A 522,289-nucleotide genomic window follows, 5' to 3' on the forward strand; every position below is an offset into this window, starting at 1 on the left:
CGTGCACACACAACCGTGCGTGCAACGGTGCGTGCACACACAACGGAGCTTGCACACACAGCCGTGCATGCAACGGTGTGTGCACACACAACGAAGCCCGTGCGTGCAACGGTGCGTGCACACACAACGGGGCGTGCACACACAACGGTGAGTGCACACACAACCGTGCGTGCACACACAACCGTGCGTGCACACACAATGGAGCATGCACACACAGCCATGCGTGCAACGGTGCGTGCACACACAACCGTGCATGCACACACAGCCATGCGTGCAACTGTGCGTGCGCACACAGCCGTGCGTGCAATGGGCCGCGCACGGGACACCCGGGAAAACGCGCAAGGCTGTTTGTAAACAAAATATGCACAAAAAGGTTTGTAAAGAGCCTTGCGGAGGGGTGGGTGCCACCCACGAGGATGGAGCCAGGCTCTTCTCGGTGACAGCCAATGATAGGACAAGGGGCGATGGGTACAGACTGGAACACACGAGATTCCATTTAAATATGAGAAGAAACTTCTTCATGGTGAGGGTGCCAGAGCCTGGCCCAGGCTGCCCAGGGAGGCTGTGGAGTCTCCTCCTCTGCAGACATTCCAACCCGCCCGGACACCTTCCTGGGTAACCCCATCTGGGTGTTCCTGCTCCGGCGGGGGGATTGCGCTGGATGAGCTTTCGAGGTCCCTTCCAGCCCCTGACATCCTGTGATTCTGTGTGCAGGGAGTCGTGCAGAGGAACGCAGGCAGGAGTGTGAGAAGGGGTGCGCAGTGGTGGTGCAGGAGCGTGCACAGGGGTGTGCACCGGTGGCGTTGCACAGGCGAGATGTGGTTTGCGTCAAGTAGTGTTTTAATTCCAAAGGTAAGTGCTGCCCGCCTGCTATAGACCTCTACCCTTGAATCCCAAAAATAACCCACGGCTGGAAACAATATTGCACTGAAAATAAACTGAGCCCTTCAACAGCTGGGAGTTGTTACTGTGATTGCAATAAAAACAGGGAGGTAGGAAAAGGAGAGGACAAACTAAAAAACATCCCCTTGGACTCTTCCGCAGTTTTGCAAACATGTCTTGGAGTCTGTATTTTTTTTTCCCCTTCCTGCATAAACAAGCGTTTATGTAGTACTTGCTGTAATCTTGTTTGCCTCCATAACCACTCCTATGAATGTCATAAAAAATTTAAGTCTAATATTTTACCACTCCGCACAAACAGAAACGTGAATAAATGCTTATCTCCTATGTAGGGAAATGTATGGTGGCGTGAGAGTCAGGGACACAGAAATCAAGCTCAGGAGGATGGAATTGGGCCCACGCAGGTGGCGAAAAAAACAACCCAAGAGAACCCAAAGATTTAGTTTCCTCAAATAGGTAAAAACTAATAAAAAATAATAACTTCTTTAAAGTGCTGCAGTAATGAAGATCATCTTGCTGTCTGGTTTTGGTGCTTGATAAAATAAACCAGAACATGACCATTTAGCTGTTAGCAGAAACGCGGTGATCTAAAATCAGTTAATCAGCTGCTTTGGACACCAGCGCCTTCTCCTGTCCCCCCATTCAGCTGCGAGTCCTGCACGGAGCCGAGGCCTCGACCACAACCCCACCTCTATGGCAGCTTTGGAAATCACTTAGACTTCATTGCAGCATTGCCACACGTTTTTAAGTGTGTTTTTATAACCAACTTTCGAAGGAGAAGCCCAAGCGAGAAATTTTGCAGACTGAAAAAGGGCGGAGAAGGAACCGATCCTGCTGACGGACCCAGGTGTGTTGCTCAGAGGTGCTCAGCCCTGGTCCTGTTGGCTGCATGGAGGACTCACCTGGTTATTACTTTTCCAAACTTGGGCTTAAGATTAATAGTAAAGCTGTACTGATAAGATCTTCCCCCTCCTCTACTAAATGCTTTAATGCTTTTCTTGTCTTTTAATGAAGGCTGATATTCAGGTAAAAATGAAATGGAAACAAGTATTAGGTGTTGCCTACCGATTGTAAGATGGTTGCTCGGGCAGTGCCCTCTCTCTTCTTCCTGCAGGTTAGCTTGTTTGTGTTGCAAGAAGCAAACAAAATAGAATACAAACAATAATAAACTCTTTTGAAGGTTTTGCCATTGAACCCTGGGGACTGTGTACAAATAAGCACGTGAAAATAGAAGTTATCACAGGGGAAGAGCATCGGAATTAGAGATTTTCTGGCACAGAAAGCACCTGTGGGTGAGCCCCCGGCAGAAGGGCTGCTCCGCTAAGAGGGGCTGTTGGGGTTTGCTGCGGGCGTTTTGGGGGGAGCAAACCCCTGGGGGAATCCAGCTGATCGCTGTCTATAGGGGCAACCGGGATTTATTTCCCTCGCTGAGTTTCGACGAGGAGGTGTGAGAAAACAGAAGGGGATTATTGAGGAATAAAATAAGCACAAGAAAGAATTCTAGATGAATCAACAAAATAAATAGCGCAGCTTCCTCGTCAAACCAACAAGACAATAAATGCTCGTTGCCTGAGTTTGCACATTTCATCGGAGCTTCTGTTTTCTGTATCGGCTGCTGAGCCGTGTCCAAGCTCCTGAGCTGGTCACAGCGCGGTTTGTCTTTTCCTGTCTTTTGGTGTGAGAGCAGCAAAAGCAAAGTGTGAGGAGATGCCACCGAGACAGCCCAGAGCCTGTCGGTGCATAATCTGTGTCCCCCATGTGCGATCCTCAAAATAATTCTTTTCCCAAAAGAGATTTTAGTTTATTCCAGTAGGATGTTGCTGTACTTTCTCTGTGCCGGCAAGATTTTGCACACAGAGGCAGCCTGTGTTATGAAAGACTTGAAAGACTTTGCGGCACTATGGAAAGCTGTTGTTTTCCTACATTGCTCAAATGTCAAGAGAGTGAAGGTTTGGGGAGCACCCTTAGGTAAACAGTGAGGATGAGAATTTTAAATGTGTCTGAGCATATTAGGAGGCGAGAACCCAGCTGACAGTTGAGGGGAGGTAAGGACAGAGGCCAGATCCTGAGCTGTGTTTAGATCCTTGTTTCCTGGAGGGAATAAGGAGCCCAAGTACCCCCAGGGCTCCATACAGCACACAGGGGACTGCAGAAATTCCATCAGCCGGAGCCAGAGCTGATAAGGGGGGCAGGAACTGAGTATTTTCTTATTGCAGCGTTTCCTCCGCCACTGTTTAATAATGATGGAAAAGAATTACATTTAATTACCCTTTGAGGTGTGTTACAGTATTTGAAAGCTCCCCATAGCTTTTATCGCTTTGTACCCTTGTGGCCAAGCTCATTAGATCAGCATTTACAATAGAAGTCTGCCAGACATAAAAACAGGTGATTCCAAACAAAACCAACCCCGGTTTGTCCTAAAACCGCCGTTTTGGGGATCACTAAAACACTTTGTGAATCCAGGTCAAACCCTGAAAAGAGGCTTGGCTGAGGAAAGGAAATGGCAACATCTAAATGGTTTTATTGCTTTTGAATGGAAATATTTTGATTTTGTATGTTGAGCAGCCTTTGGAAATTGACCTTATTTGTTTAGTTTTAAGTACAAAGGAGGAGATTATGGGAAAGCAAATCACTTTTTTCCTAGCTGGGCAAGTCATGACCCACGGTGTGCTGTGAAATCAGAGGGACTGCATTTGCCAAGGCATCAGGTGCCTCGAGATGAAAGTTGCTCCTGTTTTAGTATTTCCTTCTGTAAGCAACCAGAGCTTGTGCACAAATGAGAGCACCTTGTCCTATAGCTCCTATGGTGCTTCACATTGAACCCTGGGAGAGAAACCTCAGCAACGAAGCAAAGCTCGGTCCCCATGGCCATCGCAGCAAGCAGTGCTGCACGCTGGGGCTCCAACACCACGTTCCTCAGTGCAGGGGAAACATGAAACGCTGTGACCAGTCTGCTCAACCTTGGCTATTAACCGGCACCAAGTGGGAAGCTGCAAATCAGCCGGTTTCCTTGCAAGAAACCACCCAAGTGCTGTATGCAGCGAGCGGATAGTCAGAAAGCACCGGTTGGGCCATCTGGCCCCCTGGTTCGTTTAGAGCATCAATAAGACGTGCTGTCCTATCAGACCAGTCTGCCGACTGCTTGCTTGCAAGGTGCAAGAAGGAGTGTTAGCCCCAGGTCAGAGAAAGCCCAGATTTTGCAAAAATGCAATTGCATCCGTTTTGCAGTGTTGGAGAACACAGAGGTAATAAATCCTCGGTCTGTAGGACTAAGGCTGCTGTGTCCTTCCCCCTCTTGAGGAACTGCCATAGCTCCTAGCCTGGCACCCCAATACCCAAACTGGGATCCTCTGGGGATCTGCCCCTCTCTGGCCTGCAGCATCAGCCACAGGAGGAGAAACCAAAGGGCCGAGTCAGGGAGAAGGAGCCGCAGTTTTCCGGCAGTGAATCATGGAGGTAAGTGACTCACCCAGCATCACGCAGGGAACCTGTGAGCAAGGCAGGAACTGAATCAGGCTTGGGGTTTTTTTTTTTTTTTGCTTTTAATCATCTTCTCTCTCTCATTAGCCTTAAAGGCTCTTCTCAGAGGTGGAGGGGGCTTTGCTCGCCAGAAGGGAGTGGGTTAATCACTCCCAGGAGGAAAAGCACAGAGAGGTGGGAATTGCGGTGCCGCTGCAGCCCAGCACTTGCAGAGACTAAAAGGTGATGAATTGCCATAATTTCTGCTCCCTCCTTTACCTGCATTTAATTAAATTGGTTTAAGACAGGTCTGAGCGGGAGACTGACTGATTTCTCTCTGTGTAATTTAAAATACCTGTACATGGGAGGTAGGAGGGCTGAGGGACACTCGGCAAAACCCCTATGCATGTGCAGGTTGAAATGCCCCGTGTCTGCAGCTGCACTTTCTGAGGAACCTTCTGCTCTCCTGCCAGTGGCCACCAAACCCCAATCACAGGAACATCTCAGCTCTCCCACCTGGAAACTGTACAGAGAAAGGCTCTTCATTAATGCCAACGCTCCTGCGTTCCTCAAGCGTTCAAGATTTGGTGTCCAACGGAAAGCAAAACCCATCCCCAAAAAATCGAGCATTTTCCATGGAGGGCACAGCTGGGAAAGTTCTCAGGTGACTCCCTCACCGAAGAGTTTCTAAAAACAGGAGTCGCACAAAGCTACGTGCCCGCCCACTCATTAAAACAGCCTTTGTGCTCCAGAAATGCATATAAAAGACGCACGCAGGACCTGTCATTCTTACAGATTTCTTCTCTTATGTTTGCTCATTCTCAGCTAAACTAAGAAAGGCCTGGAGCCGTCAAAGGGGCCGTTTCAAAGGCAGCCCCGAGACAGAACGGGAGCGAGCGGCGCCTGGGAAGCCTCGCTAATCAAGGGAGGGGTACCAGCTTGGTTTCCTCCCTCCCGAGCACGGCTCGTGCTTCGGCTTTGAAGATCTGTCATCTGCAGCGCCGCTTCGCTTCAAAATTCATACTGAGAATTTTTTGCCTAGAATATATATATATATATTTTTTTTTTTTTTTTTTTTTTAAACCAGTCCACCCACCCTTCGCCTCGCAGTGCGGCTCTGGGATCTCCGAGCAGGAGCGTTTCTGAGCCTTGAATAAAAGGCGGGGGAGGTGGCCCGGGTGCCAGGACCACATTCCCACCCCAGGCCATCATCTGTACAAACAAAGGGACTTTTCACAGCACAAGCACCAAGCAGGCTGTATCGAACACTTCAGAAATTCAGGTCTGTTTCTCTAATGAAAAGGAGAGACTTTCGCCCCTAGGAGCACTACAAAAATTAATGGATATTATGACCGTAACTACTTGAACCGAATGCAAAGCCATGTGTCATGCAGGCCTTTTGTAATTTTAGCAGCTTATTAAAGCCTGTTTACATCTGTCCCTGCCTGATTTAAGCAGGAATAAAACTAATACAAAGCGAATAAAGTGAATTAGGAGCAGAGCTGCTCATCCGAGTGCAGCCTCTCCTGGCACCAGGTAGATGGGTCCTGCTGGGGTCTGGGGGATCAAAACCCAGCAGGTACCGGGCGGGGGGCCCAAAGGGACGAACCCAGACACATCTTGGTGCCCAGTGTCACCCGGATAGTGCTGGCAGGGGACACCCCGTGGCACAGCAGGGGTGGCCCTGCATCCCTCCAGCCACAGCAAAGCTCAGGATGCATTTGAAGCAAAATCAGGTTCCTGCAGCAGCCCCGATGCAGCGATGCCGCCGCTAAGTGCAGGTGCGTTCACTAAGCCGAACAATGCCTTCGGATGGTATTTGAAGAGCTGATGGAGCTGCCTGTGGCGTGAAAGGCAGAGGTGTGAATCTTCTCCCGTTCTGCGCCGTCGGTATCTTTAATCTCAGCTCGCTGAGCGCTGACACCGTCCACGTCCCGGCTGGCAAGCGCAACTAATTAGAGACACATCAAAAGGGGTTTGCGGAGCAAAAAGTGACTGTGGGTGCACTGTCTGCGGAGGGGGATTTGTCGTTCACACGAGACAAGTCACTCCTCTCCTCCTTCCTACATGGAACAAGGTCCCTGGCTGAAGTTTTAAGAGATTGCATTAACAGAACCACCAAACTCGCCCCTCTGTCAGGGATGGGGTTGGCAGACAGCAGCCCCTGCCCCGGGTTTCAGAGCAAGTGGCAGAGCTGTGGCACAGCTTCATCAGCCCACCGCGCCTGCCCCCCCGCATGGCTATGAATTACTTACACGTAGTTGTAGTCGCTGGGCTGGTTTAATATTTTATTGTGTTTCCATCAGTCAGATGCAGGACAAGATCCCGGAGAAATCAAAGTCTGGGGCTGAGTCCTGTTAATGCCACCAGTTAAGTTTGCTGAGGAGCCACAACCGCGCTGCTCATCCCTGCAATTCGGATGTGATGCGCATGATGTGCAGGAGCAATTATTCATACCAAATAATTTCTTACGCCCATTTTAGCTTCTGGGAGAGATTACAGCAAATCCACTGGACCATATGAGCCAAGAGCTTCTGCTTAGCAGCTCCTTAACTGTGTGGCAAAAGGGAAATCAGGCAAAAAAAGAAAGCTCAGGGTGCTCCAAAAATCAAACCTCAATTTCTCTCAAATTCAGAGAATTCAGAGCCAGCCTCCCTCCTGGCAGCTCAGGTGTCACGTTTTATTCTGCAGGACAAGGTGTCTTGTAAAGCCAGGGCAGCCCAGGTGCCTGGACTGCTCCTTGCCTAACTACCAACAGCAAAACCATTGATTTTTGTTTCTACTTGAATAAATAAGTGCAAAATTTCCACCACTTAGATCAGGAGATGCTCCGAATATTTATGTTATTGTTCATCAATTGGAAAAAAAAAAAAAGAGTGCTATAAACGAACATATTTGGTGACCCAATTTGAGTGTCTCATTACAATTAGATCAAGCTAATTGCCAGTCTTGTATTTCATTTGGCAACTTGTAAAGCTAATTGAACAAAATAAAACTAATGAAAAATTATAATGAAGTTTATAATTAGACCATTGGAAAAAAAAACCCTCAGTGTGAGGATATTTAAAGCATAATGAATGTTCGGGAGGTTTGGGGTGGAATGGGAGGTGTCAGTAAATCATGCCACTCTCCCACCAAAATGCTTCTTGGCATATTACCTATTCTCAAATTCTGTCAACCTGGCATTTTCTTAGTTATTAATTACATTACTGCTTTTAATGTACATAATATGGCATTTACAGTGACCCTCGGTTCAGGAATTGGCTGGCTAGGGAGGCAGCGCAGAGTTGGACATGATGTTGTAGCTCTTCTCAACTCTGTCTTTACAATATGAATCGGAGTCTCCATTAAAGGTGTGTTTATAATGCTAAAAGTGAAACACAAGCATGTGGTGCAGACAGGGGAGCTCACAAAACCCTGAGGAGCTGATCAGTCGTTTCAATACGCGAACCTGCCTTCCCAGGGAGGCAGAAATGGGGAAGGACAGAAAGAGCAATGCCCTCCACGTGATTACAGCCATTAAAAAAAAAATAAAATAAAATAATTATTTTCATCACATTCAATTCCTACTTAGATTTGAATAAACCCATTCCAGCCTCCTTTCACCCCTTGCTGCTGAAGCACAGAAAATTAAATACCACAATAAGACACCAAGAGTGACCTTTCTGAGTTCCAATTTACAGGGTCAAGCAGGTACCCACCAAAACCTAATAGAATTGTCACATCAGACTCCGCACAGCTTTAAAACTTCTTTTCCCCCAGTTTGTACACGAAAGTAATTATTTCATATAGAACTCAGCAGGAACTGAGGTTTTGCATCAGGGAATAAAGGCAGAAACTCTTGAACTAGGCTGGAAATTTGTTCAAGCTTTTCTCTTAGATGTTCCGAGGTTTCTAGTAGTTCTCTGAAAGCAAGTGCAGGTTTTCAGCAGGAGCCCGTGGTGCCGAGTGCCAGAAATGCACAGCGCCGAGATGAAGAACACAGATCCAGATGGACCAAAGGGTGAGAGATGAGGAGAATCATCACCGGAGAAATTAAACATGGCAGCACTCACACCCACTGGCTGTAACCACTGCAGCCCCAGGGACAAATTTCTTCTTCCCATTTACAGAGCTGCTTTGCCTTCCCGAAGATTAAGATCATAAACTGAGTCGGGAAAGTTTTATTTTTGTGAGCTATTGAAGTTTCAACTCCCCCCTCCCCAGTTTTAACTCCAGCTGCAACAGGAAAAAAAAATCTCCAGTTTTGCAGCAATGTCTCAATATTTTTTATGCCATCAGAACCAGCTGTCATCTTTTCAATCTAATTACAGGTTTCACCAGGGGAGTGATAACATCCCAGTAGCAGTGTGGGTTTGTCGCTGTCTTTGGCACTCTCCATGTTTCATCACCTTACCATCAGCTTTGTTTGGTTTTTTTTTTTTCCTGCAGGTGTTTTTTCATCTGTCATCCTGGAACTGCTGGCACAAACACGCTGGGGCTGGGGCTGCCCTCCCACCGCTTCCTCCAACTATTTCATCACTTGGTAACCACCACAGGGGCCCCCGACTTGCTAAAAGCTCATATACACATGCAGGGATTTACATGGGCTTGTGCTGGTCCGGGTATTTCCTTCATTTCCCTCCCCATGTGCACACACACGCCCTCTAGTAATGAAATGGTTCAGGGAACGGGAACAAACCCCAAAGTGAAGTGTGAAATGGGCTCCACGATTCCAGATAGCCAGGTCTGTTTAAAGCCTCGCTTAGCATTTGCATTATAAGAACAAATCCTGTACAAGCATCTCTCTTCATGCTTTATACTCTCGCATTAATTCATGAAGTGTCATGTATCTGGCATATTTTATTATACATGAGAACTAGGCAAATTAAAATTCTCGGTTGAGTATCACGTTCGCACACTCAAGGCCACCTCCTTAGGCCCTGTTGAGGCTTAGAAGTCACACCTGCTTAAACTCAGCTCACCTTTTAAACCAAGTTAGTTAAACTAGCAGAAATTCTCAGAGTTTTCTTCACACAATTTATTTCAATTTAGCTTTAACCTCTTCGTAACTAATACAAGCTGAAGAGGAAATATACCTGTTTTAAAGGGAAATAAATGCACTGCCAGAGAAATAAATTACAACTGAGTTCTCAGGTGTAGCCACCCACCTGCTGAACTGCCACAGCCTGTGCCTGTCCCAGTCCCGTCATCCAGGTGCCCACAGGACCAGCTGCACCAGGTAAGTCCCCCTGGTTTAAAAATCTGCTGCAAAGGAAAGAAATGCAAATCCACGTGTCGGTGAGCTCCTAAAACACACTTTTTCCTGGGCAACAAAAGATGCTGCAGACACAGGGGTTGAGAGGTAACAGTGTTATAAATAGACTGGAACTCTCCTCTGGCTGAGATAAGTCTGAGATAAACTGATTTTTGGAAAGGGAAAAGGCCCACCATGCTAAGCTGGGGCTTAGTTAAGACTAAGCTGTTCGCACGTGACTCCATGGAAGATAAATGTATCTGCTAAGTGAGACCAGGTTTTGCGTGTAGCTTCCAAAACATATTTTTCAAAGTACCAAAGCCAAACTGAACGGGTGTCTCCTAGGAACAGGAGTTCAGCTCCAGGCTCCCAAACATCCACCACCCAAGGGCCACCGAGCGAGGACAGCACGGTGACCACCTCCTCCTCTTCCTCCTCCTCCAGCCTCCCTGTCTCCTGCCCCAGACACACATCCCCACCCAGCCACCCTCAAACCTTCACATCGCTCCCCATTCCAGCTCTTACTGCTCAGCTTGGAGGTTGCTCTACAAATCCGAGCCATTCTCCATAATAGCACATCCAGGGCTTTGGAGAACAAGGTGATAACACCAAGTCATATTTCTGATGGCACACAAACTGTACAATGAGAAGAAATTCTCTCCTATTCCTCGGCAAAACACAGGCTGGAGATCAACAGGCTAGAAATGGTAGAAACCATCTCTTCATAAAACTAAACCAGCAAACTCATAGGAATACACCCGATCAGTGGGACTCTTACTCTGTAACAATCAATCCTTAACTTCTTTTAAGTCACTACAGAAGAGGGAACAAAACTGAAAAAGGAATGTTTGGGGGTTTTTTGAGCAGACTCCTCATTAGTGCTGTGAACCTCTACATGTATACTTTAATATGCTGTTGTAAACTAATTAACTATCCTGGAGATGTTTTTTTTTTTTTCCAAGGGACATTAGCCTTTCAGATGGAATCTCAGGCTGAATGCTGATAAGCCTCTTGAACTTTACAAAACCACTTGTCAAAAGTAAGATGAGAATTCGTTAAGGCCTTCTAATTAAGAAATACAAGGTCCAATTAAGATTTCACTAATGTGCTACATAACCCAGTTAAACAATGGCATGCCAAGGATTTTCCCACCCCCACCAACCCTGTTTTATCACTGAAGTTCATCTCCAACCAGCGGAAGAATTTCTCTGGCCATCAGAAGCAATGATGAGAAATTGTGTGGACAGCTGCAGCCTGCTACATTAATACTTTGGGACATCTTATTGTTCTGCAACAGAAATTGTTCTGGGACACTCTTTGACTCACTAATAGCATTTCAGAGCCTGCTTCCCTCTCCTTTGCATAACAGATTCACTCCCACTTTGCACACGGATCATGTAGAGCAAGATGCTCAAATTGATGTTGATTATCTCATTATTCGAATCTAAAAAGGCCCCTAATTCCCAGCAAGGAAAATACGTGTGCTCTCATCAGCTCCAAGGCAGCCGTGCTGGACTGTGGCCATGCTTCACAGCAATTCCTACCCTGATTTTATTTCTGAAAGAATACAATGTGTGACATGTAGCTTCTCCTTTCTACAAAAGATGTAGAAGAAAATTAAGTTGCGTCTTGTTGATTATTTACAAGCTAAAAATATCCTCCTCATGGAACAAAAAAAAAAAAAAAAAAAAGAACGAAGCGGTTTTTGGATTTATCATCTCAGCTCTGTAGGACACAAGATCCAGTGAGACAGACACCTCAGGAAAACAGTAACAAGCTAAAATATTTAAGTGGAGAAATTGGTTGATGCAGAGCTCCAAAGATCACCTGCATGAAGACCAAAGCCTTCACCTGTACTGGAACGCCTCTGGTCAGTCTCAAAGGTGGACAGAGGTCAAGTGCTCAATAGAGTGACCCCCTAGAAGGGAAGTGCAGAAAGAGAAATGAAGCGTTATTCAAAACAACACTTCTTCCAACTCCACACTCTGAGCCAAGCACAAGCGCATCAGGCAATTTCAAATGCATTAGTTGACAAACATCTTTACCACCTCACCCAAGTTCTTGTACCTCTGAGCACCAAGGAGACAAGTGACAGAATTTAAGGGCCTGATCTTGTGCCCCTCCTGCTCCGAGCTCCACCACCAGCCTTCTCCAAAAGGCTCGCATATCCAGAGAAGTTCCCGCTGGCCACAAACCTCCTCCTCCCTCAGTCCATTGAGCACCCAAGAGTCACAGGCTATCTAGGAAGATATTTAATAATTCAGTCGTGATGTTTAGCAACCCCAAAGCCAGCTGGAGCTGGACTTAGCAATACAAAGACTACGGCAGCACTTGCACCCAGAGATGTGACATAGGGAAGATCATTCCCAAACATCTTCCACAAAGATCTGCTTGGACATCATCCATGACCTGGACACCATCTCCCTGCCAGAGCATTCCCTATAGACACCAGTGTTCCCAAACCCAAACCCCTGCAGTTTCATCTCAAGATCTAACCGGTACACTGGTACTCCTTCCTAACACATTCTAAGTATTATTTTAACACCCATTTACCCATGTGACTGACTGCTCTGCCTTGTAAATGATATCCTTTTAAATATGCACGCATTAAACTGAAAGACAATAATGGCCCCAGGGAAGCTGCATTCCATCAGGCAATTACCTGTGTTTTTAAAATCACTGAATAAGTAATTCACACAACCGACTTCTCTTGCACATAACAATAAACAATTTTATCAGCTATGCTCTGCTTGGGCTGTTGTGTACCAGCTCAATTTGTTTCCTTGAGAACCACCACTAACCAGGGAAATTAATTGAAATCATAAGGTAGTGGGAGGGGGCAGTAGCTGCTCTAACAGGAGCTGACAAAAGCACATTTCTAAAAGGGGAGTGATAGAACATCTCTCAATGAGTCAAGGGCAAATGGGCTGACTCCATCACGTAATTCAACAGTCACTCTCAAATTTGCACGAGACTGAGAAAAGCACCCAGCCTGAAGTACCTCTGCTCTGCATGTCCTTGCTGTTGAATGCTTCTGTCAGAGGGTAAGCAATTTCCAGAACCAGCTCCATTCACATGCCACTAAAATATGCACATGTAACTTTCCAGAGAAAATACTGTGAACCCCAAATTACAAATAGGCAGCAAAAATAAAAATGAAAGGGGCCACACATCCAAGATATTCACAGGAGTTTTTGTTGCTAACACTGCAGCATCAGGAGCTGCACCACCGTGCCAGATCTTATCACTGGCGCCAAGCATCTGGATGCCACCAGTTTGCAAGGACTCCCCTTGGAACCACATTTGGCCACAATTACCCTGTGCCCCAGGCCTGGGAAGAACACCAGTAGTTTATAACCTGGGGTGGGAAGCAGAAAAAACTACTCCGCTCTTCCTTTGCAACTGTGAGGATTTTAACTCCCTGCTCCTGTGCCAGTGATATTTTGATAGTGACAGCCACGCTCACAGCTGTGTCAGTATCCAAAGAAATGCGGCGCTTGCATTTATCTCCACTTACCTTTGGTGTAAATTGGTTGGTTGGAGGACAGAATTTGGAAAGGGAGGAGTCAGACTCAAAGTCTGGATGGTCTTCCCAGCTCTGCCACAACTTCTGTTCAAGTGCAAGTCTCCACTCACCTCTCCTGCTCCCTGGATTTCCACACACCACCAGCAGCCAGCACTTCTGCAACACGGATCCTCAAGACCAGCTATAAAGTGCTTAGATCAATACATAAATATCTACTTTGTTTGTAACCATAGTCTGGGAAAAGCTTTGCAACATCTGATATTTGCGAGAGATCGAATTGTCTCTATCGAAACTTTTTATAGTGTTTCCAGCAGGATAAAGGATTTAAAAAGCAGCCACTAGGCAGTGTATATGTTCTTAACGTATCTGTGCTTCTAAATTATCTTTAATTAATGAAATATCCCAGAATTACTTATTAATAAGGATCTGTGGGCTTTGTAAACTGCAGACATTTTGCATGAATTAAAGAACAATATAATTAAGTTTTAATGAATACAAAGTCACAGTTAATGTAAAATTTATACATAGCATGCCAGAGGGGAAAGGAATTTTAAAGTACTTTTAATCATAGGTTATTGGCAGCTGGATAGCTCATTTTTACACTTTTCTAATTGGTGCTTGGTATTTATATAATCACATTTTTCATGCCAGCATGGTATATTGTCTGGCTTGGTACAGTTCAGAAAGTCAAACAGACCAGCTCATTTAAAGCCTCCTTTGCTAATGAGGCATTTCCGCATCCTGCAGTGAACATGGAGCTGGTGCCCACGACGACTGTTCCTTTGGTTCGGTCACAAACCACCCAAGAGGGGCTGTACCTCAGCATTTCCAGGCAGTTCTGCTCTTACTGAATCATTAGCAGCAAGATTTTGACATACTCTGCAACAGCCTTCAGCTTACTGGAGCCAGTGAGCTGGGAGCTATTGCAGGGTGGCAGAAACATGCAATAAATTTTTACTAGCTGCAGCTAAACATGAGCATCTAGATTTTGCCCTAAGCAATGGAGTGCACAGCTCTCAATGCACAGATCTGTCCCTTTTAGCAACATTTACATATACAAGCTACAACTTCTTACTGTAGGGGCACAAGGCTCATTTGCAAACTTTCTTCCAGTCCTGTTCACCTGTGACCTTCTCAACAAGGTAACCACACATACATAACTTGCAATGTTTTACTTGTCCTGGGCTCTGCATAAGAAAACAGGATAAAACTTAGAGAATAATAATTTTCTAGTGGTGTGGAACTGGATTAAACCATTAAAAAAAATCAGTAATGAGCTAAAAACAATTCCATGACAGCAAAAGGAAAATAAGACAATAACTGTATGAAAGTTAGAAACAAGTGTAATATATAAAGAATCAATTACTTTTAATTAAGTCTTGACCAAGGCTGAATGCATTCAACAATTTTAAGTACATCCATTATTTTGATGCATTAAATACTTAACCCACAAAATTCAAATAGTGCAGGAGATACTGAATGTCAGAGGTGCGGTACAACTAGTGCAATTGTATTTTATGAAAAAACACAAAACAAAACAATGTTTTAGTGCTTCCATTTTACTGTTTAGTATGTCATTACAGTATTTTTCCCTTTATAAATTGGAAGGACACAGAGCTAGAAAACATTAAGTCTTTCACTTTCAACATGACATTTAGTAAAAAAAGTTACAAAAACCATCAGCTCTTAAACACACTGGAATTCTTCAACTAACATAACACAGGATTGTTGCCTTACAGCCAATAAAGAACTTCAAAACAAGGAAGCAAAACGGTGTCTTCAACTGCAATGATGATAATGCAGAGTAAATGACAGTAAATTCCACGGAAATAACCTGAAGTTACACCAGGAAAAAGCAGCAACTGCTCCCTCACCTTCGGGACACCCAGAAGTCGATCAGTTAAAAGCTTAAAACAATAGGAAGGTCGCATCACAAAATGAAGCAGCAATTACCTTCAAGGGTACCATGAGATATTTCAAGACTGAAATTACTCTAAGTCAAACGGGTTTAGTGCATTGTGATTTGGCTTCATAAAAACATTTAAATGCACACTACAAACAGAACACTTAGTTTTGTGGTTGAATAGTTAAAAAAAAATCACTATATATTCCTTACAGGTGACTGAAACACATGGATTGAAAAAAGTTGCTAAATATCCAGGTTTTTTTAAAAAGCATACATTTTATGAAAGAAATATTCTATTCGTGACTAGCTTATGCTGTTGGTGCTCCCATTCGATGGGCTGGCTGATGTAAGTGTAACCAGAACAGATGCACTCATATATAGAAAAATCACAACAGGCAGGTTCCTCCTTCCAGGCTGGAAAAAAACTCCAAGATACATGGCATATTTAACCAATAAAAGGGAGCTAAGCTTTACCCAAGCCTTTCATAATGCACTTAATGAAATCTTTTTCCTTTAAAAACAACCACTGGTATTAAATAGAGCTTTTTCTTTACATACAGTCTTGGTATATACAGAACAAAACACAGAACAAAGATGCCAAAAAACCCCAAACCAAACAAGTGACTTCAGAAGTCCTGAAGCTCAGGAATATTTTGGTACAGGTCCAAAGTCTCTGGGTTTGAGAAAGCTCCCCGCTGCTCAACTTCTTTCCCTGCAATTATTTGCTTCACAGCTACTTCTACTTTCTTCCCATTTATTGTATACTGAAAAACAAAACCAGCAATGATAAAGTTACACTCTTCACGTAGTAGCTTCATGGAAATACTCAAGAATCCCCCCACCAATCTCAGAACTCAAAGAAAATTTTGTACATTGTTTTTCCCTGAGGCACCAGAATCTTTCTTCTGAAAAAAAAAATCACTTTAAAGAAGTTAAGAGTTTTTATGTGATTTTAGCTTATTACTCCTATTTGGTAACAGTATAAGAACCTGATCGAGCTCCAGCTTAAACCAATGAAACCAGATCAGAATCATGGTATAACATTAAAAATCTAACATTTCACATTGTGACACATCCAATTTTCAAACAATTTTTAATTTTCTAAGGGTGGGGTCCAAAACCAAGGCCCAACTGCATCTGGCTCCAGAAGAAAACTATGACTTTTGTATCTGAAATGGACAGTCTTTTTCAATAGGGTAAAGTGAAACACTGAGCTTAACTGGTCCTCTACATTTAAATGTTTCAAAATAAACCATAAGAGGCTTCACCTCCACTTACAAACCACACAAATTCTATTACATTGTGTTACTCTAGAAGTAACCATTTTTCACTAGAGATCTTTGAGCCAGTGAAATAATCCTTAACCCAATACACTCCTACAACCTTAATCTTCATACTAAACCAAACTTCTCCTTATTAATTCTAGTGAAGTCACACGTGATCCTACTCTCCTGAACCACCTTCATCAACCGCTCTTCCTCCTCAACATTAGCAATCTAATTGTCACAAGTGCTCAGAAACCAGAGCACCTCGGTGCTGCCCTCTTAGAAAAGAAAACCAGTCAGACTGGTCAAAGCAAATGTATTTCATCAGTAAACACCTTGTGGGTGATGCTTATCTGGTCAGGACTAAGAGTTTGCAGTATGTTTTTTAACACCTGGGGATCTCATTAAGAACCACGCTTTGTATTCCTGAAGTCCTAATCACTCCAGCACAGTTATACTATTTCTACCAGTGTAGAATGTCAGTATATAGTCAAGATTGGATTCTATTTTCTGCTGCTTTTAGAAATGTATTTGAATCCTCATCTGAAAATACAAAGAGGTTTCCCTTCCAAGCAAAACTTTCAAAGGAGGACAGGAGACAACTTTGATCACTGGCATGCTCACCTGAAAGGTAATTAAAATTCCCTCAATTGTAAATTCAAAGTATGAACTAATTAATGATCTAAGGAGGCTTTCGTGAGGGGCAGCCCATCACAAGCACCTCACTGCCATCAACTTCGTGCTGTATATTCAGGTGATTTACACGGTTTACAAGTTCAACACTTCATGCAGAAGCCAAGCTGCAGCTCAGAAAAATCTCAACTTCACCATTCAACAGGTGCAGGGGATTTTACACTCACACAAATAAAACATTTTGAGCCAAGTATTATTTGCCAGTGGCCTGAAACAGAAGCAACTCAGATCAGCAGCAGGGTCCTGTGTGCACTGCAAAGGTGGGTGGCCTGACACTCTGCACCCCCATCCTGCTGCTCAGAGCTGTTGAGAGACTCTATAAAACCAGATATTCCCACTAAAGAGCTCCTGCAGCAAGGACGAGCTCTGCAGAGCAACACAGCTCCACAACACTGAGCATGCAGAACCTTTACCTACACAAATTTATCTCCCCCTCCTCTCAGAAGCACAAAGATTTTTATTTTAGTCACTGCTGCAGTTAAGGCACTGATAGAGCTACATTTAAGTGGCTCAACAGATGTAGAAGTGAAGTGGTTTACAGAATTATTTTATAAATTTGCTCCGTGTTCTCAGCTTTCATAAGAATGTCATTTGAAGCAGGAAAACAAAAACAGAATAAGCTTACGGGTAGCCAGAAAAGCTAAAGTTAAATTACCTTCTTAATATTTTCCTATAAAAGGCTTAAGTAGATATTACCGCGAAAAAGCAACACATTTATAAACTGAGAATGGGCATTTTTAAGTATTGTTAAAAAACAAAAACATGCTTAACTGAAAAGGAGATGAAATGATGTTGCTAAGCAACATAGACAAACTATTTATAAAGCTCGAATACACTTTTGAGATGCTAAAATTTCCATGTATGTGGGTTTGAAGAGCAATGACAACTGCTCCTTAATTACTATTCAAGGTGGCAAAGAAAAAAAAGTAGGCAGCGTTTTTCATGACATACCGGAATGCCTTTGGTTTCTAGAATGAGGCTCGGAACATGCCTGGCGGAAAGCGCTACACGGATCGCATCGCGAATCCTTTTCACCAGATCCTCGCTGAACGTGTGGTTTAATGCCATCTTCAGGAACAGGATCACCCTCTCCTCCCCATCCTTGTTGTACTGGGGGACACAGAGGCTGTCGGAAACCTCTTCAAAGGCTTCAACTAAAAATAGGCGAATAGTCCTTATTAGCACTTGCATTTGGATATTATTCTGGATGCACCAAAAGAATTATCACCTCCCCTAGAGAGCTGGAAAGGCAGAAATCCTGGCTAGGTTGTTCTACGATGAGCACCCCTTCTGGGTACTCTGAAATTTTAACTCCTGCTCAGGTAAAAATCCAGGTTTAAGGACAAAATATTTAGGCCCAGGACAAAAAAATTGCTTCAACTTTTGGGACCAATAATCTTTTACACTAAGCCATTCACTTTGGCTTTCCTCACAATTCCGCTTGCTGCAGAGACAGAAAACTAACATGCCTGATCACACAGGAACAAGGAGAGACAACAGGTCCTTAAATCTCAGATTAGAACCTTTGCAGGCACTGTTTCACCACCTTCTATAAAGTAAACCTTCTTTGAAATAAGAAACACAAACTCAAGAACATCTTCTAATTATTAGGAAAGGTACAATAAAATCAGTCTCAAGAGCTTGTCTTGGAAAGGGGAAAGAAAAGCCTCAAATTTAGTATTCACTTACAAATCTGCATGATATCATTAGTCTGTAAGGCCTTATTATATGAAAGCAACATCTTCCAGAGATCACACCTCAACTGGTCATCTCCAGCCCTACTGATCCTTTAGGGAAGCAACCAATTTCAAGTCTACAAAACTGATTTTTACTGTTAATGCTAACACACTTTGTACTGTCTTTCCTTTGAAAAAAACCAGTAAATCTTTTATTACTTAATCCTTCCAAACACCTTTACAACGCCGACATTTCAGATCTCAGGCAACAATGTCATAGCTGAAAGAGGTGGGAAGTTAATATCATACCTATGTTGTAGATTTCAGAACTTCCAAATCTTACTCCATTTGGATTTAATGTACCATCACTGAAAATCAGACAAACAAGCAGCAGCATTAAAATGTGATTAGAGTTTGATGAAAAGAGAAATATTGATGCAATTAACCAAGTCTCTCTACATTTCATGCAGTGAATGTGCAGCCACATTAGAAACAGAATTTTAAATTTTTATTCAAAAAGGCATTTTGCTCATTAGAAAGCAGCTGTGTAGAGAACTTCAACATTATTCATTCACCTTTCCTGGTCCCTTCCCTTTCTAGTAGCCTACAAATACACATACACACCACTGACGAAATAGACCAAGAATCTTTGTAGTGCTCCAGCCTATTAAATTGTGTATCATTACTTTCCCATCTCTTATAGCTGGAACTTGTATTTCAACTAGAGCAACCTCAGAACATATGTCTGTTGAACAGGTCTATTTGTGACAATGCCAGACGCAGCTTTGAAGGTTTTCACTCAACTGTTTTAAACAGCAACCTTTAAATGCAAGCAGAAAATTTGGCCACAACTGCAATCTTGAACATCCATGATCGCTAACACAACCACAACTTAGTACCTGATTTTCTATAATTAAGTTTTGCTGTAAAGCAAGTCAATGGCAAAGACAAGACCAGAAGACAAGTTTCCTGACTTACCATCTTCAATGTGCTGCACTTCAATCTGAACTTCCTTATAGATGATTCTTACAAATCGTGGAACACAAAACCAAGTCCAAAACTCACTTAAGTTCACATACATGAAAGTAGCGTAGAACTCTGAAACTGGCTCACTTCCCTCTAATCCAGCTGCTCTGATTAATTTAAGGGTTGAAATCCACAATACCAGATTTAACGAAATTAATACAAAGCTAAAAGGCATGACAAAGAATCCCATACATTATGCTCTAAGGTGAAGTTTGCATATTTTAACACTTGTTTACTCAGAACATTCACCAAAATACTATACCTGCGACCCAACATGACAATTCCTCCTGTCTTGGGATTAATTTTGCAGTAATCACCATGGGCCCAGACACCTATTACAGAACGACAAAGGTTAAGCAGCTGATTTCTTATTCATCCAGTCACAGACACTTGTGTAACCCAAATCACATAACTTAGCAAAACACAAACATATCAGATATACTGTGATAACTACCCACAGCAAATGTAGCAGTACTTAACTACACAAACAATCTGCATTGCGTTTAATACAAAGAGCTCATACACAAGAGCAGCTCACACATTAGGATCCAACCCAAGGTTATCTTCCAATTGCTTGTTTGCATAACTACACAGCATCCTTCAGAAAAGAGATGAATAGCTGCTCTGCACACCACACTGAGGAAACTGGAAGAACCTTCCATAAAGGCAACAACATTCCCACCGGTCTCTCTCAAACCACTTCTTTTATAATGTACGATTCTGTGCAAGAAGCTTTCTGTGCTTGTACAATAGATCGACAATTCCCCAGGGAGCTTACGCACTTCATGTTCTTTATATGCGTTAATGTAAAATCAGATTCAACTTTTCAGAGCTGGAATAACATCTGTATTATTTTTTAAGATTGTTTGTGGCAGGCTGCTGTAGTGGTATCAAACACAAGCCAATTCTACTCAAATTTTTAAACATAAAAACCCCCTGAATTATTTGCACAGAAGACCATTTTCTAACTTAACTGTTACAACCTTAAGCCCATTTGCAAGAAAAGACAGAAAAGGGGTTTCAGACAGAACCTCTGCACCACTGCAATTTCAGTTTAACAACTGCCACACAGGTTTTTCTTTTCATTTTATTGTTGCCAGGTTCACATGCAGACTGCAGCTTCCACACTCCCTCAATTTACCTATATTGTTATCTCCTGCTGCACCTCCTGACTTCTCTTGTGAATCCACTCTGTATTGCTGCTATTTATAAAAAAATAAAAAGCTTCTGTCTCCAAAAAGCAGCAGTTTGGGGTCCTGCTCCTCTAAAAGCCGCAGCCTGGTGGGCAGCGGGAGTTCAGCATCGCTGTGCCACACATGCAAAAGCTCTGGATGAGCAGAGTCCGCCGCAATTATTGGGAAGAAAGCCCCTGGCCCACAGCACCTGTTCCTTCACTCCGACCACTGGAAAAGTGTATGAATGCAGAATACACGTCTGAGGCTGTGTATACTTAAAGCTCATGTTAATGAGGTAGCAGGTCAGCACTTATCCCGCAGGATTCACTCCCCCGGCTGGGCAGGAGCCGTCTGGCAGAGGTGCAGCAGCACTCATTAATGGAGGATCACTCCCTGACCTGTTCAGCACTTTCATTTCACACTCATTCCAAAGAGTCTTGGATTATAGTCAGATCTGCCTAACAACAGCAGGAGCAAAATGGGATTGGAGCTTTCCAGAGATTCTTATTGAATTGCTTTGGATCCATATTCAAGACAAAGCGCTAGAAAACAGTGCAAGATACGAAACGTGCTGTGGAGCTCTCACCCAGGCAATCTCGATTCCAAGCTGCACCTGCCTATCGCTTGGCAAGACTAAACCTGTACCTGCCCAAGAGCAGCAATCCAGTCTATACCCTCGGTCAGTTGGAGCAATAGCCAGAGCCCTTCGTTACCTACCTGGGAATTTTGAAAAATAAGCCTTCCTGTATTTGCTTCCATTCTCATCGTTCCAGAAGTGCGTAGGCTGACAGGGAATAGGCTTGGTACAAACCAGCTCTCCACTTTCACCCCAGACTGGTTTTCCTGTTTACAAAGAAAGAGGTATTTTCTGCATTTCTCTTCTGTAAACAATAGAGTAGCAAAGAGCATCTAGTGTTACTACTTACACACCAGATGCTGATGTAGATCTGAGATGAGCTGTGACTGCTGGTCGTAACAGCTTGTGTTCAATTCCTAAACTCATCCCTATCTTAACCTCAGTAACTTCAGGAGAATTACAGCACAGGGTGGAAGCCAGCCTGGCACCCACAGCAACGCAATTAGCTAATTAACACACCAGAGCCTAGAATTTGGCCTTGAGGTGCTTCAGCAGAGTAACAGAAAAGGAGGGTCTTTGTACAGATTATCTTTACCAGAGTCCTATATGATCCAGATCGGACCAATCCAGAACCAGGTTTTGTGCAACGTTTCCAAAGTGAAATTACCTATTGAACAGCTGTTTATCTAATGAATGCAACTTAAGGCCATATTACTACTGTATTTCATAAGCGAGCATATTTCGCATTAATAGTTACCTTCATCATTCCATGCTTCTACAGCCATTCCAAGATTTCTGGCCTGAATTTCTCCTTTGTAGACTGGAATTGTAACATTTTGACCCATGAAACATGAAATTATATCTGTTCCACCTACAATAAAAGAAGTCCATTTAGAATACATGACACTTTTTGGAAAAAGCAAAACTGAGAACTACAGAAGAACACCAAAGTGCCACCTTTGCCAAATGCTTCTGATCCACATTAGGCTGCATAGAATAAATAGTATTATCTAGGATGTTATGCATCTTTTATTAAAAGAAGGTTTCTTTTCTTACTTTATATGCCTTTTTATATGTGTATGCCCTTCATGCATAAATATTCCTGAAGGCATAACTTTTCTTCTTCCAACAGTTTCTTTAATCTCATGTAAGGAAATTCCTGTTTATATGAGAGTGAAAAATAAACAGGTCCTCATTTACAGACTTTGATATTTAAGATCATTTAGAAATGTTTCCTTGTTTGTTTTCATTAGTTTAAAAAAAAAAAGTCAAGCTACTCCACTCAATATTTACTTAGCTTTTGTATCTTGTTCTCATTAGCCTGGGGTGGGGGGAGAGGGGAGCTGTGCCTATAGGATGAAGAGTTATCTTAAAAACAGATACTGTCAAAATGCTTAACTGGAATATTTAGAGTCTTCCTAGGACTTCAAGGAAGCAGAATTAAGACAAATCAATCATGTTAGCTTAACTCAAAACTAGTCTTCTGCGTTTGAGACTATTAAATATCTATAGTAGCGAGTTCAAGATTCTGTACTACTCTTACCAGAGTCAGAGGTGATTTCAGTAGCAGAACAGTCAGACTTCAAACAAATCAAACTAAACCCACTTAAAAAGCCCTTTGAAAAATTCAGTTCTGGTTACAAAGCAGGATGAGGAGTTCTGTGGTGGACCTTATGTGAACAGAAGTTGCCTCTGCTAGCACTCCTCACAACAAACCGCACGGTATGTGGGCTTGATATTTCTCTAATTATACAATTTACACAAAAAAATCTGTCTGCAGTGCCAATTACTTGGCACAAAAGAATTGGAATGGGAACAGGGCAAAACCTCTGAGAGGTATTTTCTGCTAAAGTCAGCTATTTGCAGAACAGTATGTTCTGCAGGTTAATAGACTCTTTTCTTGATCTCACCCTGCTACCCCTAAGGACAGCCAGGCAAAATACACCATCCTGCTTAAAAAAAAAAAAACACATCCACATGTCAGAAACATTCCGCCTAAAAGCCTTTGAGTGTACAAGCTTCATTATGACACACTGAATTAATGCAGAAAAATCTCTGCACTAAAGAGAATTCCAGTTTAACTATAACTGAGCCTGAATGATCCAAGGCTTAAGCTCCCCAAATATGCAGCAGCAAACAAGCAAGAAGTAAATGCAGAGGCAATGAACAGAAATAGCAAGATGTGTGCAGCATAAAAGCATCACCTGAAATGGATCCCAGGAGGACACTGCTTTTTATGTGCTTGTAGACATACTCATAGCTTTGGGATTTGAGCGGGGATCCTGTAGACAGAATCGTGTGGAGTGTTTGGAGATTGTGTGTTTCACCTTAAAACACGGAAAAAAAAACCACACACAACAAAATAGGTTAAGGTAGAATTTTTAGAAGAGTTTGTAACTATTTGTCACTACAATCCAGAAGAGTTACATAAAGGACTGTGATAAGAGACAGTGCCAGAACCGGAAAGGCAGGAGGGAGGAAAAAAGGCACTCAATAGCTATTTGAAGCTCACATGGTTTTAAATTCTTCTCTTCCAGCACAGCCAGCCACTTTGCACCCGTTCCAAGGATGGTGATCCTAGAGGAAAAAGAGTTTAAATGTTTTATATATTTAAATATACTAAGATTTGAAAGATCCGCAATTCCCCCCACAGTAACCAAAGGCTGTAGACACTGTACATTGATTAGTCAAGCAATGCCGCTTCTTAAAGCCTTAAGTGCAAGGCACATCCTTTTGAGCAATCAAAATTAGTCAGATCACTGTCATTTCTGCAGCTTTGAAACTATTAATTCTACCTTTAAATATTAAGCAAAGCTTTCCCACCTCATGGAAGACATTCACTTTCATTTACAGGAATTCATAACTGCAGAACACTCCAAAGACATCACAAAATATTATAGCCTTCTCCTCATTAATGGGCCATAATTGCCGCTAAGCTGTTTAACATAAAACTGCTGCCTTGTTACACTCTTACATATAAAAATTTTGCTATTTCAGGGCACAGTTTGACAAAGAATACTTCACCCTGAAGACAGCAGCCAGTGATTGTTTTAGATACATGTTCAGTTTCCACTGGTGAAAGTCTAAGTTGCAGGTCCCTAACTGAACATAAAACTTGGCCGAGCTAACTGAACAACTGAATTCTACTCATGGAAAAATGTATATTTAGAGCTCACCAATACAACATAACTCAAAATGCAGGCTGTACCCCTTCCCCACTCTATCGATGCAAGTGCTAGTTTAATGTTTCTGCTGACTTGAGGAAATCCTCTTCCCCGCCTTCTGCTAATTCATTTTATATTACAGCAATAAACTCAGTCATGAAAACACAGACTGGATCCCTTATCCATCTCTGAGTGCACAGAACAGGGCAATACACACACCAGTACAACTTAAAATAAGATCCTGAAAATCTTTGATTCTACTCCCAACGTGAGATGGAAGGCAGAAGAGCTCTTGAGATAACAACATTTTGAGACAGAGAGAGGGCTATTTCTACACTATCAAAAAGGGATTTTCTTCTTTTGCCATTTACATGGATGATGGTTACCGAGAGGGACAGGAACAGGCTATTTGAGCACACACGCGGGTGCTCAGAGCACTTCACTGGGTACCCAGAAGCAGCCCCCCGAGGGCTCACAAATACCCTGCTCCTCCAGTCATCGCATAACACACTCACAGGAACTATTTGAACTCTTGTGTAATATCTTACTTTCCCTCCATGCTTCAAATTATTGCTTATTTTACAGTCAGAATACATAATGCTTCTCTATTTTAAGTTCTTTGACACTTCTTCTACAGCACATGTAGAGCCTGGCCTCCTATTATTTCCCTCCAAATGCTACATAATTGCTGGATGGTGACTAAATACACTTCACTTGAACAGACCTTTAATTGATGTCACCTTCAGTAATTCTTATGCAGTATGAGATATCTTGGTAATCCTGTAAGAATATTCTATCTGAAGGCAAGTATGGAACATCTTCAGAGAAGTAAGGTAGTCTTAACATGTTGAAGCCTTTTTTTGAAATATGTAAGGTCTGACTGAGTTGGGAACAGACTGCATTATGAAGTATCACACAGATGGCCACCGCTTTTAGCACCAGATTATAAAAGTGAGACATGCACACACATTTCAGTTATCTTCACTTACTTTTGGCATGTAGAAACAATGCTTAAAAATAAGCTGTGTTATTTCTCAATTCTAAATTTTTGCCTGTTGTTCTACTGCAGGTTTTTTTAATGGGGTGGGGGCTGCCTTAAGTTTGTGGTTTCATTTTGTGTTGTGTGGTGGTTTTTTTTTTTACTGGAAGCATACTGACTAGGCATTAACCTTCAATTATAATAGCCAGAGACAAAAATGTCACTCTTTAAATATTACATGTCACAAAAGGCAGAGTGAAGTTTAAATTATTAATTATCAAGAGTCAGAAAGTGACTCTTTTGGCATTCACTTTCCACCACAAATGAATTAATTTTAATTACCAATTAAAAATGACAGTCATTTTACCAGTAATATCATTCAGATCTACTCCTTATATCCAGTTGGCAAAATATGAAAGTTACTAAAACAACCCACAAAGTTTAATCAGTGTACAAAGCCAAGTATCACCACAGGATTTTACGGCTGTTTCTCTGATACCTGTCATTTCTCTAAGCTTCGAGAGAGGGCACTGTGAGCCTTTTTAAGCACAAAGAACTGTGTAAAACAATTAACAAACAGCTTGACAGGGAGAATTAAGCATTATAAATTAAAAAGCAAAATATGAAAATATAAGCAGCCCTGCTGAGCCTTTCCAGTCAACTTATGTCTTTAAGTCAAAGTGCTGTATTGAGTCTGTTGAGCTGCTTGAAATTAAGGATTCTTATTTTCTAAGTTCTGAGTGTGCTGAGAAATTACTCTTCAGATTGCTCCAAATTACCGCCTTTTGAAAATGCTGCTCTTGAAAACTGACTATTGAACCAAAATTCTTTGTTTGCTTGGAATTCAAATACTTGACTCAAATTTGAAACAATCAGCTCTTTGTCTCTTCTGCTCTCTCTCAAAGACTGTTCCAGTACAAAATTTTAAAAAGTACTTCCACTCAAGGCCAAGGCAGGAGATAAACTATGTCACACTACATATTCATTTCTGACCCAGAGAATGACGCTTTAACAAGGTTGCTTGTAGTGGTCGTCCTAACAGGAACAAAGAACATTATCCTTCCGTTTAATCTTGTTGACATACCCTAGTCTGTCAGTCAAGTCCCAGAGCACATTTGGCGATGGAATCAGAGGAGATCCGTCGTACAGGACCACCGAAGCCCCCGTAGCAAGTGCGGTCACCAACCAATTCCACATCATCCAGCCAGTCTGCAAGAAAAGACAATTCCGACATTAGTTCCTGTGTTTGTCAGGTACCTGTTTGCTTCCCTGGCAGCTGTCACAGGATCAGGGTGTCGCTGCTGTCATGGGTAGAGGAGCTCTAGGCAACTAGAAACGATGGAGAGGAGATGCTTTTGGCAGAATCATCCAAACCAAAGCCTGCTCCCTGCCCTTATGCAAGAGGCACCATCCTCCCCTCCAGTTTCCTTGCCCAAAGTTCTCTTGCTTGAAGAAACCATTAGACTAACGCCTGAGTTTATGCTTATCTCCGCCAATTACATCTAATTGTATTATTTAGAAATCAGAAAATAAGGCTGGAGCACTGTTCATCCTCTCACCTGCCCCAAAACTGGATCAGCTCCATGTTCCTGATGGATGTTCATAACTTATCCTTACAAATACCTGATGAGATGGGGATTCCACACCTTCCTACACACGGACCTTTAAAGCATCAATCGAGAGACTAGACACCTTTGGGACAAGGTAATTATAGTGATTCCTCCATGGAGGTATTACAAACTGACTGGTAGTATTAAAGCTCAGAAAGGAACTCATGAGAAAGGACATTAGCCTTCCCAAACTGTACAGTCATAGAAGACTCTGGAGTAATTTTCTTTACCACAGCATTAGGAAAAAGTCACACCACAAAACTGAACTCCTACACAGGTCAGTTTTATTCCCTTTCCTTTACTGAACTTAAGAGTTGTGCAGCTTCTTTCCTCCCCATCGAAACAGAAAGATGCAAGAAATTCTCATCTTCAGTATGGTCAAGCCTTGCATTATGCAGGAAGGTGGAGCCTGTTTTGCAGGTGATATTGATGAGGCACTTATATCAATAAACCCAAGCAACTGTAAAAATCAATCTTCCTCACTAATTGAATCAAACATTTGACACAGATTTGACCTTTGCTCAGAAAGGTCCTTGTTGCTTATTATTCCACCTGAGTTTTTAAAACTCTGTTAAGTAGGACAATCCCTTGCAAAAAAAGAATTAAAAATACATTAAAAGGTACTTGTAGATTTGTAGGAAAAGCTCTCCCATTTTTAAGAAAAATACATTAAAGTGGTTTTTAAAATGCCTTAAGCCACACTTGCCGTTGTATAGTACATAATAATGTCATTGCTGGTCATGTTGCCATGAAGAATGTGTTCCTTCAGATGCTGTATTAGCGTTCCCTGAAAAAAAGAGGGAAAGAAAAATATAAGTTCACATAAATGGAAAGCAAAATTCTGACAGCACATTAAGACTCAAAAAATCTAACGTCAATCCTTCACAGGATGCACTCCAGGATTACAGGCAAGTATTTCTTCTTAGCCACAGCTGAAGTAAATCCCAGAAGCAGCAATCACATTCTCCATTTTCTCACATAACTTTTCAGCCTCTCATTAGACCTCAGCAATTCCCACAGCACATCACTTGTATTCCATGGAACAAATAACTTCCTTCACTTCCAGCTCTGCCCAGCCACAGTTCCAGAGTACTCCATGTCAGCTGGAATTTTAACCACAAGCTTTTACCAATCAAGTTTTCCAAGATAAGCCCTTTGATGGGGTTTCATTCCCAGCACATCCAGGCAACTGGGAGGAATGAAGAACCTAGAGCTGCTATGAACTGCAGCAGCTGCACATTAATGCTGTTATCCAAACTATCAATTAACATCTAGGAGACAAAAGACCCAACTGTAGACATTTCTTGTAAATGTTGAAGTGACAAGCAATGTGAGAAATCTCACTGCTCAAAGCACAAATATTAACAATAAAGTAGTTAAATATATTACTTCCTTTTCTCTTTTATTGGAAATGCTGCTGAAGTACTTTTCTGATCATCGTTAAAGCATAACTTGTTAGCATAAATACATGTACAAACTGCCTCATTAAGTCACTTCACTGCAGTGACAAATTAATGTGGTTGATTTTAAAATAAAGATGGTTTTTGCATTTATGCAAAGAGTTATAGTGGAACTATTAAGAGCCTCATAAGCATGAAACAAGACCTATGCCGAAAGAAAATAGATTACAGATAAACATTTGAAACGAAAAAGGGGAGTTGTAAAACTGGCACACAATTTGGGAGAAAAGGCAGAAAACATTAAATAAAAATAAAGGAGTAAATCTTACTTTCTCTTTGCAGCTCAAAGGAACCAGGTTTGAATTCATCTGCTACTGTTTGAATAGACTAAGCTGTCACAATGCTGCCATCTAGCTTTAGCTACCATCATCTACATTTAAAATTTAAAAAGCAGGATTTTGAAACAGTGTCTAACTTAATTAAGGTTGCCAACAGTATTGCAGACATTAACATAATTACTCCATTTACAGAAGTAAGCACATCACCCCTGCAAGAGAATCTGAAAGAGCCACACAAAACAGTTAAATTAAAAGTCTAATTCAATTAAAATAAATATTGGCTCTCTTTTTCCTTCATTTAGTTGCTGCTATTTCAGAGTTTTGGAAACAAAACGAAGTTTTTTAACAGTGACTTTATGTAGAGGCTCTGAACTATTCTCCTGCAAAATCTGCAAACAAAGGCACTGCAGTAGAAGGCATAGCTGTTCTGAAGAATTTATGGCCCAAGATATTCTCAATGTTTATTTATAGGGCTTGTTTATTTATAGGACTTGTAGGAACCTCAGAATAAATCTTAAGTGTTCAGCATCTCATGACACAGATCTGGCAGCTGAAAAAATTACTGGTCTGCTTGTCTTCATCAGGCTTAACATACAGCAGATAAAGCACTGAGAAGCTGGAGCATCCAAACCTCAGCAGGGGCTGCTGCTCCTCAGCTGCACCATCCGCACCTGAGGGACCGGGGCTGAGTAGCTATGGAGTTGAGAGAGCTCAGCTACTCACAGCTGTGGGCACTGGTCTCAAACCAGCATGTTCTCTATGTGGCATTCAGAAAGAGCCCCAGTATCAAACAGCCTCAGTGACTTGCCTACAGTTGGACAAGAAGTCCATAGCAGCGCAGCTATTTAAACCCAGGTCTCGCAAGTCCTTAACATGGATAGAAATTAACTGATTAGTATTCTAGCAAAGAAATTATCTCCTTAGATAGCTGGGAATACGGAATAACAGCAAAGGAGCCTCTATGAATGGAGTAAGAAGCAGAACCAATGTTTTCAGTACTTCAGAATAACAATTACTCACTAATTAATTTCATTAACCCTCCAAGTGTCTCTTTAGCACACCCAATTGTTCAATACAGCTTTGCTTCCAAGACCAGAAAAAGAGAACAGAACATGTAGAGAAAACAAACCAGAAACATACTGCAGAATTAGATAAACCAAGTTGTGAATTTAAAGTGAGCTGCCTATTAACATCTGTAAGATCAGTACAGTAACCAAGCAGCATTGAAGCACGCTGCAAATAAGCAATAATTAGAATGTCTTTACTGAAATGTCATTTCTTCTTGTGTTTTTAGCTATTAAAACCAAACTTGGGTTAATCTGAGGCTGGAAAAATGAGACAGACAGTGGGTTAATTCTGCTGTTGTTGAAATCAAGGAGAATCCTTCTATTTAATACAGAGGAAACAAGATGAAGCCAAGAACAAAAGAGAACCCAATCACGTGTGCAGAAGACATCTAGGATTTTTTTGCAAGGATTTTATTGCAGACCTCATTCAAACTGACACACACAAAGCATGCAAACCAAGGAAGCCTCTGATGCAACTCTTTGCTTTTAGGCCAGAGGTGTTAGCACAACTTCAGAAGAATAAGAAAAAATCATCACCCTGCAATACAGGAACTACAGAGCTGCTCAGTGGGAACACAGAGCCCTTATAAATTAACATATCCTATTCAAAAAACCATTATCATCTCTCCTCCCCAGCGAGGATGAGTATTCTGTATCTAAACTCTAAAGTAACTCTGTATGAACCAAAAAAATAATTCAGATGGAGAGCAGAGACATGAGGTTACGGGCAGGCTAAGAGCCATACAGATAACATGGGAAGAGAAAGAACTTTGCAAGAGAGAAAAGTGCTGTTGTCTGATCTGTGTTTTTCATCTCCCTGTTTATCATGTGTCACTGAACAAAACACCTGTCCTGGTTTTGCTAATCCATCCTTCACAGAATCACAGAATCACAGAATGTTAGGGATTGGAAGGGACCTCGAAAGATCATCTAGTCCAATCCCCCTGCCAGAGCAGGAAAACTTAGGTGAGGTTACACAGGAAGGCGTCCAGGCGGGTTTTGAATGTCTCCAGAGAAGGAGACTCCACAACCCCCCCGGGCAGCCTGTTCCAGTGTTCTGTCACCCTCACTGAGAAGAAGTTTCTTCTCACATTTAAGTGGAACCTCTTGTGTTCCAGCTTGAACCCATTACCCCTTGTCTTACTGTTGGTCGTCACCGAGAAGAGCCTAGCTCCATCCTCGTGACACCCACCCTTTATATATTTATAAACATTAATGAGGTCACCCCTCAGTCTCCTCTTCTCCAAGCTAAAGAGACCCAGCTCCCTCAGCCTTTCCTCATAAGGGAGATGCTCCACTCCCTTAATCATCTTTGTGGCCCTGCGCTGGACTCTCTCCAGCAGTTCCCTGTCCTTCTTGAACTGAGGGGCCCAGAACTGGACACAATATTCCAGATGAGGTCTCACCAGGGCAGAGTAGAGGGGAAGGAGAACCTCTCTGGACCTACTAACCACCCCCCTTCTAATACACCCCAGGATGCCATTGGCCTTCTTGGCCACAAGGGCACAGCAAGTATTGCAAGTATTTAACCAGCCTAAAGCCAGCACAACTTCAAAACAGCTGTCAAGCTTCAAAATGCACCTTCTTTCTTCTTCACAAACACAGGACTGGTGTCCCAAAGGGACCATTTTATATGTCACATGCTGCTCGGTATGATCTCCTACTGATAATATATAAAGCAGAGAGTTTACAGGCAACGTGGGATTTGTTTCTGGGCACATCCTCTGGTCCTCAGCATCAAAGATAGGCAAGAACATACACACCATGGGCATAACAAAGCGATCCCGCTCTCAGGCTACACAGGCAAACCCACAGCCAGCCTCGCAAAATGCTCATCCTGGCACTTAGCACAAATAGCAGAAACAATGGGCACTGGCTGAGAGTTGTGCAGTCTAATTTATTCAACATCTTCTGCCTGCCTTAAGAAGAAAGAGCCCTGACTTTGATTAAGGACTATGCTAATGGCAGAATTAAAGTTCAGCACTGTGCCTGACTGCTGGAGTCGCTTCCCAAACTGCAGTAAGTTGCCTACAATAACTTGTAGCACATGAATAGTAAATGAAACACATGTGAGCACAGGTGATTTTGGTAGTAACACTGTATACACCTTTAGTCACAACAAGACACTGCCTAAAGCAAAGCTTGTATACAAAGCAAAATGTATACACAAAGAGACAACTAACCTTTTGGCTTATTTAAAAAGGGATTAATGAGAATGACATGCTCTGAACCGATAAACATCAGAAGTGAACTCTAAGGTCAAAAAAATTATAGGTAATAAAACCTGCAAGCTCAGTGGGCCTCAATTTAACAGTATCCAAAAAAATCAGTTCCAAGGATCCAATTCAAGTTCTGTCCTTTTTTCTGAAAGTATCACTCAGGCCAGTTCTAGTAGTGCTTTTGTGGCAGACACTTGCTCCCAGGAAACAGCTGAAAGCCCTGAAAGGTCTCTACACCAATCTCTAAACCAAATTATTTTACATCCTTATTAATCCATTTTTGCTTTCAGTCACTTGAAAATAGAAAGCTTCATCGCCAGCTACCGAAGAGCTGTCAGCAATCAATTCTTCCTTAAACTATATTATATGATACTGCTAAAGGAAAAATAGAAGCCAGGTAGTTCTATCTAAATAGCGCAGCTCCAGGAGGGAGGACATACCCCTGCTGAATGAACCATGCATTTGGGTGCCCCTGTTGTGCCCGATGAATACATGATGAAGAGAGGATGACCGAAAGGCAGCTGCTCAAACTCCAGCTGGGGGGCCTGGTCTCCTTTCCCAGTAGCGAGAAAGTCTTCTAAAAAGACACTGCATAAGAGAAGAATAAAGGAACATTTGAAATTTTTTAGAAAGCACTACCCCAGCCCATATGTATGATTACCTCTGTATGCAATAGTTCTTTTACAATATATACAATATATACAAAAGCTGCCCATCTTAACAGCTCAAAGCAGACTGGAATAATCTGACCCACACCACAGTCTGGGACTTCACCATTTCCAAAAGGTCTCTAACACACATAATCCAGACCAGTAAATAAGCAAAACAAGTTCTCTAAAAATGTCACTTAAATTATTAATTGTTGATTTCTCGATGCTACTTTCTTCTCTCTGCTATATCTTATTGACTTTTTTCTTTCATTTGAGAACCACTAATACCAACAGTGGTTTTGTAGAAGCAAAATATTTGCAGCAACATCCTACTTCTGTTTTCAGTGTGAAGCTGGACCCACATTAAGAAATCTAGCTAAATCCTAGCTTTTGTAAATTCAAGCGCTCAGACAGTTTCAGTACCTATCAGCATCCATCTCATCCCCACTTAGGACAGTCCCAGCTCACAAGCTCCCATTACCTGTTTGGAATCTTAGAAATATCTATGGTTTCTCTTGAGGACACATATGGAATAACTACTACTCTTTTTATATCTGGAAGCCCTGGAAGAAAGGAGAAAAAAAAAATTTCCATCATTCAGTTACATAAACCCAAGGTCTTCTCTGTCTGACTCTATCATACAGCGTAATGCACTAACAAATAATTCTGATGCACTGAGTATTGGATATAGTTTTAAATGTTAAAAACCCCAAAAGACTAAACTGTTAGCTAAGATATGATTTCCTTAATGTTGCCAGCCTTTTAAAAACACAAGTGTAAATCCGCAAGCTTTAGTACCTTGATACCTCTTCCTTTGTCTTCAGCAGCACTTCACTTGGACTTCAGAAACCAGCATCAGTCCCTGTTACCCTGCTTGCACCACTGACTAATTTATGACTATATATTTAAGCTAAGCTAGCAAAAGACTGTTAGAATTACACTGGTAAGTTTAGTTTAGACTGGTTAGTTTTTACTCAAACCAGTTCTGAAATTCTAAGTGGCCACAGAGATACTCTAAAGGAGGAAGGACGGCAACAAGCAGCCCAAAGGGTCACTTTTATTGGCAGTGCAGGCTTTGTGTGCTCACAGAACTACAGCATAACTAAGACTCAATGGTATGTGGTAAAATACCTTTTACCACACTGAGCAGCTTTTCCAAGTGGTTGTGTTCTTTGCCATTGTATATAACAGCTTCAACAGAGAAGATGAGCTTCGGCTGAATTTGGGAAAATCTGTCCAGTACACCCTAGGGACAAAGAGAAAAACAAGGTAAAAATGCATACATACCCCATGTCCATGCTGCCTGAAGTTTAAAAATGAAGACCAATGAGAGGACTAAGGGTACTCTGACAGAAGAAATCTGAAGAGGGATGAATCAGAGACAGATGACTACAGTTCTCAGGGTTTTACTAATCCTGCTAACACACCCAGTTGGATTCATTAGCACTGGCAGGATCAAATCCCACAGGGCAGCCCGGTGGGATACAAAGGGAATACGAACAGATGGAACACGTAATTGCAGCACTGGAACTTCGATCCAGCCAGATGGCTCAGCAAGGAATTGCTTTCATGAAAAGCTCAGGTATACCAGATATGGCTCATTCTATTCTACAAGCCACAAATCCAGCGCTAAAAATTGTGCAGGGCCCCAGAAATGGAGCTGCACAGATGTTGCTGTGGCTCAAAGGTTTCTCACACAGTTCTAAGAGCAGAGCCTCTTTTTAAACTTAGATATCCAACAATTTATTACGCACAGGTCACAAAGATCCATTTATGTCTATTAATAGGAAAGTAGTTGAAAGGGACTAGAGAAAAAGAAGCAAAAGCTGCCACAAGTGGGACTCTGCACAGGAGGGAGCTCGCTGGTTCCTTTGGACAATGGCATCCAGAGCCTGCAATGTGTAGGCAGTTCTGAGAAGTGACATTTCTAAGCTTCACAAAGCATATATACACAATTGAACTGTTGAAAATGCTATGCAATTTCCCAAAAGGCAAACAAAATCTTCATTGATGTTAACAGGACTAATGCAACTGCACAGAAGGAGGAAAATCTCTTCCTTAGGGTGGAGGGCGATATCCCTGAGGACCTCTGCTCATCTCCCTCGGGGTTTTAGGGTTTGGATTCATGGGAACACAGGCTGCCAAGCCAAAGGAGAATAAATGATACTGATGATACTGCTGCTCCAAGGCTAAGTTTCATTAAAAAAAAACTATCACAAAAACTAAATAAAGCCAGGCACTGAAAAATAACAGCACATCAACATGGACAGAAAACATATGAGTACTCTGTAGCGCGAGCAAAATGAACAATCTTCCCCCAGATGAGAGATCAAACCACATTGCAAAGAAAATACTCCACACTGTCATTTTCTGAGCAAGCACAAAATATTTGTAGAACAGACTGACCATCACATGCCATAATGATTTTTTTAAATCATTTTATCCCCCAGTGATACAACCTGAAGTGGAAAGCTGCTGCCCTCTAGCGCTGATCCAGAGATGACAGTTCCATACATTAACTGGCTATTGGAGTTAAATTTAAACACTGAGATTTAGGGTCTATGTTACCTAAAAACTTTAGTATTTTCTGTCTTGTGCAATGCACAAACAGCATGTTCTCCCAATGCTTTCACACAAACTTTCAGATAGAAGAAATGCTCAACACTGCGTTTTAAGTGATTTGTATCTGTTGTTTCTTATGTTTTGTGCTACAGGCTTTCCAAAGAAAGCAGAATATATTCCCAAAGCTCCCAGGGCACAGTATAATGTCTGTTTGGATGTCATGATCATTTTTACTGTATTTTACATACACCATTTATTCCTACACTGAGTAGAGTTTAATGGGTTAGTGGGATTAGCCTGAAATTCCTCACCTTACTGGCAAACAAATATTCTGGAAAAGAGCAGCTAGGATGTTACATGGTTTAACCACACAGGAGGCAGAGAAAGGGACTATTTAGGCAGAGAAACAGGTCAAGCAGCCCAAGGAAAGAGACTTGCAAAGGAACAACCAAGCCTCTGACAACTGTTGCACTGCTGCTCATTTGCACATTTAATATACTAAGAAAATAGAATCCAAAACTATGGATTCTGCCTGAAAATCTCCCAACAGTTAGTCAGGTAAAGATACTCAAACTGCTATGCTGAAAGTCATCACTAACAACTGAAAGCATTGGGTTTCAGTTTGCGGTAGCTAGGAGGAAAAAAAAAATCTAGTGCATTGGCTGTGCCAAGAGGTGGCAGCAAAACTAAAGTGAACAGAACCGAGCGGCCACTTGATTTTATCACCCTCACATTTGCCTGGAACACACAATAATAAGGCTACTCACATTAATGCCGAAGTCTGGGGATGTGGAACTCCAGATAGCACCAATACTTGCAGCAGCCAGCATCGCTTCCACTGCGTGAATGCTGTTTGGTAAGTAACCTATGGCAGAATTTGCATGGTTAGAGATGGAAGAAAACTAAACCAAAGTTTACAGTAAATATAATCAGTACTTCACCAACAGAACAGGTGAAAACTGTAGTCCAAAAGTTTCTGGTATAATCATGCTGGAAATTATCAAAAAAATGTCCCATTTCTCCAAGTGCCAAGAACACATTCCCTGCAGGCATCTAATGCCTTCATAAAGTAGAATAAATGTGTATTCAGAAACAGAGGGATCCAAACTTCCATAGTCATCTGAATAAAAAAATTAACACACAACCAAGCTTGGACCATGTATCACAGATTTAGTTCTAGCCTTGAAAGAACGCATCAGGAGGAAGGAAAGCAGGGAGCTGCAACTGAAACATCCTCTCAATACTATTGATCTACAACCAGCTCTCAAACAGAAGAAACAACTCAAGAGACCAGACTTCTAATTTCTTTTTGATGTTAATACAGCATTTCATACTCCTGTAGGACTTCACCGTGGTCATCCTACCTAACATTGTGGCCTGAGACTATTAGTACCACGCTAATCTCCTTACAAAGCTAGCTTTAAAACCCACGTAAGCAACCAGGGCTAATACAGTTACTATAGATAAAATACCAGCTTTAAACAATGTAATTCATTGATGTTTTGTTGAGGATTTTTTGTGTGAACACATGGGGAAGATTAGTTTGTTTTTAACTACTGACTTGTAACAAAGCTGGCTACAGGGATATAATAGAAGCAACCTATCTGGAGATGAAAACCAGATACTCCCTGTTTTATTTATTCCTGCTGCAGTTACTGGTCTTTGCCAGACGGCCTGTGGGAGACCAGGAGTACTTCACATGGGGATTTGTGTCACGTGCATTAGGTTTTATATCTGTTTCTTCCAAGTGTTCAAGCATCATTGACAGTATCACAAGATGTCATTAGAAGAGACATTTCATCACACATCCGCTTCAGTTATGTTTACTATTAAGTGTTATCTCCATGATGGAAAGGGAAGACTAGGATGAAATCAAGCTGAAAAAGTGCTGACATCGCTGTTTATCCACCCACATTCACCCACCTCCAACTTTAACACACTGTTACTGTCTTGATGCAACTATAAATTGCATTGAACAAACTAGGAGATATGTTAAGATATTGTTTTGCCAACATCTTTGGAGCAACTTTTAAAAATACACATCACACATTTTTACCATTTGATGTACACAGGTAGTAAGAAACACTACACTTAAGTTCTAAATACTCAAGCTTTGTAGAGTGTAAGTTTTCTTATTCATTAGCTTGGTTTCAGAGGCCATTGCTCCTCAAGAAGTTGTCAGATATGAATGTGATAGTGTTAAAATTGAAAATGGAGACAAAATTAGAGCATCTTCCTGACTTCACTGGATGGTTCAAACCCAATTAAGGATTTAGCTCTAATTCTATGTAAAAAAGCTAGTTATCAGCTGTGATAATTACATGTTCAGATACCAGTTCTGTAGAGTACTCATACCATATGCATGAAGTATGAGCTCAAGTGTATTTTACACTTGCAGCTCATATTTGTGGCTTTAATACAAATAATGCATACCCTTCTGTTTTTGAAGACATGGGTTCAAGTTGTGATTTGTGACATGCAGAAAACAAGCCAAATAGTTTCATCACTTTGGGTTTGCATCATAGAAGAGTTTACAAATACTTGGGATAATGGCCAAGTATTGCTCAAATCACACATGATTCCAGCAGAACATCAGCTGAACTACCAGGTAGGAGCCAAGGAGCTCCAAGGATATTGCAGTTTAACTTGCACCACAATGACAAAACCAAAGAGCATATGTTACAGGGCACGTGAAGAACATAGATGAAGCAGCTCAGCTGGAAGATCAAACCCAGCAATTTAGAAATAAATGGACTGAGGCCAACCTAATTCCTTCCTGTGCCTGGGCTGTATACTGTACAAGCTGTTCACGAGACGAAAAAACTGTTTATACAGAAAAAAAATCCACATGACACACTTATGGCAGGAAACACTACTCCAGAAAATTTTATGAGTTACTGAAAGGATCACAGGGTTCTAACTATTATACTGAGCTCTGCACTGATACAACCTGAACAGCTGGTGAGCAGCGACTCCTCACTGCCACCACTCTGGAGGACACTGCTCCCAAAAGCACTGGTGGCAGAAGGTCCTGCGAGCCCATTCCTGGAGACCCGCGATTCTCAGTGCACCACGTTACCCAGGGCACAGGCTCAGTATTTGCCAGCTGGCACCAGAACCACCAACCTGGGACCGTGATTTCCAAGATTGCTCCTGTGTAAATCTGCCAGACCTCGCGAGTCAAGGCTCCGCGAGATGCAAAGTCTCCAGCGCTTATGAAGCGGACTTCAGTGAGCTATGAATGAGGTATTTTTCTTCCCCCTCCAGTGCCAGAGAACTCACAGGGTAATTCAAGTTCCCTCCCTCTAGAAGCATATTTCACACAAATGTAAATATAGCAGCATAAAAGCCTTTTCTTTAGAATGTTTATCTGAAGTAGTATTTAACATTCATGTTCCTACAACTCTAACTACTCACATATTTCAAGAAAATTTCACCTCCTGTCCTTTAAAAAAAAAAAAAAAGAAAAGTCACTCACCCACAACTCTGTCTCCTACTTTTATTCCCATCTTCCTCATGGCTGCAGCGTACAAAGCTACAGCTTGTCTCAGTTCTTCAAAAGTAACTTTCAAGATTTCTTCTTTGCCTTCCTCTGAAGAAAGAACATTAAAACAGTCAAATTATGCATTGCAACATAATCCAGTACAAAAAACCTAAATCTGGAAGAAAACGAATACAAAGCAATTTTAGGAGAAGTTTCCAATAATAACTACACTTTTTGCTTTCCAAGTTCCTCTTATGCTGAGCATTCATGATAAATAGATTGCACTCACCAAGGCTACTGTCTAACGTGGAAAGAATAAGCTCATTTTCCCTTTTTGCTGAGTTCTCATTAGGTCTAGGAAGGAGCAGCAAGGTGCCAGCGTTAGGTTTTATTAGGGCAAGTCACTGCTGACTAGAAAATTCTGCACATATAGTCACAAAGGACTGATTCTGAATACACTTTTTAAACATCTGCATTTGCCAACATCCCACAAAGCAAATAAACTGAACTGGACTCCATTCATCTCTGAAAAGATCTGCAGGGTGTTTTCATGTATCACTGACATTCAGTACAAAAATAAGCTGTTAATAAATCACTCCTGAAACAAAATGAACAAATCTAAGTATTATGAAAGGCAAAGTTTGTAATCTTAAAGGTCTATGTGACCTCTACAAACCATTTGGCCTGTCCCATTTCCAATACCCAGCACTTCTTATAAAAAGAATGTTGCAACAAAAATTTACTGCGTGCCCTCGTATGGCAGGGCCCTGCAGAACAGCTACCAGTCCAGTTTCCTTCAGCAGGGAACAGTATTTTTACTCTTTTGTCTTTTTAGATTTCCATCTGATAAATTTGGACTTGCACAAAGCAAGAGAGCAGGTTGTGACAGGAGACACCACACAAGTCAACGTAACATGTATTTCATAAGCTGAGCAAGGACCACTGACAAATCCTGTGTTCCATGGACAAAAGAAAACTGGACTCCAATCCTGCTCCATGATTCAAGGCCCCAGGAGAAGGGAGTCACAAATACAAGATTTACAGCAGGAGCCAGTGACAAGTAAAACAGTTTAGGAAAGTCACATTTACACTCCTGTGCTCCGTTATACCCACATGGCTCCCGCAGAACCATCCTGACCAGGTTCCCTCAACACCGCTCTGACCTGGCACTGAAGGGTTAACACAAAATACTCTGACTTAAGAGATCTTAAGAAGATTAAATACAGCAGAGGGTCATGAAAAGCAATGCGGGTAGAAGCTTGTTCACTACAGAGAAGCCTGTTCACTCCAGCATTGACACAGTATTCAAATGGAAAATAATTTTGCTCCTTCAGACTTGTCAGCCCTGATTAGGTGACATGAAGCAGTGGTCTCCAGTACACCCCATGACTTCCTAACATGAAATAAGATCTACAGGGACAGTGTAACCACATATCAAACCAAATAATTCATTAAGTTGCTAATAATTCCTTCAATAATTTGAACTGGAAGTATTTAACTCCACTTTTTCCTCAAGTTGCATGTTTAGCTTTTAACATTAAGAAATCAATCACAAAAATTCTACATACATACACAGTTGACTTACTAATTAGTTTTTGGCTTTTGGTTGTTGCGCAAGATGTACTTACCTTAATTGATTTTTTTCTCCATTAATACACAAGAAGTTTTTCTAATGATCTCAAAATTTGAAAGTGACAAGTTCACTTCGAAGCCAGCTTTCTGTTACAAGAATCATTTCTATCAGACTTCACCAGATCAATTCTTATTACACCAAAACTGGCTCACAGATTTTCCCATTCTCTGAACTGGTAGTTTTTATATATATATATGATCAGAGAAGTTTCCTTCAATACTCTAAGCAGTAAAACGCAACTGATAAGTTCTTTCTTCTTCAGCAGTGAGCTTATAAAACATGATTGTTGTCTCACATTGGTTTTAAACAGCTATCAAAACAGTAATACATATGTAATTCAAAAACTGATCTCCATGCATGAGAAATTAAAACCCAAGACTTTTCACACCTACACTATCAAGCCATAGTTCTCCATACTCTTCTCTGCTAACGAGCTGTAAGGCTGCATTGTTCATTGTTAAGCTATTAAAGAGCATCACTGCTCGGTCAGTCTCATGACAAGGATTAGGTCCAGCAAAAGGGAAGCTCAGAACACAACTCCCTAAGGATGCACTCACACCTGCACAGAGGCTAATCCCATCTAACAGAGATTAGAATTATTTTTTAAAGTTACCAGAGTCATCAGATAGAGGGAAGGGACTTCATTACCTTAATATGACCATCCTTATTATAAGTATACTCAGATTTTACTAATTTAAATCTTCCGTAGTGTAAGAAAAAAAAAGACGGGGCTTTAGCGTTTCAGAAAAGTGAAATTCCAAGTCTTCCATATTTGTAACTGTCCTTCCTTCCAGTATTGTCAAAAGCAGAGTTAATTCCTACCTAAATTCCATGTAGTCCTTAGTATTCCTAAAATAAAAGGTACAGGAAGAGGGTGGGAGGAACAATATCAAGCAACAGTACCAAAACACATCCTGAAAGCAAGCATTAGCCAAGTGTTTAACAAATGCAAAGTAACAGCTCGGATATTGAGTGATACTAAACACAGCATGATCTCCACTGCCTTAGTACAATTAATCACCTTCTCTGAAAACTTCATTTAGTTTGCCAAGGACTTTTCAGAACCATCTATACTCCCAGGGCATGTTTTGCTGTTTTTTGCAGAGTTACTGACTTCATTTTCCTCTTTTCTCCTCAAGCCGGTTTATTTCAAGGTTTTCTAAAAAGCAGAGCTGTTTTATAAGGCCTAGACCTGTGAACTATAAATAGACACAAGCCATTAATTCTTTCTTACTTGCTGCATACAGTGCAATCTTGTCATTTTCCTTGTGCTTCAGAAGATTTTCTGCATAGTTCAGACGGCTTCCTTTAAACCATTCCGGGATATCTGCAATACTCTTAGATGTATCAACTACCTGAAAAAAAAAGTGTAAGATGTTACCGGAAAACTAATACAATTTCTTCTTCTGAGCATCGTACAGAAGTCAGCTAATTAATACCAAGCTCTTTATACACTCTATTAGGCAAGAATCTTTTCTCCCAGCTTACAGGTGGCTAACAGGCACTGGATCCTGTAATCACAAGCCTGGAAAGATCCATTATTTGTCAACTGTCACAGGCAAAGACATCATTACAACAACACTAGAAAGAGTTCCTTGGTGATAGCTCTAGCTTTGGACCAGCCTTAAATCCAGCAGTGAAGCAAACCACTGGGGCTGCATCCAGACAGACACAAACTACAGCGCACGCTAGGTTTTCCCTCTAGAACGTCCCGAGCAGGGACTGAGCTGTGGCACATTGTAGTTCTCTGCCGCGCCACACACTCCAGCCTCCCTCTTATAAAAATCAAACACAGGAAGGTGCGAGTACCCCATCTGCCCCAGCATGAGTTAAAGGCAGAGACCAACACCAGGAATGTGGACAATGATAACTCAGATTAACCCCAGGCTAAACAAGTGACCTGTACAGACAAACATAACACCACAGCATGGTCCGATGTTCCATCTGTGATTGCGTTCAGCCACTACTGTCCCCTCAGAAGCACTTCAAGCCTACACCTGATTGCAAAGGCTTCCATAACCAGTTCTACAAAACCAGAGTGGAACAGGTGTGCTAAGCAGGGAGGCTGACTCAGGGAACATAAAAACACAAACTTGACCACATGCCAGCATTTACAAAATCAAGACTATATTCCACCAGCACAAGCCTGAAGCAGAAGGCAGTATATTGGTAAAGCTGGTTTATCTCCCCTTTGTGTTGCTCTTGACTGTTTAAGATAAATATTGACTTACCTCATCATACAGGCGAGAACATACGATGTTACTGTATTTCCAGAATTCCGCCCAGAAGTCCGAGTAGGATTCCACCGACCATTGGTACAAGTCATTGTAGTTGGCTAGAAGTAATAGATATCTGTTAGTGTTATGCAGAGAATTACAGGATTTAAAACAAGCTACACTTAAGGATATCCCAGATAAAGGAAATTTATGGCTAAAACAACCAGTAAGAAAAGCGATCGCACACAACAGATCACTTCTCTGTTCAAGGCAAGGGACTGCGGCATCAACAGAAATAGTCCATTCAAGCACTGGAACAGATGGCACCGTTTCACCTGGCTGTGTCACAAGCCATTTGTCACCACAGAGATGGGGACCCTTTTCTAATAACTCTGTGCAACGTCTATCCCCCACTTAAGTGAAACAGAGTCCTGCTCACTGACACTTCCACTATCATATCAACAACACAATGCTCTCATATAGAAGTTAAACAAATCTTCCTGAGACAAACATGTTTACTAGTTAGATATTAAACCCATGACCTGGCATTAAAAACATGGAAGCAAGTAGTTTAAGTCTTACATGATTGTGAGACACAAGTAGTAATGTGAGGAATGCATCCCAAAAAAACACAATTCAAACTAAATACTGAAATTCAATGGGTAAAACAGTTTCAGGTATGAATAACTGAAACTGATTTCTCATCACCAGCTTACAAGTGACACTCCCAAGTCATGTCCATGCTGTCTGAACCTGTGCCAACAGCCAAATTAAACATGAATATCTGCCACCAGTGACATTAGTAACCGCTTCCTGCTCTGCCAACTGTTGTTTCCCATTTGATGCTTTTGGCCAGACACTTGAAGTCATTTTCTCCAATTACATCTGGTTTGCCAGCCCATTATCCAGCTGATTGCTTCAGAAGTCATCTTTGCATCTTCTTCCTACAAGGAATGCATCTTCCAGCTTCATAAGAGGAAACAACATTCAAACCCATCTCTACACTGTTACTCACACCTGATCACTACAGCTGTTTCCCCATCCAGTCTGTCCCTTCCACACCTTATTCCACTCAATCTTTCCCATCAATGGCAGATTATTCTCTAGCCATTACTGACAGCAGAAGCAAAGGCAAAAACTCTTCTCCATAACTCAGGTTTTGCCTACATATTGCCTCAGTCTCAGCCTCCTACATACCCCTTATTTACACTCCACCCAACTTACTCTTCACTATTCTGTACACTGCACATCAGCTGGTGTGAGCATAAGACTTTACCAAAGGCAAGTTTGAGTCCCAACTCCTTCAAAAACCAATTGTAGTGCACGCTCAAAATCATCTGATAAATGCAAAAAGCTGCATGTCACCACTAATTTGATTTTCTACAATATGAAGAGTTTGTTCTGTCTTGTCTATACAGTTTGTCCCCAGATGAGCTTTAGCGTGCAAGTCCTTTGTGGCCTGTTATTCGGCAATTCAACATTGCATCTCAGTGCTGTATTTTCAGGCTTGGACAAAACCAGGCAGTTCAAAGCGTTATATTGCCCTCAGCTCTCCTCAGTCCACATCTTGATATTACATAAAGAATCCACTCTTAGTTGTTGAATAGCACACGGACCAATGAACACCAGTTCAAATGTAATGGAAGTTGACAAAGGTTTCTAAACATGCACAGGAATCTACTTTTAACTGGAGATAGCCACTTCAAAAGGGGGTGAATAATGTTCTAGTTGTTACAGCCATAAACATGGGCAGCCCATCTGAAACTGCATTCAATCTTGATCATAAGTACCAGTCAAATGACATTTCTACTTAAGTGTTAGCTAAAATCCTGTAGTAACTTGCTTCCTACATAGCAGGAGAGTTAAACCCCATATATTTATGTTCAAATGTGATATCCCCCAGCAGTCAAACTAGCAACTTGGCTTGCCCACATATCAAGTTCCCAATCAAGATGCACAACTGTTTTCCACACGTGAAGTGCTGGAAGCACTACATACATTGCTACTGCTCCAGAATGTCTCAGCTTATACCACCGACATTTACACTGGACTGACAAACTTGTCACACCACTTGCCAAAAATACTCCCCTCCACACCCCAGCAGGCAGATGACTACAGGAAAGCTATATAAGCAACCTGGGCCCCAAACGCTTAGGGAGAACAGACAGCACAAAACAAGCTACTCAGAACAGGAGGGTTTGACCCCCACACGCACTAAAGTCCACTTGGTTCCTGCCAGGAATGAGCCCACGCAACCAGCACCACCGACTCCTGATACCTGGAGGCCCCACCTACAGCCAGCAGTCACTGAAAAACAGAACAAGACACCTCTGGAGGTCCAACCCCTACCCAAATCAGGGCTAAACTCAAACTTGACAAGCTGTTTTTACATCAGAGGGCCGCACGCCTATTCGCAGCCATATAGGTATTTCTGAACGAGCACGCAGCAGAGCTCAAAGTTCAAGACCTTGAGTAGACACACAGCAAGATGACCTGGCTTCCAACACCAACCCAACTTACACATCGCCTTTTACTTCCCGGTGTACTTAAAAATTACACAGACATCATCAAAATCAAAGATGAGACTGCAAGCATGGCCTTAACACAAACCTCACACACAAATGTTGTTAAAGCACCATTTTAAGGCTCACCTTAACCTCACAGCCATGATGGCCGTGATCCCTCCTTCCCACACCCCCTGGAAACACCAAATCATTCCAGTACAGCTGCTGCCCCGGGAAACCCCTGCAAGCAGGACCCAGCCATGCCTGGAGTGCACAACAGTGACCGATGTCACCAGGATGTCACCGGGGCTGACCTCCAGCAGCAGCACCAGCCACAGATAACACTGTTTGTATTTCCCAGCAGCATGTACACTATATGAGATGCTGCACCGGAGGCCTCTGCATGAGGCACACCCAGAGCATCCCGCTCGCATAGAATCACAGAGTGTCAGGGGCTGGAAGGGACCTCAAAAGCTCATCCAGTGCAATCCCCCCACCGGAGCAGGAACACCCAGGTGAGGTTACCCAGGAAGGTGTCCAGGCGGGTTGGAATGTCTGCAGAGAAGGAGACTCCACAGCCTCCCTGGGCAGCCTGGGCCAGGCTCTGGCACCCTCACCATGAAGAAGTTTCTTCTCATCTTTAAGTGGAACCTCCTGTGTTCCAGTTTGTACCCATCGCCCCTTGTCCTATCACTGGTTGTCTGGGCCGCTTCCCCCCCTCAGTCCCCGGGCGGTACCCGGGCAGCCCGACCCCTCACCAGGGTATGGACAGACGGACGGCCCGCGGCAAAGCCACCCCGGGAGGGGCGCCCCGCCGGCCCCCACGGCCACAGCCCGGCCCCGGGCAGGGCCCCAGGGCCTCCCCACCCGCCCGGCGCTCACCCAGGCGGAGCCCGCAGCTGCTGGCCACGGCGGCGCGGAACCGGTCCATGTGGGTGTTCCGCTTCGTGTCAGGCTCCCACATCACCTGCGACTCCATGATCTCGGGCTCGCGGGACATGGCGGCGAACGAACCGACGAACCGCCCCTCCCGCGACCACCGCTCCAGCACCCACCCGCCGCCGCCCCTCAGCCCTGACTGCGCGGCCCCTCCTCTGAGCGCGGCGCTTTAAAGGCCGCCGAGTACTACCCGCACCGTAACCTTCCGCCGGAGAGAAAAGAGTGCGGGGCGCTGTGCCCCGCCCGCCGAGGGGGCGGCGAGCTCGGCGGGACGGGCCGCGGGCCCCGCCCGGGGAGCGGCGGGGTCACCCCTCCGGGCTCCCCCGGGAGAGCGCTGGGGGGGTCGGTGCGGGAGGAATGGGGGGCGGCTGGCGCCCGGGGGGTCGCAGCCGTCCCTCCCCTCAGGCCGCTCCGCCTCGGGGCAGCCCCGACCCGGCGGGCTCTACCCCGACCTCAGCCGGGACCTCTGAAGGTCATCGAACGGAACGGATCTCTGCAAAGTTACTACCTCTTTATTTTATTTTTTGCCCGCTGGCAAACGTCTTTGACCCAATACCGAGGCGTTTCTCCACAGTTACGCTCGTGCGACGCGCTCCGCCTACGCATCTTGCGCCCCGGATTAAAAGTGGGTGCTTCTCCCAAAACTTGAGGCCTTTTATTGACAATCGCAATGCCAAAACGGCCAATTTAAGCCACAAAGTGGTGGCAACGAAATACTCCATATCAATGTACAAATCTATACACGCTGCTTATGTAACTGTTACTTTCAAGGTCGTGATTTCCCTCCTAAATCGTAGAAGCCTTGAAAAATACGAATTTGATGGTAAATTGTACAGGCGCAGAGTGTAAATATGAAAGTAAAATGTATGCACTAGGTAGTGGTGTACTCACTATACATTTCATTTAGACTTTTGCGCTGTGGGAATACAACTACTTGATTGGATTTGCAGGCAACGTGAATTGGACAATCCTGCACGTTTTATTTGCCTCGGGAAAGACCTTAGGTGTAGCATATTCTTAAATAATTCTGCCCAGCGCGTGGAGAGGCCGGGGATAGCGCCAGAACACGGTTACCTCACCGTGGCCGCCACGCTCGGGGAGGTCAGCGAACGTGTGATAATCCGCGGCACAGACACTCTGCCCCAGCCCCGAGATAAGCGAGGAACGATGTTTCTTGTTACAATACTAAAGCGTCACCCAATGTGGATTTGTATTTACAGGATCGCGACACCAGGTACCACGGTGCAGCTCCCAGGGTCACACTTGGCCTCCCGGCCCCACCGCGTTTATTTACCCCCGGTTGATTTAGTCTGTCCTGACCTGGGGTGTAAAGTTGAGCTTTTGGTCAAACACCTGGCGCACCTCTCACGGCTGGCGCTGATGCGCTCCCAGCCAGCACGGCCAGCGGATCTTTAATTTCCCATTTTTACCTCGTTTTTGTTTCACCTGGCCCCACCCTGAGGCCTCCCCCCCACAGCCCTGCCCCGATGGGGTCACGGCCGCGGCGCCCCCGCCGGCCCCCCGCCCAGCAGGCCGGCGGTGAAGCCACCGAGCGCCGCCGCCCCTCAGGCGGCCCCGGCTCGGGCGGCCCCGCGCTGCGGACGGATCCCGCGTGACGCACGGCGGCCGCGACGCCGGCGCGTCTGATTGGCTGCCGCGCGCCTGGCCCCACATCAGCCCAGAGCCCGCTCTCCTCACGGCGAGGCTGACGGCGGAAGAGCTGACACCATGAAGAACCAATTGGACCAGAGGTTTCTCAAGGCCTCTTCCCTGTCGACCAATGAGCGGCCGGATCAGAAGGAGGTGCGACCAATCCGAGGGGAGCTCTCATCCTGCTCGGCGGGAGCGGGTGGGGTCCCTCCGTGATTCCCCTCAGCGCTGAGGCGCTTCGGCGGTGCCGATATTACCGGTTTTGAGATAAAAAAGCAGACGCCCACCAGCAGGTTTCCTCCACTCAGAGCAACCTGTGCATCTAAAAAGAAAACCCGCAGGCAAATCACCTGAGAAGGGACCCAAAAATCCCCTCACTGAGCTGAAAAAGGCATAGTTTAAAATGCACTGACTCACTCACTGATCGAGGAGGAAAGGGCGCACTGGGGATTTGGTGATGAAACTTGGGCTTTTAGGAAAGCCCGACAGAGCTTCTCATTTATTAACAGCAGGTTTACTATTGCATCCTTACTTGGGGTGGGTTATGCTTCCATGGTCCTTGTCGTCTTTCCAGTTTTGCCTTATCCAAACTGCTTTTTTCTTGTTTCAAAAGTGTCTTTGGAAAAATGGAAGAAAAAGAAGGAAAATTAAACAAGCCTTTAACAAGAAAATGGGTATTAAGAGGAGTCCAGTGATTGCTAAAACAGTTTGGAGACTAGATTAGGATAGCTAGAGGAAAATAGCCTCAATAAGATTAACTAGAATCGACCATTTTCGAATCTCATTAAGCCTTACTTTATACCTACTAACAGTAATAATAGGTTAAAAATTAAATCATGTTTTCTGCATCACATTAGGGGCCCTTCAACATATGCTTCAGAACTGATTAACAGTAACAGCGATGATGATGATGGCACCACATCATTTGTGGTCTATGAGGTAACTAATCTGCAGTCAGTCTGTGAAATTAAAACAAGCCATGAAATGCATGGACCTGTGAGATAAAAGTTTTGTAATAATCCTTCATGGCACTCTATGCAGTATGTTGATCCAACACCTAGGTTAGGAAATCTAAAGATTTTGGAAAGTTTGGTTTTGTTTTTTTTTTTTAAATCTTATCTTTAGAGTGGCCACCAGCTGGTTAATGAGTCTGTATAAGAAACTTCTGGCTCGTTTGACATCCATGATCTCTGCAACCTCTGCCTGGTGTCAGGAGTACAAGCAACCAGAATCAAAATCAAAAGCATTTGCAGAAAGGGAAGAAGAGGAAAAAAGGAAAGGGAAAAAGAAGGAGAAGAAAAGAAGCAGTGACACATTGCAAGAAATCCTCACAAAGCCAGCAGCAAAACATGAAGAGAAAAGGCCTAAAATGACAAGAGGCCATAAAACGATCAGCTACGACAAGCTGGGGCTCTGAGATGATGTCAGTGAGGTTAAGGACTGGCCCACAGTAACACCAGTTGGCTTTCTTTAAAGCTATGGTATTTTTTTCAGCATACAAATAATTTAAAAGGGAGAACCCTGTGATCTGCTAATACTTTGACATCTAGAAGACCCCAGTTTATTCTAAATACTGTTTGGATTTCTGTTAAATCCCTATATCTGAGTAAGACATCTTACACAGTTTCAAGTTCAGATCAGGAAACAGAGAAATACACTTATGCTGCTTCTTATGGTAAAACCTTCGTCAGAGGATCTTTCTAGAAACCTCACAGTTGTCCAAATTAAAAAGTTCAATGTGGTTGAGATCAATATTTCATGCCGTGATGCAATGTATTCTTTGAGCAGACCTGATTTCATTTATTTAAACGAGAAGGGTGAAATACTGCGTGATTTCATAAGAACTGTGGATTTGGAGGATGAATGTACCTGAAATAGGCTCATTGAGACAGGTTAGGAAATCAATTAAAGAGCAGGGAGGATTCCCAGACTATCCTGCGCTCATGTGAAGGACAACCCTGAGCACAGGCTTCCAAAGGCAGCTACTAAATAAAACATACCTCTGAGCCTCTGTGAAGAATGGATGGAAAACCACAACAAACACTTCGCAGCAGTGACTTTGAGGGGGATCTCACAATGGAAGCTCATGTAAAGAAACAAGGAGTCCCCCAGATTCCCAGAAGTGAGACCCTTTGGACCAGAAACAGCACAAAGGGACCCAGAGAAGGTATGTCAAGTGGAAGCAAATTGAAGAATTGTAGCTGGCACAGGAAACAACACCTCTGACAGTTAGAATAATTACATTATAGTTGTGTTTTTGTACCGCAAAGTTATTTACACACAAGAAATGCCCCAGGAACGGACACTTTACCATGCGCTGGGAGTCCAGGCACAGCATGAGACTGAGGGCAGATCACCAGAAACCTCATAAGGACCTCAAAAATACCCGTCATCAGTTGCCAACGCATTTTGGAAGAGTATGAGATAAGAGTTTGGAGTATTCAGAGGTACTAACACACCAGCAATTTTGAGGCCACCTTGAAAGAGAATGAAAGCACCATTTATAAATATGTAAAGAATCTATATCCTACTGAAATCAAGTAAGGTCCTAAGTATCCTCCTGGATCTGGGCCCAACCCTTTCAGGGCCAAATATAACTAACTGCTAAAAGGCCGAGGCCATACTACTAAATGTGGAAATAAGTGTTTTGTCCAGACTAAAACTGGGAAAAAGGCCATAACAAAGATGTCTTTATTCTAGATGTGTACATAGCTATGCAGCAACCAGGCTTAGGCTCAGCCATGAGGTTTAAACATCTGGGACACAAAATCAGAAAGAGATATTAATACCTCAAGTTATTGCAGTGACCGGCGGAGCTTCCAGCCGTGGCCCTGACTCTGTGGAACTCCCCAGGAAGGGACAGGTAAAGCAAAGCTCTGCCCTGTGATTTTCAGAGCAGAGATCCGAACTGAATGGTGCGCAGACGTGATCGTGGGCTGCCTACACCTTCCCAATCGCAACGAGAAGCTCAGGGGAGGGTGTCAGGATCCTCCGTGCCCTGAAGTTACTGTTGGGCAACTGAGCAGACGTTTTCTGCTCCAGCTCACGTCATCACTCGATGTGGAATCTGCACTACAGACCTCTGGGTCTGGTTTTAGATTGGCATCATTGTGTTCCTGGCTTGTCTAACTCACGCTCCCGTCAATTAACGATGAATCAGAATGTGCTCTGAAGGCAATAAAGCACTTTTCTGTCTCCTGGAGATTGTTACTTCACTCTGCTAACATCCTGGTTGGGTTTCACTACCCAGAAGGAGCTGATAACTTTGTCTAATTTATACTTCCCAACTGGTCTTTTGTTGGCCTGGTTACTCAACATAAAACCTGTCAGAAGAGGGAGTCGCACCATGAAGTGTGCTGGATTTCGACGTGTACATCTGAGTCAGAGTTTCTCAAGGGTAAAGGACACGAGAGACCTTCAGATTCCCTCAGTCTGAAGGTGATAAGTGTGCCGAAAAGACAGATGACGGTTTCTGACATTAGGTTTCTATATTCCCTTCGTCACTTGGGGGGTTGAGCCCGGGAATCTCTTCAGAAAGGGACACCTGTGCAGGAACCTGCACATTCCTCTGCTCCTTCTTTCCTCAGCCACTAGGAGGAAATAATAAATACTGCTAAACTGACCTGTAAATGCATTTGAGACATTTAGGTGTGAAGCTCAGCTGTCAGTTCAACTATAATTCTCTGTTTTGCTTTACCAGTGTCCATTGCTAGTAACAGTGTTTTCTTTAATCTCTAGGACAATGGTAAAGCTCATTAAATGCATTTGAAAATCCCGTCAACATAGAAAATTTACCTCCTCAAATACCTAGAATAAGGGCAATCATAGTAAGTAAATTTATGATTCCCGGAGTTTAAAACTTTTACAAAGTTATGATTTTTCCTTGGGGGACTTCAAAATAGTCCGCAGTTCTTGTTTGATGAATTATCATTGTACTCCTGACTAGTGGATTTCAAAGTTGGTTTAAGGAATTGAGGATTTTTTTTTTAATTTTCAGTTTTATTTTTCAGTTTTTCTCCAGGTTGACAGAAAGGTTTGTGAATGGGGTGGATATATTAATGGACACATTCTGGAGAATATGGACTTCCAACTTGTCTGCAATTTCTTGTTTCACTCATGACTAGTGGATTTCAAAGCTAATGAAGTGCATTTGAAAAGAGAGAGTCGACAGCCCGGATGTGAGACAAGGGAAATCCTGATTAGATAGTATGGAAAAAAACAAATAAGCAAAGAAAACCACAAAACCAAAACAAAACTAACAAACAAAAATCCCCAACCAACCAAAACAAACAAAACCACTAAAAAAAACCACAAAAGCAAAAGCAAAACCAAACAAACCAAAAAACCACAAAAAACCCGCAAAAAAACCCAACCAACCAACCAACACCACAAAAAACCCCAAATCAAACCAAACAAACAAAAGAAAGAACCAAAAAAAATCCCAACCAATCAAACCAAAGCAACAAAGAAACGAAGAAAACCACAAAAAAAAAGCAAAAGAAAAACCAAAACCAACCAAACAAAAAACCCAAAGAAAAACCAAAACCAACCAAACAAAAACACCAAAAAACCCCAAACAAACAAACAAAACCACAAAAAAAAAACAACAAAAAAACCCCACAAAAATCCCCAAAACAAACAAACAAACAAAAAACCCCACACACAAACAAAAAACCCCTCCAACCAACCAAAACAAACCAACCAAACAAACCCACAACAAAAACCCAAAAACCAACAACAAACCAACCAAACCAACCAAAAAAAACCCCACAAACAAACAAACAAAAAAACCCCACAACTGGATTATCAAATATAAAATTTCCCCTGGGGACAGGCTGATTATAATAAAGTGACAGGTCTCATACTGGAAGAAGTTTCAATATCGCGGTGGGACCCGAGTTCAAACCCCGCGGGGGGCGCGTTGCTCCAGCTCCGTCCTTGGGAGGCGTGCGGGACCCAGTCGGCTGGCACAGGGAGAGCTTGGGCTGCCTAATTTCAATCTAAATTATTAATTTATGATTTTAATTGGGGGGGGGGCGGTGCGGGGGGGGGCGCGGTGCGCTCGAAGAGCGCACCGCGCCCCCCCCCGCACCGCCCCCCCCCCAAAATAACCGGCGCAGTCCCACAGCGCGGCCTGTAGGCGGCGCTATAATAGCGGCGCTCCCCAGCGCTCACGGCGGCCATGGCGGCGCGGCGGTTGCCGACGTTTCTTCTTGTCCTGGCTCTGCTGTTGGGGAGCCCGGCGGGTCCCGGGGTTCGGGCAGCGAGGAGCCGAGGAGCCGAGAAACAAAACAGCCTCCGGCGAGCCGCCAGCGGGCTCTACCAAGGGGTCAGCGGGCTGTTCGGCGAGGACAACGTGAGGGCCCTGCAGAAGGTGAGGCGCCGGCGTTTTCCTCGTTCTGTTCGTTGCCCTTCGCGCCCTTTTCGTTGCTCACGGGTGGTTCTGAGGGGGGATGAGGCCGCCCCTCACCACCACCCCCCCCCACCTCCCCACGGTGTTCGGTGCTGGACCCGCCGCGGCCTCGTTTCCTGGGAGGCTTTGGGAAAGAAAACCGAGAGGCGAGGCTTGGCGTGGAGCGAGCTGCCAAAAAAATATATTAATTAATCCCTAAATAAAGGTTGTTTCAGGTGGGAGAGGAGCCCTCCGGCTGAGATGTGGTCTGGCGGCACCAAAGAGCATCCTGGGTTTGCAGGGCCCTATGTGAACTTGCAGGATCTGAGGCATGAGGGACCTGCACATTCCTCTGCTCCTTCTTTCCTCAGCCACTAGGAGGAAATAATAAATACTGTTAAATTGACCTGTAAATGCATTTGAGACATAAGGGAGTGGAGCGTCTCCCGTATGACGAAAGGCTGAGAGAGCTGGGGCTCTTTAGCTTGGAGGAGACTGAGGGGTGACCTCATTAATAGCTATAAATATGTAAAGGGTGAGTGTCAGGAGGATGCAGCCAGGCTCTTCTGGGTGACAACCAGTGACAGGACAAGGAGCAATGGGTACAAACTGGAACACAGGAGGTTCCACTTAAAGATGAGAAGAAACTTCTTCATGGTGAAGGTGCCGGAGCCTGGCCCAGGCTGCCCAGGGAGGCTGTGGAGTCTCCTCCTCTGCAGACATTCCAACCCGCCCGGACACCTTCCTGGGTAACCTCACCTGGGTGTTCCTGCTCCGGCGGGGGGATTGCACTGGATGAGCTTTCGAGGTCCCTTCCAGCCCCTGACATCCTGTGATTCTGTGATTTCGGTGTGAAGCTGGGCTGTCAGTGGCTCGATAAAACCATAATACTGTGTTCTGCTTTACCAGTGTCCGTTGCTAGTCACAGTGTTTTCTTTAATCTCCAGAACAACGGTAAAGCTCATAAAATGCATTCGAAAATCCCGCCAACATATACATTTACATCCCCAAATGCCTAGAATAAGGGCAATTACCGTAAGTAAATTTATGATTCCCAGAGTTTAAAACATTTACAAAGTTATGATTTTACCTTGGGACTTCAAAGTAGTCCACAGTTCTTGTTTGATGAATTATCATTGTTCTCATGACTAGTAGATTTTGAAATTTAAGGAATTGAGGATTTTTTATAATTTTCAGTTTTATTTCTCAGTTTTTCTCCAGGTTGACAGAAAGGTTTGTGAATGGGGTGGATATATTAATGGACACATTCTGGAGAATATGGACTGATTTGTTAGATGTCCTTGGAATTGATGGTAAGTGTGATGCCTGTTAACTCTGGAACTCTATCAGCCTGTATCAATGTTTACAAGCATAGACCGAGTGGGAAAATAATTACATTTTATCATGCTGCATTAGACATCCATCAGTGGTATCTCTAACCACTTCACATGGCTTTGATTTTGCTATTAGTACCTTCAAACAAGAGGACTAAAAACAGCCATTCTGATTCTGTTTATGTATCTACAGGACATCTATACATTACAAGGCATGATTGATTTCTCGGTATCACCCTTAAATGGATGCACGTGGCCAGGAACGGTGCAGGGAGATAAAGAAGGCCTAGAAGAAAGGAAAGGTGCAATCGAGAGCGTTTGGAATATAGCTTTGACAAAGCAGGATCTTTAGCCTCAGTATAAATTTTGACCTTAGGCCCTGGAGTAGTTGGTCTTTAAAGAACCCTTGGCACCTCTACTTTAGAGGAATTAATTCAATTGCATCATTGGAGCTGAGCCAGTGGTTTGAAAAAGGTCCATCCAGAAATAGATGAACTAGCTTTACCCCTTATTTTAGGAAACACAGTCATGATCCCACTGCATGGCCCTTTGAAGCCGTCCTTGCTTTTTTACCCTTATCGCTTTGGTGCGCACTTGTTAATGCTCTGTAAATTTTGCTTTGTTTTTCAGCCTCCAACTTGACTCATTATTTCAGCCCCGCGGCGATCGCCAACAACCCGACCCGCGCTCTTCTGCTGATCGGTGCCATTTTACTTGCCTATTGGTTTTTATCTCTCTTCCTTGGATTCTTCTTCTATCTCCTGCACATGCTGTTCGGTCGCTTTTTCTGGATTGCCAGGGTTGCCCTTTTCACCCTCTCGTGCGTGTACATCCTTCAGAAGTACGAAGGTGACCCAGAACACGCTGTCCTGCCCCTTTGCTTTGTTGTAGCCGTCTACTTCATGACGGGGCCGGTTGGATTTTACTGGAGAAGAAACAGCAGCAGCAGCCTTGAGGAGAAGATGGACCACCTGGATAGTCAGATCAGACTCCTGAACATCCGTCTGTCCAGGGTGATCGAAAGCCTGGACAGAGGCAGTGACCAATAAACCAGTACAGACCACTGCACACCAGCGCTAGAAAATTCCTAAGCACTGTCTCGTTCGAAGTTACAAAGCAACAAAAACATCACATGGTAAAAAGTGTGCGAAGTTAGAACTTTTCATCATGTGTAAGACTAATTTAACTAGATTATATACTCAGCCATTATACTTGTAGGAGAAAACAAAAAATCAGCTGTATATTCAGAGTTTTATCCAGTACTAGAATTTTCTCAGTAGATAAAGGCTTACTTTTACAAGCATTTAAAAACATCTTTTGTAAAGTTTTTATAAAAGCAAATTGAATAGTCTTTCAGATATTGAAATTCAGCTAAACATATGCAAATTTGACACTTAAAAAGTTAAAAAGAAAAAAAAAATCTCAAGCTACCAAACACTTCCATTGAGAAGTAACTGCTGTGGGTCCACTTTATTTTTTTTTCGAAGTCGCGAATGTTTTCGTTTTATTGTGGGCTTATTTCATTGCCTGAAGTTGCCTTTCATAGAGTATGGGATGAGGAATTTTCTGGTATGCAGGCCAAAAAATTCACACCATAGCTTTTAATAGGAGGTGGGGAATAAGGGAGAAGGAAGATTTCATAGATATGAAGTCCTTAAATGCCAGTCCCAAATGAGGAATTGGGAAGTGCACGTGCGGCATAATTTCCATTGGATTTCATCTCAAGAACTTTAATTTGGTGTCTGAAAGGAAATGTGTTTTAACAGTGACACAGGAGGAAGAGATGTAGTGTGGCAAATTGTAATTCATATTTGATCTTCACAATGAAGCATTTTCTCAGCATAAGTGCATATAATCATTATTTTTATCTCTGGACCCACGCACTTTCTGAAAAAAGGCAGCAGTTAGAACACTTGCAAATGTATTGTTGCTTAAAGCTTTCTCAGGACCAATAAGCGGCAATAAATTATCTTCAGGAAGATCTGGATTTTTTTCTAAAATTGTAATAGTTTTATAGGAGCTTTTTGCTTGAAGTCCGTGTCCTCGCTCTTGCGTTTTAGGGAAAGCAAGTCACCTTATGAGAAGGGTGCATTAAACAGCCGTGTTTCAAAGCGATGTAGGAGCTTTGAAGCAATTTTCTTTTGAAGGATTCTGTGTATTTGTAAGCTAAGAAGCTGGGTAGGGTACCGCTGGCTTTGTAAGGGAGGGAATCTCAGGGAAGAAAGTCCAAGAAGAGGTTTAACTTGGTGACCTAAACCGTAGTGATGAGCCCAGCATCGATGCCACGAGAGGGGAAATGGAGCTCGGCTGCAGAACCATGTGCCATAACAGCTACACCAGTACAGAAAAACAGCACCAAAACTGGGGCTGTGTAGGGACTGGCTGGAAGGGAAGGGGAACAGGACTGGCTGGGGATGCTGAGCTTGGCTTGTCTGAGCTTGGCTTGGCTCTTGCTCTTCGGCCGCTTCTTTCCTTGGGCAGAGCTTTGCTTGGATGTGACGCTTCACTGAATGTAACTATGGGGTGAATTTATTTTTCTCTTCGTGCTGAAGTTTAATACTCTTCTTAAAATGTGCGTTACTTGCCTAACCTCTTTTGGTCTGTATGCGACATTTACATGAGGGGTTATTTTAAAATCCACGTTAATGGCCTTTATTCCGACCTGCGATCACTTAAATTCAACATGGTTGAAGTTCATATGCAGTTGGCACTGTTAGAATCCGTTTGTTTTTTTTTTTTTTTACATCATTTGTAAATCCCCCTGCACCCCGTTTTTCGAGAAATACATTTAGAGTTGAAACGTAACTGCTTTTCATAACTTAAAATCTTTCCCATGAACAGATAAGTACCATGGCAACAAATACTTTGTAAAGCTGAAAATGTAAATTACAGTATATTCCTTTTTACAGCTCATTTTCCATAGTATTACGGAGTCTTCCTTGTAAACTCAGTTTTCCCTGCTGTTGTGCACAGACTGGGCTCAAATGCCAACCTGGAAATGAGGAATTCGTTAGCAAAGCTTGTCAGGTCGTTACGTGTTTTGCTAAATTAGAGGCCTGAGGACTGAAGTCTGCAAACCTTGGTCGTGGAAGCTGCTCCATCGACTTCAGCAGGACTCTGCACATGGGTCAGTTTTGCATAGAATGTATTTTATGGAATCCATATTTAATGTTGAAGTTAAAAATACCGAAATGTTTATATATTAAGAGTTGTCTATGATAAAAGAATTCTTTTAAAATACTATATAAAAGTTAATTTGGATTATAGTATCTCCTTGTCTCGCGCTGATCATTTATCTTAGTTTTGTAAAATCAGCCCTCCTGTATTAATGCTCTTAATTTTGAACACCCTGCTGCTTGAAGAAAAGAATGTTTATATTTACGTGCATCCCATGTATAGCAAAATGTTATGTGAAGAGCAGTATATATAAAATTGGATATTTTGAATCAGTATTTTTCCCAGCCCTCGGTTTCCAGGTTAGTCAAATTCATAAGTGATGATTTTTTTTAAAGCACAATCTAATCTTCAATATATAGATACTTTAAAAACGCTCTGTGTTTTTTAAACACGCACTGTAGTGGAAGCGCTTTCGGGACATGAATGTGGTGTTGTATTTAAATCTCTCTTGACTTTTGTAAATACCTTTTACAGATATTTTCCATACCAAGCGCTCTAGTTTCTCCGTGGCGGTTTTCGCTCTGTAGAACGTGCTGTGGTGCCGGCACTGCTGTTGTGTTGCCGTTGCTGGGGGGGCTGCGCTGGTGTCGCCCCATCACCCACCGATAAACCCAGACAGAATTTGAGAGATTTGCTCAAGTTGGTGGCAGAAATGGGAGCAAAACTCCAATCTCGCTGCCCCGTGTCACCAAGGGACGGTTAAGATGGGCGTCAGACTGTCCAGTATCAGAAATTCCGGGAGGGTCTTGAGTGTTTTAAACTTTGTACTTTAAGACCTAACGTTTGAAACTACTATTTTCAAGACATTCACATTTTTGCAAAACTAATTTCTTCGGAAGTATGCGCTTCACCTGTAGATAAACTGATCTGTCGTGTTTGGAATGTGACGCTTTTACAAGTGGCATTGGGTGTCGGGGCACAACGTGTACAACCTGGTGTAGTTCAGTGCTGTGCTTAGTGCGTCCGTCAACTCGTGATTTGCTTTTCGAGACTCGTTGCACTGTTACTGTGGAAAATAGACCAGTATCAATCTCCGCTCTTGGGTGGCGTGGCCGTTTTTAAGTGTGATTCGCCTCATGTTCTGATCTGTATTCGGCAGCTAATGACGTAAATGACCATGAGTTTTCTTTGTCCGGGAAAATAAAAGGTTTTACTGTATCCGCATGTATTTTAAACTTTTGGATAATTCCATCGAACTGTGATGACAGCACATTTAAAAGTCGATCTTTTCCTTTTAGCCAGAGGTTCTATTTGCTGTGGCAGCACTTGTTCTCGACACTGGCGCTAGTGATTTCACAGCCTGTTTTGTACATCAGATTTCAGATTATAGTGTTTTAAGTTTGTACAACGGTGTTTATGTAAAAATAAATAATTTGGTCTGACGAGATGACGTATGTATACTTTTGACATATGATCCATAGGGAGATATTAGATTCTACTGATAATATTAAGTAGTTACAAATATATCAGACTTATTTTTTACAGAGCTATACATGCCTTTATTTATTACTTATCTGACCACCCGATCGATGTACTATGTAGTTCAATATTTGTAGACCGATTTCACGAATCACCTATGGTATTGTGACAAAGCTTAAAATAAACCTTTACTGAAACTTTGCACTGAGAGCTCTGCTGCGTTCAGACTTTGCTCTGGAGGGGGGAAAGGGGGGTTGGAGCCCACCTGGTACCACACAGGGGCTTTGAGGGACCCGGGGTGGTTGTGAAACACCCGGGGGGCGAAGGGGACATAGCGGGGCAGCTCCACCCCCGAAGGCTGAGGCAGAAACAGAAAAAAACAGAGTGTCAGGGGCTGGAAGGGACCTCGAAAGCTCATCCAGTGCAATCCCCCCGCCGGAGCAGGAACACCCAGGTGAGGTTACCCAGGAAGGTGTCCGGGCGGGTTGGAATGTCTGCAGAGAAGGAGACTCCACAGCCTCCCTGGGCAGCCTGGGCCAGGCTCTGGCACCCTCACCATGAAGAAGTTTCTTCTCATCTTTAAGTGGAACCTCCTGTGTTCCAGTTTGCACCCATTGCCCCTTGTCCTATCACTGGTTGTCACCCAGAAGAGCCTGGCTGCATCCTCCCGACACTCCCCCTTTCCATATTGATCCCCATTAATGTCACCCCTCAGTCTCCTCCAGCTCAGAGCCCCAGCTCCTCAGCCTTTCCTCGCACGGGAGATGCTCCACAGCATCTTCGTGGCTGCGCTGGACTCTCTCCAGCAGTTCCCTGTCCTTCTGGAGCTGAGGGGTCCAGAACTGGACACAATATTCCAGATGAGGTCTCACCAGGGCAGAGCAGAGGGGCAGGAGAACCTCTCTGACCTACTGACCACCCCCTTCTAATCCCCCCCAGGTCCCATTGCCCTTCCTGGCCACAAGGGCCCAGTGCTGGCTCACGGTCACCCTGCTGTCCCCAGGACCCCCAGGTCCGTTCCCCTACACTGCTCTCCAACAGGTCATTCCCCAACTTACACTGGGCCCTGGGGTTGTTCCTGCCCAGATGCAAGACTCTACACTTGCCCTTGCTCTATTTCATTAAATTTCTCCCCGCCGAGCTCTCTCCATCCCGCCCGGCTCTCCGGAAGGCAGCGCAGCCCCCAGCGGCGGCCGCTCCTCCCAGCTCGGGGTCACCAGCCCGCCCGCCCCTTCTCGCGAGAGCGCGCAGCGCGGAAGCGCCGCCGGGAGCCACACGTGGGCCGGGTCACAGCGCGCCGCCGCCGCCGCCGCCGCCATGGGCCGGACCCGCCGCAGACACAACTGGAAAGCGCGGCTGCAGCACAGCCCCGGGCAGCCCCCGCCCGCCGCGCAGCCCCTGGAGCTGCCGCTGGAGCTGGGAGGTGCGGCGGGACCCGGGCCGGCGGGACCCCGGGCCGGCGGGACCCCGGGCCGGCGGGACCCCGGGCCGGCGGGACCCCGGGCCGGCGGGACCCCGGGCCGGCTCTTCCTGCGCGTTCCGTTCGTTATTGCGAACTCGGGTTTGAAGTGACCGTAGAGTCGCTGAGATTAATTATCGCCGTGTCGTTGCTCTGTCGTTTTTATGCTTACATTGGAAGCGTTAAAGTCTTATTTAAAAGTATCTTATGGGCCTTGCCTTAATAGCTCTATTAAAGCCGTTACTGCATTTCAGCAATTAAAGCCATTATTAAAAATATGTTCAACATTTGCATTACTTTAAAAAAATATATACTATTTTAATTATTCAAACTTCAGTAATACAGGTTTTTAGTGTGAAAAGCTCCTTTTGTCCGGGGGAGGCAGGAGGCTGCAGGATCACCCCCAGACCCTGGGGGAAATAAATTAAAAAAAGGAAAAATTTCATAGTGTTGCTACATAAGGCAAGTTACCCTCATGGCTGTAGTGAGCACAGGGCTGGCGAGTCCCCACTTTCATCCTCTTTTGCCTGTGCTGATGATGTAGGGGTTTTTTTGGCTGGGGGTGTGGGTTGCGTTTGTTTGAAAGAGCTAAATCTGGGATGGGTCGCGATAAGGCTGTAAAGCAACGTGCTGAAAATAACCCGCCTGGCACAGGAGAATAACCAAACACCTGCTTTCAGATGAAGCGAGGCTGAAGGGAATTGATGGAAGCAACGCCCTGGTCCTGCCAGCAACAAAAGCAAAGAAGAAAAAGGTAGCCGGTGTTGTCCAAAAACAGAAGCCGCCCCTGAGCAAGAAACAGAAGAAAAACCTGCAGAAAGTTTTAGAGCAAAAGGAAAAGAAAAAACAGGTATGTTGCTGCTTCCTGGGAACTCCAGCTTTGTGACTTCTGTTAAAATGGTGAAGTTAATTTAATATCGGCGTATGGCAAAGGTTGATGTTAATAAGCAGCTGTTGTGGTTCCTGGCGATCCCCGGTACGTGAAGTGCATCACCCGCAGGGTGAATGATGTTATGTTTTAAATCATTCCATGAAACAGATGGTGTGAGCAGCTTTGTCCTGCTGCAAAGTGCAAAGCTTGATGCACCCCTAACTGCTGCTGGGGCTTCTGAAATACCTGTTTCCAGCTCTTGTATGCTTTTCTGCAAATAGAACTTTTCTGCCTTTGTAGAAGCTTTCCAGGCAAAGTTCCTGTTCATTTTAGTGTCTGGTTAATGATTTTGACAAATGAACTCTATTTTTGGAGGTAGTTTAAGGCGCAGCTGTCTGACCTGCCCCCGCTGAGGGAGCTGAGGGGAGGCTTCTGTTGCTCCAGCCCTCCTTTCAGCATTTGAGTTCGAATCCATTTTCTTTGCTGGTTTTTGAAAGGTGCAGCTGAGCTTTTCATTGCAGCCGTGAAGGGTCAAGTCCACGTTTCTATTTCTGCTCTAGCGCAGGGCTGAAATCTTCATCGCGGGGGGCGGACCACGTAGCAGCAGAAACGTCTTTGCAACTTGGCAGCGCGATTTGCCAGAGCGCGCCGTTCGAGCGCAAATCTTATAATGAAATTATTTCCTGGTGAAAACGAGCACTGATTTTGGTTGTTTTTTCCCAAATAGCGAGCTGAGCTGCTGAGCAAGCTGAATGAGGTCCAAGCTTCTGAGGCAGAAATGAAACTCCTGTACACAACTTCCAAACTGGGTACCGGGGAGCGCATGTATCAGACTAAAAGGTAAAGCATTATTTGGAAAGAACCACTCTGGTTTACTGCTGTGGTTGAAAACTTGGCAACCTTCTTTGCTTGATTTATTTATTTTTTTTCTTTTTTACTGCATAAAGGTTCTTCAGAGTGGATGGAGTGAAATAATTTTATATTTTTTTGTGTTAAGATGGTGGTTCTTGTTTGGCTGACATCCTCTTGAGGGGACGTTAGTTAAAATAACTTGGTTATCCCTTTCGTAAGAGATGAGGTGGGTGACAATTACACCTGCGTACTCCTTCAAATTATGCTAAAGTGCATAATTGGTAGATAAATGTTTACCTTTTTTTGCATTGGAAAACATTGACTGATGCAGGACTTAGTTATGGGTTTTTTCAGAGGTTGCGTATAGGCAGAAGTCGAAATAAATTGAACTACAAAGATGCCTTCTGAAGAAACGAATAGATACCAGCATAGAGTGCACTGAGATACGAATCCAGCAACCAGGTCAGCTGAGGCTTCACCGAGCAGAGTTGTGAAAACCTCCAAGTGTGAAGATTCTTGGGGATCTGGGACCTTTGTGGGTAACATCTGCTTGTGCTGTGCTACACCCACGGTGGAGAAGGTTTCCCTGTTTGAGTAAAACCTGGGGTCAGGCTCAGGCAGGGACTTTGGGTGATGCAACTTCTCGGGTTTATGTAGAAGGCTTGTCTGGGTTGAGGTCCTGGAGAACACTGACCGAAACCTAATCCGCGTGTTTTGTTCCAGGGTGATGCAGGAGCCGGGGGCCGCCGTACCCGAAAACATCCGGAGCATCAGCGGCGCAAACAAGAGAAGACACAGCTCAGAGTCGGAGCCTGAGGAAGAACCCAGCAGCTCCGAGGAGGAGACGGAAGAGCAGCAAGAAGAAATTGAAATGTCCTCAGGCGGCGCTTCGAGTGCAGCTGGAAAGCCAGAGGAAGGCGCGAAGGCGGCGGTTGCGCCGCAGCAGCCGGCGGGGCCCAGCGCGCCGGTTCCCCGGGCAGCCCCCAGCAAACCGCCCTGCAAACCCGCGGTTTTCATTCCCGTGGACAGGTCTCCCGAGGTCCAGGTGAGGATCTGCAGACGGCCAAGTGCGCATCAGGGGGGCTGGAAGTGAGGGGGCCCTCCATCGGGTGAGGTCCCTGCGGACACGGTGGGTTGTCCTTGTCCGTGCTGGTACCGCGGGGCAGCAGCGTGCGCTTGGTGTCCTTCTGGCGAGCGGTACGTGTCTGAGCTTCAGGCCTGTCTAGTCCAGCAGGGGGAAAACTCGCTTTGTTTTGGAATGTAAGCATTTGTCTCTAGTTTTAAATATAGAATCTATTAGCGGTCTTTCATAATTTTTTGCTGGGAAATCTTGTGAAGTCACTTTTGGCTCTCCATTCTGCTGTATCTTATGCTGGATAGTTCTATTCCATTTGCTGTAGGTAGGGAGTTCTGTAGAAACGGGAAGAGTTCTGCGTGTGTCTGAACAGATGTTTTGAAATGAGTTTTTCCTTGAAGTGCTGCATGAGTCAACTCAAGGGAACCTGAAGTTTCACAAATTAAAGCACAGGGTTCGGCAGCTGCTTTCTGGGAAGCTGTTCTGATGACTCTAGTTCTTGGACATGCTGGTGTGATATCAGCTGGTTCAGAGCTTTTATGTGTTTTATATTATTTAGGAAGCGAGACTGAAGCTTCCAATCCTTGCCGAAGAGCAAGTCATCATGGAGGCCATCAGTGAGAATCCCATCGTGATCCTCTGTGGAGAGACGGGAAGCGGTAAAACCACACAAGTGCCTCAGTTTCTCTATGAAGCTGGCTATGCCAGGTACGAGTCGTCTTTTGTTGGCAGCAAACGTAATGAGAAACATTCGAGCTGAGCTCAGTCAGTTCTGGTTTTGTTTCTTCTGAGATGGCTGAACCGAACCCGGTCTTTTCTGTGCAGTGGTAGTGGGAGTGTTGAATGGGCTTTTAAAAAATCTGAAGGAAATAAGACTGACTTGCAAAAGTGTCTCCACCTAAGCAATCTTTTGAAACCTCTAAGGTAAAACGTTTCCTTCAAAGCCACTGGCCTGTTTTTCACAGAGGGGCTTCATTGTCTGTCCGTCTCGCAGAGTTTAACCTCTGCTTACAGAGGTTTGTTTTTACCTTTGCAAGAAAATAAACATCTTTGAAAATACCTGTGGCTCACCTGGCACTACTGGTGGCATTTATAAGCTCGGGCACCTCCTAAGATGCTTCTTATGAGCTGCATCAAGGTGCTTCTGTGCTGCTGCTGCCCCAGCCCGAGTCTCTTCTGAAATGAGCCCTCTTGCCAGAGGGATGTCCAGGGGACGAGTTCAGTGAGCTGGAATTACACAGACAGCATTTAGGAAAGAAACTCCTGTCATACATGCATCTTCGGATCGATACACATATAATAGAAGGATAATCCCAAAGCTTCTTTTCCATCCTTTTCCTCTAACTATAACTAAAAGTGCTACTGTGTGAGCGATGCTACTGAATTGAGAGCTGTGGTGCAGAAATCCCTCTCCTGTCGGTCACCCCTGCAGTTCAAGCGGGATGGTTGGCATCACGGAGCCTCGGCGTGTGGCTGCGGTGTCCATGTCCCAGCGGGTCGCCAAGGAAATGAACTTGTCAAACAGGTGAGGAGAACAAAAAAGCCGGCACCTCGCTAGGAGGGGAACGCTGAGATGCTCCGTGTGTGTCGTAGGCTGAAATGAAGGTTTGCGCCTTGCTTGTTCAGTCTTTGGCGAAGAACTGTGGGAAGGTTACTTATAAACTCCTCTGTGGGGTCGTCTATTAAAAAAATAAGCAGATTTGTTGCTGCTAATGGTTGTAAGTTACTTTTTAGAGGGAGCTTTGTGGACGTGGTGTGTGGGCAGTGATCCTAGTTTGTCCCCATATGAGAAAGTGTCCCCTAACAGTGAAATAATTCCAAGTGACGTTGCTGTCTGTCCCAGCTTCTAGCACTCTGTGTGCTTTTTGTCTTCTCTTGGCACCAAGTCTTAATTTATTCAGGCTGAAGGCTGCCTCCTGGTCCGAACGTGAATTTTCTGTTTCTCCCCATGCTTTTCGTTGTGGCTGCCCTGGCGTTTGCTCACAGAGTGGTTTCGTATCAAATCCGATACGAAGGCAACGTTACAGACGAAACGCAAATCAAGTTCATGACGGATGGTGTGCTGCTGAAAGAAATTCAGAAGGTAAGTTGCCGTCCTCAGTGTTAGGAAAATATTTTGCATAGCTAGAAATAGAGGCCAGTTGCTTTGCGTGGGTTTGTCGCCAACTTTTCGGAGCAAAATCCCTTTTGGCACCGGAGATACATTTTATCTCCACCCTTTATATTCCTGCTGAATCCCTAAATGAGAGATTATCTTGCTGTGTTAAATGAGAAATCAGGCTGCTTCGTGTAGGGTAAACACATTAAACTGCGCTTGAATATGTGGTTGAGGCCACAGCCACGAGGCTGCGGGTCAGCGTTTGTGTCGCTGTAGGTTGTCTTGACTTAAAGATGTCCCTGCGTGAGGCTTCATGTGGTGAAATCCGCCTCTCTTCTCAGGACTTTCTGCTTTCAAAGTACAACGTCATTATAATTGACGAAGCCCACGAGAGGAGCATGTACACGGATATCTTGATCGGCCTCTTGTCTCGCATCGTGCCCCTTCGGGAAAAGGTGAGAGCAGCAGCGTTTCCACATCTGGACACAGATGTGCTGGGGGGACATTAGACGTGAAGGGGCTCTGTGGGGAGAGCCTCTGTGATGTGGAGGTTGACGGGAATCTGACAGAAACCACAAAATAACGCTCAGATAACGTGTTTGTGAGAGGGAAAAATAGTACATATTAGTACCAACAGATAACTTTTCAGGTAATATCCAATTAATTTTAGACTCACAGTGCCGCAAGACACGTGTAAATAATTGACATTAGCAGCCGGTGAGAAAGCGAGACGCTGACTGTAGCACTGGAATAGCCAACAGCAGCGCTCGGGGGCAGATGTTTTGGGGCAGACGTCAGGAAATCTTTGGTCCTGAGCGCTGCTGGGGCTGGGGGCTGCAGGGCAGCACGTGGCTTCTGGGTTCGTTTTACTTCGGATGCGTTCAGGCACAGAATAACGCGTTTGTGTCCCTGCAGAAGGGGCAGCCGCTGAAGCTGATCGTCATGTCGGCCACGCTTCGTGTCGAAGATTTCACCGATAACAACAGGCTGTTTTCTGTAACGCCTCCTGTGATTCAGGTATCGTTCTTCTCGCTGGGATCCGCATCAGAAATACAGTGAGGGCTTCTTTTATGAAAGCAATTAAAAACCAAGGGCACTCTTATCTTTCTGGTTCATGCTGAAATCTTTCAGATATCAATTTAAAAATTGTTATTTTATTTAGACTGTTGTTTCTTTTGGGACTTGTTTTTCTTTCCACTTCTGTCAGAAAACTGCCCTGGCAGAATCTGATTTTCTTGAAAAACTGTAAGTTCCAGTTCAGGAGAACTAGAAAGCCTCAATATGGATTGATGACCTGAAAGAGAGAAGAGTTTTGGTTTCTAGCTTGGTTTTGTGGTGTTGGGGGTAGACAACACTGATAACTTCTGTGGGTCCGGTGTTTTGTAGGTTACCAAAACCAAGAGCTGAATAGAAATACAGGGTGAGCTTTTCTAGTTGTCCCACGAAAGCTGTAGTGATTGTGCCGGAGCGAACAAACCCTTCTTTTCTTTCCTCTCTAGGTAGACGCAAGGCAATTCCCTGTAACCGTTCATTTTAACAAGAAGACTCCCCTAGACGACTACAGTGGGGAGTGCTTCAGAAAGGTGTGTAAAATCCACCGAATGTTGCCCCCAGGTAAGGTCACTGCTGAGAACCTCTCAAATTCTTTACACTTAAAGTGTCTAAAGTTTTCTGGGTTGGATTTTTGGGGAGTTTCTTCTTGTTTTGTTTTGGGGTGAGGGTGTTTTTTTTTTTGTAAGTTGATCATGGGCCTGCAATGATGTATTGTGTGCTTTGACTTAGAAGGTTTTCCTTGTGAAAATTACCTTTCAATTAAGTCATAGTTACACCAGCATGCTTCTCGAGGGAGCAGTAGAAGACAGATGCAGTCAAACACCCTCTTCCTCCTTGTTACTTCACAGAATAGTCAACCTGTCTTTAATCAAGAATGAGATCTGAAGCTTTCCAAGGTGCAATACCTGTGCTGAGGTTGAGAGTGATTTTTTTTGCTCTTGCAGGCGGGATTTTGGTGTTTTTAACAGGCCAGGCAGAAGTTCACTCTCTCTGTAGAAGGCTAAGGAAAGCCTTTCCGTTCCAAAAAAACAACACTGCAGGTAATGTTCTTTGAATTTATCCCACTGAGAGACGGGCTGGCTTTGCATCTAAAAATAAAAGCTTTTATTTGAAAAACCAAACAAACGAGGGTTGGGGAAAGGGCTCATTGTGGATGATTTTGATGACTGATTGTTAAGTTTGTGCTGTTTTGAGTTTGGCGAAAAGGTTTATGTGTATGATCCCTTCCAGTTCCCCAAAATCCATTGCATTTCTTCACTTACTCAGTTGGTTGTGAATTTAGGTGGAAATGCTGCTGCTGTTGGGGACCGTTTATTTTCAGGACAGTGGAATTTCCCAAGATGACTTTAGAAAGTCAAATTCTAATATAGCTCAGCTAATCGTCTCCTGAACCTCAAGGCACACAGTTGTGTGTGCTGCTGTCGAACCTCCGTATGGCTCCTAAATGGAATTATAACATTAAACTCGCGTGTCATCCCTGCCCTATCTGTTTTCAATGTGACTATTTGCTTCTTTCACACTGTGACACGTTTTGATTCGCTAAAAAAGTGGGAGCGGGACCGGACTCTCCCCGCTACCTTTCCCGAGAGGAAAGCCTCCTCAGCTAACAGTGATTCCACCGGCTGTTTTTGTAGGAGGAGATGATGACAGAGAAGAATCAGTGGAAGAAATGAGGAAATTTAAGAAATCGAGGAGGCGGAGGAAAGTTATGGTAATGTGTGATGGCTAAAATTCCTCCGAGAGGCAGGAAGGAGCAGGTACCCCCCGCAGCACAGTGCTCCTGCGTAGCTGTTCCTCGCCAGGCTGGTTTAGACTTGCATGAAGCTTTGTAACTCCATTTGTGCCCTCGGGAAATCCAGCAATGTGACCTACCCTGATAACTGCTGCATTAAGCGCAGCAGAGTGCCAAAATGTATCCCTGGATATAATGGGCAGGAGATGGATTTTTGGATGAGTACAGACCGTTACAACTTTAATAGAAGGAGTTCCAGACTTGCTGGCTCCAGGGCTGCTCCTCATTCACTGCTTGTTACCCAAAATTGGGACTGATGCATCTGTGAGGAAGGGGAGTGTTTGGCCTCCACCCAAGTCCTGCATGGGCTTTGTTAGCAGGAGATCTTGATGTTATAGAGATACTGTTCACTAACGTGGGATCCTGGTAGCTGAAGGGGCCTGAAGTAAAGAAATTTTACCTTTTTCCCACTGTCATCCAAGTGAAAAAAGGTTGGCTTGGCACAAAATGCTGTTTAAAACACTTGGGTATTCCCCTCTGATTTTCACCGTTACCAAATGCTGAATCTCAGCCTTAAAACACAAATGAGATCTCTCAATCCTGCTGTAACCTTCAGGTCAACAAATGTTTGGAGAAGTGCTCAGCTTTGCTTTCAAAGGAATAAAAAGTTCTGTTCGTGTCCCCCCTTAATGCTCTGTGGTTGTCTTTCCTGTCTTTCTCAGACCCTCCCCAAAATTGATCTGGACAATTACTCCGTTGTACCAGTGGATGAAGGAGATGAAGACAGAGACGCTGAAAGCGATGACGATGTTGCAGGGTCTGATATTGACCTTGATTTAGGAGACGGAGACTCCGAAGAAGGTTTGGCACTTAAGAAATAAAAATTCCCTATCTCCTGTCAGCTGCGAGGTGTGTGGCACAAGCCAGTTGTCCTTTGCTGAACTGGTGTGATAACACAGCAGACCTGGGTCGTGGAAAAGCTATTACGGTTTTTCCAGCTTCAGCTTTGTACCAAGTACTTTACTGGTTTTAGATGAAGTGGTGTTTGTGAAGATGTTGTTAGGACGAAGCCTAGAAGTTGACGTACTGTGTATGTAACAATATTGGTTTGTTTCTTCACAGATGAGAAATCTGATTCATCCCTTCCACTCTATGTGCTCCCACTTTATTCTTTGCTGGCACCAGAGAACCAAGCAAAGGTAAAGGATTTATTGTCACAATGAGTAAATACGCGTGTGATCATTGTCTAAAGTCACATGTGTTTTGCGAGTTTGAATTTCCATCTCTGAAGTCCCTTCTTGTCACCCCTTTGCAGTTCATCCAAGTTGACCGCCTGTCTTTTTGCCGTTGCTTGCAGTGCATTTCACGTGCCATTTTTGTACCTTCTTGTAGGTATTCAGGGCTCCCCCTCCTGGCACAAGACTGTGTGTCGTAGCCACCAACGTGGCCGAAACATCGCTTACCATCCCAGGCATCAAATACGTGGTTGACTGTGGAAAGGTCAAGAAACGTTTCTACGACAAAATCACCGGGGTTTCGTCTTTCAGAGTCACCTGGATATCTCAGGCGTCAGCGAACCAGCGGGCAGGTCGGGCTGGCCGGACGGAACCAGGGCACTGTTACAGGTACCTGCTGCTTGAAACATTTTGGTTTTATCTGCTCTTCCTTCAAATAGGAGAGGTGAAGCCAAACATGAACTGTCACTGGTGACTTTGGCTTGACAGTTTGGCTTCTCAGTGGCTTTTCTCTTGCTGAAAACCCTTATTTTGGTGGCCAGATTAGCATGGATTCCACTCCAAGCCAAGTTCACTTTTTGTGAATAAGTCGGTATGCCCAAGGATGTAAATAATAACTTGGTTATATAAATAGTACCCACAGCTGCCTTTTTCTTAAATCCCTTGCCAATTTTTCATGCATATCTTCTGAGTTAAGATTTCCTTTTAAGTCTCTAAGCAGCACTTCTGGTCCGCTAGGTTATACTCTTCAGCAGTCTTCATGGACTTCGAGAAATTTTCTGCTCCAGAAATAACAAAGCGACCAGTAGAGGACTTGATTCTGCAAATGAAGGCATTAAATATAGAAAAGGTGAGGTGTAAATTGGCTTTGTACTACAGTGCTGATCGAAGTGGTTGCCCCTAGGAGCCGCAAACAAACACAAATGTCTGTTGTCGTCATTGCTTGAGGCTGTGCCTTATGTTAGAAATTAGGATCCCGGGACTTGATTTTGGTTCTGCAAGTTGCAGAAGCCGCTGTGAATTCCACCAGGCCTTAACAGACATGTTTGCTCAGGTAATAAGAGCTTTCTTGTATTCCTAGTAGTGGGAAAAACCCCTGTCTGAACAGGGGTTGTGGTTTGGAGATACTTGAGCACTTTCAGAACGGACAGGACTTAAGTCAGACCTTGGAGCAGCCTGCCTGAGGCGGCTCCTGCACAAAGGGGCAGCTGCGGGTGACGCTGGTATTCCTGTTTCCTAATGGTTTTGTTCCAGGTGTTTCCTCCCATTATATGTCCTTTCCTCTTGCTCCTGGCAAGTGTCCTGCATGTTTTTCTCTGGTACATGTAACCAAGAGGGGAGGGTTTCACTCCCTTCCGGGGTTTCCTGCTGCGTTCAGACTCTGGTTTTGAGTGGGAGCCGTGTCAATCACGCACTGAGAGGCATTTTCTCTTGGTGTCCATAGGTGATCAACTTTCCGTTCCCAACACCACCTCCCACAGAAGCACTTGCAGCAGCTGAGGAGTTGCTGATAGCCCTGGGTGCCTTGAAGGAGCCCCCCAGGACAGGAAGGTAACGTCCGTGGGCCCCCACAAACGTCCTCTCAGCACTGCTGTCCTCCTGCCTGCTTCCCCGTCTCAGCCCTCGCAGCCACGGGCGTGATTTTGTACAGAGACTGGCATCATTTTAGCAGCCTCTGGCTCACCTGTGTTTGTTTTACTGGCCCTGGGTGTGCTGGGGCAGGGAAGGAGCGTGCTAGGGCTGTGCCATACAGGGCAAGTGCCCGAGGAAGGAGGGATCCTTCCCCCAGCCTTCAGGACCGGGACATAACAAAATCTGAGAAAACTCATCACATTAATGGCGCGGCCAAAAGCAGAGACACAAAACTTGTTCTAATGCAGATGCTACTTAATTACGTGACTTTTCCTCCTCCTCCCCCAGGCTGAAGCAGCAGCTGGCAGCAAAGCTGAGTTGCCCTATTAGTCCCCTGGGCAGAGTAATGGCCACTTTTCCTGTAGCCCCCCGCTACGCGAAGATGTTGGCCTTGAGCAGGCAGCACGACTGCCTGCCGTACACGATCACCATAGTGTCTGCAATGACCGTCCGGGAGCTTTTTGAAGAGTTCGACAGGTGAGTGAGTTAGCCTGACATCCCATTTACAGGGCGCATCGCCTTGTCACAGCGATGCCTCTTACATCGGGGCCCCTCTGCTCGTTATTACAATATTTGTGCTGCTTTGTGTTTCTTTTAGGCCAGCAGTAAGTGAGGAGGAGACGGCGAGACTGAAGGGGAAGAAAGCAAGGCTTCTGCAGATGCAAAAGATCTGGGCTGGGCAGGGGCCGATGCAGAAGCTCGGAGACCTCATGGTGATGTTAGGTACTGCAGAGAGCGATTTCCCCGTCCCATTAACTTCCATTCTGTTCTCCTCCCCGTCACCCTGAGCTCTCAGCTTTTTACAGCCAAAGGCATCCTCATGCTGCAGGACTAAACCCAGCAGTGTATTGCCAGTGTCCCAGGAACTGTGATATGCACGTGTTGACCGTGACAGTACTGTCCCAGAGTTGGTTTAATTAGGAGAACTGATGGGCTAAGTCGTTTTCTCCACCTGACCGTTCACTTCCAGGAGCAGTGGGGGCCTGTGAATATGCTGGATGTACCCGAAAATTCTGTGAGGAGAATGGGCTCCGATACAAAGCCATGCTGGAAATCCGGCGCTTGAGAGGGCAGCTGACAACAGCAGGTAACTGGGTTTTGAGAGGAATTGCATAGTTATTCTCCTGCAGGGAGTGACAAATCAACTGGGCTCTTTGCAAACTTTTTTTTTTTCTTCACTTTTTTCCCCCGCAGTGAACTCAGTCTGCACTGATGCTGATCTCTACGTTGATCCAAAGATGAAGCCCCCAACAGAAGCTCAAGCGACTTACTTGAGGCAGATCGTGCTGGCAGGGCTGGGGGATCACGTTGCCCGAAGGGTTCAGGCAGAAGAGCTCCTGGACGACAAGTGGAAAAACGCCTACAAGGTAAACGGCGTGAGCTGGCCGAATTCCTCTTCCGCTGTGTGGCAGAAAGACACCCCTGGGCTTCAGGCAAGATGCAGCATTGAGGCTGCCTGTGCTGGTTTTCTACAACTTTTCTCCATAGAATTTAAGTTTCCAGTGTTGCAATTTCCCGGTCATCACGTAGGAATTGTTATAAAAGAGCTAAGAAGCAGCATTAGTCCATCTTGCAAAGTGCTTGATGTCTCCAGAGAAGGTGAAGCAGAAAATTGTGGGGTTATTAAAAACCTCTATCGCTTAAAGAAACCATATAAGTGTACATCCGAGACTGATACTAGGTGCAATCAAGAAATCAGATTGCCAGTAACTCATCTTACTCTGCCTCTATCTTCTGTGCTTTCTTAAAGACCGCCCTCCTGGAGGACCCCGTGTTCATCCATCCCAGCTCAATCCTCTTCAAAGAGCTCCCAGAGTTTGTGGTGTATCAAGAAATAGTTGAGACTACAAAACTGTACATGAATGGTGAGACTGCTGCGCTCTCCACGTGTTCTTGGGTACGGTGAGGAATTCAGAAGTGCCTTAGAATGTTTCCCTCGCTGTGGTGACTGAGCGCTCTCTTTACAGTGATCGTGCCTCCTGGGATTTGGATCCTTATGTTTTCTAGATCTGGGATCAGGGGAAAAATAGGCCTGGTTTATTGTCTGACGAGCAAAATTGGCTAGAGCAAGGCTCAACTTCTGAAATAGCTGCTCTACACCAGCCCTGTCAGCAACAGATACCTATTGCTGGTCTCTCAACAAAAGAACCCAAAAAAGTTGGCTTGAAAAATGAGATACAAGTAAATCTGTGGAGATGAGACCCTGACCATGCACTGTACTCACGGGACTGCTCATGAGCAGCAGCCCTTGGCAGCAAACCTGCGTTGGGGTGTGTTTTCCCTTCCTCAGGTGTGTCCGCAGTCGAACCCGAGTGGATTCCTGTCCTGTTGCCCCCATACTGCCACTTTGGGAAGCCTCTGGAAAATTCTCCTCCATCTTACTGCCCCGAAACAGGCCGAATTCGATGTCACAGACCGAGTGTCTTTCGTAAGTGTATTGCAAGGTGCCACTCTGTAGTTTTCGTCCAAGAGCTGCTCTGTAGTCATTGTAATGCTGCTTTCAACAAGACACTCTGCAGACCAGAAAGGTCAAGTTCAGCTTGGACCGTTCAAAGAGCTAAACAGTGGTTTGAGTAGCTCCGTGGGATTCATAACATTTAAATACCAGCATCTTCCCACTGGCGTGGGCATCGTATGCCCCTCTGCTCCCCCAGTGAAGGAGCAGGGCTGGCTGGGTGGTGGCAGTGTCCTCTCCTCTTCTCTTAGCACCTGTGTTGTCACATCTCCCTTGGAAATGTCCCCTCCGAGCATTTGGCAGACTCAGTGTGATCTTTCTTTCCAGATCGAGTTAGCTGGCAGCTCCCGGCTGTGGAGGTTGATTACCCAGAAGGTATTGATCGCTACAAATACTTTGCCAGGTTCCTGCTGGAAGGAAAGGTCAGTGTGGTCCAGCCCTGTTATCAGTAAGTCTTTAGCCCAGTTTTTGGAGGACATGAGCCATGTAGCTTCTTTGTGTACGTGCCCATTCCTCGTAACTTGCTGGTGGCTGTAGGAGTTTGCCGCAGTCAGTGAGGTGGGGAAGATATCTTTAAAATGTGAAGTAGTGTGAAAATCAGCATTTGGGTGAAAGAGGCCCCCAAATTTAAGTCCTTTTTTTGCAAAGGAGAAAAGCTATAGTTCATATCTTTATTCAGACACAAGCATCATCTAGAAAGCCAGTCGGGACAAGATTGGTATGGAGACATGGATGGGAGAGAGATGGAAATAGAGAACATGGAATAGAAATCCACAGTAGTCCAAGTTCATTGATGATTTTGTCCACAGAACAATTAATTTACCTTGTTAATTTTATACTTTTTATAACAAACCTTCCAGGTCATTGAAAAGTTGAGTTCTTACAGCCGGTGTCTGCTGTCCAGTCCCCTCATAATGCTGAAAACATGGTCCAAGTAAGTTGTTAAAAACAAACCTAATTTTCTTGTCTCCACTGAACACTTTTAACTTCCTTTCAAAGGAAAGAAATTCAATGCTGGGAAGGGCGTTCTAGGTAGCAATCTTGGCTGGAGCTGCAGGGAGAGGAAAATGAGTTTTCTTACCAAGGAAAATGGTGTCTCAGGAGTATGAGGTGATGTAAGGGCAGCGTGGAAGAAAACACACAGCCTGCTGGTCACAGCTGCGCAGCAGACAGCGCTGTGCTGTCAGCGACCAGAGCAACCGGCTGCTATCTGTAACAACAAAAAATTGTGGTAGGGGGAAGAAATGACTTCCAGCTTTCTTGAGTAAATGACTTGTCTCTGTATCCAGAGATCATGTGTTTCTACTTCCATACTTAGCCTTTTAAAAATAGTAAGCTGGATGCTTTGCTAAACTGTGCTAATGAACACTGTTTTATTGCACCATTTTATTTTGGACTGATTTAGACTTCAGCCCAGGACAGAATCCCTCCTGCAGGCTCTAGTTGCAGAAAACTGTGATAATCGCGATGCTTTACTGGCTGCATGGAAGAAAAATCCTAAATGTAAGTGTTCTGCTTGCTTAATTACTCGTCATATCAGTGCAGACTTCATACTGTCTCAAGCACCATTGAATTATAATTTAAAAAATGGACAATTTCACTTGATAAGCTCCAAATATTTGCTATTTTCTTACCAGAAACAGTAACAGTCTGTGTTTTGCTTCTTGTGAAGAACGGGAGTTTCCTGTACTTTAGAAGGCAACATTTATTTTTATTTTAAGAATTTATTTGCTCTAGTTCCAATCACAGCTAAAATGTTTAGTTTGGGCTTTTGTAAAATTAGACTATGACGGAACTGTGAGTGGATACAGGGAGATTTTTTTTCCGGTAAGATGGATTTTGTTCAGTATCAGGGTACTAGATTATGAGAGTTCTTTATAGAAGCAGCAGCAAAGTGATGCAGTGATAGTTGTCTGAGCTGCAACACTGTCCCAGTGATGGAAAGCCCGTTCTTGCTCACAGGATGACACCGCAGGACCTCGTCTTCCCAAGCAAAACCGCTCCGGTCCCTGACTCCCGTAGCTGTCTAATTCCTCCTCTCATTCATTCCAGATTTGCTCGCAGCCTATTGTCAGTGGATCCCCGAAGCAATGCACGATGATCTAGCCAAGAACTGGCCACCGGTAGCACTGTGAAGTCTCCGACTCTGCTCTTGATGGACTCTTTTTCTCCAAGATGTTTCAAGAGCTTGGACAACACAGATGGACTTGCGAATTGTTAGCAATACCTCTTTGTAAGCAAATTGAGTGTTATTCTGGTTCCCAGAAGCCCTACCAGCTGTTTCGCTGGTATTTTGTGATATTGTTTGGATAATTTTATCCATTTTATTTTACAGATTGTCTTTCTCTATCTGAACTTTCTCTTTGGACTATATTAGTCATATGGGCTATAATAAATATGTATAGTTGTTGGTTTGGGTGAGAGAAATGTTTTCTATGTGGGATGCTGTATTAAGCAGAATTTCAGACCTTTGTGGACCCTTCTTCATGCGTGACGTGCAGATCCAAACGCTGACCGAACTGTTGGTCCTCCCAGTGTCTTTTCCCCCCCCAGCCTCCTCCTGGGAGCAGCAGAGGGGGGCAGAGATAGAGGCTTGATGCTGTGCAAGGGCTGCTCAGCCACAGCTGAAACTCTAGGGTGTTATCTACACTGTTTTAGTCACAAATCCAAAACACATTAGCACGTGGGCTGCTATGAACAAATCAGCTCCAGCCCAGCCAGACCCAGTACAGTCCTAATATTTCTTTTCCTGCTTCTCCAGGGCTTCATCATGAGCTCAGAGTATCCATTTATCTTTCCTTTTTTTTTTTTTCGAATCCCTCCACATACCTGGCTCAGTGCTGCACGCACTTAGCCCTCCTTACTCTGCTATGTGGTTTACCAGGACTGGTTTGCAATGCCTGTAGCTCCTGACCCCACCCTGCCTTTCATGGACTGAAGCACTTTAGGGAATGCAGCAGCTTTTTAGGAGATGGGGCAGACTTTAACCAAACCATCTGCTGATTTTGCAGCAGGAAATTTTGGTAGTCTTGGAAGAAAATGTAAGGCTTGAGTTTACCTTTCCTTTCACCTAACCTTTTTCCACCTTTTAAACCCTGTGCCAATACCATGTTAATTTGCTGTTGGTTGTAATACTGCAATGTGCGAAGGTTTGTGCGGGGACCCTCTTGCCCTTGCACTAAGCTGGTGCAACTGGAGCACAGAAAACGCCGGATCCCCACACCCCAATGGCTCCCACGTGCTTCAGGGGCTGTGTGCCAGGACACAGGTAAGTGATAAACAAAAGCTGATGTTTCATGAGTATATTTTTTCAAGCAAGAAAGAAAATAGCTTGTTGTGGCTGTGTGTTTATAACAAAAATGCTGCAACACTGTAGTGTTTAGCAATAACCACAGGCAGGAGGGTGCTGTGAGCTCCTGGCAGGGCTCCTTTCTCTAGCAAAAATTGCAGCAGTTTGCAAACTGCTCTGTGCTCAGGGGAGGGAAGGAAAAACAAAACAAAGCAACAACCAAGGGAAATGTTGAGCGTATTTACAAATTACAAAACTGAAATTACGGCTCCTTTGGGAAACTGGACAAGAGAAGGTCAAACAACTGGCTTGGATGGAAACACTCCTGCGAGGCGAAATTAAAACGAAGATAATGTTGAAAAGTGGAGATGCCGGGGATTGAACCCGGGGCCTCATACATGCAAAGCATGCGCTCTACCACTGAGCTACATCCCCTGCGTGGCACTCATTTTCCACACGGCTTATCTCGCCGGCGCCGCTCGCCGCACGCCAGCCCCGGCGGCCGGGGCGCCCCACGCCGCCTGTCCGCGCCGTCCCCCGCTCCGCGCACCCCGCGTTCCGCACCGGCAGCACCGCGGAGCAGCGCGGGGTGTGCGGGCTGTTCCCGCGCTGAGGCCTCAGAGTGGAAGGCGGGAAAAGTATTCCGTGTGCCTGTCCTCGTTAGTATAGTGGTGAGTATCCCCGCCTGTCACGCGGGAGACCGGGGTTCGATTCCCCGACGGGGAGGCTGTGTATTTTGCTCCCCGGTTGCCGTTTTCCTCGCCCGGCCCCCACGTAGGGTTGTGTCGGAGAGGCGGCGGTGGAGCAGCGGGACCGCCAGACAAAGCTGCTTTTTTGTGCCAGGGAAGGGGGATCGGGGTCCACCGCTCTCCCCACGGTGCCTTCCGAGCACCCCACTGCTGCTGCGGGTATTTTGGGGGTTGCCTGGGGTCCAATCCCCGCCTTGCAGGGGACTGCAAAGCATGTGCAAAGGAAAGGGGGGGCGGAACCCCTGAGCGACCCAGGAACCGGGTGCTGCCTCCGCGGGGGTGAACCCCGAATTGGGCGGGCAAATACCGAAGCCGCGGGCACCCACATGTGCACTGGGCGGGGTCGTGTCCGCGGCCAGCGTGGGGGCTTTTGCCCGCCGAAATAGCTCAGTTGGGAGAGCGTTAGACTGAAGATCTAAAGGTCCCTGGTTCGATCCCGGGTTTCGGCAGAGCCTTTTTTCCTCCATTTACCCCGCGGGTATTGGCGGGTCGTTTTGCTCCTGAGCGCAGCGGGAGGCCGGGTCCGCGGTCCCCGCGCGGGGAAAGGGGCAGTTACTGCGGGTGTCACCGCAGGCAGCGACGCGTGGAGGGTTTTTGCGGCAAAAATCTCTTACCGCGGCGGGTGTCTCGGGCACGGAACGAGGCGGCGAGAAAGGCAGTCGACCCGTCCTCGTTAGTATAGTGGTGAGTATCCCCGCCTGTCACGCGGGAGACCGGGGTTCGATTCCCCGACGGGGAGGTTGTGCATGTTTTTTTTCCCTCTAAGAGTTGTTTTTCCCCCCCCACCTCGTCAAGAAATCTTCCGATTCCTAAAGGAGAAAAAAAAAAAAAAAGGCAGAGTTTTGTGTCTGCGAACGCAGAGCGTTCCCATGCTCCTAAGAGCTGTCTGAAGTTCACGGGTAGCTTTGTGCACCGCCGTACACCGGCTGCTCGTGTCCCCTCCCGTGCCCGTGTCCCCTCTGCCGTCCCTTCCCTTCGCCGCTGTCCCGGTCAGCCCGGTGAAGGACTCACCGGGCAGCGTGGCGCCGGCCGGGTGCGGACCTGGCCGCTAGGCAGGAAAACTGATTCCGCGTATGGGGATGTAGCTCAGCGGTAGAGCGCATGCTTTGCATGTATGAGGTCCCGGGTTCAATCCCCGGCATCTCCACTTTATTTTCCCCCTTTTTTTTTTTTTTTTTAAAACCTCGTGATTTTTTTTAATCCAGGCTTAAACAACAGAAATCTGCACCGTGAACGTGCTGCCCACGGTGGCAGTTTCCCAGTGGCAAAAAATGGCTTTTTTGTCACTTGGTTCTCCTCAGGACCGTGCAAACACACAAGATCCTTCTGTCTCTCTGGATATATATTTACACACTAAGGCCCTGCAGATGCAGAGCTGCCCAGGAGGAAAAAAGCACCAAACGCTGAAATGCGGGGGTTGCTGCCCTGCTAACCCTGACACCCCAGAAATAGGCAGAGCTGGCATTGTGCAACTCTGCGGTTGTTTTTTTATCTGCACCATTATCACCAGCGGATCCAGCTTGCTCTGGCGGGGAGAGCTGACTAGTGACAGATGTAAAATGACATTTCCTGTCAGGGCAGTTAAAACGCTCCCTGTGATGTTTATTTCCTGGTGTTCCTTCTAGTTGCTAATTTGAGCCAAATGTTTGGCCACAGCACTGGTGAAGTGTGAACCTCCCTGTTGTAAACGGCTCCCTGGGCTGCTGTACTTCTGCACGTGAATACGAGAAAGAGATGGTTCCTGCCCCAGAGAGTTTGTAATAATACTCACAAAGTGACACTTTTGGGCACATAAAATCAGTCTTGGTCAGTGGTCATGGTCTGTTACCTCAGGATGCTCAGTGGTTGGCTGCCCACCCTAATTAGACAAAGAACAACACTGCATCACCTTAATTTCTTCCTGCTAAAAAAAATCCATCTTGTCATACAATACATTGCCATGTGCTTTTTTGACTATTTTCAGTCCCAAGTCCTCACTCTGTAACTAAAAGAATAAGCTTACCATCCTTACAGACTTTCAGATGAGGAAAGACCTAAATCTCAAGGCAATTCCAATCTTTTATGTCTGTACAATTCCAAACGCACGCAATATAAGCACGATTCTAACCTGAGAAGAAAGCAAAAGGCTTCCACGGTGGTTGAGGTTATCATTAATATTGCAATGCTGAGTTTTAATACAAACTCAACACAGCAGCGATTGAGAAGCTCCCCAGAGCTCTTCCCCCCATAAACAGCTCCATGTGTCAGCAAATGTTTTCCCTCGAACTGATCACAGAGCTGTTGCTGGGCCTGCGCTCCCTTCCTGCTGCTGCGGCTGTTATCGTGTTTTTAGCAGGCAGTGTTTTCTCTCAGGTGCCACCAAACGCAGGGTTTTGTAGGTGGACTGAACCGAATGGAATCTCGCAAATCGCGCAAACAAAGCCCCATTTTGTTCTCAGTGATGCCCTTGAAGTGCTGGATGGTTTGACCAGGACGGCACAGGAGCCAACTGAGATCTACCACAACATGCTCGGTGAGAACAGAGAAAGAAATAGGCATTATTATTATTATTTCTGACTGATTTTACCCCAGTGGCAAGGCCTCAGTCCTGAGTTATAAACTCCATTGTATCTCAGATATACACTCCACTTTAGGTGTGCATGTATATATATCTATATATGCATACAGTCACTATACACGCACCTCAGGGCCCGCCTCCCGGCAAGGCCCACAGGCAGAGCTGCCCCTCACCCTGCCCCATGGAAAATCAAGGAGGCGCTTTTGAAACAGGGACTCAACTGTAGGGGCTTAAATCCCTGAGTAAAACGTAAGACGAGAAGCTTTAGACGTACACTCGAAAGGCTCGGCCGGCCGAGGCACCGCAGCTCCCCCGCTCCGAGGGTTCCACGCCAGGTTTTTCCCCGCGCTCCTTTGCGCACTCTCCGCCGCCCGCCACTCAGGCCGCCTGACCTCGCGGAGCGCTGACTCCTCCGCGCTGCCGGGCCTCGCTCCCTTCCACCCGCACAGTACATCTGCGGCGCCGCAAGAAAAATAGTGCCTGGCGGAGTGATCTCAACGGCGGGGGCGGGGCGGAAGAGGCTATATAAGGAGTGGGAGGGGCGGGGGTGGCGCAGTTGTGGGGGTTTGAGTGTCGCGGGTGTTGGTGCTGTTGAGCCGTGCGGTGAGTGCCCTGTGCCTCGGTCTAGCTCTGCCTCCGCGGGGAAAGCGGCGGGCAGCGCCGCTTGTCGTGGTGGCGGCAGGGCTGAGTTGCGGGCGGGGGGTGTGTGTGTGGTGGGGGGCGGGGGGGGGAAGGCGATGCGGCTGAGGAGATGGCGGGCTGCGGGCGGGCCCTGGGCCGGGGCGTTCTCTGACTTAGCGGCAGAACCGCGAGGTGGCGGCGGAAATGGGCGAGGGAGGAGGGTACGGGCAGCCGCCGGGAAATGGCGGCCGCGCAGGCGCAGCGGCGTCTCAACATGGAGCCGGGCGCGCGCGCCGTGGGCGGGAAGGAGAGGCGGGCGGGTGGGCCCGCCCCCCGCGACTGTGGGCGGGGCCTCCTGTGACGTCACAGGGCGTGGCGCGGGGTGGGCGCTGCCACGGGAGAGCTCGAGGTCGGAGCGGCCGCGATGGGAGCAGAGGGAAGAGTGACTTAAGTACCGTGATCTTGTTTCTTCCAGAGCAAAATGCAGATCTTCGTGAAGACCCTGACCGGCAAGACCATCACCCTTGAGGTTGAGCCCAGTGACACCATTGAGAACGTGAAGGCCAAGATCCAAGACAAGGAGGGCATTCCTCCTGATCAGCAGAGGCTGATCTTCGCTGGCAAGCAGCTGGAAGACGGACGCACCCTGTCTGACTACAACATCCAGAAGGAATCCACTCTCCATCTTGTGCTGCGCCTCAGGGGTGGCATGCAGATCTTCGTGAAGACCCTGACCGGCAAGACCATCACCCTTGAAGTTGAGCCCAGTGACACCATTGAGAACGTGAAGGCCAAGATCCAAGACAAGGAGGGCATTCCTCCTGATCAGCAGAGGCTGATCTTCGCTGGCAAGCAGCTGGAAGATGGTCGCACCCTGTCTGACTACAACATCCAGAAGGAATCCACCCTGCACTTGGTGCTACGTCTCAGAGGTGGCATGCAGATCTTTGTGAAAACCTTGACCGGCAAGACCATCACCCTGGAAGTTGAGCCCAGTGACACCATTGAGAACGTGAAGGCCAAGATCCAGGACAAGGAGGGCATTCCTCCTGATCAGCAGAGGCTGATCTTCGCTGGCAAGCAGCTGGAAGACGGACGCACCCTGTCTGACTACAACATCCAGAAGGAATCTACTCTCCATCTTGTGCTGCGCCTCAGGGGTGGCATGCAGATCTTTGTGAAAACCTTGACCGGCAAGACCATCACCCTGGAAGTTGAGCCCAGTGACACCATTGAGAATGTGAAGGCCAAGATCCAGGACAAGGAGGGCATTCCTCCTGATCAGCAGAGGCTGATCTTTGCTGGCAAGCAGCTGGAAGATGGTCGCACCCTGTCCGACTACAACATCCAGAAGGAGTCTACTCTGCATCTCGTGCTGCGCCTCAGGGGTGGTAACTGAACTAGCTGGCTGTTGCTTCCAAGTAGAAGTTTGTCAGCACTTGTTCATTCCAATAAAGTTGTTGCATCTGCAGAAGTCTCTGTCTTGAGTTATGTGAACACCTATTTATGCCATTGGCCAAATCTGGTGGTTTAATAAGTGTAATTATATAACTTTTCAGACAAAGGTATTGCAAAACCGCCTTACACAAAGCTTACATGTGCCTGGCAAGCACAACTTCTCCTTCAGCTGCGGTTTCCTGGGGTTGTGTAAGTGTTCTCGTACCTGGCTGGAGTTCAGTGCCTGCCCGTCGATGTCATGCAGCTGTTGGCGTTGTGTAAGCGCGTGGATGATGTGACACTGCCACTGTGTTTCAGCTGGGAGGCTTTAGTTGTGCTGCTTTGCCCAGTCATTGGCAGGTCCTTCCCCTGGGGTTTTTGCATTCACAGCAACAGCCCAAAAAAGGGTGATTCTGGAGTTTCATCCAGGGCTGGCAGCCAGCCCTGGCTGCTGCAATCTCGCAGAACTGCTCCCTTATCCTGTAAAAACACTGGCTGAAAGGGAAATCTCCACTCAAGTATTTTTGTGGTGGAGGGTGCTGAATGTAGGAGCTTGTGAGCAGTTAACCACACTGCGCTGGGGAGGGAAAGGGTGAGTGTAAAAACAAAAAACACAAGGTAACCCTTTATAGGGGTGGTGGAATGATTTTTCTTCAAAAGGGGAGGTGGGAGTTGGAGTGGAGGTTTCAGCTGCTTGCTGGCTTCAGTGGGACTGTGCAGACTAGAAGGGTGAGATGGGATTTGGCTGAAGTAACACTGCTTGTTAATTTTCTTGATTAAGAGCAGTGGAAGATGGTTTTGGTGCCTTGTGGCCCCATAAGTAACAAGTTTGGATGGTGCGGATCTGTGCTGGATGGGAGAAAGCTTTTGAATGCCAGTTGGGTTTATTGTGTTTTAAAGGAAAACTCAGATTTGTTTCCAGCAAAATGTTTTAAAGGGAAACATGGCACTTTGTGTTGGGGCTTGAGGGCATTGCTGCTGGGGAAATGAGGTCTGGCCAGCAGCTGCCTCTGATGACAGATGTGTTAATTCCTGCAGCAATTAAACAGAGGCAACAGCACCCACATGTCACGTCCTGGAGACAGCGGTTTGCAGGTAGGTGTGCTCCAGTTTCAAAACCCTTTGGCTCAGGTCAACTTCCAGTTTGGACAGCAAGATGATGCACAGAGTAGTTTAAAAATAGGCTGCCACAAACTGAACTCTTCATTTTAAAACTTCTGACTTCTAGGCGCTTTTCAGGGATGACCCTCAACCAGGCTTTTATTCAGAGCCACTTTAGATGTACAGGATAGACAAAAGGCCCAATTTCTTGGAAAAACAGGCAGGTAAGGAGGTGATGGATGTTTTCATTTTGGGGAGCGCTTGGGCTCAAGCCTGGGGTCACCAGGTGTTAACAAATGGAGAAACGCCCAGGCAGGGGTGCACTTCTTTGGGCAGGGAATCACAGAATTGCAAGAGTGTCAGGGGCTGGAAGGGACCTCGAAAGCTCATCCAGCCCAATCCCCCGCCGGAGCAGGAGCACCCAGGTGAGGTTACACAGAAGGTGTCCAGGCGGGTTGGAATGTCTGCAGAGAAGGAGACTCCACAGCCTCCCTGGGCAGCCTGGGCCAGGCTCTGGCACCCTCACCATGAAGAAGTTTCTTCTCATATTTAAGTGGAACCTCTTGTGTTCCAGTTTGCACCCATTGCCCCTTGTCCTGTCACTGGTTGTCACCGAGAAGAGCCTGGCTGCATCCTCCCGACACTCCCCCTTTACATATTTATAAACTTTAATGAGGTCACCCCTCAGTCTCCTCCAAGCTCAAGAGCCCCAGCTCCCTCAGCCTTTCCTCATAGCGGAGATGCTAAATGTGGGAACGAGCTAAATCGGCTTGTTACACTTGTCCCCTTTCCAGCGACACCAAACACCTGCTGTGACAACAGGCTGGCACCCACCCCGCTAACGCGGTGGCCACGGAGGGACCCTCTCCCTCCCAGCGGTGGCCTGGGCCCATATATATACACACATATTTATATATTTTTAGCTATTAACGTGTTTCTGTGTTCACCCGCACGCACGTCCCCCCGCCCCTCCCCCGGCTGCGCGGAGCGGGCGGAGCCGGCGCTGCGGGGCCCCCGGGGCGGGGCCGGCCCCGCTCCGCCCCCCGCCCGCCCGCTGCCTCCGCCGGGCCGGGCCCGGCCGGGCCGCGGGGCATAAAGCGGCGGCGGGGCGGCTGCGGTTGGCTCTGCCGCGCCATGGCCGTGGCTCGGCGCAGGGTGTCGCTGGGGCTGGGGGTGGCCGGGGCGGCCTGCGCCCTGCTGGGGGTCTGTGTGCTGGTGGTGGGGCCCGTCATCGTCAAGGATCAGGTCGTCAAGGTCAGCGGGGCCGGGGGGTTTTGGGTGCACGGGGGCCGGGGGGAGGCCCTGTAGCTGCTGGGGGCTCGGTACGGGGCTGGCGCGCAACCGGGACGCGCTGCGGGGGTGATGGTGCGTATGCAGGGTGGGGGGCGCCGGAGCCCGTGCACATTTTGGGGGGTTGGTGCGCGGTGCAGGGGTGATGGTGGTGCAGAGCGGGGGGTGCTGGAGCCGGTGCACGGCTGGGGGTTTGGTGTGGGGCTGGTGTGCAGCCGGGACCTGGTGCAAGGTGCAGAGGTGGCGGTTGTTCGTGTGCAGGGCGGGGGATGCTGGAGCCGGTGCGCAGCCAGGGCTGGTGTGCACGCACGTTTGCCATGTATCGAGTGATCTAGAGGAGCGTGAGGCAGCTGGGCACCCAGGGGTCTCTGCTTCAGTGTCGCTGCTGCAGCTTTGAGCGGCCTCAAAATCTTAGTGTGGGCAAATCTGGGCTTTGGATGTTCCACCTTTGGTTCCAGCAAACACACCTGGGTTGAGCAGGCTCCCATCCCTGATTAGCAAGGGGGTGTTTTGTGTAGCTGGAGTTGGCTGGGGTGACGGTGCTGGTGGTGCTGGGCTGCGCATTGCCCCGAGCACCAGCCCTTCCTCCAGACCCTCCTGCCTTTACTCGCAGCGCCAGTTCTTCCTTCCATCGGTAGGTGTGCAGACTGCCAGGCTCAGGGGTACTCTGGTGAGACGCTTTCCAAACTGGAAATGGGACAGACGATGTGCAGGAGTGCTCTGAAGGAGCCTTGTGCGTGGACCAACCTCCTCTCCTCCTAGACTGAAAACCTAAAGAGCTGCCTCTCTGAAGACCTGTCTTATCCACAAGAGAGGTCCTGAGGCCAAAGGAGTGTTTGTCCACCGTGGTTAAGATGTGGGGCTGTGGACAGAGTTGTTGGTCTGTTCAGTAAATGCTGTACAATCTTGGGAACGAGTGTTACTGTCCTTGCTGTTGGGACACTAGTTATTCTGCTGTGACGAACTAATTGGCTCGTTCCCACAATTAGCGAAATGTTTTTCTCCCTGCCCAAAGGAGATGTTACCCCCACCTGGGCATATCTCTGAGCTTGCACCTACCCAGGTCAGCACCTGGAGACGTGTTCCTGATGAAAGAGGTGAACAGACACTCCGTAGCCCATGGTTGTGGTTAGATGTGATGCAAAGTCTTTGCCAAAAATGAACATCTACTAAAATGTGTCTTCTGGAAGTGCTGCTGGCTGGGCAAAGCCAGACCGTCAGGTGGCTTAAGCAGTAAAAGTCAATCTTTGTCCACTTTCATGGATGTCAGGAGCTAGTACCTACAAATAAAAGGCTGAATGGCAGAACGGGAGTGACATTTTTGGTGCAAAAATCTTTCAGTCCTCTTTTTAGCCAATCCTGATTCTCTCTACCTGAACAGCTAATTCCTAATAACTTGCAGTGAGAACAGAAGACGAGAAAAGACCTTGTTTGGTCTTGGGTCTGGAGAAGCAGGATTTGGGTACTGCTGATGGAGCTGCTGCTCCAATGGTCCCGTCTGGAGGACATGAGCAGTAGCCGGTTCCTTTCAGTTCCTCAGGAGCAAAGATCTGTGTGATCAGGAGTCAAACCTCTCAGTGACAGTTTGTAACCTAAGTGAAAAATTTCCTCTTTTTATTTCAGACGCATGACCGTGTTTGTTTTGACCTACAAGTAGCTCAATTCTGAGGCTACCCTGTGAAGTAGATCTTACTTAGCAGCGTCTGTGGAGTACCTGGAGCTGCTGTGTGCAGGTGGGAGAGGGCTGAGAAAGGCAGCAGGGAGCTGGGATGCAGCTCCATCTGACTGGGTACATATTATATAAATAAATGCATATACAACAAGGGATCTGGGGAGTGCAAGGCAGAATAAGCAAGTAAAAGAAAGGAGATGTGGCTGTTCCTACTCTACTGGACAGTTGCGAGTGAGGATTATAAAACAGGCTAAATCAAATCTTGTCGTCTTAACTGGTGGGAAGGGTTTGCTAGGTGCGTTACAGCTCTGGAGATACCTGCTCAGGAGTAGGGCTTGGAGGACCAGGGCTTGAGTGAGGGGCTTGCGAAGCCGTGCTGCTTGTGGGTGGCACGATCTGGCCGGAAAATGGCTAAAGAAAGATGAAGCGTTGCAGGAAAGGCTCCAGCAGCTTTTCTTCTCAACCCCCTGTGGTAGAAAAATCCATGCGCAGTCAGACTGAGCTGCTCCAGGGCAGGAGAGCCATGGTGGGGAGCTGGATAATGCCCACGTGCCTTCACCAATTAGTGCATCAAAGCAGCTGCTGTAAGCTGGCTTGGTTACTTAACCATGGCAAAGTCTTGTGCTTGCAGAGGAGGCAGTTTATGTTGGAACACGCCCTTAATAAATGCTGAGGAAGGAAAAGGCTCTTGTCCCTAGGGCAGCCCCCGGAAGGGAGCGGAGGTGGATGTGCCCAGGTGCTGGGAGCTGGTGACGGCTTAAGTGACATTTGGGCTTCTGCGGGCACTTCCCAGCAAACGGGACAGCGATACGGACACCACAATTGTGTGTTGCCTTTGTCCTGCTCTGTGCCCAGCTGTGAGTCACGGCAGGACGGCAGCTGGGAGGAGGCAAAGGTGTCCTGTGTGGGGCTGTTGGACACAGCTGGGTCACCATCCCAGTTCTCTGTCTGCTTTTGGGGAATCTTAGAATCATTTTGGCTGGAAGAGACCCTCAAGCTCATCGAGTCCGACCGTAACGAAACTCAGGCACTACCCCACGTCCCTGAGAACCTCATCTCCGTGTCTGTCCAACCCCTCCAGGGATGGTGACTCCACCACTGCCCTGGGCAGCCTGTTCCAGTGCTCAAAAACCCTTTTCGGGAAGAAATTGTTCCTAACGTCCAATCTAAACCTCCCCTTGAGGCCATTTCTAGTGGGTCCTCCCTGCTGGTACCCAAATAGTTGTGCAGATGAAGGCGCCACCTCTCCCAGCTCCTGGCTGCGTGGGGCTGTCACAGCTGGCAGACAAGCGGTGGCCTTTGGGGACGGAGCTGCTCATGCCAGGCAAATCAAACATGCAGAGCCGTGAATAATTCTGTGCTGGCTTGTCTAGTGCGGAGCAAGCCTCCAGCGCATCAAACCAGCTCCGAAATCCTATGGGGAGGATCTGGAAAGCTGAGCCAGAATAAAAAAATACAGTTATCCCGTGGCATGAACTTGATGCTTCCTCAGGCATAAGAGTTTCTGGTTTAAATCTGGCTCAATTTCAGTTTGCATAACGCCTGGATCCACTGGAGAGCCCTGGCTGGAACTGCTGCCTTCAGCTGGGCCTGACGTGGAGCTGCGGGTGGACGTGCTCAGCTGCAGCCACGGAGCCAGAGAGTTGTGTCTCTTGACTTTTTAATTTTTTTCCTCCCTTCTTGCAGAATGTCAGGATTGACCCCAGCAGCATCTCCTTCAGCATGTGGAAAGACATTCCCGTTCCTTTCTACCTGTCGGTGCACTTCTTTGAAGTGCTGAACCCCGAGGAGGTCCTTCAGGGAGCGAAGCCGGTGCTGAACGAGCGTGGACCCTACGTTTACAGGTCAGGTGCCACTTGTGGTCCAGCTATGTGTGAGCCCGGCCACCATCCTGCCTGCCAGGCTTCTGGCTGACTCCTCTGGCAGGATTTTAAAGTGACCCAGTTGTTCTCTAGTTGCTCTGGTCTTGCTAAAGCTACAAGTAGGACCTTTGGCCACCGGGGTGGTAAGGCTGGTCTGTGCTTCACTGAGTTGTGGAGCTCAGGCCCATGCTGGGACCTGTTGGGCAGCCAGACCTGGGGTGATATGGTCCAAACACAGGCATGAGGGATGTTGGTGTGATGGTGGGCAACCTCCATCTTCAGGGTGGACTTGTTTCATCTTCAGTGTGCATTTAAGAGTCCAATGCCAGAGGTGGAGTCACCTCAATACCAGACTTCATGAATTGGCCTAAGACCTCTTATCTAACATGAGACCCAGAATCTGCCTAACATTAATGCTTTGGTCACGAGAACCGGTACGGAGCACTAGAAGTTGCTCAGGCCCACCTACAGCAGGGCTGAAGCATTTGCCACAGTGGTGGTTGAAGCCCCAGATGCTTCTCTGGACCTGAAAAATGAAGCGATGGTTGATATTTTGTTGAGCACGTGAACTTTCCCATAAATAGTGATATTCAGCACATGTAGCACCTACACACATAGGCAAAGTTAGGTCAGCAGCCTAAGCAAGCTCATGTGGGAAGATTACTGGTTTAATCCAAAGCTGTTTGAGTAGCGCTGGGGGAAACCTGGCAGTATGTATATGTCCTTGTTTCCTCTGGACTTGCCAGGTCACCCCACAAAACCATGTGGATTCTGTATGTTGTGATCCCATCAGTCACTTGGCCTCACTTACTGTAAATAAGAATAAACAAAGGGAGCAAAGCTTATTAGTGTTCTTGTGTTCCCGCTGAGCAAGATTAGTGCCCTTCCCTCATGTGGGCCATAAAACAGAGGCTCCACAATAAAGGACCTTGGTTTTGCTGGTGGGTTGAGCTTCAGCTCCGTCGGGAGCCTCACGCTACAGTGGAGCATTGCCGCCCCGTGGCACGGAGCAAAGGGGAGCGGTGCAGAGATGGCATGGCCCAAAAACCTTGAGGAGCAGGAGAACCACGGTGCCGTGTGGAGGATCAGACTGCCCTGAACCTGGGAGCCGTCAGGGAGCTCTGGGGCAAACCAGTGTGGGCTCGCTGGTGGGGCTTGTGGTGTCTCGTTTGGTCCTGTCCTGTTGTGCTTAGCTGGGTGTGTCTCTGACAGAGCCAGGCTTTTCACGACTGTTGGCCATGGCAGAGAATATTTATACTTTCATCTCAAAACTTTTCATCAGCTGGGTTGTGAGTTGGGAAGAAACACTTGGTATCTGCGAGTCGCTGCAGAATCCACTGCATGGGGGAAGGTTCCCATCATCTCTCCTGTCTCTTTGCAGAGAGTACAGGTATAAAACAAATATCACATTCCATGACAATGACACAGTCTCTTTCCTGGAGTACCGGAGACTCTTCTTCCAGCCGGACTTGTCCAACGGTAGAGAAGAAGACTACATTGTTGTGCCAAACATTATGTTGATGGTAAGAACTTGCTCCCTGGATCGACAGCAACTTCTGAGCTTGCGGGGAGGGCATTGATGTGCTAAATGTTGACTCAAGCTTACTTTCTTGTGGGCCTTAAGGCTAATCAAACAACCAGGTGGTTAAGCTTATAAAATGCAGTTTTCTGCTTTCTGGGTGGTGTTTGTTGTGTTGGGCTGTTGCCCTTCCAAAAGCAGAGCATGCAGAGGGGCTGGCAAAGCATCTGGACTCGAATCTGCAACCTCGTCTGAGCGTCTTCCAGGTGAAATGAAGCCTTGTGAGCCCCCAGCTGCTTTGTTCCCTAACTGGAGATAAACAATGAACCTCAGTTTGTCCAAAGGATTTCTCTAGGGCTATCAATGGGTGCAGGAGAAGGACCTTGCTGAGCACCAAAGATGCATTGCTTATCTTTGATAAAGATGGTGCTCTGATCTCAGAGGTTTGTTTTCTTCCCAGGGAGCAGCTGTAATGATGGAAAACCTGCCAAGCTTTGTGAAGATTATGCTAAGTGGAGTCTTGGCTGGCCTGAAACAGGAGGCGTTCATGAACCGTACAGTGGGGGAGATCATGTGGGGGTATGACGACCCTCTTGTAGACGCAATAAACGCGATTATTCCCGGCCTCATCCCTTTCAAGGGGAAATTTGGCTTATTTATAGAGGTGAGTAAGCTGTTGGTTGGGAACACTAAAATCACAGCAATGTTTGTTTTGTGGATAGCCCAGATGCTCTATCCCCTCACAAACTGTTTGGAGCAGCCATGTGTAGCTGGTGGTGGTTGTGTGAGGCTGCCTTAATTCCCTCCTCAAGCAGAAACGCATGTGTTGGAAGCTGTCGCTGGCAGCTGAAATAATAAAAATGCAGGAGGTTGTAGTATGTGAAGTACCCCTAGAGCTGATGAAGCATGCAAAGTCATTAACGCGTTGCAGTCTTGCTGTGTAGAATGGATTAAAAATGGGTTTCTTCTCTCTGCAGTTTAACAGCTCCCATTCAGGACTGTTCACAGTGGACACAGGCATGAAGAACATCAGCAGAGTTCACATGGTGGATACATGGAATGGACTAAAGATGGTAAGTGTCGGGCAGCAAACCTTGAATACAGGGGTAATGCCTGATCTAAAGCAAGACAAACTGAAAGCTCTCAGTGCTGTTGAATCTCTGGGTGATAGGTTTGAAGGCAGATTTCTATGGGACTTCAGCTGCTGCAGCTGCTGTTCTAGCAAGTTGCCAGAAGGCAGCTGTGTGAGAAGAGGCTTGTCATGAAGGTTTAAGTTTAGGCCATCGGCGTCACTTGGACTCCCTTGAAACACTGTTGGAGCTGGTTGCTTCTGATGGTTGAAGTCCCAGGCTCCTGTGGCCAGTGTTTAAGGCCTTATTTTAAATACCCTTGTTAAAGGCATGCTTATTCTTCCCTTGTGGAATTCCACTCCTGACTAAACTCAACTGAATCTACAGATCAACCGCTGCGGGAGCACTTGGGACAGGTGAATCTTGTCCTGTTTTTTCCATTAACTGGGCAGATGTTTGAATGGAAAGCATCTAGGAAGCTCTTGGAAGCCAACTCTCCAGCAAGCTCATCCTGCTCAGCTCTTCTCTCCGCATCTGTCCCGTAGGTGAACTACTGGCGGAGCAAGGAGTGCAACATGATCAATGGGACAGCAGGGGAGATGTGGCCACCGTTCATGTCCCCAACGTCGCTGGAGTTCTACAGCCCTGATGCCTGCAGGTGAGGCCACAGCTGCCAGCTCGTCCCCATGCAGGTGGCAGGAGATGCGACACTTGTCCTGTGCGCACAGAGTCCCTGTGCAGTGACACAGAGGGCTCAGGACTCGTTTCTGTAGTTAAAGTTCAGCTGCAGTTCCATGTTGCAGCATCTGAGCTCTGCGAACAGTGTAGCTGTCTAATTAGCAGCATCTTGTGGTGTTCGTAAATACCTTCCAGAGCGCTGGAACTGAAAGTCTAACTTGCCTGTGTTGAATCAGTAGAAAATAATCAGTCTAGAGAAGATGTGGGAGGTGAGGAGGAGAAGCAAGAGTTGTTAGAAGGAAATGCAGCTGTTACTAATTGTGGAACCATTTCAGCTGACTAAATGCTTGCAGAAATGATGCTGGGGGGGCTTGTGCCACCATTTCCAGGCTGCTGCTTTTTTTTTTTTTGCTGCCTAGTTCAAGCATTACTGTGCATTTCTGTCGTGTATGAGACACCCTGACCTTAACTGGTTGTGCAGGGGTTGCAGTGTCCTGCAGATCCCCTATGTGGAAACTCCAGGGGAGGGGAGGCCAGGAGGCAGTGACACAAAACCCTGTCCCCAGCTTAGGGAAGAAAATGTTAGTTCAGGCTTTGTAGATAGCGCTGCAAAACAAGCAAGTGCTCATGTTGAACAGAGAACAATGACCTCTTCATCAGAACAAGTGAAGTCAGCTGAGCCACGTATTAGTGCAGGAATTCCTCTATGCAAGGGACATCAGCAAATACCAAAGTGACCCGGAGCCAAGGACTCAAAAGGGGAGTTTACCAGTAATCAAAGCTTAAATACACATACCCGTTTCTGTAAAACTACAGAAATCTTCTAGGGAACAGAGCATGTTTCTAGGCAAGGCATAAAGTGGAGGAAACCAAGCTTGGTTTTGTGTTTGCGTAAGAGACTCCTGACAGACAGTGCTGAGGGAAGTGGTTCTGCCTTGTCACCAGGCAGCACTGTCTCTTCTCCCCAAATTTCTGAGTGTCTCTGCTAGCCGGGCTGGCTAGAAAGGACTCACAAACACCAGCTGGTAGGCTAAGAGCCTGTCTGCATTGCTGCAGGGCATGCAGGGCTCGTCTCCTGTGCTGTTTGCCCGTTAAGGGCAGCTGATGCTGAGATGCAAGTACCTGTGTGCAAGGTAGGCAAGGCTTGATCCTGCCGATGTGCTGCAGCAGCCTCTGCCTCTTTGCTGAAAAGGTGAGCACAGCCAAGAGACACGCACGTAACTGCTGAACGTGCCCTGAATCCCCCATCCTTGGTCCTGGTGTCAGAAGGTGGCTGTAGGAATAAGCATCCCCTTGGCCTGCCCAGCTGTCTGCACCTGTGCAAGCCTTGCTCGAGCGGGAGGGGAGCAAACTTCCCTCCTGGAAACTGGCATCTATCCTGCCCAGCTGGTAGCAATAATGCAGCGTAACATCACTAGCACTGTTGCATCAAGAAAAAATTCCTGCTGAGTAATGGAGTAAACTTTTCCACTCTCCTGACAACTGATACGCTGGAGTTGTGCCGCAAAAGCTATTGAGCCAGTGTCCATCCCCTGTGAAAGACCACCTCAGAGCCAAGGCTTGCAGAAAGCGAGTATTATCTCTCGGAGAGTGGCCCTGGGGATTACTAGTTACCTTTAAACAAATCTCATCTGGATACTGCAAACAGACTTATAAGCCTGTGGTTTCTCTCCGTAACTAGTCCTGACCAACCCTTTATCTGTGCTTAAAATATAGAAAGCAAATGGCTTAAATGTTCATTCCCCATCCAAAGCAGTGCTCTGAGTGTTTATCTTGATCTCAAAGTCTAAGTTACATTGCAACTGCATCTTATCCAGCCAAGATAAGAGTCTGGTGCTGGGCTGGGAACCTGCTGGCTAATCCTGATCCTTCTCCACTGAACCCTTCCAGATCCATGACACTGGTGTACGAGCAGTCGGGGAAGTTCCAGGGTGTGCCCACCTATCGCTTCGTGGCACCCAAAACCCTCTTTGCCAATGGCACAGAGTATCCACCCAACGAGGGCTTCTGCCCCTGCATGCAGTCCGGCATCCTGAACGTCAGTACCTGCAGGCACGGTGAGTCCTTTCCTCCCCTCTCCCCCCTGTCATACCAATACTAAACTGTGGGGACGTGATACGAGTTTGGGTGGCTGCAAAATGGGCTCTGCTGTCTGCCGGAGGGCTAACGGGTACCTCTGGGGTCTGGGCGTATAGCATTTGTGCTTGCATTCCCACAGGCTTCTCAGCAAAGAGGGAAAATCTATGTGCCTGAAGGCCCCTTGGTCCGCAGCCCTGTGACAGCACGGTGTTTGTGGGAACGGCCAAGGATCCGGTGGGAGCGTTGCGTCCCCCTGGGCCGAGAAGGGAGCAAGGGCAGGAAGGGGCAGGCCCTGCCAAATTAAATGTTAACTTTGGACACTGAGTGCAGGCCACACAGGAGTGAGAATTCAGACTTCATGTCCCAACCCGTGTCTGGGTACAGTGAGTTATGATGGTGGTGTGTGGTGCACGGGGGAAGGGGGAGGCTTAAATACCAGGTGTGAACCCTCCCAGAGCAATGGAGCAAGCTGCAGGAAGGGTTGGGGAAGGAGCTTTCTGGCTGGGAGGAGAAAAGTATAAAAGCCTGTTCAAAACAAGTGCTGCAATGGCTTAAAAACCTCAACAAAAGAAGTCGCAGATGGTTTTGGATGAGCTCAGGGTGTCTTTGTTCTCGTCCAGATGCACCGATGTTCATTTCCCATCCTCACTTCTACAACGCCGACCCAAGCCTGCTGAACGCTGTGGAAGGTCTGCACCCCAGCAAGGACAAGCATGGTCTCTTCCTTGACATCCACCCGGTGAGTCTCGAGCCCGCCGGGGTCCTCGTCCCACCGAGGGGTCTCGCCTTGACCCAGCCTGGGCTGAGGAGGGGACTTGGCCACCAGCTCCCTGGTGGCTTTGCTCTGCTTGCGTGGCACTGATTGGAGCAGGTTCCATAGTGCAAAGACTGGCAAGGACATGTGCAGATAAAAATGTCAAAGCCATAAACTAATAGAATAACTAGCCTGGCTTCTAGAGAATTGCAAAGCTAATTATAAGTGTAATTGTTTTGATAAGCACAGTCGAGTTCTTTTCCCTGACTCAGGTCTATAACACCAGGAGGTGTATCCAGCAGCAGCCCAGTTATGCCCCGAATCTGCAAACATGTATTGCCGTGAGAGCCGACTGGCAAAGTCGGAAGGCCATGATGTAGCTGAAGCCATCACCACCATTTTTGGACTGGCTTCTTCCAATCTCTCAGCCTGCCCATCTAACCGGCGGCTTTTGCGCTGGCCTGCTGCTGTTACACCTCTCACATCTACAGCATAAGGGTGAATTCACCCCTCCAGTGGTGATGAGATGGGGTGTCCTGAGCCATCGTTGTCCCCGCTGCTGGTAGGGAGGGGACTTTGGGATCTTCCACCTATAGCCTGTATTGCATGTGGTCAGATTTTCCAAATGTTTGGTGATGTTTGCTGAAGCAAGAAACTAATTCCCCTCTTGAGGTGAGGTAAGGCTGTGCTTGTTATCTAGGCATTGGGTTCTCTCTGCTTTACTTATCGCAGTTATGGAAAATCTAATTAAGTTTATTACGGTATCAAACATCTACTGATAACAGTACAGTTAACTATATTCTTATCTAGCTGCATTCTGTTGAGTATAAACAGGGGCAATCCAGCAAAACTCTGCCCTTAAAAGTGTGTTGCAAAACTGCAGTGTCAGGAGAAACCAGTGTCTTAATGAGTGTCAACAAGACCAACTTTGAAGTGTGTTGTTTTCATGGTCTTAGGGTGTTGCTGAACAGTAGTATCTGTTGGTTTCTACTTCTGAGACATGTTTTGTGCTTTGCTGTCTGCATGAGTCGTTTGCATTGATGTGTTTCCATCTTGCTGCTGGTAGGATGAACAACAGAAGAGGCTTATCAGGCCTCGAAAACCGCTGAAGTTTCTATTAAAGCACCCTGCCTAGGGAGCCCCCAGAGCAGCTGTGATGGAAAGCAAAGGGCTGCTCTTCTGCAAAGCTCTCCAGCCAAATGTTGGCTTTACTGATGAACTGGTTGGTATCTTCCTATGCAGATGACAGGCATCCCCATGAATTGTTCCATCAAGCTCCAGCTGAACCTGTACATAAAGCAGGTGGTTGGTATCATGTAAGTACTCACCTTTTAGAAATGTCTATCTCCCTTCCTTGAGCAGGGTGCACTGCTGATGCTGGGGTCGCTGCAGAATTTACTAATTTACTCTCCCCAAAGATGAAGTAGCTTTAACATTGCCAGTTCTCGTGGTTCCAGCAGCCAGCTGGCTCGTGTGGTGAAGTGTCAGCTATTCCGGTGACCTCCAGCCGCTGTCCTTTAGCAGTGCGGTGTGTGGCTGCCGCTTTGCTCGGCTCCTGCAGCGTTCTTGCTGCTGACCAGGCAACTGATGCACAGGTGTTCCTCCTGGTGAACAAATCGCATCTGCCTGCAAGGTTGGCACTTGAAGCCTGTGTCCAAAAAGACACTTTCAGCCCTGTGAAAGCAGACGGAAGAACTCTGTAACAAAGCTGTGTGGTGTCAGATGCGCAATACCCACAGGGGTGGGGGCACAGCCCTGATGCTGTGGACTTGGCTGCACCACTTGCTGCTTGGAGCTGCATGAAGCTGAGCATCCCAGTTCCCCGAGTTCATGTCCCCAGAGCCTGGCTTTGGGATGGCACCCACTGCTGTTGTCAGGGGGTTAAGCACGGGTGGAAGCGTAAGCTCCGCTCTTCCATGAAAAGCCCAGGTTGGACCTGGTCCCTGGGAAGGGGGAGCAGCTCACTGAAGCAGCAGGAGTTGCTGCCTCCTTGCACTGGTTTCCTGGCCATTATCAGTCTGCCAGACCTGTCCCTTTAGGAGGAATTATAGCACTAATTGTGGTGTGATCAACCAGACATCTAAATGTGTGTATTTTTTTTCCGTTGTTGTGTTTTGTTGGGTTGTTGTTGTGTTTTGTTTTGGTTTTTTCCTTCCCCCTTAGGCAAACGGGGAAGATTAAGCCGGTGGTCCTGCCGCTTCTGTGGTTTGGAGAGGTGAGCTGCCTTCCTTGAGCTGATTCCACAGGGCCTCTCCTGCGGGAGCGGGGAATGGCTTCCCCATCACCCAGCGCTGGGGAAACTCCGCTTTGGATAAAGCCTTAAGCCAGCTCGACTAATTAAGCCCCAACAGAAGGCTTTGTAATACTTGGCTGTGTCATTAATCCCTCTGAACTGAACAAACCCTGCATTATACTGGGTAAACCTCTGGCTCTGTCCTAGATGTGGAGTTAAATAGGGCTCAGAACGGAGCTGCCAGCATCCCTGTGCTGATGTGGGCTGGGGAGGGCGGTCTGCAGCTGTGTGCATGTCCAGCTGGCTCCAGCTACTTAGTAAAAGCTTCTAGCCTGACTGAATCTGGCCTAAATTCCCTCATCTGTGCTGGGAGGTGGTGGGACAGGAGTTCCCCAGCTGGTCTGTCTTGGCCCTGCATGGGAGGGAAATGCCACTGACAATTTTGCTTTTTTTGAGCAGAGCGGACACATCGAAGGCTCCGTCCTGGAGCAGTTTTACACCAGCCTGGTGCTGATCCCATCTGTGCTGGAATACCTGCAGTATATCTTCCTTGGGCTGAGTGTCCCGCTCATTGTCTCAGCAGTTGTACTCCTGGCAATGAGTCAGGTAAGAACTTGCAGATGGCTAATGGGAAATGCTGTTGGCCAAATCAGACTTAATCAGATGATGTAGATTGGGCTGAAAATCTAACATGCCTGAGGAAACATTGGCTGATGCCACAATGTCCTAATGGTGCCAGCACATGGCAGCAGGACTTCCTTGGCCGCCTAGACATTGGGCTGCACCTAGATGACATAAAAGCATTTCTGGCCGTCTCAGTGCACAAGGGATGGAAGTGGGTTCCTGTAGGAGGAGGTGTTCCTCAGCTCATCCAGCTCATGAAAGAACAAGCCCAGCTCATCAACCCAGCAGCAGGTATGTGCCATTGCACAAATCTATGCATCTCTGCAGAGTCCCAGCATTTTCTAGTCTGAACAGAGCCTTCTTGAGGGGATGTAGCTACTTGAGCGTAGCTTGTTAACAAAGGAAATGCAGTTGCTGTGCTCTTGCAGAAGGGACACAGACACTGTGGCTGCTTCTCAACCCAGACCAGACCCTGCCATTCCGTGGAAACTCGCTTGTTTCCCTGAAAACTATTCCAAAGAGCACTGGAAGTTAAATCCTTTGGGTTTCCTGGGAAGTGAGGACCTTTGAAGCCCGCAGGGAGCGGTCAGCGGGGCAGAAGTCTGCCTGCGATGGGCAGTGAGGGTGCCCGGCTGGTGCACGAGTCTGGTCTGAGCTATAAGGACGAAGTAAAACAGCTAAAATGCCTGATGGAGATCTGTAGCTTCAGCTCCAAAACATTCATCTGATAACACTAAGCTCTCTAAAAGCTTTAGCTCTTGAAGCAGAGATCCAGCTCCCTAACCTATAGCAAAGCAAGCTTATTTAGTTGTGCGCTATAGTCAGGTGGCTTGAGCTGGACCTAAAGCTGCAGAAGTGAAGAGGCTTCTTGTGGGGATAAAAAAGCAACGCATAGGATGAGAGTGGGCTAAGGGGAGAGCACGTGTGAGGGGCTGCTTTTGTGTAGCCTCCTGTAACTTTCCTTACGGAAACACTAGTGCAAACCCACTTTAAATAGCGCCAGGGTTCTCAGAGTATCACGTAATTGGATTTTAACCAAGCCTACAAATGCTTAATTGACTTAAACGCATGATCCCAAATCCCCTTGTTCCTCCACTTGCTCCCCTGGAGGTTCGGAGTGATGCTGGGCCGAGGGCTCAGCGTTAAACCCTCTCGGGTTGGTCAGGCTTTGTGTGCTGAGCCCCTCTACCTCGGCAAATGCGAGTGGTTGCTGGCAGACAGACTTCACTCTGTGCATCTGAAAAATAGCTGCCCAGCAAATAGAGACATTTCTAAGACCTTATGCAGCCCTGGGCTGGCATTTCCTCAGCCTGCTTTGTGCAAATCTTAATTCCTGGTATCAAAGAGCTTTAGCCATGCCAGAAACGGTCAGGAAGAAAAGCTGGATTTTAAATTCCCTTGAGTCAACTGAATATCTGCTTATAAAATATCCCAAACCCAGGCGTAAGCCAGCTGTATCTGGGTGCTCAGCCAAAAGTGTCATGAAGTGCTAAAACTAAAAATCAACTGCGGGAAGTGCCCGGCTACCTGGAATGTGATTAAAAAGCCTCAATGACCCTATAAATCTCTGAGGAAGCTTTGCAACAACACGTGAAAGTCCCTGCCTGATGAACAGATAAGAGCTCATCAATGGGAAGACAGCAATTTGCAGCCAAAGGTGTGTTCCTCATTTGATTGGAGTGTTGTTGATCTAGCAATGATTGCTTAATCATGCACCGTCCTCCCTCTTGAAGTCATGGGTTTTGCCATGGGGGACACTGAGGGGGGTCACTGTCCCCACCTTCACGTGTCCATCTGCCAGCGTGAAGGTCTCCCTGAACCCAACTCCTTCTTGGAGTATTTTGGGTGCCTCTGGCTTCTGGAGGGAGCAGCGTGCTCTAAACCCCGTCCAGATGAGGTACTGTGAAAGACTTAAATCTTAGTCTAGCTTACAGTGGAGCCAGTTAGAAATGCATCTGTTGGACCTGCAGTTCTAAAAAATGCATAAATCTGTACAGGCATAAAAAACCATGCCCAGACGCAGCACTGTAGCTCTCCTCTGCTAACATGGCCTAAAGCCTGTGTGGTGATGCATTTAAGAGGCAAACAGACCATTTCAAAACTGGCTTGACATTGACCAAAATCTTAAATAGGACTTAGTTTAACCTCAAATTTGAAATCTTCATTAATAACTAGATTCGAGTTAAACAGTGATTTTTTTTTTTTTTTTTTTTTTTTAAAAATCTCCTCCTAAAATTGGAACCCCCACGGAATTCATGTCCAAGTGCACCATAAACTAGCCTGATTGTCTTCTAGGAAAAATGCTCTTTATTTGGGAGTAGCCATAAAAAGAACTCAGACAGTAATAAGGCCAACCAGGCCACCTCTGCCAAAAAGCTGCCTCCAGTTAAGGGGACGGTGTTGCGGGAAGCCAGACTGTAGGTGGGTACCCAACCAAGGTAACATGGTTTTCTCTCATCCTGATTTGATTCAACTTCGCTTAAAACCAATCAAATGGAAATGTTTACTGCCCACAGCTACCAGACATGTCCTCTTGGCAAGCTTTGATGTAATGATGTTGTCTCATGGCTTTATTCAGGGCAATTTATATATCTTAATACTCACACTTAACCAGGCTGCAAGCACATGCTCTTATTGTTTCTCCTGGTGTACCTGGTCTGCAGCCCTAATGATATCAGTGGGGATCAGGGTGAAAAGTAGGATTGGTGCGAGGAAACAGTTTTCTTGCCTATTTTCCCCCCTTTTCCATCTGTTTGAAATCCAGAGGTAAGTTTTTGAACGGGTAAAAACTCGTGGCAGTAACACGTAGTCAACTGGTGGGTGTCACTCCCCTCCTGCTTGCAGGGAGCCCCAATGGAAAGGCTTTCAAGAAGGAATTTGTGATGTATAAAATATCTGGGTTTGTATTACAGGATCACAATCACTGAATCGCTGAGGTTGGAAGGGATCTCTGGAGGTCATCTAGTCCATGCCCCACGCTGCCCAAGCAGGGTCACCTGGAGCTGGTTGCCCAGGACCATGTCCAGATGTCTCTTAATATCTCCAGGAATGGAGATTCCCCAACCCCTCTGGGCAACCTGTTGCAATTTTTACAGCTTTCACAGTATAAAAAAAAGTGTTTCCTAATGTTCAGATGGAACCTCCTGTGTTTAAGTTTGTGCCTGTTGGCTCTTATCCTGTCCCTGGACACCACAGAGAAGAGCTTGGCTCTGTATTTACACCCTCCTTTCAGATACTTGGACACATTGCTAAGATCCCTCTTCTGTTCTCCAGGCTCTCTTGGGCTTTGGTCACATGAGAGATGCTCAAGCCCCTTAATCATTTTAGTGGCCCTTTGCTGAACTCCTGATGCAGCCCAGGATACAGTTAGCTGCCTTTGCTTCACGGGCATGCTGCTCGCTCATGTCCAGCTCGGTGTCCATCAAGACCTTCAGGTCCTTTTCTGCCAAGCTGCTTAGGAGTTGGGTGGCCCCTGACATGTACTGATGCATGGGGTTGGTCTTACCCAGGTGCAAGACTCTGCACAGCCTCTCGTTGAAGCTCATGAGGTTCCTGCCAGCCTATTGCTCCAGCCCATTGAGGTATCTCTGGAGGGCACCATGGCCCTCTGGTGTATCAGCCACTCCTCACATTTTGTGTCATCCGCAAATTTGCAGATTGTTAATAAAGATATTAAACAGGGTTGAACCAAGTATTGAACCCTGATGCACGATGCCAGTTACTGGCCTCCAACTAGATGTGATGCCACTTCTCATGACCCTCTTGGCCTGACTGTTCAGCAAGTTTTCAATCCACCTCGCTGTCTGCTCATCCAGCCCATACTTCCTAGCTTTTCTATGAGGATCTTATGAAAGATGGTGTTGAAAGCCTTACTTAAGTTTGGGTAGACACCATCACTGTTCTCTCCTCATCTTCAAAGCCAGCCATTTAATCACAGAAGTTTATCACGTTGGCCAAGTGTGATTTTCACCTTGATGGAGTCATGCTGACTACTCCTGATGACTTTTCTTGTTGTTCATGTGCCTGCAAATGATTCCTAGGATTAGTTACTCAGTCACCTTAACAGGGATTGAAGGGATGCCAACTGTTCTGCAGTTCCCTGGGAACTCCTTTGTGAACTTCTTAGAGATAGGTGTGGCACTTGCTTTACTCCAGTATTTGGGCACCTCTCCCCATTGCCAGGATTATTCCAAGATTACAGAGAGTGGCATAGAAATGAGTCATTGTTTAGCCTGGCAGGCAGCTCAACACCACACAGCCATTTGCTCATTCCCACGCAGTAGGATGAGGGAAAAAATTGGAAAAAAGGTAAAACTCATGGGTTGAGATAAAGGCAGTTTAGCAGGACTGAAAAGGAAGCTATAATAATAATAAATAATAAAAGAATGTACAAGGCAAGTGATGCACAATGCAATTGCTCACCACCTGCTGCCCAGCCAGTCCCTGAGCAGTGCCCACCGGCCCCTGGCCAGCTCCCCCTGGTTTTATACCCTAAGCATGACATCATATGGGATGGAATATCCCTCAGGTCAGTTGGGGTCAGCTGTCCTGGCTGTGTCCCCTCCAACCTTTTGTGCACCCCCAGCCTCCTCGTTGGCAGGGCACGATGAGAAGCTGAGGAGTCCTTGGCTTAGTGTCAGCCCTGTTCATCAACAGCTAACAGAGCAGCATGTTATCAACATTGTTCCCATCCTAAATCCAAACCACAGCACTATACTAGCTACTAGGAAAAAAATTAACCCTATCCCAGCCAAAACCAGGACAAAATGACATCAGCCAGCTCCCTCAGCACTCATGGGTGCATCCCATTGGAGTCCATGGATTTATGGATGTCTAGTTTGCTTGAGCGTTCTCTGACCTCATCCTCTTCCAAAAAGGGTCTGCCTTCCTTGCTCTGGACTTTCCTCCTGGTCTCTGGGGTCCTCTGCCTCATTCAGCAACAGGCCCGCGTGTCTCCTAGTCTTCCTTTTGTCACCTGTGTACTTACAGAAGTCCTTCTTCTTGTCTCTGATGTCCCTGCTCAGATTCAATTCCACTTGGGCTTTGGCTTTCCTAACTTCATCCCTGCTTGCTGGGACAGGGCCTCTCTATTCCTGCCAGGTTACCTGTCCCTCCATCCACCTTCTCTATGCTTCCTTTTTGCATCTGAGTTTGGCAAGGAGCTCCTTGTTCATCCACACAGGCCTGCTGGCATTTTTGCCTGACTTGGGGTGCTTGTTGGGATGCTCCCCTCTTGAGCTTGGAGGAGGTAATCTTTGATTGCCAGTCATCCTTTTTTGCCATGAGTATCTCCCTCCACCTGAGCTCTGTAGTCACTTTTGATGCTTTCCAGGTGGCCCTGGTGGTATCATTGGTGCCCAAGCAGAAGCAGCAATGGGTAATAGTCAAAGAGTTGGACAAGCCTCGCAGTCCCTCCACAACACCCCAGATCCAGGTCCCCAGCAAGCAGCAAATGTCTCTAGATGACAGGTTGGGTGGACAGACGGGTGTCTCTGTTGCCAGCAGCAGGCAGTGACCCACCACTGTCACTTGCTACTCCCTTCTGGGGGTCTTGCATGGTTTAGGGTCGGGTGGCCCACATGATCTGCTTGAATGCATATCTGCTCCTCTTCATCTTTGAGGGTGGTCAACCTATTGTGTAGTCGTAAGCCTTTAGGTGGAGCAGGAGCCTTCCTCTTGGTGCCGGAAGGCACCAGCTCCCATCCTTCACCTTCCTCAGAGGCTGCACTTACCGTTATACTGGGGATGGGTCTGCTGCAGCTGGAGTTGGGGGTCTTCAAGCTGTTGTGTCCCTGAGGAGACCCTGTCCATCTCCCTTCCATCTTCTCTGATGCTGTGCAGCATGCTGACTTTGTCCACTTGGTGACACAGCTCTTCAGGCTGGGTGTTCAGGAGGCATTAGAAGCATCAGCGGGCAGGAAAGGAAATAACTTTGTTTTGTTAGGGGAGGAGATAAAAAAATCTTTGGTTTAAGACGACTTCAGAAAAGGGTTCTTGGCCACGTGAAAGACCAAGTGGTTCGGGCCACACGTGTCCCAAGTGGGGATGTGGTGACACTTGCACACTGTGGTGTGTGACCACGGTGCCACTGCCGAGTGCGCGGCTGTAACCGCTGTCCTCTCCTCTTCAGAGAACCGCCACCGAGAAGAGCCCAAGCCACCCCACCACGCCGAGCGAACCGCCCCCTTCCTCCGAGACAACGCCACTCCTGCGCGACACCGGCACGCTGAGCCCGGACAACGATGACGCCTGAGCCACCAGCCCCGGCACGCTTCCCGCTGGGACACCTCCCTGCTGGGGACGAGACCTGCTCCGGATCCCCGGAGGTCTCGGGAAGGTGAAGTCATCCTGGGCAGCTCAGCGGAGACCCTGCACACCACGGCAAAGCCACGGGCCAGCACTCCTGCACCAGGGCACCCGAGACCCCATCCAGGCACCCAAAACACAGTGTTCTAGAGCCCTCGTCCCCAAGGCGCCAGCCTTTGCCTCTGTCCCTGTGGGCCAGCAGGAATGAAGATGGTTGCTGGCTGATCCGAGAAGTTATTTTGCAATTTAAAACTGCCTATTGCTGGGAATAAAAGGCACTTTAACAGGAGCCTTTAAAATAAATGAGGTTTGTATATGGAGCACTGATGGGATTTAGTGATCTTTTTAAAAGCCGCTGTTCATCTCACGCAAATGGGGCTTGCTCTCCTGAAGCCACTTATGGTTTTATTACCACTTGATGTGACTGGACTACACTGCAAATCAATTCTGGGCGCTGTTACGTCAGTGATGGCTCTTCCCAGGGTAACCCGGAGCCTGCCTGGGGTTGCTCCAGCCTTCGCATGTGTTGAAGAGGACAGTGGTGACTTTTAAAAACCCGGCTCTGTGCCATGACCTTGCGTTCCAGCGCTTCCAGCCCACAGCCCTTTTACTTCACCTCTCCTCGCTTTAGGTGACTGCACGAGATGAGCCGTGCCAAAAATCTCGCTGGTACATCTGACCTGTCACTCAGCTCCTGACAGTTGTCCCTGCTGCCCGCTCAGCCATCCAGGGTCAGCTCTTCTGGCTGTGGGTGCTGGGAGGCCGTCGTGTCACCCTGGCCATGCCACCTGCACGCGGGATGGGAACAGGCAGGAGCTCGAGCCTGTCCCTGAGCGTTAACGAAGATACTCGTGCTTTGGAGATGGAGGAAGCTATGTGCAATCACGAAAGTAACAACAGCCTTAGTAGGTTTTGATTAAAAATATTGCAGATTTCTGAAATGATGTCCTGGGGCTGGATGTTAACTGGGGGTGGGTGGGCTGGGGTCACTTTTTGATGGGAAAGAAGCCCAAAGCCCAGGGATTTTCTTGGCTAACTACCTATCAGCGGTTGTCTACCGCACCTGCCTTTCCTGCTTCCAACCAGGAGCTGGGGTGGCCCTTGGGAAAACCAAAGGGGCCAGTGCTGATGCCTCTGGCAAGGACAAAACAGAGTGTGTGGGGATCTCTGGACCTCTTGGACCAGAGGATTTGTTACGCTGTGTGTGGCATAGATGCTGTTGTGGTCTGGAACTTTGCAATTGTCTAGGACAGCCCTGTGACCTTCCAGTGGGGTCAGCAAAGCTTTTCTCTTACACCTCTGTCCCTCTTACTAGGCAGGAAGAGCCCAGGAGCTACAACCAGCACCAGCAGTTCCTGTGCTGGTCCATTCCTTGCTGGCCGTGTCCCCCGTCCTGCAGCTGGGATTAGTCTGTTTTATCACGGGAACAGTTGTGATATAGCCCAGGCCACGAAGGGGAGCAGCTACCACAGAACCTGGTCCGTAGGCTGGGTTTGCCTGGATGCCCAAAGATGTCCCACAGTGAGGGTGGGGTGAGCCAAGTCCCACCTCGTGGCCTGGACTGCTGGATTATTTCTGTGGCACGAGTCCTCGCTGGGAGTGATGCTTAAACTACTGCTGTCAGCTCTCTCTGGCCTTGAATCCAAAATTGTCCCCCTGCAACAGCGCTCGCAACCAACAGCCACAGCAAGTGGCAGTGGGGACAGGGCAGAGGCAGCGACACTCAACCTGTCACCTCACAGCAGTAAGACCCAGCGGCGTTTGGCAAAACTAACGGTAGATGACAGATACCCACCCTTGGGCTCACCTCCTTGAGGCTTTAATGACGTTCTGGTGCTAATTGCTGTTGTACAGGTGGAAACGAATAAAATAGCAGAATGGTGGTCCTAGGGCGAGTGTGTGGTTCTTTTGTGTGCGCGTCTGCAGAAAAATCTGTTGCAAGAGCTCTTGTTTGCAATACGGATCGGCGTGTTGCAGGAAATGTTGGGGGGGGGTGAGGTGGGGTGCGCTGCTGCGGCACGGCCGCAGGGGGGCGCTGTGGGGCCGCGGGAGGCCCCGAACTGGGGGGGGACCCGAATTTGGGGGGGGGACCCCCGGATTTGGGAGCTGGGACCCGAATTGGGGGCTGGGACCCGAACTGGGGGCGGTTCTGCTGAGCCCTTCTCACCCTGGGGAGCGTGGGCGGCCTTCACCGGTAAACGGGATGCCCGTGTGCATATATAATCCATGCATTAAGCTCAGGGCACTTTGCAAACCCCACTCTGCCCCCCACGCTGTGAACATGGGGAAACTGAGGCAGGGATCACAGAATCATTTTGGTTGCAAGAAACCCCTAAAATCATCGAGTCCAACCGTAACCTAATACTAGCACTAAACCGTGTGCCTGAGAGCCTCATCTATATGTATTTTAAACCCCTCCGGGGATGGTGACTCCACCGCTTCCCGAGGGCTTGGATGGACGCAGAAAGCCCAGCAGGCTATTAACCCATTTTCTGTCCTCAGGGCCCCTCGCTTGCCCAGTTTACACCAGTACGAGGCTGGGCTGACCAGCAGAGCTCCCGGGTGCTCGTCCCCCGCTCCGTGCCCTGGCTGTGGCCGCAGCCGACCGGCCACGCTGCAATACGGGGATTCATCAGCTCAGAGCACCCCGATTACATTTCTCCTGTGCTTCAGCCACCTTGTTGGCTGCTTGTGAGGTTTCCAATTAATTTTAAAACACTTCTCATAATCCCCAAGTCCTTTCCTGGCCCTGACTCGTTCTCCCATGACAATTCCCTTTGTACCGGCTGTTTGGGGCTGTCACAGCCCAGACACCCCCCAGGCACAGCCAGCACCCCTGGGGCAGCACACTGCCCCTGCACGGGGGACAGCACAACACCCCCTTCCCTGCACCAACCAGGTTAAAGTCATTTACATGCTCCTAGGATATTAATTGGCCTCCACAGGCTCGGTAATTATCACAACAATCTCATTTTACTAGGCAGAGCCTTGGGAGCCTCCTTTCACCCAGGCTGGCACAGCTGAAGATGGTTGATTTTTGGCCTGGGGAGCAGCGCAGGTGAGGGGAACCAGAGGAGTTGGGGGACTTTCAGGGCTTGTTGTTTGCTTATTTTCCCCGCTGTGTGATGGAGTCTCCACCAGCTCGTCTGGAAGACAGAGCAGAGATAACACAGCCCTCCCCATTTGCACTGGAGGTATGGTGCTTTTATAAACGTGGTATAAACGCAGCACAGCGGCTGTTCCCATTCCCTTCCTGGGAAGGGGGCTCAGACCCTCCTGCACCAGGAGCAACCTCTGTGTTATCCCTTCCACCTGTGCCCCAGTGCTCCCAGGTGCCCATCACTGGCTGTGCTGGATTAAAACCCTGGCAGGCACAAGAAGCTCTGGTTTGAGACCCAGCAAGTCTCTGTTCTGTTCTGCAGCTGCTCCGCTTCTCCTTGTTGTCACCCGTGTTTGCTCCCGAACACGCACAGGTCTCCTGTGCGCAAGACTCTTGCAGCAGTGACAAAACCCTTCGGCAAAGCAAGTGGTGAGTGAAGCTGCTGCTGTGGGGTTGTGGGCAGAGCTATGGCTCTTATTGTTTAAAAAGAAAAATGCAAAAAACAAGGAAACAACAGCAAAAAAGGCAACATGTAGCTGATGCTGTTGTACTTCTAGGGGTGGCATTATGATGTTTGATGGGAAGGTGTCTTTCTCCCTGCTATAGGGGACCAAGCTTTGTGTGCACGCTGCCTGTGCGAGGCTGCAGCATGGGACTGCAGGGCCCAAAGTCTAGCTAAGAGGTGCTGGGAGGAGACCAAATGAATTGTGGCACCTGGTTTCTCTCGCTTTTTGGCCACAATGACCCTCTCTGTCTGGAAGGAGATAGTCAGAGGCAGGACAATGAGCCCCTGTGATTTTGGAGGGGAGCCTGCGTGGTGTGCCCGGGCACTGCGGGGTCTGCCTGTGCTCCTGTGCCGCTTGCGTTTGATCCCATTTCTGGCAGGGATCTCCGCTGCGTCGCGTTGTGGTGCAGGACTCAGGTCCTGGCTAAATCTGTGCAGCTTAAACCAGCATCTCTCCTGTGTGCGAGCTGGGGGTTCAGCCTGGACCCCTCTCTCTGGGGCATGCATGGGGATCTGCCTTGTTTTAAGCCCTTTCTCAGCCTGACACCGAGCAGAAAGCGTTTTTCCGCTCCGTGCCGCAGTGCTGGCGTGAGCGGTGCCTGGCAGCCCTGGCCCTCCGCTGCCCTCTGCGCTCGGCCAGCGCCGCGCTCTGCACAGCGTCTGCCGCCTTGGCCACCAACCAGCCTGCCCGAGGGTGCCCCGCGCTGCAGGGAGCCCTGCCCGTGTCCCCGTCCTCGCAGGTGGCACGGGGGCAGCGCGGGGGGACCCCGGCGTCGCCCCCGGTGTGAGCCGTGCCGTGGGTACACCCTCCACTCGTGCAAACGTTGAGACCTGTGTCAAGTGTGTTATCGTTGCAGGAGGAAAATAAGGGCTGCTGGGCTTTGGCAGAGAAGTCTCTGCTCTCAAGTGTGTGTTGGATGCCAATGTTAAACTTTATGGTGTTCAGTGCCTCGTTTAAAGAGCGTGACTAAATGTCCTTCTGTGTCCTGCTTGTGAGGACACAGGAGCTTAATTTTATCACCTCACTAGTCACCAGAGTCAGGGCTGGACCGTTTCTGGGAAAAAAAACCTCTGTGTGCACAAGCTCCTCCACCCAAGGCTGTAAAATTCTCCTGCCCTTCAAAAAGGGAAGGAAAAAACCATAATGTACTCCCTGCTTAGAGCAGCTCCTTTTGCCACAGTGCCGCTATATCCCAGCAGTGAGAGCCGCAGCCACAGCCTGTCACGCAGAGCACAGAGGATGCTCTCCTCGGGATGCTCCATCCTCGGGGCGCGAGGCTCCTCGAGTCACCCTGCCGCCACCTTCCCATGGCAGTTCAGACCACGGGCGCGTGTCGAGTCCCTGTTTCCCTTTCCCATCACGGTGTGCGCCGTGCGGGGTGGTGCCCGGTGGGGCCATCCCGCCGCGATGCGGGGCTCGGGGCCGTGACGTGCCGCCGGCGCCGAGCCAGGGCTCCCTGTGCTCGGTGGCTCCCTGGGAGCGCTCGTTTTCTGCAGCAAGAGAAACAATTCCTAAAAAGGAGCAGTCGGATGGAAAATTGATACCAAACGGTGATATCAGTCTCTTGAGGAATGAGGCTTGGTCTCTCAACCCATGGTTCCCGGGGGTTAGGACACAGGCACACAATGCTATTTTAACAGGATTTTTTTTAATTTTTTTTTTTTATTCTTTTGTAAGTTCATGATTTTCCCAGACGCAGGCTGGCTTCAGGTTTGATGCTGATGGCACAGGCTGCCTCTTTGGATGCCCACAGGGTCTGCGGGGCTGTGCCCAGCCCTGCTCCTGCTGCTCCTTGGGGCCAGGGACCATCCCCAGCAGCTGACGCTGGCCTGGGGGGGTTGCCAGCCCCACATGGTCGTTGTCCTCAGGTAGAGCCAATGCTCAGCAGGCAACAGCCACCCTGGGGCTGCCCGCCTGGTTCCCAGGCTGCGAATCCTTCCCATCTCTGCTGTGTGCCCCTGCAGCTGCTGCTGAGCGCTGTTTCTCTGGGGGGATCCGGCTGAATTTCCGGGCTTAATAACATTGCTTGTGGCTGCATTGCTCTGTTAAAACCCCCAGCTCCCTCCGTGACCCAGTTGCTTTCTACCTTCTCCATCTGAACTGGTTCCTGGATTGATTCTTGTAAGAAACTGCCTGCCGAGCCACCGGTGCCAGGGCCAGGAGGCTTCACCGCATGGCATCGCGTGGGCTTGGCAGCCGTGTGGGGGGAGCTGAGCTTTGCAACTGGGCTTCCAGGGAAGGAATTTCCAGCAACTGCAGCTCCCATCCCCAAAGCCGGCAGCATTTCAAGGAATTACCCTCTCCCCTCTTGCTCAGACTTCCTCTGCTTTTCCAAGTAAGTCTCTGGCTTGGGGCCATGGATGTAGAAACCGGAGCGGAACAGATCCATGGGAATGTTGGGGGCTGGAGGTCGGTGCTGGCCAGGTCCACAGTTCGTGGCTTTTATCTGCATTAAGTGCCCCTAATTAAGATGCTGAGCCGTTCCCTCTTGGCCATCTCCCCTGTGAGCACCACATTTCCAGTGTGCTGGATGCCACAAGGAGCACCGAAACCGCCTTCAGCGCCAAAAAAAATAAATGGTGATTAGGAGTTTGGGTTTTTTTTTTTTTGAGCACTGTTTTTAGCAGTTCCTGGTGTTGGTAACTCAGTCCCTTGGCTTGTCGGACCCTTGGGGGGCCGCTCCAGGTCCAGATGTGCTGAGCATCCTGGAGGGGTGTAGAGGAGATCCCTGTGGGATCCATCTCACCCTGCACCCCCGTAACCAGCTTGTCTGACCCCGTGGGGAGGCAGAGACCAAGGGACGGTCCCTGCCCGCCCACAGCTGCTGAACAGCCCCGTGTTTGCTCTTCCCCCTTCTCCAGAAGATGCTCTGTGCACAGCAGTAATTTCCATGCGCCGGTGGGGATGGCTGGGCGGCTCTGGTCACCTCCCGAGGAGGTGACCCCCCTCCTCAGCAGCTGGGGCTGAAGGCAGGAATCACATTCCCCCTTCCCAGCTTAAATGGTGCTCAGTGCCCTGGCGGCTGCATCCCCAGAGACATACCTCATGGATTTTTCTTTGGCTCATAAATATTCCCCTGCCCTCCCCAGTGCCCCTATCAAATAAATTATCTGAAGCTACATTTCCCCATTTCAAAGCTTTGTGAAAGAAACCAGAGGGTTTAGCAGCCCTGGCTGGCTGGAGTAGTTCACATACCATCTGCCCGTTTGCATTTGATCTTCTTCATCCTGCGTTAAGTAATCCTGGAAAGCCGCGGTGGGTTGCAGGCCTGTGAATCACCGTCACGTGCTGTCAATGAGGGGGTACAGAAGCATGTCCCACCCCTTAATCTGACCCGAAACATCAGAAAGACACCATCCTTGTTAAATCAGCAACGCAGCGTGTTGGGCTGGCAGCATGAAGGGTGGCGCGGTGGGATTGTGCCTGGCCCGGGACGTGCGTTTGCAGGCAGGGACTGGAGCGGGGGCTCACCCCGAGGGGCAGCTGGATGCAGTTTGGGGGTGGTATTGATGTCCTTCAAATGCCTACAAGTGCCCTGGTCTGGGTGTTCCCAGCCCCACCTTGCCTGCGTCCCCCAGGACATCCCTCACACCACGTGCATCTTTTGCATCTCCTGCCTGGCTCTGTTTGCTTTCCATCCCCGGAGTTCTCCTGGGGCAGAGAAGGGCCCCAGCCCTGTCTCACTCCCCAGCCCCTGCTGCGCAACAGGGTTTTAAGTCACTGAGCTTGTGCGACTCCATGAATCCCGTGTGCAGCCAGGTTATGGGCTCTCTCCCTTGTCATAAATCAAAGATTATTCCCCTTTTCCCCACCGCCTTCCCCCAAAGGTCGCTATTGCTCAGCTTTAATTATGGAATAAGAGCGGCCTGAGTAAGCGCTAGGTGCCGTTAATTGGCTTTCCAGGAAAGATTTCAGCAGAGAAAGTTTAAAGCACCAGCGATCGATTCGCTTGGTGCCTTGCGTGCATTTGCTCAGCCTGACACGAGTCCTTTACCAGGTCCTAAATTCAGCGTGCTGGGTGGCACTCACCCAACAGCATGGCCAGCCTTGAGGCTCCAGGGTACTTTGCTCCAGGTAATTGAAGCCTCGAGGGCTCAGAGCTCCCCCGCTGCCTGCACTGGGATTGATTTTGGCTGCCGAGAACAAATTCCAAGGGAGGATACCGAAATAAAGCAGATGGGATGATTCTGGAGGTCAGAGCGAGGGAGAGGATGCTCTGCCAGCCATCATGTGGTGAAAACATCCTGACTGCTCCAGCAGCTGTCAGAAGCCTGAACAGATGAGGCAAAGTGCCCGAGGAGTGCGCAGGGATCTCATTTACCTGGTAATTAATGGAAATCGTGAAACAAATCAACGCGCGCTCTCTGCGGAGAGCTTCACGCTCTGGTTTCAAACCGCTGATGGAGAGCTAGGTATAGCTGGAATGCGAGAGCAGTGAGTGCTGCCATGAAGGTGACACGAGACTTAGTCCTCACTGCCTGGTCACTGAGGGAGCCCCTGATTATCTGAGGGATGTTCTCACCTGCTCCCCCGTAACGTGTGGCTGTGGGATGCCCGATCCTGCCTGCACCGTTAGGGCACTGCTGATTGCTCTGCCCGGCGGCAGGCGGAGGATGCGCGGTGCTGCCTGTCGCTGGCAAGGATGCCGTCCTTGGCTTGAGGCTGCAGAATAGAAATGAAGACATTACGACAAGCCCCATCATCTCCCTTTGATCCTGCTCGACTGAACACATCACAACTGATTTTCCTGGTCCAGGCCCCCATCGCCATGCTGCTGGGAGCCCGAGCTGGCGACCAGACCTGCCCTTTTGTTTTCTGCTCTGGAGAAACCTCATCCTGGTACAAAGTGCTGTGCCATTTTTTCTTGCAAGTTAATTAAGTTGGCTCAGTTTAAATATTAAAAAGTGCTGTTCTCTGATATTTTCCTCCTTCCAGAGCAGCGCTGCGCTGCTCTGCAATGCTCTGGGCTGCGAGCAGGCACGCTCTCTCCGACTCGGGGATTTCAGGATGATAGAGGGTGCTTTGGTTCCTCCTCTTCTTGTTTATTCACTGCGTGCAAAATGGTTTTGCAAAACAAAATCTTGCAAAGCATTAATGCCAATCAGACTTGCTGACAGGGCAAACCTGGCTGCTGGAGCATGGGCTGAGCTGTGCACGGCAGCACCTGGGCTCTGCCCACCCTGGGTGTTCCAGGGAGGGGAACTAACCCCAAACCAGCAATGGCGAGTGTGCACCTCACCTCCTTGGCCTCCTCCTGCCAGCAGTTAGCAACTGGCATAACCCCTGAAGCATAAGGTTTATGACCCCTTGTAAAAACTTTATCTGAATATTAACTATATCCTGAGGTACAGTAAATGCCAAATCCCCTTTGAATCTTGCTAAAAATCTCATTTAAAAATAAGCAAAAGACTTTACTGTCTTTCTAAAAAGCTCCCTGCTTCTGGAAATCTAAAAAAAAAATAACCTGAACAAAAACACACACACACACAAAAAAAACCAAAAGACAAAACCACTTGGTACTGGATAAAAATATGCAGTCACTGAGGTGAAGTGATGGAAGGATCCTGCTCCTCCCTGATGGGCCCTTTCCAGGCTGGACCTGAGCAGATCATTGAACCGCTGTAGGAAAATCTCTCCCAGATACCCTGACAGGGGAAACTGCAGAAACTCTGCTTGAGGAATTGGTGGGCTCTCGCTCTCTTTGATATATCTCACATTATAATTAAGAGATAATGTCAATAGAATAAAACATTGTCTCGGGATAATGGTCTCCTGCTGCTACAGGAGTGTCAAGGCGAAGCCAAATCATTTATCAAAAATGAATGTTGAGGCAAGTCCGGGGCGTTTGTTTTCACAGCAAGAGGCATTAATCCTGGGACAACAATATTCCAGTGCTTTTATTTCTCCTGCGCCCGGTGATTGATGCTGATGCATCATCATGCCCGCGAGCCGCGGGTGCGGCTGAGCGATGGGCTCTCATTGCAGCATTATTGACCGGGTGAAATTTTGACTTGTTGACATACATAACAGTAAACTGAGGACCGCTGGATCACACAGTGGTGTGTCAGTAAGCATGATTTTTATTTCTGAAGGTGAACAGTGCTGTAGGCGTGCTGAGGCTGGCCGGCCGGGGCGTGTTTCACGGCTGTGCCTGTTGTGTTGCTGCTGCAGGGTTGCTCGTTCATTAAACCATCCACGACTAATCTCAGAGCCTGTTTCTATGCCCAGCCTGATTTCACTCCACTTTGGAGGATTTTTGGGGCCCCCTCTGCTCATGGGGGCTGGCCATGCCCCTCTGGTCGGGCTTGTCTGGGATCTCGGCATGGGGCTGAGCAGCTTGCTGGCTCCATGTATTTTTTTGAAGTGTTGCTGGGTATAAATACCCACAGCCCAGGCAAGGTGTCTGTGGATCCAGGTGCTTTGGCAGAGGCTGGGAGGTGGGAAAATCGCTGCTGCCTCTGGGGCTGGGGAGAGGAGCAGCCTTGGCAGCGCAGCCTCACTCTGCATCAGAAGTTGCAAGGTCAACACCTGAAATTAAAGACCTACAAGTGCCAAATAGACTTGAAATAAAGTCCCAGGAGGGTGTATAAAAGCCCTTCCAGAATTTTTTTTTTTTTTTTTTTTCTCTCTCCTGGATTTGGTAGTGGAGAGAATTACACATCTAGCAAACATTTGGGCTGTAGAGGAACACAAGTGCTTTGTACTGTGTCCAAATAGCAAATCTGTTTTTCTGAAGCAGCCGATGGTACCTTGTACACAGAAGCTGCCCGTTGGCACAAGGACACTTGGCTCTCATGAGCCTCCAGCCCCGCTGGGGGACAGTCCCCTCCACCGATGTGACGTCCACAGCTCCATGCCTTTTGCAGGAGAGAGACGGGATGATTAGGCTGGAGCAAAACAAAATGTATTTTATACACAGGGTGATTCTGGAAGAATTAGTTGGAGCTGACTTCATTGCATAGGCTTACTCTTAAATTGTCCCTTGGCACTGCATGAGTCTCGAGGACCTGAACGGGATCAAAGCCCCGTGGTGGCAGGTGACCTGCTCGGTTAACTTGTCCTCCCCTCTCCCCGGGCCGTTAATCCTTCGCTGTAGCACGTTGCATCCAGATGCCGTCAGCAGCTTGGATGCAGGACAAGCACTGGGGGTGCATGTGGACTTTTGGGCGCAGCCTCTGTTTTCTGCAGCCCTGGGTGGTCCTGGGCTCCCTGCAGAGCTGCTCCTTTCCCAGTAACTCCCAGCTGTGTGCGTGGGTACCTGGGCTGAGTTTGCGGCCAGGCTGCCCGCTGGGGCTCTGCAGAGCTGGCAGCACACAGTGGGCAGCAGAAATGCCCTTGGTGTTTGAAGAGCAGCAGAGATCTGCAGAGGTAGCTGGGGTCAGGCGGTGGCTCTGCCGGCAGGGTGGCGGTCAGTGCTGGAGCCTGAAACCACCTGCAAAGGAGCTTTCACGTGCTATGTGTCCCCAGTGGAACGAGATGCAGATTCACTGCGGTTTGGTGCATTCTCAGTTGTTTCTACAGCTGTCCCCTATAGTCGACTGCCTCTATCGTGCTGCTTCGCCTGATGCTCAGGGCAGGTGCGTGCATCCCACTGGGTGTGTGGGGAAGGCAGCTTAGCTGGGGTGGGAGCACATTTTGGGCTGTGTTTTTTCTCTTTGCTCTTGCTTGCTGGCTCTGGGAAGGGGCAGGGGCCTTGAAAAGTGTGCTCCGTTCAGAGGGGGGCTGTGACTTTGTGCCATGGCATGGCCTGGGGCACGCCAGGGTCGTGCTGCAGCAGCAAGAAACCCCTGTGAGCATCATCCTTGTGAGCATCACGAGATTTAGACACCCACATTCAAGGGCCTGGTGCCTTTGCAGGAGATTAGTGGAGATAGTAAACTGGTTTTCCAGCTGGGACTCAGACACTGAATCAGGATTTTATAATTATGCTTCTGTGTAGCATTGGGCTAGTTAAGTAAAGGAGGGAAGAAACTATGCACTCAAGAAAAAACCCAGCAGAAAGCCTTGCCCTATAGCTGCCAACCCCAGCGGGAGGCACAACGAGCTCCTGCACATGTTGTTATCCTGGCAGCCACAGCCATAAAGCGATTTAGCCAGGAGATGATTCACTCCAAATGAGGGATGCTCAAGGGCATCCCGAGACCCTGGATCACCCTGTGCTGGGCATCGGAGAAATGGAATTGTATGTCAGGGTCTGGATGTGCCGTCCCTCTCCTGTACCGAGGTCTGTTCCTGCTGCATGCACCAATAAAGATGTCAAGCTGATGCGTGTGGGGAAATAAATCACAGCACATTTTTTTCCTGCCCGGAGCATCAAGGTGTCCTGCCCAGAGCATCAGGAGCCCTCAGCCCAGGGGCTCTGTGTCCCCTCACCTTTGCTCTGTGCTGCGGGAGGACCTGACTGTAAGATATTGCACTGCCTAAGAGTGGTCAAAGCAAAAAAAAAAAAAAGAATTGGAAAACTTAAAATGATGAAGTGCTTTGAGCCAGACCTTTGCTGTCAGTGTGAAACAGCAAGCCCTGATTTAAACAGCCCCTTCAGTAACTGACCTACACTGAACAAATCCATTTACAGTGTCTTGTTTCTCCTTACTGTTTAACTACCAGAGTTCAGAGACGATTCCTTAAATGTTAATGGTGCAGGAATTTGGAAACTTTCCCGGAGCTGCTGGGGGAGCCGTGCAGGAATACGTCTGCCGTGCCTGTGCGGTTCAATTTCCTGCTGAACGTGGGGCGGGCTGTTCTCGCCTACCGCTTTATAATTAAAGTGCTGAAAGACCATCACTCTTTGAGGCTGATTGTGCTCAGATTCACCCCCTGAGCAAGGTCCGGCTTTGTGCTTGGAGGGCAGGTTGCAAAATATTAATATATATATATAAAGACACATTCCTGGCCCCTTCTCGTCCTGCTCGCACTGTCCTACGCTTGGATGGGGACCGAGGTTGGAAGAGACCCGCAAGACTGAGTCCAACCGTTAACCCAATGCTGTCACTAAACCACGTCCATAAGAACCTCGTGCCCACCGCATTGCTGGTGAAAACAAGGGCTTTAAAAGGAGTCACGAGAGTTGAGCTGGCACATCTTCCTCCGGCTCTTTCGACTCTAAACTTGGATCCAGCTCCTTCTACCGTCTCGTTAAGAGCAAGTGCTTGGCCTGAGTTACATGGCAAATTTTGATGTTTTAAAAATTGATGCCTTTTTCTGGTCATAACTTAGGCTGTCTAGTTTATCAGAGACATATGGAAAGTTTATTACACTCTTATTACAGATCCAGCCAAGTGAGTTGACTAATGAATGTGATTTTTATTTTATTTTATCTCTTTTTTTAAGCTAGAACTTGGCATAGGAGGACTCCTCTGAAAGGGGATAGCTTTGGGTCGAGAAGTAAATCACCAGAAGTTTTTTTTCCCCTCCATCCTAAGAGCTCAGCTCGGCGAAAGCTTCAGCATGTCTGATTTTGTGGTGAAAAGTGAGGTGCGGGCACAAATCAAGGGTTTGCGGTAGATTTATTTTGTTTCCCAGCAACAACCCTGTGTCTGGAAGGTGCTCCATCTCTTCCAGCAATGCCCAGTAACCCTCGTGCACATCTCCCTGGGTCCCAGCTGCTCTGGGCACAAATTTTGACTATTTTTCCTTTGTAGGAACGTCTCCCTTCAGCTTTGGGCTCGTTCGGTTCATGAATTCACTTGGTTATAACTGATATTATTGCTGGTTTTCCACTACTCAAAATATCCGCCTGTATCTTTGCTGCTCTGCAGTTTACGGTGCCCACTGGGACGATGACAGCAGCGCTGCAGAATGCAAGTTTTTTTGGCTGAGCCGTTGTAATTTTACTGCCTTGCCTTGCATAACGCGGAGATCTCCAGGCCAGCTCCCGTGCTCGTCCTGCTTCTCCAGCTGGTGTTTTGGGGCTTGTTGTGTCACTTGGTGTGTCACCTCATCTGGTGGCCATTTCCACCCCCTACTTGCCCCCTTTACATCGCACATGCTCTGTAGTGCATTTCTACCATCTATAGGCAAAAATCTCTTCCTCTGACTCACTGCTTGGTGCTTTTTCTCCCCTTTGGTCTGCTAATTTTGGCGTATTTTCCTCGTGCTGCAAGCGTTGTAGGGGGTAGCACACACAGGGCGCTCCTCCAGGAGAGGTTTTTCTCTGTAGCACACCAGGGATGAGCCTTTGCTATTTTTTCCTCCTTTGCTGTTTACTTCTCCTATATCTAAATTCTGCTTTTGTGTGACACAAGATGTATTTCCCCGTGGAGTCTGGTAAATCATCTCTTCTCTAGGCTCTGCTCCTTCCCTAGGTCTCTTTGTAGACCACGTTCACCGGCTTTGGACACATTTGTCGGTCTTGGCAGAGCAGGAGCTTGTCTGCAAGGGTGCTCACTGAGCCAGGGATTAATTTTGCACCAGGTCACCTTTGCAGCTCTTTCTCCTTACGGCTCCGCACCCTGAGCCCGAGGTGGCTCTGTCCCTGCTCCTCTGCAGCAGCTCAGTGCACCTCTTCAACTTGGATCCTCGCAACACCAGCCATCTGGTGCGTTTTAGCAATACAAAGAGCTATTGTTTGCTCCGGAATCCGTGTTCTGGCGAGGTAGCTCTGCTTCTGGAGCGCTCTGCGGGTTTTCCAAGGGTCCTTCTGCTCTGCTGGCAAGCACAGGTGTGCTTGGAGCAGCCTTTGTCCCTGACAGAGACACTGCTCCGATTTGCTTTTTTTTGTTTTCCTTGTCTAATCGTAATCCTGAAGTTTCCCACAGTGAGCCTGCACTGAGAAATGTCCCCATCCTTCGGCAGGGATGGGACCTGGGGGTGTCCCTGGCTATCTGCCTCTTCATGGGAGCAATGTTCTGAGCTTTGGGCTTGAAATCGTAGTGTCCTTTCTAGCGTTAGATCTCTTAATGTCCTTTAGCATCAAAGCTGTCTTCCAAGGCATGGTCGGGGTCAAAACGCAATGCCCAAAGAATCCTCCTTGAGAAACTATAGGGACAGGAAAGCAAGGGCTTAAAAGCAGAGCCCTATTGCCAGCTGGGGACACTGGTGCATGAGAAATGTGGCTTTTGCATTTCCCGCTGCAAATGAGCCCGCAGTCAGCCTAATTTTGGAGAGAGCCACCTCTGAACCAGAATGACTCAGAGGAATTCATTTTGCGAGCGGGGCGGCTGCGTCTGGTGGGGCTGCGGCAGCACTTGCGGGTTTAATTTGTAAATGCTGACACATGGCATTTCCTCACCGTCTCGTTGGGAAGGGCGGCGTGTCTGCCGGCACTTCCAATTTATCACTGTCAGGACTGGCCCCATCTCCTGCTCGTCTCTGAAATGTCTTCTGATAGGCGCCGGGGAAGTTATTGGCACATAATTTATCATTTAATATTACCAGAAGGGTTTCTTCTACAAACATCCCCCAGATGATTATCCAGATTATGTTCAGTAGCTCTTCCCTTCACCTGCAAAGATCTCTCACAGTGTCTGTTTGGTGCTGGGGAGAAAAACTGCCCTTGATGCGACATCTTCACCAAAAAGCCTTGATTACCAACCAGCCGAGGCTTCCCCAGTGCGGCACCTTCCTTCACCCGTGCTCTTGCAGGAGATGTTGCATTAGGGACTTTTTCAGGACTGCACGTCCTCACTCACATCTCTCATCAGGCAGGTGGGGAAACGTTTTGCTAGAACTTATTTCTCTCCATAGAGGAAGGATTTGGGGGCAAATAAAGGCCACAGGGGTGCCCAGACACCTCTGGATGGTGCAAGGGCGCTGGGGTGCTGTGCCCCTGGGAACAGAGGTCTTCTGCATTGCTCATCACGGTGGTGGTGGCAATTTGCTCTTTAGATGAAGGCTGAGATGCTGCACAGCACCCAGGGGCAAGCAAACCTGTCCCCAAAGGCTGGCACACGGAAGGGACATCCTTGTGAAAGTCACGGGCAGAAGGCACCGGGGCCTCTGTCCAGGTTCAGACCCCTCCAGTGTAGAGAAGGGGCTGATCTTGATGGTCCTCAGCTCCCGCTGGTGTCCAGCTTGACCCGGATGCTGCAGGAGCATCGTGTGGGCTGCAGTAACAAGCACAGAAGGAGGCGGTTGACTTGCACGCGGCTTTCCCCAACTCGCAGCCAAAGGCAGGACGTGACAGGTGCTTTTGGGGCTAAAACACGGTATTTCTGAAAAGGGACATCTTAAAAATGTCTTTGCATGTGCCTCTGTAGTGACCAAAGCAGATCCGCTTTCTCCAACTCCTCCTCTGTGCAGCTGGTTAAAACCCCGGCTGGCACTAGGCAGCTTTTCTCGGAAGCTGGCTCATGGTTTTGTAGTTCTGCTTTGTCAGAGACATGAAAGTGACTTTTTGTTGTTGCTGTTTTATGAGCCAGACTTCAAAGGATGCAGTTACGAAGACTGAGGGAAGACCTGCTGGTATCTCATGGTGAAGTGTGGAAAACCCCTTCCCTGTTCCACAGCCAGGCTGCACTTCTCTGATTTTGACTGAGATTTCTGATTTCTGGGGAAGAGCGCGGTCAGACAAGGGCTTTGCTGCCTGTGGTCATTGCTGCCTTCCTTAGCTGGTGTGTTCTCATCCCCTGTGACACGGCAGCAGTGGCCATGGAAGTCACCATGATGTTGCCAGTGTTGAATGATGGCTTTAGGGTCAAAGAAGATGAACTTATGGGGAGACAAAGGAGATGTTGCTGGAGAATCCTCTAGGGAAAGAGCAAGATGGCTGGAAAAGGGATGTTTTTTCCCAGAAGAGCTGGGCATGGCTGTGCCTTGGCTCTGTCTTGCACCATGTCCTTTCTCCTCTGGGTTTTGGCTTTTTGATGAGGTCCCTGGCGTGGGGGCTTTTTGTTCCTCAGGGACCTTGCACACAGGCCCTGGTCCCAGCTCAGGGAAGGGGGGATGCAGGGCAGGCACCTCCTAACCGGGCATCCCAGGACTGGTCAGGGTCCTCCTCCGGCGGACATCGTGCCAGGCTGGTCCTTCCCACGTCATCCCAAATCTCAGGCCGTTTAGGAGATGGCGTTGCACCCGCAGCCATCTCTGTCTCTCCGCGTGGTCAGGGAAAGGCACTGGGGGACCCTGCCTGAAATGCAAGTGATGCTCTTGCTGGGCAACGGGCTGGTTCCCATCATTGAGTGTGAAGCATTGATGATGTGGGTTGTTTTTTTATTTTATTTTTATTGCAGAAGGATTATGCTGATAAGAGTTTTGGCTCACAATACAGCTTTCCCTTAGTCCCCCGAGCTTTCTAAGGCAGATACTCCCCTAAACATCCCGGCCAGCTTCCTGATTTCCAAAAGCAAACAGTGGGCACGGGGCAGCTTCCCGAGCAGCCGCGGGTCTCTCCTCCTGGCTGTGTTTCGTGGCTCTTCCCCAGCCTGCAGGCTCTTTATCAGCTCCTGTACACCAGGAAATTTTGTAAGTGTCTGAGAAGACCCTGAGGCTATATAAAAGCTCAACTTGCGATTCATTTCCTTCCTATTCAGGGATAGGCTAATTTGAGAGTATGTGCCGAACATTAATTACCTTCCTTGCCAGGGTTTCCTATTCAGGCATCTTTTCCCAGATGACTTTCTGCTTGCTCAGGTCCAAGGCCATAAAAGCTCCCCTATTAGGAAAGGAAATATTTTACATTCAGGTTTATACTGTATGCCTGAGGTCATCAGAAGTATAGATCGCGTGGCAGAAATACACACTGTGCTCTCTCCTTCCAGCATGAAAAATGAATCAATAACTCATCGATTTAAATTAAAATGTCTGCCTCGCAAAATGCCTCCGAGCGCTAATATCTGCAGCCCCCGTGTTTTGTGACGGCGATTGGAAATCCGCTGCCCCTATAAAGCGTGCAGGGATCCATCTCTGCTAACAACATGCAATTGCTGACATCCAGAAAAAAATCCGCTTTCCCTTCCCCTGGAAGGATCCAACAAGGTGAACTTTTGGAAATTGCCTCTCCTGGCGCATGAATTATGTATCGAGCGGGCGGCGGTCAATATATCTGACTTCTTCACGAGGTAATTAAGAATAAATGTGGGAATTCAGGCAGAACTGTTGCCCTGTGCGGAATGCGAGTGTAACCGTACGGAGCCGGCTCTGAAGCGAATGGCTTTGGGGAGGGGAGTGGGGATGCTGCAGGGATGGGGGCTCAGGAGAACCCCCTCGGTCCCCTTGCCTCTGGCCGCGTCCTGCTGGGGAACCGTGCTGGACCAAGGTGCGGTTTGCATTCCCACCTCTCTCCCGGCAGTGGGAATATCCCACATTTTCTATAATTCATCGGTTTATTTGCTGCTCCTGGATGGTGGAACCAGCCCAGATCTGGCTATTGAGCCTGGATGGGGTTATTACCCCCAAACCACTGGGCTTGGGGGTGGAAGGAGGTTGTACACTTTCACTTGTGCTGTCCTGGGTATTTTGGGATAATATTGGCTTCCATTAAAAAAATCTGAGCTTTCCTCTCCACTCAAATTCTCTTCTTGTGAGCTAATTAAAAAGTAGCTGTATTATCGAATGCATTTATGGTCATTAGCAAACAGTCAGCTAACTAATTTTAAAGATTTATGGTGCTGGCAGCAGGTAAATTATAGTCTTCGGAGAGTTTTCTTGCAAATGATCTGAAAGTCAGGTTTGTCCTAGCCTCAGGGAAACATAAAGGAAATGCATTTAATGACCACAAATTGTATGTGCTGATAGCCTCAATAAGATATTTAATGCCTACTTGCAGTTTTAGCGGTTGGAAAAGTACAACAGCCTCACTGGCAGCGTGTGGGTTGTGCGTCCCCTCTGCCCCTCGGCGGGTTTGCTCCAGGATCTGCCATCTCCAAGCAGCTCACGGGGCCCCGGGGGAAGGATTTCCTCCTCTTACCTGGTTAGGGAAAAGCTGTGGTGTGTTAAAAATAAGTGTGCGACTTTTGTTTTCCAGATTTGGTTATAAAAACCTGCTAGTTTCCAACCGTGACGTGTATTATGGTCTCGGTTTCACAGTTAGAATAATGTTTAGGTTGGCAATGAAAGCCCTAAGTGTGCTTGCAGAGGAAAAGGCACTTGCTGCACTCGCTAGAAATTGCTTTCAGCCTCTCTGGTCTTTATTTCTCCTCTGGACAACCACAACCCTCTCTACTCAGACTTACAGGTCCCCCCAGCGTTTCCCCAGCACGGCCGAGGTTCGGGGCTGTGTTTCGGGCTTGGATGGGATGTCTCTGAGCAGCTCTTCTCTCTGGGCATCATGACAGGGGGATGCTGAGATCTGCTGGGACCTGTCGGGCTGGTCGCAAGTCACATATGGACTATTAAATCCCCACTTCTGATTTTTCTCCCCAAAAACGCATGTGTAATTAAGAGCACTGAGAGTAATAATGAGCCGCTCTGGGCCCAGAGAAGCCGTAGATGGTCCTAAGTGATTGAAGAAGGCAATTTTCCTAACAGAGCCATGAGGCCCTGGCAGTGATTAGTGCCGGAGCAGAAATGCATCACTTAGCTCGTGTTATTTAAACATAAGATACTTGAGCAAGCGCACGAAATTTTGTTTGCTGTATATTCTTTCCTTTGTTGGAAGGAGCCGTTATTTACACATGCAAGTGCTTGCGGTGTGTGTGGGAGCTTTCTCGCCTGCTCCTGGACCCACACAGAATATAAATGACCATGTTTCTCCTTGGTAGCAACGACTCCATCCCAGGGCTATCTTCGCTGCATGTTAACTGTTAATTATAGGATACATTTATATAATTAAGGTGGTCCTTTCCTTCCCCCTGTTAAATCGCTAATGTATCTTGCACAGATTAATTCGCTCAGCTTCCCCTCCTTTTCTGCGAGGGCGATGGGCGACTGTGTGGGAGGGATGCCCATCGTGAGCGGGGCCGGGATCTCAGAGGGTGACCCAGAGTGGCTGAACAGCGGATGGGACTTAGCACTGATGCTCTTGGCTCATTGCCTGCCAAAAACACTGCGGTGAAGCGATGAAAAGTGGACATGCAGTGGTCCCCTGGGTGAGAAAAACATGCTGCATGGTGTGGGCGAGGGGCTTTGGTGTGAGCCCCGCTCCTGCTTTCCCTTCCCTTAATGAAATGATGTTTTGTGGGCTTGGGAATGTGCCCGACTCCAGAAGATTATTAAATAACCACTGTGTTCGCTGGGGATGGCGCCTCCAAGGATGAGCAGCTCAGCTGCCAGCGGGAAGAGCTCCTCTCTCCCCACAGCTGCAATTAAGCTCTTGTCAGCCCCAAGCTGCCGGGTGTTGGGGGGAGATGGACGGGGGTCCCCGCGGTCCCCCAGCACCTCCGCTGCTGCTTAAGCAATTTGTATTTCAACTATGCGTTAATTGGCATAAGCCCTGGCAGGGGCTGCTTCCCCATCCTCCTGGGGTGGAGGCTGCTGTGAAGGCTCGTCCTCGCTGCTGGAGGCTGAATCTTGCTTTTCTACAGCAATCAGTGGCTTTTTATGTCTATATTTTGAGGTGCATATTTATATGGTGCCTGTTTATCTTGAACTGCAAACAAGGTTTTCCTGAGTTTAGGGAACTTGTCTCTGCCTCTCTGTCTCCTTCTCCTTTTCTTTCCATAACTGCCGACGGTGGATTTCTGCCATGCCTGAAAACCTGTTCACATGAAAACATTAAAGGGAGCAAATTATTTAAGAGCTGGGAGCATGGGTGGGAGAAAAGGCAGAAGCCTAGATTTGCATTTTTTTGCCATTAAACTGCATGTCATGCTTAATATAGCAGGTGATATCTTCAACCTCTCCACGAGTTCAGGGCAAGAGCCAAGAAACTGGTTCTTGTCAAGACCAACTTACTCGATGCTGCCTTTAAATGTGTTACCTTAAATACGCGGCCCGAGCTCTGTGGGCGTTTGCTGGGGGAATCGCTCCCGTTGCAGGAGATGTGTCCGTGGGAGATGACAGTCGCCAGGCAGATGCTGCTTCTCCTTTCCTCCCTTTCTGTGCAGGTTTTAAAAAAACAAACCAAAACCCCTCAAAAACCTGCTTCCTTAGGTATCCCCTTAACTCCCCTGGGCTTTGGGTCTGGGCTGAGCCAAAGAGACCCAACAGGTCAGTGCCCAGGACCAGGCACCTTCCAAGAAGCCAAAGGGAAAAGTCTTTAGACTTGGAATATTTTCAGGTTTTTGAGCGAGTTTCAGGCGTGTTTGTGAGAGCAGAGAGCAGGGAGCGCTGCCTGGCTGTCCATGAAAGCTGGTTTGCCAGATCCCTGCCCATCCTTCAGAGAATAACTCTTATTTTATGGAAAACCCATTCCTACAGCCAGCTTGTAACTGCTTTAAATGTTTTGGCACCGGGCTCTGCAGAGCGCTCCATGTATCGTCATTTCCACACGTCCCCTCCATCCATAATTCCACGTACGATTGCACCTGGGTGCCAAGGTTGCTTAAAATATTCCTGCTTGGCACACGTGTGCGTTTCAGCTCGAGAGATGTGACTGTTCCAGAGATGATGGTGATACGGCAGAAGGCTCATGAAGCAGCGAGAGGAAACCTAACATGTCAACCCCCAGACTTTCCATCCGGAGCCGTGCTTGGGGCGTTTCCAGGCTTCGTTAATTGGAGGGAGGTGATGTTTCCTTAGACATCCCCAAGGCCTGAATTCAGCCCCTGCCTTCCTCCCTCATCCTCAGCCGATGCCTTCATTTGGGGAAAGCATGAGGCCAGAGGTATCCTCTTAAATCCAGCGCCTTTTTTTCACCTCCATTTGGAAAAGGCAGAGGGGGAGGCTGGAGGGCTCGTGCTAAATGCCGTGGTTACAATTTTTGGCGAGCGTGCCCAAAGTCTCGGAGAGCTTTCTCTGGGGCTTTGCTGCTTCACATCACTCAGTCTCATATTTGCAGCCTTAAAATAGGTTTATTTTCAGCATTAATAGATTTTTTCCCGGCTCTCAGGGATTCGTGAAATTTGGTGGTTGGAACAGCTGAACGAAGAGCTGGGGGAAGCCAGAGCTAAAAAACGATTAAAAGGTGGCGGTGGGAGCAACGCCAGCTCCAACGCACAGATGAGGCAAAGCCCCTGAGAGATGGACAGGAATTTCCTCTGTGCAGCCAAGAGCAAGAGTCTGGCGTCCCTGCTTTTTAAATCATTTTATAGTGGAAATGACCTAAAATTCACAATCCCACAAGGTACAGCGCGGGGGTAGGAAGAGAAGGAGGATGCTGGTGCCAAGAGGCCGCGGTGAAGGGCAGCGTCCCTGGGGGGACACGAGCCGGAGGAGGGGGCGAGGAGCAGCACGGGCTCCCGGCCGGGGTGACCCCGCATCGGGCAGGATGCGTCCCTGTGCTGCTCTGCAGTTCCGAGTGAGCATCCCTCATTTCCAGGCATTTTCGAGTTGCTTTTTTTTTCCCCTTTCCCCAGAACCTGCGCCTTCCCTTGCCATCGTCAATCATTTTGGCTGGGAACGAGAGCTTTATCTTCATTTTTATCCTTGAAGAAGATGTTCATCGCTCCGGCATTAGCACGGGAACATTGCCTTCTGCTTGCCAGCACTCGCCGTTCCCTCCTTGGTGGCAGTCACTGATGCAATAGGCTTTTTTTTTTTTTTTTTTTTTTTAAATTTAATTTCCTGAGATTTTCTGGGGCTGAGCTGGGAATACAGGAGCTGCACCGGGGCATGGACAGTCTTGTTCACCAAATGAAGCCTGTGTTTGGGGTAGTTCATTTGGCAGCTTTGAGGTTGCATTTCTGCCGCCTTAACACGTTTTGTACAAGAATTGTTTAAAAATTATTTACGCAATGTTTGAATGCATTACTAGTGTTTCGGTTTTGATTGCCAATTTTTATCTTTACTTATGGCAGGCGAGAACTTCACCTATACTTCGTAGACAGTATCTATCTACAAACGTGCCCAAGTCGGGAAAAGTAGGTTCATACTTTCAACCCAAAGCGGGTTTTAATGGAAGTTTGTATCATGCTTTGTATCCTTCAGAAGTGACATAAGCACTTTGAGATCCCATCTCCACCTCTGATGGGACCCACACCCCACATGGCTGTGTTGCTGAGGGCACATTTGGTGGCTGTTTCATGCCCCAGCTTTGTCTTGCTGCTTAACCCCCATCTAAGAGAAATAACCGGCTTCTCCCCAAAATGATGCTCCTAAACTTTGCTTTGTCTCCCTGCTGTACGTTGCATGAGCTGTCCCACTGCTCCAGTGTCACCTCTGGATTTCAATCATTTTAATTCTTTCGCAATGGCGTCCTCATATATTAGCTTAACATGTCGCTAGTTTAATATCCGTGATGCTAATTAAATTAAAGAAAGGTTTCTGCTGAAACTGGGATTCGATTACGTGTGTTAATCCTTTTTCCCTCCCCGGGTGAGATGTTCCAGGGAGCGTGGTAGGTGCTCTCCTGCTGCACGAGGCTTTACCCAACGCACAGTGTGAGCAACGGGGGAATTAAGTCAACAAGAGAAGATGCTGCACGGTTTGGTTAGTCAAGAAAAACGAAAGTTTCCTTCCCAGACAGGAAAATCCCACTTCATACTTGTCTCAAGTCTTCAACTTGAACAAGGTCTCGCTCGTTTATTTCTTTAAAAGGAATGATCCTGTTGGAAATATTTGTTGTGCTGTCTCCCCCCGGTACTGAGAGCACAGATGGAGCAAAATGGTAGCGTGGGGTTTTTTTAATTTATTTATTATTTTTTGAATCCCAGGAAAGCTTGGGCATGTCTTTATCTGTGCCCAGGGAAATTCTGACTTTAAGGCACTGTGTGGGCTCCTGTCCTGCCCCAATGAGGCTTTCGCGGCATTGAGCTGGGTTTGGGCTGGATTGATTTTTGGGAAAGCAAAACCAGAAAGCTTGGCCTGGTTTTCTCCCTGAAAGGGAATTTGCCTCCCTGTCCCATGCCTGGGAAGCAGCACTGAAGGTTTTCCAAGCACTTTTGAGAGCTCCTGCTAAAAGGTGCTATCAAAATGAAAAATGTGATTTTTCTCTGAGTGGCCCCACCTGTGACTCATCCATCTCTATTAGGGCAGAGAGTCAGAGTGAGTTATGGCAAGTCCTTGTGAACCTCCAGAGAATTTTTTTCCCAATTTTAAAGGTGTTTTTTTGCCCACTGGGAAAATCTAGCAGAAGATTCTCACGGAAAAAAAAAATAGTTTAATGCTCATATAGCGCAGTGTTCATTAAAAGGAAATATTTTGCCCTTTAAAGAAGCTGTCATAGGCATGAATTCAGAAACCAAAAAAAGTACTTTATCTGACCATAAAAACTTGTCAATGCATTATCTTTTTGCAATGGGTAAACAAACTGGAAACTGAGGTCTCACCAGGGTGGTTGTTTCCATCCCCAGTCAGGGAATGAGATAACTGGCTTTAAAGCAAAACCCAAACTAATAAAAAGTCAACATTTAGTTTGGCCTAAAAACTGGAATCCTCTCCCTTCTGCGAGACCGCGTGCTCCCCAAGATGCTGCTGATCTCAGGGGGGTTATTTTTAGAAAATATTCTTTTTAGGCTGCTTCCCACCAGAGTGGGATGGGACCAGCGTCCCCGGAGCATCACTGGGCTGTGCGAGGAGCTGCTGGTGCTGCTCAAACGCCGACCCATCCGTACAGGGCAGGAGGAAAAGCAGCTGCTCTGATGGTCACGTTGGGGAGTGAAGAGGGACGGTGCGCGGGGCAGCAGCTCTTTGGGGCTTTCTCCTCCAGTCTTTAAGTTATTTAGCTGATGGGTTCGGAGCGTTTTTCTTTAATTTATGAAGTTTGTGTGAAAGGGTGTTGAATTAAAGCAGGCTTTTGTCAAATCAGAACACTTTTCTGAAAGCTCAAAATTAGGGGGGTTTTTATTATTTTCTTCAGAGCAGGGGGAAAAAAAAAATCTATACGTTCCTGGTTTTCATCTGAAACTAGGAAATAAAATATTTCTCCTTGCTGCTGGTGGTTGTGAAAGGTCTCATTGGGGACAGGGAAGCGTCGCTGCCCCGCGCTGCAGGTGTGAGTTTCCCTGGGGCGAAGCTCCCCCTGTTTTCCACATTGAGGGGATGGAAATCCTGCCAGAGAAACTCTCCCCGTGTCCCCCCCAGACCCTGGCATGCCGTAATACCTTACATTTAACTTCAGAGCCCGCTTAGGCTAACTAAGAGCCCTTTTATAGGGAATGGGAAAAGTTAAACATATTGCTTGGGTTTACAAGTCAGTCATTAAATATTTGTTGCTGGGCTGTGATGGGTTCCCGTTCTGTCTCCAGGTCGCTGTCACAGCTGTTTGAAGGGACATGAATAAACTTGGGGGGTTCTATGGCTGCAGTGGCCCTGATGGGGACAAGACCCCAGCTTTGAATTTTTGGAGAGATTTTGGCTCCCTCTGTTTCTGCTTCCCCCCGCCGAACAGAACCTCCTGATAAAGCAATAACTCAGCTTTATTGATTATGTCAAAGGCAGTAATTCAAGAAAGCTATTTAAATTCACAAGAGGAAGCTATTGCAATTATAAGTGTCTGCAGCAGATTATTAATCATTTTTGTTATGGCTATCAAGCCACGAGACAGACATTTTCTGTAAGGCTTACGTGAGCGCCTGCTTTTCAGTAATGAGTTGGGTTTCACTTGCTTATTGGTTCATAATGCAGAACAAAAAAATAAACACACTGTTCTTTATCAAAATCAATATGCATAAAGCTTTATAGCATATTGCTATAGGAGCATATAAACTTCCAGTAGTTTAAATTCATATTGTGTTTAATCAAGCCAAATCCCAGCACTAGCTCAACACTCGCCTTTATTTCTCCAGTGTTATTCCCACAGTAACACTGCGATTTGGGGAAAAGCAAGCTGATTTCTTGCAGTATTTGTGGTCCCCATCTGCTTTACTGATGCTTCACCCCCTGCCCAGACCCCCATAATGTGCTGCGGCTCACGGCGGTGGGGAAACCACCCGCGAGTTGTTCCTTCATGGCAGGAATATCCACAGATAAGAGGCAATTTAGGCAAGGGGAATAAAAACCAGCGAGGTGGTGGAGAGGGTGACTACTGGGGAATGATTCATAAGCGATGGAGGACCCGTGTGGGAAGGGGGACGTTGTGTCCTCAGAGCTGGGACATTTGCTGGATGGGGAGGAGAAGGGGCAGAGCTGGGTCTACCCCAGCTGGATGGTTTCGGGGCTGGTTATTGCTGTTCAGCTCTCCCGTGACTGTCTGGCTCTTCTAGCCAGGGAAAATGGGCTTTTACACCTCTCCTTTATGTTACTGCTTACCTTTGGTTACCAGCGACACCCCAGAGCTGGTAGCACCAGCAGGTTAAACCAGGCAGCCCTGGCTGATGGCCAGTCCCCATTTATACTGTAGATTTTTTTTTTAATTATTTTTTTTTTTCTTTTCAGAAAGGCAGTTAAGCAGAACATTTCTCTATAAAAAGCTGCAAAACAGATCAGAGCAGCTCTCCCTCTCCTCTTCTCCTCTGCTTAGTGACCTAGAACTAAATGTTTTATTATTAGAAAGAAAAAAAAAAAAGAGAGAGAGATATATTCAAGGCAGGTCTTTGAATACAGGGCTTTGGAAGGGCTGTTCTCTCCAGCAGGATAAGGTGATGCTTGTATGGGTCACTTGCTGAAGGGGATACGGGGCCTGCAGCATCCTCTCCAGCAGATGTAGAGATGTGCGGTCCCTGTAAGCACGGAGTCAGCACCACCGTTCCCACATGGGCACGAGGCGCTGTCTTGTTGGCTTTTCTACCTTAATTTTCCAATATTTTTTTTTTTTCCTGCAAGCACTGTGCCATGGACCGACACAGCTTAGCCAGAGGTTTCCAAGAGGCGTCACCTAATTTGTATTTGGATCTTGTGATGGGTTTATTTACTGGGCTGCAATGGGGATGGAGAGAGGAGTGACAGCTAAAAACTGCTGTTCATTTGGGGATAGATGTAGTTTTCTTTCCTAAAATGTGAATGTCTCTTTAGTAAACGGATGTGCTTTATTGTGGCCTGTGCTTTGGTTGCTTGATTCATCTTTCTTTGTCCTTTTGCACCTTTTAGTGTAGAGAGGGATGGGTTGCACAGCATGGATGGGAGGAAAGCCAGGCTGAAAATGTGTGGTAATTTCCCCTTTCCCTTTTATAATGGTTGCAAAACTAATAGCCAGAGCCTGTGCTTTGTGAGCGAACCTCCCAGAACTGAGGGATGCTGCCATTTTGCTGTGCGTCACTTGGGTCATATTTTTATTCACGCTACACAACCTCTCCCTTCCATTAGCGCCAAGGTTTTCAGGTCTCATTTGTACATAAATTTTGCTGTGCCAGCTCCCAAAGGCAGCGATGCTTTTGGCTTCCCGTCACGGCTGCTGTTGGCACGTCTCGGAGGAGCAGCCAGCCTGCTGGGATGGGCAGATGGACAGATGGACAGCACCGCCAGCCCCGGCACCAAGGGCGAGACGGCAAGAGCCAAGGGGACAGTTTGCAGCGGGTAGGAGCAGGATCTGAAGTCGGGTAGGAGATGCTCCAGGTGGACTGGGCACCAACTTAATTTTTCTTTCTTACGTTTCATGTGAGACGAGGACTAAATGTTGCGTACAGTCTCTTCGGCGCCAGTTCTTGAGATGTAAAAAAAAAATAAATTACTGCAAACAACCCCCGAACAGTCTGTTCGAGCTGGAAATCTCACTGCTTACTTGAAATGACCTTTTTGGCTGTGGGGAAGTGAAAACGGGTTTGTGTTTCTCATAAATAGCAACCTCGTATGGCAGCAGGAGGTGCAGAGGGAAAGCGTCTCCCCGAGGGCGACCCCACGTCGCAGCCAGCCCTGCCGCTGGGAAAAGATGTTTGCAGGGATGCGGCGGCATCCCGCGGTGGTGGGAGGATTTCTGGTGAACGTGCGGTGGGCAAACTGGGGCAACGAACCCCGTTTGGCAACAAGCTGGTCTCCGGTGGGGACCTGTGATCGGGACCTGAGGATCGCCCAGAAAAGAGCCGTGGGAGACCCGGTGCGAGGAGCTGCCTCTTCCCCGCTCCCGGCCTTTCTGCCGATCGGAAAGGTGTAAAAAGAGCAAACAACACTTTAAATTGAAAGCAGTTAGAAATGTCTTGTATTGCAGGATTTGATGAAAAAAAAACCAACCAAACTTCCATGCTTGCCCATTTTGCTATCAGGTTGTACTTGCAGCCTGTGCTCCCCGTGCGCCCGGGCTGTGCGCTGCAGCTTGGCTCCCAGCCTACGGATAGCAGATTTCTCCGCTTTGTGGGCGAGCTAATTGAATCAGCACAGGGACCAAAACCCTGGGGTTTTACCCCAGAATGAATGACTGAGCTCCACGGCCCAACTTGGTATTTTTATTGCTCTCTCAGAGCTTCAGCAGCATTGTGAAGGTGATGAGGGAGCAGGACGGACCTTCCCAGGCACAACCACGTGGCTAAAGGGGTTTTGGAGCAGACGTGCAGCTGAAAACCCCCTGAGCTGGCAGCGAGTCTTTGCCTCTGGTGGTGGCTCTGGGCACTATCGGTGGCTCTGGCCAGCCCTTGGCTTGTCCCCAGGGCTGTCCCGTGGGTCCCTGCGCCTGCATCCGCAGCAGCACTGGGCGCTTTCTCTTTGGCAAAGCGACGGGGTAATTAATTTCAGGGCCATTGTGCTGCTGTGGCAGGCTCTGATTTATAGCCCAGGGAACAGCTTCTGGTTCAAAGTGCACATCCGTTGTGTTAATGCTCCGTGATCTTTACCCCCGTGAGGAAACGGCAGAGAATGAGGAGATTATTGCCACCAGACTGGGCTCCCGGTATTACCATGATAAAGCCGGCACAGATGAGGGATGGGCTGATGAGGGAGTGTTGGTCACGCAGTTCCTGTACCCAGCTGCTGCTTGGGGCCCTTTCTCTTCCTTTTATTATTTTTTTTTTTCCACTGCTAAAATGCACTTTAGGAGAGGAGTGTGATGGGGCAGACCAGGGGGAAAGCCTGGTGGCTGCCTGGCTCCTCTGGAGCTGGGGGTTTCCAAATTTCCTCCTTTTCCCAAAAGAAAAGGCTCAGAGGGGCAGAGAGATCAGTGGGCTCAGATCCTGGGTCGCTTCAGCAGGATCTGGATCAACCCCCAAATATTCAGTGCCTTGAGCGGTGGGGCTCTGCATGCTGTTGGAGTTTCTAGGTGTTATTCTAATACTAATAATTAATACAGTGATAAGCATAATCCTGTGCACGGAGAGCTGAAGCGTTCCCCAAAGCTTCTTTGCATCATAAAACTCCTAATCAAATACAGAATAGATCCCTGCCCTCTCCATAGCTTTAATCCTACTTTTCTTCCAGAACTAAACAGCTTTAAATTCCCCGGCCTCTGGTGTATTCAGCTGCAAAGGCAAAAACTTTGCCATTTTTAAACCCTCCCCTAGTGCCAGACTAAAATCTCTGCAAACACATACTCTATAATCCTCGCTAATTTATCAAAGGTGCTCCTGAATGCTAATTTTCCTGTGCTGCTCTCCTGGATCAAAATTACAATTGATTTACTATAAAATGATAATTATACACTAGGAGCTTTGCATTGTATAAACACCTTAAATTGATTCTCCTGCCCTGCCAATTGCGAAATTCTTTCCATCACATGCTGGCTCTATCTGAGATTGAAATGATTATGCCTTTTCAAAACTTTTCTACCATGTATGGATTTTATTGCTTAAAGCAGGCGGCGAGCGTGCCTTCTCTTCTGCTGGGGCTGCAGAAATTCTTCCTGAAAACAGTGAGTGGAAAAGGAGTTTTTCTAAGGGCTGTGGGTGAAAAACAAGGTCCCCTGGCTCCAGGGGTGACAGATGAAAGGGGGCAGAGGTTTGGGTGCTTCCTCAAGTGCTGGGCAGGAGGTGTTGGAGAGATGCTGTGGCTGGAGTGAACCCAACCCATGCTTGCCCAGGCACATCTGGAAATGCTCCTGCTACTTCAGAGGTGGTCACCAGCATGGATAGGATAGGATAGTTTGGTTGGAAGGGACCTACAAGGACTATCTAGTCCATCTGCAATATTGCACATCCCTTTGGCAGCTGTAGCTCATCCAGGAATCCCCTGGTTTTCCTCCAGCCTCCTGTTTCTTGCGCACACGGGACTATCCTGCCCTGAAATAGCCATTTCCTTTGCAAAAACAGGCTCTTAACTTTAAACTTTTGAGGAAAGGCTCCTTTTACATCAGTATTCGGGCTATAAAAAGAATCCCACAACTATAGCGGTGAAGGGGAAAAGCCGTCCTTTGATTTCTTGACACATCTGTATTCTCAGTCTTCTGCTTTGAATAGAAGAAAATATTCCTGCAATCTGTGTTTGGACTGCAGCGTTAGTTCGCATTTCCCATATTCCAGGGAGGGCTCGTTCTGTGAAAGGCATCAAGAGGCATCCCTAGACGGCCAGACCATCTGGAAAACCCAGAAACCTGGACTGAGCCAACTTGAAAACAAACTTCCCTTTCAATCCCCCCGAGCAACGCTGTCGGGCCAGCCAAGGGGAGCAGCACGACGGCTGCTGGGCTGTGCTGCGGCTCCCCTGTCCCGGCGGGGAAAAGAGAGGTTTTTCTGCCTCCACTAACAGGACACTAATGCAGCATTGAGAGGACCGCGCAGCTAAATAAGTATTGCAGCAGCACCATTTATTTCAATGTACGTGAATGACAGTCTTTAATGCTCAGACCTTGCAGGCTGATGGCCGCCTGTCCCTGTCAGCCAGCGGGGAGATGGGCAGACAGAGAACAAGCCTTGGGGGAGGACGTCGATGTTTCAAAGCCCCCCATGTGCTCAATAGACAGAGCATCCAATATACGGAGCCATGGCGGGGACAGCACCGCATCCCAACCCAGAGGATGAGCGGTGTCTGTGGTCTAGAAATAGAGGACTAGAGGGAGAGCAAATTCAAAAAGGAAGAGAGATGGTTAATTAAGTCTGGCTTAGGTCTGGGAGACTTTGCCAGGATCTGTCCCACAGAAATCAAGTGGGGTTTTGCGGTGGTTTGCTCAGCCTGGAGGGCAGGACGGGGCATTGAGGGACCCTGGGCTTTCTCCAAGATGAAGAGGGCAGGAATTAGTTTTCCCTTTTTTTTTTTAATTATTATTTTTTAAATTATTTTAAGCTGCTGTATATGTCCTGAGGTGGTTTCTGTTTGTGGGTAACCACTGGGTGTGCTCAGAATGAAAACCAACCCTACTGAGCACTGGAGGCTGTTGGGACACACAAGGGCATCCCAGCATGGGGCTGAAACTGCGGCTCCTGGGAACGCTCAGACTGGTTTTCCCCTGAGAGCAACCACTTACACTCTGAATTTTTGGAAATCTCTTCTTCAGTTGTTCCCTTAAGTATTTGTTGGATGTCTTCCTTTTTTTTTTTTTTTTTCTTTTTAAAGCTTCTTCATCCAAATTCTTCACTCTGTTTTTCCCCTAAGGATCATGTTTGCATTTGGCAGGGAGGGAGCTGGCTCGGTAAACATAGACCTTGGCGAAGTGAAGCCAGAGGGATAGCAGAGAGCTCTCTGTACCTCTGTCTGCAGCTTGAAATTGTCTGTCTTTCTGCCTTAACCCACGGAAGAGACTCAGTACACACAAATCCTGGCATGGCTCTCCTCCCCGGCATTCTCCTTGCAGGAGGCGGACAAGGGCTGGAGGACGGCGCTTCGTTATCTGCTGCCTTACCGAGCGTGCAAACACGTCATTGCATCGCACGTCTGCCTCGGCTGTACAGTCTGGGAGGAGCAGGTTGCTCCGATTTAGTGATTTTGTTAGCTGGAAGGATATTATTTTTACCAAGGGCACATTTGCCCATGTCGCTCTGGAGCCCCAAATCGCTCTCTGTCCCATCCTCTGCTTTCTCTTAGCCTGGTACAAAGCTCCATCAGCAGCGCTGGGGAGGGTAGGGGAGAAAACATACCCTGAGGTGCCGGGGGGGGTAACCTGGAGATTAGGGGAGGAATGTGAACAATTTGGGCCGCGCCGGCAGTGCCGCGGTGCTGGCTGGCACGGCCAGGGCTCCCTGTGCCGGCAGAGCACCGAGCAGGGCATCGTGCACCCCAAGGCTCTTCCCAATCCCCTTTCCTGGGATTGCAGGGGAACCCCAGGGTACGAATGTGTTCAGTTCTCCAAGAAATCCCATAAAATCCCTCGAGCCTGTCACAGAACAGGGCTAATGCGGGGAGGTGTTTTTTCTCCATTAAATGCATGGGTCATCTCTTTTGCAGCATCTCCCTGTCTCTTCTTTCCCTGCGCTCCCAGGCGGCATTGAACTCATCTCATCGTGCCGTAAACCAGGCAGGAATCTAAATCCATGTCACAAAATAAATTGACTTTAATCCCATGATTGCGGGTCCCGTCTTCCCTTGCTCGAGCGACAGCTCCCTGCAGGGCTGACGGGCTCTTTCTGTCAGGCTGGCTTTCGGGTGGGTGTCCCCAACCCAGGGACCTGTTTTTGCAGCAGCGCCCGGGCTCCCGTGCACGGCATGGATGGGACTCGGGCATCACAGCACTGCACCGAGGGACCCGCTCCATCCTCGAGCTATGTTTAAATTCAACTTCATTGAGGCAAAGGCGTTGCCTGACTGTCTGGGTTGCATTAACACTTGTCTAATGTACATGGAGCTGCTCCGTACCCATTTTAAAGCAGCAGAACCCGTCCCAGCAGCACCGCGGGGTGCCAGGGTGCCTGCTCCGAGGCCATGCGGAGCCCACGTCCCCCAGCATCCTCTCTCAGCCCCATATTCAGCAAAGCCACCAGGTTGGGTGGACTTTGGGGCACTGCCCTTGGCTGGGGAGTAGGATCATGTCTAGGCTCAGTGTTTTCTCTGCGAGTCAGCACGTTCTCGGAAAACCATTATCACTGTAGTCAAAATAAACTGATTTACGTACACAGTCCTTTTATTGTTACAAGGAGTTTTAATCTGTGGCTGGTCTGGTTTTCCTTTCACCTCCTTCAAATGACTCATCTTCGCATGCATCTGGTGTCCTTATTTTCAGACCAATGATTCATAAGGATGGTAACGCGGGCAGAGCGAAGGGAGAGGAGCAGGATCGGTGCCTCTGCTGGGGGAGTCATGGCAAGCCGTGGCAGGACACGGCACACCAGGCACCCTGGTGTCCTGGGGACAGCCAGGGCAGGACATGGCACACCTGGCACCCTGGTGTCCTGGGGACAAACCGGTGACCCGAAGGTGGCAGGAGGCATCACCCAGGGGCTGGGGAGCTCCAGCCTTTGCTCATTCCCGAGCCACTTATCCATGGGTGTAACAGCTGAAAACAAATCTCCTGTAGTACCAATGAGCGTTTTAATTGCCATTTATGAATTATCTTGGTTTTCAATCCCTACCTGCGATTGGTTGCTTAATCCTGCTGCGGGTACGGTCAGCATGAGATGCCCATTGCCCCCATGGCCACAGGAGCCCCTCGTAGATTTGGGCAGCCCTGGGACTTTGAGGGAAGCGGTTTCAGTGTCCTGGCCACGCTGGCGCCACCCGGGTCCCATCACAGCCCTGTGCCGCCCGCTGGTTCTGGCGTGGAAGTTGGGAGGGTTTTTAAGGGCTGCTCAGGGATTATTCACTGCCCGAGCTACATGGCAAATGGAGCACGGAAATAGACTTTTCTGTTAATTTATTCTGGCCACAAAGTCAAAGAGAAGCCACAGGCTGCGGGTGGGGGTGTCCAGCAGGGCACCGAAGGTGCAGAGCTGGAGGGGCAGCTGCAGATGAGGTGGGTGCATGGACAGGGGCAGCCCCAAAACAAGGACACCTGATGCCCCAGGAAGGAGGGAGAACCTGTAGCATGGGTATGAAATGCTCTGGTGCAATATGCCATTTCTGAACCCATATTACCCCTCTCCCAGCCCAGGAATGGGAGAACTGGGGGTTCTCCATCTGCTCCTGCACCTTGGGGAGGAGGGACAGACCCACACGAGAGCAGGACGAACAACTGCGGAAACAAGATTCCCAGATACCCGTCGTTAAATGACTTCCACGAGCAGATAACTCACATGCTGCGGGAGTCAAATGTGAGGAGCTAAGTGAAACTGTGCCGTAAGCCCTTCGGGCTCAGCATGGTTGTGGTGGGGATGCATTTGGCCCAGAGATTTTTGTTCAGCTGCATTGAGTTACCGGCCATCTGGCTCCGTAATCCGCAGCTTCTTCAAGCCCATATGGGGAAGAAATTTTTTTTTTTTTGCTGTGTATGTTATGTTTCCCAGAACGTATGGCCCATACGTGTAAAATATTTGAGAACTGCCTCCTGTCCTAGCAGGTAATGTGGAGCCGTGGCACTGGAGATTTCTTAGGAGGTGTGGGCAAAGCACCGTGAGCATCATTCTCTGAAAGGCAAGAGCTCACAAGCAGGGCTCTGGTAAAGACCAAATGTTTAAAAATACGTTCATGGCGTAATTTTATACCCCCAATACATGGCAGTGCACTATACAGCTTAAGCATAAGTGAATTATTTCATATTAATTTGAATATATGGACAGCTTAGCTTATGAAATGTTTAACTCATCCGGTGTATGGAAAACCAATACGTCTTCCATATGGGCAACAAATCAGAGATAATTATCCTCCTAGAAAAAAACAATGGCCATGCTGTATTGAGTATTTTGACTTGGAGTAGACGCAAGTTTTCATTCCTGCTTCATGACTAAATTTCCTAAGCTGAACAGTCAAATAAAATGATCTCACTCCCTCCCTGTGCCATGGCACAGGTTTGCTGAGAGCTCCTTGCTCTGTGTGAGAGCTGGAACAGGCTGGTTTCCAGCTTGAGGGGGGAAATGGGAGCGTTGCCATCAGTCACCGGGTTGCGTTTGTCCCAAGGCAAAGGGTTGTTGGTGACTCGGTGCTGGGTTTGTGGCTCTGGCACGATGGAGCGTGATGGTCCCTGCTGGGTTGAGCCAGCTCCGAGAGCCGTGGTTTGGTACTGGTGATGGGGAGAGGGTGCAAGTTGGGAACTGAAATCCCCCAAACAGCCAAGCCCTTGGCCAAAGATGCCTGTCCCGAGCAGCGGGAAAAGCTGGCAGGGTGCAGGCAGGGTGCAGGCAGGGTGCAGGCAGGGTGCAGGCAGGGTGCAGGCAGTGCCCTGCTCGCCACCCCTGGTTTCAACATCTCAGGGCCACGGATGCTCCGACACGGTTCCTCCTCCTGGTACCGGCATGTGAATATGTCAAGCTCAGAAGATGATCTTGTTATGGGAAGATTATGCTAATGAAATGTTTCCTGAGATCAAACTCATTTTGTGTTCAAAAGCATTAAAATAAATGGCTTCTAATTGAATCTTATAAACGGTCCCCTCCTGATAATGAGCCGCTATTAATTATAATTGAAGGAAGGCAGAATGTAAACACAGCGGCAGCACGGGGGAAGGCGATGGCACGTCGGGGCGGCCGCGGTTCCGCGCTGCCCGTCTGCGGGGGTCCCGACCTTCCTCCCCCCATCCCTCCCGCACCGCCGGGACCGCGGTCCCTGGGGTGATGCTCGGGGACTTTGCCAGGGATGTCCCATCCCATGAGACCCTCTTTGGATCTTTGGAGAACAGGGAAAGCAAACGTGTGCACTAACCTCCTGTATACACCATCCTGCAGCCTTTAAAATCTCAGTCCTTTATTACTACTATTATTGTTATTATCTTTTTTTTTTTTTTTCTTCTTTCCGAAGGCCCAGATCCCTGCCAGGCACAGCGTGTGCTGTCCAGCCGGGGTGACCTCATCTGCTTCAAAGCAGAAAATGGGCATCTGAGCTCAACCAAAGAAAATTTACAGGAATTCATCTGTCAACAGGGACGTTTCCATTTAATAAGTGCTCAGTTTGAGATTACATTAGCTCTTCAATTATTTATAAGCTGAAATTGTACAACTTCTCCGTTCAGGTCTAAAAAAAGAAGCAAATGCCTTTTGCTTTCCCTCCACCTAAGCCCATCAGCTGAAACTCAGCGGGGCCGTGGCAGGTGTCCCTGAGGGGTGGTGGGGGCGACAGCCTCGTGGGACTGTCCCTGGGGCAGAACCGGAGGGGTTTGGGTGCTGTGAATATGGGCTAAGCAGAAACCCCCCTGAGGATGCTCAGCCCTTGGCTGCTTTTTGCAATGGGTGCCTATGGCCACAGGCTTGGGGTAGCCCGGGGTGTGCAAACGGGCGCTGGGGCACCCTTGGCACCTCCCTCCTTGTTTTTCCCCCTTTGATGTCTCTATTTAAAGCTCTGCTCCCTCTGGCATGCCTCTTCTCACGCGGTTGTCCAGCACAGAGATAGTAGGTGGGTGGCACGATCCGGGCTGGGATTTGCTCTGCCTGCCGGGCTAATGCCCCTGCACATCGCTTCCGAGTCACTAATGGCCTTCGCTTTTATGTCTCATCTGCTTGAAGGGATTAAAAGGGAATAATTAAATAGCCAGCAATACAGCCATCGATAAAATTGCACTGGTAACGATGGAAAAAAAAAGTACCACCAGAAGAATATAAAGCTCCACAGTGAGTGCTCCGCAGCCGCAGCACGTTGGCAGAAATCATTAAGCTGGGGCGGGCTGTGCCGGAGGAGCCGTGTGTCCCCCGGGCACGCCTGGTATCCTGCATTTAGCTGCTGTGAAATCAATGAGAGCGACTCAGATTTCCAAGCTGGAGCAAGCTGGCTATTAGACAGCACTAATGCTATATTTAAAAATGCGCTCATCTTGTGCAGTCAAGGGGAGAGAGAGGAAAATTCCCCGGGAAGAGGGATCGCAGCCCCACGGGTCGCTGCCTTACCTGCCTTGACGTGCCTGTTGCCGGCAGCATCGTGTCCCTGGGGTCCCACACCTGGGATGCGGGGACGAGTGTCCTGCAGCCTGGGCACGGCCCACACCTCTCCGATTTCAGCAGCAAGGGCTGCAGAGAGGAGGATGAGGATTCAGCGTGGGGATGTGTACCCGATTATAAGGCTGGAGCTGATGGAGGTCCTGGGGGGCGGGATACGGAGCGTCAGAAGTGACTCCAGAGGTCGGCTTGATGTTGCTGTGGGCGTTTGCAATATCTAGAGGAGGCCCTTTGGAGACCCCATTGCTCGATGGTTTTGTGGCTGCATGGGGGATCATGCTGCTCCTCCATTGGGATGCTCGAAAGCCATTTTGTGCAAATATCCTTGGGGTTCGAAGTAAAAATTTTGCGTCCCCTTGGCTTGATTTTTGCTCTGTCCCAGCTATGATTCAAACCCACTGCAAACTTTTGCACGACGTCTGTGCACAAAATAGAATGAGCTCTGCTTACCCCACAGTGCTTTCTGGGTACTTTCCCGTTCCACACAACAGCCCAATTTATTTTCCTGGCCACAGCACTGGCAGCTTTGTCCATTTGTCCTCCAGTCTGGGGCAAAACCTGGCTTTCTGCGGCACAGGGATGCGGGGAAGCCGCCAAAGTGATGCACGACTTTGTCTCCAGCAGTTCACAGGGATTTCCCCCGCTGTTTTACAGCTGGCAAAGCCAGAACTAACGTGCTAATTAGATTTAACACCTGAGCTAGGAACGAGCCAAATTAGTCCAAGCGTTGCTGTGATAACCCCACGGCGGGGCTGGGATTCTGCATCCCTCCCCGGAAAGGCCCAGGAGGTGGGACCATGGCGTGGATCACACCAGCATGGCTGACCAAGGGAAAATCTCGAGGTGGTGTGGCGTGTGTTACGCCTGTTGCTCCACTTCTGACGCCTGCTAATGCAAATCCATCTGTTGGGATGAAAGTCTCCATCCTCATCCATCCATCATTCGGACAAAACACACCCAGCAATGTGGCAGTTGTTTTAGGCTTTGGTATTCTAGCTTGAAAAAGCACAGGAGAATACTTCAGTTACTACTGTAATCTTGCATTATTTGCTAGTTACTAAGTTATCTTTTAATTTTTGTTGTATTTCCCAGTGTTTTCTCCTGACTGCTGTGCTTTGAACAATATGGTCCTCAAACATGGGATCAATAGATTAAATGTTCCATGTCGGTGAGGTGGACATGGCAGCCGTAGGTTAATGGTTGGACTTGATGATCTTAAAGGTCTTTTCCTACCAAAATGATTCTATGATCCTGCATCCCTTTCCATTTCGGTGAATGGAAGCAGGTGGAGGGGGAGAGCAGGAGCTGCCCCAGCACCTGGGGGGAAAGCACAGAGACCCCCCAACCCTGGCAGCACAAACAAGAGATGTGTTGGGTTTTGCTTTGTTCTTTTTCTTAGCAGCACATAAAATCCCGTCGTGCACTGAATCAGCTGCTCGCTTCAATAAGATGTGGCAGGGATGGTAATTGTATGTTGAGTGCTCTCTGGTTGATTAAGAACATATTTATTGAAGTTTATCTACTGTAATATGTATGAGTCTCTTATTAGATAATTGCTAAACCTCAAACACCTGTTTAACAGATCATATATATAACCCATTACATAGTTGTTAAACCACACTGGTTTTAATTCATCAAACGTGAATGTGAAATCCATTCTAAATTGAATTCATTTTGAGGCACTTTAAAGGAGGCATTCCCTCCCCTTCCCCTCTGCAGAGGGATATTAGCACCGTATTTCCCGATGGTGATGATGTGTTGGGACAGCTCTGCCCTCCAAGTGCAAACACCATCCTTTTGTGTTGGGCAACTAACTCACTGGAGATGTGCAAAAAAAAGCACACCAGTGCTTTCGTGAAAAAAACACAAAAACCAAACCAAACCAAATTAAAAAAGCTCAGCGGGAATCCCAGGGATGCCGCTGCCCGGTCTGCAGTATCCGCGGGAATGAAAGGCCAGGGAAGGGGGAAGGTGGATGAGCTGCTGCCAGGCTGGGCGAGGATGAGCATCAATAACCCTGACCCGAAACTGAGATGGTTCGCATGGCTCTATTGCTTTTTGCTTTAAATCAGCAAATTCCCAGTGCAGCCTCGCAGCGCTGCTGATTTACACCCCTGCGAGCGCAGCGGTGCCGGCCGGCCCCGGGCTGCTGCCAGAGCCCCCCCATCCATCCTGCCTGGAGGATTAGCCCTGAGCTTCATTTCAGGGCTTTAAAGCCCTTAATTCCCCCATCCAGCTCTGCCGCCCTCGCAGCCGGGCAGGGCAGCGCTCGCCCGACGTGGGGGCGAATCCTTCTCCCCCCAAGCCCCGCGGTGCGCGCGATCAGGGGGTCTGCGCTCGAGCAGGGCTGATCCTTTGTTTTCTTCTCTCTTTATTTAATTGTCCCATGGGGGAGTCGCTGAGTGCCCTCCATTTTGCGATGCAGAACTGGCGTTGACACGCTTATTTATTAAATGAGTAAGGGTAAGGCCCTTGGAGACGCTATTTAAATAAGGGAGAAATCTTGCTGCTAGGATTGGAATGAATAAATGCGCGTCGGGCTCTGGTAACCCATTTATTTCTATCTTGGTCCTGGGAAAAATTTTTGCCAACACGGTTATCTGTGCAGCTGTGCAGTAAACTGGGCTGTGAAGTTACAAAACCTCCATCCTGCCACAGACACATCCCTGCAGGGACACATCCCTCCATCCCACCGCAGCTCCATCTTTGGGGAGTTTTATAGGAAGCTGTGGAGCAGCGAGAGGGCAGGCTGGTACTTGGCTTTGCTGCAGCCCCTGCTCGCAGTCACCCAAGGCTCTGGATGCTTTATCAAGGGTTTCAGCTCTAAAGTCAACATAAATCACCCAGTTGGCAGGTTCTCCCTTTCTGTCTCTCTCTGGTTATTTTCTGTTCGTGATAAAGAAATGTGGAGAGGAAGCAGGCAAGCCAAGGGGAGGGTGAGAAGAAACAAGATCCCTTATCTAACGCATGCCTGAGCTGCTCAAATGTTTCTGTATCAGCAATTATTTTGCCTGGCTTTGGGTTTTCACAAAGCTCTTGAGTCTTGAAAATGCGGTCTGAGATCATGCTGGAAAAGCACAGACCCAAATTCTTCCCTTCTCTCCCAATCTCTCCGTAGCCTTTGGATGAGACCCGTGAAACCTCTCACGCGCGCCCCAGCGCTGGGGAAACGAGCTGGAAGGAGGAATTTGCTGGGCTCTGGGGAGATGCTGAGCATCCCCAGCACTGCCCGTCCCCAGCCTCCGCTTGCTGGATTTGTTAAAAACTGGGCAGGATCAGGCAGCTGTGGGTGAAAATAAACGTACTCCATGCAAACGGCTGCAAATGCACTATATGTTAAGGCATTGCACTCTGTGTAGGCTTGCACAGTGAATACGCATCTTAGGGATGATTTCTGTACACGCATTCATGTCTGATGGCCTAATTTTTTAGCGGGCGAGCTTATAAACTTTTTGCTAAGTAGAAAGAAAAAAAGAAAAAAAAGCACCTTACTATTAATAGGAAAGGAATAATATCTCTTCATCTATGTCTGAAACCACCTTTAAAGTTGTACATATATGCTACATTTCAACTAAAGCAATATACAGTACTCAGAAAAGCAATAACCCCAACCTCTGCTCTAGCTCTCGTGTGTTGATATTTTTAATATTGCATCCAGACAACAGAGCCTGTCAACCACTATGCAAAGTGTTCATTTAACTAAGCCAATTTAAAATGTGTAACGATTATAAAGAGATGGGCTCAGATGAGTCAATTTGTCTCGAGTGTTTTCTAGCTGAACTTAATAATACTGGAGATGTGAGAGAAATTGGAAAAAAAATTCACCCTCTGCATTCAATTCTTTTGAGAAGTTGAAATACCTAATTCACTCTGGCAAATGATAAATGTTCCTCCCCTCTTCTAATTACATCTTGCCTTAGTCACAGCAGTGTCTAGTAAATCTCCTTTCGAGACTATATGTATCACATACCCTCCTTGTTAAAAAAAAAACAAGGGAAGAATGGAAAAGTTCTTGATTAGATTTTTTTTTTTTTCTTTTTTGAAGAACAATTCGTTCTGTTCACACAGGATCTGGAATTGGCTTTTTGTGCTGCTAACTCTGTTGTCGCTGCTCTTTCATATGTCACATCCTAAAAAACCTGAAATTTTACTAACAAAAAGAGAAGTGCTGGGCTATGGGAGTTGTTGGGTGGGAGCTTTGCAAGCACGGACGGGAGGGAGAGTGGCTCTGCGCGTTTATTTTAGTGCTGATGGAGATTTAATCGCTGGGACAAGCGAAGGGTTTGTATAATATTTCCACAGCGCCTGTGGTTCAGTGTAGGTGCAGTTGTTCCCCCTTATTTGAAATTGTTGCTATATCAAGGCACACTAAATTTTAACAATTTTTTTCTGGTTAGCAGGAAATTCAAATTATTCAACCAAGAAGGATTCCAGTGTAAGAGTCACCTTTTGGCTCACTGTCCGGGCTGTCAGAGGGGAAACTGGTCCAACCCCTCCCGGACCCCAGGAACCAATGTCCCCCACAAAACCTCGATGGCCAAGCCCTGCCTGGGGCAGCCCAATCACCTGCACGTCTGCCCCTCAAAAAAATCTCCCATTTGCCTTTTAAATAGCCCTGCTTTGGGCTAAAATGCTCTTTATAGACGTCATCTATCTTCCTAATCTCTTACTTGCGTGGAGATTGTCTCCATTTTACTGTGATTACAAATTTCACCAGCTAACGCACTATTTTGAAAACATTTGAGTGGTTTCATCGCCCTGAGCGGGTGGGAGGTGGATTTGCCACCAGGACTGGCTTCCCCAGCCCCACGTGGAGATGAACCAGCAGGAAAAAAAGAGATGAATTTACTTAATTTTCAGGCAAAAGATAGACTTGAGGCTTGCTGGTGGGTTTTGACACCAGCCGTGGGCTGAAAGCATCCAAAGAGAGCCCGGGGAGGGGGGCGGGATCCCCTGCTTGGGGCTTCCAGCCGCAGGCTTTTGGTTTGACCTTCTTCTGCTGAGTGCGGCCACAAATATGAGCAACATTTCATCTCGAGGGTGTCGCCTGGAGCGGCAGAAACGAGCTGGAAGCTGGGATTTACGGCTGGATTTAACAGCAGGTTATAGTGGAATGGCTCCGGCTGGTGCCCGTAAAGTCTGTCGGTGGTGGAGGCAAAGGCAAGGTAGAGGAAAGCCCTGGTCTGGCTGCAGAGGAGGTCAGCCAGGCTGCCAAAGCGGGGTTTTCTGGCCCAAAAAGCGGCTCCAGCACCCTGCGTGCACCCTGCCCTCACCCCAGGCTGCAGGGGGGTTCTCCTTGTACCCGAGGGCGGCAGTTCGGGCACAGCAGAGGGGATGCCAGCACCACGCCGGCACTTTTTGTGTTCTGGCAAAATGATGGCTTAGAGGAAACAGGGACACGAAGAGCCCAAAGGCTCATCTTGGTGTGAGACAGTGGGGTCTGGGAAGGAGATGCTGATGCTGCTCCTGGGTCTGTTGGGTCAGAGGCAGGTGCCAGGTCCCAGCGGTCCCTCGGGGAGGGCTGAGACCCCCATGCTGGACATCAGCCCCCCGTCCTTGCTTTCCCTGAGGCTGAGCTGCTCCACACACTGTGCAGGGGCATCTGCGTTCCCCCTGGCACTGAGTTCACTGATGCCCCAGCGCGGGGTGATGCTCCTGAGATGCTGCATCTCCTCGGCATCGCAGCTCCCTGCAGCTCATCTGCACTCCTGCTAAATGCACATGATCTTGCTAAATATATATGATCCTGCTAAACGTCTATGGCGTCATGGGTTATGTATTGGGAGGACCCGTTGCGTTGCAGTGTGGCTCTGCTGTTTGCAGACGATCATGTTCACGGCTCAGTGGCTGAACTCTGTGCCCATCGTCTTCCCACTGTCTTCTTTCAAACCCCGGCACTAGGAATAACCAGTGTTCCTCCAGGAGGGAGAAAAAAGGGATAACAGCCCTTCAGCATGCCTGTCCCCATGTGCTGCCACCTCAAGCCACAGCAGGGCCAGTCGTGCATGAAAGGGGCCCCATGTCACCGCAACCCGCTCCGACTCAGTGACCTCTGCTCTGCAGCCAGCGACAGAAAAGAGGTTTAAAAATCTGCTTAGAAGTCTGGCTCATTAATACCCCGCCCAAAGCTTTTATCAAATAATTAGCTTTTGTATTGCACTTCCCAGTCAGCGATAAATAAATAAAGAGGCAGATAAAATGAGCATTATGCTTAAGCCGTGCTTTTGGAAACGACTCCCTTGACCCTGTCTGAGACCACTTCCCTGGGTTTTGGGGCTCAGCAGCTGGTCCTTTGGCACGGGGCTGGTAAGAGGCATGAGGATCTGAGCGGCTCCTCCTGAATTTGGCAGACAAGGTGAGCCCTGCCTGGATGTGATGGGAGCTTTGCTCTGGTTTGCATGCTGCGGTGTGCTGGCCCTGCAGATGCACGTAGTCCAGCTGGAGGGATGCTCAACAAGGTGGTGGCTTCTAGTTTAGTCCCCGCAGTGGCTCGGGAGACACTGAATTGTGGAGCAGCTCTGCTTGATGTGGGAGGTGTGTGAACAACCCCTCTGCCATGCGATGCCTCCACAGCTCAGCAAGAGCTTGAACGGGCACCGTGGGGTGAGTTGGTGGCACTCCATGACCCCCCTGCCCCCAGGATGTCCCTTCTGCCACTGTCCCCCTGCCGTCCTGCAGCCACACGGTGGATTGAGCTGGGAGCGTGCAAATGTGCCGAAGCTGCAGTTGCCATTTGGACTGTTTATCTTGTTTGGTCTAATTACGCCAAGAAAGTCATTATAATTTTATGCTCTTTGGATTAATGTTCTTGCCCAGGGCACCATAATTAGTGTATGGTTTGTAGCTTAATGATTCTGAGCATAGTCAATGCAAACTTTCTAACTGTAAATCGGGGGACTCGGGACTTGGGGACTGACATGACAGTGGATGTAATAAGCATTTCTCTCCCCATTATAAGCTGAACATTCAGCTTCATGGCACCCTTGAGCTCTCGCTCCATCCTAATGCAACCAAGATGCTGCTGAGGAATTGCAACGAGCTGCAATCCTCTTCTCCCAGGGTGTCTCCAGCTTTGCGGGGATCCCATAGGGTGTTAGTCCATGGGGGTCCTCAGCCCTTCGCCCCCTCATCCCGGTGCTTCCACGGAGTCGTCCTGCTCAGGGGAGACACAGCATCCCTGGCTGCCCCAGGAAACGGGATCCACCGCATCCCTGGAAGTTTGCCCAGGTCTCTCCAAGGAGCTGGCAATTTGGATAATGATAATCTCTCCTTTAGCCCCAGCTATTAGTCGCTTTAAGCACTTTTTCTTTCTCGGTATTGTTGTCAGCTGTGGCCAAGGATGTCAGTGCTAAAATGGAACAAGTGGCTCATAGTGTGGGGCTGGGTTTGGAGACGCTGCTTGAAGGATTGTGGCACCTCCACCCTTACCGTGAGGTTTACTGATATTTTAAATAATATTCATATTGATATTGTTGGTATTTTAAAGAAACCCGTTATCCAACACACTGAGCTCCTGCAAAGCTGCAGCTCCACCCTCCTTGGGTCTTCTTGCTGAGGGGTGTCGATGGAGCTGGAGACCCCCGATTCATCTCTGGCGTCCACTGTCATTCTCCTGGTTTCTTATTTATTGCTCGTTAGACTGGTGATGAGCTCAGAGCCCGCGCGAGACGCCAGGCGGCCAGACTGCAGTTGGCTTGACTTGACAGATTGTTTGGGTCAAATCAGAAGCTCCCGGGAGAGTTTCACAATTTCTTTTCCACTGGAAAATGTCATTAATTCATTACCAAATTGTTAATGGAATCAGGGTCTCTGATTTTAACTCAAGGATATTCTTGTGGTGTCACGGCTTTCCCTGAGCAGAAGTCCCCTCCACCCCACGTGGCACTGGAGCAGCTCGGTCACCTTTTCTCCGCAGTGTGGAGGACCAGTACATCCCAGTGCCGCATCCCAGTGCTGCGGCCCCTGGCAGGACTGGGGGAAAGGCTGGTGTAGTGCGGGTGCTGCTTTTCCCTAGGGACAGCTGAGCTGCCGCAAGCGGGTGGTGAGTTTGAAGCCTTTAGCAGAAATAAATCGCAGTGAAGTGCATGTGAAGAGCAGCTATTAGATTTTGTGCCGGGTGGATTAAATTTTCATGCCGTTTTTGCAAGGCTGTCTTAAAAACAAAGCATTACCATAACCCAGGGAAGGGAAGCATGGAAGGGAGAGGTATCTCACTTCACTGCCAAGTCTTAACCTCAGGGTTTTCCCTTTCGTCTGCCAGGGAAAACGGACTTCCCGATGCCCGGAGCTGGGCGCTGGGCTGGGGTTAACTTGTGCTCCCGGCGCTGGGGCCACGGCACAGCGGTTTGGAAGTGGGATGGAGAATGAGCTCACCCGATGGAGAGGAGCCAGCCCGCACAAGTGGTGGGGAAGCATTTTACACCATTAAACAAGCCGTGTTTTTTTCCTTTTTTTTTTTTTGTTTTTAATCCCCCAGTGCTCGTTTGCAGCCTGGGAGCCAGCTGGGCCCTGGGGACACCGAGTCTGGTGAGCAAGGGACCCTGACTTCTTCTGACACTGGAGTCCCATGGTGTGGCATGTCAGGCATCACCATTTCTCTCTGTGTAGTTCACAGAGGCTGCTGCATTTTTCTCCTCCGCATTTCACGAGGGTTAGCACTGTGCTGAGCTCTGCTGTCTCTCATTCCAGCGGTGGCTGCATTTCAGGAAACTAATGAAGTGCTGATTTTCCTTAATTGGCCTCTCCAACTTGCTGATCGCTCTCAAGGATCTCAGGTTAAAAAGAAATCCGGTGCCCGTTATTGTTGGCGCTGTGTTTCCTGGCCAGTGCAGGTGTAAGGGAAGGTTTTGGTGCATGAGCTGGGTTTTCTGAGCACACTCGTGATTTACCATGCCCAGATGATCACTGGGATGACCTGCAGTCCTTCAGCCAGTGAGACAGACGTACAGGGGTCAGACTGATTTTTGGAGGTGCCTTGGTTGTTCAGTGGTTTACCTGCGGCGCAGCCTCCGTCGGGCAGTGCTGGCACGGAGCTGGGTGTCACCGTGGTCCCCAGCCCCGATAAACCTGTGGGAGCGGGTGGGAGGTGGAAACCTAACCCTGGGACATGGGGCTGGTGTGGGGCTGCTGATGGGGAAGCCGTGTCCATCCGCACATGAGCCTGAGCAGGGGCGTCAGGGCATGGATGCACTGGGAAGCTCGGAAGGGATGGATCACGCTTGAAAATACACCAGATAAAACCACTTTAGGTCAGTGATGAGCTGCCTCTGTTTGCACTCACCTTCCCGATGCATCCGCAGAGATGTCCTGATGCGGAGCCCCGGAGGGGACTGGCGCTTGCATTTTAAGGATGACATTGGGTGTACGGCCCCGGCTAGCTCCTGACCAACCGAGCCATATGAACCGTCACTTCAAGCTAATGAGAGGTGACGGGGAGAGGACGCTGTGACACGCTCCCCGCCATGCGCCGGCTGCGCAGCAGCTCCTGACGCGGGACGTGCCCGGCTGTGTCACCGTGTCTGGGGACGTGAGCTGCCACCAGCCTGCCTGGCAGCAGGAGAAACGCATTAATTACCTTCCCCAAGCCGAAGAGCTGGAGAGAGCGCATCGCTCTGGGGGGCTGCGGCAGGGCAGCAGCCCTTCACCACCCAGCCAAGTGATTTGATGAGAAGGGCAGTTAGCGTTTCGGGACGGCGGCAATTGCACCGCGGAGCTCCCAGCTTCACTGCGGCGTTCGAGGGAGGAGATGGGGACTTGTGTTGTGGGGTGACCCTGTCCTGCACTCCTCAAGTGCCGTCCCTTGCCTGTCACCCTGCCCCAGGCTGCGTCAGCTCCCGCTCGTCTCCAGGGCACGTGGAGCCTTGCGCTGGGGGGGCTGGTTTGGGGTAGGACATTGGTGTGTTATTGCAATAGGAGTAATTATTTCACAGGAGGGGCGAGGTCAGATCTGTAGCCAATATCTCAGCACGGGCTTTCCAAGGCGTCTCTCTGCCTGGTGGTGCAGGGCTGGGCAGGGAAAAACACGCTCAACCAGCGCGGAGGGGGAATCTGTCCTGCTCCAGAATTTGCATCTTATTTGGGTAACAGCATCTTCGGGGACGGGCAGCGGCTGGGAGCGTTGCCTTCCAGTTGTGAAATCCAGAAAGATCCACGTTCATGCCACCGCCGCAGGGCGGCCCAACTGGCCGAGAAAAGAAATCCAAGCCCGGATTTCATTCACAGTAGGTTCCCATCCTGGGAAGTGAGTTTGGGGAGGAATCTGGTGTGAGCGTGGAGCAGCCCTGCTGATGGCCGAGCAGCTGGAGCCCAGCCCAAGGCACAGCTGCGGGGAGTTAAATTACTTGGCTTCCAGAATTACATTTTTCTGTGGTTCTCTCATTTGAACGTGGAATAATGTCGATATTGTGAGCAGAGCCTGCCTGGGAGGCGTTTCTAAAAACCAAACCCATGGTGAGCGCACTTGTGCTGCCGGTGGCGCTTTGCTGGGTGGCGGTGACGCGGTGGGGACAGCGGGCGGGAGGGTGTCGCGCTGCCTGCGAGGCCGCGGGTGCCGGCAGGAATTCAGCTGGTCACTTTGCAGGGAGCGGAGTCTGGGATCAGAAAGCTGGATGCCAACTTTACACATGGGGCCAAAACCAGAGCACCCCCCACCGAACATCCCCTGTGGGTGTCTGAGATGGTTTGGGAAGATGGGAACCACAAAAACATGCGCTGCCAGGGATGACGCCCCGAGCTGCGGCAGAAAACAGCCCACACATAGTAAAGGAACATGTGAGCCACAATGTCCCTTGCCCAGTGTAGGCAGAATATGAGCAACAACATCCCCCCCAGCCTCTTGCTCTCTCTGCTTGTTGACCGAAGCCCTGGTCCACCACGGTGGTGACCGTTTCAGCACGAGACACTAAAGGTGCCAAAACCTGCTCCTTGTTTGAGCTCATGCACCAGCAAGGACGCGCAGTTACTGTCCTCATGTCCCAACACATCCCTCTGGCTGTCCTGTCCCACGAGATCTCAGCTGGAGGAGCAGCCGGGTGACAGGGGGGCCTCTGTGCACGGATCGTCCCCGCGTGTGAAGGGCAGATGCTTTCCCAGCACCCAGGGGGCAATCGGCGATGGGAGGGGTGTTGGCTCAGAACTAAATGATTTTGAAGGTGGATTTCTACAGCTTAATCCGCGAGCTCTTGTGTTATACATACAAAGCCCAGCTTTACATCTGTCAGGCTGCCATCCCCCCCGCGCACCCCAGGGCCAGATCCCGGACAGGTTCCTCTGCACAAACAAGCTGGGCTGTGCTGACGGCTGCAAAACCCCGTTAACAGGACGTTCAGCATTTCTGTCATTCCAGAGATGCCTGCAAGGTTTCAGACAGACCAAAAGGCAGCCATGGCAGGGAAACCAGCACACACAAATACTTCTCATTCCAGGCCATAACTCAGGCTTATTTTAACCACTCTGTGTCTGTTTTTGTCCTAGCACAGAGCCCATGGGAGGGCCCTGGGTTGCACTTGGTGATGTTGATCCTACTGAGTGCGTTGCTCAAATATTTGCGCTTTACACCGTGCTGTAGCCCATAAAGGTCCTTGGTGATAAGGGATCACCAGTTGATCATAGAATCATAGAACCATTTTGGTTGGAAGAGACCCTTAAGATCATCGAATCCAACCATAACCTAAATCTATCACTAACCCACGTCCCTGAGAACCTCATCTATGCGTCTGTTCAACCCCTCCAGGGACGGTGACTCCACCACTGCCCTGGGCAGCCTGTTCCAATGCCCCACAGCCCTTTCCAGGAAGAAATTTTTCCTAATATCCAATCTAAATCTCCCCTGGTGCAACTTGAGGCTCGAGCTCAGCCTTTCATGGACTGTGCCCAGGCTGGCACCGAGGGGACAAGGCAGGGACACCGAGGCTGTGCAGGTGGGTGAAGCTGCTCCGGACGACCATGGCTTTTGAAAACAAACACAGCATCTTGAACGTCCACCATGGGCACAGAGCTGAGAGGTGGGGAGAAGGCTCTGGTCCCTGTGCAGAGCAAGTGCTACCACTTCAAAATTAAATGCAGTTGCCATAGAAATATTAATTGGGAACAAAATCTGAAGATGACACTTAAGCAGAAGATGGAGTGTTACAGAGAGATGAGGACAGTGATGAAAATAGAACAGTTAAAAGGAAAATTCTTCAAAGGAAGGATCATGCAGGTGAATATTTAATGCACAATCAGCAGGTCGCCACGTCAGCAGTGCTTTTAATATTGTAGGGCAAAGGATGGGAAGTGCTGGGTGGAGGATGGCGCATCCTCCTCGCCAGCCAAGGTCACCGGGTGCTGGAGGATGAGTCTGAGGACGGACCCTGCAATTGCAGCAAGTTTCTGCTCTCACTTGCAGCAGGGCTGGGGTGCAGGAGCTGGCCAGGTGCCACCTCTGCTAACGGGCACCAGCCTCTGTGCTGGCGTTGTCCTCAATTGCACATTTGCAACCAACCCACAACCCAACAGTCAGACGGGGCACATGATGGACGCCCTCCTCCCAGTCTGGATGCTCTGCCTCTGGGCAGAGACTGGCAGGAGGTTCCCAGCACATGGCTGGGTCTGGGCCTCCTCCTCCTGGGATCATCTGCATGGAGAGCAAGGAAAAGCTCCCAGCCCTGCTAGGTAATGTGGGAGAACTGCCTCTTTCAGGTCCCTCTTGCACCCAAACCATTGCTTGGTGTGGGTTTTTTTGGTAATGTGGCTAAAACACCCATAAGCAGAGAGGGTTTTTTAGGTGAAGCAGGGCTGCTGCAACGCAAAGCAATGTCAAAGTGTCCCACTGGGCAAAACTCCTGCTGGGACCCTGCTAAAAGTGGTACCCAGAGCTCTCCAGGGAAGGACGTGCTGCTGGGCCACCTCTTCTTGTGGTGGCGCTGTCATCGGTGGGGAAGAGGAAAAGGATGTTCCTGTAGAAAATTCACAATTTATTTTTTTGCCAGCAATAAGCAGATGATAATAACAACCAGCCCTCTTTTAGGCAGTGTTCAGCCCAGCGAGAGGAAGGGCAGCTCCATCCTGCCATCCCACCGTGTCCCCGTGCTGCCAGCTCCAACTCAATAAGCACCAGCTCCCATTTCTCCTAGAGAAGATGGTTGCTCTTCCAGGCTGTTATCAGCCTCTCATCCCTGTTCTCCATCCGCTTTGGGAAGGGAAGGTGTTTCCTGGAGACTGTGATGTGGGAGCTGTGTTTGGATGGGGATGAGGATGGGGACAGGGATGTAGCATCTCACGCAGGACCATAATCATAGAATCATAGAATCGTTTTGGTTGGAAAAACCCTCAAGATCATCAAGTCCAACCGTTAACTCAACCCTGGCACTAACCCACGTCCCTGAGAACCTCATCTCCGTCTGCCCAACCCCTCCAGGGATGGTGACTCCAGCACTGCCCTGGGCAGCCTGTTCCAATGCCCCACAGCCCTTGGGGGAAGAAATCGTTCCAAGATCCAACCTCAACCTCCCCTGGCGCAACTTGAGGCCGTTTCCTCTGGTCCTGGCGCTTGTTCCTGGGGAGCAGAGCCCGACCCCCCTGGCTCCAAGCTCCTTTCAGGCAGGTCAGAGATCAGAAGGTCTCCCCTCAGCTCCTGTTCTCCAGCTGAACCCCCAGCTCCCTCAGCCGCTCCCATCACACTTGTGCTCCAGCCCCTTCCCCAGCTCCGTTCCCTTCTCTCAACTTGATCCAGCACCTCAAGGGCTTTCTTGGCGTGAGGAGCCCAGTGGTGCAGGTGGTGACCACAGGCAACCAGAGGAAGCCCGGCTGCTGTCCCAGCACCTGCCAGGGCAGGGACAGGGGACACAGCGTGGGGCTGGCAGCTCGCAGGGAACGGGCAGCCACAACCTGGCACGGAGCAGCTGCTGCCTCGGCACATCTATCTCCACCAATCTTTCCGCTTAAAAGGAGGGAGGATTACAATGAAGCCGTACTTTTCCCATGAACCACCTCCCACTGTGTTATGCTCTGAAGTTAATTGCAAATGAGGCGATGGAAATAGCTTATTTTGACTTTCTTAAACAGTTCTTCATTGATTTTTTTTTTCCTTATTTTTTTTTTCTGTCTCGAGAGGCAGGCCTGTATCTATTGGAAAATAGCAATTATTTCTGTAATTCATCAGAATTAGTGGAATTAGTTGAATGGGTAAAATCTGAAGCAAAATGCTGATTTGAAATATACTTGAGTCGAAAGCACCGTGCGCGTCGTGGTGGAGCATCAGGCGCTTCTCCTCCATCCCCAGGCATGACAAAGCTCAACATGGGTTTCTTGGACAATAGTCCAAGATATCTCAGTTATGCAGGGAGCCTGTACAGCCAGACCCGCTCATCCCAAGGCAGAGGGAGATGCCCCATTGCCTACAGCAAGTCACCGTTGGGCTGTGGACGTCCCTGGGGTGGCCAGTGGAGGTGACGATAACATGGCTGAGGACGAGTCTGTCCTCCTGCTTCAGAAAAGCGAGGGAAAAAACCACCCCAGCCACTTTTCTTTCAATAAGAGCAGAGTAGTCCATGATGGGCATCTCCTGCAGCGTGCAGGGCATGATCCAGCTCTTGGGATACTTGGTCTTGCCAAAGATTTGGGGCTTATAGTATCTCATTTAAAAAAAAAAAAAATCCTGTGGTATTTTTCATAACCTGCTGGTTTAACTCAATTATAAGAGCATAATTAACTTGCTGAGATGAAACAGGAGATAAAGCTTTGATTTTTTTTTTTCTCTTGAAGGATGCTGCAGAAAGATTTTGAACTTTGTATTCACTTACTTAAAAGAGAAAAAAATTAACAGGTTTCTGATGAGAAAAGCTCACTACCTCCTTCATAAAGAGAGATTTATTAAGGATAGTGAACGAGTGTACCTCAGGGCTCAATCATCTACTGGTTTTCTTGCAAGGGGTGATTCGATTACTTTAAGATGTGTTGCCTAAAAGAACAAACTGGGCTCTGTTACTTGGCAAATTAATCAAGTTCCTTTAGCGGTTTCTCTGGGTTAATAATTTCATTTAGGCAGCCTTCTGTTTCGTGGTTCCATCCCTACCAAGAAAACTCTCATATGAGAGGGAGGAAAAAAAAAGTGCCATTCACTTTCTGTACAAGGCAGTGAACGCAACTGTGACGGGAGAAGTTTTTCCGAAATCAGCTCGCTCAGAAGTGCCTGTGAAAGCAGCAACTGGTTGGAAGATATTAAAAAAAAAAAAAGTGTTAAGGCTAATATTTTCACCGTGTAAAAAGGCCATTTGGATTTGTTGTCATCTGTGAAGGGCTGTGGATTTTATTCATAATTACTGCGAATAATGTTCTCTGGCTAGCGCCAGCCAATCCTGAAAATGTCACCAATTTTTAACACATTTTTCTCTTGAATATTCATAGCTCTGCTATTTGGTACAGATGGAGAAAGTGCAACAGGAAAAAAAGGAGTTTGCAAAACCGGGCTGCCCATGCCCTTGTAATTAGGGCGTTTTCCCAAAGCTGTGTCCTGGGCACCGGGATGGCTGTGGTGGGATGCTGGGCACAGCATCCTTTTACCAGCACCTGCCAGTCCTGCCAAAAACCACCAGGAGCTGGTATTTTGGGAGTTATCCCCAGCACCATGTCTTGGTAGCAAAGTTTTCTCAGTGGAAAGCCAAGCGCTCCCACCGCCTTTGCCCGGAGGGCAGAGGACGGGGATGCTCAGCAGATACGGATGCCCCAGCGCCAGCGGACCGTCCCCGGCTGGCTGTTCCCAAACCCTATCCGGGAGACTTCTGGGAAAAGCTTTAGGGCTATTTTCATACGTCGTAAAACATCTCTAAAAAGGGTGTGTGCAATCTGGTTTTATTCTCCCATCGGTTGGTTATAAACGCAAAAAAACTTGAACCGTCGCCCGGGCTGCATCCACTTCGCATGAAATATGGGTGTTGAAATGCCAAATTCTGCAGCCAGCAACATTCTGGTGGAGGGGAAAGGTGCTCGGCATGACCTTTCTGCACGAAAACATGACTCTGGTGGGCATGCAGGGCTTTGCTGGGGCTTAAACCTCAACTTGTGCTAGCAGAGAACAAATATCGACCTTGCACAAATGCCCTGGGGAAAGCGGGCAGGGGGGTGTTCGAGCCTGGCCCCCGTTAGCCCTAACGAGGCACTTGGTTAGGGCCGGGTGGGACGCGATTCCCTCCCTCTCGTGGTTGGGACATGGATACTCATGTCACAGCGTATTGCTTGTCACTTGGGCAGGGTTCAGGCGGTGATCGAGTTAATGGGAGGGACTGTAGCTGTTCCCAGAACAAGAGGTCATCTGTTTTCTTTCAGGGGATTTGGCTCCGATTTCATCATTTTGAAGAACAGTGAGGCCCTTTTATCTGCTGGCGAAGGGTTGTCGGTGCGGGGGAGGATGTGCGTGTGTGTGTGTGTCTCTCCCTTGTGTGATTTTCGACCCTCACATAAAACCTGCAATCTGCTTTGTGGCTTGGGAACGTGCCCTGATGAGGCTGGGGATGCTGCGGAGCCGCTGCGACCCCAGTCCCCAAGACCAGGTGGGTGTGCGAGCACCAGCCACGCTCTGCACCGAGCACCCCTCCACTTGCACAATGCCGTGGAGATCGCCAAATTGTCTTTTTTTCCCTTTATTTTCCCTGCAGTGCCTGTAACAGCTCTTTTTCAAGGCCACAGCACCTGGTGCTACTCTTAGCCTCTGCTTCCCAAATACATTTTTGGATAAAAATGAGAGTGCCAGCGTGCTGAGGTGGGGTGGATATTTTTAAAGCAGCTGGCAGACTCTGCAGAGCAATTATGCTCCAGGTTCTCAAATAGCTCCAAGCTCAGGCACCGGCCGAAAACGCTTCATGGTCAATTTGTGCAGAGCTGGCCGAGGTCAGGGAGCTTTGTAGGCACCCCCAGATGTTGGGGTTAGGCACAGCTGAGCTTGAGCAAGGCCAGAGGGGCCCCTCGCCCAGCTGCCCGAGCCCACGTGAAAGGGAACGGCTCCAAGATGTTGCACAAAGCCCACCTTTGCTAAAAAAAAAAAAATATCTCTGATCTTATTCTCAGGACTCCAGGCATTAACTTCTCTGTCTTCCCACCCTCCATGCCGACAGCAGGGTCTTGGCGCTGCCCATGCAGCATCTTTGGATGGGGAACCAGGAATTCCAGGCTGTGCCTGGGAATTGGTGGCTTTTTGCATTGTTTGTTGGGATAGCCTCAAATAATTCCCAGGTTTTTTAATGCTTTCCCACTTAAATTGGATGTGCTCAGCCCGTTGTGCCAGCAGCTGCGTTTACGCCAAGAAAAGCCAGTGAATTTTGAAGGGGGTGGATGCTCCTTTGCTGGGGATGCTCTGAGGTGCTTGAACACAGGCTTGTGGGTGCCGGAGCAAATGCTGGATTTTAGGACAGTAATTGCCCCTTGGACAGAGGACTGGAGGGCGGCCACACCTGGGGAGCACATTTTTCCAACCAAGTTTTGTCTTCCCTTTTCGGCAGCTCTTCAGAAGCCTCCTTGTGACTCGGGACCTGTGATGCGCGGCAGACAGCTGGGAGGGTTTTTCATCCTGCATAGGAGGGTCTTTCAGGAACAAGGTGTTTGCAGGGAGGCAGGCAGGGACATGGTGAATCCCTCGGCATTCGTTGCTGGCTCCATCTTTTCTCCCTCCAGTTTGCTACAGGAGTTGTTTTACCCATGCAAGCAAGGGAACATAACGTGGCGCAGCCCTTAGAGCTCGTTAAGGCTTTAAAGACATCCAGGAGGGCTGGGTGACCTGCCACCCCCCGTCCCCCTTCGGCTCTGCTCTGCCTGCCAGGCTCCGGCTCCTGCAGGCTGCAGGAGGATTTATGGCTGGGGAAATGCAGTGCTCCCACTTACAAAAGTAGGACATTTTCCTTGGCAGCTCGAGAAATAATGGGAGATCAGTTTAATTATGCCACAGAAAAGCCCAGATTGTGCAGATGCCTAACGTAGGTTTAATATAATTAAGATAACTCATGTCTGTAAACATGTCTGGGACTGAACCTGATGTTCGAGCCGTGGATCCAGGCCTGCAGTTTTCCCCTCTGATTTCAGCTGGAGTTTCAAGTGTCCAGTGCCAGCGGGGTGAGCCCAGGATTGGCCTCGTGCCTGACCCTGCTGGGCACCGCTGGGCCCTTCGGTTTGGGTCTGTGATGCTGAGAAAGAGCTTTTTCCCCCATTTCCCAGCTGTTTTTTTTGCACGGATGCTGGAGAGCAACTGGGCGGTCTGGTCCTGTGCTGGGGCATGCTGCCAGCCTCGGCACTGGCATCGGTTCTGCTTAATGGAACAGGATCGAAAACTAAAAAAAAAAACCCTATTGCTGGCAACATCGATGCTCTTGGATTAAATTGAGCCTCTTTCTTCCTCTTGTTTTATAGGAAATTGCCCTTTCCTCCCTGGCATGCATGTGAGACCCACTGAGCTGCCCTCCCCTGGGTAGTTTTGCAGCCCAGCTGAGCCCAAATGCTTCTCCTGGGGCAGATGCTCGGGATCTGCGTGGGAAGGTGAGCATCTCCTCGCTGTGGCAAATCCAGGAACTTGTTAGGCACTAAACAGCTGAAATATTGCCTTGTTTTTCTCCACTTCCACCTCTCTCTGGGCTCTTTCATCCCTTCTCCCCCGGTGTGCGCTGCTCTTCACACCTTGAAATTCCTCCTGACGCTCCTGTCATGGTTTGTCAGCCCAAAATATCGAAGCCAGGATGTTACTTGCTAACGGGCACCTTGGCGGGGGTGTCCCAAGAACTGGCCCTGAGAAACACCAGCAAAACCCCTCCCCTGGCCTTGCTGGGGGCGAAACATCCCTCCGGCACCGCCGCTCCCAATCCCCATTGATCGGGCTGCGATTCATCTTCTCAATTTTAACTTTGACTTTACAATCCCACGCAGCACAGAGGTAAATATGTGAACGACACACATCACTGCCGAGTAATTAGACCAAACGTACACACACACAGGCACTGCAGTACTGATTTCTGCATTAGCATGATAATGAGTGTTCTCACTAGCAGCTTGTAATTTTTTTTTTCCCCTCCCCCGAAAGTATAATTAATTATGAATAGATCCAGCATTTGACGCTAACACTTTTTTTTTCTTTTCTTTTTTTTAAATCCCTTTTGGTTCTACTTCTGCCCTATTAAAAATTTATGAAGGAACCAGAGAGGTAAAGTCATTTTCCCAGACAGTTGTTCCTTTAAATTCAATGGGAATAATATTAAAAATAATAACAGAAGGAGGCAGGAGGGGACTTTGCCGAGGGTTTTCTCCCCTTTTCTTTAGGCTGTTGCCCAAGTAAGATGCTATATTTGCCAGCTGAAAGCCACAGACAGCCCACGTCATGGCAGCTGGGGGGGAGGCTGTGGGTGTCATGAGGTGACAAGCAGCCCCTGGAGGTGCCACCCTGCAGGTCCCCTCCCCAACGCTGCTGCAGCTGTGCAGGGCGAAGGTCAGAGCAGGGTGGTGACATGCTCTCGGAGGAACAAAAAAACTTTATTTGTTTAAAAGAGAAAAATAATAACCCATGAGCCCTTTCAACACCTTGGGAAAGTTGTTTAGGAATACGAGATGCAAAATCAAAAACTTCTAAGGAAGTGCTTTTCTGTTTGAGCCACCTCACAAAGAGGAAGATAACGGATGCGTTTCTTGCTGATAAAGTGCCGGTGTCTGTGCGGCTGCACGTGGCAGCTCCCGGGATGCCCATCCCCGTGGCGTCCCGGCTGCACGGATGCAGGACAGACCCCAGGGTTTGGTCCCAAAGGCTGCGATGCTGTGACTGCTTGCAGCGGGGGGCGATGCTTCCTCCCCACCTCCAGCATGCCTCATCCTTTCCTTAGAAAACCTGTGTTTAATCATGCTATCCTTTGGGGACAGAAAGTGGGAAAATGGCTGAAACTGGCTCAGTGGTTTGGGGTGATTGGTGTAAAGGCGTAGCACGTGGGGACGGGGACAAGGATGAGCTGTTCCCAGGATCTCCATCCTTCCAGCCACCCCAGAATAGTCCCTTTCAGTGCCGCGCGCTTTGCACCCTGCCGATGAGGCCCATTTCATTTCCCCCTCGTCCCCACTGGTTGCCATTCATATCACCAGCCTTCCCTTGCCGTAGATGTGAACTGTTTTTCTTTTAAAATTGCATTTATTCTAACAAATGTCTCATGCAAACACAATTGCAGGTTTGCTAGAGGGAGATGCTATTTGCAGGCAGCCTTGCACAAAGGCAGATTTATTCTCCTTCCATTCATTTGAAGCTAAAGTAATAGCTCTAACTACATCTGACTTATAATAAGTGCATTCCTGGGAATAAACCTGTATTCTGCATGTATTTCCCTCTTTGTCAGCTCCATCTAGGCCCTTTTTCTCCTTATCTTTTTTTTTTTTTTTTTTAGAATAACAAAATCAGAGCCTCGTCAGTTGAAAGTTTATATGCCCTATTTATAGCACTCCACTGTCTCCCGGCTTTTATGTTCCAGCATAAGTAGCTCTTTACCCTCTGCTCGCAAGGAGCCCAGCATGAGCCTGAGCAGAGCCTGCACCTCCAGGATAACTCCTTTATCCTCCCCCTGCTTGCCATGTACCCACCCGCACCCATCCCTGCGGGCCAGAGGACTCCACTCTGGGATTTTCGGTGTCTCTTTTGGACATTAGGTCCTTGAACTTGGAGGCTGCTTTAGGGAATGGGGTTGTTTCGCTGGGCACGGTTTGCTGCTCGCGGCTATCGAGCAGCTTGCTGGGAATCACCGGTCCCATCTTCTGGTGGCTGGTGGCTGGGAAGGCATTGCCGAAGTTTACCACGTAAATTTGCCATTCGCCCCATGACTTTCATTAATAAGAAAAATGTAAGTGTTCCTCCAGGGAGCTTCAGCGGTTACTTCATCGATTTTTGTAGTTAAGCTGGAACTTCGATCCAGTTCGTGTATTTAGGAGGCCTTCATAGACCAGCAAGCCTGGATTCAGCATCACCTGCAGCCGTGGCTGGTTCTGAACTTCTCTGTTGCTCATCTCCAGATGTTATTTGGGATGAGGACTCAGGCTCTGGCAGAGATGCTGAGGGAGGACTCCCTGTGGGCAGAGAGGCTGGTTTGAGAACAAGTCAGAGTCACTGTAACCCCCAGCAGCCTTGCAACCCCCTCTGTCCCCACGTGCCAGCTCTCCTGGGTGCTTCCCAAACCTCCGGGTTCCTCGGGTCAGTCCTGGCTGGTGGGACGACGGAGCGGAGCTGGTGGGGGCTGGATGCTGGGGGTCCCATCCCAGCGGTGTTCCCGCTCCATCCCACGCACAAGCTCTTCTCCCCTCTCTCAGCAGAAGGCAGCGTCCCCACGTCCTTCGTCCTTCGTGGCATGTCACCAAGGCTTGGGCAGGGCTCTCCCATCTGCTCCAGGCAGAAAGATTAGGATAAAAGGGACCATTGTGTTCTTTTCCCTCCAACTAATCTCAATCCTGGTGAAGGGAAAACTCTAAATGCTAAAAAAACCTGGATGAGAGTATCCTCATGTTTACAGGATAAATACCCACTATGAAATAAAATTGCAAAATAATAAAAATAAATCAGAAAATAAACAGTGTTTCAGGCAGTAACACAACTGGCTCTCGCTCCGTCCAGTACTGAGCTCTGCCGCAGCCTGGGCTCCTCCGCAGGGTTTCGCTTGCCGATGAATCGTCCCGTCTGTTAAATATAGCTGATGAGCTGTTCTTGAATTGTACCTAATTAGGTCTCCTCTCTGGTGCGCTCGTGCTTCTCGGCTCTTTGGAGCGACAAGGAGCTGGATGATTGCAGCTTGAACTCCTCAGGTGGAGCGAGACGCTCGTTTGTTATCCCCTGTTTGGCTGTCTTGTGCTTGGGAGGGGGGAGATGAAAAGTTGAATTCTCTGAGAAGGGAGGAGAGGGAAAAAAAAGAAAAAAGAAAAAGAAGTCCTGGCGAGATTCCTTTTGAACTCTTTGCTCATTAAGATGTCAAAAGGTTGGGTGCCCCGGTAACTGCTTCTCCTGTCTAAGCAGGGCTCGGAATTGCTGCGGTCATCGTGTGGGGAATTTGCAGGCGCTCGCGCAGCTCCGTGCCCATGGGAAGATGTCCATAGCTGGGTGCCTGACAGCTACAGGATCCTTCCTGAAAATCTGCCTTAATTTAAGTGAATACAGCTCTCCCAGCAGGGAGTAGCCGTCCCTTGGGGACCCGGTGCCAGGTCCACACCCAGCGCTCCGCGTGCCTCTTCTGCACCTTCCCAGTCACACCGAAAACATCAGTTCAAGGCCCTGTGGCCCCACGGACTTCACCCAGAAAAAAAGACGTTGTCTGAAAGATATCTGGATTTTTTGAAGACTAACTCTCAAGCATTGGTCTGCAGGGCTTGCAAAATTTCTGCCCCATTTTTTCTGGCTCCTTCTTGGGTGGCGCACGTTCTGTCTTTTATTAAAAAGGGCTTCCCCCTCCTGCTTCTCCATCCCAAAGCAGGGCTTTTGCTGGAGTTTGAGTGGGTAGAAAAGAGGAAAACATGTTTTTCCCAGTCTCAAAAAATGCCAAATATCTTAAAATGGAAAACGTCCACAAACAGAATTTCCCAATTCATGCACAGAGTAGCAAATACAAACTGGGGAGGCCCTTGTTTTGCAAGGATGGCGTCAAAGGGACAAAAAGGGGCTGTGGATCTTCTCTGACTTCAGCTCAGCTTTTTGGGGAAGAAAACCAAGTCCTGCTACCCCTGCAGGGCTGGAAGCTGGAAGCACGGGGAGGCTTTGGCACCCTGCGCCAGCGGGTGATCCCTCCCGTGGGATTTGTCACTCCAGGGCCACGTCAGGTCCCCAAAGGCCACTGTGGGGAAGGGGGGAAAAGGTGCAGACTGAGGCCATGAGCTGAAATGCCGGTGAAGGGGGACTCGAGCCCCTCTAGAAAGGGGCCGCCCCGCGTGGGTGCGTGCCGGGGAATCGCCGCCGAAACGCCGCAGGGAGGTGAGGCCCGGTCCTGTCCTCGGGGAAGGCTCCGCACCGCCGGCTGAGCTCGGCTGAGAAGGAGACAGCGGTGTCGTTACAAATGCACATCAAATCTCTTCCATGGAGAAGGAAAAGAGCCAACATGACCAAAAATATGCAAAAGATCAACTCTCTGGTTAGAAGTGGCCTGGCTACCAGTTTCAGCTTCAGGCATTTGGCTTTGCTGTGGGAAGCCCTCATCATTTTCTACTGTTTTACTCGTAGCCAAAAATATGATGAAACCAGAACTGAATGTGGGGGTTTTTTTCTGTCTTCTTACAGTAAGCATCATGAATTATTCACCCACGAGACTCAACTGCATTTCTTACTCAAAAGGAGCTTCCTTTTGTGTTCAGGGTCTCAGACCTCGGACCCTCCCTGGGCTGGTGATGGACCTCAGGGCTTTCCCAGCCACCACAGCCCGCACACGTGGGGACATCACCGCTGGCTTTCACCCAGCATCCCCACGGTGCCCTGGACCCAACTGTGCCCATGGTGGGACCAAACCTCGCTAGGTGGTGTGGGTGCGGGGGCAGAGATGGGGCGCAAGCAGGTTTTGGGGCAGTTCCCGGCAGCGGGATCCCCATCACGGCACCCATGCACCCCCAGCCCCAGCTCTGGGTCCTTCTAGAAATGAGTGTCCTAGGACAATGTCAGTCTAATCAGCGCCCTCTTCGTTAGCAAGGACCTATAATTAGAAACAGCAGCCAGCCATCTGCTTTTATCTCGTCACATCGCACGGTGCCTCTCCGCCGTCCTTTATTACCGGCCATCGTTTTAGATCAACGTTTCCCTCCACCCCTGACTGCGTCTTATCTCACTTTCATTATTGCTAATGAGCGGCACGGGCAGAGAGCAAGTCCCTGTTTGCTGCCTGCCCGTTATTGCCTCCCGTGTGGTATTTTTGGGGTTTACAGCCTTGCCATTGGACCGTCCCGAAATACCCTCTGCCTCACACCAGGCACTGGGGCTGGGAATAAGAAAGCATTGGGGAAAATGTATCTGCTCTTAAATATTCCGAGTCTTCAGCTTGTAAAATGCTTTCCCAAGTTTCCTGTTGTGTCCTGCTCCCAACAAGGATGGCATCTGCTGGGGCACTGAGAGGACACCCTTGTCCTCGCCAAGCAGACCTTGGAGGAAAGGAAGGAGAAAACTCCTTTTTATGTATCCTTAAATTGGGTGCTTAGACAAAAGCATAAAGACATATAAATGGATTAACAGCCATGGTTTATTAGTGCTCCTTAATTCACTTCGCAGGGCTGAGGGAAAAGTTATTAGCAGATGTATGGCCAGTAATAAGCTAATTATAACCCTGTCAGATCAGAGATTTGAAGAGGTGGGTAGTTTCATGTGTGAGATAACTATAATTGTCTGTTCTGTTGAAGATTATGAATTAATATTGATTTAACAAAGTCGTGGCCATTTCTTTCTGTGGTAAAGACTAGTTATTCTGTGAGCTGCCCCAGCACCGTGGGAGGCAGCAACGCACCTGCCAAAGGTGTGTATTTGGGAGGCCAAAATCCACGTGGGACCAGCCGCTGAGCCTGTGTCCTGCCCACTGGCGTCCCCATCGCTGGCTTAGATGGGGATGCCTTCGGGACCTGGCTCCAAATTGGTGCCCTGCTGTCCCATGATGGCTTAGCCCTGGCATCATGATGCGCCAGCCGGGTGGGGAGAGCATCCCCCTGCACGGCTCCAGTCCCCGGGGACGTCACCGTGGGGTCGGGCCGCTGTGCCGTGCGATGGCACGGAGAGCGAAGGGCGCGGGGCCGCAGCACTTTTGTTGTGGGTAGGAAACAGCGTGCAACGCTTCTGCCGATGCGCATTAACCACCACTCTGATCTTCTGCTCATTTTAACCATTTCTCTGTCTGGCGCCTGTCAAAGGTGTATTTATTTGGCACGAAAGGAAAGCACGCTGCTGCCTGGCGAGGGACATTTGCTATTTCTGGGGGAGAAACTCTGCTGCTCCCACAAGCCAGTACACCCGTGCCTGCCCTGGGATGCTGTGCGGGATGAGGGATGCTCCTATGCCCAGTGCCCTCATCTTGGGACGCTGGCAGGGCACAGTTGCACAAAGGCTTCTGCTTCTAGGCTTTTCCTGAGCAAGAGCCATCGGGTGGCTTTGAGTATTTTATGTGATTTTATGTGATTTGCTTCTCCAAACTGATATGGAGTTGAATACATTCACCTTAAAGACCATCTAGACCAACCCCCTGCCATGGGCAGGGACACCTTCTCCTAAACCAGGTTGCCCAAAGCCCTGTGCAACCTGACCCTGAACACTCCCAGCGACGGGGCATCCACAGCTTCTCCGGGCAGCCTGTGCCAGGGCCTCACTGCCCTCATGGTGAAGAATTTCTTCCCTGTATCTAAGGAATGCACAGGGGTGGGATCGCCCTCGCACCTCGAGGTGAAGGTGCCCTGGTGCTGCTTAGATCCTTTCCCAATATGCAGCTGCTGCCCAGGATCAGTTCAGGTTTTCCCCTTTCAGCACGTAGCTGAGTGCCTCCTACTTTGGGATATTCACATCGTGTCATTTGTTTCCATAAACCATTGTCAGCTTGAAGGCAAGCATGGAAAAAGGCAGGAGCAGTCATCTCCTGCAGATGGAGCATGGCCATGGGGAGCTGCTGCAAGCCCCCCTGTGCCACCAGCCAGCTCCCCAGGCTTTTCCTTTCCTCCTCCTCCAGGCCAGCAGGTAGAGATCTTTATTTTGGGCTTTTTTTCAGAGTTAGATCAGCTTCCCCAAGGTGAACTCCAGCCCTTCACATGGCCTGAGTTGCACCAAATTCCTCTCATGCCCGGAGCAAGTAAAGGCAGGTCACCGGAGCAGTGGGAAGATGCTTTAGATGGAGCTGTGTTGCATCATGCAGGGCAGGGGTGCAAACCTCCTGTTGCCCCCACTCCTCGCCAGACATCCCCCCTGGTCCCTCCACGGTGCTGGGGAATCCAAACCCTGTGCCGGCACCACGGGTCACGCGTGGTCAGGGAGGGTAAACCCCCATCATGGTTTTTACACGCATTGGTCCTAGCGGGCTGATGCTCCGATAAAGTCAATTACAGGATGACTTAGTTGAAAGGCTGCAGCTCACTTTAAATGTAATTACTTTCCCCTGAAGCTTTCCACGGGAGAGTGGTTTCAAAGTGAGGATGGCTTCTGTTTTGCATCTGCCTTCTTTTCCTGGAGGAGTTTAGGTGAACGCAAGTGACAAAATACCCCAACTTCTCGCATTCGTGCTGGGCACAGGGCAAGTTTAATGTAAACCATCTCAAGACAAGAATCTGAGGCAGGACTCCAGTTTTCCACTGAGATCTGAAATCCCCGCCTTTGATGCTGCCACGTTTCAGAGGCGCGTCGCATTACCATTTTATCTGATGGAATAGCTATCAACGGCAGCTTCGAAGTGAAACGCTACGGAAAATCTGTGTAAGCTATCTGCAGCCTCCCAGCGCAGATAGACTTTGATTACAGCGACAGCCTGGCTCTGTCTCCTGTGTTTAATGCGTGTGTACGTGTCCAGCTGCAGCACCGCAGCCCACGCCAGCTCTCCCTCTGCTCTGCGTGATGCTCGAGGCAGCTTTGCCATAGTCTTTGCTTTCATGAAGCTGCAGCTCCCAGAGCCTTGGGATGCTGCCACAATCTCATCTGTGATTTAACAGGAACAAGAAGCTTCCAGCTTCCATGATTGCAGGGAAAAAGCTTGAAAACATGAAGCCTCGAGGCTCCAAAAGCCAGAACCCCATTGCACAGAGCACACCGTCACTGTCTGCTGTTCGCAGTGCCATTAGTTTAAAGCCAAGCTCATTATTCTTGCTTTGAGATGAGGAACAGCTTTGCTTCCCTGGGATCAGCAACCTGCACAAACACATCCAGGCTCTTGGGTTAAGAGTCGTCACATGCTCCTCGTTACGAGTTTGTTAAGATGAGGAGGATGAAGATAGGATCTGGGCCAGAGGGGTTCACTGCTTGGTCCTGAACCACACTGGAGGTCACCTAGGCCCACCACATCAGGGTAACCATTATTTGGGGATATTATTGGGTAATTTGGGTAGTATTTTGGGTACTTTGGGACTACTGGATGCAGTGGTTTTGCATAATGGTTTTATAAACACCACTGGGATCTGGTAGCTGCTAGTTACAGACGGCCAGGCTGCCAGAAAACATTGAAATGCAAAAGGAAATCATCCCCACTATTATAAGAGCAATGCCACTGTGGAAAGCCTGTATTCACACTGTGACACCAGCCCAGCGATTCCCTTTGGGACCGTGGCCTTCTGGACCGTAGGAACATGGGCAAAAAATCCATCTGTGTCCTGGCAGGATATTCAGCATTGCTGGAAAGTGTGTTCAAGCCTAAGGTTTTTTTTTTTTTAGATACATTTGATTATAATGTTGTTCTAAGGTCACTGGAAACTAAAAGCCTGGCTCCTGGCTCCCGGCTCCTGTAAAATTAATGTCTTGAGTCTCTTCGTCATGGTACAGGACTTGCCTTCCATTCATTAAGTGAAACATCATAGATTATAAAAAAAAGAGAGAGGCTTCAGCTCTGGAAATGCTAAATGGCTGGAGCAGAGACACCCCGCAATGTAACATGGATAAAATCGGTTCTTTATCTTCCAAGATAATTGTATCTTCAAGAGGAAGATTTGATCTGCTGCTTTGCTTCACGAGATGCTCGGCCTGCGAGATGGGCACTTACAAACTGGGACTTGAACTGCACGGAAGGTGCTGCCTGAAATTGCGGGACGCCCAGCTGCTGTGGGCACGGGGGGGCAACGTTTCCCGGCGCAACAGGCTCCTTTGAGGCCATTTGACTGACGCCGCTGATGTTTATGCTCACACCGAGGTGTGCGCCTGTGCTTACATTTCCAGTCGGGTGACATAAGGAGACTGGGTCTGGGCCTGGAAAAGTCCCTCTGCCCCGCGGCAGCGCAGCCGTATTGGGACAAGGAATGCCGTGAACTGCCTGTCCCGCCCCTGGGGAAATGCTGCTTGTGGAGATGTGGGAAAAGAGAAATAAACTGTGGGGAAGCAGAGTGGTGGGGAACCCCCACCTCTGCTTGTGTTGGCCGCTGGAGTGTGGAGGGAGAAGCTGAGGTTTGCAAGATGCTTTTGCAGCTTTTGCGCTCACGCATCATCCACGGCAGGGAGGGGGTGAAAAAATCAATATTCTTTTTTCACCAAAAAAATTTATTAATGACAATTAATGGTCATTACCATTACAATTATTAATGACGATTAATGGTATTGATATACCCAGTGGCACCGGTGAAGCTGAGAATGCCAACCTAGCTGGTGGCACCGGTGTAGCCAGTGGCACCCATATAACTTAGACTTGTTTAGGTTGGAAAAGTCCTTTAAGTTTATCAAGTCCAACTGTTAACCTAACGCTGCCAAGTCCACTACTAAACCATGTCCCTATGTGCCACAACTACACGTGACATCTACAATGTCAGTGCCTGTACTAGCAGCAATGACGGTACCTCCCAAATCAAGTGACGTTTCTACTACCATTTTGCAGTGTCCGCCTGGCATTTCAGCAAAAAGTTCGAAGAAAATTCGAGCAAAACCTACTGGGAGAATATCTTTACAATCTCTAGTTACGTGTGTAACACACGGTAAACAGCCAGTGGCACTGATACAACTGGTGGCACGGGGACCGCCGGTGATAACGTCCAGCTGCTGGTCCCGGTGCCCCGCTCCTCTGCGGAGGGTGGTGAGACCGCATCTGGAATATTGTGTCCAGTTCTGGACCCCTCAGCTCCAGCAGGACAGGGAACTGCTGGAGAGAGTCCAGCGCAGCCACGAAGATGCTGAAGGGAGTGGAGCATCTCCCGTGCGAGGAAAGGCTGAGGAGCTGGGGCTCTGAGCTGGAGGAGACTGAGGGGTGACGTTAATGGGGATCAATATGGAAAGGGGGAGTGTCGGGAGGATGGAGCCAAGCTCTGCTCGGTGACAACCAGTGATAGGACAAGGGGCAATGGGTGCAAACTGGAACACAGGAGGTTCCACTTAAAGATGAGAAGAAACTTCTTGATGGTGAGGGTGCCAGAGCCTGGCCCAGGCTGCCCAGGGAGGCTGTGGAGTCTCCTTCTCTGCAGACATTCCAACCCGCCTGGACACCTTCCTGGGTAACCTCATCTGGGTGTTCCTGCTCCGGGGGAGAACTGCACTGGATGAGCTTTCGAGGTCCCTTCCAGCCCCTGACACTCCGTGACTCCGCGGGACCCGCGGGGCTCCCGCGCTCCGAGCTGCCGGCGCGGGCGGGCGCGGCCCCTTTAAGGCGCGCGGGCGGCGCGGCCCCGCCCCGCCCGGCCGCCGGGGCGGCTGTGGGGCGGCCTGAGGGACCGGCCGCCGCCTCCCGCCGCGCCGCGCCAGGGCAGGGCAGGGCGCTGCTGGGCCAGCGCTGCGGCGGAGGGGCGGCCCGGCCCGGCCCCGCGGGCGGGCGGACCCACCGACAGACCGACGGGCGGACGGCGAGGCTTGCGGGGGAGCAGCCCCATGGCTCTGGATTTATAAACACGGCGCAGATGGCGGGGCCGGGCCCCCGCGCTGAGCGCTGCCCCGCCGGGCGCTGAGGAGGGAGCGGCGGCGATGGGGGGCGGCAGCCGCCGGCGGGGTTAGGTAAGGCGGCGGCGGAGGGGCTGCCCGGAGCGGGCCCGGGGGCCGCGGGGACCCCGCGGGGCTGTCAGGCCGGCTCGGGGGGGCGCTCCCCGGCAGGTCGGGGTGCGGGCGGCCGCCGTTACGTAAAAATGAAAACGTGAAATGTGCTGTGGAGCTGCTCGCCGGGGGACAAACTTTTGTGGGGTTTTTTTTTTTGGTTTTTTTAAACCCTTAAGGTAAAGCGCTGCCCAGGGAGCTGCGGGGTTTGGGGGGCTCGAGGGGAGCCCTGCGCTTTGCAGACTAGCGGGGACACCCCCTGTGCGGGGTGGGGGCACCCAAAGAGCCTTATTTTTTCTTTACCCCTCTCCCCTTTTTTTTTTTTTCCCTGCCTTCTTTCAATTCTGCTTTATCTTTCTCCTCTTGCCCCACGCACACACTTGCAGCGGGGGTTTCACGCTGGCACCGCAGCCCGCAGGAATTAACGAGCGTGCAGGGGGGTGCGCGGTGGGGGATCCGGCCCCAGCTCAGCCCGGCGCCGTGTCACCCGGGGAGCTGCAGAGCTCGCTTGTTTGGCCATGGATGTGGAGTTTTAGTGGCAGGCGTGTAAATATTTATGGTGGGTAAACAGGGCCGGTGTCTGCAGGCAACAAGTGTACGTTTCTCTAAACCCCAGCTGCAGTGTCTGGACTGATTGCTGGTTTTTTTTCTTCTTTTTTTTTTTTTTTTTCTGTAGGTTCTTCTAATTTCCTGTTCCCTCTTCTCCCTCGGCCCTTCCTCCTGCTCTCTTGCCCTGACAATGCACAAAGAGCAGGCTGCAGTGGGTGCAGGCAGCTGCCTGCCATGTGGGCTGCTGCCAAAGCCACTGAAGCAGCAAAACCGCCTCGGCTCTGGCCCTCCTGGGGCTCCCGCTGCCCGGGGCAAAGGGGCTGCGGTGACCCCATAAACCCACCCGCTGCTTTGAACCCCGTGGATGTCCCTGCCCGATGTGCCCGCAGCGCTTCTGCCCGTGCCGGAGGCCGGGTCTGCTCCGTGAACTTTGTGTTTTGGGTCAGCTGAAGAATTTGCCCGAGAGGAGGGCGCTGCTGGAGGTGATCAGTGCAACGGGTATTTCCTAACGCCGCCCTTTTGGTTCACAGGCATTTATGGTTTGAGCTCCTTCTGCGGCCTCTCCCTCGGTATTCGCATGAAGCAAAGGTTGGCGCTCTGAATTGCCTTAAAACGGCAGGGTTTTGCTGAATCTGGTGTTTTTAATCTCACTCTGGATGTGATGTTGTTCTGCTGGTATTGCTTGGCTGCGTGGGGTGAGAGGTTTTTTTTTCATTGAGCATAGGGTTTTTATCAGCAAGGTTAAATTTTAGTTTGCCATGTGCTTTAGAGATACTACTAATTCATAAAGGGGAGGAATGCGAGTTGGGACAACTGGGTATTTCCATCTCTTCTGAAAGTGGCAACAAAACTCCTGGAGGGCTTCAGTGAAGCTGTGCTTTCCTGGATGGCTTTAGTGAAGTTGTGCTTAATTATCTGAATTTCGCTGCTGGCTCGTTGGGTGACTCTGGGACCTTGCTCGGCCTCGCGTGTGCCCGGGTCTGCCAGCTCTGCGCAGAAGCCATGCCTTGGATGGGGAATGTGGTCAGCAGGGCTTGCAGCGTGTTTTGAGGCTCAATCCCAGGATTCTGTGGGAGGGAAGTTCTCTGTGTGACAATATAACTTCAATTGAGTAAGTTTCAGTATGAGAGAGACTCTTGCAAAATGCGTTTGGTTTATTGAAAGCAAATGCAGTCAAACCCCAGGTTGTTGTTGCCAAAAGGGAAAAACTAGAATCTATTTTTGGTGTGAGAGAGGAGGGGGGCACGCACATGTCTGGGGCAGGAAAACACTAGTACTTTGTTCTTCTGGCTTCATGTGGGTGGTGGTTTCTGTTATTTAGCCGTGCGTTTCTGCCAAGTTGCAAAACATACCTGGTTCTGAAAATGCTGCGGAGGTCAGGGCTGGCTCCGTGGAGCCGGTACCGGGTCCGTATGGGAACGCCGCCCACGCCGGCATCTCCAGCACTGCAGAAGTGGGTGGATGCTTCTGGCTTCACACCTTTGAGCGCCAGGGAGCTGACTGGCGTGTTTTTTTTTCATGACAGGATCTGGACTGAAACCATAAACTTGTTTCACGCAAGCCACCGAACAGCTGCTGCTTGGCAATACCTTTCACTTGCTAATGGCTGTGGTTGGATTTGAACCAAGTTGCCTCGAGTGGAGGTTGTGCCAGTCCCAGGAGCCAGGCTGTGCTTAATCCAAAGAGGGTTTGGTTCAGGCTGTGTTCACATCTTGTAATTAGGAGGTCCAGTCTGGCAAAGGCGGTTTTGTTATGATTGGGGGTGAAGGTGTGTGCATACAGCTGTGCTGACAGCTGTGTGTGTTAAGAGAGCTACACATCTCATCTCCACCGCAGCTCTGGGCTGTGCTGCCTGGAATCGGGTCATAGGAGGTATCTTCATCTTTTGTGACATGGCTATTAATTATTTGTCCCCTTGATGGCTCCTGGTGTTCCCCCCCGCTGCAGGTTCTGGTCATTAGTGGCCTCTGCTGAAATACAGCCCTGTTTGTGGTCAGGTCATCATGGGAGAAACCTGCTTGAATTCACCCATAATTTACAGGTTTGATGTATTGTCATCCTCACAGCTCGTTGGGGAGGAAGAAAGTTATGTCTCTAGTTTCTAGATGAGTAGGTAGGAACGGAGAATTAAATCAGTAAATTTTCAGAAGTATGTTTTGGCCGGCTGATTTGAGCCGTTGTGAAGGGGCAGAGGTTTGAGAGGGCCTGTGTTCGGGGTGCAGTACTACCCATCCCTAACCCGATGTCTGGTGGTCTGGTCAGACCGAGGCATGTCTGAAAATCGAGGCCGGGGAGGTTACATCAAGTTCAATGTGTTGGAGCAAGTCTGCCGTGGAGCTGGTGAAGAGGAGCGTCTTTCCCCATGAGTGCTCTGCTCGTTCTACGCAAGGGCTCGTTTACTCCCAATGGCAAAGTACTGGTTCCCTCCTGGGTTTTGTGCCCATGAACAGCGATCCCCCAAATGCAGACCATGCATAGATGCAGGGCTGCTTGAGGGTGGAAATCTGGGGTGATGTGTTGGTAAAAGGACTGTTATTTCTGTGCAGCTGTGTTTGTGCCACCTGTGGCTCTCTTTAGTCCTTACTGAGAGATTTCAAGGGAGAGCAGGGTCAGCTGTAATGGATCTAGAAACAAGGTACAGCAGCACCCAGTCACCTCTGTGATTAGTGACTGAGACCGTTGCAGCTGCTTAAGGATTTGAGCATCATGAGGTTATGGATTCTCATCTAGGATGCGGTGGCGTAGGCTCTTGCGTGGCTTTGAAGGGCCCTTGCTGTGTATTGACATAGGAAAGTGGCAGAGAATTGCTGGTTGTGGCTCGACTTGTGCTGGCACACAAGTTGTCAGGGTGTGCCGACCCAGGGAAGATGGGTTTTTGCATCACAGAGGAAAATGGAAATGTGTATCATTTAATGAGCGTGGCTAGAACAGAGACGCTTCTTAAGAAAGGATCGAAGATATGGGAGCTGGAGGGCATGAAAGTGCCTTTGAGAGCCTGTTCAGAGGGAGGGATCTGGTGGGAAGGGGAGGACAGAAGAGCAGAAGGAAATGAGTGATCTGGCAGTTTTGGGAAGTGAACCCTGACCTGCCCACGAGGCAGCAGCGGGACTCTGCTGGGAATTGAGAAATCTGGGTTGCAGCCCTGGTCCTGCTGCCCACCCCGCTTGTCACTTCCCTTCTAGAGGCCACCAGTTCTCCCTGCCAACCTACAACTGGAGGCTCTCTGAGGTGTCAGCTATCCCTTATAAAAGGTGAGGAGAGGGTGTTTCTTGTTTTCTGCTGCCTCTGCCATCTACACCTTGGGAAGTTCAGAGATGGGACATGGTTGTGGCTGGGCAGGCAAGAAGAGACACTGATTGCTGCGGACCCAGCTGCTACCAGCATGTGCTTGGCTGTTGGTCCGACTTTGGCTTGGAGACATGCAGAGAGGAGCCCTGCCTGCAGGGAGAGGTGCCTGGTGCTGGCACTGGAGGAGGAGTGGTAAAAAGGGCGCTGGATTGTGTCTGTGATTGTCACCACAGTGGTAGGGCTGGGGCGCGGGGGGGACATGGAGAGCGGGATGGGCATGGCTGTGTGCCTGCTGGGAGCACGGAGGATGCTGATAATGGTCAGTGCTCTCAAGCGCTTTATAGCTGCGGAGCACTGAACAAACATTAATGAATGTAAAGGATAGCAGCTTTGTCTAGTTACAGAGAAGGGAAGTTAACTCCAAATTAACTTTATGATCCGTGAAACTGAAGGTTATTTAAAAAAATAATAACATAAATGGAAGTGCTGAAGTTTTCCAGAGTCGCTGAGTACGCTGCTTGTTGTTTAATGCCTCCATTTTTTCACTCCCAGTCCGTGTTTCTGGCTCAGGAACAAATTACAAGCAATATCAGCTTACGCTTGGATTTGAACCCATGTTACTCTTAGTCAGCTGAAATATTTCCCCTTATCGCTGCTCCCATAATGTTTATTTTAGACTGGATAGCATCGTGGCTTTTCTGCTAGCTGTAGGGAAGAAGCCAGCCTTTAAAACAGCCCAGCACCTTGGGAAGAAATTATCTCAGAGCTGGTTTGGTTTCTGAATGAGGTACAGCTTCATTTTCCACCGAAAGCTTTATGCAAGGCTGTATCCCAGAGCAGTTTGCAGCGTTAAAAACCCAGGAGGCGGCAGATGGATGAATTGCTGACGGATTTAAAATCGTATGACAATCATAAAGCATCCAGATGTGAGGCCAAGGCAGGAGGAAGGTTGCAGGGGGAGGTGGAAGCAGAAAGGTCGAGGAAGTTATTCTGGGCAGGAGATGTGCAGGCAGAGGTGGGCTCCAGGGGTTCAGCCTACAAGGGGAAGGGAAGGTCTTCAAGAGGAGGGATGTGGCGAGGAGCGTGTTCCCATCAAAGGGCAGGGAGTCCTCCATGTCCTGGACTGGTGGTGGGAGGAGGAGGAGGATGATGAGGAGGAGGAAGGGGGCCAGGTCCAGCCTTGTGGCGGCCGTGAGGCCGGGAGGAGCAGGGCAGCCCTGGGAGGGGACAATGTGGCATGGCCCAAGTGTTTTCCTCCGGTGGAAAGTGGTCCGAGGGCGAGTGCCAGCGCCTGGGGAGCCAGGGAACGGTGCGGTATTGTCTCTGGTAGTGGCAAGTTCGACCACGGCTCCCCGGTGCGTGTTGAGGGAGGGGGAGCCAGCAGGATTTCCTCTCTGCGGCGCTGGCTCCCGGCTTAATAATGAACCAAGCAGGCTAGGTTTATCCTTTCATTGTGGAAGAGAATTATTTACATAATACCACTCGACATAATCTTTATTTAGCATTGTTTCCCCGGCGTAGCACTGGATAAGGGTGGTGTTGCCCAGAAATGCAGTTTTGGCCCAAATATGTGGGAAGTTAACCCTTACTGTCTGGGTGTGCTTCTCCCTGCCCGGGCAGGGAACTGCCTGTAAGCGTAAGAAATACTCCGGTGATGGGACCATCTGTCATGTGGTTTTGGGGACTTTTACATTTTTTAAACCCTGTTTTCTGCAGGCTCTGGGCTGGTGCTTTGTGCTGCTACCTGAATGCTTCTCACCAGCTTCCTCAGCATCCCAGCTAAGGTCTGTCCTGTGCGTGTTAGGGCAAGAGAGTGGTTTGTATGGCGCTCCTCTGTGTCTCCATGTTGAAGAAGGCAGAAGGAAAGAAATGTGTCAGCCTGTGGGAGGGAGATGACAGGATTTGGGAAGGTTCCTGGTGCACATCAACCCATCATCTGTGATCAGTCCCTGAGGACTCACTGTCTCTCAGGCAGGTTTCACCCTCCCCAGGGAGTGTGTAATTGCAAGATTTGGAGGCTTAGGTGGTTGTATAAAGAGCTGGGGCCTGATTATTGTGGTGCACGACAGGGACTGAACGCTGGGCTGGGGTTTCAGTGGGATGCGGTAGGAGAGGGAATTGGTGAGTGGGATGGCAGGCAGAGCCCAGCTTGCTGAAAAGCTGCCTGAACCTCCAGCTCTGCAGAGCTGGCTGGGGGGGTGGAGGGTGTCATTCCTCTGCGCTGCGGGACCTGGGGGCTTCTGACAAGCTGTGGCAAACAATGGAAAGTTGGCTTTCTTCTGAAAAGATTTAGAGAGACCTTATAAAATGACTCCAACAGCTACGCTTTTATAGGACCAGGTCTCAGCCGTGTGATACTCAATCGCTTCGTAAATAGCTCCGTTTACGGCATCTACAAGCTGCTTGAACGCACCTCCCAGCGCTGCAGCAGCACTGGTTAGCACATGGTTTATTGGTGGCAGCACCTGGCTCATGTAGCAGAAGCACTTTGCAGCTCTGCGTAAGTGTTTACTGCCGAGCTCGCCTGACGTTGCAAGGAGCTGGTTTTGCAAAGGCTGAGAGTCCGCGGTGATTTACACTGGATTACTCGGGGGTGCGCACGCGGTCCGGGCTGGACATTGGCATGTGGTGGCCTCTCCCATCAGCCTTGCTGGAGGGCCATGCAGATCCCGTGTCAGTTTTGTGCTGGTGGTGTAGACGTTACCCAATCGAGCCTGAAACTTGCCGGAACAAAGGTAGCCTGTTAACACCCTCCTTGAAGCGATTAGACCTGGCTGGGTGAGTTTGCGTTGGATCAGCACTCAGACGTGTGACTGCAGCGTTCCCAATCCACTGCTCGAAGCCATAAAGCTTCATCTACTGACTCGTCAAGCCCTTGCTGTTACAGTCATGAGATTCATGATATCATGTGGTATGTAAATCTTGGGTGTGTAACAGAGTGGTGGTGTATCTTATCAGAAGTTTCTCCAGTCGTTTGCCTGAGAGTGTTTTTCCCGCATCAGGGCCTTAAATAACTGTGTCCCCTTTTCTGTGGCACAAGAGTTTCTTCTGTTTGGCAAAGGGGATGACTCCTGTTGGAAAGACTTCCTTGATCAAGCCCTTGTTTTTCTGCAGGTACCATGTCATATCATGCCATTAATAAACTTTTCAAGCTCTTCTCTTGAAAGCAGTTACAGCTTTTTTTTTCTTTGCCTTTGCTGCAGAGCTTCAAGCTCATGCCAAAGTCTCAGCTTTGTTTCTAGGTCACTGGCCTGCCCTTTCATTTCCCCCTCACACCGAAGCTGGCCGGCTTGTTTTGATTTGGTAAGATGTGAGGTGGTGTCCACAGACAAAACCAGGCAGGCCAGTGAAATTTGTGTTTCCCTGCAGCCTCGTTCCTGGTGTGTGTGCGAATAATAATTTCCAAATGCTCGACCAGAGGTGATGAAAAACTGTCAAAGAAATAAAATGCAGCAAAGTCTGCATTACAGGAATCTCTGTTTCCAGCGTTTTGAAAAAAACCTCTCTGAACTGGCAGTGGAAAAAGCCTTCAATATCCTTATGTAAGGCTTTATAGTCTTAAATAAATGTCACTTATTTGGGAGGTGTAGCGTGTGCAGGATGTTGTGTGGGGGCCTGGGGCTGGTAGCGCTGCCTTTCTGCCTTTGCTCCCCAGTTGTTTGGGGCCCGAGCTGCTGCTGAGATGGTTTTGCACGATGTGGCACAGGCAGAGCTGGGCTGTGGGCTTGTGGCTGGAGCTGCCGAGCGTGACCAGCGAAGGGCAGAGAGGTGAAAGGCATCGCTGCAGCTCGAGGGGATGCGCGAGTGGGTGCAAAGAGCTGAAAATCCTACTGGGGAGCAGCGTATGGTGTCTGTTTCTTGCCCTGAGCGAGTACAAGTGCTTGGTTTTTACTCAGCTGCAAGGCAATGGATGTTCAGAGGTTTTTATGCCACTCCAGTGTTGGGACTGTGAATCAGTTGTCATTGTCATCGGTTAGATGCGTTGAGCATCTTTATTTTTGGAGCAAATGATCCTGCTGACAGCATGTATAGGAGGTGTCATCCAACACTTTTTTCTTTTCGCTCCCTATTTTATTTTTTAATTCATTTGTAGGTTTTAGTCTTGGCTTTGCGTTGCTCCCTTGACATGGGCAACTGCTCAAAAAATTTGTTGTGGTGGTTTCTTTGATTTTTGATGTCTACACGTCTGAAGATGCCATGGTTAGAGATGCATGTAAAGAGTTGCTGTGGTTTTAGTCCAGAGCCCGGGCAGCTGCCAGCAGTGTTCCTGAGGGCCGTGTGCTGATGGACCGAGAAACACTGCAGGATTTTGGGCTTTCTCCAGCATTATGAAACAAAAGTCAAGAGAGATGTCGTGCATACCATAAGGGTTATGTTTTTGTTCCAACTCTCTCGCTGTGGAAAGCCAAGGTTTGCATCTTCTCCACTGAGACTGGTGTTCATGAAGCCCAGAGCACTTCTTCGAATGTCCTCAAACTCCGCCAGCAGTAGGTGAAAGCTGAGAAATGGGGAGTTTTGTTTGCCCAGAGGTGGAGGGGTTGTGCTGCTGAAGCAGACAAAAACATGCAAGCTCCCTGGTTGCTCCTGCCAAAAACCACCTGAGTTTTGCTGTCCGTTTCAGTGAGACCAGAACTTTAAGCTCCACCTGTGGCTTTTTTTTTTTTATTTGCATTTTGTCCAGTTGTGCTTTTTGAATGTCTGTGGATTTCTTCTTGGCAGGAGGCTTTACTCCCCACACAATGTATTATTGTGTTTGTCTTGCCCTAGTTCCTTGTTTCATGCGGAAACACCTTGAACCTTTGCCTGAGTTGGAAGGCTGCGCGCAGTCAGAGCCCCGGCTGCAGGCGCGGGGCCGTTCCGGGAAGAACGTGTCTGTGCACGAAGCTTCAGCCTCGAGTTACTCGGTTGCCACTTCAGATGTTAGACGTGTTGGGCTAACGCAGGCACTCCCCTGCGTTTTGATCAGGCAGTCTACCCGTACTTATTTTTGTTTTATGGAGCCTCATCCCCAGGGTGAAGTCGGCTGGAGTCAGAAGTGAGTGTTCACACTTGCCTTTATGAACTTCTTGAGTATTTTGCCAATTAATTCTTAGGTAACCGAGGCCAGAACACCTACTGTAAAGGACGTGGCCAGGAATGCTGCTATCCTGGGGCCGGATCCTTTCTTCACTCATTCCAGTTTTGCATAAACCTGATAAAGGTGCCTGTGCTGTCGTGGCACTTTGCTGTCTGCGGTACGGAGCCTCTCAGCCGGCAGAAGAAATGTCTGAATAAATACAGCAGCTTCGCCTTGCAGTCTTGCCAAGTCAATTTAGCGTGTATGTTGAGGAGGCAGAACAATTAGTTCTGGAGACAAATGGGTCTTCTCTGTGTTCTGTGCTCCTGTCACACGGCCAGCTCTGAGTGTTGCGATAAGCATAACGGTGAAGTCTGTATTAAGCAACCAATTAAGGCATCTGCAGAAGAAAGGGGGAAAAAGTAGCAGCTTAACATTAACCTGCTGAGGAAGGTGAAGTTCAATTGTATCTGTTAATGGGTTTGGGTCTGTCAAAAAAGGGTGATTTCTTCAGCCTCTTTCACAGCATCTAGCTGCCTTCTTTTAGGCTGTATTTTTGGGATTTGAGGGCATTGTCCAATCACTTTTTGAACAATGCCCTCAGACACATGGTGTGAATTTTGGGGTTGTCGTATGCAGGGACAGGAGTTGGATTCGATGATCCTTGTTGGGCCCCTTCCAACTCAGGACATTCTGTGATCCTACCCCCCGATTTCAGGCTGGCTGTCCCTTGGCTCCCCATCCCTCCTCAGCACACCCATGCTACCCCCGAAGAGGTGCCGACTCCCCCAAAGTGTGATTGCTTGGTGGCGACATTCATTCAACTACTCAGGTCAAAAATAACAGGAGGGAGAAGGGATAATGAAGGGCAGTGAGGTGGCAAACTCCTTCGACCAGCACTATGACCAAAGCCCTCGTATCCCAAAAGCACAGCCTAGAAGAAGTCCGCTAGGTGCTGTGATTTACCCAGCTTGGTTACATTTCAAGCCCATGTCTTCCGCAGGAATAAAACTGCAATCCTGAGATTCTCCTTTAACTGGGAGATGTTTCTCTCAAACTGCTGTGCAGACCTCTGCTTATCTCTGAGGTGTCTCCCATTAGCAGGGGATAAACCAGCTTTACAGGAGGTGATACAGACCCTCAGGGTTTTATGTGTATTCCGGCAGCAGCGGTGATTTTTAGGCTGGAGTCGCGCTCGGGCAGTGTTGGTAGAAGTTCCGTATGTCCTTTCCTGCTGTGGCCTGGGCAGCTGGGAAGACCTGTGGCATTTTCTCCTTTTCCATGGGCCGGTTATCGACCGCCTGGTTCAGAACCATGGCTGGGAATGCTCCTCCATAGCAGCTGCTGCAAGCGCTGGTCGCGGCTCTGTGAGGCGCTGGGTGAACAGAAAATGCAAGAGGGGAGAGTCCTTTTCCCAAGAGAGTTTAAATCTGCTCTTCACGGGAGCTTTGCTGAACTGCAGGTTGCTGATTCTCTCCCACTTCTTTCCCAAATCTGCTGCTCTTCTTTGCTGAGAGCCGCAGTGGTTTTTACTGCTGTGCTCTGGTACACGCATGAACGTCTGTTGCAGTGTCAAGTTGGAAGTAACCGACTCAATGTTGATCATAATTGGGTGGAGTGTAGCTAATGGTACTTAAAATATTTGCTAGTTTGGGGAAATGCTGTAACACACAGTGGTTTTTTCTCAGGCACTGGAATAGATGAACAAGATTCAGCTGTATTTGCCATGGTGTTTGGATACAGACAGCTTTCTGTCACTTCTTTGACAGGCAGGTTTTGAATTTTTAAGAGGAAACAGAACATGTTTTTGTTTCTTCTCCTGCTCAAAAACAAACAGGAAAAAAAAAGCAAAAGCCAGGTGGGGGCAAATCTCTCATGCGTTGTTTATTTCTGCATGCAGATGCATCTTCTCGATGTGTCATTAACCTGGTTGCTCTCTGGTGCTATTTTTAGCAGCCTTTATGATCTATGGACAAGAAGCTCTTCCAGTAAGTGTTTGTAAGCAGCCCAGCCTGTGCTGGGGGGTGTTTGTGGTGGGATCCCCCTCCCTGCCCAGCCTGGGGGCCTGGAGGAGCTGGACACAGGTCCCCATCCCCAGTCCCACACAGGGAAATCTGTGTAAATCATTACTCCTCAGTTCCTGTGACCATGGTAACCGACTTGGTTACATCAAACTTGACTAATTAACCTAATGGAGAGTCGTTTCCAGGCTGAGTCTCTCCCCTCGGATTTCAGAGCAGAACTTGTTTTGTCTGATTCGCCAGCCAGCGCTGACTTTCTCAAGGGGGTTTCTCAAGCAGGTTTCTTTCCTGGGTCAGTATGAGCTGGGGAGGATGTCTCGGAACTGGACCGACGTCTCAGGTGCTTCTCTTGCTCTGCGTTCCCCTCTTGTCTTATAATCTCTCAGATTCCCAGGGGAAGAAGGTCCCAAACTCAGACAGGAAAAACCTGCTCTGGTTCCCTCCTTGGGCTGCGTAAGGTGAAAGCGAACGCTTTTCTGCATCTTTTCCGTACTGCACTGCAAGATCTCTGCCACCCCGACTTTTGCTGTTTAAAATCCGCTCAAATCCTCAGGCTTGAAACAAAACAGCGCATCCTGCGGATGTCTGTGCTTTCCTCATCTTAGTGTACTGGTTAAAGGCATCTCTACTTTGCACTGTTTCTCCTGGGTTTAATTATTATCTCGGTGATTGGAGCTGCAGACTGCGGCAGGACTCGAGAGTTCAGCCTCAATTAAAAGCCATCCAGTGCCAGGCAGCGAGCGGCAGCCAGCGCTGCTGTTCTCAAGTGTCTCCAGCAGTCCCTCCGAACACCATGTGATGGGTTCAGTTGAGAAATCTGAGTAGGCAGAAAGCAGTTTCTGGGATAAACCTTGTGAGCGCTTCTCAAAATAGCCTGAAAGCAAGGGTTTGCTTTCCACAACTGCTCTTGGTCCTGAAGACTGGTCAGAATTTTAGATGGATTACTAAATAGTCCTAACCTCAAAAATCATGAGTTGTGTGGGTGGTGGTTTTTGTCTTTTTTTTTTTAATGCTGCTTCTGGTGTGTTTGAACTTAAAGGATTTGCATTTTCATGTCTTTTTAGCCTTAATTGTAAGTACCGGGACCTTCCTTGCTTGCAGTTCCAGCTTTTTACATTTTTCAGCAAAGCTGAATTCGCTGCGCAGTTGATGACCTCAGGTTTGACCCTTTGAAACCTCTTGGGCAGCCCGGCAAACAAATGGGCTGTGAGAGGAGTGTGTGAGAGCAGCCCGAGCCATTACACTGGTCAGTCATTGACGGGACTCTTGTTTTCCTTCCTTTGAAGATCTGCTTAATCATTGGCATCACAACCCCCACTGCGCTGGGCACCTGGAGGGGTTTGCTCGTCGCTCCCTGTGCCGTCCCGGGTGACGTGGGACATGGCAGGGGGGCTTTAGAGAGTCCAGTGTTGTAATCAGGTTTTACTGGGGAAGAGATTGCCATTGATATCCCTGGGATTTGGCATCTATATAAATACACGAGCCAAGCTCTAAGTGTGTAGGTTCACATCAGTTCATTTGCCTGGGAGCAGGGTAGGGAGCATCTTATGATTCTGGTCCTTCTGTGTCATTTCTATTTGCAATATAAAATGTAGATGCTGATGAGGTGGGACTCGCTGAGGGTAATTCCCTGTAAATATCGGTACAGCTGGATGGAGGAGGCTGGTTTGGACATGGCTGATTTAAAGCCTTGCTGGGGATAAAAAACTGCTGCGTGGCTAAAGCTGGTGCTATCACACTGGTGGAAACTAGTGCCCGTGGGCGTGGATGCCATGCAGGTGACTGAAAGTTTGTGAAGCAGCTCTGAGATCTCATGGTTGTGAGTCGGTTTTCCACCCTTACTTACTGTAATACCTCTGGGTGACACTGGGTGTTGAGGATGTGCTGTGGAATTCAGTTCTGCAGCTGAATTTGCACGGGAGAGATGAGAATCACTTCTTGTTGGGGAAATAAGTCTGTATGAAATGCTTGTGATGCTTTCAGCGTGTGGTTTGGAAAACGGGAAAATTGATAGTGAGGGCTGACTGGCATGTGGAGAGATGTGAGGTGCTGGCTTTCTGTGGGCCCTTTTTCATGAACTTTCTTGTCCTCCGTGTATTTGCTGATGTGTCGGTGGAACTGAATCGTGTTGGGAAAAATGATATTTGAATGGATATCTTCACCCTCAGTTGCTTGTCTAAGGGTGATTTTTAAGTGAGGTTTCCAGGAGCATCCCTGCTGTTGCTGTGACTTCGGCCGCTCCACTTTCCCCTCCGGGACCGGCCGTCTGCACGGAGGGCACCTCTGCAGAGAGCAGTGTGTTTGGTGCTCGCCGCGTGCTGCACAGAGGCCGTGAAAAATGCCGTTTCAGGTGACAGCGATTCGGGGTAGCTCTAGAAAATCATCTTCTGCTGGTGGACAGTTCCAAACTATTTCCCTCCACCCTCCGCCCCTTCCCCAAAAACAAAAGAAGACATGAAAGGATTCATTAGGAATTATTCACTGGGCTCTGCCGCCTGTCTGAGATCTGGCTGTCTGCGTTCATCCCCCAGCTCAGGGCAGGTCAGAGGCCGTCTCCCCGGGGAGGATTTGCTGTTGACTGAATTGCACTCTGTCATTATCCCGCTGGATAACGAATGCAGTGGCCTCATTGGCACTGGCTTCAGGGGAAAAAAAAAAAAAAAAGCACCATCGTCTGCATGCGGCCTTGAGGCGAGAGGCGAAAACCTGGGGAGAGCGAAGTGGAAAAATCTCATCTTGGGAGGAAAGATGCGGGAGGGAGCCAGGCGGTTTGCACAGCGGTTTGCTCGCTGCGTGATGCTGAACAGGTCTGTAGCTGCTCTGGACTTCTGCGTTGTCTTGTTCTCCCTCCGAAGGTGGGGGGGTGGGACACAAAAAGAGGGACGAACCCCCTTTTGATGGAGTGAAACTAGTTAGATTTGCTCCAGTTTTCCTCAGTGGAAAACGTGGCGTGCTTGTGACACTTGGAGATCTTTTAATGAGATTTAAAGCATTCTTTTTGTTTGTTTGGTTTGTTTTGTTTTCAAATAGGTTTCCTGAAAGAAAAACATACAAATCCCCCTGAGCTAATTGGTGTGTGATTTGAATTCAGCTGCTGCCTTGGAAGAGTTTTTCCAGCAGCTGATCCGCAAACAACCTTTCCCACAATGTTCTGGGTTGTCAGTCAGTGCTGAAGGATCTTGAAGTTGCTGGTGGGGAGGAGGGAGATGTGTTTTGTTTGATATGCTGCATCTTTTCATTGGGACTGTCGTAAAACACTCAGGCACACGTGAAAAAGGTCCTAATGGATAGAGGCTATTGGAGGGATGAAAGTCTTTCTATCTGGAAGTGACTGTGGAACAGTTGTGGGTGCTGGAGCCTGTCGGGCTGGTTGAGGACGTACGTAGATCTGAAGGAAGTTTACATTTGAAGCACCAATTTCAGAGGTTACCCACCGCCTTGTGCCTTGATCTTCCGGCAGCTGCAGGCTCAGAAAGGCTTGAGGCTTTGCCCTTCCAGCACTGGGGTGGCCAGATGCAGCCCTGTGGGGTAAAGCGTTAAGCTTCAAACGTTGGCCTTTGTTGCCTTTAGGCAAAGTCAGTTCCCTGGAAGATGCTGTGATAAAATTGCTGGCCCAGGTAATTTGTGTCCTGATGACGAGCAGCAGAGAGGAGGGCGAGAGTGTGTGTCTCCGCTTATTGCCGTCATCCGTCTTGCGATTGGAAATTTATGAAATGGCCTTTTGTGTTATGGTGCAGGGTGTGCGAGTGCATATTTAAGTGGTTAGCAAATATATCCAGTTGTTAGATTGGATCAGATCACCATCTAACAAATATAGGCAGTGATGGTTCACATCTGGATGTCCTGACAGTACAGCAGAGGAGGTGGTCGTCTTAATGAGTTTTAAATCTTATACCCAAAGCAGGGTAATAATTGCTTGAAATCACTGTAATTCTGCCACCAGCATTAAAGGCTGTAAAACTACCCTGTGCTGTAATAAACCAAAAAAAAAAAGTACAGCTGCCTGGAAAAATTTTTGTTGCCGTAGTCCAGTGCAAAGTGTGTGGGTCTGGTCATTAATCAGTTTAATTGCTTTTGGGGGTCTGATCCTCCAGATCCTTATCACTGCCAGAAGTCCTCCTCAGAAGGGCGGTCGTCTTTGGGCTGGTGTTCAGCCAGGCGATGCATGACCAAGTAGCAGCTTGTCGCATTGATGAACTAGGGCAGAAGTAGATCCTATTATTCAGGCAGACCCGTATAAGCCTTCAGTACTCTATATAGGGCCCCAAATTTGCCTACGTTATAAATAAGTATGTGGCTGTGTGCTTGTGTTTCTTTTTTTAAGCTGAAGGCAACCCCTTAAGCTCTTTTCTGCAGGTCTGCTCAAGCTGGGGCATGGGGAATTCCTAAGAGGATTATCATGGTTTACTTGATACAGAACTTGAACTTGAGCAATGGCTTATCTTATCGGTGATAAAAGACATGGAAATGAAGTTTACGTAACCGAGGAGGCCTTGAACGTGGCTTTTTTTACATTCTCACTGGAATAACAGATCTCACCAGTTCTTCCCTGCTCACAGCTGCAGTGTTTTCTGTTATCTGGTGTGCACTGCCAAGGTATTGCCGCTGATCATTTATCATTTATATCCAGGGCTGCGTTTGGAGTGGGTTTCTGAAAAAAAAAGAAAAGAAAAAAGGATTGAAGGGGAAGGGCTGCAGAGGCTTGGCAAGAGGAGCTGGGCATTTGCTGGTTTTGCTGGAAAGCTTGATGTCTGGGCTGGAGAGACTGGGGCTGGTCGTGGCTTGGTTGTGAGCTTCTGCCTTAGACTGAGCTCAGCAGGGCTTTGGAAGAACAGCAGCGAGCAGACCCACTTCACTGGGGAGCTGAGAGCACAGGCCTGGAAAGTCTCTAAAAGTTGTGAGTAAACTTGACCCTGAGAACCAGAAAAGGCGTGGGAATAGGTAAAGACGCCTGGTCTGTTCCCAGTGAGTTGGAAGAAGCAAACGAGTGGGGAGGGCTGGGATAATCTCTCTGGTGGCAGTGTGTGCAAGGGCTGGCTCTGCCCAGCCCCGGTCTGTGCTTTGGAGAGGGAGGTGCACAAAGCTCAACAAGCAGCTGTGGGACCAGGCGTTAGGAAGAAGAGAGGAGCCCTCCCACCCTGCTGGGTTTTGGCGAATTTGCTCGCCCTGGTGTCCTACACCTGCCTCGTCTGTGCTGCGTGGGGGGAATTTTATTTTTTAAGCTCTCGCTGTCACAGATAGTGACAATGCCACAGAGGTCCAGGCAGCGCCGTTCTTCCCGCAGAAGGACTCAGCAGACAGTCGAAGGCTGGCAGGCTGACAGCACTTATTAGAGGTAACCTTCAGGAAATGCCACCCGCAGCCCTCGCCGAGCTTGCTGGCTCCGGGCACATACAGTATTTACAGCAGGCTTCTTGAGTTTCCCTGGAGGCTCCGAGCCCGCAGCTGCCGCGCTGTGCTCCGCCACCTGCCCCGTGTCCTCACGCCTGGTGCTGGGCTCCTCGGGCAGCGACACGCCGTGCTGGCGGGGATGTTCACACCAGCTCTTCCTTCGTGCATGGCACAAAGGTCATCTCCTTTGGCCTCCTTAAAGAGGCGCTTGTGGAAACGTGCTTTTGGAGCCTTGGGTAAAGCCAGCACCGTGTTTTCACGCTTGCACGTGCAAAGAATGAGCCGTTAAGAAGTGCGGCACCTGCACAGCAGTGCATTGTTGAAAGGCAAGGGAATTATATTGGATCAGCTCTTCTGTCTGAGCAGGTGACTTCCTCGGGTGGCTGTGTGTGGAGTTTAAAGCCAAAAGCTAAGCACTAAGATGTGAAAGCTTTCCTCAGGTTGTCTTGATGGTGTTTCTTCATCCCACATAGGGTGAGAGAAAGGAAATGTGATAATATCTTGTTCTGGTAAATGACAGTGCTAAGCAGCAGCACCTGAAATGCCTCATGGTGGTAAAGCCTGGAAGGTGTAGGTGTGGGAGGCAGTGCTGGGCATGGCCGGGATGTTTGGCCCAAAGATGGGTCAGGTATTTTCTCTGCTTCCTGGGAGAGAGATTGGAGAACGTATCTCTGCAGGGTGGGATTACGGGGTGTGCCCAGGTCCTGCCTTGCTCTGCCGCCCCCAGAGTTGGTGGCTCGTGTGTCTTCTGCAGCCTGAGGAGTGACTTTCCCAGCAGCAGCTGGCTGGAGGTTGAGTTCAGGTTCAGTTGCCCACGTCGGTTCAGCCGCTTGATCCACCCACTCTCATCCTGCTGGTAGCGTGCAGAAATTGAGTGCTTGCTTGGTGCTGTGCTCCCTTCAGCGAAGGATCAGCTGTGATCTCTCCCTGGCGGATCTGCCAGATGAAGAACAGAAAACTGCCACTCTCCTGGGTATGACCCTGCTTGGGGACAGCAGGAGCTTGCTGGCGCTCAGGGCCGGCGGGGTGATGCTCCGGGATGCTCCAAAGCCCGTTTCGGCACGTGTATTTGCAGAGTGGGAAGCTTTCCCTCCCTGCTACCTTGTGAACGCTTACTGCGTCAGAGGGGAACCCACAGAGGGGCATTAAAATCCCACTTTATTATTGTTAATTTCCAGTAATTATTCCATGAGAGGCTCGGAGCGACTCGTTGCTTGGACTTGCTCAGTGGGGAAGAGCGGGACAGGCCGCCTCAAGCTGAGGTCCCTTGGCTGTGTCGGCTCTGAATCCCCTGCTCCACTAGTGTGGATTTAATTTCCACGGTGCTGCAAATGCTTCCCCAGTGCCCAGCTATCAATTGAAAAGCAGTGGGGGGGTCTGGGGGGGGGGTGGGGGTGGCGATGGTGGGGAATGACTTGTGGTCTCCATGGCAACATACAGACGATAAATGGATCAATGTGCTGTTCTGCACCATCTGAAACTCAAGCAGCGCTGGCTAAATCTGGGGGCTGCCTTTGCCTGCCACATCCTGCTGCGGGGCCATTAGTGAGAGCCGGCTCAGCACGAAAGCCTTCCCCAGCACGCCTCCCATCGCCGTGTTCGCTGCAGAGTACGCGGGGCTTGTGCTAAAAACCTGCGGGGTTTGGGGTGTCTTTGGTGCCGCAACGCTGCGTTGGGGTTCGGTGCTGGTGCGGGCGACTGGCCAGGTGTCTGAGTCCCTGGGATTTTAGGGAGGGTAAAGAGAAGTGACTCATTTTCCCTCTGCTGCTGCTTAAAACCTCCAGCTCTTTCTGCACAAGCACAGGGAGATTTATGCTTCCCTTTCTGGGAGTTAAAGGCTCAGGATCCTGGATGGGGTTTGTGTCGGGGTGATGGGTAAGGGCAGCTGCCTTTGTTCTTGCTTCTGCTTCTGGTGCTGTGGATAAACAAAAACCTGTCTTCTAAGCTGCTGCTCCAGTGTTTTCACAGTGGCCAGATTTACTTAACAAAAGAAAATATTGATCTTCCTCTGCTAGATTTCGTAAAAACTTATCTTGGTATGAAGTTTCCAATCTGCTGCCTTTTAAACAAGAATCTTTCCAGTGCTGAGGTCTCAGACGTGCTCTGGAGTCACACCTGGTTCAGGGGTTCAACCAGAGGCTCCCCAGTTATCAGCTGGGACCAGGGGCTGGTGTTACTGGAGCCAGCAGAAGGCAGGGGCTGGCTTGGCCCAGCCAGGCGTGCTCAGCAGCACTTCTTTGGTCTGTGCTTTTCTGGCCGTGTGATGGGATAATTCCAGGTGTCCCTCGGTGCTTTGAGTGCTGCAAATCTAAGGGGCTTTCTTTGGGTGGTGGAGTTTGGCTGCGGTGATGAGGATCTGTGCAGACGAGCTCAGGATCTGAGGTGTTGCTCTTCCACCCGGGTGCATCAATGCATTTCCCTCGCAAGGAGAGGAAAACTATTGCTTTCCATTTTACAAAGTGATGAGTTGCCAGAGGCTGCACCTGAGGCTTGTGATGAAGCTGGGAATCCTCACAGAGCTCCTAAGTTCAAGTTTTCTGCCCAGACTTAAATCTAAGGTGAAAACTGGTATCTACAGGGCTCTTCTCACCTTGATTTCCAAATGCCTTTCAGGATGATTGGAGGGACTTGGATTCCTCAGCCAAGTCTGTTTGGGCAGGGATGTGGCTGCATTTCATTGCTGGTTCGTGGTGTTAGGTTTGTAATTTTGCGAATGCGGACAGGGAGACCTGCTGTCTGCAGTGGGGTGGAAAATCCCTGAAGTATGCTGTGGAACCATTCGTCTGTTGTGCTTCTGTCTGTCCGGCTCTGCCGTCTGTGGCGTGGCGGCCTGTGACATGCTCAGACACCCATTTCAGAGATCACTATTGCTGTTTATAAAAGCCTGATTGTGGGACAGTCTGGCCAAATGACCTGAGCTCGTAATTCTGTGTGGTGCGGTGCTGAAATGTCCAAGAAATCTGCCATCTCTGTTGCCTTGTGAATAATTTATGGATCTCTTGACTCCAAGCTCATAAAAATCGATAACTCTTCTTGGCTCTTCTTTTTTTTTTTTTTTTTGCAGCTGCAGCTTAGTTAAACTCTCCCATTCTTTTGAGCTGCTGATGTTGAAAGACTGTGGCTTGTTCACTTACCTGAGCCATGTTTTCTTTTTGCAGCAGAATTGATCCAGGCTTTTGCACAGGGTTGTCTGTGGCTGTTCTTCACCAGGACATTGGGCTTGGGTTGTCCTCCTTTGTGCCTTTTGCCTGGGCTGTTGCAAGTCTTTGGGCTGTTAAAACTGCTCCGGGGCAAAGCTCCAGAGCTTGGGGAGGTCGAAGCGTTTTTCTTTTCTGCTCGAGCAATGTGGTACCAGCTAACAAGAGGTTAAAGCAACTGCTGGGAGCAACTGGCAGCAGCGTGAGGCCAGTTCCTGCCAGCAGAACTGCAACCCCCTTAGCCAAATAATTTGGATATGGATATGTTAATTTATTCCTGCAGTTTCCAGGCCTGTCTCTGAATGCTGAAGTGCCCTGATGATCTTTGCTCCCTGTCAGGCTTGGAAATGAAGCCTGAAGTGTACCAGTAACAGCTGTGCCCTCTGTGTTTGGGTTATTATCCTTTCAGAATTTAATAACGTGACACCCCTTTTTACTGGATAGCTTGTCCTTCCCTCTAGGAACAGATCGATAACAGACCTTGTATCTGCTGTTTGGGTGTAATTGCTGGCGTCAGCTGATGTCTGGTGCTGTTTTTCCGAAGCGTGGTGGGCTGCGGGGATTTCTTTTCCAGGCTGGTGTCGCGCCACATCCGTGAGCCTGAGATGAAGAGATGGTTTCGGAGAGAAGTTTTGCCGTTCCCTTCTCTTTCTGCTTGTGTTTTGTGATACGTGGGCTGTGTGTTGGGGAGGGAGAGAGAAGAAACGAAGCCTCCAATGACAGTGGATAACTGCGTCTGAGCAGCGATGCCGCGTCTGGGGGACTCCAAGGAAATTAAAGCTGACTGCTTAGCGATGGTCTGCAAAGCAGACGGATTTCGGTAGGGTAGCTGTAGGTGGAGAAAGGGTTCGGCTTTGCGAGGGGAGCAAGCAAGAGGGCTCTCCATTGCAAACAATTTATTCTTCCTGAGTCTTTAGGGTAATTGAAGAGGGTAATTGCTGTACTTTCATGCATCTAATCCACGGGTTGCCTGGGGAGGCAGGAGGAAATGATTCAAGTGCGGTGCAGGGGGTGTATGTAGTAGAAAAGAGAGGTTTCGTTCAGGGCTGCTCATCCCCTGCCTGGTCCTCCCTCTGCTTTGCTTGGGATTCCTCCTCCCTGGTTGTGGGGAGCCTTTGCTGGGATAACTGGTGGGATTCACAGCTGTTGGGAAGGAGAGAGGGCGAGGGTTGGGTGATCAGAGGGCTGTTTTTCAAGGGAGCAGTGCTTTTTTTTAATGAGTGGGTTTGAGGTGAAGATTGTGTGCATGGAAATATAGTACTCCAAAAATAAATGTAGGAATATGGTAACTCTTAAAAGTCTGCAGTATCTAGAATGAAAATACTACTTTATAAATACTTCCTATCAGTGGGGTTGGCCTGTGTAATCCTGCAAGGAAAGAGATGCAGAGTGATTGATGGGTGGCTCCATCCTGCTTTATCCCTAGACACAAAGTGGCATCTTAAATATGGTTACCTCTTGGTATTGCACCCTTAATCGGAGGCATAATATTAAGTTACGGTCTGTGTAGCTGGCTGGGGGAGGCCCACGGGATGGTATTCCTGTCTCATTTCAGTCTGTGCAAAACTCCTGTAGATGGAGTCAAGGCCGGGCTCTCGCTATGTGTATTTGTTTAATCACCCTGTTTCCCAAGAACACAGAACTGCTGGGAAATGCAAACCCATTTCATTAAGAATACTCGATGCCCGTTTTCCTAGCCAAAAGCTGCATGCCGTCATGAGCATATTTTTGTTTATTTATAACACCTGCACTTACAGTGCCATGCAGTTATCTGAAGAATGGGACGAGTACCTGAAACCACGGGGTGGGGGGAATATTTGGAAATATAAAACCTGCCCTGTGCAGCTGCGTGTGCTTCCACTGCCCAGAGCCATGACCTGCAGTTGGCCTGTGCTATGTACCGCACTTCCCCCTATTTTTTTTTTCTTTTAATTTTCATTATTATCTCTATTTCTGTACCCAATTAAACTGGGAGGTGGAGGGGTGGGAGAGCGGAACAAGACAGACGGATATAATGGGGCTAAATCCTGCCCAGCTGTTTTCTCAGCAGCCATCTCCCTTACAATCCCAAGGAAATAAATGCTCCTCTCGAGGGCCCTGATGGTTAATGATGATTTGAAGAGCGCACACAAACATCTCTGCAGATGCAGCCTCGCTGCGAGATTCCGGTCGTGCCGCAAGCCCTGGGACCCCGCTCCTCCCGCATTCAGTGCGGTGATAAATCATTCATAGCCTCGGCAAATGCGATTCTCCTCTTCGCTCTGCACATAAACAGTTCAGGACCCTGAAGAAAGCCTGCATTTGTAGTCCTCGGAGGATGAGGCAAGTGCCGTGACAGCTGGGAGGATCTGAAATGAAAGTTGCAGGAAGGGCTCTGAGTGCATGGGTGTAAAAGCAATTCTGCATGGATAGGTGTTCTGTTTTGTAGTTGTCCCAGGGTGATAAAGGGAGAATAGAGATGTGCTTCTCTTGTGTCCTGACAAATCAAAATTACAGCAGTGCTTAGCCCTTGTTTTGTAGGGATCTGGTTGCAAACATTGATTGTGATGCCTTGTACGTGGCTCTCGTGTTCAAGTGATAAGGGGAGAGGTGAAGAGGTGCTGAGGTGGAAAAACAGAAGGACCTGGAGTCCTGATTGTAGTTGTGCAAAACACAGGTTCGGGAAGGTCTCCTGGTTTGGTGTGTTGTCTTTTTTTTTTCTTTCAGTTCTAACCTGAAACGTGCAGCAGTTTGGCTGGCTTGGGGCAGGAGGGATTGCTCTTGGCCGTTCACAGCTCCCAGCGCTGAGAGGAGGGTCACTGGGCTGGAATAACTCATCTCTTGCTGTTTCGAGCAGACATCCGGCCCTTTGACTTCACTCCCGCCTGTGAACTAATTTGGGTTTCTGGTTATGAGTGTCGCACCGCGAGCTACTACAGGGAAAGGGAGAAACACACACGCACGTACACACGCTCTAGAAATATGTCAGTCGGGCTTGCTGAGAAACTCAAGCCCAAGCATGACCTACTTTGAGACTGTACAATCTGCAGGGGAATGCCCTCTGGATTAGATCAGCGTGATCCTATCAATTTGTGCTCCGGGCTGGAGGAAGCACTGACTGAGTTGCTTATTTTCCCCTTTTGCACATGAAATGAGGGAAGATTTTTTTTTTTTTTTTTTTTTCCCCCTCCTAGCACTCAAACTCAAGACCAGCAGAGGTGTGTTTGAGAAGTACAGCAGCCTGGGCTTTGCTCTTCCAATATCGGTCTGTGTTGACACCTTTTTGCCGGGAGGCATCCGTACCACGGAAGAGCAAAGCCCATCCTTGTATGTGCCCGCCCTGTGATGCCTCAGCCAGTCTCCCCAGTACCCTCTTGATATTTGGCTGTTTCAATCTGTTTGTTTGGGTTTGTTCTTTTTGTCTGATCTGCTGCACTGAGAGACACTTTAATAAAATGTGAGAAATTCTCTAACCCTTGTCTTTCCCCTCCTGTCACCAGCCATTGTTTATGTAGGAGCTAGAAATCTTTATTTTTCCCAACTAACAAATTGCTTCCAGAGCTCAGCAAGGATGTACATATCCACAGCAAGAAGGAAACAGAGAGGCTGCATTTAATTTCAGTGTCTGCCAGCAAGGGGGAACCCAGCACTTGCCAAGGAAAGATTTTTGGAATAGAGGTGCACCGCACTTAATTTTCCAGGAGACTTTCTGAAAACAAAGAAGCTGGAATGGAAACAAAGCTCACTGTGATGAAGAGAAATCGCTACCCGTTGGCTGGGAGTCGAGGCTTTGATTGCGGAGGTGGCTTCGCCTCGGGTGACTCTGGGGGGCTCTCAAAGAGGCTTTTCTCCCATCTGCAGTACCTGGCACAGCGAGAGGAATGAGGAGCAAGGGGTGTTTGGTCCACTGGTGTGAATTGTTCTGCAAGACTTCAAAGAGATGTGGAAATACCTAATCTGTCGCTTTCAAAGGGAGGAATAAAATATTCTGATAGATTCTAAATGGAACTGCATCAGCAATGCCTCTTCCACTGATGCCTTTGAGCTGCTCGCTGATCTTTCTGATTGGGGTAATGCAGTGAGGAAGATACAGTATTCCCTCGAGGGGAGCAGCTTGCGAACATTACTGTTCAGTCAGCCTGAAAAGCTCTATTACAGACAGATTTAGACCCGTCTTTGTGTGCTGAGAGGCACAGCCTGGCTTCCGGGAACGGGCTTTGTCTGGAGGACAGGTGCACGTTGGGCTGAATTATATTTACCCTTTTCATTTCTTGCCTGTACCACTTTCACCTGCTGTCTCAAGGAGGGGGTTGGCGAAAGGGTTGGAACAGACTGGTTATCTGGTTTGTGGGTCCCAGCAGCGAGACATCTCTCCGGCAGGACTGCAGCATCGCTTGCATGGGCCCAGTGGGGTTTGGAAGCTCTCCAGGCTCCTAATGAGCTGTCCTCAGCGGGAAGGTGAGGGGGGAAGCAGATTTGCGGACAGCCCAACTGGTATTGATTTTCTTCATTTCTCGCGTGCCCCGCCAGGTTTCTCGGCTCTAGCCCAGGGGCTGTGGGTTGTGCCTGTTGCTGGTGGGACTGGAGCAAGCTCGTGGTGTGGCCGTGGGGTGAGCTGGTGCCTGCCCTGCTCCAGCCACGGGGTTTCTTCCTATAGGTCAGTTGGTTGTCACTGCACAGTTCCTTGGGATGAGGTCGTTTGGTGCAGAAATGGAAGGATTGTGCCTGATGTTGGCCGCTTCTTTTGCTCTCTCGTGTATTTCCATGCCCTAACACCTGCCTTTCAGTCCTGAGAGCCTGGTCTTGCAGTGAAACGCACTGGGTACGGCATGTGGAAAAAATCCCAGGAGACCTCTATGTGTTCTTGGGAGCTTCTGAAGACTCGTGGGGAAGATGAAAGTCAGGTGGATAAACCACCAGCCTCACTGAATGTGCTGCGAGGGTGTCTTCAAGGTTTTGTCTGCCTTTCCCGAGTTCTGCAATAGCTTGCACTGATCTAGAGGGGATGTCATGTAGGAGTTTTTGGAACGGCATGAATATGGAAAAGGGAGATGATTTCCTGAAAGCACAGCACAGATTGTTCTCTGTGTCTCAGCTACGCTGGAGCGTTTGAGAATATATCTTTTATCTCCATCATTGTGCTCTTCGTGTCCATCCCTTGAGGAATTTTAGCAGGGCAGTGAGGATCGTACAGCCTTGGTGTAGCTCGAGCTCTTCTGTGCTTCCCTGTAGTGGACATGTCTCTTTGAGTCTCTAGGTATCATGCTTCCCAGGTGTCCTGGAAGGACCACAGCATCCCCCGTCTCACTCTGCAGAAGCAGCACAGCTGGAAACAGCAGCACATGCTGCAGAGTAAGTGCCGGCTGCTCACTGATGTGCTGTGGGATTGGGCTGCATCAAGCAGTTTTGATTGAATCGGGATGTGAACCCCCTGTACTGTGACACGAGGGGGAGGCATCCCTTGGAGATAAGTGTGGAAATCCGTTGCAAGGTGTTTTTGGTGCCCCGGCTGCAGGAAGAGAAGCAGGACCATTTCCCTTCATGCCTTGAAGCTGTGTATCTCTTCTCGGCATGCAGCAGGAGGGAGGACATGTGGGGTTGGTCCTGGGGTCGCAGCCTCTCCCGTGGGGGCTTGAGCTGCTGCTTACAGGGGACAAGGGGGATAATATTTTGTGGTCGTGCTTCTGGACCAGGTCCGTTGGGGTGGGTCAGTGCCTTCGAGGCAGCCTCATAGCTGCAGCAGAGGAGCCCTGGTCACACCAGCAAAAGCAGCTGGTGGAGCCGTCCTGGCTCGGGCAAGCTGCTGTCCCAAAGCACGACACTGCTCCGCAGAGCCCACTGCCAGGCCCGGCTTAGCGTGGTCACAGCCGTCGGTTCGCCTGCCGGAGGAGGCGATGCAGAAGGGAGGGAGGAAGGAGAAGTTCCCTTTGAAAAATAGCAGCGACAGCAGGAGAGCAGCGAGGGTGAGGCCTATTGATTACATGCTTATCTTGGTTTCTTTTGTGCCTCTGCTGGAAGGCACGCTGTGTGGACAAAGAAACCCTCTCAGTGGTCTGAGAGCGGTGGTGGAGCAGGGTCTGGTGCAGCCTTTGGGAACCGAAGCTGCAAATTCTGGTGTGGTTGGGCCTAACCAGAAATCCTGACTTCGAGACAGCAGAACATCCCCAGTGATACGACCTTCCTGGAAGAAAGAGTTTTGCTCTTCGTATGGGGTCTGAACTATCTAGTGAAGGCAGCTAGCGTGTGGGCTTACAGAGCAGCTCTGAAATTTTGAGGTTGTCTTTGTGCGTTACTGCAGGAATCCATAAAAGTCCTATTCACACAGCTGGCATTAAAAAATTTAAAGGACCATTTATGTAGGGAACTAGTCTTGCCCTTAGAGCTGGCTGGCTCAGCAGCTGCAGGCAGCTCCGTTGTGTCGCCACATGGTCTGGGATTTGTCCTGCTTGTAAAATGCTGCATGTAAAGAATCTCTCAAGCCCTGAAATGCTTCCCCCAAGGTCATTTGTGCCACATTCTTATTATCTGAGTCTATTCCCTTTCCAGTCTCTGCTTTCCAAGTGCGACACAGGTTAGCGGTGGAGAACTTGCAATCGTTTTGGAGGGGGGCAGTGGTGACTGAGCCATCTTCTGAATTGGGAAAGCTGAGAGGCATAGTCAAGGTGGCTTATGTGCCTGGAAGCTGGAAACCTGTACTGTTCTAATTCTCACTGACTTGCCTGGTTGTCTTTGTCAGTGTGTTTGGGTGCCCGTTCGTGCATCAAAGGTTGTTGCAACAGGCCCTTCAATGTAAGGATAGTTTTGCTCCTCTGTACAAATGTTGTGTTCCCTAAATCTGGGTAGGAGTGCTCTAAGTGAGCCAGAATGTGGGACCTGCAGGGATTGGTGTTTGTGGGGCTTTTATGTCATCTTGGAGCGGTGCAGAAGATGAATCTCTTGCAGCAGTCCCTTCCTCATGTTGTTCCATGGCTGTTCATGGGTATGTGAGAGCTGTGGGCAGCCTGGTCCTGGGAAATGCCACCTTTTCCCTTTGAGGAAGGAGTGAGGAGTGGACATGAAGTGGAGAAACAAGGTGGTGTCACGGGGGTTTGGCAGCCGTTCTTACATAGGTTCTCCAGCTGGAAAACCTGTGTGGGCCTTGCTGGAGAAGGACAGTTCTGGGTGGATGTCATCGGTGTGACCAGCTGATGGAAGCAGATTTTGCTGTGTGCCCCTCGTGCTGAAAACACCAGGGTGTCTCGGGAAGGGTATGGTGTGGGTTGGCAAGGCTGTGTGTGGGCAGGGAGGTGTGGGAGCAGCCTGTTCCTCGGGGAAACGCTGAGGAAACCCAGCACCGTTGGAAGGAGGACCCAGCACACGGTGACCAGGCGTTGCAGCCTCTCGTGAGGTGCGTGGTCTCTTTTGGGAGGACAGACGTTACTCCATGGTGTGTGATGGGTGATGCAGCTCCTTTCCCAGGTTTCTTACAAAGCCAACTGTGTCCTCTGCGTGTCACTGACCCAGTAACACACTTGTTTTGTTGATTTGGAATGGGGAAAACAGAGCTGGAGTGGGAGTGCACATGGCAGATGCCTGTTTTCTTTCAGAAAGCCTGGGGGTAGTAAAGACCTAATTAGCATTCTTGTGAAGGCAAGTCATAGGGAGGCTCCAGGATTAGGTTTGCAAGGAGAGAGTTGGCATCAGTGAAAACAACAGATTGCTGGAAATGTACGGGCAAAGTGCTCGATGCTCTGGCGGAGGAGAAAGGACGGCTTGGCTGGGGTGGGGGAGCAGCCGGGAACGCGGTACAATGACACGGGTTTCCTTCAACACGGGCTGCGTGGTGGCTGCAGTTAGTGTCCCGTGCTAGTGCCTCGTACTTTCCATCCTGAGCCCTGCTCTGATGATGCCGAGGTGGAAAGACCCGTCTGAGGGTTTCTGCTGGACAAGGGCAGGTGATCCTGGGGTCACCAGCCTGCCCAGGTACCAGGCTCTCCATCGTCAGCACAGCAGTTAAGTGGCAGGTTGCTTCATCTCTGCAGTTCCACTTCATGTGCTGTTTTGGAAAGCTTTCTTTGGAGAAGATCCAGGGATCAAATCCTTGTGCGAGGCCGGTGATTTCCAAAAGTTCATGATTGTTTTTCCTTGTACCCTTTTGTCTCTGAAGGAGAGTATACATGTGCTTTTGTTGGCTGGGAGAGGTGCTCTTGGAGAAAACCAATTAATGTTTAAGACGTTGAACCTCTGGTGTACATCTAATCGCCGTATTTCACCGTATTTCTGCATTTGCAGTACGTCCAGTGGGTTTCATTCATCATGATGAAGTTTAGCGCAGCACAGCTCTCTTGCTGGTCTTCCCGTCTTCTGCCTGAGGCACATATGCTGCCATTAATTTTCTGCTATATCCACTCAGGTGTCCTGTGTGATCCAACATGCGTAATTTCATTCTCCTGAGCACCAGCTCTTCCGATCTGAAGGTTAGCAGTGTGATTTGCGAGCATCATAAGGAAATGAATCTTTCTTTTCTGGAGATAACCGCTTCCTGAATTTCTGTTCTATTTGTAACGCGCTAATAACCTCCATCCACCAAATCCTGCTCCCTTGGGTTTCTGTTGAACTGGAGCGTTCCTTGCTGTATTATCGCTGCATCCAGAGCCTGCTGGGGACCAGTTGTGCTTGGTGCTGCTCCAAGGGAACGCTGGTCAGTGCGTTAGACACAGCACAGGCTCTTTGAGGATCGGCGTGGTGCAAATCTGCAGCAAACAGTTGGAAGACGTGGGTGTCAGAGGCCTTGGGAAAAAGGAAAATAACTGTGTTTACACGGGCTGAGCACGTAAATGCAGGGAACGTGGTGATGGGTGTGGTGTAAAGCTCTCAGTAGAATAAAGACGGTTGTATAAAAGCTGACTTTAAATGGGCCGGGTTTCAGAGCTGGCCTGCCTACAAAGCATGACCAGGGGCAGAGTGTCTTTGGCGGTGGGTAGGCGGACAGGAGAGCTTTGAGAAGGCTGTTCTGTGGCTTTGCAGGTGTTTGATGCTTTTAAAGCTTGGCTTCAAAGGTGGGGGTGCTTTGGGTGTCTTTGTTCCTGGGTGAGGAGGCTGGGGTTCCCTTTGACACCCCAGAGTCCTCTGCAGCATCCCTGTCATCGGCTGCGATGCTCAGATATAACCATTTCAGAAGCGTTTTGGCTTCTGATGCCTGGTGGTGCATCACTTCTGCTGGGCTGGAGTCGTTTTTCATAGCCTGGGTCTTTGAGCTGGAAACGCCCGACTGTCAGGCCCTAGAGTTGGACAAAAATGCAGGAAACTTGTGGACTGAGCAAATACCTCTCATAGCAGACTGTTTGCACAGAGAGGTGAAGTTCAGAAGCAAAATCAAACACACGCTGGCGAAGGGAGAGGGCGAGGCAGGGGAAAATGCTGAGACACATTTCTCTGTCTGCAGGTCTGTTTCTTACTTGGCTGCTCCCAGGATTTAATGCTGACGATCCAGAACTTGACAAGGCAGCGTTTTGGTATATGCTTGTTAAACTGCTCAGCCAGTGCAAGACGTTTAAAACCAAACCATCTATGATACCGTGACTGGTGACACACTCGAGTTTCCTTTTGCATGTTCCCCGACCTGAGGATAACTCTGTTTCCCGGAGCCGAGCGTGAGAGGCCCTGGCCAGCCTTGGAGGAAGGAAAAGCGATGAGGTTTTTTGCTTTCAACTCCCTTTGCAGTCCTCGTGTCTTGCCTTTGAAATGCTTGTGTGGAGTCATAGACCGTGGGGTCTGCAAGGCAGCAGGAGGAGGAGGGTTGTGTAATGATGGACTCGAATATTTCATTAGCTAATGATGCTCTATAATTTAATTAAAAGTATCTTAGAATATCTAGGCAGCATTAGGCATATGCCTTTGCCTCTCCTCAAGCCTACTGCTGATAAGTGCATTAATCGGTTTGCATTTGTTCCATAAAGGCATGTTTCTATCAGGTTTTTGGGAAAGTCTGTTTCCTTTTAAATGGAATAAAGATAAAGCAAGACACTTGAGTCCTTTGTGGGTAGAGCCTGTAATCCTCTACATGAGGGAAGTTCTGTTTGAGGCTTTGTCTAGCGTTTCGGTGGTACAGTATGTTGCTGACTATTCTTAGCCTGCTTTGCATAGGTAATTAATTTGCCCCCTGCAGTAATTTCTCTGTAGTGATAATGCAGTAAATGTCAAACTTATGTGGTTATGTGTGAGTAAATGTAAAAAAGCTAGTCATGGTATAAATTACTGAGATGATGAGATGGATGTGTAGAAAATATTGTGCATTGAGTGCTAACAACAGGCTGTACTGTCTTCAACATATAACGCAAATAATTTGCGCTCTGAACAACTCATAGTCTGAGCTCTGATAACAGTGAGTACAAAGAGTGCATGCCACACTTGGAAAATCTTTTTCACAGGTGTTTTCCATTTAGCCCTTGCAGTGGCAAAGTTTTGTTCACTTTTTTCTTTTTTTTTTTTTTTTTTTTAACAGATGGAGAAATTGAGGTTTGGAGACCTTAGGTGACATGTTCCAGGAAGATGTTATCAGAGCCCGGATGAGCTGTGGGGTGTTGTGCGCCTTTCCGTCTTTGTGCTCCTGCTGCGGAGCATCCCCGCAGAGCGAGCGCAGCGCAGGGCCACGCCGCGCGTTCCTGCGGGCTGGACGGCACAGACGGCAGCTTTGCCTTTCCCCTTCGAGGGGCGGGAGAGTCTGGTTGTCAGCACAGGGAGCAGAGCTGAGGATGATGAGAGTTTGCCTGCAGTGAAGTGGAGGCCCTTTGTGGAATGGGCACGGTGTGTAATTGCACTGAGCTGTGTGTCAGCTGTTTCCTGCTCGGGTGGCATTTGATCTGCAGCAGAGATCAAGTCCTGGTGACGTCGTCCATTGAAGCTTTTGCTGTTGCTGTTTCAAGGGAAGCCTGTATTACTTATTGATGCGGTTTTGAGAAGTTGTCCTGCAAGAATATGTTTGAGGGTCGTCTTGTTTTTTCTTCTCCAAATGCTTTCCATCTATTAGACATCCTCTTTGTCTGTCATTTCGTCGGAAGAAAAGATTTCTGGCATTCTCGGTACTTTATATTTGAAGGAAAATATAGTTGAAAATCAACAAAAAGGCTTCTGCTGTGCATGCATTTATTTCTTTGTGTGCAGGGTCTTTCACTGCTCAATTCTAAACGGTTGAATTATTAAACTTGAAAAGCATCTGCTCTTTAGAAAGCATTCACATGTACTGTAAACATGATGGATAACAAGGCAGAGCCTAATCTAATTGACACAGCTCTGTTGATGTTTGTGATATGGGTTTGTGTGCGCTCTTATTTTAAAGTTGTGGGGTTTACCATGTGCTGCCGGGGTAGCTGGTGGCTGGTTTTGGGTATCGGCTCCCGTCTTCTGCAGGGCTGAGCATCCTGCGTGGAGCTGGGTTTTCCCTGGGGTGCAGGGACGCAGCCCAGGGGCTGCAGGTGAAAGGTTGGTCCAGGCTCACCTTTGGAAAAGTCAAAGCTCTCCAGCCCAGGGATATTTGCAAAGGTGCTTTTTTTGGATGACTCACGGTTCCCGAGGACCTGCAGCCACCTGTGACCTTCAGGGAGGCTTCAGTTCACTGGGACTGGAACCCAACCAGTTTGCTGTGGACCAGGGGCTCAGGGAAGGCTCAGCCCGTGGCACGCATGTCCCTGCCCGGTGGCAGCCCCACTGTGGCATGGGACAGGTTTGCAATGGCTTCTGGTGTGACTCTGTCCGGGGAGGAGCTTGGACACCCCTGTTGTGTGCAGGGGAATAAGGATTGCGCTCTCTGATCTGCTCGAGGTGCTTCTGGGGCTGTTACATTTGTTTGCGTTATGTTGGGCCATTTGGCTTCGTCTCTGCACCGATTTCTAGACCCTTTTCTGGTGGAAGGCGGAGAGGGACTGATTGATTTGCACCGAGGTGTTCCCGAACCCAGGGCTGGATTTCCTGTGTGCTTCCTCTTCAGTGCCTCGGAGCCTCCTTTTTGAAGCTTATGGATGTGCAGAATAAGCAGCTCAGTCAGCAGCTGCCTGGGCAGAACAGGAGACCTGTGCAGTCCCACCTACAACATCTGAACCTCTGCTCCGAGTGGCTTTTCCTCCCCTCCTTCCACCCCGCCGTGAATAACTAACCAGCATAGGACCGATGGTGGTTGGGAGGCCAGACCGGGGTTGAAAACTTTCCCACATGAAACGCGCGGGCAGTGCCAGCAGAGATGAGGGCGAGAGGAGCCGGCTCTGCCGTGCCAAAGCACTCTTTCATCTCTTTTCAGCTCTCCCCGTGAGGGGTCCTGGCTCACAGCACACGGATGCCTTGTGCAGATGTCTTGGCTGGGAAAAAAAAGTGGCCCCTTTTCCCTCCCAAGCAGAGCAGAGAAATATAAGAAAGCTATTGATTTGCTGGTAGCCAAAGTGAGCTGAGCCAGGCGATGCAGTGCTTTATTGAGCCTGGATTAAGGCTTTGTTACTCTGAAATTTAAAAAAAAATAATGAAAAAAAGTTGAAAGTAGAGTTGCGTTGTTTTGGTTTGTGTTTTGTTTTTTTTTTTTTTCTTTTCCTTCTTGGTAAGCAAATTGCTAGCTGGGTGTTGTTTACCTGCTGGTTATTTCCCAAGCAAATGAGAGGCAGGGACAGACGCTGAATGAAGGCCGGGTGTCGTCCCGCTCCGGTGCTGCCAGGCTCGCCTCTCGGAGCCGTCTCGTCGCCCAGGGTGGCACCTGTGCAGCGAGTCGGTGGCAGGAGTCCAGCTGTTAATGGACAGGTGGCTCTCCTGCTGCTGGGAATGCTGGTGGGCTTGGTAGCGGCGGTGAGAAGGATGCCAAGGAGCGGCTGGGCTGGGAAGCTGAACTTCATTGCGGCCCTTCGTGTCGGTCGCTTGCCCCTCAGTGGCGTGGGGGAGATCAGCACGGCCGATCTTCGCTGCTCTATTTCACTTCTGCTGGAGGAGAAACAGCAAGCGGTCTCCAGGGCTCTTAATCTTGAGCACCAGATTCAGCCTTGAAGGCTTTTCCCTTCTGGCAAGCAGGTATTTTTGAGGAAAAATGAATTTGGGGAACAGTGCAATTTGTTTCCTTGGTGCTCTCCCGCAAAAGTCGTCCATCTCGGCTTTGTGTTCCCTTGGCGGCCGTTGCAAAATGGTGTTTTAGAGCCCGGCTGCTGCATCAGCCCGGGCAGGCGGGTTAAGGCGCGGGAGCGGTGGCCGTGGCGGTGCCAGGACGGATGGGGAGCGATCTGGATCTCGATCAGCGCGGGGAGGTTGGCCAGAGGACTGCAGCAGCCAGCTCTGCAAACAGGGTGAGCTGGCATTGAGATCCCGCTGCCTAAACGTGTTAAACTTTAACTTTAATGATGTGGTGGGGCGTATGCGTCAGATCGCGCTGAACGCTTCTGTTGATCCTAGAGGCTGGAAACTCTGCTTGGTGCACATGGTGCAGCTGGTTTTGCTTTACTCGATGGAGCTGAGAGGTTGGCCAGAATTAGTGCCTGCTGCTCGTCTCAATTGCGCTGCCAAATTCGCATTGTCTTGTTTTATTTTGAGGAAATAAGGTTGCTTTGTGGTACCGCACGAACTTCAGCTGAGATGTTTTCTGCAATTTCTGGTGTCACCTCATCCTCACTTTGCTCATGTGCGATGGAAGAAACGCTCCTCGGACTTGGGAGGGGGGGAAAAAAAAAGGGGGGGGCTTTTCTGGGTGTTTTCAGTTGCTAGAGAGCTGTAGCGATCTTTAATCTTACGGTGCAAATTGTCACTGCGGCAATTTCTCAGAGAAAAGCAGCCTTGCGAGGAAATGGAGCTATAAATGAGCCTGGTTGGGCTGCTGGCTGGGTGTTTTGAGGGAGTTTGTGCGCTCCCTTTGACCGCGAGCCAGACTTTCGGAGGTGGCTTGGCAGGGCCGTGCTGGGTGCCCAGGTACCTCCTTGCCGTGCCGATAAGCGAGAGCGCGCACGCCGCGCTGTGCCGGATCGCCTGCGCGCTCAGCGCTGCTCGCCGGTGCCGTGCGCTAATGGATGTAAGCGTGCGCTGGCATTATGCAGTTTACCCACAGACTTTGAGAATCTAACCTTGTAATTTTAGCAGCTGGCTCAGCGCTGCCTCTGAGCAGATAGGCTGGTTAAAATAAAGAAATAAAAACCACCAGCCTGTGTTTCCCGTGCATGTCAATATTGGAATAATTTTAAATGGTGTGTTTTCCTCTGGTCACTGACCTATAGTTTATTCCATTATCGACCGCTGGGTTCCTGGCTCTTTGTATTCTGCGGTTAAGTGAACTGTAAGGCTGAAATCATTTGGCTGAGATGGTGTTGCTGGGCAGGAACTCGCTCTGGCTGACTCAGATCGGGGTGAAAGTGTACCCTCTGGCAACTCAAATACTCATTTATCTCCACCTCCCCCCCTAATAAACGGGTTGAACAACATAGTGGAGTATTGATCCTGCTTTCATCTGGCGGCCCCAGGCTGTAGCAGTTACCTTTGTGCCACATTCCTGCTGCTTTCCCAACAAAGCTGCACATTTTCTACCTTTTCTGGAGAGCTCCCTCGCTCCCCTTGGTGACCTTCTCCGGGTCGGGCTGCGATGGGCTGTGCCACTGGGCACCACCACGGCTGGGAAGCGCAGGCAGAGCCTGGTGACATCCATAGGTAAAAGCTTGCTCGGTTGGTTTGCTGCTGTGAATACCGTAAAGTTGAGCTTTGTGGCTTGGTAGCGTGCTTTTGTTCCTCGGGCTCTGTTCTAGGAGCTGTTTGCCTTAGGCGGGGGAGCTGGTCCTAAAATAACCACACTCTGCTCGTTTCAGGGCGGTTACAGGTAGGCTGAGGGCTGGTTGAGGACCATGAAAACCACCTTCTGTCTTTATTGGTGTTTGGATTAGTGTGGTTACTGGTAGATGTTCAGGGATCGCCTCCTCATGTTCTACCTGGTCCTGTGGCACTGGTGGACATCTACTGATGTTGTGACTTGTTTAAAACTCTGATTAAGGCTCCTGGAGTGGCCACTGCTGCTGCTCTGAGCAAGATGCTTCTTTCTGAGAAGTTCCTAATGCTTCTGACTGTCGCTGGCGTCCAAGTTGCCAGCGGCTGATTTGGGTACAGCCTGACAGAGATCGCGGGCTGTCCTAGCTGCCTGCAAACGTGGGTGCAGAGAAACGATGCACGTGGAAGCGAGTCTGTTAAGCTGTGCGAACACCCCGTAAACCATCATCCCTTTTTGAACCAACAGCCTTGGGCACGTTGTGCAGTGCTGAGGGTCTCCGTCCCCTGCAGAGTCTCCGTGCTGACTTGCACGCTGACAGATGTGTTTTATTTTCAAGGTGTTCGCTGTTTCCCTTTAAGCACTGGCACTTTTACTGAGCTTGCATGTCCTGCCTGCAACTGCCTTAGGTTCCTTCATTTTTTTTTTTTTTTTTCGACTATAGAACAGTAGCCTCAATACGCAAATACTCAAAAATGCTTTTCTGTAAGATCCATTCATATTTCAAGTCTAATGAGGACTTGGTCTTTGTTAGCGGCTGATTTGCGTGTCTCGCTTGTGGGCTATGGGGGTGTTAAAAAGGCTGTCTTGTGTTTAAAAGCTCAGATTCCCAACCAGATGCATCCATCATCTTCAAAAGCAGTGTGGGAGAAGGATGGCTCAGAGTTGGTTGGTTTTCTTTTTTTGAGCCACTGGTATTTGGCATCCAAATAAACAGGTGTTCTGGCATGGGAGCAGAGGAGCGCTCGTCTCTGAGCTCCTCTTATGTCACGTGGGGATCTTCAGGCAGTTTCTATCAAAGAGAGATAGGTTTAGTAGTGAAAGATTTTTTTTTTTATTATTATTGGGGTTTTTTTTCGCCTAGGAGATTGGTGATTAACCGGGTTCCTAGAGTCTGTGGCAGGGTAGGCTGGTGCAAGAGGTAAATGTCTCCGGCGTGCAGCCCAAAAATCACCTTGGGTAGAATTAATCTCTGAAAGTAAATCACGCAGCTGCTCTGCGAACCTCCGGCCTTAGAGCAAATATTTGGACTCTGTCAGCCCAGGCATTCTGTGCCACGTCCAGATGAGGTCACGTCTGCTGTCACCAGTGGACAGATGCTGGGGGTAAGCCTTGAACCACTAAGGAACCCAAGTCTGAAAGTCTTAGAAATGGGGAATTTTGGCACACGGGATGTAACGCATGTCAATGTTTGTCAACATTTTGTGTGCAGGTCTCCTCACAGCCTGATGTCTCATCTCCAGGCTTTGACCTCTTGGTCTGGCCTTCTTGGTTGCTTGATGTGGAGAAATCCAGGATGGATGGCATGGAAAAAGCCACCTGATGTCAGTCCTCTCTCGCCTGAGCCCTGCCAGGGGTGGGTGCCGAAGACAGGCTGGTCCTTGGGAAGACCAAGGCAGCAAACAGTCAGTCTTCACTTTGTTCCTTGGCTTCCAGGTGCCGCCGATTCCAAGAATAAGGCAAACCCTGCGGTGACCTTACCAGGGACCTCGCTGACGTCAACGCGTGCCAGTCCACTAACCTCGCTGGACTTCGGGTCAGGTTTCCGTGCAGGCTGGGCATTGACAGCACAGAGCTGAAGGGCTGGCCGGGGTCACTCCGGTCCTGGCCAGGGTAGCTCAAGCAAAGACAAGGGGCAAGACCTGTCGGGAGGGTCAGCACAGCTGTGATTGAAGGCACAGGGGGTTTGCGCGGCCCTCTGTCTTGAGTTTATTTTTCGCCAAACATCTCTTACAGAGCTGCTGATGGGCCTCTTGACACGCATCTCATTTAAAGGTTTGTTTATCTGTGTGTCCCCAGGGCGCGTTGAAAATCCCCGAGGGTGCATGAGTTGAGGCACCCAAGTGTCTGCACAGGGTCGGTGCTGCAGCACAGCTTGGTTTTATTTTGTACTTAATACGAGCAGCTCCTGAGTAGATGCAAACATTAACACGAGAGCTGTGTGCCTTTGTGTTTTAAAGCCGGCTCCCTGAGCAGCTGGGGGACATACCTTATGAAGTTCTTGCTTTAAAAGGACCTTGATCCTGGCTGGGGTGGCATTGGAGAGGACTCATATGCCAACTTTTTGGTGCTTTTGTGCTGTGGAGTGCTGCGTGCGTTGCGGGCTGCTGTGGAATTCATTGCAACTCGTGTGACATCAATAAATCCAGATGCAAGCCTAGATTTGTAAGTTGTGTATGAATAACATCAGCTGGCCAGGAAATGTTGCTGCCTGGCTTTGGAGCTCTGCGTAGCAAAGAAACAAACAGAAATAACAAACATTGCGTTTACTTTGGAGTAATGTGAATTTGTTTTTTTTTATTGTAAGCCAGGGGAGAACGGTGACTTTTACTGAGTGTGACCATCTCAAACCACAGCATCTCCTTCATTTGCTGGCTGTTGTGCGTGCTGGTGGGTGTCTGCTCCTCAAGCTGTCCTCTGTGGTCACCACGTTGATACCTGAAGTATCTTGGTACCTTACTGAGTGTTCTCCTGCTCTTCTCCTTCCCCACGCGTGTGCTTCAAGGCATTTTGGCACCAAGGAGAAAGCAGAATTAGCATTTAAAACATAAAAGATTCCAGATATGAGTGTGGCTCGGACACAGCTGCTGGAGGAGGAATGCAGAATCCTCCCAGGTGTTTACATTGTGGTGTGGCCACATGTAAATACGTCCCAGATAAAGTTGGTTTTGTAGGTTAGTTTCCTCTCTTCTTTTTAAACTCCGGCTTGAAATCCACACCCTGGGGAGCATGCAACTGTATATCTGTTAGCTGCATTCCCTGCTGTGGTGTCAACTTGATGGTTAGAGCTTCACATTCTTAAATGTCAGCGATTAGGTGTTAGAAGTTCCCCTCTTCCTGCCGGAGGAGGTTGGAAGAGGCTCCTGAGAACTGTTTGCTGTAGGAAATGAGAGTTGCCAGGATTGTCTATTTCTATGGTGTCTACGTGATCCCTTCGTCTTGTGAAGGATGAAATCCTGGCATTGCCATTTCAGCCCCATCCCTGGCCAGACAGCAAAGCCTGGTCCTTCTTCTGATGCACTGATCAGCTTCTGCTGCCGTTCTCTACGAAGAGGTGGCTTTGCTGGGAGACTGAGTCTCCTTCCCTGTTGACGGGAACTCTGGCACTTGCATTTTCCCCAACGCTGTGCAAATCATTTTGCGAGTTTTATTCACAAAGGCAAACACTCGTATTGCACTTGGGGGAGGTTGCATGCTAATGAAACCAAAAATGAGGTTGCCCTGGCGTGACGTTTAATTTTGAGCATCCTGAACAGGAGATCAGCGTGGGGTTGTGAGCTAGGCGAAGTTTCATTTTTACACAAGCTAGGTGGAAAACTCATCACTTCTGCTGATGCTGGTTCTCCTTCAAGGCTTTGTAGTGACCATGGTTAATACTGCTGTTCACTATGTGTTGGCTGCGTGACAAAATTGTTGATCTTTGTGGCAGTGATTTCAGTCCTTCATTACCAGGTAACCTCAAAGTAAGAGGTGCTACCTGTGGGTCTGGATCTTTTCCGTTAACACAGCAGATCCCAAAGCATACAAGTGGGGAATGGTCAGTTCATAAGGCTTATCCTCTAAACCTCTGATGCTTCGGACAACCCACATGCATTGGTTGGAGCAAATGGCATTGAACTCCTGACCCTGGGGTGCTCCTGGTTTGGTGCTGCTGTCCACATTTTTATTGCCTTTTTTTAACGGATGCTCGGGATACTTGGAGCAGCTTGATTTAAAGAAGAAATGTTGAACTGGAGAAGGAACTAAAAAAACAAACTACAGCAGAGGATTACCTAATTTCAAGCTAGTGTCTATACCATTTCACACACCCTTACTCCTGTCAATCGTGCCTCTTTTTATGTATATCTATATGAATTTTCTGAGACAGACTTTGCTGTCAAAGGCTGAAGGTATTTTCCTACCTGCTGCAGGCTATTTCAGGGATCTGCTCAAGGTGCCGTTTCCATTTTTCAGCCGTGGTGCTGCTGCACTTCTGATCACGCAGGGAATTGAGACTCCGGGCTCGGTCCTTAGAGGAGAGTCCTGACGTTCCCTGGGTACGTGCAGCAACGTCCGAGCTGGCAGACGGAGGGATGTGGCTGTAGGAGAGAGGACGTGCGAGCTGGTCGCATCCTCTGTTCCTGGGTTTGATTTGGTGGGAAAGGTTCCGTTTCAGGCTGCCGACCTCCCAGCCCCAGAAAGTGTTGCAGGAGCAATTGCTTGTCTGAGCCCTTATTTGATTTCTGCCCTGGCCCGGCGTGTCGTGCACTGGAGATGATGGTTCTATAAGGATGTTCTTGGGTGATGAGTGAAGTGCTCTGATATATATCCCCCAAACCCCAGAGAGTATTATTTTGGGGTGTTTCTAAGGTCAAAAAGAAGTATGTGTCAACTGTCTAGGAGGCTTCTGGTTTGATTGGCGTGCACAAGCATTAGCGATGATAAATCCGCTTTTTTGTTTGAGGTTTTTCATCCTTTTTTCCTCCTTGCTTGCTTCTGGACTTCTCTACGTGCAGGCAGAAAAACAAAGGCGTAAAATCTAAACCACGGTAAGTGCCTCTGTCCCAGGAGAGGAGCTGAGTGTCCCGGGGGTGTGGGCTTGGGGCTACAGCATCCCCAGATGTGTCCTCAAGCGCATCTCCGGCTGAGGTGGGGCCTGGAGCAGTTATCTGAAACAACAGGAAGGTAAATTGAATGAGCAGTCTGGTTAAATAAGTAATGAAGTTAGCAGGGTGCCTAATTAAATTAAATTCGAAATTATGTATGGATGATGCCTTCCTAATAATTGCTGTAGGTTTGTCACCGAGGTGTTCCATGCTGCCCTCCTGGAGGGACATTCCCCTTTCTCCAATGGATACCTCGGTACCGCAGAGGGATGCGTTTTACCTTCAGTTTGCTTTGGCTCCTTCCTGATGCTCTCGTGACCATCGCAGTTTTCTGTATAGGTGGAGTTTGGGTGATTTCAGTCTCTGCTGCTTATATGTTGCTTTTTTCCCCCCTTTCTACAAAGTGTTTCTGCTTTGCTCCTGCCCTCCTAGACCAGCCTGGTGCTTTTTCCTTGGTCCCTGTGCCACACTGATCTCGTAGGGACCGTCCCCTGTCCTCCCTGTCCCGCCGCATGCCTGGGGAGTCGTTCCTGCCTTTGCAAAGCCTTGGGGCCCGAAGAGACGTCTGGTAACTCCGGACACAATGTCTTAACCCAGCACATCGTTTGAAAGTAATCTCTTAATTTCCTTCTTCCCGGGCCTCTTTCAGACAGCAGCGCTTCGAAGGTGTGTGGTGGTGTGAGGATAAGCATTAAGCTGAGGCAGAAAAATGATTTAGAAGTGAGGGGAAGCTGCTGAAATTAAAGACAATTGAGAAGACGCAGCCATCCCGGCCGCCGAAGGGGATTCTACTGTCTCCAGACAGCACGTCGAGGACAGTCCTCTGCTGTCCTGGGCACACTCAGGCGCTTGGTGCATTTTGAAGATGGGCTGTTGCGGCAGAGCTGGCTCTGGCTGGCAATTACTGACCTTTGAGGTAATGTGTCCTTAATAGAAGGGTGTGAGTACATCAGAGGAAGAATTATCATGGTCATAACCATCTTTTCAACTCTTTTGAGGAGGGCAGGTCTGTTAAAGGACCTGTGCTCCTGCAAAACTGCTCCTGCCCCTCCTGGAGATGGATGCTGGATTTTTCTGAAGGCAAGAGGAGATGTGGGGAAGAGGGGGAGCCAAAATGACCAGAGCGCTCTTGCTGGTTTGTAAATTTTTTTTAATTTTTCTTTATATTTTTTGCCCTCTCTCTACTGTTCATTTTGCACCAGGTGTCATCAATGTAGTTTTTGAGCTTGTGTGAAAGGGGGCAAGGCTCTTGGGGTGCACAGCTGCTGGTGCATCTCGAGGGAAGAGGCTGTTCTGCGGGAATCAACATGTGCATTGCAGAGACACCTGGGACAGCAGCTCCGGTGGTGAATTACAGAAGATCTTTGTCGCGTTTGGGGCAGAGTCTGGTGGTTCTTTGTCGATCATCTCCCTGGGAAAACCTCCGGGTGATGATCAGGAGGCTTTGCACCCAGTTTTTCTCCAGGAATGGTGAATGCTTTGCACCGAGTTTCCCTGTGCTGCTTTATCAGACAATTTGAAGGTCCTTTGCAAACCTTTAATTAGTCCTTGATTTGCATTGGCACCTGCATGCCTAGTTCCCTTGTGACTGAGCAGCAAGATCGATGAGCCTCTTTATCCCCAGTCTCCTGGAGTGCAGAAGTGGAAGTAGAAGGATCTTGGCCAGAAAGGAATTTAGAAAATCACAAGGTCTTAGTGACTGATAGAACTAAGCGACTTGTACGGGTGCAGTGACCTGAGCAGGGCTCTGCGCATTTCATGCACAGTTGCTTTAAAGAGATGCTGATCATTTTCAGCATGACCCGCTAATTACTAGACCAGATGAAAGCATTTTTTTTTTCTTTTTAAGTCCTCCTCCCCCTGTATGTCCTCTTCTCCCTCCTCCTTCTCCAAGTCCTTATCTAAGCTAATCAATATGACACAAACAACCGAAAAAGCCATATTCTTACAGCAGCTATTAACTAGAAAGGAGGCAGCAGGAGTCTGGAGCCCTTCAGGATGGACTCGCCTGGTGTCACCCGTGGCTTTTAACAGCCCAAGTGAGAGCTGCCGAGTCACAACAGAAAAGGTTTAAGCTCCTTTTTTCTGAGGTCCTAATATGCAGTGACCTGTATCTTATGTGGATTTTTTAGAAGACCAAAGTGTGGAATTTCAGTAGTCACGAGGGGCTTCCCAGGTATCTGATACATCCCTGATTAAAAAAAAAAAGAAGATTATCAATATCTACATATCTTTTGCTGGTAAGTCTTCGAAAGTTCAAGGTGTATGGCTAGGTCCTTCAAGGAGAGTCTTTCCATCTCAAATGACCATTTAATGCTGATAAAGCATCTCCCAGCAGCAGAAATCACAACTAGGGGAAGGTATTGTTAAGTAGTTTCTGTGTTTGCATCGAGCTGAGCACATGGGTTTGTTTTCTCCCATGTTTCAAGATTTTTCTTATCTAGAGCCATGGGAGGGATTTTCCAGCGTCCTCTGCTCTGTTTTAGACGAATACTTAAAAGTTTTGTGCTCGTGGCGATAACGGAGTCGGCTGAGATAGAGAACAAAACTCGTCTTCCAAATTTCAGCTGTGGTGGTGTGTTGGAAGGAAGCTGAGCAAATGGACGTGATGTTTAAATAGTGTGTCCTGAATTGCTTTCATTTGGTTCTTATTTTGTAAGCCATTGGCTGGGTCTGCTGTCCTTTCAGAAATCAGCAGCTTCTTATGAAATATGGAGCTGTTTAAAAACAGACAGCAGCTGCTCCATCCTTGCGTCAGCGAGGACTCGGCAGAAGGAAAGGGAATGGTAGACGGTTGTTTAGCTGAGATATTCTTCATTGCTGCTGTCGGACTGTGTTAACAGAAGGTCTGATCAAATATACACCAGGAAAGTAAGACTTAATGTTTCTTTGTTCCCCTGGAATGGTGCTGGGAGGGGAGAGGGGGGGAATGTTTGAATGAGACTTTTATTTATGTGGTTCAGATAGCTTGGCATTGCCTGTGTCGGTAGATCTGTTGTTCTGCTCTTATTTCTTAGGCCGTTCGCTGTATTTTTAGCTGGGAAAAGTCTTTACTTGGTTGTTTGTACAAAACCTCTGCTATGTGATACAGAAACCTCTGGAGGGCTAAATATTTAGCAGGGAGAGTATGCTCTGTTCACGCTGACTTCCTAACTTGTTTTAAACTTTTTTGAAAAAAAAAATCTCGGCCAGATTATTTAAAAAAGAAAATGAAAAATGAGGAACATTGTTGCACAAGAACTGGAAAGAACCCAAGTAGTTTGCTTACTGTTAAAATTGCGACATGACTGGAAACATTTGGTAAAGAAAAAATTAATTGCCTGGTGTATTTGTGGTTTCCTGTTGAATCTCAATTTCTAGAGGAGGTTGAAAAACCCGTGGATGTTTCCTCAGATTACTAGATAGCATGATACCTTGTGTGCATGATGAAAGACCTTCAGCAAAGTGTGCCAGATATCCATGGCTTGCTATAAAAAGTCTCTCCCATCTGGAACAGGACTGTTTTCTCCTTTTTAGTAGAATGGTTTGAGCGGAGATAAACATGCAGTGAAGTTTACCCCGGTCCAGTCTTAGTTCACTGCAAGAAGTCTGGGTCTAGGTGCTATCTAGAAACATCCTGGAGTTAGTGACAGGGACAAGGTTTCTGAGCAGTTTCTCGCCTTCATCCTTTTGGTAGTGATCTGCCAGCATGGACTTTCAGTCCGAGAGTCACCTGAAGAATGATGCTCCCGTGGTCGTTAGCCCCAGGTAGGCGTTTTTAATGAGCTTTGAAGCCACAGATTGGCCTGGCTTGTAAGGAAAGGGAGGGTCAAGCGGTTGTTCAGCAGAGGAAGAGCTTGAACGTGGTTGGAGATCTTCTCTGGCCCATCTTGCGTCACTCTTGAATAACAATCTTGTGTGTGTTGAGTTGCAAAGCCAGAGCTCGAGAGAATCCCATGGGAGAAATACCAGGGCTGCTTGGAGTCCGGGTGTCCGGGGATGTGAGGGACCTGATCTGGTATCGTCCTGAGAATTCATCAAGGTACCTGCAGACACCGAGGTACCTTTGGCCACAGCCCCTGCCTCTGCATCCTCCACTGATCACCCAGAAGATGTTTTGTGTCTGAAAACATGACTTGTGATGACACAGGGCTTAAAGTTGGGAAGTCTGTGAGGCTCCTCTGGGTATTCCTGCGGGAGGGGAAGAGTTATCCCTCAGATGATTTCCATAGGGAAACAGTTAATCTCACTGAACACCAGAAATTCTTTTCTGAAGCAAAGGCAGGGGCTGTGTGGGGAGCACGGTTAACCATGGAGACTGGAGACAGGCTAAAACTCATAAAAGAAAAATGTATGTAGGAGTTTATAACTGTGTCTAAGTGCATTAAAGCTTTAATTTGAGATCACTGAGCTGGAGATGAGCTGCTGTGAAGCTGCACTGCGTTCAGGGAGCTGAAAGCAACTTTTGGAGATGGCTGTTGGCCCCACAACTGCAGGCACCCGATGGCCGAGAACAGGCACAGCTGCTTAAAATCTGCTTCTGGTTGCCCTGGAAAACAGTAAAGCCATGGGTTTTTTGTGTAATTTGAAAGAATGAAAAACCTGCTTAAAAAGTAATGCTTATCCCATCCTTTAGCTTTGTGAAAGTCCCCCATCCAGTTGTCAGCGTGTGTGCATTTGTTCTTGGCCTGTTGGGAGTTAAATTTTCCTCTTGACTCAACTGTGGAAACAGTCTTCATTTATCATTTCCCAGTTTAGCTCCCGTATTAAAATTATAACAAGGCTGGGGTTTATTTTTGTCTTGTGTACATTTATCTCCTGTGTATCCTTGTGTCTATTATTAGAGTCCTGCTCCGTTACTAAATGGATTGGCCAAGCTCTTGGGGACAAAATGTTTAAGCATATGACTCGTCTGCAATACTCCCCAGCCGCTCCGCTTTTGCAGTATTCATAGTGACTGGGTTTGCTCAGCGTTTGTCACAGCTTGCTGATTTTAAACACCAATGCAGTGGGCAGAGCCGGCAGATAGGAGACGATAAACGGCGAATCAGTCCAGGGGAGGAAGGAGGTGGATGTGGAGAGGAAGCTCCAGCCGAAAATAAACAGAAAGCAGTGGTGCGTGTTTGGGAAGCAGCTGAATTGCATGGCCGGGGTACAGCCCCCTGCTTGTTTGGCGCTTTAAAAAAAAATATTATTATTTTTGTTTGTTTGTTTTTCTTTCATGATGGGATGTTTCTGTTTCGGACTGCAAATACGGGAGAGTCGAATCCTCTGAAGGAGGAGGACTGGTGTGGCGGCTGGTTGGCTATGGTCTTACCCTTCCCTGAACTAAAAAATAAATCAGAAACTTCTTATGGGTTTCAGCCTTGTTTCAAAATCCCCGTGACTACCACTTCTGCCGGTTGGTGGTTGGACACTTGTCCTCAAATCTGTACCTACTTTTTGTCTTGCACAAGAGTGATTTGTACTTCTGCAGATCTTGCTCGTCTCCTGTTTCCACATCCAGCCTGAGCTTTTTTTTTTTTTGTCTTTCTGCAATTTGCTACATTTTGTAACTTGTCTGTCGAATATCTTAACCATGTTCTTCCTTTGCTTGCAGTGTCTGTTTGTCCATGTGGCCTCTTACATTTTCTGTGAGTCTGTCCCCAGTATTAGGAAGATCCTTGGGGTCCTGCCATGCCTTTCAGAGCACTCATTTAGGGTGCTTTTAAAATTTTTTGGAATAGCCTAGGCAGTGCCTTTGGCAAGGACACGCTCCAGAACTCACTGAAACAATTACTGGTGTAGCACGGCTTGGGATCGGATTCTTGATTTTTGTTTTTCTTTTTTTCTAATTTTTTTCTGCAAAAGGCGTGATGAAATACTTCCCCCGCTCCCCTCTGTTTGGTTTTGTTGTTTGTGTGGTGGTGTGTTTCGTGTTGTGGGTTTTTTTTTTTTTTTTTTAAGCTATCTTACTGGCACGGATTTTCTCCTTTCACAGCAGCTTCCCGTGTCCCGTGGGGTGTGTGCGTAACCTGGTTCTGCTTTGCTGCTGTGGGCTCGTGAAGTCCCCGGGCGACTCCGCTGCCGGACTGGGCGATGCAGCTGCAGGGACGCTGCCCGGGATCGCCGGCTTTTGCACAGGTCCTGCAATGAGTCCTCTTTTTCCACCTCCTCCCTTCTTTGTGTTCCTCATCCAGCAGGATCCTTTGGTTCCATCGCACGCCCTGCCCCGTTTTGCCCGCGTTAGCAGCGTTTTCTGACGTCGGAGCCTGTTCCTAAAGACGCGGCTTGGCCCGTGCGAGGCTTTTTCCCTGCTGCGGGCTCCGCTAGTAGAGGCAGGTACATGCCCAGCGTGTAATTTTTTTGGTTTTGGAGGCTCTGGCTTGTGGAGCGAGAGGGTGGTTTGGCCCTGGCCCTGCTTGGTGGGTGCAGGAGGCTGGAGCTGCGTGGTGGGGTCAGCGCACGGGGCTGCGTTACCCCGAAGATTTGCTACTGTGGCCACAAAATTACTTGGCAGGTGGGGGAGAGGCGATCGAGCAAACCGGCTTCCACTAATTGTCAGGCTTTTATATTTGGTTTTGTGATTACTTTTTTTTTTTTTAATTTTATGGACTTTAAAGCGTGCATGACGGAACAGTTTAATTAGCTGCGGGGACCGCCGGAGATATCTTACTGGGATTTTCTGCAAACCTCGCTGCCCCTTCCGTGTTTCGGCGCAGCAGAGTTGCTGTGCAGGAGCAGACAGGAGCACCCATGAACGTGGCCCAGGTGAGATGTTATTGCCCGAACAGAGATGGAGGAGACTGTGCAGCTGACTGGTGTGTAGGCTGGTTGCTTACTGGTGTGATCTGGTCCCCGAGCTGCTGCCCTCCCCGGGCGGGCTCCTCCTGGGGATGAGGTGCACCCTGGGCACAGCGGAGCAGAATCCAGCCACACACTTGAACTTCTGCTGGTTGGCGATGTCCACACGCCTTGTGGACCCACTTTCATCCGTTGCTTCATGAACTGCGCTCCCGGTTGGTAACACTTGGGTCTTCTCCTCTTCCACTTGTGCTCCTGCAGATCTTCTGTGGTCAAATCTGCCTATTTCCTTGGTTTTGTCCCCACACATGAATGGATTGTCTTTGGAGCTGCGTTCTGTGCTACGGGGTCTGCTTTGTCCTGACTCCGAGTTGGATGTGTCCTGGTCTCGCAGGCTGTACATGGTCGAGTGGTTTTGATCGGTTTTGAATTGTTCAAGGTCAAGGATGTTATTGCAGAAGCTTCACTTTTTAAAAAGCATCCTGTAAGAGGCGTCGCTGGTGATTTTCTTTAAATCCTTAGATTTGGGGTTTGAGAGGAAAAATTATTAAATGATGTCTTAAAGCTGAATAAAGGAGTGAGTATTGAATGTTTTAATGTCTTACAGATGCTGTGGGGTTGCAGGGTTTTATTTTAAATTTAACAATGGGCGTTGGAGTGGCTCCAGCGCTGTAAAGAATAGTCTCTTTAATTAGGGGTTGAAGCTGGAAGAGCATGTGTAGTGTGATGCCATTTTGAAGTTTCAGCGGGGCTTTGTAGTTGTAACTTGTTATTCCCCATCGTGGATCACACATCCGTGTGGTGGGGATGTTCCTTGCCTGGAGAAAGGTGGCTGCTCTGCGTAAGGCCAGCAAGGTTTCTGCAGAGCTTTTAGCTCTCGCTTTATTTAATTTTCTCTTTTCTGTGGCTCTTTTTGCCCACTTGGAGGGTGCAGCATCTTTGCAGGCACGTGCACATGTTGCATTACACCCAGAGAGAAACATCATCTCTGTTTTTCCGAAATTTTTTTTTTTTTTTTTTCATTTCGGGTTGGGAAGATGGTGTTTTGTAGCCATGTTCTTCGATGTAATCTTGGTAACAGCAAGTTTTGAGGGAGGTTGTGGGGAGTTGACAGGAGCCTGGGATGAGATGCGGTCTGCTCAGGACGGTATCGCTGAAACCAGCGGAGGTTTCACTGGAGCAGCAGAACGTGGAATTTATCCGTGTTCAGCAGGGCAGGGCCAGATCCCGTCCTTACACACGTCCCAAGGTTTTGGCTCTCTGTGGCTTGTTTGCCTGTTACTCACTGGGGTGGAACCCAGAAAATTGGCCACGAAAAAGAAAAAATACATTATTATTCTCTCCTAGAAAACACAAGTGTTCCAGGCACATAGCCTTGAGTTCTCATCTGGCAAAACAGCGTTAAGAGATTTAAGGTGACGTCTTTTACTCCAACCCGTTCTCAGGTAGATGCTCGGTGCCAGTTGTGGTTTTTCCCCCATGTGTGACTTTGCCTGGCTCTGCAGTAGCACAACGTGCATTTAATTATATGAGGCAATCGCTGCTACTTTTGGCCACCTCAGAGGGGTTTTTTTTCTGTAAGAACTGGTGTCTGCCAGGGTTTGCTGCATCCTGCTTTGTGCGAAGACAATTGCTTGACTCTTTTTTGGGTAGTTGCTGTGAGAATTAGGCTCTTCTGTGGCATTAGGAAGTGCAGCCTCGTAGCAAAGGCTGAGCAACTGCGAGCCTGCCAGGTACCAGGGAACCTTTATGGTTTGCATTTAGTGCCTCCTGGTATGTTTATCCCCATAAAATAATTAATTGAACTAGAGCTCCAAGCAATGTTATCACCTTTGCACATTAAAAAGTCATAATCATGCTCTCCGACTTAATGAGATTTAGAAAGAAATGTTGTTTATTTTTTGGTGGTGTTTGCCTTTTGGTTTTCAAGTGTTAAAGGCCCCCCTGGGTGTTGTGTTGGAGGGGCGGCATGGGGCTGTGGAGTCACTGGCCTCGGTGCGGGTTTCCCAGAGCCCTTGCCAGACTCAGAGCCGGATCGTGAACCCTGCAGCTCTATTTTGAGTGTTCAGAAAGGAGCTAACTGTACTTTTGTGGTGGCCTTGCCTCTGCTTTTTTTTTTTTTTTTTTTAAATTTTCTCTTTAATTTCTGTTGTTTTCTTTGGTTATTTGCTGACTTGCAAAGTTAAGCAAATTGCAGAGGGTGAGTTTTACTCTGAGCCGCAGCGAGTGAGCGCACGGCAGCGGCACTCGCTGAGCTCCTGCTCAGAGGTGCGGATGAGGTCGGTGTGATGGACCCGCTGGCCTTTGGGGGGTCAGGGTCTCTGCCCGGGCGGGGAGGCGTTTGGGTCATCCTGGGCAGCTTTGTGTGGATATTAAGGGCAAATCTGAACTTCACGTGATCCCGGGAGCTGCCGCATCTTTGCGTTAGCTGCTCGTTTTGGTAGGATTTGATTGAAACTCAGTCACGAGGCTCCTTCAGCAGTCTTCACTGCACCATGGACTTGAATGACGCCTTGAGTGTCTTCTCTGAGTTTTGCTGCTGGTCCTCAGGCTCGCTGGGCTGTGTTAGTGCCTTTAAACCGTTCAGCTGCACGATGAGCCCAAACTGTGCGTGGGCAGGTTGCCCTGCCCTGCCACAGCGGCACAGGGCAGTTGGTTCTCCAGGACGTCCCTGCAACACGGTCCCCAAAAGATGGCTGAGTTCTCCCAGGACTTGCTAAGAGAGGATTTGGGAAGCATCTTGCTGCCCTGCGGATCACACACAGAGCCTCACCCCTGCTCACACAGGAAGGCAATGACAAAATTGCATGCACAAGTGTTATTTTTCTGCCTGTTTTCTCTCGAGCTAGGCTAGCTGAGACGAGAACCTCGTGCAGAGCTCGCTGGAGCGAACGCAACAGAGCAAACGTACCTGCTGAGTAACAGACCAAAATAAAGCCAGAAAAACCCAAACACCGCGCTGAATCTGTGGCAGTTGCTGCAGATGCTGCGCTGGAGAGAAGTCAACAAATCCATCAGATGGGAAACGGTCCCCGGGAAGAGGAGCATCCCCTGCACCTCCGGACCGCACGTCTGGGTGACGCCGGGCGGCGCAGGAAGGAAACGGTTAAAGGGGGAGAGGTTGTCGAGTCGGGTTAGCCATCAGATAGCTAATATTTTAGAGGTTTTTCAGAGCTCAGCTATAAAAAGGCCGTAGCAGTATTTCAACTCGCCCATTGTCTGCTGGAAGCCAGCCAGTGTTGCCATGCCGACGAGGAATTATTACTTGCTGCCAGAGCTGGAGGAAAAGCTCATACTTTTGGCTTCAAAACAGGAGGGGTGGACTTATGTAATCCACTGTGTTTATAGGCTGAGACTGGCAGGAGCATTGAGAAATAATTACAGGCTTTCCATTTCATTTCCAGCTTGGTTTTTAAGGCTGTGTGGCCTCTCTTTATTTATTTATTTTGAAGTTGAGAGGGTTTTGCTGCTAAAGATGCAGGAGGTGGCGGAGGTGATGTGGGGATGCTGCTAGGTAAGTACCCCCCCTTTCCCTCCCCAGGCTGGCCCGGCTGCTTTTGTTTTGGTGGCGTTTTGTCTGGAGAGCTAAACTAGGCCACAGCAGAAAGAAGTTGCTTTGAAAAACTGGGACTTGGCCCGTCGACACAGAAACAGTGTTCAGCGGCGGAGGCTGTGAATACGCTTTTGCGGTTGCCCGGAGGTGGCCGGGGTTTGCCGAGGGAGGCGAAGTGCGAGGTTTTGTGAGCCCCAGCTGCTTTCCCAGGTGATTTTATCCCTCCAGCCCTTCTTGGCTTGGAGCGTGTGTTTTGGGGAGGGCAGGGGGAAGTAGCGACAAGGAAGATGAGAGGAAAAAGTTGGGTTTTTTTTGCTGAACATCTTGGTCTCACGCTTTGCTCCGTCGGCTGGAGAGGGATTTGTTGGTGTGATCGAAGCAGTTTTGCTGATGTTTCGTGCTTTGGAGAGGTGAATTGCAAAGTTTAGCCTGTAATTAATGTGGGTTTGTTCATCCCGGGTACAGTCAGCAGATGATGCTGTAATTTGGGTTTGCCTGAAAAGCAGCGCGCCGCGTGTTTTGACTTCGGTCAGGCCAGTGGGAGTTGGCAGCTGCTGGTTTTGTGCTGGCTGTTGCATAGAGGGTCTTACTGCTGGTAAACTCTGCTCGCAAAACTTTGGGTGATTTTTGCTGGTTTTAAGGGTCGTGGTCCTGTCGTCCTGGGGAGGATGCTGTGGGGCGGTGGGAATCCCTTTCCTGGGGGAGATTGCTGGAAAACCGCAGCTGAGGAGGGGGCTGCGCTGGGACCCGAGGGCTGGATCGGGGTGAGCTGTGCCTCGCTTCGCTGTGCTCCTTCCTCCTTCCATAAATGAGAATGTTACCACTGTGACATCTTAAATCTCTCTGGCTGTAAAGTTCCTAAGAGTGGATGAAGCCCCTTTTTGGAGGGGATATGAAGAAGAATGCTTTGGTACGCTGCAGACTTGCTGTGGAGGTTACAAAGGTGTGTAGAGGCTGCGATGTGCTGTGATTATTTTTTTTTAAAATGTTTTCCTTCATTGCACAGTGTCCTACTAGGGAGTTACATTCTCAGTCGGTGCTAATCTGTCGTTTTGCGGTTGTGGCGTGGTGTGTACAGATTAAATATCCCTGCTGTGCCAGTTGGCTCGAGAGAGGGGAGTCCAGGGCTTTTTAGGGGCAGTTACAGTCCCATATGAACATGTTTGGGCCTTAACTTGAAACATAGGGCTGCCTCAATGGAACTGGTGTACATGAGGGGTTGTTGCAGAAATAAACTGCTTTTTCCACCGTTTCCCACAGTTACAGGCAAGAACGTGGGAAAGTAGTGTCGCGCTTCGAGTCGGGGAATGTCTCTTGAAACAGCAGGTTTGACTGGTGTTATCAGAGACACATGGGTGTGTTATACAAAATAATTCAACAATTTAATGATCCGTAATAGTGCTTGCTTTAACTCCTACCACAGATGCTGTTGGACTCAACAGGAGTTAGATTTGTTACTGCAAGGCTTTTTTTTTTTTCCCCTCCTTCCTCTGGGATTCATGCCAAGATGAACTGTATGTTCTGTTCCTAAGAGCTATGAGTAATGTATGTGTGAATCTATAATATAAGTAATACGAGTGTATAAAATGTGTGAGTATGCAGGATTGGTGTATCCTGCGTCTGCAGAGCGCCGCGCACACGCTCAATGTGTGTTCAGAAATAGGGTGCGATACATGTCTGGGCAAAATTAACAACATGCCTTGGAGTTCCTGCTCACCGCAGAGCCCCGGCTGATGGCGGATCCCGGAGAGCTGAACCCAAATCCCCGTCGCCCACTACGGTTTGCCTGTTTAATTGCCCTTTTGGAGGAGTTACAAATGAGAGTTGGATGTCCCTCCCTGTGCTTGCAGGGGCAGCCAGCCTTAGCAAAGAGGAGAGGAGATGTTTGCACTGTGTTCTGATGTTTCCTGAGTAGCTGGTGGGGCAGTGGGGTGTCTGGGGGACCGTGTTTTGGTACGGGGGGTGCTGGGGTCCCGCTCTGCACCACCGCTGGTAGGTGCCGCTCCAGGGGCTGCTGTACAAGTGATGCACTCCAAGGCAGGCCTGCTGCTTCTAATGTGTTTTTTTTTTTTTTTTTTTTTAAGATGAAATAAAATGGGCTTTCTCTCATAAATTATTATTTTTTTTAATGTGAAAAATGAGAAGGTGGCAAGTAGCCAATTCCCCCGCCTCCCTCTTTCCAGCTCCGATGAGGTCATTGCCTCTTAAAGTTTATACCACGCGCTGCGAGACGTGGCTGGAGGAGTGAGAAGGCAACAAATGTCTCTCTCGGGGCGGGGGGGGGAATGATGACCACCCGTCCCTGAAATATTAACGAGCTGTAAGTGATTCCCGAGCAGGATTTGGGAGCGGGGAGGGGGCCTGGATGGGAAAACTTTGCAGGATGCGGATCCGGGTGGGAGGGAGCGCCCTGGTCCCTGCGCTGTCCCCGCGATGCTCCGGGGTGGGGAGGACGTGGGGTGGGACCAGAGGGTGGGTGTGCGTGATCCCGGCCTCAGAGTTGGCCCGAAGAGGTGTAAATTGTCGGTGCATTTGTGCTGTAGTCCAGAAATCAAATATTTGCTGCGTCAGAAAAGGAGGAGTTGTGGGGTGGCAGAAGGTGTGCAGATTGTGGAGAGAGAAGCCAAGAGAGATGGATATCACTTGTGTTTGTGTGTTTTGTCGTGTGGTGTGTTTTTTGTTAAATACCGTTGCAAAGCGCTGGGCAGAAGCACGGGTTTGCTTTTGCAGTTTGCTCCCCGGTGTATCCGTGCCGTGGGGTGCTGTACGTAGCCACCCCCCATCTGCCAGCCACGGGTTTCAGAGGTGGGCACCTGCTTCCACCATGGGTTGTACGAACTGAATCTAGGAGGAGGCTGTGGGAAGGTGAAGACGTGTGAAGAGGACAGGACGGGGCAGCTGAGATGTCATCTGCCGGGCGGGAGGTTTCTGAGCAGAGAATAAACACCAAGAGCCCATATCAGGCAGCACCTGCAGCGCTTTGCAAGGACGTGAAGGTCTGGGAGATGCCTCCGCTTGCTGATGCTGGGAACTAACACATCCTTTTTTAAAATAAGAGCAAGGAGGTGGCTGTTCAGTGTATAAATGAGTACCCGAGGGCCTTCGGTGCGCCAGTGTCGGCAGCCTGAAGCTGTTGGCTTTGTTCTGGTGCAGGGGGAGATGGGCCCTGACCTCCCCTGGCACCGCGGCTGGAGATGACGGAGTGCGGCTGGAAGTTAGTGAGGGACAGGGCTGGAGGGGCTTCAAGGTGCTGCAGCTGTTTTAGGCATAAACTTAAAAAAAAAAAAAAGAAATGCTGTTTACTCACAGTTTGTTCGTTCTGTGGAAATCGCTTAAGCATCCTGCTAATTGCAGCTGCTGTTGTTCTGCTGCACTCCAATGATATCTTCAGTTCACTACTTTGTCTTTATGCTTCTCCTTAGCAGCCTTGTTGATTTTTTTTCTTTCTTTTTTTTTTTTTCCTTTTTCTCCTGTCGACACGATACAATCGTTCCTTGTTAGCCTATCTTGCTCTTTCCTCTTTCAAGGAAGGGAAGGAGCAGGGGAACCAGATCTGATAATTCCAGTGAGTAGAACTGTTCCCCTGAGCCCTTTATAAAGAAATAAAAAGGCTCTCCTTCTCTCTGCTTCTCTTTGAGCACGAGCACTTTACCCTCTTGGATTCCCTGCAGGCTCCTCATACTGCTAAAATTGAAACATCAAGATGTCTGAGGCAGCAGGAATTACCATCAGTGTTTTGACACCTGGAGGTACAATTTCTATTAGCTTTTATATAAAAACAACACCAGTTTTGCCAACAGAGCTCTTGTTAAATAATGCATGAAGACCCCACTCCTGACAGTAGATATTTTTCTTTCGCTTTCCTGAACTATTGGATAATGGCTTAATTTTTGTGACCATTGGGGAAAAAGATACACGCAGGGAAATGTCTATGTGGACACACAGGTGCTTAACTCCTGGGCAGGGAGTCAGTTATCCTGTTTGCTAATTAATGTGGGTAGTTGGGGGAAAGCAATTTAAGGTGGTTCTGTTGAGAAGGCTCAGGTCATTGTTGTATTTTTTTTGGAAGGAGCAGAAGGCAATCTTCTGAGAGCCTGGATGGTAGGTAGGACTGCTTATATGTGATAGAAGAGAGACTCCGGGAGGGTCCGCGTGCCCTCGAAAGGAGATGAGCTCGGGGTCACCGGAGACGAAGAACTAATTTGCTTTTTTGCCTGGATGCCGCTTGGCATCAGACATATGCTCCGTGCTCGCTTTTGGAGGAAATGAAGTGAAACAGAAGGGCACAGCGTGTGGATGTGACTGCTAATAGTGAGAATCAAAGTACAGTTTTGACATTTCTAACCTAATAAGTGGTGCTGCGTGCGAGAGCCTGCTTATTTTCCTTTTCACCATGAGATGCTTTGACAGAAGAGTAAAGTCCCATTTTGACATTTCTGTCATTTTAACTAAAAAGAGAGATTACAGTAAATTGGATTAAGTGAAAATCTTCTTCAGATGTTTGTGGTTTGGGCTGATTTATGGATAGATGTCATTTGAACGTCATTCTGCATTTTTTAGGCATCTGCTTGATGGTTGCTCTAATTTTGCTGCAAATAGTCCAGGCAGAGGAGGGAAGGCTGAGCAAGAAGCAGCTCCCGTGACAGATCTAACACTGGTGTGTGACATGGGGACACCAAAACACTGTCCTTCTCATGTTCCCAGCCGTGTAATGCCAGAATCTGTAATGGGCGCTTAGTTCTCATTCAGGTTCATATTATGAAACTTAATTTGCTGCCGAAAGTCATTTAGATAGGCTTTTAAAAGTATTTTTCCCATCCTGGAGAGAGATGGTTCAGTGCACGCTGATATTTCAAAAAGATAGCATTGAAGGTTCTTCCCTTAAATTAACAATGTGAGACTTCTGAAATATGTATATTTTTCATGACCTCCTCTATATAAGCTATTTAGAAGCTGCTGGTGCCACTTGGAAAGCTGCGTAATCTCTTGTGGGTGATGTAATGAGCACTGTAATCAAATCTGCCCGTGATGTCATTGATGGAGTAGCCCACTGTTGCCTGGTGCAGCGATTAGTGGGATGAGATTGAAATCTTTCTGATGGGAAACCGGAAAGTCCGCATCCCTAAATGGTGTTATTTGCATTATAGGTTTTAATTTCTGGCAAAGTTTTGGAAAGTATGTCTGATCAAGCCTCAAAACCACTAGATTACTGTCTAGGTGTAGAGGCTTATGGCTTCCAGTTGTGGTCTCTGAAAGGTTATTTGCAAGTTTAATGTCTGTTTAAAGTTTTGAACCTACCTGGGGAGGCGCAGGGTGGTTTTTCTGCCAGCTCGGTGCCAAACCAAAGCAGCACTGACCTGAGGGAGCATGAACATGAGGATTGCCCTTGATCCTCTGAAGGGGTTGGATGTCTTAGACCGTCTGTGTTGATTTTTACAGCCGCGGGGCAGGAAGGTGCTGCCCCGGTGGAAGTTCCAGAAGTGCCATTGGAAGCGGGTGCGTCCAACCCCTCTTCTCGGGGTGCGCTGGCTGGTGATGCTTCACATCTTTCCTCTGGTTTGCTTTGCAGCATCTGGGCACGGTGTGGGGTTTCCCGGTGCTGTTGCTGATCCCGGGGTTGTTGTGTTTTGTTTTCTGCATCCGTGCCCCCCTCCGTGGTTTGCGTTGCCCTCGCAGCTGAAAGAAAAGATTTTTCATTTTGCTGTGTGAGCATTTCGTGCCTTGCTAGTGACTCAAAGTGCAATCCTTAAAATATTTTCTTTATTATTTTCTCTGATATGATTAGTGGTGGAAGATCACACTACTGAGGGGGGATACATTTATAATCCTGCTTAGTGGCTGATCTTATCCTAACTGAGTAGCTCCCATTGCATAAGGGACAGTGACCTGAAATCATCTCTTCAAAGCAGCAGACAGGACGCCTTTCCCTTCTCCCCTTCGCACACGCTGGTGCGATACAGACTTTATGAATGGTTTAAAGTTTAGTGAGTTTACTTCTGAAACCTGAAAAGCTCCTGATAACAAACCTTTAGGTTGGCGTGCCAAAGAGAACAGCGGTGCCGCAGGAGTTGGGTTATTTTAATGGGTCGGTTTAGGAGAGATGGTGGAGTGAGAGCTCTGGTCCCAGGGAAGGGCTCTGCCCCATCCCATGGCATCGCCTCCCACCGCTGGGTGCCAGCGGAGAGGGCAGGTGGGGCAGCAGGAGGGGAAGAGCTGCTGTTGTGAGCAGTGAAGAATTGAAAACATCTGCTCCAGCTGTGTGCCTCCGCGCTTATTGTTTTTAACTTCTCTCAGTAAAGCAGATGAGGAACTGGCGGTGCATTTCTTGGCAGGGACCTTGTCTTGTTGAAGAGATATTTCCCGTTCTGCTCAGCTGGCTCTTTCTCCTCCCATCCCTCCCAGACACGTAGCAGCCCCAGGCTGAGCTCAGGTGAGACACTTGGTCTCCCTTTGCTGGGGACGATGGTGGAGTGCCCTTGATTGCTTTTCTTTCCCCTCTCCCCATCCCCTGAGAACTGCTACATTAAATATCTCAGCGTTAAGAGCTCCATCTAAAGATGGGAGGCTCATTCTGTCAGCTTGCCTGTCTGCTTTCAGAAGTGCCCCCTTGGAGGAGAAAGCACAGATGTGCAAGGATGCAGTTGCTGCTCCCAAGCATCGGCTTCTCTTTGGGTCAGCGGAGCGAGCTCTTGGCTTCCCACCGTGGGTCAGAGCTGGGCTGTGCAGCTCCTGACGTCCCAGTCCCGGGTACAGCCGGCATCCCAGGGATGCCCTCCGCCCTCTCCCAGCTCTCTGCGGTGTTTGTGCCCCCTGGAAGTCGCTGCTGATGCTCAGAGGAGGAGAAGAGGGGTTTTTTCTCTCTGGTGCGGGTGAATCGGCAGTGTCTGTGATGGATTCTCATTGCGACAGGCTCTAAATGGGAACTCTCAGGGGAAATTAGCCTGCAGCTTTTGACTTTATTAAATATTCTCCAGTGCCGCCCCAAAGGACCACTTTTTAGCGCCCCGCAATGTTTTATCTGTTTTTTTAACATCACCTACAGGAAGTGTGACCATGTATGGCTTATATTTACATTAAAGTCTACATTCAAATAGTTAAGAAATGATAGATAGTGTGTTCTGTTCTTCAGGCCTGTAACATGTTGATGTGTTCTACGTAGATATGAGAACCTCAGCTGAAGATACTGCAGGTTATAATAAAGTCAGAAAGCTCCCTTACAGCTCTGGCTTAAAATGATTGATTTAACCATTTATTAAAACACCTATTTAATGATTGATTAAGCCTTTATAAACTATTTGGAACTTTAAAAATGTCACCTGATGTATTGTAGCTCCATTAGCATCTGGCTAATAAAATACACCGTGGACCTGTAATGCCTGTTAGGTTGACAGAAATTATATTTTAGGTCTTCCATGTGCTGAAGTTTTGAGTACCTCGTTACAGATTATTCCAGGTGCGTTTCAAGGCACAGAAGCACAATCTGCTCCCTTAAAATGAGCCATGGGGTGCAGGCTGAGCTCTGCATCCTGCTTTGTGTCTACAAATGTGGTGTCTTCCTGGGTTTTGCCTTTATTTAACCAAGTATCAAACTCTAAAGGTAAATTCTGCATATGAAATTATCAGAGACTTTTTTTTTTTTTAAAGTCTGCTATCTTTGTCCGTGTATAGAAGCATTTTTTTTCATGAACTGCCCAACTTTCCATTTGCTCGAGCTGTACAGAGCTGGCTGCTGGGATGGGCTCTGCACTGGGACATCTAAATCGCAGCAGGAAACCTGCTCCAGTTTAAGCAGACCCGATTTAAAAGCAAACTCAGTCAAACCAGTACAAACCCCTGCATGGAGAAATTAAAACTGCTTTATATCGGATTGATCCCAGCTCTGCTCAGGTCAGTACCTCCTGCCGAGGGATGCTCAGGGCAGGTCGTGTGTCTCTGGTGAGGTGAAGTTTGGCAAGGAAGAGCTGTTGGGTTAACGTGCAAGCTTTTAACCTGTCACTGCTCCTGCCTAGAAGTGACTTTCTGCTGCACGTGGTTAAACGAGCTGCCGCGGTGAATGGCGTGTGTTCAAAATGGTGTGCTTTTCCTTGGGAGTCTGAGCTTGTGGAAGACTTGGTCATGTTGTGGCAAGGCTGACGATGTGGCTGGGTGTGCGGGGATTCACGGGATGTGGGAATGGTCTTGTGTTGGTGGCTGATGTAAAAGCAAAACTGGGAAGCCTCTTTTTGGGCTGGGAGAGCGGGGAGGTGATTTTGGGGAAGGCTTCGATTTATATTTCTCTTTCCACGTTGTCAAACAGTTGAGCATTCGTTCGCTCACCTCTAGCATGTCTGCAATACTTGTGTGTGTTTGTGGAGATTTCCCACTAACCCGTAACCAGCTGTGCCGTAGGAGCTGTGGGGAGAAGGGGGCGGCTCCGGTGGCCCGTGCCCCCCGTGTTCGCTTCCCAGCCAGCTGTTGTGCAGCTGTTTTCACTGCCAGACCGCAGGGATTTAAAGCGGGGTGGGGCTGTTAACAGGAGCTCAGCCCTGTGCTGGGCAGGAGGTGACAGGAGGCAAAGCCACCCCATTGTCCTGCTGGGTCTGTCCCCATCCTGCAGCCCCTCCAAGGGGACATGCGGGTGCTGAGCTCCAGTGCCAGGTGCTTCTCGGGACACTGAGGGTGAAGAAACTGAAGGTTTATTTACCCTTTCTGACTGCTTAAATATTTTTTTTTTCTCGATTTGTCTTTGTCTGGCAAGTTTATAACTTTAAGCTGGGCCTCAGATGCTGCTGAATTGCAAGGGGGGGAAGCAGCGAATTCCCCTTTGGGTAGGAGTTTACCCTTCAAGCCTTGACCTTGTTAAAACATGTTAACTCAATAAAAACCTGAGTATTTAAAGACAAGTGACTTCTTCCTGCCTTGAGGGGCATGATTAAGCCGTTCCACACCCCTTAAACCAGAGCTGGGGGAGGAGAACTAAGGAGCTCCCTACCCTGCCTGCCCAGATCAGCGCGCAGCCTTTGCTGGGGTCATCTCCGGGAGCTGCTGGGAGAGTCTGGCAGTGATTGTGTAGGAAACCCGCGATTTCCCAGCTGTTGGGACGGTGACATTGCTCCTTTTGCACGGCGAGCAGTTCTTGCATCGGTTGAAATTGTGGTCAAGTGTTTTGCACTAAAGCAGACTGAATTTCCTGGGTAAAGCATGCAATAGAGCTTTGCGGGGGGAAGAGTGGGGTCAATTATGTTCATCCATAAAAAATTCCAGTGCAATTTAAAAACGGGAGAATTCTCTCTTTTTTCTCAGGGTTTCCTTGTTTAAACATCCCTTGTAAGTTTGTAAAGTACGTCATACTTTTGTATTAACGTTCACGGAACGGATACTAATACACGTGGACACATCAATGTGTCCGAAAGCACCTTCACTCCTGAATCTACTACAGGGTTTTCAAGGAAAATACAGAAACTTGCTTTGTTTCCAGTTTGAAGTGGCATGTTTGTGTTTTTCTTGCCTTGGATAACCAGAGTTCATCTTAATTTAAATCTGAGGCCTTTATCAAGGTTATAAGCTCAACGCATGAAGGTGCTGGGAAACATCCTGAAGTACCTCCCGTGATGGACTCAGATTATTATGCTGCAATTTGTTTCTGTACCTCCACAAAAAGCAATATTTGACCTTGGGACTATGACTCTGCTATTCCCTCTGCTGGCATCCCTGGTGCTCCTGTCCAGACTGGCTTAGTCCAAATTAAATACTTGGTGTTAGTGTTTCTGCTTGCTTATGAGAGGTGTTTCCCAGCTGATGGCGATTGCTTTGTGTCAGATATTTCCCTTGTGTGGTGGTTTTGGGTTTTTTTTTGTTTGTTTCTGTTGTGTGGCTGAAGGGTTGGAGGGTGAGGAACCATCTGAAACCTCAGCCTCGGGGCAGGTGGATGCAAGGTGACGGTGACAGGAGGTACCTGCTTCTGCCTGTGCAGCAGCAGCTGCGACCCGGGCCCGGGGGTCACCTCAGGAACAGCTTCATGTTGGCAGCTGAGGTTTGTTTTGGTTTTAGTAGTATTAATTATTAATAGCTTTTAGTTCAGCAGTTGCAAATCAGGACGGACCGAAATGGTATTTTGCTGGGAAACCAGGCAAAACTCTCCCCTCCCTTTGGTGCATCAGTGGAGGGAGATCCGAGAGTTCTGACCCCATCTTGCTGCGCTCACTGCTTCCCTGGGGAAGAGCGGACCCTTCAACATGTTTCCTATCTCCATAGCAGGAATTTCCATTGCCTTTCAAAGACTCCTTCAAACTAGTCCACAGGCTCCCAGAAGCCTGTAAACATCAGGCCGAAAACCGGTGCTCCAAGCCCAGAAAAGGCAAATTACAGTGGGAACGACCAGGCTGCAGGTTGAGAACTGTCCTGGTTAGGAAGCCAGGACTCCTGATCTGCTGGGGACTCCCCGAGGGCTCTGGGCAGCTTGTTGTCGGCAGGACCGAGCTTGGCAGGGAGGCACCGAAATCCCGTTTGCGTGGGTTCAGGTATTAAACACATCGGGAATCCCCATCTGCTCTGTGAGCTTGTCTGTAGCGACACAGCCCAAAGCTCGGCTCCTGCAAAGTGGCTTTTGCCTTGGAGTGAAGTTGCGGGAGCTGTGCAGGACTCCTCGTTTTTAGGGTACGATTCTGCAGAAGGGGTGAAGCCCTTTGCGTTGCCATCGCCGTGTGCCAGGGCTCCTGTTGAAATATAAATATCAAAAATATATGAGATGCGATGCAGCTGTGCCATAAAATATCACTAAAGAAGGGAGTCGTTTGGGAGTGGAGCTGTTGTAAACGAACCCATTTTACTCCAGGTTTGCAAAGCAGTCGCTATACGTACCCGGCACGGAGTAACGCTAACTGGATCGCTTGTGATCGTCTGTCAAACACCAGCTCGGAACCCTCCACTATGCCCTTCTCCTAACATCCCCCAGGTAATTACTAGCAGATAGAGTCAATTTTGTTGAAATGGGCTCTTGGTTTGGGTACAGGGGATTGGAGAAGGGGCCGGAGGAGGCGGAGGTGACACTCCTGTCCCCCTTCCCTCACTGCAAATTGTCCAGCGAGGTGCTACACATTGTGTGCAGATGTTGAAATTGTTTTTTGATGCCTCTAGAGAGGCTTTGACTTTGTCTAGAAGCTATTAATTACTTAGACAAGGAGGCAGAACATACCCAATTAATGGCTCCTGCCGCTTAGACCTGTTTCTCCGGCTGATCAGCTCCGAACTAATGAGCGGCTCCTTTGCCGGGCCACCAGCGAGCTTGAACTTCTCATCTGTTTTCCTGGGGAGAAATGAAAGCAGCAGCAACGTGTAGGAACAAATGGCTGGAATTCAGTTATTAACCTGGGCTGAAAATTGACTCTATCTGCTAGTAATTACCTGGGGGATGTTAGGAGAAGGGCCTAGTGGAGGGTTCCGAGCTGGTGTTTGACAGACGATCACAAGCGATCCAGTTAGCGTTACTCCGTGCCGGGTACGTATAGCGACTGCTTTGCAAACCTGGAGTAAAATGGGTTCGTTTACAACAGCTCCACTCCCAAACGACTCCCTTCTTTTGTGATATTTTATGGCACAGCTGCATCGCATCTCATATATTTTTGAGTGCCTTAGTTTACAGGTCATTTAATTTATTTGCAGGCTTTGTTTCGGTTCCCTAGGGTAATTTTGTTCTTTTGCGCGTGTCTTCCTACGGAGGCATAAAATTGTGCGGTTTGTCACAATAGTTCAGCTTTTATGCTGGCGGTCGGTGCTCTTCAAAGATCCTCGTGTGAAGTTTAGGCTCCTGAATCATTAGAGGATCATGAAAGAAAAGGAATAATTTAGAAGGCGAAGATGGTTTGTCGCCTTTGAAACTGGGAACGTGCGAAAGGAGAAAATGTTTAGCGGTACAATCTGCCTCAAAGAACTTATCTTAGGAACTCCGCAAAATGAATTTCCCTTCTTTATTCAGGATGTAAATAATCGAAAATGTCACTCTGGAGCTGAGTAATTTGTTCAACAAAAGGATCTCGAGGAGATGACTCCCTCGGCTTTCGTGAATGTGCCTGAGACATCAGAGGACCTGTCTCTGCAGCAGTATGAACTGAAGGGTTTGAAAATCAAATGAGCAGCGTGTTCTGTGCAAAATATATAAATAAATCTCGCAGGTGCTTTGTAATCTGCCTTGCATTTTAAAAGTCTTGTTTATCTGGATAGTCGGGGGGGGCGGTTTAGGTTTGTTCCTGGGAGCTGCAAATGGGTGTAGTGATGATGTTGTTACGGCGATGGCTGTTAATGTGCTGTTTAGTGTACTTGGGAGCATGGCTAAAATAGCCCTGTGGTTACTATATCACTGTTGCACGTTAGCAAGGAATTGCATGGGGTTTTGTCTCTATTTGAAGTTGCTGCCTGCCTCTGCAGCCCCTCTTGTCCTGGCCGATGCACTTTTCAGTTTCAACTCGTGCATTTCTGTATCTGGAGCTGTGGGCTGGGATTCATCAGAAAACGGGGCATTTTCAGTATTTTTTTCCATCCCTGGAGTCTTACTAATAAATTGTGCTGTTCACTTTTGCTATCCTGCACCGTTTTTTTTGTCTGTCTCGTTTTTGGCTGCCCCGCTCTGGCATTTGACCGTCGCTCCTTCCCTTCTCTGCTTTCCTGCCCTGTTTCCGTTTGCAGTCCCAGTGCCTGGGTAGTTTCATGTTTGGTTTTGTGTTTGTTGTTGGTTTTGTTTTTTGTGTGTGTGGTTTGTTTTTTTGCTGCTTTGTTTTTTAATTTCCTCTCCAGGCATTTCCATTTGTCATTGCTTATCATCTTCAACAAAGCCCTTGCATGGTCCAATTTGCTTTCTATCTCCAGCCTACCCTTAAAATAACTCCGTTGTTTCATGAATGGCCTGTGCATGGATCCAAATCCCACCCCCCCTTTTTTTTTTTTTTTAAATTTATGGGGGTTTCTTTTTCCCTGTTCCTCAATATCTTTAATTATTTGAAGTGTCCCTTTTGGGCATTAATTCTGCAGCTGGCGGTCAGGAGCTGCGGGTTGTGTGTGCTGGTGTGGGAAAGGGTTTTTAGTGCTGCGGGTGCCCTGGCGCGGGAGCAGCGATGCTGTTGTGCACCGGGAGCAGCTCCCGTCGCATCCCTGCTGATGTGCTCGCTGTCCAGATGATCCACAGGTCACCTGCCTGCTTCTGCAGCCTCAACTGCAGATTCCAGGAGATGCTTATGGTTTTTTTTAATCAATTAGGAAGAGAAAATCCAATGAGAGTAGGGGCAGGTGGTGCAGATGCTCATCTGCCCCTGAGCAGCCGGGTGATGGTACCGAGGGTCAGGCTCTGAGCAGGGCTGTTGGTGACAGGAGTTCCAGCCACAGTTTGTACACACTTTCCTCTGCCAGCAGCATCGGGCCAGCGTCATGTCACTGCCGAGAGCAGCCTGTCTGGCAAACCTGCCTCTGGAAGCACAACCGAGAGCGGTGCTGGCAAAATCCAACCCTCTGACCTTGCTCGGCGCAGCTACGGTGCCAAGATCTGCACGCAAATGCTGGCCAAGGTTATCTCGGGGCAGAGCTAAACACGGGTCCCGTGCCCAAAATAGCTTGGAAAGATTGAAAAGGAGAAATACAAGTCGCAAATCCTGCTTTGCTGCTTCGGGCTGCGACGGGAGCAGGGCAGAGAAGTCACCTTTGATGGGGGCTCGGAACCGGTTCTGTGCGGAGCCGCGTGGCGGTGGGACGGCTGGTGCAGCCCAGAGGTTTCCAGCAAAGACGCAGCGAGGATGAGGGACTTCGAGCTTCTGCCATCCCCTTGTGGCCTTGGGGACTGGTTGTACCTTTTACAAGGGTGACATCCTGCCCCGGGCAGCTCCCTCATGGTGCTGCGAGGTCTCTGCTTCCCCCAGATACGCGGCTTGTGCATCCACGCTGTCAGGCTGGGAAATTGGGCTGGTTCAGAAGTCACCTGGCCAAAGGAGGAGGGTGGCTGTGGACGGGCAGACCTCGGAGTGAGCTGGGGAACAGGGCGAGAACCTTTCAGGTACGGCTCTTTGGGGTCGGGTACCACTCTTTGGGGCACACGTGGGGAGCTGCGGGGTCTGGCCGTGATGTGCAGGATGCCGCCAGCCTGGTTTTGCTTTTCTACTCTTCCAAAACAAAGAAAATACTTTGAGATCACACACAGGTACAAGCTTTGACCCCTGGGGTTGAAATAACCTCTCCTCTGTGCCACGAAGCTCAGGATGTGCCTGATCTTTCCTGTTGACCCTGTGCTGCTATTTTAATTTAAAACCTCTGTACCCCGCTGTGACTGAACGCTGCTGTGGCTTCCCGGGCTGCACACGCTGACATAGTTGTCTTTGTTATTCTGAATAGAACCCTAAATTTATGGCGCAGGTCCTGCTTTCCTATTGAAAGGACTCAATAGTTACAGTACATAGAAATATTTGTGTATAATGTCAACTGTCTTCCAAGAAAATTTCATGCACATATTGATGAGACAAATCCATTACCGTTACGTTGTGGTGCACTTCTTGGGAACCTCTCTCTGTGCATTTTCATCACATCTTAATTATTTTTTGCTTCCACTAGTCCTTCGAAGCAAGTGTGGGTAAATCTCTAGCTGCTTTTCAGGTCTGGTTTGGGTCTAGAGCTGAACGGGGCGTCAGTGCCGGGGATGCTGACGGGCAATGGGCTTTTCTGCTCTGCTGGGGCTTTTTAAAGTATGATGGTTGATTGGTCTCTTGGAGGTCAATGTTACAGCTCAGTATTGATTAAATATTACAAACAAAGGTCTCCTTAACTTTTATTTCAAAATACATGAGTTGAACGGAGGATGTGTACTTTTTTTGTGTGTGTGTTTGAAGACGAAAATTGCCAAGTATCAAGCATTTGAGTAGGGAAGACTTGGTTGTTTTTTCCAAAAACTTGTATCATTGAATGTTTGTAATTAAACATTAGCTTTGTTGTCAATATTCCTCAATAAAATGTGCCCTGGTGAGTGCTAGCAGCATTCCACTTATTTGCATTCTCTGCGTAGTATGGTGGTCCTGGTCGTTGCCTTTCCTAAGATCTTTTGCAGTCATTTTGTGGGCTTGCTCCTAACGTCGTCTGTAGACCACAAGTTGAGTAACATTACTCTAGACTTAAGAAACAAAATATTCTGTTAATTATTTCAGCAAGTCGTTGCCTTTTTTCTTTTTTTTTTTTTTTTAAAAAGTTTATTTTGAACTTGAACAGCATGTTTTCACTGGGATCTTTAAAACTCTTCTGAGGATGGTTAAACCGGTATTTTCTGGGAGCGTTTTGTTCTCACCTTTCAGACAGATGAACTGAGACACAGGGTCGTTATGGCAACTTGGCCGCGTTTCTATCCCTCACCTGGGAATCCTGCTCTCCCAGAGGAACATGCGAGCGTTGGCCATAACTTTGAAGAGCAACAAGTGTGCTGAATGACATTAATTAACTTTTTTGCAACTTGATTTAATTATAAAGCCTTCTTTTAGACCTGTTGGGTTTTTGCACGGTCTTGGTTTTATCAATATGTGTTTTTGCCGGGCTGAAGGAGCAGCACAGAAATGCACAGCCCGGTGTCGAAGTGCTGTTGACTGTGAACTTGTAGATCGCTGTGGGGTGTCGGGAGCTTGTCTGTGCCCATTTTTTGGGCTGGACACGGCTCTGCTTGGCCGGGTGCTGCACACCCGAGCTGGTGTTTGCTGCTGGGAGCCGGCAGGTTCTTGGGCTGAGCTCCTCTGGTGCAGCCGAGCCTGCAGCAACTTGCAGCGGCTTGTACAGTGCTTTCGTGGTGCAAATGAGGGAGAACAGGTCAGGGGGGAAATGATTTAAGACCGTCAATGGCACGTGAAGAGGAGGAGCAGGGGGTGGTTTGCCGTGGGTGGTGTTTTTGGAGGCTTCAGCAGTGGGGCAGGATCCTGGGTGTCTCCCAAACAGGTGGAAATAAGTGGGTGCAGGAGCGTCCGCGGGCTCTGGCCTCCTCCGCGGTCCCTGTTGTAGCCCCGGTGCTGGGCTGGCCGGTCACCTCGGGCTTTCCCCTGTTCCTGATCAGAGGCTGTAAATCTTGTGCCTCGGGCTGTAATGGCTAACACAGGTCTGTGGATAAAACAGCCTCTGATGGAGACTCCAACTGGGGGGGAAATACTTTTCCTGTGAGACAATGTCTGTTCCTCATCAAAATCAGCTGAGGAAAGTAGGAACCAAACAGTTCGATCTTAAATCTTTACAGAGGCTGGCTACGCTATTTCTCTTTTATTTCCATTAATGTGCTCCTATTGTTTGTGTTCCTCTCTTAAAAACAATTAGTTAAGGGTCACTGATGGGGAGGCATCCCAGTATCCTGTGCTGGGGATAGGTGGCCCAGCAGCACCCGTACATCCCCGCAAGACCTCGTGCTCCCATTTTGCACCTCCGTGGGTGCAGGACGAGTCTGTTGGCCCCTATAATTTCACCCTGTGCGTGTATCTCTCGAGTAGAGAGTTAACTTTATTTTTTTCTGATTGCACAGACAGAAGCAAAAAAGCTTTAGAACTGTTTTAGAGCTTGACGCTCTGTGGCTTTGCACTTGGTGCTGAGTTTTGAAGCTGAACTTCTGATCTGAAGGGTTTGAAAAAAGAAAAATCATCCCATATCTTTTACTGTAGGCGGCTGCTGGGACATGGTCTGGTCCACCTGCTGAGCTTCCAGAGAAGCAGTTGCCTTGCTGAAAGCTGCCAAACTCTCTGGGCCCCCCACCTTTGAGTGTGTGTGTGTATGTGTGTGTGTGTGTGTGTGTATATATATATATATATATATATATATATATATATATATATAAAAAATTTACATGTGCTAATTAACTCTTAGGTGGCTGCAAGCCAAGATGTCCAAGCTTGAATCCATTATTAGGAAAGTACCTTAAACTTCTGCAGATCCCAGCGAGCTTTTAGAGCCCTTAAGAGCATCGCGTGTGTGTCCTTGGCAGCTGCGGGGAGGGTTTGTCCCTCTGGAAACCCACAGGGGCTGCAGGAAGAGCTGGGAGGGTGGTGGTGTGTCCTGGGGGGGTGAACGGGTGTCATCCCACCTGCTCCCAAGACAGCCCCCAGCTTTGGGTGGGAAGCAGCGATTAAAATCGCATCCAGTCGGAAGCGCGGGGGGAAGTGGGGTTAGTCATACTGGAAGTATAAAGACGCGCTGGCTGCTTTCTGGGTACCTGTGAATTCCCCCCGGGCGTGCAGGGGCTTTCCGATCGCCCCGAGCACGCCGACGGGATGAGGGTCGGGCTGTTCCCGGGTCACCGGTGCTTCCCGGGACCGGGGTGGCAGGTAAGGAGCCCCGGGGCTTGGTGGGGATATGCGGGTGCAGAGGAATCCCAGCTCCGGTGCAGGGATGGAGCCCAAAGCGGGAGGGGGCCCGCCTGGCCCTCCTCTCCCCGCCCCGAGAGCCAAACCTCGCTGTGTGTTTTCCTGTACGTAACTTGGCAAAATCCCTTTTGCCGAAGAGGCTTGGCTGACCCTGGGCAGGAGCACGGAGATGTCTCTGCAGGTGTGTCATCCTTCGGCCTTAATGGGAATTTGCTGAAAAGCACTATTTTTGTAAAACTTGGCCTCTTTCTAAGGGGGCCTCCTCGGGCTGCTTTCCTCCTGCCGTTGCTGCCCTGCGTGTCGTGCCAGCCCGCCGGGGACCGTTGCCTCGGTTTGATTTTATTTCTGGCTGGTGAGCCGTGCAGGGATGTCAGCAAACCAGCGACACGGTCCTGCGCCTGCCTGCTGCAGATAGCAGGCGGTTTATCAGCACGGGCTGATCTGTGGTCTCACAGGAGAAATAAAAAAAAAATTTAAAAAAAAGAAAAAAGAAACAAAGAAAAACTGCCTTTTTTTTTTTTTCCCCCTCCGTTTCCCATCCCCTTTTTTTTACTTTTTGTACATGCCAGCTGCTGTTTTGGTCGCAGCTGCGTTGGCTGTGGCTGGCTGTACAGCAGAGGCTGCCGGGGAGCTCCTGGTGCTCCTGGTGTGCTGGTCAGTGAGTTGCATTCTGCCAAAAAGTTGGCACAAGTCTATATGTAACGTGTACCTCTGCTGGGGAGGAGGTGCGTGGGGTGTGTGGCTTTGCATGGGATGGAGAAGGGGAACAGGGATTCTCCCTGCTCAGGATCGGTCCTGGTAGCATCACCCCAGCCCAAGCAGCAGTGGGAATTTATATTCTGTGTATCTATTAATATGAGAATAATAGTTAACATACCTTAAACTGGCAGCAGTTAAATGTTTGTTACTCCTTTCATTGAAATCCAGACAAAAAGTGGGAGGCTTAAAATCCTCTCCAAGCAAACTACGCGGAGTATCCATAAAAATCAGTGCCTTGTGAGCCTCTGCTTGGGGCTGAGGGGAATTCCCCCACTTTGTTGGTTTTCCAGATTTTGTTACAGCTGTGAAAGGACTTGCAACACCTGGTAAAGCGTCAAATGTGTGGGTGACAGGGCTGTTTGTGAAAATACTCTCGGGGCCACGGTGTCTTCTCTGGCTCTTGGTCCTCAGTGTGGCACTGCAGGTGTGTGACGTGTTTTAATCCTGCGTTGTAGTGTAGCCCTGTGGGTGGAGAGGATGGGTAGGGAGCTCGGTGCCCAATGTCCCTTCTGGCACAGATCAGGGCTTGGCTCAGGTGACTGCAAAAATGTCCCAGGCTGGGAAAGGAGGGCACTGTGGATGTGGATGGGGAAACGGAGGGGCTGAGGAGGGACCTTGTGCCTTTGACCGCGTGTTGAAGTGCCCAAGCTCCAGCTTGTGTTTTGGTATCTAAGTCATCCCTCCTCTCCCTCGCAAAAAATACCCGTCTCCAAGAGACTTGGAGATGCAGATCCACAGTGCCTAAATAAATTGCCAGCAGTTTGTAGGCCTGGTCCTACTGCTGCTGGGGGAAGGCTTTCCAGTGCAGTCGGTTGGGATGGATTTGCAATAATCTCATATTTGCACTTCCCTGTGACAGGAGCAAAAACTTGGCACTGGGGTTTGCCAGGTGGAAAACAGGGCTGCTGGCGGCCTGCGAGGGCAGTTGGGCTTTGGTGATCACCCAAGGCGTGATCTTCGTTGTGTTGTGCAACTGTGGTTGACTGAATTCTAACCTGCCGCTCTCTCGTTTGCTTCCAGTTGTTGCGTGACGTGGGAAGCACGCGCACGATGAAGAGGAGCTCTCAGCTCTGCTAATCCTTTGTCGGCGATTTGGAAGCGGCGGCCACCGCGCCTTCTGTTTCGACATGTCTGGATCGACGCAGCCCGTGACGCAGAGCTGGCGTGCCGCCGAGCCGCGCTACCCCCCGCACGCCATGTCCTACCCGGTTCAGATCACTCGGCCGCATGCGGTAAGGAGAGAGACGTTCCTTCCCTACCCGCCGGCAGGGCAGGGGCTGCGTGGCGTGTCCCCGTGGCGGTGGCGTGTCCCCATCTGGGCTCGGATGTGGCTGTTACAAGGAAATCAGACCTTTTCTGTGCCTGTGGTTTGGGATTTCATCATTCCTCTCTCATGGGATTCTCTTCTGTTTCTCCATACGGTGCTTTTGGCTTTTCTCTCCCTTTCCAGCCCCTTTCCGGCACTTGTGGCGGTGGTTATGGGCTCTGGCTCATCACTCTGAGCACCCAAGTCCGTTTGGCTTCTGGCAAGAGCACCCTTGGATGCAGCAACTAGTCTAGGGGGAGAATGTTGAATGCACCGAAGCTTGCACAGGTTAATTCACCCGGATTCAACCTCTCTGTGCTGTGTCACTCACGTCTGTGCTTGCTCATCCTGGATGGTTGATTATTTTTGGTTTAAGCAGTTAACGGAAAAAACTCTCCCTAGTGGAACAGCTTTAGTCAGCTCAAGCTGCTTAAGTGAATCTTATTAGGTGCTGGAGTGCGGCACACGCTGGTGGGGCTGCTCTTGGAGCTGCTTCTTGGTGGGTCACAGCAAGGTGGCCACGGCTTGTAACACGGGTTGGTGAGGAGACCTTGGCTCCGGGTTACGTTTCTTACAGTGGTTATTGAACAGTAAAATTCCCGCTGCGAAGGTTTTAGAGTTAGACTTGAAAGCCTGGAAGTCTACGAAGTATCAGTGAAGGGATAAAATTCCCTCGTCTGCTCACTTTGGGCTTCGGCAGAGCCGGAGTTTGGGAAGGGTGTGAAATGGAGCTGTTAAGGAGGGCACAGGACGAGCTTTTGGCTGCGTTCGCTGGCTCACCTGGATCGCTCGGGGCCTGCGTGCTTCTGCACAAAGAGGCTTTTCATCCAGGGTATGAACCGCGCTGACCTGCTTCTATTTATGGGAGTTTTGCTTCCGTCGGCGCGAACGTGTTTGGGAGGTGAGAAAGAACGAGAGCATTTGTCTCAAGAAGAAAATCCCAGTTCTCTTTTCATCAGAAACGCAAGCAGGAGGAGGATGTGACCAGGTGAGCAAATATCTGCAGTTGTTGCAAAACTGCATTTTGAAACCAAACCAAATCAAAGAAACATCAGTACCCAGTGTGGAGATGGATTTTAGCAGAGAGTGAAAGGCTCCTGCCCTCGGGGTGTGGAGTCCTTGTCTCCTACAAACCCCAGCTGCTTCCCCTTCGGGTCGCAACAGCAGCATGAGCCAAGCGGGGCAGTTGGTGCAAGTCGGATGGAGCTCTGGGTTCCTCTGACCTGCCCTGTGTTCTGGCTGGCGTGAATGCTGGTTTTATTCTGTCATATTAATGTTGGAAGAAGTTGCTGGCGTTTGCTGCTAGAAGCTATTTTTACAGCCGCGTGTAATCTTCCGAAGTTACGTGATACCTTTTAGGTGTCTGGATGCAGGAGAGGTCCGAGCTGAGATTTTTTTTTTTTTTTTTTGGATGGAAAAACCGAAAGGTTCCTTCGTGCAGAGCTGTGCCAGCCCCGTGCAAACCGAACGCCCCTTCCCTCTCCTCGGGAGGACAGACGGAGCGTTTCTTCAAGCGCGTCCCTGCGTGATCCGCCGTGCCACGCTCAGCTGTTCGCAAACACGTGTTTCTTGCTTGGCGGCGCCGTGAGCTGGAACCCGGCCATGGCTCCAGGGCTGGAGCTGATCTCTGGTGGGACTGCTTGGGAGAGGAGAGCCCAGTTGCTTTGAAGTTGCTGCGCTGTTTAATATTAAAGCCAGCGGTATTTGCTTGCATGTCTTGGCCAGGTCAGTTTTGTCATGGGGTGTGTTTGCACAGTGAGAGCTTGTTTGGAAGAAGGCAGGAGAGGCCAAAACCAACGTGACACTGGCGTGTCTTGCATCTGCTTAGGTTTGGTTCTGGTCTGCTGCCTTCCACGACATCCTTTCCTGAGAACCGGGAATTTGTCAGCCTGGGGATCCTTCTCCTGGTGTGGAAATGCCGTGGGTCACCTCCTGGGCGTGTGCGCGGGGCTGAGCGGAACAGGGCTGCAAATGCTATTATAATATAAATAAATAATCACAGTCCAGCTGTGACGGTCGCACCCAGGGAAAGGCGGCGTGGCAGGAATACTGAGCTCAGAAATGAGCCGTGACATTATTTTAGGCTTGGGAGACACTTTATGAAAAGTGATTTAAAGGATTGCAGCTGTTTGATTTCACAGATGAGGCAAGTGAGAGGGGAGGTTGTGGAGGGGCAGAAGGCAGCGGAAGCAGGCTTGGACATTTTTCTTCTCCCATCATGTAAAACCTGAGGGAGTATCCAAGAAAATGGGGAAAAAGACGTGTTTCAAGATGACAAACAGAAATATGCTTTGCACACGTGGGCACTATCACCCAGCAGAGTGTTCCAGGAGTTCCTGCCGAGTCTGGAGCTGCTGAAGAAGGTCCAGTACCGGTCGAGTGAGGATGTTTGTTGGCTGGTTTCACTCGGAGGTGCCAGCTTTGGGCAGGGCCGGGAACGCGTGGGGCTGATCCAAACCCAGCTCTGATGGGTGGTGCAGCCAGCAGGCTCTTCCGTAGGGTGGGTTTGTCCCCACCTGTGTCAGGGTGTCCTCCTCTTCCTCCTCCTCACTGGGAGGCACCTGGTCCCAACAGCTGCCAAGGAGGCAGGACGTGAAAATGGTGCAATACTTTATAATGACTCCTTTATAAATTATAAATACTTTATAATTCCATCTTACAAAAAAGTTACTTGTAAAAAAAAACCCAAAAAAACAAAAAACCAAAAAACCAAACCAAACTTCGAGAAATGTGCCTGCTTTTAAAGGGACGAAGGAAGCTTGGTGAAAAGATTCTGGTTTGCTTGACTTTCTTGAGGTAAAACTAAAATCACCAATAATCAGCATTTTCTTCTTAAGAGCACTGTATGGTTCCTGGCCAAAACTGCAGGAGAAACATTTTTGTTTTCCGTATTAATACGCTGTAATGTTGGGGTGCTTAGTTGACTTCTGTCATGTTCAACTTGGGAACAGAGGAATTGAGTGCTCCGTGACCTTTAGCTGAAGGTGAAAAAACACATTGCTTATGCTCTTAACCTTCTAATGTGTCCGAAGTTCATGCTCTCTCAAAGGAAACTTTCGCATGAAGGATATTCATTTTCAGGCAACCTGCAGATACTTTCTGTGAACAGATCAATTTCCCTGCGTAGGGCACGTCCCCCTTTCCTTTTAAAGCACCTTCGTGGTCAGTACTCCCTGGGGACAGGAGGGTTCCCGTCTCCTCCTCCCCTGAGGATCCAGTTTCTTGCCAGTCGTGCTTCTCCTGAAACGCCCGACGTTCCCGTGCCGCAGGAAGGATGCGGTTTGGGATGCGGGCTGGGCTTGCCAGGAGGCGGGTACCAGCTGCGGGAGATGCCGGAGGTTGGGGGACATGTGGTGCCCTTGTGCAGCGGCCTCTGTGCCAAACCAGCTTCTGGTTTTGGGGAGCTTTTAGTGTTTTACCTATTAGAAGTGCTAAACAGGCTCGGGGGTTGGTAGGATCGGGGTGTGTGCACGTGCACATGGAATCGGTGCTGTGTCCTCGGCTGGATCCCCATTGGGGAGCACCATCCCCTCCCTGCAGAGCGAGAGCCGCTCGGCCCAGCGCGTCTCCTGCCGGATCTTTGGCCCCGTTCCCCCCGTACAGCTCAGCTGAGATGGCAAAGTGAGCTCGATCCCTCTGCTCCGGCTTTGAGACCTTCCCCAGCCACCTCTCCTGTCTGGGAGCAGCTCTGTAATTCCTTCATTAAACTCCTCATTTGCTAAACAGCACTTGCGCAGGAGCATCACAATCAGATCGCTCATTTGTCTCTTGGTCTGTGATAAATACTTCCTTGTCTGGCTGAACTGGAGACAAGAGGTCGATGCAAACTGGTGTATCAGTTTGGTGTCCCAGCCAAATGGTGGCCCGGGGGGAATCCAGTGCCTTCCCCGGCCAGACTCCTCCTCCCAGCAGTCTGAGTTAAACCCAGCGTCTTGCCATGGAAGGTGCTGGAAGGAGGTGCAAGCTCTGGAGATGGCAGGAGGTGGTTCCTGTCCGCAGCGACATGATCGGCGTGGCAAGGCGACGCCAGGTAAGCCTGCAGAGACGCTGTGCCTTTTGCATTACATCCGTGAGATGCCTTTGCTGCTGCGTTTTTTCCTTGGAGGAGTTATTCACGCTTTTATCTGCTGGAAGCAAAATGCCAGTCTGCGTCAGTGCTCCAGGAACTTGTAGAACGGAAGAGTTTACGGTGCCAAACGCTCAGATCCCCCAGGCTGTGAGGAGCCTTCTCCAGCCGCCTCCGAGCGCACAGACAAGTCTCCTGCTCCCGGCTGCGCAGCCGAGCGGGGGGCGGTTCGTGCCAGGGATTTGCATCCTGAATTCTGCCTGCCTGGCTCCAGCTCGTGTTTTAAGGAATGGCTTGAAAAAAATCGAGAACGTACCTTGGAAATGCCGACTCCGTCTGGGTCTGTCGCAAGAACTCGGTGCAACCTCTCTGGAAGTACTTGGAGGTTGCCGGTGAAGGATTTGCATGAGCTCCCAGCAGCTCAGCGGTGGATTTGGGAAAATTGGCTTTCTGCTGTGGGAGCGGGAGACATGGAGGTGAAGGAACAGGACACCTAATTCCCTGCCCTGGGGTCTCTCTCCCATCGCCAGAAAGGAGTTGGCTTGCAGCAGTTTTTGTTTAAAGCTTGTTTTCCCTAGGACACAGCCGTGATCCGAAACAGGTCTTTTTTCTTCAAGCTACTGTAAACTTCTATGGTTGCTCCTTAATCTGCTTTTTGGATGTGATTTGATGCAGAGGGTGATTTTTTTGCTTTTGATTGATCTCAAAATTGTAAATCCACAGGGGAAGAAAAAACTTCTTCTGCATATGTGGTTTGGCAAGGGTAGAGACCTGTGAATGCCGCTTTTGGAGACACAAAGCGTTTGCCTGCGCTGCTGACCTGACTCTGCCCAAATTGCCCCTCCAGCCCCTGAAAACACCTTCTGCAAGACTGGGGGGTTTGCTGGTTGTCGCTGTCACCATATTTATTCAAAATACCAAGCAATTCAGGTTCTTTGACCTGAAGGATTTGCCGTGGAGGTGTAAGGAATTGCAGGGGACGTGGAAAGACAAAAGGGTCCTATGTGGACCTGCAGATAGGGTATGGGTGGTGCATGGGAGATGATGAGGGACTACGCTGCAGAAGAAATGTGATGATGAGCTGAGTGACCTGGTGCTTTTAAAGTGGAATTTCTGGGTTCGTTGTGTGAAGAGAGCTGCTCACCCCGCATGGGCGTTTGCACCCTTGAGTGTCTTCGGGGAGCCGAGCACCAGGCGTGGGGAATGCAGGGAGGGCAAGGGGGGTCATTCCCAGCTCAAAGGCGCCTGGATGCGACTGGGACAAAAGTCTTGTGACGGAGAGAGGCTCAAAAGCAGCACTGTCCTGGCTGTGCGGCTGGCTCCCGCGCCCGGCACCGCTCAGATGACCGGGAAGCCACAACAGCTGAGAGCTGCCCCCACCGAGACGTGACTTCTCCTCCATGAATGGCGCATTCAGATGGGACAGGCTGAACGCCGCTGACGGCCCCGGTTTGCCGGAGAGGCCGTGGGGAAGGATGCGTGACTGTGCAGCTGGTCCGGCAGACGTGGCCTCAGCAGCAGCGACCGATGCCGTCCGAGAAGGGGCCACACGCAGCGTGGTCACCTCCTAAAACAAAAGGCCAAGTCAGCAGCTTCTGAGAGATGGATGGATGGCAGCAAGACTGTTGGAACAATATGGGCATTTGTCTTTTCAGCACGTTGCATCCCTGTAGGCAAGATAGAAATGCATGTATCCTGCCAGGTTTTTATTACGGACCTTATCTTCAACAGTAGAGCTGATTGTGGAGGAGTTGTTTGTTTTTGTTTTTTTTTCTTAAATCTGTAGTGAGCTCCTCCCAGGGTTTTGGGGAGGAAGTTGGGCAGACAGCAGTGTACTTGTGGACAGCCTGTTTTGATCAATAACCACCTCATTGCAGTTCAGCGGAGGTTTCCGGTAGCAGAGGACGGTGGGCTGGGTGCCACGCTGGTCCCCTCGCAGCCCAGGCTGTGTCCAGACCTCATGCACCCACGGTTCCTCCCAAACCTTCCCCCTTCCTCTTACCTGAACTGGCCTTGGAAAGAATTTTCTCCAAGCAAAGGTTAAAAAGTGCATTTCTTGGTCTGATGAGCAACTACTGCACTGCCAGTGCCAAGGGGTATCCAGGCACCAGAGAGCTTTTCCTTTTATTGCTAAAATAGGTCATGCTCACTGCTAGCAGAAAGAGATTTGAAGCAACTTATTTTTCGAAGTTCAGCATGTGCACAGCAAGGATGGGGGCCATCCCCTGGCTCTGGCAAAGCCACTGGACTGGTTGCTGTGCTGTTTTGGCCACCCCACCTTGGATGGAGAGCTCGTCTGCCTGGCTTGCGGGTGGCACCGATGGCTTGCGGGTGGCACCGATGGCTTGCGGGTGGCACCGATGGCTTGCGGGTGGCACCGATGGCTTGCCCAGCCTCCTGCTGCAGGCAGGGTTGCAACCAGGGGCTCAAGCAGCACAAATTAATTGCTGGATGGTCAGAGGCCCCTGCAGGTTTCAAGTCAGGATATGCTGCTCCATGCTGGCTTCATGTTCCTGGGGGGACAGAGTGGCCTTGGAGTCCAAGGCTGGGAAGTCATATCCCGGCCACTGTGTGTGTTACAAAATAGTGAAATCAATAGGGATGCTTTGGTATTGTTTTTTGCTCTCTATTCGGACCACGCCATTATTAACCAGCCTCGTTTAGGGCTTAAACGCTTGGGAGTGCTTCAGCAGAAACAGCACCTTGTTAAGAAATGAAAATTACGCGCAATACAACGCTGGGCGAGCTCATAACGAGCAGCCCACGAGCTGATCCTTGGCGGAGGTGGCGAGGAGCTGGGATTTGCTCCTCGCTGAGGGTGTGCGGTGCTGCGGCCTGTTTGCCCGCCTGCGAAAGGTGACGAGGACAGCGTGGGGCAGCGGCTCTTTGCTGGGCTCGGGTGCCTGGGGAGCTCCGCGGGCGAAGTGCTGCCCGTGCCCGATGCCACGATAAGAGGCGGCCGCTGGCACCGGTGCCGCCCTGCACCGGGGAGCCGGCTCAGCTGGCGGATGTGGTGACCGAGCCCGGGACCGCTCTTCCTCGGCGTCGCTGCAAAACAAGAGCTGGTGGTTTCTAAGCGAAGCCGTCTTTGCACCGAAACTCGGCGGGGAGCTCCTGGTTGCTTTGTTGGCTGAAGACGTGGTAAGCGACGGGGGATGGATGTAACGCTTCGGGCTGCTGGAGCTGTGCTGCAGGTGCTGGTCCGGCTGCGCTCCGGGTCTCCACGGGTTTGCTCCAGAGTTGTTTTCCAAGGAAGCCAGAAGCACTGGGCGTTTGCACGTGTTTTTCTGCTGGTGGGAGGAAGCGAGGAGGAACAGCTTGCCTTTCGGTTGCAAGACCAGCTCCAGGCTTCCTTTCTGCAGGCCCCATGTCTTTGGGGGTCTTCTCTTCGGGGGCTAATTCATGATGCGGTGGGAATACCGACTGGATGGAGCTGTCAGTAGGTGCCTTGTCCGTATGGATGTGCTCTGTATTGGGGCTGGGAGAGCCGGCTCGGAGCTGCTGGTGGCCGTGGCATGGTGGTGTCTGCTCTGCGCACCGCGGGTCAGCGCCCGGGGCTGCTTCCAGCATCGCTTTCAAACCTCCCTTTCTTCCCCTCGTCAGAGGTCGGGCAACCCGGCTCTGGGCAGCTGTGAGCAGGGGAAGGAGAAACGAAGCGCAGCAGCAGGCGCACGCGTTCAAAACAGAAAGCGAGAGAGGCTGAAAGGCTGCGCGGCTGCCTGCACTTGTTAGTTCAGTGTGGGTTATCCTGAGGTCGGGGACAGTACAGATGATTTCGCTGGAGAGACAATATGGTAGGTAAGGCAGAAGGCTGAAAGCTTTAAAGAATTTTTAAAAAGGAGGGGGGAAGCTGCTTTTTTTTTTTCTTCTTCCTTCATCAGGCATGTCTCTGTTTTTGTCTTCCTGAGGACTTTTCCGTAATATTGTATTCAGTCTCCTGGCTTTAGACAGTTCGATTAGTGTATCTAAATGAGCCTGATAGACTCAGGTTATTTAGGATCAGAGGATTTACCAGGAAGGGGAGGGAGACGGTGCTCTCGGCGCTCCCAAATCAAGTAAAATCACAAAAAGACCTTGAGACAGGGAGTGTTTCCACCAGCTCCCCCCGGGCATGGCAGCGAAGGACGTGTCCAGCCGTCCTCCCCGGCAGCGAAGGACGCCTTTGTCACCTCCACCCGGGCCCAGGTACCTCTGCAGTCTGCTGCGTGAAAAAATGTGTTCTAATGAGGCTGCGTTTGGCTCTTCAGCATTTTATTTATCTAAACGTTGGCCTTGTGCGGTGTTGCTGTCCCGGGGTGATTTATGGCACTGGGCACTCGGTGTCCATCCGTCTCCGATGCTGCGGGTGCCGGCTCAGCCCAGCCAGCAGCTTTTTGTGGTGCAGGGCCAGGAGCTGCTCAGAATGACCCGCTGGGCAGGTTTTGGGCTGTATTTAGGCAGAAAGTGGCTGCATTTTGGTTGTTTTCCCTGCAAGACCCTTCCTTACCGGTTGCCGCAGCAGGCAGCGGTCATGAGGTCTGTTGTCTTCAGCATCACCCATGTCCAGGCTTCAATTGAAACAGGTTTGATGAAAGGAGGAAGAACCAGACCGCTGTGTAAAGGTTTGCAGATGGAGCGGGATGCTGAAGCGTGTCCCTGGGTACGTGCACTGCGCTGCGGGCGCCCCAAATCTTCTGCAGTTCTGGTGCTGGTACCAGCAGCTGTTTGTGCTCCCTGCCCTCCATGAACCCTCCTCCCACCCCCCAGATCTGTTGATGTGCCAGAGCCACTGCCTATCCGTGGCCTTTCTGCTTCCTTAATTTCTGTTGCATGACTTTTACTGAATTTATGAACTTCTGCAAAACTCGTACGAAGGATGTGCAAGGAACAACAGGAAGGTTTGGTGTGAAAGGAATAAAATCCTGACCAGAGGCAGGGGGAGAACAGAGGGCCCTGGAGAGGATGCTCCTCAGATTTGGGGGTTTGGGAGGAGGGCTTGCAGACGGCGGGAAGGGATGCAATGAGATGAACAAAAATAGAATTGGCCAAAACCCAGTCAATCAATGGAGAGGAAAAAGAGCAACATGTAGCTTGGGGCTGCGGAGTTTTTTAGTTGCTTTGTTTCAGATGTCTTATAGCTGCCTTTAAGCAGGTGCCAAGGCTGAGCTACAAGTTGTGGGTCGGGATGGGGACTAAATCACGCCTGTGCTGCGTGTTTGGGTGGTGGGGAATCCCCGCGGCACCCGGTGCGGGCAGCGAGGTGCCTCCCAGCGCACAGCTTTGAAACACTGCTGCACAAAAACGAAACCTCTTCCCAAGGCACCTCATAAACCTTTCCGGCATTTAGGTTTGAAAAACACAGTCATAGCTCACAGTGCAACTTACTGTAGTAGCTTTCTGAGCAATTAATCCACCTACGTCCCACTAGGTCTGCCGCAGTTCCTTTGACAGTTCATCACAGGGTGCAGAAATTTGTCAGTTTTAATCCTCCTCACTCATTTTTAGGTTATGTTTTCTTCTGGTAGAACTGAACGCTGATGTCAGCAAAGCGGAGCAGGTCAGAGAGTGAGCTGGGTGGTGTCTGGAGAAGCAGGAGCTGGTGCTCGCCAGCCATCCCGGCCCCGAGTGTCCCCATCACTTCGGGCCGCGCCACCAAGCTCTGAGCTCCACCAGCAATTTTCTGACGGGGCTTAGAGGAGGAAAAGGCAAAGCTCAGCCGAGCGTGGGCAGAGGGAAAAGGAAAAGCAGATGGTTCTCGGGACATGCAAGAGCCTTTTTTTCTTCTCAAGGGCACAGCCTTCGAGCCTCCCAGACGGGTAATTCTTGTTTATACGCCCACAGGAGGTGACAGTTCTGGTTGTGGACCTATTGGTGTGTCTTCCCAGACGTGGTGTGTTGGTGTTGTAGGTGGATATCAGGAGCTGCGTTTTCTTTTTTTTTTTTTTAGTTAAAACCAGGACAAGCGCGAACATGGGGAAGCTCACAGGCAGCAATTTGACTGGGGCTGTAAGAGCTAACGGGCTCCTTCACTTCAGGTGTCGGAGTTTGTCCCACCTGTGGTTGGGCCCATGGCATTTTCTGTCCCGCAGCCCCCCAGGGCCTCCTGTATGGATGATGAAAAAGCAGCATCTCAGGGTAGCGTCCTCCCTTAACACCTGGATTTACAGCAGAAGTGGAACATCCCCGTGAGGCTGAGCAGCTGCTGTCCAGGACACCCCTTGCCGCAGAACCCGAGATCCGAAATGGTCAGGCTGGAGGTGGAGACCAGGGGCGTGGGGCTGGCCGAGGTCCCCGGGGTTTCCCAAGATCAGTCACGGTACCAAAGGAGCAGCACCACTTCAGGTGCAGGTTGTTGGTATTGAAGCTCCCAAATCCTTTCTTTGCCTGTCGTGCACCTTGCTGGGACACTTCTCCAGCTTCCCTGGTGCCGGGACACGCCAGCCTTCACTATGTCTGATCAAATAATTTCTATTGCAGCTGTTGGGGCTCAGAGTCCCCTGCCCACACTCCCGACTGCATGCATTTGGTATTTTATTTATTGGTTTGTGAGTTTGGTTTTTGTCTTTGTGGTTTTTTTAACTCTGAAGTGTCTTTTTTCTTTTTGAGGGAGTTGGAGCTTTTTTGTTCCAGCCGAGAACTGTTCAAAATAGACTCCCAGGTGGGATTTGTTTTTCTAACGTACATGCGTGTCAGTGTTACCAGGGATATTCAGTGGCAAGGCTTTCTATGCCATTGCTGAAGGTCTCAGTTAATTAGATGATTAGTCTTCTGGTCAAGTATCTATCTGCAAATAAAAAATAGTGGTTCAGTGTAGCTGCTAAAATAATGTTGCTGGAATCAGTCTGTGGCACAGAGCAGGAGGGCTTCTTATTTAATTAAAATCAGGAACATACTGTACTGTACTCTCCAAGGGTCAAGGAACAAAAGGGACGTACACATAGCAAGCAACAGACTGTTCTTTCAAACCCCTTGAGCTCAGCCCAAGGGAGCTGTGTTTAAAGGGACACTCTCAAGACAACATTTGAGATTTCTAGTCTTCTGAATTTTCTTTTTCTGTTCCTCATATCGCTGCATGGATTATTGAAGCTGAAAGTATCCTGTGGCTTTTAATTTTCCTCTTACCTGTTCTTCCCCCTGGATTTTAAGTTGTCGTCAGGACTGCTTGGATGCTAAAAATCCCTGCGTTTGTGCTCGGCTGCTGGGCCGAGCTTGCTGGGCCCCCATCGCAGGATCCAGCCTGGGATTAGCCCCAGGAGAAGGCTGGAGGCAGGTTGGACCGGGGGCCGAGCTCTCATCCCAACACGGTGCTTCAAAGGAGGAACATCTGCATGGTTTATTCTGAGTTGTTGGGGTTCAATGCTTGCTTGAAAGTGGCCACCAGCCTAATGAGCTTTCCTGTGTTTGTTTTTGCAGGACGTCGCGCTGTTGGAGTACCAGCATCATTCGAGGGATTTTGTGTCCCACCTCCCGCCGGGGTCGATCATGCAGCCGCAGCGGCGGAGGCCGTCCCTGCTCTCCGAGTTCCAGCCGGGCAATGAGAGGTACCATCCCCTGATCCGGCGGCCACGGGCACCCTGACTGCGCGAGCAAGTGTTGTGCACGGCTCTGGGACCCGGGCAGTCATAGAACCATAGAATGGTTTGGGTTGGAAGGACCTTCCCAGCTCCCCCAGTGCCACCCCTGCCACGAGCAGGGACATCTGCACCAGCTCAGGTTGCTCAGAGCCCCGTCCAGCCTGGCCTGGGGTGTCTCCAGGGATGGTTCATCCACCACCTCTCTGGCCAACCTGGGCCAGGCTCTCACCACCCTCAGCGTAAAAAAAAAAAAAAAAAATATTTCTCCTATCTAGCCTGAATCTCCCCTCTTTTAGTTTAAAACTGTCACCCCTGTCCAATGTTCTGTTCTGTATTTGTACTCACCGTGCTCAGTCTCTGTGCCAGTCTTTGTTTCATTGTGCAAACGCACTTGGCACCTTTGCCTTCTGGTTTCTTGCCTTGGACTGTCATGCATTTTAAAGACATCTTAAAAACACCAAACTACAACAAAAACCCACCTCCCTTCCCTTCTGTGAAGCTACGTGTCACTGTAACTGGTCGCATTGGCTTTCTTCACTGCTGGAAATAAAGCCCTGTGGTCAGGTTTGGTCTGTGGCTCCCGAGGCTGAGAAGAGCTCATTTCCACCGCGTGTCTCCGCTTCCTCTGCTGCTCTTCCTCCTCGCTTTCTTTGTTTCTGTTTCTCTTTCTGCATCCCTCTCGCAACTTTCTCCGAGCTGCTTTATTCCTGTCTGCTCCCCTCCCGGCTCTCCCCGTGGCGCCGGTGACGTTCGTAGCCGCCATGGGAGGCTGGCAGCGTTTTTGGGTGCGACCCAGGGCAGCGCCATGTGGCTGGAAACGCCGTAGATGCTCTAACCACAGGAGCTGGTCTGTTCCGAAGGCCATCACTCTCACTCTCTGTTTCGTCACAAAACGTTGCGCTCTCACAGTTTCTCTTCTGTATTTGATGCTTAGTGGCTTTGGAAAAAAAACTGGCCTGGAAGGGAAATAAGAACCTTGCTAGGGTAGATTTATGCAAATTTTTTTTTTTTTTTGAGGCTCATTCCTTGGGCTAAGAATAAAAACAGCACAGAGTTGCAGAAATGAATCTTTCTCTGAAATCATAATTGTTACGGGAGGGAGGAAAGACCTCAGGAAGGCTGGATGCGGAAAGGTGTAGATGCGGACAGGACCTGCTTTTTCTCATGGGCTGGATCCAGTGTGGTGCTCAGCAGGATCAGCGCCAGGAGAATCTGGAGGCAAAAAGCAGCCTCCAAAGTTAGTTTTGTGTCTTCCCCCCTGGATTTGCGCTTCTGATTTGTGCCTGTGGCTCCTGCGTGTACAGAGGGTCACGTTGCTTCTGATAGTCAGTGATTTATCGCCCTGTGTTGCATTGCCTTGGCTTTAATTTCTTAGCACAGAGTAACATGGTTATGTTAAAGTGGGTCAGATTCAGCTAAATTTGGGGGAGATGGGTAAAGAGGACCTGACAACGTGCTCATGCCCATTTGTTTTTCACACTACTTACGGTTTGCAAAATGGAGAACCGGTTCTGCTCCCCAGTAAAATGAAGGTTTCAAGGTCTGAATGTGCTATTTAAAAAAAAAATGTACCTTGGTTCTTCCATATAACAAAAAAAACCCCAAACCAACTGCAAACCTTGGTGTCTACTGTACCACATGCCTGATCTGCTGTGGTCGTCCAGGCATCTCGCTTCGGCTTACAGATGTTTCAGATCCTCCAAACTTTTTGTGTTGACAGACATGCGAATGTGGGTAGATGTTAGTTGAGGTTGCCAGGTTTACACAACCAAATGGTTATCATGGCCACTTCAGCACTCCCAACCTGAATCGTGAAGTTTTGGCACGCTATAAAAAGAAACTTTTTAATAACATGCTCAACTTACAGATCATCTTTTTTTCCCTGTAACATCTGAAGAATTGATCTTCTGCAAAAATTATACTGGGTAATAAAGCTAAAAATACCACTAGAGTTGAGCTCAGTTGGCATCTTGTGCCAAAATGCTGGAATATAGGCTCATTTCAGAAAAAAAAAAGTTGGATATCTGGTGGTGCAGGATGGGGGGTCTGCAGACATTTTCAACCCAGGGTAATTAATTATTGAAGTCATTCAAACTGGGTGGCGCTGGGGAGGTGTTAGTCCATTTTGCAAAGCCAGCTGCTGTTTCTCCACATCTTTAAGTGCTACAGTTAGAAGTTGATCCTGTGGGGGGCTTTGCGTTTTCATCTCTGTGCTGTGAGGACCTGCTCTCAAACAGCGCCTGATGTGCTGTCGTGGAGCCCTTTGCGTGTTTGGTTGCTCACCTGAGGGTTCCTCAGGTGCTCCAGGGCCAAGACCCTGGAGCTTTTGGAGCAGGTTGGGTTGGTCGTTGATGTCCACCCCAAAAACCAGCTCCGGCTCTGCCTGGTGTGGAGCCAAGCCTGGTGAAGGGGAGGCGCTGAGATCAGCCGTCTCTGCAGCTGTGTCCTCTTGGCAGGTTCACGCCGGGCGCATTTGTGAGCGCTCGGGCTTTGTTCGTGGCTGGGACCGATGGCTGTGAGCAGAGGCAGCTGGCGTGAGGGGCTGGGGAGGGGGAAACAAATAACCTCTGCAAAGCAGGCACGGGGGGTGAGCAGAGGGAAGCACGGGGGTGTGCTGGGTCTGAAGGGAAGGACCCTCACCTTGGTCCCCTGCCATGGTGGACAGGAGGCAATCCTCCCCTTGGAGCAGGTGCTGGTGGAGGGGAACCCTTCACATTCCCCGTTGCTTTGGGTGTTTGGGGGCAACAGCCTGTCTGGTGTTGGTTGTGGTGGCTTTAAATCCTGCAGAAATCACGTGGGCTTGCTGAGATGGTCCTCCTACAGCCTCGCAGTTTCTCTGTCTGTCCTGGCTGCAGTTTTGCTGTAGTCACCAGGGTGGTGGTTAGTTGTGGTCCAGTGGGAAGGGAACGAGCGGTGAAGCATTTCACCATGGGCACAGTGGTTTTAGTGTGAATCAGGTGTTGGTGGCAAAAAGGTGCTGAGTGGTAACTTGCTGGAAGGAACGGGGTGCTGAGATGGTCCCGTGTTTTGGGGCTCCCTGAGCAAGAAGCGTGTTCGATGTCAGGCTCAGGCAGCTGGTGTCCCCACAGCCGAGCCTGGTGGGTCAGGTAGGATGGGGAGAACCAGTTCCTGAAGTGTCCCACCGCTGTGGGCTCTGCTCCCTGGGGGGTGACATGTCTCTTCTGCTTCCCACCCCAGGCAGCCCAGTCCTGCAGGAGATGCTGGGAGCTGCAGACAACCTTTCTCCACATCCATCAGCTGGAGAGTCCTCATCCTCCCGTGGTGGATGGGCAGAGACGTGAACTCCCTGCGCAGCAATTCTGGCTTGGATGGGAGAAGGAAAACCTGAACCTCTCTGTTGCTGTAAGGAAAGCTGGCTCTGCCTGTTTTTGCAGGGATGTGCTGCTTTCCTTGATGGTTTTTTTGGGAGCAGGCTTTTTCTTGGAAGGATCCACAGACTTCCCCTTAGCTCGTTCGGCTGGCTGTGCCAACTGGACTGCAGGAGCGAAGAGAAGTATTTCAGGATCTGCTGTTGGTACAAGTCGTACCATGAATACTTGCAGAGGAATGTCCTGGCAAGGTGACAAGCATTAGGGGTTTCTTCTCTTCTATATATATAGATTTTGGTCCACAAAAGTGAGAAAAACTGGGTTGAGTGTTAAAAGGCAGGTGCTAGTGGGGCTAGGGGTCTGAAGAATCAAGGAACTGGGTTTTTCTGAATTTCCATATGCATTACAGTTTTAGAGCAAGTTTCTGTATTAATGCAGGAATGCTTTTGTGGATAATGGCTTCTCTGGTGGAAAACATGGCTGTAAATAAGTGGTATGCATGCTAACACCGTATATTCCGCCTTTATGCAGAATGAGTCACTATGTTCATAGGAGACTATTCTCCCAGTTCAGGAGACCATACTCCTTTTTCAGAGCCTTTCTGCTTAGCAGTCGTGAGGACTTTGAAGAGTTTGCCCGGCGTTGATCAGAAATATGACATTTAGGATACGTTAAGCAGCTGCTGTGTTTCTGCAGCCGTTGGAGATAGCCACGTGCAATCCAGCATGAGAGCAGGCTTCATTACTGGGCTTATTGAATGTGATTAATCCTTCTGGCCGAGGAGTCGGGGAGCGGTGGGAAGCCGCGGTGTTGTGCGTGGCTCTCGGTGCTGGGCCTAATGGCACCAACTGCTCCGGAGTTAACAGCGCAACTGATGTGATTTTTATTTACGGTCTTTAATTATGCTTCCGTTTTTAAAGGTGACCCTTTTTTCAGGAGTGAGCGGCGGTGCGGCTGAAATCCCTGCAGCTGTCCAACTTTGTTGTTTTTCACACTTGAAATGATGTTCTGGGAGCTGCATGTTTGTGTGTGTGTGTTTGTTTTTTTCTTCCCCATAAATGAAGGTGGGAAAATAGCGGCTGGAAAGGGCAGATGCTGGTGTCCGGACAGTCGGTGCCAGGGTGAAGCCTGGTCTCACCAGTGCCCTCCGCTCTGGTGTGCGCTGGGGACACGTCCATGGGCGGGCACGGGAGGTGCAGAGATGTGGAGACACTGGGCTTTGTGGAATTGGGCCAGTGTGCCCTGGCAGGGGAATTTGAGGGGAAACCTGGGGATGGAGAGGTAGAAGTTCAGGAGGCAACTCTCCCGTGCATTATCTTGACCCAGCTTTATTTTGAGGGAGGAAAAGCGATCTTGCGGTGCAGCACGAACGGGAACGTGGGGTGTCCCTCAGCTATTAGTCCAGGGAGTGCTCCAGCCCCCCCGGATTGCCAAAAAGGGTTTTCCAGTGGGGCTTCAGGCTTTGGGTGCCTGGAGAAAGAGGTGAATGAGGAGCATGTGGAGGAGCTTGCGGAGACACACAAATATTTCTGCTCCTCCTCTTGAATGAGCCAGTGCCATTGTGTGGAACGGTGTTAAAGCTTTTGCTGGTCCTGTACGTGAATAATTCAGGCTCCATGGATGCAGCTTTTCAGCATGCAGGTTTTAAATCCTGCATCCGCTCTAAATTGCGGTTGGCTTGGCTGGGGGGGCTGCGAGGGGCGGCTGAGGTGCAGCCCCCTGCCCTGCGTGGGGATGTGGGCACATGCGTGGGACCTCCTGGTGAACCCCCAGTGTGAGTCTCCTGGGGAATCGGCCCCACTGAACGAGTAACGCGGCTCTGCAGCTGGCGGAATGCGAGGAGTTTGTCAGATTACTAATAAACCAAAGGTCTAACCTGGGGTTGTCTTGGTCTTCTGGACCCAGAGCTGCGTGCGATGGCCGGACGTCGGGGCGGGCTCTGGGTGCTCAGCTTCGGTGCATCAGCACATCTCACACCACTACGCTGCTGTTAAATACCCCATTTTCCCGAAAATAAGACCTACCCCAAAAATAAGCCCTAGCATGATTTTTCAGGATTTTTGAGGTTGCTCAAAACGTAAGCCCTGCTCCAAAAATAAGCCCTAGTTACAGTTCATTAAAAAAGTCAAGTTAAATAGTGTCTAGGCAGCTATACATGTAAAAAATGTACTAAGTTTCGGAGCAAAAATTAATATAAGACCCTGTCTTATTTTGAGGGAAACAGGGTAGTTCAGTGTTCATGGCAAAGGACTCCAGATGAGGACTAACCCGCCCTGCTTTATCATTAATGCTAGCATTTGGTTTATTTCATCTAATCATACATAACTCGCATGTGATTAAAACCACTCTTTCCCTTCAGCAAAGCAGGAAGCTCTGGAATAAACCAGCCAGGTGGGAACTGTTTGGAAAATGCAGCAAAACCTCAAACTCTGTGTAAGGGGAGGGTTTTTCAAGCAGGGGACCCTGTCAGCACCGTCATTGCGGTATAAAGGCTGTTGTGAAGAGTGAGAGGCGTGAAGGCTTCAAGTGAGAGCCTTTGGATATGGTTGTGTCGGGCAAAGCGATCTCGGGAGCGGCTGGAAATTCCAGTGGATAAAGTTAATAGCAGTTCCAATGGATGGGGAAATGGAAATAAAATAGCACCCTGTAACATTGCAGCTGCTTTCCCCGGCGTGGCCCCTGCCCTGTGGTGAGTAATTGCCTTTGGAAAGCTGAGTGGTGCTCTTATCTTAAAAATACATGGTTTTTTTCTGAGTGTAGTGGTCGTGTCTGTGCAGTGGGTTGTGTTGAGTTCCTGACAACTGCAGAGGTCTCAGAGCTGTCCTGTGTCAATTAGCAGTTTCTTGGTAATACAGCCTTAAAAAAAAAAAATAAGTGAAAATAAATACATCTGTCTTTTTAAATTGCTTCGGTACAGCAGGGCCTTGGGTGTTGGAATATTTTAACACCTGCCCAGCTCAACAGTTGCTCATTGTTCCTGGGTTTTCCAGCAGAGCCCCGGGTGCTGGCGGGCAGGGTTTGTGCGAGGGGTTGGGACCAGCCAGCAGGAAACTCCAGAGGTGCCAGGAGGGATTTCTGGGCTTGCTGAGAAAGCCCGAGGATCATTCAGTGTGAAAGTGTTTGCAGGTGAAGCGAGCGGTGCCTCAATGCCACGTTTAAGAGCTGATCTGCACTGAAGTTTTGGCAGCGCCGGAGCTGCCCCGGCCCCTTCGTGCTGGGAGGAGGAGGAGGATGAGCCAGATTCTGCTCCTGTGTGTCAGCGGCAAAGCTGCTGCCCCAATCCCGGCACTGACTGTTGATGATTAAATTAAAAAAAAAACCAAAACCAACAAAAAACCCTATCTTGCTTCCCTGGAGTGGGGTTGATTTTGCCCCAGCGCTGCAGGGGTGGCAGAGCTTTGCTTGAGGTGCTGCCCCTCACAAAGTGGCTTTCATGGGGTTCATCTTCTCTTTGGATGTGGCCCAAACCATTACAGCTGCTGGAAAGACTCCTGCCGGCTTCAGAGGGCTCTGGCTCCTTCCCTTTTTGTCATCCTCTCCAAGATATTTAATTAGCTTGGTAGAAATTAACGTCAGGAGTTGCAGTTTGTGGCTCGGGGCCAAACGATGCCCAAGACCCCCTGTCTTTTGTGTGTGGCAAAACTCATCCCATCCTTTCTTCCTCTTCGAGTAGTTTCAGACGCTGTTTGGTTTGTCGTTTGGTAACCGGGGAGGATCCTTCACCACGCGGCTCAGGAGAACTTGAACAACCTTGTCTAAGGGAGAAAAGGGGGGGGGAAAAAGCGCACCATATTTATTTTTTTTTTTTCCCCAAGCTTTGAATCTCCTGTGCTTAATTTAATTTTTATTTCTTTAAAAGACACTTCTGCCTAAAGTGTTAAAAACACACCCTTGGAGTTGCTGCAGCAAAGCTGACCCTCAGGCACAGTAAAACGTTTAATGTATTTTTGTTAGGATCCCTTTACAATTCCTCCAGGAGAATCCCGCTAGGAAAAACAGAGCTACAAAAAAAAGTTTTATATTTGCTTTAAAAAAGCAAACCCAATATCCAGGTATTACCGACTGCATCACATTTAATAAGTGAAAGATATTTGAGCCCGACGTGGCTCATCGGTGCAGTTCCTATCACTGGATAATGTGCTTTTACAGTTTGCCAGGTCCCTGTCAGACGTGCAGCTACATGTGGCCAGTTTCTTTCCTCCCTCATCCTGGAAAAATAAATCCCTACTGTCTAGCCGCGGAGGAGGATGCATTTTTCCCCAGCATATAATCTTTGGCACTCCTGTAGAAGATGCTAACAATAAGCAGTGGTGTGGGTACCTTTGACTAAATAAGCCAAATATGGCATAAAGGAGCTCTGCCTGGTCTTAGGGGCCACAGGGGGATTTATGGGCCAGAACTGAGGGTTTTCTGAGCTTTGGCTTTTTCTGGGCAGCCTAATGCACGTGGCGTGACAGGGAAGACTCAAACCTGCAGCCTCAGTTGCTTTGTCCCGGTGCAGGGACAGCCACCCACCGCGTGTGGTGGGACAGGAGGCGGCAGTGGGGTTTCCAGGTGACACGGTGCCGATGCTGAGGAGGGGGACAGCGGGCTGGCCTGTTGGCCTGGGAGGCTGGCGGTGATGCTGCACCCCCCGTCCTGCTCCCCGAGAGATTTCTGGTTCTGCCTGCGCGGACTGAGCACTCCAGGAGATGCACCGACCTATGGGTCTGCGAAGTCCTGAGATGTTTGAGTCCAGGCCCACCTGGCCTCCCTTAGCACCACAGGATCATTTAGGTTGGAAAAGACCTTTAAGATCATGGAGTCCAACCGTTAACCCAACACCAGCATCCTCCTGGGGGATCACAGAGTGTCAGGGGCTGGAAGGGACCTCAAAAGCTCATCCAGTCCAACCCCCCTGCCAGAGCAGGAGCACCCAGGTGAGGTTACCCGGGAAGGTGTCCAGGCGGGTTGGAATGTCTGCAGAGAAGGAGACTCCACAGCCTCCCTGGGCAGCCTGGGCCAGGCTCTGGCACCCTCATCATGAAGAAGTTTCTTCTCATATTTAAGTGGAACCTCCTGTGTTCCAGTTTGCACCCATTGCCCCTTGTCCTACCACTGGTTGTCACCCAGAAGAGCCTGGCTGCATCCTCCTGACACTCCCTCTTTCCATATTGATCCCCATGAATGAGGTCAGCCCTCAGTCTCCTCTTCTCCCAGCTCAAGAGCCCCAGCTCCCTCAGCCTTTCCTCACACAGGAGATGCTCCACTCCCTTAATGGGCAGAAGTTGAGCCCTCTGTCCTCCTCGAGTGGCCTGCAGTCCTAGCGCATGGGAGAGCAGAGTGGTTTGTTTTCTAAAGGCTCCTTTCTCTTTGCCCCCAGATCTCAGGAGCTGCACCTGAGAACCGAGGCGCACCCCTATCTCTCTGACCTGACCAAGCCGTCGGACTTGGAGTTCATTGAAAGCAAGAGACCGCGCCTGGACCTGCTGCAGGACCCCCTGATGCGGCACTCGCCTCTCCTGAACCAGAGCCAGCAGGGAGGGACAGAGGACCTCTCAAAGGTAAGGGGACAATAGCCCGGGATGCCACCTGGGCGTGGGATCTGTGTTTTGGGGTCCCCTTGGCTTGTGTAGAGCTGCCCTGGAGGCTCTGAGCTGCTCCTGAAACCAGTGCAGGTGGTGGTTCCTGCTGCATCAAACAGCGCTTGGCGGTGTTGGGTGGTGTTTGCTGGGACGGAGTGGCCTCTTCGGAGAAACGGAAGCGTATCGGCTTTCCCCATAATTATTATAGTCACAGGTTTGTATTTACTGGGCTATTAGATGCATCAGAACAATTTGGAAGCTCCCGTAGGCTGAATTAGGGGTGGTCATGTCTGGCTTTTCTGGATGCTGTGCCCTGATTTGATTTTTCTTGACCTTCCTCATTTATCACCTCTCTTTATTTAATATCAGTGCTTGAAGGGTTTGGATCGGTTGCTGGTGGTTCTTTAATATAATCTTCCCCAGGAAAGCCTACCTTGTCTTAGTCTTATTTAACAAATCCAGTTGTTTACTTGCAATTGTCTCCTCTGCGCATGTGATAGATGTAGCAAGGAGAAATCCCTAGCTCACCTGCCTATTTGGATTTACTTTCATGCTACATTGGGGTAAATTGTATTTGATTTTACCTCGAGCTTGGGCATATTGCTGGCTGACGGGAACGCTGTGCTGGGTGAACAGGCTGGGGACAGCTGGTTTGTGCTGTGCTGAGGGTTAGTGCAGCCGCAGGCTGGCTTGGGAGATGTCTGAGCCCTCGGGGAAGGGAAGAGGAAGGGACTGGTTTGCTGTGGGAGCTGATGGAAATAACACATGGGCGAGAAAGCTCTCGCTTGGGTGTGCCGGGATATTCAGGCATCCCTTATCCATACAGCCTTACATGAGATCCCTCTGACCCATGTGACGTGTGAAGGATGTTTAAGTTTAGGGGAATTCTGGGTCTCCTGGAGGGGGGAATGCGGGACTGTTAATGAGGAATGGCCAGTGCTGGTATCGCGGGTGAGCCAATGCTGGCAAGGGATAGAGCAGCTTGTTTTCATGAGCTGTATTTGAAGTTCGAGTCCGTGAGAAACGCACCAGACGTGTCAGCTTGCTCTCCTTTAGCTCTTGAGAGTGTGTTGCCTTCAAAAAGATGCCTCCGAGGTGCCGTGGCCCTTCTGTGCCCCATCTTTGCTGGTCCCTCAGAGATGCATCTTCCCAAGGTGATGCTGTGACAGGCAGGAGGAGCCTGTTCCATGTGCCACCGGGATGTCTTGTGCTGGCTCTGAACCCAAGAGTGTACTGGGGGATGCTGGGTTGGGTGGCTGATGGGGAAAATCAGCTGTTGGCCACAAAACAAAAATTATCCATCTCCAAAGACGTGAGGAAACCAGGACAGCTTTTCTGTCTGCACATTATTTCCATCAGCAGTTCTGTTCTGCCTCTCACTGGAAAACCACGTATTGTCTCAGCTGTTTGTTTCTAGTAGGCAAAGCCACTCCTGAGGCATTAGTTGGTGAGTTCAAGGACTGCCTTTGCTTCTTGGTCTGTGACACGCTTCCAAAAATTACATGCATTTTGTGGGCCTTAAAGCATTTGTTAATGAAAGAGGGAAAGCTGAGAGACAGCATGACAAGACTATGCTTTTAGTGGAGCCATTTGTAATTTCCAGATCTGGAGGGAAGAAAAAAATAATGTGGTGTCCCTGACTGGTGAGAGCCTAAGTGGAGCTGGGATTAGTCGCTCCAAATTAGCGGGGGCTGTTTCCAGAATGGGTTTGATGGAGCACGCTGTGGAACCGGGCTGGTCTCAGTGCTGTTGAAGCGGTCAGGAGCAGAACGCACGTCTGGGATGCAGGAGCACCGCTCGGAAGGTATGTCAGCGTTTGCAGCTGATAAAGACCTTCCCGAGAGTCTCTGTGCCGAGCTCCACTGCTGCAGTCTGCTCCTCTCCCTGGCTGATGGGACTCGCTAAAACCACACGTTGGGATGACGCCTGCCCTGCCAGCTCATCCCCACTCTGCACCGTCCCTGCGGACGCTGGCCCGCGCTTTGCTTCGAGCAGCACCGTGTTTTCCCTTCTTGCTCAGGGTGTCCTTCCTTCTCGGGGGTTATTCTGCAAGATTCCTCCTTTCCTGCAAGGTGGGGGTAGAGCCAGAGGCGTCTGTGCATCCGTGAGCTGCGCGTGTCCCGGGGCGGTGGCGCACGCGTGGCAGCAGGACGCGTGTCGCAGTGACCGGAGCCGGAAAGGGGAATTTACTGTTCCATCTGCTGCTGACTCAGTGCCGATGAAGTTGTTCGATATTGTATCTAGGGCAGCTTTGCAAGCCGGGTGAGATGCACCACGTGAGCCTGGTATTGCTAAACGCACCGGTCGTTGTTTAGACTGAGCATCCCAGGAGTTGTTCACTTAACCTTTACCCCATTCCACGTTGTTGCAGTCACTGTGCAGGGAGGAGCTCAGAGTAACAGCGCTATGGCTGCTTTTCATGGTGATTCTGCTGATCGAGCTAATTTTTGCACAGTAAAGAACTTCACAAAACCCTCAATACAAAGGGCAGGGGGTTGGTTGTGCGCTCTGGGTGCCAGCCTGACTGTCCCAAGGAACGTCACTGTAATGCAGCAGCGATGGATGTTGCTTTCAGGCAGCGGATATCTGCTGGTCTCTGGTTTCAGAGCAGTGGTGGAGCTGAAATGCAGTGTCAGGTCTGTGGTGGTGTGAGTTTAGCACATCCCTGATAATTACTGGTTACATCGGGTTTACCAACCCTCAGCCCAGGGAGAGAAGTTAACACATTTCCAAGGCCTTTGTTTTGGGCCGTAATCCGTGCTCTGAACACAGGTAGAATAATTCATGTGGCAAATGCTGGTAACAGGTTCCAAAGTTTTTTTCTGAAGAGAAGTGGATCTCGTGACTTTTATTCCTCATCTGCCTTTCCCAAATGTGGGGAGAGCTGGGCCCCTTTACCCCGTTTGGGATCCCTGCAGCCTCGTTCCAAGCAAGGCTTGGTTTGCAAGGAGGAGGCGGTCTTCTGTTGGATCAGTGTGTTGGAGCTGGAGAAAACAGACGTGCTTTTGGGCAGCGTGCCTTTCAAAAACAGCAGCTTTATGGCTAAATCTCAGTTGGTCTAATAAAAGATATTACCTTTCCTTAATAACCTCACGTTGCTCATATCCTCAAATATTAGTGTTTCTTTTCAAGATGGAGCAGAAGGTTGTTTCCTTGCCTGCTGTCCCCCACTTCAGCATCTTTTTCCCTGCCAGAGGGGTTGCTGTCATGTTGCTGCAGTGCTGTGGTCCTGGGCTCCTGCTGCTGGATGTGACCAGGAGGGCTCTGGTGAGCACGGTCTGCTGGGGAAATATTAAATTTCCCTGTGCCCTCTGTGCCAGCGTGGCCTGGTACTGCCTCGGGGAAGGTGCTCCCTTGAGCTGGCCGAGAATAACCAGGCAAAACTAAAGCAGGAATATTTTTTTTCCACCACTGCAAACCTGGATGTGAGATTCACTGGAAGAGCTGCCGTGATGCGGATTTGCCAGGTGTGCTCTTGGCAGAGATGCAGGAGCTGGTTCCCTGGACTCTCAGTGGCTTCTACTTTCTTTCCAATAGAGAAACTCACGGACCTTCATCACGTAACAACAGATAGAGTGAAACAAATGGCTCCGGAGCAGACCAGTAATGCATCTGCACGATCCCTGTCCCTGCACGTACGTGCGCAGCTGGTGCTGCGTGTGATCCTGCCCCGCGGGGACGTGCCGTGTCTGCTCGCCCCTCTCCAAAGCTGGAGGTTCCTCCTGCCTCTCCCCTTCTATCTCTCCTTATTCCCGTTATGCTTCCACTTGTTCTTCTTCCCATTCCTGAGACTGCTTTTCCACCACGTACGTGGTTTGCTGTGCCTTCCTATAGGATGTGAGTCAGTCGTGATCTGCATTTCGTCCCCATGCAAGGGCTGTCTGGCTGCACTTACACGTAGCTTATTGCTCCAGCAGGAATATGCTTACGGGGAGCCCATAGTCCCATGGGTGTGGGGCTGGGTGGAGGCTTAGGAAACCTGAACCTTGCTGCCATCTGCCCTGGCAGGTCACCGGGTAAGTCTCTTCCCCTTTCCATATCTCAGATTTTCCCCATCTGCACAAGGGACAATGCCACTTCCCTCTTTTGTCAAATAAGTAACAACTATGGATGGAAGAAGGCTATTAAGAAGCTGTGTGTTGTTAGGACTTGGACTCTGCTTTACATTGTTGAAAGGTTTTGATTTCTTCCCTTTCTGTGTGAGTGTTTTTGTTGTGCTGCAGACTAAAACCTGGAATAAGAAAAGCGGGGGGGACTCTTGGAAAAGACAGCACCGAGACCAGGAAATACGTATGGCAAAGCAGAAATTAGGGCAAAGGGTATTTTGCTTTGATGCACGTTAATGTAGCTTTAAAAGGAATTAATTGAAAAAGGAGGAATTAACACATTTCAAATGCCTTTTTAATGATGCATTGAAGCCAGCAGTGTACATGCCAAATTTCACACTGGCTGCCCATTCCAGAGCCTGATTTACAATGAACTCCTGGAAGCCAGGCTGTGGGATGGAAAGGCTCTTGGCGAGCCGCTAACTCCAGCCCCGGCGCAGGCTGGCAGAGCACCCAGGACAACCCAAAGGCCTTTTGGGAGCCCTGTGTCCCCCTCACCCGGGCTTTGGCAGCGCTGGGAGCTGCTCCATCGCTCGTTGAATGTGCCGGGGCAGAGGAGTGGGAGGTTGCGGTCTCCTGCCGTGGGGTTTGCCCCGGCACAGGGAGGGATGCTCAGAGGGACAGAACCGCGGCTCCCAGCACGGATAACTGGGCTGGTAATTCACCAGTCGCGTTTGTGCTCCGTGGCTTTGTTACGGGAACATTGATCTGTTGCTGGGATTAACCTCTCAGAGTTTCCAGTGGGTTGGTCTCGCAGTTATTAATGAAACTGGCTGGAACTCGTGTTGACCTTGGCAGAGGCCCCAGTTGGCTTGGAGGGAACTGGCAAAAGCATAATCTCTAATTGAGTAATCCAGTGCTGGGGGAAGGGAGCAGAGGGGGTGGAGAAGCAGCCGTGCTTTGGGCTGGGAGAGCTGCGGTGCTCCAACGGGATGCAGAGCAGAGAGCGGCAACGAGCACGGCAGCCGAGGGCATTAACGAAAAAACAAAAGTGAGGCGGCATCTCGCTTCCTGCACCCTGGGCTTCCTCTTGCAGAAACCAGCCCTGAATTCCAGCGCCTCCCCGTGATTTATTGCCGCGGAACAATAGTGCGGAGGGGCTGGGAAAGGAAACGAAGCTGTGAGCATTTGCCATCCCAGGCACGTGCCCTCATGTAGCCTCCGAGTCTTTGGGTCATGCTGGGCTGTCCCGTCCCTGCCAGAAGCGGTTGTTCACTTGGGAAAAGGAGCTCTGGGCTCGTTACTGGGGCTGTTGATGAACGTCTGCAAGCGGGGACCCAGCGGCAGGAGTGCCCTCCTTGGCCGTGCGCCTCTGCCGCAGGAGAGGGAGCTGTTTCCTTGGCCAGATGTGGCTGTGTCCACATCTGGTGAGGTGGGGAGGCTGGTGGGTGGCTGCCGGGGAGCCCCGTGGGACATGGTGGTAGCACCGATGGACTGGGGACACGCCGATGCTGCCAGCACCTTGTTTGCTCCGGGTTATCCGAAACCGAGGTAAGGCGTAGAGCTCAGCGCTGTGTGTGGCTTCATCAGCCCTGTGAAAGCTGAAACGCCTCTAACAACTTGCTATGAGAAGAAAAATATTTCTCACCCTGTGAAAGGTGAAATGCCTCAAACATCTTACCACAATAAGAAAAATTCTCGCCCTAAGGACTGCAGGGTGCTCACTGCAAAGCCCACACGCGGCGTGTGGCCTCCCAACTGCTGCTTGGAGGAGCAGGCTCCTATGGAAGTGCCTCCATCCTCAGGTCTGAGCCGTGAAATGCAACAATTTTAGCAGGTGCAAACATATCTAGGTCTTTCTTGCTTTTGCCCTCCTTTCCCTGCAGAGCAGCGTTTCTTCTGAACTCCCTGGGCTTTCCCCGCGGTCCCGGGGCCGGTGCTGCGGTTGGGTGCCCATCAGCAGCGAGCGGTGTGGGGTTGTTGAGTTCAGCAGCAGTAGGAGGATCCTCCGGCTACATGTTCGACATCCACCCGTCTGCCGTGTGGTTGTTCACGCTGTCGACTTGTGCCTGATAAAAATCTGATTGCAAAAACCGTTCGGTGGGGTGGGCATGGGGGAGGGAGGACTTTGAGTTAGGGCAGCAATGATTCAAAAGCTATTTCTGGGAAGATGAGGGAGATGTTGGCATTCTCTGTCATTCCAAACATATTTAAAAGCTGAAATATTTGCATTGTTCACGTTGTCACAGCACAAACACTTTTGGCTGGATTTCTCCCTTCCCCTGCTTTCCTGTCTGCTGTGAAGATCGTTTCCGAATCGCAGGAGGATGCGTGTGAGTGTGTGCACTCCAGCTCAGCTGCCCGTGAGCACACACCTGCGGAGCTCGTCTCTGCTGGGGACCCGCAGTCCGGCTGCCGCGGCGTTGCCGGCAGCTCATCGCGTCACCCGTTGCACCGCGGCTGTGCCGGGAGGGCTGCGGGGGCTCGTCAGCACCGTGCACCAGCTCGGGGTGGGAAACCAGGGGAGCAAACAGCTGGAGGGCTGTTGTACCTGGAACAGGCTGCTCCGTCCATGCACGGACTCACGCGGGTTTCACGTGAAAAGCCGATGTTGCCAGGCACTGCGTGGTCCTTGTGAGACACTTGGCTCCTCCAGCCGGCCCTGGGGTAGGGGGTTAAAGGGTAGGAGCACTGAGATTGACAAGACAACCGATTTTATTCCATTTTTCAGCTGAATTTCCCATGGCTGAAGAGCTGAGCTATGGCCTGAGAGGCTCAGGCATGGCAGGTAAAGCCCTCGTGGGCTGTGGAAATGATCTGGGGGCAGGATGTAAAACTGAACTTGACCTTCCCCAAGCCACCCACAGCCTGGCTCTGTCCTGCTCTGGCCCCCGGCCGTCCCCGAGCCACCGAGAGCGGAGCCGAGGCTCAGCCTGGCTGGAAAACCACTGGCAAACGGACGGTGCCTCAAGCGCAGGTGGTTGTTTTGCACTTCTTCGGCTCATTTGCGGTGATTGACATCCAAAACAACCTTTTAAATTGCCTTTCAAGCCGTAGCGGTGGAGAAGGGCGGTGTGATAAGGCTGGCTGCTTCTCGGGAGTCTGCTTCATCATTTACATAATTGGACTTTTCTGTTCCATTCAGTCAATATTGCAAGGCTCGCGCAGTGCAACATCTCACCTGATCTGCTTGAGGGAAAGAATGTCCCTTGACTTTGTGTGCCTCGCCCCCGTAATTGGAAGAAATATTGACGGCTTTTTCTGCTTGCAGCAGGGCAGTGTCAGGAGCTGGGTGTGCTGTGTGGATTCATGGAGATTTTTCTTCTCCATCTTTGAAGCGTTTGTACGTCTGTTACGTGTATCTGTTTTTTCTTTAACAGCAGGGCTGTCCTGGAAACACGGGACAGTAAAGCTATTATACTTTGCTACTTAACTCCGTCAGTCCTCAGTTGGGACTTAGGAAACGGGGCTGCTGTGGCAGGACCTGGCACGGGGCTCCCGTGGTTGCTCCAAAGCTCGGGGATGGTGCAGGTGAGGATGGCTGTGCCGCCTGCGCTCAATCCGTTTTTGCACGTTCGTGGTAAAAAAGGAACTCCCACCTGGAATAAATTTCCAGGGAAGAATTCAGTCCGGGTACCAAGAGTGATGTCCTGGGTATTTTCTTCCTCCCCTGCAGTTTCAGCCTGATCTGGGTTTCTCTTGCCCACATCTCTGGGATCCCTGTGCGCTCCAGGATGGGGTACGCGATTCTTCCTGCTTCCCTGTGATCTGGCTGGTGAGCGGAGGTGACAAAGCAGCAGGAGGTTGTCACCGATGGCAGATGAACGTGGAGTTCAGCGCCCTCCTTGTTCAGCACCCTGCGCACCTCTCCTCTTCCCGGGGAGGTTTGGTGGGAGCAGCTCAGGTGTCTTCTCCGCGAACATACAGCCCCGAGCACACTTTTGGGGCTGTACTTTTCCATCGTTATGGAATGCAGCCCATCCGCGGTTCTGACTCACGCAATGAAAGCCAGCGAGTTGTGACACCGATCAGATTAATTTGACGTGCTGTGTCTGGAGGAGGAGGGTATTTCGTGCTAAATCCTTCCTTCCCGGCGCTGGCTGGAAAGCTGTGGAGATGCAGCAGCAATCGATGGTGTTTTTCTGCGGCTGCTGGAGGGGACGGGGTGGGGGAGTGATTTCTGAGATGGATTTGGCAGAGAGGAGTTGCTGCCCTTTGTGCCTGTGGTGATGGAGCTGTAATAACGTACTGAACATGGCAACAGCTCTTGCTAAAGCTCCGTGATTTCACGTCCGTGCTTCGTGGAGCCTCATCTCTTAACAACACCCTCAGCATCCATAACAAGAGAGGAGCTGTCGAGTGCCAAAGGGCCTAGTTGCAATCACTCGCTGAAAACCTCCTTTCTTTTTGGACCCAAATCTGCTTTTTAAACAAAAACTCTTTGGCTGTGTTTTAGGCGGAGAACGTTCAGAGGGTTTTCTGGCTTGCTCCACCACGAGATGCTCTGCATGGGGGGGCCGAGGGGCGCTGGACACTGGTGTGTGTCAGGAATGCTGGCTGTGCGCTCGGCGAGCGGAGAGGGGTTGTTTTAGGACAAGCTGACAGGCCCTTGGCTTGTTCTGCTGCTCTTGAAAAATGTAATTCTAATTCTTGGCACCTTTCTTCCAGGCGGGTGAGGAGCGGGAGCGCGGTGGAGCTGCTCCCTCTGCCCTTGGAAATGCGCTTTTGCCCAGCAGGAGCGAGGTGTCCTACCCCCGGTTTGGTGAATCGAAAGCAGAAATTAGTGGGGGGGAGGCAGCGTGGGATGAAATGACCTGAACCCCCTCCTCGCGGTCCTGACCTAGATGTTGTTACTCTGGTCGCTTTAGCGCTTTATCCGAGCACCTTCTGCGTGCGGCAACGTTCAGCCCAGCTCCTGCCCCGGGGGGCAGCCCCTTTAACCCCAAGTGCAGTACGTGTTCCTGCGGGATGCAGGGGACAAGGGGAACGCTGTCCCTTGGCAGTGCCCCGCGGCAGAGGACGGGCCGGGCTGCAGATGTGGGGGTGCCCGGTGCCTCCACTGCATCCCAAGGGGACCCCCCGGGGCTGCAGAGCCCCCAGCACCCACGCCAGGGCCACACCGGGCACTTTGTCACCTGCTCTGCCTGCACGGTGACACGTCCTAGACTTGCCTTTGACCAGCCTGCTCTGATCGCTGCCCTGACAAGGGACGCAGCTGATTTCTCTCCTCCCTGCGCTGCTCCCTGAGGAGCAGCAGCGATCGTTTCTGCTTTCTGATCTTGCCTTGGATGCCGTCGTTCCCATGGCTGCTTAAGAAAGAACCATTGCCGAGCGCAAATCAAGCCATCCCGCGTGGTTACGCGACCAAACCAAGCGCGGACTTCTGTTTGAGGCTGTTTTTCAGGTCTGTGTTACTTTATCTCGCGCCAGCCATCGCGGAGGAGACGCGGAGCAGATCGCCCCCAGCAGCTCTGTGTTTCTGCCTTAGCAGAGCAGCAGATGTAAACACAGGAACATAACGGTATTTCAAACACTAAAAGCTACTGAACAATAGTCAGGTATGTGTATATAGATATATAGTGTACATTATACTAATACCTTTCAATATATTTGGAGAGGGATGTGTAAACTCGCGCATCCATGCGTGTTTTATGTGTATATACTTTTTCCCTGTTTTTTAAGTAATTGAAAAGCCTACATTTTTTATGTGTACACACATACATACATGCTGCCTTACCTGCTTGTAAGCCGTTTTTTCAAAGGCTTCTTCTAGCTGTGCAGTTCAGTGATCCTGCCTTCAGCAGCCACACGGAGAAAGACTTACAGTCTCGAGCAAAGCTAAATATTGATTTGAGTCAATCTGGGTGCACTTGGAGACATCACTAGTGTTCATGAATACAGCATAATCGCTGATCAGAGCGGGGAAATTTCATCATAAAGGCCCCAAAAGGGAGGTTTATTACTGCTTTCTTCCAAATGCCTGAATTTTATTAGCTTCAGTCATTCTTGGCAGGGCGGTGGAATGGGATTTTATAGTTAGCAAAGGAAAAGTAAACACAGTAATCATTTCACAGCCCCATGCCTGCCAAACCAAGATGGAAATTCCAGCCTTGGTGGGAAGCTGCTGCTTTGCTAACAGATAATAACAAATTCACTGTGAGCTTATTCTTGTTATGGGAGCCGAGATGTTCGGGGTTTTTTACTGTAACATCCTGGCCCAAAGAGACGGGTGCTGCATGCTTTTCCGCAGGACCAGCCTGGGCAGAGGTTTGCAGTTTGGGTGTCTCCCACAGCCATTTGCGATTAGAAATGGTGCTTCTGCCCTGAGCCTTCGGAAGCTGCTTTACCTGGCGCTGTTGTTGGTATTTGGTTTTTCCCTGGTCAGTCTTGCTCTAATCACGAAGCTGAGTGATGGTTGAGCAGTATTGTGCTTGAGACACCGTGATGGTTCCTACACCCTGAAACTGTCTCTACCTGCTGAATGGAGGGAGGGGGGGGAATATATTCTGTCAGAAAAAAATCTCCAAATATATTAAAAATGCTTCTGAAAGGTTTGTTTTGCATGTTTTTCTGGGCTTGTCGAGGTGGAGGGCTGGGCTGCTGGCCCGTGTCTGGACCTGCACCCGCCTGCGTTTCCTGCTCCTGGGATGTTCTTTCCTCCCACCCTCCTGCCCCGCCGGCCGTGGGGACAGCGCTGGGGACAGCCGGCACTGCCACCCCCGTCTGCTGCCACCGGGGCTCAGGATGTGGCCTCCGGGTGGAAAAGCAGGCGGAGCAGCGAAGGAAATGGCTACTCCCCGAATGTCGGGGCACCCCCTTCCATGCGTCTGCACAGTTGTTAGAGCGATGAACCACTGAGCGCAGCTGGCGCTGGCTCTGACGGATGGTGCAGCCCGCGGCTGCTTTGGCCACCCGAGCTCCCCGTCAGCGAGCCGGGGGGACGTGCTGGGTGCTGCACCCGCCTCTTGCCGTGCACAGCGGTGTCTGCAAGCAGCCGGGGCCGTGTCCCTTCGTCCCGCACGCACCCGCATGCTTTGGGACCATGGCTGGTGCAGTTTAGCAGGAGCTGTTGTGATAGGGCAAGGGGTGATGGTTTTAAAATAAGGAAGGGGGATTCAGGCTGGATGTAAGAAATTGTTGGCCCTGCGGGTGGTGAGAGCCCAGGTTGGCCAGAGAGGTGGTGGATGATCCATCCCTGGAGACATCCCAGGCCAGGCTGGACGGGGCTCTGAGCACCCTGAGCTGGTGCAGATGTCCCTGCTCGTGGCAGGGGGGGCACCCAAACTGTTCTGTGGTGTGTTTGTATGGGCTGCCAGACTGCTGGCGCTTGTCAGGCAGTGGAGGGGCAGGCGGAGATGATGTCCCCACCGTGTCCTGTGAACGCATTGGGGACCATGGTGTGCAGGGCCAGCGCTTGCTTAAAGCAGAGATGCCAAAACGAAAGGCGAGTTCAACAGACTTCAACAGGTTGGCCGCACAACACATCTCAGCCACCCCTAAAATAGTCTTATGTCTTGCTTGAGGTTCCATACTCATTCAAGCCCTTTCTCAGCAGCCAGCTCAACCTCCAGGATTCAGGGCAAAAATAATTTGGGTGATGGTTGTGCAGGGAGGATGGAGGGAGGCAGCATGAGCAGCTTTTAGGTCTGTCTTACTTGCAGCAGTGCTTAGAGCTGTCTTCATTCATTCCCTTGCCTTCCCTCTAAATCCAATGTCCCGTCAAGCTGACTTAATACCGTGTGCTGGTCCAGATTAACTCCCTTGACACATCCCTTCTGGACTGGGCTGCCCCGGTGCTGCCCCAGTGCCCCTCGTTCGGATTTGCAGGGTTGAGGAGCCCCTGATCCCCCCTCTGCCGCCTTCCTCCTCCTGGAAATAGCAGGAAATTCAAATGTTTCTGAAGAGCAACATTTCCATTTCAAAAGCTGTTCGCTCAAGTGCGTCTGGAGTGGGATTTCTCTCCCCCACACTCCTCCCTGAATGGGAGCTTTAGAAGTCTCATTTCCTCTGCTTGATAACACCAGGCTGAGAAGGGCTTTTGTCTTTTCATTTCCCCTCGATTTTTTTTGTTTTTAAATAACTGAGGTTTTTTAGAAGCTGCCGTGGTGGATTTTCCCTCCTGTGTGTTTGCCCGTGTGCTGGAGGATGCACCTGGTGTCACCCCGTGAATGAGCCAGAGCTTCCTAGGGTGCAGGGCAGGAACGTGGGATTCGGGGGGCTCGGCCGGGCTGGGGTCCTGCTGCCCTCCCCACTTCTGCGGGACTAACGCGTGCTGGTGCAGGCATTGTCACACCGCGATGGCTTTTGGGCTGGCCACTTGAGGATTGTACTACTATAAATTAGGGAATTTTTTCTGCGAAGGCTTTTTTTACAAAAGGCAAACTCCATTGTACTTTTAGCCTAGCACCTGGGGCTTGAGGGCTTTCTGCTTTCTTGAGGACCAGCTGGGATTTGGCAGAGACTCTTCCAGCATCCTCAGATCAGAGGGAATGTGTCCGCTGGTGTTAACGTGGACCTAAATGCTTCGTCTCTGTGCGGTTGGTGTCCTGGAAAGACTCGGACTTTGCTTTAGTGCATGTGGCAGTTGAAAGAGGATGGTCGTGTTGCAAAAAAAAAATAATAATAAAAAAATATGATAGGAGGCTAAAACTTTCAAAGGCACAGAATAAGCGTTACGTTCCTCTGGGGTTTTTGGGTTTGGTGACGAGGTGCTTCCCGGGATGCAGGAGGAGGTTTTGGGGTGTGCGCTGCCCGCACCCCTGGGCAGGGAACCCTCCTGCCCCCCGGGGTCCCCCCAGGAAGCTCCCTGAGCCGCCGGCACGGGGAGAAATGCAAAACCAGGAGAGGGCGATGGGCGCGAGGCCGCGTTACCACGTCCCGCGTTTCTGTGTAAGTCCGTGGCAATGGCTCAGGTCCCTGTGAAACCTGCCTGCAGTCGCCCGGTTGCAGGGAAGCCGCGGGTGATCGGAGCCCCAGGGACCGGCCGCTTTGCTGGCAGGAGCCGTGAGCTGCCCCGTTGCCTTTACAGGCTGGTTCTGCCAAGCCAGGAGGTGTTAACCCCACCGCCCTGGCCGAGCTTCAAATTGGGCAATTAAAAATTTGCCTCCCTACCTTTGCGTTTAATGTAATCGGAGGCGTTTTTCACAGCTCGCTCCTTTTTAAGAGGTGTGTTTTGTGCCTCTCAAGTGTTTTGGTGAGCTTGGGGCAGCCTTGTCCTTTTGACCTCCATAAACTGGAGGGATGTCTTAGTCACCTCAGTTTTGAATATCCTGGTGTAGGATTTTGACATGTGCTTAAGCGGGTGGGTGATGTACCTGGTGCCTTTCTCGTGCAAACCTTTGGTGGGTGGTCTTGGGCTTTACCTGCTGGCCAGACCACGACTCCTGCAGTTCTTCACTTGTTGCTGTTGGCCCAGAGCACAACACACGTGCCGGGAAGGTCCTTCCAGCTTTTCCCTTTTCCCTTTTCCCTTTTCCCTTTTCCCTTTTCCCTTTTCCCTTTTCCCTTTTCCCTTTTCCCTTTTCCCTTTTCCCTTTTCCCTTTTCCCTTTTCCCTTTTCCCTCTGGAGCTCCCCAGAACCCCACTACACTTGTTTGATCAGTTCGATGTCATTCCCCTATGAAAGCACCAAAATGAGATTTTTATTTATTTATTTATTTTTATTTGGACACTCTTTCAGAGTTAACAAAAGGCAAATGACTGGCACAGAGCAGTCTCGCCAGATGTATCAACTGCGGCGAAGATGCTCAAAGAAAAGGTTCCCAGAATCTTTCTGAACGTTGCAGAAAGGCATATTTTCCTGTAAACTTGTTCTTGGAAGCGGCAGAGTTGTTTTGGCTGAAATTTAGTATTTAGAACAACAACAAAAAAGGCTAAAAATGCCTGAAGCAAATATTCAGCATGGAAAATTTTAGTCCAGAAAGTTAACGTTTTAGCAAACTTAGGTTCAACTGAAAAGCCAGTGATGCAGAATAGGCAACCTTGGGCAGCTCTTAATGAGAGGTGGAGTGATTAGCTCCTCTTTGTAATGAGCATGTGAGAATTCATCACTCCTGCAAAGTCAGTAGGGAACGTACGCATTCAATGCAATTATTATCCACTAATGGGGAAATGCAAGAAGCTAATGAGAGGCACAACATCCGTTTGTCGGTGTAATGCCGATGGCTTCGGTGGGAGTTTGCCTGAGTAAGGTTTGCTGGATTTGATGCGTTATTCTTGTCCATGAGCCGCGTTTGCTGGTGCTTCTGTCAGACCCTGCGATTCTGAGATCCTGAGCAGCATCTGTTCACTATAACACTGTGGAAAGGCTTTTTTTTTTTTTTGCCTTTTTTTTTTTTTTAGCACAGGCAAGTTTTGCAAGATCAGATACTAGGCTTTGGTTAGTGCATTTAACTGTAGCACTCACTGGTGAAGGTTTTACCACCCTCGTAAATCTGCTGGTGGGGGTAGGGAGGGAGGGTCAGCATTTGGTACTGGTTTTGCAATTAAATTGCTTCAAGCTGTTGAAACATTGGGGAAGTTTTTTGACCTACTTTTTGTGCAAGCTTAGAAATTGTTGGGATGTTTTCTGCTCTGGCTGTGTGGAATTCAGCTGGATTACAGGGGAAAGGAATTTCATAGGCCTTCTCATAAAGTCACAGATTTAAAAAAAAAAAAAAAAAAAGGAAATAAACTCAGCTTTGTCTTTAGACAGCTCCTTAGTCTTGAGTTTGAAGGGTTGGGCGGCTGAAAGAGCCATTAGCGCAGCAGATGGTCACGAACAAAACAATTGCAATAACTCGACGTACTGCTCGGGCTCTCAGACTTCGTACTCACACGTCTCCCTGGGGAAATGAGACATTAGTTTTCAGCCCCTTTGGCTTTTCTGCCCGTGAGTGGTGTAATCTTGGGACTGCTGATACACTAGAATGTTTCGGACGCTCTTCCCATTTAACAACAACAACAAAAAGTCCTTTAGTCTGTATTTGGCCCATTTAAAAGTTTTACACGTATAGTTTTGCCCTAAAACCTGATGGATGGGGGCAGGGGGTGTTGGTTATCCTGCTCTGTTCTCATCCCGGGGTGTGCGATGCTGCTCTGAGCGGGGTCCTGGATGGGGAGGACAAGCCGCTGTCCCTGCGTGTGGCACAGCATCACACAGTGGGGTTTTGGGGACTGTTTGTAGTTGGCGGAGTTCAGCGATGTTCTCTGGCTCTGCGCTGCCGCGCGAGTGCTGGGCGATGGAGACGTCCCGGGTGATGGAGACATCCTTCGCAGGCTGCACTGATCACAAGCCCTCCCTTTGTTAATGGTTTCCTTGGGGGGAATTAATTAGGGCACAATTTGAGCAGCCCCAGCCCATCGTGCCTGCTTTTGGAATCTTCTCCAGCCTGTGAGGATGTGAGACGTACGAGTGGGCAGGAGCTGCAGATGACACCTCGTAATCCCTCCCGGCGCTCCAGCAGAAAACGCTGCTGCCGGCTGGTAATTAGCAAGTGAGCAGAGTGTGGAAGAGGTGAGGTTGGCATCCCTAAATCTCTGCCCTGGGCTTGGCGGAACATCGCTAATGATCTGGTTTTGGAAGGCAGAGAGAGACCAGGACTTACTGCAGATGATAGATAGGGCAAAAACCGTGGTGCCGTGCCGGAGATCCTGAGGGATCCTGTTTGCTCGGTACACGTTCGTGCCACCCCGGCATGGCTGGGGCTGTGGGGGCTTTGAACTCCAGCAGCGTAGTCTTGAGGAGGCAGCTGGTGCGGTCAGGGGAGCAGAAAGGCCAAAATGGCTCGTGCAGCGGGAGCTGGGTGCGGATGGGACAGAGCTGCTGCTCTGCCATCTCCGGAGGGTGGGAAGCGGCTGAGAAAAATTGCCCTTCCAGCGGCTGGGCTGACACTGGCACGGACGCCCTTCTCCATCCCACCAGCTCCCTGGAGTCGCGAGGTGGGTCAGTGGGGCAAAATAAGGAGGTGGCGACGGTCTGGTGCAGGTTCCAGCATGTCGTGGGACCAGGGATGGGGTTCCCACTGTGTTTTCTCTTGTGCACCCAGACGTCGGTGTGTCTGAAGGCAGGGACGTCAGATTTAACCGGAGACTGACTTGTTTTGTTCTTCAAGGCACTGACGAGCAGTCGGCTTATCCTTTTTCTTTCACCTCTTTCTCCGCTATTTTTTAAGCCGTGGCTTAATAGCGTGTAGCAGGCTTGCTCCGTTAACGTTATTTATGTTAGGAATTAAAGCTTGTAGAAGAAACCCGCCCCCAAAGCCTGGCCCTGCTCTTCGATAGACTCCTCAGTGATAATTATTTCCTTGAACACCAGCATCTCCTCTGGCTGCGGGGAGGTTTGTGCAGCCTCTGCCCCCCGCTCGCCCACCCTTGTTATCATACAAATCACATAATAATAAGTCCAGGAATAAACAGGAACTACAGTAGCTGTTAGCCATGTATAAAAACAAATCACATGGAAACAGTATAATTACTGAGAAAATATCAACTTGAGTAATGCAGTAATTGTTTTCTTCCCTCCAGCAGATTTATTCCAGCTCTCCCAGCTCACGCTGGTTTCGAAGTCTGTGACTTCGTGTTAATAAGAAGAATTTCACGTTTCACACTGCAGTTGTTCAGAGGCTGAGTATGATACTATCCGAAGCGAGGGGATGTATTTTGAGCAGCTTCTTGAGAGTGCAAGGAAAGAGAGTTAGAATATCTCTGTCCATTGGAGTCCACTCCTGGCCCTGGGTGGACTCTGGTCTTTGCAAACCTCTTTTCAGCTCACTTTTGTGATTTAGAAGAAGGGCCTCTTTGTGCCTTGTGTAAATCCGGGAGCTCTGCTTTTTGGACTTGCACAGGCAAGATTTTTATTTTATTTTTTCCTTCAGTTTTGGTTTTTCCTTCTTCTTGCTGCTTGTCATTTATTTAAAAAGGTGCTTGTGAAATGACAGTGACTGGTTATTTGAGGTCCAGGGACATTGCCTCTCTCTATTGCTATAATCATCTCCTAATACTAGATGATGATGGTTTTTGTGCTGTGACTTGCAGCTGTTCCCCTTATTCAGCTTTACTGCTATTTCACTTCTGATTCTGCAAGGTAAAAAGAAAAAAATGTATCAGAAACCAGGTTTCCAAAGGGTTTTGTGCCAAGTAGGAGTTTAAAGATGCCCTGTCTTGCCTATTGGCAGGTGTGAGATGGTATCTTTTGTTTCATGTGCATAGAGAGAAGTCTTTCTCTCCTGCATTTTTGGCTGCTTTCCTTTAGAAAAACCTACCCGCCTATGGGCCACTTCCCCTTCACATGCCTTAATCCAGATGAGATGTTATGAGCACCTAATTTATCCTTTGCTGTTTGTGGTTGTCCTGCTAATCCTGCTTGGAAAACGAAAAGCAAAACCAACAAAACCCGCCAATAAGCTCCCTCGATTGTGCAGTAGGCTGACAAATTTTGGTGTCTAATCCTGGGAAACCAAAACGAGACAGTGAGCGGCGGTTTCAGGTTGCTCCTTGGCTCTCCGTCCCTTGATGGCAGCAGTGGGAAGGGTGTGGACGCCTTCAAGCTGCACCCAGCGGTGGTTCCTCTCTGGCTGGCTTAGCTAGAGCCGCGTTTAGCAGGGAGGAGGAGGAAGGCGCCAGCGAAGGATGCTGGTGTCCTGGGACACGGCCACTTTGGTGGGAAACGTCTTCTGGAAGTTGGCAAACGTGATGCTGTCTACAAGGGCTGGGATGAGGATGTGGGGAGGCGCTGTGACCGCGGGGTGCTCGGGCGTACCGGCTCCTCAGGCTCAGCAAAGTCGTTGCGTTACTGGAGGAAGGGCCGAGTGTTTTGGTGTGTTTTCCCCCTTGCTTCCTGTGATGGTTATGCTGATCTGTGTGGTTTCTGATTTGAAGGGTCTCGTTGAGCTGAGAGCTTCTTGACCTGGAGTTTAAAAAGGTGGTGTTCATCAAGACAGTCTTATTTCAGCTGACCTCACCTATCCTCATTTTCTCTATTTCCGGATGGATGCTTTTGGTATCCAACACTCGGAGCTCCCCCCAGAATTTAACAAAAGATGGAAGAGGACCTCCCTGAAGGAGCTGGGGGTCCCCTCTCCCTTGGGGACCTCTCAGAGCCCCTTCTTGTTTGGCACGGTTAATGCTGCTCTTCTCTCCGGCATGGCCGTGGCTGTATCCGAGGAGGACACGTCTGTGGCTACCTCATGTTTTGTGAAGAAGGTGCAGCCTTGAGCTGGCTGCTGAGACGTGAAGGGATGGTGAATACGGATGGATTTATTGATCCTGCAGGAACGTGGGTGGCACTGAAGGTAGCGCGAGCCTCTGAGGCTTTGGCAGGAGGAAGAGCTGCTGTCATGTCTGTTGGAGACTAACCTGGTGCTCTCCGGAGACATTGGAGGTTGCAGAGAGCTTGGGTGATGTGATCTGGCAGCTGGTGCTGCTGAGCTGAACAGGTTTTTTGGAGGGGGTGTGTGTCTCAGGCTGGGAATGGGCCAGGGAGCTCTGGCAGCTGATGCAGGAGGATGAGAGGAAGATCCAAAGTCTCCTGGGAAGGAGCTGACCTGGTTGTTTTGTGCTCCCCAGGATCGTGGCCTGTCTGGCAAACTGGAGCCCGTGTCCCCCGTGAGCCCCGCTCACCCCGAGGCCGAGCTGGACCTGCTGCCGGCCCGGCTGTCCAAGGAGGAGCTCATTCAGAACATGGACCGCGTGGACCGCGAGATCACCATGGTGGAGCAGCAGATCTCCAAGCTGAAGAAGAAGCAGGTAAGAGTCTGTGGTCCGGAGGGGAGCACGCATCCTCTCTGCTGCGTGCTGTCCTGCGCCCCGTCCTTGCCCATGCATGTCCACAGAGGGGAAGTGGCAGTGCCACCAGGACGGCCTGTGCGTGTTGCCACCAGGACGGTCTGTGCGCCACCAGGACGGCCTGTGCGTGTTGCCACCAGGACGGTCTGTGCGCCACCAGGACGGCCTGTGCGTGTTGCCACCAGGACGGTCTGTGCCCGTGCTCCCTGTCGTGACACGAGGCGGTTGCTGCTGCACCCGCAGTCTGCAGCTGGGAGTTGCAAGATGAGGGAGCTTCTAAAAACCCAGTTTGTGGGCTCTTCTGCACATCAGAGTACCTTAAAGGGAGAAAAATCCTCAGTGACTTGCCTGCGGTCACATACGCATTCAGTGGCAGAGCTGGTAATGCAGCCTGGGTTGCCTGCGTCCTCTGCCCAAGGTCTTTTCTTTTTCCTTTCCAGCAATTGTCTCTCCCCGGTGCTATTGCTGCCACTCTTGTAGCACCAGGCCATTTAAAACATTGCTGCCGTGGCCTGATGGCCCTTCCACTTCCTCCAGCCCCCTTCTCCAGGGCTTTGCGGCTCTGCAGCCGTGAGCCGCAGCTGGTCCAACACCGGGCAGGGCTGTGTCTGAGCCGGGGATTTGAATCTGATCATCTTGGTTGGTGCTTTACCCCTGCACAAGAGCTCTCCCCAGCACAAGGATTGCCTGCTCAATGTTGCCATGTATACAATTACCATAAACCCATTAAGAGATTAATATGACAAAACCTTGGGGGATGTCTGTGAAAAAACCCACAGACTTAAAGGCTTTCACTTTCTAAAGCAAATCACTTCTCTCTGCCTCTCTCTTACTGGTGGGTTTTTTTCCTTTGCTTGGGGCCGGTTTCTAAACCCTCTGCTGGCTGCTAATCCCAAACTGTCTGAGAGGAGCGACCTCTCCCGAAACGTGTGCGGGAGGAATTGGGGAATGGAGCAAACCCTCCGCTCGGGCTGTCGGATGGGGTCAGTGTTCCTTGAGGATGAGCATGCAGTCGACCTTCGTCCCCGTCAGACCTATATTTTCCCATATCAGATATTATCCATTTCTTTCCTGCAAAATGAAGCAGGATGTTTGGGCTTTGTTTTCAAAACAATATGGTTTAATTAATGCAAAGGACCTTTTTGTGTGTGTTGCTTTTTATCCGCAGAGTGCTTAGGGAGAGGGACCAAGAGGGGACAGCAGCAGCTGTGCTGGGGGTGGGAAGAATCAGCCCCATGTGCCGGCTCGTGGGGGCGAAAGGAACATCTGGAGCAATGGAAACCACAGAGGTTCCTCTGGTTGGGTTTGGAGGGAGCTGGGTGAAGCTGGCGCTTCCCCTGGCCCTCCTGGGGAGCTCAGGCAAAATGGGGGTGTCCTCTCACACCTGGCACTCTGGCTGCTGGTCCATGTTTTTAACTCCTGTTTGAGGATGGGGATGCAAACCATGGGCATTTCCCACTCCGGACAGGGGCTTCCACGGCGGTGATGGTCCCGCTCATGGCAACCGGGAGGTGACAGCTCTGCCGATCCACTGCCTGACGATTTTCAGAGATGCTGAGGAGCTGCTGTTGAAGCTGACGGGAACAGCATATGCTCCTTGCTGTTAAAATCAAGCTGTCCTTCTATAAGGAAATGGGTTTCTTATTGTTGGCTGCTTGGGTGCTTTATTTCTTCCCTCTGAATGAATTTTACAATTCTTCCTCCCCACAAAAATGATCTGCTGAGTGGGGAAGAAGGTGAAAGTGGCTGTTGGCAGGAAAAGAAGTGTCCCCTCCTGCTTTCCCCTCCGGCAGGATCCTTCCCCAGCCCAGTCCTCCAGCAGAGCTGGCACATCTGGGAGGAAGCATTTTTGGGGTGGGGGGTGTCCTGTCTGGGATGCTCCAGGAACGTTTTGTCCATCTGTGCATCTGAGCTGTCAGCACAGGAGAGAGACGAGCGAGGGAAAGCAATTTGAACCAGATACCGCTGCTGCAGGAACGGGTGGCGGAGAAATTGTACACAGCCGGAATATCCTAATGCTTTTCCCCTCTGTCTTTGGGAGGCCTTCTCAGGGTAATTCAATACATTTCTGTGGAACGGCTGTGCAAAAAAAAAAAAAAAAAAATCCCAACCAACCCAAATCCACCATCTCTCTTTTTTTTGGGTCGTTCCAGAAATGGCAAAGAAGACTGTGCCTGGACTTTGCAAGAAGCAAACACCTTCAGCAAGCTGAGAAACCTTCCCCAAACCGTGCGCACCCCTGGCAGGAGGCCACCTCCAGCAGCCATCCCCCGCTCATTCATGTGCCATATGCGCTTAAATCTCTCCTTGAGTCCTCTCTCTCCTTATGCATTTATTCCTGGCAGCGGTACTGGGTATCTGAAGGAGAAATTAACTGTGGGGCTGTTCTCTGCAGCCGCGCTGGAGCCTCCCTGGGCTCTCCGGGAGTACAACACTCCCACCTGGTGATGGAGGTGGAACCGGCCGGGTGGAAGAGCTCCAGGGTTTCCCTTTCCATCCATCTCCTGTCTCAGTTTCCTCTGTTCTCCCCTCAGCTCTCGTAAAGTGGTTTTCAGAGCTGCCCTGTGCCTGGAAGCCTTTTCCTCTCCCCCGGGCAGGTGCAGCATCCCGGTACCCAGGCGATGGATGCTGCGCACGACGCGGTTGGGTGCGTGTAATGACCTTGGCTTCATCAGGCAGGTCCCTTCAGCACAGTGGCTGGTACACATGGGGACAGGGTCTTTCTGAAACGTCACCCACCTTCCTGCCAGCGCTGCGGGCTCCAGTGGCCCCACTGCAACATGTGGGGACTCTGATCCGGAGAAGGCACCTCTGTCACTTGGACGTGGGTTGCCCTGTGGATGCCAGGGCTGTGGTCATCATGGCAACTTGGGTCCCTTCAACGTCGCTTCGCTGACTTTTTTTGGGAAGAGGACGGTCTGTCGGGCAGCCACCGCTGCGGGTGGGGAGGGAGAGTGTGGAGCCGTCAAGACTCATCTCTCATCCCGCCTCTCTCCCTGTAAAGGTCACAGTCCCAGCCTGCCTTTTGTGGCAGACCTTTAAGAAATCCATTTTGTCCGTGTCTGGGAACCCTGACCTATTTTGCTTTGCCATTTCCCACAGCTCCCAGGGGTTGCTGTCGTGGCTGAACCTGCTGCGGTAGATGTGCTGCCTGCATCCCTACCTCTGGCATCTGCTTCTTTCATAACTAGACAGTGTTATGCCACAGAGAATGGAGTTTAATTCTCCACTGTATTTCAGCTATAATTAGATTCGTATTTTTTTCTTTTAACAAACTGCTTTTAACGAGCCTTCACTTACTGCCAAACCTTCATTTCCTGATACGCCATCAAATCCTCTTGTCTGAGATCACTTACAACACACCTGACCCCTTGGCAGAATTTTTGTGGGTTTCCAGAGCAACATAGCCAAGCTTCTGACTTTATTTTTTTCCCCAGTATTTTCCCCAAGAGAAGTAGAGGATTTGACTGATCCCTTTTGTGGCTTTTTCTTTGGAGTTTTTGGAGCTTATCACGTGGGAGCGAGGGTGTGTGATGGGTGCCTTGGCCGGTCTGAGGACACCGAGCAAGAGCAGGTGCCTGGAAGCGCTGCTGCCACGCCGGGGCCAATGCTGAGAACTGCTGTGCGGTCCGTGGTTTCAGCCGCGGCTCCTCCAAGAGCTCTTGTCCCCTTTGCAAGGCGCTGTGATTTGGACTGCCTGAGAAGCAGCCGTGGTCGAGAAGAGAAAGGAGCTATCATGCTGTCGCGCGTGTGGTTGGCGCCTTCGGCGTGCCGTGGCGACGTGTTTTGGATTGTATCTTGGTGTTCATGTAGCTATTCTTCCCTCTATGGGAAAAGGTGCCCACCTGTGGGGAGCATGGGTGGAACCTACAGCACAGGGTCGCTTCATCCACTGCAACACTTTTAATTTAAGGTGTGAGTTATCTCAGACTGGCCATTAGGCACTTTGGTGTTTCCCTGGACTGCATCCCATAGCCCAGGCATTGCTAAAGGTGCCGTCAGCGGAAGATGAGATGATCTGAAGGAGGAATAGGTGCCCACCTTCTCCTCAAACTGTCTCTGGGAGGACGATGCTGTGCTCACCTCTGCTGCGAACGCATCATTCTCAGTCCCACGTGCATTTTCTTCCTGGTGTGAGACTTGCTCCATTTTCCCCTTCTTTCAACAGGGGATGCTTTAGCTCCAGGAGAAAAAAAAAAAAACAAAACAAAACCCACAACAAAGATTTGGAGATTCAGAGCTGAGCAGTGGGGAAAAAAAATGCTAGCTGGGTTTTGAGACCCGCTGCCTCTGCCGTGCCTGTGCTGCCCCGCAGCTGCCGTGCGTCGTGTGCTCTCGCTCCAGGAGAAATCTGCGATTTCCCCTTTCGGCCGAGCAGTTCCTCGCAATGACTGGGAGGGCTCAGATGTCTCCTCCTGCCTTGCACCGGTTGGGAGAGCTGGGGGCACACGTCGTATGTCAGATATACCCGCCGAGTGTGGTGACAGTCAAAAGCGCTCTCTTAAATCCACCACTTTAAAATTAATGTTTGCCGTGGTGTGATGGACCTGCTCGTGGAGCAGCTCTTGGACTCCTGAGTGTGGGAGTAAAGCCTGGGGTGAGACCCATGCCTTGGGTTGCATTGCCCCAGCACGGTGTGTTTTTGCAGCCTAGAAACCATGAAACGTGGAGCTGTGCCAATGCAGTAAAGACAGTTAGAAAGCAGAAGAGCTGACAGATTTGAGCTTCTCGGCACTGTTGTCTCTGAGGACGGGACACCCGGGTGGTGGCCATCCACCCCTTCTGGGCTTTCTCTAGTTGGAGCTGGGATTTCCGTGGCGGTTTCTGCTCAGGACGGCTTGTCCTGTGTGAAAGGAGGAGAGGAACGAAGCTCAAAGCCACCTTCCCAGGAGAGCGTCACGGCTTATGGCTGAAGGCGGTCAATGCTGTGCCGGTGCCCTCGGCAGCTCATCCTCTGCCTGCCGGGACAACCGGAGCCGTGCGGTGTGTTTGTGCTGCAACCGGAGTACTTGGGCTCTCTATGAAAGTTCACCAAAGGGTGTCTTGGTGGCCTGTGTCTGGGTCCCGTGCTGTCCCGTGCCCTCTTGAGCATTTTGCACCTCTCCCCTTGGCCAGGCGGGCTGCCGCGTGTCCGGTCGGGCTGACTCTCACCAGAGATGTCAGCTTTCCCAGGGTTGTTGCCTCCTCTGCCGTACTTACTGGCTCATTTGGCTGCACGGTGCGGGGGCAGCTGGTGCATTTCATTGTGAACAGTCATCCTGGGGTGTCTACTCCAACCACAACATTACGAGATGAAGCTGAAGGTGGAGAGCAGCCTTGCTGCTCCCTGCTCCCAGGGCTGGAGCTTTGCTTCCCCTTAAGGGTTTCCAGTACAATCATTATTTCCAGCCTCGAGAGCCCTCTCTAGGAGGCTTGTTCAAGGCAGGTCCTCATCCTCCAAGCCTAGAAAGCACCCACCCAGCAGCACGGGGCCGGGTGCTTGGGGCAGGACGGTGCTGTGCTTGTGGGGCAGGGGTTGTTAGGCAGCTCTGCTCCCTCTCCCATCCCTTCGCGGCCGGAGCCTTCTGCCGCGGCACCGCCGAGAGTCTCGTGTGGACAGGGACGGCTGCGATTCTCGCTGTGACTCACCCTCCTCCTCCTCCCCCTTCTCCTTCCACAGCAACAGTTGGAGGAAGAAGCAGCCAAACCACCAGAGCCTGAAAAACCCATCTCACCGCCTCCTATCGAGTCCAAACATCGCAGCTTGGTGCAGATCATCTACGACGAGAACAGGGTGAGTCTGGAGACAATGGAAGTACGGATGTGCGATCGTGCCGTTTCACCCTGGCCAGGGACGGGGAGGCTGGGAGGGCGTGTGGGGGGTTTCCCTGGGTGAGACCCCCGGGGCAGAGCCCGTGGGAGGTGGATAGATGGAGCCCAGAGGGGACGGTGACGATGAGGGCTGAGCACTGAGCTTGGTTTGAGCACAAATGTCTTCTGAAGAACCTGCCTGGGGCAGTTTCCTGTGATCAGCCCTAGATTTGAAGCCCTCAGGAGATGCTTCAGAGCCCTGTCTGTTAAATAACTTATTTCATCCTCTCCCTTGGAAGTGAAGCTGGTTAAAAGCTGCCTCAGAGGATGGGCTTTGGTGGGTGCATGGGTGGGGGGGACATGCCTGGCCAGCTACGAGCCCCCCAGGCTGGAGCAGAAAGGCTGTGGATGTGGCTGTTGCTGGATTTGTGGGTATTTAACGCTGTAAATAGCATTAGCAAAGGTCACACTGGCATCCCTGGCTCTGGATGTCCGCCTTGACCGCTCAGCCGTTGTCTGTAACAGCAGCCTGAGGAGGTACGGATTTTGCTGTGTGCTTTGGAGCGGTGCGAGGAAATTGGGCCCTTTGGTAGATAATCAAGCACATTCATTTTCATTTAGGTGTTGGATAAAAAGGATGATTTTGCATAAAAGGAAAACTACCAGTCGCTAATTATTTTGAATTGCGAGGCCTGGGATTTGACTGGGAGCTGCAGAAATCCAGGTGCCCGGCTCCTAAAAAGAGAAAAAAAAAATTTAAAAAAAAAAAAAATCTACATACCCTGGTTTTCCTTTTTCCATCTGCTTCTCTCCCTGAGCAATAGGAACCTCAGCGCCAGCACGGTCTGTTGAGCGGGCGGGTGAGGACTGAGGGCGATGCGTTTGGCACGTTGGTGAGTGCCGGCTGGTGACAGCTTCACAGACACTGGGTGCTGGGGGCAGGTGCCCAATGTTCCTCAGAGCCGTTTTCTCCGCGGCACCACCAAGTGACTTCTCCAAGGGGCTTGGGCTTGATGGCTTGTGCCTCTTGTGCAAGGGTCAGGTTCATAAAAGGTGGTCTCAAGCATTTGTATTCTTGTTCCCTTGAGCACCATCCTCCCTGGACACCCTGGTGTTCCTGGCCTGTGTTAAGAGGGGTAGGAAAGGTGATTTTCAGCCATCGCATCCCCGGAGGCCTGCGTTGTTGAGTCCCTGTTAGCAGGACCTGGTTCAGGACCAGGTATCCTGCCAGGTTCTTGTCCTGTTTTGTCACCTCTTGTCTCTGGTCACCCTTTCCCTCCTGTCTCTGAGTGTCCCATCACCTCCTCCACAGCATGATCTGCTCTCCAAGCCTCCGCCACGGCTCAGGGCAGTCCCTGGGGTGGCTGCCCTGTCCTATGGCTGGTGACGAAAAGTGCGGAGAGCAAGTATGGAGTTCCGTATTTCTCCTTGAAAGTGCGTGGCCGTAAAATCCAGGATGCTGTCGCATATAGTGCTCAGAGCTGGTGCCATCCACTTGTCACTGTGCCCGACTTTATTCCAAGTTATGCTGATCCTGGAAGCCGGGCTGTAACCAGGACCGTTTGCTATTAACCTTCCTGAGAGGGTGCACTTGTTCCAGGTGGGTGCTCAGCAACTGAAGGTCACATCTGACACCAAATGTCTGCATTATTTCAAATCTGGCTCCGTGCTTGTGTCTGCGTGATCCCTGGACGGGTAAATAATGATTCTTCCCCTCTTCTTAAAATCCCCTTGCGAGTAGCGTGTAAGTGAGCCTGTCTGTGGGTAGGAGACTCAAACCAAACAACCCTTTTGCTTGGTAGAAACCGTAGCGGGCTGGAGGAAGTTCCTCCTTTGGAGATGACATGATCTGGCCATGGGCTATGGAGAGTCGAGAGAGCTTTGCTGGCTGGTGGCAATGGCTGAGGCCAGCTGACAAAAGGACCTTTTAGGTGCCAGCACACGGGGATGCCGGGCTGCATGGGAAGGGTGTGCTGAGGTAGGATTCAGGATGCAACTGTCCTTCTAAAGGGCACCCTCGGGCTCAGCTTTTGACGTCTCCCCTCTGTCAGATGCGGTTGGGTGGGTGCTCTTCCCCTTGGGGCCAGGAGGAGGAAAACTGCAAGAGGAAAGGATGTGGGAGCAGCATCACTTAGGACCGTGGGTGGAGAAGAGTGGTTGGTGGTCGGATGTCAGGTCACTTTGGGTGGGTTTGGTGGCAGCAGCCCCTGCCAGGAGAGCCCCGGGCGCGCTCGTGCTGACCTGCGGCTTTGCTGCAGCTTAACACTAAATTGCAAGGTGAGTTGGTAGGAGCAAAAGGGTGTGAGCCCGGTAAGAGACGTACTGATCACTGAGCTGAATTTTAAGCCTTTCTGCCTTCTCTGTGCTGCGGAAAAGTAGCGAAGTCGGGTGCCTCAAGCTTTGCTTGCAGAAAAAGCGGCTGTAACAGCAGAGCCAGGGCTGCAGCCTGCAGGGCAGAGCGCGAAGGGAAGAAAAGCCCGATTTACTCGTATCGCTCAGCTTGTGGCTTGCTTGAGGGAGGCAACACACGGTAAGAAATGCAAATAAAAAGAGGATATTCATGCCTCAGGAAGAGGCAAGAAAGCAAAGCGCCCCAGAAGAGCTGGCAAAGCCCGAAACGATTTTCAAGAGCAATATTGTGTAAGGGGGAGAAAGCCAGCGCCTGTGCCGATGCCAGAGCAGGTGGGAGGCGGCGAGCTTTGTGCAGGCGCTGTCGCCTGGCGCTGGTTTGGTTTTTCATGAACTGTGGGTCTGTGCTTCCCCGAGCAGGCGGGGGCTGCCGTGCCCGTTCCCACCGCTCCTGCCAGGCCATGCCGGAGCCGCACGCTGCGCGCGGTTATACCGCGAACAAAGGAGACACCAGGAACGGTCCATGGGAGAGAGGAGGTTACGTGAGGACAGAGCAGCTAGAAACACTGGAAAATCAAGTTAGCCAGCCATTCTGTGACCTACTTTCCTTTTGGCAATAGCTGTGGCTTTGCAAGGGTGAATGGTTTCTAATTTTAGCTTATGGTTCATCAGGGAAGTCTATATATTTTTCTCACCGCCGCAGTGGGTATGGATGAGAGGTTGGGATGCAGGTCGGCACTGGCCTGTGTCTGATTTTCTCAAAATTCAGATTTGCTGATGCTAAATGCCCATCATGCTGCTTTTCCCTCTGGTGACCTACTTAATGCGTATGATTTGAAAAGTTCCTTGGCACCGGGAGAGGATAATTGTGGAAAATGTGACCTGTAATCGCCTCTTGCTACACTCTGCTGGACAAGTAATTGATTTCCAGAGGGGGGCGGGGGGGGGGAAAGTTGACTGTACAGATTCTTCTGGGGAATAACAGAGAGGAGCTGCCCTTGACTGCGGTGAAATCCTGTCTTGTGAGGCTGTGGTTGCATTTGGGAAGGTTTTCAGAGACTTGGTTTATAGAGGGGTGGTCGATATTGTTATTTGTGGTTGCTGAGATGCAGGTGCCTCCTGCCCTGGCTATGTGCTGACCGGAGCTGCTTGATGTTGTCTCCAAAGATGAGCAGTGAAGTTGTACCCAAAAAAGTACTTTTTGGGAAATGTTTGCAGCACGGCACAGAAAAACACACGTGTGTTTCCGAGCCAAGATTTCAATTGTGAGCGCAAACCGTACCATTTCTGAAAGGATGTATGAGAATGGAAGTTAATGTTTTTGTTACTATCTGTAGACAAAACTGAGAATAAAGAGTGGGCAGAAACATCTGAGTCCTATTTTCAAAACTGCCTTTAGTCCTTGAAGAGGCAGAACGATGTTTGAAAACAGTGATGGATGCTAAAATCTCCGAGAGGGTGCAGCGGGGAGCTCAGGACCGTTGCGGTGCAGGGTGCGGGATGCGCTGCGTTTGCCAGTCCCCGTCACCCCAACAGGGTGATGAAGAGCTGCCTGGGGACATTGTGTTGTGATGAGTGTCTCAGTTGCTGCTGGAGGCTGATGGTGATGCAGACGTTGGGGATTTCCTAAATTAAACCATGTGAGTGACCTTTGGCGTGTCTCTTGCGAGGAGACGCTGACCCCTGTTGGGTCTGGCACCTCTCAGGTGCTGGTTGTGTGGCACAGCCCCTTGCGGGCTCTAATTTGCCCCTCTGGGATGTGTTATTGCATCAAGAGAATCTTGCTACCTTCACCACCAGTCCCCATAACCAGGGCAGATCCTCTGTGCATATTTGTAGCTGTGGCTTTAATCCACTGAGCCGTTCACAGGATTTCTTGCATCCATCTTCCCCTGAAATTGGTTGAGCGTACCTGGCCGTGAAGATGTTTTTGTGCTTTGAATGGACTTTCCAGGTCCCTTGCTAAGCACGGGAAGGGGGGCAGCATTGCTGTTGATCCAAATTGCTCTTGGTGCTGTTCCTGGGATGTGGGGCCGGCTGAGCTCTCCCTGTCGGTGTGTCCTGGAGGATGCGGCACCGCGGCAGCCCTGGCCGTGCCAGCACCCACCGGCACCCGATTTGCGTGCTGAATTCTCCTCCAAGTCCCCTGCGTGCACCAAGTCCCCATCAGCTACGCGGATGTGCTCCTGCCTTCTCTCCAACCATCGTAACGACGTGGAGCCCGCGTGTGCCCATCGCCACCTCTCCGCAAGCCCCATGGGTGGCCGAAGGCTCCTGGGAGCCAGGCAGGGCTCCTGCTCCGAGACCAGCACATCAAAAGCAGCCTCTGTCCCTGTGTCAGACCTGTCCCCGCAAACAAGCGTGCATCAGCTTTCCTCTGAAACACTGAGCTCATTTATCGGAGAGGTCACGTCGGGACACGGCGCCACTTTGCCCTCCGCTGTGCCAGGGAGGGGACGCCGCGTGGTGTCACCCAGCGCAGCGTGGCCAGGGCTGGGACGGGTCCTCCCGTGTGGCCACTGCCCGGCCCCGCTCCACTGTCATCCCTCCGAAAAAACAGGGCTGATGCAGCGCAGGCAGCGGTGCCTGTCTCGCTCTTGGGATTGAGTTGTTGGAAATCAATAAGATTAAATTTTAATTCGTTTTCTGTCTCGGTGCCTGTTTCTTCAAAAGGGCACAGCCATCTATCTCTAAATTCAACGCTATGCTGTAAAATCGGGATTCTAAGGATTTTTTTTGAACTTTTTGCACCCCCTGCTGCTGTTGTGTCTGTGCGGAGCGTGTTCCCAACTCGCCGTTTACCCCCAAATACCTTCATAAAGCATTGATGCCCCATCCATAAATAAGAGAACAGATAAACGAACACTTTTAGCATTGCAAAGTATAATCTAGCTGTTAACTACTCAAAGGCACTGAGTGTGACTCAGATCCCACAGGGATTTTATGTCTGTATAACTCTGATTTTCTATGAGCTCCTGATTTACATTAGAAAGGGAAGAATCAGGCCTGCACCGTCAGCATGGAGCTGGCGCGGTAAATAAAACCTTATCAGTGAAACTGCTTTCGAGCATTAAATCTGCAGGGTTGTTTTTCAAATTCTGGTTTATGTGGTAGTCGGGGTAGGGGCATTTTGTGTTCGGCTGCTGAAAGGGCCACGTTCGTTTTGCCTTTGTTTGTGATAACTGTTATTCTGGGGCTGCCTCATCTCGGCTCAGTGATGCTCGATGGGTTTTTGAATATTCCAGAGGAAAACTGGAAAGGGCAGAGGTTAGATGCCAGCAACACTCCTGCATGATAGCGAGATTTCCAAAAAGATAAAATTGAAATATAGAGCCTGGAGTTGTTGAGAATCCTTTCTTTTTTCCTTGGATTTTAAGGAAGATTTTATTGGTTTTGGTTTTCTTAATGGTTCTGGTGTCTGTTTTTAATGTCTGCTTCAGGATCCGGAGTTCCCAGTAGCTGCATGGACTTAGAAGCTTTGTCCCTGACTGACCCAGACCAGATAATGCCGTGTCCTGTGTTTTCAGGTCTTGGAAATAAGGACGAGAAGCGCAGAGAACCCAAATCTGTTGGAGGGAGGAGTGTAGACCCTTCGGCACAGCTCCAGCTCCTTGGGTTGAGGGACCAGAACTTTCCCGTAACTGCTCCAGTGACAAGACTTTGATTTCTAAAATTCTGCTGTGCAATGCCTATGTTTTCAGCAGTTTTGCAGTGGCGAAACGCTCAACAGCGGTTTGCAATGGCAAAGGCTCCTTAGGGTCTTGGTTTAAGATTAACATGCCTTTGCTTGTCACTGTAACCTCACAGAGGACAGAGCGCGATGCTGGGTCAGTGTGCAAATGCACAGAAACCCGGCCAGGACAGGGGTTCACCCCTCGGCTGTGGATGGGGTACGAGCGAGCCGACCACAGAAACCGGCTGGTAATGATGAGCCAAAAACCGGAGAGCAGCGAGCAACCGAAACAAGTCGGCTTGTCACGCTCCGCACAGGGTAGGCGGGGACTGGTGTTAACACCCGGCTCCAACGTGACCCGTTTCCTCAGTTTTCTTGCTATTTGCGATTAGTCATTTGTAACCGCTGCTGCTGGCCCGAGCCCCAGGGGTGGCTCCGTCACCGCTGCTGCCGTGGGGAGGTGGGGAAGCCAAGAGCATCCCAGGGACACCCTGGCGAGCATCAGCCCCTGGGCAGGCTGAGAATAGCCTGGCACAGGCCACCAAGGCTGACTGATGTCCCCGGCAGCTCAGGGACATGTGTGTTCAAGGAGAGCCCGGGGGGTGACACCATCCTTGGGCTGGGAGCACCGGTGTGACTGTCCCTGCTGGCTGCGGGAGCTGGGGACAGGCCAGAGCATCGCTTTCCCTCCCCACAGCGCTGGGGCTCGTCCCACCTGTTTTGTGGGGAGGGCAGCAAATCCTGGGGTGGTTTGGCTCTCGGAGAGAGGATGCTGAGGTTTAAAAGGGAAAAAAAATAGTACCTGTGGTCACAGGAATGAAAACCTTTCCCCAGGAAAGCGGCACTGCCAGGTCGTGGTTTGGTCCCGGCGGATCTCGGCGCAGAGGCAGCGCCGTTAAATCCCCTCAGACTGTTTGCTTTGTGCTTTGTGTAGAAAGGTGTCTCGCCTGAGGGTTTCCATGATTTCTGCTGACTTCAGCCACTCTTCTCCTGGATTTTGTTTTAAATAAAGTCCAACTCCAGCCTGCCTCTTTGCCATGCTGCTCCGCCTGCCCTGGGAACATCATCCAGCTGGGACAGGAGTTTTTCCCAGCGCCGCCCTGCACGCAGCTCTCCGGCCTCTCCAAGGGCTTTGCTTATCTCTGTGCAGGACATGCCTGCTCCCAAATAAAAACCTTTCCATTCCTCAGCGCTGCTGCCTACAGGCTGCTATAAATAACCCCGGGAGCACAGTTCAGCTGCAGCAGCTTTGTGCTGCATGGAGCTGCGGCTGGAGCCGGGCCAAGAAAATGCCGCCTCCTAATTTCAGATCCGCTTTCTCAAAATAACTCTTGTGTTTTCCTCCTTTTCCATTTTTAAACTTCGCTTTAAGAAGAGCCCACACGAAATCCCAGGCTCTCCCTCCTCTGGTTTCGGATGCTCCGCTGCCTCGCGGGGTCGGCTCGTGGTCCCCGCGGGAGCTCGCGTGGCCGGGAAGCTGCTCCCCTGCCCGATTCCCCCTCCCACGGCCGTTTAAAGTTTCTACAAAGGAAAAACAAGGGGCTGGAAGTTTGCTTTGGAAGCCAAATGCTTTTTTAGACAAGAATGGAGATTTTCCTAGTCTGCAGGGACGTTTTTATTGTTGGTGGAGATATCTTTAGCTCCAGGCGTGTTGGAGGAGCGTGAGATGGGGTGAGGGTGCCCTCCCTATCCCCTGCCCTTGGGGAGGGAGGTTCTTTGGGGATGATGCTGCTGCCTGCCAAATCTGCAGGTCCCCTTTTTTCATCTGTGGGCCCTGCAGTGACACAGGTCGGCGTTTGTGGAGGACTAATACGTGATGGGCTTCACCTCTCCACCCGAGTCGTGCTCACGCGCGCTGCAGAGGAGCCGCCTCTGCCCTCGGGGGTGCCCAGGGTTTGACGGTGAGAAACCCAGAGCAGCTTTACCGCAGCAAAGTGACTCGGATGTAAATGGGAACAAAATCCAGCCTCCAGGCTTCAGTCCCTCTGCAAACGACAGTGCCGTAGCAATATTTCAGGATTCTGTACCGAATCGGGAAAAGGGGTCATTAGCTGCTTGCTGCGGAGCGGCAGAGGGGCTATAAACTGGTGGGGATCTTCGTGCGTCTCGCCAGAGGTAATGGCTGGATTTGCTCCCTGATACATTTCTTTCTGTGAAATAACAGGGATTGCAGGGGCGGGTGAGGTTATTCAGCAGATGTAGGAGGAACCCCCTGGTTTCCTTCTGCGGGGTCGATCGCTAATCTCCGGAGGAAATCAGTGTTGGAACAGAGTCCTGGGTGGCTGTGCCCATGGACAGGATTTAACAGCAAAGGTCCCGGGGCTGCTCTTGCACCCGAACGGTCTGAGGTTTGCCTAAATTCCCCAGGCGGGAACGTGTGTCCCTCTGTCTGTCTGTCCTCCAGGTCGAGCCCCAGCGTGGTGGGAACTTTCTCCTGGGTGTAACATGTCCTTCCCAATTCTGCTGCCAGCTCTCACCTCGGTCTGCGTGGTCTTTCAGACAGCTCATTACGGTTCTGCTGTGATCTGATAAATGCAGCAAGGAACATCGGCAATTACAGCAGGTGTCAAGTGTTAATTGGGCAGCTTTCAAGATAGAGGCATTTCTTTGTGTATGTACAAAGATATGACGTGCTCGGAATAGCTTCCCCTCCTGATCTTTCGTTCTGGAGACGTGTACATTACAGTCGGTTAATGCAAGACAAATTATGTCATTCTTCTTGATTCGCCACATGTTCTGCCCATGGTGATTTGCCTCTGGGTTGTCTCATTAAGTTGTCTAAACATGGCAAATGCAGCAGCTGAACACACTCGGCTGTTTCTCGAAGTTAATCGCATTGTACACACAGGCCTCCAGCATCCGCGGTTCCTGGCTGAGCCGTCGGGGCATCGCTCACCCACGCCGGGGCCCAGGAGAACGGGCACGAGCTGGGGCTGCAATCTTCTACCCACAATTACGCTGCCGGCGGTTAATTGAGGTGCTGATTTTTGTCCCAATTATGCACCAGAAAAAATTGGGGTGAGCTGATGCTTCCTGCTGGCCGGCAAGCGGTGGTGGGCAGGAGGGTGGTTGGCCAAATCACCCTCTTGGCAGCGGACACAGTGTCTTTTGTAGCAGTTTTTATGACCCCCCTGAAAATCTTACCCCCGGTTTCATTTGTTTAAGGTTTCTGCATGCCATGGTGCTGATGTTCTCAGAGGTCAGCAGATTTTATAGCTTTTGGAGATCTAAATATTAAGCTGTGGCTGGCAGTTCTCTATTGCGTGATGAATATTTCCAAGAGGCAAGTCCCTGGGCAGACTTGGCTTGTTCCCATTAATGGAGTGCAGTGCAGTGGTGGAAATGTCTAGTGCTTCAAGGGCAGCCGGGCCGGGCTGCGCAGCTCTTGGGGTTCTCTCCTGGGCTGCCTTTGCTGGGGTTTGATTTCCCCATCATCAGCTGGAGCATCCTTGGGGACGGCAGAGCCGGGTCTCTCCTGTCTGTGAACCCAATGGGAAATCCCGTTACGGGGGGGAACTCAGGTGGAAGGTGCACACGCTCGGTAGCAGATGTGGCGTTTGAGGAAGGCAGATACACTTCTCTTACAGCTTGGGCCACATGTTATGCCCTGTTGATCTAAAGCTTTGTAAATGCTGCGTTTTGCAGACAGGTCCTGGCACCGGGGATCGCTTTGCTTCCCCTGTGGGTCAGGCGGGGACGGTCCCTTCTTTCCCTTACATGTCGAATCACCCTCATATTGGCAGCACTCTGGCGTGGGAGAAGAGTTGGGAGTTTACTGCAGTGCAGAAAGTGTTATTGCTGTGTGTAAACAAGTCCGCTGGAACGAGGACAGGCACTCGCTTCTGTCCCAGATGCTTCTCAGCATCTCCCCAGCTTCATGCTGGGATGCACTTGCTTTCCGAAGACCCATCTCCATTACTGGGATGGCCATGGTAATGGAGATCATAGAGTCCTAGAATAGTTTGGGTTGAAGGGACCTTCCAAGCTCATCTGGTCTGACCCCCTGCCACGAACAGGGACATCTTCACCCAGGTCAGGTTGCTCAGAGCCCTGGCCTGGGATGTTTCCAGGGATGGAGCATCTACCACCTTATCCCTGGAAACGTGGTCCCTGAAAGCCTCTCGCTGCCAGTCCGGTGCCAGACAGAAGCGTGGTGTGCACCGAGCGGCACGCCGGTGATGAGGGAGCAAACTGCCGGGTGTCTGTCCCGTCTGTGCATCTCGCCGTGGTCCTCCTGGGATGGAGCAGGGACTCGGAGAGGCCAGAGGTGCAGAGCAGCTGGGACGAGCGCAGCTGCATTCTGGGCTCTGCCACAGCATCATGAGCTGCTCTGCTTCTCTGCGTGTGTGTGTCCTTGCCCGTGAGGGACATGCAGGGATCGAGACATCTGTGCGCCCCGAGGTCTGCTGCGCAGGAGTGCTGCGGATGAGCAGGCAGGGATGCGTTAACAGCGGCGCTGCTGCTATTAATTGCATCGTGTGTGCGTGTGGGGACGGTGCCAGAGCAGGCACGCTTCAGGATTACATCTCCTATAGCATCCTTGAAGTCGCTTCTAAATTGCAAAAAAAAAAAAAAAAAGAGCTTTACGTCCTCCTGAGTGTGCAGTAAATAACGGAGCTGGAAGTGTGTCCCGGTGGCCGCGCTGCGGTGAGGCACCTGCTGCGGGTTTCGTGGCCGGGGCTGTTTCGCCGGGTTTGGCTGCGGGGACCGTGACTCATGCAGCTGCTGCCGGGGCCAACTCTGCAAAAGTGCAGATCAGCCTGTGTGTGGGTGTGCAAAGCCCCGGCGAGGAACTTGCACATCTACCAGCTGCATTGGCGCTTCTGAAGACCGGCCTGGGGGTAGGTGAGTCTTTTTAGAAACCCACCAAGGAGGGGTAAACATGGGGAGAAGCTGGCGGGGTGATGTGCAGCTTGCGGTGAGACATCCCCTGCGCTGAGACCCTGCAAAACTCATCCTGCCATGAGCTGCTGTGGAGGTGAGAGGTGCCTGGTGCCAGACACCGGGAGCTGAAATACCTTCCCTGCCCAGGGGGGTCTTCACCTGGGGTTTGCCAGAGTCCCCCAGGTTTGCCAGAGCCCCGCTGGCTCTGCCGGGAGCCCGGAGCTCAGCCCTCCCCAGCTCCCCAACCCCACAGCTCCGGCGGGGTTCTAGTGCTTATTGGGTTAAAATGTTGAATGTGCTTCAAAAAAAGGGTTTTCCCCTCCTCCCTGCTCCACCCCCCTCTGCACAGTGCTCCTTCAGCCCTATTTTAGGCAGCTGTGGATTTTCTCTTCCCCCTACCCCAAAATAGCAAAAACTACCTATTTTATTGAACAAACGCCTATGAAAATCCATTTCCTTGCCCCCCACTTGCTGCCAGGTATTTGGCTTCATCAGCTTAGCCCCATGACCCGTCGGCAGCGTGCAGCAACCTGGATTTATCAGATTGTCAGTAACCCCCCCGAAAAGCCTGGCTTTGCGAGGAAGTGCTGTTTACTGAAAATGTCATATTTTATTTAGACTCTTGCTGCAGCCAACTCGTGTCTTTTTTTCCAGGTCTGTTTAATTAGCAACCACCGCACAGCCCCGGACACATGTTCCCGGGTGTTTTCTTTTTTCTAATAAGCACTAGGTAGCTGGGCCAGGGCGGGAGGGGGCAGAGAAGGGCTCCTCTGCCGCGGGGAGGGGAGGGAAGCGAGAGCAAGACGAAGAGTCAAGGGCAGCTCCAATCTAACGATCACATGCTCGCAAAGTGATGAATCCCAGAAAGGGCATCTCTGCGTGCGTACCGGCTCGTCCACCTTCCTCCTCCTCCTCCTCGCGCGGCGGCTGTGCTGAGGCGATGGGTGCGATCCCCCCGCCTGGCACCCAGAGGGCTTGGGGATTTGGTCGCTTTCCAGGCAGAGCTTGGATGCGTAAAAGTCATAATAAAACGAGCGCCAGGGCCCTTTGCCCCTGGGGCTTTTCTGCAGGTCCAGAGGTTGAGCTGAACACTTCCACCCGCTTTCAGACGGGGTGATTTGTAGCAGTTCTGTGGATGTTTGGGAAGGGGTTTTGGCATGGGGGCAGAGCTGGAGCAGAGGGCTGTGACTGTAACCCATGTCAGAAATAACTTTTCTTCTCCCTTTCCTCCCTGCAGAAGAAGGCAGAGGCTGCCCACCGCATCCTGGAAGGACTGGGGCCGCAGGTGGAGCTGGTGAGTGTCACCTCCGGCCGCGGGTTTGGAGAGGTCCCCGGGTGGTAGCACAGCACCCTGCGTGCGGCTGAGCCCGCGGGAGGAAGCGGGTGCTGGCGGGGACCCCTGGCACGGCACCAGGGCAGGAAGCGAAGTGGCCGAGATGAGCACTGAGAGGCAGGCGGACACACACACAGCTTTAACCCTTCCTTGGGCTCCTTCCTCGCTCAACCGCCTGGCAGCAGAGGCTCTGGCGCACTCTGCGTCTGCTCGGGGTGCCCGTGGCTTCATCTGCTGATGGGCTGTGGGGCTGCTGCCGGCTGGGAGGGCCGGGTGCTGGGACGCTCTCCTCTGTGCCACCCCGCTGCAGACAGAGGAGGGTGCTGCAGGGTGCTCTGCAACGATCTGCGGGTATCGGGACTCACACACATCCTATTGCTGTTTCCCTTGTGCACAGGGAAGCCGGAAAAAAAACAATTTACAATAAATTGTCCGTTTGGGGTTGCCCCCTCATCCAGCAAAATCCTAAGTGATTGATTGCTGGAGGGGTGGCTGAAAACAACCCCTGAGGGGCCAGGTAATGGAGGAGGGTGCTGGAAAAAGGCGGCTCTGCAGCGATGCTGCTGGAAGGCTCTGTGGTCTGAGGGAGCGTCACTTGCCATGGAGGGGGCCGTTGCTGCCAGGGAGCGGGCAGCTCACGCTCATCAGCACTGGTACTAATTGCTGTCTTCCCCGGGTGTGTAAGGGAGAGGTCACAAGGGAATTAGTGCTCGCTGCTACGTGTCAGAGCTTGTTTCCTTGTTTGGGGAGGTAGCGCTCATTATTTTTCCTTTGAGTCACCAGGGTCAAACCCTTTGCTCTTTCTGCTCTAAAGATTTGCCGTGCCTGGGGTTGGTGCTTCCTCATCCAGAAGATGTTGCATTTCTTTTCCTTCCTCCCACCGCCTCCCCTTGGCTTTTTTCTCCTTTTTTCCCTTTTTTTAGTTGTTTGATGCTTTGTCCTTGGGTACCAACACTGCACAGCAGGGAGCTGTAGCAGAACCCAGTGCAAACCTGTCCTCTATCTCCCTGCCGTACTCCTGGGAGGACAGAGGAAACCTCTGCTGAGAAAACCCTGCAGAACCCCGGCCGGGCTCTGCTCGCAAGCTGTCTCATCTGTGGCCCGGCCCTCATGCTGTGCTGGGCAAAACAGCACCCGGGACTTGCCAACGGCCTCTGAGAGATGAGATGAATAGTCAGATCTTCTTCTGAGTTGGAAAGGAAGCGGCTCCAGGAAGGAGAGCAGCTCTGCTGCTCTGCACGCACACGCCGTGCACCAGCCCCGGCGCTGCCGCAGCCCAGAGGCCTCTTGCAGGGAGGTCGGGGCAGCTGGTGCTAGTCCTGTGCAAAGCCTCTGCAAGGAGCGGTGGTGGCCGTCACCCAAATGCAGGGTCTTGGGTCACTATCGGCTCTGCTCGAGCTGCTGACGTCCTACTTTTGGTTGTTCGGAGAGCTCTGGTTGCTGCGTGTGCAGCAGCGAAGGTGATGGATGCTCATCAGTGGTGGGGCAGCTCGCCCGAGCACGATGGTGCAAGGAGAGGGACACACAGATCCAGTTCGGGTTCCCTCTGGGGCAGGAGGAGGTTGTGTCTCAATGAGCCAGGACTCTGCTCATTTCACGCCCGCAATGTAGAGGGACCATTTTTAAAATGATCCCTTGTTTTCTCCAGGGAGAAATGTCATTGAGATGTGTAGTCTGAACGCTGCAGTGGCCAGAAAGCAATTGAGACCTTTCCTTCTGTTTTATTTCTAAGCAGCTTTCAGTAAATCCAAGGTTTTTCCAGTAATAGCTTTGCGTTGCAATTCTGTTTTCCTTAAATGTCATCCCCCGGATAAATGCATTACACGTCCCTTACCCTGGAGAAATGCTGTGGCTGTTTTGAACATGTCACCGTACCCAGCTGGTCTGTCAGGCTGACTCCTGCTCTCTCATCGGGAAAGCTGTAATTCTGTGCAGGTTGTGGATGGCTCTGAGGGAAGATGCTGTTTCTCAGTCCCTGCCCTGTTGAGAATAGAGTTTCTTTAACTATTTAGTCTGTGAGGATATGTTCTCTGTGGGCTAGGCAGATCTTGTCTCCTGGGCTTGCACCACTGCAGACAGAAATATCTTTGAGGTGTTGGCGTTCACGTAGATATTGGGTTTTGGGTCCCAGAATTTCTTATTTCTGAACGTTTGGGCATTTCTTTTCAAGTGATGTATCCAGCGCTTGTCTATTAACACTTAGGTTTGCTAATTAAGAATTTCAGTGCCTGTTTATATGATAGATAAGTAGTAGTGGAAAAGAATCAGCAGCCTTTGGAGAGCCGAGTGGCATTAGGGCATCCGTGGTGTCCCTGTGCACATGAGCATCTTCTAACCCAGGTGCAAACCAAACCGTTGACTGCACCGCCGTCTCCCAGCAGGAAGGTCTGTGTGGCTCACCACATGACAGCTTGTTTGCTTTGATTTTCATGAGCACAGAGGGAAGAGAGACACTTATTTATCAGTATTTCCAGCTCCTGCACTTCTCTTCCAAGAGGCAGTGGCTGGTTAAGGCTGCCCAGCCGTTCCTCCAGTGGAGCCTTCCCAGGCTGACCGTGGATGTGATGCTCCAGAGCCGAAGAGCCATTTCTCCTCTCCGTGGTGCAGACCTGCCTCTCTCCAGCTATGTGATGAGATGGGCGTCTGTGTTCCTCTGAGCTTTCCAAGCGTGAAGTGCACAGCCAGCTCCGAGCCTGGAGTCGGACCAGCAGATCTGAGAGGATTCATGGTAGAAACCCCCCTGGGGAAGGGACGCCACTGAGAACATGTCCCCTTCTGGGGGACCTGCTTGTTCCCTCTCCTCTGCCCTGGCACTGCCAGCACGGGGTGGCCGGGCGTCTCCATTGGTTCATCTGGCCACATCTGCCAACCTGAGCTCCTCCGTCTGCCTCTTCCACATGGGGATTACTTGTGCTTTCCCAGCGAAGAGGGACATGTCTAAGGGCAGCCAGAAGAAGCTGATGACCTGCTGATGCCAAGACGCGGTGGTGATGGGCTGCAGAGAGTAGGGAGAGCTACTACCCCCAGTCTCCTTTCTTTTCCCCGTGTGTAGCAGGGCAGAGTGAGGCAGTGTTTGTGTTTTACAGGGCAGTAGAGACAGGCTGGTTGTGTGGAAAAATGAGCTTCTGTGCCAAGCACTGGTGATAGCGATGGGGAAATATCGTGGAGGAGTTGAGAGTAACACCTTCTCCCAAATGGAGGAGAAAGGAACCCACCCATGTTTGCAGGTCCTGTCCTCTCCAGTGCCGCTCACCTGGCTGAGCAGATGTTTTGCTCTTTTCCTGTGTTTAATCTGTGGATGGGAAGGGAGAGGTCACGGGGGCAGTGACCGGCTGAAGGTGACCAGGGATGGATCCAGATCTTGCATCTGGTGTTGGAGACAGCTGTGGTCACCGGGCTCTCCAAAGGGCAACGCTGGACAAAACACATGTCCTGCTGGAGCCCAGTGCCCCTCTCGAGCGACAGACAAGAGCATCGCTCTGCGCAGAGGGGCTGCGGTGACATGCCTGGGGACCAACTCACCCCTGCCTGCAGCTGCCTGTGCCTGGTTCCCAGGGAGAGCCCCGTCAGGCTTTTGCCGTGTAGACATAACAATTTGCAGCGCACAGACTGTCTCTTCCTGCTCCCCGAGCCCCCCTCACCTCCCCCGTGTCAGATGTTCCCGAGCACGCTGCGTTTCTCAATCAGTGAATCACAACCGCATACTCCGCCGTGCCGCCGTGATGGGGATTACGTCGCAAATCGCTTGTTGGGAGCCAGCTCGCTCGCTGCCTGCCCTCCCCCGGGCTGAGCCGGGATGCACCAGGACTGGAGCGATGCTGCCGGGAACCAGCACCCCCCAGTACGGCCGGGGAGCGGGACTGGGGGTGATGGGTGGGCTGGGGGTGTGGGGCCGGGCGCCTGGGCCATCGCCACTCGGGGACACGGGAGGGCGCCGAGGCAGCAGCGCTTCCGATGGGTTTAAGTTTCTGAATGTCAGACCGTACCATTTATGCCTTCATTTTTCTTATTTGTTTCAGCCGTTATACAACCAGCCTTCAGACACCAGGCAATACCATGAAAACATTAAAATGTAAGTACGTGGCAATAAAAGGCTATTTTAAATGTCAGGTTGGGCGTTAGGCTGGAGTGGGAGGGATGCTAGCTCGCTCCCAGAACTCGATTAAAGCTGCCAAGGACTCGTGGGCATCCTTTTACAGCTGACGTTTCACTGCTCCGGGTGCCCAAAGCACAAACTAGCTCCAGGAGCTCAGCAGTTGGGAGCTGTGGGTTCAGACGGATGCTGAATGTGCCATTTGATTTTTTTGGGGGGTGTGGATGTCGGTCCTGGCCGGTGTCATAGTGTTTTCCCCGAGTGTGCTCACCTGGGGCACTTTCTTCTGTGTTTCACATATACTGAAGTATAAAATCAGCTGCCAGCGTGTATGTGTTTACATGCATGAAAGATGAGGTAAAATGAAAAGTTGCAATTACAGTTAGATTTTCGTGAAGCACCTCTTGAATGTCTAATAACAATGGGTTATTTCAAAGATACTTACCGAGACTTAACAATCATCTAATTTGACTTACCACCTGAATACACGATTTAATCATCAACGTGCATTTAATAACCACAGTGACTTCCTGAATGCAGAAGAAATATAACAGATAATGAGAATAGCGACAATTGTGATTATTGTTGGAAATCTAAACAGTCAAACCAGATCTGAAACTTTTATCTGCCTTGAACGAACCCGACGATTTCTCTGAGCTGCCTGCAATGTGTCTATTTTGGTATGGGCTCGGTCAGCTGACGATCAGCATCTTCAATAATCTATTAACAAAAGTTAGTCATCTTCTGCTTTTCAGGCAACAGGGCTCAGCAGGTCCCCGAGCACCCTAAATGCGAGGGTTGTGTTTGGGTGCTCGGCATCGGCCTGGGTGCTGCAAACAAGCCCAAGGTGCTGCTGTGTTTGGGGCAGGGTCTCCTGCCATTCCAGTCCTCTGGCTGTTATTTTTGGTGGACTTGGCAGCTCTGAGGGCGTGCAGGACGCAGACGTGTGTCCTCCCGCACGGGTCTGCTTTTCCAGCTGCAAAGATGTAAAAAAAAAAAAAAAAAATAAAGCAAACAAAACCAGAGCCACCCCCTCCAGTTCACGGATTCAACGCAGGACTAACAAAGTCGATGATGATTTTACTCTTGAGAGGGCGATGATGCTGGGCAGAGGGTCTGTGCTCCCTGCGCGCTTGCAGCCCCCGCTTTGGGAACTCTTTTGCTGTCAGTTCGCGGGGTTGATGGCTGATAAACCACCTGTATGGCATCAAGTGCTGGCCTAAGGACATGCTTTCTGTGTTGTGGCTCAGCCCTGGCGCTGATGGCATGTGGCCGTCACCATCTCTCGGGGTCCCCCAACCCCGCTTTTCTCTTGAAGGGCTCCACAGCCCTCAGGAGCCGGGTGCTGATGGTGGCCGTTTCAAGCCGATAACTGGTTTTCTCCTTGAAAGAACAAGTTAAAAGTACATCCAGATACTTCACCCACTCTCCCTTCCCCTGCCAATATTTGTGGTGACGTTTTCCTGTGATTTAAATGATTTCCTGTCCTTGGTTGCTGCCTGAAAGATGGGCACGAATGAGAGGGACCTGACAGCGCAGGTCAGGAGTGGAACTGGTAAGATGATGTGAAGTCCCGTCAAACCAGCCTCCCATGCCGTCAGAGCGGGTGCTCCTCTCCATCCCATCGTTTGTGGCATCCTGAGGGTTATCGCAGTGGCGGTGAGAGACCAAGGAGGGGTCGGGGCAGGCAGGTTTGGGGTTAATGTTCGCTGTGATTAATGCTGCAAAAATATGGGAAGGAAACCACATGTTTTAATGAAAAGCCTCCATCCCCGCCTTCCAGAAACCTCACAATTAGCTGCCTTCAGCTGGTTATTGATGCCAGCCGAGCACATTCGTGGATCTAGGTCAGCAAAATGCCCTTGAGCAATCTGGGCTCCAGATGTTTGCCGCTTTTGACCGTGAGCCTGTCTCGGGGGTCCTGGGGTCTGAACTGCACGTTGTGACTTGTTGATGGACATGCAGAGAAATCGCTGTGTCCCGTTCTCCCATCTCTTGTGTCTCTTGCTCTCCCATCTCCCTGCTGCACTTTAAAGGACATTTAGATGCTTGGGAGGCAGATCCAAAATCAAGATTTCAGTGATTCGTCTAAGCAAACAATTCAGGGTCCTTTGACCAAAAGGAAAAGGTGTAAACTTCTCTGTGGGCTGCATTTGAAGATATTTTTTGGTTTTAGTACGTTTGTTCCTTTTTGCTCGAGAAGAGCAGCTTCTGCTCTGCAGCCTGAAGGTGGCTGTTTCGGTAAGAGAAGGAATAAATCCTTGGGGTGCTGGGAGACGTCAGCCACCTGCAGTAGAGCACCAGAAGTTCAACTGCCAGGACACCGCAGGTTATGTTTTGCCGAGGTGGAACCGAGTGCAGGTTCTTCTGAACAAGTTCACCCTGCGCAGATTTAGCCACGATGAAAAAGTCTTATGGTACGGTGCTGGAAAATCATCTCGGTTGTGGTTCTGCCCACCAAACCTCGCTGCATGCTGGATCTGTTGAGCTGAACAGAAACTGCTCCCTCGAGAAGCTGGGTTGTAGCCTCATACCTGGGCTCAGGAGGATGGCCAGGCTGTTACTTACAAATACGTTTTTTCTTCTTTTTTTAAAGACTTCCTAGGGTGGATTTTTTTTTTTTCCCCTCAGTTGAACGTTTGCAGGCATCAATGGGAAGGCATTTGAATGTCAGAAAGCCAGGATTCCTCGATTTCTCTACAGCGATACTCTCCGCCTTGCAACACTAGTTTAATTCTTCCTGCTTGTTTGCTTTGCTTTTCAGCTGGGATGAGTCACTTATGCAAATAGAGCTGGCTGGGGAGTTACAGAGCGAATTTCTACTCTTAGTAAAATGTTACCAGTCTCTTATTTTCGTGGAGTTTTATGGCCTGTCTCCTATTCAGTACAGTTAAAATTAATTTCATGCCCCAGTTCATTCCGGTGTTTGCAGCTTCAGAAGCTTTTAAGTCCTATTTAGCTGCCTGGCAGTGCTTTGTTACCGGCTGCTCGGGTCCCTCTGCTTCACCTGCGAGTCAGGACTCGAGCAGACGTGGTTAATTTTGTATGTGACATCTGCCGCGGGAGCTGAGGTGCCCTTGAGTGGTTTGTGCCAAAGACTTTGACCTACCTTTGATGGGACCATGTCCTTTCGGTTTGAAATACCCACTTTGCTGGAGGAAAGGGCTCTGCCGGGCTCTCATCAAAGAGGGAGGGAGCAGGACGGTGTTTAGTGCCCTCATTTCCATAGGGATGAGGTGAGCTTTGCCTCCTGAGCTAGCTCAGCCCTTGCTGTCTTTCCAGGTTTTGGCATTGCAATGGCCTGACAGGTTCTTTCAAGATGCTTTGCAGCCACGAACACAACTGGAGGCCAGTTTGAGTGGTGCTGCATCAGTTGAGGGGGTTGCAAGGACTCATTAGTTTGTGGGATTTTTTTAAATTTTGCTGAAATACAGCAACAAATGCAGAGGACGCTTAGTTAAGCACCAGTGCATCTGGTCTGGGTCTCTTATTTCAGTGTGCTGCCAGCTGGAGGTACAAGGATGAGAGCTGCTCTCCCTGCCCTGCCGTGGTAGTGATTCTGTGTATTCCCCAGACTCCTGGCACCGAAGGTATTAACCTGCTTTCCTCAGAGTGTTTGAAAAATGACAAGATGATGTTCACATGAGCAGGATCAATTACCTGCTGCCTACCTGGAGAGACATTCTCCACGGGGCCTTCATCTCTGCGGCAGGAGATTCCTGCTCGGTCAGCCGTGAAGCGCAGCCCGGTAGGACTCGCCTCCCCCCTTCCCCCAGCAGTCATCTTGAAATCACAGTCTGTGGGATTTGTGTTGGAAAGCAAAATGCGAGCTTCTGAGCCTTGGGGGAAAAAAAATCCAAACCACGCTCAAAAGGAAAACTGAAAAGCGCAGGGTGAGTACATGCAAGGTACTGCTCCCAGGGTTTGCTTTAAACATTCCCTTCAAGCTTCTCCTTGGTTTTACACTGAAATTCAGGAATGTCGGGATGAAACCAGGCTGCATCCCCGTGAGATGCTCGCAGAGGTGTCGGAGAACCTGGATCTGAGTGTGATTCTGGTTTTTTTGTGTGCTTCTGCAGACCCAGCAGCAAAGCTGTCTTTACTGTTAATATTTGCACATCTGGGTTGCTGTCTGCAGCTGAGAGCATTTTTCTTTTCTTTTCGTTTTCTTTTTTTTTTTCCTTTTTTTTTTTTTTTTTTTTTTTGCAGTGGGTGGGCAGGAACTTTGCCTCTGCAGAATCCAAATGTGAAGTCTGGCTTTTCAGAGAGGTTTACGGCTTTCTGAATATATTTTTCATTTTGAAATGCCTCTCCCCTTACTCCCAAAAGAGCAGAACAGCTTGCTTTGGAAAATCTGCTAACTACGGCTTTGCAAATCACTTGTCACTTTGGAAAATTTAAGTCGTCTTTTCATTACTGGCTGTTTAGGGGTTTTAGTAGGACTGGATTGTCTCTCAGTTCATAGTAGAAGCCTGACATGTAACACAAATGCTCCTCCAAACCCTGTCATTACTAATGCATTCTCTTTCAGGTCTTTTTATTAGCGCTTGCAGACATTTTCCTCATCAGAAATTCACCTAGCAGCTCCCCGCTCATCCCATTCAAGGTTTTTCATCTCTTTTATTCTCTCTTTGCATGCACCGGGGCAGAACTATTACCTTGTGATGAATTACTAAATGACGGAGACACACACCGCAACCTTTTGCTTCTTGCTCTTGCCGGTGAAAAGCCAAGTGCTGGTTTTGGGTGTCATATCTGGCAACACTTGGACTTGCAACATCATCTTGGGCTTCAAGGGAAGGCAAAGGTGTAGGACCCGTGCCCGAGCGATGGTAGAAGTGGTTCTGCACTTGGACTTGTCTCATTTTGGTCCTGAGCTTGTAGGTGCTAAATGGGATGGGCTGGAGTTTCCCATCTGATGTGAAGAACTGTGGTTGTGGATGTAGCTGCTGCCCAAGGGAGTCACTTGCGCTTCTCAGTGGGAACATCCTCACAAGGAGATGGTACCGCAGGGACCTAGACAAGGTGCCCATGTTTGCCCAGGCATCTCCTCCTTGGAGCACAAGCGTCTCGCGGGCCTCAGTGTGTGAATCACCAAGTGAATTAACAGCACAAACATCTTCATGAATTATAGTGATGACTTTGGACCTCCAAAGCTGAATGCATTTTGGACTTGCAGGACATGATTGGAGAAGTTGGAAGACCTCCACGCAGATGTCTTCTTCCTCCGCAGCCTGCCTGCCCGTATATCCAGATCTGTGGACCTCTGCCGCTCTGCTCCCAGTGGCACTAATGGTCTGTCCCAATGCTCAAGGGCTTTGGGGTAAATTAGCTGAAGATCTGCTTTGCTTTTCTTCCCCCAAAAGCGTTTTTGGATGTTGCAAGGAAACTGCTCCGAACAGCTGGCTTTCTGGGAACATGCCCTGCCGCGGGGTTACCAGGTCACAGTGTGTCACCAGCTGGAGCTGTGTGCTCCGGCTGTTTCAGAGCAGGGAAATGAATGAGTCGCGATGACCCGTGAAGAGGACGACCCGCTCCCTGCCCTCTCCGCAGGGTGTCTGGCAGCGAGATGAGGCATCGGTGACGGCCCCGAGCTGCGGGATGGGATCCTGGCGCCAGCGATGCACGAGGCGGGCGTACCTGGGGGACACAACCATTTCTGTGGCCTCTCCGTTACCTCTTGGCCCGTTTCACCTTGGAGTATTCTTGCTGTGCTCCAAGGTCCCGTGGTTTGCAGATCTCCAGCCTTGCTGGCAGCGCTTTGTTTGGCTGGAATTACCAGAGGCTCCCCTGTTTCCGACCCTCGCCTGCACGATCCATCTCGCCGTGCGATGGCTTTGCCAGCTGCTCGCCGCCTCCTTCCCATCGCTCTGTGCAGGCTGTTTGCACGGGCCGCTTGGTGAAAGATGCTCCCATGTAATTAAATACCCCTGATTAGTTTTGATCAAACAGCAAACTTCCTTTCATCTTGTCTTGCATGGGCTGAAGGTCTCCGCGGGCCAGGCCAGGTGTGCTGCCCTGCATTGGCTCTTTGTATCCTTGGGATTCTTATCCCAGGGCTTTGGCGGTGCCCACACGTGTGCACACACCGGCACCGACACGCATGCGTGCACGGGCGTCCTTTTAAGATCGTGGCCTCCGGAAGGACCGTAGCCAAGTTGTTCCTGTGGACCTGAGCCAAGTAACTCAAAAGTCAAAGTTGCAGGTTCTCTCCTTGACTAGCTGCTTTATGAAAGCCCGAAAACAAAACCAGCCTTGCGCCAAGCCGGGTAGAGGTGGAAGCAGCTGTTCCCGCAGGGCTCCCTTTGCTTTGTGGAGCAGGAGGTGGATTTCCCTCGGATACTTGGTTTGGAGGTTGGCTCTGAGAACCACGCTCAGGTGTGGGGCTCACCAGTTGGGTCTGTGGGGCTGTGGGATGAGGATGAGTTATGCAAGGATGAAAAGCTCTTGTGGAATCACGCCCAGAATTATAGATAGTATTTGAATTCTGCTTCCTGTGCGGGTGGCAGGTGTCGCTCAGACGTCAAGCTTTGAGTTTGGTTTCACTGGTTTGGTCTCTGTTTCCTCCTCCTGCCTGCCGGTGTTTGTGGGGAAGTGCTGGGGGCTTGGATGAATTGCTGACCACAAGGATGGGGATGTGCCGTCTGGCAGCCCCCAAACCCCAGCTCACCGGCAGCCCGTGGGTTCCGTGTCTCTTCGGGTCCATCCCAGGCTGCCCCTGTCCTGCCCCAGCAGCTGCCTGGGGCACGGCCAAGGATGGGGAGCTCGCCCGTCCTCCCAGCCCGGCGTGCTCTGCGACGTGCCAGGCCAGCAATACTGAAATCTGTCCACAAGAGTCACTGTTGCTTTATCTAAGGAGCCTCCATTGCTTCTGCTTGCGAACTGCCCGATTCCCTCCCCTCGGGGAGGTTCGGGTCTCCATCCAGGACGCTTCTCTTGTGCACCAGCACAGGCGGGGATCTGCGAGGACTGGGGCTGCCGAAGAGGGTGATGAAGGAGGGTCGGCGTATTGCAGGAACGACCTTTCCCGCGTGCTGCTCCACGCTGGTTATTTGTGTGCGGGACTCCCAGCCCGTTCCTCCCGGCTGTGCCGCCGCGGCTGCGTTTGGCGCTTTGCTTTGCCCGGCGAGCGCAGCGTGTGCTTCGGAGACGCGTGGCCCAAGTTCACCTCTCTGCGAGTGGTTTCTAAGTAACAGAAGTACATGTAGTAAGATAAACTGCGAAGCCTATTTATATTTACCGAGGTTGTATTAACCTTTGAAAGGTTGACCTTATGTAAAAAAAAAAAAAAAAAAAAAAAAAAAGTGGCAAAAACATTTAGGGCATGAGGGGGTTTTGTTGTTGTTTTTAATCCTTTCACTCTTTGATTGCTTCAGCCTTGGCAGTGGTAAACATGCACCAGCTTTCAAGGCGTTCCTGATTTTTGCAGCTGTGAAGCCATTAAGTCTTTGCCTCTATTAGCACTTTCAAGGTCTGCCATGATGCAAAACTCAAGGCAACCCATCAGCTGCGTAAGAGCTGCTAATTTTCTTCGTTTACCCTCCTGTCTCCTGATAACTTGTGGGGCAGATCCAGCAGCAGCGTCTCAAACCCCGCGTTGCTCCTGGATGCCGCCCAGGCTGGTGCAGGGGGAGTCGGGGCTGTGGAGGCCCCAAGGGACAATCCCTGACCCCCCTCGCTGGGCACCATCCTTAGCATCACCCCAGTGGTTTCTCAGTGTCCTAAATGAACCTGCTAATTACTGGGTGCCCCCAGGCCCTGCCCCGGGTCCCCGCACACAGGCAGGCTGGGATCTCTGGAACACCAGACCCTCTGCCCCTTCATTCTGCTGAATCCTGCAGAACGTGCCTACACGCGACTGTCAAGCTCCTGATCAGTGATTACACACTGCAGCTCTGCCTTTAATCAGGATAAAAAGACTTAAGCAAACTCATTTGCCCCGGTCTCTACCTTTTACCTAGAAATTGTATTGCTGTAAATATTAGCACCAGGAACAAGTGCAGCTCTCGGGTTCGTGCAGCCCTCCCAGCTCCTCAGTGCTCTAGTGCTGCTTCTCTGTGAGCAATTATTTCATGCTGTCTTTAGAAAGAAGAAACCAGGGGGTTGTCTGGGCAGACACCAGGTTGGTTGTGGTTGCACTGACAAGCTTCTTTGTTGAGGTCCCAATTCTGCAAGTGGCTGAGCTTTCGTGGCTGGTTTGTTTGCAGCTTTGTTAGGCCCGGCTCCAAGCAAGAGGTCAGGAGATATCTGCTGCAATCCCGCCTCCTTATCAGCACACGGAGCGCGGGGTGAACAACCCCTTGGGTGTACGTGTGTGTGTATGTGTGCTGGCAGGTCCCTCGCTGCTGGCCCTGGGGACCGGGGTGGCCTCTGCTCGGGGGGAGCCACCTCCTGCCATGCAGAGCCTGGCCTCAGCCCCGCAGCTTTGGGACCCCGTTGGGTTTTTGCAGATTAAAATGTAAAAATAATCAAGAAACAGCCAGACCCGTTGGTAGATGCAGAGCTGAGCGTCTGCCCGTGTTGGGTGCTGAGCGCATGTAAAGGTTTGCGGAATTGGGAGTTTATGGATTTAGTTCTTATCCTTAGTCCTGGTTTTGCCAACAGTTGTGGGTGAAGTTCCTTGTGTCGGAGGGTTTGTCGGTCTTTCTCTAAAGCTGGCGTGGGGTCCCCAGACAACCACATTTGCAGCTCCGAAGCGCGTGCAATTCCAGGTCAAGGGAATTTCATCCCTCCAGGATGTGGGGAGAGCCAGGCTTGGGATTTTAGCTACCTCATTAATTGGATCTCCTCTTTTTTTTTTTTTTTTTTTTCCTTTACAGAAACCAGGCAATGCGGAAAAAGTTAATTTTGTACTTTAAGAGGAGAAATCATGCTCGCAAACAGTGGGTAAGTGATTCCCCAGTACCTTATTTTACATGTATAAAGCAACGTAATTTATTATGTGAGAAAGCAAAGGATGGTTTCCAGCAGAGAAGTGCTGGGGCTCAGTTCTTTGCCTCTTGCATTGCTGTGGCATCTCTTATGCTTAAAATAACTGGGATGTAAAGGAGAGATCCCCGATCCCGCTGCAGGCAGCACCTCCCTCTGCAAGTCCCCCCCACAGAGCAAACACGCGGGGTTGGCTTAATCACAGCGGAGCTCTTCGTTGCTCTCAGAGAGCCTATTCACAGCGTAAATGTCTGGTTTGTGAGTAACTGAACCCTAAGAGAGGTGTGAAACAAGCTGACTCTGCTTCCGATAAATGCTCTGAAGATCGAGCTGACTCTTTCCAGTTGACCACGGAGTGATGTTCCAGGAATTTGTGGTTTAAAACAAAAATCAAGCCCTGACCAGTTCATTTCTAGGCAGTTTTGCCCATGAGATACTCCCAGAGTCCTTCAAGGAGATGGTTCTTGGTTAAATAAGGGGGAAGATGAGGTTTATTATAAGACTTCAGAGACGTTTCTTGCAAGTCCCCAGTAAACAGAGGAGAAAGTTCAACTGGGATTTACAGAACTCTGGACTTTTTGATGCTGACCGTTCCTGCGGTAGTTGCTCGCTGGAGCTGGGAGGTGAAACCAGCACAGGAGGGGAACCAGAAGAACCCGTGGTCCCCACGGGGAAGGTGGATTTTTTCAGTGTCTTTCTGTGAAGGCTGATTCAGCTCATGACACAGGGCGTTGTGTTGTACGCAGAAGATATAAATCGCGGTTCCTGACTCGGTGTCTCTGTCCTGGCCCAGGCTCAGGTGCTGGCGTTAGAATCTTAAGTCACCAATGGTGCAGGTTTTCTCAATGTCTTTGGTGCTGGAAGTGCTTCAACTGGGAGGAATTGTTGGAAAAATTCAAAATAATCAGCCCTGAGAAGTGGTTGGAAGGCTCTGCCTTTAAAAGCAGTTTCTAATAAGGCTGTTTACACAGACATTTCTGAGGCAGCGATCAAATTTTCTTATTTTTCCTCCATTTTGTAGCAATCTTCCAAAAGCCACGGATCTTGCACTCCAGGGGGATGGTTGTGTCTTGCGTTTGTATCTGAATGAGTGTTTAGTCTTTTCCATGATAAAACTTCTTCCGTGTTCCTAGCAAGGGTGTTCCAGGGCTCACACCTCGCCTGTCCCAGCCGAGTTCTGCACTTGTGGGAAGCGGATCAATGTTCCCGTCCTCAAAAGAGGGATTGCAAAGCATCGTGTGGTTTTATTTGAACCAGAAGGGAACTGCCCAGGAGCTGCTTTCTGGTGGAAACGACCGGTTATTGTGCTAAATCCAGAGTCGCTCTGTTGTGAATATCGAGGAGCTGGGGGAAAGGGTTTAATTAGGCTGCAAGAGCACGATTCCTAAAATACAACTTGCGGTAAAGTCGCCTGTCATGCAAAATAGGTGAATTTCTGCCAGCCAGTTTATTCAGTGTCCTTGAAAGGGGATTTTTCAGTTTAGGGAAGCATTTTGCCTATTCTACAAAATAGGCAACATACGGTTGCTGAATTTGCAAAGTGAATACATTTGCTGATTCTGTTTGCAAAATGGGTCCGCTTAGCTATTTTTCTGCCTATTTTGTAGCAGACCCTATTTTTAGCAAAGCCCATCTACATGCCAGCATTTCTTTCTGGCTCTTTTACTTTCCGGGGTATTGTTGCTGCCCAGGGCAGGGTCAGAGCTCGGTCCATGTGGGTCCAGCCCTGAGAAGTCCCACCAGAGGATCCGCAGGGCTTCCTCCTGCCTGCGTTGTGGTTGGTACAGCAGAAGACATTTAATTGCTGTCAGAAAGGTGATGCTGCAGAGAGCAAAGGGCAAAGGGAGCTGTGCTGGCTGTGAGAGGTTTATCTCCATCGGCCAGGGAAACAAAACGTGGGGCTTGCAGAGGAATTGCTCTGGTTCCTCCTGTCGCCTTCGCTCTTCCCCTCCTTTCCAAAGAGCTGCTCTGTTCCCCGGAGCCGCGGGAGCGTGGGCAGCGGGAGGGCTGGGGCTTGGCACAGCCGACGAGCTGCCTTCAGCTGCTACGGCGGCGTTACTACTCATCCATTTTTAGATACGCATGTCAAGTCCGGTTTGGCTCGCCATCACTTACGGGTGTGATGGAGAGGCTGCTGGGCTGGGCAGCCCAGCCGGGAAGGGGAGCAGAGGCAGCACCGAAGCTAAAAGCTGGTACAGATGGTTGCTCAGGAATGGACACGCTCGCTTAAGGCTGCTCAGAGGATGCTTGAGGAAGGAATAGACGCTTCTGCTCCCTACGTGCCTGACTGGGAGCTTCTCCTGAGCTGTGAAGATCTAAGGAACACATGACAAGGTGCCTGTGATCTTGGATTTTGAAGGATGAGAAAAGGTGGCAGGGAGCAGGTATCTTGGCTGGACCAAAAAGCGCTGGGCGGGGATGCTGCAGACCAGCCCGGCTGTGCTGGGGTTTGAAGCTCGCGTGGCAGGAGGGATCTCTGTGCTCCATGGTGGGAAGGGGCTTTAACAAGCAGATGCAAGTCAGCAGGATTTGGGCAGCGCCTGGCAGAGTCGTGCCCTGAGGGCTGAGCCAGGACCTTTGGTGCTGCCCGTCCTGCTGCCAGGGCCTGAGCTACTGGGGGAACCAGCCGTGTGATGTTGGTGTTGCTTTTTCCATCCGCACGTACCAGTTCCTTAAAAGAGGAATTCTGGATAAAGCTTTTGTCCAGTTGTCCCAAAGAGAGGAGGAAAAGGAACAGCCAGGCGGCTCTGCCGGGGCGATGCCGGCGTGGGACCCAGCGCCCGCTCCTTCCCATGGGGAGCGAAAACCCTTTCGAAACCTCAAAGCTTTTCACCAGACCGAGCCCCCATGCTGGGCCAGCGCACAGCACAGGGCACGGGCTGCCTCCCGGCACTGAGGATTGATAAACTTTGCGAGGTATTTTTAGCCTTTTCCCAAATGCAATGCTCTGAAAGCAGGAGGATGTAGCAGATTTGCTGGCAGGGTGGGAGCGCTCGTTTTCAGGGGGGTGATAGCATCACTTCTCGGGGGGTAGAAACACGGCAGCTGAGATTTCTGGGAGCTGCCATGGTTTGTTGGCATTACCCGTAGCTCCTTGCCCTCCCCTGACTTTTAAGGCATTTTTATTTTTGTTCTCATTCCTTGCTCTCGTGTTATGGCTGTTTCTTTTAGCTCCCTTTGAAACCTGATCATCTCCTGTGCATCCATGCAGGGCAGGAAAGCTGCTGGCTCCAGGTGCGACAATGGGATTTAATTTATTTGCGAGAGGGAAGTGTTCATCTGCATCAGCCGCGGGGTGTGAGGTGCTTTGTCCACCCCACATTGTTGTCAAGGTGCTTCCAAAAGTCCACAGGACCGCAGGATGTGTCGCTGCGTTTGGGTTAGTGCCAGGTCTGGGTTGCCTGGACCAAACCCCTGTGCCAGGATCGGTGTGATGCCAACCATGGGCTGCTGTGGGTGCCTGGCACCGGTGCTGGGCCACGGACCTCGGGGTCCCCAGCACGACAGCCCTGCCTGGCTTGGGATCACCCGGCTTCCTCCTGACCTGGAACTGGGTGTTTCGATTGCTTTGGGTTTGTTTTCTTTTTAACCTCCGTTTTGGTGGGGGTTTTTTTTGTGGCCAAGAGTGAGCGAGACAAGAGCAGAGCACATCGGGGAAATCTGGCAGCTTTGGACTTCCCTGCAGCCATGGGGCAGCGATGGCAAGAGATGAGATTATTGTCTCTGCTGCAGTGCCGGTGCCGAGCTGCCTGTTCTGGAAAGCGGCGGCGGGGCAGGAGGTGACCTGGGGTTTGCCATTGAGGTTTTTTGCAGAGCGGCATCTGCTTTCGCTTCCCAATTTGGGACCTAGAAGGCTCAAAATGGAACCTTAAAACCCCCTCTGGCTGCCCAGCTGCCTTCACGTAAGGCTGAGCACCATCGCTTCTGTCACCGCTGCGGCTGGTGGGGACCGTGGCTGGACAGCTTGGTGCGGACCTCACCTGTTCCTGGGCATTCTCTGCCAGCAAGAGGGTGGCTGGAGGAGGGAGGAGCAATTTGGGGAAAGGTGGGGAGAGGCTCATTTGTGTTGCAAATGACATTTTAATGTTGTGGTTACTGGGACGGTCCCATCAGTCCCAGGGTGGAGCGCGATGCTGGACCCATGAGGGCAGCTGGGTCGGGTGTGCTGTGAGGATGTCACCTGGCGGGGACACGGCGTGGAAACCCCTCACAGTGCCGTGTTTCAGCAGAACCTGGGTTCGCCATCAGTGAGGCTGTGCTCGTCCCGCTCCTGAGCCAAAAAGGAGGAGCAGTAGCTGACAAAATGCTTTTGCTTTCCAGGACGGTGGAGGAGCTGGTGGCATCGTGGTGTGGCCAGGCCACCATCCCTGCCCTCCTGTGTCCCCTCCCAAGGCCACGTTTTGGTCCCTTTTTGCTTGGTGGCCTCAGGCAGGTGACTTGCCCTCTCCCCTGCATGGCCAGCGTGTCAGGGCAGGGGCTCCCTCCCCAGCACCAGAGTTTGGGCACCAGTAAAGCACCCAGGATGCTGGAAGATGTTCAGGCAGGACGTGTGGTGGGTGAACAAAGCCACACTGGGCCGGAGTCTTGATTTTACCACTTTGTATTGGGGCTGGAAGGGAAAAGCCTGAGGGTACCTGATGACCTGCCTTTGAGAATTTCCCCTGGGGCTGGGCCCAGACCCTGGAGCGTGTCCGTGTCCTAATAAACCGTATTTATTGAAGCAACGTGACTCGTGCTCAGCCTGAGCAGCCATCGAGGGGAAGGCCGGGAGGAGCTGCCCTTCCCAGGCATCTCCTGAGCTCCTTCTCTCCCTCTGCCCTTCCAGGAACAGAAGTTTTGCCAGCGCTATGACCAGCTGATGGAAGCCTGGGAAAAAAAAGTGGAGCGCATCGAAAACAACCCCCGGCGCCGTGCCAAGGAGAGCAAAGTGCGGGAATACTATGAAAAGCAATTCCCGGAGATTCGGAAGCAGCGGGAACTGCAAGAGCGGATGCAGAGGTTAGAGGAGAAGCGGTAGGAAGGGGCTGAGCTGGTATCAGACAGCCTTTCTCTTTTCTTTGGGGATGGGTGTGGGGTTTGTTTGCGGGAGGAGCGGGCTGGGATGCCCACCAGTCCCTTTTCTCCCCTTCTAGTTGAAGGCAGAAGCCAGCAGATGTGTAGCTTTGCTGCTTTTTCCCCAGGGTGGCTCATCACAGAGCCAAGAGGGAAGGAAAAATGTCAGGAATGTGGTTGCCCGTCTCTCCTGGCTGGGATAGCACTAATTACTGCCTTACTGGTGGGCCTAAATGAAGATATACAAGCCTTGCAGATGGATTTGGTCATGTCGATGATTTAATACGTGCACGTGTTTTGATCGGAGCACGGGCAGGGAGAAGAAACATCTGTAGAGGTTACAGGAATAACTGCGGATGATATGAAGGAGCAAAGTGTTGCACTGAAAGGGATGTCCCCTGTCCCTCCCATCCACTGTTCATTTCTCCTCCTCATTGGAAGCGCAGTTGAGGTCATATTGTTTCCTGCTGAGAGGAGACACGATTTCATTATCTCCACCCTTCTTGCTGAAAACGCTCCATCCTTCCCATTTCAGGCTCGGGATCTTGCCCGGGGACAGCTGCTGTGCGCAGAATCTAAACCCTTGTGCCAGCATCCCATCCTCGTGCCCCGCGCACAACAGGATGGGTCCAAACTCCCTCAATGGTGGCTTTATTTTATCTTGAAGAGAAGGGGAGAAATGGTACTGAGAAATGTTTAGAGCTTTTATGTGCTTAATAGGAAAAGTTTTAATTCCTTGGGATGCGTGGCTGTTAAACTTAGTGATATTGGGGGGGTTAGATGTCAATGGCTGGTTGTGATTTAAAAGTTCCTGCAACATTTGCAAACAGCGCTGATGGCTCAGTGCTAGTGCTGACGCCTTTACACTGTTGCTGTGATGTGGTAAATAGGAGAAAGTATGGGGGAAAGTATGGCTGGGTATGAAATGTCCTTTCTGTTGTAGTGGCCCAGGAGGTTGACACAGGTAAGGAAGGTGGTTTGAGAGACACGGGGGACGGCGCTCTCTGGGCTTCGCTGTCAGGTGTGGGATGGGGTGGCCTGGGTGGGGCGTTGGGATATGGTCATTATGGAGGTCAACAATGAGGACAACAGGGCCGGCGAGGTGTCATGAATGTGGTTTGCCGCTAACGAAGCGGAGCATCAGTGTCTGAGTGTTTCGCCGCCCTTTCCCAGCAGGGTAGGACAGAGGGGCAGCGGTGGGCTCGCCATGTCGGCTGCACGCAGTGAGCACGAGGTGTCCGAGATCATCGACGGGCTCTCGGAACAAGAGGTGAGACCAGGTTGTCCTTTCTCCTCCTCTTTGCCCCTCACTCCCCTCCTCTCTGAGGAAACCAGGGGAGTACGGCCAGGTCCCATGGTGAAATCTGTCCCAAATCCCACTAAGTTCAGGCCATGCTGAGGTTGGGCACGTTGCCATGATGCCTTATACACTTTCTGCACAGGATCCAAAGTGAGGTGTTCCTTTAATACCCAGCAGCATCTTTCCAGCCACCCGAGCGGTGTAACGAAGGTGTGCGGTGGTTCTGCAGGGGCAAAACAGGGAGCAAAGAGCCCCGGGAGCCGCTGGCCAGTGGGTAGAGTTTATTGGCATTCAAATTCCTCTTAGGGACGTGAAACCCTGGCATGCTGCTTATCCCGGGCAGCACCCACAGACACCTCCGGGCTGTGAGTTTAAGCTGCAAGTGGAGGTGGGAAGGGAGCCGGCGCCCTGGCTGCCGGGTGGAGGGGTTTTTCTGTTCCGCTTTGTTTTGAATGGGCTGTGCGGCTCGACACAGGGGAATCCTATGGAATGAATGGTTTGTACGTCAGCCAGTTGGCCCACGATCTTCTGGGAGTGCTCCATTCATCTCGAAACATCCCCGTGACCTTGGCTTGGGTTGGATTTGGTTTCACAAGGGTTCCGCTCTCTTGGCACGGAGGCGAGCCGCAGCGAGCGGAGCGCGTTTGGGAGGGGACAGCAGCCATTGCCCTGCCGTAGCTGAGACGTTTGCTGCCTGCACACCCAGTTCGCTCCCTGCCCCAGGTCCCAGTTTGCTGTTTGCCAGTTAAGCTGGTGACCGAGAGGACGCGGATCTCAGAAACAGAGGGAAATTTCACAGCTCTGCAGAGGCTGTGGCCAAGGGGAGCGTTAGATGATTGCCTGCGACCTCCTGCTCTGTGCGCTGCTCAACTCCACCACGACAACCTTCTGCTGAGCAGCAAGGCACTGCTAAACAGAAAGCTTCCTAGTGAGGATGAAGCAGGTGATGAAATGAGTTGAAACGCCTGTGTCTGTGCAGAGGGATGTATTTTAGGAAGAGGAGGTTGGGTCTGAGCAGTCATGGTGGGGAAGCTGAGCAGTGCTGGAAGGTGTGGATGTTACTGTTCTCCATGGAACTGGCGTCTGGCTGTAAATTAAAATAAGAGCACTTGAGACCTGGCCTTCAGAGGTCAAGGGTTGGAATTTGTGTCTGACCGGTGCCATCTAAGGTGACAGAGAGGACTCAGAGTGATGGTGCTGCTAGCAAATGAAAGAGGTGACCGGAGCATCCCTCTGTCCTCCCAGGGCAGAGCTGTGCCAGGGGACCACCAGCAAGAAGGGACAGTCCCAGTGTTCGGGTAGGGGGCGGCACAAATGAGACATCACATTGGCCTCTGTGTTGCAAATATTAAGGAAACCAGTGTGCCCAGTCTGCCCTGTCTTGGTGTGCAACCAGGGCTCTGGATGAGCTTCGCACTTGAATAGGATGGAGTGAAGGCAGCAGATTCTGTCCCAAGGTGTTGCAGTAAGAGGAAAGAAAGGAATGACAGCCCTGTTACGGTGACATTTGAAACCTCCTGGAACAATATTAGGTTTCCTGTGGAAGGGAAACAAATTTCCCTCTACTCCCCCTTTCAGAAAGCTTTGCAGAGCTGACCCTCCTCCCTTGCAATTTGGGGTGGGTGCTGAACCTCCCCATGGCCATGGGTTTGGTGGCTGGAAAGGGTTTGCATTCCCTGTGCCACCGCTGCTCTGACTTGTCCCTCGTCATGATCAGGAGCTGTTTTGCTTAAGTCAGGCATTTCCACATGGTATCTTAAAGCCTTTTATTTCAAAATGAAAGATTAATTGTTTCCTGGCTGACAGCGATTGCCTCTTTCAGCGTTTAATTTACAATTACCCCAGCAATAAAGCTGTCTAGTGCTTGCTTTTGAATTCTGCTGTTCCTCCGCCTGTCTTTTCCTCTCGAACATCTGTCCTCTGTGGTCCCTGCGGGCCGGTGGTGCTGACCAACTGTTCTCTCCGCTTTTCCCCACAGAACCTGGAAAAGCAGATGCGCCAGCTTGCCGTCATCCCGCCCATGCTCTACGATGCTGACCAGCAGCGCATTAAATTCATCAACATGAACGGCCTCATGGATGACCCCATGAAGGTCTACAAGGACCGGCAGGTGATGAATATGTGGAGCGAGCAGGAGAAAGAAACCTTCCGGGAAAAGTGAGTGTAGCCCCCGCACCTCCTCATGTAGCCCTTGGGGAGCGCGAGATGGGACCTGTGCGGTGCTTTGGCCAGGGCCCCAGCACAGTCTTGAATTGCCCAAGGGCTTGTCAAATCCTGGAGGGACACAGCCATGGTCGCTGTGTCACCTTGGACCTGGACACAGGGTGATGTACTCGCACGGAAACCTCAGGCCATTTTGTGTGGTTGGTGTAGAGGCGATGGAGGCTGCTGCTCGCGACAGGGCGAGAGCTGCAAGTGTTTTTTAGAAGTTTCTTTGCTACTGCATAGCCTGTCATATCAGCCAGTTTAAGGATAAAGCCAGTGAAGCTGTGCTCCATACGCTGTTACATTTTTGGATTTACAGGCCTGTCCTTTGGGCGCTGTGTGTCCAGAGGGCTTCTTGGGGCTGTCAGCACTCAACCCCCCCACAGACCCCCTCAGGCTGCAGCTTCCAGCCTGTGCCTGTCCCTCGGCGCTCGGTCCTGTGCTCCGCGGGATTTCCCACCGGCTGCTGTTTCCGTGGGTGCATTCCCACACCAGACACCTGCCCACTCCAGCTGCGGTGCTGTCTCCTGTTTGCAAGCAGCGCTTGAGAACGGCTTCACTTTAATGCCTGAGATCACCTGGGGGATGCTGATCCCTTCCCTGGGTACCACTGTGCTGTCAGCCACACTGTGGGTCCCAGCTCGGTCTCATATCCAGACTCTGCCTTATCTCACAGCCCAGTGGGGACCTGGGTGTGTTTGCATGGAGGACATGGAGCATCCTTGGTGTCCCCAATGTGCCTTGTGTGCCTGTGAAAACAGAGCTGGAGTTCAGCTTGCAGCAGGATGAGCTCTGCCGAGGCTCGCTGCTCGAGACATGAGGGACACAGGGGTCTGCCAGGGCCACCTCGTCCCTTGCAACAGGGCCACCTTAATCTGGCTTCCAAACAATCATGGGACAGCTCTGTGGGTTACCAGCAGGCCCACGGCCAGCCACGCTGGAAGCTTCTCCGTGTCCAGGAATCTCTCCTCCCGTCCCTGCTCGTGACGACTCCTGTTTGCAGCTGAAACAACTAATTGCCAAGATGGACCAAAAAAGAACAAAACAAGCAAACAGTCTTCCAAGCCTTTGGTAGAGGAGAATCCTCATTACTAATTAGCCTTAAAATGTGACTCTCCAAACAGCAAGGCTTGCCCACAAATGACGCAAAGGCTAATTGCTTGTTCTTTAATGGCGGGGCTGGGTCTGGCTAATGGGGCTGGAAGAATCCACACCCAGCTCCTGCATCCTGCCGTGCGCGATGGTTTCTGTGTCATCACCGTGGGTGCTGCAGAGCTCGAGGCATAAATACAGCAGGATTTCAGGGCTCTTACAAAGCTCATTTGAAGAGGTTGGTGCTTTGGAGCTGTGAGGAGAGCTGAGGGAGTCCTGCCCCGATCCCGGTGTGTGGGTAGCCGAGCTGCCTGGTGTGCCACAGCTTCTCACCTGGGTTTTTGAGGTGAACCCAGTGTGTCATCCGTAACCCAGAGGTGGCTTCTTCCTGAGACTGTGAAAACCTGGTGCGACCTTTTGTTCAGCCCTGAGGGCAGGGGCTCCTGGAGAGAACGGCTGGGCACTGCAAGGCCGACAGGCTCCAGGTCTGAACTGTTCTGGCTGTCAAAACATAACCATGAGGAAGAGTCTGATTTATTTGTTTCTGGGCAGGATTTCAGGTCTCGTTATTAAGAGCCCGTCACTAGTCCGCTCACTGGGGGCCATGGTTTAGGTGAAGCAGCAGGGATGGCTGCGATGCCCCTTGGTCCCACTCAGCATCCAGGCCCTGTGGTGCTGGGCACGGTGAGAACGCAGCATTGTCCCTTGACCCTGTGTTAGCATCGTTGATAACATGGCCTTGAAACGCCCGTCCCTTGGTCAGCCCCTGGTTTGTGCCCTGTACAGCTCCAGAGCTGTGCTCCGATCTCAGGCTGAGCAGCCCAGTTGCTTTTCTTTTTTCTTTTTTTTTTTTCCTAGCATTTCTAGTTTCTTTTTTCTTCTATTTATTTATTCACATGTCTTGGGCGATCTCCCCTGGTGTCTGTGTTGTATCTGGGAGATAAGTCTTACTGTTCAAGACACTCGATGGTAGAAAGGCTGCAGCTGCCTGTGGGACAGAGACTGGGAACCCCGTTAAGCGCCTGAGCATCATGCTCCTGTTGCTGTCCATGCTCCCACACCCTCCCCATCCCACGTTGTCACCACAAAAGCCTCGTGCTGGCTGCAGCAGGGATGAGATCCCTTGCTCTGCCTTGTGCCCCAGCCCTGGCACAAGATCACTACTCACTGGGCTCCCCATGCTTTGGCCACACACTGGTTAACTGTCCTGCCAGCAGGAGCACCTCCTGACATGGGCTTGTTGCCATCAGCGCTTCCCCACCAGCTAGGCGAAGGGATTTGTTGGAGGAGACGTCTTTGCACCCAGGGCCAGCTTTCCCCCGGCGGGCGATGCTCCCTCCCGAGCCTGCTGACAGCCCCCTCGCTCGCTGGGCAGGAGACACGTCCCTCACCGGGGATCTCTTGAGCAACTCGGCAACGTGGCAGCTCTGTGCTTCCTCCTGGGGTTTGGGTTTCCCTTCCCGTCCTTTGCAGCTGTGTCTGGCAGCCCAGCCAGGCTTGGGGTCCTGCTCAGCAGCAGGGGCACCGCCGGCCATGCTGTGGGGTGCTTGTGCTTGGCCGTTGATGGTGATGCTTTGCCCTTTCCTTGCCAAATCCTGAGGCCTCAGCCAGGTGTGCAGCTGCCCTCTGTGCCCGTCCTGCGGTTGGTACAGGCTGGGGTGGCCACGGGATGGAGCAGGGTGACAGGCAGCTGTCGGGCACTGCCAGCCCTCCTGCCCTCTCCCACCCTGTGACGAACATCTGTGCATCGAAGCTTCCAACCAGCCCAGCTCCACTGGGCTAAATTTAAAGTTCTGGTCTTTCTGGGAAGCTGAGCAGCAGACAAATATTTTCTCAACCTCCCAAGTCCCTCGGGGAGCCGGCCTTGCTGCTCCGGGTGTGCAGGACATGGCAGCCCAGCTGTGAGGAGGGTCGGAGCCGGCACCACACTAACCCCTTCCCTCTCGCTCCTGCAGGTTCATGCAGCATCCGAAGAACTTCGGCCTGATTGCATCCTTTCTGGACAGGAAGGTAAGCCTCCCTGCCTGGCTTTAACCTGCTCGCGCTGTCTCTTCTCCACCACGCGACTCCCTCCGGTGCTGGAGCAGCCGGCGGACATGGGGCATCTGTGGGCGGTGGTGGCTCAGAGCCCCGGGCACGGCGCAGACACCTCCCGCTCCCCGCAGAGACAGGGGACTGACTCAGCTGCGGAGGGACGCGGAGCTCAGCGCCGCGAGATGTGGGAATGCATCCAGCTTGGCGTGCGAGTGTCACAGCCCACCTTGGGATCTGCTCTCCGGCAGCTCCTGGAGGCATTTCGCACCAGCCAGGGTGTCACACAGGGGGTGGGCACGAAGCGGAGGGGTCCCCTCTTTGCTCAGGGAGGGGATCTGGAGGGTGGCCTGAGTCCCAGTTCATCAGACTGGATATTAAGAAACATTTCTTCACGGAAAGGGTTGTGAAGCATTGGAATGGGCTGCCCAGGGCAGTGGTGGAGTCACCATCCCTGGAGGGGTTTACAAGATGCGCAGATGAGGCCCTTAGGGACATGGGTTAGTGCTAGATTTAGGTTATGGTTGGTCTTGATGATCTGAAGGGTTTCTTCCAACCAAAATGATTCTATGAAAGGTTTGAAAAAGGGACGTGAAGGAAGAACGAGTCTCTGGTCCTGTTCTGAGCAAGGCCAGGTACCTCTTGTGGGACAGGCTGTATGGGCAGATCCTGGACAGACCCAGCCTGGAAAGGCAGCGATGGAGCAGGTGCTCTCCTGAGCAAGACATTTGAGAGCTGCTGCTCCTCTGGTCCTTGCAGTTAGTTGCATCCTCTGCTCATCTTGCGCGGTGTCCCATCCACACAGTGTCCCCTCACTCTGGGGGAACCCCTCTGCATTTGCGGGGTGGCCTGCAGAGGTCTTAAATTCCAGCCTAAACTATTCTCTGATTCTGCATGACACAAGATGGGGAAAAAATTTCTAAGACCTTGACTTTCCTGCCCAAAGCAGTAAGCAAAGGGCAGCAGCAACTCGTGCTGCTGTCGTTGCTGTAAGATACCAGGCTCTTTCCAGCCTTTCCCTCTTGTTAAAGCCGAAAGCGGTGGGACTTGGATGATGCTCACAATCCAGCCTGTGTTCCAAGCTGTAAAATGTCTTCTAATTTTATTTGTACTCATTTGTAAATCAGGCTGTAATTATGATACAGAACACATCCATTATCCTGTTGGAGAGAAATGCAAAGTATGGCTCAATGTAATGAATTAATAGATTTTTAAATTGCATTTTAAAAAAATAGTGATCTTAGCCCTTGGAACAGATGACTGTAAGTTTTTGTGTTCGCGTGTGTGTGTATAATCAGGGCTAGATTAGAAAGAGATCCAATTAACACTTTAAAAGTTGCAATCTGTTTTTGCAAATGGTTCCACTCCTTGCACAGGGAGAGCGCAGCGCCCCCGCGCCCCCGGGAGCTCGCAGCAGCACCCTGCTCCCAGCACTCGCGGGCGCGATGGCTCTCTGGGCTTATTTCTGTTCCTGCAACTGCTGAGCCCATATGCGAGGGTGTAGCCCGGACCCGCGTTTGGTTCAGCAAAGGACTTTTCCCAGGGTGACACGCTCTGTGCTGGTCAGGAGCTGAGAATTCTCCTACGTGGCTCCTTTTTTTCCTAGCGTATCCGATCCGGGATGGTGCTCGTGGAGCCAACTGCTGGAGTTGGGATGGTGGCTCCCAAGCGCCAGGATCTCAATCTGTCCTTGGGAAAGCCGTGCGCGCTTGAGCCGGTGAGCTCGCGGCTGGAAATAACGCCGGCCGACAGTCGTGTGGCAGGTTGTGCCTCGCGTACCTGCGACAGAGGGTGACAGGCGGCTCTGCTTCTCCTGCCTGGAGCTGTCACGGTCACCTGGGGCCAGCCCGTCCCCCTGCTCCCCTCCCAGCGCAGGGTGCTCTCTGCTCTGCACCCCCGTCTCACGCCTGCGGGACGGCCCCACTCCATCCCTTGGAAGAGCTGGGCCTTTTTACCAGACTAAGTGTGGTGTCCCCTCTTCCAGCTCCACCGAAGGGCTCTGGGAGGGAGTTGTGGGGAAGCTGCAGATCTTCAGAAGCAGCAGGAGACCTGGCAATGGCAGGGCCCAAATGCTGCTTCTGGAAGTCTGCACCTCCAGAGAGGGAGGGACCGGGACATTCTGTTCCCTGACGTGCCCGTGTTGTTGCAGACGGTGGCAGACTGCGTCCTGTACTACTACCTGACCAAGAAGAATGAGAATTACAAGAACCTTGTAAGAAGGAATTACCGACGGCGTGGGAAGAGCCAGGTAAGAGCTGTTGAAGCAATGGAAGCGTTGTCCCTTGGGCTGAGCAGAGAGCTGCAGGGCTTCGCACTTGCAGCTTCTCAGCAGGGCTTTCCCTGAGCACCCCAAATGCTTCTTTTCTCCCCTCCCCAGAAGGAGATCTTGCTTGCAGACTGCAATGGGCCTGTGGTTTTGCTCTGTGTAGCTTTTCAGAACAGGCTGTTTTCTGGCAGTTGATGTTTGTCCGTCCCTGTGCCAAGGTCGCGGTAGCTTTAAAAAAGCAAACAACAAACCCAAGATGCTTGAAAAAGGGGATGGAGCGAATGCAGAAAACCTGGCCATGCGTCAGGACTAGCACGGGGTTGCCTGTGCAGCCTGTGGCTCTGTCTGAGAACCGAGCGGGACCCTTTCTCTGTCCCCTCTGCAGCTGATGGGGACAGGGCAGCGTGCTGGGGACAGGGCAGCGTGCTGGGGGGATGCTCCTGCCTTGCAGAGCTGGCCCAAGGCGCCGAATCCAGAGGAGATCCTTAACCCTTAGGTTAGAGGCTGGGCAGGTGCCTGGAGGTGGGCGATTGAATCAACCCTTGCCGTTACATGGCCAAAATGCAAAATCAGGCATGAATATGCTAGTGTTGCTGCTGATACCATGATACGGAGGTGCCCAGATAAGTGCTGACCTTCTGGGCAGGTACTTTGTCCGCATGGACACTTTCAGCCAGAGGAAGGTCCCGCTGGTGGATCCGCAGGTCCATGAGGAGAATGATTATCCACGTCATGAGGAGAGCGAGGCGACCACAAAGGGAGTATCTTTCCAGATAACATGGAGATAGAGGTGGAAAAACTGGCCTGGCCAGTGCCACCACTGACATCAGCAGCTCCTTGAGCTGCATGGCCATAAAAAGCAGCACTTGGGTCTAGATCCCGATGGGGAGGCAGATAGGTAGCCTCGCTGCAATTTGATTTCTGCAGCATTAAGACATCAGAATAGCTAGGACATGACGAATGTCATGGACAAGGCCCAATTTTCCCTTCTTTTTTTCAGAGACATTAGAGATGGATAAAGCCCGATTAGATGATCCAGTCCCTCTCCCAGCAAACACAGGGTGGTTCCTTCCAGTACATTTTTATAGTGTTTACCATGGTCTGTTTTGTTAGATCACAGCAACTAGAACATGAGGCCACATTTGTTTCTTGTTAGCAGTGGAGACATTTAGCACAGCTCATTCTGGTTTCAATGTTAAGTTGAGCAAATAATAAGTGTGGAAGGAGAGGGACAATCTAATGCTCTGCGTCTGCCTACCTGCCCCAGCAGCCACATGTGCCCAGCAGGTACTATTTGTATTTTGGTTTTTAAAAGTATCTCAAGCATCCTTGGCTGCAGAATTTTGGACAGCGCTTGTCCTCACTGATGAGTCCGGTCCAGCCTGGGCAGTTGTGATCGTGTGCTGCCGTTTGAAGCCTCGTTCAGTGCCAGCCTTTGGAAGCGGGGACTTGCTGTATCGACTGTAATAAAAGGCAGGACTTTTTGCAAGTAGGGGACAGCAATATTTGAAAATCATGAAGAGGCTGCTGGGCTCTGAGGGCAGCAGACTGCACCTCTGCCGGAGCAGAGCTCACCCTGGACGTTATTGATGTTTGAAAGAGATGTCAGCTCCCTGAGTCTGGGGGGAACGCGAAGCAGCGAATATTTCCTGTTACTGTGGGATGCTGGGGTGGAATGTGGGATGTTCAGCCAAGCTTTAAGAGCCTACACAGAGCCAGGGTCTCCCCTGAGCACCGTGCCAATGGGACCTGCTTTCCCGGGCCAGGCTGGGTCAGTGCGCAGCTGCACAGACCAGCATGGGAGAGGTTAGATCCCAGTAAGTCCGGAGGGCTGGGATGGAGGGATGCTCCTGGTGGGATTTTTGCTTAGTGAGAACCTTCAGAAGCTGCTCAGATTCTCTAGGCATCTACAGAAGGTGTGTTCAGCTGGGAGTAACCCATCCCCAAGGCTCAGCCGTGGCTGCCCATCGTCCCTGCTTGTTCCAGGGGCCCTGGATTATTTTTAAGCCTGTGCAGCACCCTTGTCATGCAGCCTCGTGAGGAGTTGGGGCTCTGGCTGGGGAGCGGTGGTATTGGGCTGTCCTGGGGACTTTGCCTTCACCTGCCCCGTCTCAGGCACACACAGTGGTAGGATGAAGGACGGGTGACACGGTGGGACATCACGGGGATGGGCAGCATGTGGGGAGGAGACAGGGCTGCAAACACCCTTCCTGCAGCATCAAGAGACGTGGCACCGTGTTCCTGGCACTACCCATGCTCTGAGCACGTATTTTCCTGCTGGTAAGGGCTCGAGCGGTTAAACACCAAAAGTGAGATTGAATTGATGGAGAGGAGAAGAGGAGAGGTTGACTTTTCCATCAGATGGGAGGAGCAGATGAGGTCTGATACAAATACCATTTCCAGTGGCCCTGTGCTGTTTTCTTGCTCCTTTTCTCACGGAGAGGTTGGTGGTCTTATTTGCTCTTGGAGGCTGCAGGGGAGCTTGAGAGTGAAGTGGAGATAATTACACGTAGAAATAAAGCTACTCTGGTGTCAAGATGATCATTGTGGCCTACTTATTAAAAGTCCGTTAAAAAATAAGAATCCCACTGCTCCCTGGCTGATGGTCCCCTGGCAAAGGATATTCCTCATAAAGCTGCCACTTATTGCTAAAAATCTCCTGCCAAGAGCCAGAGCTTCACATCATTCTCCTTCCAGTTTGTCAGAAAACGGAGCAGCCGCCCGTTCCGAGGCAGGGCGCATGCTCCGGGTGAGCGAAAGACACATGCATCTGATGGATCATTGTGCAGAGTATCTAGGCTCCTGAGATGAAGATGCTTTCTAAAATAATCCTTCTTGTTCGAGTATGGAAAATGCCATTTAACCCTGCAAGGGGCGAATCAATGGGAAGAGGAGGAACTTGCAAGTGTGTAATTTCTCATTGAAAAAAAAGAAGAAAGTTTGTGTCATGGTAAAATGATTTGATCTGATACTTAGTGTACAGTAATAAGCATAAGTTTGCATGAGCTTGTAATGAAAGGCCTTTGTGTGGATGTGTCGCCTGGGGGGCTGTCGCAGTCGCTCTTCAGGGTATTTCAGAGAGTGTCTCTTTGTGAACGCCCCTTATTCTGTAGTGGGGGGCACCAAAACTGAAGCTGGGCGATTACTGCCGGGTGCTTCGCTCGTCGGGCGAGCCGTTCAGTGTTGGGCTGAAACCGCGCTGGAAGACAAGTGTCTCTATTTCAACATAATTATTCCGTGTGGAGTGTGAGGTTTTTATTCCAGAATGATTCCGCTTTGATTTTGGAGCGGCGTTGCCCACGTGGCGGTGGAGCACACGCCGGTTCCGCCTCCCGCGGCCGTGCCGGGGGTTTCCCGGGGGGACACGCCGTGGGGCTCCGGTGCAGGGCCGGGTTGGGGGGCGAGTGGCCGTCCCGTCGGGCAGAGCCACTGCGGTCACTTGGCAGCGGCCGGGGCAGCCGCCGGCCCGCCCTGGGATGACTCAGATGGATGAAGTCACGGCCACGGCTTGCGGGACGTGCCGTCACGCCGATCCCCCTGGGCGCCGCTGTCAGACGCTGCTCACGTATCCCCGGCGAAAGGGCCCCGTGCGTTAGCGCTGACGCTTTCGAGGACTCGCTCCAGGGGACCGGAGCTGCCCGGACCCCCCTTTCTCCATGCTGGAGCCGTGCCAGCGGGCAGGGGCCACGGCGTGACCTGCCCGGGCTCCGGCACTGTCCCCTGCCGGGGCTGACGGCCTTTCCCAGGCCCACCCTCTTCCCTGCCCCTGCCAAAACCCACATCGAATTATCCGTCCCGCCGCCTGTCCCGCCCTCCCCAAACACAAACCATTCCCGGCGTGGATAAACAGCCCCAGCCTGGATTTTTATAAACAACCCATTTTTTTTTTCACGTAAGTGCCATCCCAGCCGTCGGGGCTGGCAGGGGTTCCATGTCCCCGTGCACCCCGTCCCCGGGACAGGAGTGGGGCACCGCCGCGGTCCGGCCCTCCCCGACCATCTCCTCTGCCCGGATCAGGTCTGGAGCTCTGCAAACTGCCTCTTCCACCACAAACTGTGCGTGTATCCCCGCTCGGTTAACCATAGCGGCTAATGAGATGAATTATACTTATTTCTGGGAAGAATTTTATTTTCATCAGTCTGGGGAGTGTCTCCTCATTAGCGAAAAAGAGTTTGACAACTTCTCTTTCAGATGCAGGGAGATACTTGTCATGAAATCTTGGTTTAATAATGTGGCACATGACACGGAAACAGCCCTGGCCGTGGCCAGTAAACTTTGCTGCCACAAATACCAGTAAATTTTTCTGCAAGCATTTAAGCCTGTGCTGAGTTGAGCGCTGTATTTCAAACAGCACTGAGATTATCAGCAGAGCGGGCAGGGGGATGGTTGTGGCTGCAAAGGGATCTGTAACGGAGCAGTTTGCGTGGTTGGGATAACGTGTCAGTGTTGAGGTTCATCTTCTGCTGATGGGACATTGCTGTGAGGTGGCACTGCTTGTTGTCTTGTCACCTCGTTCTGCCCCATCCCACCAGCTGGGCCGGGCCAGCTCGTTGCTGGGACGCACAGGGGATTGAATTTGGCTCGTTTTCTGGACAGGTCTGCAATGTGACAGCACTGCTGGTGGCTGGGGACACCTGCCCGGCCAGGCTGGGGGTGCAGGACCCGTGAGAAGTCAAACCCGGCCAGACCCCATGGTCCTGGTCCTGGTCCTGATCGAGTGCAGCCTCACATGGAGAAGTGTCTCACAGAGCATTTGTGCCGTGGGTGCTCATGCGTGTGCTCCTGGGCGCAGGCTCTTGCTCTTTAAACCTACACCTCCTCATAGTAAAAAAAAAATTCCAGACAAAAGCAGCTAAACCCCAGAACTGTCAAAAGCGGCTCAAAACCGTCCTCAGGGAAGGCAGTGGGACCTGAGCACCAAGGGCTCTGCTGGAGTATGTTTGGAGGCAGCAGGTCCTGCTCAGCAGCTGGAGTTATACAACTTGCAAAGAAGCCGGTTTCCATCAGGAGAAGTGGTTGTTTTTGGGAAAACACCCATCTCTTGTACTTTTCCTACAGCCGGGTATAGTTTGGGTGCTTCTCAGCTCCCAGGACAGCCCGACAGTGGTGCCGGGGGTCTCACAGGTGAGGGCAAGGGCTCTGCAGCCTGTCTGAGCTTTGCTGGATGCTCTCCGTACCTCAAAACAGGAACGTCCACCTGCCCTCCCTGCCGAGCGCGTTGCAGCTCCCCCGCAGCCCTGTCACCCCTCCAGGCAGCACCGTCGGGCAAACACAATGCAAACGCGCATTCCTGAAATCCCAGCTGCAGTTTTGGGGGTGATTAGATGAGAACGATGTGGCCATATTTGGGAAAAGAATCAAAGGGTGCATTGCTGTGGGAGGATGGCTGCTCGGTCCCCGAGTCCCAGCGTGGCCTCATGGGCTGCTGGCAGCTTGGGGACAGCAGCAGGACCTGCGGGGACAAGCAGACGGGGACACGCAGCCACTTCCCTCCGGGGTAACACCGTCGCGAGCTGCTGATGGACCACATGCTGCTGGACTCTTTGGCTAATGCAGCCAGGCTCTTCTGTGCAGATTGATCATGTCTGCAGTGAGCGATAATAAAATAGTCACTTAAAAGTGACATGAACGCTCCCATTCCAGCTGGCCTCTGAGCTGGGACTCGTGTTTCTCCAGCAGCAGGTCGATGCATCCTCCCGACGAGCGCCCCACCACGCCAGCACCCACGTGAGTCTCCTCAGAATGGGGACTTGGGATCCAGGCTGGGTATTACCGATCCCCACAGGGGACCTGCAGCTTTTTTCTGACAAAACAGGGAGTAACAGAAGCTTTCGGATTTTAGGATGAGTTGTTTTATCTATTGTTGTGATCCAGGTTTGGCTGGGAAATGGGTGGCATCGTTGCTAAGTTGCTTTCTAAAGCAGGCACAGCTGAAAATCCTGGAGAAGGATGCTTCCATGAGGATGCGGGGCTTGCTTTGCTCATGGTGCGTCTGTGGCACGCATGGATGCTGCTCGGCATCCCGCGAGCCCCCAGCCTGGCAGGGCTGGGACGGGGTGGGCGTGCGGCCGGGGGGCTGCGAGCAGGGGGTGCGGGGTAAAGCAAACCACAGGGAAGAGAAAACATGTGTTCCCCACCTGGGACAGAGCCGGGGGCTCATCTCCTCCACTTTCAAACGTTACGCTCTCTTCCCCTCAGGTCATTTTCCCTTTGCGAGCAATCAAGTAACTTTTTAAAAAACTGAGCAGCAATGCAGAAAAGAAATGTTTCCTCTTACGGAAAAGTCCTTGGTGATTTAAGGAGGGATCCGAGTGAGCAGGGTCCTGTAAAAATCACTTCTGTGCTTTGCTGAGATCAAGGAGCGTCCCCGGCACGCTGCTCACCCCCAGGATGGGCAGCCCGGGTGATGACACGGGGTTTGCCCAGCCTGGCTGCGGCTGCCAGTGCTTTGCTGCTGGCACCAGCGTGTTTTGTGGCCAGTGGTGCTGGTGAGCCTGGACGGGGCCCATTTGGTGCCTCCCGGGATGCACGGCTGTGGTGTTTTCCATCTCTGCCTTGTAATGATTGCTGTCTTGCAGAGTTTGTTGTTTACTGGTGAAGGAGCAGCACAGCTCCAGGCAGTTGTGGTCGGAGCTGAGCTGAGCAAACCCCATGCTCGCTATCATTCTCCTTATCGAATCCAAGCCTGGCCCTTTGATTTTTCCACTTGCTTCCACAGCCAACAGCATCAAACCCAGCCCCGGGATGCAGGCGATCAAAGCCAAGTCGCCGGCAGACATTCCTCTTCCTCTCCTTGTTGTTTTGGCAGCGGCTTGTTTTGCTTTGTGGTTTCTCCCATGAGCAGAGGGTGCCGCGCGTGGTCGTGAGAAGCCAGGCTGCGCGGCGGTGGGTGGCAGCGAGGGCTGAGGCGTTCCAGACCATCAGATCAGAGGCTCCGGGCCCTGGGAGCCAGTTATGTGATACACACATGGATTTCTGAGCCGTCTTCCCTGCACTCTGTATCCAGCCTGCCGCCCAGGGATGGGTAGGGATGTGTGGGGAGCTATGCGGTGGCCATGCGGTGTCAGACCTTGGCGGTTGATTCCTCAGCCTCTGCTGTGGCATCGGCAAACGGGGAAGGATGCTCCGGGGGAGGCCTCGGGTGCCTGGGCAGCGCAATGGGTAAAGAGGAGGTTGATGCTGCAGATGCTCGGTGGGTAAATCCCTGCTGCGGTACTTGTTGGTGTGCCCTGCCAGAGGGAGAGTTTGGAAGCAGGTGGAAGGATGGATGGGGGTGGTGGAGGAGAGGGGACACTGGCCATGGCTGCACGGTGTCAGCCCGGTTCCTGGCAGAGATGCTCTGCGCAGCATCCCGCGGGGCTGGGGATTGGGGTGGGAGCCGGGTGCTACCGGCTGTGCCAAAAAGAGCACAGTGCGTCCTGCCCGCAGTGCCGGTGCTAGGCCCCGTTGGAAGGTCACGGTGATGCCAGCAGGCACCTGCACACACATCTGGCCATCCCAGGCATGCTGGGGCTCCCGGAGAAGCAGCAAAGCAAACCCCAGGCATTCCTGGCCAGCGTAGCATAGGCCTTTTGTCTTCAGCTTATCTCGAGCTGGTTTTAATTTGCAGCTCCCTGATTGCGTGCAGTGACCTGGGCCTGAGCCTGCTCCGCAGCTGAGTGCCCCCAGAGAACATCATAAATGCCATTGATCTGAAGTCACCCGCGGCAGAAGCAAGGAGCTGGCGCCCCATGTACGGGAGAGGCGGCACGGCCGAGTGGGTGCTCCCGGCTGCTGGCCGGGATGGGGCTCACAGCGGCGAGGAACATCTCCCTCCAAGCCCCTGTCCAGGCAGACTTCAGTTTGACACGGTGGGGAGAGGGTTGGCGCATGTCACCGTACTGCTGCAGTGAGCCTGTGGCGAGGGATGCTAAACCGCCTTTGAGCAAAATCCCCCAAGCTCATTGCCCACAGTGCCCAGGGATGGGCTTGAGCAGCACTGAAATGAGCTGCCACGCAGATCAGGCTGGCCCAAGTGGCTCCAGCTGTGCCAGGGCTTGGGAGTCCTGGTTTGGTCCCTCCTGATTTCAGGACCAGACAGGAGTTGGTGGTTTCTGTGATGTGTTCACGTTCTGTAAAAGCCCAGCACACTGTGGTGTTGGCAGTGGAGGGGACGCACCTGCGGGCAGCCAAATGGCATCCCCTGTGCAGCCAGTCCACCCTCAGAACCTGGCGACAGAGAGAGATGTCACCCCCAGCCAGCACTTCGGCTTGTGGACAGGCTCTCACACCGTGACCTGAACCAGTTCCCCGCCAGCACGTCCACCAGCGAGGAACATGGCTGGGGCGATGGGAACTGGTGGTAGATTTTGAGGGTGCTGTGGAGCAGGGAGTGAGGGGCGACTGAGAGAGGACGTGGGTGCCTCGGTTGCAAGGTTGATGCCCGGAGAGGTGGTGGATGCCCCATTCTTGGAGACATCCCAGGCCAGGCTGGACGGGGCTCTGAGCAACCTGAGCTGGTGAAGATGTCCCTGCCCGTGGCAGGGATTGGACTGGGTGACCTTTGAAGGCCCCTTCCAACCCAAACTGTTCTATGATTCTATGCCAGCATGGCCTGTGGGCAGCAAGGGAGGTTTCTGCGTGGGGCTCTGGTGTGGTCCCCGGTCCCCTGCCGCAGCCCGGCACGTCTCACCACGGAGGGGCCGCGGAAGGCAGGAGCTGTCATTTTTTCGGGGCTTTGCAAGTTTTGGAAAATAAATAGCCCTGCGCCGTAGGTTAAGCTTGGCATCCTGGCGGATTAATCACGTTGGCTGCAGCCAGCACTGTGAGCCCCGGTGACGAGAGCTGTGGTTTATAGCTGATGATTCATCGACTCGACTTAGAGCGACCACGTTATTCCAGCAGATTGCAAAATCAGAAGAGGAATGTTGTGGTTAGTTTACGGCTTAACTATGCAAATCGTCAGGAAGCCTTCAGAGCCGGAGAATGTAAGGCACAGCGCGCCCAGATGGCTGGGCGCTGAGCAGGGGCCGGGAGCCGGCGATGGGGCTGTCGGGGACCGGCCGCTCGCGGGAGCCGGGGAGCGGGGAGGTGAGTGATTCGGGGGGAGATGAGGGACCGGAGCTGGCAGGGAGCGCATGAGCAGGGTGTTTCGGAGGCGGGAGATGTGCCACCGGCCGGGAATGGGTTCCTGGCTGGTTTCACCGTCTCTGTGCCAGGGCGGCAGGCGTCTCCGGCGGGGCTGGGGAAGGGCAAAGGTGGGGAGCTGCTTCTCCCACCTCCTCCTGCCCTCCTGTCCTGCTTGCAGAAGCAGGCAGCGCCTCGGCGGAGGAAGTAAACAGAGTGGGAGGAGCTGCACCTCTTCCTCGCCAGGGCTTTCCCCCAGCCAGACCCGCTGCCGGGACGCGCAGCGAGTTGGTCGGTTTTCAGCAGGGCCAGTGTTTCGCTGTCTGGGACCTACCTGGAAGCCGGTGTCCCCTGAAAGTGCACTCGGAGCCAGAGCTTTCGAGTGGCTGAAATCCCGGCAATGTGGCAGCCCGATGGAGCTGGCCGGGCAGGGCGAGCCCTGTCACCCTGAGGGGAGCTGGGTGCTGGGGCCAGCACGAGTCCCTGCCCACCGGCCATGGCGAGGGGGCGGCCGGTGGCACGTGCGGTGTTCCCGGGAGGGCTGGCAGTGCTCTGCTCCTCTCCAGCTGCTCCAGGGCCAGTGGGAAATTGGGGCAGAGGTGAGCAGATGTTTGTAATTATGGAGCAGCTCATGCCGGAGCATGGGGAGCGCACGGGGAAGGAGGCCGCCCGTTCCCGCGGACTCACAGCACGATCAGCCTCTCACTCATGCGTCCCAGGTGCGATTTTTGTCCTGGGGCCTTTTTAAATAAACAGGATGTGTCGGCAGCAAAACCAAGCAGCAGTGATGCTGAGGAGGAAGGGCGGTCTGGCGGTTAGAGCCTCTGACCTGGGAGGGAGGGACAGGAGGGACAGCCCTGCCCTCTGCCACAGGCATCTTCCCTGGCCTCGGGCATGTCCCTTCACCTTCCTGTGCAAGGTGGGGAGCACGTACCTTCGCCTCCGGGAGATGAGGTGCCTCATCCCCAAGGGTCAGGGACGTAGGTGGAGAGAGGTTTAAGTTTGCTGGGAGCCGAGCAGATTTGGTGCTGGCCTTTGGCATGTCCATTAAGAGCTGACCTACCTGCTGATCCACCTCTAACCGGGGCGGTGTGAATCAGAGGGAAATATGGGCTGGTAATTGGGGAAGCATTTCCTGGCCTGTCACGCTTTGGGATGGCGTCCCGTCCCTTGAATCATCCAGAGCTGGTCCGCGTCCAGCGCTAAGAATAGCAATAGCTTCCCCGTGCACTGCAGGGGCAGCCGGGGGGACCGGCCAGCTCACGGGTTCCTGGCTGTGACTTCCCGGCACTGTCCCATGCCATGATCTGGCACCGATGTCTGAGGTTTTGGGTGGACCAAGGTGGCTGCTGTGGTCAGCCGGGGGGTGTCCCACCTCCTTTCTCTACATGGCACTTGTAGCTGAGCTCTCGCATGGTTTCATTTGGGACTCTGAGGTGGCCGCTGCCCCCCAGGGCTCTGGGTGCTTCAGCCATCCCCGCAACCTCCAGTCCAGCACGTACCCCAGCTGGGATGGCATGGGATGTAAGGTGACATTTGTGAGCATGGCTGTCCCCAGAGGTGCTTTCCAGGGTGTTTGGGGTGCCCTGCTGTGCAGCAAGCCCTAGCACAGGAGATGAGCCATCACCGTGCGTTTGCTGGGGTTCAAAGCAGCGTGTGGCCAGGAGCTGCCTTCAGATGAGGACACGAACGCAGCTGCGGGTTGAGCAGGGGACAGTTTTCCCACTGTGGCCTCGTGGTGACGATGCATTGCTGCCCAATGTATGCGTTGCTGCCCGATGTATGCATTTCGTGCGTCTCAGCCCAGCAGGAGGGGGCTGGCAGGTGGGTGCCCTCCCACAGTGTGCGGGGTGCTGTGCCATCCGGCTCTGGCTCCTGGCGTGGGTCACCCTGCCGTGGCTGGAGCAGGGCAATCACTAGAGGGCAACCTTGGATCAAGATGCTCCTTTGCAGTGGGAGAAGCTCTAATTTGATGTCCCATCATGTTGGGCTTGAAACCTTGTGGAGGAATGGGATGCACAGTAGCTCGCTGAAGCTGGGTCACCGGGGTTTGCTTGTCCTTGTCGTGCCAGAGCTCGGTGGATGTCTCCCACAGAAGTGCCTGTGTTGCCACATGAGCTTCCATGGCCTCTCGCACGTCTCCCTGCTTTTCCACCCCTGCATTTGCAGGCTGGCTTGGGGAACTCGGTTAGCATCACTGCCATCCCAGCCCATTCCTCTAGGGCAGAGCTGTGACCGCTGCTTGTGGTGGCAGTGCCTTGGTTTGAATGAGCACGGAGACGAGGTGAGATGATGCTGGAGCTCCCCTGGGGAGCCCACGCCAGCCTAGTGCTGGGGCAGGGACTTGTGCGGTCACAGCTGGGTTCACGGCTGCAAAGAGAGCTGTTCCTTGGCCAGTTGCTGCAGGAGACAGCCCGTTCCCCAAGCCTTAGAGATTTGTGGACTTTGGAAAATACTAAGTTTATCAAGTCCCCACCCCAACCATTCCCTGGATCCCCTCAGCCTTGCATCCCACTGGGCCCTTCCTGGGATGCGGTGTGAGTGAGCTGATGGGGTACGGAGTGTTTGGCGTGTGTGCCGGTGCCGCAGGGGCTGGCCGAGGCTGCCACATGTGTGCTACTGAGCGGGCTCCTGGCGGCACAGCTGCCTCCCCCCATACAAAAAGGAATTGAAAGTCCGTGGGGCTTCAGCGGTGGCAGCACTTGTGTTTTAAGGACTTGTATTGAAGCAGGGCCTGAGAGAATCAGAAACTTTTTTGCTAAACTGCTCCAAAGCCCAATTTGACAGCTCTGCACTTCTCCTTTTAGCACCAGCCCGTGGGGCAGAGGGTTTAGCTCATACCCAGTGCCACTGCGGGGGGAACTCCCATGATCAGGCAGCCTCCCAGTTCCTGCGCACTGGGGACAGGCCAGTTCTGCTGGCTCAAGGGATAGGGACACACCTCATCCGCGCTTGCTGAACAGCTGCGTGCTGGCCAGACCGGGCCACCTGGGATCATACTTTCTGTTGATAAACCCGCTTTAAGGCAGTTTCCCCCCTATTACATTATCAAGCCCTTTCCCGAGGGGTGGTGGAAGCCTGGTAGCTTGGGCAGGGGCCGGGCGAGCCCGGGTGGGTTTCCTGGAGCGAGCAGCCTCGCGTTAGCCAGGAGCAGAATGGTTTAATAAATCATTTCCGTCTTTAATTTCTGCTTCTCTATGAAATGCCTCTGATTTGCCAGTTGCCAGAGGGAAGGGAGGTCAGGGGAACCAGGCGTCCCCAGCATCCTCCTTCCTGCAGCTGGTGGAACAAAACCCAGAACGATTGCAATCGCTGTGTCCCTCAGGTACAGCAGCGGCGCTGGGGTGGTTGGGTGCACGGGCTGCACCCAGGGTTCTAGTCAGAATGGAGAGGGTGGGAAGCCGGGCATCTTCCGTTCTCAGTGGTATGGGGCCGTAAACTTTCCCCATGGGCCATGTCAGATGCTTGGGAAAAAGATCACAGAGTTGGTATCGCTGAGCCTCGGGGCATCTCTGGTGCCCCCATCTCCTTTGTGCTCCAGCAAAATGCATGCTGCCGGCTGCAAATCGCAACTGATGTTGCTAAGCCATCATCTGCAGGGAGCTGGGGTTGATCTCACCTCCCTGCTCGCTGCTGGACCCCGGGGGAGCTGCAGGGGCTGTTCTGCTGCCTGGAACAGGAGACAGAGCACGGCTGCCTCATCCCAAACTCCCTCTGATCTCCCCAGGAAGCTTTCAGCCCCTGTGGCCTCCGTAAGCGCCCTGCCAGTCCCTTCTGCCTGCAGCGCTTTTTCCTCTTGGCCGCTCACCCCTCAGCATTGTTTCGACGCGTTTGTTTAGTTTGGCCCAGGTGCTGCGATGTATCTGCTTCATGGTTTTGTTTTACCTCCCTTGTTTTGCAGCAGCAGCAGCAAATGCCCCGGAGCAGCCAAGAAGAGAAAGATGAAAAAGAGAAAGAAAAGGAGAAGGAGGGAGAGAAGGAAGAAGACAAGCAGGAAACAGAAAATGACAAGGAAGAACTGACAAAGTAAGGACAACCCTCCCTGTCTGGCTCGCAGCCACCTCCAGCAAGGGCTGGGGCTGCGGTGGTGGGATGTGCAGTGGGATGCAGTGGTGGGACACGGCGTGGTCCAGGGCTGTCTGACCCCATGCAGGTCCACATGTGCCCACCTCACCTCCTCCGTGGGCAGAGAATCATAGAATCACAGAACAGTTTGGGTTGAAGAGACCTTCCCAGCTCCCCCAGTGCCCCCCCTGCCATGAGCAGGGACATCTGCACCAGCTCAGGTTGCTCAGAGCCCCGTCCAGCCTGGCCTGGGGTGTCTCCAGGGATGGGGCATCCACCACCTCTCTGGCCAACCTGGGCCCATGTTTCACCACCCTCAGTGTGAAAAAAATTTCTTCCTTATGTCCACCCTGAATCTCCCTTCTAGTTTAAAACCATCACCCCTTGTCCTATCACAACAGGCCCTGCTGAAAAGTCTGTCCCTGTCTTTCGTATTGGCCCCTTTTAAGCACTGAAAGGTGCAATAAGGTCTCCCCGGAGCTTCTCTTCTCCAGGCTGAACACCCCCAGCTCTCTCAGCCTGTCCTCCCAGCAGAGCTGTTCCAGCCCTCTGAAGATGCTCTCCTCTTCATTCCTCTTCCTTGCTGCTCCCAAACTGGGAAAGCAACTCTGCTACACCTTTTTTTGTTTTTATAAACCAAATCGACCCGCAAATCCCCTCTGATCCTCCAGCTTGTTTTGTTGTTGCAAGAGCCTCTGGGAGTCAGAGAAGCGATCTGAGCGCAGCACTTCACCTTTAGCGTTATTGCTGTCAACGTGAGCGCTCCCAGATGAAGGTTTTCGGCCAGCCCTGCCTCCTACGAACCGGGAGGGAGCATCAGAGCCGTGGTGGGGAAAGGTTGGCACGCAGACCACGAGCTATCTGTAATGGGCTTAATACTTGGTTTAAAAGAACATCTGGCTTCATTATATCTAGGCTACGAAGACATTTACCAGCAGGTCCCTTTCAGGAAGATAAATGAGGAGGAGGCAGGGATGAATTTGAATGGTCTGGTATTAAACCTGTCTCTGTCAGGTTTCTGCGTGCACTCGGTGGTGGAGCTGCAGCCAGCTGCAGAAAGAAAACCCCACCGCAAATTACCCCACCGCCAATCCAGCCAGGAAAAGAGCCTGTGTGTGCAAAAAAAAAAAGCAGACCTGCCCCCCCAAAAGACCAACAAAAAAAAATATCCTCAAACACGTGCAGAGAAATAATTGCTTGACCTAAAAATCAGACCAACCCAACAATGTTTTTCTTCACTCCCTGTTTTTTGCAGGGACAAGAACGATGACACGTCCGGGGAAGACAATGATGAGAAAGAAACCGTCACCTCCAAGGGTCGCAAAACCGCCAACAGCCAGGGCCGGCGCAAAGGCCGCATCACCCGCTCCATGGCCAACGAGGCCAACAACGAGGAGGCGGCCGCCCCGCAGCAGAGCACGGAGCTGGGTGGGTAACAGGAGCACCGTGGCAGGGCTTTTGGGGTGTCCTTTCTGCTGGGCTGGGACATCACTCCCTGCTCACAGAGGGAGGCTTCTCCTTCGTGAAATGCTCCTTTTTGGGGGGCAGCAATGAGGTTGCTCTATCCCACAAATGACCCAGTGCGGTTCACCCGGATAAAGTTGGAGGCATTTGCAAGCCTGGCTTGTCCTGGCTGAGTGTTAGCGAGCTTTACAGCCTCAGAGGGAAAGTATTGCAAAAGACGAAAAGGGAAGCTGTCAGTTTTAGCAGCACGTTGGCTGGGTTCATGCAGGGCTCGTGCACCTCCTGCACCTGGAGATGTGCTTCCCTCTGCAGCAGTTTGGGATTTCAGTGCCCTCGAGCTCTGCACAGGAGCCTGCTCTGCCCTCCTGGGTCCCTGCCAGTTCTCCTGCCCATGGATCGTGGCCACGAGCAGCGGCCGGAGCTGTGCGATGCCACCGGGCCCGTCTTGGGTTAGACAGGAATTCACGGCAGCATCCACAGCCCCACGTTGGGTGCATCTGCCTCTCGCATCTGCAGCATCAGTAGTGGCCGCCCTGGAAAAATGCTCATGTATTGACTTAAAGAAGCCAACGCATCAAGGAATTGGGCTTTCATATATTTTCTGCTCTTATCAACTACAAGATTATTACTGGGCTACCTGAGGCAAGTAAAACTAAAAGCAGGGTGACTCCTCTCAGTTTCCTTGCTCTGCAGTTTCTTGCTTGTTCTGTTCCGTGTGCTATAAATCACCCGGAGGTGTTTCGCCTCCCTGTTCCTCTGCTGACAACTGGCTGAAGCCTCAATCGCAAGCGTTCTGTTTTCATACAGGCGACATAAATAGTTCCCAGCACAACGGAGCCCTGCTCTCCATCTCAAACTTGTTAAGCAATGCTGCAAAGAAGCAGCAGATAATGCCAGTAACTTCGATGGGATTTTTTTTTTTTTTTTTTTTTATCCCAGCATCTGAGAGTCTTTGATAAACTTCACTGTGAATACGGGGAAGACTTTAAACCGTGTTATACTGGGAAAAAGGAATGGATCGATTCCAGTGACATATCTGAGCAATTGGTTTCACTTTATGTCTCTCCAAGAGTGCTTTAATTTAGGTTGGCTAAGAAAGTTATTGCATTTTAAATACCAATTGAACATTAAAAAACAACACAAAACCGTATTGTGGTTTAACTGCAGCATGCCGGAGCTCCCCGTAGGCATCTGTTTCATAACTGCGCAACCTCAGTAAATACCATTAATCAAACCAAACGGGCCATTTCTTTGACATTTCTTTGCCATGCAATAACAGTCGTCCTCAAGCTGAGCGAAGGGCCTCGCGCGGCGCGGCGGGGACACTCGCTTTTACGTAAATGAGCATCGTGGCCGTGGCTCGTCCGGGGGACACACTGAGGTATCGATTTCCCTCCCTCTTGGCCGGTGTCCCCAGGGAGAGCGTTTCTGGGAGAGGTGGTGACCTGCGCTGGCTTCAGGAGGCGACACCTGTGGTTGTGCTCAGCTGCCTGTGAAGGAGATTTCTCTGCCTGATGCCGTGGGCATCAGAGTCCGTGTTGTTCTCCTGCAAGGTCTTGGCTTCTTGTAGAGCTTCTTGGAAGACGCTTCCTTCTCTCCTCGCCCATATTCTTTATCCTGAACCTATCAGCCTGTTTTCCATTTTAAAAGGACACTGTCAAAACATCTCTCATCACTGTTGAAATAATGCTTTGCCTGTTGTTTAGAGTAATAACCCCTTGGCAGCCTGAGCCGGAAATCTGTTTCCTTACCAAGTTGTTTTTTGCCTCTGACTCACACCCTGGTTTGTTATTGTAGGGTTTGCTCTAGTGCCAGGCTGCCAGTGGGACTGGTGCATAGTGAAGGCTTTATGCAGGACCTCGGTGTCCCCAGCAGCAGGGTGGGGGAGAGGGGGAGCGTCAGGTGCTGACACCCCTCTCCGACTCTCCCGGCTGGAGCAGCATTGTCCCCCTGCGATGGGCACGGCTCCGGGTGAACCCCCGGCGTTGCTGGAAGCGGCTCTGAGGTGTCCCAGAGCCCGGCGATGGCTCTGAGGGAGCCCACAGTCAAGCACGCTTGGCCAAACTCAGCGCCAAGGTGACACTGTTTCTCCGTCTCCGCCGAGGGTGACGGTCCCACCCTGCGTCTGCCACCTCCAAAGCACACAGCCGGAGTTGTCTCCGTCTTCGGTACCTGTTGTTGGCGGGCCAGGGTGCATGGCACCGAATCCGCAGGAAATCTGCTGCCACCCTCAAGCCATCTGGCTTCGCTTCCACTCCCAAAGTAGAGGTTTTGCATCACTGAGACGTGTCCCGGGGAGATGCTGTGCACGGGTTACCGTGCATGGAAAAGCCTTGAGAGCCCCCATCACGACAGCCTTCCCTGCAGAAGTATGTCTGCACGGCACAGCGTTCTGTCGTGTCTGGGGAACCGGGCACCGGACGGGGTTTGAGTGTTTGAGCATCTCTGAGCTCACCGGGTTTGCTGAGTGCTCTCCTTTCCTTCCTCCTTCCAGCTTCTCTGGAGATGAATGAAAGCTCTCGCTGGACCGAAGAGGAGATGGAGACAGCTAAAAAAGGTGAGCTGCTCGTTTTCTTTCTCCTGTCAGCTCAGCTGGAGCTAACCCAGCTGTCGGGAATGGACAGTGTCTGACCGCTGGAGTTGGCACAGGCTGGTGGGGCTGGATTCTGGCCATCTCAGTGCTGGTTTGTTTTTGGTGAACCTCGTTGGGGGATTTTGGGGGAGACATGCGGTGGTACAGGGGGCACGCTCAGCCTCTCCGGCCCCGGGAGCTGTGGTGACACCAGGGATGTCTGGGCTGCGACTGGAGCCCGCACGTGTCCCACGAGGCAGGTGCCCGCCATAGGAAATGGAGACGGTGCTTCGTCTGTTGCTGTTGCAGCTCCTGGTGTCTGTAGCATGAGGTGCCGCTTCACACCGCTCTCTGGAGATTTGTGCTACCAGCACTATCTGTTCCAGTCAGGCCAAGAGTGTTTGCAGCTCTGGGATTTAGGGAGAGGACGCTGAACCCCAGCAGTCTGCAGCCCCGTGTCGGGGAGCTCCGGGGAGCCGGGGCTGCGGGCGGCACGGGGTGACTTTACATCCTGGCCCTGATTCAGAGCCTTTGCTGAGACCTTTTTTAAAAAGTGCTGAGTGTAGCACAGCCCTTCTTGCCACTTCCCCTCCTCGTGCTGCTCCTGCGCCAGCTCTTTCACTGCTCCAATTTTTTTTGCCAAAGTCACGTCCTGTTGATGGGCTGTCGAGCTCACGTCCCCAGCCCCTGCATCCCACTCACATCGCTGCTGACTCGCCTGGCCCGGTGAGGATTGTAAATGGAAAATTAAAATGGAAATGAGTGCTGTTCGGGGATGGCAAATGCAAACAGGCGTGTTAGTGAGTTCAGCTCTGCTTGGGAAATGCACCTGCTGCCGGGATGGTGATTACACGTTCTGGAGTGCCGGCTGCCCAGGTGCCGATGGGAGCCGTGGACTTGGATTACTTTGCCTGTGAATATCCCAAAGTGTTTGGCTCACTCGCCTATAAGCTGTTCCAGCCCCCTTTACAATCCAGTGCCAGTCCTGCGCTATGCTGAGCAGGGCTTTCTATAGACGCAAAACTTGATAGATAGACTCTAATCAAACAAACTGGACAGGGGCCAGGTAATGGGGTGAGCAGGTGCTGAGCAGGGAGGGTTTGTTGGAGGGATCTTTTCCGAGCACTGCTTTGTTTTGGAGATCACATCTGGTTGTTAAAAAGTGCCTCTTGCTGGTTCATGCTGGATGCTGGAGGTGCTCTTAAGGAGTCTTAAAACCAGCTGCCAAAGCCTGCGTGGAGGAAGGATGAAGCGTGGGAGCACATAGAGTTATTCCAGCCCAGGGGCCAGGACGGGGCAGGGAGATTTGCTGGTGTAAAGCCCGTTTGCTGGATGTTTTCCCCTCCATTACAACCTGGGAAACTGAGATTGCAACACCAGACTTGTACAGAGAAGCCAAATTCCCCTTTGCCAGGAAGCAGCCGCTTTAATGCTTTGAACTGGCTCTGTTTGGCGTTTCCAGGGACCGGTGTGGTGGGGGTTTCCGACTCGCAGCGGCTGCAAAACTCCGTAGGAAACCTCAGAGGTTGGAGGCGGCAGAGCCGCTGCAGGGGGTGGCAGGTACCTGGCCTGGGGACACGGGCACCGTCCCCTCACCGTAAGGGCTCAGCCACCCCAGCCACACTCTTCCCCAGTTACTGGTACCAGTCTGAGCCCACAGCCGGCTGCTTCAGGGAGTTGAACAAGCAAGATGTGAGTCTTACGTAAAATCAGCCCTGACACTCCGGGGTGCTTGGGTGATGGGGGTGGTGCCTTTTGCTCCCAGCACCCACCAGCCGGGAGATCAGCCTGGCCTTGCTGCCCACCTCTGAGTTCTTTGTGCGTGGCGTGAAACCCAATGTCATTTCTGCTGGTGGAGGTAAGAGAAAACAGCCCTGGGACAGTGAGGTGTTGAAGTCGTCTCCTCTGCTCCCGAGCCACACGGAGAGTTTCCAAGCAGGAGAAGGCAGGACCGTGTCTGCTGGGAGAGACAATAAAGGGGAGTACCGCGTTATTAAAGATAACTAGGGGAACGCAAACCTAGCGAGAGGAAAGTTCTTGCTTAATGACACTTTTATTACGCAATAAACTTTGATTCACTAGTCTGCCAAAACGTGCGGAGATTGGTATAATGGCGGGGTAGCGTGTTTTCCTGATATTGCAGGAGGTTTTGATTAACCGGAGCTGCTCAAGGATTTCCCGTGTTCCCTTCTCGAGGGGGAGCGGGCAGCACCCGCGGCTCTGCAGCCGGGCAGGGTGCAGGGGCTGTCGGCAGCGGGACGGGGCTGTTCCTTACAAGGCAATGTTTAGGCAGCTCCTGCCTTTGGGGGACCGGCGGGCAGGAGTTCCAGGCAGGGGTTTTTCAGGCAGCGGGCGAGTGCCGGCCAGGAGCAGGCGGGCGGGTTTATTGCCCCGCGCCGCAGAGCAGCCGCGTTAGCGCTGGACCTGAACTCGATGAACCGGGAGGTTTCGGCCTGACTTTGGTTACCCTTTAAAGTCTGGTATCTGTTCTCACCCTGGCTCTGGGTTTTCCCCTCCCGGCGTCTATTAAGTTGTTTCGTTCTTTGAAAAGAGGCAATGTGGAAACGGCAGTTTCTTGCTCACCCGAGGTCCCCCTGCACCTTGCCAAGGCTCTTTGCTCCTCGCTCTCGGAACAGAGCTCAGCTCGGGATCTTTTCGCCTTTTCCCAGACCAAGGAAGCAGGGAACGAATGTAAAAAGCTGATGTCAGAGAGTTAAATAACTCATGAAAACTCCCGAATAGCTCATTCTGGGTAGATGTAAAATATTTCCCTGGATACCAAAGGTATTTTTTGGGGCTGATTTTCAGTTCTGCCAACAACCCACTTGGAAAGTAAGATGAGTTTTGGACTGACCTGAACCACTTTTTTCCCAGTTCCATTCTGTCCACAAAACTAAAAAAAAAAAAAAAAAAAGAGTGTAAACACATGCACCCCTAATTTGGGTTTGCACGGTTATTTCTAGTGAGCAGCTGGCTGCAGGGCGAGGAGAGGTGGGTCTTTGTGGGTCTTCACGTTCTTCCTCTATAGCTTCTTCAAGCTCTGTACCTTCTTCCCGTCGTCTCCCCTGTGCTCATGCTGGAGCCTTCCCTTCTCCAGTTAGAGATACTCACTGTGAAATCCTGCTGATGGTGGTAAATGTGGGCTGAAGAAGCTGGTTTGCAGCCAGTGCCGGTTGCTGTTTGTTGTCCCTCTGGCTGGTCCAGGGGCGGGACGTCCCTCGGGTCCCCCAGTGGGTGCTCTCCATCCAGGTGGGTGCAAGGATAGTCCCTGGCACCCGCCGCCACAGCCAGAGCGCTGGCATCTGCCGGCTCCAAGAAAACTGCCCGTTTGCCATCAACTTCATACCGAGATAACCTGGAAATTATGGGGATGGGGTGGATTAAGTGCCACGAGGGCAAAACCGCGTCCAAGGCATGAATTTTCTGCGCTTACCCTGGAAGAGGCTGTGATGAGCTGTAAGCCCGTCCCCACCATCCCAGGCTGGGGCTTTGCTGTTCTTGGGACCAGGTGTTACCTCTGGGACAGCGCTCGTAGCTGCCACCGTGCCCCACGGAGCTGCGTTTTCTGCCACCGTTGGCTGAACGTTTTTTGAGCACGTAGGAGCAAACTGCAAGGATTTGCTTAGTGAGTGTCAGCGAATGAAACACAAAAGGCCTGTCAGGGGGAACTGCTGGGTAATTACTATAATTTACAGCCTACGTTTTAATTTTGAGCGTTATTTTTTCAACAATAAGGGAGCAGGAATAATATCCAAACCAGGTGAAGGGAGAGAGCTGGGCCTGCGGGGAGCGGCGGCTGCACATGGACTCGCTGCCTTGTGCTGGGGACTCGACTTTCCCCGGCAGGACCAGAGGGGCTGGCACCTCTTGGGGAGCAGATGTCCCCAGGGAGGTTGGCTCCAAGGATGGGGACACAGCACAAAAGGAGGGTTGTGGTAGGATGGGGAGAGCCGGGCAGGTCCACAGTCAGGGCACTGGGCTGAGCGTTTTGTGCTCCTCCAAAGGGGACAGCTGGGAGCTGAGGGTCCCCAGCCGGGGCCAGCGGAGGGAGGAGATGGCACTAGGGCTGGGTTGGCCCGGAGTCCCCACTCTGTACCCACACCGCGTTTGGTGGCACTGCATCCCTCTGGAGAGGTGGCACGCTGGGTGTGAAAGCTGCTGGGCCACCAAAAGAGGTCTGGTGGGAGCGTGGCAGGCTGGACCCGGCTTTACCATCCCCAGGAAGGGAGAGCATCGCCCGCCATGGCGAGCGCACACGGAGCCAGCTGCCTGTGCGACGGTCCCTCCGGCAAAGTCCCCAGCGCCTGCAGGGACGTGGGCTCGCTGCCCGCACACCGTCCCCGCGGCTTTCCCTGGCACAGCGTCAGGAGCCCGGCGCTCGCCCAGCTTTGCCACCCACCGGCTCCGCGGCCCTGGAGAAGTTACTCACCTTCCTTGTGCCTCGGTTCTCCCACACGCTGCAAAGCGCCTGAGATTGGTGGGGGGAAGCAGCTCTGCGATGCTTTGGGTGGTGTCGCTGACTCCGTAGTGCCGGTCTTTGTCCAGGATGGGGTTACGGCACATTTTGGCTGTGCCGCAACCAGAAGCGCCTCCATCCTCACTCCCAAGAGGGAGCGCGGGTGCGAGAGGGGCTGGAGGATAGCACCAGGTACTGTCGGGTGTAGAGGAATAAGAACACCTAGTTCTTCCCCTGTAACCTCGATCTGTTAGTTCCCATTAAGGGACCCTTTTACAGGCTCCCTCTGCCCTCACCAAGCCCTCGGTGGGGCCGGGCAGCTGTGCTGGTGAGCCTTGGAAAAGCTCTGGTAAAAACCCATGGCTGCGGAGAGCCGAGGGGGCACAAGCTGACAGACCCTCCGGGTTTCTCCTCCGCGTTCCAGAACACCAAGCACGCACTATCGCGCTCTCTGGGCTCCTCATCCTTCCAGCCTCCACTTGCCGGTGCCGGAGCAGAGTCCCCCCGGCCACCCACGCATGGTGAGACCGATGCCCACGCCAAACCTCTCCCCATCCCTCCTCTGCCGGGGTCGAGGCGTGCCAGGGTGCCATGGCATCCCACCAGCGCGGCACTGGGCTCGCCGGCACGCACCTCCCCAAAGAAAAGCGCCTTTGATTCACTTGAGAGTGGAGGAAACTATTAGCCAAGCTTTGTTTTCCTGGATCCCTCCCCCTGCCGCTGACATTCAGACGAGAGCGAGGGAGACAGAAAGTGAGAGAGGGAGGGCGGGAGCGGGTGCCAAGCGGCCGCACCCCTTGTCAGCTTGGGTCAGCGCCACGTTCGTTATTAATGCTCTGTCTAGAGGTCACATTCAGATGCAACGAGCCCCGGGTCAGCCAGAGGAACAGATTAGAGCTCGCTCGCTGCTCCGCCACATACCGACAGCACCGGCTCCCCGTCCCCGGGCTGGCAGAGCGGAGCTGCGGCGCGCGGTCGGCTGCTCCCTCCCCTGCGCCTTTCTCCTGCCTTTTTTTTTTTGTTTTTTTCTCTAATTATTTCTTGCAACGTCGGGCACTTTCTGAAACCGCACAGCCTCCCCGTAGCCCCAGATGAGGAGGTGAGGTAGGGGAGAAAATACGGGAGGCGCTTCCATCCACCGTACCCGCGGCTGCAGCCGGCTGGAGGGCTCCGGCGAGCGAGCGGGAGGAGCACGGAGGACGCCGTTTGCTCGCCAGCCCCGCCGGAGGGAAGAGCACTGAGGCCGGAGCATGTGTTCCCACCAACTTCTGTCACTGGGGTCAGGAATCTCCCGCCTGTGACCTGCTTTCCAGCCTCGGTGCCTGCTCGCTCCCTGCTCTCGGCCGCCCATGGCTCTGAAATCCTCTCGCCCCCAGGATTTAAGGAACCGGCTTTGCTTTCTTCTCTGTCTCCGGCTGCTGCAAGGGAGCGAAAGCAAAATGCGTGGGGAGGGTGTGAGCAGAGCACTGGCAGCGCTTCGCAGCGGGCTGCCGTGCCCGGGGGGGCTCTGAAGAGGTGCCCCGACGCCCGCGTCCTTCTCAGCTCGCCCACCGCACGCTCCGGGCGTGTTCCCTGCTCGCCGGAGCCGGACCCGGAGCACGTAAGTCCGGCGGTGGGGTTAACCTCGGGGTTGCGTGTAGCTGCCTGTGGGCAGCCCCTGCGTCCGAGCCCCCGCCCCAAGCCAGTGTTAAGATTTGATAACTCAGTCATAGTTTCAGTTGTGCTGCGGAACGAAGGGCTGTGCGGTGCCGAGGCGGGCTGGCGTGCCGGGGCGAGCGGGTGGAGGCTGCGGGGGCACAGGGGCTGGGGGCTGCTCTGCTGGGGGGCTCATCGAGCTATGGGGGAGCCCAGGGCTGAGCAGCATGTCCAGGGGCATCTTGGCTCGTCCCTCCCTGAATGTGTGAATAATCACAGCGTGGGGAAGCAGGTGTCGGTGCTTTGCTCTGGTTTTGTTGCAAAGAGCAGAGCAGCTGGGCTGCCTGCCGCGTCCTGCAGGCAGGGGCTGCCCGCGGCTTCCTCGTCCTGAGCCTGGCATGGCCATGGCCACCTGCCCGGCCAGCTGCAGTGTCCCTGTCCCCGAGCCCTGTGGTGGGCAGGGGACAGCGAGCCTGGCAGGGGAAAGGGCAGCTGGGAGCTGGCATCGCCCGCGGCTGGCAAAGGTCAGGCTGTGCTGGGGACACTCGCGCTGGCAGCCGTCTCCCCCCAGCCGTGTCCCTGGGTCCCGCTTCCCTCCGCCGGACAGCACGGCATCTCGGCCACCGAAGCACTGGGGCTCACACCGCTGCCAGCGTTTGTGTTTTGGGGCTTCGCCGGGACACAGCAGACGGCTCCGGCCCCAGCTGTCATGCTCGCTGTGGGGCCACCGGCGCGGCGACGAGCAAAGGGGCTGAGCCGCTTGTTTGCTTTGGACGGCAGCGGTGGGTTGTGACACAGGGGACGCGTTGTGACATAGGGGACTGTCCTGTTTTCCCCTGCAACCTTCAGCAACTGGAGGGGGAGGTGGAGGACTCCTGCCTCAGCTCGCTGTCTCTCACAGTTGGTGGCCGGATATCCTCTTTTTTTTTATTTATTATTATTTTTAAGAAGTCCCAGCCTGCCAGCGGGGTGGCGGAGGTCGTGGGTTTGGCTGGAGCAAGGCTGGGAGTTGCAGAGTTAAAGCTCCAACTTGTTTCTTGGCTTGCCACAGCCTTTTGTGGTGCTCAGCGCCGTGTGATGCCTGCCTCTCCGTGCAATTTGATAAGCCCTGGTGCTGGGACGGGGCAGGATACAGGCACCGACTGCGCGTTAACTCCTGCTGTGCTGGATGCTGCTCCTTTTCTCCAGGACCTGGGAAGCAAGGCAGGGGGGTTTTATCTCTCTTGGGGTACGTGGTGCCATCTGTTCAATGCAGATACAACCACAGCCCCCACACCATGCACTCACCTTGCAGGGGTGCACGGGTCCTGGTCAAGGCCCTGATTTCTTGTGTCCGCGCTGGGATCAGTCTGTCCCGGGGGAGTTTGTCATCGGGTTGAAGCAGAGACTGGACTGGCCCTTAGGTCCAGGCTGGGTTTTGGAGGTGACACGTGGCAGCAGCATGGCTGGGGCACAGCTGCCGTGGCTCCCAGCACAAGCAAGGCTGTGTCCAGGAGCCCTGACGTGGGACTCACCAGCCCCACGGCGGCAGAGCAGCCAGAGAGGGGTTTGGGATGGACGATGGAGGTGTGCTGGGGCAGTACCTCTTCCCACGCATCATGTTTGGTGGCTTCTGGGCAGAAAAACTCCTACTGAAAGAGGGAGATGCTCTTAGTAGGTTAATTCCCTGCTGGTTTTTATCTTGAAGTCGCCGTTTGTGGTAGTACCGTCCCCCTGGGCTCATAGTCTCTCCATCCTGCGCCCTACACAAGATGCAGGGAGGACCTTGGAGCTGTTGGCCTGATGGTGGCATCATGTGGGCAGCCAAGAGCCACACAGAGCAGCACACCCCAGCTGGGCTGGCGGTGTCCTGCGGGCTGGTGACGGCTCCGGCCCCACCGGCCACCATGGGAAGGACCGACCGTGCACCGGGAGGGACTGCAGGCTGTGAGGTTGTATTTCCCAGGAAGCCTGGATGGTCCTCGCCTGGGTCACCTCCAGGAACCTGGGATGGATAGACCAGGGTCCCTGGCCTGCGGGTGTGACTCCCACCTGCAGCTGCGGGATGGCGGGTGCCCGGACACCCCCACAGGGACCGCCGGGACGTGGGGCACTGGCCTCTCTCCTTCCTCCTTCTCCGCCCTGGCAGGAGCCCCGTGCTTGGTCGGCCCTGTCTGGCCAGGTTTGCCAGCCCTTGGCATGATGCCTGACCTGGGAAGCTGCTTTTGCTCCCAAGCCCAGGATCAGCACTGATAGCCCAGCCTGGGACATCAGCTGGGCTTCCCGTTCCATGTGCCACCACATCCCGCCTGGGCTGTTCTTCCCCATCCATAACGGGACTCTGTGCTCCAGCCCCCTGAACCGCTTTGTCACCCCGGTCAAAGTCATCAAGGGGCACATGAGGGTGGGGAGAGCTTTTGCTTCATGGTAGGGACTAAGAGCTGCTGCCCGAGGTTCTCCTGGGCATGGAACGCCTCCTGCCAGCGTCCCAAAGCGCAGGGAGCACTGCTCACCCTCCTGACAGCCTGGTGCTTGGCCAAGACGTGTCTATGGGACGTATTTTGTTCCAGCATGGTGCCATTTTTCCCCTTGGAAAGAAAAACAGCCTCTCATAGGTCATCCCCTGGCCTAGGAAGCCATTCAGACGAGTGCTAGTGACCATATTGTTCCTGTGGAGTTTGGCTTGCACGGACGGTGTTTCCCATCCTGCACAATGCTGCCCTTGTGCGAGCGTATCTGGTGTTAAACCCCTCTCCTCTCTCCCTTCTGCGGGCACAGGTCTCCTTGAGCATGGGCGGAACTGGTCGGCCATTGCCAGGATGGTGGGCTCCAAGACCGTGTCGCAGTGCAAAAACTTCTACTTCAACTACAAGAAGAGGCAGAACCTGGATGAGATCCTACAGCAGCACAAACTGAAAATGGTGAGACCCCCGTCTCAGCTCGCACCGGGCACCTTAAATACTTCCCAGCAAGTGCTTACCTGCTTCCCACAGCCAAAGGGGGTCTTTAGCATCTTGGAGAACGTACTGGAGTGAAAACTGGCTGGGCAGCACGGCTCTGTGCCCTGTAGGTATCGCTGTGACCTGCTAAATTGCTGGTTTGCCCCAGGGAAATTCGAGGATTTAGGACAAAGTGAGGAAAGGCTGGTCCAGACACAGACGTCGGTTGTCTTTGGGGCTGCGAGCACATGCATACACCTCTCCGTGCCTCAGTTTCCCCATCAGAAGGGGCTAACGCTGCTTCTTTTCTGGCACGCGGTGCAGGCTGTGAATGAAGTGGGGCTTGTTTGGTGTTCTGGAGATAGGACGGGCTGCTAAGAGTAACTAAGGATTATAATTATTTCATTTGTAGAGCATCCTGGGGTTCCTGGTTTCTGGCTAATAGAATTCACATGGCTAAAACCCCCAAGGGGTGCTTTGAAAATGCAAAGGACAATGTTCAATGCAGGAATCTCTCCAAGCAAGCTATTACAGCAAGAGTAAAAAGAAAGACAGGAAAACATTCAATGACTCACCCAGGAATTTAATATCCTAGTCAGTCTATAGGAATGAAAGAGAAGACATCGGTGATTCTTTTTTATTAATTCTCTATGTACAGAGATACTCCTGAGTTCCCATTTTTCACTGAATTGTTTTTAGAAACAAAGCAAACAAACTATATAAAAGACCCCAAAACCGATATAAAGACTGGAATGAAATGTGCATCAAACCCTCCAAATATGAAATGTTACATTATAAAGATATCACTGTTCATTACTGGGGAGAATCTGAAATAAGATCATACAGCTTAGCTGACAGTGGAGCCGGTATATATTAATTTACTCAGCTTCCTAATGTTGCAGAAATTATATCGCGGAAGTGTTTTTCTGCAGAACCACATTTTTCCCTGCATCCGTCCCTCCAAGGCAGCCGCTAGTGTTCTCCCGTCTAATTGCTCACTCTCACTTGCAGTTTATATCAGCATCATCATTTTATTTTTTGAGCATTGGAGGCTATGGGATTCGGTTGTGGAGAAGAACAATGAACGTTCAGCTGTTATTTATTGTGCTCTATTGTTTTGTGGCAACAGCAGATGCCAGAAAGCTGAATAAAATAAAAGAATAACTGAGATTAAATTGCCATAGACCTTCCTTCCCGACTCCTAAATATATTCACAACCCAACCGAGCCTCCAAATCTCATCCTATACCCCGTAGTCAGCATGACCTCTGTGGAGGAAGCGCATGGCGAGCAGCATGGCATCGCCTGGTTTTGCCGTGACACCCCCAAATTATTCCCTGACCTCACACCAACAGCTCTTGCTGTTCGTGTGCAGGGAAACACAGTGGCTCTGCTTTTCTTCCTCTTGCTAAATGATAATAAACTCAATTAGCAGATCTCGTTCATTTCCCAAGTGGGGCTCATTAATATCGTAGCCTCCTATTCCAGGTAGGTGTGACGCCGGCTTCGGCAGCGTGCGGGTGACTCGGAGGGGCTGCAGGGACGGGTTGGTGGCACTGAGCCGTGTGGGATGGGACGCAGAGTCTGGCAATGTCCCTCTGTCCCCAAAACATGGCACAGCGCAGTGCGGAGCAGGATGTCCCCTGGGTGGGAGGGGGCAGCTCCTTGTCCCCTTGTGTGCTGAACCCCGGCTCTGGGGATGGGGGGGACCCCTCTTCTGAGCATCCAGCGTTAGGAAGGAGAAGGGTTTGGGTTGCAACAGGCAAGGTGTCCGGCACAGTGACCCTCCTTTTCCGCCTCTCCAAAGCCCACATGGTCCATACCCTCCCACATCCTGTGTTCAGGGTTTTAATTTGAAGACCTGTCCTTTTTCTGGAGAGGTTCTGCCCTGAGGAAGGAGCACAGAGGGGCTGGGGCTGTGTCAGCACATGGACCCCATTTTCCTCTCCCCCGAGCTGCTCAGTGCCCACAGACCCTTCTCCAGCCTCTTCCAGGAGTGGAATCCCAGCTCCAACCAGTTCCTCACCCCTGCAGCCACCTGCACCGTGGGACAGGAGCCTGGTAGTGGTGGGTCAGGGTCAGGCCACCCTGAGGCCTCGCGTTATCTGCCCCGCTGTGTGTTTTGGCTGGGTTTCACCCAGCGGCTCGGACGTGTCCCAGGCATCAGCGTCACTTCGCCTTGACCTTCTGCGCGCTGCGCTCTCTAATCTCGGTGTTTAAGGAGAGCAGGGCACTGGGGTACATGGTGTCCTCGGAGCCGCTCGTTTTGTTAGTGCTTGGAGATTAGGTGCTGTCTTCACCTGGAGCTCTTTGCAGTGACTTCGGTCTAGGGACTGCTAGAGGAAGAGCTGCCTGTCCAAGCTGGGGGTCAGCGTGACGGGGCTGCCTGGGGACCAGGAGGAACAGGCATGGAGTGACCCCTCCTGCAGGGTTCAGTGTCCTGTGCGCAGCCTGTCTCCTCGGTGGTCTTGGCGAGGCAGGCTGGCCAAGTGGCACCAAGTCCTGGATGCTCCTGCAGTGGTGGCAGGTGGAGAGCAGAGACCCCTTGGGCTGGTACAGCACAAAATGAGCATCAGAGTGCCCATGGCAAATGATTCAGGCACCTTTGTGTGGCTTCGCTGGTAATCTCTTGGATTAAGGGTATGCTGCGATGATGGGAACCACCTGGTCCCAGAGACTCTTCCTTGTCCACCACAGTCATGTTTAGGCTCCCGTGTCAGCCGTGGGGGCCGTGGGACTGCTTAGAGCAGAAAAGGAGCCTGTTCCTGGGCAGGGTGCCAGGAGCAAGCTGGAGCTGTTCATGTTATAAGAGGCGAGGTGGTGGCCTGAACGTATCTCTAGATGTAGCTAGGATCTGCTGCCCGGATTTCACATCATCTTCCCTAAACACCAGCAGTGGGGTCTGCCAGGAGAGGGACCCCCGGTGTCCCCAGGGCAGCTGGCGGCTCCGCTCCACCACTGGCCCCGGGCTCTGGCCAAGTCGGTGCTGGGGCAGGGGCTGGTTCCCGGCTGATTCCCCAGCGAGGAGCCCGCGGCTGAGTCACCGACCCGTGAGTAAGAGGCAGAGAAGTCTTTGCCATAGTAACGTTGGCGCTTTGTCACCACGTTAGCATGATGGGGAACTGCTGCTTCAGACAGAAACGTGCGGTTGCTGAATCGCTGCCGGGACGGGCACGGGCACCGCGGAGCCCTGCAGTCCTCCTGAGCCTCTCCAGCCTTCATACAGCCCTTTCTCAAGTGCCTTTTTCCCCTCTCTCCTGCCCAGTTTGATAAAAATAGATTTTGAGCAAGCAGTGTTTCCAAGCAAAAAAGTAGTTGTATTTGTTTGTTTTATCTGGAAGTTTTTTAAAGGATTGAAAAGTTGCAAGGGGGAGGGAAGGACGGGGGGACCAGCTCTTCCCAGCACAGAGATCCAGCAGCAAAGTTAACGTTTCCACCACAGCTTTATCTTTTCATCCATATAAATAAACGTCCTACACACGTCATTCGTGTGGGGTTTGCAGGGAGAGCCGGAGATGATGGGCCTGTTCCTACTGGTAATATTTACTCAAGCAACAAGAGCAGGAAACAATAGCAAAGCCGAGACTTTTCCTTTAGGTCGGTGGGATGGAGCAGCCGTCCGTGCCCTCGTGGCTGCGGCACATGCCCCGGCGAGTGGGGATGGGGCAGTCCCAGGGCAGGACGGGGCACGGTGCAGTTCACCATCGGGATGCCGTGCCACATGGAGCGTCCCCCCCAGCAACAGCCTCCCTGGCATGGGAGTCAAAGTCCTTTGGCAGCACCTGCCAGAGGGGACGTGAAAGCTGGTGCATGAAAATATTGGCTGGGCCATATCTGGGGTGTCAGCTTTGTTATCTGCAGATGAGTGTCAAGCTGCGGCCACATGTGTTTATGTAGCTGGAGGTGGTGCCTGGAAGTGCGCAGGATGAACGCGTCGTATCACGTAATGAGCAGACATGGGACCAGCAGGCTCTTGCCAGCCTGGCGCTGGTGACTTCTGCACGCGTGTCCTTTGTCCGTGCGTTCCTTGTCCACGTGTCCGTGCCATCCCTCCCATGGAGGCTCGCTGGTGCCTGGGGCTCCACGTGGAGCTGTACTGGGCATTGCACCGTGGTCAAAGTTTTTGGCTGGGTGAGACCACGCTGCTGGGCTTTCAGCGGGTGAATCTGGTGCTAAGGACTGATCTCCAGAGGGTTTACCTGGGGGGACAGCTGTGGGGCCAACATCCCTCTCAGCCCTTCAGGCAGGACCGGTGCTGTCTCCTCCCCATCCCTCTCATCTTTCCTTCTCACTATCCTCTGCCTCTTCCCCAGGAGAAAGAAAGGAACGCCAAGAGGAAAAAGAAAAAAGGCGCTGCTGTTCAAAACAAAGAAGCCGCGTTCCCTCCCGCGGCCGAGGACGAGGAGATGGAGGTGTCGGGGACGAGTGGCAATGAGGAGGAGATGGCCGAGGAGGCGGAAGGTGAGGCTGGGGGGCTGCGGCGGGAGGGACGCCCTGAGCTCTCCCAGCTTTGCTGCACGGTTGTAGCAGAGGCACCGTGCGCGGCCGCTCCGGGGCTGCAAACATCAGCGCTCGTGGGGGGTAGCGTCTGTCACCCCAAAGCCACACCGAGGTGACAGCATCCCGCAGCACAAGGCTCTTGTGGCCTTTCAGGTGCCTCCAGCTTTCACGCTTGCGAGGAGCACCCTGGATCGCTGCCCTCCTCCCGTGTCTGTCTGGAGGACGTTTATTTTGGGAAGGTCGTGCAGTGCGGGAGCTCTGACTCCTGCTGGCCTCTGCCATGGCTGCCGGGTACCCGTGGGCTCTCGAGGAGCTTATCGTGGGCTCAAGGAGGGATAACCCACTAACGTTTGCGTGTGCCCATCCCCGTCCTGTCAGGGCATCGCTGCCTCCGCTGCCCCGGCCGGTGGAGCCGGCGCTGCCAGCAAAGGCAGGGGAAGTCACGGTCTCCCCAGACCGAGGCTGATGTACCTTGGTGGGTCTTTTCCTCCTCCTTTCCCTTTTAAGGCAGCGTTTTCCTCCTTCCCAGCCATACCAAAGAAAGGAAACAACTTGAAAGTGACAATTTTCAGCTATTTATCGCTTAGAAAGCGCGGCAGCGAGTTTGGAGAAAATGTGCATAATTTTCCAACAATAGCCCCATTTGACTTTTGTCAAAAGTAATTTAATAACTTAACCAGTACTGCTGGCACCACGCTGGTTCCTGGCCTTAGCACCCAAGCTAATGGGACTTGAAATGGGAAATCTTTTCAAATCGCTGTTGCGAGTGACTCATTACGAGGCAGATTCCAGGTAAATCTTTGTGCGAGGCGATACGTGACTCAGAGGCACAAAGTCAAAGGTAGTTATTGCTCTTCGTAAGAGTGCCTGAGAGGAAACAGAGTCATTTGGAGATTAGAGACAGATCTCTTGACACGCTCCTGAGCCTTATGCTCCGAGCCTCAACTCTGATTCTGCAGCTAGGGTGGGCGACGGAGCTGAAGAAAGTGAGTATAGGTTGGAGAAGAGGGATTTCTGACGAGCGTGGTGCATTTTCATGCCAGGGAAGGACGGATGAGCTCTTGGGACACAGTCTCTCTGTGCCACCAGTCTCACCAGCGTTTGTAATCTGTGCTGCTATGGAGAGACACAAGTCCAGGGGTGTGCAGGGGGAAGCCTTTGGGCAAGGCCGTGAGAGCCATGCCTGGCCAGGACACGCTGAGATGGGACTGTGGAAGTCTCCTGGTGCTCCTGGACCTGTTTGTCCAGTGAAGGTTCGGAGGGAATGATCCTCTTGTCAGATGTAGAAACAACCTCTCAGCAGCACCTTCACCTGCCGCAGTGCAGGGGCACTTGTGCTCCCAGCTCACATCAAGCCATCGATGGCAGATTTGAGAATGATCCTTTCCGTGTAATAATTAACCCATCCCGCAGCACTGCCAGCGCTTTGCTTTCGCCAACCCTGACCTCCTTCCTTCTGCCAGCGGCAGCTTAAATAACAACAAACAGGCGCGGTGTTTTGGGATGGTCCCCAGCTGCCCCGGGGGTGGCAGAGCCAGGGACACAAGTCTGCGAGCAGGGTAGCAGCGAGGTGCCAGGGCCCGGGGGAGCAGAGCTGATCCTGAGCCATGGGTGAGAGGGTGAGGAGGGAGCAGGTCCTGCAGGCCCAGCCAGCAGCCAGGCTTTTCCTTTAAAATCCAGCTTCCCAGTCGTTCTGTCTCCAGGCTTTTGGGCATGTGGTTTTGTGTTTGGGTGGGGGTTAACAACAGTCGTCATGCCGGGCAAGCAAAGAGGCCCCCAGAGCATCCCTTTACTCAGCAGGCGCTGGATCCGGGGATCCCGGCGCAGCTCTCCCAGCCCCGGGATCGTCTCCCCCTCGGAGGAACGAGGGCGTTCTCCTCCCATGGGAGGGGGCGGAGGCAGCGATATGGGAAGCGAGAATCTCGGGCTGATCCTTATTTTTATTTCTTCCCTTTTCTCAGCTGCAGTAAATAACAGCTCCGACACCGAGAGCATTCCCTCGCCAAGGCCCGAAGCCAAAGAAGGAGGCGAAAACGGGGCCAAGGCACCACCCGGGCCGGGAGGTGACTCCGGCGCAGAACCAGCAGTCAAGTTGGAAGAGGCTCCTACACCCCCCGACGCTCCCCCCGCTCCCCCCAACAACCCCGCTCCTGCATCCAGCCCTTCACCCGAGGCAGCTCCCGAGCCGCCCGGCAGCGAGGAGAAGGTGCAGGAGGAGCTGGTGGTGGACGTGGTGAAAACGGAGGAGCCGGAGGAGAAGGTGAGCGAGGAGCCCTGCAAGAGCGAGGTGAAGAAGGAGGAGGGCGAAGACAGCCAGGAGAAGGACAAGGGGAATGACAAGAAGGCGGAAAGTGGCGTTGGTGGCGGAGGGACAGCAGGGATGGAGGGGACACCCAAGGCTGAGAAGAAGGAGAGTCATAAAGGCAGCAAAGGCGCCGGGCTGAACCCCGACAGTGACTCCAGCGCGACCTGCAGCGCGGACGAGATGGACGAGCAGGATGCTGTGGACAAGAGCAGGTAGGAGCAAGGGGGAAAGCTCCTCCTTGGGAATGTCGCTACTCAGGTGCTCCCCCAGGTGAAAGGACGTGGCCAGCTGTGTCTTCATGTGGCCATGACCCTTGGGCCATCGTTTGCAAAGGGGCCATGGCACAACAGGCAGTGCGATGTCCCAGCGTACGGATGCCACTGGGCAATGGCCGCGGGCAGGTATTTGGTGCAGAGCTGCTGAGTCTGCTGGTGGCAGCCCAGCTGGCTGACGCAATGGAGGGGGACATGCCCTCAAGGACAGTGGAGTTGTGCCAGAGGCACAGGCTGGTGCATCCGGGGTCAGGAACCGTTCCTGTCTGAGTTGACACTGGCAGGAAAGAAACCACATCAGGGACGTATTCCCAGTGCAGATAGAGAGTGAGGTTCTCCTGTGGTGGAGATGCTCCTTGGATCTGTAGAGGTGAATGATCCATCCTGGCTGTAAAGGGAGGAGGACGGTATGGGCTGTGTGAGCTTTCCTGGGGTGTCACCGGGTCTGAGCTGCTGCAGCCCCGAGCCCTCCAGCCACCCCTGGGAACAGCGGCCGTTCATGGCCCTTCATGGGTGGCTCTTGGGACAGGGAGGGGAAATGTTGGCCCCTTCCTTGGAGAAATGTCCTGCTCCCCTCCCAGATTTTCCCACAGAGCCCTCCCCACCCAGGAGCCTCACAAATGGGGAGAAGGTTTCCTGGTTTTTAAAGAATATACATGAATACATGCGTCTTTGTAGCCCTGATTTTTCTAATGGCTTCTGCTTCCATCCACGCTGGCTCCTGGCACCAGGTGGGACTCCTGAGTCCACCCCACCATTGCACATAAGGACAGCAGTCCCCAGCCTCAGAGCTGGGCTGGAACTGGGGGCTGGTGTCCTGCACTCAGTGTCCTGCACCCCACATCCCTCCCGTGGGCTCGCAGGGACCAGTTTGGCAGCGAGACGGGTGCTGTCAGGCCGGATGGGCTGTACGCAGCGCTGTGGACAGGGCTGTTTAAGAGAAACAAAGGAGCAAAGCCGTGGGAGGAGTTGGTCAGGAGCCATCGTGCATCTCCACCACCCTAACAGCTCCACGCTTCCCCTGCGGTGGATGCAGGAGCCGGTGGGTGATCCTGTGGGAGCATCCTTCATGCTGCCCTCCCGCCCCGGGGGTGCAGCCCGTCTGGCTGCTGAGCAGCTGGAAGCAGCGGTGACGATGCCGGGGGGGTGTGGACGCCGCTGGCCCCGGCCCCGTCCAGGGCTGAGGCCTCTTGGCTGCTGTGCTCCTCTCTAGCATGGACGGGGTCCAGCACCACCCCTCCCCACCCTCTCCTCCCTCTGAGACGGGAGAAAACCTCCCAGCAAGGGAGAGTGGGGCCAGCGGGGCCGCACTCCTCCAGTTTAACATTAACCCAAAAACAGGGCAGCAGCGGCTCGTACCCACTTCTCAGCTGCAGAGGAGCAAGTTGTCTTGGGAATTACTTTTTCATCCCCAGGTCCTTGCTGAATCAGCGCCTATCTCTCTTTTCAAACAGTTACCAGCTTCCAGGAATATTAAACATTAAACAGGTGTCCCTCAGCTGCTGGGCTGCTCCTCTTATCTGGCGCGTTGGTGAAGCGCGGTGACAGCAGAGCCTGCCAGCTCGGGAAAGCTGCAGCCGGCACCTGGCGCTGCCCGGGAGTACCCGCAGGGTCCGTCCACAGCCGGGTCAGAGGTTTCGGCACTGTCATGCTCCCGGTGGGGACTCTGTCCCCTTCCCCAGTGTAGCTTTGCTCCCTCGCGTTTCCCCCCGGCTCGCGGGCGGTTGCCGCAGCCCCGTTGCCGCAGCGTGACTCGCCACGAGCGGGACGAGGCAGCCGGGATGCCGCGTGAGCCACCCCGTCACCGCATCACCCGATGCTCGCCCGCCCACCCAGCACCGGCGGGGTGTGGGTGCTCTTCCCTGCGCTTGTCAGAGCACCGAGCTGTCCGTGGCATCTCCCAGGAGGGGACAGGGTGCCTGGGGTGTTCCCGCAGCAAGAGGGACGGGGGTGCGGGTCCCCAGTGGCTGATGGAGCTTGCTGGCCTCTGGAAAATCAGGCTGTTGAGCTATGTGCCCCGCAAGAATCGCTGCTGAGGAGGAGAGCGGTGCTGAGCACAGCTGCGGCTGCGGAGATGTGTCCCGTGCCGCTGGCAGTGACAGTGACATGGAGCCGGGTCAGCGCTGCCGGGTCGGTCACCGCCTGGTGAGCACCAGGACCTGTTTCAGCCCAGGGGTGACATGTCAGTGGCACCAGCCTGGCAGCGCCGCCCTTGGAGGTGAAGTGGCAGGAGACGAGCTCTTTGCCAGCACCAGGAGCCGAGCCGGCTGGCAGCCTGCGCTGGCTGCCCTGCCTCCCAGATGAGGCTTGCCCAGAAAAATTGTCCCTTTTTAAAAAATAATTTTTAAAAGATTGGCTTCTTTTGGGCAAAATCAGAGCCCAAAGTGCCAGGGGAGTGGGTCCAGGGCTGCAAACATGGGCTTTCCCCAGCTCGGCAGCCCCAGAAGAGCAGTGCTGCAGCTCAGCACGGTGTGGAGGTCTCGGGAGCAAGTGCCGGGTGTTCTTGTCCCCAGCCACATGTCTCAGCAGTCCCTGGGGCATTGCACCCTGCCGGGACCCCCATGTCCCCACAGCAGGGCTTCGCAGCACCCATGTGGCCCTGTGAGCAGACAACATTGCAGTTCTTTGGGGAGCAGCTCAGATTTGTTGCCCTTCACCTGGTCTCCTAACTGGAGCACCCCAGTCCCAATCCAGAGGTGGGTCCCTGTCCCCTCTGATGCTGGGCACTGTGCAGAGCAAGGGCTGGGGCCATCCCAGCACCAGGATGAGTTTATTCCCCGCACACGGCCCCGCCACGCTTGTTTATTCATCCAAGGGTGAGCATGGGATGACCTTGAAATTTATAGGCTGAAGAGAGCGGTGAAATAACAGCTAAAATAAACAAATCAAGCTGTAAAGCTGGAAAACTATGAACTGGCTTCAACAGACTGGAGTCGGGAAGGAGAGAAAGTGGAGATGGCCTGGAGAGATGTGGTCCCTGGGGTCTCGGCATGGGCTCGGGAGCTGCACACAGCGAGGGTTTGACCCGTGGGTTTCGCACGGCTCCGTCCCCACCCCGTTTTGATGGCACCACGGAGATGCCCACCCACCCCTCTGTGTTTGCACAGGGGCTCGGCGCGGCCATCCCAGTGTGTGCCGGGGGAAGAACAAATCGGGGGGGTGCAGGGCTGAACACCAAATCCCATCCAAATCCAGCCTCTCGTCTTTCCAGTGATCTGAGCGTCCCGGCCACGTGCACGTGATTGCTTGCTCAGGCTTTAGCACCTTGATACATGAGGCTGATCCCGAGCACCACGTGTGATCTCTGGAGAGTGGCCTGGTGCCCAAATGAAATCTGAACTGGTCACCCTGTGCTATAACTCCCGACTCTGGGCTCCAGTTCCCTTTGGGTTTATTCTGGACAACAGCAGCAGATTTGCCAGAAATAGCAAGAGTGGGGGATGAGGGCAAGAGGGTTCAGGGGCCAGTTCAGCTTGGACGTGATGGTCTTGTTTAAGCATGGAGCTGTGGGGGCTTATCTTCTCTGGAAAACGGGATTTTAATCCCATTGTGCTGTCCACCTCCCTTCACCCTTTTCATCCCGCAGCAGAGCTGCCCTGGGTGTTGCTGCGCCGGGTTGCGTAGCAGGGAGCAGTTCCCCTCTGTGCCTGCTCTCGGAGACCAAAACAACCAGGGGACACATGCAGGCCCCCGAGGTCGAGATGCCAGCACCTCCCCAGCAGATCCCTCGTGCTTTGCACGGCACGGTGGATTCTCCTAGTGAGCAACCTCCTGTGGGACAAGCATCCTCATGGTGGTTGCTGAGGTCCTAGGGGCGCTGGTTGCCATCTAAATAGGTTTGGGGCCAGGGCTGCAGCTTGCAGGGCTGGAAGCCCAGGCACATGATGTATTCCAGAGCCCGGAGTCCCAGCAGCAAGCAGCGATCCAACGTGCTCCTCTCTGATGAACGGGATGTCCTCTAGGCTTGGCAGCATAAAACAGAGGGGTGCAGGACGTGAGGGAACGATGGGACATGGAGTTTTTCCATGGAATTGCCCAGTTTACGTGCGTGTTTTGTGCCCAGGTTGCTGTCCCCCCGGCCAAGCTTGCTCAACGCTGCCAGCGATGCCAGGCTGAACTCCTCGCCGCAGAAGCCGCTGGACCTGAAGCAGCTGAAGCAGCGAGCGGCTGCCATCCCTCCCATCGTGAGTACCCCACTGGCGAGGGACGGGACCGGGAGCACAGCAGCTACGTGTGCCATACGCATGTTGGGTTAGCAGCTGGACGCGATGATCTAGAGGGTCTCTTCCAACCAAAATGATTCAATGATTCTCTTCCATTGGGCTTTCTCCTACGTGCAGCAGGGTTGTGAGGATGCATTCACCCGTGTGGATGGCTGAGCCGGGGTGGTGCGAGATCCCCAGCACACAAGGTGCTCCCTGTGCAGAGCACGTTCCCAACTGCTGGAGCAGCTCTGCCAGCAGCGTTTGGATGTCCCTTGAGCTCCTTTATCAGAAAGTCGTGGGAGGTCTGGACAGAAAAAGCTTCTTGCCACATGACTGCTGCCTCCCGTTGCTTTAAAAAGCGATTGTGCACCTTCCCAGCCCTGTGCTTCTCTTCATCTCATGCTTGAAGGGTACCACATGAGAAGCATATCTGCTCTTCCTCCTCCAGAAGCTCTGCTTGGTCCCTCTTTTTGGTTACCACGAGGCAGAACGTGTATTCTCCAAGGCTGACGGTTCCTCCTGGTGCCGTGGCTTGGGCTGTGACAAAAAGCACCCTGGTATGTCCAGGGTCAGCACCGGAGGAGCAGCATCGCAGGATGTGGAGGGAGGAAAACCCTGCTTTGGGGTATCGAGTACTCAGGGAGGACCCTTGCCTGATGCTCTTCCAGTTTCCCGTGTTACGGCTTATGGTGTGGCTGCTGGAATGTAACTTCTGGCAAAAGCTACAAGCACTTAACTGTGGATTAGAGGTTTCCAACAACAGAAGCCCTCCTGTAGTGTCACCAGCAGAGAGCTGATACTCTTTTTTTGTGGGCTTTTTTAATCTCCAGTGAGCTTTGGAGCCCTGTTTGGGCTGGTAAGACTTGTGGTGATAGTGTGGGACAGGTGTTTCTCATAACACCTTGATGTCTCCAAGACTCTTACAGATGTCACCAGCACACGGTCAATGTCACCAACTGTTGTTGCTTTGCAGATCTCTGAAGGTTTCTCGGAGGGGATGTTGCAGAGTGGAAGCGTGAAGCCTCCGGTGCCTCCCCATGCCCTGGCCCTCTACCAACAGCAGATCACAAAAGCCCACGAGTCTGCCCGCGAGGACCTGCCCCCAAACAAGCTGTCGCAGCCCCAGCAGCAGCAGCAGGCAGAGAAGGAGCAGCCGCCGAGCAGCAGCCCCAGGGGAAAGAGCAGGAGCCCCGCTGTCGGTGACAAGGAAGGTAGGAGGGTGTGCGTGTCGCTGTGTTTATCCACGCAGAAACGCTCGGTGCGTGCAGCTGTACACAGCCGGCTGCTTTCCTCCTCTTAGGTGGAAGCTTGCTCCAACCCTTGAAAGCCCTTTAATAGCATCTTGAAGCAGGACCAGAGAGCCATGGCTAATTTCCCATGTTCATTAGACGGTACATCATGTCTCACTGAGCCTTCAGGAAACACCGGGCCAGTGTCGAGCACTGAGGAGGTGAAGATTGCCTTTATTAGCGGCTCTGCCGTTCACTGCAGAGCAAAGGGGCCTGGAGATGTGCCAGGGCTCTGGGTACAATGGCTCTTTTCTACCTTGCTGGCTTTCTATAAAGAATGCTTTTAATGCTCTGCGGGGACCATTATTTCATTTAAAATCAATGCTAATACTGTGACTCGGAGTCCAAAGGTTCCTGTAAAGATTCCCAGTGCTTTCTCCCCGGAATAGCTCTGATGTGGTTTGGCTGCCTAATGAGCAATTCAGAGTTTCCCACTGTAGAGCATCTGAAGTGTTATTAGCTTGAGCACCTGGGGATCAAGGTTAAGGAGAGACGAGAAGTCCTGATGAGACCATCCTTTAAATGTGGTTTTAATCTGAGTGTCAGAGTCTGTTCCAGTTCACAGTCTGTGTCCCTGTCCCTCATAGCCAGCCTGTATTTCAGCTGCATGTGACAATGAGACACTGTCACCAGCAGCACAATCAGAGGAGCAGGGAAGTCTGGCTGGGTGAGTGGGATGTCCCCCAGTGCTGGATCCTACATGAGGATGGGTGCAGCTGCAAAAATGACCTGCTTATGCATGGAAATGGAAGGTGGAAGAGACTTCACTGCTGAGCCAGATCTGCACTGGACCTGGGCCATGATCTTTGCTGGAAAATCACTGCATTAGTTCACCCTCCGGCAGCCAGGATCTTAGCAGCCTGCTCTGCCATGCCCAGGCCCAAGTATTTATTCTTCAAGCTGTCATGTCCCTCTGGACAGAAGGACATGCTTGCAAGAATTGTTGGTTTCTGGAACTTGGTTAAATTTTCTTTAAACAGTAAGTAGCAGCATGTGTGCATCACACCTCCAGAATGTTTTGCATATCAGCAAGGAAGGTGACTGCTCACCTTGAAAGAGGGGGAGTTCCCCCCTGAGAGGTGGTACTGCCACCCATGAAGTCCCATCTCCAGCTGATCTCGTCCTGCTGTGCTCGTGTTTGCTGCCCAGGTGAAACAGTTCCCCTCCATCAGTTAATCAGGTTTGATCTCCTCCTGTGCCGTAATCCTGTGCAGATCTGGTCTTGCACAGCTCAGTGTCCTGGTGAAATGGTTGGCATGGGCAGCGCCCAAACCCAGAGCTCTGCATCGCCGGCGTCCTGGTGCTGCAGCTCCAGCTTCCTCCTGGCCGCAGGAGATGAGGAGATGTCACTGTTTATGGAGGCAGATTTGTGTCACCTAGGTACAAGGCAGGATTTAGGGGTTGGAGATTAACCGTGCCACTCTGCAGCCTTTTGGCACCATTATTAAATGCGAGGATCTGGTACCCACGGGGATTTTTTTACGGCTTTGTTCTCTGCAGAGCACTGGTGATATGAAGCGCTTCATTCTCTCCTCTTGCACATCTGGAGCGCTCTGGATCTTCCATGTTAATGAAACTAATTACACCTCCCTGTCCCCCTGCAAACATCTCAGCAGGTCTGGGGCTCCAGCTGTGTGATCTCCAAACTCCCTGTGTTTGCTGGGTACCAGCGTGGGTCTGGCCTGCTCATGGACCCCAGGGAGCCATGGGCTGGTCTTCTCTGTTCGTGGTGGGAATGAATCTCTCATTTGGGAACTAGCAGGTCTGCAAGAGTCACCTCGAGGGAAGCAATCACGTCCACTGGAGCCCTGGTTTTGGTGCAGGTGTGGACTTGGGCAGCTGCTCAGTGCTGGGTCTGCCTGTTGGAGCACATCCCGGCTGCGGATCAAGGGTTAAAGGGGAGATAGCCAGATAGTCCTGGCAAATCTGTGTACGTCCCTTCCCTCCTCTGCTCTCTGAAGCGCCACAGTGAAGTGGCAAGCGTCCAGACTGTAGACACGGTGCTGCCACACCACCTCTCCACGGACCTCGCGTTAAACGGGAGAGTCCAGCACAGCCTCAAAGCCTCCAGGAGAGCAGCCCCGTGCCAGCTCCGCCGGAGCAGGTTCTCCCGTTCCTCCCCTGCTCGATAAGAGAGCTTGAACTCTTGCAGCCGCTCCAGAGATCAACGTCCTTCACGCCGCTCTGGAGCCGCTTCAAAGCCAAGTCTTGCACACATCCTGGCCCAGGCGTTGGCTGCCTCGCAGCCGCTGGCAGCGGCCGTATCGGCTTGGAGGGCGGCCAGCCCGGCCGTACCTTCCCCAGCGCTGCCCTCCCCTGCCTTCCCAAACGAGCTGCTAATTGCAGGGCCAGGCAGAGGCAGGCAGCCCTGCCTGCATCTCACCGGCAGGCAGACGGATCCCGTTTCCCCTTGCCGAGTCGCCGTCGGGCATATCTTTGGTTATCGCTCACCGGTTTGAAAGCCAGCGCTGTGCTTTGTGTTGATTTAGTTGTGTTTCATTTGGCCTTTGTAGGCGATGGGGAGCCAAGAGCATTAATTTGGATGACGGATCGTATAAACTCTGACTCTTTCGCTCCCATTCCAGGGGCTTGATAAACGGTAATAGGAACTTGCTCTTCCCTGCCTAAGTGCTATTTTATCAAAAGCTGGCTGAGTTATAGCCACCCTCTAATGCGGGGGCAATTAGGAACTGGCTGCGTTTCACAGGCTGGAGAGAAACGGAGGGGAGGGGACGGCTCCCGCAGGGAGGGGAGGAGGACAGGGCTCTCCAAGAGCCATCCAGGGTGCACGTAGCCTTGGATGACGGTGTCTTGGCATCCAAGAGCATCTTCAGCCGGGACATCCCAGCACCATTCGCCCCCGCACAAGCAAAGCCAAGCGGGGCTGAGCTGAAGGGGAGAAAACCAGGGATCCAGCATGGGGAGAGAAGAGGCGGCAGGCCAGGTCTCGCCCCAGCAGGCTCAGAGGTGCGAGTGCCCGGACACCTCTGCCTGCCGAGAATGGATTTCTTCTCTCACCAAAGGGGACAAGAATAATCTCCCAGCTTCTGAGTACACGGAGCATTAATAATGATAATGCAGAAAAGCCTCATTAAATTGGGCCTCTGATAATCTACTTGCCTTGTTACTAGGCTTAGCGGGATTCAGGCTTCTATTTTTATCAAAAATTGATGGTTAAAGGCTGAGTTCATTTGCAATTGCTATTGTTTACTGCCCAGTTTCTAATTTCTGGTCAATGCGGATGTTACACGGTGGGGTCTGGGGAAAAAGGGCAATGCAAAATTAAGTGTTTATCTATTACAAGCAAATCCTCCCAAACCTGCCCGTAATCTATCCCAAAAAGCCTGTCTCATCTGTCTGCTGAGCGAAGCGTGAGGATGCACTTGGGATGGAGCTGGTGCAGATGGAGCCCCTCTTTTCCCAGCACCCTGCAGAGCCTGGCAGGGTTTGGGCATCCCCAGCACAGCTCCTCTGTTGTCAGGCACTTCTTGGCCTCTGATCAGCCTTTTTATAGCCAGGGTGAACCCATCCACTATACCCCGAGCCAGACAATTTCAGGAAGCTTTCCTGCCCCAGCCCTGGTGCCTTGCAGAGGACCAGCAAGCCACCCCATTCCCCGCAGAGGCATCCGGTCATCCCGCAGAGCCCATCTTGATCTTCGTTTGCCTTTGACAGTATCATACAGTGCAGTTGTTCCAGGTGTTCGGAGAACATGTGGTCGCTTCAGGCACTGCTCGTTATTCCCTTGCTGTCCAACAAGCTCATGCCATTATTTCTGGCCACTTCCCACAGCCTACAAATGGTTTATAGCCAGCAACCACCCTTTAATAGCAGCTGAGCTTTCACATCACGATAGGATGCAGGGGTGAGCCGGTGCCTGCTGGATGTCTCCTGTACCCTGGGGGGATGCTGCTGTTGGTGCCTCTTGGCTTTAACCTCAGCAAAGGGTTGGGCAGGATCACCATGAATCCTCTCAGCCCTGCCGCGGTGGCTGATGTGGAACGGTGGGCTCAGCGGGAGCTGCCCAGGAGCCCTGGTGAGGAGCTGGGACGTGAGGAGCTGGGTGCTGTGCTAGTCCCTGTGACCAGCTGCACGCCAAACGCCATCTCTCCTGGCTGGAGTGGGATGTCCATGGGGGTCCCGGCTGGCAGCGAGCACCAACAGAGTCACCAGCACAGACGTCCATCCTCCCCGCTGCGCTTTAAACATCTGAGTGAAAGAAATGGTGTCAGATCCAGGCAGGGACACTGAAGCTTTTTCTTTTTAGTTTGGTTGGGGAATTCAGCCCACATCTCTTGGTCGGGTCGGACTGAACCGAAGCCTCTTCCCACACCAGGCGCTGGCTCTGGCTGCTCTGCCTGTGCCTGCAGAGACCCTTCGCCTATGGGGTCCGCTGAGCATTTCTGCTTTATGTTCCCCTTGCAGAGAAGCCCCTGCATTTCTCGTCCATCGCAGAGGCTCAGAAGCTGAGTGCGGAGCTGACGGCCGCCTCGTGCTGGCCCCCTGTCCTGTCCTACACCCGGGATGTGATAAAAACCTCTCCCCAGGCAGAGCCCCACTTGTTCCAGTATAACCCACCAGGCAAGTACAAGCCACGTGGCATGTGCCCTCTGTCCTGACCCGGGGCTGAGCACAGAGGCTGGCATTGCAGCCAGGATCACAGGTTGTGCTCTTAAATCAGTGCAGCTTTTTGGAGGGGGGAGCTAAGAGAGGGGGTTCAGCAGACACCTGCTGACTCCCTGGCTTTGGCCAGGCATGGAGATCACTCGCTGCAAACACAGTGGTCTGAGGGTGCTCGGGCAGCGTCCCTGTGTTGTCCATCTCCAGCAGGAGGGCAGACAAGTTGGGTGCAGAACATCCTCTGGCTGCAGAGGGGACAAGGTGGTGATTTAAATTATTCTAGTCCTTTCCAAAGCGATCGCGTGACTTGGATCCTAGTGCAGGGGCACAGACAGGCAGTTCACCACATCCAGCCTCTGCTCTCTCCCTTGTCCCTTTTCTCTCCAGTAGCTGCATGCACTCTGCCTTCCCTTGGTCTCACTAATGCTTGTGTTTTCCACACAGGACACCCCATCCCACTCAACCTGCATGAGAGCTCTCGCTCAGGGCTGCAGAGACTAGCAAGCATCTCCAACCCTCCTCCCCTCATCTCCTCCACCAAGCATCCCTCTGTGCTGGAGAGACCCGTCGGATCCATTTCCCAGGTAGGGTTGTGGGGTGTGAGCGCTGGGAACACCTCGCAGGGACCGGCAGCCGCTCCCTGACTCCCCTCTCACACCACAGGGCATGCCCATCCAGCTCCACACGCCCTACAGCTCCGAGCACGCCAAGGTCCCCGCCGGCTCCATCGCCATGGGCCTCCCGCTGACCATGGATCCCAAGAAACTGGGTAAGAAATTGGGAGGCGAGTGATTCCCTCGTGCTCCAAGGGCAGCAGGGAGCGAGCTCGCCAGCGGCACAGGGGAAAGGAGGAGCACAGGACGCGGCAAGGGAGCGCAGAGACCTGCTAAGAGGATGAAAGGATTAGTCTGTTGGGAGAGCAGAGACACAGGGAGCTAAATTTGTGCAGTATAGGAAAGCATCAGCTTGGTCAGGGACACATCCCAGCCTATAAATACCCTCCGGCTAATAGTGTGATCGAAGGAAGGAAATATATCGCCACTCTCCAGGCTGGTAGGATAAAGAATAAATGGCCTGAAGTGAAAAAAGAAAAGTGTTTAGTCTGCGGATTTGAGAGCATTTCTTAGCAACAGGAGGGGCTGGAGCAGGACCGATCTGGGGAGGGAGGAGCCGGGCCCTATTTCCCGACATGCGTGGGTCCTATTATAAACCAGCACTGAGTTTTCAATGCCAGCCGGGTTCCTGGTGCAGCGCCTTCACCAGGCTGAGAACAATGATTTGGCTTCGCTCGCCAGCGCTTGTGTGTCCTGCCAACCGCCGCAGCCTTGGCGAAGGCCACCCCAAAGCGATGGGGACACTGTAGATGCCGCGGAGGTGCTGACCCAGAGGTGAAAGCCTGGAGCAGCTGCGGCCCCATGCCCAGTGCTGATACGTGGTTCATGTTTTCCAGTGCCTTTTCCTGGAGTAAAGCAGGAACAACTTTCTCCTAGAAGCCAGGCCAGCCAGCCGGAGAGTCTGGTTCTGCAGCCGTCCCAGGAGGGCTCCATCCTGCGGGGTGAGGAGCGGGGAGCGGGAGGGAAGGATGCTGGCACTGCCCGGCGGGGCCAACGCCGCGCTGGCTGCACCTGCCTGCTGATTTCGGGTTTGATTTCTGGGGTTTTGCCCCACCAAAGAGCTCTCTTTGCTCCTTTTCTCCAGCATTGCCAGCAGGGTGGCAGAGAGATCTGCACAATGTCTCAATGTTTCTAGCCATCTCTCCCCATCAAAGCTTCAGACTTTGCTCCTGGTGGAGGTTTTGCATTCGCCCCAAGATCTGTTGGTTATGACAAAGCAAGTCCTGTTTAAATGCCATTAATTCATTTTCAGGCTCTTCACTATTGCTGCTGCAGCTGGGCATGGACCACATTTCATTTAAATCCAGCTGTCCTGTGTTTCTTTCCCCATTAGCCAGGCAGAAGAAAATAAATGCAAAGGTGTTGCTTTTAAGTGCACATTCTGGTTTGTGAAACCCCCCAGCTGAGGCAGTGGGATGCAGGGAGTGTGATGGATTTGCTCCACCCGGCACAAACAACACACGAATGAACTCAAACCACCCCAAGCTGCATCTCACCAGAGATCTGCTCGGATCACATCAGGGGAGGCTGAGACGGGCTGTGCTTTTTCCCAGGCCTGTAAATCTGCCCAGCGCCTCCACAAAGGCAACAAAGAGATGATCACCTCAAAATACCCTTTATTTTTTTTCCAGCTCACAGGGCTGGGTCCCTCCAGGGCTGGGGTAGGGAGCGCTCTGCAGGCATGGGGTTGAACACTGGTGTCTCTTGGAGGGCTTCCCCTCCAGTTCCTCAGCTTGCTAGAGATTGGGTCGAATCCTGCGCTTAGTCACTGGTGTCAGCCCCACGGGTTTTGTGCTGAGCGGCGAATCCAGCCGCCAGCTCACCGGCTTTGTGTCCTTACAGGTACTTCCCTCAGCTCTGCCTCGGGAGGGAGCATCACCAAGGGAACACCCACATCCAGACCCCCGCCGGAGTCGCCCATCACCTACCGAGGGTCCATCACACACGTAGGTCCCTCGTCTCTGGCGGGTTTTGCTTCCCGGGTGCTGGACACAGGGGTCAGGGGGTTGTGGGATGCGCTGAGCGTGAGGCATGGGGCTGTGATGCTCCTGTCCTGCGGAGCCCCTCGGAGAGGTCTGTGGCCAGAGCCTTTGCAAAAACCCTCCAGCTTGGCACAAACCCTGTTCCATGAGCTGAGTAGAGCTCAGCCAGCAGCAATGCAGAGCCTTAAAGCACATCTAAACCCCGCTCTGCTTTCCTGGGCTGTGAGGAACAGAGGCAAAAGCAGCTTTAAATGGCTCTGGGAAAATAATCTTGCCAGTGGAAGAAAGTGGAGCGGAGAGAAGGAGGAGACGGGTGGAAAACCCTGACCAGGCGGAGGAGGCTGTGAGGTGCATGTAAGGGAGCGAAGGCCCCTGCCAAGGCTGAGCCGCTGTGCTCAGGTCCTGGTCCTGCCCAAAGCTTCTCCTGAGCAGGAAGATACTTTGGCCTTAATCTCCACCATCCATCTTCAGAAGAGCAGCTGGCAAGCGGGTGATAGTTTTTTGCAGTGTGAGTTATTGCTTATCTGGTAACAGAGCGGAGAGCATTAAAAAAGAAAATATCTGTTTCCCGTGGGGATTTTATCTGGCCATCATTCAGATATTTAAAGCCACTCGCACTCAGATTTTTGCCTGCGTCCTTCAAGGAGGGTGACCACGTTCCCTTTGGCCCTGGGGACCTGAACCTGAGTCCTGGCCCAGAGCAAAGGCTCACGTCGCCTGGTGCCCTGCATCCAGCAGCTGCCAGGAGCGGCTGCTCGAGGGCTGTAAATAACCCATCAGGGCTCCGTCCCCTCGTATGCCCCTGCAGCAGCTGTGGGCAGCAATGTGTGGGCATGAGGAGTCTGGAGCAGCATGTACCAGAGATCACAAGATGAGCAGAGTTTGCCAAGACACTATTTTACATCCATCTAAATTGCTTTGGCTTGGGAATTAGGTACCGAGCCCAGACGCAGGGCAGTACCTGCTGCTGGCCCAGCAGCCCGTGTCCCTCTGCTCCCCCTGGGGAGAAGGAGCCCCCCGTTCCGGCAGCTGCTCCGGGTACCAGAGCTGACATTTGATCTCAGATTAGTCATCCAGTTCACAGAAGAAACATCTTGAATATAAGCTCTTTGCTCTGAGGCCATCTGTCATCACCTGCTCTCAAATCCCCTCGGAGCACGTCTGCGGAAGGAAGGTGACTTACCTGGGGCTGCAAGAGCTAGGAGCGGGTGTGCTGCAAGGGCGAACGATCAGAGCATTGAACCATCAGAACACTGAGCCATCAGAGTGTTGAACCTGCGCGCTGACACGTCCCGGTGGCTGCAGTGGGGTTTTGGGGACCACTGGCGATGAGAGCAGGGATATCTCCGTGCTGGGGTGGGGAAATTATCTGCGCTGGCGCAAGCTGGGAGCACCAGCAAAGACATCGCTTCCCCGAGCTTCCCACGAGCATCAGTCCTGGGGCTGGTGGGGCTGAAGGAGCAGAGTAGGCAGGTGTAAGGCAAGAGCTTGGCTCTGACAGCATCGCCATGGTGGCCATCCCAGCGGTGGGGTGGGAGACTGTCACCCTGCGGGCTGTTCCCGGTCGGTGCCAACAGGGTGTGATGGCAGAGGGGTGTTAATCACCAGTGTCATCTTCAAGGACACCCAGCCCTGGGTGTTTTGAAGGGGATTCGAAGAGGGGCAGGTGGCTGTGAGCTGCATCCGTGTACCTCCGGGGAAGAGAGGTTCCAGTTCACACCAGTTTGTGTAAGGAGCCTGATCCTGTTGGAGAGCTAATTGGAAAGCTTTGCTCCCCGACCTGCTGCAGGACGGGGCTCACTGACACCCGCCGTGTCACCCAGGCATGCTGCCAGCCCCCGCGCACCGGCAGCTCTCGGAAAGTCATGTGTGCTGCCAGCAGACGTGACCTGGCTGGGCAGGACATCTCTGGGGCTGTGTACCAGGCTGGAAGAATAGGCTGCAGGGAAAAGCTAATGCTCAAGCAGTCCCAGCTGTCACCGAGGTGTCCCCAGGGGGGCACCAGCCCTGTCCCCCCGAACCCATGGGGCGGAAGCGAGCTGGGTAGCTTATTCCGAAACACACAGGCGATAGAGTTGCTATTTTGGAGATCTGCGCTGTCCTCACCCTCCACCTCTTCCCAGCAGCCTCACACAGATCACATACCTTTTTACCGCTCCTCGTTATCGTCCTCATCAATAATTAAGCCGCGAGTCCCTCGCTGTTGGCTGTGCGGAGGCCAGGCGCGCTCTCCCTCCCGCGGGGAACAGCCTGTCCCTGTGCGCCCACTTGCTTAATTGCTTGTGACACTGTTAAATATGGATCTTGGTGGCTTTCCAAGGGCACCCCGGCAGAAGTGCTGTACAAAGGAACCATTACCAGGATAATCGGAGAAGACAGCCCCAGCAGAGCAGAGAAGGCGCGGGAGGATGCCATGCCCAAAGGACATGTCATCTACGAAGGGAAGAAAGGCCATGTGCTGTCCTACGAGGGTAAGTTGGAATTCTCGGCCTTTTTGGGGGGTTTGTGCCACCAAAGTTGGGAGTTGGGAGCTGTTTGAGCAAAGCCTTGTGAAGTGCAATGGTCCAGCCTCACGTCTTTACTTCCAGCATCGTTTCTCTCCCTTCCCATCGCCCCTGCCCACAGCCCAGCTGGGTGTCCCTCTGTCCTGTGTCGTTGTCTTGCCTTGGAGGCAGCTTTGCCGGTGGGCAGGGGTGCGATGGGGCCATGGCCATGGATGGGGTCTCTAGTTTTGGGGAGCAAGGGAGAGGAGAGGACTAGGCGGGAAGGTATTGCCTTCATCCCTAGCACCCCTGTGCAGGGGGGGTACTGTCCAAAAAACTATGAGAGCATCCTCCATCTCTTGGTCCCCCCATCCTTGTGGGTTAAAATACTGGCGTGAGCTCTGGTGTGCATGGGCATGGCTGTGCTCGTGTGTCACCTCTCTTCTCAGTTGAGGTTGGAGGTGACTAAGGAGCAGATCCTGACCCCAGCAGGTGTCTCCGTGCTGTCTGATCCCTCTGCCTCCTTCCCCAGGGCAGAGCATCCCTTTACCCTACCTGGCAGCCCGGGCCCTGCAGTCGATCCTGCAGGCAGACGATGTCCAGAAGTCCCTTTCCTCTTGCCCACAAGTGCAGGCAGCTGGTTTCATCGCAGACCAGTTACTTCATCTGAGGCCAGAGGCAGAGGGGTCAGGTCAGGCCACAGGGGACAACTCACAAGCTTCAGCTGATGCCACTTCTGTGTGTGCCCTGGGAGCACAGGGACCTTTCAGGACAGGGCTCTGCCCCGAGCTGCTCATCCTCCACGTGGAAACCAGCTCGTCCCACTCCTGTCCACGTTCCCTGTCAACTCTAGCCCAGATCAGAAGTGTCACCGCGGGAGACTCGTGTCTGGGTGCCCTTTGGGACAGTTGGCAGGGCTCAGACCATGGAGGAGGTGGGAAGCATTTCAGGACTTGTTTGTGCAAGAAGCTATTTTAATCTCCTCTGCCTGAGCTTGGAGTCAAATGAGGTTGATCTCAGAAACGGTGCAACCAGGGCAGCAAAGGAGACCAGCAACCTGGGCTGTTCCCCATTGCACTTGTGGGTGTCAGCCCATCTCCTGGCCTGCAGCCTGAGCCCATCGCCTCTCGTCCTACCCCCTGAGGATACAGATGAGGAATTAGTCCCTTCCTCCCCACGCCAGCCTTTTACATGCTCAAAAGCGTTTATCGCATCCTGAGTCATCTCTCCTGCTCCTGCAGCCTGGCCAGCCCTGCTGCCTCTCTCCTTCCCCCCGTGCAGCCCAGCGAGGCTTTGCAGCCCGAAGTGGAAGAGTTAAAAAAAAAAATTAAATAAGAAAACTGAAATTGTTGGTGATTATGAATTTTGGCAAGCAGAATAAAAAATTGCAAATTCTTTAGTGTCATGAGGGTGCTTAAAATAAAAGAGCTGTAATGAGACGAGATCCTGTAGCATGTGCGAGCTGAATTGTGCTAGATTGGTTATTCTCATGCTGCATATGATTGCTGATGGCTTCTGCAAGGCAAGGGACGTGGTTCTGGAGTGATTTGCTTTCTGTTTAGTCTCTCCTCTCCCTCACGTCCTCCCCCTGCTTCCCAGCGGTACAAAGGGTGCCTGGGACCGCGTCCCCTTCTGCACAAGGGCTGTTGGCAGCAGATGTGCCTTGATGACAGGGTGCGGGCACATCGCTCCACATCTGCTGCAAGGTGCGGGCTGATTCTGAATGTCACCCCCAGATATTTCCCGTCAAATGAATCTGAAGTGAAGGACTAGGGACAGATCCCCCTCTTGTTTCCCTGCACGCAGCCCCAAATGCTTTCTGGACTGAGTGGGTGCCGATTGCAGAAACCAGCAGTGGGTGTGAAGTTGTAATAATTAATTACTGGTTTTGCTGAGGACTTTTGTTCCCTGTTGTCCACAATGGAATGAATGTTTTTAACTTCTCCATTTTCCCTAATTTTATAACCACCTTCTCTGCCTGTGAAGAGGAGGATCAGGGCACCAGCAATCCCTAGCCAGGCCAGGGATGATGGGCAGAGGCATTTAACTCTCCAAGCCAACATCCCCCCTTTGAGCTTGGTACATGAACACGAGGCATTCGGCGGGATCAGAAGCTGCCTGTAAATTCCCGGCTCGCCGCACACGATGGGCGAGATGCTGCCTGGGCTGTGCTGGCAGCAGGGAGGGGAGCTGTTGCTCAGGACATCGTCCACTCTTGGTTTGCAGAAGAATCTGCTCCAGGCTGGGACAAGTAGGCGGTCAGTGGCCTCCCGTCACGCTGGTTGTTGCTCCATCACTCCTGCGTGGGACTTTTCGCCGTCTCTCCCAGTTCTTGTGCGCACTCGCCGCTGTTTCACAGGAATCATTCTCAGCTTTGCCTCTCCCCCACCCCTTTTTCCCTGATTTTCTCACCCAGGGAGTGTCTCGGCAAATGTTAAGGCTGGCCAAGATCCCAAACAGTAGGTGTCTAGCAAAAGAATCAAAACAAACAGGGAAAAAAAATTTTAAAAATCCCCAGACCCACAAGGCCAAGTTCAGTGGAACCGCAGGCGCTCCCCCAGCGCCACGCTGGCTCCCCTGGCCCAGCAGGGAGGGAGGGAGCGGGACACGATGGGCGGATGCTCCTTCCCGAGTGGGAGGCAGAGATGGGGAGTCTGAGGCAGGCAGGGAGGGGAGAAAACACCAGCTGAATTTCTTGGAAGCCAACGTCATGCGATGGTCCCGACGTTGCAGAGCGGTGGCCAGTGCTGGGATGGGATCTGAGCTTCCAGCAACACACCCATACAGCAGTGAACGCCCTCCCTGGGCCAGTGCTGATTTTCTGTGTTCCTGATGGTGTTTCTCGGTGTTCCCTTCCCCAGGTGGAGTTGCTGCTTCTCAGTGTCCCAAAGAAGACAGCAGGAGCTCAGGAGCTTCTCATGAGACCACAGGAACCAAGCGGACCTACGATATGATGGAGGGGAGGATCAGCCGGGGCTTATCAGCTCGTGATACCTTATCTGCCAGCATTGAAGGTGGGTTTGGGTGAAACCTTGCACCCATGCTGTGTTAGTAGTGACCTCCGAAGACCCCATCTTGTCTCTTGTCTGCATGATGCACCTTCCCCTGCCCGTGTTTTGGCAGTGCTTAGCTGGGACCGTGCAGCACATCCCAACAGGGCAGTATCTGACCAGCATGAGAAAACAAGGGACACAAACTGGCCTGTTCGCCTTTGGTTTCTGTCCTGGTAAACCAGTTTCAAGACTACAAAAAAAGGAAACACACTTCAAAAAAAAAAAAAAGATAAATAATTTAAAAATTGTTCGTATTTTTCCTTCTTGTCCCAGGAGTCCCTGGTAACACTGTGATGTATTCATTGTAAATGAACTCCTGTGTCACAACCCAACTGTCCCCCTTGGATCTGTTCTAGGTCTCATGGGTCGAGCAATCCCTCCAGACCGACACAGTCCCCACAACCTAAAGGAGCAGCATCACATGCGGGGCTCAATTACACAAGGTAAAGCCTGCAAGGAGAAGGTGGCCATGGCCAGAGGTAACGTGGGGAGGTGTCGCACATGGGTGGCCCGTTGTTCTTGGTGTCAGGCCAGGGCAGGAGGAAACAAGGATGGACACGCCAAGGTCCAACTGCAGATCTCTGCAGCCTCAGCTATGTGCTCAGAGATTTTTAGCCTTGCTCAACTTCTACCAACCTAAGCTCTCACCAAAGTCAGGGATAAAGTTCTCAATGACTCTCATGAAGACAGGTTGAAACTCTTGCAAAATGGGTCCAGAAAGTGATGGTAGGTGTGGAGCGGTCCAACTGTGTTAGTGATATAGCTGCTCTGTGCGTCAGTTGGGTACCAGTCCCCAAGTTACATGCATTAGCTAGAGACCCTGTTGAACTGAGCATCCCCACGGGGACCGGGAGCCTGGAAATGGCTGGGAACTCACCCTCTGCATCCATCGTCTGCTTGGGCTTGCAGGAATACCTCGGTCCTACGTGGAGGCCCATGAGGACTACCTCAGAAGAGAAGCCAAACAGCTCAAGAGGGAAAACACTCCACCGAGGGACTTATCTGATGCCTACAAGGTCAGGCCTCACGAGGCCCTTGCTCCTCTGAAAATGAAACCAGGCCATGAAGGCTTGGTGGCCACGGTGAAAGAAGCGGGAAGATCGATCCATGAGATTCCTCGGGAGGAGCTGAGGCGGACACCAGACATCTCTCTGAGCAGACCTCTGAAGGAAGGCTCCATCACGCAGGTGAGTGTGGGGCGAACAGCAGATGAGATGGGTCCTCCTCAGGCTGCTGTCCTTTCCCAGACCCTGGGGAGCATTCCCAAGGTAAAAGGAGAGCAGAACAGCCTTTGGGTTGCTCAGAATTGAGGCTCTGCTTGGGTACAGGTTGCCTTTGCCCATCTTTGGATCTTTAAAGGTCCCTTCCAACCCAAAGCAGGCTATGATCCTTCCCAGTGGATAAATACCAGACCCAGGAAAGGGACCTCAGCACCCTCTGGCACATTAAGAAGGTGATGCTTCATCCACATGTGTACACAGAAGGAGACGCGTTTGGCTCTTGTTCAAGGCCAAAGTCAACTCGATGCCCTCAGCAGTTGTGACTTTGGGTGCACATAATCTTGGTCTCCTCCCTTTATGGGCAAGTGTCAACCCAGCGAGGCCACTAGTTAGGATGAAACATGGCATGCTGTCTCCTGTTGGGCTCCAAATATTTGGAGGGTTCCCATGGCACCTCGTAGTCCTGCCTCATTTCACAGCGTGTGTAGGAGAGGGGCGTGATGGGCACAGCCAGCCTTCGGCAGTGACTCACCATCATCTTGTTGGAGCACAACAAGACACGCAAGATGGGCGCTCCACCCTGCCCTGCACCGTGCCAGGCTGGTAGCTCTGCTTTGCCAATGGCATTTGCCATTTGACCAAGTAAACTGGTGCACTGACCCGCTGAGCGAGGAAGCGCAAGTCCCGTTGGAACTTGGTGGGATGTGGTCACTGTGTCCTGTTCTGCTCTTACACCCCTTTGATGTCCCTTCTGCCTTCTGCCCCCAGGGTACGCCGCTGAAGTACGACAGCAGCTCTTCCTCCTCGAGTACCAAAAAGCATGACGTGCGGTCCATCATCGGCAGTCCCGGCAGGACTTTCCACTCCGTGCACTCGCTAGACGTCATCCAAGACCCGAGGAATCTGGAGAGAGCTTACGAAGAGAGCCTGAAAAACAGGCCAAGCCCGGTGACAAACTCAAGCGGCTCCATCGCCAGAGGGGCTCCTGTGATTGTACCTGAGCCAGGCAAGCCCCACCAAAGTGCCCTGGCCTATGAGGAGCACCCCGCAGGGCACAGCACGGCGTTCGGCAGCCACTTGCACAGAGGCTCTCCGGTCTCCACACGCGAGTCCACGCCACGGCAGCATGAAGGTACTTGGCAAACCTTTTATTTGACGCTACGATTTTTAGCAAGCTGAGTGAACAAGGTGTGTAGGACATGGTGACTGACCACACCTGCCCGAACCATTCCAGGTGCCCATCAAGCCCGTTCTCTGCAGCATCTCCCCAGTACCCCACGGCTGCCCAGCAATGGGGCGGCTGGGGCTCTGCTCCCTTCCCAGGGGTGCTCACACGGTTGCAGCGGGGTGGTCACACCACATCTGCACTGGAGTGACCAAAGGGAGACTTGGACAATGGCTGGTGAAGCTGGTGGTGTTTAGAAAGGTCTCCCCTGTCCCAGCATTGGCCCAGGGCACCCTTGTTTCTGCAGGCAGGGAGGAGAACGGTGCTCGGCGCGCTGGGTGGGAGCATCCTCAGGCTTTTCATCAGTCTGTGTTTGCCTGCCTTGTGTGTTTGCACCTCATCCATCACCTGGGCACCTGAGTGCCTCATCCCCAGGAATACCTAATCCGTCCCGAGCCGGTGGATCCAGGCTGTGCCTCTGGCCTTGGGGATCTGCCGGCTCCCCAGCCCACCTGCCTGCACCCCGCAGGGTCTGCCCATGCCGCTGGCAGCCGTCATCTCCTGTCCCCAGAGCCAGACCTGGGGCTCCTGGGGACCAGGCATGTGTTTGGGCTGGGCTCAGTGATCTGATGAGACACGCTTAGCTCCGGAGCACAAAAAACCCCTCTTGCTTCATGGCAGTTTTGTGGTCAGGAGCAACGCTGAATCTAGGCCCTAGGCCACCTTGTCCCACCAAGCCTGCTAGCTATGGGGCCGTTTGCATCTCCTGCCTGCAAATCCTTGTCCTAATCCAAAAGTCTCATGATACGGGGGTGTGCAGCACAAGACACTACAGTTTGCTGAAAAGCGAGGCCAGAACGCATCTCCCATCTCCCCGGCGAGGAGTGGGAGTTGGGCTGTGCAGTGCAGAGCTCCGAAACGCGCTCGCTGCCGGCTGGGCCAGCTCCAGCTCCCCGTGCTCGGTGTCTCCCATTTCCACAGCTTCTGCTGTCTTCCCAGTTAGGTCACTTGTTTTGGGGGAAGCCTTCGGGTGTTTGAGGCTCTTTGAGGTTGTCACAAGCAGCACCTGGACAGTGGGGAGGGACCCCAAGGGAAAAATCAAAAATTCTGGCCAAACTCCCATGGGAAGGTGTATTTCTGCATGTCCAGAGCATTCAGCGGTTTAGGGTGCACAGGATCTGCAGGAGGAGTCCCCACGGTGTGGGCTGGAGTTGGAAGGCACCTTTCCCAAACTCTCCTGAGCTTTCCTCTGCCCCAACAGCAGGCTTGATTTATTAGCAGCCACACCAAGACGCCAAGCTTGTTGAAAGGCGCAGGAGCGGCTCTTTGCATGGCCTGTGTTGCAGCCCTGCTCGTTTTAAAGTCAACAATGATAGGGCTGGATCCGCAAGGATGCTTCTGGCTCTGGGCAGCGTTTGATAGGCAGGCTGGTGCCAGGGGTTTGTTGACACTGTTTGGGGTGGCTCTGTGTCAGCTGCTGTCCCCAGCCTGCTGTTACGGACACGGGAGCTGGTAACGATCATCCCAGGTTGGGCAAGAAGTGCCACCAATGCCCAGCTCGAGCTGGGAGAGCCCGAGAGAAGTCCCTGACGTGATCCAACCTCCCCTCTGTGTGCTGGGAAAGAGCTTACGGGTCCAGATGGTGACGGGTGCTTGTGTTGTCACTGTTCCTGGGAGTTGCGGGATCCCCGGCTCTGCCCAGCAGCAGTGACCTCCTCATGGAAGGAAAGGTCCCCCGAGTTCAGGAGAGCTGCGCCTGTCCCTGCTTGGCCACGAGCATCCCTTGGGGACACAGCTTGGCCACAGCGCTCGCTCTCTGACTCATTTCCTTCTGCTCGCTGCAGGGAGCATCACTGCCGGGAAGCCCGTGTCCCAGGACAGAAAGATCACCCCCACGTCGAGAGAGCTCACCAACTCCAAGTCTCCGCACGCCCCCGTGCCCGACCACCACCACCCCATGTCCCCGTACGAGCACCTGCTCCGTGGCGTTGACCTGTACCGAGGACACATCCCGCTGGCTTTCGACCCCGCTGCCATCCCCAGGGGAATCCAACTGGAAGCAGGTACTGTCAGTGGGGACACGGTCTGTTTGGGATTGGTTTTTTTCCTTGTCATTATTTGATGTCTGGAGCATCTTTCGTATGAGGAAAGGCTGAAGAGAGCGGGGTCTGTTCAGCCTGGAGAAGAGAAGCTGAGAGGGGACCTTATTTATGCTGATATATAGCTCCAGGGTGGGTGTCAAGAGGATGGACCAGACTCTATTCAGTGGTGTTCAACGACAGAATGAGGGGCAACGGGCACAGATTGAAACACAGGAGGTTCCATCTGAACATGAGGAGAAACTTCTTTACTTTGAGGTTGCCAGAGCCCTGGAACAGGCTGCCCAGAGAGGTTGTGGAGTCTCCTTCTCTGGAGACATTCAAACCTGCCTGGACATGATCCCATGAGATCTGCTCTGGTGAACCTGTTTTAGCGGGTGGATTGGACTAGATGATCTCCAGAGGTCACTTCAACCCCAACCATTCTGTGATTTGATGATTCTATGAAAGCCCGAACTCTCTGTGGAAAGCCACTTCACGCCTACATCCTTTTCTCTCCCAGCTGCTGCTTACTACCTGCCGAGGCACCTGGCTCCGGGCCCCACGTACCCCCACCTCTACCCCCCGTACCTCATCCGGGGCTACCCGGACACGGCTGCCATGGAGAACCGACAGACCATCATCAACGACTACATCACGTCCCAGCAGATGCACCACAACGCCGCAGCCACGGCCATGGCACAGCGGGCGGACATGCTGCGCGGGTTGTCACCCCGGGAGCCCTCCCTGGCCCTCAGCTACCCAGCAGGTCCTCCCGGCACGGCACCATCCAGGGGTTTGGAGACATTTTGGGAGAAGGAGGCTGGGTCAGGCTGGCATTACCAGCTCCAGCACTGGGGCCAAGGGCTGAGCCAGCAGTGGTGTCACCCTGCAGTGTAGGAACTTGGCTGGTCAGCAAGAACACATTGGGGTGGGAATTTGATGCTCTTTTTGCCATCTTTAGTTACTTGAGGCTCCTTATGTGCCGCTCAGGGTTTGGGTCATGGGTGCACGTCCCAGCCTGGCCCTGCTGGCCTTTGGATACAAAAACACGCTCTCAGAAAGGTATCTGGCTTTCTGCAGAAAAATGGAGGGTGCTGGGGAGTGTGCGAGGTGCGGTGGTCCTGTCCCTCTGAGCAGCGTCGGTCTCCAGCTGGGGAAGCTGTGGCTGATGCCACCTGCAGCCACCTCACTCAGCACAGATAGATCTCCACGTTTTTTCCTCCCTGTTATTCCCAGCAGCAGGACATGCTGTATTTGCGCACAGAAGGGTCCCCTCCTCTGACACACAAGGGCCGCATGTGCGCTGGCACCTCCTGCTCTGTGCCAGAGCCATGAGATGGGTCGACACCCCCAGCATCTCTCCAGCACAGCCAAGCTGCAGCGGCTCAGCATCGTCCTGACAGTCCTCTCGCTTCTCCCTCCAGGCATCATCGACCTGTCCCAAGTGCCGCACCTGCCCGTCCTCGTGCCCCCTACCCCTGGCACCTCTGCCACCACCATGGACCGCATCACCTACATCCCCGGGCCTCCCCAGACCTTCGGCAGCCGCCACAGCAGCTCCCCGCTCTCCCCAGGTAACACTGCTGCTTGCTTTTCCCATGGGAAAGCGGTTGCGTAGAAGCCCCCTGCCCAGTTCAGGGGGTTGAGCTCAGCCTGCCAGGGCAGGTGGAGGGAACCCAAATTCATTCTCACTCAGGGACCATCCCACTGGCTTCCTCAAACCAGCCCCTCCCATCCCGCTTGTTGGGGGCTTCCTTGCTTTTCCATCTTCTTCCCCAAAGTGGCAGCTGGCAATCAGCTTTGTGGAAGGTCGTACCCTGAAGACTGCACCAGGACGGCTCTTGTGTGATTTGCCTGGGTTTTGTCACACTCGTTGTCCTTGTCTGTCCCACTCCGGGTGACCTGGGGTGGAGCTGTTCCTCTGCAGAGCCAGCGATGCGAAGAGCAGGCGATGTTCCCTGGGGGGAATCGTGCTGTCTGCAGCCCTTTCACTGCCTTTCGCTTGGGTTTCAGGAGGCCCCACGCACATGACCAAACAGTCGGGATCGTCCGTGTCCGAGAGGGAACGGGAGCGAGAACGGGAGAGGGAGCGTGAAAAATCTATCCTGGCATCCACCACGGTGGAGCACGCACCCATCTGGAGACCAGGTAGGGTGGGGAGGAGCCTGGCACCACATCCTGGGGCCCGTGCTGGCTGAGGTATGGTTGGGGCTATAAACGAAGAGCTAAAGAAGCTTTTCTTTGTATTTTCCCCCAGGTACAGAGCAGTCCAGCAGCCGTTCGTCCTCGCACTCTCACAGCCACCAGCACTCTCCCGTCTCGCCCCGTACCCATGAGACCATCCAGCAGCGCCCCAGTGTGCTCCACAACACGAGCATGAAGATCATCTCCTCAGAGACCCCCACCCCTTCCGTCCTGCGGTATGTCCCACCCGTTAATTAATGAGCATCGCCTGGGGCACCTCCGAGATGGAGCAAGGGTTGTTTTGGCCATCAGGCTCAGCAGGAGCAGGTTTGGGGCTTACAGGGAAGTTGCGATGAGGAGAGGTGGATTTTGGTGCCCAGATCCTTTGCTTTTGCTTGTGGTTTTTACTGCTATCAGGAGAGAAAGCAGGAACGTCCCAGGGCTGCCTGTGCTCACACCACATAGGCTGTTGCCCCTCTTGCTGAACGTTGCCTGGTGGTGGAGTTATGAAGGTCTCTGGGGCCTGTCCCATGCGTTTTTTCCCCCCAGTCGATGCATCCGGGCCACAGCCAGTACCCCAGGGGCAGTTGTGGTGGAGGCTCCACTGAGCCGTCCTCACCTGCTCCAACACAGGCCAACCCTACGTTCAGGAAACCTTGGCCACCAGACTGAACGCTGAGGTTCTCGTAGCAGCACTCCCCTTTCTCTGTGCGCTTCTCTCATCTTCACCTCGTCTTCGTTTGCCTTCCAGCTCCTCCTCCACTACTACCACGTCACCCATCCGCTCCGCTGCCTTCCCCTCGGCCTCCACCCTGCGCTCCTCCATCGGCGCGGCCGACGGCTACGCAGCCCTGATGGACCCGGCCGTCCTGCAGAAAGAGAGGGCACGGGAAGCCAAGGCAGAACGATCCCAGCCTGACAATAACATCTTCACCTCAAAGCTGCCCAGTGCGGCCAGCCTCGAACAGTCGCCTTCCCCCATTAAAGCCATGGAGTCAAGACCTTTACCCGCCTCCGGACCTGGTTCTTCTCATCACTACAGCAGAGGACAGGGGAAAAGCCAGCAGCACCATCACCCTCTGGACCAGCAGCACGCAGCCTCGGGCCCCGAGCAGCACAGTAGAGAAAAGAGTCAAAGTAAAACCTTTTCAATGCAGGAACAGGAGCTCCGAGCACTGGGTAAGACCACCACGACAGCGGCCAACTTCATAGATGTGATTATCATGCGCCAAATGTCTTGCAATAAGGGGCAGCGAGAAAGAGGCTCGCTAAGTAACGACTTTGCTAGTGATGGTAAGAAATGGGAGGGGAGAGGCGAGAGAGCTGTGGCCCGAAACCCGTTTTATTTCATTATTTCTTATTTTTCGTTGCACGTTTTGGCTATTGGCTTCTTCAGCTCCCTTAGTGTGCTTGTCCCTCTGCTTCCCAGTTGTGTTATTCCAGACTTTTTTATTTTTGTGTGTTTTAGGGATCTTCCCTTCTCCCACCCTCTTTTAGTTTTTCCCGTTGCCAAGTCCTGTTTTGCAAATGCTGCTCAGTTCCTGGTATTGCTCTTTACAGACAATAGCAGTTTGCTAATTCTGATTTCCCCATCGTTAGAAATTCCCAGGCAGTCTGTAAGGAACAGTTGTGGGTAATAAATCAAACGAGCGAAGTGGAGAACTCCAGTGTGAGCGGGACAGGGCTGCTGGCCGTCAGACACGACCTCCCTGCTCGTGGTTGTCCCACTGAGTGTGCAGGATCTTGGGGGGCTTTGGGGACAGCTCAGATGGGGTCCCCTCGCTTGGGGTGACCTTGCTTGGGGTCCTGGTGCTGGATGCCGCACACAAGGACAATGCAGGCAGGGCCATTCAGGGATCGCCCAGTGGTGCTCAGCAGTGATTTCCAGAGCAGACTGCAGGAACTGCGTAGCATCAGTCTTGTGCAGGACACAGAAGTGCTGAGATAAGTTTCTCTAGAGCTTACAGAACGGAGCCGGTGTCCCCCAGGACTTATCTGTCGGTTGGGATCTTTCCATCTTGGGTGGATCTGGAGCATGGTCCCCTTGGTGCTGGCGTGCCTGGGGTGACGGGGGATGCTGCCATCCCCAGCGCGGGGGGATCTCCATGGGGGTGCTTCCCTACCCGTGCCCTGGGTACGTGCGAGGTCAGTGTGTCCGTTGCCCGGGCACTGGGGACCCCCTGGCAGCGCTGCCAGATGTGCCTGCAGTGAAGGGTTTCTAGGAACTGAGCATTAGGAGGGTAAAGGTCTGTGGAGGCAAAAGTCAAGAGTGTTACCAAACATGCTCAGCTGGTGAGAGGCGACGTGTGCCTCCTCGAGGACTCTTGTCCTCTGCCCCTCGTCTGTGGAAGTAGAACCTGTCCGTGCCTCAGTTTCCCCTCTCTATTGACGATAACAGTGGTCCGTTGTTCCAGCTCTGCCTGCTTTGGTGCAGCTTGAGTCCGTGCAAAGGGCTTAAAAGGCAGAGAAAGGTCAAGAAGCCTTTTTGCCCCTGTGGTGTGTGAATCTGCTGTCTCTGGAGCACGATCTGTAATCTGCAGGGCCTCACGCCCCATTTTCATGTCCCTGCTGTTGGCCATGCTGGACTTGGGACTTTTCTTTGTAAAGCACTTGAGACCTCCTGTGCAGCCACCTCCACCCCTGCAGAGCGTTGCTTTCCCTCCTGGCAGAGGAGGATTTTTAGTAGGCAGGGAAAAGGAAGGGAATCAATTGTGAACCCACAGGGGTTGAGTTTGGTTCTTGACTCTCGTGCTGTCAACACGAGCTGCTGAGTGTCCAGCTCTGCAGGAACGAGACGTCACCTCTTCACCTCACCCGTCTCCATGGCTGGACATCAGAGGTGGCTCTGGGGGTCCCTGCAATGTGACCTGCCACGTCTTCCCTCGTCTCTTTTTTTTTTTTCCCCCTTTGCTGAATGTCTGACTATACCTGCACATGATGGTTGCCACAGCACTGGGAAAAAGCCAAGCGAGCTCCTGGTTTTAATTCCCATCTCATATTTCCCCAGGCTTTCACGGAGGCTACAGCCCTGAGCGGATGGAAGCGGTGAGTCCCGTCAGCTCGCCCAGCCTGGCCCATGAGAAAGGGGCCAAGCTGCTGCAGGACACGGAGAAGGGACACGGGGAACACGACCTGAGGCAGAAACAAGGTGAGGGGCAGGGGCCGGCGGTGCCGGCTGGCACAGGAGAGCCCGAGCTGGCGCGGGGGGGCTCGTCAGCCACCTCCCACTTGCCGTGCCCCAGTGCTGTGGTGGGATGGCATTCAAGGAATCATAGAATAGTTTGGGTTGAAGGGACCTTCAAAGCTCCCCCAGTGCCACCCGTGCCATGAGTGGGGACATCTTCACCCAGATCAAGTTGCTCAGAGCCTCGTCCAGCCTGGCCCAGGGTGTCTCCAGGGATGAGGCATGGGGAAGGAAGGGGACACAGACATCATCTCACGCATGTTTTTTTCTTTATGCCTTCCCCAGGCTCGCTGAAGGCCTTGGCCCCCGACGCAGCCCACCTGCAGCACCTCCAGCCGCCCGACGGCCCCCAGTGCCAGCCCCTGCAGTCCAGCCAGAGCGCCAAGGGCATGAACCAGCGCGTGGTCACACTGGCCCAGCACATCAGCGTAATTAACTTCATTCTTGCCTTCCCGCTGGGGCTCCGGGGAGGAGGGAAGGGCTGATATGAAACATGGCTGGTGGGGAAGGGCTGGGGGTGATGCTGGACACCTCAGCACCTCTGGTTGGGGGCTAGAGGGTACATCAGGTGTGTTCAGCCTGAATGTTTGTGTCCTCAACAAGCCCATCATGAGAGCTGCTGCAGGCAAGAGGCAGAAGTTATATCCCCACAGGGACAAACCAGCCTAATTCCCTCCTGCTTGCCCTGTCTTAGTTGAGCCCAGCAAAGCAAGGGGTAGAAACCAGCTCTATTTCTGACTTGGGGGAGTTTCTTCTTCTAGGAGGTCATCACGCAGGACTACACCCGCCATCACCCACAGCAGCTCAACTCCCACATCCCAGCCCCGGTGTACTCCTTCCCCGGGGCCACCTGCCCTGTCCTGGACCTGCGCCGCACCCCCAGCGAGGCGTATCTGCAGCAGCAGGAGCACGTGGTGGCCTCCAGGATCTCCCCGCAGAATGAAGGTTGCAAAAGGTGAGGTCAGATGGGTTCCTGCCCACCCGCTGTGCCAGCCGGAGCTCAGACAGAGCAGGGCTGTCCCTGGTGCAGAGCCAGGCGGGCGCCCGGGGCTCCCCGACACCTTGGTGGGGCTGTGCATGGGGCAGGCTGGCATTTGGCATCACTGAATTTATGCTCCCCAGCTTGAGGCTCACATAGATCACTTGCTTACATGTCCCAGACTGTAAAATTGCCTTCTGATCTGGGCATTTTTTCACTGCGGTGGTGCCTCTCTGGCCATTCCTGTTCTAGAGATGTTCTCCAGACCCCCTTAGAGTCCATTCATAATCCCCTTCTCCATCTGGCTGGTGTCACGGAATGGGTTAGGTGGAGGGGACCTCTCCAGATCAGCTCCAGGTCAGCTGGAGCAGTTTGTCCAGGGCCAGGGTGAGTTGAGTTTTCAGTATCTTCACCGATGGAGACTTCAACACCTCTCTGGGCAACCTGGACCAGCCTTTGAGCGCCCTGGCAGTAAAAAAATGTTTTCTTGTGTTGAGATCGAATTTCATGTCTTTTTGTTCATGCCTGTTGCCTCTTGTCCCATCACTGTCCCCAATCCCTTGCAGGTCACACAGCACAGTGACCTTTCAGGCCACAGATGGTTCCAAAAACCCAAAACCAATGTGTTTTCCGTTGTTTCAAAGTTAATTTTGTCTTCCATCATTATCAGTGAATCAGAAGCCTGTTAGACACATGTGCCCTGTCAACTGCAACTATCCACTTCAGACACCACCTGTATTTCCTTTAAAAATCATTTTCAAATCCTTGTGCTGGCACCAGCACAAGGAAGGTCTGATGGCTGTTGTATGGGATTAAAAAAATGGGAAATATGAGAACAGGGTCTGTTCTCCCACCCAAACACCAACAGAGACCTGGATGTGTCCAGGAAAAGTGGTGTCTCCAAACTGGTGGTTCCTCATCAGTAAATAAGATTATTCTTCCCAGCTCTGCCTTGTCCTAGAGTTGGCTTTATAACATTAAGGGAGAGAGCCCAGCCCCGGCCACCCAGTGATGAAAAAAAAAAGGCAGGGGGGGAGGTGGTGAAGGAGAAGAAACCACAAAAAGAAAAAAGACGTAAATTCCCAGAACTTGCCATGATGAATTCCTCGTGGACTCGAGCCTGGCTGTCTCCCAGGCGCTGGCCACGGGCAGGATGGATGGAGGGGCTGTGTCCGTCTTCTCCGGGCTCCCAGCATCTCCTTGCCCATGGCCAGCGAGCCCCTGCATGGCCCCAGGGGAGGCGGACGAGAGGTGGCGGGTGCTGCCCTGCCCTGTGTTCCCAAATATGATGGGAGAACCAAGCGCTGTGTCCCCAAAGGGTAAACGTCCCAGCCCTCTGCAGGGGCAGGGACACTGGGGCTGAGCCAGCAAGTCCCAGGACTGGTCCTGCCGTCCCTCCTGGGCAGCTCCGTGTGGGGCGGCTGCCGGCTGGCCCGATGCCTGGAAATCTGGGCCACGGCTCGGCTCAGTCCTGCTCCGCAGAAACCAGAAAAATGCCCGATCTGCGCTTTCCTCCAGCTTGTGTTAAAAGGCACCGCAAGCCCACAGGGGTGGGGAAGGCTTGGCTTTTTTCCTTGCTGTAGAAAAGCTGGTTTAGTGCTTCTCCCCTTGACCCCGGGCTGCTGTGTAGAGACAGAGGATGTTGCAATAAAGCGATTGCATCTCCCCATCGCTCTCTGCAGGTCCCCGGAGCAGAGCAAAGCCTCGGCCGGGAGCGGGTCGGACAACTGTATCGAGCCGATCTCTCCACCAGTCGGCGTGGGAGAATCGGAGCACGGCAAGAGCAGCACGTACCCGATCCTGTACCGCGAGGGCGAGCAGATAGACCAGAGGTAACGCCGAGGGAGGGGATGGTGGGGACAGCGTGGGGATGTTCCCCGCACCCCCACGCTCGCCCTGGACCGGGCTACTTTTCCTGCAGCCAAAAGTGATGTCACACCCCAGGTTGCTGCATGTTTGTAGGGGCTTTTCAACACCACATGGTACATGAAGTGGGGGGTTCAACCTGGAGAAAAGGAGACTCAGAGGAGACCTCCTCACTCTCTACAACTACCTGAAAGGAGGTTGTAGCGAGGGTGATGTCAATCTCTTTTCCCAAGTAGCAAGTGACAAGATGAGAGGAAACGGCCTCAAGTTGCGCCAGGGGAGGTTGAGGTTGGATCTGGGGAACAATTTCTTCCCCAAAGGGCTGTGGGGCATTGGAACAGGCTGCCCAGGGCAGTGCTGGAGTCACCATCCCTGGAGGGGTTGGACAGACAGACATGAGGTTCTCAGGGACGTGGGTTAGTGCCAGGGGTGGGTTAACAGTTAGACTTGATCTTGAGGGTCTTTTCCAACCAAAATGGTTCTATGATTCTATGATTTACAGTACGGAGAGGGAAAAAGGTTGGAGACCTCAAATATCTCAGGAACCCCAGGGCTGATTCTGAGAAGTTACACTAAGGGAAGAGTCTCTCTAGGCAGGACTTTGTGAACTGGACATTGCAGAGGTTTCTGATGGTCTTTTGCCTTGCAGGATGGGGTCCAAGTCCCCAGGAAACAACACTCAGCCTCCAGCTTTCTTTAGCAAGCTGACTGAGAGCAACTCTGCCATGGTGAAGTCCAAGAAACAGGAGATCATCAAGAAGCTCAGCACGACCAACAAAAACGAGACAGAGTACAGTAAGGACATGTGGGGAGGTGAATGTGGGGCACCAGGGGGGGAAGACAAAACAAAGGAGATTTGGGAATGGGTGCTGCTGTGTTCAGGGCTGGGGCTCCCAGCCAGCTCTCTCTGCATCGTGCTGTGGTTTATTGAGAAGCACGAGGTCCAAATGCTGTGCTGGTGCCAGCAGTGTCTGTGTGCAGCTGGGGAGGCAATGGGAGGTTTCCCAGCCCTGTGTCTCCTTGCTCTGGAACTGTCAATCCCACTAGCACCAGATAACCTCAAGAGGAAGAAAATAATGAGCTCAGCATGGAGGAGACTTAAGAGCAATTGATATTTTAATGAACGGCCAGCCGAGCTGAATCCTTCCTCCTTGAGATGCATCTTCCCCCCCAACATTACTTTAAGCCCTACATCAATATTGGTATAGCTCTGTAAAACTAACCAGGCTGGCTTATATTAGAAATTCAGCCCATTCATTCATTAACCACTAATAGAGTAGATAGGATCATAATTTAATTTAACCCAGCATTATACAGTCAATACTAATTCAATTTGAATCCATCTTACAACAGCTGCATCGGATAAGAGGGACCAAACTGTCTCGTCTCCTGGCCGATGTTACCATGAGCCAACAGTATTGTTATGCCCCTTTGGGGACATATGGCTGAACCTCGTGACCTTCCACACTTTCCTTTATCGAAGGAAAATATATAGAAATAAGAAACACCTCTTATTTGATGTGAATTTCTGTTATTCTAAGGAAAGTGATATCCAAGTCAAACAGCTCAGCTAAGAGGGAAAATATTGATTTAACATTTCTCCTCCTCCTCCTCTCCCTCCCTGCTGCCCAGCCCTGCTCCCTGGATGTGGGGACTTGAGCCTTTGGAAATCCCGTAGGCAGGAGAAAGGGTTTAACTTCACGGAACTGTGTAATCCGAAGGGCTGGCGGGAGGGGGGTCAGCACCGAGCATGCAGACATCTCCCCGGCTCTCTGGGCACTGCTTTTCTGCCCTTTCCAAGCAGGCAAGATGTGCCCACTGTGGCTTTCCAAAAGGCAACTTATTCCTGGTCCCAGCCAGCACCCACAGACCCCACACCCGCAGTGCCCGGGGGGTGGCTGCTGTCACCCTGGGTGCTGTGATGGGGACACCAGGATCTCGTCATGGCTGGCACAGCAGGTCCCTCCCCACCGCCAGCCTGCATGTGCCGCTCGCTGTACTGAAGAGCTTCTTTGTTTTTGTCCAGATGTTGGGCAGCCTGGGACAGAGATTTTCAATATGCCGGCGATTACTGGAGCAGGTAACTCCCACATATACTTGTACCATACCTCACCCCCTACAGGGCTCACAGCCACAGAGAGCAGGAGACTCGGTAGATTTAAGCATCTCCTTTTTAACTTTTGCCATAAGACTGATTGTAGCAGTCGCTGGGAGGCTGAAGCCCCAGGACACACCGTAACTCTCTGCTGCTGAGCAGTCTAATTCCCGGGAAAGCCTGGCAGAGTTTGAGGAGAGGTTAAATTCAAGGAAGGGCTGGCCATCTGATGCCAACAGAGGGTTAAACTCTAGCAAGGTGGGACCTCACGTTTGGGAGAGAGCACCTTGCTCTTGGTGGGACCTTGTGGTCACCCACAGATGGTTGAGAGGGCAGCGGCAAAAGGGAACACGAGAGTGGGAAACGGGCTCTGTGCTCAGTTCTTCTCGTGCTTAAAACCTGGGCTGGCTCTGGTTTCTCAGGAGCCGGGAGGAGCCGTTCAGGTGGTGGTGGTGGGTCTGGCCGTGGCCGTGCAGCCGATGCCGGGCAGATGGGCTCTGTGGGCAAGTTCCCCGGGACCTGTGCTGCTGGGGGGCTCCCGGTGGGTGGAGGGTTTCAGGCTGATCGCCCAGTTCTGGAGGAGCAGTTCTGGAGGTGGTGTCTGAGCCGTGGTGGGCTTTAGGAACCCAGCCCTAACCAGCATTAACCTGCCGCCCGCCGAACCAGGGGTTCACTGCCTAGCACCTGGGGCTGTACCTCGGCCCTTAACGAGCCCCCTGCTCCCAGGGAGAAAGGGTGCTGGGAAGGGGTTGGGATGGTCGCCCAGACACCCGTGGAGATGTAGTTGTTGTGCTGACCCGAGGACCAGCATGCAGGAGCTGCAATGGAGGTTTAGGCACTTCCCCGAGGGCCCTGCACCCTCCCCAGCCCTGCTGGGCCCACGGCTTGAGCCCAGCTGGGAAGAGAGGAAAGGGAGCAGCTAAAGGAAGGGATTTTAGTAAAAAGCGGCCCTGTGGAATTGAGTGGCTGGCGTGGGCTTCCCCGGTGCAGGACGGAGACCAGCCCGAGGGAGAAGGTTGGTGGGGAGGCTGTTCCAGCAGTGCCTGGGTGGGCATGCAAATGAATGACGTTAATCCCCAGTGAGGAGTACTAATTGATACTTAAATTAAGTATTAATGCTTTCCTACAGCAGCAATGCCTTCAGATTGTTAGTTTTAAGTAGAGGGAACAGCAGCTTTCCCACAACCAAGGGAAGGAGGAGCTGCGGGCAAGGACTTTGTGCAGCAGGAGGGTCAGGGACAGCCGTGTCAGATCCTCGCTGGTGCGAACGTGTCTGGGAGAAGCTCAGTGACAGCGGCAGCTGGGACGAGAGGGTGCAGCCAGCCAGGACCCAAAGGTCCACGGCAAACAAAATTGGAGGGGTGAGGCCCAACCTCCTGAGAGCATCCCCTGGTTCAAGCTGCTCCTGTTGCGCTGCAGGGAGGCGTAAAGGTGGAGTGTAGGGAGCTGAGGGCCGGGGTCACGCTGCGGGGGACCAAGAGAGATCCTGCCCGTTCCCAGGAAGACGAGCGAACTCAGGATCCATCCCTTTCCGAGCAGAGGGACAGCGATCCTGGTGTGAAGTCCCCCAGGATGGGGTGGCGGGGGGGTGTGCTGGGGGTGCTTCCCTCGCCAGCCTGCTGGTTTTGTGTCTGTATTTTGCCCTTGCTTGTTCCCTGTAACCACTGCGATGGGAATGACGGTGGCGTGGCTGAGCCCCCTGGTCCCGGTGCGGGGCTGCACCATAACTGCATGGCTTGAGACTCACACCCACGCCAACACCGCTGCCCCTCTGCAGCCTGTGGGAGGGGGCCCGGGGGTCTGCAGGAGGCTCCCAGCCCCGGGGGGAGGAGGGGAGCAGGTTGGGGTGATGGGCAGGGGGCTTGCAGAGAGGGAGGGAAGGAAGGACTCTGCCCCCTCCCCAGCGCAGGCAGCGTGTGCCCGGCCGGGGGCTGCCTGCTGCTGCCAGGGCCAAATCTGGGCACCTCAAGTGTTTTTGTGGGATGCTCCCTCTTTCTTCCATGACTTTTCCTCCATGGGAAACCAGCCTCCGAATTCCCAGCACACCGACTTGTGATCTGTGCGTGCATCCGTACAGACTCCCATGCATCCAGGTGACTCCGGCCCACGTGCCGAGCCTGGCACAGCCCCCCAGGGCTCAATGACAGCCGCTTATCCCGCCATCCTTCAACCCCTGGCCCCAGAGAACCCTGCCTGCCTGCAGCACCCCAAAAACCCAAATCCCAGAGTAAGTCCCATCCCACCGCCAGCCCCTGCCAAGCCCTGGGGCGGGACGGAGCGGGGAGGAGGAGGACGGGTGCATCGCAGCGCTTTAAAGAACAAGATGACAAAGTTTGTTGCTTTGCGAGAATGTGCTGACTGTTTGTTTCTTCCCTTCTCCCTTGTCTCCTTTCTCCCCCTTTCCCCGTCCCCCCCATCTTTCTTCTCATTTGGCTCCCCCCCATCTCCCGTCCCCTCTCTCCTCCCCTTCCCATATCTCCCAGGGCTAATCAGTTGTAGGAGCCAGTCGGTCCAAGAGAATTCCAGTACCAACATGGGGTTGGAGGCAATAATTAGGAAAGCCCTAATGGGTAAATATGACGAGCAGTGGGAAGAGCGCTCACCTCTCAGTGCCAATGCTTTTAACTCTCTGAATGCCAGTGCAAGCCTGCCCGCTGCTATGCCCATAACTCCTGCTGACGGACGGAATGAGGACGTGCGCTCCTTGCCAGGTCTGCAGCCCTCTCTCCACCTTCGCTCTCGCTGTCTTATTAATTCTCAGCCTTTATATATTTCCCCTTTTGTGGGTGGATTTATTCCCCCTCCCCCATTTTATGTTCATTTTGGTTTTCTTTTCTCCCCTCCCTCCCCCAGCTTCGAGCTTTGTGAATCCGCTGATTAATCCTGGTCTTGTTTGATGTTAATTTAATAGACTCAGAAGGTGCTGTTGCTTTCTCTAAACCACTGACTGTGCTCTTTTCCCCATTTGTTGGTTTTCAATATCTCCTTTTCCTTTTTTTTTTTTTTTTTACACCATGGAAAGGTTTATGGGGGACACACACCCCAAAAAACTGAAGCCATAAACTTAAATAGCCACCACAAACTGTCCATAAACCCCAGAAGGGTCACTGCTCCCAGAACAGGGGAAGGAGCTGAGAAGGGCCATGGGGGGACACGGGGCAGGGTGGCCTTTCCCTCCCCGCCCAGGGTTTGGGAGGTGTCAGGGGATGCTCCAGACTGGGACAGAGGGTTGGATGGGACCTGGCGGTGCCTGGAACAAGAGGGAGAGCTTTAGGGAGCTAAAGCGATAGACTGGGGACAACTTCGGAGAGCAGGGCTGGGGATAAGGTAATGATGGGCTCCGATGGGGCTTGCAAAGCCGGCTGGGCACATCAGTGGGGTCTGTCCAGCTTCAGGGGGGGGTTGAGCAGAGCCGAGGGAGGTTGGTTGTCAGATCCCCAGTTAAGGAAGAGAGGAGGGAGACCAGGGATGGATTGGTGAAAGCGTTTGTCCTCTGCACCCTTAGCAATCTGGGCACGCAGCCCCCTAAGCCGAGGAGCAGGGTCCTGGGGGGGACACGCACACATTACTCGGTGTCAGCTCAGACCAGGAGCTCTTCAGCTTGTGGCAGAAAAAGCTTTTCTGGCTCCTGCATGAAACCAGCAGCTTCTTCCAGCCACTCTTCCCCATGGCGGCGGCTGCCCGGGCAGGCAGGGTGGGATGCAGAGCCCGTCCATCCCTCCCACTTCGGGCGCTCCCCCCAGTTTAGCCAGGCTGACCTACTCAGCAGAGGCCGTTTTGGCTTTAAACCTTTCAAAAACTGGTTAAACATCACTGAGGATTTTGCTGTAGATTAAACACCATCCTGGCCATGTAGACCACGGGAACGGGGTATGTGCTGGGGGCTCCAGCACCCACGGAGCTCCTGGTGGGTCCCTGCCCAGGGACACACGGAGCTCCTGTCCCTGGATCCGCACTTGTGGGCCGAGCCACAAGCCGGCTCGGGAGCGGATCCTGCAGACATTTGTGGCTGCTCCTGCCCTGGATCCGCTCCATGGGACAGTTGGTGGCATCAACCCACAAAGTGCAGAGCGGCGCAGGGCAGGACAGAAACCTCCCGGAGCCCCCGCAGCCGCCCGCCTGCCCCGCTGCAGCCCCCTCGCCTTGCCCCACACCGCAGCAGCCCCGGGATCAGCTTCTCTCCTGCCACCGGCCATTTTTTGCAAGCTCTGAAAAGGGACCCGCGCCCCCTCCCTGCACCCCGTGGTGAGGAGGTGGGTGATGAGCGGGCGCTTCTCTTTGCAGGAGGAGGGGGAAAGCCAAAGATCGCTGCCAGGCCCAACAGCCGCAAGGCCAAGTCCCCAGCGCCAGGGCTGTCCTCGGGCGAGCGGCCGCCCTCCGTCTCCTCGGTGCATTCGGAGGGTGACTGCAACCGGCGGACACCCCTCACCAACCGCGTCTGGGAGGACAGGCCGTCATCCGCAGGTAGGGCTCGGGGTGGGGGACGTGTCCCCAAAGCGGCTGTGCCACCCGCACAAGGGGGCAGCCCCCACCCCGGCGCTGACTCTGCCTCCTCCTCCTCCTCCCCGTGCAGGTTCGACGCCGTTTCCCTACAACCCGCTCACCATGCGGCTCCCCAGCGGGGTGGTGACACCGGCCCCCGCCACCCCCCTGCCGCAGGGGACCCCCGGCAGCCAGCACCACGCCTGGGACGAGGAGCCCAAGCCCCTGCTCTGCTCCCAGTACGAAACCCTTTCGGACAGCGAGTGAAGGGAGCCAGGGGCAGGGAGATGGCGACCAAACCCGGGGCGCGGGGAGCCAGCGGGACACCCAGGGCGAGCACCCCCCGCCCCGGCCCCGCCGGCTCTCACGTGCGAAGACGCAGGAGCAGAGCTATTCTATTTTTTTCTTTTCCCTTTTTTTTTTTTTTTTTTTCCCCCCTTCCCCCCACAACCAGCCAGTTTGGGGTAATGTGTTTTTTTATTATTATTTTTTGTTTGATTTTTTTTTTTTTCTTAACATCTGGAAATGTCTGCATCCTCTTCAGTCTGGAAAAAAAAAAAAAAAAGAAAAAGAAAAAAGCCTTAACGAGACAAAACCCAAGGAACCCATCTTCGATCTTGGCAACCTTGCCGGGCGGTGACCTCGGCGCTTGCGAGGGACTGTGAGCGGCCGCGCTCCCGCGGGGTCGAGCGAGGGGCCGCGGGATGCTCCCCCGCATCCCAGCCGTGCCACAAACGTGCTACACCTTGAGCGGGTTGAAGAAAAAGGAAGAAAAGAAAAAGTTTTAAGAAATGAAATAGGAAGGAACGTCCCGGTTGGGTTCCCTTGTGCCCACGTCAAGTGTCAGCCCTGGAGCCACCTCAAGAGGCTTCAAATGTGGCTGGGATGAGCGGGCAGGGGAGGGAGGAAAGAGCTATTGCTTAAAAAAATCCTGATCCCTTCGGTGGAAGCGACCCCGGGCTGAAAGGGGAGCGGGGACAGGGGTGTCCCCGGGCTGAAAGGGGATTGGGGACAGGGGTGTCCCCGGGCTGGCTCGCGTACTGCCCACGAGGGGCTCGGTTGCTTTAAGTGCATTGTTGTTTTCTGAATGGTGAGAAAAAGGCAATTGTAAATTGTATTGGTCTACAGGGTATATTTTTGATACCTTCGGTGAATTATGTCAATATTTTACGCAAGGAAGGACTTAAAACACAGTGTTACATGCTGTAAAAGAGGTTCTGTTCTTACGTGCAGGCTTTGATGCGTTTGTCCATTGTATGGAAAGGTTAAAAAAAAAAAAAGAGAAGGTTAACAATGATCCATTGAAGTTATCTGTAAGTCAGGAGAATGTATGAACTTAGTTTAAAAAAAAAAAAAAAATAATAATATCAAAATCTTGCCATGGTTGCAGGGCCCCCCGTTACACACACCTTTGCTGACTCGGCAGGAATTGTTTGCTGGTTGTAGACGTTGATTCTGCGGAGCCCCCCGGGTGCAGGGCAGAGCGGGCAGGAGGCCGGCGGGGCTGGGACTTCACAGGAAACTTAAAAAAAAAAAAAAAAAAAAAAGATAAAAAAGGAAAAAAAAAGTTTTTATTGTATTTTTGTGATACACACGAATGCTCTACTTTACATTATTTTTTTCATTCCATGATGTTGGCTCATATCTGCAGTTACATGGTTAAAGAACAAAATATTAGACTCTTTTTTTCATTCACTTCTGCTTTCTCGCTCTGGGAGAAAAAAAAAAATTGCAAAAACCCCACAAAAATATGTATTAAATGCTTCGCATTCTATACGCTAGCGGAACCCAGAGCTCGGCACAGACTTTGTGGCTCTCGGGCTGCCGGGTGGCCACAGCTCCCGCAGCCCCCGCGTCCCACACGCGGCTCCGGCGGCGTCACCTTCCGTGGATCTTTCTTCTCCCCCTGCAACGTTCCCAGGTTGATTCTGATTTCAAAGCAAGAGAATGATGGTGTTTGTTGTTTGTTTGGGGTTTGTTTATTTTTTTTTTTCTTGGGTTGTTTTTTTTGGTTGGGTTTTTTTTGTTGGTTTGGTTTTTTTTTTACAATGTACAGGTTTTTAATGTTCATCAATGTTTATGTCTTTTCTGTTGTGCTTTTTTTTTTTTTTAGAAAAAAAAAAAATCCAAGACAATGCACAAGCGATGTGGAAGTCTTTCCCTTCCCAGGTTATTGCTGCTGGTGTCTCCGTGGCTCTGAGATATAAAAACAGAGCTGATGTCTGGGCATGATGCTATTAAAGTGTTGCAGATTTTGCTGGGTGGGGAGGGGGAAAAAAATCTAAATCGGGCCCATCTTCAAAGCCGCCTCCGTAACCTTTTCAGAAAAAAAAAATAGAAAAAAAAAAACAAAAAAAAAAAAACACAACAAAGAATAAAGTTCCCACTTGGCACAGTAGCAATACTGTGTGCTGCTGCTTTGGTGTCTCAAGGAGTGCAGGAAGGTGCTGGTGGAAGGCGGCTGCTGCGGTCACAGCCCGGTGACAGGTCACAGCCTGGTGACAGGACCCTGCCATGGTCACAGCCCGGTGACAGGTCACAGCCCGGTGACAGGACCCTGCCGTGGTCACAGCCCGGTGACAGGACCCTGCCGCAGCATCTCTCACCGCAGGGACCCCGGCCTGGGCTCAGCCACAGAGGGGGACAAGAGAAGCCCTGCACCGAGGTGCTGCCGTGGGGTTTTGGCTGTGGCTCGCTCGCCGGTGGTACCTGCAGCCCCACACCGTGCCGGGGATGCAGACGCTGGTTTGGGTTCCTCACTGCGTGGACATCCCGTGCTGACCCCAGCCGCGTATGGGGAAGGGGCTCGGACTCCAGGCGGGAGCTGCAGAGCCACCTCCTTGCCCCCCCCGGCTGGAGCGGGGGTGTCCCCCCCGTTACTCCAGGCTCAGTCACCCAGCACCTGGAGCCGTGGGCTGGAGGATAAAGAGCTCGTCCCACCCTTCGGTGCCAACCCTGTGCCCATGTTGCTCTTTTCCTTTTGTGCACCCAGGGAGAGGGGTTGGAGCTGGGGGGCTGGCCGGGAGCCCCGAATGATGCCCAGGGCTGTGCTGAGAGTTCAAAAGAGTTTTCAGATGTTTGCGAGGTTGTTCTTTTGGGGTCTGCGGCGCTGTGCTCATGGACGGAGGGGCGGGCAGATGTCTCGAGATGTCGCACTGCTTTTTTAACCAACCAGTGTCCAAAAGCTGCTTAAGCAGGATGTTTTTATTGACTCTGGTCACCAAGGGATACTGTTGGCACCCAAAGACAGCTGTGGGACCGTGCACCCCGCAGCTAAGTGACCCCCAAGTAAGAGAGACGTGCACCTGTGCCGGCATCGTGCAGGAGTGATGCTGGAGGACACCTTGGCTTTGTTGCTCTTTGACCAGCAGCCAAGAAAAACATTGTTCAATTGTGATTGAATTCAAAAATTGAATTTAAATTGATTTTTTTTTTTTAAAGTATATATATTCTGGTGATGGATAATCCCTCACAAGCCTTGTCGAAAACCATTGGGGAGGCTAATTAGCCACTACCTAATTAAGAACTGCAACAGAAGCCTTGAATCTATTTGTGGGTCTAAATCACTATCACTATGTCCTCATGGCATGCGGTTGACTTTGGTTGGGGTTGGGAGCTGTTGGTCCCCAAGTCCCCCCCAGGTCTAGGGGTGTGTGTGTGTGGCGACGTTTTACAGGGCAAGGGATGGATGAGGGGACGGCGAGCCGAGGGGACGGCGAGCCGAGGGGCAGGGCTCTGTGCGAGGAGAAACTGGATGGCTGTGTAGAATTCAATCCATTGAAGGGCTGGTAGTTGGTTCTGCACTTGGGGGCCTTCTGCTGCCTTTCCTGGGGCTCAGAAATGGATGTTACACAAAAGATGTTTTCCTGAGAGCAGCACTAAGCATCTCCTTCAGGGTGTACCCCGACCTTCTGCCGGCTCAGCGTTCCGGGTGCTCACCCCGACCCCAGCGGCTGCAGGTCCTGGGGAAGGGTCCCCAGTGCTGCGGGACTGGTTTGTCTCTCCAAGGAACATCCACAAGGTTCCTGTGCTGCTGAAGGGTCATCCTGGGTCCCTCGTATTGCCCAGACACCATCTGAAATCCCTCCAGGTACGTACCCGCGCTGACCAAACCTCCGGTCCCTGCACCAGCTCCCATGGCGATGCACTAGGTAGATACCTGCTGACTCTTACAGATTAGTCCAAAGATCTCAGAGACCAGAGATTTTGTTGAAATCCTTATTGGAAAGGCTTTTGCCACTCCGAAGGCTATTAGAATAAGTTACTAAATAGTATGAACAGGAGCCAAGCTCTTCAGCCTTCCGCATCGGGGTTTAAGCGCTGACGAGGGCTGACAGCGGTAGCCCTGGTCAATAATTCATGTTGACGCTGAAGAAACAGTAGAGGGGAAAGCTCTGAATTCAAGGTTAACACTTATGATTTAATGATGGAAAACTTTAGGTCTACTTGAAAAGCTCTTGCATAAGGAGATGAAATGGGACAAAAGCAGATGGCTTTGAAAACCAGCAGTAAAAAAAAAAAAGTCAGAAATCCAAAGTCACTGTTATTTTCAGACTCTGGCAGACAGGGGGTTTGAAGGGGAGAAGGAAGACAAAAGAAGGCCCCTGATGTCTTTGCCATGGATAGAGACCGTGAGAAGGCACAGGACCATTGCAACCTTCTAGTGATGAATTGGTGTTTAGTTAGGATTATGGGGATTTTTTTTTTTCTTTTTGGAAGAATTAAAGCAAGAGCAAGATTTCTTAGCTGGGCCAGGCTCACTTGGCAGGGAGGAAGGGGCACAAGACCGAGGTTGTCCTTGCTGCACAAGCAGGACTCGGTGCGTTGGGCTTCGTCACCCTCCCTGCAGCCTGTGTCACCTGCGGGTGACAGGGAGGTGATGCGGTGTGGTGCCCAGTGATGGGCAGGGGAGGATTAAAAACAAAAAAGAGGGTACAAAACATGCCAGAATACAAAACTTGTGTGCTGATGGCACCCAGCCCTGTGCCCCCGGCCCTGCGCGCCAGCCCCCTGCAGAGCTGGGGCTCTTTAACCGAGCGGCTGAACGGGTCGGACGTGCCTTTGGCCAGCAAAGCCGGTCACCATCCCCGTGCTCCTCGCAGCAGGAAGCGTTTTATACTCTCCCGACAATTGCAATCCAAATAGTCATTCATCAGCTCTTGTGATTTGCCATGAAATTATATATGCTCGCTGATAATGATGCAGAGGGCTAAAGAGCTGATCTTGGCAGGAGATGAGATGTTTTAGGCTGGCGAGTAGCTTGGGAGGAAAATAGAGCGGCTTTTGATGGGATGCCTGGATCTTATCAGTGTGGGACACCGAAGGGCATTGGGCAGGGGTGTTTTGGCTGGCTGAGCCCTACCTGCCTTGCGTGCCTGTCTGGGAAGAGTTGGGGTCGTAAGAAACTTGGGAGTGAGTGTCACTGTGCAGGGGGGGAGGGGGATAACAGCTGAATTAATTGTCAGGTTTATTTATCCACTCTTTTTTGGCCTCCTGTAATTACTAAAATGAGGATTTGTCAGGACTCCAGGCAATGGAGTAGTAATAAATCACTCGCCACCGACGGGAGCTTGGAACGGTTGTGTGTGAGCGAGCTGGGATCAGTGTTGGCTTTAGTGAAGTGCGAGTGCTGTCGGAGGAGCTGGTCCACAAACAAACAAACAAAACCAAGAAAAAGCTTTGCAGAAACGCCTCTGAAATAAAATCCCTGGAGCCACAGTTCTCAGCTGCTGGGAGGAGGAATCACCTAACGGGGATGCAGGGGGACTTGGGGGTTGACGAAAGCCTCAGCACCAGCGTGTGGGATGCTGCCGGACCCTGCGGGGCTGCAGGTCCCTTCCCGTGGTGGTACCAGCGTGTCCAAAACCACTGCTATGGAATGCACACACCTGGGCTGAAAAACTGCAGAAGGCCGGTTGAAAGGCAAAAATCCTCGTGCTGCAAACGTGCCAGTTTCTGCGTCTTGCTTGCCAGAGTGGTGCTCTTCTGCAAGTCGGGCTTTGCTGGGCCCTGCCCTCCCAGCCTGGCTGGTGTCGCGGGCTCAGTCCTGCCGGCGCGGCAGCGATGCTGTGCTGGGGGCACGTGGGGGTCTGGATCCCACCCGAGGAGGGGCCGTTCTCATCTCAGCTGCAGACACAGTAACCACCGACAGGTGAGGCTTCCTCTTGTTGGGCCTGGTAAATGGAGAACAGGCAGAGACAACCACCGGGAGATCCGTTCTGCCACCTGCCTGTGCAGAGGAGAGCACCGGTCACACATCGGCTCGAGTTCGTGTGAAGAGGCCAGTGTGTTTCCCTTCTTTGGGGATAATCCAAACATCTCTCGCTGGCAATGCATGTAACCTGGCGAAGCACAGGGTGTTGGGAGTGGTGGTAAACTCCATCTGGAGAGCTCTCGGCTTTGAAGTCGGGTGCCGTTTTAAACTCTGCAGGGTACTTTCACTTTGCAAAAGCAGCAGTTGTCAGTGAAGATTGATCTTGGTCCAGAAATTTGTGCTGCCCTCCCGACTTCTTTTCATATTTATTAGTCATTTGCAATCTCTTTGATGACTAGATGCACGCTCAGCTCAGAGAAAACTCTGTTGCAGTATTTGCCAAGGTGATGCCAGGGGATAGGAAAGACCGATTGCACTACCTGTGAGGCCCGGCCACGCGAACGATGGTGTGTTTCAAGTTGTCATCGTTAATTGCTATGGCAGCCCCCAGTGCTCAGCAGCAGGGGCTGAGGAAACCGTGGAGGAAGCAGAAGCCCGGGGACGGCTGGTCTGAGGTCGTGCAGCCCTGGTCGAGCCAGCCAAAATCAATTGCTCCGCACGTTGCAGGTCAGTGTTTGCAGAAAACACCGTCCCTGCAAGACGGACGTCTCCGTGGGCTGCAGGGGCTCCTCTCCTGCCTCTGGTGGCACAGGGGACAGAGAAGGCTTCATGAAGAACAAAAAGCAGAGCAATACCATTCAGAAGGTTGGTCCTGAAGACACTACATCCTCATTCAAGATGTTCCTCAAACTCTGCTCTGAGCAGCTGTTCATGTGTGGGGCGTGATGGGCCCTGAACTGGCTCAGATGAGACACGGACTCTGAGGAGGTTTGGACTCCATTGACTTGGGTGTTTGTTGGCCAAAGGCTGGAGTGTAGATATGCAACCCTGATCCAGCTCTGCCCGAGTTCCAGGAGTATTTTCTGCTGCTGTTTTGTCTTCAGCCCTTTCCAGAAAGCAAAGCAGCTGCCAGAGGTCAGACACAAGGACCCTGGTCGGTGCGTGCTTGAAGATGGGTGCCAGGTCTGGATCTGCATTCCAGTTGGACCAAAGCATGGCTTTTCCCCATGGGGATGTTAATCCTGGCCCTTGGCTTTGAGCCATCTCCAGCTTTCGCATTTTTGGAACTGAAAAGGAGCACCATTCTGTTCAGGGGAAGAACAAATCCTTATACCCTGTCTCTATACCCCGATGAGATGTCACAACCAGTTCAAGCATTGACAGCTGTCTAGAAGTGAAACCCATCCCTCTGGACCCGTTTTTAAGCTACCAGGATAAATTCAGTCCCCATGGGCTGCCAGAGCATCCTGCTCCCCTTCACACCAGCAACAGCCCCTGAGCTGGAGCTGCCTCCTCCATCCACCGGTGAAGGAGAATCCAAGCAAAAGAGGTTGGAAACCAAATAGCAGAGGTTGCTCTTGGGTCTCTTTGTGGGGGAGGGCAGCTTTTTTATTAGGTCCAGATGTTGTTTTCTGCCCCAGGCCATGCTGGGAAGTAAAGCAAAGTGTGTTAATGTTGGCTGCAAGAGCCCCATTGGAAACAGGCTCCAAGGATATGGGGTTTCTCCTGCACCCCTGTTTCCTGGAGGCCTGGGGGAGATGGGCCAGCACGGGAGGCACAGGCATGGGCTGCTGAGCATCCCTCTTCCATTCGCTCTCCAAAAATCCAACAGTGAGTATGGCTTTAGCCAGCCACCCACTTCTCCAGGGCTCTTTGGTGCCCGCTGTCCCCCGGTCAGTAGCCGGGGTCCCCAGGCCGATGGCACCTGCCGGGAGAGTCGGCCCCATCGCTGAGCTGGTGGGTCCCTTCTGGACCGATTTCCTGTGGGGTTTCATGTGGAGATGTGGAGATGGAGGACACGGTGTGCAGGGCAAGGCTGCTCTCCAGATGTTCTTTCTCACCATCAGGCAGTGTTTAAAAATATATGTGATTTTTTTTTTTTTTTTTTTCCCCTTTCCCTCCCTCTCTCTGAGTGCATATAGAAGAGAGACCTCTGGAAGGGAGAGCAGGCGGGGAGGATGGCAGGACCTTGCCCCAGATCTGCCACTTCTCCACGAACGAAGATTTTTCCAGAAAGTGCTGAGCTGGGCGCTTTGCTGCATCGCGGGGCCGGCGAATGGAGCTGGGCTCCAGCGGGTCCCCGTGATCCTGTGCCAAGCCTGGAGGCCTTGGAAACACGTGGCTCATTAACAGTGAGCTTTGGCTACGGCGGGGGCTCGCACAGAGGGCTGGTGCTGCCAAAACCTTTACAAGTCCCGGAGGACTCGGAAAGGGCCCGAGCTGCAAAGTTCAAGGGCAGACCCGGAGGCAGAGCAGAGCTGCACTTAGCGAAGTACCGCGAGCCTCAAGTGCTACTCCACCATCCCCTGCTCTGCTCCACCTTCACTTTGATAACAGGCTCAGGCTCGAGCTGTGCAGATGCTCAACTCCTCTCCCAAATACAAGTTAGGGATCTGCATGGCTCTGGGTGCTCTCTCCTCTGACTCAGTCTATATTCCAGGGAAAAGCCCATGCTCAACCAGCCAAGGATGCTCTAAGAGACCTGAAATGCTGCCATCCCCTAATGCCTCCCTAGAAGCTGGACCTGAAGCTAAAACCCCAGCTCTGCACCTCCAAGGCCGTCCTGCTTGGCCACCACAGGTCGGTCGGTCCGTAACACGGTGATGTGTGTCATCACCGTGCCAGGCATGGGCACCGGGGACACCCGCTCTTAAACTTGTCCCCTGCATCGGGCAGCTGAGCTGTGCTCTTTAGCAGCTGAAATGAATGTCCTGGAAGTGCAGGTGCTAAAACAAAACAAAACCACCCCAACCTTCCAGAAGCACAGCAAAAACCCATCTGTGAGTGGAAGAGGACAAAGAAGAATACAAAGGCTTTCATTTCCTGAGGCATTTGTCAGCAAGACAAACGAGGGTTTTTTTCAAATTTGCTGCGTTTTCCTAGCTGGCCTCTCACACAAATGCCAAATGGACTTTTACTAGGATGAAGCAGGGTGTTGGCTTTTGTCCTTCATAATCCAGCGCTCGAGGACTCAGATGAGGGGTCGGCTGGCTCGCTGTTCATTATCAGTAAGTGGGGCATATTTGAAGGAAATGGGCAGATTTCAACACTACATCTATAACTAGTTTATTGCTGGCGTGTTCCTCTCTTGCTCTTATTATTTATGTTGAAAATGATAAATGAGGGATTGATGATTCTAGCTGGTTTATGAATAATCAGGTTATTTTGCTGTAAGGCCCCAGGGGAAGGTAATGTTTCTACAATCCTCCACCAAAGAGAACGCAGTTTGCACTCGTGTGTGTGCGTGTTGCTCGTTCCTCCGCCACTTTGCACTTGCCGTGTTTTTCGCCCTCCTTCTTCAAGCGTGCACATCCCCACGGCATACCCCAGCGCTGACACAGGTTTTGCTGTCCGTGCAGCCCCCAGCATCAGCACCTGCAGCCACGCGCAGGGTGTTTGGAGCAGTTTTGCTCTCCGGTGCAGGAGGTGATGAGTGTCTCAGTGGCCCGTGATGGGAGTGTGCATGGCCGGGGTGCAAGCCGGGTGCTGTGCAGAGGTGCTCAGAGGGCACTGACCACAACAGGCAGCTTGGACGAAGCTCTGATCCCATTTGTACTTCAAGGAGCTGCAAATAGCCGCTGGTCTCAGGATTTGCTTGTGAGACAGGAAAAGCCCCGGGGAGATGATTTGAATGTTTGTGTATATAGAAATGTCTAATCACTGGACTCAGAACAGGCTCAGGAAGGGAATCTGGAGGTGGTTAGCTGGAGAGGAGGATATTTTTATGCTAGAAATGTGCTGTCCGCCTGTTTGTGGGTAGGAAGGACATGATGAGAATCAAAGGCTTGGCAGGATGAGCATTTTCATCCTCGTCGATGTGAACTCCCCGTCTGCCTCGGACCCAGGCGTGGAACTGTTTGGATCCAGTATCATTGTTAGAAGCAGAAAATAGAGCTCATAAAACTCCTTCCTTACGCCCCAAAAAAGCAATTCCAAGACCCTCTGTCCTACAAGCCACTCCTGCATTGATTTTCTGCTGTGGCCGGGCACATTGCCGGGGGAAAGGGACTCGGAGCTGTGGCAGAAGCCGGGCAGCCCTGGGCAGGTCCTCGGTCCTCTCCTGTGTAACGAGAGCAGGGGATTTAGAAACAGGCAGAACTGGGGATGGTTAATGTGGTGGCAAACCCGCATGGCCAAGCCACGTTCCTCCCAGGCCATGGGGTAACAGCAGAGATCGTCCAAGGACATTTCTGCAGGTCCAGGCTGTGACATTGCCATCTGCTGATGATAAGGAGAGGAGACCAAGCCCAAGGTCTTGCACGTGGTAGCTTCAAGCCAATGACTTGGCAGCAAGGGCAAGTTTTTACTGCTCCACTACCAGGTAAGGTCCTTTCTCTGGCAAATCTCTCTGTTGTTTGTTGACTGTACATATGAAATTTCATAAGGCATCTGTTTTTCCCTTACAGCTCTGCTTTGCTGAGTGGAATGGGGATCACAGCATGTGGATTTTTATTATTATTTAATTTGTAGCTGCCCATTATCAGCAACTTTTTTTAGGTGAGGTTTTTGGCATTTTACACTCAGCATTCTTGCTGTCTGTAAAACCAGCCTAAACTTTTCCTTCTGTTCATAAAGGCATCTAGTCTAAATTCAGAGCCCATCCATTATAACTTCAGCACCTTGTAATCCCTCAGAGATATGTGCAATTACTCTCTGAAATATCCCAGGAGCAAAACTAATACCAAGCATCATCTGCTTAAATTTACAACATCCAAATGGCACAGTAAAGCCACTAGCTTAGGGGTTAGCTCATCTGAGCGCACTTGCCAAAACACATATCCTGCATCTAATACTGCTTTTGCTGCTGGGGATTAGGCTGCCACCTCAGGAATCTTCATTGGACAGCATTCACGTTTTACGGTTTTATTTAAATAACAGAAGTGGATGCACATGTCCTTCATCTGGCATTTGGGTTCCAACCATTGCGCTCGGGCAGTCTGTACATCTCCTGCCTTCTCCGTGCTGTGGTGGTTCCTCAGGTGCTTGAGGATGAGCGTGTCTTCCATCCTTCATCCTAGGAGCAGTTCAGCTGCGATGTGTCTCAAAAACCTTGGGACAAGGAGACGGGCACTTCCCGTGCACCTGAAGCAAGGCTCTTGCGTAACGTGGCTTTCCTTCTCCTTTCCATTCCTTTGAGTTTAACAGCCTTTTTCATCCAAGCCTATTGACTTCATCCCTATAAATCCAATATGATTTTTCCAGAAGGATTAGTGTCAGATTCTCCCCGCAAACATCCCAGGTCTTGGAAGACAGCTGAACGCTGGATGGTGAGCCTGAGGCTTTTACAGCAAGAGCTTTAAAACACACTCCATGGCTAGGCGGGGTTTTAGCCCTGATGCAGCCCATCTGCCTTCATGATTTGGAAAGCCAGGACACAGTAAGGGTCTTGATACTGTACTAGGATGTGGATACCTGGATAAGAAATAAGCTTTATGTTGGTTCTTCCTGCCCTTGAAGGCCATGGAAAAGCTGGGAGAGGACTTATCTAGATTGAACACCAGGGCTCCATAGCTGGGTAGAAAAAGATCGAGCAGGAAGAGGGAAATTTAGAGTGAAGAAATGGTAAAACTGCCAACCAGTGAAATCCTGAAAGGTAAAACTGTCTCTGCAGGATGCGTGAGTTTTGTGCCCTCTGCTATTTCAACTTCCCTGGACTTGTGTGACAGAGCAGGTTTTACACATCCCAGGACTGGGACCACAGCCTCCCGACCATGCGAAGCTGGGCTGAAATCCAGGGGCAAGGGAGGGGCACCCCAAAAACATTCCCTCCAGATGGGAAAGGGGCATTAGGCACCAAATAAACAGATAAGGAAGAGGAAGGAAACTCTGGATACATCAGCATTGACAGTTTGAGCATTTTATTATGATATATAAATTTTGTCTTCTTAAATTACTCTATGAGTTGAATAGAAAGGGATTATTGTGGAGGGGGGAATATACAAAAATAAAAGGATATTGTGAACTACTGCATCACCACATATACAACAGTAGAGTACTTTACAAGCACTTAGAGAATCGGACTTACAAAAATAAAAATATGACACATCCTTATGCATTTCCACCAGTTATATGTTCTCTTCTTCCTTCTCTAACCTTCAAACACCTTTCAACCCCATCTTCAGGTCACAATTCACCTGGTAGGATACTTTGCTCATTTTGATGGGCATCACAGTTTCTGAAAAATAATTAGTGCCTCCCAAGACATAAAATAGAATGGTTATAGTAGAGCTTTAGGAGAGATGTTCAGAATGGACCAATCTGCGAGTGATGGGGTGATCCTCAGGGAGCAGAGTTTATCTGGCAGTAGAAATGTGAATATCCCACAAGAACACCAATTCCCTATGAAGTGTTCCCCCATCTTCAGCTCTAAAGAAGGCAAGGATGCCCTTCCCTACAGGAAAAAAAGGCAGTTTAAAACTACAGTGGCTAAATATCCTAGCTCACAGTGTTCGCACACAGAACCATTCGCCTCTAGATCAGATTCACGCAGCTTTTACTCTTCAGTTTGGTCTACAAAGTCTTTTGCTCATTAGCCTTCTAGTGACCTTTCCCATTTTTTTAAAGATTCACTCAACATAAATAGTAAATAGCATTCACTTCTCTGACCAGCAGCTCACTCAAACACCGCTATCAACACCCGAACCTCATTTCATCATTCCCAGAAAGTATGCACCTAGGGTGCGAACCTGTCTGTATTTCACATTGAGAAAAGTAGAGCTGGCTTAGGGAAAAAAAAAAAAGAAAAAAGAAAGAAAGACAAAAGAAGCGGTAAACTGTTTTGGTCAAAGTTGTTCTCTGCGGTTTGTGCAAAGTATTCTGCAGATTCTGAAAGTTCAATACTTAGTTCAGGTTCCCTCGTTTTGGCCCCAAATGCAATGCCGGCAATGCTGGCAGAGCAGACACAATGCTCTGGTGCATTCAGGGGCAGAAAAGTCACAACAATGACAGGGATGAAGGGCCAAACCCTGCACCTTGGATACAGTGACTTTCCAGATTGAATAAAACAACTTCCCCCTCCAAAAAACAGATGTCTTCTGAGAAAGTTTCTGATCTCAAAAATAACTATTGATGGAAAATAACTCCTAAAGGCAGAGTCTGACTTTATCCATCAGGCTTACAGGAGTGTCAGTATTAGTATCCTGGGGAGAAATCATGTAGCCACAGTCCCAGCTGCTCAAGGAAACTCACCTTTCTAAGCAGCATTTCCATGGTCTAAATTTATCATTTGTATCTTTGAGAAAATATACACGAACAAAGGTTTGTTGGCTGAGATGAATAATGCTCCATTTAAAAGAAAAACACCACTCTAGTGGGACTAATTGTTCCTTTTAGATGTACAAACATACTACAAGTAAGGCACTTCTTGGCGGCTTGGAGCGATTCTTAATTGGCACCATACACAAAAGATTCAATTTCTGGTGTTAAAGCAAAACAAAAATGTCATCACTTTTCCCAGCCATGAGCAAGACAAACTTTGGCTCTTTCTGGGGACAGAGGGTGGGTGGGCAGGGTGGATCTGCGCCCACACAAGGGTGACAACCTGACCCTCTGTGGTTTTCTTGTCCTCAGGAACAACAAAGTCCCTTTCCAACGCCAGCTTTCATTGAGAAGAAAATCAGAATGTGATGGGCCCATGGGAGATACAATATAGGAAGGTATTTTTCAGAAACTTCTACAGATCTCAGGCACTTGGCAATGTCACAGTTTGGATGTGGCCCAGGGTGGTGGCCTGTCCATGGCTACACAGCTCAAAGTGTCTCCAGCAGCCTAGAAACCCAAGCAGGTTTGTTTGGTTTTTTTTTTTTCCCCCTGACATGGCAAAACCATGCTTAAGCTCTAAGGAGCAAGAGCATGTTAGGTCATTTCTAGTCTATTTGCAGAGAAAATAAAGCACGAAGCCTCAAAGAGGCCTGGCCTGGATGTGTGGGGACCCAAGGCCGCAGCTTCCATTGCACCCCCCTGGGAGACTTTGCCTTAGCAGCCCCTGTCCCTGCGTGGGGAAAAAACAGGCTGTGCTTCAGGTCTCGCCACTGGATTCGTATTTGTATACTAGTTTTGTTTGGCTTTTTTTTTTTTCTGTTGCGATCAATGTTTAGGAAGCAGAAGTGGACAAAGAGGGCAGAAGCCTGCAGCTGGCCATGACAAAAGAGATTTTTCTGGGGAAAAAACATCTGGCTCAAAAACCAGCGTGATCAAAAACTGCAGCTTGGTGCTTGGAGCAGAGGAAAAGCCTGATGTATGGTCAGAACAGGGAGTCTCCAGCTCCTTCAGCTCGGGGGTCAGCCTGTCTCCATGCTTGCTCAGTGGAGGTGCCTGCAATTGAACCCATCATCATACAGGGATCTCCTGGGTGTGAGCACTGGCCCTGCTTTTGAACCTGAATTACAGACTCTCACCGGCCTGCAAAGAGCCCTCCAGAGCCCTCAAAATGTGCCTGAAGGCAGGTGAGTATTTCCACTGGGCACAAGGCTCACTCACCAGCACTTGGTGCAATTATAGGGTAGACCTCAGGATGAGCTCGTGAGTGCATCGCCAGCCTGCAGCGCGCTGGGACCACATCCGTGCCAGCTCCAGCTTCCCTGCTGAGCTATATCCACAGAACTCATTTGCTGGAGCTCTGGGGAAAGGGTTGCTTCAGGCATAATAATCCCTTTGGAGGCAGATGTTGCTTTTCCAGGCTTTGATGCTGACAGTCAGTGACAGCAATATCTGACCGACAGCAAATATAATCCTTGTTTCTGTGTTGCTGAAAATAATTCAACAGTAGGTGGAAGCCTTGGAAATCCTTTGAGAGATTTCTCCCTACCAAGTCCTAACTCCCAAACAGAGAGGCAGAGTTCACCACTGCCATAGCACACATCTTCCAGTATTAAAAACACTTCAGCTGTCAGGATTTAAGTTTGTATATAACAACCTTATATTTACCTCTGGTGGAAAAATTGTGCTCCTTTTTTAAATAAGAGAACTCTGTTTCATAAAGGTCACAGTTCTGGTCACATTTATTAATTGCCTTTTGAAATTGATGGGAAAAAAAGTATCTTTATAAGTGACTTCAGTATTTCAGATTTTTTTTTTTACTCTCTGTGGGTTTGTGCGTCAACTGTTCTGGGCAATGAGCTATGTCTTGTTGATACTGTTAATAGGTTTTCTGACTTAGCTGCTCAGTTGTGTTCTGAAATAACTTGATCAGACTTGCAGCAAGTCAGGAACAAAATGGAAAGTTTAGAAGAGGGAAAACTGGAAATTAATTTCCAGAGCTTTGTGGTTATTTTCTAAGTCTGGGCTCTTCTGAGCAGCATGCAAAAATGTTTGGTAAGATTTTTGGAGACAATTCTGTGCCATTTTCAAAGGTTATATGTTTGCAGGAATCCAGGCTTTTGCAGATTTTCAACAAGCTACCAAAGTGAAGAGATATCAGGAGATGTGATTCATGAGAAGGGATGGTTTACCTTAGGGTGGCTGTAGTGACTCCTGCTCTCTCAGTGTTTCTTTATCCTTTTGCAGAGACAGATCAGCTGTTTGTGAAGTACCTGTTGAACTGCTACAGCCTGGCTGATTAGGGAAAACTTGCACAGATTTGGGCTCTTCAGGCTCTACATTGAGAAAATTTGGCTGCTCCTCCCCAGTCAGCAAACCTGCCCATGCCACAGGTAAGGAAACTATGGAGAGGGTGACCAACAAGGTTCATGAGCTAATCCTGCACTGGCTTCTTTGCAGCTAGACAGCATCTTCTCATCCCACACTCCTCTCTGCAACACAGCCCTGAAACTCAAAAGGCTTGCAAGTGCATAAAGATCCCTGTAAATCGGGTGTTCGAGACAACAAACAGCATGGCACACTTGGAATGACAGTACTTTTGAAAAAGGGCACTGGGCTCCTAAATCACTTAGAAACTTTTAGAAAATAGCCCTTCAGCTATTCAGTTTCCTCAGTCTCCCCTGCATACTCTTGGCTGGGCTCACAGAAGAGGTGGCTGTGCATTGGGGTAGGCCTTTCTCCTATCTCCTGGTTACACTGTGCCTTGCTACGGTATATAAGTATCTACCTGCCAGCAAGAGCACCGTGCACCTGTTTTCTTCCCCTTTTCCTTGGTGACAGTCCTCAGTCCTCCTAGTTAGTTAGGCCTGAGGTTACTGCAGTGGTGTAATATCGCAGCTGTCTCCCAGATGAGCTGTTGGAGCAAGCTGTGATGTACTGATACAAATAACCAACTCCTCTGCGTTTAATAGACCTGGCTTGGTATGTGCTGGGCAGACTGGATGCTGACTGTGCAGCTGGTCTTCCCTTTGCAGAGATTATAATAGCTCTGAAGGTTACAGTGAGTCTCACCTATGTGCTAGACAAGACCTACGGAGCTCACAATGCAGCACTCTGCTACAGTTAATAGGGTCCTTTGTCATCTTGATTTCATCTAAACGTAAGTCAAAAATAGATATCCTTGGGAAAAAATAATCCAGATCATGAACGTCAGGAACTTTGCAAAATACAAGCCAACCTTTCACTGATCAAAACCATCCGTGCCCTGCAAGCCTGCTCCCAGCCAGTTCAGCCTCACCCAAGACAACGTGTTCTCCAGATACGAATATTTATCGCCATCAATGAGGGCCCAGCCAGAGACCCAGCAAAGGCCGCAGCCTCCTTGAGGTCACAAGGTTGCCAGCGGCAGGGCGGATCAGAGGGTCTCGCTGTACATGACGCACGGGCTGGTTTCCTCGCAGAGTTCCAGCTGCACGCTGGAAGCAAACCAACGCTTGGCACAACCCAAGCTGTAGTTGAGGGTGGTCCGGTAAATGTTCTTGGCACGCTTAGGAAAAATGATGGTTGTGCTCTGAAACCTCAGAGGCTTCTGGCGGGGCTCAAAGATCAGCTGGGACTTGTAGTTCCGCCAGGTGCAATTGGGAGCAGCAATGACTGTCTCACTGTAGGTGGTGACGGTGGGGATGGGGCCATAGAAGATGTCATCCCGGTAATGCTTCTCGGAGTCATACTTCACCTCAGAATTGCACCTACAGAGGACAGCAAGGTATCAGGAACACAGCCCACGGAGCACAGGGGGGAAGACAGGCAGGACTCTTCTCTAACCCTTTGGAACTGGGAACTTTTACGACCTCTTACAGCACCGGGACAGATGCAAACCCTACGGCCCAAAGCAGAGGGTAATGAGTGCAGGGAGGTGAGGTTGCTTGTTGGGGCCTACAGAAAATCCAAGCAATGGTCGAATAGCAGGCAAAGCCAAGAGATGCTGTGGGCTGTGGCTGTCTAAAGTCCAAGCCATTGGTTTCAAAGAAAAGTGGCCATGTCAACAGCCGTCAGATGAAGAACCCACAAAACGTGGGATGTCACTGCCCTGCCTGTTCTCTGCTGGCCTCCAGAAGGGACATATGGAAACCAGGCCAAGTAAAGGATGTTTCCTAGAATCCCTGGCCATGGAGAGCAGCAGGACTTTCACTTGTTTTTCCCGCTCCCCAAATGCTCCTCCAAGGAATGTGCAGCTCCAGGTATAAAAGATTAAAAGCTGGGTGTGTGCTTGTCATTACCTCCACCCGCAGGGGGGTTGACTGATGGTGCACCACATGTAATCTGAGCCGCTGTAATGGATGTTGTGCAGCTAGGGTGTAAGCAAGTCATTCAGCACACACAAAACAAGCCTCTCATGTAATCGCCACAAAAACGTGCCCGCCAGCCGTTCCTCAGCAAGCACAGATTTACTGGGGTACATTTCCAGAGAGATGTTTGCAGAGGCTGAGGAGGGAGGTGGGAACTGGGTTTACAGTCCTCCCACCACCCCTGCCCCAAGCTGCGTGTAACTGCTCCATGCTGTTTTGCAGAGTACATTCCACACCAGCAAAAGCAAGAAAGAGCAGAGACATAGGTTTATCCGCAGGCCACTGCACCAGCCCTGCAGGAGGTCAGAATCCTCCATCGCTGGCTTGAGGGACCATCTCCTCACGAGGAGGAGATCATTCTGTCTCTGCGGGCTGGTCTAATGTTGGTTCTTTGCTGCAAGGGCTAACAAAACCAGGTGCCAATTATAAGGGTGTTGCTGCTTCCGAGGATACAAGTCAGCAGGGAACAGGATAAAGACCATCAGGTTACCTAGTGGAAGCCATCAAGCCCACAGGTGGGAATGGTTTTCCCTTATAACCTTGGATTTAAGCTGGCCTTAGAAGGAAAGCCACCTTCTCTAACAACCTCTCTCCAGTTCTTGCCTCTTCCCTTCTACCTCTGCTGTTGTCAGTGCCCTTTTAATTCAGCGATTGCTCTCCCACTTGTCCCGTCCTTCCCATCAAAATAACCATGACTCCCACTTGTAAACAGATTTTAATTTTTTACAGAAAGAAGAGCACCAGGAAAAAGACAGAAATCCCCTCCAACTCACCCAAACCCATCTGTACCTGATTTCCTGCACGGGCTCAGGGCTGACCTCGATGCTTTCTCCGAAAAACACAGGGTACATCCGAGGCCTCACCTCTGGCAGGGATGGGTTCAGGAGCAGGTAGGGCATCTGCAGGAAAGAAGAGCACAGCAAGTGTTGGGACACAACAGCAGAGGCTGCCACGGAACGTCATGTGCTGGGTCTGGGAGCTGAGCGGGCAGCAGCAGCAGGTTCAGTACTGGCCCTTCCTTTCCTCTTCTTGTTTCTCATAGAAATCGCAATTGTTTGGGCATTTTCTATAGCCCTGATGTTGCCCTCACTGTTTCGAATTAACAAGTCTAACAAAGACTCAAATTGCACCAGTATGGAGAAGTGCTCCAAGTCTGATGTAACACAGAGATAGGGCCTAAGTCTGCTGACTTAGAGGATGAAGGTCTCCTTAAACGAGACGTGTGTATATATTTATATATATACATGCTGAAAATAATGTATCCCTTGCAATGATCCAGCAGGGGAAGTGGTAGACTTGCAATTGCTGAAGTCTCCATGTTAAAAACGGCTGCGATGCTCCAAGGGATGTTCTAGTTAACCACACACAACAGACTGTGGGGTGAGACAGGGGCACGTTGTGGCCTCTGCAATACAAGAAACCAGTTTCAAGCCAGGACGGTTTTAATGAATGGAGCTGCTCCAATTCATGACACCAGAAACTGGATTTTTAAGACTAATTACACCCTAAAGTTACTGACTCTGACAAATTGTCACAGTCCGGCCTAGGCTCCTCTGCCCACCAAAAAAGTGAGTAATCCCATTTCTCCACACTGGAGTGCTCTTGAACATCAGTTCCCACATATAAGGATCCTGCGTCTGGTGTCTGGACCCAGCGCAGCAGCTAATCAAGCCTAATCCTGCTCTCCTGGAAAAATATCATTGCAGGTTTTGGTCCGTGCCACTGCTTTTCTGTCAGTAGCAATTTATGACACACAGGGACATAGGATCTCTTTAAAGGAGACGGCTGGCAGCCTCTGTGAAGGGCTGAAAGCTCCCTAGATGGCTGACAAGCTCACAAAGTTTTTCCACCTTCCAGCACGCATCGTGTGCGAGAATCGCAGCCACATTTCATCAGTGTAAGAAAGATTATCTCAGGATTCCCAGAATCCACTGAGGATACTGCTCTTGTATTGCCATTCGTTTCCACCTTCCCCGGCATCTTCTGGTTGGGCGGTACGGGAGGGAACGCTGGAGCTGTGACCTGGCTCCTACTGGCAGTGATGGGTATGAGGGACAGCAGATTGTGCCCTACTCTGTTCAACACATGGGTCCCCAAATGCTCACCAAGGTGTCCCTCAAGCTGGTGTTAACCGGCAAAGCTCTGTTGAGTCCACTTAACAGCATCAGCTCCCACTAGCTGAGCTCTGGTTTTCTCCAGTGGCTTGGGCTTGCTGCCTTGGGCTGAGGCAAAAAATGTCACCGCTTTGTCTGAATTCACCAAGCCCTTCAATTCTTTGTCCCAAAGCCACAAAGCTGTTTACTCCTTCCATACTGAAATATCCCTGCACTTTACTACTGTGTTAAACTGTAAAGTAAAATGGCCAACCCATCTTTTTGATTGAATATGAATATTCCTGTTTCACTGGGGAAAAAAGGACAGTATTTGCATAGGTATGGTGGAAAAAAAAAAAGAAAGAAAGAGGGAAAAAAAAAAAAAAGACATATTCACTCTCATTGCCAAACACTGGCCAAAAGGCAAAGTTCAATCCTGGATTGCTTTCAACACTCATGACAGGGGAGGGCAAGGGCAGCCTTTCTGGTCGTAAATAAAGCTCTTTGCTTCTGAACTGTGAATTGTTTAGATCAGACAAGCCTTAGTTCACAAGGGTGCAGATCTCCAGCTTTTAACAGTCTGCACATGGCCAGAGCTCTTTCTAAAGACAAACTGTACATGAGGAGAGGTTCATTTTGGTGCAAGAGTCAAACACCATGGATGGATAGTAACCATGAGCTTCTTTGCTAGATCAACGCAGGAGAAATCTCTTAACAGTTCAGCAAAGGGCATCTGTAAAGTGCAGTTTTAAAGAAGTAGTTGTAAAGAAGCCATTTCAGTGCTTCCAGGCAAACAACTCTTCACACTTCTTGCTTACATACGCTGACACTGAGTGCTCTAAACACCCCTAGAGATGAGGATGCAGGAGCTGAGGTCTTAGCAGGATTGTTCCTGATTTGTTCAGGAAGCGGCTTCGCAGCCGCTGTGTCCTGGGGTGCTGCTCGGTCCCAGCGTGAGGACAGAGGCAAACACCAGCTGTTGGAATCACAAGTCCCACAACAGGGAACGGGAGAGAAGAACACACTGCAGAAACAATACCAGTGTGCATGGAGAAACTGAGGCTCTGTGAGGCGTGACTGAAATCAGAGTCAAAAAGTTGCCACTGAATTTGGTGAGAGCAGGATTAAGTCTTCTCCAGGTTAGTTCTGCATGGAGTGATGATGAGACTATTTCCATTGTGGGTTATAGTTTACCTTGCCCTGGGCAGGGAAGGGTGACAAAAGGCATTTCATAATGCATTTCACATGCTGTAAATGAGCATCAACTTCAGACCTGCAGGCTTGGCTCGATTAATTTAGACAGCTGGGACAATTGTGGATGTGGGCAAGCCAAAGCCAGCAACTTCTACCACCCGTCAGAGACCATTACGCAACTTATCTCCCATGAGCAGTACCATGAGCTGCTGCAGGCCGGAACCTTGAAGTCACCTGGAAGTCTGCACATGGCAGATGTAAATAACTTACAAAGCGCGGTCTAAAAATGGAGATCATCTGTGAGACCCTGCAGTCTGAATTGCTTGCACAGAGTGAAAGGGTCACTAAACAGTAAGTCCAGGTTTTACACAGCAGCAACTGAAAGGTGCTTCAGATGACACTTTGTTTTACCTCCAGGGATGTTCTGAAATATTTGCTCCTGCATCTCACCTGGAGCTGGGAAGCAAGGAACAGGGGATATGAGCTTTCCAAAAGATTTGTCTTTGGGGCTGAAAATGTTATATGCTTGGCACGTGTCAAAAGCTGGGTTTTTGGCACGAGTTTGACACCAGCTCCTTCCAATCTGTTTTAAGGTTAAAAAAAAAAAAGTTCTGCTTGTCAAAAAAAATACTGACTCAATTCTTTTTCCTTCTGCACAGGCATGGTTGAAAGAAGAGGAATGCTGGACCGCTGAGCTCCCTTAAGAAAATTATGATAATTGGCTCACTTCTAGCAATCACTCTGCAATTTCCAGACACTTCACAAATAAGGTGATGTTCTTTATTGCACCACAGATGCGCTGGCAGGAGCAGAGCTTGTCGCATACTATTGGGGGTTGCTGATGGTGAAGAGGAGAAACGCACATGTCTTTAGACCAGGCTGTCCACAAGTGATCCACAGTTGAGGTCTGTCTGTCCACAGAACAAACCCTAGGGCTGCGGAGCTGGAAGGCTACAGCTGGGACTTGATTCATCTGTCCCCAGTAACTGGAGCTGTGCTGCTACTTCTCAGACGCAACTCTGCAAAAGCCACCACGACCCCGTAATCTTTATGCAGGGAAAGGAAGAGTCTGGTAGCCCAGGGAGGTTGAGGAAGCGAAAGGGAAGACACTCAAGAGATCAAAAAGTTAGTCCCACACGTATGCCCTCAAAACAGAGCCAAGTGGAAAATAAAGCAGTAGATGTGCTATCACATTTTTATTTCCTTTCCAGTACACGATTTGGTTCAACCACCAAAGGGTTACACTATTATTAAAAAGTCAAAGTGATTTCTTGTTTGGCTGCATTTTTCCCTCTGATGCCTTTCAGGCATGTAACAGCCTGGGCAGCTAAATTCTGCTTTTTTCAAGTAGCACATAGATAAACACAGATAAAAGCGGTTGCTGAATGGAATTCAAGCTACAGCTAACCAACAGCACTTCCTTCATGGGGGCATTAACTATTATGGGGGCTCTCGCTTCAGGACAGACACGTCCTTCAGCTCCATGTCACAGCTTCATACCTGCCACAGGTGCCATCTCAGTTCCTGGGGGTATTCAGATCGCAGAGTTCTGAACAACAGTAAAAATAACACAGCAGGCAGAATAACGTGATTTTACCCCTAATAATTATGTAGAGTCAGTGGGTTCTGTTAAGATACTTTTCATTTGGGGTGACTTATGTGAATGGAAGCAGAGTTATCAAATAGTAAACAAAGAGGAGGAAAAAAGTGCCATGAAACTGGCCTGAAATACACGGACTGTTCTTTAGCCTCAAATTCCAGGCAGCAAAGCAACAAAAAGGAAAGGAAATTAATGCGACTTGATATAAATAAACCTCCCCAAACCTATTCCCTAGAGAACAAGAAGGACCAGAACTGACGGATTCCTTTTGCTACAGTTGTTATGTGGAAGGCACCAAGATGTGGCATTAAATCTCTAGGGACTGTAAGGGGAAACGGTTTTCCAAGCGTCAGGGCTACAAACAGGATGCAGCTTCCCAGATTCCCAGCTCCTGGCTTAGCTAGGGCATAAGCAAATCTCTCACCACATTTCCCACTATGGTAACATGTCAGCTCCATGAAAATGTCACTTTACTCAGCCGTTATTTACAGCTATAATGAAAGATCTGGCTAAGTTATTTGACACACGTCTACATTCCCCGCTCTAGCTGATAAGCAATATTTGTTTAACAGACCATTTATTTTCCCAATATCTTCACGTATTGCACATTATGTGTAATTTATACTAGTGCCGGATGAGATTATATTTGGAGGTGATAACAGTAAATGCAGACCTCAGGTAGAAAGCAGGGCTTTATTATTTCACAGAATTACACCCTTCCTGCCTATCTCCCTCTTCTATTTCAAGTGGGAAACATGTGCTGCTTTGCTTATTGTCCACCGTGTTACACAGGGACGCAATGGAAATTAAACAGCAAGAAGACACCACCCTAGATATAGCCACATTTTTCAGAGTAGATGATGAGAACCCTGCGACTGTTTCCCTGATGTGCCCAGAAGGGACAATCTGTCACGGTTTGCAGATGAGGTGAGGCTTTCAGCGTAGGATGAGATGCTGTGTTCCAAGGGCTCTTCAAAATGCAGCATGTCAGGAAGAGGTGTTTTGGGTTTGTTTTCACTTCTTAGTATCTGCCATAAATCCAACAGGGTGGGCACACATGCTGATCTGGAGCCCGTTATTAGGACCATGCCTGTGAAGGCCATGCCCATGGGCAAGGTCTCCTCGTCCTCCTCTGCACTTGAGATGAAGCTGGAACCTCCTCCCACACGGTTGTCCAGCACAGCTCCTGAATGTGAGTAGAAATTCCCTACGTGGGGGCATTCGTCTGACAGCTGATCCACTGGGACACGGTCCTGCAGAAGTCACTGAGGCAGGTTTAATGCACAAATACTTAAGCCTTTCGAATAAAAAGGAACTTGTTGCAGTGGCAACAGTGTTGGGAAGGGACAAGAAGTCTGCTGCTTCAAGAAGGCAGGACTGATAGTTCTGCAGATGAATGTGATCCTTTTCTCCCCTGCTATCCATTCGGAGTTACGCTATTGAATGCAAACCGCTTATTTCAGCACAGCCCAAAAGCCGTTCTAGCCAAAAACTATATCCCAGGGCAACAACAACAGGGAAAACTCTGAGCAGATCTGGCTACTTGGATGTCATTTCATTCCCTACCCTTCCAGCAACTGCTTCTTTGTGCATATTATTAGAGATTTATTTCATTGTATTTATGCTCCTTTTGGCCCAGCATTACACTCAAAGCCTAGAGAATTCGGTAACCCAAGTCCTACGAATCAGTTTAATCACGTTTCAGATTTAAAAGGCAGAACTAGGTAAAAGTCACCTTCTATTTTCATTAGGATATTTGCACTTAAGCACAAAACAATTGACGAATTCCCTACATGGACTTTATTTGAAAAAATAAAAGCCAATTTCTCCTGCACTGCAAGTAAAATAAAAAAAAAAAAAGTCCCTAAATGGTGTTGAACTTGTGGTATTTATGACTCTGGCCCTAAATTGCCTTTTATATTTTCTTGGATCGCAAAGCTGTAACCGAATTGGCTGGTTAAATGTGAATAAATGGTGCATTGTCTTTGAAACAAAGTCATGCTTATTAAAGAGAAGAGAGTTTACTTTTTTAGAGTCACAGTTAATAACACAAAGCAGAGAAAGCACAGATTTTACACACGAGAAAGTCTTCGATAAGGGCACGCGATCTCATTTTAGTCTGTATGAGGAGAGCTGTCCTAGAGCAGAAAAATTCTTCAACATATTTGTAAAGTTGGAGCAAAATAGCTGACTGCAAAAGAACGCAGCTGGGTTCAGACTAGTGGTTTTGATAGCTCTGCAGCAAGGAATAGTATGAAGTACTTCCCACAGATCTGGAATGTTGGTTTCTTCACCTGACAGCAATTAATTGTAACCGTACATATAAGAATTTTGGCCATTAGTGACTGAGCTTATATGTGGTTTTATAGTATTGTAGCACAAAGAGTGTAGGCTGCATTCCTGGCTCTGTCATGTTTATAAGCAAAACAAACACTAATGTAACAAAAGCCCATAATATAAAAAAGCCCATGCCTTGGTGTGCAAATAGCTGCAATTATTGATTTGCCAATTCTGCATGCTCCGATGAACAGCCGAGTAGTAGAGTTAAACAGAAGCACATTCATGGATTGTGTAATTGCTCATAGATCTGCAAGTCCTTGTTTAATAGCAAGATTAAAGCTAATTAGGCACTGAAATTTAGAGGTATGAAGCAAGCAATGCTCACTGTATTTTTTCCTGCTTTCTTAATAACAGCTGCAAGTACAGTATTTGCAAGGTGGAAATGAGAAGTGAAACCCTCTGTACAGTCAAGTAGAATGAAAGTTCCTGTTTACTTCATTATTTTGCAGTGTACCAAACTGTCAGAGTTAAAGAGCACAATCCTGCACCACTCCAAATAACACAGTCAATTTGGTTTCAGTGTCAGCACCTCTGCAACCTTCTGTAACTTCTAAGGGCATGGAAATATCCACACTGTATGAAACCCACACTCTAACAGGAGCAGCCCAGAGCTACCCATGCTGTTGCAACATGATACAAAATTTGGAAACATCTACAGTGTGAGTTCCTCTGAAATGTGTAAAATGTTCATTTAAGATCAAAATTTTAAAATAACTGGAAAAATTAATTTTGCCTGACACAGATCACGGGAATAACTTTTTTTTTTCACAGGCGTCAAGCACTACACCTCTCAGTCCTAACATTCCAAGAGCTGAAATTGTTTTTTCTCATGCTCTTTCATCTTTGATATCGAAGGGCTTCCTTGGGAGGAGTGGTGGCCAACTGTCATATTCCTGGAGCAGAGGCTGTCGTGTCCCCATCACAGAGCTCTGCAGACACCTCCACCCCAGCTGTCTGCTGGTCCAGCAAGCCTTCATTCATCTTCCTCCCACATTTTATTTTACAAATACATAGCAACAGCCTGATCCTGCCAGATCAGAGGTGCGTGGGTAACTCCGTACATAAACAGTCCCATTAAGACGGCACATGCACCCAGGCATCTGCAGGTAAGGTTCCGTGTTTGGAACGGCAGCGTTAGCGGGTTTGAGATTTTATTTTCATAATTACCACGTCACACCCTCCCCACCGTAGTCTGGTGAGAAGGAGTCATTGTTCATGGGGAAGGTTTTGGCATGTTTGGGAGCCAACAGCAGTTTTCAGTAATATGCTAAAATAGCATTAGAACTTGAGAAAGTAAATGAGGGTGTGAGAAGTCATTGCAAAATGTCTCTGCAGGGAAGAAGTCTTTGAATTGTCATTAATCCATAGGTAGATAAATTTTCCCCACAGAAAGATTTGTGCTGCAGTTTTTCTTCTGTATAGAAGCCAATTAACTGTGTTGAATACACCTACAAATGTCTTTTATATATGTTAAAAAAAAAATTGAAAGATCCCTGGGGAAGAAGTTTCATCATCCTTTAAAAGCCTCCACTACCTTTTCTTATGCTCTGAACTTTCTGTTTTAAAAACAGGTTTTATAGCTAAGGGGTAGAAATAAACAAAATAAAGCAGAATAATAGTCATAATAAATCTACTGAAATCGTATTCCACAGTCAAGCGCTTCGCTGGCACGGTGTCTGGCTAACCATACCCTCCGGTGTTCTGCCAGCTGTCTGAGCCTACAAACCACCAACCCTGCTCCAGCCACGCCGAGCACAAACCCTTCATGCAGCCCATGCCACAAAACGCGGCTCCAGCCAAGGGCAGGAGCACACAACCTTCCCCAGAGCGTCTCCATCCCAGACACACAGCCGTACCCTGCCCCGAGTTAGCGGACAGTTTGGTCTTTCTTTCAGCCAGGGCTCCTGCAAATGTGGCTCCACGCTCGTGACAAAACAAACGTGGGATGCCGGAGGGTAAGGACGGCTGGGAGCTGGAATCCTTTGGTCCAGACAGATGCAGCTCCAACCTGTATCTACCAGGCAGGACAGCATCACCGAGAAGCAATTACATTCCTCTGTTCTTAAGGTAAGCAGGGGAGCCTGTTTCATACCTGGGTTTCACTCCCATGCCGCTATTAAAGTTTACCCAGCCAAACTGCCAACATTTCTGCGAGCGTATCAGAAAACCCTGGCCAGCACCGGGCCAAGCCGCTGCCCGGGCACAGCAGCCGTGCCAGGGCTGGGCTGCAGCCGTGCCGGAGCACAAGCTGCCCGGAGAGCCCTGGTCCAACACTGCAGGACGGGCACCAAGGGGGGACACAGCCCTGGGGGACCCCACTCTGCGGGCACAGGCCCTTCCCTCGCTGCCCCCCATTCTGGGCTCTGCCAGCCTTTTACCCCCCGGGAGAGGACAGAGCCCAGCGCCCGGGTTTGGCTCTTACCACTTTGCCGTCCTTGGCCTCTCGCCGGTGCCCCGGGGGGTCCGCAGCGCCGCTGCCCCCAGCTCGGCCCTCACCGGGCGAGAGGGAGTAGAAAGGGGGGCTGGGGCTGGGGGGCAGCCCCGAGTCCGGGCTGTCCAGCAAGCCTTCCCGGCTCTTCTCCTTCAGGCTCTCGTCCATCCCTTGTAGCTGTAGGTGACCTACCATGTCTGGGGGGCAGCGAGGGGGCCGCGGCGGGAGAAAATCCTCCAGCGCCGCCCGCCGCGGAGGGAGGGAGGGGGAAAGGAGCCCGGGGGGCTCCTCCTGAGTCCCGGTCGCCGCCACCAGCCTGCCGGAGCCCGGGCTGAGCCTGCTGCGGGGGGCAGAGCCAGCATCGGCCGGACCGGGCTCCTCCAGCCGCCTTCCCTCCGCCCGGCCCCCGCGTCCTGCCCGCCCGTCAGGCGGCCCCCGGGGAAGGGAAGAAAGGCCCGATCCCCCCGCCCCAGCCCCGCGGGGGATGTGGCCGTTCACGTGCGGCGGAGCCCGGGGCGGCCCCGCCGGCAGGGAGCGCTGGGCGCGGCGGGGAACGGGGCCGGGCGGGCCGCGCTCGTCCACAGGCTGCCGCCGTCCGGCCGCCCGCCGCCGCCCGGCGGCCCATTTATCCGGACAGGGTGGGAGGGGAGCCGGGGAGCGCCCTCCCCTTCCCCCGGCCCCCCAGCTCTGCCCCGGCCGCTCATTTTCAGGCGCTTCTCGGGCAGGGAGCGCGTTTGGCGCCGCCCGATCCCCCTCCCCACCCCGGGCGTCGCCCCCCGAGGAGACCTGAGGCAACCCCCGCACACGGCGCTGCCCCCGGCCCGCGGCAGAGGGGCCTCCCCGCCATCGCGGAGCTGCGGTTTCCCTCGGCTGATTTCCTTCTAGTTTTTCCCCTCACTTCTGTCCGAGTTTTCCCTCACTTCTGTATGATTTTTTTTCCTCTCCATTCCAGCTGTTTTTTTCCCTCAGTTCTGATTTTTTGTCCTTCTTTCACCCCCACACCTCCTAAAGCAGCTTCTCCCCTCAGTGTCAAGGCACGAAGGCAGGAAGGAAGAGCTCAAGAGCCATTGTCCCTCTGCACTCTGAGGTGGCCGAGGGTGGCGTCGCCGAGGCTGTGGGTGACCATGGCCGTGTATGAGCCCCAGTGCTGGCCATGCCCTCATGGCGCTCCTTGCACTTACCACTTCGAGCAGCCTGAAACACAAACTTCTCTTTCTTTGATGGGCCCAATGGCTGCTGCTCCACAACCACCAAGGACCTGGCCTCCCCATGCTAACCATCGTGTGTTTGGGGCCACCATGACTGCAATGGGAGGACATCCCGAATTGCAGAACAGCCGCTATGTGGGAGGAGCAGAAGCTCTGCCAGCGCTGAGGGGAACAGAGAGGCCATATCAGCCCTCAGGATTTAGAGAAACAAGCAGCAGTTAAACAGGTCAGGCTTGCTGAAGCCAATATGGACATTTATTGCACAATAACTGGCTGACGTTAACGTCACCTTGTGCACAGTACTGGTTATGTTTTTCTCATCATGTTTTCTCTCTACGTAGAGTCCAGACTGTGAGAAGTTTGGGGCAGGCCCACTCATATGGCTCAGCCCGGCGGAGCTTTGTTAGCGGTGAATAGGTTTGCATGGGAAACTGGTGAAATCCAACTGGTCGTCTCCTCTTCATCCGACTTGTTGGCCCAGCACTGAGCAGAATGGGACCGCGGCTGTTTGTGCTACAAAACTGACAAACACGACATTTGTTGTGGTGGCTGATGAAGATGTGAGGGGTGTGGTGGTATACCCAAGGATGAAGGCTTTGACACCCAAGCCCTCAAGATGGCACAAATTCATCGGAGGTAGGGTTTGATCCTAAAAGAGCCCACACTCTCTCCTCCTGAGGGAGCAGGTCACATTGTATAGTGGTAGGTGAACACACCAGCTAATGACGCTGGATTTGTTTAGGCTTATTCTTCCTCAAGTCAAAAGGAAAGGCCAAGGATGCCCAAATCCACCCTTGACTGAAATGAGAGGCCCTCGGCATGACTGAAGCGATCTGTATGCACTGAGCTGTGCAGAGGAATGTCACTGATTTATAAATGTCAAACAGGCACCGAGCAGCCCACACACGAACCTCAGTGAATTCTTACCTCTGACCCGCTTGTCGTCTCCAGCAGCCGCACAGGCTGATTTAGAGCTCCTTACTGTAAGGGCTCTAATGTGTCACACAGGCTACGGCTGATCTGGAAATGTCAAAGGGGACCGAAGGTCAAAATTTCCATAAATTAGGCGCTGGCTTGCTACCTATCACGTAATAGGATTCTCCAGCCAATTAACACTGTGAACTACAGGCATTCAGCCCAGCAGTTGCCCTGCAGCCCTGTTCCCCTGCCCCGCTCCTGAACTGGCGAGACCATGTGTGCAAGGGGAAGGAGCGTCTTCAGAGCTGCTTTCCTCCACGGAGAAAACAGGAGCAGGACAAAGAGACACCAGACACAGGTGGGTGTGCTATCCTTTACCCCTAGAGAGGTGTATTTTATCCTGGGGAGCAGTTATGAGGAGACTGGTTTTCTGATTCTTGTTTTGAGAAGCTAAATAACATATTTTTAAAGGTAATTTTCAGTACAATACGTGTGTTCAGCACAGAAGTAGGTGTTCTGGTTTAGGGTTTGCTGAGCAGTAAATAGTTGAAATGTTCGGCCTTGTTGAGCATCCCCAAGCATTTGTATGGGTATTGACTTCACTTATGACTGGCTAAACTGCTGCTGGGTTTGGCAGGGCATGCGTATGCACATATTATTGTTGTTGTTATTATTCTATTTAAAGTTAGTAGTTGGTCTCTGACTCAAGATGGAGCTCTCTTGTGGAACGCACAGGGTGTGCAGGCGGTAAGAAATGCTCCTGTCCTCCCAGCTGTGATGGAAATGACTCGGTCTTTGGTCAGAAGTCCTCCAGGAGCCACAGTATTCAGCTCTTGGCCAGTGAAAATTCGCCTGAATGGAAACTCAGTCAAGGATACAGTATGCAGACACAAATCTATATATGGAGTAGTAGAATTAGACCTTTTGAAACAGGACGTAAATATTGCACAGTGCCCTACCAAAGGAGAAAAACAACAAGTGGGGGATTTTGAGTTGAGGCCATGTTGCCTTACTGAAACCCTACTGAAAAATTCAGCAATTCTTAATTTGCTGGAAGGAATCACTAGGGACTGGTACATTCCTGTGTCTTGGCTTGGAAACAGGGAAACTGGGCCCTTGTGTGGATGGTGGGACAAGGAGGAAGGAAAAGTCTGGAGGGAAGTTTTCTGAAGCAGCTGAGTGTAGACAAACAGGTGCAAACACAGTGGTACAAGCACAGCAATGTGTGAAGGCTGTGGGACAGTGGCCTCCACTGCCAGCACTAACTCTTGAGGAATAACCCTGCCTAGCTGGGAATTAGAGTGTAAAACAACAATAAATAAGCAGTGGGGAGTCAAGTAGCAGAAACCTAGGGAAAATTCCAGCAGGGCTGTATCTGTTAAGACTCATTCTCAGGCAGAGGTGTATTTCTGACTACATTGATTAAAGAGGTCTTTATGAAACACGTAGTAGTAAGATATATCATGAACGGTCGAGTCACTAGCACAAAATGATGCAGCACAGGTGGGAAGTTGTGAGAAAGGGACTGTGTGGGCAGGAACCCTGACAGCATTCCCGGTATGAGCAGCCCTGCTTCTGGATAAAAGTCAGTATCCCTCCTTGAATCCACTGAGGTTCAAGCATCTCCATGCTTTGATGAGTCCTCTGCCTTCTGTTTTCCTAGCTCTTAGCTAGATTGGAGTGCTTTAGAAGTCTGCCATCCCACAGATGTGGCAGAATGTCAGCATCACGTGCTAGGTTTACTTCCACTGCTGCCAGGCTTGAAAGACAAATACAGTGAGGGAAGAAAGAGACAGGATACAAACACCTACATCAGGACTTTTTCTGAAGCAGGCTGGGTGGCAAAATGGGAAGAATGCTTGGAATGTCCATTCTGGTTCACTGTCGAACCTGATCCTTCAGAACACCCACAGCATAACTAGTCCTAGTGAGAATGGCTTGAGTCACAGTTGGATGTAACTGTGCTCTTTGGTTCCCTGCAAAGAGGTGCAGCCTTTCCTCTCTGCAGTGTGTTCCTGACAGTAGTGTTGAAAAACACCGAAGCAGCAGCATCACTGAGGGGGATGTGACCACGCAGCAGACCCAGGTGCATCAGGCTTGGATCACCTTTGCCCAGCACCCTATGGAGTCATTCACCTCAGCCCCAGATGATCCAAAGCATGAGGGCGAGATACGGCTGCTTGCTGCACAGGTCCAGATGATGATACAAAGAGCAAGAAGCACAACCATAGAGCTGGACCTGGAAACAACATGCTAATAATGATTCATTTTGCAGGGCAGCACGGTGGAGTTCAAACCAAAGGAACCTTTCTCCCTGAAAAGCAGAGGCCATTTATCAAAGATATAATCACCTTCTGAGAGATCTACTCATTTATTTTTAGGCAGCTCCCGCATCAGAAATTTTTTCAACCTGGACTCTCAGTCTTTGCTGTCTGGTCTAGTGAAGGACACTGAAAGAAACAAACTGACACAGACAGTTGCTTCTGAGAGCTTCAATCAGGAGATACCTGGTCTTCTTGCAACATCCTCAGGTATGGCTTTGCCAAGTCACTACAAGGTCTTGTAGCTTGTTTCTGGCTCCTGTTAGCAGTGTGTCAGTCCTGCACTGTGGGAGCAACTGGAATGCTGTGCAGCTCCCTCAAGTGGCTGCACCTGCCCTGGCCCTCTTAACCCTCACCAGATACACAGTCTCTCCTAGCAGTGACTTGGAACAAACTGTCTAGTAAGAAATGAGAACAAAAGCTACAAAACCTCCTTTTCTGGGGTCAGGAGTGCCTGCTCTTGGCAATAAATCAAAGGAAGCAAATTTACTTTTAATATTCTGGGCTTCACATAAAAAGCAGTGCATCTCACAGGCAAAACAATAGACTTTGCAAGTCCAGTAAAAAAGGATGATCTTTGAAGGACGTGGGTCTATATGCAAATGTTGCCTTCTCATATTTGACTGCAGTTTGTACTGTTTGTGCCACAATCAAGGCAAAAAAAAAAAACCTGAATGCTGTATTACAGAACGAGCAAAGGATCTGAAGCACAGAGAAATCATCATAAAGACTTCTGCTGACTCTCCTTGCCCTTGAGTAGGGCATTACATGCAGGGTATTCCATTACCGGTGGAGTCCAGTCAGCATTTGCTGATGTTGTTACATACTTGAGTCAAAACACACGTCCCTGCCTCACTGCCCTGGCGAAGGACCTGCCCATTATCCTGCGAAATTTCCTCTGCTTGTCTGTCAGGGCTGCTGTGCTGTAATCTTGGAGGATAATCAACAGCGAAACCATTCATAAATCACAGCTAACAGAAAAGACGCTGATAGCGTCTTAAATTTCAAGCCTGCGAAGCCATCATTTCAACAATGACAGTCAAAGGGGAGATTAAGAATTCTTTTACATGGAGAAGTTTTTCTTGGAAGAGCAGCCCTCTCTTTGGTTGCCTGTAAATGCAGTCATGTGGATTTGATTTTTACATGGCCCTCCTGCCCATTTGCAGGGAATGCTCTGCAACCCCAGCGGGCCTGTTCTCGCACCGAGCTGGCGTGTGGAGGGACTGCGGCGGGATTTGAATACACCATCAAAACCGAACAACTAAAGCTTTGCCTAGTGCTACCAGAGGCCAACCAGGCTGCCTGTTTGGGAGGCAGTGGGATGACGTTCCAGAGAACCAGACGCCTCTTGGCTCAAGTCCACCATGCCTCATGGTCCAGCTGCAGAATGGGAATCAGACCAGTGCCTCGGTTTATGGTGCAAGTAAAGCATTCAGAGATTATCTGTGCTTGCACCTCATGGTGTTTAAGCCTGTAAGGGTGTGGTGAAGTCGATTGCCAAAAAGTGAATTCAGGGGATCCCTCTCTGATCTAGACCAAGTCTTGTCTTGCTTTGTTCGTTTGGATTAAGTGCGATCCTAGGAAGAAAGAGAGGGAGAGTCTCTTTGTGTAGTTCTTGCCCTCCCTGCTGTGGATGATGACCAGTGGCACATTTCTTCTCCAGGTATCCACCCCATTTAGCACATTTATAAAGCTTGAAAGGACAACCACAGCTCTCAGATTGCCTGCTGAGATGTCGCATGTTGAAAACAGGGCATGACACAGTGACACATGGTGGACAATAGGGGAGATGGCTTCGCTGGTCTCTTAGCTCTATTTCTTACAGCTCTAAATCAGGTATGACGTGAAAGAAGTTATTTGTGCACCATATGGTGACCTGAGGATTGGTAGGTCGTCATCTTCCAAGAGCAGTAGCTGTCAACCTGTCACTTGTGGAAGGAAACCAAGAAAATCAATTGTAGGCATCTTAAATTCACTGTACAGGAGCTGCATCGCTGCTGAGTGTCCAGAAATGGAAGAAAACAGCCGGAACTCACTGTCCTAGGGGCCTTTGCAAGTTAAAAGTCTTTAGTTCCCGTGTCTAAGTTAATATCCCACTGAAAACCAGCTGCCTCACGATCTCAGCATCTCTCCTAGTGAAAGAATGGGAGCTGAGAATTGAGCCTTCTTGAAGGATACCAGTCCATAGATGCTGGAACCCAGTAAATTAATTGTTAGAGGTTATTTTGCTGAAAATCCATTTTCCTTCGTGTTTATCCTTACCAGCAGGCTCTCAGCAGATCCCTCAAACACAGCCCTCTCCCATGGCTATCCAGGAATAACGCTGTATCACTGGGAATCTTCTCAGCGTTTTCTGATTTCTGTAATAACCAGAGAGATTGACCTCTCTGGCTGTGGTGCTCAGATGGACTGACTTAGGTCCCTCTCCTTGGTGTCTCCAGGTTGGGCTTCAAGCTCGGGCTGGGCTGGTCAGTCAAAGTTCTCTGCATTTACGGAATTGCCATCAAGGTTTTAGCAATGGTGGATGGCCAAGTGTGGTCGCCTATCCCCTGACAGCTGGGCTGAGACCACTGGAGTCATCTGCTAAATTACCTTGAACTGATGACCTGCAGATTGAAAGCACTGCAACCCAGTGCCCATTATGCACACAGCTCCCATTTGCTTGTGTAGTTCTTTAATAGAAAAATAACAGGAAAAGCAATTACTGGCTATATGAAATGTAAGTTCATACAGTGTTTCCTATAAGATTTCAAGCAATTCCTTGTTAAAGCAGATAAGTTAATCTGTCTTTTGGTTCAGGTAACAGTAGGTTTTCAGCTTTAAATCACCATGGCACAGTAACTAATGGCGTTTACCATAGACATGATGTTGAAAAAACAAGGAATTTGGGCAATTATTAGGTGTATATTTCCGGTGAAAACAACCCACGTAAAGACAGTGTCAGTGAAATGGATGATTGATCATCTGGATTTTGCTCCCTTGTGTTTTCTTGCCCACTTTCTCTACAATGTAGTATTAACTGTTGTGCAATTATTGTAATGAAATCTGCTGGCCGACTTTTCAGCGTGAGGAACTCTGGCACTGTCAGGACAAGCTCAGCAGGACTTTTTACCCGTGGAGGCTGAAAATGCACAGCAAGAGGAGCATGGTCCCTTCAGGCAGTCAACTTTTCTGAAAGACCAAGGTAAGAGCTTTACCAGAGGTGGTTTTTTTCCACTTTAAATTCTTGGTAAAATGCTGTATGTTCCAGTCTTGACTCAGAGCTCATTAAAGTCAATGCAAAGACCCTTGTTGACTTTAATGAGCAGTGGTTTGAACCCTAAAGCTATTACATGATCAAAACTCCCACTGAACTGTAAATATGGAGGTGTTTTGTTTGCATTGCAGATATAATATTTGGCTACAAGGCAGGGATGCTTGGGATTGTTTTCTGTTTGGTCTTTGTGCCTCTTTCAGATGCTCAGTAGTTTTACTGGATTGTTTATAATTATAATTTTGTTTATTAGGTTAAATGAATTGGCCAGATTCAATTTCAATGTGAAACAGAAGCAAGTGAAAGCTACTGAAGTCAGTGAGTGAAATTTGGCTTCTCTACAATATGCATAGTTTTGTTCAGCTGTTGGCTGCTGGTGTTCTCATGGTACCTCCGGTCTACCCACTTGCCAAAGCACCATGAGAAAAGTTCTAAGACTGAACCTGCAATACAGAATTTGCGGTGGGAAGGGCAAGTCCATGAAGCAATGGGAAGCAAAGAAAATCAATGCGCAATAGAAAAAATGTGCAGAAATATTTTATTTCAAGCCTGCTCAGAAAAAAAAAAATCAGAGACAAACCCAAAGCTCGGAGCTCAGAGCTTCTCACTGAGTGGTATCGCTCTGAGCAGCCTTTGGAAAGGTGTGTCACTCGTTCTCTAGACTGCCACAACACCCTGGGATGCTGTAAAAATAGCTGGCAGTGCCTGAATGACAGGCAGGAGACGTGTGACCCTAAATTATGATGTTTTCCTTTTCATGATGAAATGAATGCTGCCTTAGACAGAGGCTGGAATACATCTGTTTGCGGTGAGAGTGCCATTTTAGGCCCATTTCTTTTGAAACTGGGGTTGGAATTGCCAGGGATCTGCAGAGCTACGGGCTCACAAAGAGGGCACTGTCTTTGAGGAATCTTTACATAAGCCCTGCACAGCCGAGGCAACAGGAGTTTGCACAGCTGCTGCTGGAAGCAAACGTGTACTTTGAGCTGACCTGGGCTGATGACTTCGGGCGTTAAATCTGACGCTTTCCAGATGTACAGACCTCTCCTGCCACAGTCCCCAAACATTCAGTCCCCAGGTAAAAAGGAAAATAATAACAATAATAATAGCAACAATAAAAGGGCACTGTAAATACCACACTGAAGTGTATATTCCAGAGGTGACACTTACAGATCGCATGGTCCAGTTGGAAGGTGAGTGGCATTATCCTCTCCTAAGAGCTGTGTTTTGAACCACATTTGATTCAGAACTAATTAGTGCTGCGTCTACCTTCTGTCTCATCTCTGGTCAAGCACCTTCTTCAGAAAAGGTGGCTAAATTTCTAGAGCTCTTATTTTCTGCTGGGAATTGGCGAATATCTGTCCGTGAGCATAAGACCCTCAGGGAATAGCCCTCAATCTGTGCTGGGGCCCAGGAGCATTCCCAGGACAAAGGCATCTTGCCAAATAGTTAGCAAATTAAGTTTTGCACTTCACGGCAAAACAGAACCTTGCACATCAAGGGACAGACTTACTGGTGAGGATGGGATGAGATGATTGTGAAGTATTGTCACTGAGTGAGTGACAGGGAGGGGGCCAGCTGCTCCCCCACACTGCGTCCCAACTCCATCTGTGCTGCTGCAGGTTACAAGCTGTGCTGCAGCAGTCACTGGGATGACATTGCTCAGTTGATTCTCAGAAGGAAACGGAGCCTCATCCTTGCTCCAGACACAGCATACATTGTTTTCCTCCCTAGACTGGTTATTTTTAACAATAATTCCCTTCCCCATGCATCCTTGCAGCCCTTGGATGTTGAGATGTTCTTAGGGAGGATGATGGAAGGGCGTGGGGTGCCTTAAGAGGATCATTTATTTTATTCCATTTTATTTAGGTGTGGTATTTATAAAGGCTCCAGAATTGGCAGCAAGAGAAAGGCAAATATTCTTCTGAACTGGAGACCGCACCAACACAGACAGCTGCAGCCCAGCCTCTCCTCGTTCTCCCTGCCAGTTCTCTCAAGCATGACCTGGTTTGAGGACCACCTGCAAGGAGATCAAAAGGTGATTTTCCCAGTGCTTGCTCCATGTGCCGCTCGACCTTCACGGTGCCTGTCAACTGAGTGGCGAGTGTGTGGGACAGGAATGAATTTTGGTCTCCCTTAGTTGAACCGTGAATAACGCTGCGGAAGACAATGGCGTAATGAAGGTCAAATTAGATCTGAGAGAGCCTACAAAGCCCTAGAGATGTGTTCCTGCCATGGTCATCAGGGGCATCCAGGGAAGTGGTTACTCAAAACTATCTGCTCTCTGATCAGCTGGCAGTTCTTTAATCTCTCCAGCTGGGGGATTGCCCATTATCCTGGGAAAGGATCCTGGAAATACAGGGCAGACAGCTGCTCAGGGTGGATGTTTGCTGCTCATTTCTGCAGGGCTTTTCAGCTACAGAGCAGTAAGCTTCTCACATCTTTCTTCCTCAACTTTCTTGCTTTCTTACTAATTGTAGTGCTGTGAAAAGGAGATTTGCTTCCTTGAAGTATTACTGAGTGCAAAGTAACATGCAGAATATCTGTCTCAGGGGGGTTTTTAACCGTTGTTTCTCTATCTGGCTGTGAAGAAACACTGATGTTTCCAAATTTTTCATGGAATAAAATTTCGAGACATCTTGGTTTGCAGGGGGAAATAAGTTTTACTCTGACATTTTTTGATCAAAAGTACACGTTTTGGCATGCTCCAAACTGACATGCTCACTTTAGTTTGTTCAATTAACCTGAAAGCTTTGCTTTAACTCAGTTCAACACTGAACATCAGCCTTGAATTGTATTTTCTCCCGGCAGCTCTTATCCAGGAACTTAATACCCATAGGAAAAATTTCTTCACTGAAAGTGTTATCAAGCATTAGAACAGGCTGCCCAGGGAACTGGTTGAGTCACCATCTCTGGAGGTATTTAAAAGATGTGTAGATGTGGCACTTAGGGACATGGTTTAGTGGGACTTGGCAGTGTTGGATTTACAGTTGAACTCAGCAATCTCAAAGGCATTTTCCAACCTAAATGATACTATGATTCTATATTTTTTCAGTGGACAGGCTGTAGCTGCTATCGTGTCTCACAGACCACTCTGCATCAGGGCAGATGTAGAACTCTGGGAAACAGCCTGCAGGAAAGATGAGACATCTGAACCACAGCCGCAGCGAGGCAGTGTACTTATAGGGAAATGAGGTTTTAATGTGGTTTACTGAACACATTCAAACCAAAACATAGTTTTGTGATTTTGTTCCAACTGGCCCTGAAGAAAATATTGCTTCTTGACTTTCCTTAATTGGGGGAAAAAAAAAAAAAGAAAGGTAATGTATTTTTATTTCTTCATTCTGAAAGGAAAGAGGGTTCAAAATCAGGATGTTGTTGTCCCTGAAAATTTCAATTTTGTGAAAACCACCTCTTTACTGGGCAGCCTTCCCAAAGGGAATCCCCAGCCAGCCCCAGTGGTAATATCACTGCACAGTCTTTGGAGCTGATCCAAAGGTCATTCACACCATTAGACATTTTTATCGTGGACTTGAATAAACTTTAGACCAGGCTTTTTTGGCAGGAGCATATAGAGTCTGGAAACCTAAAAATAAATCCTAATTTGGAGCCTTCCACAGCTTTTCAGCAACCATGATGGTACACAGGTATGAGCTTGTCAAAAAGAAGGTGATGAGGTGATTTGGCCACCTCTGTGGCCAGAGTGTCTTTTGCTGTTTGTTGACATAAACAAGGGAGAAGATATAATAGCATTCTGCAAGTGCAATATTAAGAGCTTTTAATTAAGAATTCCTCTATGAAGCATCAACCCCAGAAGGTTTAAATGGAAGATGACCTGAGAAATGATCCAGTTTTCTTTTCAGGAATTTTGCAGCAGTAATAGCTCTTGGAATATGTAACACTGCCATCCTCAGTCCTAGTGATACTGTAAAATCAGCAAATTGAAGAAACTAGCATCTCAATTTTATTTCCACTGCCACAAGAGTAGTTGTGTCTGTTGCTGCTTGCTGGCTGATGAATCATTAGAGCTGAACACAAGTAGCCAGTCACTTGCCATGACCACTTGAGGTTGTACAAGTGGCCACATTTTCTGCAATGTTGTTTAGGCTCAAAACAAACGATAATTCTTATGTGCACAAGGTATGTTAGTAGTCTAGGTGTAGTAGATGTAGTCAAATTTATGCTAATTTTCACGGTCTAATGCATCTTTGACTCAATGGGAAACTGGGTGTGCAGAAAATGGCAGGAATTTTGGGCTTTATGGACCCTTTTGAGAGTCCATAAGTCTCTGTGGGGTTGCTCTTTTGAAAAAGGCGATTGCAATGGAGAAAGAGTGTGCTTGGCACATGAGATCTGGGAGGAGACAGTGAAGAACAGGTGGTTGTACCATGTCAGGATTTAAAGGCAGAGAGAGAGAGAGAGAGACAAGGTCATGAGGACAGACAGAGAAAATTAGAAGCTTTTGTTTAGGTGGCCGTGGGCTTGTTTGCGCTGACAGATTGTGGTGGATGCCAGTCCGAATTGCCACGGTGCTAGTGACAAGCATCCTGCTGGAGCAATATTATTGGCTGTCCATCCAAAGGGCTCCATCTTCAGCTGGTTGGTCTTTTTCCTTCCTACATGTTTTTACATTCAAGTACCAGATATTTTGTTTTCCACTCACAACAGGAAAGAGTTTGCTTCATCTGTGAGGTTTATAGCAGCCACTCTTCTGTGGGTCCTTCCTCAACTGGTCGCTGTGACTGTCCTGATTCCCAAGGCAGCTCTCACAGCTGCGGCAGTCTCTGTTTAAGGGTGTTAAGTTGTGGCAGTAATAATGCTGGCCCTGGTGAGAATACAAATGTGTAGTTTGTTGATCCTGGACTGCAAAGCAGTACTACTGCCTGGCAACTACACCACAAGAGCTGGCAGGCAGACCTATTTCCAGCACACTTCTCTGAAAGGGGAAAGGGTGTTTTCAAATGTCTTCTTTCCCTCCCTCTCCTCCAAGTCAGAGCCTGCCAGGAAGCTTTGGAGAGAAGCTCTGGTGCTCGTCTGTGCCTCCCAAGCTGAATATGATGGCTGGGCTCTTTCTCCAGGAGTTGGACGCCCAGCAAATTTCACTGGGTCTCAGCAGTAAGTGTGGGTCACTGTAGGTTGAAGGTGAGCAAATCCCCGGCACCTGGGGTAGAGAAGGAGAAGAAATGGGAGTCCTGCCAGTGTATGTGTTTCAAGAACTCCTCTTGCCAGAAGTTAGGGTCACTTCTAATAATCTGTTGGACAAACAGGCTAATTCTAAAAGTAGAAGCTGGGGTGTCAGGTGCTCCCGTTGTCAGACATTGCAGGGGACAGCTCACACTGGTACCCATCACTGAAGAACCAAAGCACGTGCGAAATGTGCTTGGCTGAATCAGGACCTGTGCTCAGTTGTCCCGTAGCTTACTGTGAATTACCGCTGCTGAAGGGCAGTAGGGACACAGTGAGAGCTGGGGGCATGTCACACCTCTCTGCATTGTGCAGGGATGTGAAGTAACTCATACAGATACCTCAAGAGGGAAAACTGCAGATTTCTGTCCTTTACCACTGATATTTCCTGAACCTACAGTGGCAGGTTACATGCAGTTCTTCTAAGGCTGCATTTTGTGTCTGCCTTAGTGGTGATACCGAAAAGTCGGCAAAAAGACTCCTTAACACTGTTTTGAAAGTGCTAAAAAGCAGCACTTCTATTGCAGCGCGCCAGATGCTCAGAGGATCATTCCTGTAATCGAGCGTGCGTGTGATTCACACTTCTTGGTATTTATTACATGCACCTATTGCAAATTCATTTGTTTCTACTGCTTAGTTAATGCGTTAAACATAAATTATTTAAATAACCTTGCCCTTTGCTGGAACTCCATCTTTGGTATTCGAGAGTCTTCATCAGGGGTCTCTAATGGTCCCCAGTGGTCTTCACAGTGTTGGCTTCTTGACCTGATTTCTTGAGCATGCATATTGTCATTTTGTGCTGCTACTCAGCAAAAGTCATGTAGCTCTTTCTTCATTTAGTGGAGCATTCGGCTTTCCCAGCTCGCAAGCCAAGGACATCCCGCTTTGCCTCATGTCCAGTCTCTATAGAGCTATTGTTTCTCTGTGAGGTTTCTGTTACATTAGGCCTAGTCTTGCTACATTAGGCCCAGTCTTGCTACATTGTGCCTGGGGGTTTTTGTTCCTCTTATCAGTGGGACTGTCCTATCTGACAGAGGGACAAATGGGGCTCATGAGCCGTGCCTGTTGCTGGCACTTTGCCACCATCCCCTCTACAAGGAAACCTGCCAACCCTTTTTGGGAGCAGCATATTGTCTTAAGCACAATCATGTGTTCGGTGCACAGAGCAGTTAAATGGGTGTGTTAGGGGCCAACTTTTCACTGAAGGCTGGTCCCATTTCAGTCTCTCTCCTGAATGCTCAGTGTTCAGAGGTCTGAGCTAAATATGAGTGAAAATGTGCCAGGGGGGCTTCACTGGGGTTATTCAGAAGCAGAACAACTATGCCAGCAAATTAGGGAGAAAACAATCACCACCTGATCTGTTCTTGCCCAAGGGCAACATTAATTTATGCATCCTGTTTGCTCTATATAACATGGGTACTCATATGTTACTGTGTCCAAGCAGGTACAGAAATGCTGCAGACCCTTTGTGGCCCCTGGGAGGCATGGCACTATGTTTTCTCGGGATGTAAGTGAAATGTTAGTACCATATTTATCTGTCAGAGCTTTTGTGAAGATGGAAAAGCCTCTGGGTGCAGAGGGGCTGTGGGGGTTTCACCCTTTATAGCGACAGCATGGCTTTGCTTTGGGACTGAGTTGGGATGTCAGTGTTCCTGACTATCAGAGTTTGCATGAAATATACCCAGGACCACATCACCCCAAGGTACAGCCACCTCGGGGTGAAAGGCAGCAGCTGTTTCATCATTCACGGAAATAGCGATAGAAGAATATAACATATAGCTGAAACTTCAGAGGAGGACCTGTGTTGGCAAAAGGTAATTGCCCTGTTTGAAAATGATCTAGAGAGAGAGGTTAATGCCCCAGGATTGTACAGGCACAGCCTTGGTTTTCCATCTACCTTGATGTCTCAATTAGCAGAACTCAGAGAAAGGGCAAGGGGGAGCAACTTCTTGGCTGTTTCCAGCTTTTTTGGGAGAAGAAGAAAAAAAGGTTTATTTATTAGAATAGGCAGGTCACAATTTAACTGAGAGATTGTTAAAGGAATTCAAAGCCTGTGGGATTTATGACAAGGTGATGAAAGAGGAACTCTGATAGTTACCCAATAAGCTTCTTTTTCCAAGAACATAAAGTTAAAAAAAAATAAATTTTAAAATGAGGATTTTTTTTTTTATGAATGGGTTCTTGTGGTGTGCAGGCTGCTAACACTATCAACATTGTTTCTGGGGAACTCCAGGCATCTAATCAATCTTCATTCCATAAGAAAATGTTCCAAATTATACGAAAACCACATGGTTTCTCCTGTTTGTAGGGAAAAACCTGACCTGACCCCATCTGTGCTCCAGAATGGCTGAGTCCCCATCTTAGGACTAATTCCAGCAAGACTTGTGATCCATTTTCGTTGTTCTAGGACTCAGAAGGTGGTACTTTGTGTAAGGATGCAGCTTTACTTAGGAAAAGAGGGAGATGTTTCAAGGAACACGTGGAGGGAAGGATGGGGCTGGGATCATCGCAGTGCATACCCAGGCCATTCCCAGGCTGTTTGTGTCCTTCAGCATATAGAGGTCAGGGCAGATGCACTCCTGATCTTCACCTGGTGTAGCAAAAGCACAATTTGCCTCACGTTGACCGTATTCATCTACTCCATCCTCTGAGAGTTGGGTCCTGCTATTTGGTGGAGGGACAGTTCAGAGTTTTTTGGGTCAGGACAGTATCAGGCGTTGTCTATGAGACACCTCTGGGTGCCTCCAAGGCCGGGTTCATTGCCCATCAAAGCTGTGAACGGAAGCAGAGCTGTGGGACAGCTGGGGGCCACCCTTCCGCATACGGCAATGCCCCAGCAAGTCCAGACCACACAAGGTTCCAGGCTCTGCTGTGCAGCTCCAGCTTGCTCAGGCAAGCAGTTTGCTGCGAGGAAAGCTTTGCTATGGGAAGGAGGCAGACAGGTCAGGCTGGAGGCTGTGGCCATGGCCATTCCTCAACCCTCTGTTTGACAGCAGGGGACAGCACTGAAGGGGTTTGTGAGGGCCAAATTAGGGTAATTCTGCTATTTTCCATATAGCCCCAGTCACAGAAGGAGGGCAGTGAAATGAGTTGTCCAGGATCAGTCAGCACAGCAGAGCTGCAACTTTCCCAGGCTGGCACTACAGTCCTGCCTTTCTAATTATCTGCTTGAGCTCATTTTCCCTTGAGATTCTTTGCTGCCAGAGTCACCTCCACAGGTTCCATCCTTCTGTCAGATGCTGGCATGTCTGCTCCTGCTCGAACGCTGGCCTGTGGAGGCCAGCCCTTGCTGATTTCTTCCATAAAACCTGTTACAATTCCCCTTTAAATTGCGAAGAGGTTTGAACTAGTCATCTTCAGACATCTCTTCCAACACTCTGAGGGCAATTGCTTTCATTTTGCCTTCATACACAGATACATCATGGCACAGACATGGTGGGTGTAAAATAAATATTTATTATATGTATATATATATAAATGCAAGTTCACAAAGCAAAGGCAAATTTCCTTTGAAGAAAAGAGACTTCTGCTGAAAAGATGTTCTCCTTTGAAGACTATTAGCTTGTCTCATAAATTACCCTGCTATTTCCTTAAGATCTTGTGCAGAAGTGTGGTACATCCTGGTCACTAGTTTCAAAGCCCAGTTCAAACCAAAGCAAACTGCACCAAGTCATCTCTGGAAAGCAGCTGAACTGTGAATAGCTCTGGAGATCAAAAGAAAAGAGCTACAGACAAGACAAATCAGTAGGCTATTTAGAAATACGCTGCAGTGATAGGGCTTGCATCCAGTTTTCAAACTGCAGCAAACATGGATTTTAGGGATTTTAGGTCCCAGATCTTGACTTAGGAGAATGGAGAGCAGTGTGTAAGTAGAATTAAAGGCAACATGATGCAGCAGAGCACTAGACTGGGATCCTTCAAGTGGCTGAACTAGCTGGGTCACTGGAGCTTCTCTGTATCTGGATGAGAAAGTTCATGGTATCTTTATCAGTGCCATCTCTTGGATTTTGGGGTCAGTAAAGGCTGCACCTGTAGAGCAGTCTGTAACTTGGAAGTAAAGCAAAGCATTTTTCTCATGAGCTTTCTAACATGGGCTGGTAACCGTGGAAAGATCACCTGTTGAACTAAAGGCACTCTGGGTCATCACTAACAGATCGCCTTGAAACTGTCCAGCAAGGAACTGCATGTAATGAGGGGAAAGGCTGCAGGCAGCAGAAACCAGGCTTTGCTCAGGAGCTGGCATTAAATGGAGGTAAATGAACTCTCACTAGTCAAGGTATCTCAAAGTGTTGACTAGCCTGGAATTTAAGTGCCCAAGGACAGTGATGTGACTAAGAGCTACGACTGGGATTCAGAAAGATTTGGGATCTGTATCTATTGTTTTAGGGACAGGAGCAACCCAGTATGTGACAGACACAATAGAAGATGCTGTTAGCAGTACCTTTTATTGAGATATTGTGGCAAAACCAGTACTGAGTTTACTTGCATAGCAAAATCCTATTCAGTTTGTAGCATAAAGTGCAATCATGAGGGCTGAGATCTGTCCTCACTTGTTTTCTCTCCTGCACAGCTGCATTGATGGGCATTAATGGCCCTCACCAGCTTCACCTGGGTTCTCCACTCATGCTCTGCCTCTGGGCCTTGTGACTCTATTTAAGCTCAAACCTGAGCTGCTTTTTTTCTTTTTCAGCTGTGTTGTAGTAATGTGTGCAGGTACCTCCAACAAGCCATGCCAGTGCCTGGCTATAGACTTGCTGATGTGATCCCTGACCTTTGGATGCCGTTCTCATCTTGACCTTGGATGTGCCGTATCACTGTGGACTTACTTGGTGATGACTGGAGCGTGTCTGACCCTGACTTGACTTCCCAGCTTGACCTCAGACCTGTCCCATCAGCATAGACTTGCCTGATGTTCTGGATTCAGCTGAAGTTGGCTGCCATCCCCATATCTCCACGTCTGCCCTGCTTGCTTCTCTCAGGTATTGTGGGGCTGGGTGCTGGATGCCAAGGGCCTGGCATTGCCTTGTTACCATGCTGAATGTTTGGCTCGCTGTCCTGAAGGGAACAGCTGCCCCTTGCTGTTTTCTGACAAAGCTTTATGCAGAAGATTCCCATTAGCAAAGAAACTATCTTGAATAATTATAGCCTTTTAGGTCATAGCCCCCTTAGGCTTTACACGCTTTCCTGGCCACATCTGCTTCCGGCTCTGCTTGTTTCAAGGCTGGCCCTTCCTTGCTGCTATTCAATGGAGCAGCAGGTTTCTGGAGGAGTGTGGCACAGCTTTTGCTTCATGGGACTGTTAGTGATATACTGCTGAGTCTGTTCGATTGCTGCATTTGACATGGATTTAACTGCCCTCATTAGGAGGCCAGAAGGCTGAGGACCAACCTTGTAGCCCTCTGTCTGTGCTCTCCTTTCACAGCCCAGGTCTCACCCCACGTGGTCTCGCATGTAGACGGCGTTAGCTAGTGAGTAGCTCCAGGGTCTGGTGCAAGGCTCTTTGTTCCCACAAAAGAGGGAGAAATAAAATAAGTCTTCTGAGGTGAACCTGCCTGTACAAATGTTTTCCTACTCAATTAATGTTTTTCTAAATATAAAACACCTGCCATCTGGCTAAACATACATCGAGGAGAAAGAGGTAGTGTCTGGGGCAGGTAAGCCTGCCTGGACCTTCTCAAACGTGTTTTGGAAAAACACAGTCAACTGGAATATCCTAAATATTGGTGCCTCAGCACTGCTGTGCTGGTCTTTGTTGCCCAGAAGGCTTGGTTACCAGCATGCATGTGGCCAAACTGAGTGTCTGGTATATTTAGTGGTGTGTACAGGCTCAAATGTCTCATCAGCTACAAAAACAACTTCTGCCAAGGCAGTTATCTGCTGTGCTGAAGGTAACATGGCCTAGGTGAGCGATGAAGAAAACTTCACTATATGCTGACATCCCTCTGGCCATGGACCATGTTTACCCTTCTCTTGGCAAACAGTTTTTATTTTTTTCCCTGGAGTGCCAAGATCAGGTGTCATTAAAGGCTCTGGCATTCAGTGTGCCGCACAGCAACCCTCTCAAACCTCATGGGGCAAAGTAGGTCAGGGAGATGTTGAAGACATTCTGGTTTGGGTGACTACAGAAGCAGTGGCATGTGTCTCCTCATGACTGTTCCTGAGCCACTTGAGCAAGTGGCTTGTCCTAGGTCAAAATTGGGGCAGGGTGAGGTCTAGATTCCCTCTATTATTATTATTTATCCAGGAAACCAAGGCTGCTCTAACAGCCAAACTGGTTCCCTGAATGAGGGGGGAAAAAGGCATATTTTGAACCCTTTCTGTGGAACACACGTGCTTGCTCTCTCCTTAAATAACGTCAAGGAAAACTGAGAAAACTTAGCAAGAAATCTGTCCTGCCCTTTCCTTGTCTACCTTCAGTGTGTTTTTGTTTCTTTCCAAAACAGACAGATTTCCGGGCAAAGAGAATTGGGACTTTGCTTTGAGTTTCTTGGCTCCTCTCAGTTCATGTCTCCCTGGCTGTTCCTTTATTTGAACAGAGGCTTTTGTACGCAGTATATGAGGTTGAACCGAGGGCAAATATTATTACAGTCTCGTGTTCTGAATTGACACCAGCCAAGCCTCCCTCTGCACTGCTCTAGCAGGATTTTGTGTCAAGTTGTTCCTCTTCTCCAAAGATCTGACTATGCCCTTCAGCAGAGTCATCCGAGTACTGGATTGTGCAGGGCAGAACTATGACCAGTGCTGTCGAGAGAAAAACATTGACTTGCAGGCACTGCCTGCCTCACTAGGACTGGGTTGCACTGCTGAAGTCCAGGTGCTTTGTCTAGGGAAGGTGAGTGCTGAGACATTCAGTGGCCTTCTCAGTCACAAGAGAGAAAGCAACAGTTAGACCTGGGCCTTGTGTATGGACAGGGAGCAGCACAGAGTTCAGAAATTAAACAGGTTTGAAGGAAAGCCAGTCCTCCAAGGACAGGGTGGGATGAAACAACTGGAGGATAATACCCAAGACCAGCTTTGGAGCTGCTAATAGACCGTTCATTATCTTGCCCTTCTTCTGACTTTCACCATTTTGCCTTCATCTTTCAGCTGTTCCACTAACTATTTTCTTGCTTAACTTCGAAGCCTTCAGTGGCTGTTATTTATTTTCCCTTTCAGCCGGTTAATTGTTTTCATCCTTTGATCTCCTCTTTGGCAGGAGTAAAGCGAAGGAGAAGGCAAGCAGGAGAAGGGGTGCGGATGGAGGAGGCTAAGCCAGTAAGGAAACTGGTCCCATCTCTTTGTGGAGACATCCTGAAGAGACGCTTGCTCTAGTGACACATTCCCGCAATGGCAAGTGCATCTGAGGAAAATATGGCCTGTGACATGCTGTCACTGTGATGGGGTACCTTGCTGGGAGAAGCTCTTGGTGAGTGGGGGTTTTTTTTAGTTTTTCAGGGGTATTATCTCACCTTGGTCTTTGGTAGCACATGAACTGGGATCTGACAGAAATTATAGCTTCTAGTAAAGCCCTCAGACACACTGAAGTGCTAGAGTTGATACTGGTAGAGGAAAGTCCATATAGCTATCTCCGGGCTTTAGGAAAAGGACACTTCACAGTTCAGTAGAGTATGAAGCATTATGAGCCAATAATTGCAATATCCATCTAACTGCTCACCCTGCCCTATCCTTTTGTGTCCCCATCAGGCTCCATCGATGTTCCTGTTGACCCATGTCTTCCCCTGCTTTGCAGTTCATGGTTCAAATGCAGTCTTTACCTTGCCCCTCAGATGGAAGCCTGCGTGCAAATGTAGCTCAGTGTGGGTCTGGCTCTCCCCAAGAGCTGGTCCTTCTTTGGTGTGACTGCTGTCTCCTGGGAGCTATTTGGCAGGGCTTCTTTAATCTCATACACTTTGGAAAGTTTTCAGAATCTGTCTTTTTCTGCCCCTTGCAGACTCGGAGGCTAATATGCACATTGCTTTAATTTGTTCTTCAGATGAAACCCATTATACCTGTAGGTGCCTGGTTGTTAAGTCAGTAATTTACTTCACGGTAGCTTAGCATGTTTTTTAAATGCCTGTTTTGCTGTGGGGTTTCTGTTCATTGCAAGGCTGTGCAAGCCTGTAAAACAGCACTGGAAAGAATTTCTTTGGAAAAAAAAAAAAGAGGCCCAAGGTGAACTATACTTCTTTTTCTGTTCACCCATAGGGCCATAAAAGAACTAAAGGGTTGGTGCTGCTTTACAAGCGTTCTGAACTTGTAGACTCTGCTGTAGTTGGTTTGTGCATTGTGTAAGGAACTGGGGAGAATGGGACAGAGGATGTGACGTGGGCCTTCTGTCTGTGTTTTCAAAGTGGTACCAGCGTGGTTTGTATGAGGTGGGATGAGCTTTGAGTATCAAAGCATCTCTAATCTCAAAACATTTCCCCAGCCCTGATCGGCAACGTAAAAACCTCTCCCCTTGTGAGAACCATCTTGTCTTTTCCAGCCTCTCTAGTGACATTGCATTTTTACATGTCCTGCGCCACTGTCCTGCACCTGATTTGGGCTGTTCCTGCCCACATAAAGCGAGTTCTCTGGTAGAGACTGGACACGCCTCCTCAGTAAGTTTCCTGAATGACCTGAAGAAAAACAGAATCAAGTGCTTCAGGGCACACATGTTGGTTGCTGACCTGAAGAAGGGGTGATATTCAGATGCCCTTTGGTTCTCCTTTGCACTGGTTTATTGTTACATCTCTGCTCCTCCAGAGATGAAGGCAGCAAAGATGGACACTACAGCTGGAGGCCTGTTTTGCCAGAATTGTAGAGACTTGCTGCACAGATCGGATGCGCGCTTGAAACGGGGGTAATCTGAGAGCAGCATCCCTGAAATCAGTGAGGTAGTGCTGGTTAATGCATTGGGAAAACAACGGAGATGGGGAAAGGCTGAGAGCAGTGGGCCAGAATAGGAGGCACTTGGTCTGAGAGGAGGCAGGGAGACTGTGTTTCGTTCTGCTCCGTGCCAGTGGTGCTGCAGAGTGTGAAAGCACTTGGGGGAATCAGAGCAGCAGTCACAGCAGCAGTTGTGCTGAGATGGGGGCAGCAGCCCCACACAGCCCATGAGGGCTGCATGAGCAGTAGTAGGTTTATGCTGCAGCAGCCAAAACTTTAGTTTAAACAAACCAAAAGCTGTCTGACCTCAAAGCTGCAGGCATTCGTTGGCCTTCACAGAGGCGACGTGTCCTGAGACCAACTGGGACCTTTGCCTGAGGATTTATTCCTGTGGGAGCCCTTGGTTCCCAACTGGGTTAAAATTCTAGGCAGCCTTCTTACACAAAGCCTCACTGATCTGAAGGGATCTGCTTCTGAGGCTGCTTGAAGCAGGACCAAGGGTCTTTGTGGAACAATTCTACATACCTAGCATGGACACAGCAGCACCAGTCCTTTTATAGCGGCTAAATTGGAGTCCTTTCCAACCCACGTGCTTTTACTTGGTCCTTGGATTTGTGGTCTCCAAATGTAACAGCCCTCTGTCTTTCAGCTCTGTTTTTGCGTATGTGTCTTTAAAACAGAAAAGCAAAGTATTTCAAAGCTTTCTCTGTCTCTTTGGTGGTGCGGCTCCGACCGGATTGCTGTATTCCACATAACTGTTCAGTAATAAATGGTCTTTGCTTCATTGGCAATATTCCTCTCTCTGCTGGCTACCCACTTACAAAGTCATCAGCTGCACTTAGCTTTAATGGGAGGCTCAAGCCATCTAACGGGAACTGACTTTTCTCAGATGAGGCACTTTGAAATGAGAAGAGAATCAAAGCACACTGCTGCTTTGCTGGGAACAGGACAGGGTCACCTCTCTTGATAATGGGATGTACTTTAGGACTTTCTAGGAAACAAACAAGGCTCCATTTTCAGCTCTGAATTCTTGGTAGCCTGAGGCTTTTGCAAAGCTCTATTTCATTTAGATTCTGGCTTGTACATTTGTTTACTTGGACTATAAAGACCTTTTTATTCTGATCCTCAAGAGCTGTTTACCATTCAGCACATGTGGTCTGCATCGCTCACACTAAAATCTTTTGAGGACTTAGCAACCCTTTTTTAGTTCTCTGATCTGTGCTGTCTAAGGGACAGCGGCAAAAGCCCACAGAAGTCTGTTGCCCAAAATGTGCTGCCCCTGTTCTGACTCACTGGCAGCCTTAGCTGAGGTAGGGGTTGCTTGCTTGATTTTTTTTTTTTTTTTTAAATTTTTTATTTTAATTTTTTTTTCCAGCTGTGCTGGTGCAAATCTGGAGTCGCTATGTGGAACTGAGAGCAGGTGTGTCAGTGTAAAACCAGAGGACAACTTTGCAAGCCACTTAGTTTCTGCACAGAACGTTAAGATCTGAGTTTTGCTTTCCACCCTGATTCCTTGCTCTGTAAAGATCCATAAAGCTGGCACCAAGGCCTGAATCGTGCAGGATCCAGCCTGGACATACTCTGCATTGAGCTTAACTGGAATCTTCTGTGCCTGAAAAGCAAAGTTTGTGCCTTACAATAGCAAGAGCACTGCACTGAAGCACAGTCATAAAATAACTAGATGGCATTTAATTTCACTGGTGGTTTTGTGTGGTTTGTAGAGGCCATAGCTTAGCAAGGCACCTGCCTAAAATTAAACACACTACTACCTCTATGCCCTGCTTTGCGTTACTGGAGTAAAAAGAAGTCTGGTTCTCTTCCTATCAGTTTATTCAAGCAGCAAAATGAAATAACTATCCACTGTGCTAGCTTGCTTGCACCTCCTGGACCCTGTGCTTGAAGAAAAAAAAAAAAACAACAACGTAGAGGGTGAGAGGCATGGAGGGGGGGAAGTCAGTCACTTCCTCAGGAAACACCTATAACAACAGCGCTTGGAAAAAGTATTCAAGAAAACCTCTCCTGTTTTGATTTTTTTAAAAAAAAAACTTATTTGCTCTAACTCCACAGCATTCTCCTTTTATTTATTTTTCTTGAGACATGGTCCAATTTTTATTTTTTGCTGAGTTAAATGAGCAATAAGTAGTAATCAGATGTTGACATAAAGTTATGTGTACACCTGCTGACTGCCTCATAAAGAACAAGAATGCTTTTAGTTAAGAAATGGCAAGTCAACTAAAATACAGAAATTAAGTTCTCTAATAAGAAACTCAAGCAGTTAAATTATATATATTTATTAAATCACACAAGACTTCTGAATGACCTTTTTCATTTGATGGTGCCTGATGGAATCAGTTCTGATTTCAATTCTGGCTCGAAAATCTGGTATTCTTCAAGGTTTTGCCAGCCAAACTGTGTATTTAAAGGAGCTTTCAGATGAAAGGGAGAGGAGCTATGTTGCACATCAGTGTGACTTCTGGGTATATGCAAGTTGGGCCTGTGACTGGATTATTGATACCTCCTTGAATTCTTAAAAGGTGTAAAATTATCACTTGATGCTCCAATCAGAGGCACTGGAGGTCTGTGAATGACTGAACTGTGGAAACACATGTGTGCTTGTGTCTCCCTTGGTCATCAAGGCATTGAACTGAGGGCCTGCGGTGCAAAAACACGCTAGTTGCTGCAATTTAAAAAACCAGGAGACCTGCTGGCTGAGAGCTGGGGTTGGTCTAGATCTGAGCACATTAGGACTTCTGGGGACTTCTCACAGTTTCTATAGTCTTGAGGCATCTGGAGATGCAGCGAGTGTGTCTTTGAGGTCCTGAGGGGACTTGCTGAGAGAATTTTTGTCATTTCTTCTTTAATCTGAGGAAACAAAACAGGTACACAAAGCAACTAAAGTGTGAGACAGAAGGTTAAGGTTCTGGATGTAAGCATTAGTTCCATTCTAGTTGTAGAGAGCTTTTGAAGGATTCTTTAGATGGCTTTCAAGACAATGGTGTGTTAAAGAAAAGAAGCTATCAAGAAGGGCTTGGAGAATGCTGCCAGAATTTGATTATGTTTCCTTGAAGGCTTAAGGCAAAGCAAGTGTGAACTTTGGGACAATAAAACCAGAGTATGTAGTGTAAAGGGGGAGAAGAGAGAGGAGGGGTGAGCTGGGGAAAAAAGGAGGCTTGGACTAATACAGTCTTCCTAGTTTTGATATTGTCTGACTTAGTATAATCAGTTTTCTCAAGCAGAATACTTCGGACTTGTGCTGGGCAAAGTATCAGGCCTCTTTGCAACAAGACCAAACTGAGTGCAGAGCTGTGACGTGTCTGTGAACAGCATGTCAGTCTTCAATGGTTTTCAAGTCGAAAAAAAAGTTAAGTCACAGCAAAGGGTGAATTTGATCCCTTCACCATGGGGTGGAGGGAAAACAGAGAGGTGGTCTTGAATTTCAAGCATGAGACTTGAGTGTCTTTGAACTGAACCTCTGGGCCAAGAACAATATCTCAGTAACAGGATATGTGATGTGAATTTTACAGCCTGTAACTGCTTCCTAGTTGAGACAGATACTGATAAGCTATACTCATGAGGTGTACTGCGAACTCCGAAGACATTCTTGGTAACGTCTCAGTGGTCCCTTGCAATTCAGGGAATACCACCTGGCTCATTGCCACGCTGTATTAATTAGTGCTTGAGGAGTCTGGGAATTCACTGTTGTTGGTTAACGTACATTAATCCAGAAAAGCCACATGACTCTTTTGCTCACGAGGGTCGCATGGACTGTCACGGTGCAGAATTAGGCTTTTGACATGCACCTATCTTCCTGGTGGTGGATGATGGTGTGATCCGGGGGCTCTGTATGCATGAAATGCTACAAAAAGTGCAAGGCGGGACTTTGAAGGGCAGCCACTCAGTCAGGGTCTGGTCTGCTGTCACATTGAGCAGTCCTCCCAAAGAGGACCCGGGATGGGGTCAGGCCAGGCTCATAGCTGGAACATGGACTCAAACAGCATTTTTGAGCTGAGCAAGCCTGGTCTATCAAAAGGCTATTTGACCAGCCTGCATTCCTGCTGCTCTTCTCTCCACCAGGCCATTTGCTTGTACAGCAGTTAATGAGGGTACTGGGACAGAGCTTTGCTTGTTCGTATTTCAAAGAGGATTGCAAGGAATGCAAGGAAGTTGTTGGACATGTTAATCAAAGACAACTCATATTTAGGAGTCTGATTTATACCTGTGCACTAGACACAGCTCATGTAGGCTGGTAGATTGACGCTCAGGATACAGGTTGTAAAACTTCTCACACAGATTCTACCCTCTGCCTTTTCCAGTCACATCAGAGTGGAAGCAGCTTATATCTGTGTCCCAGATGCCTCCCATGAAAGAGGGTCACTCCCAGCCTGTTGAGAGGCAGTTGCAAACTCAGAGCTGCTCTGTATCTCCTTCTTCTTTCTCCTTTTTTCCAGCTCAGATCGGTTCACTTAATAAGGACTAGGACACCAAACAGCCCTTGTCCAGGATCCGACCATGTAACAGAAGAGAGTGCAGTCCCTAAGCCTAGAAGAGTCACTCCAGTGAAAAAAAGCAGGGGGTATTTATCCCTGTCTGCCACATCTGCAAGCTCCAGCTGGGATCTAAAAGCTGAACTAACATTTTTGTTGTCATTAGTGCCTCTTTGTTGAGGGTCTGGATTTCACATAGGAAATCCTGCACTAGAATTGCTTGCAGAATATATCCTTCATGCTAGAAAACAGAGCTAAGTAACACAATGTGTCACAGTGCCGTAGCGTGCCCTCCGTCTGCAGCTCACAGCATGTTAAGCAGACAGGGAAAGGCCACCACGTTGCCCACAGAATGTATGCTCATGCTTATGACGCTGTTGAGGAGATTAGAAGACAATCCTGAATTCTGAGCTCCCATTACCAACCCAGCCCATTCATGAGGCCTCAAAAAATGCTGGCAGCTTTGATCCTTTCAAGTCCTAGCATATAACTGGGGATGCCAAGTTCTGATTTCAAAGTCTGTCAGTCCCCAGATCCATAAACTGATCAACAAGTACTTGCATGTCATCATGCAGAAGGTCTGATGGAGGGGTGGGGTGGGAGCACATTCCTTCCTTTCCCCAAAACTCCTAGGCCATGCCTGGAGGAGTTTGGATGCTTTGGTGTGATTGCTTCTGGTCTTTTCTTTCCTTCTTCACATTGTAAATTATTTAGGTGACAGCATCAAAGATCAGAGAAAAGCACAGGAAAAAAATCTCAAGTAAATGCTTTATACTCATTGGGATCATCTGTCCAAGGAGCTCTGCTTGCTTTGTGAGTATGGGGCCGTATTCAGCCACAAAACATCCCTATAATAGTTTACAGCTGGGGAAACTGAGGCATGGGGCTGTTAAAACGTGACTTGGCTAGAGCATCTGCAAAGTCTCTGCCAGAATGGGGAGGAGCATTCTGTCCCCTGACAGCTCCTCTGCATCTGCAGGAGCATGCTTCCTCCCTCCAGCCGCTTGCCAAAGGCTACACGAGAGACCCTGCTCGTGCACATCTCGCCTGTACTCCGTAAGATGGCAATTCTGCTTCCATGGCAAGTCATGGAACAGCACAGCAGCCCTGCCCTGCACCTACACCTGGCCCTCTGGCCAGTTACCTTTGCCCCACATTTCCAGTCCATTACACAAACCCCTACCTCTCTGTGTTCCCATCCTGAAACATCATCAGCCTTTTCTGCAAAACCTTGGCCCACATACAGATGTTTTGAAGGAGTTCTGATCTATACAAGGCTCTCCAAGTGGCTTTTATTTCACTTGTATTTCCTCATTGGAAAGGGCAGATGTTTAGAGATGCTCTTAGGGGAGACCTTCCCCAAGCTCTGCTGGGCTTGATGCTGTACTGTCCCTCTCGTGGGTCACCATACAGAAGCATCAAGCTCCCTGTGGATGCTTTCTGCTCTGCTTGATTTATCCAGCCACCTGAAGGGGTGTCTTGTTTTGTTTCTCCATCTGCAGAGTAACACAGTAGGTTTAGCCAGCAGTGGAGTTTAAGGTTGCTATAAATAGTTTTCTGCCTTGTCTTGGGATCTACCCATTTATTATAGTTCTTTTCCTTGTCAACAGCCTTCCTCCAAGTTGGCTATAGCAAAAGCTTTGGGAGGTTCTCACTGCACAGCTCCCTTTGGAAATGCCCAGAGCACCTGATCTAGCACAACTGCAGCTCCCTGACCGGGGCAGGGATGTCTGATGTCCTGAAGAGCCATGTTTGCTCCAGCCCTCTAGTTTTTTAACTTGATAACGTGGCTTTCAGCCAGTTCAGTGGGTCGCTTCTCCCGGAATGGGTCATCTTGTATCCTCATTAGTTCTGCAACCTCCTTCTGCTTCCCCTAGTCAAAGTTCTCCAAATAAGGGGGGAATTATTTTCTAATTGTGACAGGAGAACAAGAGACTCTCTAACGTGAGTTAGGCTTCAGAAAACACGTCATAAAAGGATTGCTTCCTTCCCGAGTCTTCATCCCCCACTCCCATTTTAGACGAGTGAAATCCGGGCACCTCTGGGGTGGAACACAGAATCCACCTGCCTGGGTTAAACATGGAGCAGCAGAAGATTTTTTTCCCTCTTGGCAGGTTACAGAGAGTACAGGGAAGCTTTGTAGCTAACCCAGAGGGAAGTGCCAGGCCATGGCTCTTGGCTCGGACAAAGATCGCTTGTGCTGAGAAAGGTGGTTAGAGGTGAACTGAGGCTTCTCACAGCCCCCGTCTGGAGTCTGGTTGTTGTTGGCTCTGAGTACATTTTGGGGTGATGGAGGAAACAGGCGTCCAGTGAGCAGTGGTGAAGTTTGTGCTCTTGGCAGATCCTACGTTTGTGCTGAAGTGCTGGTGATTTCTTCAGCACGTGCATCTGCTAGAAGGGTTTCTGTATTGCTAAGTGGGGTATGAACCTTTCATGGGGAGCAGAGGAAGGCTCTCCTGCAGGGACAGGCTCACCAGTGCTAAAAGGGCAGGGATCTCAAAGCCACCCCTATCATTAGTAAAGTGGGAGAGGTATTTATTGCTTGAGTATCAAAATGAGGCTTTTGGGACCTGCCACTGGCTATTTTCTGATGTCGTCCAAATCAGATATTTGTCCTCATGTTGTGTCTCAGGTTCCCCACCTCTAAAATAAGGACAAAGTGTTCCTCAGCCCTTCCCTACCACACCATACAGCTATGGAAGAAAACCTGGTGGATACTGGTTTGATCTTGCATTATAACTCCCAGTACTGTGTGCCTTTAATGGTAATTCAGCCCAATAGAATAAACCAACTTATAGGAAAGCTTTACCATTTGTAACCACACCAAAAGGATGAAACAAAAATATCTGGTCTCTGAAAGAACACAGTGAGGAAATATTCTTTTTCTAAAGCCCTTCAAAATCTGGAGTTTTTCCTCCTGGAAGTTTATATAGCATGGGAAGGTGAAGCCAGCATTCCTCAGGTAAACTTGTTAACCTTCAAGGGAATGTAGAACAGCAGACACTGGAGATGGAAATGGTTCACTGTGCTGTAGGGAATGGTGCAATCCAGGCCTAGGATGAAATGCTTCAGCCAGGCTGCTCCCAAATGCTCTGGCATTCAAACAGAAAACTTCTGTCTTTTCTTCCTTTGGCTCTGTCTCACCCTCATGTCCCAAAATGCCTAGTGCTTCTCAACTCCATTCTCTGCTTGGATCCTGCAGACTTCACATGCATGGAGACAGAGAAAAATAGCATTTATAAATTGGACCGATGAAGACAATTCATACAGAGCTTTCAGACTGGATGGAGATTCCTAATATCCTGCTGGTTATTCGAGAAACTTGCTCAGAAAGGCTTTTTAACATGTGCAGGAGTAGGATGAATCCAAAGGGAAACCGTGGGCTGTTGGAGAGAGAATGGAAACATCATGTTCCCCAACGGATGGATTTAGTACATGGTGGAACACCCCATCAACTGGCACCCCATCTGCCCTGGGGCTTCAATCTCAGTGTCCCTCCAATGCCGTAACCTTTGGATTCTTAAAATTGGTGAGTGCCTGGATCTGCTGACCAAGTTATGGCCCCAGTGCTATTTTTACCTACTTATTTAACAAGCAATCTGAAGAGCTGTTGCAAGTCCCTCCAAAAATACAGAAGGATAACATTTAAGAGGTGGATTTTTAATTGAGGCTTGAACAAACCATTTTTAGCTTCCCTGAGTCTGCTCCTTCCCATCTCCTCTGCGATCCAGAGTTTCAGCAAAGATGAACTTGTCGTGGTTGTAACCTTACGGGCCCGCGAGTCTGTGACTCTGCTTTCCATGAGCTTCTGGCACCGCTGCTACAATCATGCAAGAGCAGCCATAGAAAGTGCCTCTTCAGATGTGCGTATCTGCAGTGGGCCGAGGGGAATCCAGAAAAACTGAGGAAATTGCTTTTCTCCCTCTTTGGAGTATAAAATGTTCTTTTCTCTCAAGTTAATTTGTTCTGTGAAAGTTCCCTTGAAATCATTTTCCAACTACTTTAAAAGATCAAATAGATTATATTGAAAGCTACTGTAAGATGAAGTGCCCATTTGGATTTAATAAATGCTGGTTTATAGAGCTAGCCTCATTATTTCTTTGGGATAAACCTATAGAGAATGGAGCAGAGGAAAGATTTTAATGTTTCTGAAAAATTTATCCCAAGAACAGTAAAAACATACCATAGAAATATACCAGCCACAAAAATGACATCTTAAACACAGTATTTATGACTTTCTATATTTGTTTTGCATAAACTTTTCTGGTTTCTATTACACAGATTGATTTATGGAGTTTATTTGGAATAAATGTAGTGCATATTTAAAACAAACAGAGCCCAAATCTGCTAAGCGCCCACGAGCTATAAAACTCTCTATGGTTCAAACTGGGAGCCTCCAAGTCCTTTGTATCAGAACATCTTTTTCCATTAAAAAATGCAGGAAAATAATAAGAAAGTAGATGGAGAAAAGCAATTTGTGAAAATATATCTAGCAAGTGTTTCAACTAGGATCGGTCTGAACTTTAATGTGGTGTCTCGTTCTGTTCCTTAATTAAACGTTCTTTACCCAAATGGAAGTTTTACCATGAATTTCCTTTTTCACAGATTTGTTTGAGAGGTGTGGGGAGCTGACAGAGGCTGGAGGGGATAGAAAACTGCTCCAAAAACATTTTGGTTTTACTGAAATTCACGTAATTTTAGAAGACACACCAAACTAGAAACTTCTTAATAATTTTTCTATTAACTTCAGCCTTCAAAAGTGAAGGGAAGAAAAGAGGAGCAATTTGCCTGTAAGCCATCAGTGCTTGATTTGTAAATAAGCTAATTACATAGTTTAGCAGATTGGGGGTTAAAAACAGTAAAATAAGGATTGTATTTATTGATTTATTTTCAAAGCATGTAAGTTGCATTTATCTCTGCTTTGCTCCCACTCCCCTGCCAGACTTGGCATCTGCCCTCTTCCTTCCTGGAACTGGATTACTCGTGTACTCTTAGTGCATTTCTAGATCGGCTAGAATAATAGCTTTTCTGTATATTTTAGAGTGGGTTTGCAAGTCGTCACAGCACAAAGATCCTCTCAGAAACCTAACCGATGTCCTTTACGTGCCCACAGCAAAGCACCTGGGACTCGAGTACCCAAAATGAATGCAATTGCTTATAAATGATCTGCACTGCAGACTGACCACTATTGGGTGGGTGAAATTTAGGATTCTGCTGAATTTGTTATTCAAAAATTGCTGGCAGACAAAAACAGAGGCTTGTCAGCTTTTAAATAACTTAAAATGATACTTTAAGCTGCATTTGCTGCAAAGCTGCCTGCTGCCACAGGGTCTGAGTGGCTGCGGATGGGAAGGCTGTACGGTCATGTTCTGATAACTGACCAGTGGGTCATTCTCCCAAGTGTGTCATCCTTCCAAAGCCACCTGGTATTTACTGTCATGAGTCTATTTTTCACAAACTATCTAGAGTTCTCTGTATAAGAAAATCTGAGGCTATAGTCAGGCGGCTGTCATCCGTGCTAAATAAGATGAGGAGATTCCCAGCTATGTCCCATTTACTGGCCTGGCCAATATGACCTGTATTGCCCCTCCCTCCCCCAGTCTGACTTGGGGGGAGGAACCTGTTCCAAATTGGCCTCAAATCAACTAACTGCAGGTGTAAGTTGGACTGTCCAAGTGAAGTCCTACCTGTGGAGTTGTGCCACATCTGCCAAGACAGCAAGAAATGCCAGAAAAGAGGGATATTTTTAATCTAATTCAGCATAGCACACTGGCCTGACAGCAGGGAAGAGGCTGGGACAAGTCTATATGAAGCTTTACCAGTAAAACTGATTGTTTTGAGGATCGCTCTGCCAGCAGAGTGGGCAGGGTTCCCCAGGAAGGACTCACTGGGGCACAAGCTATTGCTCTCGCTAGAGGGAAAACCCAGATCAGACCCTGGCTTCCTTCTCCAGCTGCTAGTTTTCCCTCAGAAACCTGTTTTGCTCTCCCGGATAGAAATAACTGTGATGTACTCTAGCACGTGTCTTGTTTGTGATGGCACCCATCCAAAGCCTACTGATACCAGAGGAATGTTTTGCAGGGAGTCAGAGGGATTTTTAGATCAGATCGCAAACTTTGCAGCTACTTTTGTATTTTTTTTCCTGCCAGGACTTACTGACCAGCCACCAAATTCCTGAGAAAATCAGCATGAAGCGTCAGTCAGGGTTCAGTTCAGGTGACAGCTAAATATGCCTCTCTGGATATGAATGAGAGCTGGTGGGCCTGGATTGCAAACAACCCCAAACAAAGCTAGCCAGTGTCCATGCCAGCTAGCTTTTAAATCATAGAGTAGCCTTCAGCCATTAACACTTCAAACACCATCCAGCCCTTTGAAAAGTCAGTTCATTTATTAATGTTTCTTCCACACTCTGTTCGCAGGATTGCCTCCTGGGTTGATCAGACCATGGCTCCACAGTCCTCCGCAAGCAAGGATGAGGAACAGCTCTGAAAGGCTTCAGGAGAGATGGCAGGATCCGGTGGTGGGATGCAGAGGTCTGAAGTCTCTCACCTGCTTTGCAAGGTGTGTGCCGTCCAGTTTGGGGTGAGTCACGGCTCATTCCTCTCTCTGTCAAGGCTGGGAGGCTGCTCAGACACATGCATGCCCCTTGTTTGCTGTAGATACAACTGGCATGGTGTGGTTCTGGGACTGACAGTTTCTAAATTCAGTATTCCACAGTTCCTACTCTCTGGCTAGTAAAGGTCTTGGATCTGCCGTGCTCTGGGGTGTTACCCTGTCTGACAAGAAACATTCTGGGCTGTGAACTGGAGGTGCAGAGCTGCACTCAGGTCTTTTTAAAAGTCTGTCTCTGGGTTTTGTAACCATAAGGGGACACAGGACCCTTCAACTCAGATTGCATACACAGCAACTGACCTGCATGTCCCCTGGCTGGATTTGGAGATCTCTGCTTTCTTGGTTTAAAAATGCTCTTCAGAGCAAAAGAACCCAACTATGTTGTCTTTTTTCCTGTTCCATGGGCACAGTGCAAGCAGAGTAAGCATGAATTGTACCACGCTTGCTGCTCACCAGCTGGCCAGGGAAGAACAGCACTTGCTCCTGTCTGGGCTGCAGGGCTGGAAAGGTGAGGCTGTAGCAGCAGGAGTCAAGACAAACAGGAGCCTGTTTTTGATTTGCCATCTGACCCCTGCCAGCTCAGAGCACCCTGTCTGTAATCGTGACCTAAATTAAGCCCAAATGTCATCAGCAAGGCTGTTGCTTTCTCTCACAATGCAAGTGTTTCCAGGTACCTAGCCAGAGGTTTGTAATCCACTTCTAATTACATTTTTGTTTGTGTCTGCTGTCATGCTGGCTTGGTCTTTCTGTGGTTTGTTATGTACAAGTGTGCCTGGCCCTTTGTGCTCCCAGCCTGTCTGCACAGACAGCAAAGGGCATCCGTGGCTGACAGCACAGGGGCTGGAGGAAACCCACCGTGCTGGGCTGTGTGACTTTTGTAGCCTGAGTATCACAGGACACGTTTTGGCTTGTTAAATTCTTGACTGCACAGGTCTGCTGTCCACGGTAGGTTCGCTTCATAGCAGTAGCTCTGGCAGCAGCCCAAGGGCCGGAACACTGCTTTCTCTTAAATGTGCAAGGAGACAAAGGCCTGGTGTTCCCTGCCCAGCCCACTCTCACCTTTTCGATGGCAGATGACCAGCACCTTTCTCTAGCTGCACTTAGGTGCAGTGGTTTTTTTGCTATGAAGCTGAAGATTAGATCCTTGTAAACAAAGTCTGGAATTGATTACCAGTAATTAGCACAGATCCTTCAGTCAGGGTGCTGGAAGGATCAAGATGGAATAACACGCCCCATGACACCACACATAGTTACACAGTGTGAGCTACTACAAACCGTGTCCTGCTAGGGAGTGTGCTGGGTAAACCCTTTGTTGAGAAGTCAATGTCTTGTCCCACAGGGCTTACACACAGAAAGTAAGCTTTTAATTGAATTATGAAGCCTCTCTCCAGAAATACAGGAGCAGTTTCTGAAGAAACCCAGCTGGGTGTGTGCAAAACCATTGGCTTCTCTAAGGACAAAACTGCATCTTCACTTGTATGCCCTGTGCTGATTCCCTCCTACCACTTCATGCCAGGTGACACCACCATAGCAAGTGACTTAGAGTCCCCAAAACTGCCATGGAGGAGAACCCTAGTCCACATTACTGGAAAAGCAGTTCCAAACATAATCTGTCTTCTATCCCATTCTTTGTTTGTCTGCTGTGTGTTCTCTGTGTGCCAGGAGCTCTTGAAGTCTGTGCTATGATTGTGACATTGTGGCAGACAAGCCAGGCAAGTACTTTACACACACACGCTCTGAGCAAACCAGACATCCGGTATTTAGAAATAAACAGTGTAAAGAGCTTTGGGAAATTCAGCGTTCGTGCCAAGACATTTAAGAGGCATCTTGGTTCAAGTAAAAGCCTCGACTCATTTCCATTTATTTTTTTTTCCACTTTGAGTGAACTATTGAGTTAAAGTTACTTCAAACCAAAATGGATCATTCCTGGTTCCAGTTGATCAAAATGGAGGTAATTTGTCTTTCACTTACATTTCAAGGTGCTAATTTTCACCTAAATCTTTTCTCTGACAATGAACAAGCATTTTACTGATGGCAAAATGTTTTGCTAAATTTTCTACCCATCCCTAGTAATTCACAGAAATTAAACCTGGCAACTCTTCATCTTAAACTATTGGGTTCAATTTCTGAGGAAGAAAGACCCCCCCCTCCACTACTGAATGCCTGTGTTAGCAGTGGTTGGAGGGAGACCGTGGCCATTCAAGAGAGGTGTCACTGCCGTCTCCTGTCTGCGTCACCAAGTGGCACTTGGAGGGATAAAATCTACAGACACCATAGTCTGTAGACTGTACACTATTGGTCTGCAGTCCAGTAAATTTTAATCCAATCCAGTCTTTGTTTGCTGGTTTGCGTTAGGGTCAGCAGTCGTTAAGGCAATGAGAATCTCAGAGTGAGACCCAGTCAGCTGTCATTAAACACAGGAGTACAAAACTGGTGGAATTATTTCTTTTTAGCAGTATAGTTGTATATTGCATCTGTCCTGAAATGTATGCTTAGTTGTGGGATTGTGGTTTGTCTTTGGTCATGCTGTATATTTTTGAAGAGGAATTGAGGCCAATGGTATTTACTTTGTCTCGTGTGTATTCTAGATTTATGTGGAATGGATTTGAGAAAACATGACAGATGGGAAATAGATGGATTTTTTTTCCATGCAGGTTGGCAGTTCTTTTACCTGCTAGCAGCTTAAATAATGGAGGCTGGGTGATGACCAGGCATTAACACTTTCTGCTGCTCTGAGCACTTTTCAAGAAGGGAACGATTACCTCAAAATCTGCTTTCCTAGTAGCCAGGCTAGTATTCAGTATCTCACCCCTAGTTCAGATTAGTTTTGGTCCCCCATTTTCACCCTGCAGACCATTTGCAAACATGCTTGTGATCGAGACCCCGTTTCTGCCACATTTTTACATACGAGCCCTTCTGCTCTGTTTGTAAATAGGGTTGGGTTTTGATTTTTGGTCAACAACCTGAAAATAGTCTAGGAAGTTCAGGTTCTGAGTGTGTCTGGTGTTTGTCAGGGAGGATTAAGGCAATGGTTACTGTGCATCATTGGCATAGCTGAACATCAGGAACGGGACCAGTTACTCTTGTAGCTCCAGAGGATGGTATCTGGGAGTAAGGAATGAGGAGAACCTCCGTTGCCCCAGCAAAGAGATGGGCTCTTAGAGCTGGGGCTAAATGGAGAGGGACTCCTCTCCATCCACAGTGGCCATAGGTCATTGGATGCTCTGGGAGGATTCAGCTCGCTGAGAGCAGAGAAGTGCAGAGTGACGCAGATTTTGTACAATTTCCTTGTGGAGATCTCCTGCCTTGTTCAGCCTCGTTCCAGGACCCTGTGACGCAGCTGGGTTTCTGTTCTGGGAGGCAGAGGGAAGAAAGTCATTTCCAGAAACTTGACACCCTCTTTTAAGAAGAGAGAAGTTGAAGGGTAACGCTAGAACCCTCCAGTGCCCTAGCATGAGGTTTTCGTCACAATCAAGGTAGGACTTATAGAGTCACTGCACCTGTGGGAAGTTGGGGGACACCATGGCAGCATCCTTGTTTGCATTTTATCTTGGCACCTCTTTCTGAAGATTCAGGTACCTCACTGCCCTGGAAATCTCCTACAATGTCCCTGGAGACAGCACTACTCTTGTATACTCTGTTTCATGGTCCTGTTTGCACAGCTGCAAATGGCACATGCAGGGCAGACAGTTTACTGCTTATTGAGCAACATTAACTCTATTGATTAGGCACATGATAAGCTGGGAAATGTCTCCAAAATAACAGCATTTTAGGAGAGAAGTGCAAAGTGGAGGTTGTACGAATCCTGGATTGGTACATTTGTTGCATGCAAGATGATGTACTGTTGAAGGAGATGATGCTGACAGAAATGTCTGCAGTTCCCTGCATACTTCCAGGGTATTTGAGTTGAATTCTACCAAGGAGGACTTTTCATCCTACAATCTTGGGCTCTTCTGTGGGGCTGTTGGCAGTTACTAAAACGCAAAACCCTTTTTGCCTACAAATCCTTGTGCTTGATCTTTCCAGCCCAAATCCTGCAAGTAACATGCACTTGTCCCTAGGGCAACTTGCTCAAATAACCACAGCTCTGCCGGAAAAAGGGCCGTTTGAGCCTCAGGGAATTGGGAGAGGTTGAATTATTCCCAGCATCCAAAGACCAAGAGGTTCCTTCTTCTTCAGCAAATGTTTTCAGTTCCCACTTGGTGAATTATTGCTAGGGATTTTTTTCCCTTCAGTGGTTGAGGCTCTGATCCAGGAAATGGGGGGAAAAAACCTCTGAAAAATGTATCGCACCATTTCAAAACTCAAGTGGAATTAATTAAATCCAAATTTCAACAGTGTATCCGAAGTTGAGCTGGGCTCGAGACACACTTCAGAAGGTTTGATTTCAAAACAATCCCTTTGCGCACATGCACATAATTTAGGGAGGTTTCTGTGTATCCAGTACAAGGCAGGAACAGGGAGCTGCTGGGTACCTGAGCTTACAGGGAAAAGGTAGTGTTTGCAGGCCAGCCTGGAGAAAACCTTTTTCTGCCTGATTCAGTTTATCCTAATCCTCTGCTCAGCAAGCTGCAGACTGGAAAAAGAGTCAGGAAATAGTGTTGTGGAAAGGAGAGCCAGGCCATTTGAAATGGAGATGCTGTGGCTGGTACACTCACAGTTCTGCTCACTGGAGAAGTAAAAAAGTAAAAAGAACTAAGGTACAGCAGAGAAAGCATTCACAACGCCAGGCTTGGGCTGAAGCAAAATAGTTTGGCAATGAAATCTTTTCTGAACGGCGGGGGATGCAGGTCTGTTCCCAGCTCCACCACTGAGGTGGGGTTACCTTGGGGCTCTAAGCGCTCCCATCCCTCCATCTGTTAAATTAAGATAATGCAATTTACTGCCCCAGAGAAAACATGATGGATTTAAAAAAATAATGCTAGTAGGGTAGAGCTTTCTCAGATGTTTTTCAAAGCCCAGATGCCAAATTCTTTCTTCTTTTTCATGCATGTGTCCCAGCTAGCTGTGAGTTACACATGGGTCAGTGAGGAGCAGAACTGGCTCTTTAATGTAGTATTTAACAAATTCTTTCTGTCATGCCTGTTCCCTGGTTTTTCACTCCTTGCGGGGGAAACCAGCATCTCTCATTTGCTTTTGCCTTGTAGTGGTGACCTGGGCGAAAGTTGAGGGGGAGGACTCCTTTACATGAAAGATCCGTTGTGCCTCTTTAGCCTTTGCAAATGGGGAGATTTTGCATTTAGAGCCTGGGAACAGGGGTGGTTCTACCTCACTTCTGCCAAGCAGCAACACATGTTGCTAATATTTTTCCTGTGAATCTTCTGCCGGGATGGAGATGCTGTGGGTGAAATTTCCGATGTGGCTACAGAGACCAAAATGTCTCTTTTTCTATGAAAGTTCAGGTGCACTGTGAGTTGATAAACTCTGTCACAGGAGATGAGAGCTGAAGCATTTCTACCAGACACTGTTTGAGAGAAAGAAAACAGTAGATTTGTGCTGTACAATGAGGTTTACAGCTTGGACTTCATCATTGCATGAACAGTTTTATCTCTTAGTTGGACCATGGGCGTCCTCCATCACTTTGCCTACATACCCTGCACCCTGTTTTCTTGCAAGTTTTTAATGTCTTTGAGAGATAAAAAGGAAAGGGAGGAAATTTTATCAGTATGAAAATACAATTGTTTCATCTTCTTGTTTGACTGCTCCTGGGATGCAGGAGCATGTGGGAAACATACCCAGACAATTGCTCTCGTGCACCCATAGGGTGTAACTATAAACCAGCACATGAGAGATAAAGATGTATCTTCCTTCTCTATTGTGCTGTGTTTTGGAGATTTTTTGGAGCTCCTGCTTTTGCTGTGTCAGGGCCAGTTCCTCTGCCTGAACCTCCAGGCATATTCTAGTGGATACAATAAAAGCAGATGCTTTATGTCTTATAAAAACTACACATTAGGTTCTTCTTTTTCCGTACCGTTCCTCTTTGGAGCAGGGAGGTAGCTAAAGTTGACAGAAACTCATCGACATGGCAAAAGGATGGGCGAGAAATGGCTCACAGCACACTTGTTCCAGCAGGGCTAAGCCGAAGCGGTTCAGGCCACGCGTCGCAGGGCACAGGTGGGGCGAGCAAGCAGGTGACAACCAGCCATTTGGGAGAGATCTCTACAGCAGGAGTGTGAAACAGGTCCCACTTCCCACGAGTGTCCTTGTGCTGGAGTGGAGCGCTTTGGGAAACTCGTACAGCGAGCACATGCTGCTGCTTCAAGTGCTGGGGGCAGGAAACCTCTACGTGTAGGAACAGTGACCGCTCTTTTATGTGTGTCTCTTCAGACTGCTGCTCCCGTACAGTTCTGGAATCTGCTTATCCAGCCTAGATCCTCCCTGTTCTCTCCGCCATTCTTTGTGCATCTCGCATCTTTCTGCATTCTTCCCAGTATCCTCTGTTTCTCTGTGTTATAAGCACATATTCTTCTGTCCAGACTTACTGTTTACATGGATGTGATTCAGCCTCTATGAAAAGGGCCCTATGGACATTAATCCTTAGGGGACTTTAAGAGGACATACTCAGCAGTCACTCCAAAATGAAACTGAGCCTGCTGAACATGACAGCCCACTTTGGGTGAAGCTGCCTCATTCAAATTACAGACCTGTGTTTCATAGGGTGTACGAGCTGTGCAGCGGCTGTGGGCAAAGGGAGGGAGAAACATGATGGACTGGGATTTGTTTAACATGTCTGTCCATATCTTCATAATTAAGTTGGTGCCCAGTGCAGTCCGCGTATGTGTGCCATCCTCCAGCATCTGTATCTCTCTCGCACACGTGCACGTTGATCTGGGGTCTCCCAGACCCACCTCCCTGTGCACGGCCAGCCTGAGGACAAGGACCTCAGCAGGCAGCGAGGATCCAGGCAACAGGCACTTCTGCTTGTGCAATAGGCAAACATTGTAGTAAATAACATGTGTAGCTTTGTTATTAAGCTTGCTTTTGTTAGGGGGGCAATAAATGTTCTCTGTGATCATTTTTCTTGTAGACTATCAACACAGGATAAAATAGTGGCTCTGGCTTTGCTCTTCCTGCTCATTAGATCTCCATGCTGCTTCATGCCATGGCCTCAATATGTTGCTGTTTGCTGTGACAGCTGCATGTCCCCCATTTCCTTCAGACTAATTTTGCACATGATAGATGCTGGAAGTTCTTGAGTTTTTCTTGTCCCTCCCACCCCCACCCCTTCTCACTTTTACAAAACTAACTTTGCAGCAAATTTAAAAGGGATGGTTTGGGCAAGGTACCTGTTTGCTGGAAAGCAAAATCAGGGACATCTGGCATTCATTGACTTTTAAAGGCAGAGAAATGACACAACTAAAATGCAGATACAGAGGATTTCCAGCTACTTTGAGGGGGATGTTATTTTAGTAAATTGAATTCAGATAGATTTGTTCTACTCGCTCCTAGCCATAGCTCTGTATATAGTCTGAACTGGACTACTTGTTTAATTATATACCACTAACAAACTAGCTTTGCTTCATGAGATACATTTTCTCTTTTGTGTCTGTTCATCTGCCTTTTTCTCTGGACAGAGTGTCTGCTTTAAGGCCTGAAGACACTTGTAGAGCCATCCCCCAAGGCACCAGCCTCCACGTTTCTGCTAGAAAAAGCTGTTGTGACACATCCAGAGCCAGGTATGTACGCTGTACCTGAGGGAACTTAAGCTGGGGACAGAAAAAGCACTCATCTCGCCCCCAGTTTCTAGGCTAATTTACAGCAAGGTGTCCACAGAATCACTTGGTCTGGTTACCTGGACATACAGGTGGGAGGGTGAGAGATGCTTCCCTTGAGCTGGCCTGGCTGTGTGGTGCAGAGGAGCTGAGTGATGCCCTGACAGCCTGGAGCTGTGAGGCAGCTCAAGCAGTCCCATCTAATCAGTAGTTACAGAACAAAATCCAGCCCCTTCTAACACTTCAAAACAGTAGAGCTTTATTTGAACTTGAAGGGAATGAGTCTTTGGCATTATATGGGGAGAGGAGGCTGTGCTTTCAGCTGCCAGTAGTGTGTACTTTCTAATTCAAGGAGCAGCAAAGCAGATCCCATGGACAGCATCAGGCACGAACGCAAAAAAATCCTGGCTTTGCCTACGGAGAGACTGAGAAGTTGGATCCTCTAGAACAGAGTCTACTTTATGAGCAGTCGGAAATGGGGCCACACACAAGCTGGGTATGTGAGGGCAGCAGGGCACTGCTTGTTGCTTTTGCTGAGGGATTTGCAGGCAGGTCAGCCTGGGCCTTAGAAGCCTCTGCCCAGCAAGCGATGGATCACTCTACATCAACCTCATCTGTACACAACAGGTTTCATGTCAGCTGCTTCCAACTCCCCACATTCCCACTGCTGGCAGTGGTGGGGTCCATATGAGTATGAAGCCAGAGTTTTATCCAGGGCAGAAGTAAAATCCTCTCCATGTTTCTCTCACTCCTGTATTTGCCATTTCTGGCCGAATCCTCCGCCAGTCTGGGAGACATGCCAGCCCCTTCCAGTGCCTTTCCCCAGTGAGCTGAATAACTTCGTTCAACCTGCTTCAAGGTCTCAAAATAGCATCCTCAGGTATGACATGACATATTCTGTTGCCCTGCTGTCTGCTGCAGACAGTCTCCTCTTTCTTTACACTTATCCCTTGGGACTGGTGTCCTTTGTCGTATTAGAGATGTCACAGGGACCTGGGGATAAGAGGAGGCAACTCTGGCTGAGAGCACCCGAGTCAGTTACAGAGTGCTAATTCCCACAGCACTAAGATGCATCTTGGAGGGTTCCTAGGCACATCCTGGACTGGCTTCATTTCATTTAGCTGCCAAACTTTCCTCGGCAATGGAGCACAACACACCCCATACCTGGGTTTTACCTGAAGTGGGAGACCCCATCCTTTTAGGGCCCCTGAAAATGGTTAATTTGTGCAGACTGTGAAGCAGATGTGATCACAAGCCTTCCTTCTCTGTTTAACTGCTGCCTCTTAGCAAAGCCAACCCCCGAGCATGAGTGCGTTAGCCTGTTGGAACGGTGGTTCCTCGGCTCCTGACTCCAAGACTCCAGCAGCCAGACGCCACCTCTGTTGCCAAGCTGAGCTTTGCCATGCTGTGTGATGGGACAAGCTGCTCAGCACACAGCCAGAGATTGGCCTGCTCTCACTCAGCTGTCGAGCATCTCTGCAGGCACATCGATTATGCCAACCTCCATCCTACACAGCCTTCCATACAGGCTCATATCACCCCTGTAAGAAGACGCAAACTCATATTTGCCTCATCCGTCTGCTCCAAAGAGCTGTGTCTGGTCTGCTGATGCCCTGCGGAGAAAGCTGAGTGTGACCCCTTGAAGGGGCTGGTTAACAACCTGGCCCAGCCCACCGTAGAGCTCTTGTGGCTGGTTTGGCCTCTTGCAGACTCTCTAAAAGACATCTCCCCCTCCCTCCTTGTGTTCCTGCCAAGTGAGCTCTGCTGCACTGCGTCCCTGATCTTTTCTGACATTAATTACCCTTTCCTGGCTTGGACCGCCCTGTTTGTGGCCAGGAAACCAAACTTGCGCCTGGAATCAAAGCAAGCTCTGGAGTTAAGAGAGAAGGGAGAGCGTCTGCTTCCTTGGATGGCTGACTGGAATAAGCAGGTGTCTCTGAGCCCTTCCTACCCCAGGGAGAGCTCCTAGAAAGCTTTGCCCATTGCAGCCTAGGCTGGGTCTGGCCAACTGCTGAGCACCTGCTATGCCTGCTGGCATGGCTGAGAGTGAGGGTAATCAGCCAGCTTTGAATCTGTGCCCAGCATCTTCAGAAACACACCACACAGACCCAGCACAAGCGCAAGTAGAAACAGCAGTAGGAGTAAACCGTGGAGGCAGCTCATCTTCTTTCACATATGACTTCTTAGGCTACTAATGTCGAAGGTTTCTGCCTTCATTTCACCCAGGTGCCCATGACCTCACATATTTGTCACCTCTGAAGAGCCAACAAGTGATATTGCTTCCATCTCACCTCATGCAGCCTGTGGCAGTGTGACAACCCAAAGTTGGATGCTGCTCTAAAAAAGCACCGCTGAAGATGTTCCTGGCACATGCCCAGTGCCACCCACTTTCCCAGAGTCACAGTGTTCCTGTGCAGGCCAGAGCTTTGCTGGCAGAGTTGAACACTCTGCGGCTTTGTTGAGGTGGTTGAGTTTTGCTGCTGGGCTTTTGGAGACTGCTACCAGCCTAAATCAGGAGGAACAGGGTAAGAGAAGGGTAAACATGGACACACTATTGTTCCTGGCACACTTTCTGCAGTGCCCTGAAGTTCCCATCACACACCCAAAAGAAACCAGCAGCACTTGGAGACTTTAATTGGCACCTCACCAGTTACAAAGTCAAAATCCATATTAACTGCTATGCTATAAACAGACAGAAGGGAAAATCCATACTTTCCTTGGAGAGAGCAGCGACGTGTCTTAAAAGGAGCGTCTGTGTGTGTTTGCCACATCCGTGAGTCTGCATCCAATATAAAGGGACCCACAAGACAAAGTTATTTCTAAAATACAGCACCATCTAGTGCTGCACTGCAGCACCTCAGGGCGGGCAGCCGCATTTCCCCACCTCGTCACCCCGCAGCACCGGGGGGCCGCCGCTCGCTTTCCCTCCCCAGTGTACAACTGTCTGCCTTTGGAGTGGGCTTTGATTTGGTTCGTGTGTCAGATGGCAGCGTGTTGTCTGAGGGCTGCCTGAACAAGTCTCCTTGTGCCACTGTGTACTTGCAGCGTTCCAGCAGCCTCTTGCATAATTCATGCAGAAATTCTGTCAAAACTTAGTCCAAACCCCAAATCATATGTGAAATGCAGCTGGAAACCATCTTTGCAGATTAGAGCCATCGCAAACATCCTTTCCCCCTGCTGCACCACACCTTGTATCCCTCCCTGTGTGTTAAAGGCAGGCAAAATCTCTAGTTGTGCAGAAATCCTGGTGCTCCAACACAAAAATAGCCAGTTATCCGAGCAGTGGCTGTGTCTCTGTGCGCTGTAGAAGCATAGAGGTTGATGGGCTATTGCTGAAGATCCATGGGGGGTGAGAAACATAGTATCAGCAGGTTTAAGTTCACAATTTAAAGCCTTGCATTTGCACTGGAAAATAAACTTCAGGAGGGTTGAAAACTGCTGATCTGAAGTATCTCTGAAACAGGGGTTAAAAGTGCTGCAAACGCCATTTCCTACGTGTAGAAATTGTTTGGCTGAGAGCAGAACTGGCCAATTATTGTGGAGTTAATTTCACCTTCCTTCCCACCATCCTATCATAAAAACAAACTGAAAATGCTTAGATTTTTCCCATACACAAAATTCAAGGTTTCAGATTAAAAACAAATTATCTTCAAGTTATATCCAGGACTCATGTACCTGGTTAAGCAGCGTAACAGGGTACTAAGAGCTCCTGTAAATCAGAGCAATTTTTAAATGAAAGCAACCTTACAGTCCTTTCCCCTTCCAAACCCGGGCACTGTGAGGGGAAACCCTTGAGTTGTAGGAGCGTGGAAGGAGAAACTAGTAGGGCAGGAACTGCTTGTATTGGTGCTGTTTGATTAACTCTTGCTGTACAGGCAGGTTTCGTCCTGCTTTTCCAGGTGGAAGGAATGTTGTATGAAGACAACATAGTCTGGCAGTAGCTTTGTCTGATGTAACTATGGGTAGTATTTAGGATGGAAAAAGCTTGTTCTGTGGTAACCAATACCACAATGGGGGGTCATGCCTGAGAAAACTCTTTCTTTCACAAGTAAGCGCATGATACCTTTTGCCACATCTGTTTGACCATTTAACCCAAAGGAAAACATGTTGTTTCTTTGCACCAGGCTTTGTTATTTCCCCGTTCTAAGAGGATAGGCCAACAACAGCATGAAGGTGTGTGAATTTGGAAGCGGAACTGCTTACTGTGTGCAAAAGCAGACGGTCTCCTTGTGACACCAACAAAACCAAAACTACAAATTTTATAGTTTGGAGCTAGCCCCAACGGCAGTAAAAATTAAATCGTCTGTTTAGATTCTTTTGTTTACTGAAACACAAAAGCTAGAAGTGTAGGAACTTGCTTTCCGTGGCTTGCAGCAAAGGCAAGGCTGAAGGGTTGGTATGACCTAGTTCTTGGACACAGCTGCGCCTAAGGCCCCAGGCCACAGTCAGGAATGGTGCAGCCTTGTAAATCCAGCTAGCCAAAGCATTTTGGTACTTGGCCATCAGGAAACACATTTTGTAGGTGCTGTGGCACGTGCACATCTCTGGTCTTACCTCCACATGTCAAATGAGCCTCTCTTGCTGATTTTTTGTGCAAACAGGAGTTGCCGCCTCACCCTGGAGCAGACTAGACTCTGGTCTCTCATAAATGCAGTGTCTGCCCAGCGATACCCTGCCCTGATGGAGAGACATTCCTAGGTTCTGCCAAGTATCAAACACCAAGAACGTGTCCCGTGGAGACAAGACCACGCAGCAGCTTCCATGCGTCAGCGCTCCCATGAGACCTTCCTATAAGCAGTCCGAATTCAGCTGTTCACACACAGAGAGCTGTGGTAAGCTAATATTCAAATAAAACGTGTTAGACATACCTCTACGTACCGTCCCTTAGCACTGTCTTGGCCTTTCCTGGGTTGATGTGGGATTGTTCCCAATGTTTATTCCTAGAGCTTTTATTTCTATCTCTGCCAGCCTAATTATGAATGTCCTAGCTGAGAACGCTTTTCATTTCCTTCACTTGCTAGGCAACCAAACGTCCATGCATTTCCATAGGGGTCTGTAAACATCCCATGGTACATTCTCCTAATTAGAAAACAATGTCTGTAGTTATGTTTACATTGCTATGCTTATTAGGAAGTAAAATGCTGGGTTGGTTTTGTGTTCTGTGCAACCTGATATTGTACATTTGTGTGCTGTTTGGAGGAGGTTTTAATTGTTTTTTAAGAAATGTATCTTGGGGGTTTCTTGGTTTCTGAATCAACACACGCAGAGAGTTTATAGCTAGCTCTTGTATGAAATTACAGATCGCATGTTCGCTGTGAACTTTCTCTAAGTTTATTCAATTCTAAAAATGCAAGTTGAGTTAAAGAGGAAAAAATTGCATGTGTTCAGCAACGAAGCCACCTCCTTGGGAGGCATTACTTGTGATCAAGTGGTAAGTTTCAGGTCAGTCAGGCAGAGCTAGTAACATGTATTTTAAAGTCAATTAATATCTGTAGAAAGGAGAATCAGAAGTTTCCCACATTTCTAGGAAGGTTCTTAGTATTCTAGAAGCATAAAGAGGAAATCCATGAGTTCATCAGTTCTGATCTTCCATATAATGCAGACTGCAGTAATCAAAATCAATTCCAGATCAATGTCTTTTGAACTGACTATGTGTTTGAGAAAGGAAGCCAGTCTTGCTTCAGAGGTTGCCAGTAGTGAAGACTTGATTGCTACGTTAATAAATTGTTCCAGTTGTTAGAAATTTTCAGTTTACTGCTAGTCTAAATTCTCACTTCAACCCCCAGCCACCAAATCTCATTATATTTTTTGTCTGACAGAATGAAAAGCCTATGGCCAGTTTTGTTGCCCAAACTGCTGCTTCAACAGAACACAAGATCACTCCATGACAAAAAGAATAAATTGCAGTATTGGATGCTTCTGCTTAAAACCTGTTTTGTAACCTTTTAATTCAACCCATGGCTCTTGTCTGAGCCTTTTCCAGTCTATCGGTGTAGTGTGAATGGTGGACCTAGGCCCAGGCTCTGTGTACTGCCAAACACATCAGTACCAACTGCAAGGGTGGTGGAATTGCTTTTCTTCCCGATGATGTTACACCACAGAATCACAGAAATGTCGATTGGAAGGACCATTTTTGGAGACACTCTCACCATCTGTTGCCTTACAGAGTAAGGCAGATCTTAACTCCCTTTGACAATCTGGACCTGGCTCCTTTCTTTTGTAGCCACCTTCACAACCAGCTGAAGGCTGTAGGACCAGCAGTACCACAAGGTGTCTAGGTCCCCGTTGCGTTGGTCACTAAGGGCGCAGACACGCAGTGGCATTCCTCTGCCTAGCTGCAGCAGAAAGAGCCCAATTCAATGCTAACCCTTAAGCAAACACTGCGCTGACCTCCCAGCTAATAGAGCGGCCCTTCTTGCTTATTTTATTCCCGGTATTTGTACTGCAGCGCATTCCAGTCGGGTAAAAAGCCTTTGCTGTTTGGAGCATGCTGGAGTCAGGTGGTGAGCATACCGCCAGCCAGACAGGATACTGGGCTTCCTGCGAGAGTAAACACTGAAAGTCAGGCAAAGCATCTTTCATTCTGGCTTGGCCGCAACAGCCCGTACAGCCGCTGGAAAGGAAAGGACTTCCCAGACACAGAGAGATTATTCTCTTCTGGCTTAAAGACTACCTGGCCTTTTAATCATATTTGAAAGCCTGTATTTTTAAAGGCTGCTCACTTTTTTGGCACCAGCAAAGCCCCGTCTGCTGGGAGCTTGCAGTCTCGCCGAGGGATCTGCCGTGCAGGAATACAGTCAGTGTAGTGATGCTCTGCACCTCTTGGGTTTGTGTCCGAGACTACAGCATGGGATGACTGAAGGAGCTCTTGGACTTATCCCAAGTCTGGGTTCAAACGCAAACTGAGAGAAACATGAAATAAGAATCAGTCCAGATTTGCCTTGAGTAATTGCACCTCTGGACAGTCTCTCCTAAGGGCTCTAAGCACTTTTACCACCAGGAGAATGACACTGAGTTTGTGTTGGGGTTTGTTGTCTGTTTTTTTAAAAGGCAGTTGAGAAAGTCATCAAGGGAATGTCTAAAAGTTTCATCAATCTTCATACAGAGCAGAGGCAGAGCTCCTTTGGCAGAAACTCCCTGATCTATTAAGTAATCTTCAGAGTTCACAGGGACTAACCTGAAAAGCTAGACTCCTCCCAAAACTACACAGAAACCGTTTGCTAGGCATTCAGGACACCTTCCCATGTGGTGTGGTTGTTGACATGTGAATGGACTGGAACAGATGTTGATGGCATCCTTATTGTTACATTTTACAAGCTGCATCATTCGCAGTCTTGAGGCCAGAGTGAACTGCAGCCAGGTCCATGTGGTTTGCTGATGACTCCAAGGTCATCGTGAGGATGAGCACAGGGAGCCGTTGGGATCACAGTAGCCAGCAGATTCTGCAACAGATGACTCTGACTTTTCATCACAACATTCAGGTGTTGTATTTTATACTATTTGGGAGCCTCCTGTTTGAGTTGGCTGGAAGGAAATCAAGCCCTGTCTAGGCATCTTTGGGCTGTTTTCAGCAAATCCTTTCATTTCCATAAACAAGTGCAGTTAGAAATCTGGCCCTTTACTCCTGTTTGCCTTTGTTCCCCATCTTTAAAATATAAATGGCAGCACAGTCTGGCTCACAGGGGTATCTGAGGAGAGAGATATCAGCACCATGCAGGAGTAGCTCAGTTACAAGAAGTCACAAGAGCAAATCAATCCCAGTATCCACAGCCAGGTCCCAATAGGATTCTCCCGTCAACTTGTGGAAGGAACTTCTCCGTTTTTTGACAATCAGTAAAAATGAAATCATATTCTAAAAAAAGCTTGCCTTTCATACTGATATCCACAAAGTTCATGGTATCCAAACAGATTTTCCCAAGCTGGTTTATTATATGTGTTTTCCTAATGGAGAACTCAATATTTTCATTTTTACTTGCAAAACTGTATTTAGATCAAACTTTGTTTTGATTTTATAGACTCTAACAGTATTTTTAGGGTTATGTTATTCATTGAGGCTTAAAGCCAGTGGAGTCATCTTGGTAAGTCAGACTTCGTGGCTATTTTCATGAGATCAGATGTAACATCAGTCCAGGGTTTTGGAAGGAAATGGCTTTCAGGGCTGACAGTTAATTTGTGAAAATACACTGCAAGGATATTCTCTCCCCATTGTGCATTTCTTCCCTAATAAAACTACAGCATGTTGTAATACTTTAATGTCTGGAAGGGTTTTAGTATCTCTTCCCTCTTGTCTAGCAACATTTTGGGTAACGAACCAGATGATGCCTTTTTAACAGAAAAGACAATAGCTTAAAAGCACTGTGATACCTTTTGGAGTGTTTCCAGCTGATTTGTTGGTTTTGTTTATTGTCCATGCAGTATTTTTAAAGTATTTTATTGCTTCTACAGCATAAGCAGAGATCATTGGAGAAAAGGAGGCTTGACGGGGATGTTCTGAGGGTTGTGTCCTGCAACATGCTTTGCCTACTGAGGTTTTCATCATAAATCCTGGTGATATAATTCCATTCCCTAGAAATGTTGTGCAGATTCTGAAGTTTTTTACCAACATCAGTTGTCTTCTGTATCCCAATGAGAAGTGTGTTAATGTGGCAGTTTCAGCATAGGAAAATGAGGCGCTGGAGGGACTCTGACCTGCACACAGTCTGTAAGGCATCAGTAATGAACACGAATTTCCCTGAAGTGATTCCTCCAGGAAGAAGCAATCACAAATAGGTTGGTTCTAGCATCTTAGATGCTGTTTTTTCTTTGCCAGCATACTCCGTTTTCCAGGACCTTCCACCTTTTTTCCTCCAGGCACTGGACTTGCAGTGATGGTCCCAGCCTCCTGTACAATACACTTGTAAGTTAGGAGGTTTAGCACAAACCCCTGTGAAACACCAACAGCTGTAGCACACCTCTGCTCCCTGACCTCTCATCTTGCCAAGCCTCTCACTTTACAGATCTGACCATTCCTTGTAGGTTGTTTCATTCTCCAGCTTTGCACTGATGTTCTTTCTATGGTGTCTAAGCCGAGCTCAGGATCTGGAGAAATTCATAGTCCTGTGTGACTAGCTGTGCCAATAGCAATTGTTACTGTCTGAGCTGGTTTTCGACATCTATTCCAAAATGCAAAGCTGTTTTCCCTTCAGAATCTATCACATTACTCCAAATAGCCACATACTTTCAAAACATGCTCCTATACTGTTCATACACTCCTCTGGAAACCACTACATTCGACTGCTGTTTTTCATGGTCATATGCATTTATCCACTTCCCGATTTCTACTTCTTGCTCACAGCTGCTGTCTTCTTCCACAGCAGGAAAACAGCAGCTTCGTACTTCATAGACATCCCCTGCAAGCCAGCCATGGAACCGTACAGAGACAGGATAGCTGCTGTCCTGTCAGGAACATCTGCACAGCACAACCACTCTTCCTCCAAGGAGACCCACCTCTGTCATTCTTGTGCAACAGATGACATGTTTAAGGATGTGGATCAAGGCTGACGGGATTCCAAGGTTATATTCCACTCTTTACAAAAGGTACCACAGGATCTGGGTTAAAGCATTGAACCTTCCTGTCACACTTCACCTTGTGAAATGCAAAGACTGCTTCTGCCTTTAGTCCTTTTGTCTGTAAGGACAGTAAACGCGTCAGTGCAAGCACTCTGTGGAGAGGCACAGACAAGCCGTAGTTGTGTTTGAGTTTGCTATTACACTCACATTTATTGAAAACATCATTAGAAATGAGAGTCTTCAAAAGTCAAAACATATACCTTTGAACTCCATTCTTCTCCTGTTAAGGGACGAACCAAGGAATGTAATCAAGTAGTTGGTAAAAACAGTAATAAATGCACGCTCAACAACTTCTGAACCTTATCCACTTGATACCATATTGAAAAAAACCTAAATATTGCAAAACTTCATGGACTGGAAGCTTTAAAACTGTCTTATAAATTACAGTGCTATTATAACACAGATTTATATTAATGTTACTTTAGTGCTTCAAAAAACTACCTGTCCTGAAATGAAACATGTGAAATTAATCTATTCCAATTCCTTTTGCATTTTTCTCTTTACAAGCTGGAAACTTAACTTATCTGTATCTGATCAAGTGCCAATAATGATGGTCTTTAAGCAAAAACTTACCCAAATTCCTGGTGTGGTTTAGCTTCAAGATAACCAAGTACAGATTTCCAGGGTGTTCCTCTAACTAATTTTGTATTTGGTGTATATAAGAGATTTCTGTCATATGAGAGAAGACGGGGTCATTCAGAGTTTGGCTTTGCACCTGAATTACTGGTGTTGGTATTTAATTCCTCGTCATGTTCTTTCAGCTATGGGGAGATTATTGGCAGTCTACTGGCAAGGACTGGGGTATGACATTATACCTGGATACAAGGACATTCCCATGTCTTGCTTCTGGTAGAGAGGGAGGGTCTGGAATTAAACTGCGTGTGGTGTACATTAGGGTGCATGTTAGTGTCTGACAGTGTTATCTACGGCTACCTTTGGGCCTCTTGCCTCCTTGCAGTTACAGGATTTCCAGGCTCAGCACCACAGCAGGACTCACATCAGCCCACCCAGGCAGACACATCTTTCCTGCTCACAGGGCACAGAGGTGACACATCCATGCTAAGGCCAGAAATGCAAGTCCAGATCAGAGACTGGAATCTTAGGATTTTTGTTTGTATTATTCTATCGAAGCAGCTTCCAGCAATGCGAATCCCTGTTTGGAACTATCCACTACAAATGCAGATCAAAAAGATTGTTATTGCCCCCCCAAAAAACCTTTCTCTCCATGTGTAGCTCGAGAGAGGTTGGTGCAAATCAGTGAGGGAATCTCATGGCTCATGCACCTCTGTGATAGCACAGCTGGACGGGGGCTTTGCTGAGTCCGTTCAGTGCTCCCCTCAGTGGCCTGGGTTCCACAGCTTGGCTGGGTTCTGTACGCTGCGCGACTTTGAGTGAGTGATTCACAAACTCCTTAAAGTTTCCAGCTAAGCCAGCAGGAAAACAGCTGTTTATACTTTTATCTTGCTGTTTTCTTTGGGGTCAATCTTAAAATGAAACTTGTCTTGACAAGCAGAGGGTAATGTGGGAACCTTTCTGGTTCTGCCTTTACTGGAATGGGTACAATCAGTTGTATTTTCCCAAAACTCAGTGAAATAGCTGAATATTTTCTAGACAGCTGCCATGTCTAATCACGCTTTTTTGCATTTAAATTTTGACGTGTGGTTCCCATTTCTGGCAAGCCTTCATGCCATCTAATGGACGCAACATTATTCTAAAATTGTGGACACAGGCAGAAACACTCACTGCTTGACATTAGACTGATTCTGAAACAAGGTAACCCTATTTAGAGTTAATTATGACCCCTTGAGGGGAGCTGGCATAAGAAGCCCTGAGAATATTTACAAAATTGGGATGTTAATCCAAGAAACATTTATTGGGCTTGAAATAAGCCCACACCTTTTTTTCTTTTTTCTTTTCTCTCTTTTTTTCCCATTTGAGAGGAACAAGTATAATTGAATTGGCAAAGCATTCCCTCTGACATTGATTTTTACAACAACTTTACCTTTTAGGCAAAGTCTCACATGTTATTGATTTGAAAATTCGTTGTGAATGTTTTAAGATCTGGTTTCTGTCCGCTCTGGGGAAGAGAAAGAACAACACGCAAAATAGTCCAGTGTAAAGTACAGGTCAGGAGCAGAACAGTGCATGTGAGGTTTTCCTGCTTCTAAACCCAACATTTGGTTGTATGTGTTTCCAGGGTTTGTTCTTCCCTTGTTGACTTATTTCTCTCTGCAACTATGACAGTTGTGACAGGGGCACAAGCTACCCCTAGACTAATTTAGGTATGTGCCCATGCCTATGCCCTCACCAAGCTCCATTCTTCAGATGTCAGACAACTCTCTTAGGGGGGGAAAAATAGCAAGTCATCTTTGGAAAATATTTTCTTACTTTTGGTTTTAATTAGTGGTGCTCAATACACAAAGACATCACCATTGTATCAACAGAAAGACCCCCACAGACTCTTTCGAGGTCTGAAGTATCACCTTGCACCAGAGGAAACCACACCTATATGGCAGCGATCTTCCCCTAGGGACTGAGAGAACTCAGCTGTTAGCGATGAGTTTACACTTTGTCTCTATTGAGTATTTGTTGTCTGTGATGTCTTATTTCCCCTCTATGTTTTTCTTTTTTATTTCCAGGCAATGTTAAAATGGCACAAAACTGGAGATAGAGCTGGTATGTACATTGGACAGGTACTGTTTAGGTAGGCACTAGGATATGGCTTGCCTGAGTGCTATTCAGTAATTCCTGAATTTGAATAATTCATTTTCTAAAATAACAGTTCCCTATGCAGTGAATCACTTGTGACCCTGCCCTGGTGATTGGGACCTCAGGATGGACCAACTCAGAGACTCTGCAGCCTATTCAGGCCTTCCTAAGTAACACAGCCTAGTCTCATGTTCTCATTGCCTCTCTATTCATGGTATTTGTGGCATTTCACAGCTATTTTATCTTGCAGTGGCAATCAAGGGACAATGCAATCAGAAATGAGGTTTTGTGCTTTGGAGAGGTATGACATTATGAGATGATTTCTCCAATATAGAGCAAAAATGGATCAGCACATGTGGATACTGGGCTTGGGGAAATCCCTTCAGGTTATATGTGCACAAAGGCAAGGCCATGCAATCTCCAGGCCTCTCAGGGCCTACAGTGTATGGTATTTTATACATACATCCCAATTTAATTCGCATTCTGGAAAGCTGCCCCAGGAATGTCTGCAATCTGGCATGTAGCATATTACAGCCGCGTTGCTTAAAGCGCCCTTCAGCCGGCAAATCCCAGCCCGCTCCTGGACAAAGACCCTCTCTGTAGCTGCAGGCTCAGGTGGGGCACAGCCTCCACAGCACAGATGTTTGCTCACCCCGTGTCTTCATCCCAGCGAGAGCCGCATACGGGCAGGCTCTGCAGGTTGCGAGGCTGCGGAGGTGTGGACTCCACCTGCATCACCTGCAGCATTCTTTGTAGTGGAGGAAAGACCCAGCAGATGGAGGACTCATCACAGCCCTTAGGCTCACTTGGGAAACGGGTGATCTGGAGACCTGGTAGCTGGTATGCAAAGCTGAGATGAAGCCAGGCCATGTTTCCTGGGTGAGTCTCTGCAAAGAGGAGCTGGTGCATGGACTTGCCTCAGGTGGCAGAGTCCAAAAGAAATACAGTGGAAAACAACAGAATGTGGTCTCAGAAGAAACAGAGGAAAACTGAGCAATACAGCCTTCCTCATTCACACAACTGCTTAGATGCCCAGAAGCTAGCATAACCCCAAAGGGCTGCAGTGGGTTTTTAGGCAGAATAGTTCTTCTCATTAGGGATCAAGGTAATTGCCTCAGCAAAGAATGACATGTACTGTACCACATTGCTTGCAGAAGTTGCTGATGCCCAGAAGCAAAGATAATACTACATTCTCTCTCTTTTCCAGCCTCTCCCCTGAGAATTCACATCGGTAACAACCCATTAGATCTCAACAGTGTTTGCAAGAAATGTGGCTAAACCAGCATTTCTTTAGAGGTAACAAAAATAAATGGGATTCAAAAGAAAAACAATTTACCTAGGAGACTCTGAGAGCTCCAAGCATCAGAATATCTCAGCTTTCTTGGGATTTTTTATTTTTATTCTGCGTTTTCTAAATGGCATGGATTCAGTCCCTGTAGATGGGCCATGACAGCGCACATCTGGTTTTATGGTTAAGGAAATAGCTGATTGAATTGATACACTCAGCACAGCTGACTGGAGTAAATAAAAGAGGATTTGAAGGAAGCCTTGTTTTCCCCCAGATAGATGTGTCCACCTTCAGTGCTGCTGCAATTGCCCTGGAGTCGATGGAGCGACACAAGGTGGGAAGAGCAGTCAGTGTATTTCTTCATGAACTGAACTTGCTTGTTCTCTGTCCATCATAACTTTGGTTTTGTGAGAACAGAGCTCTTAAAAAGTGGCAACCTTTTTCTGCCTGACTCACTACAGTCAGTAACAGAAAAAGCTGGCAGGCTGGGCAATCTGCAGAGAAGTGGGTAAATCGTTTCCGTCACTAGACTCCACGATCGCACCTCATGATTCTGCGTGGAGCAATTGTCAAACATAAGCTTCTTTGTACTCACAAGCCCACAGGAAAGGATGGGGGAAGTGGTAGGAAAACGCTGTGTGTCCACAGTGGGAGGCGCTGGGGGTTCAAACCTGGCGGCAAATCCTGCCTCAGTGTAAATGAACCACAAAACTCTCATGTGGCCCCGGGGTTTTGGAGGTTGCAGCTTGTGTTTCTCTGCTCTGACCTTTTGGGCACAATAAAAAATTCTCTGTGGGGACATGTGACAAGAAGTCCCCATCACCTTTTGCAGTGATGAGGCAGCCAGAGAGCAGCAGCTGAAGAGTTTGTGGGAGTGCACGATGGACGTGACCTGTCAGGATGATCCCCTGGGTGGGCAATAGGCTCCAAGCACCAGTTTACTGCTCCCTGTGTTTACCAGGCGTGTATGGGATTCCCACAGAGGCTGGCTGCAACCATTCCGGCAACTTATCATTAAGCTGATAATTGAAGGTAAGACACAGACCTTTAAAAAATACCTCAGTTTTATTTGTTGTCTTTGTTCTCCGTGTTCAGACCATACACAGAGTCTTTCAGGCCCCTTTTTTCTTTCAAAGCCTGTATCGATCACAGCTGTGAAGTTATTGTCCTAGGAGTGTTTTTTCCCAGACAGTGGGGAAGTTATTTTCTTAGGCACCTCATTGTCACTTCATATTCTTGGCAACTGCTTAAGAGCGGGATCTGTTAGCTTTATGACAAATCCCTTTATTTACATGGAGGGATGGCAGTTTTCGGTTTATCCCACTAAAACATTTCAGGAACAGCCTGCAAACATAAATGCTGATGTAAGGTTTGCTCTGAGCCATCCCCAGGGCTGTTTCTCTCACAGCCGCAGCCCGGATCACTTCCCGTAGATGCAATCTGCACCTTGGGTTTTATCTTCAGTCCTTGCTGCAGCCAGGTCACTATCTCACTATAAAACTCAAGCAAAGACAAGGTAGGTGGATTTTTTGGTAATGCTTCGGAGCTGTTGGTGTTCTGTGGCCCTAAACCAGCACAGCTGGGCCTCGTTTAGCTAATTTGATCTCTCCAGAGAGGCCTCTTGAAGAGTCTCTCATGGGTAATTCTTGTGCAAAGCTGTAGGTGCTCTCCACAGCCAGGGAGGGCAAGGGCTTCCTTGTGTGTAATTACATTCCACTTACAAAGAGCCCATGAAGAAACACAGATACAACTTGGCTTAGACATGCAGCAATGTCTCTAGTCTCTGCCACAAAGAGCTTGTGGCTCGTCCTTCCTTTAAAGTCTGTGTCACTAGGTGAGCGTCACCTGCTGCCCGAGCCAGCTGTGCTGCAGCCCCAGGGCTCATGTCCCGCAGGTGTGAAGTGAAGGTGTCGGTGGGAACTGGGTTCCTGCGTGGAAGGTACGTGGCTGTGTGCTGTTTGTTTAAAAACTTAAGTTTGAAGGGGAGTCTCTTCTTAGGTATTGCTTTTAAAGCCTACATTTAATAGCTGAAGTGCTCCTGAGTGTTTAGGGGGTGACAGAGACTACCTGGGAGCCCAGCAGTAGAGGAGCTGATGCTCTGTGACTGGTTCTGGTGAGAGTTTCTTGGGACTCATCAGACTGGGCTGCTTTCTCTCAGCTCCGCCAGCCCTAAAGACTGAACTTAACCAGGCACCACCACTGCGTTCTGAGAGGGGCAAATCCTATTATTAAACAGCATTAAAAAGTCTAGAAGTAACAGACCTAACAATTTAAAAAAAGAAAATATGAGTCTGAGCAATAGGTTGCTGGTCGTTCTGAAGGATCGTATGCAAGTGTGCGGTTTGTATGATGTCTGAGAAAAGATGAGACTGAGCTGATGACATTAATACCTTTTTCTCCCCTAGAAGATACTCAGCTCTGGGAAGAGAAATGGAGGAAACGTCTGACAGATTCGCACGCCAGAGAGCAGCGCTTGCTTGGTAAGTGAATTTAGCAAAGAAAGAGTAATGGGTCTCCTCACAGTGGCTGGTTCCAGAGAAAGTTAGTCTGTACTTGCTTACTATGGCCTGCTCACTACTGAGTTTGCATGTCTGTTCAGAGCATTTGGCCCAGCATTAAGAGAATGTATCTGCTGTTAATGGAAATTGTGTTTCTGAGTGAATACCAAGGAGGGACAAGGAAGGAGTTTTCCAAACTCTGCTAGTATTTCAGAGCGTGATCTGGAGCAGAACAGGCTGCCTCTCTGCACTTCGATTGATTACTCTTGAATAAAGTGGACTCTTAATGCTTGCCCACAGGGGCGTTAAAAAATGTAAAAAGTATTTGTAAATCAAAATGATTGAATGAAAGGCTCTGGTATGTGTAATCGTAGAGTATCACATTAAGTAGGAAGGCAAACTGTCAGGGGAGTTCCTGGCGTTACATGGAGCCTAGCTTGTCTCACTTAAATAGATTTAATAAGCTCTGCTAGAATTGAAGAAAGGTTGCATTTAAACGTATTTATTTGATTTTACATAAGCATACATCAAAGAGAAAATAATCCAGGCTCTTGGTTACTTCAGTCTAGTTTTTCATAGTTAATACTTCACCCCTTCCATAAAGTTCCTTTTCATGGTCTCAAAAGAACACAAGGAATTGAGTGAAAGGAGCTGAGCTTGTTACTTTGTGTGGCTCTCTGGAGGTGCACGGTAGAGCTCTGTGTTCCATTGGTTTTTCCATGTTCGCGTTATGTCTGACACTCCAGTAGCCCTAGAGAGACAAACGACAAAGCCTAACAGATCAGTGAAACATTACTTGGCCTCACCTTTCAGGACTGAGCAGTGACCTTGATGAAGATAAACTGCCCCTTTGGGAATACGTGCTCATTCAGTGATCAGTGCAGGGCTGACCACCCATCCTGCCCCTTTGAGCTGCATTTTATGCTCGTTATGAGCGAGAGCAGAAAATGTGCTACGTACTCAAGGAGCTGGGAGTTATTAATGAGCAGGAGATGATGTGGGCTTCCTAGTGTCCTCGGGAAGCTCGGTGCCAAAGTGACCCCGGATCTGTATGATCCACGTCCCGAACAGCAGGATGTTCAGTCCAGCAGCCTTGTCCTGGATGGACCTACCCTGTTGGTGAGTAGTGTGTAGCTAGGACTTGAGTGTTGGCCTGCCTTAATTAGGGCATTTCCCTCGGAAAGGAATATCTGAGTCTCTTTCCCTTGCTGGGAAATGACTGGAGGTCAATAATTTAATCTTCCTGTGTCTCCATTTCCCAGCTAATAAAATGGGGCTGCTCATCCTGCTCCCCTCTGCTTACAGAAAGCTTTATTCCTCCTGTCAGCACGCGGAATGCTCCAAGAACCAACCCGTAACATAGCCAGCTTGTACATCTTGGGTGACATGGTCTCATCTGAAAAGCCCAGAAGAGCCCTTGGCAATTGCGGTCGGAACTTAAAGGCCAGTCTGTGTTCAGAAACAAGAGCGTGTTTTGTTAATACAAGCTACAGCCAACTCTGCCAGCTGTTTCCACACTTTCGCAAGTGTTTCCTACTCAAATAGAGAAAATGGTTGATGGGAACTGAAGCAGATACAGCCATTCGAGCTAACAATGAAGACTTACACCCACGGAGAAGTTGAAAAAGACGCTAGATGTCTCCAATGCAGTATGTACCAAACTGCCAGATGTTTAGCATCCCTTAAGTCATCTAACAGGCCTTTTCAAGGCAATGTTACTCTTGAGTGTCATGGCTCTCCTGAAAAAGCATTAAAGTGAACTAATTTTAGCTTTGAATTATGAGATTTTTTTCCCCAACAGAAGGTGTCTCTGAGGAGACAAGGGTAGATTTTTTATTTCCAAAACGTGGCCTTTGTATATTTTTAACGGATCATCTGGATGAAGTTCTAATGGCTGGTTAAGACTGTCTGATTTATAGCAACAGCTGTTCACCTTTGTAAATGGGGAGATTCTTGGAGATACAAAACACATTTATGAACTGGATATTCCACACCAAGGGTCAGGCTTTCTTGCCTCATTTTTACACAGGTGTAAATCCAGATAGGCTCCTGTGAAGTCAATGAAATTGCTCCATGAAAGCCATGGAAATCGGAGTTGCAGGAAATGGCGGATCAGTTATTTCTTTCTCCGGTAGACTGAATTTTAGAACCCACAGCAATGGGAAGTGATTAGGGTTGGGAAATGTACCTAAGTAGTGATAGGGTGTTCCTGCTGAGTGATGGGGGAAAATGCTGATTCTTGCATGATGCCTGGGGAGCCATTTCTTCGTATGGTTATAAAAGATGGCAATTGGAGAGCCCAAAATTAGGAAGCAGAAAAATGAAAGAATGAGAGGGGAGATGCATTGGGTGTCCTATTGTAGATCTTTAATATTTTAATCCCTATATTTCAAAAGGTAGGGTTCCTACTGCTCAAACTTCCTGCAAAAAATTCTTTAATTTTCAGTATTGAAGTCTGGAAAAACAGTTGACCACTCTAGGTTTAAAAGAAAAAACAACTTAAACTGCTTTTGGGCAGTTGGTTCAGTATGTTTTTTTCATCTTCAGATCTTTTTATTGTTTTATTTACATTTTGCCAAAAAGAAAGAGCTTCAGAATTCTCCATGGCATATTCTTGTTTTGGTTCAGTAGATACTTTTTTTTTTTTTTTTTTGCTTTAAAGATAATTAATGTTTTACAAAAAGAAGTTAAGTGCCTCCAGATCTTACACAAGCTCCAACCCAAGCTTGTCTTTGGGGACTTGCTTATGCTTTCTTAAGACAAAGTGTTGATGGTGCAGTAGTATCGAAATGAACAATCAAGGCCATGTAACTTTATTGTTACCAAATCTGCTGTATTTCACACATTCACACTCTCTTCCCTTCCAGCTACTCAATCGACCTCTATGTTGTACATAAAATACTCTTAGCTGAGCTGTTGATGCCAGCTTTGATCTACAATGCTGTAGTGATTAAGTGTCCTCCATACTCCACTAAATGGAATAAATAACATTATTAATTCAGTATGCATTTGTCTGGCTTACTACACTGAGCTTAATATTTAATATAATGTAATGGAGCTTTATTTCCAGCTACTGGATGCCTTCCCTTAATTTGCCTCTTCAGCCATCAGGCTGCAATAGATTTGCTTAAAATATTGTTCCACCTGAAGTGCAGAGAGGAAATTCCCCACTAAAGCTGAGGCAGAGATTAGATATGAGCAATTGTTTTGGGTTCCCAAGGGAGGCTCACGGGGCTCTGGAGCATGTTAGGAGTCCAGGTGTGGACCACATCACGTCGTAACTGTGGTAACTCAGGCTTGCTCCTGAGTGCATGTCAAGTTTTGTGGCTCATTTGGCTTCTGGTGGCCACGTGGTCCTGAGTTTCTTGAGAAACAAGGACAGAAGGTGCCTGAGCTGCGCTGACATTAATGTGAACTCCCAGAGGATCTGCTAGAGGTAATGGATGGATATTTGTCTGGCATAGTCATAATGTGCAATCGAAAATGGGAGTTAAATCGGAGACCTGGGATTCTTCCAAAATGAAAATCAATGGGATGAATTCACCCTGGTATCTTTTAATCAGTCTGGATAGATACAAAGCAAATTGTTCAGAGCTGGCTACTGCATGCCAAAACCTGAAGCTTTATTCATCTAAACTATTCCAGCATAAGAAAAGGCAATTCAGGACTATTCTCTGCTTTGTCTGGTTTAGACCTCAAACTCCTGAGGGCAGGGGCTGCCTTGTAGTGCCCGACACTAGGGCCTTAATGCTGATCCAACCTAGTCAGTGCAGTGGTCATGAAATGAGCTCTTTGCAGTAGTTTCGTCTTGTTCTGTAGGTCCGAGCAATAGGCAGTCCTCTTGGGTAAGATTTCAGGGATTTGGATCACAAATCACCTGATGATGGAGTTTTATAGCAGATTTTACTGCTGGTGAGTTTCTGTTTGCAGAGAACTAATCTGAATATGTGTACATGTTGAAAACACAGTTTACATCACCTGGCAAATTTATGTTTGAATTTCTTACCCAGTCCAGGGATAGAAACAGGATGATTTGTATGATCTCCCTGGCCAATCACAAGCATTTAATTGGAAAGGTTCAAAATTCCATCTAAGATCACAGACTGAAAGATTTTTCTTTTTTTTAGATGCCAGGAGCAACTGCTCACCTTATATTTGTCACAGAAGATATTAGAAAGCTGGCAGTTTGGCAGCAAGAGTCTGACTGAACCTGAACTCATAGAAAAATCTGTAGCTTCAGTAGGATTGTTTATGGAGGATTTCTGATCAGAATATGTAAGGCTACTTCAGTCTAGTCCTTGATTGAAATTCAGATACACAACGAAGTTGCAAGGAAAAACGAAGTGCTGCTTCCTTGAAAAGCCTTTTTCCTTTCTGCCTCAGAAGAGGGATGCGACATATTTCCCTGGGGTTACAAACTATTGGGTTACACAAACACTTGCCCTGGACGTGTTAGGAGATGGTGTTGGGTTATTTTTTTCCCCCATCATAACAAAATGCGTGTTCACAGCTGCGTCCTTTCTACAAAGTGAAATAGTTTTTGGAAAACTGTGATGTTTCTAGTTGTGCTAGAGGCTCTTTTCTGCTCCTGTATCACAATATATCTTAACAGCATCATTCTCTCGGAAGTGACTTTGTGTTGCTGGTCTCTGAAAGTCCAAAAAAACCTACTCTGCAGCCAGCGCTAAAGGGCACAGAAATCCACCAGGATTTCAGTCCAGGGCGTACCTGGGAAGTTAGAGCATGGTGCTGCATTCTTTGTGCATGGCTTGTTCCTTGTAGCAGCTACATTGGACTCTGGAAAAAACAGCATCCATCATTACTGCCAGCTTTCCAGTACTCTTCTCATGTGCCCCCCTCCACTGCTGTCTGCATTTATAGCCCCAAAATGCAGCCACAGCCAGAATTGTCCCAGAAGTACAATGTGCTTGTGTATTACTTTGGATGGGAGATGGCAGAATGGTGCCACATTTTTCCCAAGTATCGGGAGCTTTCCAGCAAGTTCTGGCTGGTCGCTGTGGCGAGGTCAAAGCGTTGGCAGAGACAAACTCAAAGATGTCTGGTGCTGTTTCTCAGAGAGTGTGGTTGGTTGGTTGTCTTCAAAGCATCAGCACTTCCTGCAGAATGGAAACAACAAGATTTTGTCTAGGAAACATCCAAATGCCTTTTCATTTTGGCCTTCATGAAGCCTTTTGAAGTCTTCCAGCTGAAAAACAGAAAGCTCCCCAGGCTTGAGTATGTGTATTTATTGGTACTTCACAACTGCTGAGGGCTAAAAAGTACAAGAAAGTCCCAGGATCTGTGCTAGGAGGGGGCAATAGCAGATGAACGGGATGTTGCTTTGAGCCCTCCCCTACTGTTCTTCAAAAGAAGCTTGATGGAAAATTTGTCTTCCCAGCCACAAAAGAGAAAACACACTGCATGTTGCCTGTACTTTATAGTAACTTTACTGTAGTTGGTCAGGTTAATTCATCTTGGTCCTGGCTTTTTTAATGCTCCCTGTTGCAGATTCTTCTCATAAGAAAAAACACCTGTTTTTCTAATCTGCTGCTATGTCTATATTTAAAAAGGGGAACATCGTATGAAATCCTGCTCCTGTTCTGAATTGCCTCCCTCTATCAGGATGCCAGTTTTGCTGTGTCCCAGCCAGCTCGTGTCTTTTGTAGGTGAAGAAACTATAAGAAAGTCTCTGGAGTGGCACTTTGGTGAGAACTCATATGCCATTAGAGCTGCATTATAAGGCATTTGTACGCTGCTTTTGTCAGCAGTCATGGTGATCTCCACTCAAAGTTCAGCAAGGGAAAACCCCACGCTGGGCTGAAGGAGCTTTTTGTACCTGCAAAGGTAAATGGAAGGGAAGGGAGCACTGGATGAACTTGGACTGATCTCGTAATTTAAAGACTCTCACATAATAAAAGCTTTCAGGCCAACTTGGAGGGTAGGACATGGCAACACTAGGCTTGTTCCTAGAACGTTCTGGCTTGGTCCTTTTGAAGGACAGCTAGAGCAAGTTACTTTCGATCTGTCTCAGACCATCTCTAGGACATGTGTGGCTCTAACAGAAATGGCTTTTTAAAAGATTTCTGCTAAACAGTCTGTGCATGTGACAAGCCAAGTACGTTGGCCCATGGCACTACTGGGCTCCTGGGTCGTCTTATGAGCTGCAGGAATGAAAAGCTCTGTGCCACACAGGTCACTGCAGTCCGGTTGCTTGTGTCAGCTACCTATCTGAAACAGCAGCAAGAACAGATGACATTCCAGTGGAAATTTCTGTGCAAGGAAATACTTCAGATTCCAGATGTTTGGGATTTTTCTGCATATTTGTAAAGTTAAAATGTTCCTTTAGCGCATGGTCAGCATAATTAGCAGTTCTAGGGTTTTGCTTTTAAACCATACTTGAATTTTTGTGAATGCTGTGTATTTCTCTTCCCCGTGCCCTCCGTTTGGATCACAGCTTGTAACAGTGAAAACTGGACTGTTTTGTCCCTGAGATGGCTCCGGGAAAAGAGTTTGTGTGTATGTTGGCTAAATGAGAGAAGGTGTTTCACGTGGCTCCCTGCACTTGCTGTCTATGTTACATGGATTATTCCTCTCTAGATTTGAGAGCATCCTCTGAGCAATGAGTCATAACGCTAACGAGACTTCCCTGGGGACTCAGATACAGACAGCCTTATCTAGAGCATCAGCTCTGCCTTTCTTTTTCCACAGACAAAGCGAAGGCCCGAGGGGGCATCCTGCCTCTTCGCAAGGAGGGAGCCTTGCCTTCTAAGACCAGCTACCTAAAGACATATCTGGTTTTCAGTTTATTCTGATGAGAAGATCTCATTTCTTTCAGCGGACTCTGCCCCATTTCTGCTTTAAAATCATCACTGGTACTCTACTGCATGGCCTGAAGGTTTACTATCCATTTCAGAAGATACTGCGCTCTGTCCTTGGTGTGTTTAAGGTACCAACATCCAACTTTTACATTTGTTTGCTTTGGTAGATGCTATGAATCTGGCCTGGTGGTCTTTCAAGTGATGCATAGTGCAGAATCTGAGGGGCTGGAGAAATCTGAGCGGCATGAGAACTCAGATATCCTTTCTTTTGGTTTAGCACATTTGCCAGCGTACAGCAGCCAGACATGGTTTCTCCCTGCAGACAGACCCAGAGCATTAGCGCAAACACGTCAGCAAATCTCATTGCTCTCACAGAATTTCAAAAGTGTCCTTAATCCTATGAGAAATTGGCCTTGCGTGTGTCCAGAAGGGGATGGTTCAGGCCTGCTCACCCATCCAGCCTTTAGCTTTGCTCATTTGTGCTGGCTCCTGCATGCACTGATGGGCTAGTTAAGCTGCCCAGTTTGCACTCCCCCAGCGCCCTTCTCTTGGGCTCTGGGGACAGTTGGATCAGGAGAAACTAATTCCTTTGTGTGGGGTGCAAAATGAACAGCCCACAACCCACCGACCAGCAGTACTATATTCAGGAAGACTCTCTCCACAGGGGCTGGTCTGCTCTCTTTATCCACCCTCCGACATGATCCTATATCCAGACACTTAAGAAGAAGAAAAAAATAATCAAAATTGAAAGCTGCTATTTTTAAACTCTGCCTTTGGCTCTCTTTGCAGCACTCAGCTTTCCTCCCTGTGATTCAAACACTGTTCTTTTTGAGAAATAGGCACCAGGGCCCTGTGGTTTCCTGGTACTTGGAACACAAAATCTCCTAATTCTTCTCTCACAGCAAGCTTCAGAGGCCAGGGAGTGATTGATATTTTCTATCGCTTCATTAATAGTCACGGCAGTAGTGAGTAGTTTCCTAATCTGTTTTTGCACTGCTTTTTATCTTGAATAATTTCTCTTCCAAGTTTTCTCAGCCCTCCATGTCACACAAAGCAAATGCTGTTTGCTCCCCTCCTGCTTTTTAACCAGTGGGTTGAGACCTTCAGGAGCTGGTGAGGCAGAGCTGGGGGACCTGCCTCAAGGAGCTCGCTCGTGTTTGTTTTAACAAGCTTGGCAAATATACTAGGGATACATCCCGAGCGGTCTATTGCTGGGGTAAACTGGTAGTGAGTAACTGCTGTCAGGGAAAGTCTTCTCCTGTCACTCTGCTGGCTGATACTGGCATGCAATGATGTCTGCGGGTGCAGAACATGAAAGATAAGCCGCGCCCCAAAGAACCTGCAATCTGCACAGGGAAAGGGGAGGAGAGGCGAAGGCAGAAGGTACTCAAGACTCAGGCATTGACCACCAGTAGAGACCACCACTACCTGCCCCTGGATGGTGCTACCCCAGCCCCACTGCTGAATGAGGGATGCTGAGTGTGTGTGGAGGTGATGGGTGGGCCTGGAAGATGCCCTGGATCCCGAGGGGGGAGTGGGGCATCAAAGTCTAGTTCACTTCTCTGCAAGGAAGGTCCATTGAAAGAACCGACGATGGCCATGCTCAGAGCTACTCAGCAGTTTGGAGCACATAACAGACCTCTCTGCACTGCTGATACTTGTTCCTTTTGGTTCATGTGGTCCTTAAGCAGCATTTTCCTCTCTTGCAAGTAATATGAATTTGTCTCAGCACATGAGATGGGGGGGAAGCAGGGACAAGGACGAGCTGTTGTGAGCCAGCTCCTCACTACCGCACTGTTCAAGCTGCATCTCCTCGTTGCCTTGTAAACACCCGGAACCTTTACCTGTAAATGAACTGCCTTTCCCAGGTTAAACAATTTGCTGTGCTGCTGGGACTCTCTGGCATGTCTGCAATAATCCTGAAATGGCTGTAAATTGCTTTTTCATTCAACCCAACCTGGAAAAAGGCAGACAGGCTGTAGTCTAAACACCCCAAGAGTCTATATTTGCTTTGTTCCTTCTGTGTTCCAGCACACTCTGCTCCCCTCTGATTTAAAACAATGTGTCTTTGTGCTTATCTTCTGGGCTTGGCAAGGCAGTTTTTACCTCTTGGTTTTTGTCTCAACAGGAGAAATTGCTGTCTAACTGATCCTTTGTGGACTTCCGACCAAAACCATCCAGTGCAACATATGGTAAGTCATTCAACATTTTATAAACTCAGAGCCTCAACTGTAGCTATTTATGGGTGGAAACTGGCATATCAATAGGTTTCTTTTTGGTTACAAGGGTAATGAATTCTGGCTTATGTTACTATGACATCTCAGTTTGGGTTTCTCCAGCCTTTCCTGACATTATATTGCCTTTGACTTTACATTTGTTGCTTCTGGTGCTTGCCACAGCAGCTTAACACTGTGGTGCGTCAGCAAGGGAAGAACCTCAGCCACACTCCCCTTGCTCCAAAAAACACAGGCCCTTATTACTTGTGTTAAAGGAGAAGGTTTGTGCCCTGATGTTACACGTGGCAACAGGGTTATGAGGACGTGGCTTTGGATGACCCTATCTCTTCCTGCACTGATGTATCCATTCTTAGTCATGTCATCCTCTGAATTAAAAAAGGGGTGAGACAGTAGATAAATGAGTATTGACTTGTGTGTTGGCTTTGTTTGAATTCTCTTGACTTCAGCCATCAGCAGTTGACTGATGCCTGCAGGAGAGAATAGTGGGGACTTACTGCAACCTCAGCAAGTGTGAGGGACACACAGAAACTGTGCGAGGTTGTTGTACCACCACTTAGGGCACTTGTGTGCCCTGATTCCAGCACAGGTTCAGGAGGTAAAACTTTTTATAGTTATTTAGATTGTATGAATTTTCTCTGTGTATCTACTTCTGGTATCTCAGAAATGGTTGTCATGCATTGCAGGGGTCACCTGGAAACTGGGTTAACTCTCTGAAAGGTGAAACGGTACCTGTGCTTCAGGGACCCACCTTCTTCCCTGAGGAAGTGCTCCCAGGCCACTTTTGGGACAGAGTTTCTGGGCTTGCACTCCCATGGACAAAGAAGGTCCCCAGCCTGTAGGGCTCTTCATCCAGCACCTCCTGCTAGCACTGAATGCACCATGCATGTTATGCAAATGGGTTTTTATTACTTCCAGACCTTAGCTCTTTCTGAGTTTCCTTTGTGGTTAATGCAGCCCATCTGTAGTCTAAAAAAAGCAATGCTCAACTCTCTTGCTTTTCGTATTTTGTGCAGTGCTGCACTCAGGTGACCATTGTAAATGCATTGATCTCGCTTTGCGCCCAGTTTTTCTGAAGTCTGGAGCTTTGGGGTCTCTTGGTTGTTCCAAGGTGTGCCTGCTTTCGTAAGGATCTTTATTTTGGGTGTGGGGAGAAAGAGTGGATGTAAGAGGTTCAAGGGGAATGAGTAAGATGGAGCAGAACCATCCGTACAAGTAGCAGCGTGGCTTGGAGCTCTCCTGACTTCAAGGGCCACCTGCTGCAACGAGACACAAGGAACCCTGGACCAGGTGAAGTGAGGAGGGCTCGCTGCCAAGGAGACCTGATGTGTTACGCTGCACTAAAATGCATCCAAATGTCAGTCTGACTGCCATCTCTCCAAATTCTTCCTTACCACAGCCAAGAACATATCTAAAGAGAGATGTTCAAATGCAGCTGTTCTGCCAGATAGTTTTCCTTGTATTGACACAGCTCCTTGCAGGAATAACTCTAAGGAAAGTATTGTTCTTCACCCCAGGCTTTCATATACAGTGAGGAGCTATAAGGAACTAATTAACTCCTTACACTACCATGACACCGGGCAATGGGCTGGAGAACTCAGAGCAAGCCCGGCAGCTTAGAGAAGGAGTAAAAGGTCAAAAGCAAGAAAGATGGACCCTTGCTACTAGTCCAGCTTTCAAACTTTGTTTCCAGCATAGCGTTCTGAGGGCATCTCTGTGAAGTGTAATGCCAAAAGTCACATGGCTTAAAGCATGCAGCCCAAACTCAAGAATTATTATTTTCAATAAATCTGCCAGTAAAAAAAAAAAAAATATAAAATCTAACCTCCTCCTTTTTTTTATTAAAAGGTCAGAATATGCCCAGACAGCATTTAGCTTTATATATTGACATACTAACATCAAACGTGAGCTGTCTCTTAAAGCAGAATGTGGAATTATCCGAGACAAAACAAGACTCGGACGTTGGCAAGGAAGCGCTCTCCATGCCTGACTGAGCTAAGGTTTCCTAATTGCAACCAGAGAGCTTACTCTGTGTAAGAGTTTAAAAACTTTACCTTTTTCCCAAATCATAGTGGTTTGCCCCTGTGAAAGCTATTTCCCTCATTGTTCATTCTTCACAATAATTACCAGCTAGCAGCATTTAAAATTTCTCTTCACTTTTTTTTCTTTTTTTTGTTTTTGGTGTGTGTCTCCATTTCAGCTCTGTAACCATCTTGCTTTTGGTTTAAGCAAGCAGAGATGGTCAGAACTCTGCCATGTTCAGAGCTGGGCCAGGGAAACGGGGGGTTACCTTGGCCTGCAGTTGTCTTCAACCCATGGCCTTCATTTTTTTCAGTTGGTTTCTGGGCTTTGACTCCCACAGCCAAGGAAATGTGTGCTGCAGTCCAGATTTAGTGTTTTGCACTTGGGACAAAACCCTCCCCTCTAATTTCACATTCCTGCATTTCTGAGTTCTGCCTAGTAGCAAAATTAGAATGAGGAAAATACCACAGGAAAGATGATGCTGAAAGAAGTATTTATTAACTGTCTTACCAGATGCAGAATGGTAGAAAGCATATCCAGCCCAGATATATCTAGCCAAATTTAACTGAAGGTCATGAATCTGCAGTTCCAGCAGAGCTTTTCTGACTACATGCCCAGCAGATGTGCTCTTGCTTGAGCATATCCCATTTCTAATGTAGATGTGACCGTACTGAACTCAGCATTTTTCCCTTCTAATCACCCTAACTGAAATGCAGCAACGTGCTAAGAGCTTATGCTTTCAAAGGGGGTTAATAGTTTTAAAAGTTTCCATTTGGGAAAACCTGAATCTTGAGAGACCAAACTTTTCAGCAAGTACCTTCCACCTCTGAGTTTGGTGTCTCTTGCAGCACCTGGGGATGGTTCTGCCAAGTCACTGGTCACTTTGGGCCATGCGGCAGTGAGGTCTTTGGTCCAAAGTCAGGCTCTCAGTTTGCTCAAGAACAGGGATGGGCAGTTTCTCAGGCCTTGATTTCCAAAGGTAGCAAAACCAACATGACCCGTTTAAGAACATGTCACGTCCCACTGGTCTGTGTGTGTGCTTGTCTTTAACGATGGGCTTTCAGAGGATCTTGGACAAGAACCAAAAGGAGAGCTTTGAAAATGCACTCATACAGAATATTCGTATTTAACCTGTGCTGTCAGTTCACACCATATCATCTTAAAGAAAAATGAATAAGCAGTCAACATTCTTACAGTAACCTTTCGCTACTCAGTACCAGGGGGTGAGGGGACATCAGGTACGCCTTGGTGGTGGTGGGAGTGTTTAGTTTTGTTTTGAAACTTGACGGTAGCAGTGGGGGGATGAAGTTAAAATGCAATCATTCTGAGTCAGACGGTAAAGCCTAGGAAAACAGATGTGGGGTGTGTGCCATGAGCCAAGATCAACTTCACAAAACTCAAAAGATTAGTTCTACAAAAACTGGAGGGGGAAAAAAAAAAATATCCATCAGTGCCGTGATGGATGGGAACAAGGAAATAGCTCACAAAAGTCAAACAACAACAGAATCTGCAGCACAAAAATGTAAACTTTCTGCTGCCATTATTTTGCCGTAGGTAGGAAATTCAATAGTATCTGAAGGGTATTAATTACTGTCTTCCTCTGACATACAATGGGAGGACGAGGCTTTTATTTCTCTGAACTGCTTCTGCACTCATCTCCAGAGCAAAATTACTCTCCTGTTTAAAATCCTGAGCATATAGGGCTAATGTTTGCCTCTCCTTTCCCTGGGATTTTTGTTGTCGTAGCAACTTTTTTTTATTTTTCTGTCAAGAAAACACAAATAAAATGTTTCCCTTCAGTCAATATTGGCAGAGTATAACACTTTGGGGGCATTGAGCTAACCCTAAATATCGCAAACCAATTCAGCACCAGAATTTATTTACCTGTCTTGCTTCTGCATCCATGTTGTGTTCCCTGTGGTGCTGCTCTGCATCATGTGTCACCATATTTGGGGCACATCATCAAAAATCAGGGCTAGTCAAGGAGCTCAAAGCTTTTCCCCTAAAGTAGCTATGGATTTTGAGGCATCTAAGCACACACACCAAATATTATTCCGTTAATTTCTCTAACACATCCACTGAAAGCTCGGAGCAGTTTTTCAAGGCTTCCCACAAGCTAAACCAAGCCAAAGGTTCCCTGGCTGGCAATCATCAATAATACTGAGCTGCTGCTTCAACTTTGCTGTCCTTAGATGAATTGACAGCTCTTTCCTTCCAGGGAAGATAACATCTTTGCTCAAAAAAGATGAGGTGCCTGTCGTCTCGTCTCCCCTGCCCTCTGTGAAGCTTTTCAGAGAAGCAATGGAAGGTGTTGATACATTGTCCCATGTCATTAATAGAGCATGTGCTTTGGAACATTTTTTTTTTTCCATCAACTGTGTATTGTTCCTTTCAATCTTCTTGTATTTAGATGTCATCATCCTACAAACATTGTGTTTGCTGGAGTGCAGAACTAGAGAGAAAGCTTTTTTTGGGAGGTCAAAACTAGAATTTAGACCCAACTCGATCTTTGCAGCTGGCCACTAGCTCTAAGAGTAGCACAAAGTGGGTTTTGGTGGTTTGGTTCATGTAGGTTGTTGTGGTTTTTTGTCAGGAGGGAGGATGTTGTTTTGTTTAGTTGGTAGTTTGGTTGTTGATTTTTGAAAAAAAAGGAAAAAAATTACCAGCAAAACTAAACCAGTAGTTTCAGTTTAACTGAGCAATAGTTAAACCTTGCACCCTAGAAATCTTTCGGACTTCACTGTAGGCTGTAAAACAGGCTGGGGAGGTGCTGGCCTCCAGTTGTTTGTCTCCAGAGGTAAACCACTGTTCGTGGAGTCCTAACCTCTAGTTCTTAGGATGAAATTCCTTTTCCGTGCCAGAAAAGCAGCAGCTCCAGCCTATGCAAAGCTCATTTGCCATGCTCGTGCTGTGGGCTTATTTTCCTCCACAGTAGCACTCGGCATCTGGCTGAAAAGCATGGCAGATGAGGCCCGGCAGGCTCAGTAAAACCCCTCTGTCCCTCACCGGAATGCAAGACAAAAGATCTGCATCTCTAATGGACGGCTCAGGCTCATATCTCCCTCTGAGGGGAACCATTACAAAAATATTTCCCAGATATTTGGCCGGGCATCTCGCAAAACTATCCAGTTTCATGATGCTAATTTTCCCATTGTCTAGACAGTTGCAAATCCAGACAGCATTATCAGTGTCAACCTACTGCACACACACGTACACACAAAAGCCCATTTTTCTGCCCATGGTATTTACAGGTTTGTTCTTACCCATGAGCTGCCTAGTGGTAAACCACTGAATTGCTCCAAAATGCCTGTATAAATCTCTTGGGGTCCCTGTTCCCCCAGCAGGGCTGGCATTTGATTCAAGCAACACTGAACTGCGTAGATGCTCTGGAGGTTGAACAGGAGGATCTGGCCCCGAGCTGCCTGCGTTCTCCTGCACCCAGAAGAAAAACAAACTGTCCTCAGGGTTGGGCAGTGCTGTAAGCCCAACCTGGACATCCCTCCCTGGGACAGATTCTCCTGCTGCAGTGGTGTTCCAAGGATGAAAATGTTCTTTTGCGGTTTGCATACTGGAAATGTTCATGGAAAGACATTCTGGGGCTGCAGGCATGTAGATGAGGTCCTGCTTGTCTCTCCTGATGATAAAATGGTCTGTGGGCACTTGTTCCCTCTGTCTGGCTTGAAATGTTAAGACCTGTTTAGAGGAACAGCACATTCTTGTTCTGCACATCGCGAGTGCCAGCCCACATTTTAAGGCACGCTGCAGCACCTTCCCCAGACTTTGGCATAATCGGTAGCTTTATTTATAGCTCCTCTGTGATGCCAAGGGGCAAATATATAGTAGGAGCAGGAGCTGTATTTACAAAGTAATAACTTCTGAATGAAGATATTTAGCCAGCAGCAGCATTTTCCCTCCTTTTTCTCCTCTAACTTGCAGTTCTTCACTTTCTTCCCAGGGCCTCTTTCCATATGCTCGTGGCTTTCCTGGCCCACGGCAATGAGGCAGCCCCTGGCTTGCTGGGCTGTACCAGCCCAGGCTCTGTGCCCAGTCCTCTGCAGAGCAAAGAGTGACCCAGGTGGAATACAAAGGGCTCAAACACAGCTTTTTTGAAGGGCACAGGGAGTGGGGGAAGAACTGCCTCTGTGCTCATGGGCCGTGAATGCTGCCGAGCAGCTCGATTGTATGTGGGATTACCAGAGTAAATCCCTGCGATTGGGGCAGCAATATTGTTCTACTAATGAGAGTCCAGGACTTGTAGTGTCTGAACAGCAATGACTCAGGTCTTTCCCCGGTGAGGACCCCAACCAGGCTGAGTGAGCCGTTTCCAGGGGCTCCCACTGGCTCCCGAAGGTGGACAAAGGGAAGGAACTGAAATAACCACAATGTGGTGAGTTCATCTTCTGCCTCAGAGATATTTGTTAAAAGAGCCTGGGAGCTGCGGGCAGAGAGAATCTAGTGGGACCTGAGCAGAGCTGAGATAATGTCCTGTACAGCCAGACCATGCGGGAGCGGAGGAGGACAGTTCTAGTTCAAGACCTGTGAGGCTTTGCGGAGAAAGTGCTGGGAAGGGAGGGCTGGAAAAGTTCTCTCTTCCTCCAAGATCGCTGTGGTCTGTTCCCCAGCTGGACTCCTGCTCTGTGTCTGTTCTAATCTACATCTTCCCTCTACCAGCTGCATTTGTTTTGCAAACTCAAATCTTGCCTCCTTAGTTTGTCCTGTGTGACTTGCTCAGTTTTCAGGACTCCATGTTTCCATCATATCAGCTTTACAGCAAAGCATCCTGCCTGCTCTTCCGTAACTGAAAAGGGGAGTTACTGTGGCTCTAATAATAGCGGACAGTCCCACAAAGTCTTCTAGCCTAAGATATTTTGCAGAAGGCTGGCCACATTTGCAACTCTACTGCCACAACTCTCATTGTGAGATGTGACTTAATGAAAATTGAAAGATTCAGCCCATTTAAGTTTTATGCCCATGAAACATGCCCAGCTCTAGGGAGGTGGCCATGTCTGCCAGAACATTGAGTAACATGAAGGGAGAAGATGCTTCTGAAGCTCTACACCAGAGCAAAAGCCAAGAACATGGTTAGATTTGACATGCCCTTCCATATTTTCCTTAAATGTTAACTCTGGGTCCATCCTCACAAACTAAATCGCGCAGCCAGAGGGTAGTGGGACTGGAGATAAGAAAATACAGTCCCATGGAAACTGGAGGCATGAGGTTCTTTACACTGAGAAATGTTGAACCCTTCTAGCATAAGACAAAGTGCAAAGGATACAGCCACAGGCAAAGCGAATTCATACTTTGAATCATGTATGTGCTCGGGTATTCAGTCTTTCTGATCACACAAGGCAGATGTGCAGAAGGTTGTCTGAGATTGGTTATGATAAATTTATCTAACTTAATCCTTAACTCTGTGATGCTGAGCAGAGCTCCTCAGAAATGCGCGTACTTAGTTATTCTGTGCTCTTCTGATAGAAGTAGTGAGAGCCGATACATCCTTAAACTTTCTTGCAACAGGTCTCTGCAGATGGGTCTCTGCTGGACTTTGCTCTGCAGTTCCGCGTTGTAGGTTTATCAACAGGCACTTGCTTCAGTCCGTATACTGGGTAGCACTACAACCTGCTGATGGACACATCCGAGCACAGATGTGCTGTGACCCGTACAAAGTCATTCCCAAGCAGGTCTCCCTGCCTTTGGGCACCCTTACAAGATAAGGAGCTCTTTGTGCACAGAGCAGCTAAGAAAGAAAGAGTGCACTTCAACCCCACACTTGAATCTGCCTGAAACTACATGAGTGTCGCTCCAAGGGCCAGAAACACAACATCAGGCCTTGCAACATGAGCGGATTGTCCCATTCCAGCCCAGCCCTCCTGCGTGCTCCCGAAAAGCCGGGCCTTTGGCTTCAGTGGAGTGAGGAGGAGTTATTTACCCCAGACGGGTTCTGTTAGAAGGATGTGAACCTGAAAAGTGACTAACAGGTGCCAACAAAGGTCATCAGAAAGACAGGTCCAACAAAAGCAGAAGGAAGGCTTTTTGAACAGGTGTGTAGAGCCATGGTTGAAAGACATTGGAATAACCGTTTCTAAGACTATGAATATCTCTGAGAAAAACCCGTTTTGGCAGCAGCCTGGCCTTCTGTTTCCCATCAATTGTAGCTTTGTCTCTTTTGAAGCCCCCTGCTGCAAACGAGCAAACACCTGGCTGAGAAAAGATGAATGGAAAACATTGCCTGTGCTAGAGAGGTAATGGCAAATCCCATGCCAGGAGGAATAATAAACAGGAGATTATTGATATAACCGTGCTAGTCTCCAACAGGTTTTCCACCAGGCATGTAGAAGCACCTACAAAAGAGGCATTATCTCTACTGTCACTGCAAGGGAAACGGGAGAAATGAGTTGTGCCGTGCCTGGAGCCCAGGGCAGGACGGACAGGTTTGCGTCTGGTGAACAAAATTGATCAGTATCAGCAGAATGGGGAAGGAGGGGGTGAGAAATCACTGGGCTGTGGATTCTGAAGATCAAAAGGATCTGAGGATCATATTGTAGTTAAGTGTCCAACAGGCTGTTGTTCATTAGCCAGACCCCTGCTCTAAATCATACGTGATAGGCTGGGAATTGAACTGCAGGTTTGAGTCTGGCTTAAGTGCATCTTGCCCAGAGCCCCAGCGCACAGCTGCTGACTGTCCATTTTGCAACTGCAACAAGGTGCAGATTTATCGACGTGCAGGCATCAGTGTCAATGCTAGCACAGCCCAGACGTGTGGAGATTTTAAGAGCATCGCACCGATTAAATGTATTTGTAACAGGAACGCAAAGTTACGCCTGTATTTGAGTACTGTTGCAAATGACCAGCAATATGAATATGCTGTCTCTCCAGGCTTCACAGGAACCTCTTCTGAGACCTCGATTACAATCTCAACCTGATCAAAAGGAATGTGGAAGGTTTTGAGCATTTGCAGACAGGAGCACCTCTTCTTCAGCGTCTCTCCCTTTGCTTCCCTGGCTGCAGATAACAGGCACTTTGGTTCCAGTTTGCCTGATTCTTGGAAACCTGAGGCAGACAGCAGACTGCTCTTCCAATGTGCTGTAGAAAAAAAGCTGGGTGGGAGGGAGGAGGAGGAGAACTATTTCCTGCAGTGAAACTCGATCCTTTTCAACTTAAAAATAGGAGGAAAACAAATTCCTGTGGGACCTGGTATAAAAGGATTTGACAGTTGCCTACGCTCTGCCCCACCTCCCAGAGCTCCCGGTTTGTCTGATGTCTTGGTAAGAGCTCTCTTGAACACAAACGCAGATCTGTCGACTGCACTCCTGCTGCTGGGGAAAGCGGCTCTGCTCCACGCTGGGAGTCAGCGGCAGGGGAGTGTAATGCACTGTGACAGGTAGAAAAGCCCAGGATTAACTGTTCTTTGTGTGGAGCTACTATGCAACCAGGTTTTCCTGGGCCTTTTTTCCTTGCTGGAAATTTTGGCCAGACCATTATAAAGGTGTTCAGAATTTCTGAGCGTTTTTTGCAGGCTGTGTCAAGCCAGAAGCCCCGCAGGAGAGATCACACAAATAGCCAGAGCCCCTATCAGTGCTTGCAGCCCCTCGTGGTGGTCCTCCAAGCTGTAAACCACAGCCTGTGTGCATAGCACTAGGAGGAGGGGGAGCTCTGGGCACAGCTTAATCAGGCTTGACTGCCTAATCAGGCTTAACTGCCTCGTAGCCACAGTGATCTCCTGGCTCATCCCTGCTGCTGGACTTCTGCGCTCTTCCTATCCATTCTCTCCTTTCTTCATCACCGCCTGATTTCAGCAATGAGTGACAGTGCCGTAGACCCCAGTGCAGCAGCCTGACCCCTGACAGCTTCATCTCTCCCCTGTAAGTCTTGTTCCTTCCTTTGCTTCACTTTCTCACTCTTGTTCTTTTCTTCCCTCTTCCTTCCACATCCTCCCTCTTATCTGCATTGACCAGGTAGGGCTGAAGGCAGCTGGAGAGGCAAATTTTGTTGAAGATCCTGTTCCTCTCTAGGGAAGAGAAAATAAAGCTTTAGGAGAGATAGCCAGAAAGACTAAGTAATGAGCCAACAACATTGGCAATGGCAGCCCCAGCAAAAATGCTGCTGCCTGCAGTTCTCCTGCCCTGGGGCTGCTGTCGGACCTGATGTGGCCTGGCCCTGTGACAGGCATTGATTAGGGCTGTGCCATCTTCTGTCTGGCTCCCACCATCAGCTGATGCTGCTGTCTTGAGTCACTCCAGCTCTTGGCTGCAGTCACTGCTGAAAGAGGGAATGGCTCCCAACAGGAGTGATTCACCAGCCGTCTAATCTGCTTCCAGTCCCATCACCTCAGGGCTGGAGCAGCGGAGCAGGGCAGCTCCAGTGCTTTCCCATGGCCTCGCTGCAGAGCTGCTGTCCTCCTCGCTGACCTCCTGGAGACCTCCCAGGTTAGCGCAGTTAACGATTCACTGCATTCTTACAATTCTTCCCTCCTGAGTCGGTAATAAACTGTTTCTTGTGCAGATCTAGGAACCGCGCTGTCGATATGGGTTCACAGCTTGGCTGTGAACTGCATGTCTCTAAGTTAGGAACCACCCTCTACTCCTGTGAGCTTGGGATCAACCATTGTGCTCTGGAGCCAGATAAGCTGTTAAAGCCACCCTGCCGGAGTCATTTAACACAATAAGGTACTTTTCCAAAAACAAAGGGGTTTTAGCCGAAGGGTTCAAGCCAGCTTCTGCTCTGAGTAACCACATTATGTCTCATTGTGCTTGAAATTAGCTTTGAGCAAATGCATTGTACTTTGTGTGTCCAACAGGCAGTCAGTTACCGCAGCTCAGCTGACGGAGCAGTAATTCATTAAGCCTCTGTAACTCAATCACTGCAATCATCTTTCCAGTCTTAACGGGGCCAAATATATTCCCACTGTGATGTCAAAAGGGTACAAAATTCCTCTTTAAAAAAAAATGTCTATTGTTGCTCAGCCCTGATGAAGCTTCAGCTCTTTGTCATCTATCCAGGCCAGCAACCTGTCTTTCCAAAAGCTGATTCCACCTGCATAGCCCCGACTTGTACCTACTTAAGGAAAACAGGTGACTTAGATGAATGCAAACCTCTCTCTTGTACAGATATGTGATCAAGTGCAATTGAATTATGGTTGCTCAACAAGTGATTGCCTTTCAGCTGAAGCAGCATCACAGTTGTGTACATGCTCCTAACTTGCCCAGCTCCTTAACTTACGCAGTGTGGTAGCTTTGCTAAGAAACTGCTGCCTGCTGAACTAATCTAAACCAGCCAGGGCTCCTGAGCATCTGCTCGGACAATCGCTGCTGGGCAGTTTGATGTGTTGTACTGCAGCTTCCTTCCTCCACTGTATCCAAAAAGTCAATTTAATTCCCGTGTTGCAGACTGTTTAACTGCAGTCATCTGGCATGCAAAGGCTCAAAGCATCATTATGTTTTGCCCTGGTGTGGCCAGAGAGCATGGACTTGACCCTTTAATCCAGCTCTTTCTCATCCCAAGAAAACAGTCTTTTCTGTGGCAAATATATACCTACACCCCTAGCATCAGCTTTGCATGCCAGTTGAGCTAACCAACCAGTGGCTTTAAAACTAACTTGAATTAAACTGATGTGCATTTGCATGTAGAATGACCTGTGTGGATGTATTGCAAGAAACCCTGCAGAAGGTGAGCAGTCCATACCTTTGACAGGGTAAGCGTGCAGCTTTTGTGGTAGGCTGTGGTCCAACTGCATGGAAGGCTTTATGGAGAAATGTGTTGGTTTTGTTGGATTTTTTATTTGCTTTTTAGCTGGCGTGGAAGAAAAGAGAGGATAGTTTCCAACAGGGAGGATAAAACAGTACAAATTAAATCCATTCTCTGGCCAGTGTAACAATTGCAATTTCCTGCTATTCCTTGGAAACTGTACAACCCAAGAGGGAGATATTTCAAGACCGGTGTGTCAGGGATAGAAGCGCATGCATCTGGTTATTTTTAATGGCAGCTCTGTCCCTGATTTCCAGTGCTGGCCTTGATGAAATGCCAGCTCTGTTTCATTAACCTTTTGTCAGTATGGTAAAGAATGAAAGGTGGCTCACAACATTAGCACCTGAGATAAAGCTCTTTTTCCCAACAAGCTGTTGGAGGTCCCTAGCTATACCAGGCAGAGTTTTGGGTAGAGAAGGGAAAGAAGGAGGAAAAAATTTTCTTTGAAGGTTTGTGTAACAGAGCCTATGCCAGCCTCATATCTGCGGTCTTTGTAGCTGTCTGAAATGCATGTTAGAACCAAGTTTCAATCAAGGTAACCATTTTCCTGTACCAGCCAAGAAAAATACTCGGTTTATTTTCAGACCATTAGGAATAGTCTCTCAGAACAGTCCGCTTTCTTTGCTTCACATGTGCTGCTTAGAAAAAGAAGAAAAAGCACAATTTCACAACCATGGCAGCTGTGAGCCGCACACGGGTTAGACTCCAACAAACAAAATCTTCACTGTGCCTTGGATGAGCTTTCTCAGGGCCCGAGACTTAATCCACCACCACAACCCAAGGATTAGTGCTGCAGCGGTAGAGCTGGGCAAGAGACGGGATTTTTGTTCTGTGAGAAATGCGTTGGGTTGAGAGTGGGAAGGGGGAGAAAACACAGTCAAATTTCTTCCAAAACTCTGGCTTGTTGGGGTGTCAGCCCTAATGAAGTGGCACAATGCAGCTCCAGCCCCCTCCTCCCTCCATCTCCTGCTTTGCAGCCATGACCAGTTCCTACCAACCACAGACACCGTCACGGTTGCTACCTCCTCCCTCGGCTTTTTACAGAAACACAATCCATCACTGGAAGCCCTGCTTGGGAGACGGCGGTCTGAACAGCGTCTTCATTCCGGCTGGTGGCTGCTAGTTATGGGAAGGCTCTTGGTTGCGCTGTGGCTGTTGCATAGTTCAGAACAGCTCTGGTGCACCCAGAAGGCGGCTTTCAGAGCCCCAGTGTACAAGTGGTGAAAGACAGAGCTGTTTGCTCTCCGGGCTGCAGCCTCAGGAGGTTCGGATTTAGTTTCTCATGCAAGATCAGGATCACTGCTCTTAAAATGTCAGGAGTGAGCTGTGGAGCAAGAAGAGAGGGGGGAGAAAAAAAAACCCTTGCCCAAAATTCAGGCTATGCTACTAAATGTCAGGTATTTGCACAGAAGAAAGTCTTGGGGCCGAGAGGTTTGCTGAGGGGTGGCCTTTCTCTGAAAGCATCTCGGTTCTCTGCCAGGTCCCTGTCATCTTGTACCATGAACCCCGAGGCCTCCTCGCAAAAGGAAGCAATCCAAGGCAGGGGGAAAGGGAATTGCATTAAGAATTAAGACTGGAGATGCTAGAAATACTGATTCTCTAAGCAGTGGTACAATCCTAGCTTCAGCTTCTGGCATGTTTCACATCTAAACTCTCCCACACTAACTGCAAAAAGCAGCAGGGGCTCTGCTGCACACCCCAGTCAGGGTAGGCTGAAAGAAATGGCTTCCAGTTAAGTGCTGTCGCCCCCAGAACAGGCCCTCGGCTGCCCGGTGCTTTGCATAGAAATAAGTAACCAGCCTGGTGTCTGGTGTGCCGGGTCTGGCAAGGAGCCTGGTGAGATCCTTGGAGTCCCACCTGCTTGCACCACAGCTCAGTGCATCCAGGTCCTGGGACTCGTCACACTGAAATGGGGACAAGTGCAGAGATGGGTACTGATTCGTGAGAAAATCCATCAAGTAAAAGCGATTGGCTGGAAGCCTGCTTTCCTGCAAACCAGAACATTTCTTGTCCACAACGTTTAGCACACTCAGAGGCAATGCCAGCACGCAAAAGCCAGGAGCTAGAGGCCTGTAATTTGCTTTTGCCATCTCTGGGTTACAGGAGTTGAGCGAACGTTTCATAAGTTTCATTATGGTCTCAAACTGCAAGCCAGGTTCTCCAGGACATCCGCTGCAGGCAGGGATTCGGGCAGAGAGAAAAAGAGAGAAGCTCTTGTTTGTAGAGCCTGGGCCAGGTCTTGGGTTGAGGTTTGAGTGAACCTGGGCCATCTGGGTGGGACCCACTGAAGCTAACAGGCTGTGTGTGGTTTGGATTCCAATCCTGGCAAAACTAAGCTCTGGCCTTGAAGAGCACGTCTTATTTCAGGAGCCTGGGAGACCCTTCCTGAGGCCACGCTAAGGAATACGGCGAAGGGATGGGTGCTGAGAGCAGCAGCTCCTGGGCTCGGGCAGTCAGGGAAAGCCAGGGCTGCTGTTCTGAGCTCCCCTCTCCCTCTGCTTCTCAATTCTTCCTAGGTCCAGGTAGTCATCCACGGAGATGTGGGATTATTATCGGTCCTCAGAAATAAGGGGCTCCTTCCCAGCCCCTAGAGAGAGAACAATTTCCTTCTACTTGTTGTACAGCAAGGCAGCAAATTTGGGTTTCTGTATGGGACGGGATTTAGTCATCAGGGTGGAGTGTGGTGCTACCTTGAAGCAAAATCCCGAAACTGCAGCAACACGGTCTCATCAGAACTGGCATGTAAGGGCAGACAGGGACTTAACAGTAAAGGTGGGATTATACAAACCATGGCAAGCTCCCATCAGAGCATTCTTCAAGCTGAAATGACCAGCTGCAAAAAGCATCCATCTTGCAAGGGATGTGTTTGTGAAGATGTGCAAATCATCTTGGTTTTGGATAGGCTGGAAGGATGTTTTTCTCATAGGCTGAAAGTAACGAAGAGGATTAATCTCTGAAAAAAAAAAAATGGGGCACTTTGTTGAAGTGGGTTTTCATCAGCCTTGTGCTATTGTGTGTATATCTCGAGTTTACTAATGATTCAAATGAAAAGTAATCAGGAGAAATGCTTGGAGAAGGAGATTTTCCTGTATTTATTTTGGATGCACGTCCAGTGGAAAAATATCTTCCCAGGCATTTTGCTTGGCGACACGGCCTGTTTCATTTGGAGAACAATTGATGGTGATGATGAGTGGTGTTAGATGTGATCGCTGTTCGACAGCTTTTTGACTTGCCTGCAAGTCGGAGCAGCAAATTCCATGCAACTGCACACGTGTGCCGAGGAGAGGGTGGGGAGACAGGGGCCACGGACAAGCCGCTTGACGTGTTCGATCAGGTCCTCGCCAAACCCTTACCAGGCACAGCACGGTTGTTAATGCATCGTCTGGTTTTGCAGCAGTGTCTTGCTGTGCTAATCCTGAGTGGTTTGTTGGCTGTGCACTCTGCGGTTTGGTGAGATACCACTGGACAAACACTGCCCTCGTGTTGCGGGTGTGCTGCTGCAGAGAGAGGTTTAACCTGTTAGTGGAGAATTTGCTGGTAGCTCTGTGCGGGGTGCACTGCGTGTTTAGAGGAGCAGACTGCTCCCATGGGCTTTCCGTTTCCCAAATGCAATGGGGTATCTCCTCAACTGACGCTGTCCTGGCACCACATTCACCCCTTCCCAGAACAGCTGTACCAGCTGCAGCTCTGGTGCAGGAAGGATGAAGGGAGCGATATGCACAAAACTATCCTGGCCCTGAGCTCTCTGCCCTGGCAACTCTCAGCAGAGGGGCCATGAGGAAGGTTAAATCAGTGAATACCGCTTGTCTGTCTTCACTTCTGGAAAAGGAACAGCCATCTGCCACATCCATTCCCTCCCTCGCTGAGGGCTTCTCCAAGCAGTGGCCTCTGGTCTCGGTGGCACAAGGGATAAATCTAAAGCAACTTTGCTGAAGTCTTCAGAATTGCTCCCAGGGTAAGTGAGAGCAGAGCAGAGGCCCCGAGAGCTTCCTAAGCTTCACAGCCATAGCTGCAAGGCAAATAAAATGAGATTAACCAATTACAATTAAAATGAGAGAGAACTGCTTTTGACAGTAATTTTGAATTTCCCCTAAAACCACTTCCAGCTGTGACCTCTGACTCACACAGCGTTTGCCTGAGATCTGCCCCTGGTTGTTTGTTATAACTGGTGCTCTCAAGGACGTTCAGTCCTGTCTAACAAGGGGTTTTCCTGGGGGGCGGGGGGGGGAGTGAAAAATGGAAGAGAAACTAACACAGGGCATCCCTGCAGCGAGGCCCAGACACGAGAGCCCTTCAGCCAGCAGACAAGAACAGCCAGGCAATCTCCAGCAAATTAAGCGGGGTGGTGCTTGTATCAAATTCCCCCAGCTCTGTACTGCTATGTTGCCATCATGCAACTGTGAACTCCATCCTGGGAGTATTCTAACTCACATCGGTGTACAACAGATCTCTCACAGAGAAGCTAGTTGCACACAGACCTTGCCCTTTCTTTGGGATGAAAGCAAGCCTGTGTCTGCAGGATTGGAATTATTATCATGATTCTTATCTAGGGATAGCAGAAGGTTTGTTATGCAGCAGTGCCACACAACCGGCTCTCAAGAGCATCCAGCCCTTTCAGGTTACTTGAAATAAGTAGGTGTTTTTGACTTATTCTTTGGCCCGTGCTACCATTCTTTAGCAGAATTCCTCCAGGTGCTGATCAAAAACAACTCTGGAGGAGGAGATTTTGGAGGACTAGTGAGGGAGGAATAATATAACTGGGTGTGGGTTTTCACCCAAATCTTATCACCCACCTGCAGTCTTCTCTCAGCCAATATGCTGCTGCTTCTTCCCATCTGGTGACTGGAACTTCCGTTCGGACAGGATCAGAGAGCAGCACTTCCAGCACACCCTTTTCTCACTTCAAAACAACTGCCCTGGCAGCACTCACACGATTGAAGGCTTAGGTCTTTGGGCAAGGCTGTCTGGCATTTATTTAATGAGAGACCAGGCATTGCAAAAGGAGGAGCTGGGACTGGGGTGTTTGTCAGGACATACCTGCAGATTTCTGCATGGACCGATATACAAACGGCCTCCATTCCCTGCACCACACACGTGTCTGCAGGCACGTTCACTGGCCGTGAGGCATCTTCACGCTGCATTTCTGCCATTCTAGCCTTTCCACCTTCTGTGTGGGAGGAGGCCATGCCAGGGGAGCACGTGGGGATGTGAGGTGACACACTTGAACTTTCTCCATCATGCAGAGCAGCTGGATCCATGTTCCATGCTGCAAGGAGACAGGGCTGTGAGAACGGCGTGAGCCAGTCATTAGGAGTGTAAAAATGTACATAAAGTTGCTATTTTTACTCTTCAGGCACAGAAGGTGAGAGGAAGAATAGACAGAGATAAAGGTGCATCCTCTTAAGGCTGCATTACCTGAGCCAGACAATTAATTAAATGATCTGCCAGCTTTGAAAGCCTTCCAGGTGCTGTAGCACTCTGCTGTTGAGGTCAGTACCATAGTCTCCTTTCTCTGTAATTTCCTTTGTCATTAGTGCTTTTTAAGGAATGCATTATCCTTGAGAGATGAGGTCTGAAAGCAATTTTGGAGACAGAAATGTTGTTTGTTACCTCCACACCAGTTATATTTCTTTAATTTGGAATGAACCAGCTGGTATTTAGTGCTGTCACACTTGGGCGACTTTCAAAATAGTTTTGTGTAAGCATCCGTCTGCCCATGCTCAATGCAGTCTAGTATCTTTGCACCTGCAAATGCATTGTTTGTTTTGTAAGGTACCTGAGTTTGCATCTGAATTGCTACAGTCTGTTCTTAAAAACTTCCCATGATGGACGTTTCCCTAGGTAGCCCATCCCAGAGCTTTCTGTTTACTTGTATGCTTTTCTTACAGTCCCGTCTAAAACTTACTTCTTATAAAATAAGCTGATTTCGTGTCCTTCCACAGGTTCTGGAGAACAGTCACTATCCCTTTTGCAAATACTGGAAAATCATTATCATGTTCCCCTCATTCTTCTCTCTTCTAGACTAAACAAATCCACTTCCTTTCACCTTTCCTTACAGGTCACGTTTTCAAAACCTCTTCATCATCCATTTTATTCTCTTTGCACACACTCCAGTTAATGTATTATCTTCCTTAAAATGCGCTGCCCCAAACCGAGCGGATGGAGTCTCCCACGACAGGGCAAATCTTTTCTGAACCTTTATCAACTTCATCATATCCTGTTTGGAGTCACAGCCTCTGGAGCCAGACAAAACATGCCCAAAATGATTTGGTTTTCAGCTATGTCTTCTTTAGTGATATCCAGGCCAAATCTTAGGGCACCATGAGATGTGCTCTTTGCCTTCAGTTCAGAGTCTCTCTGCTGAGTCTCAGTAAGGGGCAGCGCAGGTGCTCTTGGTTTAGTCCTTGCAAGCAAATCAACTTGGCCGAAACCAAAACAAAAAGGGACATGTGGCTTAGTCCCTCTCTCAGTTTGAGTTCTCCCATTTGTGGAAAAAAATAAAAGGAGGGAGAAAAATATATCCCGGACATACTAAACAGCCCCATACCTTGCCTCGTAAGATCTTACAGCCCTTCAAAATATTTGCTTAATCTCCCGGTATCTTGGTAGGGTACATAGGTATTAGCGCTCGTAGGTGTTCTTATCCATTGATCTCAAAATATTCTCTTCCTTGTTTTAAACATGGGGAGACCGAAGTGTTTTGAGGCTCACTTTTCACAGGCAACAAAGATCCCCTGCTCCATTTAAAGTCAGTGGAAAATGCAGGTTGCACGCCAACCAGAGAACTGGGCTTTAAGTGACATGCTGAGGTCCCCTCAAAAGTTAATAGCACAGCCAGGAGTTAGAGCTCAGGTTTCCTGAGTCTGTAGAGAGCCCGATGAGCAGAACCAGGCTCCTATAAACACACCCACTGCAGCCACGGCTCAAACCCACCCCGGAATTCCCCAGGTCAAACCTCCACCGCTGCCTTCTGCAGAAGAGTCGGGTTGATCACAACTTGCTCACTAACTGGAAATCTTGTTCGTCTAGTATTTGGGTGCAAGTTGCGCTGCTGAAAAGTCTGTTAAAGAAAACAAATAGCACCTGTGCCAAGCCCTGCCATACTCCAGCAGTAAAAGATATTAATAGTTTCCAGCTCTGTATTTTGCGTGTTGGCTTGCCAAAGCTCACCTGCTCTGTGTGAAACGGGAGGCTGCTCAACGCTGGTCGCTGAACAAAAAGCTCGTCTGTAAAAGACAAATTTGGGGGAATTTTTTAAATTCCAAAAATAGACAGGGGAAAAAAATGTGCCAGCAAGATGGATCTCGTTTCATTTCCCAAATCCCTCTGGTCTCCAGAGTTCATTCTTTGCTCTTAATGTTTCATGCTATGTCTTATTTTAGTCTCCTTAGTGGAAAGTTTAAAACATTTACTTAAAGGCAAAGCTTCAGCTGGCATAAACTGTCACAGCTCCCTTGGCTTCAGTTGCCTGCAGCAGAGGAGCTGCCCTTTAGCGTTTAAGTTGCTTATTAGAAAGTGGAAAACTGCATTGCTTGAAATCATCTGCAAAGACTAAGGAGAAAGGAATATAAAGGAAGGGGCCACAGTGTAGATTTCAGCTGAGAAACAGTCTTTCCACATGGACAGGTGCAAATACGGAGCACTCCTGGCAGGCACTGCTGCTCTTCAAGTCTTTCCTCAGATCCCCCTCCAAAGCGGCCGCCAGTGCCCCCCAGCAGCCCTGAGGGGCTGGTGGTGCCGTATCTGCTCTGCAGAGGGGATGGAGGCTGCAAGCAGCTCTCGCAGGCTGGCACAGGCTGCTGAGCACCCTAGAGCCATGTTAAGTAGCTACAGTGCTGCTTTGTGCCAGGGAGATGTGTCCAGTGGCATCAAGGGAGTTCTAATAAATCTTTTCCAAACTGCTGGTTGCTTGGTAGGAGGTCTAACTTGCAGCACGTGAACCTGCTTGCTGCAGCCTCCAGACCAGCCTGGAAAGTTGCTGTTTTAGCTGAATAGCCGGGACGGAGGCTCCCTCTTCCACCTGGCCAGTGCCAGTACCCCATCCAGGAGTCATCTCAGCCCGGATCTCCATCCACGCCGGTCGGCTTTGCAGCAGCACGGCGCTGCCATCGCTGTCCGGAGTCATCTCAGCCCGGGTGTCCATCCGCGCCGGTCGGCTTTGCAGCAGCACGGCGCTGCCATCGCTGTCCGGAGTCATCTCAGCCCGGGTGTCCATCCGCGCCGGTCGGCTTTGCAGCAGCACGGCGCTGCCATCGCTGTCCGGAGTCATCTCAGCCCGGGTGTCCATCCGCGCTGGTCGGCTTTGCAGCAGCACGGCGCTGCCATCGCTGTCCAGCTCCCCACCCAGCTCCCCGCTCACTTTCCTGCCTCAATGCATTGTTTGCTTTGCCTTCAGAGAAACTTCTTGTTAGTGCATGGCAGAGTGGTCCAGGCACAAAAGCCTGTCTCAGAAGTGTCAGTGGTCCCTAATGATCAAGTCCCTCTTCCTCCTCTTGCTTTCAGCATCAGATTCGGCTCTCTCAGGCTGCAGACCTCCTGCTCAAGCGCAGCTCAGCTCCTCACTCCTGCATTGTCTCTCCCTGCTCTAGCACAGCCCTGGTGATCATGGAGAGGTAAAAAAATACTGTCACAGTTGCCATTCAGCTTGGTGCTTTTACAGGGCACATCTGCAAGCTCTTCTTTTTGTTCAGCACATCCTAAAGGGAAAAAAAAAATCAGCAAAGGTGCAATATGTTTTTCTTTACTGTCAAGTTTAACAAACAACAGCCGTCTGAGCTTCCACCATTTTATGATGTTGGGTTCTTGCACTGGTCCTTGTGTCTTGTGTGTCCTGACTTAAACTGAACCAACCTCACTGACTCTCTGGTAAGTCACGTCGGCAGGACTATTCCAGATCGACACCAGCCTGACTAAAACCAGAGGAGACTGCCAAAGCCCAAAGGATGGGAACGCTTATTTTGCCAGCACCCTGGCTGGATTTGTGTTTCCATAGGAATGCGTACGCTTCCCTTTGCTTTTGCAATGGCACCAGCATGTTGATGAACTGCAGCGCTGCTATTTATCCCTTAATTACTCCCATGACTCACATCAAAGTAACAATTTTCCATAGAAACAAACACAAGCAGAGCTGACACCACTCGAATTGCCTTTATTCTGAAACACATTCTGTACTTTGGGTTTTGAGGGTGGCAAGTCTTGGAGGTTGCTTCACGTTCTGGATGCCGAGGTTTGCGAGAGTTAGGGGAACGAGACTCGCTGGGCGCTTGCTCCGGGATGGGGAGGAAGGGCTACAGCCGGGGATACAGCCCGTGTGGGGCAGAGGACCACTCAGCACCCTGTGATTTTGGGGGAGAGGGACACTAAGCATAGCTCAGGACAGCGTGGTTCCTGTCCGCGGTGGTTCCTGGGTGTTCTGAGGACATGTTCATCTGCTAATGTTCTTGCTGGGACACTCCCTCTGTTTGATTTACCTGTAGGCATCTCAACCTGGGCTGCTGCTCTGTATTTTTTACTTGTTTCGAGAGGCTCGATCGGGGAGAACAGCATGAGTGCCATCCCTGGATCCAAGCTGGGGATGTTCATCCTGTTCTGTGTATCATTTTAATGATAGGCGCCACCATTGGGTGGAATCATCCCTTAGTCAGTTGTATCAAATAACTAACGAAATAATTAGCTAGCAGATCTCCCCTGCATCCTTTAGGCCAACCTGGCATCACTTCTTATGTGGGGTCTTCAAGGACGTCACATCCTCTGAAGCTCTTTCCCTGTGCTGGACCTTGGAAAGCAGTATGCACACTGGAGACTGGATGATCAAGAGTTCTCTTTTTCTTTTATAAACCTGCTTGACTTGCCTTGGCACTAGATATGTCAAAAATCACCCTAGCGTTGTTCATCTATGGAGCCAAGAGAAACAGGACAGAGCCAAAGCTGTTTGATTTCTTTCCTTGCAGCTGCCATTATTTATAGCAATTACATGTCCACGGTGATGGTGTCCCAGTGCCTCCCCCTGCTGTGGGGCAGGAGCAGGGTCTCCTCATTCCTCAGACCTGTTTGTCTACCCTAAAATCATCCAACAAGGGAGGTTGCCAGAGGCACCTGCTTTTCCTTCCTCTGGGTTTTGCTTTGCATGCTGGGGACAGCAGGGCAGGATGGAGCTGAGGAAGCAGAGCCCTGGAAAGCCTGAGCCAGGCTGGCTCCGGACAAGCCGCGTGATGCCTTTGCCAGTGCGTGTTAAGAGATTGTATGATTTGATGTAGAGTCTGTTAGAGTTGGCTGGTAACTTGCTTACACTTTGCACAGATGAAGTTTCGTCCATATTCTGCCTCTGTGCTCCTCACAAACATACCCTTTACCTTTGCAAAGTGCGGTTTCAAAAAAAAAAAAACTTTTAAAACGCAGCTTTGGCTATGCAGCCTTCCCAGGAAATGCCTATAGAAACTGTCTGTGCAGGAAACACCTACAAAGGGAAGATGGGGGAGGGAGGCGAAGCCCAACAGACCTGGATTCTTCTCTGCAGATCGAGAGACCATGTGCAGCTTCTTCCCCTCCGCTTCCGCGGGACTGTTGGCTGTCTCTTTGTGTTGTTTCCCAGGCCCCACGTATTACAAACGTCTTTCATGAGGGCTTGTCAGCCTCCCACCGTGCCAGAGTCCCGTCAAGTCTCTTTTCCTCTAAAGAAGAAACTTGTAAGGGCTCAGTAGCCATGACTGAAGCCAGATTTTCAAACCGGGCCAGCACAATAAACCACTGGGTTTTCTGGAAGTCTGGCTCTGAGGAAAGCCTTTATTTTATTTTTTCCTTACACATTGAAGTTGAACTAGGACTGAATCAGTAATACAAACATTAGGCTGAATAGGCTGTGTATCTCTTCCCTGTCTGTTTTCACAGGTAGGGGCTCCAATTTTGTTCTAGAAAAAGAGCTTAATTGCCTCTTGCATTTCCCCTGAATCAGGGACATCTCTTGAGCCCAGCACCTTCAGACACATCCTCCACGCTTGGTCATAACAACATTTAGAAAGCAGTTTGAATTTCTTCCAGCTGGCCTCATGTTACAGAGATCCCTATCAGCACCCGGGAGGAAAGAATTAGCAAGAAAAACAAGCGTCTCTTTAAACTTCAGAAAGAGAAAGAAAATGCAAAGAAAAAGGCCATGTAAAAAGCATAGATTTAGCCCAGTGACTTCCAAACAATGTGCTCTTTTCCTAGGGTTGTTTGAGGTTGGAAGGAGCCTAATGATTGGATTTTCTTGTGTCAGCTGTAGACTTTGAACACTAACGGCAGGATTTTATCGAAGCCAGATGCATTTGCACAGGTACCACCTATATGACCTCCCTCCTGGCCATTGGAAATGAGCATCTAATGCGAGTATTAACGCAGGCAGGAGCTTTGCCTGTGGGCGCAGGGAGTCACCAGAGCAGACAAGCCAATACACATGGTGTTTCAAAGGCATCTGCTTGGCTTTTCATTCCTCAACCCAAGGGACTTTTTGTGACTCTCTCTTCCCCCCCAAAAGCATCACAGTCGCAGACTTTTCCCATTTACCAGGAGATCAAGCAGCCAGGCTCAGGGTAAGCAATGGGAAAGCCTGGAACAGGCAGCTCCCTTGGTAGCAGAGAGCTTCCCACACCCGAGGCGCTCCTCAAACCTCAGCCGCTCGCTTTTGTTGTGGTTGCTGCTGAGCCGCCTCCTCTTGTGTAGCTGTCCTGCAGCCCAGCCCAAGCCCTGCAGCCATCCTCGGCATCTTTCCTTTGGTACGCAGACTGACTTGCTGACATGTGAACAACTCCTTTTAAAGAACAGATACCCTCCGTTTCAAAGAGCAAAGTCCCTCGGGCAGCTGGGGAAAACTGGCGAAGGACACAGACTGAATTTGGTTTTGCTTTGCGCTCCCTGTGGTTCTTCACATGAAGAAGCCAGGGGCATGAGATGGGGCTTGGGGACCAGAAGTTGGTGCCTTTGCATGTTAGAAACCATTTCCGTTAGCAAGCCTGACAAACACCGTCTGTGTTGCTGTATTTGTGATCCCCACAGTGCTATTCTTCTCCCTTTCCCAGTACTTTCTCTTCTTCCCTATTCAGTCTGTCAGTGGGCCCAGCCTCTTAGCTGGCTCTCTTCAAAGGAGGGCATTATGTTAGGCCATCGCTTCTCATACTGTTCCTTTCTCCAGCAAATTTCCATTATGACTGGAAAAAAGCCTGGCAGCCATCACCTCTGCTCTTTGATGACCTTTGGTTGGTTATCAAGCTATTACTCATAACGTAATTGTCTTCGCTTGTTCTAAGTACATCCATCTATCTAAGATGGATGGATGGATGGAAAGATAGACAGATAGAGAGATAGATAGAAGGATGATGGGGCAGGAGGGTAATTTGTGGTGATTACTGGCCCAAGCTGAGTTGGAAGGGGTGGGAAATTGCATCGAGCTGTGCCAATTTACACCTTCCAAGACACCAACTTGCTCTGACAGTGAAACATTTCTCACTACCAGAACTCAATCTGTTGTCTGCTTGGGTTTAGTGTGCAGTTAAAGGAAAATTCACAAGATGCAATTAAAGCAAAACACAGATTGATGTTTCAGCTTCTAGGAGTCAGAAAAAGTGAACTTGAACATATGTAATTTCAGAGACAAACCCAATCTTCCTCTTTTGCTGGGAAGATTCACATAGCAACAGTGAATGAGACTTTCTTCAGTGTGCTTTATCCTGTGTGTATTTAAGATAACCCTTTTTTTCTAGAATTTCATTTAACTACTCATACTACAAACACAAGGACAGATGGTCACCAGATCAAACTTAATCAGCATTCTGTATGCTGGATTTTGAGCTTAGAAATTCATCTGGTTCTAGTAAAACATAGTCTGAAACCTGCCTGATGTTTAACTCAACCACTGAATTGTATCACATTTCTAAGCCTCCCTATTTTCACAAGGGACTGAGTAGGGAACCATCGGACATTTTTAAAAAGAGGTTGATTAGGAGTTTAATTATCAGAGATCAAAATCTGCTCTGTTACTGGTGTCCCAATGGAGAATGGCATTTTTAACATAGGACTGCAGCCCAGTCTTACCCATTTGTTTCTTCTTGAAGTTCACCACTGGGCTAAATCCAGCCCTGGAGTAAGAGGATGCAGTTTTGTTTCCATCCCCTTACACCACACTGAATTCAAGGTCCAGACCTTGGCAGTGCACCCTCAGTCAAGGCAATGTGAACTATTTTCCCATGGCTTCTTCTCATTCCTCTTCTCACCAGGCTCTTCCCTTCTCTGCCTCTCGTTGCTGTTAGCCTAGCAGGGCTGAACTCCACACGAGTGCCTGCATCCCGAGGAGCTGATGTTACATGGACAGGACAAGAAACCAGCTCCCCCAGGGCTGAGGACCACGGAGGTGAGCTGCCAGGCTTTATCAGCTTTTTAGGCTTCTACATGCCAATGAGCACACAGTTATCCAGGTGCAAAAAAAGCCACAGCAAAGCCTTCTTTTCCTTCAGTGAAGACAAGGTTTCCCCTCTGTGTCCTTAAATCCTCTGTCCTTCAAGCTGGTGTGGTAATCTTTTTACTCTCTTCAAAAACACTCGGCTATTTCATCCCTCATGCCACAGTCTGTTAGAGATGTGTACACCGCTGCATCAAACTTTGCTGCCTTTATTTGCATAACTGTGGCATGGGGCTGACTGGCTAGAAACCAAAAACCACTCCGAATGGCACAGAGGCGACAGCCATCTGTGTCTTTTTCACATTTGGTTTCATTGTTTTAGGATCAAATCCAACCACTGAAACCTATAGTAACTCTAGACTTTTTAAGGCTCAGAGCTTTCCATATAGCACGGTCTGTGGTTTCACTGTGGAGAAGCAAACCTGGAAAAAAACTTGTTGGACTGGATCAGAAGTATTTTAGTTAATGCAGCAGGAGCTGCCAGTGGTGAAAATAGCACTCCCGGAGCATGAATGAATGGAGTGGCGTTTCATTCTGTGCATGTTAGACAATTTAATCTTAACTCGGCATTATGGTTGTGCTGGGCAGTTTGCTCTTGAGATGTATTTCCATTGCCACATAATAAATATAAATGCTCTTTATGAGATACTTATGGATGGAGAGCATCTAGTGGTTGCTAAGGTTATTCTGGTGATGTATATTCAAAGCCCTCCTGTTTGGCATTAATTAGCACAAAGTACTATTTTGCAATTTCCCAGCACAGACACATCCAGATTCCTGCCAGGAACTGGACGTGGCATCGCCCGCCACCCACTCCTCCACCCGAACCAGACAGCACTGAGACAATCCCCCCCTCCCATGAAGCCTGTGTGTCCCCCACACCCTCGTAGCAGGGGGCACGCAGGGGCTTGGAGCATGCAGGATATTTTTGCATTACAAAAGCAAGCAATATCTAACTGGCCTGAGGCTGGGATCTTCATGAAGGTCTCTCCCATGGGTCCCAAAAGCCCGGTGCCATTAGCTGGGGGCAATCAGAAGCTCTTAATTTTGCATGTGAGCTGGTATCCAGGTTGGGGATTGCTGGTTGCAGGAAGCTGATGCCCACAAGAGTTCAAACCACAAAGGGAGCGATAGGAGCGCATGACCCACACACTAATTTGAACTCTTCATGTCACAGCACTGGAAGGAACTGGTGTAAATCATTCCTGATGTGTTTCTCATTTCTCTGGACTTGGTTGCTCCAAGCCTACTACAGCTGCTCCCTAATGCAATACTAAGGAAAGTGCATATGAGGTACTATGGTGGCTGGATCCTGCCCTTGCTAAAGGCCAAGAGAGAAGGCAATACTTACACTTCGTCTGCCTATTTTATCCCTGTTAGGTGTTAAGCTGCAGAGAGATTTAAATGCTGTACCAGCCAAACTGCCAAAAGAGGAAAACTTGTGTAATTCAGTGATATTTCATGGAACATAACTTAATGTAGCTAAGCAGATCCTGTAATTAGGACAGTGCCAACTTACACTCATATTCTCCTGAGGCATCCCACCATGGGTAGGTTGCCCTGCTGCTCGTGGCTTCCGAGTTCCTTCCACTGGGCTGAGAGTGCTTTTTCCACTGACTTTGGTGTGCCACTGTTTTTCGTCCTCAATGCAAAGGCTCTTTTTTGCTTCTTTCTTATTAGCGGTTATATCTCACCTCACGTAAGGACCATTGGCCTCTGAGCTCTAATGCTGGAGCTGTTTCTTCTGCTTTAGTGTCTTTCACAATAGCCATCCTCTCAAGCAGGCTGTATGGTGTGAAGTAGGTCCTTTCCCGTGACTAATGAACAGCTGGGACAGCGTGAAGCACTGCCAGGCACGGTGACGGTCCCGCAGCTGTAACCCATTGCACCCACCATGGGGGACAGCCACCTGCCTCCAGTGTCACCAGCCCCGTGGCACCGAAGCTCCACTGCAACCCAGCCCTTCCCAGCACCGTGGTTTCTGCGCATTTTCTGTGTGGTTTCTGGTTTCTTTCTCTCCCCAGTGCTATAACACCCAGGCTCGGATGCACCAGTTAATTTTCCTTTTTACACCTCCAGCCTCCCTCCAGATAAATTTATTTTTTAACTCAGAAATACATTTGTTACAAGTCTGATGCCAACAGCTCCCAGTGCCAAGAAGATGCAGCGGTCCTTCTGCTTGCTCTGTTTTTCTGTGAACTTTATCAGTTTTTGCTTGTTTCTCTGTGACCTCTGGAGCCCATTCAAAGTCATCTGCCTTTTGCTTTGATTTAATTTCGGTCCAGTGCATGTTGCCAGCTGATTTGTTGCCTGTTTTTACACATCGCCAGCATATCACCACCTCTTCATATTGTTTAGACAGTCATCAACTCCAGGCTTGCCAGCTCTTTTTGTTAATGAGCTAAGAGGGATTGTTACATCTAGCTGATGTGACCAGAAAGCTGCTTAATTCCAGCTAACAAATCTTTAAAGCCTCATGTGGGACTTTTATGGCTGGAGCAGGGTCTGGCCCTGGTTTTGGACCCAAGGTCCACCTGTATGTCTTCTATAGCTCATTTTTCCACTGGTGAGCAGGGGACTTCAGCTGCCTCCAGCTCTGGCTCCACTGTGCTGGAAATGTGTCCCTCAAGTTGTTGCGCCAGAGATTTGGCTGCCGCTGGTTCTGGGATGGAGATGGTTTTTATTGTAGAGCCGGGGGGACCCTCTTGGGTCTGCTCCTACAGCCGGTCCCAGTCACATGCAGCCTGGGATGGGTGGGAGGTGAAGGAGCCTGGTGGTTTACAGCAACGTTAGGAAGAGCTGGGGTGGCCATGGGAGCCCCAGCTGAGGTGCAGAGTCCACAGGCCATGTTGGGGCTCAGCTCCAGCACCACGCAGCCCACAGGTGCTGCTTCCATGCCTGGAAAGCTCCACGTCTTTCCTGTATTCCTCAGGAGAGCTATATTGAGGCCCGTTTGTGGTGAAGGGCAGGAGTACTTTTCTCCACAGCTTCTGTATGTTTTCCTGCATGCTTGTCTATGTTGCCTTTGCAGCTGCAAGTATTGTGCTCAATGGCTCATTTAAGACCAAGGTTTCCTTTGTGGGCCAGGAGTAAAATCCATATTTCCCTCCAATACAGATGACAGTCAGAAGGAGAAGGCATAGCACAGCTGACCAAAACCCAGACCCATCTGAGCATCATGGGTGTCTCCCACTGCATCATTCAGAACCTGAGGTATGTATTTATTTCTTGAAGCACAGACATGGTCTACATAGCTTTAAACTATTCTGACTCCATTTTCTCTGTATGGGTCCCCAAGTCCCTAAAGAAGATGATTTAAAGAGATGAGTGCTTACTGGTTAGATGTAACTGTGACTATTTTACATAGTGCAGTGGGTGCAGCATTTTCAAAGGCGGCCTACACACTTCTTGGGCTCTCCACAGAGGTTTAACTTCTTTCTCCTTGTGTTGGTTCCCTTCCCATAAATCTTCAGAAGGAAAACATATGGATGCTCCCACATGAGGTGGGGAAAGCCAGTAGCAACCCTTAAATGAAAAGTAACCCATGATTAACAAATGTGAGTGTAAATAAAACCAGCCTTTTCAAGTGCCCTTCTCCCCAGAGGTGTGCCCTGCAAATGCTCACGAACAGGGCTGCCCTGAAAAAGAAAAGCAGGAGCAGCAAATTTACAGGTAAACGCTCAGGTTGTTGCAAAAACTAGTAAAATCAGATCTTAACCTGCAAATATCCCTGGCCTTGCTTAACAGCAGGGGCAAGTCCAGCCCCTGGAAGAAGTGGGGCAGTTTATAGGCTTAGCCATTTGCAGGATAAGGGCCTTATTTTGCTGTTCTGCATTCAAGCCTTGCAATATAAAGACTGGCACAGGGTTGTGGGCCACGTGTGGCAGAAAGGCTCCCTCGAAGAGGGCTGAGCTGCACTGGGCTCCTGAGAGCCCAGGCTGCAAATCCATGGCCACAAAGGTGCTCACAACTTATTTGTTAGCAGCAGTGGGGCTGTGGGCTCCAGCCCTGGCTGATTCTGCATGGCTCAGCCCTCCCCAGGCTGCACAGCCGAATATTGGGGGAACTTCAGTGTTCCTCTGGGCCATCAGAGCAGCCAAACAGGCTGCGGAGGTCAGGGATTAGTCCTGGCTTGGCTTCAATATGCTCTCTTGAGTGCTATCTGAATCTCAAATGCACCACGTCTGCAGTTACGTATCTGATCCAGATTGAAGCTCATTTGCTTGCACAGTCTTGCAAGAGAGAGCTCAGTTCAAGCTCAGTAACTTAATGTTTGCCAAGGTTTTGCATTTTGCAGGGAGATCTCTGCTGCCGTCGCCCACGGTGCCAAGTCAGTCCACACGTCCTCCTGCCACCCACGGAGTCACGCGCTCCAAAGCCAAGCCTGGTGATCCCATATCTGGGGGTACAAACCCAGAGAAGACAGTCACTTACACGTCCCAGGGACCCCAGCAGAGCTAGCCTACATGGCTTACAGCGTGTTGCAGGCACATCTCGAACTTCTCGTGACAGACTAAGGAAAAAGGCACCACTGGGGCTAGAAAGCAGCCTGGGACAGGCACTTTTGCTGTTCCAGTGCCCACGTGTGGCCAAGCGCTGAATCTTTTCCTCTTTTGCTTTGTTGCATCCAAGTGCAGGGCAACCTCTTTGCAAAGAAAGCAAGTGTCCTCTGCTGGCTGCGAGCAAAAAATGCATGTGACGATATCCTGGCTAGGGACAGCATTGGAGCAGAGATGTCTTCTGTGGATTTTGTGACCGGACTTTGTTTTAAAGATGGATGATAAACCAACCGTGAAATGGAGCTACAAGCTGGCTGCTTGCAGGGTGGACAAAGGAGCAGGGTCAGGGTGCCCAAGGCACAGGACCAGAGGAACTCTTCACCAGCATGAAGCACATTTTGCACTGTGCCTGCAGAAAGGATGTAAGAGCAGGGACCAGAATCCAGCATGCGTTTGTTCTCTGTGTTTCTGAAATAATCGCTTGGAGATCAATGGGGTTTCACATCTTTCCCCATCTGTTTTTAATCTGTTCACTTGATAGATGCCAAACCACCATACCCTGTATGGAAAAACACAAAACAAAATACAAAGCCTTATATCTCCTCTGGTTTTATTCAGAAACATTCCCCAGAGCCTGGATCTATTCATGCCCCAGACGGGTGTGGAGGTCCAGGGAGGAACCTGCCTTAGGACAGACCTGCTGTCAGGAGGGTTTCCACAGCAAGGCCCAGAGAAGGGGTGGCCGGGGCGCAGGCTGTATCTGATGGAGCAGCTTTGTGTTGATGCAAACCCGATGACTCGGGTTGGTGATTATCTGCTGCCAGCATCCCTCAACTGACATCTCAGTCCTGTTGTTCCAGGTGCTGCAGACCTGTACAGCCAAAGACAGTCCTGGCCAGGCAGGAGGTGGGCAGAGAAGAGAACTGCCTTGCTAAAGGTCACAAAGCAGACAGGCCCAGAAGGAAAACCAGTACCTAGAACCCTCCGAAGGCTCCAGTCAATTGGTCAAGCAGCCTCTCATCGCAGTGTTATCTCAGAGTTCATCTCTGCAAAATCTGTTGAGGACGTGAGCAACAGCATTTTAATGGAACCCATGAATACTTTATTTAAGGCTGAGACTCAGTGACTACAGCACTGTCATTATCAGTGCATGGTCTGAACCATCTCTGATAATAAATAATACAGGATAACTTCCAACATCTAAAATTTTTCTATCCTAAGCTGTTCCCATTCTCATCCTATCGATCAGAAGGTCTGAGTGTTTGCAACAGTTCATACAGTAAATGGACTTTAACTTTCTTCTTTCCAAATACTGAAACTGGCTCTTTTCAGGACACTGCCATGTAATTTACAGCTCTATCACCAACTCCTTAATAGCTGCCAGGTTCTTTGGAGTCCTTTGAAAGTGAACACAATAAAAAGATATGAGCCAAGACTGACCACAGGTTTCATGTCTGCAGATTCTTACGTGCCTTTTTTGGTCTTTTCAGTGAGCTAATGGAAACCAATTCTGTATCTTCAAGGCAAGGTGATGAAGTTTTAGAGTTCCCCGACCAGTAACAATGGAGAATTGATACAGCTCTACAGCGTCCAAATGCCAGCGCCAGCTCTACATCTCAACTTTACCATTAGCCTCAGGTAAGAGAGGGAAGGGAGAGATTTCCTCTTTGGATAATCAATCTGAAACACAATCCTGCCAGTCTGAAACCAGGTTTGAAACAGTGACAGTTAAACACCTGTGCAATTTTTCCATTACCCCAAGAATGCGGTATTTATGTAAGGTTTGGATGAGCAAAAAGAAAGGCTGGGAAAAGATTCAGCAGCTCTGATATGAGGGGGAAAATGGCACTGTCTTGGAATGTTAACATCACAGCATGCCCTGCTCTGTTCAGACACTGCTTCACACCAGCCCAAGTCTATGTGAATTCAATAAATGAAAACATCCTGTGCCTCCCCAGTTTGGCAAAGGTAGGATTTGGGTTGAAGGAGATCTCCTTTGCTTACTCTGCATGTTTTCCCAGTATCCCCCAACTCCCTGAAATGTCAAGAGAAAGATCAACAGAGTGAAACGTAATCTCAAAGAGAAACACAATATTTTTTAAAATGTCCTCACAGCAGCAATCATAATAAAAATACAAACCTGAGGTTTGTAAAAATCTAGCAATAAAACCACAGACATCTTTACAAGTCCCAGATACACAGTGTTCCCCGGCAGCAAGAACAAAAACCCTCCCAGATGCAAAGAAGCCAAATTATAACTGGGGAACAGGCCTAATTGTTTTACACCCTGAAAAAAAAAAAGAAAGCCACACATGACACCAATTCACAGGTCATTACCAGTCACCAGCAGGGAAGATAAAACAAACTCCCTTCATTTTTCCTCACGTAGAGACCACAGAGCAGCTCTGTTGTATGGAGGTGGAATGCTACACTTACAGGCAAGTACGTGTTTTACGTTCATAAAGCAAGCTCAGATCTTTGTGCCGTTTCCTGGTTATTTAAAGCCCTTTTCTTTGCAAGCCAGATTAGAGGCATCTGTACCTCCCTAGCTGACAGCGAGCGTGTTCTGTTCCCCAGGAATAGAGATCATCTCTCTTAAAATATGAGGCAGGCCCTCAGGCAATGTAGCTCAGCTTCCCAGTGCGCTCTGGCAGGTCAGTTAATGTTTCCATGCCTTGAATCTCCCATCAGCAAAAGGAATCTTGTATTTCTCTCTTTCCAGCAAGGTTTAAAGCTCTTCACGTGGGCACTACTCCTGCTGAGGAGGCAACAGGGGACTGTGGCAGCAGAGGGCTGTTCTGCGCAAGGTGGTCGGCCGCCCCTGAGTATTGAGCAGGATTGTGAAGCACAGGGTGCAGTCGGTGGAGGATTTTCTGGACCCTTTGCAATCGTTTAGCCTGGTACTTTCTTAGGTGCTTGACTTCATTCTTTGGGACAGGCAGGATTTTGAATTGCCCGCCTGTTTGTATTGCTGGGGGTGGCAGGCTCAGCTTGCGGAGATGATGCTACTGATTCAGTAACTGACAACTGCAGTGACTTGTCTTTTCCTCTGTCTGCCATGGAAATGAACCCATGTGGTAGCAAGGATGGGAAATTACTCGGAGGGAAAAAAAAAAAAGTTCAGCGCAGGCCAGGCCAAAAAGTCCAGAGCAAACACAGCCTCAGCCTAGTGCCGTCCAACTGTCAAGTCGCATTGTAGTAGGTTTCTTGATGCTGATAATTTAATGGTTCTTTTGCCCCGGGGTACATCTCCCACTGCGGATCTGCATCTCCAAAGCTGCTTTATCACTGACCTGAAAGGAAGCAATCATGACTTGTGTGTAAATGTATGTGACAAGAGCTAAAGCATGGTAGTGGCCACGGCACATCTGGAGGGTCCGATAAACGGACAAGGTTCTGCATGTGTGTTTTGCTCCCTGAACATAGAGGTCGCTGGCCTTTTTCCTGATGATCTTTGAGAGAATACAGTAGGCAGAGGCTGGGCATACATCTATAAACCTGTCAGCGATTACTTATATGTTTAGACTACATTTTTATTTTATTTTTTTATAAAAGCCTTAAAAACAAAAAAAAATGCAAATGGTCACAGGTCGTCTTTTGCACTAGAAAAAAAATGTTTGGTTTCCTCTTATTCCTAGGCTATTCACAACTTGTCCTTTTTTTTCTGTGGGGTCTGATTGTCTAAGTTTAGCTGCCTGGTTGAAGAGCTTTTTGAAGGCTGTTCTGGGCCGTAATCACACTCTTTCTGATTGTAATAGGAACCCTTACTCCCCAGGTTCCTGGGAAAGGCCCATCATATAATTGAAAGCTGGGAACTGCTTTTGCCCTTGTTAGTATATGTACAATCACAGAATTCTGGATAACAGCCATCTCATGAATTAATGCTGAAAAATAAGGGATTTGCTAAGAGTCTGGTTGGTAAAGTGGAGATAAGGGAGCAAGAGGTTGGTGCCTACTCCCAGCCAGCAACCGTAGCAATGTTTTGCAGTCAGGGAGTAGGTCATTTCACTTGCACACTTAATGGATCAGATAAGGGCAGCTTGCACTAAATTAGCTTTCTGGGCAGTGTATGATATCAGGGATACAAAATCCTCCTGGCTGCCTGTTGCTGCGGTGAGCTGCCTGCGTGCACTTCCAGAGCAAGACCTGACAGATCTATTTGCAGATGATGCTCTCTTCTTCTAAAAACAAACACTGATGTTCCTGAGCATCCTGCTATGGCTAAAGCAATGCAGGATGATGTGCTGCCTTTGGGAGGCGGCTGACCACGCTCAGCACTGTTCCATTAGCAATAAGCCACGCTGCAGCGGATTTGCAAGAAGGAATTCTGTGTTGCCCTTCCCTCCATGTGCAGAGACTCATGTGCAGCTCAGAGCAGCCTGCTCCCACCTTCTGCTCCTCCAGCCCCCGATGTCAGGCTGGATTAGGCGTCTCCTGGATCCTGACCCACTTACTCCAGTTCTGTTCCTCCATAGATGTCTGAGCCTCGGTTTCAGCACTTGTCATCAGATGTTACTTGTTTTGCAGCAGGAGGTTCCTCTTGCACAAGGAACCCCACTGGCCTAAGTGTTGTGCAAACAAAGGAAAAACAATAACTAAAACCAGTCTCTGCCTTAAGGAGCTGACAGCATCTCCCTTATTTCTCCCAGCTTCTGTAAATAAATCTTTAGTAATGTCACTGTTCTTCAGAGGACGATAAAAGGAACTGTCGTCACTCCCTGACACTGACTTTTCCTGACATTCACTAAGCCCTCCTCTCCCATGCAGGGAGAAGTTCGTTAAAAATTAGATCTCATCTGATGACTGCTAATTATCTTGGGGGCTGTTGGCAAGATGCAGCCAAGGGACCAAAGACAGCCCTCAAGAACAGCCCGGCAGGAGGAATGCTGGCTTGGATGGTGTCGCTGAGCAGAATTAGGCCTTGGGTATTTTAGCTTTTGCTTCTTCAATAGGGTGTCTGATAGCAAAAGTACTAAATCACCACTAGTGTAGAAATGTCTCTATATACACACACACTTACGTACATTTGGTTCTGATTTTTTAAAATCTTCCCTTTTTGGAACGGGGAGGGATCACATCACCCTTCAGATTTTAACATTTTGGTTGAATTTCATGTTGGCTCTTGTTCTGTACTCTGCCCCAAGCTCTGGGAAGGGCTCTGCACAATAACCTTCCCCTTGTCCTACCCCCAGGAAAATGCTGTTGAGAGCAGAGGACTCGTGTGACAACCTGCAGGCTGCCTGCTTGCAAGGAGAGCCGGCCTCGCCAGCACCATCTCCTTCCCGACGGGGTGAATGCAAAGCTAATCCCAGCTTCTCATCTTGGCCACACTGATCTAATTAATAGTAACTCTTTTGGCTTTATAGGGTGGAGGGTGTCTGGATTTAGGTCTGCATTGCCGGAAACAAAACCTGGCCAGCTGTGCATGTTGATATTACAGATTCACGGCAAAGGGAAACAACATCTGTGCGTGGTGACACAGGAGAGGTGATGAACCTTTTCTGCTTCCAGCTCTGCAGCCTGCTGCTGTCTCCTGTCCCTGTAATCTGTGCTCTTTAGAAAACAAAGCAAGCAAAAGAAAATAAGGAGAGGCACTGTAAAAGCCAAGAGCCAGCAAAACTGGGAAGATGCACTGCTGCTAATTTCTTGGAACATCTGTCTCTGCTCCTAGTAGAGCCTGGAGAGCAAACCCAAGACTAGAGAAAGTGCGAGATAGGAGACAGATCACCTGAGACAAAACACAGGACAGGATCAGCCTTGCCCTGACCTCTCCCTAACATCTTTCTGCACTCGTCTCCCGTTAACTAATGAGCATGGGCCTTTTAAAGTACGCATGGCCCTCCCACCAAGTGCGCACCGATTTCCACTCATCCTCTTACCTGGTCCCTCTCTCTGTCCCCAGACAGCACGGAAAGGAGGAGAAGAGCCCAGAGCTGGCACTGGCAGGCAGGTGCTGCTCCTGTTGGCACTGCTGGGAGCCCTCCTGCCTGCACGGCACTGCACCGTCTGCCCAGAGTTTGCAGCCGCTTGATTTATTTCCATATACAAACTTTGGAGATGCTTCGTGCAAGCAACGTGGCTCATTTCCAACACCCGCCGAGGGCATGTGGGGCTT

At 49.9% G+C, this 522,289-nt stretch overlaps 7 protein-coding genes and 5 non-coding genes across 28 annotated transcripts; 9 read left to right on the plus strand and 3 right to left on the minus strand.

Moving 5' to 3' along the window:
* Positions 1–14,528: 14,528 nt before the first annotated feature.
* On the minus strand, positions 14,529–46,337 carry AACS (acetoacetyl-CoA synthetase). Its single transcript, XM_065646265.1, has 18 exons — positions 46,148–46,337; positions 42,777–42,880; positions 41,780–41,900; positions 38,907–39,020; positions 36,196–36,293; positions 33,998–34,112; positions 33,348–33,429; positions 32,657–32,804; positions 27,899–27,979; positions 26,667–26,791; positions 23,952–24,016; positions 23,644–23,766; positions 22,197–22,310; positions 21,580–21,705; positions 19,950–20,019; positions 18,971–19,029; positions 17,937–18,139; positions 14,529–15,791 (listed from the first exon to the last, which is right to left on the minus strand). Exons 1-18 carry the CDS (start codon positions 46,263–46,265, stop codon positions 15,654–15,656), a joined length of 2,004 nt encoding a protein of 667 aa, XP_065502337.1. The 5' UTR covers positions 46,266–46,337; the 3' UTR covers positions 14,529–15,653.
* Positions 46,338–53,006: 6,669 nt separating this feature from the next.
* Positions 53,007–59,368, plus strand: BRI3BP (BRI3 binding protein). Its single transcript, XM_065646774.1, has 3 exons — positions 53,007–53,228; positions 54,457–54,559; positions 55,211–59,368. Exons 1-3 carry the CDS (start codon positions 53,037–53,039, stop codon positions 55,627–55,629), a joined length of 714 nt encoding a protein of 237 aa, XP_065502846.1. The 5' UTR covers positions 53,007–53,036; the 3' UTR covers positions 55,630–59,368.
* A 1,097-nt stretch (positions 59,369–60,465) lies between these two features.
* On the plus strand, positions 60,466–76,019 carry DHX37 (DEAH-box helicase 37). Of its 5 annotated transcripts, XM_065646668.1 has the most exons (27): positions 60,466–60,599; positions 61,316–61,485; positions 62,234–62,346; positions 63,082–63,403; positions 63,993–64,141; positions 64,866–64,958; positions 65,420–65,516; positions 65,873–65,986; positions 66,447–66,548; positions 67,031–67,145; positions 67,529–67,624; positions 68,219–68,295; positions 69,039–69,177; positions 69,439–69,515; positions 69,709–69,941; positions 70,290–70,401; positions 70,996–71,102; positions 71,472–71,660; positions 71,782–71,906; positions 72,154–72,270; positions 72,378–72,550; positions 72,934–73,048; positions 73,474–73,611; positions 73,966–74,060; positions 74,499–74,572; positions 75,044–75,141; positions 75,691–76,019. In XM_065646668.1, exons 1-27 carry the CDS (start codon positions 60,494–60,496, stop codon positions 75,771–75,773), a joined length of 3,429 nt encoding a protein of 1,142 aa, XP_065502740.1. In that variant the 5' UTR covers positions 60,466–60,493; the 3' UTR covers positions 75,774–76,019. The 5 variants fall into 5 exon arrangements, 4 of the variants coding, with proteins under 4 accessions (XP_065502740.1, XP_065502743.1, XP_065502742.1 ...); XR_010607097.1 differs by lacking the exon at positions 75,691–76,019 and having other exon boundaries at positions 72,934–73,080; positions 75,044–75,069; XM_065646671.1 differs by lacking the exons at positions 60,466–60,599; positions 61,316–61,485; positions 62,234–62,346 and adding exons at positions 62,506–62,584; positions 62,713–62,820.
* A 1,271-nt stretch (positions 76,020–77,290) lies between these two features.
* On the minus strand, positions 77,291–77,362 carry TRNAA-UGC (transfer RNA alanine (anticodon UGC)). The gene has a single exon. It is a non-coding gene; the product is annotated as a tRNA-Ala (tRNA).
* A 219-nt stretch (positions 77,363–77,581) lies between these two features.
* Positions 77,582–77,653, plus strand: TRNAD-GUC (transfer RNA aspartic acid (anticodon GUC)). Its single transcript has one exon. It is a non-coding gene; the product is annotated as a tRNA-Asp (tRNA).
* Positions 77,654–78,052: 399 nt separating this feature from the next.
* On the plus strand, positions 78,053–78,125 carry TRNAF-GAA (transfer RNA phenylalanine (anticodon GAA)). Its single transcript has one exon. It is a non-coding gene; the product is annotated as a tRNA-Phe (tRNA).
* Positions 78,126–78,343: 218 nt separating this feature from the next.
* On the plus strand, positions 78,344–78,415 carry TRNAD-GUC (transfer RNA aspartic acid (anticodon GUC)). Its single transcript has one exon. It is a non-coding gene; the product is annotated as a tRNA-Asp (tRNA).
* Positions 78,416–78,751: 336 nt separating this feature from the next.
* On the plus strand, positions 78,752–78,823 carry TRNAA-UGC (transfer RNA alanine (anticodon UGC)). Its single transcript has one exon. It is a non-coding gene; the product is annotated as a tRNA-Ala (tRNA).
* Positions 78,824–80,776: 1,953 nt separating this feature from the next.
* UBC (ubiquitin C) lies at positions 80,777–82,328 on the plus strand. Its single transcript, XM_065646284.1, has 2 exons — positions 80,777–80,836; positions 81,330–82,328. Exon 2 carries the CDS (start codon positions 81,336–81,338, stop codon positions 82,251–82,253), a length of 918 nt encoding a protein of 305 aa, XP_065502356.1. The 5' UTR covers positions 80,777–80,836; positions 81,330–81,335; the 3' UTR covers positions 82,254–82,328.
* Positions 82,329–84,464: 2,136 nt separating this feature from the next.
* SCARB1 (scavenger receptor class B member 1) lies at positions 84,465–105,361 on the plus strand. Of its 2 annotated transcripts, XR_010607093.1 has the most exons (13): positions 84,465–84,646; positions 88,041–88,198; positions 89,598–89,739; positions 90,196–90,399; positions 90,713–90,808; positions 91,351–91,463; positions 93,374–93,540; positions 94,183–94,301; positions 95,559–95,632; positions 96,480–96,531; positions 97,009–97,155; positions 103,304–104,384; positions 104,795–105,361. XR_010607093.1 is itself a non-coding variant. In XM_065646619.1 (12 exons), exons 1-12 carry the CDS (start codon positions 84,527–84,529, stop codon positions 103,424–103,426), a joined length of 1,515 nt encoding a protein of 504 aa, XP_065502691.1. In that variant the 5' UTR covers positions 84,465–84,526; the 3' UTR covers positions 103,427–105,361. The 2 variants fall into 2 exon arrangements, 1 of the variants encoding a protein (XP_065502691.1); XM_065646619.1 differs by having other exon boundaries at positions 103,304–105,361.
* A 63,703-nt stretch (positions 105,362–169,064) lies between these two features.
* On the plus strand, positions 169,065–395,440 carry NCOR2 (nuclear receptor corepressor 2). Of its 12 annotated transcripts, none has more exons than XM_065646424.1 (47): positions 169,065–169,320; positions 237,813–238,024; positions 249,557–249,684; positions 258,409–258,589; positions 277,201–277,380; positions 283,079–283,192; positions 295,353–295,409; positions 299,468–299,520; positions 308,361–308,427; positions 313,295–313,482; positions 314,698–314,791; positions 316,800–316,978; positions 320,074–320,128; positions 322,299–322,397; positions 335,422–335,546; positions 336,841–337,013; positions 339,544–339,606; positions 348,470–348,612; positions 352,943–353,090; positions 355,091–355,646; positions 359,770–359,890; positions 360,885–361,122; positions 365,626–365,781; positions 366,265–366,404; positions 366,484–366,589; positions 367,271–367,375; positions 368,277–368,380; positions 370,737–370,887; positions 373,761–373,913; positions 374,309–374,395; positions 374,862–375,139; positions 375,941–376,304; positions 378,182–378,400; positions 378,939–379,184; positions 379,843–379,992; positions 380,432–380,566; positions 380,676–380,838; positions 381,354–381,781; positions 383,610–383,750; positions 384,072–384,214; positions 384,548–384,741; positions 386,448–386,597; positions 387,281–387,444; positions 388,658–388,711; positions 391,210–391,296; positions 393,011–393,190; positions 393,300–395,440. In XM_065646424.1, exons 2-47 carry the CDS (start codon positions 237,920–237,922, stop codon positions 393,473–393,475), a joined length of 7,341 nt encoding a protein of 2,446 aa, XP_065502496.1. In that variant the 5' UTR covers positions 169,065–169,320; positions 237,813–237,919; the 3' UTR covers positions 393,476–395,440. The 12 variants fall into 12 exon arrangements, 10 of the variants coding, with proteins under 10 accessions (XP_065502496.1, XP_065502492.1, XP_065502498.1 ...); XM_065646420.1 differs by having other exon boundaries at positions 387,281–387,426; positions 391,210–391,437; XM_065646426.1 differs by having other exon boundaries at positions 387,281–387,426.
* Positions 395,441–405,400: 9,960 nt separating this feature from the next.
* RFLNA (refilin A) lies at positions 405,401–421,350 on the minus strand. The gene is made up of 3 exons (XM_065646770.1): positions 420,777–421,350; positions 411,917–412,026; positions 405,401–410,527 (listed from the first exon to the last, which is right to left on the minus strand). Exons 1-3 carry the CDS (start codon positions 420,978–420,980, stop codon positions 410,194–410,196), a joined length of 648 nt encoding a protein of 215 aa, XP_065502842.1. The 5' UTR covers positions 420,981–421,350; the 3' UTR covers positions 405,401–410,193.
* Positions 421,351–522,289: the final 100,939 nt, after the last annotated feature.

The sequence above is a fragment of the Caloenas nicobarica genome, chromosome 16 (assembly GCF_036013445.1).
Source record: "Caloenas nicobarica isolate bCalNic1 chromosome 16, bCalNic1.hap1, whole genome shotgun sequence".
Classification (NCBI taxonomy): Eukaryota; Metazoa; Chordata; class Aves; order Columbiformes; family Columbidae; genus Caloenas; species Caloenas nicobarica.

Bases quoted from the DNA above. Each gene is read 5' to 3' on its own strand.
- UBC (XM_065646284.1), top strand. From the start codon at position 81,336: ATGCAGATCTTCGTGAAGACCCTGACCGGCAAGACCATCACCCTTGAG.
- RFLNA (XM_065646770.1), bottom strand. From the start codon at position 420,980: ATGGTAGGTCACCTACAGCTACAAGGGATGGACGAGAGCCTGAAGGAG. The intron at 412,027-420,776 runs GTAAGAGCCAAA...TCTTTCCTGCAG, and splicing joins AGGCCAAGGACGGCAAAGTG to ATGCCCTACCTGCTCCTGAA. The intron at 410,528-411,916 runs GTACAGATGGGT...TGTCCTCTGTAG, and splicing joins GAGCCCGTGCAGGAAATCAG to GTGCAATTCTGAGGTGAAGT.
- AACS (XM_065646265.1), bottom strand. From the start codon at position 46,265: ATGTCCCGCGAGCCCGAGATCATGGAGTCGCAGGTGATGTGGGAGCCT. The intron at 22,311-23,643 runs GTGATGCTTTTA...CTTTTATTGTAG, and splicing joins CCTCCTGGGATCCATTTCAG to GTGGAACAGATATAATTTCA. The intron at 15,792-17,936 runs GTATGTCATGAA...TTTGTTTTTCAG, and splicing joins TAGAAACCAAAGGCATTCCG to TATACAATAAATGGGAAGAA.
- SCARB1 (XM_065646619.1), top strand. From the start codon at position 84,527: ATGGCCGTGGCTCGGCGCAGGGTGTCGCTGGGGCTGGGGGTGGCCGGG. The intron at 88,199-89,597 runs GTCAGGTGCCAC...GTCTCTTTGCAG, and splicing joins CGTGGACCCTACGTTTACAG to AGAGTACAGGTATAAAACAA. The intron at 94,302-95,558 runs GTGAGTCTCGAG...CTTCCTATGCAG, and splicing joins TCTTCCTTGACATCCACCCG to ATGACAGGCATCCCCATGAA.
- DHX37 (XM_065646668.1), top strand. From the start codon at position 60,494: ATGGGCCGGACCCGCCGCAGACACAACTGGAAAGCGCGGCTGCAGCAC. The intron at 64,142-64,865 runs GTACGAGTCGTC...TCACCCCTGCAG, and splicing joins TATGAAGCTGGCTATGCCAG to TTCAAGCGGGATGGTTGGCA. The intron at 72,271-72,377 runs GTAACTGGGTTT...TTTCCCCCGCAG, and splicing joins AGGGCAGCTGACAACAGCAG to TGAACTCAGTCTGCACTGAT.
- BRI3BP (XM_065646774.1), top strand. From the start codon at position 53,037: ATGGCGGCGCGGCGGTTGCCGACGTTTCTTCTTGTCCTGGCTCTGCTG. The intron at 53,229-54,456 runs GTGAGGCGCCGG...TTTATTTCTCAG, and splicing joins ACGTGAGGGCCCTGCAGAAG to TTTTTCTCCAGGTTGACAGA. The intron at 54,560-55,210 runs GTAAGTGTGATG...TTTGTTTTTCAG, and splicing joins AGATGTCCTTGGAATTGATG to CCTCCAACTTGACTCATTAT.
- NCOR2 (XM_065646420.1), top strand. From the start codon at position 237,920: ATGTCTGGATCGACGCAGCCCGTGACGCAGAGCTGGCGTGCCGCCGAG. The intron at 322,398-335,421 runs GTAAGAGCTGTT...CTTGTTTTGCAG, and splicing joins GACGGCGTGGGAAGAGCCAG to CAGCAGCAGCAAATGCCCCG. The intron at 375,140-375,940 runs GTGAGTGTGGGG...TTCTGCCCCCAG, and splicing joins AGGAAGGCTCCATCACGCAG to GGTACGCCGCTGAAGTACGA.